General features: G+C 36.2%; 3 protein-coding genes, 3 non-coding genes and 3 pseudogenes across 8 annotated transcripts; 7 read left to right on the top strand and 2 right to left on the bottom strand.

The window, feature by feature from the left end:
• Nucleotides 1–72,287: 72,287 nt before the first annotated feature.
• On the top strand, nt 72,288–72,896 carry LOC137216598 (cell division cycle-associated protein 4-like). Its single transcript, XM_067722688.1, has one exon. The coding sequence runs from the start codon at nt 72,288–72,290 to the stop codon at nt 72,894–72,896; it is 609 nt and encodes a 202-aa protein (XP_067578789.1).
• A 111,028-nt stretch (nt 72,897–183,924) lies between these two features.
• HTR2C (5-hydroxytryptamine receptor 2C) lies at nt 183,925–442,175 on the top strand. Its single transcript, XM_067722943.1, has 6 exons — nt 183,925–184,468; nt 208,173–208,234; nt 326,148–326,262; nt 330,573–330,886; nt 400,965–401,165; nt 438,698–442,175. The coding sequence occupies exons 3-6, from the start codon at nt 326,228–326,230 to the stop codon at nt 439,519–439,521; spliced, it is 1,374 nt and encodes a 457-aa protein (XP_067579044.1). The 5' UTR covers nt 183,925–184,468; nt 208,173–208,234; nt 326,148–326,227; the 3' UTR covers nt 439,522–442,175.
• On the top strand, nt 229,091–265,480 carry LOC137216597 (ferritin light chain pseudogene; annotated as a pseudogene).
• Nucleotides 229,188–229,316, top strand: LOC137217685 (small nucleolar RNA SNORA35). The gene has a single exon (XR_010940188.1). It is a non-coding gene; the product is annotated as a small nucleolar RNA SNORA35 (small nucleolar RNA).
• On the top strand, nt 272,430–272,536 carry LOC137217745 (U6 spliceosomal RNA). The gene has a single exon (XR_010940246.1). It is a non-coding gene; the product is annotated as a U6 spliceosomal RNA (small nuclear RNA).
• On the top strand, nt 376,151–376,817 carry LOC137216964 (ferritin light chain pseudogene; annotated as a pseudogene).
• Nucleotides 378,588–381,357, bottom strand: LOC137217527 (mitogen-activated protein kinase 6 pseudogene; annotated as a pseudogene).
• Nucleotides 442,176–460,657: 18,482 nt separating the features above from the next.
• Nucleotides 460,658–460,730, top strand: TRNAE-CUC (transfer RNA glutamic acid (anticodon CUC)). The gene has a single exon. It is a non-coding gene; the product is annotated as a tRNA-Glu (tRNA).
• A 28,772-nt stretch (nt 460,731–489,502) lies between these two features.
• On the bottom strand, nt 489,503–535,704 carry IL13RA2 (interleukin 13 receptor subunit alpha 2). 3 transcript variants are annotated; one of them, XM_067722368.1, is made up of 10 exons: nt 535,622–535,704; nt 535,132–535,183; nt 504,640–504,766; nt 502,711–502,862; nt 501,114–501,267; nt 500,465–500,585; nt 496,666–496,850; nt 495,352–495,497; nt 493,787–493,931; nt 489,503–490,422 (listed from the first exon to the last, which is right to left on the bottom strand). In XM_067722368.1, the coding sequence occupies exons 3-10, from the start codon at nt 504,731–504,733 to the stop codon at nt 490,274–490,276; spliced, it is 1,146 nt and encodes a 381-aa protein (XP_067578469.1). In that variant the 5' UTR covers nt 504,734–504,766; nt 535,132–535,183; nt 535,622–535,704; the 3' UTR covers nt 489,503–490,273. The 3 variants fall into 3 exon arrangements, with proteins under 3 accessions (XP_067578469.1, XP_067578467.1, XP_067578468.1); XM_067722366.1 differs by lacking the exons at nt 489,503–490,422; nt 535,132–535,183; nt 535,622–535,704 and adding an exon at nt 505,946–506,048 and having other exon boundaries at nt 491,889–493,931; XM_067722367.1 differs by lacking the exons at nt 489,503–490,422; nt 493,787–493,931 and having other exon boundaries at nt 495,274–495,497.
• Nucleotides 535,705–576,716: the final 41,012 nt, after the last annotated feature.

Genomic DNA, 576,716 nt, shown 5'->3' with positions numbered 1-576,716 from the left:
GGAGCCCTGATGAATGGGATTAGTGCCATTGTAAGAAGATGCCAGAGATCCAGTCAGCTCTATTTTCACCATGTGAGGATACAAGAAGTCAGTCTGCAACCCAGAAGCGTGTTCTCACCAGAACCCAACCAAGCTGGCCTCCTGATCCCAGTCTCCAGAATTGTGAGAAATACATTTCTGTTGTTTATAAGCCACCTATTCTGTTGTACTTTATTATAGCATCCTGAACTGACTAAGCCATGGACTGTGACTCACCATATTAGAAGGCCAAATTACACCATCTTCAAATTGTTAAATCATTTCTTCCTTCTCATTGGCCACTCCAAGGAAGAGTTTGCTTAGTCTATCAACCTGAATTTGCAGAGAGCTTTCCCTTACAGTTATACCTCAATTCAATGATTCAGAGGTCAGATTATTAAGATAAAATTTTTTGTTTACTGTGAATTTTTCCTGATTTAATTTGGTATGCCATCTTTTAGAGAAACTTTATTACCATATTACTGATTACTATGCAAAGATTTAGTCCAAATATTTCTAATTTTTATTTATCTTTTTATCTCCAAGGCTTTTGTGCAGCTAGAAAAAAAAGGCTTAAGTAATCCTGCAGAGTTATGTATTAGTTTATCATGTGGTACTTACTAAATCCTTTTGCTAGAAATTATTAAAAATCCATTTTATTCCTCACTTCCAATTTCATCACTAACTTTACAACATTTAATTATCTCATCCAAATATTCCCTGGTTGGAACTACAATTGAAATTCTCTCTTCTGGTGATGAGGATAATAAGTGTTGTTTAGATGCCTTGAAGTTTCATAGATAGTCTGATCTGATTATAAAATGCAGAGTGCTTTTACTTCCTTTATGATCATAATGGAAACATTTTGAAAATTGGAAAAGATATAATTAAAATTTATCACTTAAGATATAATTGGATTCAACGAACACTAGGAAAGCCCACTTATTGTTAATATAACATCAAGAAATTCCTCCAACTGCTAAGGAAACATTTCATATCCTTGGAGCTAAAGTGATTTGCTGCATAATTGGAAAGGTTTGTTTGTTTTTGTTTCAACCAATATTCTTTTACCCAAATCCACATTCATCCTATTAGATGAGTCATATAACAATCTACTTACATCAACCGGAAGAACATAGAATTAATACCTTATCTGAAGGTCACTGACTTAAGAGAATATGTATCCCTTGCTTTTGGGGATCTGGAGCAAAAATCTCAACAATTAATTAAAAAGAACTCCCTATAGAAATGAAGAATTTTTTTAGAAGCCAAGAAAATGAAGAAATCTGAAATTAGTATGGGTTTCAAAAAATTAAATTTTAATCAGTTGCTTAGGAATGCTTTTAAGTTTATTCTTCATTTCTTTCTCTTTCTCCTATGTCTAAGGTAGCTGGATAACTGCCTATAAGACACTGCACTGAGACAATATAAGTTGAGGATGGAAATAGTTGGAGATAACTTGAAAACTCTAGATGGTATTTAAATCAGCAGGTCCTAATGATCAGCGACAAAGAATTCTAAAGGCAATGGTGCATGTATTTAAAAGCTCTTTGCTGCTATTTTGAGGAAGTTGCTCAGAAATGCCAGAAGACTGAAATAGAGTTCAATGCCTAATTTTACAAAAAGGATGATCTTGGAAAATTGTAGACCTGTTAGCTTAAATTCAGTACCTGGGATGATAGTGGGAAACGTCATTACGCTCTCAGTTTGAAAATGCCTGCAGGGGCACAAAATGCTGAATAATGAGCAACATGGGTTCACAAAGAACAAATAACATCAGGTACATTTTATTTCCCTCTATACCAAATTGATATTATTTATAGAAAGGGAAAAAGGGATCATTATATGGCTGCAAATACCATTTTAATGTTTCCATGTTACCAAGTCTTAATCTTTCCCCCTGGGGTTCTGTATTCAGTTGCCTTGTGACCTGACCACACCACCCAGCAGCTGGCAGCCTCCACACACAGCAGGGCTGGGAAACCAACCAGACTGGGGGCCAACCAAGTTTACCAGAATGCCCACATGGTCAGACCACAATAACAGAAGGACCCATGTAGTCCTTATAGGGGGAAACCCTAGAGCACACAGATTAAGTAATGAGAGGGGAGTGCATTGCTGGGATATATAGGATATCTCCACTTTTCCAAGGCTGGGAAGTGTAACTAACACACCAGATACATACAGACAGCGACGCAGGCAAAATGATATAACAGAGGAACATGTTCTGGATGAAGGAACAAGATAAAACCTGAGGTGGAGATAGGCAGTCTACCTGAGAAAGGGTTCAGGGTAGTGATCATAAAGATGATCAAAGAAATCAGGAAAAGAATGGATGCACAAAGCAAGAAGTTAGAAGTTTTTAACAGAGTTAGATAATATAAACAACACCCAAACAGAGATGAATACAGTAAATGAAATGAAAAATACACTAGAAGGAATCAACAGTGCATGAAATGATACAGAGAAATGAATGAACAGGCTGGAAGAGTAGTGGAAATCACTGATGCTGAACAGAAAAAAGAAAAAAGAATGAAAAGAAATGAAGACAGTTTAAGAGACCACTGGGACAATATCAAAAACAATAATATTCACATTATAGCACTCCCAGAAGGAGAAGAGAGGGAAAGTGGCAGAGAACATACTTAAAGACATAATACCTGAAAACTTCCCTAACCTGGGAAAGGAAACAGACATCCAAGTCCAGGAAGCACAGAGAGTCCCATAAAGGATTAACTTAAAGAGGAAAATGCCAAGACACACTGTAACTAAAATGGCAAAAATTAAAGATAAAGAGAGAACATTAAAAGCAGAAAGGGAAAAGCAACAAATAACATACAAGGAAACTCCCATAAGGCTATCAGCTGACTTTTCAACAAAAACTCAGCAGGCCAGAAGGGAGTGGCACAATATATTTAAAATGATGAAAGGGAAAAACCTATAGCCAAGAATACTCTACCCAGAATGGCTCTCATTCAGATTTGACGGAGAGATCAAAAGCTTCACAGACAAGCAAAAGCTAAATGAATGCAGCACCAGCAAACCAGCTTTACAAAAAAGGTTAAAGGAACTTCTCTAAGTGAAAAAGAAAAGGCCAAAGCTAGACACATAAATTATGAAAGGAAAAAGCTCATTGGTAAAGGCAAACATACTGTAAAGGTAGGAAATCATCTCACACAAGCTAGAAGGAGGGTTAAAAGACAAAAGTAGTAAAATCGTCTATATCCACAATAAGCAGTTAAGGGATATACAAAACAATTAGATGTAAAATATGATATGAAAAAAAGTAGTTGTGAGGGGAGGAGAGTACAAATACAGGGTTGTTAAAATGCATTTGACTTATATGTAGAATCTAAAAAATGCTATAAATGAACTTATTTACAAAATAGAAATAGAATCACAGATGTAGAAAACTAACCTATGGTTTCTGGGGGGAGGGGGGAGGGATAAATTGGGAGATTGGGATTGACATATACACACTATTATATATAAGGTAGAAAACTAATAAGGAAAGACCTAATGTATAGCACAGGGAACTCTACTCAATACTCTGTAATGACCTATATGGAAAAATAATCTAAAAAGCAGTGGATATATGTATATGTATAACTGATTCATTTTTCTGTACACCTGAAACGAACAGAGCATTTTTTTCTTTGTTCTTTTTTTAACAACCTTATTGGAGCATAATTGCTTTACAATACTGTGTTAGCTTCTGCTGTATAACAAAGTGAATCAGCTATATGTATACATATATCCCCATATCCCCTCCCTCTTGTGTCTCCCTCCCACCCTCTCTATCTCACCCTTCTAGGTGGTCACAAAGCACCAAGCTGATCTCCCTGTGCTATGTAGCTGCTTCCCACTAGCTATCTGTTTTACATTTGGTAGTGTATATATATATATGTCAATGCTACTCTCTCACTTCGTCCCAGCTTACCCTTCCCCATCCCCATGTCCTCAAGTCCATTCTTTACATCTGCATCTTTATTCCTGTCCTGCCCCTAGCTTCATCAGAACCATTTTTTTAATTCCATATATATGTAAGACAACATTTTAAATCAACTACACTCCAGTAAAAATTTTTAAAAAAACGGATTTGAAAGATCAGCAACTTAAAACAATCACATATATATATATATATATATGTATGTGTGTGTATATATATATATACACACACACACATATATATGTAAACCTCATGGTAACAACAAAGCAAAACCCTATACTAGATACACACACACACACACACACACACACACACACACACACACAAGGAATCCAAACATAACACTAAAGATAATCACCAAATCACAAGAAAAGAGAACAGAGGAACAAAAAGGAACAAAAAACATCTACATAAACAACTGCCAAACAATTAACAAAAGTGGCAATAAGAACATATACATCAATAATTACGTTAAATGTAAATGGATTAAATGCTCCAATCAAAAGACACTGAGAGACTAAACGGATACAAAAACAAAACCTGTATATATGCTGCAAACAAGAGACTTAAACATCAGATTTAACGACACACACAGACTGAAAGTTAGAGGATGTAAAAAGGTATTCCATGCAAATGGAAATCAAAAGAAAGCCACGGTAGCAATACTTATATCAGAAAAAAAGAGACTTTAAAATAAAGACTGTTACAAGAGACAAATAAGGACACTACATAATGATCAAAGGATCAATCCAAGAAGAAGGTATAACAATTGTAAATGTATATGCACACAGCATAGGAGCACCTAAAGACATAAATCACATATTATGAACATAAAGGGAGAAATAGACAGTAACACAATAATAGTAGGGGATTTTAACACTCCACTTACACTAATGGACAGATAATCCAGACAGAAATTCAACAAGAAGACACTGGCCTTAAAGGACACATTAGACGAGATGAACTTAATAGATATCTATATATCTATATCAATAGCTATATATGTGTGTGTGTATACACTACATTCCAGCCCAAGGCAAAATATACATTCTCTTCAACTGCACATGGAACATCATCTACTACAGGTCACATGCTAGGCCACAAAACAAGTCTCAGTAAGTTTAAGAAAATTGAAATCATATCATGCATCTTTACCAACCACAATGCTATGAGACTAGAAATCAACTACAAGAAAAAAATGCAAAAAACAAACACATGAAGGCTAAACAATATGCTACTAAACAACCAATGGGTCACTGAAGAAATTAAAAGGAAATCAAAAAATACTTGGAGACAAATGAAAACAAAAACAAGATGATGTAAAACTATGGGACACAGCAAAAGCAGTTCTAGGAGTTAAGTTTACAGTGATAAAAGTTTACCTCAGGAAATAAGAAAAATCTCAAAAAAAAAATGACCTAACTTTACACCTAAAGGAACTAGAAAAAGAAGAAGAAAACAAAACCCAACGTTAGAAGAAGGAAAGAAATCATAAATATCAGAGGAGAAATAAATGAAATAGAGCCTAAAAAACAATAGGAAACATCAATGAAAATAAAAGCTGGCTCTTTGTAAAGGTAAACCTTTAGCAAGATTATTCAAGAAAAAAAGAGAGAGGTCCCAAATCAATGAAATCAGAAATGAAAAAGGAGAAGTTACAACCAACACCACAGAAATACAAAGGACCATAAGAGACTACTATGAGCAACTGTACACAAATAAAATGGACAACCTAGAAGAAATGGAAAAATTCTTAGAAACGTACAAACTCCCAAAGCTGAACCAGGAATAAATAGAAAATAAGAACACACCAATTACCAGCAATAAAATTTAATCAGTTTAAAAAACAAAAACTCTGAACAAACAAAAGTCCTGGACCATATAGCTTTACAGGTGAATTCTACCAAGCATTTAGAGAAGAGTTAATACATACCCTCTCAAACTATTCCAAAAAATTGCAGAAGAAGGAATGCTTCTAATCTTATTCTACAAGGCCAGGATCTCCTAGATGCCTAAACCAGACAAAGATAACACAAAAAGTGAAAATTACAGGCCAATATCACTGGTGAACATACATGCAAAAATCCTCAACAAAATACTAGCAAACCAAATCCAACAACATATTAAAAGGATCATACGCCATGATCAAGTGGGATTTACTCATGGATGCAACAATTTTTCAATATCTGCAATCAATATGATACACCATATTAACAAATTGAAGAATAAAAATCATATGAGCATCTCAATAGATGCAGAAAAAGCTTTTGACAAAATTCGACATTGATTTATGTTGAAAACTCTCAGCAAAGTGGGCACAGAGGGAACATACCTCAACATAATAGAGGCCATGTATGACAAACCCACAGCTAACATCATAGTCAATGATGAAAAGCTGAAAGCATTTCCTCTAATGTCAGGAACAAGACAAGGATGTCCACTCTTGCCACTTTTATTCAACTTAGTTTTGGAAGTCCTAGCCATAGCAATCAGACAGGAAAAAGAAATAAAAGGAATCCAAATTGGAAAGGAAGTAAAACTGTTACTGTTTGCAGATGATATGATACTATACGTAGAAAATCCTAAAGACACCAGCAGAAAACTACTAGATCTCATCAATGAATTCAGTAAAGCTGTATAATACAAAATTATTATACAGAAATCTGTTGCATTTCTGTACATTAACAAGGAACTATCAGAAAGAGAAATCAAGGAAACAATCCCATTTACCACTGCATCAAAAAGAATAAAATACTTGGAGTAAACTTACCTAAGGAGGAAAAGGCCTATACTTGGAAAGACACTGATGAAAGAAATTGAAGATGACACAAATAGATAGCAAGATAGACTGTGTTCGTGGACTGGAATAATTAATACTGTTAAAATGACCACACTACCCAAGGCAATCTACGGATTCAATGTAATCTTTATCAAAATACCCATGGCATTTTTCACAGAACTATAACAAAAATTTTAATTTGCATGGAAACACAAAATACCCCAAATAACCAAAACATCCTTGAGAAAGAAATACAGAGTTGGAGGAATCACACTCCCTGACTTCAGACTGTATTACAAAGCTACAGTAATCAAAACAGTATGGTACTGGCAAAAAAACAGACACATAGATCAATGGAACAGAATAAAATGTCCAGAAATAAATCCACAAACTTATGGCCAATTAATACAAGACAAAGTAGGCAAGAATATACAACGGAGAAAAGACAGTCTCTTCAATAAGTGGTGCTGGGAAAACTGGACAGCTGCCTGTAAAAGAATGACATTAGAACATTCTCTAACACCATATACAAAAGTAAACTCAAAATGGATTGAGGATCTAAATGTAAGACGAGAAACAATAAAACTCCTAGAGGAAAACATAAGCAGAACACTCTGACATAAATCACAGCAATATTTTTTTGGATCTGTCTCCAAAGCAAAGAAAATAAAAGGTAAAATAAACAAATGGGACTTAATTAAACTTAAATGCTTTCACACAGCAAAGGAAACCACTGACAAATCAAAAAACAACCTACTGAATGTGAAAAAATATTTGCAAATAATATGACTGATAAGGGGTTAATATCCAAAATATATAAACAGCTCAACATCAAAAAACAAACAACCCAATTAAGAAATGGGCATAAGACCTGAGTAGAAATTTTTCCAAAGAGGACATTCAAATGGCCAATGGGCACATGAAAAGATGCTCAACATCATTAATCATCAGAGAAATGCAAATTAAAACCACATGAGATATCCCCTCACACCTGTCAGAATGACTATCATCAAAAAGAACACAAATAACAAATGTTGGTGAGGATGTGGAGAAAAGGGAACCCTCATACACTGTTGGTGGGAATGTAAATTGATGCAGCCACTGTGGAAAGCAGTATGGAGGTTTCTCTAAAAACTAAAAATAGAACTACCATATGACCCAGCAATTTCACTTCTGGGTATATACCTGAAAAAAGTAAAAACACTAATTCAAAAAGATACGCGTACCCCAATGTTCCCGGCAGCCTTATTTACAATTGCTGTGATAAGGAAGCAACCTAAGTATCCATCAACAGATTAATGGACAAAGAAGACGTGGTGCACATGCACACGCACGCGCGCGCGCGCGCACACACACACACACACACACACAGGAATAGTACTCACTCATGAAAAAGAACGAAATTTTGCCATTTGCAACAACACGGATGGACTTGGAGGATATTATGCTAAGTGAAATAAGTCAGAGAAATACAAATACTGTATGATAGCACTTATATGCTATCATATAAAAATAAAACTAGTGAATATAAAAAACAGACAGATACAGAGAACAAACTAGTGGTTACGAGTGGGGGAGGGAAAGGGGTAGGGACAAGATAGAGGTATGGGATTAAGAGATATAAACCACCTTGTATAAAATAAATAAGCTACAAGGATATATTGTACAATATAGGGAATATAGCCAATTTATAATAACTATAAATGGAGTATAAGCTTTTAGAATTGTGAATTGCTATGTTGTACACCTATAACTTATGTAATATTGTACATCAACTATACTTCAATAAATTCCCCAAAAAAGAGTATGGAATGTATAACTTACAGAATTTAAGAATATAAAAATGGTAAATAATTATAGAAACAAGCAATATGTAAAACCCAGTAAGTAATATTCTGTTTGTACTTGGCCTTGATTAAAATCTTACTATGGAACATGGAACAACATTTAGTTTAGGATTCTGTATTTGGAAAAGAATGTAGGTGTTATACAGTTGTTTTAGAAGAGTGCAAATAAAAAAGCTTAAAGAAATATAAAAGACTGAAAAGTTTAAAGCACCTTTTTTCTTTGGTGTGTGTGAGTGAGTGAGAGAGAAGGAGAGAAAGGGAGGAGAGAGGAGAGAGAGAGGGAGCGGGCAAGGGGGAGGGAGAGGGGAATTGTGTACTTGCTTTAGAAAATAACCTATGGCTGACTAAAGAGGGAGAATATTGACCAACTAATTCAGTAAATTAATGGAGTAATTTTTTTTCCTATCCAATGCTGCTTGCTATCATAATCGGGAAAACTGCAGGACATTATCTCCGATTACAAGATGTTTATACTTTCACTAGAAAGACAAAATTAATATAGTCATCCTAAACAAAATAAGGCTATATAAAATAAATTATGATTCAATCCCAAAATGAGTAGCTCAGACAATAAACAAGATCAGTATCTAGAGAAGAGAGAGATGAAGATGGGCCAGCCTACATATATTTTTCTCAGAGCTTGGATTTCCCTTACTTTCCCTGCTCTCTTCACCTGGCTTACGTCAGCTCTCTGCATTGTTAGAATCTCTGTAAAGCTGTTTCTGAACTATTCCTCTCCAGCCTCTACAACAATGCACTTATACAACTGAGTTCTGTACCCATTCTGTGCTTCCTCAGCTCCTGGCACTTGCCTGTGCCTCAGTTCTTCTCACTCTTTATTATAATTGCCTGTTTGCTTGTCTGTGCACCCCAGTAAAATGTGAGTTCCTTGAAAGCAGGGACCGGGCCTTATTTATTGCTGTATCTCTTACCTACTATGTGGCTTAGCATATACTAGGAATTTTATTATTATTTGAGGAAAAGAGAAAAAAGATGAATACTGTGTCAGTGCAAAGGGCATATCTTCCATCTCAACAACTTGATAGCAATACGTTGCTTATAGTTTTCTCTCAAGATGCTTCAACTGACAAGTAAGACTAATGGGTTAAGGATCCTGTCATGACAAGTTTATGAGATCATTTATGTACCTTCCAATCTCTTCAAGTTTATCTCTTACCTCTCTTTTCTTCCCACTATATGCCATAGTCACAAAGAACTACTTGTAGTTTTTTCTTTAGCAATTCTTTTAAACAAATTTTTTCTTAACAATTCACTTTCTGACTATTCCTCTGAGTTGACTTTGGGGCCCGTACTCCATGGTCCAGAGGATCCTGTGCTTATCTCTTAATCAATTCTTTTAAAAAAAGAAAAAAGAACAAAAAAGAACAAAACACACATATACAATAAGGGGAACATGTCAAAGTGACACAGAGCCTACTGAAACAAATTGGGTAAAGGTAGAACAATTTGAGAAACAAAACAAATGATGTTAGTGTATTATAACTCAATGTATAAAATAAATACCCATGAGTCCACAGTAATATATGTAAATTTTTGAATAAATATATAGTGGGAAGGATACAAATTTCCCATGTAGAAGAAAACCAAATAATTTATGTAGATATTCTGCCCTCAAGATGGTGAAGCATATTGTACCAGTCCTTAAATGTGGGGTAAGCATAGTGACTTCTTTCCAGATAGTCCCATGTGAACAGGATGAAGAAAGAGTGGATTTACAGGGGCGAGACCTGAAAAACACAGCCTCGGCCAGACGATCAAGGTTTATATCAACAGTGATAAATCATGCTGATAACCCTTGATATGATGTACAGTTGTCCCTTGGTATCCACAAGGGATTGGTTCCAGGAACACCTGAGGATATCACAATCTGAGGATGCTCAAGTCCCTTAATAAAATAGTGTAGTATTTACATATAACCTATGCACATGCTCCAGTATACTTTAAATCATCTCTAGGTTACTTATAATACCTAAAGCAATGTAAATGCTATGTAAATAGTTGTAAATACAATGTAAATGCTATGTAACTAGTTGCTATTTTGTGTCACATTCAAGCTTTTTGGAATTTTCTGGAATTTCTTTTTCCAAATATTTTCAATCCGTGGTTGGTTGAATCCACATATGCAGAACCTGTGGATACAGAGGGCCAATTATAATGAAAACGGCCCTTTATATCTTTGGTTGTCTTTCTAAAAACACATAACCTCTTTTTAATCATTAGAAAAACCTCAAATAAATCTCAATTGAGGGACACTTTAAAGAATACCCTTTGGTTGTAATCTACTATTTTTATACTGGGATCCTGTTGGTGTGGTGGTGAAATGTGAGAGAGGGGAAGCATTCTATACAATTATGATTAAATCTCAGTCTTTTGATGGGCCTGTTTCTTGACTGTGACCTTCACAGGTGATTCTCCAGTGGTACAGCTTTTTAAAATTTTACGCTTTAGGTGAAACAATAAGGTTAAAGAGGCTAGGGTGTCTGGAATTTTCTTCCCCCTCCATGTGGAAAAGGCTTTGTTAAAATCTTTTCCCTTGGACTATAGGACTTTTTATGGAGAGTACTCTGGGAGTATTTCACAAAGATTAATACTTACCTCCCCTGCCATAGCCATGAGGAGTTCTTTCTCAGATTTTCACTGTGATAGCCTGGTGGGGTATTTGGAGGTAAAACCAATGAAAGCTGAGAAATTCCATAAGACTGAGGTCCCCAGGGTTTTCTTACTCTCATACTCTTCCATACTTAACTTCCAGTAATTCATCAAAATTGCCATTTACTGTTCCTATCAGTTATGGCTTTAGAGACTTCTGCTTCAGGTAAACTGATCTCAGTTGTGATTCTTTGTATTTACCTGTCTCTTCATATTTCAGAGTGATTTGCTATTGCAAGCCCAGTTCTTTGATGAATACAAGTAATGTTGATGTTCAGTTTCCTCATCTTTTTCTTCTTGAAGGATGGGTATGACAATTTCCAAGTTGTTTACATATCAGTAACCAAACTGGTAAAACCAAAGTTCTATCATTTTCTTATAATCTGAAAAACTTCCTTTAAATTATTGTAATTGAACATCTACCTTTGTTGAATTCTCTAAACATTTGTTTTCTTCTGAAACCATCTTTACTTCACTTCAATTTTGAAAGGTATTTTTGCATGATATAGCATTTTAGTTTTACCTTAATATTTGTTCTTTTGTACTTTAATGGTGTTCCACTTTCATGTCTCTTTAATTTCTGGATTTTTTCTATTTATGTCTCTTTATGCTGGCTTCCTTTCAGAATTTTCTTTCTCACTGGTGTTCAGCAATTGGATTTTGATATGCAGTTTTCTTATTTTTTTATCCTGCTTGGGTTTTGCTGATGTTCTTGGATATGTAGGTCTACAATTTTCCTCAAATATGGAAAATTTGTGAAAATTTTTCAAAAATTGTTTTCTGTCCACATTTCTCTCCTTTTCTTACTCCAATTACATGTATGTTAAGTGGCTTAATATTGTCCAACAGGCCATTAAGATTGCTGTTCTTTTTTTCTCAGTATTTTTCTCTGTGTGCTTCCACATATTGATAGTTTCTATTGCTATATCTTCATGGTTACTGACCTTTTATTCTGTAATATGTAACCTACTCTTAAGTCACCTGGTAATTTTTTATTTTATTTGAGATGTTATATTTTTTCAGTCTAAAACTTCCAAAACTTCCTTTTATATCTTTTCTAAGTTATTTTTTCCTTTAAAACTTTGAGGTATAATAGCTGCTTTAAAGTCTTTGCCTACTAATTCTATCATCTCTGACATTGTTCAGTTTGTTTCTAATGGTTGATTTTCTCCTGGTTTTGGTTAATGAAGTCTTCTATGAGTTCCTTGAGGTAAGAGACAGTGCCTTATTCACTGCTTTACAGGCAATGTTTAGTGAAGGGTTTGGCACAAAGTAAGCTCACATAAATATTGAGAGATGGAATAAATGAATGGGCTTGGAAGGTTTCATAGAGGAGTTAAATGTAGCTTTAAAATATTGATGTCTTACTATATACCAGACCCTATCCTATGAACTTATATATTAACTCAAGAGATCATCTCAAAGACATTATATGTTACTATTATTATCTCAATTTTGAAAATAAAGAAATGGAGGCACAGAAATCTAACTAATTTGTCCAAGGTTATACATATCTGGCAAGTTACAGAAAATTGTTATTAAGTACTGTACCATATTATCTCTGTACTTAGGATCTATGCTGGTTCTGTGAAAAAGAATCAAGGCAGAAAAGTATTCTCACATAGTCCTTACTATGAGGCATGACATGAGCTGAAGAACATAACATAATGTACAAAAACAAGACAATTAAGAGAATGATGTATTTGATATTGTTTTGAAAGTTTTGATTGGGAAGTAGTGGCAGACAGACTTGGCTAGGTAAATTATAAGATTATAGATAGAACTGAATACCAAAGTGTAGAGTTAGACTAAACAAGAAGGACATGAACACAGTAGATTTTTGAGTAAGTGAGTAACATGATAAAATAACTTTTGGGAAGACTGATGTAAGGGAAAGTGCACAATCAACAAGAGTGCAGAGAACTGCCAACCTGCTGGGGTTTTTAGGAGAATATTACTTTGGTAATCTCACTAACATCCAAGATTCACCACTTGTACCTAAATGTTTAGAAAATCTCTGGGCCCCAAAGTTTATAAGATTCTTGGGTGGCTGATTCAAACAAAATAATCAGCAAATACTTTTTAGCACCTCCTCTCTATCAGGCATTGTATTAGACATTGGAGAATGGTGGCGAAGTAAAGACATGATTGTTATCTCCATGGAGTACAGTAGGTTAGACATAACCTGAATAAAGTGCTGTGTCTTACAAAAGTGAAATAAGTGATGGAGAAAATAATAGAAATTGTGGTCCCTTACTGGTCTAAAAGGCCAAGGAAAAATTCCTGGATAAGGTTACAAATAAGCAGAGAACTAAAAGATGACTAGAATGAAGGGTGAAAAGAGAAGGGCTCCAAGTAGAAAAGAAGTAACATGTCAAAAGGACTTGAGATGGGAGAGCTAGTACCATGTTCAAAGAACGGAAAGAACTTTATTACTGGAACAGAGAGGGAAAATGACTCGAGATGATATCAGAGAGAAAAGCTAAAGCTAGATCTCACAAGATCCTAAAACACATTAAAACATTTTTATTCTAAATGTTATCAGAAATTATTGAAGGATTTTAATAGTTCAGTGATCAGTTCATGTGATTTGATTTACTATTTTTTAAAACTCTTCTCAGACATACTCTTCCAATAGACTGGTGGACTGTATAAGTTTACTTGCTCATCATACCAATTAAAAATGCTGAATTAATTTTTTCCACATGTACTGGTGAGGAATTAAGGAATACACAGTAAAAAAGTAAGTCAAAAAATTAAGGGGAATTCCCTGGCAGTCCAGAGGTTAGGGCTCCATGCATGCCATTTACAGCAACATGGATGGACCTAGAGATTGTGATACTGAGCGAAGTAAGTCAGACAGAGAAAGACAAATATCATATGATATCGCTTATACGTGGAATGTAAAAAAAAAATGGTACAAATGAAATTATTTTCAAAACAGAAATAGACTCACAGACTTAAAAAACAAACTTATGGTTACCAAGAGTGAAAGGTGGGGAAGGGATAAACGGGGAGATTGGGACTGACATATACACACTACTACATATAAAATAGATAACCAACAATGGCTTACTGTATAGCACAGGAAACTCTACTCAATACTCTGTAATGGCCTATATGGGAAAATAATCTTAAAAAAGAGTGGATATATGTATATATAAAACTGATTCATTTTGCTGTACACCTAAAACTAACACAATATTGTAAATCAACTATACTCCAATATTTTTTTAATTAAGGAAAGTAGGAAACTGAAACAGATGAGCAAAGCACAGAAATGAACTTATACATGAGGAGGATCTTCCAAATATGATGAACTTTGATGAACTTGAACTTCAGTTTTCATGGCCTCATGGGAGTTGAGACATGTCACAAATCTCAGGGCCCACTCAAATTATTAAGACTGTTATAAGACCCCCACATAAAGCATTAATTCCAAAGGAATAAAGCCATTCTCAGAGGATTAGAAATAAACTATCCAAGAATATTAAAATTTAACCTCTAGATTGTACTTCTGGGAATGGCTGAATAGAATACATTAATCATCCTGAAAATAAAAAAAAAACTATAAAATCCAGAAAAAAATATTTTTAAAAAAACGACTTGAAGACATTGGCAAGTGAGCAAAGAAGAAAGATAATAGAGGGAGTTGACAGCTGGATGGAGGGAATAGCAATGAGTATAACATTTCATATTGCTTTTAGCCTGAAGAGAAGTCCCTAGTACTAGAAGATGAAAATGCAGATAGAAACCTGACAGTTTTACTGGCTTAACCAGAAAACAAAGTCTGGGACAATCACAGCAGCTGAAAAGTGAGGGAGGAAATTCCATAAAGTAGAAAACCATAGATAGGGAGCTCTAATTCTGTGTACAAGGTAAACCTAAATCTCTGGCTGACTTTTGAACAATGTATACACAGGACCGAGTTCAAGCAGCCAAGCTAAAGCTAGGAGAATTGAAATAATGTTTCTGAATTTAGGTTTTGAGTTCAGACAAATCAACTTTTTACCCCCCCAATAAAAAACAAAAATTAGTACCCTTCAGTGGAAAGAAAATAAAATCAAGAATCTCTAAAATATTTCAACCATAGAGTACAGGATATAACAAAACATTACTAGACATAGGAAGAAATAGGAAAATAAGACCCTCATTCAAAAGAAAAGGTAATCAAAGAATACTAACACCAAGAAAACCAGAAATTTTAATTATCAGAGAAAGATTTTAAAACAGCTATTAAAACTATATTCAAGTACATAAATAAAAATATGCTATTAATGTATAAAATACAAGCAATCTTAACCAAGAATAGAAACTGTTAAAAATAATCAAATGGAAAATCTAAAACCTGAAAATCCAATACCTGAAATAAAATTTCACTACAAAGGCTTAACAACAGGTCAAAGATATTTGAGGAGTCAGTAAATTTGATAGATCACTAAAAACAATCTAGTCTAGAGAAGAGAGAGAGAGAAGATTGAAAAAATAAACTTGTTAAACTCAGTGATCTTCAAGGAGAAGTATACTGTAGAAGGAGGAAATTACTTCTCTTAGAATTTATAACCATGAGCTGGCCATGTGTAGATTTTTATCCAGAATTTGCATTACTTGGCTGGTCCCAAAACAATTCATTCCTAGAATTAAAGTTCTCTACAACTGGTAGTGCTCACCAAAGCATGATCCCAACAGAAGCATCCATAAAAATGAACTGGTGGAATCCATGTTCATTCATGCCCCAAGAAATGACAATGGATACATTTCTAAGGAAAAATCACTAATATCACAAAACATGCAAAATAAAGCAACACAAAAATCTAAAAATGAGAACAAGACACTATGACTGGGGGGATATTCAAGATGGCAGAGGAATAAGATGTAGAGATCACCTTTCTCCCGACCAATACATCAAAAATACATGTACATGCAGAGCAACTCTTACAGAACACATACTGAATGCTGGCAGAAGACCTCAGACCTCCCAAAAGGCAAGAAACTCCCCACGTACCTGGCTAGGGCAAAAGAAAAAAGAAGAACCAGAGACAAAAGAATAGGGATGGGACCTGTACCTCTGGGAGGGAGCTATGAAGGAGGAAAAGTTTCCACACACTAGGAAGCCCCTTCACTGGTGGAGACAGCAGGTGGCAGGGGGAATCTTCGGAGACACAGAGGAGAGCGCAGCAACAGGGGTGCAGAGGGCAAAGCGGAGAGATTCCCACATAGAGGATAGGTGCCGAGCAGCACTCACCAGCCTGAGAAGCTTGTCTGCTCACCTGCTGGGGCAGGTAGGGGCTGGGAGCGAAGGCTCGGGCTTCGGAGATCAGATCCCAGGGACAGGACTGGGGTAGGCTGCGTGAACACAGCCTGAAGGGGGCTACTGTGCCACAGCTAGCCAGGAGTCTGGGAAAAAGTCTGGACCTGCCTAAGAGGCAAGAGATCATTGTTTCAGGGTGCACAAGGAGAGGGGAATCTTTCCCTGTCTGCCCACAGAAGGCAGATAACTGCCTAAATGAGCTCCAGAGATGGGCATGAAACACTAACGCTGCTGCTGCAGCCACCAAGAATCCTGTGTGCAAGCACAGGTCACTATCTACACACCCCACAGGAGTCTGTGCAACAGGCCGCTGCCAGGGCCCTGTGATCCAGGGACAAGTTCCCCGGGAGAACACATGGTGCGGCTCAGGCTGTTGCAATGTCACGCTGGCCTCTGCTGCCACAGGCAATCCCCGCATTCCAATTATAACTACCTTACCCCTCCCTGTCCCCAGCATGAGTGAACCAGAGCCCCCTAATCAGCCACTCCTTTAACCCGGTCCTGCCAGGGTGGGAACAGATGCCTGAGGGAGACCTACATGCAGAGGTGGGGCCAAAACAAAAGTTGAACCCCATGAGATGTGCGAAAAAAGAAGAGAAAGGGAAATTACTCCCAGCAGCCTCAGGAGCAGCAGATTAAATCCCCACAATCAACTTCATGTACCCTGCATCTGTGGAATACCTGAACAATGAATCATCCCAAAATTGAGGCGGTGGATATTGGGAGCAACTGTAGACTTTTAGGGTTTTCTGTCTGTGACTGATTTGCTTCTGATTTTTATGTTTACCATAGTATAGTTTTTAGGGCTTGTTATCATTGGTGGATTTGGTTATTGGTTTGATTTCTCTTTTCTTTTTTTATTATTACTTCTTTTTATTTTAATAATATATATTTTTTCTTTCTTTCTTTCTCCCTTTTCTTCTGAGCCATGTGGCTGACAGTGTCTTGCTGTTCCGGCCTGGTGTCAGGCCTGAACCTCTGAGGTGGAAGAGCCGAGTTCAGGACATTGGACTACCAGAGAACTCCCAGCCCCATGTAATATCAATTGGTGAGAGCTCTCCCAGTGATCTCTGTCTCAATGCTAAGACCCAGCTCTACCAAACGGCCAGCAAGCTCCAGTGCTGGATACCCCATGCCAATCAACTAGCAAGACAGGAACACAACCACACCATTAGCAGAGAGGATGCCTAAAATTATACTGAGTTCACAGACACCCCAAAACATACCAGCAGACATGGCCCTGACCACCAGAAAGATCTAGCCCCACCCACCAGAACACAGGCACCAGTCCCCTCCACAAGGAAGCCTACATAAGCCAACAAAAGAAACTCACCCACTGGGGGCAGAGACCAAAAACAACACGAAATATGAACCTGCAGCCTGAGTAAAAGAGACCCAAACACAGTAAGTTAAACAAAATGAGAAGACAGAGAACTATGTAGCAAATGAAGGAGCAAGGTAAAAAGCAACCAGAACAAACAACTAAAGAGGAAATAGGCAACCTACCTGAAAAATAATTCAGAGTAATGATAGTAATGATGATCCAAAATCTTGGAAATAGAATGCAGAAAATAAAAGAAATGTTTAACAAGGACCTAGAAGAACTAAAGAGCAAACAAAAAATGATGAACAACACAATAAATGAAACTAAAAATTTTCTAGAAGGAATCAATGGAAGATAACTGAAGCAGAAGCATGGATAAATGACCTGGAAGATAAAATAGTGGAAATAACTACTGCAGAGCAGAATAAAGAAAAAAGAATGGAAAGAATTGAGGACAGTCCCAGAGACCTCTGGGACAATATTAAATGCACCAACATTTGAATTATATGGGTCCCAGAAGAAGAAGAGAAAAAGAAAGGGTCTGACAAAATATTTGAAGAGATTATAGTTGAAAACTTCCTTAATGTGGGAAAGGAAATAGTCAATCAATTCCAAGAAGCACAGAGAGTCCCATGTGACATAAATCCAAGGAGAAACATGCCAAGACATAATAATCAAAATATCAAAAATTAAATACAAAGAAAAAATACTAAAAGCAGCAAGGGAAAAGCAACAAATAACATACAAGGGAATCCCCATAAGGTTAACAGCTGATCTTTCAGCAGAAACTCTGCAAGCCAGAAGGGAGTGGCAGGACATATTTAAAGTGATGAAAGGGAAAAACCTACAACCAAGATAACTCCCAGCAAAGGATCTCATTCAGATTTGACAAAGAAATTAAAACCTTTACAGACAAACAAAAGGTAAGACAATTCAGCACCACCAAACCAGCTTTAAAACAAATGCTAAAGGACCTTCTCTAGGCAGAAACACAAGAGAAGGAAAAGACCTACAATAACAAACTCAAAACAATTAAAAAAATGGGAATAGGAACATACATATAGAAACTACCTTAAATATAAATGGATTACATGCTCCAACCAAAAGAAATAGACTGGTGAATGGATACAAAACAAGACCCATATATATGCTGTCTACAAGAGACCCACTTCACACCGAGGGACACATACAGGCTGAAAGTGAGGGGATGGAAAAAGATATTCCATGCAAATGGAAATCAAAGGAAAGTTGGAGTAGCAATTCTCACATCAGACAAAAAAGATTTAAAAAAAAAGACTATTACAAGAGACAAAGAAGGACACTATGTAATGATCAAGGGATGAATCCAAGAAGAAGATATAACAATGGTAAATACCTATGCACCCAAAATAGGAGCACCGCAATATATAAGGCAAATGCTAACAGCCATAAAAGGGGAAATCGACAGGGAACACAATAATAGCAGGGGACTTTAACACCCCACTTTGACCAATGGACAGATCATCCAAAATGAAAATAAATAAGGAAACACAAGCTTTAAATGACACATTAAACAAAATGGACTTCATCGATATTTATAGGACATTCCATCCAAAAACAACAGAATATATTTTCTTCTCAAGTACTCATGGAACATTCTCCAGGATAGAGCCTATCTTGGGTTACAAATCAAGCTTTGGTAAATTTAGGAAATTGAAATCACATCAAGTATCTTTTCTGACCACAATGCTATAAGACTAGATATCAATTACAGGAAACAGTCTGTAAAACATACAAACACATGGAGGTTAAACAATACACTACTAAATAACCAAGAGATTACTGAAGAAATCAAAGAGGAAATCAAAAAATACCTATAAACAAATGACAATGAAGACATGATGACCAAAAACCTATGGATGCAGCAAAAGCAGTTCTAAGAGGGAAATTTATAGCAATACAATCCTACCTCAAGAAACAATAAAAATCTCAAACAACCAAACCTTACACCTAAAGCAATTAGAGAAAGAAGAACAAGAAAACCCAAAGTTAGCAGAAGGAAAGAAATCATAAAGATCAGATCAGAAATAAATAAAAATGAAATGAAGGAAACAATAGCAAAGATCAATAAAACTAAAAGCTGGTTCCTTGAGAAAGTAAACAAAATTGATAAACCATTAGCCAGGCTTATCAGGAAAAAAAGGGAGAAGACTCAAATCAACTGAATTAGAAATGAAAAAGGATAAGTGACAACCGACACTGCAGAAATACAAAGGATCAGGAGATCATACTACAAGCAGCTATATGCTAAAAAAATGGACAACCTGGAAGAAATGGACAAATTCTTACAAAAGCACAACCTTCTGAGACTGAACCAGGAAGAAATAGAAAATATAAACAGACCAAACACAAGCACTGAAATTGAAACTGTGATTAAAATTCTTCCAACAAATAAAAGCCCAGGACCAGATGGCTTCACAGGCGAATTCTATCAAAAATTCAGAGAAGAGCTAACACCTATCTTTCTCAAACTCTTCCAAAATATAACAGAGGGAGGAACACTCCCAAATTCATTCTATAAGGCCACCATCCCCCTGATACCAAAACCAGACAAAGGTGTCACAAAAAAAGAAAATTACAGGCCAATATCACTGATGAACATACATGCAAAAATCCTCAGCAAAATACTAGCAAACAGAATCCAATAGCACATTAAAAGGATCATACACCATGATCAAGTAAGGTTTATACCAGGAATGTAAGGATTCTTCAATATATGCAAATCAATCAATGTGATACACCATATTAACAAATTGAAGGATAAAAGCCATATGATAATCTCAATAGATGCAGCAAAATCTTTCAACAAAATTCAACACTCTATGATAAAAACTGTCTAGAAAGTAGGCATAGAGGGAATTTACCTCAACATAATAAAGGCCATATATGACAAATGCACAGCCAACATCATTCTCAATGATGAAAAACTGAAACCATTTCCTCTAAGATCAGGAACAACACAAGGGTTCTCACTGTCTCTAGTATTATTCAACATAGTTTTGGAAGTTTTAGCCACAGCAATCAGAGAAGAAAAAGAAATAAAAGGAATCCAAATTGGAAAAGAAGTCGAAAAGACAACCCTCAGAATAGGAGAAAATATTTTTAAACAAAGCAACTGACAAAGGATTAATCTCCAAAATATACAAGCAGCTCATGCAGCTCAATATCAAAAAGAAGCAACCCAATCCAAAAATGGGCAGAAGACCTAAATAGATATTTCTCCAAAGAAGATATACAGATTGCCAACAAACACATGAAAGAATGCTCAACATCACTAATCAGTAGAGAGATGCAAATCAAAACTACAATGAGGTATCACCTCACACCAGTCAGAATGGCCCTCATCAAAATATCTAGAAACAATCATTGCTGGAGAGGGTGTGTAGAAAAGGGAACCCTCTTGCACTGTTGGAGGGAATGTAAATTGATACAGCCACTATGGAGAATGGTATGGAGTTTCCTTAAGAAAATAACAATAGAAGTACCATATGACCCAGCAATCCCACTACTAGGCATATACCCTTAGAAATCCATAATTCAAAAAGGGACATGTACCACAATATTCATTGCAGCACTATTTACAATAGCCAGGACTTGGAAACAACCTAAGTGTCCATCAACAGATGAATGGATAAAGAAGTTGTGGCACATATATACAATGGAATATTACTCAGCCATATAAAGAAATGAAACTGAACTATTTGTAGTGAGGTGGAGGGACCTAGAGTCATACAGAGTAAAGTAAGTCAGAAAGAGATAATGAAATACCGTATGCTAACACATATATATGGAATCTGAAAGAAAATGGTCCTGTTGAGCCTAGGGTCAGGACAGGAATAAAGACGCAGTTGTAGAGAATGGACTTTAGGACATGGGGGTGTAGGAAGGGTAAGCTGGGCCAAAGTGAGACAGTAGCATTGACATATATACACTACCAAATTTGAAATAGATAGCTAGTGGAAAGCAGTTCCATAGCACAGGATGATCAGCTCGGTGCTTTGTGACCACCTAGAGGGTTGGGATAGGGAGGGATGGAGGGAGACGCAAGAGGGAGGGGTTATGGGGATATATGTATACATATAGCTGATTCACTTTGTTATACAGCAGAAACTAACTCAACATTGTGAAGCAATTATATTCCAATATAGGTGTTAAAAAAAATTAAAAAAAAAAAAGACACTATGACCAAGAGTCAGCAGAAACAATAGACAGCAAATCAAACCTGCGATGTCTTCCGATATTAGAATTCTCAGGTTCAAAATATGTTTTGTATATTTGATATTTTAAAGAATTTTTTAAAGCTTTGAAAATGTGGTTATTGAGTAAAAACTATAAAAATTAATCAAGCACGTTGGAAAATATAATCTGTATAGTTAACTATAATAATATAAAATAATAACTCATGGACAGGATATCAGATTTGACTCAGCTGAGGAGAGAATCCATAAAGTAGAAGACACATTCCAAGAGAATTTCCAGATTTGGAGCACCAAAAGACAATAGAGAATAAGAGATATGTTGGAAGCTATAATTTTTACTTCTCAAGAGTGGAAAGGAAGATAGATTACAGTGGAGTAGTAAATCCAGTGTGCTAAAGGAAAACACATGGTAACTTAGGATTCTATAAGTGGTAAAGATATATTTTGATAAAGAAAAGTAAAATAATGATATTTTCAAAAAATCAAAACAGAGAAATCTGCTATTGAGTAAACCTAACTAAAGAAAATTCTGCCAATTATACTTCAGTAAAAGGATGACAGATGAGAAAAGTAAAGTGGTAGAATACCAGAGAAATTATTGAATAAAAAGATGTTCATGATATAAATTGTACATAAAAATCCCAACATGGAGATAGAAAGTATCACTACCACTTTATTATACTCTTGGATTCTGTGGGACAAGAATTCAGACAAGGCACAGTAGGTATGGCTTCGCTTTCGTCTGAGATAGCTGGAGCCTCAACTGGAAGGACTTGAATGGCTAGGATAACTTGAACAATTGGGGACTGAAATCATCTGGAGTCTTTTTCATTCATATATCTATTGTCAGAACTGGTTCAACTCAAAGGGTTCTTTCAAGGAGAATGCATATAACTTCTCCACGTTTCATGAACTTTTCACAGCACAGCAATTGGATGCTGCGAGGAAGCGTCCCAAGAGGGAACAGCAAGAAAGGGAATATGTCAAGAGGCCAAAAAAAAAAAAAGAAAACTCAAGACGTTTTCAAAGCTAAGCTGATCTGTCACAGAATGTTACTGCCACCACATGATAGTTAAGCAAGTCACTAACACTAGCCCATAATCTAAGGGAGGGTAAATAAACTCCACTTCTTGATGGTAGAGTAGCAAGATCACAATCTTTAATAAACAATAAAAATTATGTCTTATGAGGTTAAAAAGTAAGATAGAACTATAACAAAATCATATATGTCAGGTAAAAGTATAATTGGCAGAAAAATATTCTAAAATTTCTTTTTTCAGAAGAGGACTAAATACATCAATTAAACCTAGAGCTTGATAAGTTATGTATATATGTTAAAATTTGTAGTGTGACCACTAAAGGAAAAGAAACAGAGTGATGATCTCAGCTGGGACTACCTGTCTCTGCTCCATGAGGTCTCTCATTCTTCAGCAGACTAGCTTGCACTTGTTCTCATGGCAGAGGCTAAGAAAAGTCAATTTCTTCTTTTATATCACATTACAATTATTGCAGATCACTGGGTAAAAAGAGAAATATCTTTTGTACTCATCATTACTTCAAAATCAGGGAGGTCATTGGACTTACCCCTAGATCTTGTTATTTAATGCATTAATAAAGAAATCCAACACCACAGCTGACCCTTGAACAATGCAGGGGTGGGGGTGTTAATCATTTAACTTATAGCTGGCCCTCCATATCTGCAGTTCCTCACCATCTGCAGATTCAACCAATCACAGACCATGTAGTATTGTAGTATTTGCTATTGAAAAATATCCTCGTATAAGTGCACCACTGCAGTTCAACTTCTATATTACAAATGTATTAGCATTTTTATAACTGCGTTTCAATTGGTTTCTTTTGTAGTCCTATAATTTTGTGCACTTAAAAATGTATTCTGAGAAAGGGTCCAGTAGGCTTAACCAGACTTCCAAAAAGATTCATGGCACAGTTTAAAAACTCTGCTCTTAAAAAAAAAATCTCATACATACATAGAAGAATGCACAAAGCAGGGCTATATAAGATAGAAAAAAAATGTTGAGAAACGAAATATTCACCAATGTTAAGACGAATAAATATATTATGGTATATTCACAACATGAATTAATATTTTGCTGCAGTGAAGTGAATGATTTATACACAAAAACATGGGTAAAGTTGTATAAGAATGTATAATGTATGATTCTTTGTGTAGAGAGTGGAAAAACATGTAAACCAAACAATGTATTGTTTAAGGATACAAACATGTAGTGAAGCTATAAGTAAATGAGAGAAAATGACAAACTCAAAAATCAAGATAGTAAGTAACCTCAGAGTTAGGAGGAAAATGTAAGAAATCAGAAAAGAAACTAGAGAGACACTGTTTTCTTAACTTAGGTAGTAGTTACATAGGTTATAATCATGCATGATTCTTTATAACTTACACATATTTCTTATTCTTTTATCTGTTCAGTATTTACTAAAAGCAATTTTAAAATGTATATAATTCTGCCAGCTTTGTGAAGAACAGAACAAATGAGATCCATAGTAGAAATAGGCAGTCTTCTAAAGGAAGATGTTACAATACTCAAGGTGAAAGATGTTGTGGCTTGGGCTAGAGTTTTGACAATGTGTAGGTGTAAAGAGAAGTGGTAATATTCAGGATTCCTTTTAGAAGTAGAAACAAGAGATTCAGTTGAAAGAAAGAAGAAAAGAAAGAAGTCCTAAGACTTTGCCTGAACAAATAGATGAAGGTAGAGCGATTTAAGGGACGGAGATACAGTGAAAGGAGTGTGTTTAAAAGGGAAATGGAAGCTTTCAAAAATAAGCTATAAAGAGAGGAATCATATACTGGCGGTGGGGGCTAGGGGTGAAGTGGGATAAGTCATACATCAGTAAATCTCCACTTTCAGAATCGAATCTTACAGTTTACAGCACTCTTTAAGCCCTCTGTGCAGCAAGCCTGCATCTTCTAATCCATATTCAGGCAGTGATTTTGGACGTTATGTAGCTTGAAAACTTGAACTGAATTTTCTGGGTTGTCTATAAGCTATCCGTATGGGTATTAATGAACAGTGAACTTGCACTGAAGAAAGAAAAGGAAATGAAGAATTCTGTTTCAGACCTTACATTCTGAGGAGTCTACGAGACAGCCAGTAGAAATGTCACTAGGCAGTTGCTATTTATGTATTTGCTACATAAACAGAAACATAGGAACCATAACATCATTGATTCAGAAAAGAATTCTTAATCCATTCCTCACTTTAAACCTGGAAAAAAAAATCAGATGGTTTCTTATCGCCCACGCCTCTCCAATAACTATTGGTGGGTTTGGGAGTTGCCAGCAGTAATCTGTTCTTTCAGGCAAGTCTCTGCTTTTTCCACTAAACTGCCAAAGCAAGGGTTTCTTCCACTGAGATTTTCTCACCTGAGTGAATTTATTTCCTGCCTTTATTCAGAATGCCTCTTCTCTCCTTCTCTGACTTCAGTACTGCTTCACATTCTAGTCAGGTGCAGTGATTATAATACCTTATATTAGGATTGCACTTTAGAGATCGCAGTGTGCTTTTACATAAATTATTTCATTTACACCTTCTGAGACTTCTTTGAGGTAGTTTGGAAGGGGGCAATTATCCCCAATTTTTGAGATGAGGCAATCAAGATCCCTATTGGTAATGTGAATTGCCCAAGGTCATAATAATTATTAATTGGTAGAGCATAATCTCAACTCAAAGTCTGCTGGTCCTTGAGACCTTGTGTTTATTCTATATCTTATAGCAGTTTGCATGTTGAGGAAAAGTACTAGTTCTTGTCTACTGGGTAACTGTACTCTAAGGACATTTGCTGTAACTTTTTAGATTTGCATAACGAGATTAGCAATTAGAATGTTTGCTCCAGGTAACTAACATCACCAATATTGCAATTAAAACAAAAAGAAGGACTTATGGCTGTTCGTTTTTTTCCTTAAAATCATTTCAAAATATTTTATCTTTAACTCATTTGCTACTTCTAGCGCTCTTATAAATTGGCCATGGCAGATAATTTTATCATTTAGAAAATGAAGAAATGGAGCCAGAGAAAGGTGAAGGTAGTTGCAAAACAACTACAAATAGAGCCCCATGATTCTCAAGATGACATTTCACTAATTCTTCCTTTCATTATAATTGAAATTTCCCTTAGAAAATCACTACATTATGTTAAAAATCATACTACAATGAAAGTGTATTCTAGGCATTGCCTTATGCAAAATTTTAATGCTTAGAGAGAATGCTATGGTAAACAATTTCTCAATATTGATATATTCAGAACACAAGGAGCATTTCCAAAGGTAGAAATTCCTCAAATAACCAAATGTATTTTAATGTGCTAGCTAAATAACACATTTTGATTTTGATTTCTTCAAGAAGCTTTTGTTTCTCCATGCTACAGCTGTTTCAAAGATAGTCTCACCAAGAAAGTTATAATTAAAAAAAATTCCCTGCCTAAGCTCTGTCTTCTTACCTCTGTTGTCCAAAGTTTGAAATACTATTTTAAGAGGTTATTTGGGGTGAAAATTACAGATCACTTTCATTTTTTGCCTTATATATTACTCCACTGTTTTAAGTTAAATTTTCATAATCAGCATATATCACTTTTGTAATCAGAAAAAGTAGACAGAAAAGATCATTTAAAATGTTTTAAACTGCGATGTCTTCTCTAGAATTTTTCAGAAAATATTTCATTTTGGTATAATAGCTGAATGTAAGATAATGCACTGGAAGTTACTAGATTTCCAGCAACATTTCTATAACTCTATATAAGCATTATGATTCATTGAATGTTTGCTGTGTTTTTATGCTAATCTAATCAGATTGTCTTAGAAAAATTCAGGACCAGGAATCCTAATGATGCATTTTGAAACAAATGTAGTTTTTGAAATACACAAAAATAGATATCATAAAGATCTTATGGGAAACATTTCTGCCAGCAATTTGTTATGACCTAGTTTATTCTTAAAGTTAATAATCCTGAGGAGAATATCCATGCTTACAATATACCCTGGCACATATATGCTAGAAAATGCAATTAAACATATTCCTAGTTCTATGAACTTGAATTGAGATTTCAATTCTGAAACTCTGATTCAACCTCTTTACATTAAATCCCCTGAATCAGAGTTTGATTCAAGCTATTTCAAACCTGGCAGAAATTTAGAGGCTAAAGCCTAGTCTTCAATTCCATTAAAGAGAACAGTGACTTGGGGAATCCTTTCAGTGTTTGTAGAAAAGTCTGGAACAGAGAATGAAAAATTTATTATAGAAACAAAAAGCCTTAGATAGGTAGTATTTTCTTTGGTTGGGAAAAAATTTTTAGATCCCTTATTACATGTGTGTTCTTTTTTTTTCTTATTTATTCCAAATGTCCACAAAATCTCATTGCTTTTCTATTGTTCTTATGTTAAGGACAAAATTATTCACGATACTTGCTAAAGACAGTAAAGAAGACTTTATTCAAAGGGGGACTATCGTGAGGTGTAGGGATCTTACAGTGGGGGAGAGAGATTGGTTTCAACCCCGAATACAAGGAAAAATGGGAAATTACAGTCCAGGAACAACGTGTGGTCAGTGGATGAAAAATTACTGAGAGAAAACATCATGGGTAAGGGCAGAGTGTGTCTGTCCTTAATAGGATTAAGGATTATGTCAGACACACATAGGAGTGTGTCTGACTTAATAGGATTCTTGCTGAATGCAGGCCAGGGTGATTAGATGTCACTTAGGAGAGGGTAGAAGATAACAAACCCAACTAGATATCAAGAGTGATCAAATATGGAGGAAGAGGATTCTGATTAAACTGACTTAGGATTCTTGCTAAAATTTGACAACGCACACATGAACACAGAACTCCAAAAGTTGAGGTCTAGTTGAATAAGTACTCAGAGGAGCCTGTGTAGAGTTTGTCATTGCACTTAGTTTTAAATTTGATTGGGAGCTATGGTACTCCTATGGGGAAAATAAGAAGAGACCTTTATACTTTATGGTCAATAAAAATCATTGTTGCCACTCTCTCTTAGATACCATTGGTAATCAATTATAAAGCAAAATAAAACTTTAAATTATAAGTTTTTTAAGCCCTATGACATCTAAGTTATCCAATCATACAATTGCCCAAAGCTCATATCTTTTCACTATTGATGGTATTTTGCTTCTTTTTACCTAGAAAAGGCTGCTCTCAGAGGCCCCATCTGATTGGGCAGTTAAAAGTTAAAAGGTAATTTTTGTACAAAGTGAAGTACCACAGCTTCATATGTAGTAAGAAATGTATAATTTGAGCAGCAACACCCAGGTAAAGCCTAAGTAGGGAATATTATTCTAGTAATCACCCATTAGTATTGAAAATGTAAGATGGAGATGAGCAGAAGAGCATTAAATGGAAACCAGTCTCTGACAAATCCTCCATCCAACCAAAATAAATCCAAACACAGAGCAGTGGCCTATAAAAAATTATATCTTTGTCAAGGAAAACTTAACTTAGAATCAAGAGAAGGTGTTGGGAACAATTAGCTTTTAAAACTCAAAGTTAGTAAATGAAAGCATCAAAAAGATGATACTTTAACCCAAATTGGGGTTTTTCTGAATTTCATTTTATTAATTTTTTTATACAGCAGGTTCGTTATCCATTTTATACATATTAGTGTATATATGTCAATCTCAATATCTCAATTCATCCCACCACCACTCCCCCCACCACCACCGCTTTCCCCCCTTGGTGTCCATACATTTGTTCTCTACATCTGTGTCTCAATTTCTGTCCTGCAAACTGGTTCATCTGTACCATTTTTCTAGGTTCCACATATATTGTTTTAAGACCTCTGTCACTTTGAATTTGTTTGATAGAGTTAATTCGTACATCAGAACCCACAAAATGGAGGCTGCCCCAGTGGTCGCAAACCTAAACCTAAGTCAGCCTGCATTTATGGGAAGGCCCTGTCAAGAAAATTTAACGTATTCCAATCACAATCCTCCAACTCAGTTTTAGCTAGCTCACCTTACCCTATAAAACAGGACTCACTATGCTTATCAGGAAATCCCTGACCTCCTAGCCAATCATGCCCTGTTTCCACATTGCTGCTTCTAATGCTCTGTAAAACTCGCTTTTGCCCAAAATCCCTCAAGAAGGGTGCTCTACTTCTTGTGAGACACTGTACTCTCCCAATCCATGGATTGTTTTCCTTAAATAAAAGGTATCAAAATTGTTACTAAATTGTATTATTTTTGTCATTTGACATTATTGTCACTTTCCCTCATATTGAAATGGCTCCAGATAATTTTAGGATCCAGCTCAGGAGAGGTAACACATAAAGTGACACATTTATTTTGGTTTCAGTGGGATATGTTTGTGTTTGCCAATCATTGTGGTGGAGAGTTAAGTTATTGCTAGCTGTCCCAGTGTAGGAAGGCTTCGATGAATTCTCCTGCTCATCCTGCCACCCAACCATCATGACATAAGAGTGTAGGGACAGAGATTATTTTACCCAGCTGCATAAGTATATAGATGATGGAGGCACAACAAAAGCAGTATGCAGAAAATTAACCTTTATCTTAAAACTCATATAAGAAAGAAACTATACATGTTTTCCAAATTTGACAAGAATTTAAAATATAATATAAAACATTAAATAACAACTTTTGAAGCTTAAAGAAAAATTTCTAATTATCAAAAACAAATTTTGAATAACTGTCCTAAAGGAGAGAAAAGCCAAAAGGATGAACAGAAAATATAAATAAATATATTGGACAACAGTAAAGAACATTTTTTCTTCATTTTATTTTTTACATTATATGAGTCTATGAAAAGTTGCATATGTGATTGTAGGCTCTACAAAAACATTTTTATTGTCTTAAATAATTCCCTTAATGAGCTGAAATAAAAACAAAATGTTAATAGTGAGTTTTCAAATACACACCCCAAAGAAAAAGCAAGAAAATACTCTAACAATAATATTATCCCTAAAGACAATTATCATTTTATCTTTTTTACATCTAATATGTTTTTGGTGGGAAGGGGCTACAAAGAATTATAGACAGACTTATTTAGAGTTAGGGTCTGGAATTCCAGGTAAAAAAGATATGTTAATATTTAATGTATTTATGTATCAAGAAATATCAGCTGTACTCTGATGCTCTGAGATTACATTAGAACAATTTTGTTATTCTGAACTGGCAAATTCAAGAGAGGGAATATACTTGGAAATCTTGGAATTTCCAAGTGTATCTTGGAAATCTTCTAAAGATTACTTTTAGAGAGTTAAACTTTATAGTGAATGATATTTTTTCCTAGGGCCAGGCCAGTTTTCACTTCCTAGCTTTTGTGACACTTGTATACCTTAGAACTAACTGGTACTTTTAATAATGGAACTAAAAAAAGATTTTTTTAAATGTGGTACTTTTTGTTGCTTCACGTTTTTGATGGGATGCAAACTGCAAGCTATTTAACATAGTCAAAGTGCTGTTAGAAAAAGCTACCATTAGCATTTTGAATGTCTTTAAAAATCCTATCAGTATGATGGCATATGTATGGGATGATAATGAAGTAAGAGGAATGATTTAACGAATGAATAATGTTTTTCTATTCATAGGTACCATATCCACAATGACAACTAGAGCTGAGTAAATGGCCATGGAATAGTTTTATTCAAGCATGCAAAAAATTTTGGTGTGGGGTTTGAGGAACAAATTATAACTTGAATTCCCCCAATGTTGTGCCAGTTATGAAAAGTGACACTGTAGAGTAAGACAGCCTTGCTGGGAAATTCCAATTTTTATTTGAGTGTGCAAAATTAATTTTCCTTATTGGTTATAAAAGCAATTTGAGATATCAAACTGTTTAAAAACAGAGAATTGGGAAAGAGTGAAAACTTTAACTTTAAAGGTAAATTCAAAGTGTCATACTCAAGAAGTTGAGACAAGTTGGTAGAGTATGAAGATCCTGGGCTCGCCTCCTCCTATGAACACACCAAAATTACGACTACATGTAGAGAGACTATTTCTGAGAATGACCTGAAGACTAGCAGAAAAGATTTTCCACAACTAAAAGATGAAAGGTAAAAGCCACATTGAGATAGGTAGGAGGGACAGAGATGCAGTCTGGCCAGGCCCCACATTCCTGGCACTGAAACCCATAAGGCAGAAGGGATGCCATAGCTTCAGAGGTTCCCCTGAACTGAGGGCTCCGAGCCTCACATTGGGGTTCTCAGCCCAGGTGAACTGCACCAGGGAGACAAGCCTCCATAATATCTGGCTTTGTAAACCCACAGGGCTTACATCCAAGAAAGCTGAAGGGCTGCAGGAAACCAAGACTCTGCTCTTAAAGAGCAGGTACAAAACTTCAGTCAACCATGTCCTAGTTCAGAGACAGCAGTCTGAAAAGCATCTGAGTCATATGTGGAGATTCATTGACTAATTTTAGAATGTGTGCCCGAGAGGCAGGGACCTGTTGGAACTTTCTCTGGGTACAGAAGAGCTGATGGGTGCCATTTTGTTTGTTTGTTTATTTGTGGCTCACCTTCTACCTAGCTGGCCCAGCACTGTCAGGCATTACTTCTGACTCTCCCCATCGAACCAATTAGTACCACTCAACCTGATCTGTATTCACCTGTGGACCTGACAGCAGGGGCTCCTCCAAAGTGGCACCACCTACTCCACCAGGACCAGTGGCTGCTCTTGACCAAAAGCAGAGCCCCTCCAAAGCAATCCCCCATCCCTCCAGTCCTAGCTGGCACCCTAGGTCAGCAATGGAGCCCCTTCAATGTAGCTCCATGCTGCAACAATCCTGGCAAGCACCTCTAAAGGGGCCCCCTGCCCTATCAGAACCAACAGATGCCTTAGGCAGCAACAGTGTCCCCCGAAGAGCCAGCCTTACACACCAGAGAACCGGCAAGAATTGTGAACAGTCCTTATAGCCAGCTGCTCCAGGGACAGCGCCACATAATAATGGCCCTGCAACAAGTGTAGACCAGCCACAGCAGGAGCACAAACACAGTCCACACAGGGGACACTTCTAGAGCACCTGGCTCTGGTGACTGGGGGGAACAAATTAGTGGATCCCCCATGACACATTCTACACAAAATCACTCCTACAAGACTAGGAGATGTAGCTGATCTACATGATACATAGAGTTAGGCAAAATGAGGAGGCAAAGGAATATGTTCCACGTGAAAGAACAACAAAAAAAACCTCAGGAAAAGAACTACATGAAACAGAGGTAAACAACTTTAGAGGTAAGAAGTTCAAAATAATGGTCATAAATATATTCACTGAACTTAAGAGAAGAATGGAGGAACACATTGAGAACTTCAACAAAGAGAAAATATAAAAATGAACCAATCAGAGCTGAAGAATACAGTAACAGAAAAGAAAACTATACTAGAGAGAATGAATAGATTAGATGATGCAGAAGAAAGGATCAGCAATCTGGAAGACAGGCTAGTGGATTCCCCCAATTTGAACAGTGAGAAGAAAAAAGAAGCCAAAAAAAGAGGATAGTTTAAAGGGACCTCTTGGACAACATCAAGTGTACTAACATTCACATTATAGGGGTCCTAGAAGGAAAAGAGAGAAAGAGAGGGACAGAAAACCTATTTGAAGACATAATGGCTGAAAACTTTCCTAAGCTAGTGAAAGAAACAGACATCTAAGTCAAGGAAGCATAGAGCATCCCAAACGAGATGAACCCAAACAGAAACACACTAAGATAAAATATAATTAAAATGTCAAAAGTTAAAGAGAGGATCTTAAAAGGAGCAAGACAAAAACTACTACTTATATATAGGGGAGCCCCAATAACACTATCAGCTGATTTTTCAGCAGAAACTTTACAGGTCAGAAGGGATTAGCACAACATGTTCAAAGTACAGAAAAGAAAAAAACTTACAACCAAGAATATTCTATCTGGCAAAGTTCTCATTCAGAATTGAAGGAGAGATAAAGAGTTTCTGAGACAAGCAAAAGCTAAAGGAGTTCATCACTGCTAAACTGACCTCACAGGAAACATTAAAGAGACTTCTTTAAACAGGAGATGTCTTTAAACATAACTAGAAATATAAAAATTATGAAAGAAAAAAAATCTCACTGGTAAAGGCAAAAAGATACTAAAAATAGTAGATCAACTATATAACTAGTATGAAGGTTAAAAAACAAAAATACTAAAATTATATATATCTACAATAATTAGTAAGATATACACAAAATAAAAGATATAAAAGATTATGTCAAAAACATAAAACATGGGGGATGGGGCCAGCAAATACACAGTAGTGCTTTTAAAACACACTCTACAAGGCCAGCCTCAGTGTGAGAACAAAACAAAAGACACCACACACACAAAATTACAGGCCAATATCCCTGGTGAACATAGATGCAAAAGTCCTCAACAAGATACTAGCAAATGGAATCCAACAACACATGAAAAGGATCATACACCATGATCAAGTGGGATTTATCCCAGGGATGCAAGGATTTTTCAATATCTGCAAATCAATCAACATGATACACCACATTAACAAAATGAAGGATAAAAATCATATGATCATCTCAATAGATACAGGAAAAGCTTTTGACAAAATTCAACATCCACTTACGATAAAAACTCTCAACTAAGCAGGCATAGAGAGAATATTCCTCAACATAATAAAGGCCATACATGACAAACCCACAGCTAACATCATACTCAATGGTGAAAATCTGAAAGCCTTTCCTCTAAGATCAGGAAACAAGATAAGGATGCCCACCCTTGCCACATTTTTTCAACATAGTATTGGAAGTCCTAGCCTCAGCAATTAGACAAGAAAAAGAAAAGGCATTGAAATTGGAAAGGAAGAAGTAAAAATGTCACTGTTTGCAGATGACTTGATACTATACATAGAAAACACTATAGACTCTACCAAAAAAACCTATTAGAATAAATGAATTTAGAAAATCTGCAAGATACAAAATTAATATACAGAAATCTATAAAATTTCTATACAAAAATAATGATCTATCAGAAAGAGAAATAAAGAAAACAATCCTATTTACAATGGCATCAAAAAGAATAAAATACTTAAGAATAAATTTAACCAAGAAGGTGAAAGACCTGTACTTTAAGAACTGTAATTAATGAAAGAAATTGAAGATGACAAAGATCAATGGAAAGATGTACTATGCTCATGGACTGGAAGAATTAATGTTGTTAAAATGACCATACTAGCCAAAGTAATATACAGATTCAATGCAATCCCTAACAAAGTATCAATAGCATTTTTCAGAGAACTGGAAAAAATAATTATAAAATTTGTATGGAAACACAAAAGACCCAGAATAGCCAAGGAAATCTTGAGAAAGAACAAAGTTGGATGTATCACACTCCTTGATTTTAAACTATAATACAAAGCTATACTAATCAAAGCAGTATAGTACTAGCATTAAAAACAGACACATACACCAATGGAACAGAATAGAAAGCCCAGAAATAAAAGTACACTTGTATGGTCAATTAGTTTTTGACAAAGGAGGCAAGAATACAAAACGGGGAAAAAACAGCTTCTTTAATAAATGGTAGTGGGAAAGCTGGACAGCTACATGTAAAAGAATGAAACTGGACCATTTCCTTACACCATATACAAAAATAAATGCAATCAAATAAAGACTTAAATGTAAGACCTGAAACCATAAAACTCCTAGGAAAAAAAATAGGCAGTACACTCTTTGACATCAGTCTTAGCAATACTTTTGGATCTGTCTCCTCAGTCAAGGGCAACAATAAACAAAGAGAACTACATCACTTGAACAGCAAAGGAAACCATCAACACAATGAGAAGGCAACCTATTGAATGGAAGAAAATATGTGTAAATGATATATCTGATAGGGGGTTAATATCCAAATTACATAAAGAAATCACAAAATAAATATTTTTAAAAATCCATTTAAATAATGGTCAGAGGACCTCAATATACATTTCTACAAAGAAGACATACAGATGGCACTAGACACATGAAAAGATGCTCAATATCACAAGTTATGTAAATAAACTAATGTAAATGTAAATAAAAGCCACAATGAAATATCACCTCACACCTGTCAGAATGGCTACCATCAAAAACACAATAAATAACACATGTTGGTAAGGATGTGGAGAAAAATGCAACCCTCATGTACTGTTGGTGGGAATGTAAATTGTTTCCCCCAGTATGCAAAACACTACGGAGATTCCTCAAAACAAAATTGAAAATAGAACCACTGCATCATCCAGCAATTCTACTTCTGGGTATTTACCTGGAGAAATCAAAAACACTAATTTGAAAAGACATACGCGCTTCTATGTTCACTGCAGCATTATTTAAGAAAACCAAGATATGGAAGCAAGCTAAATGTCCATTGATAGACGAATGCATAAAGATTATACACACACTCAAAAAAGAATATTACTCAGTCACAAAAAAAATAATGAAATCTTGTCATTTGAGACAACATGGATGGACCTATACAGTATTACGTTAAGTGAAATAAGTCAGACAGAGAAAGACAAATACCATATGATCTCACTTACACGTGGAATCTAAAAAACAAAACAAACAAAACAATACAGAAACAGACTTGTAGATACAGAAAGCAAATTGATGGTTGCCAGAGGGGAAGAGGGGTGAGGGGGTGGGTATAATAGGTCTTGAAGAGGATTAAGAGATACAAACTTCCAGTTACAAAATAAATGTCACGGGGATATAATATACAGCATAAAGAATATAGTCAATAACATTCTTATAATTTTCTATGGTGACAGATGGTTATTGAACCAGTAGTGGTGATCATTTCATAATGTATTTGATTGTTCGATCACTATGTTGTGCACCTGAAACTAACATAATATTGTATGTCAACTATACTTCAATTTTTTTAAAAGAAGGACTGATTTAAAACCACATCTTGCAACCTTAAAGGAAAAAAAACTCACAGAAAAACAGACTAGATTTGTGGTTACCAGAGGCAGGGGATGGGGATGGCACAGGGGAGAGTGAATGGTTGAAAGGTACAAATTTCTAGTTCTAAAATAGATAAGTACTGGGAATATAAACTTATTGCAGCAATCATTTCACAATATATGTATGTCAAGTCATCATGTCGTACATCTTAAACTTATACAGAGCTGTATGTCAATTATAATTCAATAAAATTGAAAAAAAGTAAAAATTAAAATTAAAAGGCAAAAACATGTGTCAAACTAAAACAAATAAGTGTAAATAGGAGGGAAGAGATTTCAGTATTATCTTGCTACTCAATTAGTGTAGGTTTCTTACCAGTCTAACAAACAGTAAATTCAAAATGAAGTGTACTGTAAATTCAAAATGAAGTGGTAGAATTTAATCAATTAGGAAACACAGGAAAATTCCTTGAGGGGAGCAGATTTTACCATCTCAAAATGTGCCTCTTTGGTATATCAATTATTTTAAGCTGGTTATTAAAAGAAAAACAGCAGACATGAGAGAATCTGTGAAAACTGAGCATAAGTTACCTTTTATAAGAAACATTTAGAAGGGAAATCTCCATTTGTCAGTGTCTCCCTCTGTGTACTAGGAAGAGAAGGATGACGCTGAATCTCTAGAAACTCTTATCAATGGAGAAGGCACAACTTAAATCTGCATAACAACCTTACCCTTGTTTACTGTGATTTACATGGTCACCTCCCATATCTGACTTCCCACCCCCAACATCTTTTCTCTTTAGCTGAGGATGGCACTTAAGGTGATGGGTTCAGCTATTTCAGGGAGTTACTCAGCTTTCCTTGGTCTCTCCCATGTATACAAGAGGTATACATCTTATTAAACTCCTGTTTGATTCTTCTTCTGTTAACCTGACAAATCAGTTTACTTATTAGACCAGCCAAAACAACCTAGAAGGGAGAAGGGAAATTTTTTCCACTTCTACATTCCCTTCCTGTGAGCATGGAGTAAATGGGTACAACTGTATGCTGTTGGCAAAATCTAAAGAGCTCGGGGCAAAATCTAAATATTTTGAAGCAAGGAAGTATTATCTAGGGGTACTTACCTTAAGGAGTCATATGAGTAATGTCATCTTTTTAAACAAAGGGTCTATTTCTTAAGCTACCATGGATTATTTTTAAATGAGAGAATGAAATTTTTAAAATGACTGCAACAATTTGAGTTATATGGGAAATGCTGCTCTTTTCCTGTCTCCTACATTTTACTGGTAGTTTTAATTAAAGGCTACAATCTATTATCAAGTCCCATTCTACTGACAGACACTGCAGGGTATATAAGTGGATATCATGATCAATTACTTATAGGATTTCTTGCTTTGATGGCATACTTAGTTTTGATTATACAAATTGTAAACGCTATACTTTTGCATAATATAGTTGGAAAAGACATGGTCTCATATTTATATGTTGAGATACCATTTTCCCCCTCAATTTCACAAATACTGAGTAAATGGCAGTGACTTTCCTTTTCAGTTTGGATTTCTTTCCTGTTTTATAACTAGAAGTGTCTTCTCTTGCCAGATAGGTAAAAGTTAACAGTAAGGAGTTATTTGTATTGCTGTCAGGCTTTCTTCCCTCAGTCAGGCACTTAACTTTTTAAATTATAAAAGTAGTTTAACTCAAAAAATGGTACCTCAAGAGGCATATTAAATATCAACTTGCTAGCTTCCGGTATAAAAGATATCACCCTATTACGTTGAACAAAAACATGGCAGTTACAACATTTGCTAGTTAACCTGTATTTTCTAAGACTACTTTACTATATGTCTTTTTTTTTTAACATCTTTATTGGACCATAATTGCTTTACAATGGTGTGTTAGTTTCTGCTTTATAACAAAGTGAATCAGTTATACATAAACATATGTCCCCATTTCTCTTCCCTCTTGCATCTCCCTCCCTCCCACCCTCCCTATCGCACCCCTCTAGGTGGTCACCAAGCACCGAGCTGATCTCCCTGTGTTATGCGGCTGCTTCCCACTAGCTATCTATTTTACGTGTGGTAGTGTATATATGTCCATGCCACTATCTCACTTTGTCACAGCTTACCCTTTCCCCTCCCCATATCCTCAAGTCCATTCTCTAGTAGTTCTGCATCTTTATTCCTGTCTTGCCCCTAGATTCTTCTGATCATTTTTTTTCTTTCTTCTTGTTTTTAGATTCCATATACATGTGTTAGCATACGGTATTTGTTTTTCTCTTTCAGACTTACTTCACTCTGTATGACAGTCTCTAGGTCCATCTACCTCACTAACTCAGTATCGTTTCTTTTTATGGCTGAGTAATATTCCATTGTATATATTTGCCACATCTTCTTTATCCATTCATCTGTCGATGGACACTTAGGTTGCTTCCATCTCCAGGCTATTGTAAATAGAGCTGCAATGAACATTTTGGTACATGACTCTTTTTGAATTATGCTTTTCTCAGGGTATATGCCCAGTAGTGGGATTGCTGGGTCGTATGGTTGTTCTTTTTAGTTTTTTAAGGAACCTCCACACTGTTCTCCATAGTGGCTGTATCAAATTACATTCCCACCAACAGTGCAAGAGGGTTCCCTTTTCTCCACACCCTCTCCAGCATTTATTGTTTCTAGATTTTTTGGTGATGGCCATTCTGACCGGTGTGAGATGATATCTCATTATAGTTTTGATTTGCATTTCTCTAATGATTAACGATGTTGAGCATTCTTTGATGTGTTTGTTGGCAATTTGTATACCTTCTTTGGAGAAATTTCTATTTAGGTCTTCTGCCCAATTTTGGATTGGGTTGTTTGTTTTTTTGATATTGGGCTGCAAGAGTTGCTTGTATGCTTTGGAGATTAATCCTTTGTCAGTTGCTTCATTTGCAAAAATTCTCTCCCATTCTGAGGGTTCTCTTTTCGTCTTGTTTATGGTTTCCTTTGCTGTGCAAAAGCTTTGAAGTTTCATTAGGTCCCATTTGTTTATTTTTGTTTTCATTTCCATTTCTCTAGGAGGTGGGTCAAAAAGGATCTTGCTGTGATTTATGTCATAGAGTGTTCTGCCTATGTTTTCCTCTAAGAGTTTGATGGTGTCTGGCCTTACATTTAAGTCTTTAATCCATTTTGAGTTTATTTTTGTGTATGGTGTTAGGGAGTGTTCTAATTTCATTCTTTTACATGTAGCTGTCCAGAGTACCCAGCACCACTTATTGAAGAGGCTGTCTTTTCTCCACTGTATATTCTTGCCCCCTTTATCAAAGATAAGGTGACCATATGTTCGTGGCTTTATCTCTGGGTTTTCTATCCTGTTCCATTGATCCATATTTCTGGCTTTGTGCCAGTACCATACTGTCTTGATTACTGTCTTGATTACTGTAGCTTTGTAGTATAGTCTGAAGTCAGGGAGCCTGATTCCTCCAGCTCCGGTTTTCTTTCTCTAGATTGCTTTGGCTATTCGGGGTCTTTTGTGTTTCCATACAAATTGTGAAATTTTTTGTTCTAGTTTTGTGGAAAATGCCAGTGGTAGTTTGATAGGGATTGCATTGAATGTGTAGATTGCTTTGGGTAGTACAATCATTTTCACAATGTTGATTCTTCCAATCCAAGAACATGGTATATCTCTCCATCTATTGGTATCATCTTCAATTTGTTTCATCAGTGTCATAATTTTCTGCATACAGGTCTTTTGTCTCCTTAGGTAGGTTTATTCCTAGGTATTTTATTCTTTTTGTTGCAATGGTAAATGGGAGTGTTTTCTTAATTTCACTTTCAGATTTTTCATCATTAGTGTATAGGAATGCCAGAGATTTCTGTGCATTAATTTTGTATCCTGATACTTTATCAAATTCATTGATTAGCTCTAGTAGTTTCCTAGTAGCATCTTTAGGATTATCTTATTATATGTTTTTAAGGCAATAGCATTTTTTTCTTTTGCTTTTTTAGCAATATAAACAAAGATGGTGTCCCACTAATGCTGGCATGAAAACAGTCTGAGAACATTCATAAAATATCAGCATTTTCAGACATCTCTTATGTTTTCCTTATCATTGTGAGTTTCATTTTATGATAATATAAAATATATTTACCTTTGCACTTGATTGCTTATGTTTTCATTAAAATTGAAGCATTCAACTCCTATAGAATATGTTTTGTAATATCACTCATGGGAACTTAGATTTGATTATTCTACTCTCTCTAAACATAACACCTACAAAATAGAAAATTTGGTATTATATCATTCACCTCTGAGGAAAACGTAATTCACCTTTCTTAACATCAGCATGGCAAACAGCAATTTTTCTCTGATCAGTTTCTGTGCAATACATCTATTTACTTGCAGCTCATACAGGGCAGGAAATAAGTTAAATTTCATTCCTTCTTCAGACATGAATATACAAATGTGACAGTGGCCACATTCTAGAGCAAGTAAAGCTCTTTAACAAAATAATTTTACATGGCAGCTCTTTGAAACAATGTAGTTTTTTCTCCCTTATTTTTTAACAAAGTAGAACTTTCTAAAAGTTAAAAACATAATTCATGCAAATATAAAATTAACACATCAAATAGTTATTCAAATTAGTCATTGATGTGAGAACCAGTAAGTTAGCAAACTGGTTCCAAAAGAATCTGGAGAGCTAGATATCTATAAGCAAGTGGATGGGGTTCAGAACACACAACTCCCAAAATATGGCCTCTTGACATATTGAATATTTTAAGCTGAAAGAGTTTGAGAAAACAGCAGAAGCAGGAAGTCCACTCTGACCTTCCCCTGACCCCACCTCAACCCTGCCCTTGTTTCTCCACAGAAACAAGTCCTTAAGTTCTCACGTGAGAGGTGCTCTCCCTCTACCTGGGGGAAAGGAGCATCCTTACCTCCAAAGACAAAGGGACACTAAGAAGAATTCTAACAAAAAGACCTTGCTAAGTTTCCCCCAGTTTATTACACTCACCCCATACTCCTATCATATTCCTCCACAACTGTCCACTCTTCATCAAGCCTAGTATGAAAATACTCAAATCTGTTTCTTTGGGTCATCATTTCCTTATGAAGGATCCCATGTCATGTAAAACTTATATTAAATAACTTTGTATGCTTTTCTCCTATTAATTAGTCTTCATCAGTTTAATTTTCAGAACCAGCTAATGACTCTAAGAAGAACCATGGAAAACTTTTTCCTCCCCTATAGTGTTAATAAAAGAAGCCTAGGATACAATTGTTAAGTTAAAACCAAAAGTTGTCAATATCCTTCAAAATTAATAAACTCTGGGGGTTTATTTTTGATTGAAGGTAAATTATTTACATCTCCATCAGAAAAAAATTTGTACATTAACATGTAATTTCACTAATTCTGGTTTCTTGAACCAATAGTAAGCAGTGAGTCAAAGTATATTAACTTAAATAATTCTTGGGTGAGACTGAAAAATATTGCCTCCATGATACTGAAAGAACATTCTTCTTTCCTTTTGCCTTAATTCTAAGTATTGGATAAAGTTTCTTAACAATTCTCTTCATATGCAAAGTTTGAACAAAGCTATCAGAAGACAAAGTTGTCACATTTAAAATACAGTTGTTTTTCTAAATTTTTGAAAGTCATTCTAACCATGGCTTTCTAAACAATCTATTTGATCCAATAAGTGAAGTAGATACAGCCTCCCTGAAAGAAACATAAATGAAAAGGGCAGCTGAATATGGTACCTAATAATCTGAGCAAAATGATCAAGTTAATAAAATTGTGCCCCCCCCCCCTTAAATTTCAGTATCATCTATGGTTTTTACTGTTGTATGACATTTGGGGTTGACCACAGAAAAGTAAATCTATAAAGTCAGAGTTCAGGCATTCTTTCAACATAAAATAAACTTTGGTAAGCTTTATTTAAAATTGAGTAGTATGAACTTTCACTAGAAAGTCACTAGAAAAGTTAAATCTTTCCTTACAGATTTCAGGAAAGCATGCCCATAGCCTTAAATACTTCACAGGCTTCTTGAGTCCCTTACATTCCTCTCCTATTATTCATATTTTCTATTTTTTAAAAAAAAACATTGGAATTCATGAAGGCAATAATTGTATCTTCATTTATATATTCCTAGAACCTATTGCAATGTTTTATCCATAATAGGTACTGAGAAAACATATGAATAGATGGTATATGAATGAATAAATATGATTCACAGTCATTGGTGTCTCTGTCCCATACTGAAGGCAGGCTTCCCTTCTGAGATTTTATAGCAGTGAGAGCCCTGTCCCCTTTCTTGCCGTATATAACTATATTAAATATAAGGAGACAGGAGAAGATGGCAAAGAGTAGGACGCGGAGATCACCTTCCTCCCCACAGATACACCAGAAATACATCTGCACGTGGAACAACTCCTACAGAACACCTACTGAACGTGGCAAAAGACCTCAGACCTCCCAAAAGGCAAGAAACTCCCCACATACCTGGGTAGGGCAAAAGAAAAAACAGAGACAAAAGGATAGGGTCGGTACCTGCACCAGTGGGAGGGAGCTGTGAAGGAGGAAAGGTTTCCACACACTAGAAGCCCCTTCGTGGGTGGAGACTGCAGGTGGTAGAGGGGGGAAGCTTCAGAGCCATGGAGGAGAGTGCAGCAACCGGGGTGCGGAGGGCAAAGCGGAGAGATTACCACACAGAGGAGTGGTACCGACCAGCACTCACCAGCCTGAGAGGCTTGTCTGCTCACCTGATGGGACGGGCGGGGGCTGGGAGGTGAGGCTCGGACTTCAGAGCTTAGATCCCAGGGAGAGGACAGGGGTTGGCAGCGTGAACACAGCCTGAAGGGGATAGTGTGCCATGGCTAGCCGGGAGGGAGTCCAGGAAAAGTCTGGAGCTGCCAAAGAGGCAAGAGACTTTTTCTTCCCTCTTTGTTTCCTGGTGTGCAAGGAGAGGGGATTAAGAGCTCTGCTAAAAGGAGCTCCAGAGACGGGCGCGAGCCGCGCCTATCAGCGTGGACCTGAGAGAGAGGCATTAGACGCTAAGGCCGCTGCTACCGCAACCAAGAAGCCTGTGTGCAAGCACAGGTCACTATCCTCCCCTCCCCTCCCTGGAGCCTGTGCAGCCTGCCACTGCAAGGGTGCCATGATCCACGGACAACTTCCCCAGGAGAACACATGGTGCGCCTCAGGCTGGTGCAATGTCACGCGGGCCTCTGCCATCACAGGCCCGCCCCGCACTCCATGCCCCGCCTCCCCCCGGCCTGAGTGAGCCAGAGACCCCGAATCAGCGGCTCCTTTAACCCCGTCCTGTCTGACCGAACAACAGATGCCCACCGGCAACCTACACTCAGAGGCGGGGCCAAATCCAAAGCTGAGCCACTGGGAGCTGTGAGAACAAAGAAGAGAAAGGGAAATCTCTCCCAGCAGCCTCAGAAGTAGCAGATTAAAGCTGCACAATCAACTTGATGTACCCTGCATCTGTGGAATACATGAATAGACAACGAATCATCCCAAATTGAGGAGGTGGACTTTGAGAGCAAGATATATTATTTTTTCCCCTTTCCCTCTTTTTGTAAGTGTGTATGTGTATGCTTCTGAGTGAGATTTTGACTGTATAGCTTTGCTTTCACCACTTGTCCTAGGGTTCCATCCATGTGTTTTTTGTTTGTTTGTTTTTTAATTAAAAAAATTTTTATTCTTAATAATGATTCCTTATGTTTTATTTTAATTATTTTATTTTATCTTAGTTTATTTTATTTTAGCCTCTTTCTTTCTTTCTTTCTACTTTTTCTCCCTTTTATTCTGAGCCGTGTGGATGAAAGGCTCTTGGTGCTGCAGCCAGGAGTCAGTGCTGTGCCTCTGAGGTGAGAGAACCAACTTCAGGACACTGGTCCACAAGAGACCTCCCAGCTCCATGTAATATCAAACGGCAAAAATCTCCCAGAGATCTATATCTCAACACAAGCACCCATCCTCATTCAACGACCAGCAAGCTACAGTGCTGGACACCTTATGTCAAACAACTAGCAAGACAGGAACACAAACCCACCCATTAGCAGACAGGCTACCTAAAATCATAATAAGGCCACACACACCACAAAACACACCACCAGACGTGGACCTGCCCACCAGAAAGAAAAGATCCAGCCTCATCCACCAGAACACAGGCACTAGTCCCATCCACCAGGAAGCCTACAAAACCCACTGAAATGACCTTAGCCACTGGGAACAGATACCAAAAACAACGGGAACTACGAACCTGTAGCCTGCAAAAAGGTAGACTCCAAACATAGTAAGATAAGCAAAATGAGAAGACAGAAAAACACACAGCAGATGAAGGAGCAAGATAAAAACCCACCAGACCTAAAAAATGAAGAGGAAATAGGCAATCTACCTGAAAAAGAATTCAGAATAATGATAGTAAAGATGATCCAAAATCTTGGAAACAGAATAGACAAAATGCAAGAAACACTTAACAAGGACCTAGAAGAACTAAAGAGGAAACAAGCAATGATGAACAACAAAATAAATGAAATTAAAAATACTCCAGAAGGGATCAATGGCAGAATAACTGAGGCAGAAAAACAGATAAGTGACCTGGAATATAAAATAGTGGAAATAACTACTGCAGAGCAGAATAAAGAAAAAAGAATGAAAAGAACTGAGGACACTCTCAGAGACCTCTGGGACAACATTAAACACACCAACACTCCAATTATACGGGTCCCAGAAGAAAGAGAAAAAGAAAGGGACTGAGAAAATATTTGAAGAGACTATAGTTGAAAAGTTCCCCAATACGGAAAAGGAAAGAGTTGATCAAATCCAGGAAGCACAGAGTCCCATACAGTATAAATCCAAGGAGGAACATGCCAAGACACATATTAATCAAACTGTCAAAAATTAAATACAAAGAAAACATATTAAAAGCAGCAAGGAAAAAACAACAAATAACACACAAGGGAATCCCCATAAGGCTAACAGCTGATCTTTCAGCAGAAACTCTGCAAGCCAGAAGGGAGTGGCAGGACATATTTAAAGTGATGAAGGAGAAAAACCTACAACCAAGATTACTCTACCCAGCAAGGATCTCATTCAGATTTGATGGAGAAAGTAAAAGCTTCACAGACCAGCAAAAGCTGAGAAAGTTCAGTACCACCAAACCAGCTTTACAACAAATGTTAAAGGAACTTCTCCAGGCAAGAAACACAAGAGAAAGAAAAGACCTACAATAACAAACCCAAAACAATTAAGAAAATTGGAAAAGGAACATACATATTGATAATTACCTTAATGTAAATGGATTAAATGCTCCCACCAAAAGACATAGACTGGCTGAATGGATACAAAAACAAGACCCATATATATGCTGTCTACAAGAGACTCACTTCAGACCTAGAGACACACACAGACTGAAAGTGAGGGGATGGAAAAAGATATTCCATGCAAATGGAAATCAAAAGAAATCTGGAGTAGCAATTCTCATATCAGACATTATAGACTTTAAAATAAAGACTATTACAAGAGACAAAGAAGAACACTACATAATGATCACGGGATTGATCCAAGAAGAAGATATAACAACTGTAAATATTTATGCACCCAACATAGGAGCACCTCAATACATAAGGCAAATACTAACAGCCATAAAAGGAGAAATCGACAGTAACACATTCAGAGTAGGGGACTTTAACACCCCACTTTCACCAATGGACAGATCATCCAAAATGAAAATAAATAAGGAAACACAAGATTTAAATGATACATTAAACAACAAGGACTTAATTGATATTTATAGGACATTCCATCCCAAAACATCAGAATACACACTTTTCTCAACTGCTCATGGAACATTCTCCAGGATAGATCATATCTTGGGTCACAAATCAAGCCTTGGTAAATTTAAGAAAATTGAAATTGTATGAAGTATCTTTTCCGACTACAATGCAATGAGACTAGATATCAATTACAGGAAAAGATCTGTAAAAAAATACAAACACATGGAGTCTAAACAATGCACTACTTAATAACGAAGTGATCACTGAACAAATCAAAGAGGAAATGAAAAATATCTACAAACAAATGACAATGGAGACACGACGACCCAAAAACCTATGGGATGCAGGAAAAGCAGTTTTAAGAGGGAAGTTTACAGCAATACAATCCTGCCTTAGAAAACAGGAAACATCTCGAATAAACAACCTAACCTTGCAACTAAAGCAATTAGAAAAAGAAGAATAAAAAAAACCAAAGTTAGCAGAAGGAAAGAAATCATAAAGATCAGAACAGAAATAAATGAAAAAGAAATGAAGGAAACAATAGCAAAGACCAATAAAACTAAAAGCTGGTTTCTTGAGAAGATAAACAAAATTGATAAAACATTAGCCAGACTCATCAGGAAAAAAAAGGGAGAAGACTCAAATCAATAGAATTAGAAATGAAAAAGGAGAAGTAACAACTGACACTGCAGAAATACAAAAGATCATGAGAGATTACTACAAGCAACTCTATGCCAATAAAATGGACAACCTGGAAGAAATGGACAAATTCTTAGAAATACACAACCTTTCAAACCTGATCCAGGAAGAAATAGAAAATATGAACAAACCAATCACAAACCCTGAAATTGAGACTGTGATTAAAAACCTTCCAACAAACAAAAGCCCAGGACCAGATGGCTTCACAGGTGAATTCTATCAAACATTTAGAGAAGAGCTAACACCTATCCTTCTCAAACTCTTCCAAAATAGAGCAGAGGGAGGAACACTCCCAAACTCATTCTACAAGGCCACCATCACTCTGATAGCAAAACCAGACAAAGATGTCACAAAGAAAGAAAATTACAGGCCAATATCACTGATGAACATAGATGCAAAAATCCTCAACAAAACACTAGCAAACAGAATCCAACATCACATGAAAAGGATCGTACACCATGATCAAGTGGGGTTTATTCCAGGAATGCAAGGATTCTTCAGTACACGCAAATGAATCAACGTGATACACCATATTAACAAATTAAAGGAGAAAAACCATAGGATCATCTCAATAGATGCAGACAAAGCTTTTGACAAAATTCAACACCGATTTATGATAAAAAAAACATCCAGAAAGTAGGCATAGAGGGAACTTTCCTCAACATAATAAAGGACATATATGACAAACCCACAGCCAACATCATCCTCAATGGTGAAAAACTAAAAGCCTTTCCACTAAGATCAGGAACAAGAAAAGATGCCAATGCTCACAACTATTATTCAACATAGATTTGGAATTTTTAGCCACAGCAATCAGAGAAGAAAAGGAAATAAAAGGAATCCAAATCAGAAAAGAAGTAAAGCTGTCACTCTTTGCACATGACATGATACTATACATAGAGAATCCTAAAGGTGCTACCAGAAAACTACTGGAGCTAAACAATGAATTCGGTAAAGTAGCAGGATACAAAATTAATGCACAGAAATGTCTGGCATTCCTATACACTAATAATGAAAAATCTGAAAATGATATTAAAGAAACACTCCTATTTACCAGTACAACAAAAAGAATAAAATATCTAGGAATAAATCTACCTAAGGAGACAAAATACCTGCATGCAGAAAATTATACGACACTGATGAAAGAAATTAAAGGTGATATCAATAGATGGAGAGATATACCATGTTCTTGGATTGGAAGAAACAACATTGTGAAAATGATTCTGCTACCCAGAGCAATCTACAGATTCAATGCAATCCTTAACAAACTACCGCTGGCACTTTTCACAGAACTAGAACAAAAAATTTCACAATTTGTTTGGAAACACAAAAGACCCTGAACAGCCAAAGCAATCTTGAGAATAAAAAATGTAGCTGGAGGAATCAGGCTCCCTGACTTCAGACTATACCACAAAGCTACAGTAAGCAAGACAGTATGGTACAGGCACTAAAACAGAAATATACATCAATGGAACAGGATAGAAAGCCCAGAGATAAACCAACGCACATATGGTCACCTTATCTTTGATAAAGGAGGCAAGAATATACAGTGGAGAAAAGACAACCTCTTCAGTAAGTGGTGCTGGGAAAACTGGACAGGTACATGTAAAAGTATGAGATTAGAACACTCCCTAACACCATACACAAATTTAAGCTCAAAATCGATTAGAGATGTAAATTTAAGGCAACAAACTATCAAACTCTTAGAGGAAAACATAGGCAGAACACTCTATGACATAAATCACAGCAAGATCCTTTCTGACCCACCTCCTAGAAAAATGGAAATAAAAACAAAAATAAACAAATGGAACCTAATGAAACTTCAAAGCTTTTGCACAGCAAAGGAAACCATAAACAAGACCAAAAGACAACCCTCAGAATGGGAGAAATATTTGCAAATGAAGCAACTGACAAAGGATTAATCTCCAAAACTTACAAGCAGCTCATCCAGCTCAATAACCAACAAACAACCCCATCCAAAAATGGGCAGAAGACCTAAATAGACATTTCTCCAAAGAAGATATACAGATGGCCGACAAACACATGAAAGAATGTTCAACATCATTAATCATTAGAGAAATGCAAATCACAACTACAGTGAAGTATCATCTCACACCGGTCAGAATGGCCATCATCCAAAAATTTAGAAACAATAAATGCTGGAGAGCATGTGGAGAAAAGGGAACACTCTTGCACTGCTGGTGGGAATATAAATGGATACAGAAACTATGGAGAACAGTATGGAGGTTCCTTAAAAAACTAGAACTACCATACGACCAAGCAATCCCACTACTGGGCATATACCCTGAGAAATCCATAATTGAAAGAAGTCATGCCCCCAATGTTCATTGCAGCTCTATTTACAATAACCAGGACATGGAAGCAACCTAAGTGTCCATCACTGGATGAATAGATAGAGAAGTTGTGGCACATATATACAATGGAATACTACTCAGCCATAAAAAGAAATGATATTGAGTTATTTGTAGTAAGGTGGATGGACCTAGAGTCTGTCATACAGAGTGAAGTAAGTCAGAAAAAGAATTTCAAATACCATATGCTAACACATATATATGGAATCGAAAGAAAAAAAAAACAGGCATGAAGTACCTAGGGGTAAGAGGTGAATAAAGACACAGACCTACTAGAGAATGGACTGGAGGATATGGGGAGGGGAAAGGATAAGCTCTGACAAAGTGAGAGAGTGGCATGGACATATATACACTACCAATCGTAAAATAGATAGCTAGTGGGAAGCAGCCGCATGGCACAGGGAGATCAGCTAGGTGCTTTGTGACCACCTAGAGGGGTGGGATAGGGAGGGTGGGAAGGAGGGAGATGCAAAAGGGAAGAGATATGGGAACATATGTATATGTATAACTGATTCACTTTGTCATAAAGCAGAAACTAACACACCATTGTAAAGCAATTATACTGCAATAAAGATGTTTAAAAAAAGAAAACAAAACAAACATAAAAGAAAAACTACAATGAGATATCATCTCATCCCGGTCAGAATGGCCATCATCAAAAAATCTAGAAACAATAAATGCTGGAGAGGGTGTGGAGAAAAGGGGACACTCTTTCACTGCTGTTGGGAATGTGAATTGGTACAGCCACTATGGAGAACAGTATGGATGTTCCTTAAAAAATTCCAAATAGAACTCCCATATGATCCAGCACTCCCACTACTGGGCATATACCCTGAGAAAACCATAATTCAAAAAGAGTCATGTACCAAAATGTTCATTGCAGTTCTATTTACAATAGCCCAGAGATGGAAACAACCTAAGTGCCCATCATCGGATGAATGGATAAAGAAGATGTGGCACATATATACAATGGAATATTACTCAGCCATAAAAAGAAACGAAATTGAGTTATTTGTAGTGAGGTTGATGAACCTAGAGTCTGTCATACAGAGTGAAGTAAGTCAGAAAGAGAATAACAAATACCGTATGCTAACACATATACATGGAATCTAAGAAAAAAAAAAGGTCATGAAGAACCTAGGGGTAAGACAGGAATAAAGACACAGACCTACTAGAGCATGGATTTGAGGATATGGGGAGGGGGAAGGGTAAGCTGTGACAAAGTGAGAGAGTGGCATGGACATATATACACTACCAAACGTAAAATAGATAGCTAGTGGGAAGTAGCCGCATTGCACAGAGAGATCAGCTACGTGGTTTGTGACCACCTAGAGGAGTGAGATAGGGAAGGAGGGAGACGCAAGAGGGAAGAGAAATGGGAACATATGTATATGTATAACTGATTCACTTTGTTATAAAGCAGAATCTAACACACCATTGTAAAGCAATTATACTCCAATAAGGATATTAAAATAAATAAATAAATAAATAAATAAATAAGCAAGCATGTTGGCTAATCCCCACATATTCACGATTATTTTCCTTACCTTCTCTTTTTTCCTTTCTTCTCTCCTCCCTACTTCCCTTGCTCCCTCCTCCCCTCCTTCCCTCCCTCCCTATCATTAGTTCTTTATTTGCAATGGTAGGTCTTCATTTCTAAGAAATAATCAATCTGACCCAAAATAATATTTCTCATAATACCAGGATACCTGAAGTTTTAGTTTAATAGTTTTCTGGGATTTAATGGGGAAGCAAAAAGAGGATGAAACAAAGAATGAGGATACCAGAAGTCTAAAATTCAAGTAGAATCATTTCTCTAGTTTTGCTGAGGACTGTACAGAAAATATAGGTAGGGAGCTCTGATAAGCCACCTGTACATAATTTAAAGGTTGAGTTTGTCTACATCAAACTGACTTTTACAAGAAAAATCATTTCAAGTTGTTATTGGTAGTGCATGGATTCAGAATATGTAGCCAAATAATTTGAGAAATTTCAAACTTTCTGAATTTGTAATGCATTCTTAAGAATTCTGATGGTTGGGAATTCAAATACAGCAAATTAAATAACTAAAAGAAAAATATTCATACCAGGTTTAGGCTTTTTCCTTGATTGGGCTTTCACTTGGCTGCTATAGCTGTTTGACTGATTGCTAGAGCTACTATAAAGTTATTTTAGTCCATTTCTTTTTGCTTAGTTAGTGTTTCTGTGGTGAAGCAAGGGCCTAGAACCTCCTCATCTGCCATCCTGCTGATATCTCAATCTATTTATAGTGCTTTTGTAATTACATAATTTCCCTTAAGTTTTCTTTTTTTCATGTGAATTTGAATTAGTGCCTGGGAATACTTGCTTTCAGCCTGAAGAACTTCCTTCAGTATTTTTTATAAAGCAGGTCAGCTAGCAATGAATTCTCTCAGTTTTTGTTTATCTGAGAATGCCTTTATTTCATCTTCAGTTTTGAAGTATAGCTTTGCTTGATACAGGATTCTTGGTTGACAGTTTTTTACTTTGACTACATTGAATATGTTGTCCCACTGCCTTCTGGATTCCACTGTTTCTAATGAGAAGTCAACTGTTAATGATGTTCCCTTGTTTGTGATGATTTTTTCTAAAATTTTTCAAATGTCCATTTTATTCTGATTTATAAGCATTGTCAGCTATACATTTGAAGTGACTTTTTTAAAGGACTTGACATTTTAATGAAATCTAAGTAAATTCTCTTGCTGCATTCAAGATTTTAATTACCTTTTGTATTCATCATTTTTATTATGAGGCATCTGTTTTTTAATCTGTTTGTATTTATTCTACATGAAGTTCACTGGGTTTTTTGCATGTGTGGATTAAAATTCTACTTTCAATTTGGAAAAAGTTAGCCATTGACGTGAATATTTTTCTTTCTCTTTTTCCTCTTCTGACACACCCATCACACATATCTTGTTACACTTATGGTTCCACGTTTCTCTAAAATTTTGTTCATTTTTCTTTTTCATTTTTCTCTTTTTCAGAATGAATAATCTAAATTAATCTACAATTACCTTGATTCAAATCCAGTTCAAATCTACTGTTGAGCCCATCTAGTGAATTTTCATTTTGGTTACTGTACCTTTAAGCTCCAGAATTTTTATTTGGTTCTTTTTTATAATTCCTCTCATGTTGGTATTCTCTATTTGATGAGACTTTAATACCTTCTTTTACTCTTTTAAATATGGTTTCCTTTCATTCTTTGATAGTTATTCTCGTTACTTTAATGGGTTGTTTTTGTTAAATCCAAACCTGTTCACTTTCAGACAGTTTATGTCTTCTTTTTGTCCCCTGGGTATAGGCCAGACCTTGTTTTTTTGCATATCTCATTTTTTGAGCGGTTTTTTGGTGAGGGACAGGACACTCCATAGCAACTCTGAGTACTGGTCTTCCCACTTCTAGGACTTCTTGTTGTCATTTGCTTATTTATTTGTGTATTGTCTGGCAGGATTATTTTAGGAAAGCCTATCTGTACCCCTTCCCACCCTGTGTGAAGCCTTTGATTTTGTTCACTGGAGGGTACAGTCTTGGCATGTGCACAGTCATTATGAAATGACAGGGCTTTGACTGGAGTCTTTCACTATTTCTTTTATCACATCCATCTCTTAAGCTCCAGTAATTGCTGGCTGATTGCCTTATTGTTTTGAACAATATCTAGGGCATAAATTGCTCCTGAGGTGGACCCAATTAAATTCAGTCTCCTTTAAAAGTATAGTTTTTGAAGTCTCAGATCTGTTTCAGATTTGTCCTGAACCTAGGAAGGCTCTTCTTAGCTGTGTCATTTCCTGGTTCTCTCCAGGAAACTAGCTGACTTATGGTTGAGTTTATATCTCTAATGGATCTACCTATCTCCTCTTTAGTTGTTTTTCAGCCCAACCTCGTTTTTGAGAGAATCCTTAAGCTATGAGTTCCCCTACGCTCTGTAGCATATGAAATAAGTTCCTTTTAGGAAATCTTCAGCCTTCCTCCATCCACAGGCAAAATTTCAGAGATATGGCCCTGAATCTAGGGGTGGGGATGGTGGCAGACTTCTGAGTGAAACTCTTGCTTTAGTTGATGAGAACTCAACTAGGGGTGTAGGACAACTGTAGTCGCTGATATCGTCAATGGCCCCTCCCAGTGGGGAACTTTGTTGTCTTTATGATGGAGCCAGGGTGAGAGTGATCAATCACAGACCCAATATTCTCATGGCACTGCACCCAAGGAGAGCCTAGGCCCTATGATTAGGGGTTGGATATAAAAAAGGGAGCCCCTACTTCTTGGCAACACTTAGCCTCTGCAAATTGCAGCTGGGACAGAATGAGAAAGTCTGAAGTCCTGCCCCTTCTAGGGAGATGCTACAGTTCTCCAACTTTCAGCTGGGGGAGATGGAGAAAACCCTGTGTCCTTGGGTGCAACCATCTGTCTGGCTAGTATATTTAGATGTGGGATTTGGTTGTTATTTACCTTTTGTGGGGTTTTCTGAGCTTCATGGATCTGTGGCTTGACTTCATTCATTATTTGGAGGCAGTTATTCAACATTACCTCTTTAAATATTTTTCTGCAATGTTCCTTCTCTCTTCCTTCTATGTTAAAACATTTGTGCTATTGTCCCATGGCTCGTAGATGCTCTGTTCTATTTTTTTTCATTCCTTTTCTTCTTTTCCTTTCAGTTTGGGTAATTTCCATTGAATTATCTTCAAATTTAAAGATTATTTCCTTGGCTGTGTTCAGCCTACTGATGAGCCCATTGAAGACATTCATCTCTGATGTGCTTTTTATTTGTAAAATTTCCATTTGACATTTTTTTTATAGTTTTATCTCTCTGCTAAAATTCCTCATCTGTTCATGCGATTGTTCACCTTTTCCTCTAAACACTTTAATATGTTAATCATAGTTAATTTAGTGATCCTGTTTCAAAGTTCCTATGTCTTCTCTGTATCTGCTGATATTGACTAACTTGTCTTTTATAAATAGAATTATTTTTCTTGCCTTTTTGTGTTTCAGTTTTTATAAATTTAATGCCTGACCTCATGTGTAGAACATTAGGGACTAAGGTAAATGTTATTTTTGCCTGCAAGTGGGCATGTCTCTTTGTTTAGGTTGTAAGTGTAGGAGATTAAAAGAATCTAGTCAGAAATTTGTCTGTGTTTGGGCTTTGCTGCTGCTATTGTTTTCTGCAATACACACAGGTTGCCACTGATTTGTGCTTAGGCTGGAGGCAGATTTGGCAGTTGGTGTTTTTCTCTGTTAGTTCTCAACCCTAAGGTTCCAACCATGTCTGTACACCTGGTGCAGAGTGGTTCACTCTTCTCTTTCCCCTCCCTACCAACAGACCTCTGTAGCTTGTTGTTAGGTGCTAAATTCATGGTAGAGGCCACAGCGGATGCCATCTAATGGTACTGATACAGGATCCTGGGCTTAGAATTGTTTCATGCTCTAGGAAGACAATTTTATTTCTCCTACACTTCCCCTAGCCACAGTAGAGAAGTTTGCTTGCCCCTTGCCTAGTAGCTTAAAGCTCTTAAATTAAGAAGTTAGGAGTGACATCAGTGAAAATGGCAGCATATGGACCACTGAAAATTTCTTCACAAACAAAACAAAATGGTAAAAACAACCTTTTCAGAACTCTGGAAATTAAAGCCCTGAAGCAATCCAGGGAGCATTTACTTAAGAAAAACAGCTTAATTTCAGTAAGAAGAGTGAACTAGGCAAAAATATAATTTAAATTTTTTTATTAAGGACACAAAATTCTCATTGCCAGGGCCCCATTTTCCAACTCCAAAAAATAAAGTTTTTTCACAGGACCATACAGTCTCTAATAGAGACGTTCTATAACCAATGATTCTATTTCTAAGAGAAAGTATTACAGTACTTATGGCCTTCCAGAAAGGTAATTGGTGTCTATATGTACCATTAATGTCACAATATAGGCACCCACCTTGTTCATCCATTTTAAGCTAATTTTCTAATTCACAAGCAGAAAGTCACAGCTAAAAATATTGAATTATTAAAATAGTTTCCATAAATTAAAATTCCTAATTATTTTACTTAACTCTCTATATACATTTTCATCTCAAAAGGAAGGAATTCAATCAAAACTTTGTTACAGGGGCGGAGGGGAAGATGGCGGAAGAGTAAGACACGGAGATCACCTTCCTCCCCACAGATACACCAGAAATACATCTACACCCGGAGCAACTCCTACAGAACACCTACTGAATGCTGGCAGAAGACCTCAGACCTCCCAAAAGGCAAGAAACTCCCCACGTACCTGGGTAGGGCAAAAGAAAAAACAGAAACAAAAGAATAGGGATGGGACCTGCACCAGTGGGAGGGAGCTGTGAAGGAGGAAAGGTTTCCACACACTAGGAAGCCCCTTCGCGGGCGGAGACTGCAGGTGGTGGAGGGGGGAGCTTTGGAGCCGTGGAGGAGAGCACAGCAACAGGGGTGCAGAGGGCAAAGCGGGGAGATTCCCGCACAGAGGATCGGTGCTGACCAGCCCTCACCAACCGGAGAGGCTTGTCTGCTCACCCACCAGGGCGGGCGGGGCTGCGAGCTGAGGCTCGGGCTTTGGTTGGAGTGCAGGGAGAGGACTGGGGTTGGCGGCGTGAACAAAGCCTGAAGGGGTTAGTCCGGGAAAAGGTCTGGAACTGCCGAAGAGGCAAGAGACTTTCTTCCCTCTTTGTTTCCTGGTGCGCGAGGAGAGGGGATTAAGAGCGCTGCTTAAAGGAGCTCCAGAGACGGGCGTGAGCTGTGGCTAAAAGCGCGGACCCCAGAGACGGGCGCGAGCCGCGGCTAAAAGCGCGGACCCCCGAGATGGGCGCGAGCAATGGCTAAAAGCGCGGAACCCAGAGACGGGCACGAGCCGCGGCTAACAGCGCGGACCCCAGAGACGGGCGGGAGACGCTAAGGCTGTTGCTGCCGCCACCAAGGGGCCCGTGTGCGAGCACAGGTCACTATCCACACCCCTCTTCCGGGGAGCCTGTGCAGCCTGCCACTGCCAGGTTCCCGGTATCCAGGGACAACATCCCCAGGAGAATGTAAGGCGGGCCTCAGGCTACTGCAACATCACGTGGGCCTCTGCCGCCGCAGGCTTGCCCCGCACTCCGCGCCCCTCCCTTCCTCTGGCCTGAGTGAGCCAGACCCCCGAATCAGCGGCTCCTTTAACCCCGTCCTGTCTGAGCAAAAAAGAGATGCCCTCCAGCAACCTACATGCAGAGGCGGGGCCAAATCCAAAGCTGAGCCCCTGGGAGCTGTGAGAACAAAGAAGAGAAAGGGAAATCTCTCCCAGCAGCCTCAGAAGCAGTGGATTAAAGCTCCACAATCAACTTGATGTACCCTGCATCTGTAGAATACATGAATAGACAACGAATCATCCCAAATTGTGGAGGTGGACTTTGAGAGCAAGATTTATGATTTTTTCCCTTTGCCTCTTTTTGTGAGTGTGTATGTGTATGTTTCTGTGTGAGATTTTGTCTGTATAGCTTTGCTTCCACCATTTGTCCTAGGGTTCTATCCGTCCATTTTTGTTTTGTTTTTTAAAATTTTTTTTCTTAATAATTAACTTTAATAACTTTATTTTATTTTACTTTATCTTCTTTCTTTCTCTTTCTTTCTTTCTTTCTTTCTTTCTTCCTTTCTTTCTTTTTCTTTCTTTCTTTCCCTCCCTCCCTCCTTCCTTCCTTCCCTCCTTTAGACAATGAATCATCCCAAATTGAGGAGGTGGACTTTGAGAGCAAGATTTATGATTTTTTCCCCTTTTCCTCTATTTGTGAGTGTGTATATGTATGCTTCTGTGTGAGATTTTGCCTGTATAGCTTTTCTTCCACCATTTGTCCTAAGGTTCTATCCGTCTGTTTTTTTCTTCTTAATAACTTTTTAATTTAATAACTATATTATATTTTACTTTTTTATTTTACTTTATCTTTTTCCTTTTTCCTTCCTTCCCTCCTTCCTTCCTTACTTCACTTCTTTATTTCTTTCTTTCTTTCTTTCTTTCTTCCTACTTCTACTAATTCTTTCTCTCCACTTTTTCTCCCTTTTATTCTGAGCCATGCAGATGAAAGGCTCTTGGTGCTGCAGCCTCAGTCAGTGCTGTGTCTCTGAGGTGGGAGAGCCAACTTCAGGACACTGGTCAACAAGAGACCTCCAAGCTCCACATAATATCAAATGGCGAAAATCTCCCAGAGATCTGCATCTCAACACCAGCACCCAGCTTCACTCAACGACCAGCAACCTACAGTGCTAGACACCCTATGCCAAACAACTAGCAAGACAGGAACACAGCCCCACCCATTAGCAGAGCAACTGCCTAAAATCATAATAAGGCCACAGACACCCCAAAACACACCACCAGACGTGGACCTGCCCACCAGAGAGACAAGATCCAGCCTCATCCACCAGAACACAGGCACAGTCCCATCCACCAGGAAGCCTACACAACACACTGAACCAACCTTAGCCACTGGGGACAGACATCAAAAACAACAGGAACTACGAAGCTGCAGCCTGCCAAAAGGATACCCCAAACACAGTAAGATAAGCAAAATAAGAAGACAAAAAAAAAAAAAAAAACACAGCAGAAGAAGGAGCAAGACAAAAACGCACCAGACCTAACAAATGAAGAGGAAATAGGCAGTCTACCTGAAAAATAATTCAGAATAATGAGAGTAAAGATGATCCAAAATCTTGGAAATAGAATAGACAAAATGCAAGAAACATTTAACAAGGACCTAGAAGAACTAAAGATGAAACAAACAATGATGAACAACAAAATAACTGAAATGAAAAATACTTTAGATGGGATCAATAGCAGAATAACTGAGGCAGAAGAATGGATAAGTGACCTGGAATATAAAATAGTGGAAATAACTACTGCAGAGCAGAATAAAGAAAAAAGAATGAAAAGAACTGAGGACAGTCTCAGAGACCTCTGGGACAACATTAAATGCACCAACATTCGAATTATAGGGGTTCCAGAAGAAGAAGATAAAAAGAAAGGGTCTGAGAAAATATCTGAAGAGATTATAGTTGAAAACTTCCCTAATATGGGAAAGGAAATAGTTAATCAAGTCCAGGAAGCACAGAGAGTCCCATACAGTATAAATCCAAGGAGAAACATGCCAAAACACATATTAATCAAACTGTCAAAAATTTAATACAAAGAAAGCATATTAAAAGCAGCAAGGGAAAAACAATAAATAACGCACAAGGGAATCCCCATAAGGTTAACAGCTGATCTCTCAGCAGAAACACTGCAAGCCAGAAGGTAGTGGCAGTACATACTGAAAGTGATGAAGGAGAAAAACCTGCAACCAAGACTACTCTACCCAGCAAGGATCTCATTCAGATTTGATGAAGAAATTAAAACCTTTACAGACAAGCAAAAGCTGAGAGAGTTCAGCACCACCAAACCAGCTTTACAACAAAGGCTAAAGGAATTTCTCTAGGCAAGAAACACAAGAGAAGGAAAAGACCTACAATAACGATCCCAAAACAATTTAGAAAATGGTAATAGGAACATACATATCGCTAATTACCTTAAATGTAAATGGACTAAATGCTCCCACCAAAAGACACAGATTGGCTGAATGGATACAAAGACAAGACCCATATATATGCTGTCTACAAGAGACCCACTTCAGACCTGGAGACACATACAGACTGAAAGTAAGGGGATGGAAAAAGATATTCCATGCAAATGGAAACCAAAAGAAAGCTGGAGTAGCAATTCTCATATCAAACAAAATAGACTTTAAAATAAAGACTATTAGAAGAGACAAAGAAGGACACTACATAATGATCAAGGGATCAATCCAAAAAGATATAACAATTGTAAATATTTATGCACCCAACATAGGAGCACCTCAGTACATAAGGCAAATACTAACAGCCATAAAAGGAGAAATCGACAGTAACACATTCATAGTAGGGGACTTTAACACCCCACTTTCACCAATGGACAGATCATCCAAAATGAAAATAAATAAGGAACCACAGCTTTAAATGATACATTAAACAAGATGGACTTAATTGATATTTATAGGACACTCCATCCAAAAACAACAGAATACACATTTTTCTCAGGTGCTCATGGAACATTCTCCAGGATAGATCATAACTTGGGTCACAAATCAAGCCTTGGTAAATTTAAGAAAACTGAAATTGTATCAAGTATCTTTTCTGACCACAACGCCATGAGACTAGATATCAATTACAGGAAACGATCTGTAAAAAATACAAACACATGGAGGCTAAACAATACACTACTTAATAACGAAGTGATCACTGAAGAAATCAAAGAGGAAATAAAAAAATACCTACAAAAAAAATGACAATGGAGACATTACGATCCAAAACCTATGGGAGGCAGCAAAAGCAGTTCTAAGAGGGAAGTTTATAGCAATACAAGCCCACCTTAAGAAACAGGAAACATCTCGAATAAACAACCTAACCTTGCACCTAAAGCAATTAGAGAAAGAACAAAAAAACCCCTAAGTTAGCAGAAGGAAAGAAAGCATAAAAATCAGCTCAGAAATAAATGAAAAAGGAATGAAGGAAAGGATAGCAAAGGTCAATAAAACTAAAAGCTCGTTCCTTGAGAAGATAAACAAAATAGATAAACCATTACCCAGACTCATCAAGAAAAAGAGGGAGAAGACTCAAATCAACAGAATTAGAAATGAAAAAGGAGAAGTAACAACTGACAATGCAGAAATACAAAAGATCATGAGAGATTACTACAAGCAACTCTATGCCAATAAAATGGACAACGAGGAAGAAATGGACAAATTCTTAGAAATGCACAACCTGCCCAGACTGAATCAGGAAGAAATAGAAAATATGAACAGACCAATCACAAGCACTGAAATTGAGACTGCGATTAAAAACCTTCCAACAAACAAAAGTCCAGGATCAGACGGCTTCACAGGCGACTTCTATCAAACATTTAGAGAAGAGCTAACACCTATCCTTCTCAAACTCTTCCAAAATAGAGCAGAGGGAGGAACACTCCCAAATTCCTTCTACGAGGCCACCATCACCTTGATACCAAAACCAGACAAGGATGTCACAAAGAAAGAAAACTACAGGCCAATGTCACTGATGAACATAGATGCAATAATCCTCAACAAAATACTAGCAAACAGAATCCAACAGCACATAAAAAGGATCATACACCATGATCAAGTGGGGTTTATTCCAGGAATGCAAGGATTCTTCAATATACGCAAATCTATCAACGTGATAAACCATATTAACAAATTGAAGGAGAAAAACCATATGATCATCTCAATAGATGCAGAGAAAGCTTTTGACTAAATTCAACACCCATTTATGATAAAAAACCCTGCATAAAGTAGGCATAGATGAACTTTCCTCAACATAATAAAGGCCATATATGACAAGCCCACAGCCAACATCATCCTCAATGGTGAAAAACTGAAAGCATTTCCACTAAGATCAGGAACAAGACAAGGTTGCCCACTCTCACCACTCTTATTCAATATAGTTTTCAAGTTTTAGCCACAGCAATCAGAGAAGAAAAGGAAATAAAAGGAATCCAAATTGGAAAAGAAGAAGTAAAGCTGTCACTGTTTGCAGATGACATGATACAATACATAGAGAATCCTAAAGATGCTACCAGAAAACTTAGAGCTAATCAATGAATTTGGTAAAGTAGCAGAATACAAAATTAATGCACAGAAATCTTTTGCATTCCTATACACTAATGATGAAAAATCTGAAATGGAAATCAAGAAAACACTCCCATTTACCACTGCAACCAAAAGAATAAAATATCGAGGAATAAACTTACCTAAGGAGACAAAAGACCTGTAGGCAGAAAATTATAAGACACGGATGAAAGAAATTAAAGATGATACAAATAGATGGAGAGATATAGCATGTTCTTGGATTGGAAGAATCAACATTGTGAAAATGACTCTACTACCCAAAGCAATCTACAGATTCAGTGCAATCCTTCTCAAACTACCACTGGCATTTTTCATAGAAATAGAACCAAAAATTTCACAATTTGTATGGAAACACAAGAGACCCCAAATAGCCAAAGCAATCTTGAAAACAAGAAACGGAGCTGGAGGAATCAGGCGCCCTGACTTCAGACTATACTACAAAGCTACACTAATCAAGACAGTATGGTACTGGCACCAAAACAGAAAGACACATAAATGGAACAGTATAGAAAGCCCAGAGATAAACCCACGCACATATGGTCACCTTATCTTTGATAAAGGTGGCAGGAATGTACAGTGGAGAAAGGACAGCCTCTACAATAAGCGGTGCTGGGGAAACTGGACAGGTACATGTAAAAGTATGAGATTAGATCACTCCCTAACACCATACACAAAAATAAGCTCAAAATGGATTAAAGACCTAAATGTAAGGCCAGAAACTATCAAACTCTTAGAGGAAAACACAGGCAGGCCACTCTATGACATAAATCAAAGCAAGATCCTTTTTGACCCACCTCCTAGAGAAATGGAAATAAAAATAAACAAATGGGACCTAATAAAACTTCAAAGCTTTTGCACAGCAAAGGAAACCATAAACAAGACCCAAAGACAACCCTCAGAATGGGAGAAAATATTTGCAAATGAAGCACTTGACAAAGGATTAATTTCCAAAATTTACAAGCAGCTCATGCAGCTCAATAACAAAAAAACAAACAACCCAATCCAAAAATGGGCAGAAGACCCAAATAGACATTTTTCCAAAGAAGATATACAGACTGCCAACAAACACATGAAAGAATTCTCAACATCATTAATCATTAGGGAAATGCAAATCAAAACTACAATGAGATATCATCTCACACCAGTCAGAATGGCCATCATCAAAAAATCTAGAAACAATAAATGCTGGAGAGAGTGTGGAGAAAAGGAAACACTCCTGCACTGCTGCTGGGAATGTGAATTGGTACAGCCACTATGGAGAACAGTATGGAGGTTCCTTAAAAAACTACAAATAGAACTACCATATGACCCAGCAATCCCACTACTGGGCATATACCCTGAGAAAACCAAAATTCAAAAAGAGTCATGTACCAAAATGTTCATTGCAGCTCTTTTTACAATAGCCTGGAGATGGAAACAACCTAAAGTGCCCATCATTGGATGAATGGATAAAGAAGATGTGGCACATATATACAACAGAATATTACTCAGCCCTAAAAAGAAATGAAATTGAGCTATTTGTAATGAGGTGGATAGACCTAGAGTCTGTCATACAGAGTGAAGTAAGTCAGAAAGAGAAAGACAAATGCCGTATGCTAACACATATATATGGAAGTTAAGAAAAAAAAATGTCATGAAGAACCTAGGGGTAATACAAAAATAAAGACACAGACCTACTGGAGAAGGGACTTGAGGATATGGGGAGGGGGAACGGTGAGCTGTGACAAAACGAGAGAGAGGCATGGACATATATACACTACCAAACGTAAGGTAGATAGCTAGTGGGAAGCAGCCGCATGGCACAGGGATATCGGCTCGGTGCTTTGTGACCACCTGGAGGGGTGGGATAGGGAGGGTGGGAGGGAGGGAGATGCAAGTGGGAAGAGATATGGGAACATATGTTTATGTATAACTGATTCACTTTGTGATAAAGCAGAAACTAACACACCTTTGTAAAGCAATTATACCCCAATAAAGATGTTTAAAAAAAAAAAAACTTTGTTACATACAACAAACTCATAGGCATTTAATGTTTTCTTCCTAAACTAATATTGAGACATTAATAAGGCTGTACAGACAAAAAGTCTGCAAATATACTCAATTTCTGTGGTGTAATAAATATCTTTTTTGTTTCTAAAACAGAAAGTCATTCAGGCAATTTTGGCAATGCAAAACATAGGTACCACAAAAACTAATCTCTCCTTATTGTTATTTCCTACCTTTCTCTCCTACGTTTTATTATTTCAGCATGGAATCCAAGTCACGACTGGATAGTCAAACAGAGAAAATCAGGCTGCTACTTTTCCCAAATATTTCAGCTGACTCATATTTAAGAATCAGTGTACAAACATATTTGGTATCTAACTTTAAAACTATTTTAGCAATCCCTGTAATATTAATGTGAATTTTTTTAAGTTTATTGCATAATAATCAGAAAGAAAATTAATCCAGAGTAAAGAAACGAAAACATCTAATCTCATAAAATAAGCAAATAAATGAATCACTTTGGATCATCTTAGCTCCTAAGCAAACACTGTAGTAGAAACCACTACCCAATGTATATATGAACTATATAGTAAACAATACACACACATGGAAAACTGAATACAATTTGCATCCAAATAAAAGTCATAGGGCTTCCCTGGTGGCACAGTGATTGAGAGTCCACCTGCCGATGCAGGGGACACGGGTTCGTGTCCCAGTCCGGGAGGATCCCACATGCCGCGGAGCGGCTGGGCCCGTGAGCTATGGCCGCTAAGCCTCTGCGTCCAGAGCCTGTGCTCCGCAATGGGAGAGGCCACAACAGTGAGAGGCCCGCGTATCACACACACACACAAAAAGTCATAAATATTTTGATCCTTTTTCCCAGTTAATGAATGCTTTGAAATATATATATATATATATATATATATATATATATATATATATATATATATATATATATATATATATATATATGGCAGGTAACCCCAAACCATGCATATTCTAGCATAGACCTAATTTCTATCATTGGGCCCAGAGAATTCCGATTTTAGGTAAAGAAATCTCAGCCCATCCAGCAGGAAGAAAATCACATGCAGAGGAATAAAAAGCAAAGGAGCTCATGAATAAATCAACTAGATTTATTTGAAGAAATGTACATGTAGGTAATAAATATTTTAGCCTTTGGAGAAACCTATGTAGGTTTGCCAGATAAAATACAGGCTGCCCAGTAATTTGGATTTCAGATAAAAAATGAAAAAAAATATCAGTATAAGTATATCCCATGAAATGTTTGGGATATACACTAAAAATTGTTGCTTATTCTGAAACTGAAATTTAACTGGTCCTCCTATATTTCTATTTGACAAGTCCAACAACCTTAAACCTACCCCAAGTATATAAATAGTTGAATCACTGTACTCTCATTTGTACTGCTAAAATACTTACATGTAATAAAAAGTAATGCTTATCTCCTTCCCAAATACAACAGATTTTATCCACTATCAGTGAGAACTTATTTATGGGATAAGTATGGGAGAGATATTTACTCAGCACAAGATTTCCCCAAAGGTTGTTAGTTTCTTTTTTCCATCCATCTTTTAAGAAAATGGATTATCTATGCAACAAAACCTGGACACATTGCCTTGTTGAATTCATAGTAAATTTAGAGGAAATACTCTAGTTTCTTAGAGAGTGGAGCTATTACACAAATGGTGTCCTTGTTTGACCATGTAAATTAAGTACTTTTGATACATAAGTTGTGATTTTTTTTGCTTCTTTCCTATGGCAATTAAGCTGATTTGCAAAACCAAAAAAGTCCTAACTAAAGAGTTTAATATGAGTATATTAGTCCCAGCTAAGCTGCTTCAAATCCTGTCACATATTTCTATAGATCTACACTGTAGGAGACTTATTTTAATACTTCTTTAAAATATTGCCAAACTTTCTCAATATTAATTTTTAGATACTTGTAGTTATTTCATTCTTTTTCAGTATTAGCTCAGGAGCAGATATTTCCAAAAACCTTCAAAGTTAATTTTAATTTTTTTCTTTTAAAACGTTGAAAGCTTGGCAAGTGTGTAAAGTAATGAGAACAAATTTTAGTTTATATGCTGATCACCTTAAAAGGTGCAGGGCCTTGTCAATTTTTTAAAAATCTTTGCCCTTTGAAAAACCAAAATGCTGAGTCCCTTCTTCAAATAACATACTGGACCTTTCAAAGTAGCAGGAGCAGAGGACATTATGGGTCTGGAAGGGCAGGTGCAAAGCTTCACAGTAAGGTTACCATAAAGTGAATGTGGGAACTGGGACAACCAGATGTCTAGGTGGGTTGGCTTCAGAAAAAATGTAGAGGTAAAGAAGCTGTTTGGCTCAGTAGGAGAAAGGGCAGAGTCCCCAGCATATGTAGGTTCTGAAGTTCTGGGAAGTCGGCTTGATGATGACAGGGAATATCTTGATTGGTAGATAGATCCATAGATAGGTAGATCATCTCCCTCCAAGTCTCTCATTCCTCTTCTCTGTTTCTCTTGCTACCCTCATCTTGCTTTCTATTTGATACCCTCACTTATCTTTTTCTACAGCTTGGCCATAGCTTTAAGTTAAAATAACACTAGCAGCACCTTCCTGAAGCAATTTTGCTTTACTCCCCCAGGGACCTTTTTCCTATCAGACCTTACGGAGAAGCAGAAGAGACAGAACTAGATCACATTTGACACACAATGCCTCATTGCATTTAGAACAGACGTACAATGCAAGTTTGCCAAGTTATCCTGAGGTTCACCTACCAGATTATTAACACTTAAGAAAAACCTTAATTTTGAACTCTTTATTTGGGAATTAACTTGAGGAAGCTGGGGTGATAAATGAGAATTCCCTGAATTGATTTCTTGTATGCATTTTCATACGTTTTGCTTAATATAACTTTTGAGTACAAAATAGTATGTTCCCCTATGTATAAAGTCAAACTTCCAAACCATACTTTGAGAACTAGTTCTTCTGTGATGTTGATCTACTTCTCATTTCATTTTCTAGAGCTTTAGTACATTTCCCAGATAAAACGAAATTAAAATATGTGTTAATTATGTAGTCTTAAAATATGCATTTAATGTAAACATTGGGAAGATTTAAATTTAAACATACACAGGAAAATTATTATTCTGTGGATTAGTTTTTCACCGAAAAGAATCGATGGTTTTCCACTGTAAATTTTAATGTTCTGCCTCTTGGCTAAACACTAGAAACTAACTACTGCTAGCTGAAGATTTACCTATTTCCTATTAACTATCTATTATTTTCTACCTCTTATTTTGAAAGCTTTTTATGTTCTTCCTTCCTTAAAGATGATTTTCATCTTTACCATCCTATTTGATTTACGCAAATAAGCCCAACTTTTTCTTTTCCTTTTTCCTATGGACAAAGAATACATAAAATCCAGCCTGCTACTCATGCATGTCGTGATACATGCTAGAAATTGTAAGGCACCTGAAAGGCTGTTTTGACCATAAATACTTTTGCCACTAACCTACATTTTTCCCTTTATTCATCCCTTGTAAGGTAACACGTTGATGAAATTGCTCAAAATGGACATGTTATCAGGGAGTTGTTCAATCTATTACACATTATCAGGCATTACTACGTCAGTTCCAAGAGTATCCTATTTTAGTAACCCAGTAGAGATTTAAGGGAATAAGATAAAGGGAAAGTGAATGAGGCTCATTGAAGGGAAAGGCTCCAGAAGGATAGTGCAAAAAGGGGATTTATGAAAATTCCTTTCTCTGCCAATCCAATCCTATTACTTCAGAATTAAGGTGGGTACTCTTCCTGACATTACAACCTTTAAAACATTGAATATACTACTGTCAGTGGATATCTCCTTCCTCCTGCATGTGTATTGATACCAACCTCTTTTCCTACTTTTATTCCCCATCAAGCTACCACATACCTTCATTTACTATAAGCTAACAAAACTATATACAGAAAACAGCAAATTAAATTTGAGCAAATCAAAACCATCTAAAAAAATGATCTTAAAAATGAAGATAATACATGATAAGAAAATGTTATCAGAGGAAAATATAGCAAGTGTGGTATGTATATCTATGTCCCCTGTTGACTCAACTTTAAGTATTGGATAAAAGCTTTCACTCCCAGCAAAGAATGGATAGAAAAATTTTGAGTTGATCCTAGTGGGGAAGATTCCTGCCATTGGAAGGGAAGAAGAGACGGCTTTAGAGTGGTACAGAGGAAGGATGTAGCTTGATCAACACAGAGAAGAGTCACACAAAACAAGTGATCACTCGGTTGTAGAGAACAAGAGAGTATTCTTCACAGCTTCGAGAAGGAAAAAGAACTAGAAGGGTAGGATAGAGGCAGAAACTCTAGAAATCACTATATAATTTTTTTTTGCTGAAATAGAAAGAGATATACATAAAATGGTCAATTTAGTTTAAAAAGCAACAGATGAAAAGGAATTGGCAGCATTAAAGAAAATTGTTTATTAAGGTGTTCATTTCTTAATTCTGCATGAGGGTGCTTTTCCTAAAAAGCCTTTTGCACCTTGGGTACATCCTTTAACACCCTGGTACATGGTGAGGAAAGGAATGAAAAGGTCAATATGTTTTCATAGCTAAGAAAATTACTGTTTATCAGTAACCATAGGATTTAATAACTACTGATGCTTATCAAAAGTAAGTTATGTCACATAGGCTTCAGAATCAAGTGTGCAAAGGAACACTAGAGGACAAAGGAGAAAATGTCCATTTCGTGGTTGACAGAGATAATACTGATAACAGTGAAAAAAATGGTTCCACAGAAAGGCTTAACATATTTGAAAGTAAAACCATTCTGATAGAAGAGGAGAGAGAGGACGTGAAATTTACATCATGCCATGCCCCACCTAAAACCCTTCAGTGGCTCCCCATACAGGGCTGTGCATGATTTGGCCCTGCCTACCTCTCTATATTTCATGTCTTGCTAGTCTTCCTCCGCCCTCTCAATACTCTAGCCATGGTGAACAACAGTACCTTTGCACAAGTTGCTGTCTCCTTTTGCCTCTCTCCCTCCTCCAACTCAAATGCTGAACACTTATTCTTCAGATCTCAGTTAACCACAGGCTGGATTTGATTTGCTTCCCATTATACCATCAGGATAGGTAGATAACATACATATTACTTACATATAATATGCATAGATATATTAATCAGATAACAGGGATAAATTAACAAATACCCCGTTTTCTCAAATAGAAAAATTGTTTTTGAAGAAACAACACTTTAATCAATCTAATAGAATGATACCACAGTATAGTTAGGAAGAAAATATACTTAAAATAACTATCATTCTGCTCTTCCTGGAATTTTCATCAAATGTTCTTGTCATTCCATTAAAAAAAAAGTACTGCAGCAATTGAGAGGTTGGTGGTTAGTAGGTATAGTTCCATATTCAAGCTCCTCTACAAAGTACATGGTAATGATGTGACTGATTCAAATGCTTTTGGGGTTGCCACCTTGGAATAAGCAGCAGCAGAATATATGCAGTGCAACTTTTTTCACTTTTATGTGCTGAAAATAAATGATTCAGAGTTCCCCAACACTGATTGGGGCATGCTTTATTGTTATGTACTTAATGCGAACAGACCATTTCAACCTCTTTACACAGAACTGGCCCTGGAGATTTGCAAAACTTTTAATTCATAGCAGATAGTTTAATATAAAACCATTTCTTAAACAAAACAAGTGCCAAACATTGTGCTAAAAACTTTTTGAGGAAGGTATGAGATAGATTAGATAGATACATGATAGGTAGATATTTATATATCTCTATATCTATATATGCTTTGTCCATTTTAACCACCTTTTCTCTGTAGTGTATGTCATATGGCGGTTCTCAGTATTTGTTAAATGAATGAATGAAAAGTGATTTTCATTTCATAAAAGTCAGGAACCTATGGATTTAAAAACTTGCCCAAGATCACTCAGCTAGTAAGGGGTGAACTAGATTCATATTTGACACTCAAAATGTTCTGGATTTTTTCCAGAACACTTCACTATACACTGCCTCCCTATTATGTAGTCACTAGGTAACAAATAATAGCTTGTTCATTGTCTTATTCAATATATAAAATCCATTTCATTTAAAGTATTTTATATATCTTAAAATTATCAGATTTGTTTTACATATCATTACTACTTCATTATAATTATTGCTTAGACATTTTAACCAGATAGCATATAATATATTATAATTTACTGTTCAGGAGACAAGTCAAATGAGTCAATTATAAGCTTTCATTTGTCTCTAAAAACACTTTTATTGACATCAAAATAAGTTTATGAATATATGATTGGAGTCAGAGCACTGACTCCAATCATATATTCATAAACTTATTTTGATGTCAATAAAAGTGTTTTTACAAACAGGAAGATGGCTACTTCGACTCCTCACATCCTCTGCACAAGGGAGTATAATCAAATGCACAATTAGTCCACATATATCATTCACTAAATCATATCTTTGTTTCACTTAAAGTACTTGTTAATGCTATGTAAGTAAAGGTTAAACAGCTACACTGACTACCATTGTTGAATCTGATTCTGTTGCTCAAAACAAACAACTAATGAGCAATGTTTATATATGTGCCAGGCACTGACTTTACTTGGCACTTTGCATCCCTCTGCATTTTAATCTTCATAGCAAAATGTAAGAAGCAGTTATTATTATTATCTCTAATTTTACAGATTAGGAGATTTAGACTCAGAAAGGTTAAGTGATTTGCTCAAGGTTAAACAACTAAATTGTTGAATCAAACTAGAATTTAGAAAAATCCTTTGTGGACACATGAAAATATATGTATATTTAAAAACAGCCACACTCACATCAGAAACTGAGTTCAGTTTCAGAGGCCAGATAAAGATAAAAATTATAAAGCTGGCTTCAATACCTTAATATTATTTGCTCATTTTTAGACTCAGTTATTTTTACTATTTAAATTTTGCTCAAATCAAGGGCTTTAGTTAATTACCCTTTAATTTATTTGTTCTTGGTAATTGCAGCAGTGTTTTTGTTTATTTGTTTTGTTTCATAAGGCCAGGGTGACCAGACTATCTGGGAGATAGCTGACTTTTTTTATACTTAGCTGGAAGAATACAAGTATACAAGTTCTGGATATACAAATAGCATTATTACCATACATTTTTAAAGTATAACAGAGAAAATATACTGAACAGTATTAATTGAAAATGACCTATCATTTTACAGTAGAAGTCAAGATCAGATTTTGGCACAGATTCATCAAAAGCTTTTCTATTGATGACAGGATTCTGGACTCTTAGTGAAAATCTATTCAATTTTCACTTATGCCTGAGATTCATCCTGGAAGGTAGGATATGTTTTAATTGGTTTTGTCTTAATAGGATTTTTTCCCCTATCAAGATGTTTACACTTAAAAGATACTTTTAAGAATTATACTGAACTACTAGAGCTAATCAATGAATTTGGTAAAGTAGCAGGATACAAAATTAATGCAAAAAAATCTCTGGCATTTCTATATACTAATGATGAAAAATCTGAAAGTGAAATCAAGAAAACACTCCCATTTACCATTGCAACAAAAAGAATAAAATATCTAGGAATAAACCTACCTAAGGAGACAAAAGACCTATATGCAGAAAATTATAAGACACTGATGAAAGAAATTAAAGATGATACAAATAGATGGAGAGATATACCATGTTCGTGGATTGGAAGAATCAACATTGTGAAAATGACTCTACTACCCAAAGCAATCTACAGATTCAATGCAATCCCTATCAAACTACCACTGGCATTTTTCACAGAACTAGAACCAAAAATTTCACAATTTGTATGGAAACACAAAAGACCCCGAACAGCCAAAGCAATCTTGAGAATGAAAAACGGAGCTGGAGGAATCAGGCTCCCTGACTTCAGACTATACTACAAAGCTACAGTAATCAAGACAGTATGGTACTGGCACAAAAACAGAAAGATAGATCAATGGAACAGGATAGAAAGCCCAGAGATAAAACCACGCACATATGGACACCTTATCTTTGATAAAGGTGGCAGGAATGTACAGTGGAGAAAGGACAGCATCTTCAATAAGTGGTGCTGGGAAAACTGGACAGGTACATGTAAAAGTATGAGATTAGATCACTCCCTAACACCATACACAAAAATAAGCTCAAAATGGATTAAAGATCTAAATGTAAGGCCAGACACTGTAAAACTCTTAGAGGAAAACATAGGCAGAACACTCTATTACATAAATCACAGTAAGATCCTTTCTGACCCACCTCCTAGAGAAATGGAAATAAAAACAAACAAATGGGACCTAATGAAACTTCAAAGCTTTTGCACAGCAAAGGAAACCATAAACAAGACCAAAAGACAACCCTCAGAATGGGAGAAAATATTCGCAAATGAAGCAACTGACAAAGGATTAATCTCCAAAATTTACAAGCAGCTCATGCAGCTCAATAACAAAAAAACAAACAACCCAATCCAAAAATGTACAGAAGACCTAAATAGACATTTCTCCAAAGAAGATATACAGACTGCCAACAAGCACATGAAAGAATTCTCAACATCATTAATCATTAGAGAAATGCAAATCAAAACTACAATGAGATATCATCTCACGTGGGTCAGAATGGCCATCATCAAAAAATCTAGAAACTATAAATGCTGGAGAGGGTGTGGAGAAAAGAGAACACTCTTGTACTGCTGGTGGGAATGTGAATTGGTTCAGCCATTATGGAGAACAGTATGGAGGTTCCTTAAAAAAACTACAAATAGAACTACCATATGACCCAGCAATTCCACTACTGGGCATATACCCTGAGAAAACCAAAATTCAAAAAGAGTCATGTACCAAAATGTTCATTGCAGCTCTATTTACAATAGCCTGGAGATGGAAACAACCTAAGTGCCCATCATCGGACGAATGGATAAAGAAGATGTGGCACATATATACAACGGAATATTACTCAGCCCTAAAAAGAAACGAAATTGAGGTATTTGTAATGAGGTGGATAGACCTAGAGTCTGTCATACAGAGTGAAGTAAGTCAGAAAGAAAAAGACAAATACCGTATGCTAACACATATATATGGAATTTAAGAAAAAAAATGTCATGAAGAACGCAGGGGTAACACAGGAATAAAGACAGAGACCTACTGGAGAACGGACTTGAGGATATGGGGAGGGGGAAGGGTGATCTGTGACAGGGCGAGAGAGAGTCATGGACATATATACACTAACAAACGTAAGGTAGATAGCTAGTGGGAAGCAGCCGCATGGCACAGGGATATCGGCTCGGTGCTTTGTGACCACCTGGAGGGGTGGGATAGGGAGGGTGGGAGGGAGGGAGATGCAAGTGGGAAGAGATATGGGAACATATGTTTATGTATAACTGATTCACTTTGTTATAAAGCAGAAACTAACACACCATTGTAAAGCAATTATACCCCTATAAAGATGTTTAAAAAAAAATTATACTGGAGGCCCCTCCCCAATGGCCCTGCCCCTCCCGGTGGCCCCGCCCAGCGGGCCCTCCCTCGGCAGTGGTGCCACAAGCAGAGTGGATGCTGGCTGCCAGATGTCTGAGGAGGGGGAACCCTCACAGGTCACCTTCTGAGATCATCGTGACCCCGCCCACTGACAGCCTCTGGGTGACCAGGCACTGCCCATGGGCTGCTCCCTTCCATAGATGGCACAATGTTTGCTCGAGGGCTGAAGAGGAAGTGTGCGGTGGACGAGGAGGCCGCGCCCGCCTACAGCCTGCAGCGCCAGTTGCTCCTGGACATGTCACTGGTCAAGCTCCAACTGTGCCACATGCTGGTGGAGCCCAACCTGTGCCATTCACTTCTCATCACCAACACGGACCAGCAGATTCAAGAGGAGATGACCCAGGATGGGAGATGGTGCATGCCGGTGCCCCAGACCGCAGGGCGGGCGTCACGCGACCTCCTAGTATCCACGGAGATCCTGTGCTGCTGCGCATGGGAGGGGGTTCACCCGGCCCCTGACCCCGGAGACCTGGCCTCTGAGTTCCAAGTGGTCCCAGTGGTACAGGCTCCCGGAGGCTCTCCAGGTAGCGTTTGGGGCAGGGATGGTCCTCAAGAAAACAGAGGAAGCTTTCATAAGTCGCTCAATCAGATATTTGAAACACTGGAGAGTCAAAGCCCCGGTGCGTTAGAGGAACTGTTTTCCGACGTGGACAGCTCCTACTACGACCTGGACGCTGTGCTGACTGGCATGCTGGGCGGTGCCAAGTTGATCCAGGACGGGCTGGACCATGTGGTGGATATCCTGGTGGAGACCTGAGCTGTGACTGGGGCACATAGCAGATGTGTTTGTGAGGCCGATGAAAACAGCTGGCACACTGGGGGTGTGGGTGCCCACTACCCTGCAGCTGGGGCTGGCCTCTGGTTTGTTTGCCATTAGGAGAACGACCCAGAACAGCATCTGGCCCGCTCCCCTCTCTCCCTCCCTCCTGGCTGGGAGGCTTTTCCGCAGGCCGGTCATCGCGCCCACCCTGGGCCCTTGTCTGTGTCCTGCTACAGCCCGACCAGAGGATGCCAGCCCCCTTCCTCATCCAGCCTCATCAAACTTTAGATAGGTGAATTTTCTAAAATTAAGTTTTATACGTTTTGGGCAATATTTTGTCTTAAGATATATTTTTAAAATTTTATAATTTTATCACTTTAGATTTTTTAGCTATTTTCTTAAAAATAATATATTTTGTCTATAAATATCCTCTGCTGCTACATTAGAAACTTTTATAACCTAAACAGTTGCAGTTGGTGTATTTCATTTATTTTAAGGTTTAACAAACACTGTTCTTTTTCCAACAAGCGTCACTGCCCTGAGTCTGCAGTGTCCACGCATGGTGATTTCCACTTTAGATTCAGGTGTGAGCCTTGCCCATATGCACTGCTGTGGTCAGAGCGAGGTCAGAGTTGAAGGCCTTGCAAGGTGGTGCCTTTATCAGAACTGCTGTGCAAGCCATGTCTCCGTTAGACTTCAGTGTAGATTTTGGAGGGTTTTATTTATGCCCATTTATGTATGTGTCTTCAGAGCTGAAGGTCAGGTATGGTCTACCTGGAGATCATGCACGCCCTGAAGTGTCTTGGGCGGTGCCTCCAAAGGGTCTGAGACTCAGGGCCCCTCCTGCACAGGTTCCCCAGCACAACTGATCTTCCTCCCAAAGATGCTGCCCTCTGTGTGCCCCTGCCTGGCTGGGCTGCTGGACCCGGGTCAGCTGGGCCCATGTGCCAGCGTGTTTGGGGAAGGTGTGTGTCAGTGCACCACTGGATTGGAGAATGTTAGCATAAATTTAAGCCTAGGATTAAAGAAATCTGTACACACGTCATTTATGGGCCCTCAATCTTGAGGGTCATTGACAGTGGGGTTGGCTGGGTGCTTTGTGATCCTGCCACAGGCACTGAGTCCGCCCACAACTTTTAGATCTTTTTCACTTGTTTACAACTAAGACTGTACTCTCTCCCACCCCCACCCCACGTTTCCCATTTCTCATGCTTTTTCTTCCTTCTCCAGCCCTTAGCGAAAAGGGTGGTTTTCTTCTGCGCATATGCTATTCTTAATAGCAGTGGTGTGCACCTCATTTTATTAAAAAATTATCCAACCAAAAAAACTTATACTGGAAGGAAATAAAGTGATTAACATTGAATTGAGAAATATTGCATTACTTGATTTTTCAGATACCTATAGTGTGTCCAGTCATTTGGACTTTAAGAAATCTGGAGGTGGATTTTGCTCTGATACTTAATATATCTACAACCTTGGCCAAGTTCTACTTGATAAGTCTCAGTCTCCTCATGTGGAAAAAAAAATAGATAATTTTTAAAATCTGTATTAAAAGGCAGTATTGAGAGTTAGTGATTATGTATGGAGCTTAGCATAGTGCTTCACCCACAATAGTAAGCAATCTAAATTTTAATTACTCTCATTCGTGTAGACACAAGATATCTGTAAATCCATTTTGTTCCACTGTGTGTGTGTGTGTGTGTGTACACGTATGTCTCAGTTTCATCAAACTCCTTACACAGGAGTGTCTTCTCCTTTAGATGACCATTTAATAATATAATTGTTACCAAACTGAACTCAGGTTCACTCGCCTAACACTCAGCAAAGCCTGTCTATTGACACTGAGTTGTGGTGAAGGAAAGTACAGCAGTTATTGCAGGGCACCAAGCAAGGTGAATGGGCAGCAACTACTCTAAAAACCCAAACTCCTTGATGGCTTCAAGGAAGGGTTTTTAAAGGCAATATAAGGGATGAGGGTTGCAGTGTACATGATCAGCTTGTGGACCTTCTTCTGATTGGTTGGAGGTCAAAGTGATGTTTCAAGAATCTTAATCTAGGGACTTTCAAGGTGGCGGAGGAGGAAGACGTAGAGATCACCTTCCTCCCCACCAATACATCAAAAATACATCTACATGTGGAATAACTCCTACATAACACCTACTGAATGCTGGCAGAAGACCTTAGACTTCCCAAAAGGCAAGAAAATCCCCAGGTATCTGGGTAGGGCAAAAGAAAAAACAGAGATAAAAGAATAGGGATGGGACCTGCATGTCTGGGAGGGAGCTGTTAAGGAGGAAAAGTTTCCACACACTAGAAAGTCCCTTCACTGATGGAGATTGGGGTTAGGCGGGGGAGGGGGAAGCTTCAGAGCCATGGAGGAGAGCCCAGCAACAGGGGTGCAGAGGGCAAAGCAGAAATATTACTGCACAGAGGATTGGTGCCAACCAGCACTCACCAGCCTGAGAGGCTTGTCTGTTCACCTGTTGGGGCAGGTGGGGCCTGGGAGCTGAGGCTCAGGCTTCACAGGTCAGATTTCAGGGAGAGGACTGGGGTTGGCTGCGTGAAGACAGCCTGAGGGGGCTAGTGCACCACAGCTAGCCAGTAGGGAGTCCGGGAAAAAGTTTGGACCTGCTGAAAAGGCAAGACACCACTGTTTCAGTGTGCGTGAGGAGAAGGGATTCCTTCCCCATGTGCCCAAAGAAGGCAGAGCACCGCCTAAGCGAGCTCCAGAGACAGGCGTGAGCCACAGCTATCAGCTCAGACCCCAGAGACAGACATGAAATGGTAATGCTGCTGCTGCTGCCACCAAGAATCAAGTATGCAACCACAGGTCATTACCCACAGCACACCCCCTGCTCGGGAGCCTGTGCAGCTGCCACTGCCAGGGTCCCATGATCCAGTGACAAGTTCCCCAGGAGAACACACGGCATGCCTCAGGCTGTTGAAACGTCACACTGGCCTCTGCCACTGCTCGCCCCGCATTGCAGTTATGACTACTGTACCTCTCCCTTCCCATGGCCTCAGTGAGCAAGAGCACCCTAATCAGCCACTGCTTTAACCCCTTCCTGTCTGGGCGGGGAACAGACACCTGAGGACAACCTACACGCAGAGGTGGGGCCAAAACCAAAGCTGAACCCCAGGAGCTGTGCAAACAAAGAAGAGAAAGGGCAATCTCTCCCAGCAGCCTCAGGAGCAGCAGATTAAATCCCCACTATCAACTTGATGTACCCACCATCTGTGGAATACCTGAATAGACAACGAAACATCCCAAAATTGAGGCGGTGGACTTTGAGAGCAACTGTAGACTGAGGGTTTGCTGTCTGTGACTGATTTGTTTCTGATTGTTATGTTTATATTAGTTTAGTTTTTAGCACTTGTCATCACCAGTGGATTTGTTTACTGGTTTGGTTGCTCTCTTCATTTTTTATTATTTTTTCAAATTTTAATAATTTATTTATTTATTTAATATTCTTTCTTTTATTCTCCCTTTTCTTTGGAGCCATGTGGCTGACAGGGTCCTGGTGCTCTGGCCTGGTATCAGGCCTGACCCTCCAAGGTGGGAGAGCCAAGTTCAGGACACTGGACGACCAGAGACCTCCCAGCCCCAAGTAATATCAGTCGGTAAGAGCTCTCCCAGAGATATCCATCACAGCTCTAAGATGCAGCTCCACCCAATGGCCAACAAGTTCCAGTGCTGGACACCCCATGTTAAACAGCTAGCAAGACAGGAACACAACCCCACCCATTAGCATAGAGGATGCCTAAAATCAGATCAAGTACACAGGCACCCCAAAACACACCACCAGATGCGGCCCTGCCCACCAGAGAGAGAAGATCCAGGCCCACCCGCCAGAACACAGGCACCAGTTCCCTCCACCACGAAGCCTACACAAGCCACTGAACCAAGCTCACCCACTGGGGGCAGACACCAAAAACAATGGGAGCTACCAACCTGCAGCCTGCAAAAAGGAGAAACCTAACACAGTAAGATAACAAGATGAAAAGACAGAGAAGTATGCAGTAGATGAAGGAGCAAGGTAAAAACCCACCAGACCAAATAAATGAAGAGGAAATAGGCAACCTACCTGAAAAAGAATTCAGAGTAATGATGGTAAAGATGATCCAAAAGCATGGAAACAGAATGGAGAAAATACAATAAGCGTTTAACAAGGACCTAGAAGAACTAAAGAGCAAGCAAACAATGATGAACAACACAGTGCATGAAATTAAAAATTCTCTAGAAGGAACCAATAGCAGAATAACTGAGGCAGAAGAATGGATAAGTGACCTGGAAGATAAAATAGTGGAAATATCTACTGCAGAGCAGAAAAAGAATAAAGAATGAAAAGAATGGAGGAAAATCTCAGAGACTTCTGAGACAATATTAAACACACCAAGAGTCAAATTATAGGGGTCCCAGAAGAAGAAGAGAAAAAGAAAGGGTCTGAGAAAATATTTGCAGAGATTATAGTTGAAAACTTCCCTAAAATGGGAAAGGAAATAGTCAATCAAATCCAGGAAGCACAGAGTCCCATACAGTATAAATCCAAGGAGAAACATGCCAAGACACATATTAATCAAACTATCAAAAATTAAATACAAAGAAAAAATATTAAAAGCAGTAAGGGAAAACAAACAAATAACATACAAGGGAATCCCCATAAGGTTAACAGCTGATCTTTCATCAGAAACTCTGTAAGCCAGAAGGAAGTAGCAGGACATATTTAAAGTGATGAAAGGGAAAAACCTAAAAGAAAGATTATTCTACCCAGCAAAGATCTCATTAGATTCGATGGAGAAACCTTTACAAACAAGCAAAATTTAAGAGAATTCAGCACCACCAAACCAGCATTAAAACAAATGCTAAACAAACTAACCTAGGCAGGAAACACATGGAAAAGACCTACATTAACAAACTCAAAACAGTTAAGTAAATCGTAATAGGACTATACATACTGATAATTTACTTAAATATAAATGGATCAAATGTTGCAACCAAAAGACATAGACTGGCTGAAAGGATACAAGAACAAGACCCATATATATGCTCTCTACAAGAGACACACTTCAGACCGAGGGACACTTACAGACTGAAAGTGAAGGGATGGAAAAAGATAATCCATGAAAATGGAAATCAAAAGACAACTGGAGTAGCAATTCTCATATCACAAAATAGACTTTAAAATAAAGACTATTACAAAAGACAAAAAAGAACACTACATAATGATCAAGGGATATTTCTAAGAAGAAGATATAACAATTGTAAATATTTATGCACCCAACATAGGAGCACCTCAATACATAAGGCAAATGATCACAGCCATAAAAGGGGAAATCAAAAGTAACACAATCATAGTAGGGGACTTTAGCACCCCACTTTCACCAAGGGACAGATCATCCAAAATGAAAATAAACAAGTAAATACAAGCTTTAAATGAAATATTACACAAGATGGACTTAATTGATATTTATAGGACATTCTATCCAAAAACAACAGAATACACTTTCTTCTGAAGTGCTCATGGAACATTCTCCAGGATAGATCATATCTTGGGTGACAAATCAAGCAAAGTAAATTTAAAAAAACTGAAATCATACCAAGTATGTTTTCTGACCACAACGCTATGAGACTAGATATCAATTACAGGAAAAATCTGTAAAAAAATACAAACACGTGGAGGCTAAACAATGCACTACTAAATAACCAAGAGATCACTGAAGAAATCAAAGAGGAAATCAAAAAATACCTAGAAACAAGTGACAATGAAAACACGATGACCCAAAACCTGTGGGATGCAGGAAAACCAGTTCTAAGAGGGAAGTTTATAGCAATACAATCCTACCTCAAGAAACAAGAAACATCTCAAATAAACAACCTAACCTCACACCTAAAGCGATTAGAAAAAGAAGAACAAAAAAATCCCCAAAGTTAGCAGAAGGAAAGAAATCACAAAGATCAGATCAGAAATAAATGAAAAAGGAATGAAGAAAACAATAGCAAAGATCAATAAAACTAAAAGGTGGTTCTTTAAGAAGATATACAAAATTGATAAACCATTAGCCAGACTCATCAAGAAAAAAAGCAAGAAGACTCAAATCAACTGAATTAGAAATGAAAAGGAGAAGTAACAATTGATACTGTGGAAATACAAAGGATCATGAGAGATTACTGTAAGAAATTATATGTCAATAAAATGGACAACCTGGAAGAAATAGGCAAATTCGTAGAAAAGCAAAACCTTTCGAGACTGAACCAGGAAGAAATAGAAAATATAAACAGACCAATGACAAGCACTGAAATTGAAACTGTAATTAAAAATCTTCCAGCAAACAACAGGCCAGGATCAGATGGCTTCACAGGTGAATTCTATCAAATGTTTAGAGAAGAGCTAACACCTATCCTGCTCAAACTCTTCCAAAATATAGCAGAGGGAGGAACTCGTTCTATGAGGCCACCATCACCCTGGTACCAAAACCAGACAAAGATGTCACAAAAAAAGAAAACTACAGGCCAATGTCACTGATGAACATAGATGCAAAAATCCTCAACAAAATACTAGCAAACAGAATCCAACAGCACATTAAAAGGATCATACTCCATGATCAAGTGGGGTTTATCTCAGAAATGCAAGGATTCTTTAATATACACAAATCAATCAAAGTGATACACCATATTAACAAATTGAAGGATAAAAACCATATGATAATATCAATAGATGCAGAAAAAGCTTTTGACAAAATTCAAGACCCATTTATGATAAAAACTCTCTAGAAAGTAGGCATAGAGGGAACTCACCTCACATAATCAAGGCCATATATGACCAACAGACAGCCAACATTGTTCTCAATGGTGAAAAACTGAAACCATTGCCGCTAAGATCAGGAACAAAACAAGGTTGCCCACTCTTACCACTATTATTCAACATAGTTATGGAGGTTTTAGTCATGGCACTCAAAGAAAAAGAAATAAAAGGAATCTAAATTGGAAAAGAAGAAGTAAAACTGTCACTGTTTGCAGATAACATGATACTATACGTTGAGAACCCTAAGATGCTACCAGAAAACTACTAGAGCTAATCAATGAATTTGGTAAAGTAGCAGGATATACAATTAATGCACAGAAATCTCTTGCATTCCTAAACACTAACGACGAAAAATATGAAAGAGAAATTAAGGAAACGCTCCCATTTACCATTGCAACAAAAAGAATAAAATACCTAGGAATAAACCGACCCAAGGAGACAAAAGCCCTGTATGCAGAAAACTATGATACTGATGAAAGAAATTAAAGATGATACAAACAGATGGAGAGATATACCATGTTCTTGGACTGGAAGAATCAATATTGTGAAAATGACTATACTACCCAAAGGATTCTACAGATTCAATGCAATCCCTATCAAAATACCAATGGCATTTTTCACAAAACTAGAACAATAAATTCTACAATCTGTATGGAAACACAAAAGACCCCGAATAGCAAAAACAATCTTGAGAAAGAAAAATGGAACTGGAGGAATCAGGCTCCCTGACTTCAGACTATACCACAAAGCTACAATAATCAAGACAGTATGGTACTGGCACAAAAACAGAAATATAGATCAATGGAACAGGATAGAAAGCCCAGAGATAAACCCACGCACATATGGTCACCTTATCTTTGATAAAGGAGGCAAGAATATACAGTGGAGAAAAGACAGCCTCTTCAATAAATGGTGCTGGGCAGCAAAGGAAACCATAAACAAGACCAGAAGACAACCCTCAGAATGGGAGAAAATATTTGCAAATGAAGCAACCGAAAAAGGACTAATCTCCAAAATTTACAAGCAGCTCATGCAGCTCAGTAACAAAAAAAAAACAACCCAGTCCAAAAATGGGCAGAAGACCTAAATAGACATTTCTCGAAAGAAGATATATAGACTACCAACAAACACATGAAAGAATGCTCAACATCATTAATCATTAGAGAAATGCAAATCAAAACTACAATGAGATATCATCTCACAGCAGTCAGAATGGCCATCATCAAAAAATCTAGAAACAATAAATGCTGGAGAGGGTGTGGAGAAAAGGGAACCCTCTTGCACTGCTGGTGGGAATGTGAATTGGTTCAGCCATTATGGAGAACAGTATGGAGGTTCCTTAAAAAACTACAAATAGAACTACCATATGACCCAGCAATTCCACTACTGGGCATATACCCTGAGAAAACCAAAATTCAAAAAGAGTCATGTACCAAAATGTTCATTGCAGCTCTATTTACAATAGCCCGGAGATGGAAACAACCTAAGTGCCCATCATCGGATGAATGGATAAAGAAGATGTGGCACATATATACAAAGGAATATTACTCAGCCATAAAAAGAAACGAAATTGAGCTATTTGTAATGAGGTGGATAGACCTAGAGTCTGTCATACAGAGTGAAGTAAGTCAGAAAGAAAAAGACAAATACCGTATGCTAACACATATATATGGAATTTAAGAAAAAAAAATGTCATGAAGAACCTAGGGGTAAGGCAGGAATAAAGACGCAGACCCCCTAGAGAACGGACTTGAGGTTATGGGGAGGGGGAAGGGTGAGCTGTGACAGGGTGAGAGAGAGTCATGGGCATATACACACTAACAAACGTAGTAAGGTAGATAGCTAGTGGGAAGCAGCCGCATGGCACAGGGATATTGGCTCGGTGCTTTGTGACAGCCTGGAGGGGTGGGATAGGGAGGGTGGGAGGGAGGGAGACGCAAGTGGGCAGAGATATGGGAACATATGTTTATGTATGACTGATTCACTTTGTTATAAAGCAGAAACTAACACACAATTGTAAAGCAATTATACCCCAATAAAGATGTTAAAAAAAATTATATTTCTCAGAAGAAAAAAAATAAGTAAAATAAATGGTGCTGGGAAAACTGGAAAGTTACATGTAAAAGAATGAAATTAGAACACTCCCTAACACCATACACAAAAATATACTCAAAAGGGATTAAAGACCTAAATGTAAGGCCAGACACCATCAAACGCTTAGAGGAAAACATAGGCAGAACACTCTATGACATAAATCACAGCAAGATCCTTTTTGACCCCCTCCTAGAGTAATGAGAATTAAAACAGAAATAAACCAATTGGACCAAATTAAAAGCTTTTTCACAGCACAGCAAACCATAAACAAGACGAAAAGACAACCCTCAGAACGGGTGAAAGTATTCGCAAACGAAGCAACTGACAAAGAATTAACCTCCGAAATATACAAAGAGCACATGCAGTTCAATATCACAAAATCAACCCAGTCCAAAATTGGTTAGAAGACCTAAATAGACATTTCTCCAAAGAAGATATACAGATTGCCAACAAACACATGAAAGGATGCTCAACATCACTAATCATTAGAGAAATGCAAATCAAAAGTACAGTGAGGGGCCTCCCTTGTGGCGCAGTGGTTGAGAGTCTGCCTGCCGATGCAGGGGACACGGGTTTATGGCCCGGTCTAGGAAGATCCCACATGCCACGGAGTGGCTAGGCCCATGAGCCATGGCCGCTGAGCCTGAGCATCTGGACCCTGTGCTCTGCAACGGGAGAGGCCACAACAGTGAGAGGCCCACGTACCGCAAAAAAGAAGACAGTGAGGTATCGCCTCACACCATTCAGAATGGCCACTCTCAAAATTTCTACAAAGAATAAATGCTGGAGAGGGTGTGGAGAAAAGGGAACCCTCTTGCACTGTTGGTGGGAATGTAAATTGATACAGCCACTATGGAGAACACTATGGAGGTTCTTTAGAAAACTAAAAATAGAAGTAACATATGACCCAGCAATCCCACTACTGGGCACATACCCTGAGAAAACCATAATTCAAAAAGAGTCATGTACCACAATGTTCATTGCAGCTCTATTTACAATAGCCAGGACATTGAAGCAATCTAAGTGTCCAATGACAGATGAATGGATAAAGAAGATGTGGCACATATATATAATGGAATATTACTCAGCCATAAAAAGAAACGAAATTGAGCTATTTGTATTGAGGTGGATAGACCTAGAGTCTGTCATATACAGTGCAGTAAGTCAGAAAGAGAAAAACAAATCACATATGCTAACACACATATATGGAATCTAGAAAAAAAAAGGTTCTGAAGAACCTAGGGGCAGGACAGGAATAAAGACTAAGACATAGAGAATGGACTTGAGGACACAGGGAGGGGAAAGATAAGCTGGGACGAAGTTAGAGAGTGGCATGGAGTTATATATACTACCAAATGTAAAATAGATAGCTAGTGGGAAGCAGCGCATAGCACAGGGAGACCAGCTTGGTGCTTTGTGTCCACCTAGAGGGGTGGGATAGGGAGGGTGGGAGGGAGACACAAGAGGGAGGGGATGTGGGGATATATGTATACATATAGCTGATTCACTTTGTTATACAGTAGAAACTAACAACATTGTGAAGCGATTATATTCCAATAAAGATGTTAAAGAAAAAAAACAACTTTTCATCAACTTTTTGGTTCCAGTCAGTCGGGGATCTACATGCTTGTGGTCATCATGTAGTCACCATGCTCCACCTAGGTGGGGGTCTTATTTCCTACAAAACAACTCAAATATATGCATTAGATTGTTGTGTATATCCCTTCAGTAGGAACTAGGGGTCCTGTAATTCTCTTTTGTCACTGAACTATTCTTTAAACTACCATTACTTTTCTTGCTTGACTGCTTTTCCTTTGTTTCTGCATTACTCACTTCTCTAATTAGTAACACTTGAGTGTGCTCTTTGGCACTTGAGAAAGGCCTAGAAGACTAATGCCTTTTTTAAAAGCAAGAAATGGGGAACACAGAAGGGCTTTTGTACCCAGGAAGGCCCTACAGATTCCTGCTCAGTTTCAATCCCCCCTTTTGATACTCCCCAGTTGTGAGGGGAACAGGGGTGAGACAAGAAAAGGAATAAAGTTTTGAATAGAGAGGTAAATCATAAACTCTTCAGGGAAACTCATTATTAGAAGGACTTGGTTTCATAATCACTAAATCAGTTCGTTTTTACTGTCTAGCAAGCAACCTCAAAATCCCATTTGCAAACAACAAGTACTTATTGTTGGTGTATCTGAGATTGCGCTAGGCCATTCTGCTTATCTTGTCTGGGTTTGCTCACATGTCTGTGGGTTAGCTGGCTGGTCTGCTGTCTCAGCTTGGGTATATACGGTGACTCAGCTCTGCTCCACATGTCTCTTTTCCTCTAATTTATGGGTTGGTGGGCTAAATTCAGCCTACCACCTGTTTTTATAACTAAAGTTTTATTGGATCACAGACCTGCCCATTTGTTTACATACTGTGTATGGCTGCTTTTGCACAACAAAAGCAGTGTGAAGTAGTTGCAACAGAACTATATGGCCTGCAAAACCTAAAATATTTATTATCTGTTACTTTACAGAAAAAGTTTGCCTACCCTTGCTCTAAAAGGCCAGCCCTGGCAGTTCTCCTGGTGATGACAATGATAGAAAAGCATGGGCACCAACTCATGTGCCTATTTTGAGCCTCCGTGTCACATGTGCTAATATTCAATTAGCCAAAGCAAGTCACATGCTTGAGTCCAGGGGCAAGGGGCAAAGAGTAAAGAGTGGTAAAGAGTGTGGAAGCGGGAAGGATAAAATGACTGAGGCCAATAATGCAATCTACAATTCATTTTCATAATCTTTCTTTTTGAAGAATAGTCACATGTGTGTACTTGTTTAGAACTTGCTACTTTCTCTTCCAGCAACTCTTTCAATACATAAAGAACCAATGATCTACCCCAAGGGTCAGCAAACTTTTTCCATAAGGGGCTAGATATTAAATATTTTTGGCTTTGTTGGACACGATCTCCTTCACAACTACAAATCTGTTGTTGTCACGTAAAGTGGCCATAGACAATATGTAAACAAATGAGTTTGGCTGTGTTCCAATAAAACTTTATTCACAAAACAGGCCACAGTTTGCCTGTTCCTAATCTACCACATATAGAAAATAAGAAAACTGAGACACAAAGTATTTAGATAACTTTTTCAGGATCACACAACTAAGTGATGATTAAACAAGACAAGAGCTATAGTCATACAGTGGCCAACCCAGAAGATATGTTTTGTTTGGTTCCACATAAAGTTACAAGATTTGACTTGTCTGTCAACATGTAAAAATTGGGAGAATTTATATAAAAATCTGGATGTCCGGGTTTTCTTAAAAATTGGATCCCGTGGAAATACTGGACTCAAATTCCTACAATGCAACAATTGGTAGGAGTCAAGTAACTGCCATCTCATTAGATATACTGTCAGTTCCACCATTTTTTGAGACACTGCATTTGGCCCAGCTCACTCATTTACATTATTTTACTGACCCCTGTGGGCATATAAGTTTACTACCATGGACTTAGAACACAGTCCTTTTAATTTCCCAGTCCTGGGTTTTTTCCACTTGACTACTTCATCTGGTCAAGTCACTCTGATATGGTTAAGTGTTAGGTTTTAAGATTTCTAAGAACTGCTTTCTCTTTGAAGAAGTGTTTCCCTCCTCTATGGATTTCTGGAGATGATGAGACTTTCCAACTTAATTAGTTTAGAATCGATAAAAATGTGTTTCAGAGAAGTAATTTATGATCAAATCTCTTCTTTATTACAATTGAAGGTATAATTTGCAATGCCTACTGAGTTGATTTTAAACTTTGGACTGTCTTTAATAAATATTTCTTAGCACCTGAGCTAGAAATATTGGAAAAGAAAGTGAACAAAAAAGTGGTTTAAGGGAAAATGCTCCTTGAACACACTCCTTATTAAAATTTTATGGTCATTAAATGAATTGAGAATTATTTGGTGCCACAAAAGTTGATAGATTCACATTCAGAGATTCTTCATCTTCATTTGAAAATAGGTGAAAGTAATGACATTCTTAGAAAATTCCACCTCATGTATTGAAGTTTGTATATGACACATCTTTTTGGTAATTAGCTTCCTTTGCTCAAGGGCTCAAATCAATCACCTGATTATGATTAAAGATACTTCATCTTACAAATTTACATCATATAACAAATATCAGCAACTAACACCCCCAAACACTTGTAGCTAATCACATATCATAGACTGAAGGTCATGCCTGTGGAAAAGAGGAAAAGAAAAAGAAAACTAATATTAACTTTTACTACAATGCCATTCAATGTGCTAGGTGCTTTATAGACATTTATCCTCATTCAATCTACAAAGCAATACAGTGGAATTGGTGCTTTTATTATTCCCAGTTTATAGTAGGGGAAACTGAGGCTCAGAGTACATAAGTAACCTGCCTAAAATCATCTAGTTAGGTGACAAAAGCTGGATTCTTTTAGGCAGGTCTGTCAGACTCCTGTGTAGAAAGCAACATGGGGGTAGCATGGAAGATAACAGTACTGGATCTATCTAGGAGGTAGGAAAACTGGACAGTGTAGTAATAGCTTTCTTATTTAGTGAGCCAGCTTGACTAGATCAGAGCAAGGCCCAATCAAGGCTAAATGCAAGGATCATAGATAAAATAAGCAAAGCTACTATAAGGCTTAAAGAAAGATTATCAAAAGGCATCTCTTCATGACTATACACAGAATGAGGCTAATGCTGTTGTGCTTATTCTGGCATTCAAATGAAAAATTCCAGCTTTGGAAGGTTTGTTCACAGAAGTGTTCCGAATTTGCAGAATTATAATAAAAGGCTTTCAAATATTTCATCAATCCATTTTGAGCTATTGTGGCATTCTTTTTGTCAAGGATTTTGAGTGAGTTTATTTGCCTGTGATTATTAAGGCTCTCATAGAAGCATAAAAAGTAAGCTCTCTTGAAAAAGAATTTAACTCATTAAGTTCTGTTCTGCCTAACCTGCACATTTGCATTGTTTGGTCCTCCCCTCAGAGAAAATTGATGCATACTCCCCTTGTCCTGCAAAACTACTGGCAATTTTGCCAAGAGAAAATTTCTAAGACTGCCTCTTGGTATGGAAGAAAGTGAAGTGTTACATGAAAATAAGTAGAAATAGTTTTCAAAAGAGCTATTTAAGCAGTTGAGTGCAATTTGCAACAGGATTTTGTACACACTGTTGCAAGACTAACTGAGCATGAAGTTGCATGTGCAAAGCATCAGATGTTCAAAAAAGATTTTGTGTCCAGACTGACATTCTGATCACCACCCCTTTTATCTTTGACATAAATGAACCAAACAGTAGACCAATAGCTTTAAGTACGCTTTCTGTTGTGGCAAACTCTTCAACATTTATAGGAATTGCTTTGTGAAAAAAATGGAAGGTCACATGATAGGCTAGCCATAACCAAATGATCATGGTCAAATTCTTTATTTTTGTCTTCCTGTTTCTATCTCCATTAGATAGTGGTTATTTTTAATATTTTTGTAACTTTTTTCTATTTTTTTCCTGGAACTCTCCTGGATGCTTTTCTTACATTAGCAATATTAGAATAGTCAAGATTATGCAAGGCAATAAAAGCTTAAGTAAAATAAAGATTTTTATATATGAGTTCTCACACTGCCTAGCTGAGACCATTCTAGATAGCTGATACAACCAGCTATCTTGAAATAGGAAGAAAACTCAATTCTTAGTATACCAAAATTAGGATGCTTGCACATTTTTACCTACAGGACATAATTAATAATGTAGAACTTCAGAAATGAAGTTATAAGAAGTATCCATCTATAAAACAAACCACTCTAGCTATTTTGAACAGAAAGATTTTTATTACAGGGAATTTTGTGCTTATGAAATCATTAGAAGGTATAAGTGAGCAAGATTTAGACTGGGAACCAAGAACAACTCCCAGAACAACACAGAATTGTCCCTCCGCAGGAGCTGATATCTACACCACAATCAGCAATCAGGAAAATTAAGACACCATTGTAAAAAGTGCTGCGGAAAAGTACCATATCACCCGAGTTATGACCTGGAAATCAGAGAGCTACTAACCAGAACTGCTGGATGCAGAACCACACAGGGCTCCCCAGATCTATACCAGCAAAATAGATGTTTTATATATGTGTCTCTCCTAACATTTAATGCAGTTATGAATGCAAGTGTTGGGTGAATGCCTCTGGTGGAAACCTGAAACCTTAGCTACAAAGGGATTTTGGAAATGTAACTTTTAGCTTGCTAGCGTCTGCCATTCAGAAGGATAGCCTAAGAGCTGAAACAGATATTGAATCAATGTACCACATCTGCTGTACCAAAGGGCCTGGAGGAAACCTTATCACAAGTACTAGTTTTAAAAAATAGACAGATTATTTTTAAGAAGGAAGTCAATACCTATAAATCATTTTAGTATAAAAATGATATAATTAAAGTGTATTTCTGGTATATTTATACCCACCCTAAATTGATGTATTTGAGAACTTGATATTTCAAATAATACTTATTGAGCACCTGTAACACTTAAGAAGTTGGGCAAGGGGAGTCAGACATGGTCCCTGTACTTGAGAAATCTACATTCTAACTTGGAATAGAAGAGCTGGGGACAATTGACAATACAAAATAACAAGTGTTAAATACTGATAAAGTGCTGACTGTACTAGAGAAGACTCAGGAAAGGTTTTAGGAAGGATGTGGCAGTTAAACTTGGCCTTACAGAATGAGTGAGGGCAAGCAAAAGCAAATACTTGTAATTTTACAGCAATTTTCAGTTTAAAAAATATGTTTACATATATTTTTTCATTTTACTTTCCCAGCAATTTATAACTAGAGAAATGTTTTCCATATTCCACAGTTTTTTTTAATTGAGGTTGAGACCACATAGCTAGGAAGCAGCAGAGATAGAAAATGAACTCATGTATGTTTCACTCCAATCCTGCTGATCAACCATATCACACTGGCACTCTCAGAGGGATTTAGACACATAGAAATTCCTATATAGAGAAAGAAGAATGAACAAAATAACACTGGAATAAAAGCTGTTATACTTTAGAAACTGCAAGCAATTGCATTTGGCTGGATTGCAAAGAATATAAAGAAAGTAGAGAGACTAGAGAGCAAAGATGAATTAGGACCAGACAGTAGGTAAGTCTGAATATCAGACTAAAGCAATAGACATCTAATTAAATTTTAGAAAGAAATGATTACTGCAGTGATTTATAAAAAAAAAAAATCATGCACTAATTTGTAGGGTTGAAATGCAGTGTGAAAAAGACTAGAGACTGAAATGGGGGAAATAAGGATCTCATAATTGCCTAGGTGAGAGTAATGAGGGTATAAATTAGTTTGGTAGGACTATGAATCAAGACTTCTATCTCCAGGAATATGATTAACTACATATTTTGACATACAGCCCCAACAATCTCAAAAATGCAGAAATGATGGATCAAACCTAATAAATATCTTTCCAAATCAATACATAGCTGAGCTCATAGGAAAGCAAGGGAAATTCCCATGGATTAAAACTGAAGACAGCTGTAAAACAAAATGGTACACTGAAGCTAAGCCTACTAGAGCCCTAGAAATATTTGTCAATCTCCTTAAATAAGAGGCTTGTATTTCAATAATCTGCCACGTAGGCATAGGTGACATAGCCTTGGGCCAATACAAGGTAGAGAGTTGCAAAAGAACTTTCTCACCCTCGAAAAACCTGATATAACTAAATACTCAGTGAATGGGTAGAAAACAACTGGGAGAATACATATGGCTCTGAGTAGATAAAAGCTTCCTGAGAGTAGTATCAATAGGTCTGATTATGTCTATATCTAGTCTTCTGGTTTTAAGGTATAATAGCTATGTGATCCAAGAAAATATAAACTGAGAAATTAACTTAATCCTTGGTTGGTAGTCAACTAAGGCATCTTTCAGAACCTAGTACACATTAACGGAGAAATGGACCCTCAAACCAGGCTTTCCAGGATCTCCACGGGTAAAGTTACATTAAGCATAAATTCACAATCCAAAATCATATATATTATGACCAGGCAGGACATCTCATAGATAGTAGTAGCAGTAGAGGCAGTAGTGGCATTATGATTTTTCACTCTGCCTAAACTGAGGAATGAGCTTCAGACTATCAAAGAAATATTGAAGTGCTTGTGAGCATTAAATATATTTAACTACATCACTAAGAATAAATGATGGGAATAAGGATGAATGAATATATGTAAATGATACGGGTTCTAATGATATATTACAACTATCAAAAATCATGGTGAGAAGAAGGAAAAATCAATGGTAAGTAGAATAAGCTGCTTCATTGTCTTATATATATTTTTATTGGGAATATAGGGATATAGCTTTAATTTAGATGATTGGGGAAAGGAAAATGAAAAAAAAAGATTTGTAGCTATTTTCAGTAATGCTTATAGTAACAAACTAACAGAAAGTACCTTAAAAAAAAAGCTTAGGGATAGTAAGAATATAATGGCAATTATCAGAAAAATAAAATCTTCCTAAAGATCAATGTTAGTATGAGAAAGATCTCATAGAAAAACCTTTAGCTACAGAGTTTGATAGAGAACAGAACTGACACTAAATATATTACACATAATATCGTCATGACTCACAGATTAAAAGAAAAATATTTTAGATTAACTGAAGCAGAATACAAACCTATACTTTATACAAAGACACATCTAACATACAGAGATTCAAAAGGTTAAAAATAAAAGGATACATATTTTCATACCAAACAAGCAAATAAAAAGAGAGCAAGAGTCAAGCTCTTAATATCTAACAAGGCAGAATTCATATTAAAAAGCATTAACACAAAGACAGATTTTATAATGCTCAGTCTATAATTCATAATGATGTAATCAATATTGTACAGGTAAATATTATCTCTGGTACCCTGGATTATAAAGAATATATCTTTTTTTAAGTGTATACTAAATTTATGAAAACTGAATATTTGGTTGTTGTGAAAAATCTCAATTCCAAAAATGGGAAATATTACAGACATAATTCTCTAACTCCAGTGTGATAAAATTAGAAATTAAACACATTTTTTTTACAAGATATTTCCACCTGAAAATTTTTTAAAAAGCATGCTAGTGAGCAACGCTTAGGTCAAAGTAGAAATATAAAACAAAAATTGGAGAATTTCTTATACATAACAATGGAATACAGCAAAAGCAGTTGTCAGAGGAAAATTATGCAATTAAATACCTCTATCAACAAAATTGAAAAATCAAAATAAATGAACCACTCATTTAAAAGAAATCCATAATTAAAAATAAAGAAAAACAATTAAGGAAATAATGAAATCAGATATTAATGAGATAGAAAATAGAAAACTACAGCGATCATAAATAAACAATAAAGCTGGTTCATTGCAAAAAAAATTTTAATACTGCATTATTAAATAACCTAATGGAAAGGGGAAAGGTACCACAAATGCACATAATCAGAAATGAAAAGTGGAAAATAACCATCAATTGTTTTAAATGAGACTATTTTGCACAAATAAATGCAATTCAATTTTAAAATCTAAAAACATAAATAATTCCCTAGGAATTATAGTTTACAAAATTTGACTGTAGTCAAACTAAAAATACTAAAGAGACTATTTCCCATAGAAAAAAATAGAGACAGTCATAAAGTATTCACTTGCAAAAAAAAAAGCACTAGACATATATATATATATATATATATATATATATATATATATATATATATATATATATCTTCCCAAGGGAATTCTATAAAACCTTTGAAGATCTGTTAACTCCAGTGTTTCTAAAACAATTACAAACCATGTAAAAGAAAATCTCCATATTATTTTTGTATGGCAAGTATAACATTGACATCCAAATGAAATCTACAGTCTGGTATCACTTATAAATATTTAATGCAAAAAGTGTACATAAAACATTAGCAAACAGAATCCAGCAGCACATTAAGAATAACATATTATTTGGGATTATATAACTAATTGGGTTTTATTTGAGAATGCAATGGTGATTCAACAGAAAGAATAAATGAATACAATGATCATATTAATAAAACTAAAAAGAAAAAAATCATCTTTATTAGATGCCTAAAAGGCATTCCATGAAATTCAGCAACCATTAATTTTTTAAAAAACATTAAATCAAATAGGAATCTATGGATATTTTTATATAATCATCAGCCCTGAAACCAGCATATTTCTCGATTAGTAAATTTCACAGATTTCCCTACTAAAGTATGCTCACTGTCTCTACTACTACTACTACTTACATTGCATTATATGTATTAGAACACTTGGATAAGAGAAAGCAATTGAAAATATAAATCTATAACAGATAAAACAATGTGTTTGCAGGTATGATTATATAACTGAAAAACCAAAAGAATCAATGGAAAATTATAAATAATAAAAGAATTTAGTAAAGTAGCAGTAGCAATATATAAAATTAAGATATAGAACACAATAAACTTCATATATAAACCGAGAGTAAAAGATCTATTTACTAAAAACTATAAGACATTGATGAAAGAAGTTGATGAAGACACAAATAAATGGAAAGACATCCTGTATTCATAGATCAGAAGAGTTAATTGTTAAATGTCCATACTATCCAAAGCCATCTATAGATTAACTGCAATCCCTATCAACATTCCAATAGCCTTTTTCATAGATAGCAAAAAACTTGAAATTTGTATTGAACTAAAGAAGACTCCAGAAAACCACAGCAATCTTGAGAAAGAACAAAGCTGGAGGACTCCCACTTCTGGATTTCAAACTATAGTACAAATCTACAGTAATTAAAACAGTATGCACTGGCATAAAAATAGACACAAGGACCATTAGAACAGAACTGAGGGCCCAGAAATAAACCCTTACACACATGGTCAATTAATATTTGATGTGAGCCAAGAATACTTAATGGTGAAACATAGTCTCTTCAATAAATGATGTTGGGAAAACTGGATATTAACATGCAAAAGAATGAAACTGGACCTTTATCTTACACCACTCACAAACATTAACTCAAAATGGATTAGGGACATACAATTAAGACCTGAAACCATGAAACTCCTAGAAGAAAACAAGGATAAAGCTCCTTGACATCAGTCTTGGCAATGATTTTTTTTTTATATGACATCAAAAGTATAAGCAACAAGATCAAAAAATCAGTAAGTGAAAGCTTCTGCACAGCAAAAGAAACAAACAAAATGAAAAGGTGGAAAATATTGCAAACCATATACCTGATAAGGGATTCATATCCAAAATTTATAAGGAACTCATAACTTAATAGTCAAAAATAAGTAATTCAATTAAAAAACTTAATTGGCAGCGAATTTGAATAGACATTTCTCCAAAGACAAATAATGGCCAACAAGTACATGAAAAGGTGCTTTACATCACTAATCAGGGAAGTGTAACTCAAAACCATGATGAACTATCACTTCACACCTGTTAGAATGACTGCTATGAAAAAGACAACAAATAACAAGTGTTGGCCATTTACAACAAATAACAAGGATGTGGAGAAAAGGGAACCTTTGTGCACTGTCAGTGAGAATGTAAACTGGTACAGCCACTATGATATACAGTATGGAGTTTCCCCCCAAAATTAAAAATTGAGCTACCATATGATCTAGAGTTGGGCTGTACTTCGCAGGCCTGCAAACCTTGTAATTGCCCAGCCTCAAGATTAAAGAGCGAGCCTGGAGCAGGGCTGCTACTTTTAAACGGGAAAGAGACTCTGAGGTTTATAGGATATCATCAATATAATGAAAGGGAAAGACATCGCTCATGGTAGTCAGCTGCCACAGGGCCCCACATGCTAGTGGATGGCCACCTCAGGATTACCCCAGTAACTTTTCATTTCTCGTCCTTATTTTCCAACATCTCGGTGCTCATAGGAGTCTCCTCGGGCCTCTTGGCTGCCTCACCAATTGTTGGGCTGCACCCTGCAGGCCTGCAAGCCTTGTTAATTGCCCAGACTCAAGACCGACAAAATAGCCCAGAGGCAGTGACAGAGACATTAACAGTTTATTAGACAGGGGATCTTACATGTTTGAAGCAAAAGGTCCTGGAGCAACATCCCATGATAGACGGCAGACGGCAGACGGCAGACGGCAGACGGCAGACGGCAGACATCTTTGCTACTGGGGGGCAGGGAGAAGGAGGCTACAATTTATAGGGAGAATTTACGTCAGATTGGCTCATCAGTTACCAGGGAAACCAGTAGCTGGGACCCATCCCTCACAGCCTCTCAGGTTAACAACCATCAGGAGGGCAGGTATTTGCCTTTAATAAACTAGCAGGTGGAGTCATTCTGGCCTAAGGATTAGAATAATCACTAGTTGGGGCAGGGGGCAAGCACATTCATGTGAGTAGGGTGTGGGTGAAGCAGGCACTGGTTGAGCAGGGGATGAACAGCCATTTTGAGTGGCCTGACCATACATCCAGCAATCCCACTTCTGGGTATATATCTGAAGGAAAAGAAATCTCTATGTCAAAGAGCTATCAGAACCCTCACGTTCATATCAGCACTATTTACAATAGCCAAGACATGGAAACAACGTAAATGTCCATGGACAGATTAATGGATAAAGAAGTTGTGGGGTGTGTGTGTGTGTGTGTGTGTGTGTGTGTGTGTGTTATTCAGCCATAAAAAAGAAGGAAATCCTGCCATTCAGGACAGCATGGATGGACTTTGAAGGCATTATGTTAAGTGAAATAAGTTGGACAGAGAAAGACAAATATTGTATGATTTCACTTATATATGGAATCATTAAAAAAAAAAAACTCGTAGAAAGAGATCAGATTTGTGGTTACCAGAGGGAGGGGGTGGGTGTATGGGAATTGGATGAAGGTGGTCAAAGGGTACAAACTTCCAAGTTTAAGATAAATATGTCCTGGGAAAGTAATGTACAACATGATGACTATACTTAACACCACTATATGGTATATTTGAAAGTTGCTAAGAGAGTATATCCTAAAAGTTATTTTCACAAGGAAAAAAACTGTAACTATACAAAGTGATGGATATTAACTAAACTTATTGTGGTAATCATTTCACAATATATGTATGTCAAGCCATTACGCTGTACACCTTAATTTTTTCGTATTGGGATTTTTTTTAACTTTTTATTTTATATTGGAGTATAGTTGATTAACAATGTGTTAGTTTCAGATGTACAGCAAAGTGATTCAGTTATACGTATACATGTATCAGTTCCTTTTCAAATTCTTTTTCCATTTAGGTTGTTACATAATATTGAGCAGAGTTCCCCGTGCTATACAGCAGGTCCTTGTTGGTTATACAGTAGGTCCTTGTTGGTTATCCATTTAAAATATAGCAGTGTACATCTTATATTTATACAGTGCTCTATCTCAATTATATCTCAATAAAACTGGGAGAAAAAACATAAAGAAACCTAAATGTCCTTCAATAGGAGAAGAGATAAATTGTGACTATATTCATGCAATGGAATACTATGCACAATATAAATGAATATTACTCAACTAAAGTCATCAATACAGATGAATATCAAATAAAAAGTAAATTGCATAATGATGTATATAATATAATTCCATTTAAATAAAATTTTAAAACATTTAGGTCAATATTATAATATTATTTTGAAGTACATATATATGGTAAAAATATAAAAATGAATATTAAAGATAAATACAAAATTCAGGATAAGTGGTTTCCTGGAGGAAGGAGGAACAATAACTGGGGGGAAAAGGAAATGTGACCAGAGAACATGAGTTTTGTAACGTATTAGGTATTAAAGCACTTAGTTGGAACTCAGACATTCACTACATTATTCTTTGTATATTTTTGTATGTAGGAAATATTACAGAATATACTGGTTTAAGGAAGTATAAATTGTGAAAATTGTGAGACATAACAAAAAGGGATAGGATTAAGGGTAAGCTGTCGAATTTAGCCAGGTCATTGGTGATCTTTCAGGATGAAATTTCCACAGAACGATAGGACCAGATGCCAGATTGTGAAGAGTGAAGGAATGACTTTAAGGTAAGAAAGTAAAGGCATTGAATACATTTTAGTTTTTCTAGAAGTTTCTCTAGAGTTAGCAAAAGCAAGGCAGGGATTTTTAAAACAGGATTGTATGTCTTAGGCTGAGGAGAAAAAAATTTTAACTTTTGCATACAAAAGTTCAAATCCTAGCAGTGATATTTGCTGAGACCAGATGGTGAATCAATTCCATATGGAAGCAGATTTGCCTTGCCAAGGAGCAGAGATTCTTCTCTGAAACTACTAATAGTAAAGAGGAGGGAAGGTAAATATGCAGAGATTGTGGTTGTCAAACGTTTCATATAAAAAATCTCTGGGGGATGAAGGGATCAATCTTCCAAGCAGTAAATTAATAACATTGATCATACCATTGAAAATATGACTATTGTATACATACAAATATATACAAACAGGTTATATCACGGGTTTACTCATTTCTCTAAATGATAAAGATACTCATGTAACACAAACAACCTATAATGGGAATGTAAATCTTTTCCCTCTAACACAGCATAAAAAGTATTTCTTTGTTAGATAACTTGATTTGGACAAAAATATACATTAGTGTTTAAGTAAATCGTGATACTTTTTATCACCATGCAACATCGTTGAATTAGCTACCTGCATTCTATTAAGTTTAGGGTGTCTGGAAGCCTCTGTAGTCTTTTTGAGACTCTTGCCACTAGATGGTGATTCTGAGGAGCAAGGATTTTAATAAGATCTCTGATAACCACTTTGCATCAATGGATTTTTCATGAGATTGTAGTTTATCTGTATTACAATAAATATTACTATGACTTAAGTAACTAATTATTAAGTGACAAAGTCTAGGATATGACTGAAAATAAAAATAACAAAAGGAGCAAAGAGTTAAAAAGAATAATCTGTTCAGTATTGATGTACTTTCTACCTCACTAAACATGCTTTCAGAGTTACTGTTTCTGAAAAAGTTGTGTCTACTTGAAACTTAAAATGATGACTCATTTTGAAGTCACACTGAAACTTTAATGGCTCTCAATTTGAGCAAGACCTCAAGTGTTGCAGCCTCTATCTACTGGCTGCCAGCCAATGTTAAGCCACGCAAGTTGGGTAGGGAATATGAGCCGATCAGGCACGTACCTAAACATTTCTTTTCTGAGGTTGGCTTCCTTTTTGATGTGTTTGGTCTCATTTAGTAAATAGTTGAAACTCCACTTCTAAAATTAACCTTACATTAACTTTCAGGAAAACATTATTATTTTTTGGCTTTCTGCTTTCTGAGAAAAAACTATGTTTCATTGGCTGCTAGGAAATTGTTTCAACTGTTATAGATGTGGAGCAAGCCTCTTTTAGCCTGTCTTACTGCTTCGCTTTCTTACAAGAAAGGGCATCGTCAGACAATATTTACTGGGGACACTATTCCCTCAGCCACTAAGTCACTGGTTGATATGTACTTCTGCATATAACTCATTTACAGAATAATAGCCAACATATTTTAAACAAATAGATACTAATACCCTTCCGTTTATCATCAAGAAGGTGTTTCTGTCTTCTGAAAAGTAAAAAATATGAAATAATTACTGGTTATGCAAATTTCCCCAAGCAAAAGAGAAAATAATTCTTCTGGCTTTTCCCTATTACCCTGTCAAGCTATGTCCTTTCTCACTCAGCTAAACTTGACAGATAATGAGAAGAGTTAAAAGTAACTGAAATATCAAGACTGGTGACTGAAAAGATGGTGGGACCAATTATCTGAAATAGTGCAGCAGGTTTAGAAGAGAATTTGATGTGATGTTGATGGCCGGCAGATCCTGGAAAAGGTTGTTGAAAGAGGATAAAGAACTCTCCATAGGAAAACATTGTCCCATAGAATAAGTTCTCATACAAGGTATTCAATATTAACAGAAAATACTGAATATCCAATACTCATATGAATATTCAATATTCACAGAGGACACATAAAAATTAAGTGACCTTTCTATTACTTTTTCTGTATCATAATTAATGCTTCTTACAGAGCTTTCTGCTCCCAAACCCCAGAGTAGGCAAGTAGTCCATTAAAAGTACCATTGAAATGCTTTCAAAATTTTATGACTTTTGGTGGGGAAATGTTGAGCTTTTGAATTACATCAAATTGTGACTGCATATAAAGTAAGTTACTTTACTTTTTAAAAACCTTGCCATTTATTTTCATTCTCCATAATAGTATGGTTCATTCATTTTTATTTCCTAAGATAACTAAGGATGGTATTATCTTTATACAATTTACATATACACTCAGTGAGTGTTTTCCACTTACTAAATGCAACACATAGAGTTTGGAGTATTTATTAAAATAATGTCACAAAGTTCCAGACTACTGTTCCCCAAAATAAAATGTTAACTTCTATGATTTAAAATTTCTTTCTATGGAGTTATTCCTCTTGAAGCTTTATCAGAATACTGACTGTGAAAGAGAAAGCTGTACTGATGTTGATTTCTATAATTAAGAATATAATTTCTATCTTTTAAAAGAAATGCAAATTTTCTCAAAAAAGTGCAAGTAGAGTGAGTTTTGCCCTCACTTAATTGGATTGAATTTTAAACGTAAGCCCAGTATAGATTACTAATTTTCCCAGAGTCACTATCTATAACTGTGGTAACTGACACCAGATGATACATGGCACCAATATTACATTTACACTCTACTGAGTATAACTCCAAGAGGTGAGACAAAGTCTGTGTGTCCATATGCTTTCTATTACAAATTTAGTGATGATGGTGTTGTGTATAATAATGATGGTAAAAATAACTCATTCATTAAGCACATTGTTAATGTACCAGGCACTGTGCAAACTGCTTTACATCTGGTATCTCATGTATTTGGCTGCTGCGTCTCACATCACAAAAGTAGCTCTGCCAGACTTTTGTCTGAATTTGTCAGAATTTTCGGTAGGACATATAATGTATTTTGCTTTCCCACGTTATTCGCTTCAGCACTATTAATATAAGGTGGGTCTGTCTTATAGTCTATGTATGTAGGCTTTTTCATAAAAAGAATTAACCACAAACCAGCCTTTTCACATCATCCAGAATTTATCCTTTTTAAGAAAGCTTTATAATTTAATTTACATACCATAAAATCCATTCATTTAAAATGTACAATTCAATGTTTTTTTAGTTTATTTACAGTGTTATGCAACCATCACTACAACCTAATTTAAAACATTTGCCGCACCCCAAAAAGAAACTCCATCTGTACTCACTAGCAGTCACACCACATCTCCCTCAACAAGTCCTCAGCTCTAGGTAACCATTAACCTACTTTCTCTATATACAGATTTGCCTCTTCTGGACAGTTCATATAATAATATGTTATATTCTGTGATTGATTTCTTTCACTTAGCATGGTGTTTTCAAGGTCCATACATGTTGGAGCATGTATCAGTACTTCATTATTTTTCATTGCCAAATAATATTCCATTGTATAGATTATATCACATTTTTGTTTAATATAAGTCAACACTGTGTTGTTTTTTTTTTTGCGGTACACGGGCCTCTCACTGTTGTGGCCTCTCCCGTTGCAGAGCACAGGCTCCGGATGCGCAGGCTCAGCAGCCATGGCTCACGGGCCCAGCCGCTCTGCGGCATGTGGGATCTTCCCGGACCGGGGCACGAACCCGTGTCCCCTGCATCGGCAGTCGGACTCTCAACCACTGCACCACCAGGGAAGCCCAACACTGTTCTTTTGTGTTTGGTTTTCCAAATTAGTCTGTGTGACGTTTTGAGCTTCAAATGAAAGGGAAATAATCTTTCAAAACACTTAAATAGAAAAATGCAGGTCAAATTCAGGAGAAGTGATGTTAATATTTATGGTTCTTTTCAAGGTGTGACAAAAATACAATTGGAATATTATGTTAGATTAGAAATTTAAAGCATTTAGTTAACATACCATTTTCTAATTTCCTTTTCTTTTTTATATGTAAATATATATATGATATGTATGATATCCATATATAGGATATATATATATGATTTAAAAATAGAAAACTATAATCTCACTATATAAATATATGAATCCATCAGAATGTTTCACACAGACATGACTCTTATTTTGATATTTGGAAATTAAGTTTTGATTTTCTAAATGCTATTAAACTTGGTCTTAAGGAAAGGTTTTCCTAGGTGATGGTATCACATGAGGCATCTTCTAATCTTTACTGAGTGAATAACATTTTAATTTCAAATGAAATTATATATAAATGATGTAAATATATAACAGATGCAAAACTTGCAGCATAAATTGAAACATAAGTGCTGTTATTTTCTGCTTAGACTGTAAGGTCCAAAAAGGTATAATGAGAACGTGCAGAGGTAAGTTTAAAAGAAAAATATCTTGTGTTTTTTTTTTAGTTGTTGTTGTACTAATCAACAACTGTGTTCTTTACACCAAACTGTAGATCTGACTGGAAAATGGTATATTAAAAAATTAAATAAGAATTTAAAATAATAATAATAAAGAAAAATATCAAATAGAATTATTTGAAATTATGTCAATTTTAAGCCTAATGTTACACACAAAGAAATATATGGACAATTCATTATGAAAAGAAAAGAATAAATCAACACTATAGTAGTGCTTAGGAAAAACACAACACATGAATGATCTGTTTTTCCTATGATGTTTATTTTCTTTTATTGTATGTTTACAAAAGGTTGTTGTACTCAATTTAAGAACTTCTATTAGGTCCTTAGGAAACTTATGCTTCCTATGAAAGAGGTTCAGTTTCCCCATTTGTATTAAATAGCTTATATCATTCATATCCTTTTGGCTATATATTGTTTTTTTAAGGACTGGATGCCTAACACTTCTTAGAAAATAGCATTAGATCTTACCCACATAACGAGTTTGGTTTTTACCTTGTTTTATATCTCAGTATAGCACCAAAGTATATGTCTCAATTTTTTTTCTTTGTACCAATACCCAAAATTATAACCTAGTTATTTCCAATATATTTTTTATACTCTTAAAATTCTGCAAAGTACTTATCCTCATGGTTATACAGTTTTAAGTTAAACAGACATAATATTCTAGGACAGTGCTTCTCAAACTTGGCTGCACATTGTCAACATCTGGAAAGTTTTAAAAATTCAGGTGCCTCATCCACACTCTCAGAGTTTTGTATAACCTATGTAGTGTGTGGTTTGGCATCCATATCTTTCATAGCACCTCAGGGAATTCTAATGTACAACAAAGGCTCAAAACCACTGCTCTAAGAATTTACATAAAACAGAGGCAATTATCTGCAGCAACTTTCATGACTAACAAGATATGATATAAGATATGATATAATGATATTGTCCTACTAGCTCTTATATTTGGGGTATCCACTGAAAACAGGAATTATAGTTGGGAGGGTGAATTTTATCCACATGGAATCAGTTGTTTTGCTAGAATACCCAGAATTTCATCAAATAATACAGTAGAAGTGAAGATTTTTGTTGTTATTGTTGTTGTTGTTTAATTAGCTAAAGTTAAAATACTTCCTAAAAGTAAGAAAATTCTGCCTCATCATTCAGCAGTATGAAGCTTTTTATAAGCCCGTTCTTGGTTTGGATTTATATGGCAAAATTTTAGAGGCTTATTACTTCCTATGTGCCATCTGGAGATGTGCCACCAGATGGCATGTGGGTGGCAGTGATCATATGGCTTAAATAGAAAATTTCATATAAATTTTAGGAACTAAATCAAAGAGATTATATCATGTTTTCCCGGAGACTCATATTTTCTCTATTGAACTAGAGTTATACTAAGTCAAAACTAAAAATAAATTAAACCCTAATAACTATATGTTAGAGAGTAGCATACAGTTTTAAGATTTACTTATTTATTTATTTTTAAAATGTTTTCTCAAAGTATTTAATAAGTTTCCTCACATATAAAAGGCTTATAATAAAAAACAACAGTTCCAGGCTTCCCTGGTGGCGCAGTGGTTGAGAGTCCGCCTGCCGATGGAGGGGACACAGGTTCGTGCCCCTGTCCGGGAGGATCCCACATGCTGCGGAGCGGCTGGGCGCATGAGCCATGGCCGCTGAGCCTGCGCGTTCGGAGCCTGTGCTCCTCAACGGGACAGGCCCGCGTACAGCAAAAAAAAACAAACAAAAAAACAACAGTTCCTTACTCCCTAGAAAGAACCATTTTAATTGTTCTTCTGTTGGTTACTTATGTTTCTTAATTTGTCCAAATGATGAAGATTTAGAGTATTTTTTTTAAAAAGCAAATATATATGTCGAAGTTAGTAACTTTAATGGCTGGCAACTGCTGCTTAAATGTAACACTGGCTCTATTTATAAACAAGAGAAGAAATCACCCTGATTTTATATTGACTTTTCCAGGAATAACTCTATTCCTGGACAACTGATTGCATCTCACTGAGGTCTTGAAAGCATTACAACATTTCTTCTGTTATTGACACAAGTCTTTTGACTACCATAGACTTTCTTTTTCTGCTAACTGGTGCTTGACTCTTACCTTATAAATTAGGTAACTATCTTCTGTTTATTTGGCTAATGTAGAAATTGACTTTTTGCTCCATATAACTTACCAAAATGCAGTGACGAGAGAGGTGTGGGCTCGCTGTGCATATGATGACCATTTTCTTCCCAATTAGGAAAAATTTTACCCACCAAGGGGTTGGGTTTATTCTTTTCCAACAAGATATTGCTACTAGATGTTTACTATTTAATTATTATTTAATCCACATAGAAAAAGCAGTCTATCCACCAACATATTTAGCAAGATTTAAATTTAAACTCATTTCCAAATTTCTCTTTAGCATATTTTCTTAAAAAGTTTTCAAATTATGACTCTTGTGGCATTATAGTTTGTTGTATCATGGCCAGAGTAGAACCTCCTCTCCCTCTCCCTCTCTCTCTCTCTCTCTCTCTCTCCCCATATATATATATATATATATATATATACACACATATACACACACATATATGTATATATACATATACACATGCATAATTCAGTAAAAATCAAAATATTTTGAAATTCATTATACTAGAACATAGAGTATTTAAAAACAGATTTAAATAAGGAATCATAGTTTTTCTATTGAATTATAAAATAGTTTTTTACAATAGTCAATCAAGGAAAAAATCTGCATGAGAAGAAGAAAAAGCATAATCTAGTATGGCAATTTCCCAAGCAGAGGTAGAAGCACTAAACTTTAGTCCCTGGTAAAGTATGGAAGATAGTGATGGTACCAGAGCAAATAAGATAGGAAACCTTTAACCCATGAATACCATCTACCATAAAACTAGGTTTAAAACTATTCAACAAAACCCCAAAAATGAGTGGTTAAGGACAGTATACCTATAGATACAAGACCTACCTAGTATCAATACAGTAAAAAAGTGGAGATAAGCAATAGAGCATATGACAGACACAAGAAGAGGAGAACTCCCAATCACTAATAGGTTCTCATCATCACTGGAAAGAGTGATGGGCAAATTTGTGAACAGGCATTGAAACTGGGAAGGATTTCTGTACACTGCAATTCCCATATAAAGCAAAGGGTCCTTGGTGAGATCTGAAGTTGCTGTAATAGTCTAGACCTTATGAACTCTAGAAAACAACCAGCTAAAGCTACCCTCAAGGACAAAACTTAACATTGAGAATAATTTGCTGAGCGTAGAATCCAAAGTGACAAGGACAGAGACAATAAGGATAAGGAAAAAAAGCTTCAGAGAAAGTAAGTGGAGGTGGCCTTTCCATCTGAAATTATTCTATGATTTAAAAACTTTAAAAAAGACCTAAAGATGATTATTGCTAGAAAACAAGGAAACTTAGCCAAGTGAAACAAAGACTTGAACTATTTGAAGGATTCTGAGCAGTCAACCCAAAACATTTGTGTTAGAGCATGGATTTATTTTTGGCTTGATCTCTCCTAGTTGATATCACTAGATAATTACTCCTCTGTGTCATAGGATAATGGACCCATTGGATATAGAATAAAGGCTAAGATAATCCAGCATCTATATAACAGTTTTTCTTTATAAAAAAAACTAAAATAATGGGACATCACAGATATTATAAATTATAATTCAACAAAACTTTCCTTTAAAAATAGACAGTTGGACCTATGTTTTGAGAGGGAGCACCATGAAGCAATTGGGACTCCACCTGGGGCTGAAGACACTGGCAGCAGCCATTTGAGGGAGCTCATTCTACCACGATGGTACCAGCACTTGCAAGTGCCATTTTGAAATCCTCCCTCTATCCTATTAGTTCTGAGAAACTGCCATACCCACCAATGGGCCAGCAGCAGCCCTGTGCCCAAAGCTGCACAGAGATCCAAGCACGGACACTGACTCACCCACCAGTGGGCCTGTAGCCACTGCACAAAGCAGGCCTCACAACCAACAGGGTCAAGGGACAGCCTTACCTACCAACATACCCAAAGTAGTCAGCCCCGCCACAACAGGAATCTGTATGCAGCCCATGTAGGGGGCATCCCTAGAGATATAGCTCTGGTGACCAGAGAGGAGTGTGCTGCTGGGCCCCACAGAACATCTCCTACATAAGGTCACTTCTCCAAGATCAAGAAATATAAAACATCTACATAATATATAGAAATAACAACAGAGGCTTAGGCAAAATGAGGTGGCAGAGGATTACAGTACACCCCCTACATACAAATGAGTTCCATCCCGAGAGAGACTGTTCATAAGTCCAATTTGTTCATAAGTCCAACAAAGTTAGCCTAGGTACCCAACTAACACAATCAGCTATGCAGTACTGTACTGTAGTAGGTTTATAATACTTTTCACACAAATAATATATAAAAAGCAAACAAACACAAAAATTAAAAAAAAAAATTTTAATTTTACAGTACAGTACCTTGAAAAGTATAGTAGTACAGTACAACAGCTGGCATACAGGGGCTGGCATCAAGGTAATAGGCAAGAAGAGCTACTGACTGGAAGAGGTAGAGGATGTGGGAGACTGTAGAGCTGAAGGATCATCAGCAATGGGAGATGGAGTGCAAGCTGCAATTTCACTCATGCCTGACATTGATGGAATGCATGTTTGCATCTTTGAAAGTTTGCAACTTCAAGGTTCGTATGTAGGGGACTTACTGTATTTTCCAATGAAGGAACAACATTAAAACACAGAAAAAAAATTGAAGTAGAGATAAGCAATCTACTTGATAAATGTTCAAGATAATGATCATAAAGATGCCCACCAAACTTAGAAGAAAAATGGATAAGCACAAGGAGAATTTCAACAAGACAAAATATAAAGAACCAAACAGAACTGAAGAATACAATAACTGAAGCAAAAATAAACTAGAAGCAATCAATAGTAGATTAGATAATATAGAGAAACAGATCAGTGATCTGGAAAACAGAGAAATGGAAATCACTCAAGCTGAATAGAAAAAAGAACTTTAAAAAAAATGAGGGGGCTTCCCAGGTGGCGCAGTGGTAGAGAGTCTGCCTTCCGATGCAGGGGACACGGGTTCATGCCCCAGTCTGGCAAGATCCCACATGCCGCGGAGCGGCTGGGCCCATGAACCATGGCCACTGAGCCTGCATGCCTGGAGCCTGTGCTCTGCAACGGGAGAGGCCACAACAGTGAGAGGCCCACATACCACACACACACAAAAAAAATGAGGATAGTTTAAGAAAATTCTGGGACAACATTGAGTGTACTACCATTTGCATCATATGGGGCCCAGAAAGAGAAGGGGGCAGAGAATTATCTGAAGAAATAATAGCTGAAAACTTTCCTAACCTGGAAAAAGAAACAGACAACCAGGTTGAGGAAGCACAGAGAGTCCCAAATAAGATGAACCCAAAGAGGTCCACACCAATACACATTATAATTAAAATGGCAAAAACTAAAGATAAAGAGAGAATCTTAAAAACAGTAAGAGAAAAGCAACTAGTTACATGCAAAAAAACTCCCATGACATTATAAGCTGACTTTTCAGTAGATACTTTGCAGGCCAGAAGGGAGTGGCACAACATATGCAAAGTCATGAAAGGAAAAAACCTACAACAAAGAGTATGCTACCTGGCAAGGTTATTGTTCAGATTTGAAGGAGAAATAAATAATTTTACAGACAAGCAATAGCTAAATGAGTTCTTTACCACTAAACTGGCTTTACAAGAACTGTTAAAGAGACTTCTCTAAGTAGAAAAGAACATGACTAGGAATATGAATATTACAAAAGAAAAAATCACATTGGTAAAGGAAATCATTCAGTAAACGTAGTAGATTGACCACTTATGAAGCTAGTAGAAAGGTAAAAGGTAAAAGTAGTAAAGTTTTATATATATATATATATATATATATATATATATATATATATGAGAGAGAGAGAGAGATCCACAATAAGTAGTTACGAGATACACAGAGAGATGTAAAAATATTAAAATGAGGAGGGTAGTAAACATGCAAGCCTGTTAGAATGTGTTTGAAATAAGAGATCATCAATTTAAAATAATCATATATATGTGTATATATACAGTTATATAATTATAGTCATAGTTTTATATACATACACCAAAAACCTAAAACCAAAATCCAAAAACCTATAACAGATACACAAATAAGAAAAAGGAATCCAAATATAACACTAAAGATAGCCATCAAATCACAAGAAAGAAAGTAAAGGCAGAGGATCAAAAAAGAACTATAAAACCAAACAGAAAACAGTTAACAAAATTGCAATAAGTACATACCAATCAATAATTACTTTAGAAGTAAATAGAGTAAATACCCCAATCAAATGACAAAGTGGCTGAATGGATACAAAAACAAGACCCATCTATATGCTGCCTACAAGAGACTTACTTCAAATCTAAAGATACACACAGACTGAAAGTGAGGGGATGGAAAAAGGTATTCCATGAAAATGGAAAACAAAAGAAAGCTGGGGTAGCCATACTTAGAGAAAATATACTTTAAAACAAAGTCTGTAACAAGAGACAAAGAACGACATTACACAATGATAAAGGGGTCAATCCAAGAAAATATATAACAGTTGTAAATATATATACAACCAATGTAGGAGCACCTAAACACATAAAGCATACATTAAAAGAAATAAAGGGATAAATTGACAGTAACAAATTAATAGCAGGGGACTTTAACACTCCTCATACATCAATGGACAGATTATCAAGACAGAAAATCAATTAAAAATATACTGGTCATAAGTGACACATTAAACCATATGAATTAAAGAACTATATAGAGAACATTCCATTCAAAAGCAGCATAATACACATTCTTTGCAAGAGCACATGGAACATTCTCTGGGACAGATCACATGCTAAGCCACAAAACAAGCCTCAGTAAATTTAAGAAGACTGAAATCATATTAAGCATCTTTTCCAACCACAATGTTACAAGACTAGAAATCAACTACAAGAAAACAAAACTGCAAAAAACACAAACACGTGGAGCTTAAACAGTATGCTACAAAACAACCAATGTATCATTGAGGAAATCAAAGGAGAAATCAAAAAATAGAAGGAGACAAATGAAAATGAAACACAATAATCCAAAGTCTATGGGGACACAGCAAAAGCAGTTTGAAGAGTGAAACTGATCGCAATACAAGCTTACGTCAGGAAACAAGGAAACAAACAACCTAAAAGAACTAGAAAAAGAATAAACAAAACCCAAAGTTAGAAGAAGGAAGGAAATAATAAAGATCAGCACAGAAATAAATGAAATGGAGACAAACAATAGAAAAGATCAATGAGGGGAAATTCAAGATGGCAGAGGAGTAAGACATGGAGATCACCTTCCTCCCCACAAATACATCAAAAATACATCTACATGTGGAACAACTACTACAGAACAGCTACTGAACACTGGCAGAGGAGCTCAGACTTCCTAAAAGGCAAGAAAATCCCCACGTACCTGGGTAGAGCAAAAGAAAAAAGAAAAAACAGAGACAGAAGAATACGGATGGGTCCTGCACCTCGGGGAGGGAGCTGTGAAGGAGGAAAAGTTTCCACACACTAGGAAGCCCCTTCACTGGTGGAGACAGGGGCGGGAGGGAAGCTTCGGAGTCATGGAGGAGAATGCAGCAGCAGGGGTGCAGGGGGCAAAACAGAGAGATTCCCACAAAGAGGATTGGTGCCAACCAGCACTCACCATCCTGAGACGCTTGTCTGCTCACCTGCCAGGGTGGGTGGGGGCTGGGAGCTGAGGCTCGGGCTTCGAGGTCACATCCCAGGGACAGGACAGGTGTTGGCTATGTGAACACAGCCTGAGGGGGTGAGTGCATCACAGCTAGCTGGGAAAGAATCTGGGGAAAAGTCTGGAGCTGCCAGGAGGCAAGAGATCATTGTTCTGTGGTGTGCGAGGAGAGGGTATTCAGAGCACTGCCTAAATGAGCTCCAGACATGGGCACGAGCTTCAGCTTTCAGAGCAAACTCCAGAGATGGGCATGAAATGCTAAGGCCACTGCTGCAGCCACCAAGAAGCCTGTGTGCAAGCACAGGTCACTATCCACAATTCCCCTCCCAGAAGCCTGTGCAGTCCACCACTGCCAGGGTCCGGTGATCCAGGGACAACTTCCCCGGAAGAACACACGATGCACCTCAGGCTGTTGCAATGTCGTGCTGGCCTCTGCTGCCGCAGGGTTGCCCTGCATTCTATACTCCACCCTCCCCCTGGCCTGAGAGAGACAGAGCTGCCTAATCAGCTGCTACTTTAACCCCGTCCTGTCTGGGCAGGGAACACATGCCCTCAGACAACCTACACACAGAGGCGAGGCCAAAACAAAAGCTGAACCCCAGGAGCTGTGCAAACAAAGAAGAGAAAGGGAAATATCTCCCAGCAGCCTCAGGAGCAGTGGATTAAATCGCCACAATCAACTTGATGTACCCTGAATCTGTGGACTACCTGAATAGACAAGGAATGATCCCAAAATTGAGGTGGTGGACTTTGGAAGCAACTGTAAACTTGAGGTTGGCTTTCTGCATCTAATTTGTTTCTGGTTTTATGTTTATCTTAGTTTAGTATTTAGAGATTATTGTCATAGGTAAATTTGTTTATTAATTTGGTTGCTCTCTTCATTTATATATATATATATAATTTTTTTTCCATTTTCTCTTTTTGTGAGTGGGTATGTGTATTCTTTGTGTGATTTTGACTGTATAACTTTGCTTTTAACATTTGTCCTAGGTTTCTGTTGGTCCGTTTTTTGTATAGTTTTTAGTGCTTGTTATCATTGCTAGATTTGTCTTTTGGCTTGCTTACTCTCTTCTTTTTTTTATTACATTCTAACTTTTATTTTTAATAATATTTTTAATTTAATAACTTTTCTTTCTTTCTTTCTTTCTTTCTTTCTTTCTTTCTTTCTTTCTTTCTTTCTTTACTTATTTATTTTTCTCCCTTTTCTTCTGAGCCATGTGGCTGACAGAGTCTTGGTTCTCCTGCCAGGTGCCAGGCCTGAGCCTCTGAGGTGGGAGAGCCAAGTTCAGGATATTGGTCCACCAGAAACCTCCTAGTCCCACATAATCTCAAAGGCAAAAGCTCTCCAAGAGATCTCCATCTCAATGCTAAGACCCAGCTCCACTCAACAAGCTACAATGCTGGACCAGCAAGCTACAATGCTGGACACCCTATGGCAAACAACTAGCAAGAAAGGAACACAATCCCAACCATTAGCAGAGAGGCTGCTAAAAATCACACTAAGTTCACAAACACTCCAAAATACACCACCGGATGTGGTCCTACCAACCAGAAAGAGAAGATCCAGCCTCATCCACCAGAACACAGGCACCAGTGCCCTCCACCAGGAAGACTACACAAGCCACTGTACCAACCATACCCACTGGGGGCAGACACCAAATACAACGGGAACTACGAACCTGCAGCCTGTGAAAAGGAGACCCCAAACAGACTAAGTTAAGCAAAATGAGAAGTCAGAGAAATACACAGCAGATGAAGGAGCAAGGTAAAAAACCACCAGGCCAAACAAATGAAGAGGAAATAGGCAGTCTACCTGAAAAAGAATTCAGAGTAATGACAGTAAAGATGATCCAAAATTTTGGAAATAGAATGGAGAAAATACAAGAAACGTTTTACAAGGACCTAGAAGAACTAAAGAGCAAACAAACAATGATGAACAGCACAATAAATGAAATTTAAAATTCTCTAGAAGGATTCAATAGCAGAATAACTGAGGCAGAAGAATGGATAAGTGACCTGGACGATAAAAGAGTAGGAATACCTATCACAGAGCAGCATAAAGAAAAAAGAATGAAAAGAATTGAGGACAGTCTCAGAGAACTCAGGGACAACAATAACACACCAACATTCGAATTATAGGGGTCCCAGAAGAAGAAGAGGAAAAAAAAAGGGAGTGAGAAAATATTTGAAGAGATTATAGTTGAAAACTTCGCTAAATGGGAAGGCAATCATTCAATCAAGTCCAGGAAGTGCAGAGTCCCATACAGCATAAATCCAAGGAGAAACATGCCAAAACACATACTAATCAAATGATCAAAAATTAAATACAAACAAAAAAAATTAAAAGCAGCAAGGGAAAAGCAACAAATAACATACAAAGGAATCCCCATAAAGTTAACAGCTGATCTTTCACCAGAAAATCTGCAAGCCAGAAGGGAGTAGCAGGACATATTTAAAGTGATGAAAGGAAAAAAACTATAACCAAGATTACTCTACCCAGCAAGGACCTCATTCAGATTTAATGGAGAATTTAAAACCTTTACAGACAATCAAAGCTAAGAGAATTCAGCACCACCAAACCAGCTTTACAACAAATGCTAAAGGAACTTCTCTAGGCAGGAAACACAAGACAAGGAAAAGACCTACAATAACGAACCCAAAACAATTAAGAAAATAGTAATAAGAACATACATATTGATAACTACCTTAAATATAAATGGATTAAATGCTCCAAACAAAAGACATAGACTGGCTGAATGGATACAAAAACAAGATGCATACATATGCTGTCTACAAGAGACCCACTTCAGATCAAGAGACACATACAGATTGAAAGTGAAGGGATGGAAAAAGATATTACATGCAAATGGAAATCAAAAGAAAGCTGGAGTAGCAATTCTCATATCAGACAAAATAGACTTTAAAATAAAGACTATTATAAGAGACAAAAAGGGACAAAACACAATGATCAAGGGATCGAACCAAGAGGAAGATATAATAATTGTAAATATTTATGCACTCAGCATAGGAACACCTCAGTACAAAATGCAAATGCTAAGGGCTATAAAAGGGGAAATCGACAGTAACACAATAATAGTAGGGAACTTTATCACCCCATTTTCACCAATGGACAGATCATGTGAAATGAAAATAAATAAGAAAACACAAGCTATAAATGATATATTAAACAAGATGGACCTAATTGATATTTATACAAGATTCCATCCAAAAACAACAGAATGAACTTTTCTCTCAAGTACTCATGGAACATTCTCTGGGATAGATCAAATCTTGGGTAACAAATCAAGCCTTGGTAAATTTAAGAAAACTGAAATCATATCAAGTATCCTTTCTAACCAAAAAGCTATGAGACTAGATAAGAATAATAGGAAAAAGTCTGTAAAAAATGCAAAGACACAGAGGTTAAACAATACACAACTAAATAACCAAGAGATCACTGAAGAAATCAAAGAGGAAATCAAAAAAATACCTAGAAACAAATGCCAATGAAAACACTAAAACCCGAAACATAAGGGATGCAACAAAGCAGTTCTAAGAGGGAAGTTTATAGCAATACAATCCTATCTCAAGAAAAAGGAGATATCTCAAGTAAACAACCTACCCTTACACCTACAGCAATTAGTGAAAGGAGAACGAAAAAAAAAATTAGCAGAAGGAAAGAAATCATAAAGATCAGATCAGAAATAAATGAAAAAGTAAGGAAGGTAACAATAGCAAAGGTCAAAACTAAAAGCTCCATCTTTGAGAAGATAAAATTGATAAACCATTAGCCAGACTCATCAAGAAAAAAAGGGAGAAGACTCAAATCAATAGAATTAGAAATGAAAAAGGAGAAGTAACAACTGACACTTCAGAAATACAAAAGATCATGAGAGATTACTACGAGCAACTCTATGCCAATAAAATGCACAACCTGGAAGAAATGGAAAAATTCTTAGAAATGCACAACCTGCCGAAACTGAATCAGGAAGAAATAGAAAATATGAACAAACCAATCACAAGCACTGAAATTGAAACTGTGATTAAAAATCTTCCAACAAACAAAAGCCCAGAACCAGATGGCTTCACAGGCGAATTCTATCAAACATTTAGAGAAGCGCTAACACCTATTCTTCTCAAACTCTTCCAAAATATAGCAGAGGGAGGAACACTCCAAAATTCATTCTACGAGGCCACCATCACCCTGATACCAAAACCATACAAGGATGTCACAAAGAAAGAAAATTACAGGCCAATATCACTGATGAACATAGATGCAAAAATCCTCAAGAAAATACTAGCAAACAGAATCCAACAGCACATTAAAAGGATCATACACCATGATCAAGTGGGGTTTATTCCAGGAATGCAAGGATTCTTCAATATATGCAAAGCAAACAACGTGATACAGCATATTAACAAATTGAAGGAGAAAAAAATACGATCATCTCAATCGATGCAGAGAAAGCTTTTCACAAAATTCAACACCCATTTATGATAAAAACATCCAGAAAGTAGGTATAGAGACAACTTTCCTCAACATAATAAAGGCCATATATGACAAACCCACAGCCAACCTCATCCTCAATGGTGAAAAACTGAAAGCATTTCCACTAAGATTGGGAAAAAGACAAGGTTACCCACTCTCACCACTCTTACTCAACATAGTTTTGGAAGTTTTAGCAACAGCAATCAGAGAAGAAAAGGAAATAAAAGGAATCCAAATCAGAAAAGAAGAAGTAAAGCTGTCCCTGTTTGCAGATGACATGACACTATACATAGAGAATCCTAAAGATGCTACCAGAAAACTACTAGAGCTAATCAAAGAATTTGGTAAAGTTGCAGGATATGAAATTAATGCACAGAAATCTCTGGCATTCCTATACACTAATGATGAAAAATCTGAAAGTGAAATCAAGAAAACACTCCCATTTACCATTGCAACAAAAAGAATAAAATATCAAGGAATAAATCTACCTAAGGAGACAAAATACCTGCATGCAGAAAATTATAAGAGACTGATGAAAGAAATTAAGGATGATACAAACAGATGGAGAGATATACCATGTTCTTGGATTGGAAGAATCAACATTGTGAAAATGACTCTACTACCCAAAGCAATCTACAGATTCAATGCAATCCCTATCAAACTACCACTGGCATTTTTCACAGAACTAGAACAAAAAATTTCACAATTTGTATGGAAACACAAAAGACCCTGAGTAGCCAAAGCAATCTTGAGAATGAAAAACGGAGCTGGAGGAATCAGGCTCCCTGACTTCAGACTATACTACAAAGCTACAGTAATCAAGACAGTATGGTACTGGCACAAAAACAGAAATATAGATCAATGGAACAGGATAGAAAGACCAGAGATAAACCCACACACATATGGTCACCTTATCTTTGATAAAGGAGACAGGAATGTACAGTGGAGAAAGGATAGCCTCTTCAATAAGTGGTGCTGGGAAAACTAGACAGCTACATATAAAAGTATGACGTTAGATCACTCCCTAACACCATACAAAAAAAATAATCTCAAAATGGATTAAAGACCTAAATGTAAGGCCAGACACTGTAAAACTCTTGGAGGAAAACATAGGCAGAACACTCTATGACATAAATCACAGCAAGTTCCTTTTTGACCCACCTCCTAGAGAAATGGAAATAGAAACAAAAATATACAAATGGGACCTAATGAAACTTCAAAGCTTTTGCACAGCAAAGGAAACCATAAACAAGACCAAAAGACAACCCTCCGAATGGGAGAAAATATTTTCAAGTGAAGCAACTAACAAAGAATTAATCTCCAAAATACACAAGCAGCTCATGCAGCTCAATATCAAAAAATACAAACAACCCAATCCAATAATGGGCAGAAGACCTAAATAGACATTTCTCCAAAGAAGATATACTGATTGCCAACAAACACATGAAAGGATGCTCATCCTTACTAATCATTAGAGAAATGCAAATCAAATCTACAATGAGGTATCACCTCACACCAGTCAAAATGGCCATCATCAAATCTCTACAAACAATAAATGCTGGAGATTGTGTGGAGTAAAGCGAACCCTCTTGCACTGTTGGTGGGAATGTAAATTGATAGAGCCACTATGGAGAACATTATGGAGGTTCCTTAAAAATCTAAAAATGGAACTACCTTATGACCCAGCAATCCCACTACTGGGCATATACCCTGAAAATACACAATTCAAAAAGAGCCATGTACCACAATGTTCATTGCAGCACTATTTACAACAACCATGATATGGAAGCAACCTACATGTTCATCGACAGATGAATGGTTAAAGAAGATGTGGCACATATATATGACGGAATATTACTCAGCCATAAAAAGAAACGAAATTGAGTTATTTGTAGTGAGATGGATGGACCTAGAGTCTGTCATACAGAGTGAAGTAAGTCAGAAAGAGAAAAACAAATACTGTATGCTAACACATATATAGAGAATCTAGAAAAAAAAAGGTTCTGATGAACCTAGGGGCAGGACAGGAATAAAGACGCAGACATAGAGAATGGACTTGAGGACATGGGGAGGGGGAAGGGTAAGCTGGGATGAAGTGAGAGAGTGGCGTGGACATATATACACTACCAAATGTAAAATAGATAGCTAGTGGGAAGCAGCTGCATAGCACAGGGTGATCAGCTCCATGCTTTGTGACCATCTAGAGGGGTGGGATAGGGAGAATGGAGGAAGGTGCAAGAGGGAGGGGATATAGGGATATATTTTTCCATATAGCTGATTCACTTTGTTATACAACATAAACTAATACAACATTGTAAAGCAATTATACTCCAATAAAAATGTTAAAAAATAATAATAATGAGAAATAAACAGAAAGAACACAACAGCTTGAAAACAGTTTCCATGTTGCTAGGGCTATGGAAGGACCTAGACCCAAGACATTCTGAATCACCCAGATCATATTCTTTTCAGACTCTGGAAAAATATGCCTGCCTATCACACTGAGAGCCAAATTCACCTGAATCATATTTCAAATCCTATAGAGAGAAATGCAGAATTTTATTTTAATCAAATGCGTATATTTGGATAGGAACATTTATCAATATTTGATCCATTCTTTATTGTCTTATTTGAGATAATAAGAATTTTAATATAGATATTAAAGAATAAGACAGCATGGTCTCTGCATTCAGGGTTAGTGATTCCTCCAAAATGATTGGAGATTTTGAAGATGTTGAGTCACTCTAGTCATATTTCCACAGAGAATTTAATTTCTAGCAATTCTCTTCATTGTGCAACAATGATGAATGAAGTTCTCCAAATGTTTTACATTCTGAAAAACACTAACCTAGCCAGAGTTTTAGGAAGGAGTGCCAAGGGAAGTAAAAATCTTGGAAACAGATTCTATTAAGTAAGAAAATCCCAAAAAAGGGTAAGCAAAGAATATAAGGGGTAAAAGGCCTCAATATTTCGCCCCAAAATGGACCTAGCAATAGTCAGCCATCTCTACTATGGTAAAGAAATCCATTGATGAAACCTGGAGAGTGCTAGCTAAAACAGACACTACTAATTACAAAAATTAGCTGATTCCTTATAGGAAAGACAAAGAAGAGACACTGAGTTTGTGAAAAGTAATCACAAAAGATCAGCAAAGATGATAAGGAGTAAAGTACATGTACCTGTTTCTCCCAAGGGATTATGTAGAGTTATGCACATGTCACGCTGTGAGGACTCTCAAGAAGTGAGTTTTGATAACTCAGTTAATTAACCACATCTCTAATTATTTATATTCTTTCAATGCACTTTGCCATCTCTATTTGATGCACTCCCACCATCCCCCAACTGTGTAATGTGGTGTAAAAGATTTATCAAATTTTAAAAATAAATGTTTGAAAAAATATTTAGCAACAGTTTATATTGGTTCCAGTCTGAGTAGATACATATTCATTCAATGGGTTCTCGGTGCCTGAGCACATTAGGCTATTCTGCAGTGAATTTATATATCTTTGGGCCCTTGTATCCCATACCAACCCACTTCCTACAGTCAAAATCACATAATTAGATTAAAACTCCTCCTCTATATAGGGCAACAAATTTTGTGACGTTCAATTCATTCCATGCACCATTATCAAAGCAGAAAAATTTCCAACCTGTATATCTGTTTATTGTACTTCAGAGCCTAAGTCATCCCTTCTTACCTCCAGTGTGAAATAGTTAAAAAAATAATAGCTCTTGTGGCTTTTAGACTTCTTTCAAATCACCTACATAAACATGACAAATGTTAATCCATGGATTAAGGTGCAAATCTCTTTTCAGCACATTATCCATTTATTTTTGATTAATTTCTCCAGTAATAGACATTCCAGTGTGCAACTTTTAGTAAAAGCGAATGTTAATACTATAAATTTTTCTGAGTTTTTTCTTGCATCAACTGTGACTTTGTCAAAAAACTGAATAAAAAGGAATAATATACACAAAATGTGAATTAGTTAAAGGATAGTTTTGTGTGGAAGAAAAGGAAAAAATCCTGAGAGGGGCAGTGCAGGCTGACGTTAGGGCACCCAGCATCAGTGTCAGCATCTCAGCATTCTATGCATGGATATTTACTAACTAGTTTTTTGAACCCAAGCCAGTGACATCTCCTTTCAGGATCTGAGGTTCTGCATTTGGAAAATAACAGAGCTGAATCTCCAAACTCTAAAATTTCCTAAGTTTAGAAATATTATATGTTGACAGTATCTGATCTGGTAATTCTAAGATAGAAAATATGCCATTTTTTAAAAGCCACAAGGCACTATCACTTGTTGTATCATCCATGTGCTTGAATACTTTCACCTGAAAATAGTTATTAAAAATCTACTGTTTGCTTGCCTATGTGATAGATATTATAGAGAAAATAAAAACATGCATGAGACAGAGAGCCTTCCTTTAGGGAAGCTTACTTGGTAGAATATAATAGAGGAATATATTTATATTTATAATATATTTACATTATATATTTATAATACATTTCTAATAACAGAATAAAAGAGGATAAGCATCATGAGACAATTAGAAATAAAATGCTATGGAAATAGATAAAATGAAGAAGTTCCTTTCACCTACTGTCATTAAGGGCTTTATGAAAACGGTGGTATTTGAGCTGGGTCCTGAAAGATTGTATATATGGAAAAATGGAGAAGAAAGAGGGAACTGGGTAAACAGTTAAGAGGGTTAAAAAACTGAGGATTTCATGGGATGCTGTGAAGATTTTAGTTTAGTGTGTTGAAATTGTTATAACAGTGAGAAATTGGAGGCAGGGAGAGTAGTTATTTTTTTATTGGAAGCCACAGTTTTTGCTTTGTGGATTCTGACTCAGAGATTCCCTACAGAGCATACTCAATTATTCTGAGCACTCCTATGTTAGTCTTTTCTTTATTTGTATATATTTCACTATGCTGTTTAAAACAAACTCTACTTGACATTCATACATCTATTATTATGAAAATAAATATGAATTTTTGAATAGACATTTTTTCATTTAGTCCCTCAACAACAAAGTGTATGGATAAAATAAGTATGTGAAGGCAATTTGAATACCAGAAATGCTTTATATAGAAAAAGTATAATGATCTATTTTCCATGACAAAAGTTGTCTCTCTATGTTGTCATGTGGAGTTTTATTTAGTGAAGTATATGGTTAAAAATATAATTTGCTGTTTTTTCTATTTTAAAATTTGTTAGCCCTCTTAGGTTAACAGTGGCATAGATTTTCTGAAGCAGTTTGCAACCTAGGAGACCTAGTCATTCTGTCCCCTAGTACACAAAAGTGTTTTATTCACTTAAGTGAAGCAGGCCACCCCAAATATTAGAGAAAAGCAATCATCTAACTGAAGTTTAAACAACATCCTACACATGATTAATTATGTTTTGCCTTGGTTTCCATTGGGCCTAGAATCCAGGAAGATGTCACTTCCCATTATCCCTATTCTCCAGAGTGCTTTTGGAGAACTGTCATTCTACAAATATATTAACTAGGAATTAGCCTATTCTAAAGCACATACACTTTTGTCCCACTCTCTTTAAAAGTGAATTAGGGGGCTTCCCTGGTGGCACAGTGGTTGAGAATCTGCCTGCTAATGCAGGGGACACGGGTTTGAGACCTGGTCTGGGAAGATCCCACATGCCATGGAGCAACTGGGCCCATGAGCCACAACTGCTGAGCCTGCGCATCTGGAGCCTGTGCTCCGCAACAAGAGAGGCCGCGATAGTGAGAGGCCCGCGCACCGCGATGAAGAGTGGCCCCCAATTGCCACAACTAGAAAAAGCCCTCGCACAGAAATGAAGACCCAACACAGCAAAAATAAATAAATTAATTAATAAACTCCTACCCCCAACATCTTCTTAAAAAAAAAGTGAATTAATATTGCTTACTTTATTCTGGTTGCTAGGTCAAAGAATTTTGTGGAAGAATATGATAAATGCCATTTTCTCTCTCTGTGTGTGTGTGTGTGTGTGTGTGTGTGTGTGTAAGGTACATGGCCCTCTTTGATCACCTCCTTCCTTTCATTTAACTCCAGAACCTAAAGTCTGGTTTTCAAACAGTACAACTTCAAAATTCTGAACAGGTTTATTTGGATGAAACCGTGGAACATTCAGCACAAAAAGGAACAAGAGGGGCTAAAGGGCGCTGGTATCTATACAGAACAGATATTACTTTTGTGGCCCAAACATGAGCTCTAAATCATTTGATGCTATAAACAACAGAGATTTGGAGAGCAGAGTCTTCCAGAAGAAACTGCCTTATAGTGGCTTTCATTTTTGACTTGTATGAAAATCCAGGTTTTCAATAATGAGTGATCTAAACTTAAATGTCTCTTAAGCATTTGATAGCCCACATGCTGTAGCCAGAATGGTTTGAATTTAGGCCAGGGCCTCTTTTTGAGCAAGGATACATTTGGTGTGTCTCCTTCATAGAGTTTTGTCAGAACTAAAAACTGTTAAAATACTTAGAATTTAATGTGGCAGATGTTACAGAAGCAGCTTCTGAGGAGCTCATGTATCTTCTTTAAACTCACTGTCTCTTCTAACTTAGATTGTATTCATTGTTGTATTGAGATGAATGCTTACTGCTCTATGGATTTATTGGAAGAGTTCAGAGTGCTACATTAGTGACAATTTAGAAATTATTGAATTCCAATTCAGTGTACTTCTCAGGTCCCTATGGCAGTTTTTAAAGGTTTAGCCACAGAAACAGGTACCTACTGAATGTCAGCTAAGTGAACAGCATTGATCTGAACACTGAGGTAGAGTGGTACAAGATGAACTTGAGATGCGCTATGCTCTTACATTCTGAGTAAGATAATAAGGCAAGCATATCTGAAAGGATTTCTATAATTTTGGGTACTACATGCTAAGTATCCAGATAAGTACTTACTATAAGTTCTGTTGGAGCTCTGAGGAGGCAAAAAATAATATTTGATAAAGATGGGAAAGGCTTCAAAGAGAAAAAGAAGTCTAAGATGAGCCTTGAAGCATTTGTCAAGGCCGTATAAAAGGATGAGTGATCCTTGGTGGTAGGGGAATTGTGATAGGCAGTCTCTACAGTGGCACCTAATGATCCTCATCTTCTAGTTTTCACACCGTTATGTAATACTTTCCCCTTGAGTGTGTGCTGGACTTACTGACTCATTTATAATTAATATAATATGGCAGATGTGATGGCATGTCACTTCCAAGATTAGGTTAAAATAAGACTATGTCTTTCATCTTTGACACCCACACTTGCTCTGTGGAAAGTTACCTTTCTTGTTGTGAGAAGACCTGCATCTACAAGGCAAGAACAAATATCTCCAGCCAACAATTAGTGAGTAACTAAGACCTGCCAACAGCCACATAAGTGAACTTGGGAGAATATCCTCCCCCAGTTGAGCCTTAAAATATTGCCTGGCCAACATCTTGACTACAGCCTCGTGAGAGACCTTGAGCCAGAGGCACTCAGCTAAGCCACACCCAGATTCTTGACACAAAGAAACTTAGATAATTAACATTTGTTGTTTTAAGCTCTAAATTTTGGAATAATTTGTTACACAGGAGTAGGTAACTAATATAGGACTGGGTTTGCAATGGTTTAAACTAAGGTTCAGAGGTTTAAAAAAAAGAAAAGAAAAAAAGAGAAAAATAATTTCCATGACTAGGCTTGGCACTTTCAGTATACCAGTATTTTGTTTGTTTGTTTTTACTTGTTTGCTGTTTTGGCTGGGTCAGTCCAGGTAAGAGAAAAACATAAAGTAGAACTAAATCTCTTTGTCCTAAGGATGATTTAAGAAAATGGATTGGCAATTCAAGCCATGCAAAAGTAATGAACTTAAAAAGGTAGTTTCCAATTTTGTAAGCACTTAGATAAGTAAAAATATCAAGTTTGCAAATACTGAGGCCCAGAGTAAAGGATGATTACAAGGCATAGAAAAGCTTTACTATTTTTGAGCAGCTTGTTTTTGAGCAGTTTATTTTTGTTCATTATGGAAAAACTGGATTTTCTTACCTTTATCTGAAAAAATATTGATAAACCACATTGTTTCATATTTATGATTATTTTTTGCTAGCACCGACAAATGAACAGGTAAATGAAATGCTTCACATTTTCTTCAGTGCTGTCTCTTAAAGGAATTAAACAACTAGCCCCAGGATAAGAGTAAAATTTTAAAGAAGGCTCTTTGACTAAGTTGAGTTAACTTTTTGAATGAAATCTCTTAGGCAGTCAAGAATTCAGTTCTCTCACCAGCTTGAGATTATCCTCTAGTACATGGCCAGCACCATAGCCCAAGTTCAGATTCTATCTGCTTGGCAAAATGTGACTTCATCAAAGGTGATCCCATTAAAACTTCTAGTATACCTGGCAAAGTTTCAGCCCAGTCATTTTTGGGAGAAGTCGGAGATAGGCAGGTATTTACTGAATTCTATTTTTGTCTTACCATCTGTTGATGGTGTCACATTTTCCTGACCCAAGTAAGGACATATTAATTTTTATGTTTTGAACTAGCTAATCCTCACAGACAGAACAGTGCGACAAAAATTCAATTATGTTTCAAATTGATGACATACTTTTGGAGAAAGTCATGGAGACATGCCTTATTTGTCTCAGAAGCAACACATTACTGGGAATGTAGAAGTGTTAAGAAAAGGCCCTCCTTGTTGAAAGAACGTGTCCCACTCAGTTTAAAGACACTTTTATTTATTTAAATTTCAGACTTGAACAAGATTTTTTTAGTGTATCTAGTGCTGCTGTTGTAATTCTTTAAAAAAAGAAAAAGTTTAGCTCAGGTATCTCCAAATACATGCTTCACTAAAAGGTCAGCTATTGCTAAAACTTAGAAGTAACATAACTTTAGCTCTTTCTTTCAGTCCTTAGGTACAGGAAAAAGCCCAAAGATAAAGGAAAGATTGTTAAAATACAATGTTCATTTTTGCTTCATTTTTTTTCCCTTTAGAACGAATTGATAAATCCTTAACTGCAGATACTGTATCTTTTCTGAAAGCTAGAATACACTGTGGATATGAAGAGTGGTTATTGTGTTAAAATTGCATGTATAGGGCTTCCCTGGTGGTGCAGTGGTTGAGAGTCCACCTGCTGATGCAGGGGACATGAGTTTGTGCCCCGGTCCGGGAGGATCCCACATGCCGCACAGCGGCTGAGCCCGTGAGCCATGGCCGCTGAGCCTGCGCGTCCATTGCCTGTGCTCCACAACGGGAGAGGTCACAACAGTGAGAGGCCCGCGTACCGCAAAAAAAAAAAAAAAAAAAAAAAGGATGTATACAATGTCTGATGTATATACATAGGTTTGCATTATATCACTACTCTTCTCATCCCTGAGAATGAACAAGAAGAGAGAAAAAGGTCCTTATCCTTGTATTTATATACCTGCCATCACCATGACATCTAATTCATGGTAACTTACAATGAAACATAATATCATAGAAAGTTAGTTTTGAGAGCTTGCTGTCAAATAATTTCCTTTAAAAAAGGCCAAGTGATCTTCCTAAGGGTTACGGAGAGAAAAACTGAGTGTTTTTGGCCCCCAGTCTACAACACATTTAATTACATTATTTTGCATTACAAAATATTTAGCAGTTAACTAATTTAGAATTCATGATATTTTCAGGAAACATATTCCATTCACAACTTTCAGCCTAACTTCCCTCAGGCTACTTATTAAATGGAAGTACTTGCCAGTTTTCTCATTTAAGCATGCATTATGCCACAAATATTTATTAAACTACAATCTATGAGATAGACAAAACTTCTGATACAGGAATGAGCAAGGCATACTCCCCTATCCTACGTATCTTTGATAGTAAATGAAATGGTTGTTTCATTCAATTTTCCCACCATATTTTAAAGTGGATTGAAAAAATTAATGTTCTGGGAGCTTATAAAATCCTAGTTGATGTGCTTGCCTTTCTTCTATGTTAGAGTAGCTAGTATCTTTCTTGCCAAGAAACACTATGAAGGTAGAATAGAAATATAACTGGCTATTTGAAGGTGTCAGAGAAAATAAAGTTAGAACTTGAGGGGTCACATCCCAGAGAGAAGTAAAACACATTAAGGTGATCACTGAATGCTCAGTATATTTTTTCCTCAAATTATTTTCCACTTAAGTGTGTGGTAGATAGAGGCCAAAGAAAAAGTCCTAGATTATATAGCAATCTTACTGATATTTGAGATTATGTCATCAGTGTCATATAAGATAACATAAAGGATAGAGACTGAACAAATTGTCAAGAAATTATTATTGTCAAGAAATAATAACATAAAACTTCTCAAATTCAACAAAAGACATAAACCTACAGATTCCAGGTGCTGAGCAAATTTCAAACGAAAAATCCAAAGAAAGACACACCAAAACACATCATAGTAAATTTACTGAAAACTAAAGACAAATAAACACTTTAAAAAGCAATAAGGGAGAAACAACACCTTACTATAGGGGAAATAAAACAATCTGAGAGACAATGGATTTCTCACTGAAAACAATAGAGACCAGAGGAAATGGCACAACAGCTTTTAAATGCTGAAAGAAAGGAACTGTCAAGCCAGAGTCCTATATCAAGTGAAAATATCCTTCATGAATGATGGAAAATCAAGATATTCTCAGATGAAGGAGAACTTAAGGGAATTTGTCACCAGCAGGCCTATATTAAAAGAATGTCTAAAGGAAACTCTACAAAGAAAAGAAAGTAAAAAAGGCAAAAACTTGGAAGTTAAAACAAAGATTAAAAAAACGGTAAGCAAAATATGTGTTAAAAAGAATAAACTTTCCCCACCCACTTGAGTTTTCTAAGGTATGTTTCAGTGTTGAAGCAAAAATTATAACACTATCTGATGTCATTCTAAATTTAGATACAGGAAATATTTAAGACAAATATAAACAGGGAAGGATGAATTTGTCAAATGACACCAGTAGACTATGATAAGTTGTATATATATAATGTGAATAACTACAGCAACTACTAAAACGAGCTATAAAAATATATAAACTTGAAACACTACAGATAAATCAAAATGACATTCTAAAAATTGTTCAAGTAACCAAAAGAAAGGCAGGAACAATAACAACAAAAAGGAAAAAAAATAAAGTGGAAACCTCAATTCCTAACTTATCAATAAATGTGTTAAAAATAAATGGTCAAAATATACCAATAAAAAGATAGCAATTAAATGAGTATGGTAAAAGATGACCCAAGTTTATGCTGTCCACACTAAACTCACTTCAAATATAACCACAGAGGCAGAATGAGAGTAAATGGATTAAAAAACATATATCATGAAAATATTAATCAAAAGAAAGCAAAAGGGAAAGACTTCTGTAATAGTTATCATAAAGAGCATCATGGGCCTTCTCATCAGTGTAAAGACCATAACTCATGAAAATTTTTTAAAAAAACAATCTGAAAATTATCCTAAAGGCATATAGCAAATGAATGAATAAGGAATTGTTCAGTGGTGACATCAGCAAGATGGCAGAATAGGAGATTTCAGTCCCCATACCCCCACAGAAATGTTGGTTTTAACACCCATCCATGGGCAAGAACATCTCTGTGGGAACCCAGGAGTCCAGTAGAAAGATTCCAGCATTCTGTTTGAGCAAAAACTCTGAGAATACATATAAGACTTCAAGGAACATGAAAAAAGGAAGAAAACTCACTTTACCCACGTCACTTCTCCCCCAAGGCAGCATAGCTCAGTGCCAAGAGAGATAAATTTGGCCTGCAATTTCTTATACAGGAAAAGTGAGACCAGTATAAACACGGGGCTTCACCAGCTTCATGGAACATTGCCTAAGAAGCCACTTTTGCCTTGCCCCACCCAGATCGCTGTGGGGATTGGCAAGGCTGAATAGCCTGAGAAGAGCTAGGAGCAAGTAGCAGGGACAGGGTCTCACTGCAACCACAACATGGATCTGAAAAACAAACCACAAATCCTACTAACTGGTTCACAGATTCCACCAAGAAAAGGCCCTCCCATGAACCTCATGGGACACCTCACCTGCAGCTCTCCATAATTGGCTGACATGTGCCCCCAGCACTCTGTGTGTGCCCTGAAACAGCACAAGCAAGCCTCTGCATTCATTGTGCACAAGCCTCCACAGATGGTGAGTACCAGCTCTGCAGAGGGCGAGCACAAACCCACACAGAAAGCACATTGATATCAACAGTCAGTTCAACGCTGCAAGATTGTAAGAAGGCACACAACCTTGAACACTTCAGGGCACTACCTTGGAAAAAAGAAAGAAACGGGAAGCTCTCAGCAGCTAGCCTCATTTTGTGGGATTGAGAGAAGGGACACAATCTCCCCACAAGAGAGAACAAGAAAACTGGGACAGACGCATCCACAGAAAATGCGACAAAAAGGAATCACTTTCCTAAGCATAAACATTTAAAAGAAATTCACCTGAGCCACTCTGAATTTATGCCTTCAAGATTTTAGCAGATAATCTGCAAAAGCATCTTGTTATTGCAACATGCAAAAGAGGATTATTACTTTCCAAGAGATGCTTAAAATATTTTTGGATACACTAAGTGGAATTTATATTTGGAATCTCCATCACTCTTAATTGAAAACTTCAGTTTATTAGAATGGTTTTAAAACGCTAAAACCCAAACATGGTTAGCCCTGGTAAATTCATTTCCTGAGAATATAAGATTAAAGAATGTTCTCCCTCTTTTCTACTCAAATCTCAATTCTTTTGATTTTGGCTATAATGGTTTGAAAAAATAGGCATCTAATTGACCAGGTTGTTCATTTAGTCCAATCTCTAATACCCTTAGCTCTTGACAATATATCATACTGTCCTGCCCAGTTGAAAATGATTATCTGGAAATGCTCTAAACATCTAAACAAGATGAGCCTGCATCACAGTGGTAAATAAGAAATTGGAGTTGAATTCTGATTGAGGTAATTACTTTGGGTCCATTGGGCATAACTCATCTTTGGATGATTCTCAAAATTTTTGGATTTACAAGCCTTCTGCAGCTCATGAATTTCCTAGTCCTGAACAAATTACAATAGTAACTCATGAATCTATTACAACTTGATGTGCCATCCACTCAAGAATTATTCCAGTCAGGTTCCAATGAGGCAAGTTAAAATACAAGAAGAGATTAGGCAAAAGCAAGAGAACAAACAAGGTCAGATCACAAGGCAGTACCACACCCAATTGATGGTGGTAGTACCAGGTGGTAGTGTTTGGCTTTCTTCATTTATATTTCTATAGATGATATGATATGATATGATATGATATGATATGATATAGTAGTTCCCATAGAGAAACCTGAAATCATAGTCATTCTGAAATGGTAGTCTCTGATGTAACCCTTTGTATATCCTTGGTGAATTCTTCTTTAAAGTAAACATATAAAATTTGTTAATGATCACCCTCTGAGTTAGACAATTGTGTAAACCATAGCCCACTGACATCAATTCACATGTCAAAATCATGTGGCTGATGAGTTAGGCCTTCTAATTCCCAGTTTCCTATTTTTTTCTGTTATTCTACCTACAAATATTTTGTTTTTGCATTGCTGTAAGAGACTTTCAAATATGGCCTACTCATTTGAGCACTTGCTATTAATGATAGATGTATAATGCCTGGCAATGGTAGAATAATAGAAAACTATTTTCCAGGAGTATAATTACTTCTTTCAAAAAGATGCATAGGGCTTCCCTGGTGGCACAGTGGTTAAGAATACGCCTGCCAATGCAAGGGACACGGGTTCGAGCCCTGGTCCGGGAAGATCCCACATGCCATGGAGCAAATAAGCCCGTGCGCCACAACTACTGAGCCTGTGTTCCAGAGCCCGCAAGCCACAACTCCTGAAGCCCGGGCACCTAGAGCCCATGCTCTGCAACAAGGGAAGCCACTGCAACAAGAAGCCCGCACACTGCAACAAAGCGTAGCCCACTCACCGCAACTAGAGAAAGCCCGCACACAGCAACAAAGACCCAACGCAGCCAAAAATAAATTTAAAAAAAAAGATGTGTATATCATTCAATACAAAAATTCAAGGCATATACATCGAATTGGATAAACTTGAATTATGACTGATTAGAAAGCATTAAAAAGTAATCCACAGAAATTAGTGGTGGAGAGTTTGTGCAAATCCATTGAACCCCATTTTGTCTCTGCCTTGACTGTTTTTGGAAACTGAATTATGAGTTTTGTGTTGATTCATCGGCAGACCACAAATGCTTCCCTGAGAAAGCCTGTGTACCACTCATGCTGAGTTTTGAAATGTTAACAGGTCTGTCCATTTCATTTTGAGTAAATAGAAAGCTAAGAAAGTCAACTAAAATTACCACTCACAGAAAATGCAGTCAGCAAGGCTGATGAACTGTGAGAGGGCCAAAATTATTAAAATGGAATGTATTTAACAGGGTTGGCTAAGGAAGAAAAAGGTAATGCCAATTTAAAAAAAAATAAATATATGAATTGGCAGAGAGTACTACCATGTAGCACTAGGCAAATGGTATAGAGAATCCAACATTTCCCATGGTGTTTTCAATTGCAGCCTTTTAAATTTGGACATTATTTTGCTTGGACTGATAGTTACAGGCTATCATTAGTAGTGAACATTGAAGTAGCTTTCTCCTGGACCTCCTTACTGGGGGCATATGTTCCCATAGTCACCAGTGTTGTGCATACTGTTGATAATAATCTCATTAACAGAACACTCTAACTGGGCAAGGAGAAAAGCCTAACCGATATGTATGCAGGATTGCTATATGGACCAGTAGTTCTCAGAAGATTCTTACTTAGTGTAATTGATTAGATGCAACCTTGCAATTGGACATATCAGTTGGATAATGAGGACCTGTTCATTCGTTACAAGTAAACTACAATTTAATATCAAAGAGAGCTTTCCTGTAAAATAGTGCTTTGAAATCAGATTATTGATTTTAGGAAATTATTAGTAAGGCATTTATCTAATTCTTCCACTTAATAAGCTAAATAAACTAGCCCTCAACATGTAGTAGATCACATGATTAGATTGATTTTTACGTAACTCTGTCCAAGATTGTGTGGTGGAACAACGAATTCTGTCTCTATTCATTCCTAGCCTGGCACACAAAATGGAAACATGCTATAAGGCAAATTAATTTAAAGAAAAAAAATGTGTATATGTTGTATGGTCTAAAGTATACTTCATAGAATAAGGAATCTGAGTTACCCAGGACCTCATTTTGGAATACGCAACAGAAAGGTATGGATACTGCCAAAGTCATCATTTATTATTTTTAAAAAATTACTTGCACCAAATGTATAATTTCTTAAGATTTTTTTTAAATTGCAAAGCCTTACACCTCGTTGTTTCCAGTTTATAGGTGGTTACCAACAGAATGGTTATCGTACATACAAAAAGCCAGAAGGAAAAATCAAAGGTCTGGTGACAACTGGTCTCAAGACCTGAACAGATTTTATTTTTCTTTGTTTCACATATGTGGAAAAGTTGGCTACATAAAATAGCCAGAGTTCACAAATGTGCTGTTAAAGAAAAGAATGGCACTAGTCTCTGTGTCTATTTTCTCTATCTCTAACTGTCTTTCTCTCTCTCACACCCCTCACCCCAACACATGCACACAAACACACACACATTCATCACCATGATCACACTCATGGAACAATAATTTAAAAGAACAAATTCTATGATTCTGATATTTACAGGAGATTAATATGGCACTGTGCTATTTTCTTTGGTACTGCAAAACTAAGCCAAAATTGTTGGTTTTTAAAAATCAGTTTAGAAAATTAGTTCACATTACTTAGTAAATACTGTTATATCAATACACTAAAATAGGAAAATTAATTTTGATTTATCTTTATCACCAAGATAAATCTCATTCTATAAGGACTTTGGTATCCTACTGTCACACTTTCAAAATATACTGTCCAAATGTCTTGGGATTTCTATGGGATTGCTTACTTTTGGTGGCTCAGATAACTGAATGAATGAATGAATACTTATAGTAGGTCACAGTTTTCCCTCTGATAACTCAGAATAACTATATGCTCCCAAATCTATTACCTAATGCTTTACTTTATCTAGATGTAGTACATAATCTGATTCTGCTCCCACTGTGAAGAAAACCCAAATTGATCTGTTTCTAAATTAAGTATGTCATAGTTATTTTATATGGTGCCCTATCTAAAATTTCAAAATCATCAGTACTACATGATGGCAAAGAAATATTTAAGGGATATATTAACAATTTTAAACAGATTCTGATAATAAAAATTAAAATGTGGAATTTGTTTCACAACAGTTATGTGATATAAAGAGGAATGTCTCAAAAATTTTAACTGACATGGTTGTTAGTAAGCAAAGTAACATTCACATTCTGAAATATTTTGGTTTTACTCCAGGTAAAGAAACAATAATGAGAGAGAAAATTATTAGTCATATAAAGCAATTTTGTTAGAATATGTTTACTTCCTATCAAAAAGCTAAATCATATAAACTCAGATCCCAGTACTTAATCTATAGATTCTCTTGTTGCAAATATTACCAGTTGGACTTGGAAGATCTTGATTTTTAAAATCCTATTTGCAATTATTAAACTAGAGGCTTATTCAGGTGAAAGATATGTTTTGAGGAGAGTAAATCTCCTGGGTTTTTTTCTCTCTGAACTTGTGATTAATTTTTTGAAATGCCTAGCTTGGTTCAGACAGAAAAATACTGGCTATGTGGGAAAAGGCCAAATGATCACCCCAAGAAGATGTCATAGGGACTCAAGCCAGAGCTATAGGCAGGGGAGAGGAATGCAAAACAGAAATAAAACATCAGGTTTTACTGTTTAGCTATCTTATGAATAATTATGTAGACAGCCACAAAATCAATATGGATCTAAGAATTCCTGATGATCTTAAAAATTAGCTAATAGTGGTACAATATTTTGATACATTAAAAACAAAAACTTCTAGTTTTCTAACCAGAGATTCCATTTTTCCCAAGCGTTATTTCCATCTGTTTATTTATTTATTTATTTTTCCCCAGGAGAATCAGAGTATATTTATTCTTAGTATATATACAAGGCTACAAACTTGTTTACTTTCTTCCAAGGCCACTGTGGAAAAGAAATAAACAACCATAAAGAGCAAAAGACATGCTATAAGTAAACACACCAAGGTATCAAGAAGTAATAGCTGAATGCTCTAGGGGAAACACATGAAACTATAAAAATCAGATAAATATCTTGACAGCTTTAACTATCTGGGACCATTTAAATCTAGTATCGATAGTCTTTTACTCTGTGGATTGTGAAGGCTGTATTTTACTACAATAAGAGCACTCACAGATTTTATCAAAAACATATTTAGCACTTTTTATAAGCCAAAAAACAACCTTGTTCTTTTTTAAAAAAAAATCTTTATTGGAGTATAATTGTTTTACAATTGTGTGGTAGTTTCTGCTTTATAGCAAAGTGAACCAGCTATACATATACATATATCCAATATCTCCACCCCCACCTCTTGCATCTCCCTCCCACCCTCCCTATCCCACCCCTCTAGATGGTCACAAAGCACCAAGTTCATCTCCCTGTGCTATGCAGCTGTTTCCCACTAGCTACCTATTTTATATTTGGTAGTGTATATATGTCCATGCCACTCTCTCACTTCATCCCACCTTACCCTTCCCCCTCCCCATGTCCTCAAGTCCATTCTCTATGTCTGCGTCTTTATTCCTGTCCTGCCCCTAGGTTCTTCAGAACGATTTTTTTTTAGACTCCATATATATGTGATAGCATACGGTAATTGATTTTCTCTTTCTGACTCACTTCATTCAGTATGACAGACTCTAGGTCCATCCACCTCACTATAAATAACTCAATTTTGTTTGTTTGTATGGTGAGTAATATCCCACTGTATAAATGGGTCACGTCTTCTTTATCCATTCATCTGTTGATAAACACTTAGGTTGCTTCCATGTCCTGGCAATTGTAAATAGAGCTGCAATGAACACTGTGGTACATGACAATTTTTGAATTATGGTTTTCTCAGGGTATATGCCCAGTAGTGGGATTGCTGGGTCATAAGGTAGTTACTTTTTTAGATTTTTAAGGAACCCCCGTGATGTTCTCCATAGTGGCTGTATCAATTTACATTCCCACCAACAGTGCAAGAGGGTTCCCTTTTCTCCACACCCTCTCCAGAATTTATTGTTTGTAGATTTTTTGATGATGGCCATTCTGATGGGTGTGAGGTGATACCCCATTGTAGTTTTGATTTGCATTTCTCTAATGATTAGTGATGTTGAGCATCCTTTCATGTGTTTGTTGGAAATCTGTATATCTTCTTTGGAGAAATGTCTACTTAGGTCTTCTGCCCATTTTTGAATTGGGTTTTTTGTTTTTTTGATATTGAGCTCCATGAGCTGTTCGTATATTTTGGAGATTAATCCTTTGTCAGTTGCTTTGCTTGCAAATATTTTCCCCCATTCTGAGGGTTGTCTTTTGGTCTTGTTTATGGTTTCCTTTGCTGTGCAAAGGTTTTTAAGTTTCATTGGGTCCCATTTGTTTACTTTTGTTTTTATTACAATTTGTCAAGTACGTGGGTCAAAAGGGATCTTGCTGTGATTTATGTCAGAGAGTGTTCTGCCTAGGTTTTCCTCAAAGAGTTTTATAGTATCTGGCCTTACATTTTGGGCTTTAATCCATTTTGAGTTTATTTTTGTGTATGGTGTTAGGAAGTGTTCTAATTTCATTCTTTTACAGGTAGCTCACCAGTTTTCCCAGCACCACTAATTGAAGAGGCTATCTTTTCTCCATTGTATATTCTTGCCTCCTTTATCAAAGATAAGGTGACTATATGTGTGTGGATTTATCTCTGGGGTTTCCATCCGTTCCATTGATCTATATTTCTGTTTCTGTGCAAGTACCATACTGTCTTGATTACTGTAGCTTTGTAGTATAGTCTGAAGTCAGGGAGCCTGATTCCTCCAGCTCCGTTTTTCTTTCTGAAGATTGCTTTGGCTTTTTGGGGTCTCTGTTGTTACAACAAAAGTTGCAAAATGTTTTGTTCTAGTCCTGTGAAAAATGCCATTGGTAGTTTGATAAGGATTGCATTGAATCTGTAGATTGCTTTGAGTTGGATAGTCATTTTCACAACGTTGATTATTCCAATCCAAGAACATGATATATCTCTCCATCTGTTGGTATTATCTTTGATTTCTTTTATCAGTGTCTTTACTTTTCTCCATATGGGTCTTTTGTCCCCTTAGGTAGGTTTATTCTTCAGTATTTTATTCTTTTTGTTGCAGTGGTAAATGGGAGTGTTTCCTTAAATTCTCTTTCAGATTTTTCATCATTAATGTATAGGAATGCAAGAGATTTCTGTGCACTAATTTTGTATCTTGCTACTTTACCAAATTCATTGATTAGATCTAGTAGTTTTCTGGTAGTGTCTTTACAATTCTCTATGTATAATATCATGTCATCTGTAAACAGTGACAGCTTTACTTCTTCTTTTCTGATTTTCATTCCTTTTATTTCTTTTTTCTTTGATTGCTGTGTCTAAAACGTCCAAAATTATGTTGAATAATAGTGGTGAGAGTGGACAACCTTGTCTTGCTCCTGATCTTAGAAGAAATGGTTTCAGTTTTTCACCATTAAGAACGTTGTTGTCTGTGGGTTTTTCATATATGGCCTTAATTATGTTGAGGTAAGTTCCTTCTATGCCCACTTTCTGGAGGGTTTTTATCATAAATCGGTGTTGAATTCTGTCGAAAGCTTTTTCTGCACCTTTTAAGATAGTCATATGGATTTTCTCCTTCAATTTGTTAACATGGTTTATCACATTGATTGATTTGCATACATTGAAGAATCCTTGCATTCCTGGGATAAACCCCACTTGATCATGGAATATGATCCTTTTAACGTGCTGTTGGATTCTGTTTGCTAGTATTCTGTTGATGAATTATGCATCTATGTTCATCAGTGTTATTGGCCTGTAGTTTTCTTTCTTTGTGACATCTTTGGTTTTCGTATCAGGGTGATGGTGGCCTTGTAGAATGAGTTTGGGAGTGTTCCTCCCTCTGCTATATTTTGGAAGGTTTTGAGAAGGACAGGTGTTAGCTCTTCTCCAAATGTTTGATAGAATTCGCCTGTGAAGCAATCTGGTCTTGGGCTTTTGTTTGTTGGGAGATTTTTTAATCACAGTCTCAATTTCAGTGCTTGTGAGTGGTCTGTTTATAATTTCTATTTCTTCCTGGTTCATTCTCGGAAGGTTGTGCTTTTCTAAAAATTTGCCATTTCTTCCAGGTTGTCCATTTTATTGGCATAGAGTTGCTTGTAGTAATCTCTCATGATCCTTTGTATTTCTACAGTGTCAGTTGTTACTTCTCCTTTTTCATTTCTAATTCTATTGATTTGAGTCTTCTCCCTTTTTTTCTTGATGAGTCTGGATAATGGTTTATCAATTATTTTTGCCTTCTCAAGGAACCAGCTTTTAGTTTTATTGATGTTTGCTCTTATTTCCCTCATTTCTTTTTCACTTATTTCTGATATGATCTTTATGATTTCTTTCCTTCTGCTAACTTTGGGTTTTTTTGTTCTTCTTTCTCTAATTGCTTTGGGTATAAGGTTAGGTTGTTTATTTGAGATGTTTCTTGTTTCTTGAGGTAGGATTGTATTACTATAAACTTCCCTCTGAGAACTGCTTTTGCTGCATCCCATAGGTTTTGGGTCTTTGTGTTTTCATTGTCACTTGTTTCTAGGTATTTTTTGATTTCGCCTTTGATTTCTTCAGTGATCTCTTGGTTATTTAGTATTGTATTGTTTAGCCTCCATGTGTTTGTATTTTTTACATATTTTTTCCTGTAATTGATATCTAGTCTCATAGCATTGTGGTCAGAAAAGATACTTGATATGATTTCAATTTTCTTAAATTTACCAAGGTTTGATTTGTCACCCAAGATATGATCTATCCCGGATAATGTTCCATGAGCACTTGAGAAGAAAGTGTATTCTGTGGTTTTTGGATAGAATGTCTTATAAATATCAATAAAGTCCATCTTGTTTAGTGTATCATTTAAAGCTTGTGGTTCCTTATTTATTTTCATTTTCGATGATCTGTCCATTGGTGAAAGTGGGGTGTTAAAGTCCCTTACTATTATTTGTTACTGTCAATTTCCCCTTTTATGGCTGTTAGCATTTGACTTATGTATTGAAGTGCTCCGATGTTGGGTGCACAAGTAGTTACAATTGTTATATCTTCTTCTTGGATTCATTCCTTGATCATTATGTAGTGTCCTTCTTTGTCTTTTGTAATAGTCTTTATTTTAAAGTCTATTTTGTCTGATATGAGAATTGCTGCTCTAGCTTTCTTTTGATTTCCATTTGCATGGAGTACCTTTTCCCACCACCTTACTTTCAGTCTGCATGTGTCCCTAGGTCTGAAGTGGGTCTCTTGTAGACAGCATATGTTATGGGCTTCTTTTTGTATCCATTCAGCCTGTCTATGTCTTTTGGTTGGAGCATTTAATCCATTTACATTTAAGGTAGTTATCAATACGTATGTTCCTATTACCATTTTCTTAATTGTTTTGGTTTTGTTATTGTAGGTCTTTTCCTCCTGTTGTGTTTCCTGCCTAGAGAAGTTCCTTTAGAAGTTGTTGTAAATATAAAGCTGGTTTGGTGGTGCTAAATTCTCTTAGCTTTTGTTTGTCTGTAAAGGTTTTAATTTCTCCATCGAATCTGAATGAGATCCTTGCTGGGTAGAGCAAACTTGGTTGTAGGTTTTTCCCTTTCATCACTTTAAATATGTCCTGCCACTCCCTTCTGGCTTGCAGAGTTTCTGCTGAAAGATCAGCTGCTAACCTTATGGGGATTCCCTTGTACGTTATTTGTTGTTTTTCCCTTGCTGCTTTTATTTTTTCTTTGTATTTAATTTTTGATAGTTCGAGTAATATGTGCTTGGCGTGTTTCTCCTTGGATTTATCCAGTATGGGGCTCTCTGGCCTTCCTGGACTTGAGTATTTCCTTTCCCATATTAAGGAAGTTTTCAACTATAATCTCTTCAAAAATTTTCTCAGTCCCTTTACTTTTCTCTTCTTCTTCTGAGACCCCTATAATTCGAATGTTGTGCATTTAATGCTTTCCCAGATGTCTCCAAAACTGTCCTCAGTTCTTTTCATTCTTTTTTCTTTATTCTGCTCTGTAGTTTTTTCCACTATTTTATCTTCTAGGTCATTTAATCGTTCTTCTGCCTCAGTTATTCTGCTATTGATTCCTTCTAGAGAATTTTTAATTGCATTTATTGTGTTGTTCATCAGTGTTTGTTTGCTCTTTAGTTCTTCTAGATCCTTGTAAAATGTTTCTTGTATTTTCTGCATTCTATTTCCACGATTTTGGATCATCTTTACTATCATTACTTTGAATTCTTTTTCAGGTAGACTGCCTATTTCCTCTTCATGTGTTTGGTCTGGTGGGGTTTTACCTTGCTCCTTCATCTGCTGTGTGTTTCTCTGTCTTCTCATTTTGCTTAACCTACTGGGTTTGGGGTCTCCTTTTCACAGGCTGTAGGTCTGTATTTCCTGTTGTTTTTGGTGTCTGCCCCCAATGAGTGAGGTTGGTTCAGTAGGTTGTGTAGGCTTCCTGGTGGAGGGTAATTGTGGCTGTGTTCTAGTGGATAAGGCTGGATCTTGTCTTTCTGGTTGGCAGGATCGTGTCTGGTGGTGTGTTTTGGGGTGCCTGTGGCCTTATTATTATTTTGGGCAGTCTCTCTGCTAATGGGTGGGTTTGTGTCCCTGTTTTGCTAGTTGTTTGGCATAGGGTGTCCAGCACTGTAGTTTACTGGTTTTAGAGTGGAGCTGAGTCTTAGCGTTGAGATGGAGATCTCTGGGAGAGCTTTCGCCATTTGATATTGTGTGGAGCCAGGTGGTCTCTGGTGGACCAGTGTCCTGAACTCAGCTCTCCCACCTCAGAGGCACAGGCCTGACACCTGGCCAGAGCACCAAGACCCTGTCACCCACACAGCTCAGAAGAAAACGGAAAAAAAAGACAGAAATAAATAAATAAAATAAAATAAAGTTATTAAAATATAAAAGTTTTAAAAATTATTAAATAAAAAATTTTAAAGTAATTTAAAAAAACAAAAGAAAAGAAAGAAGGAAAGAAGAGAGCAACCACAACAAAAAAACAAATCCACCAATGATAACAAATGCTAAAACTATACTAAAAAATACAAACAAAAAACGGATAGACAGAACCCTAGGACAAGTAGTAAAAGCAAAGCTATACAGACAAAATCACACAAAGTAGCATACACATACACAGTCACAAAAAGAGAAAAAGGAAAAAAAATATATATATATATAATAAAGGAGAAAAAGGAAAAATATATATATATATAAAGAAAGGAAGAGAGCAACCAAATCAATAAACAAATGTACCAATGATAATAAACTCTAAATACTAAACTAAGATAAACATAAGACCAGACACAAATTAGATGCAGAATGCAAACTTCAAGTCTACAGTTGCTCCCAAAGTCCACCTCCTCAATTTGGGATGATTCGTTGTCTCTTCAGGTATTCCACAGATGCAGGGTACAAGTTGATTGTGGAGGTTTAATCTGCTGCTTCTGAGGCTGCTGGGAGATATTTCCCTTTCTCTTCTTTGTTCACACAGCTCCTGGGGTTCAGCTTTGGATTTGGCCCCGCCTCTGCATGTAGGTCGCCTGAGGGCATCTCTTCTTCACTCAGACAGGACTGGGTTAAAGTAGCAGCTTATTGGGGGCTCTGGCTCACTCAGGCCAGGGAGAGGGAGGGGTACAGAATGCAGGGTGAGCCTGCAGTGGCAGAGGCCAGTGTGACATTGCAACAGCTTGAGGTGCCCTGTGTGTGTTCTCCTGGGGAAGTTGTCCCTGGATCACAGGACCCTGGCAGTGGCAGGCTGCACTGGCTCCCCGGAAGAGGGGTGTGGATAGTGACCTGTGCTTGCACACAGGCTTCTTGGTGGCTGCAGCAGCAGCCTTAGCTTTTCATGCCCGTCTCTGGTGCCCACGCTGATAGCCATGGCTCGCGCCTGTCTCTGGAGCTCATTTAGGTGGTGCTCTGAATCCCCTCTCATTATGCACCCCGAAATAATGGTCTCTTGCCTCTTAGGCAGTTCCAGACTTTATCCCGGACTCCCTCCAGGCTAGCTGTGGCACACTAGCCCCCTTCAGGCTGTGTTCACGCAACCAACCTCAGTCCTCTCCCTGGGGTCTGACCTCCGAAGCCCGAGCCTCAGTTCCCAGCCCCCGCCCTCCCTGGCAGGTGAGCAGACAAGCCTCTCGGGCTGGTGAGTGCTGGTCAGCAATGATCCTCTGTGTGGGAATTTCTCTGCTTTGCCCTCTGCACGCTTGTTGCTGCACTTTCCTCCGTGGCTCTGAAGCTTCACCCTTGCCATCCCCCGTCTCCACCAGTGAAGGGGCTTCCTAGTGTGTTGAAACTTTTCCTCCTCCACAGCTCCCTCCCAGAGATGCAGATCCTGTCCCTATTCTTTTGCCTCTGTTTTTTCTTTATTGTTTTGCCCTACCCAGGTACGTGGGAGTTTCTTGCCTTTTGAGAGGTCTGAGGGCTTCTGCCAGCGTTCAGTAGGTGTTCTGTAGGAGTTGATCCACATGTAGATGTATTTCTGATGTTATTTGTCGGGAGGAAGGTGATCACCACGTCTTATTCCTCCGCCATCTTGAAGGTCTCTCCTCCACCTGTTTAAAAAAGTTTCTGGGGCTTCCCTGGTGGCGCAGTGGTTGAGGATCTGCCTGCTAATGCAGGGGACGTGGGTTCGAGCCCTGGTCTGGGAGGATCCCACATGCCGCGGAGCAACTAGCCCCATGAGCCACAATTACCGAGCCTGTGCGTCTGGAGCCAGTGCTCCGCAACAAGAGAGGCAGCGATAGTGAGAGGTCGGCGCACTGCGATGAAGAGTGGCCCCTGCTTGCCACAACTAGAGAAAGCCCTCGCACAGAAACGAAGACCCAATAGAGCCATAAGTAAATAACTAATTTTTTTTAAAAAAGGCAAAATTCCTTAAAAAAAAAAAAAACAGTTTCTGGACTAGTAAGGATAACATGGTTGACACTGTTTCTGATGAAATGTCTTGTCTGTGGTCTATTTGTGTGTATGTGTGTGTGTTTTTTGTTTTGTCTCCATAATCACTCAGTGTAAGTTGGCAACCACAATGAAATGCTGCCAACCAAACTGTTTCCAGTCAGTCTTAACTTATGTTCTAGCTGACCAGAACCTTCAAAACCTTTACATAGTTTTCAAAATCATCGATCTGCAATTACTTCATGCTATTCATTAATACAAAAATTCAAAAGAAGTTCAATATGTTTTAAAATTACCAGAATTCCTTTGTATGTGATAGCAATACTGGGAGTAACTCTCAGTGTTTCCTAATGTATGTTTAGAAGCTGATAGTGTCTACTTGTGACTTACAACAGGAAGAAGTCAAATACCAGGCTCAGTGCTGGTGCCAACTGCAGTGGGGGGGGGGTTCTGTTAACATTTATGAAAGGAGTTTCATTTGTACTTCTCAACAGTTTAGGAGGGAATAGGCCTTAACAAAGGCTTTTAAAAAGGCCATATATCTTGGTTTTTGATTGATGGCTTGAAATGTGATGTTAACCCCTTTTAGGTCCTTGATCAGATATCACCCTTTTAGTTAATAGGACTGTATTGGCTGCTACAAACAAGCATGTCAATTTCCTCTGATAACATTTTGAATTTAGCAAATGATGACAGGGGTGAATTTAGGGAGATTCAAGATGTGTCACGTGGTAAAGAATAATTTGAGAATCTGCATATATAAAATGACCTTTGAATAATGGTGAATAAACAATTTCTCCTTTAGATAAAAGGTATTTATGGAATGAATTTTGTTTTGTTAGAGAAAAAAATGAAAATTGAATATCTATTAGAAAATAATTTGAATCTTCATTTCTCACTAAAAGTAAAAATCACAAGTTCTTAACTAGACAGTTTCCATTTTTCTATGCATAACCCAAACCACATAAGTGAGTGAACAGTGGTTGATTCAGGTTTGTCTTTAGATATTCTGGTCAAAAATAGTCAATTTATTTGTTTTTTTTTTCCTTTGTGCAATAATACACTTTTATTTTCCTTTCACCTTTGTAGTCATCTTTCAATAATTGTGTAAACAATAGAATGGAATGAAATTACATTAAATTGTATGCAAATGGCTCTAGAACACCTTAACAATTGTCTAAAATTCTACGATTATTATCAGTTCAGTATTGTGGAAGTGAGGCTTCAGAAAAATTGGCTTAGGTTCCTATTTACAACTTGTGAATTACATGCAAGCTATTTAATCACTCTAAACATGAAATTGCCTTATCTGCTATGAGAATCAAGGGAGGATATTATATGTAATCATTTTTTGCAAAGTGTAAAATGTAACAAAAATGTATGTCTGTGTTACCATTATTCTTTTGGGTTAAGATATTTCAATTCCCAGAGTTTTAAATCCTGGCAAAAGGGTCACATTTTACTATTACTGGTCATTAATAATTACTACTATTATTAACTTATTCATCTTGATACCAGGCTCAATACATACATTATTACATTTAATCTATGTAATCATCACCACAAGTGCATGAAGTTATACTATTATTATTGCCATTTAAACATGAGGAAATCAAGGTTTTGAAACATCTGGCCAGATAGAGACCTGCATTTGGATTTCAGCTTCATTATAGTGGTCTGATGCTAACGGTCATTTAAGCTTTCCTCAACTTTAAAATATATTTAGCAACACCAGCATTGCAGTGTTTTTGGAAGAATTGGAAAAAAAGACATCCAGTGGTTTTTAAGAACTGAGAGACAATAAAAGTAGTAGTAGCAGTAGCAGTAGTCAATTGCATAAGGGCTAGCCCTTTTGGTCCCTTCTCTCTTCCCTGTCAAAGAATCTAGAAGCAGCACTGTCCAATGGAACTTTCTGCAATGATTGAAATGTTCTATATCTGTGCAGTCCAATACAGTAACCATTAGCCACATGTGGCTATTAAACACTTGAAATGTAGCCAGTGCCACTAAGGAATTTAAAAATTTTAGTAATTTCTATTTTAATTTTAATAGCCACATGTAGGTAGTAGCAACTATATAGGACAACACAGCTCTAAAGTATATGAGATTCATTATTTCAGGAACAAATGAATAAAGGAACTCAGTTTTCTAATAAAATATCTGAAAGAGCTTGTATACATTGCAGACACAATAACTGATATATTATACTTTTTTCTTTTACTTCATCCAGGTAAATAAGACACCATCATATAATGAAAAGGGCAGTGGACCAGAAGGAAAATTCCTGGATCCTACTCCCAGATCTGGCACAAAGTAGCTGTGTGACCTTGAGCAAGTATCTCACTTTTCTAGGCTTTAGTTTTCCCTTTTTACTTTTCTAACTAAATGAAGATCCTACCAGGACCAAATTTTATAGTTTTTTGGACTAATTACATATGGATTGGTTTTCTTTTACAAAATACTAATACACATTGTCTTTTCCTCTTTTAACCAAGCAAAAAACACCACTACTTAATACTCAAAAAATAAATGTCTCAGTTTTGTTTCTACTGACATCTGGAGTAATAAGTTTAATATTCCAAGCTCCTAGTGGGCTTATCAGAGAGGCTTATCATTTTTACTGAGCATCAACTCTATTAACACAAATATTACTTAACTAGAGCTTATTCTTTTTTATCTCTACAAATAATTTCTTTCTAACACTCATTTATAAAACAAAGGCAGTAGGTCTCTATCAGATTCCTCTCTGGACATTGCTTACATTATTATTTCAAGGATATTAAAAAGTACCCTTAAAAAGGTGGCCAAGGAACAGAGGTGAATCCCATATAAAACCCTTCTTGACATCCACAGCTCATCTAATATGCAGCTTATGTCTTATCTGCATATTACCTCAATCAGGCTATTTTATTTTATCTAACACACAGTATTATTTAGTCTTCATTTTTGATGTGTCCTTGTCTAAACAGCAAGTACAGTATAGACATATCAGTATCATAAGGACATTACCTCAATATGCATTGCCTTCGAATATTTAGAATAATGACAATACGAAGCATTGCCATTATTGTAATCTACCCATAGTGTCATTGGTAATTACACAAGGTAGAATTTGGATAGACGATTAAAGTTTATAAAACAATTTGATTATTTCATAGATTTCTCTCAGCCTCTGAGGTAGGTTTTATCATTCCCTTTTTTTTTTTTTTTTTTTTTTTTTGCGGTACGCGGGCCTCTCACTGTTGTAGCTTCTCCCGTTGTGGAGCACATGCTCCGGACGCGCAGGCCCAGCGGCCATGGCTCACGGGCCTAGCCGCTCCGTGGCACGTGGGATCTTCCCGGACCGGGGCACGAACCTGTGTCCCCTGCATCGGCAGGCAGACTCTCAACCACTGTGCCACCAGGGAAGCCCTCCCATTTTTAAAATAATGAAATTACATACCAGAATGGTTAAACCTTTTGCATAAGGCCACATTGTTAGTAATTTTTGAAAGATAAATTCGAACCTAAGTCTATCTCATTTTACTCTTAATATGAACTCTTTCAGGAAAACATCAAATATCTCAAATGTCGCAAGATATTCTAGTCATGTATGACTTACCTTTAAGTTAAATGTAGGCAAGTGCATCTTCATGTCCTCAAACCAACAGACTTCTAAAAACATCTTTGTTTGATTTACCTTCATCTGAGAATCCAGTTTAATAGTTTTTACTGTATAAAGGATTTCTGTCCTTTGTATCATTTTCTCCTCTTCATCAAATGATTACAGCCCTCTTCATAAGTTTCTTGCTGAAAACTTTGATTGGACAACAGTTTCCCACCCTATCAAATGCCATCAAGCGTACATAAAACATATATTTTTTATTTGCAGATACAAGCATACTTTAGGGAAGGAGTTAATTATGTCATTTTCAAGATAAGAAGTCAGGTGAGAGGGAAAATGTGGTATTAAATACCACAACCAACCACCACCATAACAACTATAAATATGTGCATACACGTTTGTGTGTGTGTGTGTGTGTGTGTGTGTGTGTGTGTGTGTGTGTATTTATGTATATCATAATCTCTGACAAGTCTCTAGGCTTATAACAAATGCTGGAAGCTACATAATAACTTGTGGTTCAATTTAGTTTACAAAAGAAAATAATGAAGAGAAACAGACAGAGGCATTAAAGCTCATCAGTAACATGAGATGAGTCTGGATTATAATTTTGACATTGTTTTTAATGTGTCAATAAAGTCCTGTGAACGTTGGTTTCTTCTTGAACTTCAAGTTTGAGACACTTATTTATAATCTTAGAATAAAAGTAACTTTAATTTCAAATAAATAAAGATTAATATCTATTTTACATATTAATTGTATCTTGGTGTAATCTAATTTATGTGTAATTTCTTATAAACTTATTTCTTATTCTATGTAACAAATGTTACAAAATATACATACAGGGCCTTAAAGGCAAAGAATAAATGTTTTTAAGTTTAAAGGACAATTGAAAACTTTAAATAATTGAAATTTTTCCTCACTTATACTACTTGTGCTAAGAAAAATGGGAAATTAATTCCTAGGAAATTAATGTAAACTCTGACAAAATGTAAATTATAAATATTGGACATCATATCCTGTGGCTAGTCAGAAGCCCAAAGCAAGAAACAGAAAGTAAGACTAGCAGAAATAATATTCCTCTTTTATTTAGAATTCATTTTTTTAAAAGAGGTAAGGATAAAGAAAAAAATATCAGTGGTGAACCAGACGTATTAAATCTTTTAATTTGCTTCTCTCATGCAGTCTGTAACCAGAAACCTGCCTTTTGTTGTGCCTTCAAGCTACTGACTTTTTAAAGTTTTTGTAAATTTTAAAAACAAAATGAGTTCTATTATGAATTTATTCTTTATTGAAATATAATACAATGTATTTTGCCCCATGCAGCGTTTACACAATATTTCTTATAGTTACATATTTTACATATAGTTACATATAGTTACATATGGCACTGTGGTATTCCACAGAGAACTATTCCAAGGTGTCTAATATTTGTATATCATTTTATAAGAGCTTTCATTTGCACTACCTCATCAAGTCCCTTGGCAACCTTATAAGGAAGGATAGTTATTAATTATTCTCATTAGCAGTTGAAGAAACCATGGCTTAGAGAGGTTATGAAATCCAAAATTATTTGATAAGTAAAAGAGTTGGAATTTAATGTGCATCCCTTTGAAGTTCAGCCTGAATCAGAAAAAGTCTGGATTATAGATTATAGAAGATGTTTAAAGACTTTTTTTTTAAGTTTTATGGAAATGTCCTTAGCCCAGTTGCTGATTTACTAGTTTTTAAAAATATAGGAATTTCCCCCCAGTTTCACTAGCTAAATAATGAATTTAATCACATTAATAATTCAAAACATTATGTTTGCCATACCTTAGAACCATGCACGTTATTTGTTTGTTTGTTTTTGTTTTTGTTTTGCGGTACGCGGGCCTCTCACCGCCGCGGCCTCTGCCGCCGACGGAGCACAGGCTCCAGACGCGCAGGCTCAGCGGCCACGGCCCACAAGCCCAGCTGCTCCGCGGCACTTGGGATCCTCCCAGACCGGGGCACGAATCCGCGTCCCCTGCATCAGCAGGCGTACTCCCGACCACTGTGCCACCAGGGAAGCCCCATGCATGTCACTTTAATCTCTTCCACTGAGGTAACTTCTAAAACTAACTTTGACATATTATTGATTTCCTGTGGTTCGTGTAAATTTTTACCAAACTACTGAATGCAGTTGGGAAATCAAAAGAAGGCACAATAAAAATCTAAAAGTTAAAAAACAATGCAAAGCAACACAATATCTCTGAAGAAAAACATGATCACGTTGCTAATATCAAAGGAAAACTAATTATGATATAAAAGAAGGCAGTTGTAATTGACTCTATTTCCTCTTTTTCTATAATGATAAATATTGGATATATATGTGTGCAGTTTTAGATACATGGCAAGATGACAAGATTCTGTAAGGTAAGAGGAAAAATAAAGGAGAAATAAGAGTTTCACTTCTGGTATGGCAGTATGAGAAGCTCTAAAGATTCACTACCCAGTAAAATAAGCATAACCGGTAAAAATTATTTTTAAAAATCTGTCTCATAAATTGTCCTAAGGGCCTACAGCAAATGAAAGAACATTTATTCAGGAAAAGCTACTAAAACTGAGTAATAATAGTAAGAGTCTGTTGCCCTTGAGTAGTAATATACTCCCTCCCCCTGCCCCTACCTCAGCTTAATAGAAACTCAAATATGGGCTTGTGCACCCAAGGGAATGATGCTGCTTCTTTCCTCAGTTCCCATTTAAGGGATAGAATATCTCACCAAGAGGAACTGGCTACCAACATTTCTTAGCCTCTCCAAATTTAATTTGCAGAGGCTAAATTTCTAGAAAGTAAAGCCAAGAGATCAGGGGCTACCTCCCTTCACCCAGCTCCCAAGACCAAGAAATACCAGGGCACCAACTGCCATCACTACAACTTGCTAGTAGGGCAGGAGTTCCACATAGAATGAATCAATTCAGGAAGACCAGATCAGTGGCTTCGGAGATTTTGTTCAGGGGAAGGAGCAGTCCATAAGAAAAGAGAACTCCAAACCAAACCTCTCCCCAAAGGAACTGACTTTATCTGAACAGAGTTTGGGGAAGTTTGGGCTTAAGGGCACTTTCAAAAATAATAGCTCTTCTTAGTTAAGAGCAATAAGCTAAACTATATGTCAGCTAGTCCACCAGAGAGATCTACTGAAAGAGACAATAAGAGCCTTTCTGAGGTCAGAAAAAACTTTAAAAACTACCCATGCACAAGTTTAGTTGTATCAGATTGTAGAGCAATTTATACCCCAAACATTGTCAACAACAATAGAGTAATTGGCTGGGAATTAGTGGAAACTAACAACTGCATGTAATATCAAATGAAGCAGACAACTGAAAATGGAGATCAGTGAAAGAGACAGGGCTAAAACCACTGTCATCCTATGGTGACTGTGTGCATGCCCAAGGTTGTGCTCTCTGAGGAGTGACAACAAAGGTTTCACAAGCAAAGGAAATAAACTTCACTCAAATACTCTAACCAAGTAATTAAACAAAAAAACAAGCAAACAACAACAAAAATATTCCCCTGATAGGATGGAAGGGAATCGGAATCCATACTTACCACATTACCTAAAATGACTGGTTTTCAACAAAAAAATTGCAAGGTATGCAAAGAATCAAGAATGTATGACCCACAAAAAGGAAAAATGGCAATGAACATAAACTGCAAAAACCTGGACATAGGATTTAACAGAGAAGGCTTCAATGCAGACATAAGTATATTTAAAATCTAAAAGAAACTATACTTAAGGAAGTAAAGGAAGCCACTACAGCAACGTTTCATCAATTAGAGAAGATCAATAAAGGGAAATTATAAAAAGAATAGAAAAGAGTGAATATAGCTTAAGGAACTTATAGGACAACATCAAGTTTACCAACATTCACATTATAAAGTTCTCAGAAGCAGAAGAGAGAGAAAAATTTATTTGAAGAAATAATGGGTGAAAACTTCTCTAACCTGGGGGAGGAAAATTATATAAATTTTATAAAAAATTATATAAAAGAACCAATGGAAATTTTGATGGTTAAAAATATAATAACTGGGCTTCCCTGGTGGCGCAGTGGTTGAGAGTCCGCCTGCCAATGCAGGGGACACGGGTTCGTGCCCCAGTCAGGGAAGATCCCACATGCCGCGGAGCGGCTGGGCCCGTGAGCCACGGCCGCTAAGCCTGCGCGTCCGGAACCTGTGCTCCGCAACGGGAGAGCCCACAACAGTGAGAGTCCCGCATACTGAAAATATATATATAATATATAATATATATAATATATATTATATATATTATATATATAATATATATAATATATATAATATATATATAATAACTGAAATGAAAAATTCACTAGAGGGGCTCAAGAGTGGATTTCAACTGGCAGAAAAAAGAATTAGCAAACTTGAAGATCAATGAATAGAGATTATGCAATCCAAAGAGCAGGAGAAAATAGAACAAAAAAAAATGAATAGAGCATCAGAGACATGTGGGATACCATTAAACCAATATGTGTATCAGAAGGTGAGGACAGAAGAGAGCAGAAATAATTAAAGAACTAATGGCCAAAAACTTCCCAAATTTGATATTTAAAAAGAACATTATTCTACACATTTACAAATCTCAACAAACTCCAATATGTTAAACAAAAAGAGACCCATACCAAGACACAGCATTGTAAAAATTTTGAAATCCAGAAACAAAGGGAAAACCTTGAAACCAGTGATAGATGACCCACCATGTAAAAGGAACCCCAATATGACTGCCATTCTGACTTCTTGTCAGAATCAATGGAGGCAATAAGGCAGTAGGATGATATAATTAAAGTGCTAAAAGAAGGGGAAAAAACCTGCCAACCAAGAATACTGTATCCAATAAGAAGTATCTTTCATACATGAAGAATAAAATAAAGACATTATCAAATAAACAAAAACTGAGAGATTTTGTTGCTATCAGACCCATCTTATAGGAAACACTAAAGGAAGTGATTTAGGCTGAAAGCAAGTAACCCAGAGTGTAATTTGAATCCACATGCAAAAAACAAAAGGTACTGGTTAAGGTAATCATGCAGGTAATTATAAAAGACATTATAATTGCATATTCCTTATCCTTTTTTCTCTTAGCTGATATAGAAAGCAATTGCATTAAACCATATGTATATAAGTATATTTTGAGCCCTATAACATAAAAACTGTAATATATTTACAATAAAAAGATTAATATAACAAATTATAACTATATAGTTATTCTCCTTTCTTCTCTCAGCTTTCTTAAGAGATATAAAATCATGTAAAGTGATAATGACAACAAGTAATTTGGTTTGTAACATATATAGATATAATGTGTATAGCAATAATAATACAAAAAGAGTGAAGGAAGCTAGATAGTAAAGTTTCTATATGTCACTGGAACTAAGTTAGTATAAGTCTGAAGTAGATTCTTTTGTTAAGATGTATATCAAGAGCACTAGAGCAACTACTAAGAAACTAACTGGAAAATATTGTGAAAAGGTCATTAAAGGAATTTAAATGCTACATTAAAAATATTCACTAAATGCAAATAAAGTAGTAAAGGAAGAACAGAGAGAGAAATAAAAAACATGAGACATATAGAAAACCAAAGATAAAATGGCAGACATCCAACTATGTCATTAATAACATTAACAGTGAATGTTTTAAACAGTTCAATTAAAAGGCAAAGATAGTCATACTGGATTAAAAGGAAATGCAACTATATATTGTCTAAAGAAGATACACTTTTTTTCAAAGATAGTAATAGGCTGAAAATAAGGATAGAAAAAGAAATATCATTCAACTAGTAACCATAAAAAAGCTACAGTAGCTATATTAATATCAGGCAAAATAGATACTTTGAATGTTATTAGAGATAAAAAGGGATGTCTCACAATGATAAAGCACTAACACAGACAATATATAGCAATTATAAACATATATGCATCTAAAAACAGAGCTCCAAAATACATGAAGCAAAAGCTAGCAGATGCAAAAGGGAGAAATAGACAATCCAAAAATAATAGTTGAGAAGTTCAATACCCAAATTCCAATAATAGATAGAACAGCTAGGCAGAAGATCAACCAGGAAATGGAAAACTTGACAATACTATTAACCAACTATATCTAACAGGTATCCATAGAACACTCTACCCAACAGCAACATAATACATATTCTTCTTAAGCTCACATGGAACATTCTCCAGGATACATCATATGCTAGGCCATAAAACAAACTTCAGATAAATTTTGAAAAATTGAAATACTAAAAAGTGTCATCTTTGACACAATGGAATGAAACTAAAAATTCATAACAAAGAAAACTGGAAATTTAGCAACACACACTTACACAACCAAAGTTTTTCTAAACTTTGGGCTAAATGAAAATTAAAGCAAGACAAACCAGAACATATGGAATGCTGCTAAAGCAGTTCTTAGAAAGTTTATAGCTGTAAATGCCTACATTAGAAAAGAGAAAGATCACAAATAAGCAATCACTTACTAGCAACAGCAGAATAAAAACACTTAACAAGTGTACACGGAACATTCTCCAGGATAGAGCATATGTTAGGCCATAAACAAACCTCAATTAATTTAAAAAGATCAAAATAATACAAAATATGCTCTCCAACAACAATGGAGTGAAATTAAAAATCAATAGCAAAGAAGTTTGAAAATTTAACAAATATGTGGAAATTAAATAACATATTACTAAATAACCAATGGGTCCAACAGTATATAAGAAGGATTAAAAATCATGACCAAGTGGGATTTATCACAGGAATACAAGTTTGCTTTAGCATCCGAAAATCAATTAATATAATATACTATATCAATAAAATAAAGGACAAAACCACATGGTCAACTCAATAGGAGCATAAAAACCATTTGACAAAATTCAAAACCCGTTCATTGTAAAAATGTACAACAAACTAGGAAGGGAAGTGAATTTCCTTAACTTGATAAAGTACATCTATGCAAAACCCACAGCTCACATCACAGTTAATAGTGAAAGGCTGGATGCTTTCCCCCTAATATCAGGAACAACACAAGGATAGTTGCTCTTGCCATTTCTATTCAACATTGTACTGAAGGTCCAGTCTGGGCATTTAGGCAGAGGAATAAGGAGAAGGAAAAGGAGAAGGAGGAGAAGAAGAGGAAGAAGGAGGAGGGGGAGGAGAAAAAGAAAAAAGCAACCAATTATAAAGGAAGAATACTATCTCTATTTGCACATGACACCATCTTGTATATAGAAAATCCTAAAGAATCCACTAAAAATTGACTCAAAATAATAGAGTTCAGCAAAGTTGCAAGATAGTCAATATGCAAAAATCAGTTGTATTTCTTAGCAATGAACTAATAATGTAAGTAATAAAACAATCCTATTTACAATAGCACCAAAAAGAATAAAATACCTTTCATTTTATTAAGGGTTAGGAATTCTTCCTAAATTGCTCTACAGATGCAATGCAATCCTTATCAAAATTCCAATGGCCTAAATGGAGAGATTGACAAGTTGATCCTCAAATTCAATTGGGAAAGGAATAGCCTGTTCAACAAATGGTGCTAGCACAACCGGATATCCTCATGAATAAAGCTGGAGCTCCTACCTCACACTACATACAAAAGTAAACTCAAAATGAATCAAAGCCCTTAGTTTAAGAGCTACAACTATAAAATTCTTAGGAGAAAACATAGGTGTAAGTCATCATGACCTTGGATTATGCAACAGTTTCTTCAATATGATATCAAAGGACAAGCAACAGAAAAAATAATAGATAAGCTGAAAATTATCCAAAATAAAAACATTTGTGCCTCAAAGGACACCATCAAGATAATGAAAATCCAACTCACTGAATGTAACAAAAAATGCAACTCATATACCTGATGAGTGTCTAGTATCCAGAATACATAAAGAACTATTTCAACCCCAAAATAAAAACACAAGTAACCAAGTTAAAAATGGATAAATGACTTGAATACACATTTATCCAAAGAAGATAGAGAAAAGGCCAATAAGCACACAAAAAAATGCTCAACATCATTAGTCACCAGGTTATGCAAATCAAAACCACAATAAAATACCACTTCACAGACATGAGGATGTCAAAAAAATTTTTTTAATGGAAAATAACAAGTGCTGAAGTGAATATGGAAAAAATTAGAACCTTAATACACTGCTGGGAAATACAATGAGGCAGCCACATTGGGAAACAGTCTGGCCATTCTTCAAAAGGTTAAACAGGGCTTCCCTGGTGGCGCAGTGGTTAAGAGTCCGCCTGCCGATTCAGGGGACACAGGTTTGTGCCCTGGTCTGGGAAGATCCCACATGCCGCGGAGCAGCTAGGCCCGTGAGCCATGGCCGCTGAGCCTGCGCGTCCGGAGCCTGTGCTCCACAACGGGAGAGGCCACAACAGTGAGAGGCCCGCATACTACAAAAAAAAAAAAAAAAGATTAAACAGAGTTATCATATGATCCATCAATTCCACTCCTAGGTACACACCCAAGAGAAATGAAAGCATATTTCCACTCATAAACTTGTACACAAAAGTTCATAGCAAAATTATTTGTAATAGCCAAAAAGTGAAAAGCTAAATGTCCATCAAATGATCAATGTTATATCCATACAATCAAATATTATTCAGACATAAAAAGGAATGGAGTTCTGATATGTGCTACAAAATACATGAATCTTGAAAACTGTGCTAAATAAAACAAGCCAGTCACTCACACACAAAAAACTAATATATTGTATTATTCCATTTATAGGAAATGTCTAAAATAGGCAAATGTAGATTGACACTACATTAGCTGTTGCCTTAATATGGGAATGGCTTATACATGGGGTGATGGCTAAAGGGTACAGCATTTCTCTTTGGAGTGATGAAAAGATTCTAAAATTGATTGTGGTGGTGGTGGCATGACTGTGAACATACTAAAAAAAACATTGACTTATACTGTTTCAATGGGTGGAATACATTTTGTATGAATTACATCTCAGCAAAGCTGTTTTTAAGGGGAAAAATAAAAACACTATCCAAAGAATGAAATAGATTAATGAATAGAAGAAATAAAAAAGAAATGCTGAGTAGCATGTAGGATGCCTTAAAAATCATTCAAATCTTTCTGAGTTCTGATTTACAAACAACTAAAGAATTTAAATATATTTGCATGCCCTAAAAATTTAGACATAATTTCTAAGATATAGACTTACATGATTGACAGTACACTTCTTCTCTGGTATCTGTAAAATCTGTTGTTTACTTATCCATATTTTTGCTTAGATCTTTGAATTTTCTCTTTTCACTTCACCACCACTACCTTTATACCTCCATAGTCGGTACATGGCAAATTAGCAAAGATAGCTATTATAATATTTAAAAATATTAAATTTAAAAATCATTTTACATTTAGGATTTGAGAAGTACTAGAGCTGAGTTACTTATAAAACAATTACATCCTCATTAGTGTTAACAAGGGCATCCCAGGCAAAAATGGTAGCTAATGTTTAAAACGAGAGTCTCAGCACACAGTATTAATGTCAGGTCACAAAATATTTGCTGCTGCTGCTCCTAGCAATTTATGATTATTTACTAAGTTCCTATAAATTTTTTATAAACTATTCAACTCCTCACTCCTTTTATCTGAGACAATAATGGAGCACTTCAAATATATTTAACTAGTATTTAATGACAAGTTTTAATTCTGAGTACTCAATAACCGTATGCTACTTCAACTCATTCCCAAATGACCGCTACTGTTCCACTCATATATCTTATTTTACTTTGGCTAAAAATTCATATTCTCATTCTTCTATGCACATGGGAAAAATAGCAGGTGCACATTTTATAGGCACTTGTAAAAGTCATTTTAATTGGCTTGTGTATCTAGTGAGTTGATGGTGCATAGTTTTTTGTTTTTTGTTTTTAATCAGTGACTTTTTGACACAGACAAATATTTATTGAACTATAACAACACAAAATGCAAATCCATTCTCTTTTTAGGAGTAAATATGCCATGTTTGGTGTCACACTAACAACTAATTTGGCTGGCAAGAAGTCACTTCAGAATCTTAACTTATTTTGATTTTACTACCATAACATTTTGTCTAAATTCACTGTGTTCCAGAGGCATGTTTCTTTGTCAGAGACATCAAATCCTGAGGGAAAAATAATCTAGCAGTCAGTTAGGGCATGAAAAGTTGTTAAATTCCCACAAAAGCAGTCACAAGGTGTCCGTAAAATTCAAAGATGTGTCTGAGAATTTTTGACAGAGAGAGGGACAGGAAAGGACTGAAGTAAATTTGAGGATGTGGGGAAAAGTAGCCAATTTAAGTTCTAAGCCAGAAAGTGGAGAAAGGAGTAGGACAGCTAGGGAGAATTGGATTAGCCTTAGAGTACATAGGGATCTAGGCCCTTTATGGAAGAACCTGTGATAAGGGACTCAGGTTCTGCCTCTCCAGGAAACTCTTAAATCGAGGCATCTTGTCTTCCCCAGAGAATACGGAGTAAAATGCCTAAAATGCTTAGAAAACTTTGAAGCAGAAAATGACAAGCTATATAATGAAGCAGCCCAACAGCATTTAAAGTGTCAAGCAATTGCAAGAAAATGAAGAAAAATAGTGACAGCAAATCATGAAGCTTTGTGCCAAACTCATCAAAGAAACTGTATCAAGCACCAGAAGCATAAAAATCAATGAGGGGAAAAAAGATGGAGGGAAGTGATCATACATTTTAAAAGATTAAAATGAACAATAAATGGTAGAGTGCAATTTATTTTTAAAGTTTACAAATTTGATAAAGAGAAGTTGTATATTCTATGATGGCACCTAATAATAATTTCTTTCTCATATCTAAGATACAAAGAAAATACTAGCAACCCATTCTTATCAGGGCAAGCCCTTTGACCTATTTTCCAGCGGGAGTAAATTACTTGTACTTATCTCACCAGAATCTTTTGCTCAATTGCCCTAGTACCTCCTTTTAAGGAAGTTGGTCAGAGTTTCATTTCAACCTGGAGTCCAGGGTTACTATAGATCTTACATTTATACCACTTGATTGGCAATTTTTATACTGCTAATGATTGTTATAATTTTACACATATTTTGTCTACCTAACTATGTTGCTGAAGGACAGACAATGTATTTTATCTAGTATCTTTGAGACCTGGATATAAGGCCTTAATCAACATTTGGTAATGGTGATGAGGAATGATGAAAGAGAAATGTAGAAATTAAAACCATGATGATATTTCATTAGTCCCATGATCTAAATAGTGAATTGAACAGGCACAGATAAGCTTATGACTGTTCAGATGAAAATCCAACCCACTATCTCAGGAAATTCAGGCTCTCTGGGCCAACAATATGTTTTTTAAATATCTGCATACCCTACTTTCCCTTAAAGCATATTTTATGATACAGAATCATCATTATATTTCTCATTACATCATATGCATTAAAAAAGTTCATCCTAGGCATGTACAATAAAGATGAAGCATTATGGCCAAAAGAGTAAGCCTCATAAAAATATTAGTATTAAATCTGAGATAACTTTTAGGGCAGTGACTTGAATCTCAGTCTGCTCAATAATATCTTTCAAATGAGTATCTGATTCAGAGTTACATGTTGTAATTTGATGACTCAAAAAGAAACAAGTTTTCCCCAGAACACCTTTACTTTAACCTATAAATAGAAGCAGTTATTTACCAGTTAATGCAATAGATGTCAGTGGGTAATATCAGCTAATGAAATGTGCTTTTGTGCCAGTCAATCTGTGAATAATAAGAGCAGTGCAAATCATCCACCAACCAACCTGACAGAGGGGCCAACAAAGTTGAATTGTCTTGAAACTGTGCATCCCTTGCAGCTAAGTAGCAAATGTAGATTATGTCATTATTTTTCTGTCCTTCTGCCTAAATAAAATGCTGCATTTAGAAAAAGATATGAATCATAAATATGGGTGATCACCCTTAGATCATGATTTTCTCCTTTATAATTCCCATGGAAACTGGATGTCATTTACCCAGTCAACTGCTTCATCAGCACCTTGAAACTAACTTTAAACATATTCTCTCCATAGGCCATTCAGCTGAAATGTATCTATTGATGTAGTCGGACACCATTCATATTTCTCCACTCATCAAATAATATCCAGTAGTCATGCTAATATATTTAGAAGGGATCCTTCCACTAAGCTCTAGCTGTATATTGCTTGGGCAAAGTTCATGTGACTGAATCAATTTGCTTTCAAATATGATGTTAAGCAAAGAAAGTATAATGAGTGAGTTTTGACATAGTTGAAGAAAGCTGTCACCATAATGAAGTCTATGGTACATTCTATAGACAGCTTAAGTTTTTACTTTTGACTAAATTCTGATGTTCAAAGCTTTCTACTTTCTATTTGCATTCTATTGCAAAAAAATTTAAACTTAAGTTATTTATGTTTACATAAACCCTGGTGGTTCACAAAAGTAAGAAGTGATTAAGATATCAGAAATCAAAGGCTGAGGTAGTGAAAGAGTTCATTTATTCTATATCATATCCTCAATTTCCACCCCTAGATAATGGAAACACAAATAAAAATACTTCTCACTCTAATTTTGCTGGAACATAGAAACTTACATTTTCTGTTAAACTACAATAACAAACTTCTCATATGACCAAGAGAATAGAAATATGATTTCTGAATATTCACATGTTAGATATTTGACTCAAATTTTGGAATAAAACTTATCCTTTCAACTCCATGACACTGTCTGTAGCTTGGAAAAAATTGTTCTCAAATGCCTTCTGCACATATTTTCTCCTTCATATAGAGAATCTTAGTCAGTTTAATAAGAAAAGCTTCTATTATTACTTTTTCATGCTTCCCTACAACTTTGGTGGTTGAAATCAAGAAAGAGTGACCATCTCCTTTCCAGATTATTCTAGATATATCTACATAACAAACATTCGTTGAAAGAAATATCACACTAAGGCAACAGTTGTTGTCTTCTTTCTCTTTTTACTTGTCTATGCATTATTACAAAGTTCTTTGTCATTGACACAATTAAATTTAACAAATATTTATTGAGTACTTACTGGGTATCGGGTTCAACAAATGATGTAAAGAAGAATAAGATATAGTTCCTGTCCATGTGATACTTCCAATCCTATAAAGTAATAAGACAAGTAGGCTATGGACTACACAAAAATGTTAGGTAAATATGAATAGAAAGGTAGGGGCAAGTTTCCAAAGGGAATCAAAGAAGCAAGTGTGATGCTTGGGATTAGTCTCAAAAGGTAGAGAAATTTTGTTAAGAGACAATCCCTATCAAATTACCAATGGCATTCTTCACAGAATTAAAACAAAACATTTTACAATTTGTACGGAAACACAAAAGACCCCAAATAGCCAAAACAATCTTGAGAGAGAAAAATGGAGCTGGAGGAGTCAGGCTCCCTGACTTCAAACTATACTACAAGGCTACAGTAATCAAGACAGTATGGTACTAGCACAAAAAGAGAAAGATAGTATCAATGGTACAGGATAGAAAGCCCAGAGATAAACCCTGCACATATGGTCACCTAATTTATGACAAAGGAGACAAGAACATACAATGTAGAAAAGACAGTCTCCTCAATAAGTGGTGCTGGGAAAACTGGACAGCTACATGTAAAAGAATGAAATTAGAACACTCCCTAACACCATACACAAAAATAAACTCAAAATGGATTAAAGACCTAAATGTAAGACTGGACACTATAAAACTCTTAGAGAAAAACATAGGAAAAACACTTTGACATAAATCACAGCAAGTTCTTTTTTGACCCACCACCCCTAGAGTAATGAAAATAAAAATAAACAAATAGGACCTAATAAAACTTAAAAGCTTTTGCACAGCAAAGAAAACCATAAAGATGAAAAGACAACCCTCAGAATGGGAGAAAATATTTGCTAATGAAGCAACAGACAAAGGACTAATCTCCAAAATATATAAACAGCTCATGGAGCTCAGTATCAAAAAAACAAACAACCCAATTGAAAAATGGGCAGAAGACCTAAATAGACATTTCTCCAAGGAGGACATAGAGATGGCCCAGGGGCACAGGAAAGGATTCTCAATATCACTAATTATTAGAGAAATGCAAATCAAAACTACAATGAAATATCACCTCACACTGGTCAGAATGGCCATCATGAAAAAATCAATAAACAATAAATGCTGGAGAGGGTGTGGAGAAAAGGGAACCCTCTTGCACTGTTGGTGGGAATGTAAATTGATACAGCCACTGTGGAGAACAGAATGGAGGTTCGTTAAAAAACTAAAAGTAGAACTACCGTATGACCCAGCAATCCCACTACTGGGCATATACCCTGAGAAAACCATAACTCAAAAAGACACATGCACCCCAAAGTTTATTGCAGCACTATTTACAATAGCCAGGACATGGAAACAACCTAAATGTCCATTCACAGATGAATGGATAAAGAAGATGTGGTACATATATACAATGGAATATTACTCAGCCATAAAAAGGGATGAAATTGGGTCATTTATAGAGACATGGATGGACCTAGAGTCTGTCATACAGAGTGAAGTAAGCCAGAAAAGAAAAACAAATATTGTATATTAACGCATATATGTGGAATCTAGAAAAATGGTACAGATAAACCTATTTGCAGGGCAAGAATAGAGACGTAGATGTAGAGAACGGACATGTGGACACAGTGGGGGAAGGGGAAGGTGGGACGAATTGGGAGATTGGGGATGACATATATACACTACCATGCATAAAATAGATAGCTAGTGGGAACATGCTATAAAGCAGAGGAAGCTCAGCTCTGTGTTCTGTGACGACCTAGTTGTGTGGGATGGAGGTTGGTGGGAGGAGGTCCAAGAGGGAGGGGATATATGTACACATATAGTTGATTCACTTCATTGTATGGCAGAAACTAACACAACATTGTAAAGCAATTATACTCCAATATAAAAAAAAAGAAATAAAGATAGTGAAGGCAGGTGGAACTGAATGAGTCAAAACATAAAGATAGGAAATTGGAAAGTGGGTGTGAAAACTAGAAGTGGAGACTAGCAATCGAGATTTGGGAATAATATTCTGAGTGATAAGGTACGAGGAGGGAATCCTGGGAATGTCAGCCCATTGGCACAGATGCTTTCACCATAAATTCATGCCTCATTCAGAAGCAATACTGTATGGTAAATCATGATGGTGACTAGGGTATGCAGTAAGCTCATGGACAGTGATGCTGGCAGAAGTATAGCAAGCACTGAAGGAAAATCCATATCCAAAAAATCTTTCAGTGAAGACAACTCTGTCCACAACCCCTCCCCACCATGATGGAGGGTAGCTGACAGATCCTCCAAGGTACAGAGCAGGCTAAGGATTGATCACTGCTATAGATTGACTGTGGATACACAGTGATGATAGAAATATCTGGGGGAGAGAAAGTATATATAACTGAGCACATGCATAATCTCCATCCCTGCCACCAAGACCATTTTTTCATGAGTTATTTTGAATAACCTCTGGAGTTGCTGGGGATAGAAGTTGACTGACATCTACTATGGGTTATTTTGTCTGCCTGATTATTGAAAATCACTTCTGCAGTAAGTGACTTTTAGGGAAAATTCATACAAGACACAAATATCAATATCCACACATTTGAGATCATTTTGAGAGTCCCATCCAAATTCCTCTCTCCCAAACCTCTTGTTATCAACCCTTTAATCTTGTTCCTGTTAAGCCCCTGACCATCTGGTCATTCTAATAGCTATTGTTCATGAATTGTGTGGATCAATACTTTAGGTAAAGTATTTTACTTTAGGTAAAATACTTTAGGGCATTTTACATGTCCTTCAGGTAAAATGGACCTCCAGATAAAGACTGGAGCTTGGAGCTCTGCCCATGTGGAGGATTGGCCTTTCCCATTACCCTTTAAGGGATACTCCCTGAGTGGGGCTGTAACATGACAATAATCCACTTCTGTCTGTGATAGCACACTGTCTGACAGCAGAAGCTTCTATAAATCAAACATGAGGGTTTTTTTCTCCTAGGTCAAATTATCATGGTAATTTCCTCAAGAGGCCATAGAAATGGATTGAGGGAGAAGTGGCAGTCAGGAAGAGTAAGTGCTGTTGGAATCTAAGTAGCATGCTTGTGCAATTATTTGTGACTTTAGGACCAACTTGAGAGTGACTACATATTTCACTTCCATTTGATATTGGAAGACTGGTGTGCATACCTAACTTCATGGCTTGATGGATCAACTATTAGCATTTTTAATAATGGGAAGCTACTTGTGCATACTTAAATAATTACTTAGTTATGTCCCATAGTCAGGCATTCCACCTCTACCAAAGCACGGATGTTGTAATGGAAGTCCTGGGAGTGCCTTTAAAGAAGTTCCTTTTAAGTGTTTAGCAAACCAGTAAAATATAATACAGCATTACTAAAGCCCTTCCATTATTTGAATACCTTTTCCTCTAAAATTTTTATAATTTAAAATTGGAAATAGACTATTTCCTTATGTTAACAACAAATAACCAACACAAAATCCCTATATTCACAAGAACACAATGGGTTTTACTTAATGCACTAGCCTACATAATTGCTTTCATAGATAAAGCAAAGTTGATGATGAAGATTACCTTCATGGAATCTTCATGGAATCATGAAATGGAAACACCAACAATGTCTCAGCCTCTCAAGGAGTATTCTGTTCTGAGTAGCAGTCTCCTAGAATAAATTTAATTCACCACAATGGATGTCACTAGTTAATACTCAAAACTTGACAAGTACTATATATATTCTTCTGGATGGATGTGTGAGTTTTCTAAGACTTTTGATTGACATTTATCCATCATGAAATGCTGAGGAAGGCTCCCTCATGTAATAAGAGAGTAAGAAGCATATAGGACAAAACATTACATGAAAACAGCTGGAGTCTTAAGGATGATGTAATTCAGGAAGTACTATTGGTTTTTCTTATTTACAGCCATTTTCATATTTTACCTTCACATGTAGCTCTATTTTCTAAATGAAAGATTCTGGTTTTGAAAGCTAATCTTCGTCCTAGTATTTCCCAAATCTTGTTTTAATGTGTGGAAGCAGAAGAGGAGTAAGCAAAAATTTAGATTTGTGACACCACTCTAAAAAACTGGTCTCACCCAAGTTTCTCCAGTTCTTCTATCTCGTTTTGCCTTTATGTGTGAAATGATTTATTGATGTGTGAAAGTAGAAAAATCATCATCAGCAGTCATTCTGATATCCAGACTGGAAGACATGGCTATTTGGGCAGCCCCTACATTTTTTCGTAATTTTTACCAACTTCCTTGCAAAGCATACTACACTGTAAAAACCCAGTGGGTTGGCTTCCCTGGTGGCGCAGTGGTTGAGAGTCCGCATGCCGATGCAGGGGACACGTGTTCGTGCCCCGGTCCGGGAAGATCCCACATGCCACAGAGCGGCTGGGCCCGTGAGCCATGGCCGCTGAGCCTGCGTGTCCGGAGCCTGTGCTCCGCAACGGGAGAGGCCACAACAGTGAGAGGCCCGCGTACCGCAAAAAAAAAAACCCAAAAAACCCAGTGGGTGTAAATCTCTTGTGAGAGCTGGAAAGCTCCCACTGGCTCAGTGGATGTTTGTTTGCAGATAGAAAATTGGCTAAGGAAAAATATCTCCTCTGCTAAGCGACTTCGCATCAAGGAGACTAGGTGATGCAGAACAAAAAAATTGTATATTCATTGGCTGTGTCGGTACAAATGAAAGAGTCAAACTTATCTTTTGGCAATGTTAATTTACTCCACAGGCAAATAAACTGAAATAATATCAACAGGCCTCACATAAACTGGAGAGGATTGCCTTCCTAGAGTCATATATGCTAACCCTGATTCAGAACATGGCACATTGCATCAGAATTGTTTTTGTCTATGAGTGTCCTTTACTCATAAAGGTTAGATGCAGGTACACTTACAGCTACTCCTCAGTAAGTGTGCAGGGACACTAAATGATGAAACAGGGAGCATGATTTATGGATCAAGTCAAATAACTTAATTTTACTGGAATGCTAAGAAAATAGTGTGCTCTGAATTAATTTCTGATTAATAAACAATGGAATAAAACCTGTTTCATGTGGGCCTTATAGCTATAAAGCTTTCTGAAATATGCTGGTTCACATTCCCACCTAGCAGATACATGGTTGAGGGTCTGCAAAGGACTTCCTGATTTCTGTCAGTGATTCAATAATTTTGTCAATCACCCTTTTTATACTAATATTTCCTTCTAGGAACGTTACATATATTAATTCACTTCATCTTTACAAGGACTTTATAAGGTAGACCTTTCAATAAACTACATTCTATAGTTGAGGATACTGACAACAGGGAGAGGCTGAACTTGGCACTTTAAATGTAGAGCCCACATTCTTAACCACCATATCATGCTGCCTCAAAGTCTAGCATATAGTCACTTGGATGTAGAATATTACATATTTTTGTTTCTTTCTCCCTTGGTTTCCAAAACCAGTTTTCAAGTCATAATCAATCCCGTACCATCCTTTAAATTGACATTGCTTCTTACTACCCAATTCCTGGACACTGACATATGTTCACAGAACAAATACAGAGTATTCTAACTGACTGTTCTATCCATCTTCATTCTTCGCCTCTAGTTCATCACATACAATGCTACAAAATTAATCTTTCTGGAGCACAACCTGAATTTTGTGCCTATACACCTGTTTCTTGCTCTAATACAAAAATCCTTCATTCTAGTCAAACCAATATCCTCATTCTACCCTTGCATTTTTTTTTATTTTTATTTTTATTTTTTTTTTTTTGCAGTACGCGGGCCTCTCACTGTTGTGGCCTCTCCCGTTGCGGAGCACAGGCTCCGGATGCGCAGGCTCAGCGGCCATGGTTCACGGGCCCAGCTGCTCCGCGGCATGTGGGACCTTCCCGGACTGGGGCACGAACCCGTGTCCCTTGCATCGGCAGGCAGACTCTCAACCACTGCGCCACCAGGGAAGCCCTACCCTTGCATCTTTGACAGTCAACCCATTTGTATCACTACACTCAATTGGAATGCCTTCCTCTTCCTTTTCTACCTATAGGAAACCAATACTCATATTTCAGTTCACATTTAAAGGCTTCTCTGAGCTCCATAACGAGCCTCAGCCTGCAGTTAGTATCTCATTACATACCCCAAACATTTGGCAGCCATTCAGCATAAGATCACTCACCGCTTTCACTTTGTAGGTAAAAGCTCATTTTATAATTGATGGTAGAGTTCTGGGATTGTAAAAGGTTTAGGTAATGTTGAACTGAATATTAACTGACCCCAAAATACTCAGCAAAATCTTTCCCATTACCCAAATTTCTTCTTCTGAAAGAGAACAGAAAATTCAGGTTAATTTACATTTATGTTATTTTGAGTCTTGTTAAGTAGAAGGATTACTGGTTTACCCATCCAGAGCCCATTTCTCTATTGCATAAAAATTATTTAGTGCTAGGAATTATTTGTGTTTAAAAGTCTCCTTTAAAAGTTTGACCAGACATTTAAACATTTTAAAACTACCAGCAGTAAATTCACTCTGTGCTATGAAAAATACTCATTCCTAGAGAGAGTGGAATCTAGAAGTGTACAAAATTTCAGATTTGAGAATGACCATAATCATGGATATTTCAATGTGTGTGTTTGAGGGAGGGATAGGTAATTGAGAGAAGTGATGATAAATGGACTGACTAAAAATCCAAAATATAGCCAAAATTCATTTCCATCCTGTGCACATAGAAGAATTGTTTTTTTACTTGCATATGCCATAATAATTTACCACGTTTCATCCAATTATAAGCAAGGTATCCACAAACTTATAAGACTGGCTTGTGAAGATTAATAATATAGAAATCAGGGCAGTATTTACTGTCTCAAAAATAATTTACCAGAAAAGGTTTTGATCCTGGGAATAGGTGAAGTAAATCTTATAAACATTTGAGAGAGAGATCAATACAATGAAACCCCACTTTCAATGAAAAGTTGAAATGTAATTGCAAAAGCTCTCTTTTACGGGAAGCTTTAACTTACAGTAAACATATGCAGTTAATAAGCTTGAATTATTTGATATAAGAGGTTATCATAGAAACGTTGACAGAACATTGAAATGTCACGAAAGGCACCACTATTATCTAATGCGGTCTTCATACCTCGTGACAAAAGAAGTAATGATTAAAGTTACATTCTCAAAATCATCTGTCAGTCCCACAGGTTAACAATTTTCTAATGTGATAAACAGATATGTCACATGTCAATTAAAAAAAATGAAGATAAAAGTTCTCCAATAATGTGCTGGGGGAAAAAAGTAACATGTTTTGATATTTTAACATAACTAAAGTTCACATTTCATTTCAGAACTGCCAGGAAAATAATGAAAAATACTGTGTGAAAAACATGGTCTTTAAATTCAATTTCCCACTGATGTGTTAATGAACTTGAAAAAATATCAAAGTATAATATAAAAGGCACCAGGTGGGCTTCCCTGCTGGTGCAGTGGTTGAGAGTCCGCCTGCCGATGCAGGGGACACGGGTTCATGCCCCGGTCCAGGAGGATCCCACATGCCGCAGAGCAGCTGGGCCCGTGAGCCATGGCCTCTGAGCCTGCGCATCCGGAGCCTGTGCTCCACAACGGGAGAGGCCACAACAGTGAGAGGCCCACGTACCGCAAAAAAAAAAAAAAAAAAAAGGCACAAGGCAAGTTACAAGTAGGGAAAGATATTTTTAATAACATACTTCAGTAAAAGTAGACATTACTCTTTTAATATTTTCATTACTGAAATGTTTACAAAGATATTTTTCAATTAACAGCAAATCTACCTTCTCTGTCCACTATATTCTTAGAATTTAGAAAAATTTACCAAGAGTCCAAATAGAGCTAACAGTAGTCAGTATGAACAGGCTTTTCTAGGATGAATAGAAATCTCATGTAGGTATTCCTTGCTTTGTGTCATAAATGTGAAACTAAGAACATAGAATTTTTTTTATTTCTGACTTTAAAAAAATCAGGAGAAAGTATTTAGCATATTATTTTGTAAATCAAATAATCAAACATTGGGCTACTTTTCTTTCTAGTCAGGTGAGATTTTCATATAAAACTATATCCTTTAACAAGTAGGAGGTGTTTCATGGATAGAAATTTTATTGTCAAACTTTATTGTCAAAGTTGAAATAACATAGGAAGTAAAGCGATTCATAGAATATTTTCTGTGGTAGATGCAAACATAGGCATTATATTTTTAATTTAATTATTAAATCAGGTACAAGGTTCTGCTTAAGAATTAAACTGCCTCAACCTATAAGGCTACTTCTCACTCTATCCTTAATTAAGAAAGCAAAATTCTCTTCTCCTAGTAATGCTTCTTTATGTGGCAGCTATTTGCTTGCTGTTGTTGGACATTTAAATTCTTCTTTGCTTACCTTAAGCTTCTTTACTTATTTATTCCTTTACAGGTTGTTGATACAATAATGGGAAAGTTTTCACAAGGTGCTGAATCAGCAGGAAAACTTCAAAAACTGTTTTAAAATATCTTGAACACTGGTAAAGTGGGGAGGGGAGGTTCATCAAAACAGTGTATGGAGTTTTAAAGTGAGCTTATGAAGCAGATTAAAACAGTCAGAACTTGCAACAGTGGAAATTAATTAGTTTCAGATTTAAGGAAAAGTTCTGTAAGAAAGTGTGAAAGAACTTCAAATAGGAACTAAATGAGTGAAAGTGACCTACATTTCCATACATAAATCAAGTTGCATTCAAATATTTATTCTGAAATAGTCATACAAGTACCAGCTATTAATTCAAAAATTAGGCTTCAGTCACATATATAAAGTATCCAAATCATGAATTGCAAGAGTCCCACCACATGATAGTCGGATCACACTTGCAGTGGTATGTGAAATTCTTGGCACCATGTTTTAAAAACAAGTATTTCCAGAAGCAGGCAACCAATATTGTGAGAAAGCTTGAAACCCCACAATGTTTATAGTGGAGAACCTTAGGGGACAATTGATCTCCATTTTCAAACAACTTGACTTCCATATAAGAGAAGGAATCATTTACTCTATGAAGCTCTGGAGGATGAATCAGAGAGAAAAGACGTATCAGTGTAAGGAAACATCTTATGAAAGTCAAAAGGAATAGGCTGCTTCCTAAGGTAGCCAGCAACTCACCACTGACCATGATCTAGCAGAAACTAAAAGATAATCCATGAGAGATGCAATGTTTCAGTAAGATTAATTACCCTTATTTGTTGTTTTAAATAAGGAAAATTCATAAGACAACTACAGAATTGCTACAAGAAGTTCAAAATGATCTCATACGGTTTATTAACCTATCAAAATTTCAAAATGCTCTTCCACTAACAGAGTAAAAACTGCAGTTGATGAAAATGAGCATAAGTAATTTCCATAATTACTCTATGAATCTTTTTTTCCCAAATTTGCTTATAATTCTTATTTTGGTGAAATCTGACTTTTTACATTTAACTCCTTTTTTAGGCCATGGGCCATTGGGCCATGAATTAACTATATAATTTAATAATATTAATTTATATTAAAAATTTATTAATTATTAAGAATATATAACGGGGAAAGGATAGTCTCTTCAATGAATGGTGCTGGGAAACATGGATAGCCACATGCAAAAGATTGAAATTGGACTCCTATCTTACACTACACACAAAACCCAACTCAAAATGGATTATAGACTTGAATATATGATCTGAAAGCATAAAACTCTTAGAAGAAAACATAGGGTGTTGTTTCCATCTCCTGGCTATTGTAAATAGAGTTGCAATGAATATTTTGGTACATGACTCTTTTTGAATTATGGGAGGGAGGGAGACGCAAGAGGGAAGAGATGTGGGAACATATGTATATGTATAACTGATTCACTTTGTTATAAAGCAGAAACTAACACACCATTGTAAAGCAATTATACTCCAATAAAGATGTTAAATAAATAAATAAATAAATAAAAAGAAAACATAGGGCGTAAGCTCCTTCATCTCAGTCTGGCAACGATTTTTTGGATTTGACACCAAAAACAAAGGCAACAAAAGCAAAAGCAAACAAGTGAGACTAGATCAAATGAAAAAGCTTTTGCACAGCAAAAGAAATCATCAACAAAACAAAAAGGCAACCTATGGAATGGGAGAAAGTATTTGTAAACCACATATCCAAAATATCCAAGGAACCCACACAGCTCAATAGCAAAAACCAAAACAAAACAAAAAAACAAAGAACCCAATTTTAAAGTGGACAAAGGACTTGCACAGACAGTTTTCCAAAGAAGACATAGAAATAACCAACAGGTAAATGAAAAGGTGTTCAATATCACTAATCATCAGGGAAATGCAAATCAAAACCACAATATCACCTCACACCTTTTAAGGTGTCTATTAGCATCAAAAAACCCAAGAGATAACAGATGCTGGCCAGGATGTGGAGAAAGGGAAGCCTTATACACTATTGGTGGGACTATAAACTGGTACAGTTGCTATAGAAAACACTATGAAGGTCCTCAAAAAGTTAAAAATAGAACTGCCATATCATCCAGCAATCTCACTTCTGGGTATGTATCCAAAGGAAACAAAACCACCATCTCAAAGAGATATCTGCACTCCCATGTTCATCACAGCATTATTCACAATAGCCAAGATAGGGAAAAAGCCTAAGTGTTCATCAGTGGCTGAATGGATCTAAAAAAATGTGATTTTATATATATATATATATATATATGGTATACACACACAATAGAATATTATTCAGTCTTTAAAAAGAAGGAAATCCTGTCATTTGCAAAAACATGGATGAACCTGAAGGGCATTATGATAAGTGACATAAACCAGACAAAGAAAGACAAACACTGCATGGTATCACTTATATGTGGAATCTCAAAAAAAAAAAATTTCAAACTCATAGACTCAGCAAGTTGCCAGGGGCTGCAGGCTGGGAGAAATAAGGAGAGGTTGGTAACAGGATACAAACCCAGTTTTTCTCTTTTTTTTTTTTTTTTTGTTTCTTTGTTTATATCTTTACTGGAGTATAATTGCTTTACAACGTTCTATTAGTTTCTGTTGTACAAAAAGTGAATCAGCTGTAAGTATACATATATACCCATATCCCCTCCCTCTTGAGCATCCCTCCCTCCCATCCTCCCTATCCCACCCCTCTAGGTCATCACAAAGCATTGACCTGACCTCTCTGTGCTATGCAGCAGCTTCCCACTAGCCATCCATTTTACATTTGGTAGGGTATATGTATCAATGCTACTCTCTCACTTCGTCCCAGCTTTCTCTCCCCACACACTGTGTCCTCAAGTCCATGCTCTACGTCTGCGTCTTTATTCCTGCCCCACCATTAGATTCATCAGAAACATTTTCTTTTTTTTAGATTCGATATATATGTGTTAGCATACAGTATTTGTTTCTCTCTTTCTGACTTACTTCACTCTGTATGACAGACTCTAGGTCCATCCACCTCACTACAAATAACTCAATTTCGTTTCTTTTTATGGCTGAGTAATATTCCATTGTATATATGTGCCACATCTTCTTTATCCATTCATCTGTCAATGAACACTTAGGTTGCTTGCATGTCCTGGCTATTGTAAATAGTGCTGCAATGAACATTGTGGTGCATGACACTTTTTGAATTATGGTTTTCTCAGGGTATATGCCCAGTAGTGGGATTAATGGATCATATGGTAGTTCTATTTTTAGTTTTTTAAAGAACCTCCATACTGTTCTCCATAGTGGTTGTACATTTCCACCAACAGTGCAAGAGGGTTGCCTTTTCTCCACACCCTCTCCAGCATTTATTGTTTCTACATTTTTTGATGATGGCCATTCTGACTGGTGTGAGGTGATACCTCATTGCAGTTTTGATTTGCATTTCTCTAATGATTAGTGATGTTGAGCATTCTTTCATGTGTTTGTTGGCGATCGGTATATCTTCTTTGGAGAAATGTCTATTTAGGTCTTCTGTCTATTTTTGGATAGGGTTGTTTGTTTTTTTGATATTGAACTCCATGAGCTGCTTGTATATTTTGGAGATTAATCCTTTGTCATTTGCAAATATTTTCTCCCATTCTGAGGGTTGTCTTTTCATCTTGTTTATGGTTTCCTTTGCTGTGCAAAAGCTTTTAAGTTTCATTAGGTCCCTTTTTCTTTTTTTTATTTCCATTACTCTAGGAGGTGGGTCAAAATACCTAGGAATAAACCTACCTAAGGAGACAAAGGACCTGTATGCAGAAAACTATAAGACACTGATGGAAGAAATCAAAGATGATACAAACAGATGGAAAGATATACCGTATTCTTGGATTGGAAGAATCAACATTGTGAAAATGACTATACTACCCAAAGCAATCTATAGATTCGATGCAATCCCTATCAAATTACCAATGGCATTTTTCACAGAACTAGAACAAAAAATTTTACAATTTGTATGGAAAGACAAAAGACCCCGAATAGCCAAAGCAATCTTGAGAACGAAAAATGGAGCTGGAGGAATCAGGCTCCCTGACTTCAGACTATACTACAAAGCTACAGTAATCAAGACAGTATGGTACTGGCACAAAAACAGAAATATTGATCAATGCAACAGGATAGAAAACCCAGAGATAAACCCATGCACATATGGTCACCTTATCTTTGACAAAGGAGGCAAGAATATACAATGGAGAAAAGACAGCCTCTTCAATAAGTGGAGCTGGGGAAACTGGACAGCTACATGTAAAAGAATGAAATTAGAACACTTCCTAACACCATACACAAAAATAAATTCAAAATGGATTACAGCTCTAAATGTACGGCCAGACACTATAAAACTCTTAGAGGAAAATATAGGCAGAACACTCTTTGGCATAAATTACAAACTTAATTTTAAGATGAATAGGTCTGAGAATCTAACATGGTGACTATAGTTGATAATACTGTATTGTATAATTGGAATTTGCTAAGAGAGTAAAACTTAAGTTTTCTCACCACAAAAGTATGGTAACTATGTGAGATGATGGGTGTGTTAATTAGTTCAATGGTTGGATTAAATGTATATGCATATCAAATCATCATGTTGTACACTTTAAATATATTACAGTTTTATTTGTCAAATACACCTCAGTAAAGCTGCAAAATACTGATATAAAATAAAGTAAAATTAGAAATACTTGAAAATTGAGTCCTGTAGAATTTACTCAACTGTGCAATATTAAGAAACTTTAATTCTCTCTTTGTCGTCAAACATTCTAAAATGTTTTCAAGTTAAAATTTTTGACAAGTTCTTCCAGGAAAGCTCACTGCTCAGCTTGCTGGAGATAGACAACTCTTGAGTGAATCATGTCTAAAACCAGAGCCAAGCACTGCATGGGAGAAACTCACCTGATGTATGACTTTAGTTCTGGAATTCTTGATACAATTGGGCCAGTTTGTTCTTCAAGTTGACGATTTGCACAAGGGTAAATATTAACATGAAACTTAAAGAAACCATATGAATCCTAGAGTATGTGAAGTTTAACCCCTTTCAACTTCTGGACAAATTCTGCTTGATCTATAATAATATTAATAGATATGTTAAACCTCAACTATGTGCTAGATCTATTGAAGCACCAGAGATAAAATAAAGAATGACCAATATACTGGCTGTCACTAAGTCCTATGCAGTTCAGACTAGTGAGAAAGACAGGCAAGTAATAAGGGCAATATGATGCAGTACACACTACAATAGAGGCCATGTAAGCATTAAAAAAAAAAAGGAAAGTTTGTTACAATAATTAAGTGGACTGGCTAAGAAGAACATTCCAGACAGAAGGAATATGACACAAACATATCTTGAAAGAACCAATTGAAAGAACGTGAGTTGTTCTTACGGGGCAGGGCGAGTGAATTTTACACAGAAAAGTGATGGGAGATAAGGCAAGAGATACATCTAAGGGCTAGAACAAGAAGAGAGGGTGTTTTTTTTCTTAATTCATAATTAGGACTTTTAACTTTATCCTACACATATATCCACGTGGGAGCCGCTGCCAGATTTTAAGCAGCAGAAAAACATAAAGAAATTCATACTTTTGAAAGGTCATTTTTTAGAAACAACGTGGAGAATTCACTTGAAGAGGTGAGCCTGGAAGCAGGAAGAAATGCTTGGAAACTAATGCAGTAATATTCTAGGTTAAATACAACATGCTGCTGAAGAAAAGCAGTGGCACTGGAGATGAAGAGGAAGTGACTGACCTGGTATATTTCTGAGGTAGGGTTTATAAAACAAGTGAAAAATTGGGGTGAGGCTAAGAGAAAGGATGATGTCATGTATGAATCATCTTTCTCTCCTAGGCTTATTGCGTCAGTGGGAAAAATATCAACTCAAGATGAACAATTGATTTGAGAATATTATAAACAATTTTGGTTTTGAAAGGCCTCTTTAGGCTTTGAGGTGCTTGTAAGACATGCATGTATTTTGGTAAAACTGTCCAGTAGGAAGTTAAGATTATAGATCTGGAGTTGAGCATTCCTTCCTCAAAGTGGCTTCTTAATTACCCAGTGTTGGCATATTCAAATAGCTATATAGGTTAATGCATTTGCTGTCCTATAACACAACATTTCCCACTTCTGATGATGACATACTGTTATTAAGTAAGTTATTTATTATAATAAAATGTGCATAGAATTATAGAGTTTAAAGGAGTTTCAGAAATTATTATACTCTTCTTTTTTATTTGAACTGAAAACTGTACCTAATGCATTCCCAGAAACACCATTGACTTCTTAAAAATCTCTGGCATAGATAATGAAATAACTCCCTTGATAACATGGGCTAGCATCTCACCAAAATGACAGGAGGATTTTGCTAATGCTAGCCTATACTCTTCATGCTGCAAGTGTAGTTCCTTCTTTCTGGTCTTATTCTTAGTGGAAGTAGAGAACAGCTGTTTAATGCTAATGGCAAAATCAGCACATTTAAAATTGTTGAATACACACTTCAGACTTTGAATTATGAACCTGGCAATATTTATGAATTTATAGCATGAAAAATAAACTAGATTCATCACGATATTTTTCAAACTGCATGGCAGTGTGATAAAACAGTGTTCTCAACATTAAAGTTTCAAAGTACTATCCTAGAAGTGATGTTCTAGAATCCTGAAGTGTTTAAATATTTTTGAATAAACTATATGAAAGTATTTTTTATCCATACAGATTTCAAATGAAATGAGTAGGCCTAAAAAAATAAATCACTATTTGCATTCCGAGTTGCAATATCAGCCACCCACAATCTTCAGAAACTCCAATATTGTATCCAGCTACAAAAATTATTTGTACTGGAGGTTTACGTAGGTTTTAATGAAATATTAATAAATTATAATCACTTTAATGCAATTCCAAAGGGTAAACATAATAGTTGTTTGCAGTCCTAAAAGCTGTATTTGTTTGTGCTTGCTCATCCTCACACCCACTGATTTCAGGGATGGGTATTAAAGGGAGATAGAAGTAAAGAGAAAAATGATTTCTTGACTTAAATATAATTCATTGCCTATTGCTAGCCCTGATTAATTAAGTCTGAATTGAAATACTTTCCCCATCATTTGAACCTATCTAGCAGTTTTTTTCCCTAAGAAAACACAGTTGGTCATTGTTCACTAAAGTTGGCCACTTCCAACCTCTTACCTACTTCACCTCCAAAGGGGGGATGTGCAGCAGAACATAAATGTTATATATAAATGACCTATTTCAAAAGTAGTAGTTTTGTTTACTTTCAAATTTAAGTCATTTTACAGTGTTGTGAATAGGCTGAACTCTAGTGCAAGTGGTGAATAAAGGAAAAATATTTTTCTTGGAAATGCCCCATGAACCAAAAGCCCACGTGGAAGTCAAATGCATACACCACCAATATAAAAAATATGTAGGGTGAATTTATTTGCTATATGAACTTATTATCTCCTAAGTGTGTGGGGAGAAGAGAGGAGTCATAAACAAAGCCAGAAAACCCCACCAAAGAAACACATGATTACGGCAAGTATTTCTAAACCTTTGAATAACTCCACATTTCTAGGACCCACCAACCAACCTCTACCAAGTCCATTGTTTTAAAAGTGCCTAAGAACCCAGATCCTGGAGTACAATAGACCTAAGTTTATAATCCTGGTTCTACAGTATACTTCCTGGGTGATCACAGTCAAGTCACAAACTCTAATCTTTCGTTTCCTCATCCATAAAAGGAGGATACGTATACCAACCTTGTAGGGCCATGTGATGTCTAAATGTTATAATGCATGCAAAATGCCTGGCACACAATGCTAAATTATTATAATTATTATTATGGCTTCATTGCTATTTGATCAACATACCATCCCCTAATTAGTTTAATGTTGTTGCTTATTTAGTACTATATTTTCCACTATTCTTTCATTACTGCGTTTTTCTTGAGTACACTGGTAACACATCTGAGGTACTCCCACATCAACCCATCAAATACCTAGCTGCTAATACAATGTGTTAGTAGCACACCCAAATGTATCTGCCAATTTTCTTCCCTTTAAGGAATGTTTCTGGTAGTGAGCTAAGAAAAGACTTATGAATTCTCTATCACACTTAGAAGTGACCAAACTACCACAACTCACAGTACCTACTGTTATGAAAAGAGTAATGACTAACTGCATCTTTGAGCCCATTTCCAAACTGCCCTACGAATCTGTGATACTTGTTAAAGATTGACAGCTTATGTCTACTGCTTCTATTCAAGCTATCAAGCTAGTACTGATGAAACCAGCTCAGTGTCATTCCAGAGGAAACAGAAATGACAAATCATAAGTGGGACTGGAAGCAAACTATTGATTAAAGCAACAGATCATCACATACTCTATTTAACAAAGCATTAAGACTACTGAGTGCTCCAAATTCTTATTCACCAACCAATACACATTATATTTCTATGCACCAAAGGACAAGTCCTGCAATAATCGAATATTCTTAAGAACATTAAAATTTAATATCCTAGAAGTCCAGACTGTCTCTCCAGATTTGATAGACTAGTCTATAATTTAGGAAATATGATGTTGCAAATTATAGCTCAATGTTTTAAGGTGACCATCAGTATAACAAAGAAGAAAAAATTACTAAAATAAGCTGCTATCTTTATGAATGCTTCTAAAATTCATCTCACTTATAAGTTGCATTTGAAAATTAGAAACCAAAATTGGATAGTGGTAATGATTTCAAAACTTTGTGAATATATAAACAAAAGCTCACTGAATTATATACTTTAAATGGGTGAACTTTATTATTTGTGAATTGTATCTCAATAAAGTTGTTATTAAAAAGTTAAAAACTATGTTTTAGAACAACAGAAAAAAATTCATTTGAATCCCCACCCCCAGAGGGGGGGGAGAGCGGAGGAGCTCTAGTTCCAAAGAAATTAAAATTGTCAGCTATATTTAATAAATTTAAAGACAAAGATGATTTCAGCAAACTTTTCAAGCACAGTAAGATATTTTACATGTGGGCATTTTTTCTAAGTAAAATCTAAGTGAATTACAAATGATCTAGGCTTGTTAGTATCTGTAAAATTATGTAAAATAAAAAGGCCAACTCCTTCATCTTCCATCCCAGTCCTCATTTGGAAGGCAGGGGGGTGAGAACAGAGGAGAGCAGAAATAGGAGGAAATAGTGAGTCAAACTTTTATTAACTAAGAATGAATTAACATTGCCCCAGGTGATCTCTAGAGCTCCAATTACTTACCTTCTTCTTTCAATGTTTAAATCTGAAGCTAGGAGAAAAAAAGACAGAAAACACTGCAGAAATCACCCTCAAAGGACAACGTAGAAGCAAAGAGGCCATAAAGTTTAAGAAAGGGAACAGTGAATGGAATGATAAATGGAAGACTACTTCAACAGAAACCATTTCAAATTCAAATTGGAGTTTCTGCTTCGTGAAATCAATCTCAAATTAAGGCTGTGTGAACACAGTGTGTGTAACACACTTTCTGTCTTGAAAATATAGCCAAGGTATTGAAGTTTTGCTACCCTTCCTTATAGGTGTTTAAATGTGATTGGTACTGTATGTAGACACAGAAATTTTAACTTATCTTCCCTTAAATTACCAGAGTGATTCATCTGAAGTTTCTGATGTTTAACATCCAACTGGCTTACCATCCAATTTGGTCAGATTTGACTTCTGTCCTGGTTATTATAGAGTTTATCCTGGGGGTATTAGGAATATCAAGTTTTTAGAACTTTTGGTTGGGAAAACTGCTATATTTTTTTCTATAATTATTTTCTGGTGACTATTCTATAGCTGAGAATTTTTATTAAATCTTATAAGTCTAATCCATATTAAGGAAAATAAGAAAATTAATGTCCAATTCTTCTGAGAAAGGCTTTACATAAATACAAACCTTTCAATGTATCAGACTTTATAGCCTCTTTGTATGGAAATATAATGTTAATGGAAGGTTAGGTTGTCATATGGGTTGATTGCAATGCCCTAAAAATACTTTTTTTCCAATAACCTCCAATACTAAATTTGGAAAATTAATTATACATTTTATGCACTAGTGAATAGAACATAAATGAAATGTTGCTTCTGTTCCTTGTGTAGTGTTGACTTCAAAAGAGAAAGGGACATATAACTTTATAACTAGCTGTAAATAAAGAGCAAACAAATCACTTATATCAATTAATGGATTCTGCTCAGGAGAATGTTGTCAAGTCTAACAGCCCTAACTTGGAAATTAAATTATCTTCAAAAAAATAAAATCATAAAACTTCCGCTTTTTGAGTGATGAGGAGACTCTAGCAAGGTCTTCTACTATACTAAGAATTACTGCATTTATGAAATATTTCACAATCCAATTCCCAGTGTAGTAAGAAACATTATGAAGCCAGTAAAGCCAACATCTACACCAGCAGTCATTAGTATAACTGTCAGAATAAGAAAAGGAAAAGGTTTTCGATAATTTAGCATTCTTCATTTTAGCAACTTTTGAAGTTCATGGTTCTTTTTTTTTAAGTAATAGATTGCATTTCATCTATAATAAGGCTAGGTCTACTTTGATTTGCATTTTAGTCTGGTATGTGATCAAACTGTTTCTCTGTAATCATAATTTTTTGTATCACGTGGTATTTCAGCTTCCTTAGATAAGCAGTCAGAACTCAGATTTTGCAACAAAGTAAGAAGTGAAGCACTTATAGTTTTTTAAGAGTAGAGATGATTGAATTGTGGTACACTGTCTGCAATAACACAGAGGTGACTTTTTCAGAGAAAATGCCTCTTTAATAAATCCAATATCGTACTTTAAGCCTCCTTTCCATTCTAAATGCAACCAATAGACAACCAGCATAGTCAAGATCAAAACTGTAAGTCAGTTTGTGTATTAATTTTGGATTTGGTCACTAAATCTTACCTAGTACTCATTTTGTCCTCAAGTAAAAGCTTTCTTAATTAACTTTATTAATAAGCTTCATGAGAGATCATATACATACTACTGGTTCTTCTACACATTTCCAAACCATATGCATCAACATAATTCTTTTAAAACCCTCAAATTTAAAGGACTTCTAGCCATGGTTACACTGTGAAGTTATAAATATTTCAGATTACACAGCATGTAATTGAATGCTGAGTAGGGCTCAGCAGTTCTAATTTATATTATTAATTCATCCATTCTTCTGGAAGGGGAGTGAGAGGAGATGTATTTATTCCAGTTTTACTATACTAATACAGTTAATAGCCAGATCAGTGATAAGTGCTTCTTGCTTTAATATTTGAAATATTGACCTAAGTGTCATCTTTGTGGACTGCAAGATTCCAGGAAATTTTTTTTTTTTTTTGCGGTATGCGGGCCTCTCACTGTTGTGGCCTCTCCCGTTGCAGAGCACAGGCTCCGGACGCACAGGCTCAGCGGCCATGGATCACGGGCCCAGCCGCTCCGCGGCATGTGGATCCTCCCGGACCGGGACACAAACCCGTGTCCCCTGCATCGGCAGGTGGACTCTCAACCGCTGCACCACCAGGGAAGCCCGATTCCAGGAAATTTTACATCTTGCGTTTCTACTAGAGCAGACATATAAGGAGGTAGAACAAATAGAAGAAAATTCTTGCCTACTCTGGGATAAATTGTCACTCTAAATAAATTATACAAGCAAGGCACTTTTTTTTTGGCTCCTCCAGTGGGTTTTAAGGTCATGTGCTTTTGCTTGACTTGATACAATTTAGGATCATAAAACTTTAATCACCAGACATAACTGTTAATACCTTTGTAATATTTCCAAAAATTGAAAATAATGTGGCATTGATTCTTAAGGCAATTTCAAAAGAGATGTTAATTTCAAAAGCGATGTTAGGAAATATTTTGCTGAATCATTGAAATGAGTGTCTAGTCTTTGAAAGGCAGACAACATTTTTAGATGTATATATTCTGTTGGGACATTTTTTCTGTGAGGGATGGAATTGCAGATAACTCTGTTAAAAATTTTTAATGCCATATTAATTGATAAAAACAAACAAACAAGAAAACCTCTCAACAAGCCAGGACTACTGACAAAATCCAGCCATAATACTTTGTAATCAAACCAGACAGTGGAAATGCTGCTTCCCACTGTGTCACCTGGCTGGAAATAATATAATGATCAATATTTCTGTTCACCTTTAACTTCCTTGCTTATATCTTCTGAACTTCAGCTCAGTTATATCGACAAAAAGATTGAAGTCATCATAAAGCCAGAAATGCACAGAGTTGACAATGACAGATTAAGCCATCTAGTTCTCGATTAAGCAGCTTTTTTTTTTTTTTTTGGTCATTGTATATAATACTCTAAAAGATAAAGGTTTGTTTTTGTATCATATCTTAGTAGATGAAGATTTCTGGCCAAATGGAAGGACAACAAAGTTGAATTCTCTGGCAAATCTTGCCCCCCAGCATTGTTCTACCAGCAGTGTAAGGATTCGTTACTCTCCATTACAAGATCACCTAGTAAAAGATTTTTACTATCATTTTCCTGCTAATGACTAGAAGACACCCAAATAGTGTCTTGCCCCAGGTGACAAAATCAAAAGTCCAGAAAATAAATTTCAACTCAGGCAGTTCTACTCCAGGGCTCTCATTACATAATAATAGGCATATAGTCATTGCTGTATTGGATTTTGCTTCAAATTAAACTCTACTTTGAGAGAATGAGGGATTTGTGCACTTGGCCATAAATAAAAAATATATAAAATTTTGGTGATAAAAAAAATTTTATTTAAGATTTTTTTCATTTAGTCTTAAAAGGGGATATTTGCTATCCCTTGCCTTCAAAGTATAATCTTGAGTGGACTTTTATTGCTCTAAGACATTGAAATGTGTGGAGACTTAGTCCTTCAAATTTGTTGTTGAGAAGAAAAGAAAGTCCTTATTTCTTTGGTTTAATGTTACAATCTGTAACATTAAACCAAAAGACTGCTTTATGTTTACCAATGCAGCCTGATTGAGACATTTTATTAAATAAGCATAGTTAATAGGTTATTCATAGTAGGATGGGTAAGAAAATATCTTCCAGTTCGCTCTGCTTCCATTACAAGTGAAGCTTTTTCAGAGAAGGGAGGCCACTTAGATAGGGAAATAATGCAGGTCTTAATTTATGTAAGTATGTCATGATGAGAAGAGAGAGAAGCAAAGTCTGACAAAAAGAAGTTCCCATCAACAAAGCAAATGATTGGTGCTTATTAATCAACTAAGTAATTCTTGTTAGTCAGCTTCCCAATAATGATGATGAGATTAGTGGTGGTGGCAGTAGTGGTGGTAGTGGTAGTGTGTTTTTAATAGCTGGTTTGGTTCTGCCATGCTAAATCTGGTGTCTCCCAATATACATTATCTTTAGGAGATGGAAGATGTTAAGGGTTTGCCAAACCCCCTATGGCAAATTTGATACCATAAATGAGTTAGAACATAGGATACGGAGTTTATAAGCCACGTTATCCAAATGGATTAAACTCAGTTGATTATGTTGTTTACTGGGGAAGGTATGGATAGCAAGCAAAAAAAGAAATTACATAGCTGTGTGAGTTCTGTAGTGAAATTGATTATTGTCTAAAGTTTTATGTTCAAGATTTTTCTGTTAGGTAGCATCTTACAGTAAAACGTAGACTTTGTTATTCATATTCTTGTCTAATAAATATACATAAAAAGGAAATTTTTATCTTTTTCAAAAAGACTGAAAGTTTTCAGTGAAGGATTTTTAGAGAAACAAAGAGCCATATTTCAAATATTAATGATAAGTAAATTCCTTTTTATCTTTGTTATCCCATCTGTAAGGCCACTGTTAATGACATTCAAAGGGGATTTATAAACTCAAGATTTTTTCCCCCTTCTGAATTACAAATTGTAGTTTAAAGAGCTCTTTCCCACCTTTGAGATGTGTGCTTGGCTCCCACGTGTATTTGAGTTATGGTATATGTCTACTTAATGTGTAATGTGTTCATTGCAGCCTCAGGGAAATCAAGAAACAACAGCTCTCTGTACTAAGTTTAGCTTTACATCATACTGAACAAGTGGCCTCACTTGTAATGCAGCTTTATGTGATGATAAAATTATTTATTGAGTTCCATAAAATATTTTTGAACATTAATTTAAATTCTATCTTTAAAAAAATCTGGCAGCTCTGAGCTAATAACAAATAATAACTCTTGGGACAAGAATAAAAGAATAGAGTTGGGCTTCCCTGGTGGCGCAGTGGTTGAGAGTCCGCCTGCCGATGCAGGGGACACGGGTTCGTGCCCCGGTCCGGGAAGATCCCACATGCCGCGGAGTGGCTGGGCCCGTGAGCCATGGCCGCTGAGCCTGCGCATCCGGAGCCTGTGCTCCGCAACGGGAGAGGCCACAACAGTGAGAGGCCCGCGTAACGCAAAAAAAAAAAAAAAAAAAAAAAAAAAGAATAGAGTCAAATAAACAAAAGCAGGTCACTCAGTTATACAAAGACAGCATGATAAGGTACATATTTTCCAAACTCCTTAACTGTAGGTTCTACGTTTAATCTGAGCTTGGTCTATAACTTATCCTTTATTCCAATTTATCATACCTTGGTGAACTATATCACTTCTGACATAAAACAATACTATAATCAGAACTTAGTTCTAAGGCTTCTTTAGTATGATAGTTCACCTGAAATTCTTGCCAATTTTTTCAGTTACCTAAAATAATTAATAGGGAAACAAAAGAAGCTGCCCAAAACATTATTTTCAGGTGTGCTTCAATTTGTTCTCTATGCCAGTTCTTAGGGAAAATTTTCTCTGTACAAATCTTAAGAGTCTTAGGCAAAGATGTTACTGGAGAATACTAAAGTCCATGCACACATATTATACAGGATAATAAAAAACGAATTCTCCTTTTGTTTAAAGCTACCATTCAATTTGTGTTCATCAGATTCCCATAGTAACACTCAATTTAATTTACCTCTTTTAATCATACCAGATATTTTTTCATTGAAGTATAGTTGATTTACAATATTATATTAGTTTTAGATTACAGCACAGTGATTCAGTATTTCTACAGATTATATTTCATTAACAGTTATTATAAGATAATGGCTATAATTCCCTGTGCTATACAATATATCCTTGTTGCTTATCTATTTTATATAGAGTAGTTTGATCAGTTTTGTACAGTATTCTAAACTTATAAAGAATGCTAGTATTCCAGCATAATACTGTTGTTTTCATGATAATAAGCTTCCCAGAGCCTATTTTCCATGGAAGCTAGTAGTTAGCAAAAAAAGTTCTCCCAGGCAAAGCTGTTGGCAGGAGCTGTGAAGCATAAGAGCTCAGAGAGTGGCAAAAGTGTGAAGAGACTGAAATCGGACCCTGACCCAGATGACAAGAATCAAGAAGCCCGGTCCTGTCCTGCGTGACTCTTGGAAGCACATCCCTGAGCGGTCCTTCCATTCACTGCCCCTCTGCTGCCGTCTGTATCGGCATCCTCCCACGTTTGGGCGCCTACTCTGGGAGCAGCGACTCTGAGTCCAGCTCAGACAGCGAACGCACCATCAACACCACCGACAAGATCGTCTCCTCCATCTTCCGAACCAACATCTTCCTCGAGGCTCCCTAGCTCCTCTGTCCTTACCGCAGAGAGCTCAACAAAAGTGTCTTGTGGACTTGGTAAGAAGCTGCTTCTTTCCTGCAGCAAAGCTGAATCTGTGGCAGGCCTTCAGTGCATAATTTCCTCAGTGTTTGTTTTTCAGAAAAAATCAATATTCTTTTCTGTCCCAGAGAATTAGATTGAGACAGCATTTATGGATTCTGCAAGATTTAGGATTGGAAAGAGCTTTAAATGTCATTCATGTTTTCCTCTTTCCTCATCCATGACTTCTGCTTTCTAACATCCCCACAAAGTGATTAACCTGTACAGGGTTGAACACCCCAATATAGGAGAACTCACTACCTCCAGAAACAGCTCATTCCTTTTGACCAGTTCTGAATGCTATAAAATCCTCCTATAGAGCCAGATTCTGTAGGCTCCACCACTAATTTCAGTTTTATCCTCTTGTGCCTGTAGTTTCCTTCAGTTCACAAATAGTTATTGAATGCCTAGTTTGTGTCAGACACTGTGCCAGGCATTGAGGGGACAAATACAAATAAAATATAAATACTGACCTTAGGAAATGAATCAAATCCTTTTTCCATTAAAAAAAATCCCTCAAATATTTCAAGTCAGCTAGCATGTATCCGAAGAGTCTTGTCTTCCAGAGGATACAAAGGCCTTGTTCATCATATAACATGCTTCAAGTTCCCTACTGATCTGAACATTCTTGTGGATGAACTCCAATCTACTAATTTCATTCTTAAAATATGTATCTGGAAGCACCAAATAGAGCCTAGTTATAGTCTGACTCTTTCTATGAAAGTTGAAAAAGTCCAAGATAAAGTTACGTTTTCTTGCTAACATATCATATCATACTGAGGACCTGTTCATCCTGATGCCAACTAAAATCCACCAAGTGTTTTCTTCTGTGACCAAAATTTGTGCAGAGATGTTTGGTACCCAAAGTTCAGCATATCAAATTTATCCCTATTAAGTTTCATCTTGGTCAGTTCAAACCTTCATGATCTCTTTGCATGATGGGCCAATTTGGTAAAATACCTTCTATATTTATATTCAGGTCATTGAGAAATTCAGGTTTTAGCAGTCCCGTCCTTCTTGACCTTTCATCCTAACCTCTTTTGTGTCAACAATTAGTAGTTACCATTGTGCCCAGTATTAGGATAGATGAGAACAACGGAGGCGAAGAAAAGTATATGACTAAATCCTTGCCCCTGAGATACTTATAACTTGGTTGAGGAGACAGTTCTTACAAAAAGAAAAGAAGAAATTGGATAGCAATGCAATTGGTGTACCTCATTTGAAATAATATAATAAGATTGTTTTACAGACCAGGAAAACCAAGCCCATTACTTTAGAAATGACTCTCAAGCAAATGTTTTGTTGCATGGTAAAAGGCCTAATTACTACAGAAATGTTGAGTAGAGATCAAAGTTGTCTGAAAGAGTCAGAATAAGATATGGAGGTAGCAAGAAAGCTAGTTGGGGGACCTAGTAGTCTTGAGCTAGGAATAAAGGAAAGATCACTGTTGCCCTGGCCTTTCAATCTTAGTTTAATTTAAACAAAAGGTCCTAACTGCCATCTTTCTCATCCTATGCTGGAAGAGTGAAATGCATGCCATAATATAAGATGCATTCATCATAGCATGAATGTGCTCCATGACAACACATGTTTCTCTAAAGAAATGACATCTAGGTAGCTTCCAGTTCTTTCTCCTCCTTGGTGAGGCTGTTAGATTCCGTGCTGTTCCCTACTCAAACTTACATGTATATAATGTTTTTAAAATATATATTTGATTACTAGAAGCCACAACCACAGGAATGTCAGATACAATTAAATTAATTCAATAACACTTATTTCAAAAAAATTAAACATAGATTTTTAATCTTGATATACCTTTTTACTCTGAGAAGTGGTGAAAATATGTAGATGGGACCTTCCAAATCCTACCAAAGGGTTTTCAGTTTCTTTCTCCTCCCACCCGTGAGGGTATTAGAGAACCAGAGTTGATTGTTGTTTTTCACTAAAACGGGATCTTTCCAAAATGAAGGTACACTCAGAGAAAGACTGACGTGGTCAGAGACTGCCCCCTGCCTTCCTACACAACACATAGAGTTCAACTGCTTTGTTTTCATTAAAAATAATCCTATCAACTTAGAAAAGACTTCGTGTTTAATGATCCATCTGTGTCTAAGACTTTTTTCCCATTCAGTGACCCCGCTTGAGAAACAGTAAAAAAGAAATTTGCTGCGTAAAATATTATAAAAGTTTATCGAGGGTATGTCATACCACAATGATGCACATTATGGATATGATCCTGAGTTTTTCCAGCTAAGCAAAAATACTAAATGCTGAAAATATTATTTTATACAATTGTATAATTACAAAAAAACCTCTGGCTCTCAGGATCTGCTTTAAAACTGAAAAAAAAAAAAGGTGGCATAGTTATCAAAATGCCTTGCATTTATGTCTTGTGGTAAACAAGGGGGCGGGGGTGGGGGTGGGGGCGGAATCTCCTTGTGGAATTTTTGTTTCTTTTGGTCTGCAAAAATACCTGCCCTGGAGTATTTTTCTAGAGCCAGGTCACTCATTTTTAAATCGATCACAGTCTATAACTTTTTAGGTTTGTTAAAATAGGGCTCCCTGAGAATTAAACTTTTCCAGTAGGTTACTATTATTTATAAGGAAGTTCCCCAAATCTTAAAAGATGAGGAACTGTTTCCTACTTAGTAACAATCTTCTTTAATGTATCCCTGAATTTTTAAGTCAGTAGTTTTGGAAAGGTATGTATTGAGGTGGGGAAAATCCCCCTGGTGCGAAAGTTGCAAAAGCATGTCTATATTTTTAGAAAACGGGCCAGTTTTTGGAAACTGTATTGGGGGGCGCTGGGGATTTGCATCAAACTCGAGGACTTCACAGTAAATGACTCTTCGTTCCAAGGACAACTTCCATAGACCTAAGGAAGGGAAGGGAAAGCCATGAAAACTTTGGCCTGATTCCCCAGGACACTTTAGCCGGGGGTTCCAGAAAACTTCTTAGGCGATGACAGAGCGCGCCGTCACGTACTTGCTCTGAGTTTGCTTGCCTGATCTTAAAGTGCGCGCTAAATTTCTCCGTGCACTATATTTTCCAGGCTAGTGTTGCCAAAACCTCTACAGCCCGTCGCATCCGCCAGCGCTAGGCTAGGCGGCCGCCCAGGGAACCCGAAGAGGCGGTACGCGCCGCCAGGGCCGAGAGAGCGGAGTCAGCACTCCGGGCTGAACAGGGCGCCCCGAGCCCGGCTCCGTCCCCGGCTCGGGTTCAGCCTTCTCGGTTACCGGCCCCGCGGCGAGCGCCGCTCCAAGGCGAACTTGCCTGCCTGATTGTCACCTCGAATTCGGAAGCCCAGGCGCGCTTCTGCCCGCCGCCAGGCTAGCTAAACTTTTTCGCTGCTGCACCAGGAACCTTCCCATTCCCTGAGTAGCCTCCACCCTGGGTCCCTTCAGCACTTTTGCCCTTCTAGAGGAGGAAGAGAGAACAGCCTAAAGAGCCAGTTGTGTAGTACTAGTAGTAATGATAATGGTAATAATAATTGTTATTATTATCATCATCACCTTTATCCTCATCACTGTTGTTATTTCGGTCAGCGGCTCTAAGTCGGTTCACCCGGGAGCTGGTGAGAGTGAAAAGGTCCCTGGCTTCGGCAGATGCTATCTCTGGCTCTCGGCTCGGCAGAGTCTACTGTGCCTTGGCGAACATATTACAGGGATTAATATTTACGTTTTTTTATTTTAGTAAAACCAATGTCTGAGCCTCCGACAAAATAAATATAAGTCCCGCCAGACAAGCCAGGATGAAGCATTGCTTGCTCATGGGGATAGAAAAAGAGAACACGGGTAACTTTTTAAGATGAGTGCTTAATTATTTAAAAAGAAGACACTTTTTCTTTTCGATATTTATAAATTACTATTCGCTAACAAAGCATTTCTAACGACGCGAGCGTTGTACAATCCTTGGACTTGGCAGCGCTGTCGCCGCCACCTGTGAGGCATCGTACAGTAGCATTCAACAGATGCTTCAAGAAAACTGCGAAGGGTTTTGCTTTGCGAAACAGAACTTGAGTGTGACTGTATGTTCAGTAACAAATTAAATTTCAGAGCCCTGCAAAGTGGCTCAATTCAGTGGGGATGGAGGGAATCGGAGAATTCCCAAATGCCCCCTATTGGAGTAGAACAAAAAGTTCCGTTTACAAATCGGAAAACCAAGGCACAGAGAGAAGTGACCCAGAATCAGGAAGGAGCCCGATTCTTATCACTGCTCTCATATCCTTCCCCATCCCTAACTTCCGTAGCTACTGAGGCAAACAGTCCCTCAGCAGCCAGCGACTCCCTTCCCTTCTGCGCTCTGTGGAGTTCGAGCCTCCAATCTGCTGCACGGCCTCCCTGTAGCCTCTACCATATAATCGCTGCTCCACCGACCGATCCCAAGCAGCAGAACCAGAGTTTCGATATTTTTCTTAGGTCCAGCTACCTCGGACCGGCTGGGAGCCAGTTCCCACTTCTCTCACCCGTGGCCCACGGTACAGTGCCATGCAGCCTCGGCAGAGATCTGACACCTCTCACTCCCATTCCCTCTTAGGAGAAATCTTCTCTGTCCCTCTTCTCGGTAACAGCAAACAGCATCTCCACTACTAAGCTTGGTCTTGGTGCCCCCAAAGCGTTTCGGCCAAGGTGGCCCTGACCGCCCTTCTCTGTGCTGCAGCCAGGACGCCGCAGGCACCTGCCCGGCGCCCCGGAAGTCGGTGAACAAGAGCTCTCTTTGCCGGGTTGCAGCTCGGCTTCCCGTTAGTTGCCAAAAGGGAGGTTCGTGGTTGACCCCTTGCCCTGCTGCCTTGACCACGCCATGGCAGCCCTCGCAGCGGTCGGGCGACCAACTGGCTGTGGCCCCCAAACTGTGTGCGGGAGAAATAGGCGCAGCCCCGCCTTGGAAACCCGAAGGAGCTGCCTTCAGTGTGTCATTCTAAGCACTTCCCAGGGGGCCTATGGGTTCAAGACGGGAACTAAGCTGTGCCCTCTTGGGGCACAAAGGCCAAGTACTTTCCTTTCTCCCTTCTCTGCGTTTGAGGCTGGGGACAAGGGTGGGGAATTGAGACTTTTAACAGGGCCAAGGCTTTTGTGCACTAAACGTATTTGACCCTGTGAATGCCTCAGTTGCTCGGCTGGGGGAAGGGGCAGGAGTCGGGGAGGGAGTTTCAAAGCTCTTTGGAACTTCCAAGACTTGAGAAGTGTTTGTTGAACTGAAATGTTCAAGGGTGTGTGGGGTGTGTGTGTGGGTGTTCGGGGAGGGGTGTTCTTTGAACCTTTAAGGGTACATTCTTGAGGACCACCCCCCCCCCGCCGACTGACCCCGGTTCCCCTTAGTCTCCAGGCCTCATGAATCAACTTAATCATCATCATCACCACCACCACCACCACCACCACCGCGTCTCGCGCCCCCTGCCAGCAGGCTCCAGCTGCACTAAGAGACTGGTCCAAACAGGCCAGGGGCAGTGGAACGCTGAGCGCTGATTGGCCACTCTTGGCTCCACCCCTCATCCCTTGTTCAGCCCAAGAGCGGGGTGCAGCTTCACCGGCTCGGGGTAGGCGCTCTGGTGCTTGCCGAGGACGCTTCACTCCTCGGGTGCACCGATCTTTCTGATCCTGCCATTGGAGCAGCTAGATTGCCAGCCCTGGCTGCTCCATCGGCCTGCCTGCCCCTTACCTGCGATTGCATATGAACTTTTCTTACCTCTTCTTGCACACCGTTGTCGTCGAGATCGTCGTGGTGCTCGCGTGATGGCCTTCGTCCGTTTAGAATAGTGTAGCTAGTTAGGGGCCACCGAAGAAGAAAGAAGACGCGAATAGTGCAGAGATGCTGGAGGTGGTCAGTTACTATGCTAGAGTAAGATAGTGGAGCAAGAGAAGCCAAACCTATCCGGGGTCGCACGGTCGCCCAGAGGAGGTCGACTCGCCGGCGCTTGCCATCGCGCCGAGCTCCCTCCGTCCCTCCCTCCGCCGCGGCGCGAGATTGCGGCGCGCAGCGCAGCGCAGCGCACCGACTGCCGCGGGCTCCGCTGGGCGATTGCAGCCGAGTCCGTTTCTCGTCTAGCTGCCGCCGCGGCGACCGCTGCCTTGCCTTCCTCCCGGACGCTTGTGGTAAGTTGGAGCCCCGGGCGGCATTGCTAGCCAGGACCCTAACGGTTTAGGCAGGGGGGTGGGGTGGGGTGCGGGGACAGATCCCGGATGGCTGCAGTTTGCAAGACCGCACTGACCCGGGCGGGAGAGTGGAAGGGACTCTGAACGCGCGGATCGCCGAGGAACTGGGGTCTTGGGGAGGAAAGAGGAGCTTGCGTTCCACGGGAGGGGCACCTGAGTCTCGAAGGAGGTTGGGAAGGGGGGACTCGAAATGGGAAGGCGCCGGGCAGAGGCGCAGGCCTCCTGAACGCGGCGCCCGGGAAGCCGAGGGAGTAACGGAAGGCGGGCGTGGGGTCTCAAGAAGTGAGGTGAGAGGGAGAAGAGAGGGAGACAGAATGTGGGTGTCTCTGGGTAAAGGCTTGGGCTGCAGAAGGTGCAACTGAATTGCGGGTATAGACGACTACGTCTTTAAGAAATCTGATATCGGGCAAGTGGGAGGGGGCTCAAGGCTTGGGACAGTGGGAGCAGAGGGGAGGCGAAGGATCCGCTATTAAGTTCACATCGAAAACCGACCCTAATTTTCGGAGAGTCTCAGTGAACACCGGTAACTCAGGGGAGATAAAACACTGCGGATCTGTGTCTTGGTCTAACAGCTGTTGGCTGAATTTGAACAGCGCTGCTGATGATCACGTAAGTTTAAGAGGAGAGTATAAGGGCATACAGCGAGCCTTTTTTATTAGCTTACCTAAGTCACTTGGTGACAGTTTTATATTTTGAAAAGGATTGCCGAGAAGTCTCCAGCGCTCCCTCGTATTCCTGTTCCTTTACTCAATTTAACCTGACAAGCAATCTTAACAGCGTACCTTGGAATTGCTAAACATGAGAACAGGTTGCGATTCCTGATGCCACATAAAGTTCGTCACTGCAAAACGTGTCTGTGTGTCTGTTTCTTTAGTGCGCCGTGCCCTTTGCTTTTTGCTTCCTGTTGGGTAATATGCGACCTGAGGTGACGAACGTTTTGTATTGTGTCTGAGACACCTTTTAAGCGACAGCGCTCCTCCACTCAAATTCAGTGGGAGACATTTGGTACTTAGAGAATATCTGATTTGGTCAAGAATCACTGCCAGTAACACTGCTTCTTCATTAATATTTACCATCACAAGTCCCATCCAAGGAAGCCTCTGATTGCTGAGCCGCTAAGTGCACATACCCCTCACCACATACCTTTTCGGCAGGCTAACTGAGGGAACCTCGCTCTAGAGGGAAATAGCATTGAGCTAAAATGATTGGGGTTGGGGGAGATGCTGCGCAGTAAGAAACCTCTGAGTTCCCCAGTTTGCAGATATTTGTGACCTCACACACACAGTGGTGCAAAGGACATCTCTGTTCTGGAGTTAAGAAGTTTATCTACATAGCAGCCATTCTGACAATCAAAATATGAACACAGTAGAAACCGAGTGTTTCTGTAGTTGACTATGTATGTGTAGACATAATGAAAAAGGCCAATTGACATGCCCCACAGAAAAAATGATTTCTACCATGACCATTGCCATTTCTTTTGCAGTATTTAAGTCACACTGAATACCATCTTTCCAGAAAAGTATAATTTCTTTGCACCATGATACTTTGATCTTTAAGAGCCATCTACCTCACCCCCATGGGTGGGGGGAATTACATAATCTTTCTATATTTGGGGGAGGTAGGTTATAGAATATTTAACTATACTTCTCATTCCCTAAATATGTTCTTCTGGTCTTCCTGGAAGGAAATAAAATATTTATTTGTTTCGTCCGCACTATTTTTTTTCCTAATAGCTTTTATCATCTACAGCAACAAGCCCAACGCAAGTCCTGAGATTCGGAAGGTGGATAAGGCTTGTGATTGCAATGTCAAGGTAGGATCTGGGGTGCTTAAGCCAACACTGACAGTGCTTTTCTATCTGCATAATCTAGAGAAGGTTATTAACCTTTTCTGTGCTTTCTTGAGAGGTCTATATCTAGAGTTGTCATGGATGACGGTGATGACTTTTTCAGATAATAACATGACAGGCTTTGGTGCAGTATGAATTCATGGGAAGAGAGGTGAGAACTGACATTTTTGCAACCCTACTGGATGCTAGGCATGGAGCCAAGAGCATTACATATATACATTATTTCACATGGTCTTCACAGCCAGCCTCTGAAGAGGAAGCTATTCCTATATTATTGGTTCCATTGGATTTTTCCCTTTTATTTCTCAAGGTATTCTTGTAGATTAATTTAAGGCAATGGTGTAAGAAATCTTTCTTTGTGCTTTCAAAGCTACATGAGAAGTATATGTTTATTTCTTTAGCAATAAAAGTAAAATCTAAAAAAATTAACATCTCTGATATAATGTTGGGCAAATCCATTAAGGGCTTAGGCAACATGGGCATCTCACCCACAGAGGTTTACAGATGGTAGATTTCTTCTCTGGAAAATGAATTTTAAAATCATATTAGATTTGTAGGATTATCACTACCGTTCAGTACTTAATTATATAGGAATATTTCTGCACTTACTGGTAAATAAATAAACCTAAATAATAACCTGAAGTCTGCATCAAACCCCAATTATTTTACTGTTCCACTTACATCCTTCAGGTAAACATTATTACTCTCCAACTAAAGGAAACACACAAATTAAAACAAAATTTGAGGAAAAGATTACCAGTAACCAATATTAAGTATCCTCAGCTACTCTTATTAAATTGTTCAAGGCCTGAGATTGAAGAAGGTGACTGTTGCTAAGTTATAATGGCTCCAGAAGCTCCAGACTATTTGGCTGGTATCACTAAAGAATCTTTCAGCACCTTCCCTTTAGAGCAGTGGAATACCTCACAAAATGAGAATGTATCGTACTTGTATTGAGATTATTTTAGTAGAGCATCTGGTAAAGCTTCGTGATTTAACATAAGAAATAATAAATTATGTCCCACTAATGGATGGATAGCCATGAGCAAACTAAGAAAACTTGACCATAGTTGGGGTTAATAACATATTATTTAAATATAACATATATTAATGTTATATAATAATATAATAGTATATTAACCCCATGTGATGTGAAACACATGGATATTAAGCATTTAAAAAATTTTAAATTATTGCACAAAGCGATGTTTTTATTATTATTAATTTGTCACTGTTCCAAGATACCTATGTTATTTAATCTAAAACTTGTATACTATTTAATCTTAGAAACCACCAATCACCAGATTAATGAGTGTTCCATCAGTGGATCACTCTATCTCTGCCTTTCTTCAAACCATTTTACAGCTTCCTCATATACTGAGAACATTGCTGCAAAACAGCCTAGTAATCACCATTTTAGACAAATAACATTGAAACCAACCAAGAAGTTAAGCTGCACCATCATTTAGCCAGTTGCCAGCGCATTTTATACTCTTGCTCACATGCAGCAACTCTTTGGCAGTCACTTCTGAAATTTTACTGCACAAATGATATAGTGAAAGCAGGATTTCAAATAAGATACACATGAGCTGGAGTCTTAATTATGTTTTGTCTCCCTGTACCCAACATCTCTACTTCACCCTATTTATCCCTTCCTCCCTTCAGCTGTGGTTAAGACTGTGCCACCTGCTGTTTACTAAGATACTTGCTTATTACAACATTGTACATGTAGTTGGCATTTGATAAAGTTAATCTTGTTAATATGGCTAACCTTATTCGTAGATGACCACTTACATAGTCTAATTTGAAAAGCACTAGAAAAGTCTTTTGACTCCCAAACTAGTAGCCTTCATGCTATTCCACAGCACTTAAAATCCTACATTCAGAAATTTCCTTCTTTAATCTTAGTCATTGTCTCCTTTAAATACAAATATCCACTTAGAGGGGTAACCTGTTATCATTACCTATTAATAACTAAGCATAAATTTATTGACGGCTATCAGAAAGACTTTAGAACTGCACTGTCCCAAAGAACAGCCACCAGCCACATGTGGCTATTTAAATTTAAATTAATTGAAATTAAATAAAATTGTAAATTCAGTCCCTTAGTCTCACAGACCACATTTCAGCCACATGTGGCTAGTGACTACCTATTGGACAGTCAGATATAGACCATATCCATCACTGCAGAAAATTTTTTTTTGTCAGCAATGTACTAGAAAGTAGGGACCCTCACATTTTTCACAGAACACTTCCTCTACCTCCTTGCTTTAAGCAAAACCTGGATTTTTCCTACTTGGATTTCTCCTACAGAAGTTTTCCAACTTCCTGACAAATGAAGATGAATTAATCCTTAACCTCTACCTCTCCCCACTTCATTAATCTTATTACTCCTCCACATGTAAGGGCTTAAAATTATGGTTGAAACTCTCCGAGTTCCATTTTTTTTAACTTCCAAAACACTAGGACATGTCTCTTCTACTCTTATTTTAAACAATCCTTTATTGAAACATACACCATTCCAACATTTCTTTCTTGTCTCTGCTGTCTACACCTTCATGGAAATTTTTGGCACCTGGCTCTTTCCTACTGTTCATTTTTAATCTTTCCGTTCTCTGGAGACTTCAGTATCTATGAATATTGCCAGATAACAGTCTAGTCTCATAATTCCTTGACCTCACATTTTCCATTGTCCTCAGCTTCAGGCCCATGGCCACACCTTAAATGCATCAATTTCTAAAATTTTAAGTTCAGAAATACTACCCTCGGATGATGACATTCAGTCCCCACCCCACGCCCACTTTTTCTTCCCTTGTATCTGCTCTTCAACCTCATCAAGTCTTCCTGGGCCCTTCTAAAAGTTCTTAGTTATAATGCCCTCTCTTGGCTTCACTTCATTTTCTTCCTAGTCTGACCCTTATGTCAGTCATGTCTGTGTTTCTTATCATCACCCAATACTTACCCCTCATTGCCCTTTTAGTGTTTCTACCTTTTACCTCCACTATTTTGAGTTAATCTCGCCTATTTTCTACTCTGATTGTGAGCATTAATGGAAAAAACTAAGAAAACTACACATTTACAGTTATTAAAATAACCAAGCTGGGCTTCCCTGGTGGCGCAGTGGTTGAGAGTCTGCCTGCCGATGCAGAGGACACGGGTTTGTGCCCCGGTCCGGGAAGATCCTACATGCTGCGGAGCGGCTGGGCCCATGAGCCACGGCCGCTGAGCCTGCGCGTCCGGAGCCTGTGCTCCGCAACGGGAGAGGCCACAACAGTGAGAGGCCTGCGTACCGCAAAAAATAATAATAATAATACTAAATAACCAAGCTTTCCTCTGACTCATTTTTCTATTAAATGTTCCTATGAGCCTGTTCCCCATCGTATCTCCAACCATACTCCTCTATCAGAGTTTCTTTTGGCACAGGGGAAAATGTTGAGGTAGTCAGCAATGACCATTTCATCTGTCCTAAATTTTTAAACATGTTTCTTATTATTCGAGTCTAAGTGACTTTAAGAGCAAGGTATCCTCTGGTGGACAGCAAAGGGGATAGATTTCTGATAAAAGGGGTGACCAATAGAGAAAGCAGAGCATATAGAGTTAGTCCAAGGTGCCTTGGAGACAGCCTGAACTGCTGTACAAGGTGATCAGCCAAGTGTAGGAGGAATGAAGGTGAGTAGTGAGTGTGACTGTCCAAAGAAAATGAAGCAGCTTGAGATTGGGAGTGAGGAAGGAAGGATGAACATTCAGAGTTACCAGCATTATTGGCAGGATATGAAGGTAGACTCAATATAAAATTATTAAAAATTAAAATTAAACACCATTGAAACCAAAGACAATGTCAACTAACCTCTAGAAAAGAATAGCAATGAACAAACTGACCAGGGCTCTCTTTATCATATGCGTGTGTGTGTGTGTGTGTGTGTGTGTAAAGTGACTGTTGTCTTTAAAATCATTAGTAAATGTCTATGAGTAAATGTCACAGTGTTCAAATCTTTTTATACGTGTATTTTAAACTCAGATCTCTCATTTTATCTCAGTAATCAAGATTGAATACTTTCAGGTATGGCTTCATGTAATCAGGGTAGGAAGACTTGCCCAAGTTAGCAAGTAATTAGTCTTCAAAAAAGAGGTATAAAATATGATAATATTAGCTGTTAATTATTGAAAGTTACTATGTACTACACATTTCTAAGAGATTTGCATGTATTACTCATATAAGCCTCACAACTTCCCCATGAGAAGGTACTACTAATATCCGCACTTTGCAGGTGGGGAAACTGAGGCACCACAGAGGTTAAATAATCTGGTCAAACTAATTGACGAAAATCAAGCGTGAAACCAGGCAGTTTTGATCCCAGAGACTATGGTATTAAGCAGTAAACTCTACTGCCTGTGTTTAGGAATTGATTAGTTTTTCTTTCATACTATAGTCACTAGTCTTTGGTAGAACAGATTTGCATGTGAACATGAGGATATTCTTGACAGTGTCCATTAATCATTAATGTGCTGCTTGGCAAGGTAAAGAAAGGCATGTAACATTTTGTCTGGAGATTCAGCTACTGATACAAAAGTAGAGCAAATGAGAAAGTACTGTTAGTGCCAAGGGACACAAGGACAGGTAGCCTGAGTGAAGCTCAGTGGAGTTGCAGAGATCATTTAAAGAGTGAAATGAAATCAGGGACATAATGCTATTATATACAGAGGATGACTACAAAGGGTTAGGTATCACTATAGTGAGTTGGACATATAGGTGTATGTGGTTTGTCCTCTACGCAACATCACAGCAAAGGTCATTCGAATTTGGTCATTTATATAAAGTTGCCTACTTGGAATTGAAACAGGAAAATTGAACTCCTGGAGGTCAGAGACTGGAGTGATAAAAGGCTCATTAAAAATCATTTATCATATTTCAGAGATATTTGAAGGGTTTTATGATCCCATTTGCCATGTATTACCTTTTCACACTGGCATCAGGAGAAATAATTTGATAACTATGACTTAAAAAACAGGTATTATAAAAAAGTAATAGCTTTTTAGTTTAACAATTTGAGCCCAGGTAGAAAGACTGTACCAGAGTACAATATTTAAACTAAAGTTAATGCATGGTAGAAAGAGCATACTTACAAAAATTCTGTATGTTTAAAGGATTTTTTTTAAGTTTCTCCTTTTAAATTAACAACTTACATTTATTACTTCAATTTTAATGACACAAAAACTGTGATTCGTGATCCAACCATAATTTACTACTAGAAATAGTGGAGTCAGATTGGAGAAGTCCAGTACTGTGGTATGAGCTCCCCCTCCTAAATGTATTTAAATTCTACCTGGTCTTCAAGATTTAGCTCAAGCCCTTTCCTCTTGCATGAAGCTTTTGTTGACTAGCCCACTTATATGGCAAACCCCTTGCCCATAATAAGTAATCAGTTAATGTATCTTGATTGATACGTTGCCATGTATGATATCCATATCTGTATCTAGCTATGTGATCTCCTAGGAATGTATATTTCAATGGTTCAAGTAAAAGTGAAAGAAGATAAAGGAAGAACTAAAGTAGAATTTTTAGTACACCTGCACAATAGCATTTAAGAATTCAAGGCATCTAAAAGAATAACAGATTTCTCTGAAATGATTACAGGTAATCTCCCTGAACAAATTTTAGAGCAATTAATAAATTGTAAGTATTTTTAAACTAATTAGCTAAAGCTTAGCCCTATTATGTACAGCTTCATTTTTCATTTCACAGGGAAACATACCATGTTTTACATATATAAGTGTGTCATATCTGTATAACAGAGAGGCACCACATTCTATTGGCTACGTGCCCATCTGGTGAAGATGTGCTCAATGTTTAGGAACATTTTCACATTCTGGCCATAGAATCCCCTCGTTATTTAGCCTTTAATTAGTAATCTCAAAGGTCTAGATTCATTTCATGGTATGGGTTGATGACTCAGAGTGAAGCAGAACTTTTTCTTTTTAAAATAATCCCCAAATGCCTTTGCAGCAAATAAATTTGCAAACAAGAGCTTTATTGCCTCACTTTTGTAATGTGACAGGAGTTCATAGGTTTACTATTAATGAATTGCTTTGATAAAATCATTAATCTGTTAGTTTTTTTCATCATAGATTAGAAAAACAGTTAAAATTAACTTAATGCTTTGTGGCTTGTTCTAGCAATTTTTCGGTTAATCACTGATTCCCAAACAATAATAGACCCATATCTTATATTATATAATGTCAATCTGAAAGAGATTCAGAGAGAAGTTGATGATGTTATTTTTGGTGGAAGTAAAGCAAGAAGGATCTGGTACCTCTCCAACAAATTTTTTTAAAAACCAAATTTTAAGAAAGTAGAAATGAACTGGTTTCTCTAGTCCTTTCATCATGCTTCCATACCTATTTTAAAAACTCACTATGCAAATGGAAAAGAACTTATGATGTATGGTAGAAGTATAAGCCTCCAAACTACTCATTGGTACAATGACTCTTTTCCCCCCTTTGGAAGATATCTTTTTTTAAGATGGTTACTTCTTTTTTAAAAATTTTTATTGGGGTGAAATACACATAAGATAAAATTTACCATCTTAACCATTTTTCAGTGTAAAGTTCAAAAGTATGAAACACATTCACATTATTGTGCAGCCATGACCATCGTCTATTCCCATAACTCTTTTCATCTTGTAAAACAAACTCTATACCCATTAAACAATAACTTTCCATTCTCCCCTGCCGGCAGCCTCTGGAAACCACCATTATGCTTTCTCTCTGATACAATGACACTTGTTCTCCAAAGTCTTGAGTTAGCAAGTACATATTCTTTAGTTTGAAATTTCATTACCATCCTCTCATTGGGTAGTGGTCTACCTCAACTTTTCCTGTTTCTACTGCCAAACATCAGCCAATTATCTAAAGTTTGTGAGTAAATTTACAAAATTCACTATCCATGTTTATCTGCCAAATTAGTCAACTGTAAGATGAAGGTGAGTCTAAAAGCCTGTAAGAATTGTGGATTTCAGTAAGTCTTTGTTGAGGGCCTACTATATGCCCAACACTCTGTTGGATGTTAGAGAAGTGATATACATATTACCCAATATATCCCTAAAGAAGCTAATAGTCCTATTATACCGAAAAGGCAATTCCATGTAATAATAAAGTTCTTCAATTTATGGTACAGGCTTCATTGATTTCTCTCTTTCCTACCCTCCCATTTAGGATGAATGAGGAAAAAATGGGTCAGTCACTTGCTCTACTTGAGCCTCAGTTTTTACAACTATAAAATGAGAGAGTTGAAGTAGGTGGTCTTTCTGTCAGCGTCCTTCAAACTAACCTCTTTGTTACAAACAAGAATACGGAAAACACTGAGGTTAAATAACTGACATCCTTAAGGTTATAAATCTAAAGACACAAATTATATGAATATATAAAACAGGGAAAAGAATATAGAGAAAACTCCCACAGATTTTACCACTGTGATGAAAATAGTCAGAGTTTAAAATTCAAAAACATTGAAAACCTTAGAAGATAATATATTGCTATAAAGTAATTTGGTATTATTTTTTACCTTAGATTAGTACCATTTTCAGAAGAGCAGACAAATTTGCATGTCCATAGTTGATATTCTGAGTGTCTTGATTCAGAGTGAAGCAATAGGATCAAATAAAAGTACACGTATTTCTGCAACATAATATAGAATACATTTATGGCAACACATATTGTTAGACATTTTTTAAAAGACCCCCTCCTCCCAAATTATTTTACTTTCACATGATAAGTGAAATAATGCTCATTCTTTCTGCCTTGGAGTCATTCTTGGATCACCTCTCTTCATCTTATTCTCAATTAAATCCATCGTTATAGCTTCTGAATAATTTTTGGAAAATGCTGCTCACATATGTCCCTCTTTTTATTCCCATTGTGATTACAGCATTTCATGCTTAGTGCTTTAAATCTCACTTCATACAACTTCCCAATTCCATGTTTGAACTCTGCACACCCCCCACTCCCACCACAATGGCACAGAATAATGCTGCCCAACTCCAGATGCCAAAGTAGCTGTCAACTGCCAAGGTAAAACAGACTACAAGGTGGGTCATGAAATAATGATCTCCAGGGAATGGGTGACATTGGGAAATGACTGCAAACAGTCTCATGGTTCATTCAGAGAAAGATGCACTGTCTTATTATGAAGGTGAGGGGTTAGAGGGGGAGGTGAAGGTATTATGCAGACTATACGCCAAGAAGCAATGGTTAAAATTCAAATGAGTTACGATTTTGTATATGTAGTGTAAAAAGACTACTGGCCATATAAAAAAGCATCTAGTTGACCCCCACGTACATAAGACTACTAGAATTTGAATTTTGAATTTGAAAGAAAATAGAAACTATTGTTTGCACCACTAAACACACTGGACTGCACTTTGTTGTTGTTATTTGGTTTTTAGATTTCACGGTCTCCTATGTGCCAAGCATGGTGTTTAAAGTTTTATATGCATCATCTCACTTTTTAATTTGAGTCTTATCTTTCCTATTAGATTATGAATTCACATAGGACAAAGGTTATATATTATTCATCACCCACCCCAACTACCCTCTGCATACATCATTACACATTGAGGGTTCGTTCAATATATATTTGCTGAATAATTAATATATAAAAGCACACGAGCACTGTGGGAAAAGATTTTTATGGTGCAAATTTAGAATTAAATAACCTGGGTTATAGTCTTTTGTGAGCCTCTATGTTATCACCTGTTAAGAAAGTAAATCAGACTCGATGGTTACTAAGGTCACTTCAAATGGTACAATCTTATGAAAATACTAACGGTTTTCTAGTTCTGAAAATCCACCACAAATAATAATGCTCAGGTAGCTGATTTTTATAGCCCAGAAAATAATGCTCATGACTAATTACATAAGAAACCCTTAAAAAAGCTAAAGCCATTCCTCATTTCAGGTCTTGACCTTGTTATTTTCCATTCATTCATTCCAGTGTCCTACATTTGAAATGATTTATGTTATTTAAAGATTACTGAATGAGGGGAAATATCTCTTATTTTTGTCTTTTATTACTTAAAATAAATTTAAGAGACCATTGGCTATCAATAACAAATTAAACATAACCATTTTTTGGTGGTTTAAAATAAACTGTGTGCAGCTACAAACCCTCCACAAGTGAAGTTATTTAATGACTTGATAGGATGGATAATACCCTGCTGTCTTTGCAGAAACCATTAAGTTATATATTATAGTTATTCTAATAGATCACAAACTAACTTCTTTAGGCTATAGAAATGTCACTAAAGAATAATTGTCATTGATTTACCTTTCTCAATAGGATCTCTAACAAGATTTCTATATCATCTTGAATGGTGAATCATAACATGACAGATATTTTACTTTTTGAGGGAGTTAAGGAAAATTTTAAAATATTTTTTTAAATTTTAAAATGTTTAATAGGTATACAAAGTTTAAAAAGAAGTAAAGGTCAAGTGGATCAAAATGCTTCAGAAAAAGTCTTTTCAACATGAAAGCAATGCAGAAATACAAACAATTCCAGTGATTCATATTGTCAACCTTTGAACATCAATAAGTGTTTTACCCATAGTAAAGAAGAAAATTAGAGATATTTATGTTCCCTAGTTTAAAACTTTCCATTATCTTAACTCTTATAGCTATAAAAGTGTCAGGAAGAATAAATACACATCATATGCAGAAAACTCAAAATTTCTTGATAACACTACATATTTGCTAATATAGGTACATTTTTAAAGATTCAACTTAATATCTATGTTATATTCTCTTTTATCACTTTTTATATTTTCTCTGTCTTTTTAATTTTCTGTATTTGCTATTGTAGACTTTTTCAGCCTAAGCGCTACTCTTTTATTCTCCTTTCCCTCTTTTTTCTCTCTCATTATTTCTCTTATTTTCTAACACAGGCAATATATACAGCAGAAGTGTTTAATAATACAGTCACTGAACATTCTTATTATTAATATATCTACTTCTCATACCATAATGAAATTTACATTTGTAGACATGTAGAGTTTTCACATATCTTTCTCATGTATTTTCTCATTTGATTTTAAACATAACTGGGAGTTAGGGCCAGTTTTATTACATCGATTACACAAATGAGAAAACTAGGGGTAAGAAAGGTTAAATTACTAATCCAAGGTACAGAGTTAGTTGTATAGCCAGGATTCAAATAAATCCATGCTTTCTCATTCAAAATTTTAGTCTATTTCCAGTACACCCCCTTCCCCTCATGCCATGGACATTTAGTTCCAGAGGACTTTAGGTGTTCACAAATAAGTGGCGTAAATATGAGAGAGAGAGAAGTCATATTACTCTGGGATGATTAAAGAACATCTGACAAATGTTTACTTTTCTACAGAGGAGCAGACGTTCATTTGTATATGGCCAAGGTTTAAATAAATATAGGCTGATTGATGAGTAACATGACTTTGATGAAAACCTGAAAAAACAAATCACTTTCTGCAGAATAAATTGTAAGGCTAGCTGTCCAGTTGTACTTTAGGCAAGGAATGTTTCTTGAAAGTCAATCAAGTCCTCTTTGATTTCCCCTTCCAATATTTCAATACAGTGTTTCAACTTATGTCTTTTTCCTTACTTTTAGAACCACTAGCCCTACCCCTGTTCAAATTTCCTGTGATATCCAGAGCCCTAATAACAGAGAATACTTTGTATGTTCAAAATAGAATTAAATACAAGTATTGGAAAAGACTTTTTTTCAGAAGAAAATTCTGATTAGTATAAAGTGGTCCTATTAGTTCTCATTAAAAAATTGATAGAATATTGAATTGTTTTACCCCAAAGTCAGCTTTCAGTGGAGAATTTTTCATGGGAGTTCATTAATACCTTGCTGAATATCAGTGTTGTCAATGCTCCAGTTTATGATTGAGCTTCCTAATTAGACATTATCTTATTCCTTTAATATCTTAGAGTTAATTGAATACATAAGCTATTACTTTATACAGGGCTTTAAAAGAAAAAGAAATTGGTGGACAGATATTCATCTGGAGGCCTTTAATTGCATTTTATATAATCTTTTTCCCCTGTATCAAAATCTATCCTTTATGAGGAGTATTCGGTTTACTCTACTTGTATTTAGAACTCTTGAGTCTTTGAAGGTGACCCCAGATGGTAGGAAGGAGAAAAGGCAGGGTCATTTATGGCTTGTTCATGATTTCTCCTTGTGTTCTATTTTGATCTCTAATTACATCCCCCTGAAAAATACCTAATTCCTGTGCTACCATCTTTAATGAATCTAAAGTTATATCATTTGTTTTGGTACACAATAATTTCAAAAGATTTATTCACTTTTGTCCTCAGCCAGGTTTCAACCTGTGGCACTGAAGCCTACTCTAGATCTAGCTGAGTAGCCATGTAGATTTTTATCATCATCACTAAAGAAATATTTTTTGAAGCTTAATTATGCCTGACATTGTAAAAACGTGGCAGAGAATATAACATTTATTTTTAGAGGCACAGAATTGTCAAGCCAGTATTTAATGAACATTTCTTCTGTGGTATGGTTACTACCATGGAAGGACTTACATATTATTTGATAAAATATATAGACATGCAACAAAAATTGGGACATTATATAATACTAAATGAAATACTAAATTATGTGCCATATACAAATGAAGAGAGAGAAACAATTAAGGGAATTTTATTGTAAGAGATAGGAACTGAACTGGAGCCCAAGGATAACCAGGTTTTGAACTGACACAGAGGAAGGGAAACCTTCCAAGGGCGGTGGGACGTTCATGTTTCACAGTGTGAGAAAAAGTAAATTAGGGACTAGTTACTGATTTAAGTATATTTAAGATAGTGGTGAGACATGCACCATCAGATGTTCTTTGGATAGCTGAAAATATAATATTTGATCTCTGGAGACAGGTCAAGCCTGGAGGTAAAAGAATTTAGAGCAATTCATACTAGTCTAGTTTAGCTGAATTTCAAAACTTTCCAAGGGAGAGAAGGTTGTAAAGAAAGAAGAACAAAGATCCAAACTTTAAGCATTGATTATTCAAAGCTTTGGGGAATATCTAAGGATCATATTTATCACAGAATCTTCAAAATGAAACTCCCAGCTTTTTTCCCAACTTTATTCATTACTACATTCAGTGATTGTTAAGGTTCTGCTCTGTGCAAGACATTTGACAGTACTCCAGGGCCTCCCAGAAGAGGAAAGAATACTTAGTTCTTATCTCCAGTAGTATGGAGTCTAGTTAGAGCTCTAGTATATAAACTCTACATAAAGGATTTGGCAGAAAAAGGCCACTGTTAAACTTAGACAAATTTCAAGGAGTAGAGTAGATAAAAAGAGATTGTATGGGATTAAAATTCTGATCTGAAAACTTCTTTGCCCCAAAGCCTAAAGAAGGAATATGAATTTGGATAAACTTTCTCAGGTGACTTTTTCACTATAACCTAAACATATAATGACCAAATCTCTTTTTTACTGACTCAAATTTTCAGATGGATTAAAAAAAAAACTCTCCATGAGTCTGGAGTCATTCATGCCCAGTCTTTTTACTCTTAACTTACTTAATGAATCAGCAAACATGAGTTCAGCACCTCTTATGTGTCCAGAAATGGGTTAGGTTAGTTGAACAATGTAAGATTCTTACACAGAGGAGTAATGTGGATTATTTGTTATTAGCAAGCCCATAGATATCTGAATTACACGTTGGCTTATACTGCAAGTAAGTAAATAATGAGCTGTAGTTTAAAATCTCAGATAAAATCAACTGTCTGAATATCAAGTGACTGTTCGTTCTCGATACCAAAAGAGTTTTTATTAGATTATTTATGGAGTTGGATAATTTTAAGAATATTAGCAAAGTACTTTATAATTCCTAAATGCATGGATGAAATTATAAAAGCAACAGCACGTTAAGTACTAAGCATTTTAATAAAGCAATAGAACAAAAGTGTACTGAAAGAATTTGTAACAGACTTAATATTGCTTGTGTTTTAAAGATGAATAAACTAAGGCCTTAGAGAGGGTTCCTGACTTGTTCCAGGTCACACAGCTAATTACTGGCAAAGCTTACAAAGAGAACCCAAATTTCCTAAATCTGAAATCAGGTTCTTCTTTACCATGGCCCACTGCTTCTTGAAGGTTATGTGGCATATTAAATGAAAGCCTTTAAAAATTTGACTACAGCATACTGTCCTTGAGAAGCATGTCATGCTTAATAAATTCAGAATGAACAGAAAGTACATTTACATTCTTGGCTTCAGTAATTAGAAAGTTAGTACAAGTATGCGAATACTTTCAAGATTATGACTTCTATTCTTACCGACATATAGGTAAAAGATATGTGTGTGAGATATGATATACATTACATGTATATAGTCACAATGAGAGAAAGAAACATGTAAAATACAAATAAGAGTATTTTTTGAGATTTAAATTAGATGACTGAGCAGTTGACAGGCCACGTGCACTTATTTATCTTAGGCTTTATTTCTTAATTTGTTGGCGAAACTGAAGTCTGAAACAGCTCAAGGCTGGATGCTTCCATTCTATAAATTACATCTTTTAAAATGTACAAATGCAAGCATGAGTCACTAGCTACAGAATTCCAGCTTTAATCCATTATGTCATTTTTATAAGAAAACAAACCAGTGACCTTCATGTGGTTTTAAAGACAATGAATCTGTGAACAACAGAGTAGGTGAAAGATGAAATCATAATATAAACAATCATGAGTTCAATGGCATAATGTAAAAGGTAAAAAAATGAAGTACATTTTAGAGAATGAAGTCTGTTTGCTTCTGTGATTCTTCTTCCATTATTCACTTGCATGTATGCTTTGCATATGTTGGATTGATTTGAAACCGAATTGAAACATTCACATATCTTGTAAGCAAATTTTAAATAGTTAACTTTCATTTAGATGTGCACTAGAGGAAATGGTAACCAGAAGGAAAGTGGATAGCTCAAAAAATCCTCAATGTGTGTTTTGATCAGTGGTATCAATTTTCTATTCATCCAACTTTTTTTTTTTTTTTTTTTTTTTGTGGTACGCGGGCCTCTCACTGTTGTGGCCTCCCCTGTTGCGGAGCACAGGCTCCGGACGCGCAGGCTCAGGGCCATGGCTCACAGGCCCAGCCGCTCCGCGGCATATGGGATCTTCCCGGACCAGGGCACGAACCCGCATCCCCTGCATCGGCAGGCGGACTCTCAACCACCGCTCCACCAGGGAAGCCCTCATCCAACTTTTTATCAGAACTTTTAAACTATAGTATTACTGAAATTATTTATATTTACCATTCCATATAGTAAATATAGAACAGAATCTTTGAGGTAAGAAGTAGTTCAGGCAAGAAATCATGGGAACCTCCGGTAAAAACAGGAGAGGAAGGGAAAGGAATTAACAAGTATTGAGCCCCCATCATATCCTAGTCAGTGCATTTGGCAAAGTACATATATTACCTTAAGTAATTTTCACAGCCACCATAATAAATAGGAAATGCAGACATAGGGAGGTTAAGTCACATACCCAAACACATAGCTAATCTGGGGTAGAGCCTGGAGCCAAACCTAAGTCTGTCTGACCACAAAGGTTGTGTATACTTTTACCATGGCACCTTAACAGCCTTACATTTTAAAAATATCCCAAATACTCATGGAAAAAAATATGCTCTCGGGATAACAATTACTTAGTCACTGAGAATGTTCTCAAAGAACTAAATGGAAGACAAATTAAGAGACATTAGTCATATATCAACTTCTACAAATCAAGAATGTGTGTATTTTCAAAGATCTCAGTTCATTTTTAAAGGTGAGAGAATAATCATTTACTAATAGAAATAAAGATGGAAAAAGTGTGCAAAATGTTATCTAATAATAGTAATTGGCAATGAAATAGGAAAATGGAAGAAATTAATCATAATGTTTTTTAAAAAAGACAGACACAAATTATTTAATCATAGATTTTTGTGATTAAGAGCATTTAGAGTAGGTAAAGGTTAAAAAAAAATTAACTTAAAGCTTTGGAAGATGGTGTTTATTAATGAAGATTATTGTTATATTTGGAGTGATTAATATTGTTATCTATATACTCTTTAACATAGAGTAAGCAAGTGTTCTAAGGGTAGTTTGGGGAATAGTTTTAAAGAGCACTTTAAATAGGTTTTAGGATCTAAGCTTTTTCATCTTAAAAATGAGGATAATAATTTGTTCCTTGAGGGATTGACCCTAGGATATATAATGTATAATGTATATGAAGAACCTAGCACATAATAAACTTTCAGTAAACAGTAGAAGAAAAAAGACCAGACAGTTTCACCTTAAGTTCCCCCAAATCATATTTACTAGGAAAAAAGGCAGTCACAATAACATAAGAAACATTTTGACTACATATATCATGAAATTCCATTCTGCCTTTGTATCTTAATAGCATAGTACTAGTTGATTCTAGTTGAATCTAATTTCATATTAATAGTCAATTTAATTTCATATAGTCATATATTTTCATAATTAACAAACTCAAATCTAAACATGGCACCTGCATTTTAAGTGCAAATCATATTAATGTCAAATTGTAAAGCTCCACTTTATGTCTTTCTATAACTTTAAAATGTTTTCTTCTGGTATATAACTTCAGTTTGATAAAATATTTTGTATTGCATATTTTCTATAATTTTTACAATGAAGCTTCTCACTTCAAGTTGAGTAAATATTATGACTAGATGTTTTTTAATAAAAATAAAGCATACCAAATAAATCCACCTGCTATATAAAAATATTTTAAGAATCAGTTTCCAAATACTATGCAGAGCTAAACCCTATAGAGTATTCAGAATCTATCACTAATTTCTAACTCAATTCTGAACTCAATAGCTTAAAAATATTTTTTAATTAAAATCACCAGTTGTATATATGCTGGTACAGTTTAAACAAAAAGAAACCTGAGAGGAAGATACAAGCTTGCATAACAAGGTACAGAGCCCCCCAAAATAACCTTTAATGAATATCACCGTGACTAGAGAAGTTAAAATGAAGAATCAAACACAATTTTTGCCCATAATAAAGAATCTAGAGTTTCTTCTACTTGGCCATTTATTGAATGCTTAGACTTGACACTTTCCTCACCAGAGAAGTTACTGGTATGCATAGTTTGGTATTAAGATCAAAGAGTCATCTCAAAGAGAAAAGTTCATATCATTGTCATTATATAAGTATAAACACTAAATATTTGCTGATGCAAGAAAAAGGCTGGATAAAAATTGACCTTTGAATGTATCTTATTCAATTGAAAAAAAGACTGTGTAATGTTTTAGTCATCTTGACATATTTGTCATTGTTTTAGTTTTTCTTTTTAATGTCCTGACCCAGCTTCCACATTACTACAAAATGATACTTTTTGTTTATACATGCAGAGCTTCAGATATTAGAATTATTATTTTTTAATTAAAACCTGGCCTTTCATGATTTTTAGATGTATTGATATAAATGTTTACACAGTTGTTATGTGAAATTAATGTATTCCCCAATAGATTTTTAAATAATACAATCAGTCTATCTTTCAAAGTTATTTTAAGATCTGATTTTTCATTTGAAATGGATTTAACCCAAGATCTCTTTTTTAAGTTTATTGAGATATAATTCACATTCTATACAATTCACCCATTCTAAAGTATACAACTCGATGGTTTTTAGTATACTCAGAGTTGTACAACCATCACCACAATGTAGAACATTTTTATCCCCAAAAGCAACCCTATACACATTAGCGGTCACTCTCCACTCCCCTAGCCCCCCCTCCCTCTGACAGCTCTAGGCAACCAGAAATCCTTTCTGTCACTATAGATTTGCTTATTCTGAAAACTTGCAAACTTTTAACAGATGTACTTGCTGAGAATGTCAGAGAGGGGTTTTTTTGGTTTTTGTTTTTTTGCGGCACGCGGGCCTCTCACTGTTGTGGCCTCTCCCGTTGCGGAGCACAGGCTCCGGACGCGCAGGCTCAGCGGCCATGGCTCATGGGCCCAGCCGCTCCACGGCATGTGGGATCCTCCCGGACCGGGGCACGAACCCGTGTCCCCTGCATCGGCAGGCGGACTCTCAACCACTGCGCCACCAGGGAAGTCCAGAGAGGTTTTTTATATTGAGGAGTTGGCAAATAAAACAAAAGAAACTTTGTGGTTAGTGCCAGGCAATAAGGTCTTGACTTATCTGGCTAAATCCTTAATTGTTTCACATTTCCGAATGCAATAAAATTTTGCATCTGAACTTCTATTATCCTTATTTTTGTTACTCAATTTTACTTTAGCCCTGCACAATCAAAAAGGAGACATCCTCAAAGTACTACCGTTCAAAAGCAATTAATTAGGAAAACCTAAATTTCAAATTCAGTAAACTTAAATTTCTAGTCCATTTCTTTCATTTTTTCCATTCTATCCAATCAGCACTTGCCAAACATGACTATCCTTTCCAGAAATGAGGCATTTACAACAGAAAACTTTTGTGTATATGCTATTTGCAGTTGAATGCCATAAGAAGCAGTTGATTCAAGCTTGCCATCTGTTTTTTCTAAATCTCTAATATGAAACATACTTCCTTAAAATTACACCTATTCAGAAGAGTTTTATGAAACAAAACTGCCTCTCTTCTGATTGGCTTTGCTTTATTCTTTTACAATAGTGGTGTAGCGTAACACATTAGTAGGAACTTTCAATTGGTATACATTTTAGCTGCCAACATCAAATTTTTTTTTAAAGTACATAGAACCTGAATATAAAAACTAGAACCTTCTACCCAAGATATCATATTGATATCTACTATTTAGTAGACTCCTCATTAAAACAATCTCATAATGTCTAATAAAATATATAAATTTTATTTAAATTTACATTTAAAATCCTATTTACATCCCCAAATACTTCTTTTAATCTTTTTTTTTAGTAAATATGCTCTATACACACTAGAAAATAACTGTGTTTATCTGCATTGTGCTAAATATGAGGATGTGATAGAAAATGCATCATTTTGTATTTGAAAGCTTTCTCCAGTGGTTTTGTCATTTGTAATTGCTCCTTTGGTTTGCCATGCTCTGTTGGACTTCAGATTCATTGCTCCAAGTGTCACCAATAGTCTATTCCATTGCTCTCTTTGACATGACACAGTAAGTTTAAAAGGCAGGATAGTGTTAGACAAAGATTGAGATATTAAAAAATCCATGGTAACTTGAAGAGAAAGGTAAGGAAAATTAAATTAATAAATCAACAGGATAAGGCAAGGGGATATGTTTGCTTTAAATAGTCTTTACATAGGACTCGGTGAGAGAAAAAAATGTTTTGAAAAAAAGGTAGAAGAAATAGAAAAGGAGAAGAGTGTACTGTATGGTTCAATTTATGAACTTCTAGCACTGGCAAAAATCATCTATAATGATAGAAGTAAGAAAGTGGTTGCCTGGAGTTAGGGGGTGAGGGTGAGGGTGACTACAAAGGAGCAGGAGGACAGAAACATTCTATGTTCACTGGCAATTACACAGGTGTGTATACCTTCATCAAAACTGATCAAACTATATTTTAAATATGTACACTTTATTATATGTAAATTATACTTCATTAAAGGTATACATATTTAATTTACATATAATAAAGTATTATTTACATATAATAAAAAGTATAAAAGATTTTTAAAATGTCAAAGTGGGCAGTAAAGGGTAACTTTTGGTTTGAATGTGGTCGTGTTTTGATCCTGAATGAAAGATGACCCTTCTCCATGTCTTTCCAAAGTACATTCAGCTCTTTTGTAATGTTAGCATTTACTCATCAACCCTGGATTGAGCTGGCACTTTAATAGCTTTTAGGCACATTAAGATAGGCATTTCTTTGATAGACATTCTACTCTAAATGCCTGCTTTTTCCCCATTATTTAAACTGAGGGGAAAAAAAGCAACGAACTCATCCATTAAATATTCACAGAGTTCTTAGGACTTTTAAAGTACAATTTTGAATTGAAAGTACTGTTTTATAATATCCTTTTTCAGGGTAGGCTAAAAGCAAAAGAACAATACTTTTGCAGGAAAAGCAGGATAAAATCTGTCTTGCACAATCACAAAATTGCCTTTATTGTCACTTTATAAATCAATTATAAATAGCTTCAGAGGTCATGGGATTGCACATATGAGATTCAAAAATATCCTATGCGCTATTTTTGTAGGAGGGAATTGTATGGTGTTTGGATTGCTATGTAGAATGAGGTTGTTTTTTTCTATGTAGAGTCACTAGCCTGCAAAGGAGAAAAATCTATAAAAGTCATGGGGGAATTTACAAAAATAGCTACTCAGTAAGATGGATAGAAACTTGAAATGACAGAACGTTGATAATAATATATATCTTAGGCTTATGTATAAATGAGAGAAAAAGATGGGAAAGGAGAGTGTATGATAGAGGCAAAACATTAATATAAAGAATGTCATGGTTGGGGCAAATCAAGTAAGGCTAAAGAGAGACAGAAATTGAGAAAAAATTTAATTTCCCCTAGGGTATTCCAGACTTCTTCAAAATTAATTAAAATTTTTAAATGTACACTGAAATGTTAGAAGCATCAGAAAATATATTTTCAGTTGATGATTTTGAAGAAATTGTTTTAACTGTCATATTGGGTTTTCTTAATGAAGGAACAGAAATGCTCCATTATAAGATATCTCAATCCTTCCCCAAGGGGTGGGGGTGGGAACCTGCAATAAATAAATCCTTCATGAATAAATGGCATAACCACAATCACAGCTCACATTGTTCTGACTGCAATAGTCACAGTTAACCACTAGGGGGCTGTAATTCCATTGGCAGCAGTTCTCCGACTACGAACGTTTCATTCCCTGCAAGGGTACTTGTACTGGTTGGTGAAATTAAGTGGGCGCTACAGCAGGCAGAACAGGTCATTACTGTGTATTAAAAGGTTTTATGCTTTACTGCATTGCTATGTATAATTGTTATTGTATAGACTAATAACTTGGCCACCAACTTCATCAAGCATGGAGTCTCATCATTGCTCCAAGTTGGCTATTAATTTTGTACCTCAGCTTCTTGAAACATACTAGGTAGAACCAGTTTTACATCCCTTTTCATGAAGAAATTGTTTTTATATACTATAAGTCCCCTACCATTTCATTAAAATAGAGGTTTAATGTGATCATGTGTTCTCACATATATATTTCAATAAATCTTTGTATTATTTGGAGCTGTAAAAGAGATAAGAAAGTCCTGGTTCAACTTTTTTTTTATAACATTAAATGTATTTTCTGAAATTTAGATTAAAATAGCAAAGCTCTTATCCAACTTGTTTATTACTAATTTGAATTCAGAACTATTTTTTTTAATTTACTGTCATAAGGAATGAAAAATACAACAATTTGTTCTTATAGTCCATTGCATCTTGGATGATTAAAGGGGTAATTACATTAAATTATTTAAATTGTGGCCTTAAATTTTATCACATAAATATTGTATACTATGCTTCAAACATGTTAACTTATATTGATGATTATGAGCTAATAAAATATTTTAATGTCTTCAAATAATATGATAATTAACATTTCATATGTATTTCTCATCACATGAGAACTGGTCTTTAAAGCACACCATTCTACTTACTTGGCTGAAGGAAAGAACTAGCTTTGTAGGGGAGAAAAATCTTTTCCTCTACCCTGTTGGGTTCTATTCTTGAGGACTGCAAATTAAACTGACAAATGAGAGATTAAAAGCAGTAAAAGGTTTATTTCACATGTATATGGGAGCAACAAAAGAAAACAGCTGGCTTGTTTAATGGTTCAAGTTAAAGGCATATATACCTAATTTAGCAGGGAGAAGGGAAGGGTAAGGAATGGCTTCTATGGGAAAAACAAGTAAGTTTCATTTGGAAAGACAGATGGGTTTTTAGGAGAACAGACAGGCGATAAGATTGTGGTAATGTTTGTCTATACAGGTATGAGTGGTCTTTACATCTTTAGAGCCATAAAACTCCCCTGGAGAAGGGGTTTATGGTAGCCTCATTTCCCAGAAGTTGCTGTTTTTAGTCAGATAAGGGAAGCTCCGAAGTGGCTTTTTTTCTGCATCTATTGAATCTCAAAATGTCTTCAACTTAAAATAATCTGTATACCAACTCTGTGGGGGCTCTAAGTGGGTTCCCACAGCTTTATATTTTAAGAAAATCTTTGTATTTAAAAGTTTGGGTCATGTTTTATGTGCTTTGGGAAACTTCTTATGCTTAAAACATGTTAAATATTAATGTTGTTATACCAAATTAATTTGTCCTACTGCAAAAATGTAGCTAGCTAATATTTGTTTTAATTTTGTTTCCACATCCCAAAACAAATACTGTCAATAGATACTTTTAAAATAATTGATACTGAAATGGTGATTTTTCAAATGCTATTTCCCCTTCCAGCTTCCAGTATCATTTTAATACCTATGGGTAAAATAGCATTTAACTACTCCTGGTCTGTAATTATTTTATGTGAAATTATGTTTTAACTTAATATTTGACTTAGAATTTTGCTGATTCATTTATAATACTTAGCTGATATTTAATTTCTTCTTGAACTGAAGGACTGACACTGATATACATCCTATACTAATGTTTGTTTGTTTTTTAATTCATTTTGTATAAATGAGACTGTCTTTATTCTGGTGCTAATGGATATCAGCCTCATTACTTTTCAGTTATGCCTTATACGTGAATAGTGTAAATAGTTACCTTACTTATAGAGTTCTTATTGCATTTTTCTAAATGTTTCCTTTTAGGGTTATCAGCCAATATCCATGAGCATCTGTAGGCCAATGATCACCGTCCTTCAAAAATAATTGTAAGTATACCCATAAACATGCCCGAGGACTCTTATTTGCAATAATATTCAACCATTATATTTAGGTGATTCCTATTATTTAGCTAATTTAGACCTACCTCTGACCTAGTAAAACATTTGCCATTAGTGACTTACCATATCTGAAGAAGAATATTATTTAACTGGTAAACGACATTTTAATGCCACCTTAGAAAAGATCTCAGTCTATCTTATTACCAAATAATGTGATCAACAGACACCCTTGCCAAAGTGTTAACCATCACCTGACTTTATATTAAATATATTTTTAAAAGATAGCCTAAGAACAATTAAGTTACAAAATATAAATGCTCCATTTTCTCCTTAAGAAACAAACTCTTATATCCAAGATTGGGGCATAGGAAATCCAGTTATTATTTTCCTATTATAAATTTTACAAAACAAACCTCTTGAAAATATTCCTGGTGGATCGACCTGAAAATCTCAGGAAGAATAAGAGGGAAAACTGAACTTTGTTTCTCAAAAGGGGATATCAAGTTATAAATGCTGAAAAACACTGCTCTAGAGAATGGACAACTCAGCATTCTATAGGCTTCCTGAGCATGATTATTTGACTGGGTAAAATATATTACAAGTTAGGTAAGGTGGGTCAACATATGGTCTCTTATTTTAAACTCCAAACTGCAGAGGGGATTCTCAATTAAATTTGAGTGTTCTCAGAGTCATATACATATATTTAATACCACAAAATGTTTTTAGAATGATAGTTTTGGGGGAAGAACTGATATGATCGTGGAGGTTAACTCACTTTGACAGTAAAATTTTAACAGACTCATTTAGTATAAAATTAATATATACTCAATATATAAATGAAATTAAGTAACACAAAAATAGAGAGTGGAACTCTATCAAAATTGGAAAGAGATTAGGGAAGGAATAGGGTTGGGAATGTCTGTTATATGCATTATTGATAATCAAAAAATAGAAGAAGAGAATGGTGATTTTACATCAAGACAGTTGCATTAAAATGACTGTATTAAAATGTACCAGTAGTTAGAATGGCGACCATTAAACTGTCTTGCTTTGTTATTTAATGAATCATCATTTACGATGATGACAAAGGTTTTACTTCCTTTGTCAAGTATGTATTGAAAAAGTTATTGAAAGCCAGCTTTCCAAAGAGAAAAAAATGAAATTTAAAAAGTGTAAAATGTAAAAATTGAAAGAGCCCCAGCAGCTCTCCTCAGAGTGCACAGGAAGTCACTCATTATAAGTTTGTGAAGATCCTAGCTTGCCTGCAAATATTTTCACTGTGTTGGAGAAATAGGTTAAGGTACACATGCAGGTAAGTTTACATTCTCAAGCTTCAAACTGTGCTCACACAAGGCCATCTCACATAAATCAATGGCCTCATAAGCCTTGCCTTAAGACCAAGTAAAGACCAAGGTAGTAAAGACCAATGTCAGCCTTAGTAGAATGTGACGTAAGTCAATTTTATTTTTAGTATCTCCCTTTCAGCACTATTCCATCCTTACCATATTGTCTCCATTATGATTGCTCCTTGCTCTTCTCCCAGGCTTGTGCACCCCTCTTTGTACACACACCCGCTGACATCTTGCTCTTATCCAGCTTTTAATTGGAGAAGATCTGATACACAAATTCATCCTAGGGTGGCAATACCTAATAAGTCCTATCCCATCCAGAGAGGCACGTTTTAACATTGAAAATGTGGCTCCAACAACTGAATTTCTTGATGGGCTGAAAGAGAAAATGTGCCCCAAATCTCATCACGTGGGTATGTAAGGTTGTTGCCTACTTCACTTCTCTGAAAGGCTGGCCTTGTCAGGGCATGTTAGTGACATGAAAAATATATGTACAACCTGCTTAATATAAAGGTTAGAGACTGGTTATTTATGGTAAATAATTTTGTTAATGTTAAATGTGTTAATTCTCACTGTATATAGAAGAGTACCAAGAGTTATGTTATAATGTATAATGTATATGTGTACATTCCAAGTCTTTAAAATGATATTTTCCAAGTCTTTAAAATGTTGGGTACCTGGTGATTTCTGTGGCTATTTTAGCTATATAAGATTCAATTGATCTTAAAAAATAAGTCAGTTGACCTGATTTGTCTCCAGCTGTCATTCGAATTTAGTAAGACCTTCCCTAAAGCCCTACTTATGCTACCTATGCTACTGTGAAATACGTATATCACAGTCAAGGTAATAATTTAGGTAATGTATTCAAAGTCTCCTATGAAAAATGATCATTTGGACAACTGTGCTTCTCCTGAGCTGGATAAGGTTTGTAATATCAGTAAGTATCAAAAGTAAACATTATCTTTTTTCTGTAAAGCCATATTAGCATTTAAAGTTTCTTCTCAGAAAACACTAATGTAATGAAGAAATGGTGTACATACATTGATTCTACACTGTCATGGTAGGATTTATACTTGTCGCTCTCTTGACACATATATTAACAATTTAAGAATTTTATCTTCTATCTTTTAACCTTTTATTTATGTGGCCTTCTATTGCTAAGAATAAATACAAATTCACCTAGAATTTTTTTTCAGTATGAGTTCTTTGATATATAACTGAGTGTCTATTATTGCAGAGTTTTTTCTCTAGATAATTAAATTACTTTAGTTAAAACCTAAGTAGACTATAACAAAAATCAAGTATTACCTACATTGATAGACAATTCCATTATTTTCACTTTGCAGTGTATTGTACTTAGTTGCTTTATTCACAAATAGTTTAATTTCTTGGATTTGATAAAATAAGTGTATTTTATCACTCTTCAACTCTTCATTTGGTTAAAGTAAATAATACATAATTAAAACTCATGAAATATATACAGAATTGAGTGTTAAGTAACAGAATATAGTGTGTCCCGTGAAGAGTATATGTCTTTTATGTCACCTATAGGAACTAACATGGTACAATATCTCACACATAATATGTATTTAATAATATATTCAATAATTCATTCAATAATAACAAACTAATAATGGTAAAATAATGGCACTTCTAGAAGAGAGGTACTCAATCAGGCATGATTTTTAGCAAATGAATATATATACACATTCAAAGCATAGGAAAACCTCAGCCTTTGTAAGACAATTCCACATGCCTCACATTTTTTACCTTTATTAATATTCCAAAAATTTAAGTGGTCCTTTATAATAATCAATTAAACTGAAAAACATGGCATTAACTAAGTACTTAAAGAAATATTTATTGATTTTAATAATCTAATTGAGCCAATTGATAACTTGAAAAACCACGTACCATACACATTTTTCACTCTGAGTAGCCTGCACCAAAATCCACCAAGGCTGACAATAGTTTAGAGTGTACACATCCTAAGCTATTTCAACTGTTCAAAAGAAGTGAAAGTTACTTTATTTTGGAAAGGTAAGTAGCCCAGCAGTTTCAAAGGAGAGTTACATTTCCATCCATACTAGATAATAACAGTAAAATAATTTCACATGTATGTTTTCTGTTTTGGGATATATGCCTTTCAAAATATGCTTCCACTTTTAAAGTATACATTTTCAAAACATTTATATCTCCTTAAATATAAAATATGGGTATAACTTAAGTAACTGCAGTAAGCAAATTAATATATGTCATATAAGAGGATATCATGATCAAAGAGTTTATGACATAAACGTTGATTTTTTTACTTCACTCTTTTAAAATATTTATTAGTCTTAAGTTTAGTACATATTGCTCTAATTTAAATAATACCACATATTTTAAAAATAAAATACAGATACTTTAGTGGAGTGGAATTTTTATATGTTGTGTGAAATGAATATTTGTGTATTGAGTCATGTTTCTATTGCATTTTACTCTAATTGTTTTTTCTTTAACTCAAATTTTAAAATTACTTTACCTCCACCAAAATTATACATGTGATCCTGACAAGTAATACATTGCATAGGTTAGCTTGCCAACAATTGCTTTCTGAAATATTCCCTTTTTATAAATCTAGGTATGGTCATTCATTTAAATTTCTCAAAATTAAATATCTTTATTTGTATTTTTAGAGATACTAATAAGCTAGTACTAAACTAATAGAGAATAAGAAAACATGAAAATCAAATATTTATGGTATGTTCATTAAAATCTGTATATAATTAACTGCCATTCCACTGAGTATTCTCATTGACTTCATAGGGTTTTGATTACGAGAGAACAAACTTTCAATGTGTTGCAAGTTTCTTAGCATCATTGCTAATGGCACTATCACTTAGATAGCTAGATTAGGCAAGAAACGGTCAGCCATCCTTGAACATCTTCCTATCCCTTATGTCCCATAACCAAATTCATCACTAACTCCTGTCAGTTTTAGCTCCTAAATGTCTTCACTCCATTTCTACCATCATTATACCAGTTTGGCTTTCCATTATCTTTTGTCTGAGTACTGGAATAGGCTCCTAACTAATATGCACCCAATTATACATTTGCACTCCCAAATTCATTCTTCCAAATCTTATTTCTCTTAGAATAAATACCCATATATTTATCATGGTTTACAAGGGACCACCTGATCTGGCCCCTGTCAACCTCTTCAGCATCATATTTTACACTTTCCCCTCACCCTCCTCATGAATGCTTCAGCGGCATGGTCTACTTCCAGTTCCTTGAACTCACCATTCTCTCTCTTCTGCTGTGAAAACTTCCTTGCATTTCCCACCTCTCCTAACACATCGCCAGTTAACTTCTTTTAAACCTTCAAAACATAACCTAAAAGATATTTCTTCTGGGAACAGGGAAGCCCTCTTGCCTACCTACCTCCCAAGACTAAGTCAGTTTCCTCTGTTATATACCCTCATAGGTAACACTGTGTAACTTCCCACCATAGCACTTATCACAGTCCATAATTATACATTTATGTTTGTGATTAGGTGAGGATTGCTATGGCCTACACTAGATGTGAACTCCATGAGATCAGGGACTGTATTTGCTTTTGCTCAGTATTATATTCTTAGTGACTAGAAGAGTGCCCAACATATGATTCAGTAACTGTTCATTGACTGACTAACTGAATGAACAAATTTAGGTATTATCTATTAAAAGTCATTTGTGTAACTTTTTGTGATGGTTAATCTGTGGTTGTTCAATTGCAGAAGATTTTTTCTACTCCTCCCCAGTGGTAGTTATAAATATTGCAGCCTGGTGAAAAATTAGACCCCTCAGTTACTAAGGCCTTAACATAGGGTTTCAAATGTCAGCTACCTACTAAGTTTGACAGCAGTAAAAGTATTGCCATGACTTTAAATGTAACATTAGCTATACAAGCAGCTGACACTTTTATAAATGCCTAATACCACATATGAATTGTTGAATAGTCCAACAAAGATATTGAATAAGTCTCTCTTGCCCTGTTCCATGCACTAAGAGCTTCATATTCACATAACCAAATTATATCACTGCTATGCATTATTAAATAAGTAAATTCAAATTTGTGGCAAATGAATTAAGCATAAGTTGTAAAGTATTAAGGATTACTGCTAATGGAGCTTACGTTTCACACTAAAAAAGAATGGGGGTGGGGGAGGGATGGACTGGGAGTTTGGGGTTAGTAGATACAAAATATTACATATAGAATGGATAAACAACAATGTCCTACTGTATAGCACAGGGAAACATATTCAATATCCTGGGATAAACCATAATGGAAAAGAATATGAAAAATAATGTGTATATGTGTATAACTGAGTCACTTTGCTGTACAGCAGAAATTAATGCAATATTGTAAATCAACTATACTTCAATAAAAAATTAATTTAAAAAGAATATATATATTGCATTTAATTATGAATAATAATTGATTATATGAATATATGGAATATATTTAATGAATATATATATTAATATAATTGAAATGTGATGTTACTAAATGAATACATCGCTAAGTGGTCTAATTCTTAGTTCATATTTCCTCCTGGCTAATGAAGCTTTCTCATTTCTACTTTAGTCTCATACTGTACTTTATTTTTATTCCACTGAATTTCACTTGCTATCTTGCAGTGGCCCAAGTTTGTCTTAAATTACATATATCTGCCATAACTCATACAGTTTAATATCCTAGTCATGTTTCCATTTTTTCATCTGTTAAAATATCGACAAACAATTTTAAGACAGCACAATGAGTGTTAGAGCAATGTTTCACAAAACTTACTGTGGATAGAATCATCTAGGGATCCTTTAAACCTGCAGATTCTGATTCATTAGGTCTGAGAAGGAGCCAGAGAGTCTGCGTTTCTAACAAGCTCCCAGGTGATGTTGATGCTGCTGGTGCTCGGCCTATATTTGGAGTAGTAAGGTAACAGCAGGAGTCAACAAACTTTTTATGAAAAGGGTCAGATAGTAAATATTTTTGATGTTGTGGACCATATGGTCTCTTGAAACTTTTCAGCTCTGCTGTTGTAGCATGAAGTCAGCTATAGACAACATACACATAAATGAGTATGGGTGGGGCTAGGTTCGAAGAAAACTTTATGAATACTGAAATTTGAATTTCATACTGTTTTCACTTAGTATGATATATTATTCATCTTTTTTTTTCCCAACCATATACAAATGTAAATGCCATTCTTAGCTCATAGGCCATACAAAAACAACCTGTAGTCTATCGACCACACTGCTAGTCCATAAAGTACCAATGGGTGACTTTGCCTGAGGCTGGAGGTGTGTGGTAAGACAGGTTCTGTAGAAAACATTACAGCTGCCTTGAAGAAGTAATGGTTTTCTGGACAGAGAAGAAGTAGGAAGTGAAAGAGAGAGCTATAGGCAAGCAACAGCATTAGTGGTTTCTAAACTGAAAGCATAGGAGTGTGACATAAGAACAACAAGCCTGCCTAGGTGGAGAAGGCTCAAAGGAAATGGGAATTACTTATATGCATATCTAAATAATTTCCAGTTTTAATGAGTAGTGGTGTCAAGTGAGCAGAATGAGAAGTGGGGGATGCTATTAAGTTCCACATTTTAGAATTTCCAGAGAGTACTGGTACACTGGGAGGGAAAAAGAGAATAGAAATGATTAAGTAAACCAGGACAAAATGCATTTGAAAGGTCAGGACTCTCTGCAAGTGACTACAGACTGTTCTCAGTTGAAAGCTTTGGAGAAGCATTGATGTAAATGATCAGGGTTCACAAATTCATTGATGAATAGTGAAATGAGTATCACAAAGATAGGCAGAGCAAGGCAGGCAAGCCATTTTTCCACTGTTACAAAGCACACAGCAAAGTCAAAAGGGCACCTAAGAACTGACAACTGAAAATTAAAAAATGGTCTCAGGAGGTGGAGTCAAGATGGCAGTGTGGGAAGATGCAAAGTTAATGTCTCCCCACAACTAGGGTGCCTGCCGGCTGCTAGTGGGGAACTCTGATGCCCAAGGAGACAGGAGGAACCCCAAGTGAACTGGTGGCTTTTGGGATCTTGGTTCATGAGCCTGGGGTCAGGCCAAAATTCCTGCAGTGGGAGCTCCAAGTCTTAACCACTGGACTAACAGAGAACTTCAGACCCCAGGAAATATTCATTGGAGTGAGGTCTCATGGAGGTCCTCATCTCAGCACCAAGACCCAGCTCTACTCAATAGCCTACAAACTCCAGTATTTGAAGCCTCAGGCCAAACAACCAGTAAGACAGGAACACAATCCTACTCATAAAAAAAAAAAAAAGAGAGAGATGGCAAAAAATATGTCACAGATGAAGGAGCAAGGTAAAAGCCTACAAGACCAAATAAATGAAGACAAAATAGGTAATCTACCTGAAAAAGAATTCAGAGTAATGATAGTAAAGATGATCCAGAATCTTGGAAATAAATGGAAGCACAGATTGAGAAAATACAAGAAATGTTTAACAAAGATCTAGAAGAAATAAAGAACAAACAGAGACGAACAACACAATAACTAAAATGAAAAATACACTAGAAGGAATCAATAACAGAATAACTGAGGCAGAAGAACGAATAAGTGAGCTGGAAGGTAAAATGGTGGAAATAACTACCGAGGAGCAGAATTAAGAAAAAAGGATGAAAAGAATTAAAGACAATCTCAGAGACCTCTGGGACAGTACTAAATGCACCAACATTCGAATTATAGGGGTCCCAGAAGAGGAAGAGAAAAAGAAAGGGTCTGAGAAAATATTTGAAGAGATTATAGTTGAAAACTTCCCTAACATGGGAAAGGAAATAGTCACCCAAGTCCAGGAAGCACAGAGAGTCCCATACAGGATAAATCCTAGAAAAAACACATCAAGACACATATTAATCAAACTAACAAAAATTAAATTCAAAGAAAAATATTAAAAGCAGCAAGGGGAAAACAAAAAATAACATACAAAGGAATCTCATAAGGTTATCAGCTGATTTTTCAGCAGAAAATCTGCAGGCCAGAAGGGAGTGGCAGAATATACATAAAGTGATGAAAGAGAAAAACCTACAACCAAGATTACTCTACCCAGCAAGGATCTCATTCAGATTCAATGGAGAAGTCAACAGCTTTTCAGAGAAGTAAAAGCTAAGAGAATTCAGCACCACCAAACCAGCTTTACAACAAATGCTAAAGAAACTTCTCTAAGCGGGAAACACAAGAAAAGAAAAAGACCCATAAAAACAAACTCAAAACAATTAAGAAAATGGTAATAGGAACATACATATCAATAATAACCTTGAATGTAAATGGATAAAATGCCCCAACCAAAAGACACAGACTGGCTGAATGGATACAAAACCAAGACTCATATTTATGCTGTCTACAAGAGAGCTACTTCAGACCTAGGGAAACATACAGACTGAAAGTGAAGGGATGGAAAAAGATATTCCATGCAAATGGAAGTCAAAAGAAAGCTGGAGTAGCAATACTCATATCAGTTGAAATAGACTTTAAAATAAAGACTGTTACAAGAGATAAGGAGAGACAGTACATAATGATCAAAGGATCAATCCAAGAAGAAGATATAACAGTTATAAATGTTTATGCATCCAACATAGGAGCACCTCAATACATAATGCAAATGTTAACAATCATGAAAGGAGAAATCAACAGTAACACAATAATAGTAGGGGACTTTAACACACCACTTAGACCAATGGACAGATCATCAAAATAGAAAATAAATAAGGAAACACAAGCTTTAAATGACACAAGAGACCAGACAGATCTAATTGATATTTATAGAACATTCCACCCAAAAGTGGCAGAATGCACTTTCTTCTCAAGTTCACACGGAACATTATCCAGGATAGATCACATCTTGGGTAACAAATCAAGCCTTGGAAAATTTAAGAAAATTGAAATCGTATCAAGCATCACTTCTGACCAAAACACTATGAGATTGGAAATCAATTACAGGAAAAAAAACTGTAAAAAAACACAAATACATGGAGGCTAAACAGTGCACTACTAAATAACCAAGAGATCATTGCAGAAATCAAAGAAGAAATTAAAAAATACATAGAAACAAATGACCATGAAACACGATGATCCAAAACCTATGGGATGCAGCAAAAGCAGTTCTAAGAGGAAAGTTTATAGCAATAAAATCTCACCTCAAGAGACAAGAAAAATCTCAATCTCAAATAATAAATCTAACCCTACATACTCAAAACAACTAGAGAAAGAAGAACAAAGAAATTCCAAAGTCAGTAAAAGGAAAGAAATCATAAAAATTAGAGCAGAAATAAATGAAATAGAAATGAAGAAAACAATAGCAAAGATAAATAAAACTAAAAGCTGGATCTTTGAGAAGATAAACAAAATTGATAAACCATTAGCCAGACTCATCAAGGAAAAAAGGGGGAGGACACAAAACAATAAAATTAGAAATGAAAAAGGAGAAATCACAACTGACACTGCAGAAATACAAAGGATTATAAGAGACTACTAAAAACAACTATATGCCAATAAAACGGACAACCACAAAGAAATGGATAAATTCTTGGAAAGGTACAATTTTCCAAGACTGAACCAGGAAGAATTAGGAAATATAAACAGACATATCACACATAATGAAATTGAAACCATAATTTAAAATCTTCTAACAAACAAAAGTCCGGGACCAGATGGCTTCACAGGCGAATTCTATCAAACATTTAGAGAAGAGCTAACATCGATACTTCTCAAACTCTTCCAAAAAACTGCAGAGGGAGAAACACTCCCAAATTCATTCTACGAAGCCACCATCACCCTGATACCAAAACCAGAAAAAGATACCACAAAAAAAGAAAATTATAGACCAATATCCCTGATGAACATAGATGTGAAAATCCTCAACAAAATAGTAGCAAACAGAATCCAACAGCACATTAAAAGGATCATACACCATGATCAAGTGGGATTTATCCCAGGGATGCAAGGATTCTTCAATATATGCAAATCAATCAATGTGATACACCACATTAACAAATTAAGGAATAAAAACCATATGATCAATATGCACCATGCATCTCAATAGATGCAGAAAAAGCTTTTGACAAAATTCAACACCATTTTATGATAAAAACTGTCCAGAATATGGGCATAGAGGGAACCTACCTCAACATAATAAAGGTCATATATGACAAATCCACAGCAAGCATCATACTCGATGGTGAAAAACTGAAAGCATTTCCACTAAGATCAGGAACAAGACAAGGATGTCCACTCTTGCCACTCTCATTCAACATAGTGTTGGATGTCCTGGCCATGGAAATCAGAGAAGAAAAAGAAATAAAAGAATACAAATTGGATAAGAAGAAGTAAAACTCTCACTGTTTGCTGATGACATGATACTATACATAGAGAATCCTAAAGATGCCACCAGAAAACTACTAGAATTAATCAGTTAATTTGGTAAGGCTGCAGATACAAAATTAACGCACAGAAATCTCTGGCATTCCTATACACCAACAACAAAAAATCAGAAAGAGAAATTAAGGAAACACTCCCATTTACCATTGCAACAAAAAGAATAAAATACCTAGGAATAAACCTGCCTAAGGAGGTGAAAGACCTGTACTCAGAAAACTATAAAACACTGATGAAAGAAATCAAAGATGACATAAACAGGTGGAGAAATATACCATGTTCTTGGATTGGAAGAATCAATACTGTGAAAATGACTATACTACCCAAAGCAATCTACAGATTCAGTGCAATCCCCATCAAACTACCAATGGCACTCTTCACAAAATTAGAACAAAATATTTTACAATTCGATGGAAACACAAAAGACCCCAAATAGCCAAAGCAATCTTGAGAAAGAAAAACGGAGTTGGGGGAATCAGGCTCCCTGACTTCAAACTATACCACAAAGCTACAGTAATCAAGACAGTATGGTACTGGCACTTAAACAGAAATATAGATCAATGGAACAGGATAGAAGGCCCAGAGATAAACCCACACACCTATGATCAACTAATCTATGACAAAGGAGGCAAGAATATACAATGGAGAAAAGACAGTCTCTTCAATAAGTGGTGTGGGAAAACTGGACAGCTACATGTAAAAGAATGAAATTAGAACACTACCTAACACCATACATAAATATAAACTCCAAATGGATTAAAGACTTAAATGTAATACCAGACACTCTAAAACTCTTAGAGGAAAATATAGGAAAAAACACTCTTTGACATAAACCATAGCAAGATCTTTTTTGACCCACCTCCTAGAGTAACGGAAATAAAAACAAAAATAAACAATTGGGACTTAATTAAACTTAAAATATTTTGCACAGCAAAGGAAACCATAAACAAGACAAAAAGACAACCCTCAAAATGGGAGAAAATATTTGCAAATGAAACAACAGAGAAAGGATTAATCTCCAAAATATACAAACAGCTCATGTAGCTCAATATCAAAAAAACAAAAAGTCCAGTTAAAAAATGGGTGGAAGACCTAAATAGACATTTCACCAAGGAAGACATACAGATGACCAAGCGGCACATGAAAAGATGTTCAACATCACTAATTATTAGAGAAATGCAAATCAAAACTACAATGAGGTATCACCTTGTGCCAGTCAGAATGGCCATTATCAAAAAATCTAGAAACAATAAATGGTGGAAAGAGTGTGGTGAAAAGGAAACTCTCTTGCACTGTTGGTGGGAATGTAAATTGATACAGCCACTATGGAAAACAGTATGGAGGCTCCCTAAAAAACTAAAAATAGAAATACCATATGATGCAGCAATCCCACTACTGGGCATATATCCTGAGAAAACCATAATTCATAAAGATATATGTACCATAATGTTCATTGCAGCACTATTTACAATAGCCAGGACATGGAACCAATCTAAATGTCCATCGACAGATGAATGGATAAAGAAGATGTGGCACATATATACAATGGAATATTGCTCAGCCATAAAAAGAAACGAAATTGAACTGCTTGTAGTGAGGTGGATGGACCTAGAGACTGTCATAGAGTGAAGTAAGTCAGAAAGAGAAAAAGTTAATACCGTATGCTAACGCATATATATGGAATCTAAAAAAAAAATAAAATAAAATGGGGCTTCCCCGGTGGTGCAGTGGTTGAGAGTCCGCCTGCCGATGCAGGGGACACCGGTTCATGCCCCGGTCCGGGAAGATCCCACATGCCGCGAAGAGGCTGGGCCCGTGAGCCATGGCCACTGAGCCTGCGCGTCCGGAGCCTGTGCTCCGCAATGGGAGAGGCCACAACAGTGAGAGGCCCGCGTACCACAAAAAAAAAAAAAAAAGATACTGATGAACCTAGTTGCAGGGCAGGAATAAAGAGGTAGACATAGAAAATGGACTTGAGGAACTGGGGTGGGAGGGCGAAGCTGGGGCGAAGTGAGAATAGCATCGACATATATACACTACAATAGATGACTGGTGGAAAGCAACAGCATAGCACAGGGAGATCAGCTCAGTGCTTTGTGACCACCTAGAAGGGTGGGATAGGGAGGATGGGAGGGAGGCTCAGGAGGGAGGGTATATGGGGACATGTGTATGTATATGTCTGATTCACCTTGTTGTGCAACAGAAACTAACACAGTATTGTTTAGCAATTATATTCCAATAAAGATCTATTTTAAAAAAGAAAAAAATATGGTCTCTACCAATGTCTCAGCATCTGACAGACTTTGCTGATGAGCTACAGTGTAGGCATACACAATGACAGGCACAACAAGCATATAGATTTTATAGAAGATGTTTCTATTACTTCTGTGGAAGTGGAAGTGGAGTGAGATGATGAAATATTACAAAAAACACCAGAGTTAGGAATTATGAAAGATGGAATATCAAGTACAAAATTAACTCAATCCAAATACTTTTAGGAATTCTTACTCTTCCTCTAATTCTCTTTCCATTTTCCATCTCATCCCTCCCAAAAGGACTTTGTCCAGTTGTTTTGGAGTTTTGTTTCATTGGAATGCTAGACGTGAAATAAGATTTAATGAGAAATTATTATACACAAGAGACTTCAGAATTAAAAAAAAATTTCTCCCAACAAGCTAATAAATGGGGAATTTTTGCTCCCACTTATTTACCTGTATCTCCCTGAAAACAGGAAGTGCATCTACTAGTAGCTGTGGCTTAGTCATAACCCAGGGATAAAAACGGAAGGCAGAGCAAAGGGAGAGTTTTCACTTTTCCACACTAGAGGGAACGCACAAATTTTGGTCAGAAAATTTTAGGTAATTTTTAAATACTGACTGACCATGAGAGGAAAGGTAACAGAGTTTTATTAATCAGAGTTAGAAGAGCAAATGTAGACATAGGGAATTGTAAGTTTTTTTAACATTCAAAGGACCTGTGATCAAGTTCCCCATCAAATGAGGAGCGATGTTATACATAGTTATAAGTTATCACTTACTGAATACTACTCAATGTCAGGCAATATGCTGAAAATTATACAAATTATTCCATTTAATTTTCACAACATTCCAATGAAAGTGCTTATTATTACCTGTACTTAATATATGAGGCCTCGAGGGCTTAAGTGAGTTATCCAAAGTCTCCTGAGTCCTATGGACTTGCCAAAGAAAAACTGCTATTATGTCAATCCAGTAATATTAAGTGCCTAGCACATACCAGATGCTAGACAAAAGTTAGCTATTGTTGTTTTTATTGTTACTATTGTTATTAGTATTATTGCCATTTACTCACCTCCTCTAAGCCTTGTTTAGCTCAACAATAACATGGAAGTTAGTATGATATAAATTTGTCAGATGGATTACATGCAACAACCCACTTAAAGTTTCTAGCATATAAAAGCCACTTAGTAAATGTCAAAACTGTATGAACTTTTCTCTTGAAGGATACTTTATATTTTTAAATGAGGCCAAACAAGGCAGTAGATATTGATATTTCCAGTTATTTAGTGGCATACCCCTGGATAATGAACTGGACAGTTTGTCTTCAGAAAACAATGTTTGACTAGAAAATGAATTTGGTTTAAGTACCTGGCGTCAGGAGGTTAAGAGAGTTTATGGCTAAAATACTCAGCACATACTTCAAAGATTCTGAGCTTTCTTCCTGCTCCATCTACTACTTCCTATAGTTTGTATCTCTAAAGACTTGTACAGATATTTCCAAAGTATTTGTGTATTTAACAAAATAGTATTATTCATAATGTTATTAAAATAGTATAATTCATTCATTTGTGCCCCAGTTTAAACATTGTCTTTTAATAGTTCAAGCAATGCTTATCGATAATGTGGGAGTACTCAATAAATGTGTTCAATAAACGTTGTATGAAAGTGTGAATGAATGACTCGTACATTATTATTTATTATTTTTATATCTTTAGATTTCTGCACAGAAAGCTTCCTTTAAATTGCATATATACTTATCTCTGCAAATTCATTTTAACAAAACACATGATGTTCCCCTGGATATAAAAGCATAAATGAATTAGTCTTTCTTTTTTTTTTTTTGGCTGCGTTGGGTCTTTGTTGCTGCGTGCAGCCTTTCTCTAGTTGCGGCGAGCGGGGGCTACTCTTCGTTGCAGTGCGCCGGCTTCTCTTTGCAGTGGTTTCTGTTGCAGAGCATGGGCTCTAGGCACACAGGCTTCAGTAGTTGCGGTGTGCAGGCTTCGGTAGTTGTGGCACATGGGCTTAGTTGCTCCGCGGCATGTAGGATCTTCCCGGATCAGGGATCGAATCCGTGTCCCCTGCATTGGCAGGCAGATTCTTAACCACTGCATCACCAGGGAAGCCCTTGAATTAGTCTTTATTACACTTTATTTTTTTAATTATAGTTAAAATTGACTTTGGTACTTGATGTGCTAACAGTTAAGTGCAGCACACCTTCCTTACATTGTTTGCTCCTTGGTGCTTTTCTTTATTTAATATTCATTTTGATGAGTTGGCACTCCTCGTGCCTTTAAAGTGTAAGCCAAATTTTCAGTTTACAAACAGATCTTTATGTTATTGGCTAACGGAAACCTCTGATTCTAAAAGGGAAAAAATGACCAAGTATCTCTAACATCCTAAAGAAACCTAAAATTTCAGTGTCTTCTCCAAATTTGTCCAATAAAGGCTGAGCTAGAAGGTACTTCTGTTTTCTGGTAAGGACAGGAGAGTCAAATCCACCACTTCTATAGTTTGTTCCAGCTCTAGAAAAGAATTTGGTGGAGGGGATTATAACTCATGGGTTAAAGAAGATTTAGACTTTTCTGTGGGATTGAATTTTTCAGGTGTATATGAAATTTATAAAGTAAATTCTGTTTCTTGCCAGAACTTTAATTTATGAGATCAGAAAAATGTTTGTTAGTTTTGGTACCATGCAAGTCATTGGCGATTTTGATAAGAGTTTTGTGTAGCAGTGGAGACAAGCCAGATTGGAGAGGGTTTAGTTGTAAGGAAGTGAAGACAGCATGTCCAGACAACATGGTGGAATGGGGTGGTGGGAATTGACAGTAGTTGTCCTATTTGAGGGTCAGGACTTGGTGATTGGTTGTGAACAAGTAAGAGAGAAGGAAGAGCCAAGGATGATTCTCAGCTCTCTGGCTTGCGCAGTTAGTGATATGAGATACTTTTTGCTGAGATGGGGTATACAAGAGGAGGGGAAGCAGTTTTGTTTGGGGAGAGGGACAGAGATAAATTTAGTTCAGACATGTTGGATTTGAGTTGCCTCTAAGATGCCCATTGGGTGATATCTAGTAGGCAGGTGGGTAGCAAGTTTTTCTATGGCTTCCACTTCCATCTCAGCTGTCTCCCATTGTAGACAGCCACTTCCCCATCGCTGATTTACCTGTCAGTACAAACACATCACTTTCCTTCTTCTAGAAATTTGTCTCTAGTTCACTTCCCTTTCTGATGCTCTTTTTTAATTGAGATATAATTGACACATAATACTAAAAAGTACATTTTTAAAGAGAGTGATTCTATGGGGAAAAATTTTTTACTTGAGAGCTGATCATTGAAAAGATAGCTTAGGGGAAGAAAGCTGTAAAGTCAATGAGGGAAAAGAAATGAAGAATGGGTAAGATTTGCTTGTGTTGTAATAAGGTATAGGAAGTGTCTCTGAACTCAGCACTGAAGATGCAGTTGAATTTAGAGTGTGGAGAGGGCAGGAGGAAGAGCATTTCAAATGTGTGTGTCGGGGGTGGGGGTGGGGGAGGGCTGCATGAAAAGATTGGAAACGAACGAGCATTGAATGAGGCAGAGTTGATGGGGCCTGTGACCTTATTGGGTTATACTTAGTAACGAAATAAGGTGGGGTAGACCAAGTGAGAGCAACATGGAAATGATAGAGGAAGATGCTGACCACGGGGTTTTGATAATATTTATAGCAGCTCTTCCAAAGAGAAACTCCTATAAGTATTTAGAAATATGGGATTGGATCTCTCATCTTTCAGTTCTGATGCTTTGGTATTGTGCCCTCCAATGATTACACCTGTAACAAACATCCCCTACCACCAGGTGGCTATAGAGTTGTGTCATGCTCCATAGCTTTCCGGTGGTTGGGACTCTAGGGGGACAAAAGTCCTTCCAAGCCACAACTTTTAAAATCTGATCATCTACTTAACGTCCCATCTACTATCTAGACAACCTTTTAGGAAAAGTTGAATTAAGATCATCACTTCTCAATATTCCCAAGCTTAGGGAATTGATTTATGTGTTAAATTCCCAAGGGAGGCACCAAAACAAATGAAATAGAAGGAGTAAATATGATTTGTATTTAGTTTCTGTGTACCTTACACTATAACATATGACTTGTTCCCAGACAACTTTCTTTATGTTTGCTATCCAACATTGAATTCTGCCAGTTAAAAATAATTTTTTTACTCCTCTCCAACAATTGACTAATTGAGATTTCCTATGGCAGAGTTATAGCTGTGAGAAGGGATATCAACTGAATTAGAGGAAAAGAAAAGTATAGCTAGGCTCTCTAAAGCCTTCAGGAGAAGGTCAGTGGCAATTTGGATAGTACGAGTTGGCAGAATACAGATCCAGTAGTTCTGCCTTCATTATACTTTATGATATCACTCCCCGGAGAACATAAAGTTCTCAGTTTATTTTTTGGGAAAAATATGTAAATCCAAGATCATTATTTTTGACTCTTCATATTAATAAGTAGTGCCTTAAGTTTGCATTAGAACTAAAATGATTTAACCTAGTTTTTAAAAAGCAAAACACTACAACTTACATACCAAAGTATCCCATCACAAGAAAAGGATGACGTTTATTGCTCTAAATTATTCAGTTTTCACACAATTTGCTGTAAACATTTAACTAATAGAAGAGTCCAGAACTAGTAGTTGATGGTGATAACAGTGAATTTTATCTTTTTTCCTCCCACTTGAGTCCCCGGCGGTTAGAATAAAGAATGAGTGGACTAAGTTATCTGGATAATATACCCTTAAATATTAGATTAATTAACCAAAATAATTATGGAGAATTACTATGTGATGAGCACTATGCCAGGAACTGTGGGCGTTGCAGATAACTCTTAGCTAGGATCTATGACATCTCAGGTTGCTTATAATCCTATTGGTGAGATAAGATTAATTATGGAAAAACAAACAAAAAAGGAAGAATGTTACAAAAAGCCAAATCATGTGCTCTGAGCAATAAAGATTATACAGGTACAAAGGGGAGGAATCAATGAAGCCTGCATTTCAGCCTTTCAGAATCTTCAGGAAGTGAGCTTACAAACTGGGATGAATTGTACACAAATTTGCCATCATTATCTCTTCCATTTCATTAAGCAGTCTATTTGTCTTTTTTACACCTTACCCAGGCATTCACGTAAGTATCTTGTACATAAGTATCTTATATGCATAAATATTTGCTGGTTGATCGATTAAATTTTTGAGGATATTAGTAAAAGCAAGCAAAAGAGAGACATTTTGCTTTTCTGTCCAATATATAGTTACCTTGAGAAAAATCTGTATTGACCATGGATAAAGTACCTTATCATTAGATCATAGTGCCAGTCTGAAAGTAAAGCTTATAGATCTGCTTCTTAAAGAGTGCAGTGCCCAGTAGCTCACCCTCACGACACTGAAGAATGAAGGTAAAAATGTGAATGCTTGTTGGACTCTGAAAACAATTTTGGTTCACTGGTCTGCATCAATTAGTCATAACATAGAATATCAAGATTTTAATAATGCCAGTAGTTAACTTTTCAGCAGAAATGTTTCTCTAATGCTTCATATATCCAAAAATTGAAGCAAATATTTAAATAGTGTGAGTTTGGTCTCCTTTTAGGAGCAGTATTTAAGTAGTATCTATCTTATGCTTAAGAAAAGCAGGATTTCTTTTTTTTAATCTTCATATCTTTATATTAAGGAACTTTTGTTTGTTTAGACATGCTCCTCTTCCACAAAAACAAGAGGCATTGAATGATATTGTTGCAATTAATGCTAGGCACGTACATAATTTTACTGGGACATGGTTAGACAATAATGACACATCATCATAGATAGGGATAGAATGGCTACCACTGATGAAATATTGATAAAAACCTTGACTAAATTTCTTTTAGGTGAATTATCTCTACTACAGCATTGCATTTTGATGAGTATACATACTGGAAGTAATATTATAATTTAGCATTAAGGCTGTTGCAATCATACTTACATATAAAATAATTACTCTAGGAAACTGCAAGTGCTTTTCAAAATTGTGGAATAATGAACACATATTTTTCTACATGATGAACTAAATGGGATGACAACTTCATAAATGAATAGTCTTCTAAAGAAAATGTGAACTATTAGAACACATAATTAATAAACAGTTTGTCACATGTTATTTTCCACCTTTTTGCATTCATATCCATCAAATAGTCTGCACATTGAAGACAGTATCTATATTCTAACAGGTTAACCAACAGTTTGGAAATAAGTCTCCTTTGTTGGAAAAATAGAAACAAGTGTGAATTCATATTTTTCTCTTCAATTTGCCATTATTCTAGAATTTTAGGCAGGAAAATACGTTCTTTATCATTCATAGATAAGCGTCATTGTACACTTTAAATTTGGGAGTGCACTTTTTCTCTACTCTTAAATTAGGTATTGCTTACTTTTAAATTGTTTTCTTCCTCTTCATTTTTAAAAACCTTTCACCAACAAAGGCCTAGAATATCACCAGTAGTTCTCATTTTGCTGAGAAAGTTTTCGTATTTGATTCCATTCTCTTTCAGGTGTGTAAGAAAAGTCCTAAACCTCAACTTTGGTAATGAACCTTCCTTATTCAGGGAGGGCAGGCAAGAAGGAAATGGAACATTTTATACCTCCTGTATTGATAAAATCTTTAAAGTTTAAAAGAACCAAGCATTTGAGGGAATGTGAATCAAATAGATTTCTTATGCATTACTGGCAGAAGTATACACTGTACAACTACTAGGGGGAAAAAGTTGGCATTATCTCCTAAAAGTGAATATTCACAATGTGTATACAATGTACTGTTTTATTTTTTCATTGATTAATCGATTTTGTCAATGGAGCCGTGTTGATGAGATGATAATGGTGATTCACATAGCAATGGTTAGAGTTAATCCAGTCCTGTGCACTTAAGGCCAGACCGTTTTTCAAATTCCAGGATGGCTGAGCACCCAAGGGGGCATCATTTGGTAAGGCAGCATAATAGGCTAGGGCAAAACTAGAAGGGGTATAGAAAAAGGCTTTTTTTAAATAGGAACACTCTACATTTAGAGTAGTGCTTGGTTCATAGAATTTTATCAATGACTTCATGAAACAAATAATGAAAAAGAAGTAATAATGATTATTTGCCAATGGCTGCTTGAGGTGACAAATTTTTAGTCATAACCAGGAGAAAAAATGGGAGGCACATCAAATGGATAGTTTTCTGTTTTGTACATTTGGGAGAATGTGAGTTCCTTCCAGATACACAGGAAAAATGTGTCTTTGTCTTTTACATAATTTCAGAGTAGTGATCTACAAATTCTCATCAAGAAACTTTAAGCAATTTTAAATAGTCATATTCAACATTTAAGCCAACATAAACAATTAGGTATAAAGCAACTTGGCTTTTGTAAGGGAAAATTATAAGACAAGTAGAAAAATATGGAATTATTAACAAAAAAAAATCTAAAAATGTTTAACTAACTTCCTCACAAATGTAATTTGAAAAAGAAAAAGAGAATTGCCATTGGTTACATGGGAGGCGTTTAGTTGTGACAATAGCTATTATTGATTGAACATCTACTAATGTCACCTACTGGACTGGACTCTACAAGTTATTTCTTCTAACTCTCGCAACAGTCACATATGAGGAAACATAGGCCAAGAGGGCTTTAATGAGTTTCCAAGGTTCCATAGCTAGTGAGTGTCAGAGCCTGGATTCTGAACCCAGACCTGCCTGATTCTAAACTCACAATTCCTTCACCTGAAGCTGACCCATGTGTGCGGTAGCCATGCCGAGGGAATGAAGCAATGGATCCTGAGATGTTTCAGGTCTCCCATCCACACCCTCCTTCAAGCTGGTTCTTCGGCACAAAACACAGCATCCCAACCCTAGCTCCACTGTCAACAGCACTGGCAAGTGACCCACTGGGCTCCTCCTTGACCAACTGGGCATCGAGCAGTGCCAAAGCAAATCCCTCCACAAAGCTGGGAGAGTCATGCTGTGGGCTACTCCTGCATGCAGGTGGGTACATATCTCCTGAGTCCTGGGACCCTGCCTAAGAAAAGTGAGGAGGTGGAGAAACAAATCAAGCAGCTCAGTATCTGCTACTACTAGATAAAAGTGACTATGTTTGAATCAGCTTAATAGCAGGTACTCAATAAATGTTATCACCGTTATTGCTTATTATCATCATAATTGCTAGCTGTGTAGCTCTTAGCAATTCACATTAACCCTCTTAGACTCAGTGTCCTAGTCCATAAAATAAGCTTGACACTACTGGAATGATCTAAGATTGTCATGGTGATTATATTACAAGATAAATTCATTTATATTCACTGGCAAATTGCTCATTAAGTGTTAGGATAGGAGAGATAAGTTGTTTTCTCCTTTTGATGTGACAAAAATAGATTATAATTGTCTTACAGATTTTGGCTCTTGTGTATTTTATTTGCCCCACATTCTTACCAGCTTTCTGACAAACTAACCTTCCCCTGCCTCTTCATTCCCTGTAGATAGTTTAACAGTCTATTTAAATCTAGTGCTGACAGAATTTCTTTCCCAATTATTTCTTGTAATTTAGATCTACGCTCAAGACCCATTCCTAGCCCCTTCTTTCCTTCATAATACCTTTGAATACTCAAGTCCCCCTTGAACCTCTCCCTCTATCACACAGTTTGGCAATAACTAGTTTCCCATTTTTTGTACTCATTTATGTCGGTAACTTATTGGCTAAGTTGTAAACTCTTTGAAAGCAAAGACCCTATCTTCTCATACATCTTAGTACTTACTGCAGCACCTAGCCCCTTGCCTTGCATAAAGTAGAAGCTCAATAAATAATTACTGATGGAAAAATTCATGTAAGTTACCTATGAAGTCATTCATTAATTCTTATAACCAGGACTTGAAGACAAGATCTAGAAAGTTGAATACCCTAGTTTTAGTACCATACAAAACATGGCACTGTTTTATGTGGCAAATAAAACATAGACTGAAAACTCATTTAAAATCAAGAAAAGATTAGTTTGTGAGAGATGAATTCACGATAAGTTATTTAAGTGAAAATAATTATTTTGAAGTAAGACCTCACACATTTTTTGTGTTAACATTGTGGATGGTAAACTTGCCTTCCCAGGAAATGTCTTTAGGGCCTTCAGCCAGAAAGGACGTTGGGCTCATAGGTCTAACCTCAGGTCATAGCTATGTTCTGACAATTAGGCCAACATTGTAATATAGTATACACAACTTGCAGCTTATTATTATTTTCAGACAATTGAGATGAAATATATCAGTGAAAAATATATATCGCACTAAATAAATCCTTGTTGATTGAAATACAAAATGAAATAAAAACTATGACACATTTTTTCTGACAATTGATAAGGAATAGACTTTTTATACAGTATATATTTTTTAATTTCTTTCTTTCAACTATCTTTCAAACTATCATCTTTATTGCCACTATTGAACCAAAGATAAAAGAAGTTTGAACATCAAGTATGTGAGTGATATGAAATGAAAGTAGAAAATGGGCCATGTGCCTCTATGTAAATTTCCTTGTCTTGAGGTTCCAAAAATTGGCCTCTTTTTTAAAAATGAAAGTAAATATCTTCTTTCTTAGACATATGGCAAGATATTTATATGATCTAACTTTGTGAATTAATGTGTTATAATGATACAGAATTTTATTTTTCCCCTTATTATTTTAATGTAGAACAAATGCTATTTGAACACTCCCCTATTCCTCCTCAGCCATATACACACATATTACACTGATTACAGGATGTGGGAAGACAGTCTTTTAAATAGATTTTTAAAACAATTTCTTAAAATAATGTAGTCTAGGGGCTTGTCTTGGAAGTCCGTGTGGGTGGGTGAGAATCTGTCAACATAATGTCTGTTCTCAGTATTTTTCCTAAGGGCAACATGCTATTTTGTTTCCCATGTGATTATTTTTGTGTTTTATTTTCCTGTTTGTGTACTTTAATTTCATTTAGGAAATTAATGGAATGAGGAATGGCAAAGTATGATTGTTTAGATTCTCTCATAATATAGAATGATTTTTGTGATAAAGATTATGAATATGAATTCTCCTTGATAAACATCTACTTATAGTTGAGTGAAGTATTATTTAGTATAGAATGTAGTATTCAAAAGAAAAAGCAATTTATCTAGGAAATGCTTCTTCCCTTGTTGCATTTACCCTCTTGTTGGCTTGATGTATCTGTTTTGCCTATTTGTCCTTTATTACTGTCAAGACAACAAATTTCTATCCGGAGCAGATGGTGTAACTGCCATTGTTCAAGTGCTTAAAATACATTCTGCTGCAGGGAATTTTTATCATTAAACCTCTAATTTGGCAATATTAATAAATTGAATCTATGGACTGTTCTGTCTGGGATGTCTGAACCTTTGTTACATATCTGAAGAGAAAAATACATATTTATATGTATGAAAATGAAAATTGTATCAAAAAACTTGTTTATTTCTTAACAAATGAATGTAAAGATTTTTTTCATTAAGTTAGTATATAGTATGATGGGTAAATGCTATAAAATTTTAGTCATTTTTGGTATATAAATTTATTGTGGACTTTACTTGTTTCCTTTATTAATGTCTCCATGTTTTATCCCAAAAGAAATTTTAGATCATGATGTGTCTTGATATAGTTGAATAGAGTGTTTAAATTTAAATCTATTTTTAAACTTCAAATTTAGGCCTTTTTGTCCATAGCTCCTCACAGCACCCTGCCCGACCTACCCCACATGAAATCATGAGATTTCATATTTTACCATCAGGAAAATAAAGAGAATGCCATTTTCCCCACTCTTAGCCACATTTTCAATATTGGAATGATTAAAACTGGACCAGCAGAAGTTTTGCACTTAACTTTATCCTTACAACTTTAAGGCAACAAATGAATATTTTGTGGAAATATTCATAATAACTTGTAAACAAATAACATATACGTATTCAGTAAATAGAATTCCACAATATTCATGATTTTTCAGTGATTACTACTTTAGAAATAATTCCACTCAGTGTAATAAGGTAAACTATAAACAGTATCCCATAGTTGGACGATTATACAATCATTGGTGAATGAGTCTAATTGAACATATGTTGAGCAAGTCAACTGCTGTTAGGGAGATCATACATTCGTTTGTCCAGGATAGTCACAGTTTACACTTATCAAGCAAATATGAATACTTTCTTTGACTCTCAAGAGTGTACCAATTTGGATTCTAAGTTACATGTTTATTCGATCTCTTCTGTACCCATACAAACCTAAGAGTTACATGCTGACATATGTGAAAGAAGTAAAAGCAAATGTCCATTACCCAGAGGAGCATGCAAACTTATTAATGACAAAAGAAATACATGTGAAATAATTGCAAAATAATCCATAATTCTTTGTATTAAAATTCTAAATATGTGGTACAGGCAATAAGCAGTGTTGGAATTCAGAGAGATAAATGGATGTGGACTAGAGCTGTTAAGCCTAGTTTAAGCTACTGCTCTGCTAAAGGGCCTTGCAGGCATGAGGTCACATGGACAAATTTCTAGGGATGGATATGATTATAGTTCACTGCTGATCAATCAACAGTGGAAATGACTGAATACAAAGAAGGGTATGGTAGAGAGAATAATCACTAAGGACTTGGAAATTCTGGTTTCTCATCCTGGTTCTGCCACTGGTCAACTTTATGTCATTGAGTAAATTACTTCTTCCCTTTGGCTTTATTTCCTTCATCTGTAAAAAGAGGGCATGAACTGGATGCATCCATTCATCGGTTATTTATTGTGAGATTACTTTGTGCAAGGTACTCTACTAAGGGCTATGTAAAGGATCTCTAAAGTTCGTTTCCTGCTCTAACTTCTACAGAAATGTCACTTCCATCACCAATGTTTCCAGGGACATAGTTGTAATTGGTTTGGGATCATGTGCTTCTCTGTCACAAAAAAAGAACATTTCTTGCAGGTAAGTTAACCCAAACCAGCAAATATTTGTTGTGTTGACTTGAAACTTTTCCTAGCAAGTGTCCTTTATTTCCTAACTGGATTAAGACTGTATTTTCATTCCTTCTGATAATGATCCAACCCTAGAATGGTGGGAGACTCTTTCAGGAGAAGCTGGCATTGCGTATTTTCAGACTGTGAAAACTACCATTATGCTACAGGTAACCAAGGCTTCAGACAGCTCATCTGGAAAGCCTGGATACCATGCACTGGTCTCCTTTGTCACTTCTCACAACTGAGGCCTGTTACCCATTCTGATATCATAAAGCTTGCTCTTGTTCCCAGTTCTAATCACCTAAAAGGAGAGATCATGCTCTCTGGAGTAAAGTTGTAGCACCTGCACAAGGAACTGTACCACCTCAAAGAAGCTGAGATTTCTTCTGTGAATCTAGCTGGTTCAAGGCTGTAGGCCCACTTGCCTTGGCGGTTTTTCCTATCGCAGAGAGTGGAGAAAGCGGCCCAAACCATCAGAATGGATTATACATCACTTTTGATAATGCACATGGATCCTCCACTCCATTAACTGGAGAAGTTGGAGGTAGATCTAGTCTAAAAAGAATCTGAGGAACAAGAGAAAAAATTTAGTGGTCTAATATTTATTCTGTCCTTTAAAATTGTGGTGTAATATCCACAAATAATTCTGAGCCTTCTTAATATAGTAGATATGAAATACAAGATCAAATATTAACAACTTTTAAGTTGCTACTTAGTTCATTTACATTTGGTGCATCATTAAACAGAGACAGATTTTTTTTTTGGTAGAAATGCCAGGATGTATTTAAAACCAGCTGCAAGTTCACCTGTCTGCTGTCAGTGTTGTTAGTGGTGGTCATGGTCATAGTGGGAGGGGATGAGAGGGAGAGAAGTCAAGATTTTATAAAGAATAGTTGAATGAAAAACAGAAGAAATAGGAGCTATAATAGATGTTTTATCATAAATGATTGCTGCAATGAAAGCAAATTATGAAATTTAGAACTGAGGGTATTCATTTTCTCCGTATTATAACTTTGCTTAGGATGGTGTAAACATTGCTATAAGGGGTTTCCCCTTACTTTTTGCACGGTTAGGCATGAAACGGAAAATTGAAGTCCTTTTAGGAAAATATTCCAAGTGAATTCCAAGTACTAAGAAATCTCTACTAACCTTACAGGTAGTCCCATTGAAATTTTAAACTTTCAGTGCATTTTTTTCAGAAATACATACTCCTGTACATTTAAATCTGTAAATGTACTAAAGCAACTACATAAAGCATTAAATCAGAGATATGAACAGCTGAAAACTGATAGGAGCTGAAAATAGAGTTGTAAGTAAATCACTGAGAATCTGTCTTTTCAAATATACTGCTCGTGAATTTTAAATCAATCTGTTTTATTCTGCCACTCATAGTAGACTATTCTACCCCTTGATTTACAAAACACTTAAACTTCAAATACTTTTGACTAAAAGGGGGGAAGTGGAAAGAGGAAAAATAAAAGACATATGGAATCACTTGACAATGTGCTGAAATATTAATCCACAGGCATCTCTAACTAAGTGTATTTTAAAATTAAGGCCAAATTCAAAAGTAGATTATTTCTTTTGAAAATGGCCTCAATTATTTCAGGGTGTAGAAGTAAAAACAATTTAAACCTCTACTCATTTTCTGTGTGTGTGTGTGTGTGTGTGTGTGTGTGTGTGTGTGTGTGTGTGTTTAATCATTGTTCTGGCAAAATAAGAGCATGATCCAAATTTTATGCCTCATTCCCAAACTTCTGGAGATTGGTGACACCTTACAGAGCTGTTGGAAGGTGTAAGACAAGAGAAGGAAAATGAAGATGTTAACTCACACTGAGATCTGGAGGGGTAACCAGCCGTAGACAACCCAAAAAGCTGAGAACCTGAGCAAGACAAACTTGTTTTTAAAAAGACAGTGTAATTGCAATTGAAGAAAGCCAGGACTGGCTAAGGCAGAGCAAGTGTAAGAACAAAAAGAAAGGAATTTGACTTGAGACCAACAGGATGATGGGTACTTTCTTCCTCATGCCATACGAAACATTTCTAGGATAGAAAGCATCATAAGAAGATCGATCTGCACCCATGGTGTTTTAGAGCAACTGACTGGGCTCTATAACAAAGTCATAGATTATTTTGTCTTTTTAATGTAGAAGGAAATAACTGATTAAATGGAATGTTTCACTGATTTTTCCAAACAAGCCTACTTATAGAATTTCAGAAATGGGGAGTGCCTTCTCAGATGGGCTCACGTGAACCTACTCATTTCCTGACCATGTACTGAGAACTAGTTGAGAGGCAGCAGCAAAATAGCCTGACAGTTCAATACAATAAACAAATTCATAATTTAAGGACAAAGTCTATCAGTTTTAATACCTTCAAATAGGGATTTAATGGCATCTGTCACTATCCATTATTGAAATGTAGAGGCATGAGATGTTATATTCCCTGGGCCTGTAGGTTAGGAAATACATAGATCAAATATGTTGTAAATGGAATTCTTGTACAACTTTAAAAGTGATCATTTGTGATATGTTTTGGGCCATTATGTAATACTATGTCATTACATTATATAATAATGTGTCAACTGTTTCAATAATATTCTAAGAGAAGAATTAATATCCTTACTGATCTTTAATATTTTGGGTTTTGCTTTTGCTTGAGCAGCTCCATAAATGAACATTCATTTTGTACATTATTTCTATTGTGAAAAGAAAAATAAATGGCTTTTCTTGTTACAAAAAATAGCTCTATGAATATTCTGATCAAACTTTTATTAATTTCTATTGTGATAAACAATGTGACATAAACATCTAAAAGCCATTTCCTGATGATTAAATTGTACATATTGTTAAATTCCATTTACAAATTATGTGAGGAATTTGTTTTTTAAGGAAAACATGATCAGAGCATGGACATATCTGTTAGGGCAGTCCCACCCAGCCTTTTTCAGAAGGTTGTATTCTGCCATAGTATAAAGAATCCTGATTTGTTCAAGAAATATTTCCAATCTAAAATCTTGGAGGCAGGTGCTCACTTGTCCTCCTCCATGCTTCAAAAATACAGGGAGGAGGCCAGAGTGGCAACTGTCACCATGATTGATTTCGTTGGGATAGAAGATTGGCCAGCTGATTGTAATCAATGGATTGAGAATTCTCTCAGAACAGTGAAACCGTTAAAACTCCTCAAGGTAGAACAAAGCAGTAATGTTTCAAAATTTAAGTATTTTGAAATGCAAGATACTTTTCTCATATCATCTACTCTTCTAAACAACACAATGTTTAAGCCATGTATTGTTCACAGATTATAATGTTGTAATGGTAAAATGTACACCCAATGACAAAAATAGTGATAAATGACTGAGATTATTTTAATTTTATATTGAGCTTTGTATAATGCTACTTGGAAAAATTTTTGTAGAATTATTAGTAAATGTAAGAAGATTCATATATGATCAAATATTTTACAATCTTCCTGCCCTTAAGTTTGAAGTGTATTACAGGTTAAGCTCAAGCCAGGAAGTAAGGTTGTTTTATAGAACTCCATGATTCTCAAAACTGAAATTTGAAGTGAACGTGGTATATCATAATAGTGCAATTAAAATATAAATTTATCATTCATTTTTTATTCAACAAATACTTATATAACCCTTAATATGCGCAAGGTATTTTCCATGCATATTCTATTCTTTTTTTTTTTTTTTTTTTTTTTTTGTGGTACGCGGGCCTCTCACTGCTGCGGCCCCTCCCGCTGCAGAGCACAGGCTCTGGACGCGCAGGCTCAGCGGCCACGGCCCCCGGGCCCAGCCGCTCCGCGGCACGTGGGATCCTCCCGGACCGGGGCACAAACCCGCATCCCCTGCATCGGCAGGCGGACTCCCAACCACTGCGCCACCAGGGAAGCCCCTCTATTCTTAATGGTAACAATCTTAGCAACCTAGTAATGCAGGTAGTATTATCTTCAATTGATTGTTGATAATACATCCCTGAACCATGGAATGTAGCATTGGATGTCATCACTCTCTACGTTTCTGCTTAAATATATTTTACTCTCACTTTGAATGAAAAGGTGAAACATAAATATCATTAGGAGTGATTACTGAGTAGGAACAATCAAGGGACGCTTCCTACATGGCATGGACCTCTGGCTAGAGGGAAGTACATAGATGGTCCATTAGCAAGTGGAACATTAAAGACTTTGTCAATAACATCTTATCTTTTGCAAGACCACAGGTAGAATTGTATCCACATATTGATCTTATGAGACTCCAATCTCATTCTTCACAGAAGGTGAGTGTCACAGAGTGTTCCCAGGCTATGCCATGTCACAGTGAAGTTTGAGAGCAAATGTTTAACAGCTGCAGTTTTGGTAACAAATTATGCACATTTTAAAAATTATTGAAACTTATTTGAATTTATATTCAGTGCAGTCAAACAAACATCTTTTGAAGACTTAATAGATACCAGACCCTATACTAAATACAATGAAAACAAAAGCATATTCTGTGCATTCAAGTAGTTTACAGCCTGGCAGTAGAGAGCTCTCAACCCCTTTCAAAAGTAGGACTCTTCAAAGAAAGAAAAAAAAAAGTAGAACGCTTCTACCTTATGCATTTGAGTTACACCACCTATTATTATATTGTGCTTTCTGTTTCTCCTTGTTTCTTAAACTCAAAGGATTAAGTGTTCATTGGTAGTAGATTTTCTGCTTAAGTGCTACCTAACTACATTGGCATATAAAATTCACAAATAGACTCAGATAATTTTTCCTAACATAAAACTGTTTTCTGCTTTTGCTGAGTCCTTATATTTAAGAACATGAAATCAGGGACCTTATACTCTGTTGGAACCTCTTCTGATATGGAGACTTTGGTTAGTATAGTCTCATTTAAAGATGAAGAATGGGGGAGTTCCTGGTTTGCCTAGTGGTTAGGATTCTGCGTTTTCACTGCCGTGGCCCAGGTTCAATTCCTGGTCAGGGAACTGAGATCCCTCGAGGTGTGGCCAAATAATTAAACCTGGTTTCACATAAAGATTTTTAAATAAATAAATAAAGGTGAAGAACCAATTCTGAAATATTGAGAATTGGTGAATATTTGAGAGTGAAATAGAGAGTGATTTTCTGACTAGCTCTTATATTGAAGGGTTTTTTTTCCTAATTGATTAGCTTTTGAAATTAACAAAAAATTCTTGTTATTCCAAACTTGGTTAGATGCAAGTGGTTATCCATATAAGATCAACAAGGGAAAACTTAATTTTCTTTCAATAATTACTTTCAACTTTCAATAAAGTTCAAATTGCTCTCAAGAACAAAGTATAACTATTTCCCAGTAGATGATAATTTAAACAGGTCATTAAAAAAGAATATTATCCCATTCCATCAGGATGTAGACTTCATTCAGGCAGTGATAAAATAAACTGCATTAATATTTATACAATTTTGGAAATATCAAGTCTACATTTTCATAGCTTAGATCTTATTACTGTACCTTACATGAAAAAAAGATACAATTCAAGTGAAGAATTTTAACTGATTTTTTTCATTAATACTATGTGATATCTATATCAAAACTTTTTAAAAACCTGAGCAAATGTCTTACTTTGAAACTACCATGGGAATATACAAGTTAGTATTTTATATATAACGTGGTAGATGCCATTCAGAGTAATAAATAGGACATTTTTTTTGCATTTTTTTGTATGTATTTACTTATGTTTTAATGGTTGTTTCTTGGGTTTTGCTTTGTTTGTGGGATTACTATACCAAAATGATAACATTTTTTTCTAGGTTCCAAGTTTACTTAGAAAAGTGTATGATGTTGTAATTTAGGGTATTGAACCATATTAGTTTTATGCAAATTAGTATTTTCTTTTTTTAGAAACACAATTCCAACCACCTTAACTAAATATGGCAAATTCAGTGGCTCATATATCCAAACTAAAATAAGGTAAGGAGTAGTACAGGACTTGGAATTGATGGCATCCTGGAATTTGAAAAGTGTCACAACCACCTCCTTACCCCATTGTTTTACTGCTTATTTCAGCTCTTGTGCATGTGCTATCCTCATTCTCTTAGACTGTTCTATGTGTCAGGAAATGTGACTATTATCATCTTTAAAGAGCCATCCTTACAGATGATCATCCAGGAGAATTGAGAATGCTTTCCCTTAATTTCCACCTTGGAATAATTGAGAAGGACTATAATTGACTTATGTGGATCAAATCATGGTCCCTAGGATAATTAGAGTGACCAAGAGGCTAAGGTACTATTACAGACCCAGCCTGAGAGAGTAGCCTCCTCTGGTTGGGGGAGGGAGCTTCCACAGAACCATACAGATTAGCGAAAGTAGAGTTCCTCAAAAGAAGGAAGACACTGGTAACAAAAAAAGGGAGGAGAAAATACTGGAAAGACAAAAGCAACTGATGTCCACTACATAATCCAATAACAAAATTACATACATATATACAAATATATGTATATCTACACATACATGTATATACATATGTATATCTCCTTTTAGATCATAAGTAGATTTTTATAGTCATGTTTATATAGATCCTATATACTATCTATTAATATTATTTCTGATTTATTCTATTTTTATTGTGGTATAATTGCAAATTAGTTTTTAACAGATTAGTTTTTTGTAGAAAGATTTCTTGGATTGTTCATGAATTTTCAGTTTTCCACTGACACACATTTGTTTTCTTGTTAACAATAAATTTTAGCTCACCACAATGATTTGATAATTAACTCCCAACTTTTGCATACTGGTGTTACTAATGAGTAAATCAGGAAAAAGAAATTTAACAATGAATTTTGCAAAACAGAACCCATTTTCTAAGAAAATATTTAGAAACTAGGAGACATGATTTTTTTAAAAGGAGAAACAATGCTATTATTAATGAAGTGGATGTGACCTTTGTGATAACATATTACTTTTGCTTCCTTTCTGTGTGCAATTTTGTTCTATATAAATGATGTTTCTGGATAAATCAGTTGTTGCCGTTTACAGAGCAACTGAAAAACAAATCTCTTTTAGTGTTCACAAGAGCCCTAGAAGCTAGGTTACTTATTTGTGTCTTAGAAAAAGATGAAGCAATATTGATTACTTTGACTCTCTATTTTGTCTTCTTTAATGTATGTGCTGGTGTTTTTTAATGCAGACTTCTCACTGCCATAATGCTTTGTCAGCCTTCACATATTATTTATTAACATCTTTGTTTTTAAAGATGAAAATATGAACCACAGATAAATTGAATGATTTAACCTAGATAATACAGGGTAGGATCAGGGTAGGGGAGAGCCTTTGAGTTTCTGTCCTCTTTGCAGAACCAAAATGAATCAGTTTTAACAGGAAAAACCTCACAGTGTAAAGGAACTTTGCTAAGAAATTATGAAAGTGCAAGTTAATTAGAATACAGAGCTACTTGCAAGGACTGACAATTATTAACTACATGTTCTTGGGCTGGCTCAATTTCAGGCAATTTGCTGCTAAAAGAAACAAAAAAATTTCTGTTAGTTTTCACTCTTGCAGAGAAAAAAAACCCTTCAAGGCACCAACCAAGAAATAACTGCTCTATAAGGTGCAAAGAAAGCAGATTTTAGATTTAAATTTTTGAGCCAGTGTTTTTGGTGGCTTATTCTCTTTGCTATATATCACAATTCTAATTATATCAATAGTTAGTGAAACATTTTGGGAGCTCGTGTGCTTACCTAAGTGAATAGCTGAAATTGTTCAAAAATCGATGTAGCTAGTGGGAGATAAGTGTGAGTTTGCCTTGTTTTAGGCAATAGATACATTTCTGAGAAGTTATATGTAACTGAACTTTCATTAAGTCATATTTTAAGTGCATGGATACTATCTATAGCACCTCACGAGTCTCCTGAATTCACATAGGAGGATGACTAGAACTACCTGCTAAAAAACAAAATTCAACTGAGTACATTTTAAAGATCTAATTGGCTTTATTGAATGATTCATGAGTAGGGCAACACATCCCATCTAGCAGATAGAAAGGAGCTCCAAGGAGTTGTACAAAATGGAAGCCCTTTATAGGCAGAAGGGGGGAAAGAGTGGATTATTTCAGTCTTAGGTAACCTACCTATGGGGATGGAAGGAGACTATGTGGCAGATTATTTTATTGGTTCTGACTAGAAAATTCCAAACTGACCAATTAAGACTACATTCCTGGGGGTGGTTGTAACTGTGGTTAGATCAGGTATTAAGTCTTCGTTTGCTGACATTGAGCTTAGCACAAGTAACTCCATTTGGGGCCTATTGTTTCTTTTTAAACACACTGAATTGTTCCCGTTTAATTTTCTTCCCCCTCACACTTTAATCAGATTAGCATCGTATCCTTGAAAATTAGATATGTCGTTCCTATTTAATGGTTTATTAATTTGGCATATCACCTGCTTATAGGATCTGAAGGTTTTGGTATTTGAGCCTTTGTAGATAAGAGTTACACGCCCCTGCTAATAAAATAAGTACTGCTAGAGGCTCTGAAGTAATTCTTTTCTCAGAACTGAAAGTATTAAAAATTGGTGGCAACATAATTATAGAAATAAATGAAAAGTGAGAGCATACTAAATAAAGTTTTAGTCCTCAATACTGAGTTTCTTAATTGTGCTTAGTCCATAGTCGTGATGTGAGTGGCTGAGGGGCTCGGGTATGGGCCAGACATTGAGAAGAAGGTGAGTCAACAGAGAATGGTAGCTCAAATAATCCCAAAGTAGATTCTCGAATACAGCATTTTTCAGGAAGGGACTGTGAGTAATTGGAGACGAAAGACATATGAAAACAGCCCATAGAAAAGCGGAAGAGGGCTTCCCTGGTGGCACAGTGGTTGAGAGTCTGCCTGCCTATGCAGGGGACACGGGTTCGTGCCCCGGTCCGGGAAGATCCCACATGCCGCAGAGCAGCTGGGCCTGTGAGCCATGGCTGCTGAGTCTGTGCGTCCGGAGCCTGGGCATCCGGAGCCTGTGCTCCGCAACGGGAGAGGCCACAACAGTGAGAGGCCCGCGTACCGCAAAAAAAAAAAAAAAAAAAGCGGAAGAAAAGGCAGCACTTAATACCTCTATTGTTTTGGGAGACAAAAGAATTTCTGAGCTGGTGACAATAGTCCCTGTTCTATTGAATGCCAAAAAGCCACTTAACAGTTACAAAAGAGAGGAAGGAAGTATGAGGAAGCTCAGGAAGTAACAGAGGAAAAAATATATATAAATATCAGGTGGTGACAGGAATGCAAACTATGGAAGAAAATAGATACATTAGGGCTCATGTAAAGAAAGAAGTGCCTTAAGAAAACAGCATGAAGGTGATAGCTCCATAGAGGAGAAAATAATGAATATGAGAAAATACAATGGAAAGCCTGAAAAACAGTCAGCAGCTTCCCAGGGGAGCCACCAGGGGATCAAGAGAGATAGAAGAAGGAAGGAGAGAGAAAAAAAACAAAACCACGAATGAATGACAAAGAATTAGGGAAACAAGCTGCCCTAGTTGGAAGCTGACTTTGAAAGTATAAAGGGCAAAGTCAGGAGAACTTAAGAAAGTTTAAAGGGAAACTTGAAGAATTATTTAAAATCAGACAACCAAGTGTAACACAGTTGAAAGCATGTGCATGCAATGTGTAGTATAAGAATGCAAAAGGCAGGATTATAAAAATGCAGAAGGCTGTGGTGGTTTATGCAATTTCAGGTCAATAAATCAGATTTAATAATGAAAAAACCACTTTTATGAAAAGGGGTGAATATCGATTATTTCTGAATGAACTATATCAGTCACTAGATTTTTTTTTTACAAAACAAACATAGAAGAGTCATTAAAAATGTGATTGTGAGTGGGAAGCAGCCGCGTGGCACAGGAATATTGGCTCGGTGCTTTGTGACAGCCTGGAGGGGTGGGATAGGGAGGGTGGGAGGGAGGGAGACGCAAGAGGGAAGAGATATGGGAACATATGTATATGTATAACTGATTCACTTTGTTATAAAGCAGAAACTTACACACCATTGTAAAGCAATTATACCCCAATAAAGATGTTAAAAAAAAAAAAAAGATTCTGGGAAAACGTATACAAGAAAAGAATCTAAGAAAAGAATGAGTATATGTACATGTATAACTGAATCAATTTGCTGTACACCTGAAATTAACACAACATTGTAAATCAACTATACTCCCATAAAATTAAAATTAAAAAATAAATGTAAAAAAAATGTGATTGTGGATGAGAAACAGTATTTTGGCAACATGCTTTGATTCTCATTTTCCAGTGTGAACAAAGGTTTTTATTTTCCATTTTCCAGTATGAACAAAGGTTTTAAAATCAGCATGTCTATTTTCCTCAACTTCAGGTATCTGCAGGTAGTTTGCTTAACACTGCTCAGTTCAGTAATAGTTTACTAAATGCCTACTGTATGCAGGCACTATGCCAGGTGTTGGGGACCCAAAAAAGATTCAGTTATATTTGTTGTTAATTAATTGCTTCCAGTCTCACAGAGGAGAGAGATATGCAGACAAATAATGAAAATAAAATGGCATGAAGGCAGTGATGGAATAAGTATGAGATCCACAAGTACTGTAGAGAAGGGAATGGTTGGCACTGTCAGAGCAGGCTTCACAGAGGACATGATATCTAGCAGTGTTCTATGTCATGACTCTGAGATGGCCAAGCATGGAAAGGGTCAAAGGTCATTCCAGACAGAAGAAATAGCATGTGCCAAGACAGGGATGTCTTAAAACAGTGCAGTCTGTGTAAGGAAGGAAAAATAATTTTCCCTCTACCATTCTGAGTTCTTGGCTGAGACCCCCTATAATAAAAGACAGGTTAAGAAGTTTATTAACATGTGTACCTCCTGAGTACATGAGAGATACTCAGGAAACTAACTCCCTGAGATGGCCCAAGAGACCACCTTAAATGCTGTCTTCAGCTAAAGACAAAAGAGGATGTTGAGGATAGTGGTTTGGGACTTCAAAGGGGAGGAAGGCAATTCACATGGAGATGGAAAAGCAAAATGTTTGGTAAATAAATATTTACTGGGCCAGGCAGAAACAATGAGACACAGCGTGGACTCTGATCTCTAGGCCCTCTTTGCCCCCCACCACCATCACACTGAGCCCATATTCTTTGCAGCTATCTCTGGTCATAGCTCTATTCTGGGAACAGGCCCTCTATCTAAATTCTTGCAGTTAGGGGGAAGGTCAAAGTTTCTTCCTGAGTCTTTTGGGCCTTGATTGTTTTCAGCTTGAAATAATCTGCATGCCAAAGAGACATTTTGGGGTGGCAAGTTTTGTTCCCCTAAAATATCCACAGTCCTTGGCTCCAAGGGACTAGTAGTACATCAGTTCAGATGCAGGCATTATATTCTCCATTTTTCCCCAATTATTTCATGTAAGTGTTTTCCACATATGATCATGACAATTATAGTACTAAATCCATAGTGCCTAGTATACTTTTCAAGCATTTGGGAGGATATTCTATTTTCACTTATCAAATTCAGGTTTTCTTTCAATACTATCTAAATATTATGCAGAAACTATTAACAGTTGGGAGCACATTTTGTCATTTTCGTCTGCCGGCGAACAATGCAAATAGTAATTTTTATTCTTGTGGGGTTTTTTCTTGATGATTAATTTATTTTGATTATTCCCAATACAATATGATACAGCAGTCTTTCTTTTAGAATAGAGAAACACAGTGTTTATTGCACTGTAAATTGCATTTTTCTCTGAAAGAATGCTTTGTTTTTTCATAGGTGGGGCACAGGTCAGGGAAGGGAGAGGATGTCAGCAGGGCTTTTAGCTGTAGCTCTATCAGCCTGAGAAAAACAAGGTAGTCTTTTAGGCTTTCCTCTTTAGTTTTTTTAAATATCCATATAACATCATTCAATCATTTCGTCATTGAATGACAGGTGAGAAGTAGGATAAAACATGGTTTTATCCACATACAGAGTGGTTCTGTCATTTTGCATGACTTCCTATGAAATGGAAATAGCACAAGACTGATTTGTCAGTCTTTTTTGGCATATCTGGAGAATGAGGACAAAACGGATGGCATAGATCTCTAAGTTGACTAAATTTAATGTCAGTTGTTACTCTATTGCAAAGTATCACATAAACAACTAATTAATGCTTACTAAACACAGATGAAAGGAAAATCCTAAAGTCCAATTTTCATATCATTTACAAAGTAAAAGAAACCCATCTGATACTCAGTTGAATGTATTGAGAGGATTCAGAAATCACTGGGTAACTCTGAAGGTAGGTTTTTTAGTTCGTTGTAACACATCATTCCATCTTTAAAACCATTCAATGCCTTCTTATCATCATACCATGACTTCAAACACCATAATGATAGGGTCCCAGGCTTTTCTCTCTAGCTTTTTCTTAAACAACTCATTCACTATTCCCCAGCCTCAGTGGCTCACACCCACCTTAAGCCATTTGCATTTGATGCTCTTTCTGGAACACTATTCTCCCAGATCCTCAACTGACTAATCCCCCTCTTTCTTCAAGTTTCAGGTCATACATCACTGTCTCAAAAATTCTACCCTGATGACCCCATCTAAACTACTCACCCTCACCTCTCATGTTTATCCGTTTTATTTTTCACAGCACTAATACTATATAAAATTATCTTATTTGTTCACTTCCTTATTGACTCTCTCCCTGTCCCTATATTGTAAATTCCATGGTAGACAGGACCTTATCTGTCTTGTTCACAGCTATATCTCAAGCAAGCAGTTTGCATGTTTATTGAAGTAAGAATGATAAGTAATAAAAATAGACCTCAGCCAACTAATTGATTAAATCTTAGGTCTAGTTCAGGGTGGTGGAATTGCATAATGATGTAAGAGAAAAGATTGAAAAGATTTCAGAGAAGAGATACAGAGATGATGAAAGGATTAGAAAATAAGACCTATGAAGAGGAGAAAATGGTGATATGAATTGGAGTATTACTACTCCAGAGAAAGAATCCATTATAATTGCTTGTTTTTTATAGTTTACAGACTACTTTTGCATGTGTAAAGTCCCTTAACCTTTCACATAATAAATATGTAAATTTGTTATTATTATCCCTGTTTTACAGGCATAGAAACTGCGGCACAGAGAATTTAACTGACTTGTCACATAGTTATAAGGTATAATTCATGTTTTCTTAGTCTCATGTCCAATATTTTTTTCCATGACACCACTTTTGGTTTAGTCTGCAGAACAAGGAATTTAATTTGGATGTAATAAACAAAGACATTTCTTATTACAGTTTGTAAATTCTGGTAAGAGTTATCCCAGGTTGTTCCCAAATATCTTTGAAATGCACTTGGAATAGATATTCATCTGTCTGGTATGGTTTGGGAAAGGGTAAAGGATATGGCTAGAGGGTAAGAGATTACTTCAATATGGTCTCTTCAAGTGCTAAGATTTTAGTATAGTCTTTTGGCCAAATTTTCGACTTTCAGAATAAATCATTTCAAATTTATTTAACAGTTAAAATTTGACCAAATGATACTACCTTTTGAGCTTTATATCACAGCTGGACTTGGCTCTAGGATGTGCTCATTGCATGGGCTGTGTATATTTTTATTCAATACCCAGAGCGTGCAGTGTGAACATAATAGAGATTGAAAGACAGCCAGAGGGTAAAACACAAATTATTAAAAAGTAATTTTGTGCTTTATGTAGATTTATTAACTCTTCATTTTAAGCTTTGTACTAAACCTGCCTCCGAACTTTCAATTCCACAATCTAGATTCCAAACTCATAACTGGAATCTGCGTACTTCTATTTTTATAATGGATTTTTTTATTCCTCTTTTATTTAGATTAAAAATTTGTTAAAATTTCACATGGGTAGTCAAAGTTAGCTTTCAGTAACGGAAGAATTCTTTTAATAGAACTATAAAAAGCACATTTGGAAGAACATAATTATTATGATTTTTTATCATTTTATTGATATTTCTTTGCTGACACAACAGATGCTATTTACAGTTGATAATTAAAATCTCCATAGTATGATTTTACCCCATGATAATATTGGTGAACATATCATCTTGTGATCAGCTAAATGGATGTTTCTTTAACCACCTTGTTAAAAATTTTCTATAATTTCCAATATTTTTACAATGAGAATCTATTACTTCAATAATTATAAATTGATTTTATATCCTTAAGTTGAAACAGAAAAAAAATTTCCTAGAGTATTAGAATGAATTAGTTTGATTTGACAGCTGTGTGATCTTTGCATAAAATTCCAAATATAAAATATACTTGCTCCAATCATGACTATAGTCCTCATAATTAGAAAATTGTTTTGTTATTCTTATTTTGGTATCTCCTTGCTTATATTAAGAACCAAAAGCTGGACTTTTAGACATCTAATAGCAAAATATATATTTAGAAGTTCTTATTAAGAGACTTGGACTTGGTTCAAAAGATGAATAAAAAGATATTATACAAAAGAAAAATAACAAAAGTACATTTGAGTGAACCTATAAAACAGAATAGAGATAGAAAATGGGCTTATAGGGAAAGAGGAATTTTAATAAATGCTCATTTGAAATATTGGGATATTTTCTATAATATTATCAAACAAAATTATGGTGTAATAGTTTTAAAGAAAATGTCAGAATATGTTCAACACATTGTGTTTCTTCATGCCTGGCATATAGCAGGTCCTCAATAAGTATTTGTTGCAAGAATAAGAGAACCAACAAGTCTTATTTGAGCACCTGTTATGTGGAGGATAAAAACCTACGAGCCAAACAGAGCTTATGATCTAATATGGGAGAGAAGAAATATAAGGCTGATGCACAAATAACCACTACATAAGAAAGTGTGTGATAAGAATAAATGTATCTTGAAAGGTCGAGGAAAGCCAGATCATTTCCCATCTGGGAAGGTTTTAGAGAGAAAAGGTGACTTGAGCCTCAGAATTAGTAAAAATTAAGTGAGCAAAATTATTTATTGTAGAAATTTAAGCAAATATATAAAGATTACTAATCAATATTACTATAAGACACTTAATGAATCAAAAACAAATATCAGATCATCAAGAAATCTTTTTATAATCATCGATTCTTTAAAATTCCATTTGCCTTTTACCTTCTTATAATATGAAATAGTCTAGGTTCCTGGAAGCCTCTTTGTCTCTTGGCTTTGTTTTTCCTTAATATGTCACATATATCAATTCTAGTAGAGCATATGCAAAACATTTCAGTAATTACTCTGTCAATCATTTTATTCTTCATGTTAAACTTGTAGCCTAAGTTATTAGAAATTAATTTAAATCATGAAAACAACATTAGTTGTTTCTAGTATAAAAACTTGTAACTGTTTTCCTTCCTGGGAAGATCAAAGAGTTTAATTTTTTTTCTCTTTATTTCCTCTTTGGTCACCTTTGTGAGAAGTACCCAGTATTAGGAAATGTTGATTTCATCAGGGTAGGGAGCGGTGTTAGGAGTAAAGCAAGCTGATTGCCCCACCCAAGACATTTATGCCTATCATATGAATGATATGAAAATCACTTGGATTCTAAGCTAGTTTTCTCACCCCTTTCATGCATATTGCTCCTAACCCACTTTCCTATTTATCAGATAGAATTTAGCTACGCCCATTTTCTTTTTCCTCTTTTTCCTTCTCTATCTCCTGTTTCTTCTTATTATTTATTAAGTGTACAGAGATCATGCAGGTTTTGTTCACCATTCTTTACCAACTACTAACACAGCCCATGGGCTTGAATGAGCATCCATATAAATATTTGTTGAATAAATTAATAACCACTTGGTCTGGAAAAGAAAACCCAATTAAATATAGCAATCTAATCAAGAAACACAATATAGGAAGATCAATCTGACTCCTGAGTATACACAGTGCATACTAAAATAAAATGCAAATGCTTTTTATTTTATAAACTCTTAAAATATTTCTACTACTGCTTCTCTACCCAACTCTGCCTAAGAGCACAGAAGACTTAGGGCCTGTCTGCCTCACACCCCTTCAACACTTTTTAGCTGTGTAACCTGAAGTCAGTGAATTCATATTCCTGAACTTCAGGTTTTCTCAATATAAAATCTGACTAATAATATCTTGTCAATCTGAAGGCAGTGGATTGAATGAGAAAATCTATTGCTCCAACTTATTATGGATGAAAATGTGAATATAATTTTTCAAAATTTATGTGGAAAAATGCATGTGGAGTATTTTGCTCTTTGCTTATTAATTAAAACTAATTAGTTACTGTAACTAATTCCACATGGGATTCTAAAACCCCCTAAATTAAAAATAATACATAAATATATATATCTTTTAATAACAGAACTCATGACACCTACTTAGTAATGCTGATTAATATTATCATTTCTAAGTATGTAATCCGTGACATTTCTAAACACAAATTTTTAAGATCAAAAGCTTTGTCATACACGATTGTATCCCTAGATGTTTAATAATCCTATATTTTGAAGGATTAAAAGTTAAAGAACCATTGATAATGGCCCTTCAATTGAAGTAATTGTAGAATACTTTTTATTGGTGAGCTCCTTTTTTTTTTAACTTGCACTGAAATTTTATCCATATTGTTCTTTTATTCATTTAATTAAGTTGTATCTAATGTCTGGTATTGTGCTAGGAGCTGCAGATGCAACGATAAATAAGACTCAATCCCTCTCCTCAAAGAGATCAAATTTTATTGGGAGAAGTGGGCAAGTAAGCCTACAATTAAAATACTGTGTTGGAAGTGCTACAGCAGGAGTAGCCCAGGATGCTTTGAGAGCACATGAAAGCAGTGCTCCTAGAGAATGTGGTATCAGTGTTGCATGTCTCCTGCCTATTCATGTCCTTCCCACAGAGGTTGAAATGCAAATTATTTAAATATTTAATGTCTAACTGAGAGATGTAGCAAGAATTTATTGTTTGATTACTTTGAGTTTTGTACTACAAGGAACTACAAAACACGTTTCTGGGACTAGCGGTAGAGATGAAAAGAAAAGGAAAGAAAAACTAAGAAACAAAGAGGCAGTTTTCACGAACCTAGTAAGTAAATAAGGTATGATGAGGAATCAGATGGTCACGGGTACAATTCCTGGAAATTGCGAATTATGAGGTTGAATGCAATCTGATAGGTGACAATGCTAAGGATTTTTCTTAGAGGGTAATGTACTTAGATTTTTTAAGTACCAAACAAGACACACATTTTGAGTTGTGTGCATTAGGTTGTAGAACTAAACATTGCTATGAGGGCAATTTGCCATTACACTACTTCTTTAGATGTGTTAAATGGTCTGGCAAACCACGTGTCCAATCTGTTAGCCAAAATGTGTTAATGTGTTATAATGGCTACTTTAATATCTATTCTTAACTACACTCCTTCAATGTGTTCTCAACCCATATTAGTGTATTGCTAATGAATTATGTTAATATTCTTTTGCTGTATATGCTCATTTCATGGTTATTAGTTACTTTTTTCATTGTTCCTCAACTTCTTACGTAATTTCGGCACATATCATAGACTAAGTGTTCCTTTACTATATTTTTACAAATAATTTTACAACTACCTCATGTACCAAGCCAAAAAATGTTAGTAAATGAATTGGTTTACTAAAAATGCTAGAGGAGCTATATCTAGATCTGCCATTTCAGGAGACTGATGAGGCTACACATTGTAGAAATCTTTTCTGCCTCTTAAATTCCTTTCACTGGTTTGACTGGATTCTTTTGGAAAATACTGTACCTTCCCAAGTTTTTTTTGCGGAGCACAGGCTCCGGACGCGCAGGCTCAGCGGCCATGGCTCACGGGCCCAGCCGCCGCGCGGCATGTGGGATCCTCCCGGACCAGGGCATGAACCCGTGTCCCCTGCATCGGCAGGCAGACTCTCAACCACTGCGCCACCAGTGGTTTGAATTGACCTGCTCATTTGAATTGACCTGCTAATTAAGGTTACAGAAATAACTTGCTGAATCATAGCACACTTATTTTGATTATTTCCATCCTGGCTTTCTTCATATTTTCATTATTATTTCAAATATGCATTTACTTTTTGTTTGCATGGTAATTTCAGCCAACTTACCTTCATTTAGCTCACTTTGTACAAGAAAATGAATTATCTCATTGTTTCATCCATTTGATTGATTTCTGCTACTGTATATACTTTTGAACTGTCCCAGATATTTTCTGAGCTTCTCTATTATCTTTTCTGAACTTTTTATCTCAGAATCACCTATCATTGTTTTATATGCTAACTTTGTTACTCTTGGATGCTTTGTCTCCCTGCTTATTGTTTAACTGGAGAAATTAAAGATGGAGAGAAAAATAATTAGTTTAATTTAATCTCCAAATTTATTCCTGTCCTCTCTGCTTTTACACAGTGTTTTTCCTAAGGTATTGCTTCAACATGAAGAAAAAAGAATTCTCATTTAATCACCCATTGATCCATTTATTCATTTATTTTGTAACTATCATTAACACAGTTGGTTACAAAGGAATGGATATATCCATTAACTTCTTAATGCAATAAATTCCTATTTCCACTGAGTCAAGTTCTCTTTTGCTTTACCTTTAACTCCCTGTAGTCTAAAAAAGAAGAGAGACAGAGAGAGAGACAGAGAGACAGAGAGAGAATATATATATATATATATATATATATATATATACATATATCTCAAGCATTGCTTAGAAAGCGTTTGCTAAAGTTGAGTCAAGTGTCAGGTAATATCAGGTAATTTTTTTTTCTGGAATAGATTTGAAATTGAGCAAAAATTATCTAATATGAAAATATTCTGTTTGAAATAGCCATCCATTATCATAGACCTTATACAAAACCTTCTCATGGAAATGAATATTTTTTCTGAAGTCATTTTTAGATATAGTCAAATTGTATCAGGTCATATAGTTTGAAAAGTTAACACACTGACAATTTCATTTAATTTCAATTTGGTCAAAAGACATCTTGCCTTGAAAAGGGCATCTGGGAAAAAGAAACAAAAAATTAAATATACTTATATCATGTTTAACTTGGTAAGGAAAAGGCCTAAGTTATCTCAAGAAATGAATATTACATAATAATAAAATAATAAATAAATAATGTTTACAGTGAGATAGTCTTAACTCCAGAAATGAATTTTCAAGTTGTGATTATGAAACAATCTTATAAATAAATAGCTGCAGCTCAATGAAATTGAGAGGCATGTATCTTCAGCATAATTCAATTAGTTGCTATGTCTTTTGTCACACTTCCTTATTTTTAATAAATTAGTTTAAAATAGAAATATTTTCATACATTTCCCATAACTTGATTGCTCTTTCATTTCAAAATAAGGATGGAATGGAACCAGAAAAAAAAATCATCTAAAAAATATTCATTCAGGGCTTCGCTGGTGGCGCAGTGGTTGAGAGTCCGCCTGCTGATGCAGGAGACACGGGTTCGTGCCCTGGTCCGGGAAGATCCCACATGCCGCGGAGCGGCTGGGCCCGTGAGCCATGGCCGCTGAGCCTGCGCGTCCAGAGCCTGTACTCCGCAACGGGAGAGGCCACAACAGTGAGAGGCCCACATACGGAAAAAAAAAAAAAAAATTCATTCATGTGATATTTTATGTTTTTAAAGACCATTGATGTTTTAGGGTATTTACCTAAATTACCCTTCATTTTTAATTGTTTAAATCCTTATTTGCTGGCAATCAATAGCAGGTTACATGCACAAAACCTGTGATAATAAGAATATGGGCAAAACTTTTCTGCTTTATAAATAATTCATGCAAATTCAGCAATGCAGCCTGAAAATGCATTTTTATAAACTACAAGTAATATGGAAAGTATTAAGTGATATTAACAAGTAACCAATTTTAATGAATAGAAGAAATCTGTTTTAATGTGATAAGTCTACTTCCCTTAGGATACAGTTTGTCTAGAGCAGGCATGAATATGTTTTTATACATCATGATCCACCTAATCAAATTCTTCAGGGGAGGTAATTATTTTATTTCACTTTCATATTTTTAGAGTTCATAATTTCCATGAAAAAAAACTGATTATTGATAACTATAGCTTAGAACTCCTGAAGAATAAGCTAAAAGCTTGTTCTTTTCTTTTGATGCCTTCTTTAAAACTATTGACCCTTGCCAATTAATTGATGATTTGGGAAGCAGTCAATCATGCTCTGAACATCTAATGCATCTAGGCTAAAAACCAAGGTACCTCGGCTTAAAATCTCTTGGTTACTACTGGCAAAGCCCTGGATTTATTCATCTTTGAATTTCTAGTATGTAGATCAGTATACAGTAGTTTCTCATTAAATGTTACTGACTGAATTAATTAGTTCCTTTCAGCAGGCATTTATAGGGCACCTGTTATTCTGCCTTCTGTCTCCAAACTCCTACTATACTTCTTGTTTGTACTGTTTTATCAGTACTATTTTAATACATACCCTGTCTTATGATTGTTTCCCTAGATAGTTTAGGACTTTATTTTATTCATATGTAGTTTATCAACAGAATTAAATTACATGTTCCTTGTAGGTAGGAATCAGGTCACTCATTTCATTTGACTCTTTCATAAAGCCAGCACGTAAATACACAATAAATATTTTGCTGGTTAATTTGAACAGTATGAGAGAACATGAAAAAAATGCTGCCATATTCCCTTATACCACTCAACAAACTATTCCACAAAGTAACATGTATTTTAAGGGAAATGAGAGTATATATGTGTTATAAAGTAAAAATAATTTTTACTCCAGAATGTCAGCTAGGAATGCTGAAAAACAAACTTGCATAAAATAATTTGTTTAGAAGAACAAATCAGTGCTGGGGGAAGTCTTCTATTTTTTATCTTGCAGAATATACTCATTTCTTAAATTTTGAGTTAGGTTTTTATTTGAAATTGAGTTATCAATTATATTTACTGCCTAATTTCTTATTTCATGGATAATATCTTGGTCTTCTGTGCCTATTTACTTTCCAACTAATATTAAGACTAGACTGCAATATGTGTGTACTTCATTGTTTTATTTTTATGATCTAATGTTTCCTTTGTTTACCAAAGAGGTTTAAATAATATGAAAATAATGTATTCAGTATACAGAGTTTTTCTGTGCATATCTTAATTACCCAATGCCAAGACTAGAGATTCAAAGAATAGGTTTTGTACATTTAAACCTAGTAGGTTTATGAGTATGACTTCACAGCATCTATAATCTCCTAGGATACCTAGCATGAGACTCAGTAACAGCAGCAGATAAGATATACTTAATTTTTTCATTCTTCTCAAATCAATCAGTATTCAACACTTACCAAGGAATCTATCTATAAAAAACTATATCTCACATATCTATCCATATTCTGCCGTCCTTTTGGCTTCCAGTACTCTCAAATCCCTAAGCTGTTTAGGGACCACTATTGTAATGCCCAACTGTGGGTTTTTCTTAACTTTTACTTAAATCTCCCAAGCAAACACACACATCGATCAAGTCTTACTTTCCCTAGGTCTCATTCTTTTTTAACGTTCAATTTGCCAGTTAATCTACAATGCTATAGTAGTCAGCTTGTCAGCCCTTTCAGATAGAATCTTACTGCAAACTAGCCATTTCAAAATGTTTAAACATATGTAATGAATTTTTATGTATTGTACAGCCAATATGTTGCTTCATTCTATATTGATTTTTCTTTATCAGCAATTATCTTCCTCTTTGGGGCTAAAATAAATGCTGAAATAAAAGAGTGGCAGAATTTTTCAATATTATCTGGGAATACGAGATGAAGAGATTGGCTTTTTGAAATAACAAGGCATTTTAATACCTCACTTAGTACTTCTTAATTTCATATTTATCACACTCATGATACAGAATGTTGACAAGTACATAGAATTATTGAATATTTTGCTTAATTTTGTTTACATAGGTGTGGATATTATAAAGTTACATCTTTCTTTTTTTTAACATCTTTATTGGAGTATAATTGCTTTACAATGGTGTATTAGTTTCTGTTTTATAACACAGTGAATTAGTTATACATATACATATATCCCCATATCTCCTCCCTCTTGTGTCTCCATCCTACACTCCCTATCCCACCCCTCTAGGTGATCACAAAGTAGAGAGCTGATCTCCCTGTGCTATGCGGCTGCTTCCCACTAGCTAACTACTTTACATTTGGTAGTATATATAAGTCCACGCCACTCTCTCACTTTGTCCCAGCTTACCCTTCCCCCTCCCCGTGTCGTCAAGTCCATTCTCTACCGCTCCGTCTTTATTCCGGTCATGCACCTAGGTGCTTCAGAACCTTTTTTTTTTTTTTTTAGATTCCATATATATGTGTTACCATACGGCATTTGTTTTTCTCTTTCTGACTTACTTCACTCTGTATGACAGACTCTCTAAGTCCATCCACCTCACTACAAATAACTCAATTTCGTTTCTTTTTATGGCTGAGTAATATTCCATTGTATATACGTGCCACATCTTCTTTATCCATTCATCTGTCGATAGACACTTAGGTTGCTTCCATGTCCTGGCTATTGTAAATAGAGCTGCAATGAACACTGTAGTACATGACTCTTATTGAATTACGGTTTTCTCAGAGTATATGCCCAGTAGTGGGATTGCTGGGTCATATGGTAGTTCTATTTTTAGCTTTTTAAGGAACCTCCCTGCTGTCCTCGGTAGTGGCCGTATCAAATTACATTCCCACCAACAGTGCAAGAGAGTTCCCTTTTCTCCACACCCGCTCCAGCATTTATTGTTTGTAGAGTTTTTGATGATGGCCATTCTGATTGGTGTGAGGTAATACCTCATTGTAGTTTTGATTTGCATTTCTCTAATGATTAGTGATGTTGAGCATTCTTTCATGTGTTTGTTGGCAATCTGTGTATCTTCTTTGGAGAAATGTCTATTTAAGTCTTCTGCCCATTTTTGGATTGGGTTGTTTGTTTTTTTGATATTGAGCTGCATGAGCTGCTTGTAAATTGTGGAGATTAATGCTTTGTCAGTTGGTTCATTTGCAAATATTTTCTCTCATTCTGAGGGTTGTCTTTTCATCTTGTTTATGGTTTCCTTTGCTGTGCAAAAGCTTTTAAGTTTCATTAGGTCGAATTTGTTTATCCTTGTTTTTATTTCCATTTCTCTGGGAGGTGAGTCAAAAAGGATCTTGCTGTGATTTATGTCATAGAGTGTTCTGCCTAGGTTTTCTTCTAAGAGTTTTACAGTGTCTGGCCTTACATTTTGGGCTTTAATCCATTTTGAGTTTATTTTTGTGTATGGTGTTAGGGAGTGTTCTAATTTCATTCTTTTACATGTAGCTGTCCAGTTTTCCCAGCACCACTTATTAAAGAGGCTGTCTTTTCTCCATTGTATATTCTTGCCTCCTTTAACAAAAATAAGGTGACCATATGTGCGTGAGTTTGTCTCTGGGCTTTCTATCTATTCCACTGATCTATATTTCTGTTTTTGTGCCAGTATCATACTGTCTTGATTACTGTAGCTTTGTAGTATAGTCTGAAGTCAGGGAGCCTGATTCCTCCAGCTCCGCTTTTCTTTCTCAAGATTGCTTTGGCTATTCGGGGCCTTTTATGTTTCCATAAAAGCAGTGAAATTTATTTTTCTAGTTCTGTGAAAAATGCCAGTGGTAGTTTGATAGGGATTGCATTAAATCTGTAGATTGCTTTGGGTAGTAGAGTCATTTTCACAATGTTGATTCTTCCAATCCAGGAACATGGTATATCTATCCATCTGTTTGTATCGTCTTTAATTTCTTTCATCAGTGTCTTACAGTTTTCTGCATACAGGTCTTTTGTCTCCTTGGGTAGGTTTATTCCTAGGTATTTTATTCTTTTTGTTGCAATGGTAAATGGGAGTGTTTCCAGAATTTCTCTTTCAGATTTTTCATCGTTAGTGTAGAGGAATGCAAGAGATTTCTGTTCATTCATTTTGTACCCTGCTACTTTACCAAATTCATTGATTAGCTCTAGTAGTTTTCTGGTAGCATCTTTAGGATTCTCTATGTATACTATCATGTCATCTGCAAACAGTGACAGCTTTACTTTTTCTTTTCCAATTTGAATTCCTTTAATTTCTTTTTCTTCTCTGATTGCTGTGCCTAAAACGTCCAAAACTATGTTGAATAATAGTGGTGAGCGTGGACAACCTTGTCTTGTTCCTGATCTTAGTGGAAATGGTTTCAGTTTCTCACCATTGAGAACGATGTTGGCTGTGGGTTTGTCATATATGGTCTTTATTATGTTGTGGTAAGTGCCCTCTATGCCTACTTTCTGGAGGGTTGTTATCATAAATGGGTGTTGAATTTGCTGAAAGCTTTTTCTGCATCTATTGAGATGATCATATGGTTTTTCTCCTTCAATTTGTTAATATGGTGTATCACATTGATTGATTGGTGTATATTGAAGAATCCTTGCATGCCTGGGGTAAACCCCACTTGATTATGGTGTATGATCCTTTTTTTTTTCATGGACCCAGTAAGATATTACAACTAGTTCAGACAAGAACTCAACATACCACCTTCACAGTCAGATAGGGATGCCGAAATAAATTTGCAAATGTACGCAAAACTGGGCAATAGTCATAGGTTTACAATTACTTGCATTTTACTAGATACAATTTGTATTTCTATGGACAGAAATTGTTTGCATTACTATCAGTTTTCTGCAACTTCTACCTCTAAAGAATTGTGAGATAGTCTTGCCAAGGACAAAGGTGGAGGGACTTCCCTGGTGGTCCAGTGGCTAAAGACTTCTCGCTTCCACCACAGCAGGCATGGGTTCCATCCCTGGTTGGGGGAACTAAGATTTCACATGCTGTGCAGCTCGGCCCCCCAGAAAAAGAAAAAAAAAAGGACAAGGTGGAGATAACCCAGTTGAAACCATGCACCTTGGACTGGGACTCAAACATAGCCAAAACTCAGATTGGGACTTGAACCCACATGGCCAGGACTTGAACCTGGCCAAAACCTGGATTGCGACTTGAACCCATGAGGCTGGGACTTAAACCTGGCCAAAACCCACAGTCTTCCAACTGAGATCACACACCTGGTTTCAGAACTTAATGAAGCTCAGGTTCTTGATGTCACATCGCAGAAAGAATTCAGTGAGAGACAAAGTGATAGATAAGAAGTAGATTTATTTAGAGAGAAACACACTCCACAGACAAAGTGTGGGCCATCTCAGAAGGTGAGAAAGGCCAGTGTATGATCCTTTTAATGTGCTGTTGGATTCAATTTGCTAGTATTTTGTTGAGGATTTTTGCATCTATGTTCATCAGTGATATTGGCATGTAGTTTTCTTTCCTTCTGACATCTTTGTCTGGTTTTGGTATCAGGGTGATGGTGGCCTCATAGAATGAGCCTGGAGTGTTCTTCCCTCTGCTATATTTTGGAAGAGTTTGAGAAGGATACATGTTAGCTCTTCTCTAAATGTTTGATAGAATTCTCCTGTGAAGCCATCTGGTCCTGGGCTTTTGTTTGCTGGAAGATTTTTAATCAGAGTCTCAAATTCAGTGCTTGTGATTGGTCTGTTTATATTTTCTATTTCTTCCTGGTTCAGTCTTGGAAGGTTGTGCTTTTCTAAGAATTTGTCCATTTCTTCCAGGTTGTTCATTTTATTGGCATAGAGTTGCTTGTAGTAATCTCTCATGATCCTTTGTATTTCTGCAGTGTCAGTTGTTACTTCTCATTTTTCATATCTGATTCTATTGATTTGAGTTTTTCCCCTTTTTTTCTTGATAAATCTGGCTAATGGTTTATCAATTTTGTTTATCTTCTCAAAGAACCAGCTTTTAGTTTTATTGCTCTTTGCTACTCTTTCCTTCATTTCTCTTTCATTAATTTCTGGTCTGATATTTATGATTTCTTTCCTTCCGCTAATGTTGGAGGTTTTTTGTTCTTTCTCTAATTGCTTTAGGTGCAAGGTTAGGTTGTTCATTTGAGATGTTTGTTTCTTAAGGTAGGATTGTATTGCTATAAACTTCCCTCTTAGAACTGCTTTTGCTGCATTGCCTAGGTTTTGGGTCATCGTGTTTTCATTGTCATTTGTTTCTAGGATTTTTTGATTTCCTCTTTGATTTCTTCAGTGATCTCTTGGTTATTTAGTAGCATATTGTTTAGTCTCCATGTGCTTGTATTTTTTACAGTTTTCTTTCCTGTAATTGATATATAGTCTCATAGCATTGTGGTCAGAAAAGATGCTTGATACGATTTCAACTTTCTTAAATTTACCAAGGCTTGACTTGTGACCCATGATATGATCTATCTTGCAGAATGTTCCATGAGCACTTGAGATGAAAGTGTATTCTGTTGTTTTGGATGGCATGTACTATAAATATCAATTAAGTCCATCTTGTTTACTGTATCATTTAAAGCTTGTGTTTCCTTATTTATTTTCAATTTGGATGATCTGTCCATTGGTAAAAGTGGGGTGTTAAAGTCCCCTACTATGATTGTGTTACTCTCAATTTCCTCATTTATGGCTGTTAGCATTTGCCTTATGTATTGAGGTGCTCCTATGTTGGGTGCATAAATATTTACAATTATTATATCTTCTTCTTGGATTGATCCCTTGATCATTATGTAGTGTCCTTCTTTGTCTCTTGTAATAGTCTTTATTTTAAAGTCTATTTTGTCTGATGTGAGAATTGCTACTCCAGCTTTCTTTTGATTTCCATTTGCATGGAATATCTTTTTCCATCCCTTCACTTTCAGTCTGTATGTGTCCCTCGGTGTGAAGTGGGTCTCTTGTAGACAGCATATATATGAGTCTTGTTTTTGTATCCATTCAGCCAGTCTATGTCTTTTGGTTGGAGCATTTAATCCATTTATATTTAAGGTAATTATTAATATGTATGTTCCTATTATCATTTTCTTAATTGTTTTGGGTTTGTTATTGTAGGTCTTTTCCTCCTCTTGTGTTTCCTGCCTAGAGAAGGTCCTTTAGCATTTGTTGTAAAGCTGGTTTGGTGGTGCTGAATTCTCTTAGCTTTTGCTTGTCTGTAAAGGTTTAATTTCTCCATCGAATCTTAATGAGATCCTTGCTGGATTGCATAATCTTGGTTGTAGGTTTCATCCTTTCATCTCTTTAAATATGTCCTGCCACTCCCTTCTGGCTTGCAGAGTTTCTGCTGAAAGATCAACTCTTAACCTTATGGGGAATCCCTTTTATGTTATTTGTTGTTTTTCCCTTGCTGCTTTTAATATTTTTTCTTGTATTTAATTTTTGATAGTTTGATTAATATATGTCTTGGCATGTTTCTCCTTGGATTTATCCTGAATGGGACTCTGCACTTCCTGGACTTGATTAACTATTTCCTTTCCCATATTAGGGAACTTTTCAACTATAATCTCTTCAAGTATTTTCTCAGACCCTTTCTTTTTCTCTTCTTCTTCTTCAACCCCTATAATTCGAATGTTGGTGCATTTCATGTTGTCCCAGAGGTCTCTAAGACTGTCCTCAATTCGTTTCATTTTTTTTCCTTTATTCTGCTTGGCAGTAGTCATTTCCACAACTTTATATTCCAGGTCACTTATCCGTTCTTCTGCCTCATTTATTCTGCTATTGATTCCTTCTAGAGAATTTTTTATTTCATTTATTTTGCTGTTCATCATTATTTGTTTGGTCTTTAGTTCTTCTAGGTCCTTGTTAAACATTTCTTGTATTTTCTCCATTCTATTTCCAAGAATTTGGATCATCTTTACCATCATTACTCTGTTTTTCAGGTAAACTGCCTATTTCCTCTTCATTTGTTTGGTCTGGTGGGTTTTTACCTTGCTCCTTCATCTGCTGTGTGTTTCTTTGTCTTCTCATTTTGCTTAACTTATTGTGTTTGGGGTCTCCTTTTTGCAGGCTGCAGGTTCGTGTTCCCGTTGTTTTTGGTGTCTGCCCCCAATGGCTAAGGTTGTTTCAGTGGGTTGTGTAGGCTTCCTGGTGGATGGGACTAGTGCCTGTGTTCTGGTGGATGAGACTGGATCTTGTCTCTCTGGTGGGCAGGTCCACGTCTGGGGGTGTGTTTTGGGGTGTCTGTGACCTTATTATGATTTTAGGCAGCCTCTCTGCTAATGGGTGGGGTTGTGTTCCTGTCTTGCTAGCTGTTTGGCATAGGGTGTCCTGCACGGTAGCTTGCTGGTCATTGAGTGGACCAACTGTGAGTAGTAGTAACTCACCTAGTCTATTAAATAACAGACTAGGTAAAAATCTTGCCAGTAGGATATCACCTCTTATTCTTTTTGAAATTGCCAACAAAAATTGTCAACAAATCAGACACTATATTTTGTTTTGGGAATAAGTGAGGAATCACATGGATTTAGGAAGAAAAATCAACCTAAAATAAAATGTGTACAATAGTATTGCCTTTTATTGTAAAGTACTTGCATAAGTAACAGGAACATCATGATGCCTAATGTAAATGTCCGAAGTATAAGAGGGGCTACTCACATGAAAAAGTACTATGAATTTTCACACGACACATTCAGACCATAGCAGATACGTAGTTGCATTCCGTGTGAAGCTTTGAGTGAAAATATGACAAGAGGATCAAAAACAACTGAAATCTATGCTTGCAATTTTCATCCAAATCTCTCAGATGAGTCAACAAAAACCAAACACACATTTTTAAAAAAATCATTTCCATCTCCTTGTAGTTTTTGTTTTGCTTGTGCTTTTGGTGAATTGGTTTTATATGATGCTAAGATCTCTGAAACAGCAAGGCTATCTTCCAAATTTAACCACCATCGAGTGAGGGAAAAGTGTTTCTAACAAACCTGTGTTTGCTTTTAATTATTTATTTACTAGGTTGGCCTTTCTTCAGAAGATAAACAGGAAGACAATAAGTCAACTTACCTTGAATGTATTTTTATCAGTTGAGCCAGAAGGATAGGTTGAATCTTTGTCTCAGCAGGTAGGACTCTCTAGGAAGAAGAATCACATGAGATCAGGAGGGGACAAGGCAGGCAATTTACTAAGGTCCTAATTAGTAACCAACCAGGAAAATCTCTGATTAGGCACATTATGAATACTGACAGCAGTTAAGGTCCAGGCATACAGGAAGTTTATGTCAAAAGACCAAACCTATGCATCAGGTAGACATCCCAGAAATTAGGCAAATCATGAGATCGGTGGAGACTAGACAGGTATATCTCTTCCCCTCTGACATACACCTGTATGGCTGCCACTGGCTGTGAAAGTTATCTCAATTTACCCAAGTACTTCAAGCTGATTTGTAGCTTAAGGTGAAGTTTTCCACAGTGCTGAAAAATGTTCTGTTTCCTCTTGCTGATTTTCATGTAAATTTGTGGTTTCATTTTCAAACAGACTTATTGAGATATAATTTAAATATTTGCTTAGTTTTTGATATGCCTTTCTTCTTGGCACATATACCCTGTAAGAAACTAGAGGTCTCTTTCTTTTTTTAGTATCCATGACACATTATTTTCTCCTTTCCTTAAGAGAGATTTTTCTACTTAAAATGTATTCTTTATCTATCTGATGTAACAGTTGTCATTTTTCCATCCCTATCATTTACAACCTAATTATTTCTTGGACTAAAACCTTTTTATAAGGAGATATGTTTGCCTGTTTCATGCTGCTGACAAAAGATTCATAGTGATAGTAGGCAAAGCAACATGTTCAGTTATCAATTAAATATACTAAGGCAGGGGAAACATTAAATATAAGATCTAATGACCTAGAGGCTAAGCAGCAGATTGAAAACACAAGCTACAGTTGTGAGTATTGAGCTCAATTCTGTTCTGAGCTTGCTCTCTTTGCTTCAGCTCTCTCTGCAGAAATGGAGTAAGTCATGCTAACCAACCTTCAAAGATAGTTGTGAGGAATGTTGCTAAAAATAATAAAATGTAATAGTCACTAACATAATTTTCTAGAGAAATTGAAATGAAAAGCAAACTGAGTATCTAAGAAATAGTTTTTCTAAAGTTTATTCAGAGAACAACCTTTCTAACAATCATCTTATTTCTCTTTACGATTATCTAGTTTTACCATATTAGTGTTACCAAGGTGCCATATTATGTAGGATGAGTCGAAAACTTGAATTCTGAGCAAAAATTACATTTTAGGTTTTGTAATAACATGAAGCAATTCAAGATATGAGATTTGTGTTTGGTTATTTACATCAATATTGAACACACTGTGTTTCTTTTTCCTTCTAGTAGATGTGATTTTTAAGGTCATTTACATTAGAGCTTTATTTTTCCTAACACATACACATAACTATTATTATTTTTTAAGTATAATCCATTGTACAGCCAAATTTTAAAATGTTCTGAAGGAGTTTGATAGTACCTTAAGTTCAATGAATAGCAATATTGGATACTATTGGATACCAAATGCATTGGGTAAATTATTTGTCATAGAGCTTTATTTTTAAAGTACAGTTTATATTTCAGAAAATGCACAGTAACTAAATTACTTCCCTACACTTTTCCTGAATAACCTTTTACTGTATTCTGGTTTTTTGGTTGTTGTTTTTTGTTTGTTTTTTACTTAAAATGTTACTTAGTAACTGAAGCAGTAATGCAAACAATAGAGCTCCCTTACAACATCCTTGCATTATATGTTCATTTTCTGCTCGGATTTATAGTATTCTCTATAGTCTGTGGATTATCAGAATCATTGAACTCTATTTTTAGTCACACTTCATTAATTCAGAATGGACATAAATTGAGGATGATTAAGTAAAAAACAAAAGAAAAGTATGGGGTTTAGGAAATACTCTAAATTCCTTCAGAAACAATAATGTTGTTCACTAGAAACTCCAGGTTTTTTTTTCCCTTGAAAACATTGTTTTTTGCATCATGCAAGATTTCTTAGCAATGTGACTGTCACATTATATCAGAACAGACAAGTGAGATGATGGGGCACTGTTAATTTGACCTTGAGCAATGATTTCAAACATTCTATAGTATTCAATGATATCTATTATTAAAATAGGTTACAGCAAGACCTTTGCTAGTTACTTCAATCATTACTTGTTATCACTATATAATTATGAAAATAATTTAATAGTTTTACATTTTTATAATTCATGGTATCATTGAACTATTAATCATTTGTTTCTTGAGTTTTAAGTGAACTCTGGGCTCTACTAAATAGAGGAAAACAATGTCACATTGTGGGGGGCTTAATATATTCAAACCTGTAAGCAACAGTTCTATTACACTTATGTTCTTTTTGGTTTTGTGAATCTATTGTATGTTTTTGATTTGTAGTTGTAAGCAACAATTCTAAATAGTAGATTATGAGCTAATCTGAAAATAATACTATCATTTATAGAATCTGTTGCTTTTTAACAATAAAAGATCCCTAGAGAACAACAATAAAGTATTACTTACAACAGTGCATTCAGCTGTCCCCCGGATCTGTCTTTTGCTTCAATGGTGTTTGGACAGAACAGACCCAGGGACGCCCCTTGCTCCAGCCTCAACCATCCTCCAACCCTTTTTTCCAGTCGCAGCTTTTGGAAACAGCCACTCAGCCATCCTCAGCTTTTGGGACCAGCCAACACCATTTTTTGAGCTTAACTCCTTATTACTGATCAGCCACGAGCTCCCAGATTCCTCAGAATTATTCCGCTGAGGTGGAGGCCGCCGCCAACCTCCTGGTCAACCTGCATCTGGGTCCTCCTACACCTACTTCTCTCTGGGCTTCTATTTCCACCGCGAGGATGTGGCTCGGGACGGCATGGGCCACTTTTTCTGCGAATTGTCCAAGGAGAGGCATGAGGATACTGACAGTCTCTTGAAGATGCAAAACCAGTGCCACGACACTACCTTCTTTCAGGACGTGCAGAAGCCGTCCCAAGATGAGTGGGGTAAAACCCAGGACGCTATGGAAGCCGCCATTCTCATGGAGAAGAGCCTGAGCCAGGCCCTTGCGCAAGGGCCTGCAAGCCCTGAGTTCTGCCCGCAGACACGTACCCCTGTGACTTCCTGGAGAGCCGCTTCCTGCAGGAGCAGCTGAAACTCATCAAGCAGATGGCGACCACCCGACTAACCTCCACAGGCTGGCTGGTCCCAGGCTGGGCTCGGCCAGTATCTCTTTGAAAGGCTCACCCTCAAGCACAACTAGGAGCCTCCAGAGCCCAGAGGCCTTTGAGGAGCCGCCCTGGTGTCAGGGCTTCTGCCTGAAGCCAGTCTCTGCAGCCACTAGGGCTTTGTAACCACCCTGGGGCCCTCGCCCAAGCCTTGGACCAAATGGAAACAATAAAGCTTTTTGCAGCAAAAAACCCCCAATTATTTACACATGACTTTAATTCTGCTCTCTGTGAAAGGATACTTGGTTTCTGTCTTTGTTTTCCTGAGACCTTGAGAATAAGACAAGTAAATTTTGGAGAAGAGGATTTCTTTAGTTGTGTCTCATTTTTTTTTTTAGTATTAGTTACTGAACCTATTTGTAATCTGGCATAAACAATTGAATTATTGAATTAATCTAAAAGGAGCAAAGATCAGGCATCTATGTTAGGAAGCTAACTTATTTGTTTATTCCTCAATCCAACACTCAAAGCTTACTCTTTCCTTCCAGTGTCCTATAAAAGATATATTGATACTATAAAATATATACTGACTTGTATTTTGAGGAGTCTAAACTAAATGAAAATAGGAGTAATTTGGACTTTGGAAACCTTATGAGAATATTTATGTTATTTATCATATGTTGAGGCAACTGAAGGTGAAACTGGAGCTGTGGAACTAGATGGCATTGAAGTCAAATGCAGCATTAATTTCTAGGAAGCCAAGTAACCAAATTGGACCCAATTAGCTTTTCTCAGTGTTGTGACCACAGATTGCACACAGGCTCTCTTCCAAATGTGTGTCACAGACCCAAGGCAGCTATGGAAGGAGTCAGACTGTGTGTCCTGATTATGAGCCAGACACATGACCTTTACTGATAGGCAATGACATATTATGGGGTGTTTAAACATTTCTAGACATACACAAACTTTTTAAATGTTTGCATTCCAATAATTTTAGCTAAATTCATTTACATACTTTCTTCTTATGTATGGAAAAATTTACTTTCCTCTAGTAAAACATATCACCTATATCTGCCCATGTCTTGGAAGAGAGGACATACTAAAACTTCTGCTTCACTGACACTGAAGAGCAATATATGCATATATCCACAATACAAACATACATTAGATTTACTAAACATAGTAAATAATGAAAGGGTTTTAATATCAACATAATAGACTCTCAATGACAAGTCCTATGATTTTTTTCCTTCTCAGTACTTTTTCCTTTGTACAAGATATTGCCTTATGTTTCCAGAATGAGACTGATAATGGGTTTATCCTCCTAAAATAGATGCCTGACCTATGCTCCTTTTAGAGTAAAATAAATTCTCTTAGCAAGAGCCTTACACAATAGGTTTGAAGGTACTTTGTGAACACGTTTTGAGAATACCTGAAGTTAATTACTAATCATCTAATTCAAAATGACAGGTACTCTGATTTACTTTTACACCTCACCCACACATTTTTAAAAAATTTTTAAAATTTGTATTTAGCTCTCAGAAATTCTGTGTGGGAATCCATCCCCCGAAGGACCAAAGTTCTATAATTATTTAAAAGATGTGTATTTATAGCTAGATTTAAATTTAAGATAGGTGGGTGCAGAACCTGAAAAGGCATAGATAGGAGTAAAAGTAGGTTTTATAGCATGTGCCCCAATAAGTAAATTCCACTCCATACACTTCCTTCTTGCAAATACTCTAAATCCAGTGTCATTCTACTGTGTAGGTGCAAAGTGCATATCTCATAACCATTGAAACAGTAATATAATCATAAAAATGAGTACCAGGAATGATTTTTCTTTGCCTATAATATTTCATAAAGATGCTCTTATAACCCTTCTGCTTGGGAGGATCTAAAATTCAAAATGGAAGGGAGATTATACAGTCACAATAGTTCTTTGGAATCATTTAGCTATTTCAAGTAAAGTTACATATTTAAGACCAAAAATTAACTTCTACTTCAATAAAACATATACATATATATGATATAGTTCAGGCTATTTTCTAAACCAAGTAATTTTTGAAGGGTAATGGTACTGCTGATGTACAGGGCATGAAGAGATATTTTCTTTCAAATGACTTAGAGAGGTCAAAAGTAAAGATGCTTGTGTTATGCTTGCGTTATAGTATATTTTCTATATTTGTGTCAATTTTTGATATATAGAAGAGCCTTTTTGCACTCCATTTCCTTTCAACAGGTCTTTTATTTTATAAAGTGCATTTTAATAGGTAAGATGTCACCGTAAAAACTGATAAAAAGGATAGCAATCATACGGTGGTTTTAAATCTTTCAAATTAAGCTAAGAATTATATTCACACATAAATAATTTTCTGGTAATAAATTAGAGTTCTCTCAGCATGTGAAATATTACTTTAATTTGATGATCAGGTTGGTATATTAGAGCTCTTTTATTGGAGTAGAAAAACATAAAGCCTAATTCCCTGGTGATTTATGTAATAGTGCCCAAGCCATTACTAAGCCCACTTTGTCTATTAATTAGAATTTTGGTGATCAGATGAATTATGAGTCATTTAATTGAGTATAATCATCATCAGGTAAGCCAGTATGAGCCATGCCATTGAACAAATTAAGCTTACTAAGAATACCGATTTCAAACTAATATAATATTGCAAGTCAACTATACTTCAATTTTAAAAAACCGCTGGTTTCAACTCTTCCCGTTCAGTACTTGCCAAACAAGATTATATCTTTTCTCTTTAAAGTTTTCTTTGCAGAGAAAAAATAAATGGTGACCTTGGCATAACAATAATTGGTTATTTCCAGACTCTCCTAACCTACAGATGAATTAGTTGAACCTCTGAGCTACAAAATTTTCCATGCAACTTTCATTTCTTCTCTGCGTACTGGGAACCAAGTCAAACAGTTTTTTAAAGAGACTTTTAGTTAGAATTTACTTTTGAGTAGTACTTTTGAAAGGATATAGTTAACTATTTTATTGATGAATACATACATTTCTACCCTTTAAGCAATGAGTTAAAAGAATACTTTTGTGCAATAAACTAGGAGTGTTGTGCACTGATAACAGCTCACATTCATTGAACATTTACTGTAAGCTCAGAATCATTCTAAGAGTATTACATGCATTTTTCACTATCTCTTCTAACAACCTTTTATGATAAGTTTTGCTACTCTTTTAAAAGATAAGGAAATAATCACATAGAAGTTAAATAACTGGCCCAAGATATACAGCTTGTACACAGCAAAGCTGAGATACCTCCTTTAGCAATTTATGGCATAAAGTTTTCCATTTTTATGCTCAGAAATCATTCTTTTGTGTTTGGTCTTTATTAACTATGTAAATATCATACTGACCTTTGCCCCAAAGCAGTGCATACTTACCCTGAAATAAGCAGTTAAACAGTTGTACAGTTAAAAGATAATTGATATTTTTCTTCTCAGCCTAGCATGCAATAACACATCTTATGGTGTTTACTAATCTAACAATGTGGATTCACTGTGTATAATGACTCTGTATTGACCAAAACTGAAATTTATGCAGTATATTAAATTTATCATTAAATATATACATTTGTGGCAGGTCGATGATTAATACCCTTGCAAGCAAACCCACAGACTGTTATTATGAGTTGGCCATGTGTTTGCTTTTAGGCACTTTGCCTGAATAAAATGTATTCAGGACCAAAATATTCTTCTCTTACACAAAAGTAGTCTGTTTTTTATAATTAATGTATGAGTTTAACTGGAGAACAGACCTGAATAAAGAATGGACTTAAAATGTATTTCTATTTAAAGTTATTGGAAGTAGTCAGAAAGAGAAAAATAAATACCGTATGCTAACACACATATATGGAATCTAAAAAAAATATGGTTCTGATAAACCTAGGGGCAGGACAGGAATAAAGACGCAGAAGTAGAGAATGGACTTGAAGACATGGGGATGGAGAAGGGTAAGCTGGGACGAAGTGAGAGAGTAGCATTGACATATATACACTACCAAACGTGAAATAGATAGTTAGTGGGAAGCAGCTGCGTAGCACAGGGAGATCAGCTCGGTGCTTTGTGACCACCTAGAGGGGTGGGATAGGGAGGGTGGGAGGGAGGCACAAGAGGGAGGGGATATGGGGATATATGTATACATATAGCTGATTCACTTTGTTATACAGCAGAAAGTAACACAATATTGTAAAGCAATTATACTTCAATAAAGATGTAAAAAAATAAATAAAATTACTGGATGCATTCAGTGAATCATCTATTCTTGGTTATCTATATATATGCATGGTGGCATGCCATGTAAACCATGGACTAGCCTCATCATCGGACTTATGGCCTTTATTTGATATTTTTTGGTCAATGATTTTAATTAGGACATATCCAATATCTTCCACTTTGTGAAACTGTTTCTATACAGTTCTTAACACACCATGGGGGAAATCAAGCTGAAGATTTACATTTAAATATTCATGTATGCCCACTGGTATTCACTGATGGAAAAAATTCTAGAGTGCTTTCTTTACTGAAATTTATGAATGGTTCTTGACAAATAAATTTCATCAATTTCAGATAAATTTAAGTGAAAATCTGGGCTTTCCCGGTGGTGCAGTGGTTGAGAGTCCGCCTGCCGATGCAGGGGACGCGGGTTCGTGCCCCGCTCCGGGAAGATCCCACATGCCGTGGAGCAGCTAGGCCCGTGAGCCATGGCCGCTGAGCCTGCGTGTCCGGAGCCTGTGCTCCACAACGGGAGAGGCCACAACAGTGAAGGGCCCACGTACCGCAAAAAAAAAAAAAAAAAAAAAAAAATTAAGTGAAAATCTAATTAAAATGACAAAAGCAATTATATGTAAATATAATTATATGCCTTGTTTTCAGATCCCAGATGCCCAATCCCCAAATTACATAAAAATTATTGTTAATCTCAGTAACAAATATTAAAATGAGCATTTTGCTGCATTACTGGTATCTTGCACTTTTTAATCAATAGACTAAAAATTCAGAAGATTCGGGTTTGCAGCATTTAGACTGCTTTGGATTTGACTTTAACTGTTAATTCAGCTATTTTTACATTTCCATCGTGATTGATGTCGTACAACAATATTGTATTTATTTCTGCAGTTGTTAAGCTGATCTATGATGGCTTAGACATTGTCACATTCCATAATGTGTAGATCTTTTGAAATACCATAAAACTTTTAGAATATTTCTTTGATCATTAGAATTATTCAATGCTAGTCATTGACATTATTGACAGGGACCATATTTTTAAGAATTTGGCATGCACAGTATTGGGCTCAGGCATTACCATTATTCATAGTTGACGGTTCATTGGAAAGTAAAAAAATATTCAGATACTATTACCGTCTCTTTAAAAGTACAGACAGTCCTCAACTTACAGTGGTTCAACTTATTGATTTTTTTCAACTTTACTGATGGTGCAAAAGTGGTACAAATTCAGTAGAAACCATACTTCAAATTTTGAATTGTAATCTTTTCCTGGGCTAGCAGAATATAGTATGATACTCTCCCGTGATGCTGGGCAAGCTGCAGCTCCCAGTCAGGCATGTGATCACAAAGGTAAAGAACCGATACACTTACAACCAGTCTGTTTTTCACTTTCAGTACAGTAGTCAATAAATTACATGAGATATTCAACACCTTATTATAAAATAGGCTTTGTGTTAGATGATTTTGCCCATCTGTAGGCTAATGTAAGTGTTCTGAGCATGTTTAAAGTGGGCTAGGCTAAGTTATGGTTAGATGTATTAGGTTAGGTGTATTAAATGCATTTTTGACTTACGATATTGTCAACTTACTATGGGTTTGGGCACATAACACCATTGTAAGTTAAGGAAGATCTGTATAGATAGTTGTATTCACTTGTAACATACTTGAGAATGAGTCTAATATGCACTTGTTATAGAGCCTGTTCATAGAAAATGAGCAATGACAGTACCCAAACATTTACCTTTTCCTTTCTAAAGTACAGAAATGAAAATGTCAGGGTTCTGTTAGACATAGGCAAACAAAAAACAAGAAACAAAACACTCTTTGGGAGCATTTACCTTTATAAGAGAGAAGTGTTAAATCTTAGAAGTAGAGTAACTTGGACTACAGAATTAAATTTATCTGAAATACACTGTAAAATAATATTTCACATCACTTGGATAAAATCACTTAAAAATTTCAATTCCATTTTATATTTTGGATTAAGTAACTTCACGCATAAGCATTTATTTATACAAAATAATTTTTAAAGGAATATGCTAGCTATATGACCTTGGGCAATTTACTTAGCTTTCCTGTAAAATAAGTATTTCTCACCTTTAAAATGGGGATAACCCATTTTAAGCTTTGATGCAAAGATTAAATGAAATAATATAATTACATACATAGTTTTAAATAGCTACAGCTAATATCTACATTAACAATATTCACAACATATACAAACAGCCTCAAATTGAGGCGCATACACGTATTCTGTGGATTTTCAAATATGACTTTGGAAAAATGGCAGCCATATGTACACATATGTATTAAAGTTAATAGGCAGAAATTGAGATTATTAGACTGTGTTACAATTTTCTGTTCTTGACTACATCGTTTGGTCAGTGTTTCCTGCCTTAAATTTTCATTATTAAATGAAACATGAACAGCATAGCTATGAAGGCAGGTTATTTTCATTTAACTATAACAAGATTAATATGGATCAGGAGACTTATCTGATTGCACCCTTAAGATCACCAGGATTTAAAGTGCTGCTTCCCCATGCATAATTGGGCTTTAAAAATTCTATGATTCTCCATTAGTGAGCCAGATATTCTCAGGGCAAAAGCTCTTTCCCAGTTGTCAAGTAGACAAACTTGAAAGCTATATTAACTCTTTAGGTTGCCAAAGAACTATAATTGGCCTAAGGTAATAACTCACTGAATCTCACTTTACTGACCTGAATTAATTAGAAATTAACTTCAGTTTGGGGTAAACCTTATATTAAATAGTAAATTCCAAGAAAACAAAAACACTAAGAGATAAATTATTTCACTAAATTATTCAAATTTTTATTTTAAACTTTATTTGTATCTTTATATTCCTATGACTATTTTAATGGATTTGATGGAAAATATATGATTGATAAATTTGACAAATATGAGCACTCGCTTCAGCAGCACATATACTAAAGTTGGAATGATACAGAGACACTTAGCATGGCCCCTGCGCAAGAATGACACACAAATTCATGAAGCAATCCGTGTTTTCAATACCTTTGGACTGCAAAAAAAAAAAAAAATGACGTATGTGATATTAAGCTAAAGAAACCAAGATTTTGAAAGCAACATTAAGAAATCTAAGGTTGTTACAACTCACCTTTTCCTTCATATAAACTCAAAAAAGCCTTTTGGCCACTGCCTCTTCTCAGGATCTCCATCCTTAATGGAGGACATGCAAATAAATTCAGAAAAGGAGAAACACATTCATCATTTGGCATTCGATATTCTTGAATTCTACTATTCTTATTATAGACTATCTGGCATCATATGGCAATGTGAGGTTTTATTTTCAGTGAAAAATCTCAATATTAAGTAGAAAAATATGGCTATGAAATGATACATTTTCTATTTCATCTATGTGAAAATATACAGAAGTTTAAAAGTCGTTATATATGAGCGTTAAAATCACTTGGGATCTTTATATTCTTTCTCTTCTGTTTCTCAAATTTTATATGCTATATATGTATATTGTTTATAAGCAATGGAAATAATGTGATATCTTAAAACATTGGAAATTTTTTTGCCACAAAGACCAAAAGGAGTCTCAAACCTTTTACTTCTATAACTAAAATTTTCTGTCTCCAGATCTCTCAAAATACTTACATTAATAATACATTATATTATAATATATTCTTTTTTTAATAAATTTATTTTATTTACTTATTTATTTTTGGCTGTGTTGGGTCTTCGTTGTTGTGCGCGGGTTTTCTCTAGCTGCAGCGAGCGGAGGCCACTCTTAGTTGCGGTACGTGGGGAGAACAGGCTCCAGGTGCACAGGCTTCAGTACTTGTGGCACGCAGGCTCAGTAGTTGTGGTGCACGGGCCCAGCAGCTCTGTGGCATGTGGGATCCTCCTGGACCAGGGTTCGAACCTGTGTCCCCTGCATTGGGGGCTTAACCACTGCACCACCAGGGAAGCCCTATAATATATTCTAATAAGAAAACACATTAGCCTCTGGCTGCTTCGAGGCTATATTTGATAAGTTTTTGAACTCCCAGCTTGTTATGGGCAGTAGGGAGAATAGCTCTGTTCTCAGTAGTTGTGTTTTTCCCGACAGTAGCTCCTCAGGGCAGTGCACAGACACCTTTTAACACATGAACAAATGTGTTTGTGGGTTAAACAAGATCCAGGCTCTGCAGTCATGACCCAACAAAGAGCTTCATAACGTGTCTTTCCACCTATTTCATAGTCTAGTTTTTCCAAGATATACTCCTAAGAAAATCCTTACCAGAAAAAAAAAAACGAAAGAGTGGCGTACGGTTCATTCTATCCAGTGTCTGAAGCTGTGTTTCTATGGCAACATTTAGAATTTGAAACACTCCAAGAGCCACCATTTCTCCTGTTAAACAACAAACTTTTCAGGGAAACTGCTGAACTCGTAGTGACTTTTTTTTTGTTTTTACAGTGAGACGTTTTCAAGAATTTTTTTTCTCTAAGTCTGCAGTAGGCAGGAAAAAAAAGGAAAAATGTATCTTCTAACACCCCTTTTTCTTATCTGCTTTCTCACTTCAAACAAGTTTCTCATTGTGTTTCTGCCCATATTTTTCCAAATCCTAAATCAAAGAATTTGAAATAATGTATTTGTGGTAAGTACTCAAGGCTGATCAATGTTCTTAAGTCAAAATGTACAGCACAATAAGAGATACTTTATATTACATAGTGTCTTATCCTTAAAAAATTACGTCTATTATTTCATTTGAGCCCCCCAGTAGTGGGACAGTTATTATACCCACTTAACAGATGTGTGATTAAGTTATGAGGGAGTGTTTTGCCTAAAGTCAAAAGCAGTGACTTAAAAGCAGGGGTGGTTCTAGAACCCATGTTTTCTGACTTTAAACTCTGCTGTCTACCAGATAATCTTCTTGATACTCTATTCATTACTGAGGTCTAAGAAAGTGGTAGATCTTAGATCCTATTTTACAGTTTCATACTCTGTTCACAATGGACCCTGAGCGCAAAATCATACTTACCTAAACTTTAGAAAAATATGGAACTACACTTCGTCTGATTACAGCTAAACATAGGAGGCACTGTGCCAGTTGCTGCCTTTTGCTCCTACATTGTGCCTACAAAACAAGCAAACTAGTGGCTTTCTAAATATTACATTAACATTTTCTTCAACATAGATGTATTATAAATAATCTAGTGGCATAATTATGAGAAAAGCTTATATATTCAGCAGCAAATATTCTGTATTATTTAATACATCTGTGGTTAGCCAGTTTAAAAGGTTGTATATATGTGATATAGGTACAAAAATATTCCTTCTTATAAATATTAGACAAATTAACCTCAAAACAAGTTGACTTTGTTAAGTTGGAATAGTCTGGTGACACAATTTCTGGTTAAATTCTTTTTGTTTTTTTAACTTCAATGCTTATAGTTGCACATCTTTCTAAAATGCATAAGTCTTCTGTTCTGGTTTTTATTCAAATATCTAATCTGTCGTTTACATTAATGGGAGAATTCCAAGGAATACCAAAGAGGTAATCAATCTATATTTATAGGCTCAAGAGTAGAAAGGGACCCGTGGAATGGCACAGTCTAATTTTCTCTTCATGTGTTATACTTAGTTTAACACATGCTTGTTGAAAGGTTATTTTATGTTTTCTCCTTGACAGTTCCAGTTTAAGGATCTTTGGTATTTACATTATTCCTTTTATTCCCTGGAGTTTGTTGTAGTACAGTGAAAAAATGAGTCATCGAATAACATGTGATGACCTGAAATAGTTGCTTTAGCTTCCCAAGAGGCCAGACATAGAAATAGTTTAAACCCTGACATCTTGATCATTTCTTTGGACAAAAATTCAAAGGAATAAAAGTTGCGAAAAAATATGAACAATTATTGCAATGTTGAGAGATTTTTACAGTTTTTAAGGGTTGTTTTGATAACCATATCTAATAGTGAGTAGGTAAATATTAACTCTGAAAATCATTTGCCTGTAATTGTAAGTTTTGTCTGTGGGTGTCTAACACATACATGAAAATACATATATAAATGAAATTGATTAATCTACCAAAATGACTAAGCAAAAAGGCTTGCTCTCTAACATTCAGAATTCTCCTTAATCTTGTGATATAATCACCTTCGATTGCCCATAGCCATTGTTCCATGCTGAAAATAGAAATGTGTTCCACTTCTGCTTTCTGAGGGAAGAAAAGACCCACTTTTGAAAAGGAAATTAAAAGACCACTTGGGCTGCAAAATGCAAAAATATTTCCATTTTTATGCACATTGGAAAAATCATTGCTAAGAAATCATTTGAAAAGAAAGAATTCATTGTGAGCTACAGGTGTGACAACTGTTAAATTGCAATACAGATTTTTTTCTTTCATGGGGATTTATTAACTGCTGAAAGAATTACTCATGAGAGTTTTAAAATAGAAATGTAGAAAATTACTTCTCCCCAAAAAAGGGCTTAAGTAATTTGTTATTATTGCCCTATGATACTCTGTTTTTCAGTCGTTTGCTTGCTTGCTTGCTTTTTTCTTTTAGAACAGAATGAATATGCTCTATACGAAGTTTTTTTAATCCTTAGAAAACCATCAAAAGACTGCTCTGGAATTATCTACTTTTGAGCTAAAAACTAGTCAGATAACAGGTGGCCTGAGTGGGTGAGTGTGAAATTCAAGGGCTAGAAGAAGAGGGAGATTTGCTTGCTTAAAATCTTCCTCTAGTTCAGTGTTTGATCTCCTTAATTTAATTAAAATACTGAGCAATTGTATTTGATTTCCTCTCCGTAATAATAAAGGTATAGACTAGTGAAAGTGCCTGACACATTCAAGAAATATATTATGATTTGTGTTAGATGTGTGTGCATGTGTGCATTTGTTGTGTGTTTGCAGGGCCACTATTGACGGTGGAAATGAGAAATAGGCTTTGGGAATTTTGTGAAGGGCTAAAAATTTTGTTTGGACTTTATTCTGTGGTTAATATAGATTTCTTGAGCTGATGGATAACATGATCACATCTCACACAGGAATTAAGCTATAATGGCAATATTGAGAAGAATTGGAGCAAGTAAGAATCTAGAGGCAAGGGGAACTATGTGGAGACTATTGGAATAGTCTAGACAAAAGTTGATGAGGGCCAAGAGGAAAGGAGGGAACAGATCCGAAAATATTGATATTTTGATAAGCTGATGCCTTAAACTTAAGTCATCTGGGAAAACTACCAGTGTATAATATCTCAATGAAGTACTGATTGCTTTCGTCTTCTCCTTGGAGGGCAAACCTCATTTAACTACAAGAAAACGTTCAGCCCTAGAAAATAATGAAGTACTTACTGGTACTTTAACCATGACACAATGAATCAGTATATTGGACGGAGTTAAAAATTCTATTTTTCAGCCAGCAGCTTCTTAATGACAAATAAGGCCTTATATTTTAAAACACCAAAAGACTTGGAGATTTTAAAAACTAAAGAGCTCAGATGATAATCCTTTGCTAATAAGAAATCACAATGGACTGTAAATAATCTTGAGTACTTGTCAATAAAGGAGAAAAGAATGATAATTACAAGCAGGCTAAACTTTTTGCAATTATTATCTGCCTTCTTAAACAGAACATAATCAAGCTCAATTCTATGTATCTGAGATTAGGAAAAAATGAAAATATTACTATACCTATTTCTAATATTACCATTTTTTCCCTTTTATGATTTGCCAAATTATCAAAATGATCCTCTAGGCCATAGCTAAAAAAATAGGTATCCTAAAGCACTCTATTTTTTTGTTTTCCTGAGTTCTTATGACATATAAGGACATTAAGTACTGCTACGAAACAATGCCATTTTACAATTAAAAATTTATTAAATTACTTCTGAACCAGAAGGTCTGGCCATCCTCCTCTCCTTTTTCCTGTTCTTTGAATTATTTTTGGACCCCAGCATAAATCAAGGTAAATAGACCCTGTGAATAGAGTATGGGCAGAATGATTCTTCTTCTGAACATGTAGTAAATAGTAAAGGTTGATCAGACAGTATGTACTTGACAAGATATTTTAAAACTGCATATTTGGGTTCCATGCACAAACCACGCACGAGTGCACACACACACTCACACATTTATAAAGACTGATGCAAAACAGAACCAAATTTAAAGGATCAAACTAACCACCCCCTCAAATTCTGTCAACCTTCCCACCTGTATTCTTACTTCCATGTTCCTAACTCAAACTGGAAAAAAAGTGATAGGCATAACCAGAAAATGCTGTTGTTGATTTAGTAGTGAGGATGGGAACAAGAGAGAGAAAATAAAGTTCTAGTGTTGCAGTGGTGTTGAAGATTAGCAGCCAGACCATACTGGGGAATGAATAGAGCCTCAATACTATTTAAAAAGAAAGATAGCATTTACTTTGCTTTTTTCCTCTTGTTTCCAATTCTGGTGATCTTGACCTTGTGAGGTTCAAATGAGATGATGAATGTGAAAGTGCTTTGCAAACTGTAAAATACCATAGATTTTAGGAACATTACACATTTGGGTTTAGGTAACATTTCAAACGATGTAGTAATTTTCATCTCTCCTACTCAGATTTAGTTTCTCAGTTACCCACATGTCACTTTTAAAATGTTAGCCTTAAGCCATTGCATTTTTATTATGTCACTACTAAGAAGAGCTATGAATTTAGCTAGTAAAGTGTTCTTGCTGCCTAAGTAATCTGTCAATTAGAAGGAGTATTTTCACCCACTAAAAGATGTCCTCTTAGACTTCCACAAGAGTTTCCTAAAGAAAAAAAATTAAAATATAAATAAAACAGGCAGAAATATAAAATATTGGATAAACAAATCTGCTAAACCACAAATTGGAAACACATTGTTAGACTTCTTACTAAAATGATTATGTAAACAATTCTGAATTGAGCGCCTTCCATGGGCATGGGCTTGTTTATTTCTCTTTTTCTCACTCCATACTTAATGTACTATTGTTATGTGTCCTGTGTCCTTTCTTTTCCTACATATAATGCTGGCCAATCCTTGGCAATCTGAAAGAACATTACTATCACAGAATTTTCTAAATGAATGTGAATTTAGAGATTATCCAGTAAGAAAATCACACCCATCTGGAAGGTAAGCTCTGTCAAAGTAGAGGCCATATTATATTTATAGTATAGCTGTATTCCTAAACCTAATAGCTTATATATAATGCATACCTGATATTTATGGAAGAGGAAATTCAGTTCTAAAAAGATTGTAACTTGCCCGAGTTCACAAAACTAGAATCTAGATCCTCACTCCTAGCTTAATGCTTTGCCTGACAGGCCACGGAGTTTCTTTAAGGATCCGATATCATCTTCAAATGAGTAAAATTTAGGTAGGAGAATAATATTTTCTTGGTTATTAATGTATAACTCACATTAAATTAGTAACTCTTGAATCTGATTATGTTGATATATACTTGGTAAATTACAAACGATACCTACTTCACTTGGTTTATAATTGGACAATATTTGATTACAATTTCTCGACTTAAATTTGGAACCATGGAAAAGACAACAGAATTAAGTGACCAAAATAAAAAAAAAAAGGTATTGTTGTCCCCTTTAAACAAGCAGTAATTAATTACTAGATCTGAAACCACTTCTAATATCCAAGAAGTTTATTAATTATCTTGCCAAGAATGAAAGCTAAAAAAAAAATCTCCAGAAGAAAATTATGCATAAGATTAGTTGATAGGTTATATTCTGTGAAGATTAAAAGTGTTTAAGTGAATAATATATACCAAAAGACTCGTACAGAGACTCTTTGTTTAAAGCAACCTTTGGTGGTAACAAAAGTATTGTTATCTCCCTGTATCCTATATGTCCCAAAGTTTTGCAATTTCAAGCTTTACACGTTTCACAGAAAAAGCCTGCCATTGCCTTCTACTGATAAAAATATTGCCACGCAGATCATGGTGCCCATATTCTATGTTTAATTAATTTAGACCTTAGAAGAGAAAGTACTGTACTATACTGGTTAACATTGGTGACAGCCATATGGAAACCTCATTTCATCTGACTATCCGTTTTGCACTCCATCCAGAAATCTATGTCAATACTGAATTTTTTCAGTATCCTTCTTTCTTATATTATAGTTAAATATGTTGTTCCAAAAAGTTATCCTCTTTCACTTTCTATCCCCTGAGGAGATTGAGGACAGTTGGTCAACTTATTCTAAGTGAGATTACTATTTATATTTAGATATCATTATGAAACCACTCCCTTGGTCATTGCCAGCCTTAATAATTATTATAATATACATCCATTGAATGCTTTCTAGGTGCTATGTACTTGCAGGATTCCATGGTTCCCACAACTCTTTGAAGTAGATATTACCCTATTTTAAAATGGAGGAAACTGATGTTTTGAGAAAATGACTTGTCCTAAATCAACGAGTGGTCGATCAAGCCTTAACATTGGGTAACAATGCAAGAAACAAAAGGATAAAGGGGGCTCAAGTTATGATTCGCAGTTGGGTTTTCTAACCTCTACCTCCAAAGTGAGGAAAAGGAAATAAGAAGAGGCGATGGTGTTGGGGCAGGGGGATGAATTGGGAGATTGGGATTGACATATATACACTATTGATACTATGTATAAAATAGATGACTGATGAGGGCCTGCTGTATAGCTCAGGGAACTCTACTCAGTGCTCCATGGTGACCTAAATGGGAAGGAAATCCGAAAAGAAGAGGGGATATGTGTGTACATATGGCTGATTCACTTTGCTGTACAGCAGAAGCTGGCACAACATTGTAAAGCAACTCTACTCCAATAAAAATTAGTTTTAAAAAAAAGAGGCAATGGTGTCATCAGTAAGTTTCATTCAAACTTTTGAATGAAGTTATCACCTTTGATCATACTTTTCCTTGTTTGTCTTTTACCTCTCAAATTAATGAAAAGTCTCAGGTATTTTAGTGATCTAATCCCAGGAGATAATCATGATTGTCAGCTCTCTTCTTTCTATAGTGGAAACCTGTGCTGAAGGGACTATCCCTAATGTTTCTGTAAACAGTTAGAATATACTAGAGCTCTCTACTGTCAAAACATGCTCCTCAGGGGCTTCCCTGGTGGCGCAGTGGTTGAGAGTCCGCCTGCCGATGCAGGGGACACGGGTTCGTTCCCCGGTGCGGGAAGATCCCACATGCCGTGGAGCGGCTAGGCCCGTGAGCCATGGCCGCTGAGCCTGCGCGTCCGGATCCTGTGCTCCGCAACGGGAGAGGCCACAACAGTGAGAGGCCCGCGTACCGCAAAGAAAAAAAAAGCTCCTCTCTGCCAGTCTGCTTTCTATTAACCACATTCCCCTTCCTTCAAACACACATATTTATGGCTAGCAATGTCACAAAAGAAATGAGGAAAATGCAATCAATAAAGTGGGATATGGGACACATGGATTCCTTATTTTAATTTTTAGAAGGAATTTTTCTATCTTTACTATCTGAACAATTTAAATTAAGACTTATTTTCAGTCAAGTTTTGCCACCTCTAGAAATTCAATTGTTAGAGTTACCATATGATATATGATCCAGCAAATCCCACTCCTGGGCATATATCCAGAAAAAACTATAATTTGAAAAGATACATACACCCCACTGTTCATAGCAGCACTATTCACAATAGCCAAGACATAGAAGCAACCTAAGTGTCCATCAATAGAGGAATGGATAAAAAAGATGTGATATATATATATATATATACACACACACACACAATGGAATATTACTCAGCTGTAAAAGAGAATGAAATAATGCCATTTGCAGCAACGTGGATAGACTGAGAGATTATCATTTTAAGTGAAGTAAGTCAGACAGAGAAAGACAAATATCATATGATATCACATATTGGGAACGTAAAAAAAAAGACACAAATGAAATTATTTTATAAAACAGAAATAGATCCACAGACATAGAAAACAAACTTATGGTTACCAAAGGGCGGGGGGAGGGATAAATTAAAAGTTTGGGTTTAGCAGATACAAACCACTGTATATAAAATAGATAAACAATAAGGTCTTACTGTATAACACAGGGAACTATATTCCATATATTGTAATAAACTATAATAGAAAAAATCTGAAAAAGAATATATACATATACATATATATGTAGAACTGAATCACTTTGCTGTACACCAGAAACTAACACAACATTGTAAATCAACTATACTTCAACAACAAAAATCAATTGTTTACAATGTATACATGCCATTGATATATAATTACCTTGCATTCAGAGAAAGAATTTAAAGATTAGGAAACTCATTCCACAAGGTCACACTTATTTTTTCAGTAAAACAAGTAATGAATACCTAGAACCATAAAGAAGCATATGTTAAAAGCATTAATGGAAGAATGATAAAATGAATACCTTTAAAATGTTATATTGAGATTTAATTGGTGTAGAATAAAGTTTGCCATTTTTCTCTCAACAATAACCTTTTAGATATATTTTTTAAGTGAGTAGTACTATTTTAAATAGAAACTGAATCTTTTATAAAACTGGACTACTTAGTATCTATAATTAGTGGGTGGTAACACATACTGAAATTTCTAGATGACATTTTCATATGTAAATGTGCTTTTTATATCATTTAATATGCTGCTCTTTTCAGAATTTCAAAGTTCAGGGAATGAGGTTGCCTTAGAAATGAGATTTGTCATTCTCTTAAAAGAATACTTCATTAGCTTTCTGCTGCTTAAGTTTTAGACTAACACCTTCATTGAAATAAACCTTTTCTTTTTTTGCCTACCCAGGAAAAAAAAAGAAATCTACAATTCATTTAGAGATCAGATCTGTCTCCCTGTCTCCCTCCCCCCTCCTTTGTACCCATCCAATACCTTTTCCTTGTGGCTCTGAAACCCAACCCGTGTATAATAGGCTTCAGCCAGACTTGTCCTTAAGCTTTTTTGTTTTTTTTTTAAGAAGCGTAACAGTCTATTGCGTATAACTATTTGAAAAGGAGCAGTATGCCCTTAGTCACTTCATCAAATGTTTCCATTAATTTAACATTATTCGTATATAAATAGAAGCTCCTCTTTCTGCCAAATTGGAAAATACACATACTCATACTGATGACACCAGGTAAGCAGAGCTGGTTCCCTGTCTTACTGATGGAAGCATAATATGAGGCTGTAATTATGGCCATAAGATAAATAGAACAAACGTGCCAGAGATGTCACAACTTTGTGTCACTATTGGAAGTTTGATGAAACACTTCAGTATTTGAAACACAGGTTGACTTTTTACCTATTTTTAACTCATCAGCGGTTGCTACATATACAAAGATGAATGTTCTCTTGGTGATTTTCTTTGTAACACACGTTGAAATACAAATAATGAATATAATAGATTGAGGATAGAAAGAGATAACTTATTTTTTTTACATCTCTATTGGAGTATAATTGCTTTACAATGTTGTTAGTTTCTGCTGTACACCAAAGTGAATCAGCTATACATATACATATATCCCCATATCCCCTCCCTCTTGCGTCTCCCTCCCACCCTCCTTATTCCACCCCTCTAGGTCGTCACAAAGCATCGAGCTGAAGAAAGAGACAACTTATCTTTATACTGCTGTTCATCTATGCTAGTATATCATTTAGCCATACAAAACACTTTCATACACAAAATGTCCCTGAATGCCATATTTGCACTTCCAAATTTTGCATTCCTAGTAAATGTAAGCTGAAGTTTCACTGAAGTATGGGTTGCGGGGGGGAGGGGGCATTCATCATTCATAAAATTTGTACACTGGCAAAGAAGAATAAGCCTTTAGGAATCCCAGATACTCTATATTCAAAATGCTTGACTTCTGAGAACTGTATTTTTTGCACTCAAAAATTTTGTTATGAGAATTACCTTTTAAAATAACAATATTCTCTTTACAAGTTCATCCAACTGCTAAGGTACATCCCTTTCCCTGAAAAAAAATAATAACCCTTGGCAGCAGTGAATATATTTAATTAATATAAATATATTTTTATGACATAAGAAAGCAGCTTTATATTGAGAACCCTTTGAGACACCAGGTTATATTGATAACCCACTTGGTTATTATCAACTACTTACCAATTTAGTATTTTTATATTTTTGTATCAGTTTTACCTTAGAATTCCACTGAAGTATTCTAACATACTTTGTATCATGACTGTTTCTCACATTTTGTAAAATGATTTGCTTACCAAGACTGAAGAATGCAATAAGAGGACATTATTCACTGACCTTAAGTAAAGATATTGCTCTAAGAACTTGTGGCCAAGCATAAATGTAGCTGGACAAGAATCCAAAGATTACACTTATTTAGAAAGAAGCATTGATTATACTAAAATTAAATATTCTTTATCAAGAAAAATTATGCTTTGGAAAGTGTTTTCATTTTCTTCTTCCAAGCCAGGTGTTTAATAACAGAAAATACCTCTCTTATTTCACAGTCTTGAAATTTGTAAAATCTAGTTTTGTTTAGTAGTTACCCTGGTTCTCTTGCTTATTTCGTGGAAGGGGGAGATATTTTTCTAAAGAAAGACAGACAATTTCCACTTTCTTGATACTATTTAAAAACACACTAAGAATAAGTACAAAAGCTTTTTTGGCATATAAAGTATTTCAGTTTTTTTGAAAAATATCAAATTTATGAAAATGGGAATGAAAGTCAGAGGATTTTATTTCTCCTCACATACTTTAAAAATATACTTTTATAGAAAAGGACTAACACAAGATACCTTTTAAAAAATCACCATGATATAAATGAATTTGCTATTTTAAAAGTTTAATCAAAAATAGCTCCTTCTAAAATCAAAAACCTCTACTGTAAAACTTTTATCTCTAAGTCTAGGCAGGTGATAGGTTTATACAAATATTTTAGATACAATAGGTCAAAAGAGTAAAATCTTTCAACAATAATGAGGTGTAATTTGATGCACTGGAAAGAAAACTAGAAGAGCAATAATAGAATCTGTGTACCGCAGTCAAAACACTTTAGTAAACTAAAATTTGGTGGGTATTTTTTTTCTAAAGGCGATATTCATGTTTTTTTTAATTATTGTTTTATTAATTCTACCATCTATATTATAAATGCCATTAATTTGCGTCATTAATAAATAGCATGATAATGTATTAGTGAACCAGTTAACAATAGCTGTAAGATTGATGAATACTTAAACTTTTATTAATGGTTTCTAAATGCCCTGGACTAATTAAATCTTCTCATCCCACCAGAACAATGTTTAATTATCCTGACTATACAGCTTATAAGCAAGATATTAATAGAGTATTCTTGTTTCACATATTCAGTGGTACTTTGGCATTTTAGTACCTTCAAAAGCCATAAGATGAATGCAGCATAGTTCTTTATATCCTTTAATCATGGAGACCCTGTCAATAAAACTATCACTTTGCATTGGTGCCACTTCATTGAACCAATCTCACGAATTCTGAATTCATCAATGAAGTAGTAATCTATTACTGGAACTGATGTAATTTTTATTAGTACTATGTGTGATTATATGTGCTGATACAGCTTTCAGGAGTTGATTTCTTTGCCTAAAACAAAACTGAAATTAGAGGAACCCATTACCAGGGAATTGTCACTCCCTGGATGGTCTGTCAGAGCCACACATTTATCTGAGACAGGTTATAACAGTAGGTTAGCATAGATTCCTAGGACTTTATAACAAGAAGGAATGTAGCCCAATTGTTTTATTTTACAAATGAGGATTCAGTTAAGTGTTTCTACCTAGCCCCTACCTTTTCCTCATTAAAAATGTTGCTATGCAAGTTAATGAAGTGTAACAATATTTAGCCTTCAATAAAGGACAGTTGATATAAAACAAATCCTTTTAAAATAAACAATATAAATTAAGGTCATTTTGGTAATTCTCTGACAGCCTTTCCCTGTTAGTATTTACCATTTACTCTAAATATTTTATTGTCCTCGGACATGATTAAAATGCATCTTTCATTTAAAAAATTAACTTTGTTATCTAAAACTTTTGACCAGATTAGGATATGAGAATCCTCTAGCAGAAGGAAGAATTTTTAGCTACTCTACTTTACAGCATGTTTCAGAAACAATTCTCCATTGGTTCCACATTCCTCAGAGCCCTTCCTCCACGGGCAAATAAAAAGAGAAACAAGGAATGTCAGCACTTTGATGCTACTGAGCACGTACAAATTTTGGAACTATTTTTCTCCAGTCAGAAAGTACTAACTTTGGGCTTCCCTGGTGGCGCAGTTGTTGAGAGTCCGCCTGCCGATGCAGGGGACACGGGTTCGTGCCCCGGTCCGGGAAGATCCCACATGCCGCGGAGCGGTTAGGTCCGTGAGCCATGGCCGCTGGGCCTGCGTGTCCGGAGCCTGTGCTCTGCAACGGGAGGGGCCACAACAGTGAGAGGCCCGTGTATCGCAAAAAAGAAAAAAAAAAAAAGAAAGAAAGTACTAACTTTGAAAAGTACTTACTTTGAAAAGGCATTTCCAGTGGTACCACTTGATGATTTATTGCTAGAATATTCATCTTCAGTTGAGGCTGAAGTTTCAATGTGAGAATGTGTTAGGAACTTATTTCTGAGAGGGCAATAGGTCTATTGGGGGAAGAGCGAGGTTGTTATTTCTAATTTAACACCTTGTGAATTATTTTAAAATATAAGTTTGTTAAAGTGTTCACAATTTAAAATGTTTAATTTGGAAAGTAGGCAAAGGTAGAAAGGAAGGAAAAATTTACCTGTATTACTTCTATCCAGAATAATTATATTTTTATTAAAACAAAATAACATTTAAAGAAGATTATAAAAGCAGATTTATGATACATATAAAGGAACATAACTAAAATAAATATACTAAATAGCCATTGTGTGAATACATTATAGATACAAACTTACCATAAATAAAAATAACAATACCTTCATAATATAATATTTCAGATAAGAACAAAATAGATTTAAAACCTTATGAATTGCATTTTATTTTCTTTTTGAAAGAAGAGTGAGAAATTTTTTAAATTACTTTATTTTAATATTTGATATATCTTATATAGCTGAAGTTTTTCTTAGGAGAAGTAAAATTTGTATGTAAAGTCAGTGCCTGAAATATCATTTTGAAAATACAGCCATAGTGGAATTCATGGCATTGACTTAATTATGCTGAGGTTCAGAAGAGATTTTGTGAATTAAAAAGATTATTCCTATCATTTACACCAGTTATATTTTCTTCCGGTAAGCATTTAAAACTTGTTTTGGAAAGTGGTATGCAGAACAGTTACTTGGTATATATTATGAGATAAAGTGGAAAATACATATGAAAAACAATATTCTGAAAACTTACATTGTTCAGAAAGCAATTAGGTTTCTGCTGGCTGATAGACACAATTATATTTGTACTTTCACAATACATTATTTTGTGCACTTTTCATCATTTAATAACGTATCCATGTTTTATATGTTTTGTGTACTTGCACTGATTTGGGAATTTGAGTGTCTTTCAACATCACCTCAAGGTATCCTAAACCCTAGCAATTAGCAGTGCATTGCTTATAAAATGTCATGTTTGTTGTATATTTTCTATAAAAGCATTTATAATTCCTTTAGCAGAGAGTAAACAAATGCTTAAAATCTGTTTTTACTTTATTATGAATTTTATATAGCTAACAATTAAGATTAGGTTTATCTAACCTCAAGACCAATCTGGTATGATCTATGAAGTTTAGTAGCATAATTTCAGAGTAATTTATTTTAAGTTTTGAAAAGTATTATTTCTTAGTCAACAAAATACTGGTATAGATGACTCATATTTATAAATGTAAAGTGCATTGGAGATTCTTAACCTTATGGTCTTTTAATGCAAACTTTATATTATTAGATTCCTTTATAAATTACAATTCCATTCTTTGTCAATTTTTAATGTCTCAGGCCCTTCCTTTTGTACTATGCTTCTGATCTTCATTAAAGTCATCTGTTATATTGTAATAAATGTTAAACTAGTCATAAATACTAAACTCAGTTCCAATTGTTTTATGAAGCACAGATCTGTTTTAAAAATCTGGAAATGAAATTCACATTAGCATTTGGGGAAAGTGCTATATCAACACCATAGTAATTGGCCTATAGGCACACAGCTGGCTAGAAAATGAATTACGATTACCAATTAATGATATACATAATGTACTGTGACATAGTAAAAAAAGCTGTCTTATAATTTAACAGTCAAGTTTAATAGGTAGTACACTTAATTTAGCTGTTGCTACCTGGGAAGAGAAAGCTATTTTATCGTTCATTCTTTGATGAAAGCCTCACTGAAATAAGGAAATTGAGTAATAGACAGATGAGGAGAATTCTAATTTGAGCAGATTTTTATTCCTGGTCATAGAAGCGCAGATGAGAATTTTGTCTTCAGATCTAAGTACTTATTATGTGGGAAGATACAATACTGAAAGAGCAGAAGAGAAAAAGGGAAGAATCAAATTTTCAGATAACACTCCTCACCCATATCCTAAGTCCCTTTTTCTAGCCAACTCTTATTTATGTTTCAAAACTCACTTGCTATAAGGAAGTTTTAAAAATTCCTGTCTTGATGAGATGTGTTTCTTCTTAGCTCTCATAACACCTTGTAGGTACCTCCATCATAGTATGTAAGTCACTGACCTGCAATGGCCCACTTATTTTTCTGTTTCTCCTACTAGACATTTCTCTCAAACAGGATGATTTAATCTTGTATCTTCAGAAGTTAAAGTAAGCACTTATAAAAAATGGTACATAACTATTAATTTCCAATAACCAAATTTTATTGTACAAAATCTATGAAACAACCATAAAGGGCTTAAATAATAGCCTTTATTAATGTGTTGTGGGCACCATACTGTCCTCACAAACCACGTTTGCTGAACTTGCCCAGTTTCTATTAGTATCTTAAGGGGATGGTGCGTCTTCATAAGGTAATGTGGAGTCTTTGAGGCAACTACAACTTGGATAAAGATTACATCAGTCATTAGAGCTTTAATCAGCTCTTCTTCTAAAGCAATGGATTTTTTTATTCAAGTGATTGAAAATAGAAAAAAAATAATACCTTTGTTTTCTGTCCTGATAAAAATTCACAAGAAAACCAGATACTGAAGAGGGAAAGGACCACAGCCTTGTAGAATCAGAGCAAACCTAGTAGCATTTTGTTTGAACCAGGTCTACTTTGCATTAGAATGGTTCAGTCTAGACCAGAGGCAAATGGTACTTCTGACAATTATTTTTTAATAATGGTTTTAAAAGGAGAAAATCTCTACAAATGCTTCCTTTCTAAAAAGCTTGGAAAATTCAGACAACTGCACTTTTAAAAACGTCTGGCCACTGAGAAAGAGAGAGAGTTCAATTTTTAAAAAGCAAGATTTTTGGTGGCAAATGTCTCATATTCCCCAATAGTACCTTGCCATACAAATTTATCTTCTAGGGTATGAGTGTGATCCAAGAAAGGTCTACTTAATCTGGATAGAAAGTTCATTTTGAGGCTAACACAGTGTCATTCTGGTTCTATTTTCATTAATGTCACATCAATTTGGCTTCCAAAATGACTCAGTTCCTTGAAATAAGGAGATATGAGTATATTTCCTTACTTTAATTTAGTAAAATAGGCTTTTTGTTGGACAATTCTGACTCAGTTGCATTTGTCAGTACAATTTGGCTGGCCAGAGGCTTATTAATAAATGGAAAACTGGGAACACTTGTGTAACTGTGGTGTTCCCAACTACCATATCTGTGTGACTGCAAAGACATTTTCTCCAAAATGGAAGACACCTCAGGATTTGTAACACATCAGATGATTCATTATAATCAAAACAATGCAAAGACATTAGACTATAAACTGGATTTCACTGGAATTTCAATACAACACTAGTCCTGATACTAGTAACTTAATAGTTCAAGTGAAGTACAATATGGTTTGGTTTGTGATGCAGTAACTTTTTAAAGTGAAATTAAGTTTACAGTTATTACTGGGAACATTTCCTGTCACTTGTAAGATAACTCAGCTCTCATTTTTTTTTAAAACAAATCACTATTAATAAAAGTTATCAATTTGACAGCACTTCATATTTTTTTATTCAAATAATAAGAACAGCAATGCTGCAACTCTGTGTAATTTCCAACTAAAGCATCTGTTGTGTCTATCACTATTTTGAAAAGTCTGTTTCCTGGGTGAGGAATTATTTTGGTCAGCATATCTTAGCAGCACCCTAGAAAGGCAACCTTTTTTCCTCAGAGCACTAAAGATGATCATGACACTTCTTGACTCTATGAGATACAGATGTAGATCTGGTTAAGAATTTCCAATTTGCAGCTCAGCCATTTCTTCCTCTACAAATTGAAGGCAAGAATTAAATATCTAGACATGTGGACATTCCTAGTATAGTGCCTGGTATTCAGTAGTACATGACAGTTTTCCTTTCCATTTTTCTTTTCCCCAAGAAACGAAAACTAGCACTACCTGATTTTGATTGCTTGACTGTTTTCCATCTGCTGCAATATCTGTAAGATGTTTTTCTTTTTTTCTGTATCATCTTCTTCTGATCCAACAAAAGAATTCTATATAAAAAATGGAATACAAAGAAAGAACTTTAATTAAAAGACTACATTATGGGAAACAACTCACAAACAAAAATAGATGAACCATAGAGGATTCCTTTATGCCATACTGAGTAAATTAGTAACTAAAAAGGCAGTCATTGATTCTGGGATAATAGAGCAAGTACTCTTTTGTATATCATTTGATGGTTAGCTTGAGATGAGCATTATAAAAATAAAACTCAGTTAATAGAGATTAAAAACAATAAGCATGCAATATTTTACTTATTCTCTGTGATGAAAACATTAATACTTTAATACAATACTGGAAAAAAAATGTCTAAAATTATTTAGCAAGTTTACCGTGTTATGAAAAACATATAGCCTGAACCCTAGACTGAGACCCCTTTTGACACTACATTGCACCCTATTTATAGACACGAGTTGTCTCATTAAACAGGTATCCCTTGAATGGGTATCACTATTTATGTTTTATCATCACAATCATATTAACAACAATAATAATCTTAATTTCTATCATTCTCAATCCTCATAACAACCCAGCGAGATTGATGCTATTATTACCTCCATATTATAGAAGAGGAAATTGAGGCTAAAAGTGACTAAGTACCTTGTAGAACAAGGCCACACAGTGAGAAAGAAAGGAATTTTCTTTAAAGGAAATATTAGAACACTTCCTTCTTTGGTCTCCTTGGAAATTATTATATGAAAATCAATTATAATTACATGGAAATCAATGGCAAACCAGTGTGTGCGAACTAGAAATAGGCATATGCTCTTCAGTCTTATACACAGGACTGAGGTAACATAGAAATCACACCAGCAAATGCCCCACGCTGAACGTTAGAAGTGACAAAACAATAGTGCTGACATAGCCTACTTAACATTGAAACTAAGTTTATTTTGCTTTAGCACAGACTGATGAGAAATGTGAGTTAGAAAGCATTTCTGTATAAAACCAAAACTTACACATTTATCATATAACCCTTTGCTTTTTTGTTAGCTCTTTATCTTTGACAAGGCATATTTTTGAGCAATTATTTGAAATTTCTTTCTTTTTAAAGTATTTTCTCTGTCTTGCATGCCTCCTTAATTCTGTATAAATTCTTGAGAAAATCTCAACTAGTTTGAGAAATTTCAATAGTTTCTTCATTGAACAGATACTTACTAAACTCCTACTCTACGCCAGGTTCTGTCTTAAGGAATTTAATGTCAAATGTCAAATACCTACATTGATAATCTGAGACATGGTTTGGATTCACTTTGGCATCTTTGTGTGTTAAAAACAAATTAGTTCCAAATGTATTGGTACAAATAAATAGGTTGTTTCATAAAATGTGTTTGTCCCAGATGGCTACTACTTGTTAGCAAAAAATAGCATCTATATATCTTGTTGATATCATCATTGCTAGCTTGGAATTCTTGAAACATTAGGAGGAAAAGAAATGCAACAACAGAAAAATGTTCTTCACTAAAAGAGAAGTACTACGTTTTTCGTAAATTACTATCTTTTACAGAACGAACTCGTTCAGGAGAAGTGACTATCAATTTTTCAGTATTTGTGCCTTTCATGTAAGAAGAAATGAAACAGGAATTAAGAAATTGGGGTTCCTACTGCTGGCTCTACAGGCAGTAATATGTTCTAGTTAGACAAGTAGGAAGGGAAAGAGTTGGACACAAGCGGCAAAAAAGAACTTTCTTTCCCATATAATGCCAGAGATCAAAAGCTTATCAAGCACTTGAGAGCCAAGAAATCAAAGTTGTGCCTAGGGAGCTAATGCATCTGTAGTCCCAATCTGTACAAAAGTCTTAAAACTGGGAAATGCAGGTGGAGTTAAACAATCGGAGGCATCCATTGTCAGGAGCAAATCAGGTTTGGGGCCGTTTGATAATAGACGTAGAATTGGATGGGAGAAACCTGACCACAGTATTCAGCGGAAGAGTCCAAAATCCCAGAATGTCAGTTTAGAAAAGAAAACAGGATTCTGAGCCTGATAGTTTGCTTTCTGATCCCTTTTCCTGCTTAGAGTAGGGATCCCTAGTGCCGCAGGTACATAGATGAAATAGGAAGGAATTAGCTAGAGAGAAGGAACTGGAGGACTTCAGGTGTACACTAATGTGACTCTAGGGGTGTTAGGAGTTTGGGGATATGGTACAGGAATGATCCACTAATGTATGGAGGATCTTTGTACTGTCATTTTCCCAATCTCTTCATTGAATTCCCAAGCCTATCTGTTTAATTATCTCATGGGAATGAATGCAACAATGAGTTAAAAATGTTTAGGTCTCTTTTGGTGAAAAAAGTTATTTGAGTTCAGGATGTTTAGGTTAACCAGAAAGTGTTAAAGAATTAAATGATTCTCATTTTAAAACAGAAGAATGAACTCAGGTAACTGGACTGTGATTTTTTTTTTAATTTATAGTTTGGCTAGGTGTTTTGCCTCACTTTAGCATCTCCTTTATTACAGCATAAAGCCAAAGAAAATATTGACCTATATTTCCATATTACTGTACTGAAACATTTGTTCTTGGAGGAAGAATTGATTGGCAATAATTGTTTCCAATAATATAGTTTTTGCTTCCAATATTAGGTAGTCCCAGAAAAAGCATTTCACTCAGATCTAAAAGTTTGGTAAATTATAGGTTATACATTTTATTTCAAGAATATCATGTTAATATTCATCAGGCACCATTCCTGAAGACTATCATTTTTCAGCCAAAAAGAAAGTAGAACATTTTAGAAGTATTTATTTCTATGTACTTATTTCATAGCAAGACTTCAAGTAAGTCACTGTCCATTATAAAACAATTAGTGAGTTCTTATAGCCAGCTAGATAGAAAATGTCAGTTCTTATGGACTTTTCCAGAGGGGATAAGCATGCTTAACTTTTTCTTTTCAAAAATTAAGTAGTTTTTGTTATCACATATGGTTAAAAGATTTAAGAATTTAGTGTAAGATCTTTTGTCTGTATACATTTATTAACTAGAGGTGTGTGGCTTGGGCATCATAAACTGAGTTGGTATATTCTTTAAACTTTCTGCCTCCTCTTTTTCACCCAAATACTATATGGCATGTTTTGTATATGCTATAAACCTTCAGTGAAACTTTTCTTTCAAATTTAAAATAGCTTTCTAAGTGCTAAATAATATAGGTATTATAAGTGTTGCAACAAAAGATCATCAGCAGAAATGCTGCCTAGAAGATAAACTTGAAAACTTAATTAGCACACCAAACAATGTTAGTCCATTTCAATCTTAAAATACATAACTTGCTTTTCTTGAAAGCCAGTGGTTTACAGAAAACTTATTCAACAAATATTTCTTGAGACTGCCTCTATATCCAAAGAACTCTCTTACGTTTCAAAATTCTCAGTTTCTGTAATTCTACACAGAATATTGAAATTGAAATTTTCCAATGCTACTGGCTGTGAAAAACCTAATTTGATATAATCCACTTAATGTTCACTTAAGATCAGTGAATTAACCTGACTACAAGAAAAAAACACATGAAGAAAATAGTCATTTTTAAAATATGGTTGAATCATGAATCACAATTGCTAAAGCTAAACTGTGGTTTAAGATCCCTGGAGCCCATTATACCTAAGGGGACTTTATTCTCTCCACTGAAGACTAAATGGTATGCAAGGGGGAAGAGATACGGGAACATATGTATATGTATAACTGATTCACTTTGTTATAAAGCAGAAATAACACACCATTGTAAAGCAATTATACTCCAATAAAGATGTAAAAAAAAAAAAACAGACTAAATGGTAAAGAAAGTTAGATTTACCGAATATACTATCATGATAGCAAAGTATCAACCCCTTTCAGCTTTTGCATCTGTATTAAAGACAGAGTCTGTCCTAATAGCAGCTAAGGCACTGCTATCCAAGACAAGATTAACAATGGATGGGGTCCTACCTCACTCATATCACTGTCATAATTGGTCGACTTAGCATATTAAAATTCAGATTAAAATATACCTAATAGTGTTTAATTTGGAGAATGGTACCTTAATTGAAACTTTAGTTACTATCCACTGTAATTTGCTTTTAAATTGTTTAATGCAGCACTGACGTTATAATTAGAAAAATTAATCTGAAGAAACAACGTGCTCTAAAGGCTATATTTTGTTCTATGTCTTAAATAAAATGAAGAATAAAAATTGAATTAAAAATGTGATAATGGATTTTTTAAAAAATAAATGACTGCTTGGGTGAGGAGGCTTCAGTAGATGATTGTCTGCTAGATTGCTCTATGTTGTTAAACATAATCAAGAGATTAGTGCATTGGCCACCATATTTTGAAATGCTAGTGGGCTAACAGAACATTGTATTTAATCTAGTGTTCATGATGAATGTTGGGAATAAAATGGCATCATTTGAAGAATAATTAGAGGCATATATAATGAGTCATGAAAGAGAAGCACATCCATACTGAGAAATATAAATTAGCTTTAGATGACTAGTATGAGACTTCTATGTAAAATGTCCCAGGACTTCCTGCTTCTTAAAAGATGATAATGGCAAATAGATTATAAAGAGCTGATATATGTGAAATATATACCACTGAATACAGAAGCCTAAAGTCTCTTGCTAAAGAATTACTATAAATAAAAAAGGACTAAATCCCTGGCAAGGTACAGCTAGACCAGAGTTTCCCAACCTCGGCATTATTGACATTTTGGACCAAATAATTCTTTGTTGTGGGAGCTGTCCTATGCATTGCAGGTAGTTTTGCAGCATCCCCAGCCTTTCTCCACTAGATGCCAGTAGCAACATTCTTCCAATTATGACAATCAAAAATGACTTGACATTGCCAGAAGTCTCCTGAGGTGCAAAATCACTCTCAGTCAAAAACTACTGACTTAGACCCTAAATATTTCCACTGGAGTGAAGGAGACGTTTAGAAAAGGAAGAATAACCGCTACCCCAAAGATATCCACAAAATAAATGCTATGGAAGAACAGAAATTATTACCTAATCTAGAGATATGTAATTCTCCCTTATTTAAAATGACATCCATGGATTATTTAAAAGCATCTCTGATGGACTTGCTTGGGCCTCCTTCTTTTTGAAGAAAAATGCTGTTTTTGGTGTCTATGAGTAATAAAAACAGAAGCTATCAAGGCCAGCAACTTTCCATTCATTCTAGCCCCAAGTGAAGTCTTTTGTTAGTGCCATCCTGACTAATGCGGATGAAAGTGCCAGAAGAAATTGGGATGAATTCATCAAAATATTTGGTTATAATTTGACAAATGTAAACATTTTTCATGCCTTAGTTATTCACTGTTATCAATTAGCCATTTTTCCCCCACCATGAGATACTAAGGTGAATGTTTGAGGTTGGCAATAAGGGTAGATAGTGTTACCCTTTATTAAAAATAAAAACAGGGAGAAAAGAGAATCATAATGAGAACATATTATTCTTTGTTACAGTTTGAAATGCCTTATGTCTGAAGCTTAGTCATTTTTTTCTACCTATGAAAAAGTAGGCAAATAATAGTATGACCAAGCAAAATGCTAGAAAAAAAGAAAATGTTATTTTGTGTCAAAACATGGTTGTAATTAGCAATCAAAATTTACTGCATTTTTTTCTGAAAGTTTTAACAAGGAATATCTTTGGTTCTCTCTGTCTCAGATTTTGAAATTACTCCACCTACCTTTTCCTTGGCAACCTCATGTTTCTCATCTAAAGAAAAAAATCATAAGATAATTCATGAAATTATTTATTTTCCTTCACTCTTGAAAGCTTGAAGAATAATTTATTTTATTCTATAATTTTTTCTTGGCTTCCATTTATTAGCAATTTCCACATGGTGAAATCCAGGTGTTTTACATAGAATTTCTTTATTATTATAGACACCCAAAATAAATTCCATCTGCTTGGGCTTTATAAAACCATGGATTACATGTGTTCCAAGCTCAGTTTATTTCATTCCATGACTAAATATTCATTGGACAGTTTTAGGGTAGAAATGTCCAACAAAAAGTATACAGACAGATCAGAGGAAAATATTATTGCCTACTGAACACAATTTTGCGTGCTTAACTACCCCATCTATTCTGTTTTTTCATAAACCTAGTCTAGCCCAGTCATTTTTAATTTACTTCCATCCCTTTTTCATTCTTTTTAGGCCATCTCCCAAATTAGTCACTTTAGAAATCATAGTCAACTCAAGATGATTTATGAGAAATACACAGATAGGGAATCATGTAGTCAGCAAGGTGATTAATTTTTGGATGTAATAATTTGCTACTTGTTGAAATAATTCATTTTCTCAGCAAATGTAGTTTTCTTTCTCCGTCACTTTCGATCCAATTCAACATATCTCTCTTGCTATGTTTACCAAGGATCTAAATTTTTCCATCATGAAATAAAATCACAATTATTTGGATTATTCATGCTACTTTGGGAGATTTTTCTTATTATGAGTTGCTTTCTATACAGGTGGAGTATTTATTTGGCACATTGAATAAACAAAATTTATTTCAATTATCCAAATATACCTTTAGATATATGTATCTAATGTATATGCTCAGATTTTTGTATTATCTCAATATTTATGAAACTGTAATCATTTCTAAAATGTCCCTTGTACAAATGATAATGTCTTTCCTTGTATAAGTGGACTTCTGATTGATCCTGGAAGGAATGCTGTGCAGTTTTATGATGAAATCGGGAGCATATTTGATACTAATAAAATGGTCAATGTTTCAACTCAGGATCTAGATTTTGGATTTTCCTCCAGGATGTAATTAAGGAACTCTCCCCCTATTAAGATAGTGCTGACCTCTAACATGTTTCCAAAACAAAGATAGTAGAATCTCATTTGAAGGAGAAAAATGTGTGTGGTTTGCAGAATAATTCAAACACATGTATCATATAAGCTCTGATGTCAGCATTAACTAATGGGAGATTTTTTTTGTAAGCATACAAATAAATGAACATTATCAGAGCAGAACATTTCTTTCTTAATACAAAAAATTATTTTTATAATTTTATGTGTTTTTATGAGACTAATATTCAGTAATAGTCACATTTATTACTCTTCCTTGAGCAGCTTCCTGGGAAGTAACGCATTCAAAATGATAGCATCTGTGATTTATGTACATCATTACATATTTTCTGAAAATTGGTGCATTCAGTTGACTGCAGGCTTCATTTTAAGCTATTAAGAGAATTTTCTTTATGGACGACTTTTTGTAGGAACAAATGAAAAAAACATACAGTTATCATTTTAACTGTTTCGTTTGTAAGAAATAGTTTTATATCTCTGAATGTTGAGTCCTTATATTATTTGCAAAGCCTTAATGAGTCTCAAAATTCTAGTTGAGGAATAATCTTAGGTTGTTCTTGACCCCCTGGTTTAACTAACAATGTAGTCTTCTACAATTGTCACTTTACATTGAATATTTTGAGAATCATATCTTTACTATGGACTCTGCCAGGTGCTTTGTCTATTACTTCATTTATTTACTTTCTCATCCCCATTCTAACTTGCTTAGCCATGATGAATAACATATTCTGAACTCAGCGCATCTTCTAGGCAGCAATCCAGTGACTTCCTCCCCTCAGGTTATTTGCCCTGAGTATATTCAACATTCACTTTTCTAAGCTCTGTGTTTTCTGAGGACACTCAAAAAGTCTTAAATTTGTGGAGAAAATAATTCAGCTGAGCAAGTGTCAGCAAAGATAAGCGATCTTTGCTGTGAATTTTTCGTACAAGATTATGAACCCTTTGTTGATAAGGACTGTGTTTTATTTATTTGTTGGTCCCCAGATGTCTGCCATGATGTGCCTGGCACATAGCAAACAATGAATTGAGTGAGCTTGTTGGTATGAACATTTCTGTGAATAATTTGTTTCCTTTACAAAATTATATTAATTATTTTCTGCAATATTAAGAATTGGTATTTGTAATGTTAAAAATGGCTTCTTGAAATTGTTTTTCCAGCTTTTAATCTTTGGACAAAATAGGTATTATCTATGTTTCATATATTGGGCAAATCAAGGCACTTGACAGAGGACACAATGAGGAATGATAAGATCATTTGTTGTCAGTCAGTGCTTCATTGTGTTGAATGCTAACATGGTATTCTCTAAGTAGTCTTTTAAACTTCCTCTAATAACATTATGATCTTTGAAAACAAGCCTTTGAAAAGCGTTCCTGGAAAAGATGAGCAGAAAGTATCAGACATTGTTATCTGTGTGCTTTTGAGAGTATTATTTTATATATCTAATAAGCTAATGTTAGAACAAGCTTAAATAGTTTCTCTAGTCTACCTAAAGTTGGCATTACAGTTCAATGTCAGCATTCTTCACCAAACATATTTTTTGTTAAATTATGTATTTGAATAAGGATGCAGTCAAAATACTTGCACATGTGCTTCAGATTACTTAATGTCACCAGTTAATTTAAGATGATTTATCAGGGTGATTTGTACTAGTAAGATAATTCCAGATAAGAAAAATGCAGCTTCCCAAACTAATTTTTTATTCATATTTGGACTCCTCATTCTTAAATCGATATGGTAGATTAAAAATAAGTAATCAAGGACTTCCCTGGTGGCACAGTGGTTAAGAATCTGCCTGCCAATGCAGGGGACATGGGTTCGATCCCTGGTCCAGGAAGATCCCACATGCCCCGGAGCAACTAAGCCCATGTGCCACAACTACTGAGCCTGTGCTCTAGAGCCCGTGAACCACAACTACTGAGCCCACGTGCTACAACTACTGAAGCCCGTGCGCCTAGATCCCATGCTCCACAACAAGAGAAGCCACGCAATGAGAAGCACAGGTACCACAACAAAAAGTAGCCCCCAATCGCCACAACTAGAAAAAGCCCATGCACAGCAACGAAGACCCAATGCAGCCAAAAATACATAAATAAATAAATTAATATAAAAAATAAAAATAAGTTATCAATACAGTGACTTCACAGAAGACTGCTCATATATTTCATGAGAACTTTGGAAATCAGACTTTCTCTTCCAAGTCATGATTTTTCGTTAAAAATTCATATTCAGTATGGAGGAAAAATATGGGGCAGTTATAAATTTGTCTGAAAATATATTATATTCCTAGTATTCAAGAACATCTTAGTAGTAATAGTAGTAGTAGTCATATTATTCTGCATTCATTCCCATGGTCGGTTTAAAACCAACATTGCCTATCTTCTTGGATTATGCTCTCCCATCTTTGTAATAAAAGTTGGCTAAAATGGAAGGTTAAAAAATAAAACAAAACAAAGAAAATTCATCAAAACTGGAGACAGAATTTCCCAAAGAAATCTAAGGGTATTCAATGAGAGTTGATTTTTTTAAATACTGCCCCAAGTCATCAGCAATTCTTAGACCATGACCTGCTTCTTTTTTTACTCTCCTTTTATTTTTTGAGACAATAACCATAAAACCCAATATGGAAAGTGACCCTATGGGTGCAACCACAAAGTTTCAGTGAGAAAATCATTGTTAAATTACTTTCAAGAATCTCCGAATTCCTGGTACCAACAGTAGACATCAGTGTCCTCCACAACTCCAGTTACATCCAGGTCAAGCCAAAGTAAGATTTTAAAGACTCTAAGCACTGAAAAGATTATGGTGCCTTCCCAGATAACACTTAGAGCACCAGGAAGGCAAAATAAAAAATTTAAACTAATAAGGCAACATAATTTAAGCATATTTTTAATGATTGATTAAATATTGCATAAACTCAGTGCAGAGACAAAATATTCCTTTACCTGAGACCTTATGGCTGCTGGGAGGGTTTCTTTTAATTATCCCTAGCACACTAAAACAAGGAATACTTATTCTAGCTAGAACTATCTATTAATTTGATTTTTCTCAAATATATTCTGTAATATCTGTTATGTTTATGCTTTCTAGGACTGCTAGGATTATACTGTGTTCAAAGAAATGTTTTTGTTCTCCTTTGCTTTATAGATTCTCTTTCAAACCTCACTAGTAGCACAATGTCCTCTGTATTCCTAACCAATAATTTAGAAATTACTGCTGGATCCTGGGAATGAGGGGTTGCAGAGGGATAGAAAAGCTTGAAGTATTTCTTATTTTAATATTTTCAGTTAATTTCACAGCTTCCCACTAAAGCTTTAAAGTTTAAAGGCAAGGATTATTGATACCTTGCCTCTCTTTAGGCTTGTTATCTAGAAGATTGTATCTTTTGGCCTTTTAAAAATAAGAGTTTCCTGTCTGCAATATCAACCCCTAAGGGAAGTTTGTCATACAAAGCAATTATTTGAGTTATTAATGCCCTTAGAAATTTCATATGTTTTTAACAATGAAAACGATTATTTGATGGGGAAATTTTAAATAGAAACTATCTTTTAGTTGCATTAGAAACTCCTAAAGTGAACCACGAAAAAGAAAATATGCCAATAATTGTGTGATGGGAACATAGGCCTAGTTCTGGGTTTTGTTTTGTTTTTGATACTATAGACTCAGATTCCTTAGGTAAGATTTAAAATATGTTTGTTTGTGTGTGAATGGGGACAAGAGACAACAGAGAAAGAAAGCTCTTTAACTTTCCTAATGCTGAATATCTATGTTTCCTAAATAATCAGCTCACTGTCCTACTGCTCTATCTCAAAATCAATTATCTTCAACCTCATCATGTTTCTCTCCCTTTACCTCCACAAGTTCATTGTAATAAACACAAGGAAGTCATTTTAAAATATTGTATTATATAATTCCTAGCACCATGATCTTTATTCACTGACAAATTTTGAAGAGCTATGAATTTTTAATAGCAGAATTACAAAAATTAAGTTTTGTCCCAGTCAATAGTAAACACTAGTTGGGAACCACCAGTGCCAGATAAATGCACCATGATAATAATAATGATGAGCTGCAGTGAAGCTTAGTGTCATTTAATTATATCTTAAGAGTTGATTTAGCAAACTTTCCTCTTTTCATTAACATCAGAAATCATATATTCACACTAGGAAACAAACGAATGTCACTAACGAAACAATTTTGTTCAAGTAGCATGCTTTCAAGTCAATTCTTCAGAGGCATATAATGGAGCATACTTCATACAGTGTTGAACAAGATTATATAAGCATTAGTCCTTCTCCCTGACTTCAAGTAAGACCACACCCTAAGCTCACTAGAAAAAACTGAAATACGTCCGTTTTCTAAAAGCTGAGATAAAATATGATTCACTGGTACCTCTTGTTAACTACAACAGTCAGGTCACCCATCATCATTTGCAGTATAGCGACTTCTAGGGTATACCTGTATCTGCTTTACCCTTCTTCTTTTCACCCGTACTTGGAAATAAAATCTGTATCTAATCAATAGCACCTACTAAGATGACGTTTCTAATTTACTGAGAAACCAGTAAGTATTTGCAGAAGAAAAAAGAAGTCTTACATATGCTACTGAAAATCATGAAATTAAGTGTAGCATTTACCTATACCATTTGGGAGTGGAAAATAAGTTTAGAAACACTGATACAATGCCAAGAATCCATAAAGATGGACTGTAATAGCAGTTACAGGTGCAAAACTGAATGAAAGTACATCCATAACAGGTTTTTTTTTTCATTTATCTTAAGTTCAAGTTGAGAGTGGTTTTATTTTCATTGTTTTGGACTCTTAAAGATTTGTGACACAAGAGGAAAAGGATTTGATGATTACTGATAAAACTATACAGTGTTGATCATTCTTCTTGTTCATCGTTCTTCTGTTTCCTTAGAGCATGAATTCTCTGTGGGCTTAGCATTTGCCCTCTTATTATATAAACCCTAAGGAGAAGAAAATAATGTCTTGTTCATAGTAGTTGCTTATTAATGGCTTTCTATGAGGTTTCACTGTGGGGAAAGGAATTAAAAACTTAATAATCCTGCTAGTTCTCTGAGCAGTTTAGAGCACAGGAGATATTTAAAGTTTTATGGCATTCTCCTGGGAAGCCATCATCTCTTTGCCTTTCCTCACATTTAAGATTTTAATTGCCTCAGTGTTTCAATAACAATTACAGCCTATTCGGAATTTTTCTTTTCATGATCTGACAGCTCTGAGTTTTAAATTCTGGGAATCTTTCCTGAGGTAGGTTATATTTGTTATCCAAAGTCTCAGAGGAATATCACTCTGTGCAATATGCGATCAATTTCCCATTTACTTGCTTTGGAGCCATCAGTCTTTTACCTGATTCTGTATATTAAGCAAGCAAAGCTTTTCAATGTTTCCATTTCCTTTTGTGCCACTAATTTAACAATGTACTGACTTGATCACTTGATTTCTTAGTCCACATCAATCCAAATAAAGTGCCTTCTGCTTTTTTTGGCATAAATTTAATTCAATTCTTATTCATGCTTGTTCAAATCTAATAAAGCTTCTCTATTAAGATGGATTGTGACAATGTACAACTTCTAATCTTTTCCCATTTTGAGCCTGATTTTCCCATTTCTATCAAGGAGAATGCCAGAAAAAATGAGTTAAATAAATTAAAATGTAAAGGTTTTAAACCCATTTACCTAACAAGGAGAACAAGACTTTGCCTGCTACATCTTGTGATTCTTCTGTTCCTTGCCTCTATTCTCTTCTAGTCAGTTTTCTAAGACTCTACTTTTTGTCCATGCCATCGCCCTCACTCTTCTACCTTTCCTGATATATCACAATCATTCCTACTCCTCACACTTTGATTCTATTTGCTCATGTCTCTGCCCCTATAATAACTGAACATCTTCCCCATGCCTCTTATATTAACTGTATTGATTAACTGTATGTTTTCTATTGCTGTGTAACAAATTACGAAAAACCCAGTGGTTTAAAACCATACCCATTTGTTAGTTCACAGCTTTGTAGGGCAGAAGTCCAGGGACCTCCCCTGTATTCTCTGCTTAAGTTCTCAAAAGGCTGAAGTCCATGTGTCTGCTGGGTTGAGCTCTTATCTGGAAGCTCTGGAGAAGAATCTGCTTCCAGACTTATTCAGGTTGTTGGCAGAATCCAGTTCCTTAGGGCTGTATGACTGTAATCCCTATTTTCTTGCTGGCTGCCAACTGTAAGCCACTCTCTGCTCCTCGAGGAAACCCACATTCATTTTCACATGGCCCTCTCTATCTTCAAAGCCAGCAACTGCATATAGAGTCCTTTTCATGCTTCAATTCTCTTCACTTACAAACTAGAGAAAATTATCAACTTATAAAGCACTAATAGGATGAGATTAGGTCCACCTGGATAATATCTCTTGCCGTATAAAACAACAAACTCATGGAAGTAATATCTCATATTTACATGTTCAGGTCACACTAAAAAGGAGGGGATTATGCAAGGGTGAGTGTCACTGAGGTGATTCTAAAAGATTTGCCTACCATGCTAACCCATTATCATGGAAAGCCTTCTAGTACCTTTCAAAAATTTTTGATTGATATCCATAGTATTGAAATACATTGTAGTGTGAAACTCGGAACACACACATACACAGTTTCACAAAAGAGAATTCTTACTGTTTGCAATAAATGATGTTATTTTCTATTCCATAAAAAGAAAAGATTGCTTTAACCTACTAAATTTAGGGCAAAACATTTTTTAGCCAAATTGGGAAAACCAGTCACTTCTGTTTCCATTTTTGGAAACCCATTTGTAATTTTGGTGATCTGCAAAATTGATCTATGAAAATTGGGATGAGATAACATTTGAAGTGAGCTCTTTTATTTTTAATAGTAACTTATCCTATTCTCCTTTTATATTAGTATTTTTGTCATGTGCACATGGAATTACTTTTCATGTAAAGAAAGAGGATTAGGAATTCAATACGTAGATTGTTGTATTTAGGTGGGAGCATTTTATTCTGTGTAAAAACCACCATACGGCCTAACAATATAAACGACGTTTTTAGTAGTTATTGTGGTAGTCACTAGATGGCAGATGTGTATTGCCCAAAATAAAAGGTGCCCACAAGCCAGCAAGGATCTCATTCAGATTTGATGGAGAAATTAAAACCTTTACAGACAAGCAAAAGCTGAGAGAGTTCAGCACCACCAAACCAGCTTTACAACAAATGCTAAAGGAACTTTTCTAGGCAAGAAACACAAGAGAAGGAAAAGACCTACAATAACGAACCCAAAACAATTAAGAAAATGGGAATAGGAACATACATATCGATAATTACCTTAAATGTAAATGGACTAAATGCTCCTACCAAAAGACACAGATTGGCTGAATGCATACAAAAAAAGGACCCATATATTTGCTGTCTACAAGAGACCCACTTCAGACCTAGAGACACATACAGACTGAAAGTAAGGGGATGGAAAAAGATATTTCATGCAAACAGAAACCAAAAGAAAGCTGGAGTAGCAATTCTCATATCAGACAAAATAGACTTTAAAACAAAGACTATTAGAAGAGACAAAGAAGGACACTACATAATGATCAAGGGATCGATCCAAGAAGAAGATATAACGATTGTAAATATTTATGCACCCAACATAGAAGCACCACAATACATAAGGCAAATACTAACAGCCATAAAAGGGGAACTCGACAGTAACACATTCATAGTAGGGGAATTTAACACCCCACTTTAAGCAATGGACAGATCACCCAAAATGAAACTAAATAAGGAAACACAAGCTTTAAATGATACATTAAACAAGATGGACTTAATTGATATTTATAGGACATTCCATCCCAAAACAACAGAATACACATTTTTCTCTAGTGCTGATGGAACATTCTCCAGGATAGATATATCTTGGGTCACAAATCAAGCCTTGGTAAATTTAAGAAAATTGTAATTGTATCAAGTACCTTTTCCAACCACAACGCTATGAGACTAGATATCAATTACAGAAAAAGATCTGTAAAAAATACAAACACATGGAGGCTAAACAACACACTACTTAATAACGAAGTGATCACTGAAGAAATCAAAGAGGAAATAAAAAATTACCTAGAAACAAATGACAATGGAGACACGACAACCCAAAACCTATGGGATGCAGCAAAAGCAGTTCTAAGAGGGAAGTTTATAGCAATACAAGCTCACATTAAGAAACAGGAAACATCTCGAATAAACAACCTAACCTTGCACCTAAAGCAATTAGAGAAAGAAGAACAAAAAAAACCCAAAGTTAGCAGAAGGAAAGAAATCATAAAAATCAGATCAGAAATAAATGAAAAAGAAATGAAGGAAACGATAGCAAAGATCAATAAAACTAAAAGCTGGTTCTTTGAGAAGATAAACAAAATTGATAAACCATTAGCCAGACTCATCAAGAAAAAAAGGGAGAAGACTCAAATCAGTAGAATTAGAAATGAAAAAGGAGAAGTAACAACAGACACTGCAGAAATACAGAAGATCATGAGAGATTACTAAAGCACCTCTATGCCAATAAAATGGACAACATGGAAGAAATGGACAAATTCTTAGAAAGGCACAACCTGCCAAGACTGAATCAGGAAGAAATAGAAAATATGAACAGACCAATCACAAGCACTGAAATTGAAACTGTGATTAAAAATCTTCCAACAAACAAAAGCCCAGGACCAGATGGCTTCACAGGCGACTTCTATCAAACATTTAGAGAAGAGCTAACACCTATCCTTCTCAAACTCTTCCAAAATAGAGCAGAGGGAGGAACACTCCCAAATTCCTTCTATGAGGCCACCATCACCCTGATACCAAAACCAGACAAGGATGTCACAAAGAAAGAAAACTACAGGCCAATATCACTGATGAACATAGATGCAAAAATCCTCAAGAAAATACTAGCAAACAGAATCCAACAGCACATTAAATGGATCATACACCATGATCAAGTGGGGTTTATCCCAGGAATGCAAGGATTCTTCAATATATGCAAATCAATCAATGTGATAAACCATATTAACAAATTTAAGGAGAAAAACCATATGATCATCTCAATAGATGCAGAAAAAGCTTTTGACAAAATTCAACACCCATTTATGATAAAAACCCTGCAGAAAGGAGGCATAGAGGGAAATTTCCTCAACATAATAAAGGCCATATATGACAAACCCACAGCCAATATCGTCCTCAATGGTGAAAAACTGATAGCATTTCCACCAAGATCAGGAATAAGACAAGGTTGCCCACTCTCACCACTCTTATTCAACATAGTTTTGGAAGTTTTAGCCACAGCAATCAGAGAAGAAAAGGAAATAAAAGGAATCCAAAGGGGAAAAGAAGAAGTAAAGCTGTCACTATTTGCAGATGACATGATACTATACATAGAGAACCCTAAAGATGCTACCAGAAAACTACGAGAGCTAATCAATGAATTTGGAAAAGTAGCAGGATACAAAATTAATGCACAGAAATCTCTGGTATTCCTATACACTAATGATGAAAAATCAGAAAGTGAAATCAAGAAAACACCCCCATTTACCACTGCAACAAAAAGAATTAAAAAATCTAGGAATAAATCTACCTAAGGAGACAAAAGACCTGTGTGCAGAAAATTATAAGACACTGATGAAAGAAATTAAAGATGATACAAATAGATGGAGAGATATAGCATGTTCTTGGATTGGAAGAATCAACATTGTGAAAATGACTCTACTACCCAAAGCAATCTACAAATTCAATGCAATCCCTATCAAACTATGACTGGCATTTTTCACAGAACTAGAACAAAAAATTTCACAATTTGTATGGAAACACTAAAGGCCCCGAATAGCCAAAGCAATCTTGAGAACGAAAAACGGAGCTGGAGGAATCAGGCTCCCTGGCTTCAGACTATACTATAAAGCTACAGTAATCAAGACAGTATGGTACTGGCACAAAAACAGAAAGATAGATCAATGGAACAGGATAGAAAGCCCAGAGATAAACCCACACACATATGGTCACCTTATCTTTGATAAAGGAGGCAGGAATGTACAGTGGAGAAAGGACAGCCTCTTCAATAAGTGGTGCTGGGAAAACTGGACAGGTACATGTAAAAGTATGAGATTAGATCACTCTCTAACACCATACACAAAAATAAGCTCAAAATGGATTAAAGACCTAAATGTAAGGCCAGAAACTATCAAACTCTTAGAGGAAAACATAGGCAGGACACTCTATGACATAAATCACAGCAAGATCCTTTTTGACCCACATCCTAGAGATATGGAAATAAAAACAAAAATAAACAAATGGGACCTAATGAAACTTCAAAGCTTTTGCACAGCAAAGGAAACCATAAACAAGACGAAAAGACAACCCTCAGAATGGGAGAAAATATTTGCAAATGAAGCAACTGACAAAGGATTAATCTCCAAAATTTATAAGCAGCTCACGCAGCTTAATAACAAGAAAACAAACAACCGAATCCAAAAATGGGCAGAAGACCTAAATAGACTTTCTCCAAAGAAGATATACAGACTGCCAACAAACACATGAAAGAATGCTCAACATCACTAATCATTAGAGAAATGCAAATCAAAACTACAATGAGATATCATCTCACACCAGTCAGAATGGCCATCATCAAAAAATCTAGAAACAATAAATGCTGGAGAGGGTGTGGAGAAAGGGGAACCCTCCTACACTGTTGGTGGGAATGTAGATTGGTGCAGCCACTGTGGAGAACAGTATGGAGGTTCCTAAAAAGCTAAAATAGAGTTAACTTCTGATCCAGCAATCCTACTCCTGGGCATATATATGGACAAAACTATAATTCAAATAGATACATGCACCCCAATGTTCATTGCAGCTCTATTTACAATAGCCCGGAGATGGAAACAACCTAAGTGTCCATCATCGGATGAATGGATAAAGAAGATGTGGCACATATATACAATGGAATGTTACTCAGCCATAAAAAGAAACGAAATTGAGCTATTTGTAATGAGGTGGATAGACCTAGAGTCTGTCATACAGAGTGAAGTAAGTCAGAATGAGAAAGGCAAATACCGTATGCTAACACATATATATGGAATTTAAGGAAAAAAAAGGTCATGAAGAACCTAGGGGTAAAACAGGAATAAAAACACAGATCTACTAGAGAATGGACTTGAGGATATGGGGTGGGGGAATGGTAAGCTGTGACAAAGCGAGAGAGAGGCATGGACATATATACACTACCAAATGTAAAATAGATAGCTAGTGGGAAGCAGCCGCATAGCACAGGGAGATCAGCTTGGTACTTTGTGACCGCCTGGAGGGGTGGGATAGGGAGGGTGGGAGGGAGGGAGACGCAAGAGGGAAGAGATATGGGAACATATGTATATATATAACTGATTCATTTTGTTGTAAAGCAGAAACTAACACACCATTGTAAAGCAATTATACTCCAATAAAGATGTTAAAAAAATAAAAAATAAAAAAATAAAAATAAAAGGTGCCTACAGAAGGGAGTCTATTTATTAAGTATTAGAATTCTACCTCAGACATTCTATGGAATCTTGAGATTGTTCAACAATAAAGCAAGCCCTAACATGGTATAATTTAATGTCCTCTAGTTTTCTTTGAGAAATATTTATAATAGCTTTTTCTTTTATTTTAAGCTATGGCTTTTTAATATACTCATCTTACAACCCCAGCACTATAAATGGATTTGGATCTGCTAAACTTGAGACTGACATACAATTTTTTTCCAGTAACCTTGTAACCAAATGAAAAACTGGCATGGCATGAATCCTTCAGATCCCAGTTAATTGTTACTTCTTTAAAAGGCATATGTGACCAACCAATATAAATTAAACTTGCTCCTAGCACCCTATCCTTTCCTTTCTTAGCACCAATCACAACCTCCAGTGATATGGAATTGGTGTGATTTTTCTAACAAACTCTGTTATATGCAATAGACTTTCTTCTCCATACAAAAAAAGGATGTCTATTCTGCCTGTCACCATGTCACCAGCACCTAGCATAGTGACTGACACATAAAAGGCCCTCAGTTAAGGCTTATGCAATAAATTAATGATGGATATGAGTATGGATTCTTTTCTTTTTTCCTCATGAAGTGCTTTTTTGTTAGAGACCTTGCTTTTTCTCAGGGAGTACCAAGGCTAAAGTGAATCACCTTTACTGTCATTGCAAAAAGAAGGCAACTACTTTAAGGTATAGTTTCAAAAGTCTGCCTGTGCAACTTTTTAATTAAAATGTTGATTTTTTAAAAAATCCTTTCATGCATGTAATTTTCATGGAGGAAGAGAAGAAATATCAAACTGCTAGCCAATGTGTACTTTCTTGAAACTGTATTTTCTGTGATCCATCTGATTTTATATGACTGCCAGTTCCCTCATTAACATCAAAGGTTACTGCCACAGATATTAGTCTGTTGCATTTCTTATGATTCAATATGAATTTCTTGGCAAGGAAAGCATGAGTCTACAGATTTGAAAGTATATATAATATAAGCATAATAAATGTTTCTCTTCATTTCACTCTAGCAGTTTATACTGGCAGGTGATTTTGTACTCATTCATAATTCTTCTTCTTTTATAATAACATAAGTAATATAATGAAGCATTAAATTATTCCTTGAAGTGGAATATGAATTATGCTGAGTGTAAATAGGACTGACATGCTACTCTAAATCATTATGAATAGATGTGAAGGCATGTGATTGTACCTGCCTTTGTCAATAAAAAAATGCATTCTGTCATATTTTAAAGTTTGACGGACATAATACACCTTCCCTAATTCACTGGCTCTTCATTTTATTATTGTTGTTTTATTAGAATTAACAAATGCCCTGCTGAAATAGAGGCCTCAAGAATGTTTTGCTGATGAGCTTTGAATCCATATAAAGACTTCAAATAGATTGGACATGCTCATTTTTTCTACACCTGCTTGCCCTGATTTTTTTGAACTTGAAAGTAAAAATAACCCAGTTATTTGACTCTTTTATGCTCATTACAAGATTTAAGAGCAAAAAAGAATTGTGATCTGTTAAAATCGGTTTGCATAAATACACTCTCCAGTTGGCTTAATCCTCTTTAAAATAGGCTGGGGCTTCCCTGGTGGCGCAGTGGTTGAGAGTCCGCCTGCCAATGCAGGGGGCGCGGGTTCGTGCCCCGGTCCGGGAGGATCCCACATGCCACGGAGCGACTGGGCCCGTGAGCCATGGACGCTGAGCCCACGCGTCCGGAGCCTGTGCTCCTCAACGGGAGAGGCCACAACAGTGAGAGGCCCGCATACCGCAAAAATAAATAAATAAAATAAAATAGGCTGGATTATAGTACCATCTTATGCTGAAATCTATAGTTTTTGGTAATCCAGTCAAAAGAAAAGTAGTAACCAAATGATCACGTACAATTTATTTTAAAAATTATTATTTGGTAATAAATTGAAATGTAATCAATCAGTGCTTTAAAAAAATAAGATTTTAAGATTTGTCCAGGCTTTTTTCTAGAATTTATTAAAAACAACCAAACAAAACAAAAAAGATTTCAACTGCTGTTGTATATATAGAGAAGATACAAACTGTCAATGAATACCAGCCAGCCACCCTAACTTAAATCAGAAAAAAATCTCCAAGAACTTGTTATCCTTAAAACTTCAACTCAAAAAGCTCAAGACTATTTTTGAGTGCTTACTATATGTATGCTTAAAAAATGATGAAGTGGGCTTCCCTGGTAGCGCAGTGGTTGAGAGTCCGCCTGCCGATGCAGGGAACACGGGGTCGTGCCCCGGTCCGGGAAGATCCCACATGCCGCGGAGCGGCTGGACCCGTGAGCCATGGCCGCTGAGCCTGCGCGTCCGGAGCCTGTGCTCCGCAATGGTAGAGGCCACAACAGTAAGAGGCCCGCGTACCGCAAAAAAAAAAAAAAAAAAAAAAAAAGATGAAGTGATAGAAACTTCTTAAAGGAATTTTTACTCAAAATATTATTACACATTTAGAGTAAAAACATATCTATCATATTTTATAAAGATGTATTAATAGTGCATTGTTTCAATGGGACTATAAACCTAAAGATCTAAACATCACTTTAAAAACCTGCAGAAAAGGCCCATCAGTTTGAAAGCATGTGCTTTTATAGTAAACCATCATGATTGTTCAGTTACCACTTTCCCTTGAATGGATTGCCAAAAGCTAACGATTTCAGCTCAGGATGGTACTATAATCCAGAGGATTATAAAGAAGATGAAGCTGACTGAAGAGCATATTTATGCTGAATCTGCTACTGAAGAGTGATTTTTTTCACTATCAGAAATAATTTCTCCTTCTGACGGTCCACTTATTCCCATATTTCAGTTCATGGCTTATGTGAGTGACTTTCTTTCCCTACCTGTGTAAATTCTCAGAGTGTTTGTGTATCTCCTCATTTGAGTATCATGGAAACCCTGTTGATTTCAGTTCTAGTCAGGCTTGAATACAGTTAATTCAGTCTTTCTGTCAACTTTGCCCTTTTTTTGAAAGTAAGACTACTTGTACATAAATGTATTATAACCATTTCTAAGTGGCATGCCTCCCAATCTTTGAAGACAAAGAAAAAACTGTAGATGAAATAAATGTTTATTGTGAGTTGTTTCATTACGAATCTATTGTATTAGAGTTGCATATTAGGAAATCAATCAACGTTAACTAAAATAGTTTGGTACCTAATCATGTTATTCTGACCACGATTTTAAAATAATTAGATGATTCTATTGACTAATTTCAGAAAATGCACTTACTAAATCAACATACCTCTTTAATATCTGCCAATCATTTAGCTTTTTACAGAGCAATTTCACATTTACCAGCTTTTTGGCTACACACTAGATTTAAAAAGGCACAGAAGGATTAAATGAGTTGCCCAAAGTTATAAAGTTCAGATGTAAAAGTTGTACTCAACTTTCTATCTTTGGACCGCAAAACTCAATGCTCATTCAAATGCAGCATACTTCTGTCTTCCTTTAATACAGTTAAAGTCAGCTTATCCCAGTATTTTATGCACCTTATCTTAAAGGTTTAGAGACATAATGTCCTCCAAAAGTTGGTTACCTGACTCAAAAATTTTAGTATTATTCAGTTTCACGTGAAATGGACAAAAAACTTTCTATGCGTACTTAACTATGTGACCCAGAGGGAGAAGGCATTATTTGGCATCTCTTAAACTATAATAGAACACTTTATTGCTTGAAAGGAGTCTCTGCTTTCAAAACTACTAGTGCAATTAGTTTTATAAGATGAAAGGCAGTGTCATCATGTGAATCACTTGGGTTAATCCTAGTGCACCAAAGCTAAAAGCTATCTTTCTTGCTATTTAAAACCTTCCTAGTGGAGTTTTATTTTGCCTATAATTGTGTCAATTATGCTAAATTCACAAACTGTATTAAACTAATAATCTAGGACTGTTGGTTGGTGGGATTATCTCCATACTACTTGTTTGAATACATAAACTAGTGTGTTTTCCAACAGAACAAAATTGCCTTCTTTACATTTTTACTCTAGTCATGGAAGTGTTAATTGTATCTAAAAAATCACTTTGTCCCCTTGCTATTGTTATCAGTAAATTAAATGATCAAGAAAGCAACTGTGAGATTTAACAAAGTTTTGCATAAACACTAACTTATGTTTGAGAATAGCCCTGCCAGCTATTCCTGAAGAGTTAGTCCCTAGAACAGTAGGCATAACACAACCATGTGGGGCTTCCAGACATCCAGGAATTAATACAGATTTGAAAACAATTTTCTTTCCCCTTATTCCTTCTGTTCCCTTCCTCTCTCTCTTCCTCCCTCCCTCCTCCCCTTTCTCCCTTCTCTTTTTCTTCCTCTCCTTCCTTTCTTCCTTTTTTCTTTCTGCCTTTCTGCCTGACTTCCTTTTTTTGAATATTTAAAGAGTGAGGTGTTCAGGAATGCATTCCAAAGTAGCTTTCTACTGCATTTAATTGTGTAGTCTATGACATTTCCTTCACTTCTTTTATTTAAAGGGAGGATATGAGACATTGGTACTAAACATTATGCATAAACTAGTGAGACTTTAAACATCTGTGACTTTTAGAGGCCCTTTGCTCTTGGTAAGGCTCAGCATCAAAGGACTGGAAAAAGAATAGACTTGCTTCTAATCTTGGCACCAACAAAAATTAACATAAGGACATTGGATAAGTCATTTATCTCTTCTGGATCAGTTACTTCAATCGTCAAAACAGGAAGTTGGATGGTCTTTGAGTGTTTCCTTCAATACCTTTCCTGAGAGCGTACTTATTAGACATAGAAATTGACAGGTATGATGTTCAACTGGAAGAATGTTATAGTTTCTTATAGGAATCAAAGAACCACTGTAAGGGTTGGTGGTACAAAGTGAAAGAGTATAGACATTGGAATGAACAATTTTGAAATTGAATCCATCTCTACCACTTACTACCTATATGTGATATTTTAACATCTCAATTTATTTTTTAATTTGGTATTGCATTGTTATCATGGCCAAGATTAAGTGAGAAAAACTATATGAAGTATTTCTCACAGCATTTGGCATACAATAAAAAATTAGTAAATGGAAACAATTATTATGCATCCCCTTTTCATATTCTTTTTTTATAAATGTATTTATATTTTATTTACTTATTTTTGGCTGCTTTGGGTCTGTTGCTGCACGTGGGCTTTCTCTAGTTGCTGGGAGCAAGGGCTACTTTTCATTGTGGTGCACGTGCTTCTCATTGTGGTGGATTCTCTTGTTGCAGAGCATGGGCTCTAGGCACGCGGCCTTCAGTAGTTGTGGCACGTGGGCTCAGTAGTTGTGGCACATGGGCTTAGTTGCTCCACGGCATGTGGGATCCTCCCGGCCCAAGGATCTAACCCATGTCCCCTGCATTGTCAGGCAGATTCTTAACCACTGCGCCACCAGGGAAGTCCCTCATATTCTTTTCACGTTGAGAAATTTCTGCAGGGATTACTCCATCAGGAAGATCCTTTATTCTCTCTACATATCTTAGGGTGACAAATGGTGACTTAGATACTAACATTTCCCAGGGTATATCACAATGACAGATTCAGTGGCATGAACTTTATAAAGTCCTGTACTGAGATTTTCTCTACTGCCAGATGCAAAATATCAAGCCAAAAGGTACGTGGGAAGCTGATGAATAAATTTACACAAATATTGGCAAGAGCTGAGTACTTGTTTTATGAATGTAAATTCTCAGTTTTTGGCAAGTTAATTGCAATGACCATTTAGATAATTTCTGGCTTTCTCTGAGTAGCAGGTGTTCTCTGGAATCTGTAGAATTTTTCAAACCTATATATATATATATGTGATGTAATATGATCGGCTATGGAGGCACTATATTGCCAACTCTTCTATCTTTGGCTTTTATTTTTTTAAGTTGCTTTTCTATACAGATGGATTTAATTTGGACCAAAATATTTTAGTAATTTAAAATAAGATTGTAAAACTCAAGGAATCTTTCTTTCAATAACAAGTAATGTGGTGACAACTGGTTTTATTTCAGAACTCCAATACCAGCAGATGGTGGGAAAAATTGTTTCAATAGAGAACAGCAGTGAATATAAAATCACAAATATGTTATTCGGTAACCTTAAGGATTGAGGTAATTTGGCAAAAGTAGCTTGCAGAACTTTTATTCTTTTATTTGTAGAAGAGATGAGTAAAATCTTGAAAACATTTAGAAATTATACCAATTTATTTTATCATATATTCTCCATTAAGAAATAATTGATAATCAGTGGAAAAAACAAGAATGTAATCTCTACATGGGCAGGGGTCTTTGCTTTATTTACTGTTGTATTCCAAGTGTCTAGAATATTGTCGAGCATATACTAGGCATTAAATAAATGGTTGAATAACTGAACAATGCCCTGATGAGCACTTAAGCTCTCTGCTTATACTGTCTTTCTAAATGTGTTGGTTTTTTAATCCGTAAAATAATGTTTTAGAATCTTGACTTGTTATTTACTAGGAAAAACTGCTTAACCTCTTTGAATCTAGCAATTTCTTTTTCTGTAAAATGAGTTGTGGAACTTCAAATTAGGTGAAACTAATTGTCATAGTGCCTGGCACACAATAGGTGGTCATTAAATGTTTGTGGATTTTGTTTTATTAGCACTGTACCTGCATTTTGAAAAAAAATAGACCCCTAGAACTTTAACCTAGAAATTGCTATTTGTAAAATAAGAAAATAGGACTCCTGTGACAGTTTTTGAATGTAACAATAGAAGTAACAACACTGCCTATGATTTACTACTTAAGAAGAACAAATGTCCATGTTGATGCATATATTTTTGTTAAACAAATGCATAATTTAGTCAGCATCATATGCCGTTTGGAAAAATAAAGCATTATTTAAATGCCATTTCTGTGATATCATGAAATACTGAGCCCCTGAAATGAGAAAAAAGAATAAAGTACTCTCATTAACCTATTTCCCAGCATAATTTCAAAGGTCTATAAAATCACATATGAGGCAAAGGGGTCACACCGTACCTCAGTGAGGATTAGCACAAAATACATTTTCCTTTATAAATTTGCTGAGTGAACAGAGGTTTCCAATGAGAAATTAATACATTTAATCAATGCAAATTTTCAATATATTTAGTCACTGTTAAAAATTATGCCCAGTCGGGCTTCCCTGGTGGCGCAGCGGTTGAGAGTCCGCCTGCCAAGGCAGGGGACACGGGTTCGTGCCCCGGTCCGGGAAGATCCCACATGCCGCAGAGCGGCTGGGCCCGTGAGCCATGGCCGCTGAGCCTGCGTGTCCGGAGCCTGTGTCCGCAATGGGAGAGGCCACAGCAGTGAGAGGCCTGCGTACCGCAAAAAAAAAAAAAAAAATTATGCCCAGTCATGCACAATGGAACCATTTTTGAATTTACAGTTACTAGAGAAATTCATAGCAAATTTAAATATTGTAATATGCATATTGCATGTGAAGCTGTCAGAAAACCTTATTTACAGTCAGTCACCCTCCTCTAAATGATCACATTTCTGTCCTGCAAGAATTTTAAGACCTTTACCAAATTAGAGCCATGCCCTGTATTTAATGAATCACCATGATTGCGTCTCCCTCGATAGCTTAAATGAGAGAGTTCAAGTTGTTGTAAGCTGTTGTTGAAGTGGAGAGGGTGTACTGATGAAAAGACTTTAATGAATTGGTATTTGAAATGTGGTTCACTCAAGGAGGCTACTTTTCTCAAAATACACTGTCATAATATCCACTGGGAAGAAAGCTATCAAAGAAGAAAGAGGCCTAGATAAGTTTACAGTATCTAGAAAGATCAATTTTTTTCTAGAGAAAATACATTGTCTTCATCATATTAGAGATGGCTAAAATAATGTTTTGTTTTTCTTTTTAACAACTGGACTGGTGGCATATTACGGTGCTAAAAATAAAAACTGGGTTGGGCATAAAACAATGAATTCTGTCATCTTTGAGAAAACTAAATATTTTTCATGCTATATAACCTGAAAGCATATCTCATTTGTAGTTACAATTTCCTTTGAAAAACTTTCAAACATACACAGTAGTAGAGACAATAGTATAATGATCCTTCATGTACCCATCACCCAGATTTAATAATTAATAAGGTTTTTCAATGCTTGATTCATCTATCCCTTTTTCTTTCTCTCCCACTCTCTTTGTTGAATTATTTTAAATGATTTTGCTTTACTTCAGCATGCATTTCTAAAATTGTGGGTATATTCTTACATAACCATGATGTAATTACCATACCTAACAATTTTAAGAATAATCCATTGGTACCATCTACTATTTCAGTCCATATTCACATTTTCTCAATTGTCTCAGAAATACCTTTTTTATATTTTTCTTCTTAAATTTACTTTAACTTTGGATGAAACTGTAGAATAACATGGTGATATTTTACCAAAGTTGCCTATAGTTGGTCTATATTACACTATGAATCTATGTGATAGAAAACTGTCTCTACTGTACATGAGTGTGTGGAACAGTCGTGACTGCCTATATATAGAATAATCTTTCAATGAGATGTAAAAACTGGTGTTGCTGTTATGAAGCATCTGTTATTTCACAAATTGCTTATTTCTGTCAAATGTGCAGTAATCAATATTTCATAGACTTTTAAAATTAGGTAAGTTAATTCTCCTGCTTGAAAAACATGAATGAAAATATTCAACCACTCAAAGGGGCTTTGAATCATCATGAAATGATTTCAACTTATGAGATTATGGTGTTATGGAGGATGATAAAATTTGTATATTCATAGCACCTTTCTTTTCATTCCCCAGCTCCAAAATACACACACACACACACACACACACACGTACACACTTTGAAATCATGAGCAAAAGGGTTTGAGGATTTATGTTGGTTTGAACTTCTTGACAGATTGTATTTTTGTAAACTGAGTTGTACAGGATGTACTCTGGGAGGGCAATTAGAAGAATTCTTCATGCGTCTAGTTAGGAAAAAAGTGAAAACATATCACATATCATTTGTGGTCTGATACTTTCGCTTTAATGTCACTGAAAGGAGTTATAAAATAGGCAGCTCTGTTTCTCTAAATATTAACACCATCTGATATAAAGTTCACAGAATTGGTGCAAGAAACAGTATTTTCAAAGTTGTCGAATTGCAGTACCATTTTTCTTCATAAATAAATAAAAAGGAAGAAGAGTACACAAAGCAGTAAACAGGTTTTAGTTGAGCATTAGACCAGCAGAAGTGAAACTTTAGATAACCACGAAACTGGCCAGTACTTCTTATACTTCACTTTTCTGTAAAGTATCCTAGGCATAAAGACGTTTTAAAATCAGAAAATCACAAATAATTTTGTTTTAAAATTTGTGTGCATCTGGGTAGTCTCCTAATTCCTTGAGAATGAAATACATATTTAAGAATCATTTAAGGAAGCATAAAGAAGAGAGGGGACAGAATACATGCACATTAATTTGCAGGCTGCATCACAAGAAAAATCAAGGTAAAAACCACTTTCACCTTCCTTTCAAATCAAGAGGCTTTCTCAGATGAATGTCATGTCCTACATTTCATTGGCAATAAATAGAAGTAGAATCTAATTGTAACCAAACTTAGCTATTTAGAAGCATCTTACTTGTAAAATAGCATAGAATAATGTTCAACATTTATGAAGAAAACCGGAATCACAGCCTTTTGGAGTCACAAGGGATAGAGATCCTTTATCACAACCCTTTCATGTCATGGTTGAAAAAGCTGAGGCCCAAATTGGTCCAGTGACTTATCCTAAATCACACATCAACTAAGTGATAAAATCAAGACTAGAACCGAGGTCTCCTACCTCTCAGCCTCATGTCCTTTTTGCTATACCTCACATATTTAACACCTAGGTGACTGAATAGTATTAGAATGATGTATACATTATATAGCTTATCAGTTATACAATTAATTTCAATTTGGGCTCAATTTTTTGAATTTGTGATATATTTTATTTTCACATTATTAATTTGTTATTTAATAGTATTGCCCAATTTCAGGGATTTATATGCATTGTATAATAATAACTTATAAAACAATAGTAGGAGTTGCTTTTTGTAGCTGGGGCAGCAGAACCAGCACTAGATGGATCCTTCCACTCCAAAGTGGCTTTTTGTTTGTTTGTTTCTCTTCCCTTTATATAGGTGATTCTGAAGCTGTGAAATGAATAGCTATTGGAAAGAGGAGAAGTTAAGAGTTCATTCAGCTGTCCAGATGTATCCAAGTACCCCGATACTTGGCAATAAATACATCTGGGCAACTGATTGAATTTTTCGCTTTTCACGACTCGACTGGAATCCTCTACAGCCAGAAGGGCCTGCTATATAGCAAAAAGTTTGTGATCTCTTAACCTAATGATATGGGATGTGGGAGTGGCTTATTGGGGAGGAGACAACAATGTAAATATAAGTGGGAAAACATTTTAGTTTGCAGCTCAATTGAATTTTAAGTATCTTAGCAAAAGATGAAGGAGAGTTTCCCACCCTAGTTTGCAAAATTAAAATCAAACTAACAGAAAATGTTGAACTGTTCCCACCAATGACACTTGTGTGCTTAACTCACCAGTGTAAAAGGACTGGATTTTTTATTGTGATTGAGAAGGCCCAGCAAATGCTGGCTCATATTATTAGTATACTATAATATTTTTAAAATATCTAACCTCAAGCTATGGCTACATACCCAAGTCCATCTAAAGTATTTCCCCCAGTGACTCTTTATCCCATTATGCCACTCCATTTTACTCATATCAATTCTTACCATCTGAAATTATCCTACTTATTTGTTTAGATGTTTATTGTCTGTATCTCCTACTAGAATATAAGCTCCTGGAGAGCAGGGACCTGTTCTACTTTGTTTGCTACAGCACCTGGCAGAGTGCCTACCATATAATAGGCAATCAATAAATATCTGAATTCATGAAAGTGCTGTTATACAGAGTTTTCAGTCCTGCAAATCAGTCGGAATTGGTCTCCAACACAGAGATTTAGCATGTGGTTTGCTCCGCGAGCTCCCCTGTTTAAAAGCCTTCAATTTACTCTGCTATGTGGATACTTATGTTGAGATAATTCAGGAAGAGTTCTGCTGCCACCTGTGGAGAAAGCAGCTTCCAATCGCTGAGCACACTGCCCACAAAGCCAGATTCTCTCAATGTCTGTTACTACTGTCAGGAAGTAGTTTACTTCCATTTACCCTTCTACCCTTCTTGAGTTCTTGTGGCTGGACTAATAAAATTGTCACAAGACAGACTAACAGGAGAAAAAGAAACAAATTTTAATTCATGCATGTGAAGCACTCATAGAAATAGGACCTAAGAAGTGGCTAAAGCAGGCAGCTTGTATAATTTTTAGACAAGGAGACAATAAATTCGTGAGGAGTTGACAGGACAAAGAAACTTAGGCTTTGGGTGCTTAACTAGTGAGGAATCTAAACAGAGTTTGAGCTTAAGATAGTAAATTAAAGAAGTAACAAGGTTTGTTTATACAGACTTCTTGGTCCCAAATTCCCTATCTCTGGCAATAAGGATGTCCTACTTCCAAATGCAAGGAGTGCATATGATATTTATTTCCTGCTTTCAGGGAGACAGAAAGGAGGGTCAGAGTGTCCCTCTTGCATTGGCTGTTTCTTAATTTTAATTGAAAATAATCAATATGCCATTGAAGCATATTTGGGGGCAGCCTGACCTGGGACCCAACACTACTATCACGAAGTGAGTTTGATAGCTATTTTAACTCTATCAATTTGGAGGCTATTTTGTTTTTGAAGTATTATTTTAGGTAAATGGAATAGGTCTAGCTGTGAAAAACAGGATTTTATATACCGTAGATTTTAGGAGTTAACTATCTTGTAATGTCTTACTAAATTAAACAGTAATCATTCTCATGAAATATGTAAAATGCAAGCAGAAGCATTCAGTAAATACAAATAAGGAGAAACTCTTTCATGTTTCATTTTAATTTCAAGTACAAGAGGAACAGTTGAATTTGCTTAAACAACCACTTAACATTATCTTGAGGGGGTGGGGGAAGGAAATGACAGTAATGACACTAGATCTGCATTCAGATAGAATAATCACCTTATTACCAGATCTAATGAAATGCCCAAGAGAGACCCAGAGTCTCATCCAGTTAATGCTCCCGGCCCCCAACCTTCACTTACAAAAGTATCTCAGTTTGGAGAAGAGATTATAAAATCACCCAACATATATAATTGCATATTCAGAAAAGTTAGAGTTCTCAATGGCTCTTTATGAGGAAATGTCCATTTCTGTGTCTGAACGGCTGCATTCTCAGGCAAACCAAAGAAAGATGCAGTAAGCAAGTTGCTAGTATCATATTATCCTGTGATATAGATACTCAATTTAGTAAGGAACTAATCACTCCCATTGAAGACTGTTAGCTTGAGGCTTTTTGCCTAATATAAAGTAACATTTTCTGGCAAAGCAGATTGCTAAACATTCGAAGGTCATGAAATTGCCTTTCCCAAAGGTTGTTCTAAAGAACATCAATTATCAAATTTCTTAAAGTAGATTAAATATAGGCCTGTCTGAAGGCAGACGACTGGATTATGTGATCACTCACAATTTTTTCAGCCCTAGGAGTTCTGTGAATTCATAATTGTAGAAGAAATTAAGACCTTACTTGAATACAGAAGTTTTGAATTTATTTAACTTCCTAGAATAAATTTCTAAGTGAGCCTAACATGCTTGAAAATCCTGGATTGACTGATGGAACAGCAGGGTTTCTTTTATTGTAGAAGAGTTTTTAATCACACTGATTATAACTGGATAACTTAGCAATTTTTATTAAAACCATAAATAGTTATTATCTGATTTGACTGTAGTTAGCAAAGGTGAATTTTTCGTGTGACAACTGTATATTTTATTAGAAAATCTCTACAGCACATTTGAAGTTGAAAGAAAATTCCTACAACATTCATTAGTCCTAAGAACAATTTTTGAATTAAAAGATTTCCCCTCAAAATGTTGTAAATCTGTGCCACATTAATATAGTCTTCCCAGGACTAATTTAAACATTTGTGACTAATTCACTTTTTTTTTTTTTTTTTTAATTCTGCACGCGGGCCTCTCACTGCTGTGGCCTCTCCCGTTGCGGAGCACAGGCTCCGGACGCACAGTCCCAGCAGCCACGGCTCACGGGTCCAGCCGCTCCGCGGCATGTGGGATCCTCCCGGACCGGGGCACGAACCCGTGTCCCCTGCATCGGCAGGTGGACTCTCAACCACTGCGCCACCAGGGAAGCCCTGACTAATTCACTTTTGATCTAGCCATCTGCTGAAAGCTCAGAGGCTATAGTAACCAGAAGGAAGATTTATATTTTAAGATTATGAGTCCATAATTTCTGAACAGAGAAAACTGACAAAAATTAAACCTCTTCGTATATTATCATTCAATTCTTAAATGCTTTATTATAAAAAAATCAGAGAAGAATGATCTCAGTTAACTGTCTACTCAATAATTTTTAACAACATTTAGTGTCAGATGTAGGCTCTTCGGTATGAGAGAAACCAATCTGCTGCATCACCATGATGAGCTCGTGGAATTTCCAGAAATCTAATGTAAACTACATCTTTTTATGGGTTACTGTATACCCCCCAAATTTTGTTAAAACGTCAAGTAGAAACACTGGCATTTTCTTTTTAGCCTCATCAATATTATGTTTGACCTTGTCTGGGAAAGAAAGAATAAGAAACAGTTTGAGGACAGAAAATGCGATTGAAACATGAACAATCTTTCTTCAGTGTCAAAGGTGGAAAAGGTAATAGTAAAAATGAACTATAAATGGTTAGCTTAGAAGGTGCAAGGAAATGTCCACGGTTTTCAATAAAGTTGTAGACTTTTATCATCTCCAAACACAATTTGGACAGAACCACAGCTCTCCCTTTATTCTTAGGATATTTTGATGTCACACCTTAAATCATTTCAATTCTCTCCCTTTCGCTTTCCTTCAATCAGCCAATTACTTTGTACCCAGCACTTCACTAAGGAATGTGGGAGTTACCTGGAAAGTACACTTAGATGGTTCTTCCTCTCAAAAAGTTGTCTTTAGTACACATTTAGTACACATCTGCCTCTGCTGCATCGGACAAAACCCTTTGAACATTTTCCATTTCCTCACCAACCACCTCCTCTCATCTGGCTAGTCCTCTTCTCTTCCCTTCATCCAACTACATTCTAGATCCTTTCTACACTACTTTATTGAAATGGTGCTAAGCTTACCAGCAATCAATCTCCTTTTAGACAAATCACACCGTATGCACTCTGTTCCTTCTCAAAATACATTCCCTTGACATTTTCCCTTTTGCCTATTCTTTCCATTTTATTTGCTGCCCTCTCCCTTTATTTTTTTTCTCTAATGTCTACTCTCTACTGGTTTAACAGTTGACTCTTAAACCTAATCCTCAATTATGACTTTACTGGAGACCAAAATCATGGGTTTTTTTCCCCTTGTTGTTCTGTTATTACTTCGAAAAGAGAGCAATGTAGATGCTCTTTTATCAGCTAAATGTGTGTAAAACTGAGATAATGTGCAAAACTGATTTCCCTTCCTCATCTTTGTAGTTTTCACAAATGAATTTAATAAGTATTCTATGGACCACAAGGATGGTCATATATCTCCCACCACTTGGATGGCAAATTGGCATGGAAAACTAGGTATCTCTTAGAGAGAGCATGGTACTGGTCTTCCAAGTGAATCATCACATTATTGCCCAATGAAGGCAAGAGGCATAGCATGACTAAACTCATGACCATGAAAAACCCTTATAAGGTCACTAAGAAGAAGTCAAAATCAAAGCTGTGTGCTGAAGAAATCTTAGCCAGGTCCCATCATAGTCATTCTTAAATTTAGAGCTAAATGAGAATCACACCAATTAGCTATTAAACTAACAAATTCCCAAGTCTAGCCTGCAACCATGTTGGAAGAGTCAAAAATAGCTTTTGTTCTTTTTAATTCATGCCAGCCTTTCTTCCCCACAGTGTTTTTTTGCTTTTTTTAAAAAAATTTCACTTCCAAGATGATTATTAATAATGGCTTTTAAGTATTTCTATGAGTGATACTGATTCTGATAGTTTGAAATTTAGTTCTGAATATAGAGTGGAGATCCTATTTGGGGCCAATTATTTTCAGGTGCTCACACTATTTTTGATGATGTATGCTATGTGACAGGTGACATATGTTGACATATGGGCACAGATTTCATAGGCATCAATTAAATATAATGCTCAGGATATGAGTTTTGCTTAGTTGAAATTCCACATTAACTGAAGTTATTCTGCAATATCTTGTGTACTATTAAGAACTATATGAAAAAAAAGAACTATATGAAAACTAATATTTGTCCCCTTTTTTGCCTTAGCAAACGTAGTTACTGTTAGTGATGCCTGAAGATCTTACAGAACTTTAGAGAGAGCATGAAAAGATTTGTGATTTATGTTGCAGAAAGAAATGAGAGATTGGTCTGAATGTGTATTTACTGATCCTTTACTTATTTCTGTGACTTAATCTGTAATTTTCTCTGCATGCTTGAGACAATTTCAGGTTAATCAATACTTTTCTCTACACAAAATTTTATATATATATTTATATATATACACAAACACAAATACATATATACATACGTACACACATATAAATGTGTATATATATTCTTATTATGTTGCTACATGATCATAGTTTCTATAAGAATCACAAATTCTCATTAAAAATTAATCAATTACTCTGTCAGTTATCCCATGTGATTTTTAAATTTATTTTATAAAACACAAGTCCTCCCAAATTTGAATACTTGAACTCACATATATTTTTGTGTTTGTGTTCACACAATCATGAGAATTCCGTTATGAAAGATTGGTGGAATCTGAGAGGTATGCAGATCAGTGTTCAATTAGAGTTGTTTTTGTTTGTTTGTTTCTCTTCTTAATTTCTTATCCAAGGCTTTAAGAGATTTTGCATCCCCTCCCCTTTTTGTAGAATTACTCACAGAACATTTCTCATACTGTAGTTAAGGGGATGATTTGGGGATAAATTTTTGTGTAGGTAGCACTAAGAGAACTCACAAGTGAGAGTTGAGGGATAAGAAGTGAGAAAAAATTAAATTTGTAGCTTGACTGACTAGAAGAGTGCTGTTGAATAAGATGGGAAACATAGGGAGGTGCAAGTTTTTTTGGTAAAATTTTATTTCCAAATTTCTAAAAGGAACTAGAAAACATTAAAAAAGATTACTGACAAATTTTTATCATATTCCTTGAAAATACTTACAAATTAAACAAAAGCGATGACCTTTCAATATTCCATGTTCTCAAGCTATTCAACTCTCTCTTTCTCCCTTTCTCTCTCCCTTTCTCTCTCTCCCCACCCACAAACATACACAACTAAATTTTTCTCATTGACAGCCCACTACTTGCAAACTTAACATCACAATCTTGACTCTCATAATAGCTTGTGATCCCCAAAAGGAATACAGTTACATGTTTGGTATGAGAAGAGAGTAAAATCAAAATCCAAAAAAAGAAGATATAGAGAAGGCAACATGAAAAACAGAGAGGTTTACCTACTCTATTCCCAGTTAAGAATTGCTATGCAGAAAAACCAAGGGGTCTCTATGTTAATCATTAGAATTCACTCTGGGTATTTCTTCAATATCAATGTAAAAATTCACAGTGACACGTTTTACTCCGTGTAAAGATATTATTTCCACAAGGAGCACAGCAGAGATCCTCAGCAAATTTGCATCCAGTCTACTCTTGGCCAACATTTTAGCACACTGAATATAGTGAGGGCTAAGTGGTGAATAATCTCTTATGTAAATATTTGGTGGGGTTTTGCATTGCAACCAATAACTCCTTCAAAAATAGCCTACAGAAATCAAAGGTACTCACTCTGAAATTCTTTGATGTTTGTAGAGTGTTCATGTTTCCTTCCTAATTCCTCTGAAGATGCACTGTCAGTTCTTAATCAATAAATGAAACTAAATTTTGTTTTTCAATCATCGAGTGCAACTGACCTTTTGTTTGCAATTTTCAACATTATCCCATGTGCTCTGACTGCAGCATATTATCTGTTGGATACTAACTAGTTGGTTCATAGGGTTGTTGCTATATTTAATTAGGTAAACTTAATCAACTCATTTATTTTGGTATAAACCTGTGGCTACCCTCTGGATAATATTGTTGGTTCATGCAAAAGTATAAAGAAAGCTATCTATGAAAAAGCAGATTGCTTCACTGGAAAAAAAAGTTAGAAATGTTGTACAAAATATGTTCACTTTATAAAAATGCTTAAAACTTGTTTTAGTTTTTCATTGCTCTATAAGATGAAACCTTTTTACTTTATACATGCTACTTAATTATTAGATCACAAACTTTCCCCCAATAGTTTGCAAATTAAGAAGCATATATTCTTAATTTCTTTTTCAAAACACTGCTTTGTACTCCAGCAGGGGGAGATTTAGTAGAAGCCCCATATAAAGAAAGTATATACAAGAAATTTTAGAAAAATTATGATGGTTGTATATTGGTAAATAAATGAAAAATCTATTCTCCTTGCCATTTTTTATCACTTATATAATATGCTTGCTTGTTTGCTAAATTTAGTATTGATTATTTCTTATCACTTAATAAATATATTTATTTTTATTTAATCAAAGGTTATTAAAGTTATTTAAACTTTTAACTAATTCTCTTTTTCTTTTTTCTCTCCCCAGAAAGGATGGCATAATGAATCCAGTCTGTTAAATTTCCTCTTCTCAATTTTAAACTTTGGTTGCTTAAGACTGAAGCAATTATGGTGAACCTGAGGAAGGCAGTGCACTCGTTCCTGTAAGGATGTTATTACCTATTATTTTTTTAAAATAACTTTTCATAGTAGTTTGCTCAAAAATGTTAAAAAGGTTTTTATATGATTATTCAGCTATATTTGCCTCAATCTGTATAAATGACTTGCATTCCAATAGACTAATATTACTGGTGTTTTCTATTCAAAAACAATAAATGGGAAAAAAATCAATAACTTGAACTCCAATTAAACACAACCACTCATATGTTCAAACAAGTAATATCATTCAAAAATAATTCTGATACTTGTGGTTCCTTTCTGTATGGTTAAAATGTAGAAATAAGAAAGGTTCTTTCCTCTTCCTTCCTGCATGAACTAAACAGCCAAGAGAATAAATGTCTTTACAAGTCTCTGGTTCTATGAAAAATAGTTAAGGTTGCAAAAGAATGAGCGAGAGGTCAGGGAATAGGGGCTGGAGGATGTAGCTGGACAGGATGTAGCCTTGAAACAATGAACCAGTAGTTAAAGTCAATAGAATATAACATAAAAGTGATAAGGAAAGCGTTGAATTCAAGCACTAAGCAATTCAAAACATGATCTAATCCAGGTATATCTTCTTTTTAACTTAGTAAAAGGTTGGGTTGCTTTCTTCTAAACCTACTCTTTGAGGAATGGGGGCATGGAAAACAAGATCCAGGGCTCTGTAAACTCTGATCAGTACAACTGAGAAGCCTTGAATCACCTTGCTCCTGCACAATCTCCTCTGTGATTTCTATAAAAGTGCTCACGGAGGAAACAGTTTACAGAGCAGTGTAGATATAAAGTACATCAGCACTGGATCCTCTGCAATATGCACCATTATAGTCCATCTTGGATGTCATTGTATATTGTAGTGATGATAGTCTCAAGGATACGTGGTTCCAAGAAAACTAGAGCAGAGAGGAAAAGGAAAGGGTGAAGGACAGTGATAAAGAAGGGAAAAAAAGAGCCAGGTCTGGGAAAATGAAAGGACAACTTAGTATATAGGCCTTGATCCATATACCAAATGCAGGGCTACCTTAAAGAGTACCAAATTATTCTGCTATGGAATTAAAGAATTCACATAGAAGTTTTTCCATTACATTAAGAGAAACAAGGGATCATTCATCTCTTCTAATAATGCCCGTTGTCATATGCCATGCAAAAACTCAGTAGATTTAAAATGTACTCAGACTTTTAAATCAAATTATAATTTTGTTTATCGACTAAAAATGTCAGATATTTTCATTCAAAACTTAGTAGCAATTAATAAGTTATTTCAATTGTTCAGATAGAAATTGTGATTTTTGTGCACGTATTTTATGAGACTTCTGTGGGCTTAATAGCAATCAGCATAAGCTTTAGAAACAAGACCTAGATTACTCCTCTTCTGTAAAAGGACTGTATGTTTTCCACTGAACATGTAAATGTTACAAATTAGGTTTAATTAGAATACAGCCAATTCTTGATTATAATACTGTAGAAAATAGGACTGACTGCAGTAAAAATCATACTAATTTGCTCATAAGTAGTGCTCAATAGGAATTTATTAAATTGAATTGAATTGAAACCAGGAAACTGAAGTAAAAACTCTGTCAGGATTTTTCCCAACACCATTACTTTATTTAATAATTCACAAAAGATATATTTAGATTCTACAAGCTTCCTCAATAATTCAGTATTTGTTTCATGGACTCTTTAATAAAAAGTAAAAATATATTTGACCAGCAGAGGTAGGCAAGATGAATGTTTTAAGTGGTTTTCTACCCCAAAGTTCTAAGATACTCAAATCATAAAATTCATAATTGGACATAGTTTTTCGTGTACTTTTGTTATATACAATTTTATTTTGTATTCTTCTACTATTTTTACAGAAATGTGAAAGGATTTAGATGTTTTCACAATTTACTGAGAAAATTTGAAGTTGCATTGCATATCCTGTTAGGACCATATTATCTAGGCTTAAGAATAAATATATTTGTGATTCTGCAACTGAAAATTGAAGATGCAGCATATCACTGTGAGCATAAAGTCTTGTGGGACTACTTGAAATGATCATCAACTAATTTAAACCAGAATTTTTTTTTTAATTTCAGAAGAACATGTTTTTCAACAGCTAGGCCAGAAAAGACCTTGGATTTAAAATTACTATCTGAGCCAGTTCTGCATAAATAAGTACCTACTTAAAGTAAAACCAGGACTTAAATTCTTGACAAATTTTGAAGTACATTTAGGGTATAGCTACCACAAAATACTTCTGTTTAACTTTGAAGGCAGAAAGAAGGTAAGCTCCAACATTTACTGAGGGCCTATTACGACAAAAGTATTATTTTGAGACTTTACATGTATCATTTAATTTTCACAACAATAATGTGATCATCCTCATTGTAAAGATGAGGAAATTGATCTTCTGAGAGGTTAAGTGACTGGTCAAAAAAAATCATTTAGGTCAAGTAGCCAGGACATTAGCCACATGCCAAATACAACAAATACAGTGACAGAGTAATCAAAGCTGAAAGCAAATACCTTGCTTCTATTTATTTGGTCCTTTATTTCAATAATTTCTATTCACTTTAATCACAAATTAATTATGATACAGATTTTTTGAATCACATATTATTTTAGCTTATTTTTTATGTCTCAGGAAAAAAGAATACATCCAGCATTGGAAAGAATTTAATGATTACTTCTCATGATTTGAAGAAAATTACTATGTATGTCTCCCACCGACATGATGCTTAGGATATCAGGCAGCTTTGACTAATGAGGAAGTAGTTTTAAGCTAAATGTCCGAAGTACTAGTTTTCATCCCTTGTAGAATGAGAAAGTCAAAATATTTTCATGATTTCTTCATTACGTTAAAATACATAAAGTATATTAACAAGGTATTAAGAGAAATAATTTTTAAATGTGGTAGAAAATTATTATAATATTTTACTTAAGTTTAAATAAGGCCAATAATTTTTCAGGTTCAGTGTTCCAGTTCTGGTTCAGAAAGTATGGTGTGTGTGTGTGTGTGTGTGTGTGTGTATAATATTATAGATACAATTATGATAATCATAATCATCTAGTGTTACTACTGCAAGTTTCTCTGATGATTGATAATAAGTGATAGTCAATCTAACCACACATATATTTTCCCTGTAGAAATAATATTTTTAGCTCAAAGAACAAGTGAATGAGATAATGAAATCAAAACTTTTACATGGAGAACTCATAGACTCTGGATTTTGTAATGTCATGTGTTCCATCCCCCATGCAATTTTCTTGCATAGAGAATTGGTTAGCACATATTGTACCAGTAGAGGAAATTTTCTTCTCTATAAATAATATCAGGGTTTAACAACTAGTACATATAGTATAGTTGTTGCTTAGTATTCATTAAATAACTATTACTGAACATAGAATACACATAAGACAGTCATTCACAGATAATTCTTGCTTTTAAGCAGGAAATATTGAATATACTTATCTTTCTTGTTTATCTTATTAAGGAAAATAAATATTAGTTTCATGAGACAATTTAGGGACTTACATTAATGTATGAAACCTGAATAAATCTCATATCACCATCAGGGGAAATTAATTTGGAATGTACAAAACATAACCACGTCTGTCTCTTTTGCATTAGTCTGCCACTTGGCCTGAAATTCCTACCAGTAAAAATCTACATAAGTACCATCATGAGAGGTGTACATTTTAAATGACTTAAGAGATTTCTTTTCCAGCATAGGAAAGCAGCAAACCCACAAGAGTTAATTATCACCACAAATCATTTTCTAACCTAGAACAACACCAGAAAACATAGGACAGAAATGGGGAGAGTGTCAGGTAGAAGGAAAATTTACAGGACAGATATTAAGAAATTATGGGCCAGCATAAAGTCACTTAGCAAGTCAAACAATACTGTGGTTTCAGATTGAGTGTAGAGAGTAAAAGTCTAAAACACAGGCTTTGAATTCAACGGGACTTGAGTACGGACCCTGCCCCTGCTACTTACTGCCTATATTTCCTTGAGAAAGTTACTTAACTTCTCTGAACCTCAGTCTCTCCTTATACATAATAGATATAAATCAGTACTGACTTCATGAGGATGCTATATGAGATCAAATGAGATTATACACATATATTTCAGTAAACTAAGTGCCTGACTCATATTAAGCATTCAATAAAAGTATTTGGGGGAGAGAAAGAAGGATACTGAGGTTTAATTGAGAGTAGAAATGATGATGATGATAATAATGATTGTTAAAGGAAAAGCAGTTGATTTATATAAGTAATTTATTAGGTACAAGCAATATAATATATACCTGATTATTTTTTTCTTAATTTTCAGTGTGCACCTGATTGGCCTATTGGTTTGGCAATGTGATATTTCTGTGAGCCCAGTAGCAGCCATAGTAACTGACATTTTCAATACCTCCGATGGTGGACGCTTCAAATTCCCAGACGGGGTACAAAACTGGCCAGCACTTTCAATCGTCATAATAATAATCTTGACAATAGGTGGCAACATTCTCGTTATCATGGCAGTAAGCTTGGAAAAGAAACTGCACAATGCCACCAATTATTTCTTAATGTCCCTAGCCATTGCTGATATGCTAGTGGGACTACTTGTCATGCCACTGTCTCTGCTTGCAATCCTTTATGGTAAGTACAAATTTATTAGTATTTTGATCTCAGATCATGTCATAAATCTGTGGCAGGTATCGTAAAAAATCAGAAAGTTAATTATTCTACTTGTATCATTTGGAAAATAAACAGAAAAGAAAATTGTGTGACAGAAGAAATTGGATGTGTGTATATTTATTAAATAAATCAGTAGCAGACTCTTGAAAAAGCAAAACAAATGTTTTATAATATATTAAAATCATATATAGATACTCTATTGCTCAGTGTCATTTGTAAACAATGACAATTGCCTTCCAATATACAGATTGTGACAGTGAAAGAAACATGTGCCTACCCCTAGGTTCTGGGCAGTACACATACCTAGTACCAGCTTTTATACAAAGAAGATGAAAGAAGTTCATCATCTTCATTTTTTTTTAACATCTTTATTGGAGTATAATTGATTTACAATGGTGTGTTAGTTTCTGCTGTATAACAAAGTGAATCAGATATATGTATAATATATCCCCATATCCCCTCCCTCTTGTGTCTCCCTCCCACTCTCCCTATCCCACCCCTCTAGGTGGTCAAAAAGCACCGAGCTGATCTCCCTGTGCTATGCAGCTGCTTCCCACTAGCTTTCTATTTTACATGTGGTAGATATATACATGTAAAATAGATAGTTATCTATTTTACATGTATACATGTCAATACTACTCTCACTTCGCCCCAGCTTACCCTTCTCCCTCACTGTGTCCTCAAGTCCATTCACTACATCTGTGTCTTTATTCCTGTCCTGCCCCTAGGTTCATCAGAACTTTTTGTTTTTTTAGATTCCATATATATGTGTTAGGATACGGTATTTGTTTTTCTCCTTCTGACTTACTTCACTCTGTATGACAGACTCTAGGTCCCTTCAACTCACTACAAATAACTCAATTTTGTTCCTTTTTATGGCTGAGTAATATTCCATTGTATATATGTGTCACATCTTCTTTATCCATTCATCTGTTGATGGATACTTAGGTTACTTCCATGTCCTGGCTATTGTAAATAGAACTGCATGAACATTGTGGTACATGACACTTTTTTGAATTATGGTTTTCTGAGGGTATACGTCTAGTAGTGGGATTGCTGGGTCATATGCTAGTTCTATTTTTAGATTTTTAAGGAACCCCCATACTGTTCTCCATAGTGGCTGTATCAATTTACATTCCCACCAACAGTGCAAGAGTGTTCCCTTTTCTCCATACCCTCTCCAGAATTTATTGTTTCTAGATTTTTTGATGATGGCCATTCTGACTGGTATGAGGTGATACCTCATTGTAGTTTTGACTTACATTTCTCTAATGATTAGTAATGCTGAGCATCCTTGCATGTGTTTGTTGGTAATCTGTATACCTTCTTTGGAGAAATGCCTATTTAGGTCTTCTGCCCATTTTTGGATTGGGTTGTTTTTTGATATTGAGCTGCATGAGCTGACTGTATATTTTGGAGATTAATTCTTTGTCAGTTGCTTCACCTGCAAATATTTTCTCCCATTCTGACAGTTGCCTTTTCATCTTGTTTATGGTTTCCTTTGCTGTGCAAAAGCTTTTAGGTTTCCTTAGGTCCCATTAGTATATTTTTGTTTATATTTCCATTTCTCAATGGATCTTGCTGTGATTTACGTCATAGAGTGTTCTGCCTAATGTTTTCCTCTAAGAGTTTTATAGTGTCTGTCCTTACATTTAGGTCTTTAATCCATTTTGAGTTTATTTTTGTATACGGTCTTAGTAAGTGTTCTAATATCATTCTTTAACATGTAGCTGTCCAGTTTTCCCAGTGCCACTTATTGAAGACACTGTCTTTTCTCCATTGTATATTCTTGCCTCCTTTAACAAAGATAAGGTGGCCATATGTGCGTGGGTTTATCTCTGGGAGGTCTATCCTGTTCCATTGATCTATATTTCTGTTTTTGTGCCAGTACCATACTGTCTTGATTACTGTAGCTTTGTAGTATAGTCTGAAGTGTGGGAGCCTGATTCCTCCAGCTCCGTTTTTCTTTCCCAAGATTGCTTTGCCTATTAGGGGTCTTTTGTGTTTCCATACAAATTGTAAAATTTTTGTTCCAGTTCTGTGAAAAATGCCATTGGTAATTTGATAGGGATTGCACTGAATCTGTAGATTGCTTTGGGTAGTATGGTCATTTTCACAATGTTGATTCTTCCAATCCAAGAACATGGTATGTCTCTCCATTTGTTTGTATCATCTTTGATATTTTCATCAGTGTCTTATACTTTTCTGCATACAGGTCTTTTGCCACCTTAGGTAGGTTTATTCCTAGGTATTTTATTCTTTTTGTTGCAAGAGTAAATGTGAGTGTTTCCCTCATTTTCTCTTTCAGATTTTTCATCATTAGTGTATAGGAAGGCAACAGATTTCTGTGCATTAATTTTGTATCCTGCTACTTTACCAAATTCATTGATTAGCTCTAGTAGTTTTCTGGTAGCATCTTAGGATTCTCTATGTATAGTATCATATAAACTGCAAACAGTGACAGTTTTACTTCTTTTCCAACTTGGATTCCTTTTATTTCTTTTTCTTCTCCGAGTGTTGTGGCTAAAACTTCCAAAACTATGATGAATAATAGCAGTGAGAGCAGGCAACCTTGTCTTGTTCCTGATCTTAGAGGAAATGGTTTCAGTTTTTCACCTTTGAGAACAATGTTGGCTGTGGGTTTGTCATATATGGGCTTTATTATGTTAAGGTAAGTTCCCTCTATGTCTACTTTCTGGAGAGTTTTTATCATAAATGGGTGTTGAATTTTGTCAAAAACTTTTTCTGCATCTACCGAGATTATCATATGGTTTTTATCCTTCAATTTGTTAATACGGTGTATCACATTGATTGAATTGTGTATAATGAAGAATCCTTGCATTCCTGGGATAAACTCCACTTGATCATGGTGTATGATCCTTTTAATGTGCTGTTGGATTCTCTTTGCTAGTATTTTGTTGAGGATTTTTGCATCTATGTTCATCAGTGATGTTGACCTGTAGCTTTCATTTTTTATGGCATCTTTGTCTGGTTTTGGTATCAGGGTGATGGTGGCCTCATAGAATGAGTTTGGGAGTGTTCCTTCCTCCGCAACTTTTTGGAAGAGTCTGAGAAGTAGGTGTTCGCTCTTCTCTAAATGCTTGATAGAATTCTCCTGTGAAGCCATCTGGTCCTGGGCTTTTGTTTGTTGGAAGATTTTTAATCACAGTCTCAATTTCAGTGCTTGTGATTGGTCTGTTTATATTTTCTGTTTCTTCCTGGTTCAGTCTCAGAATGTTGTGTTTTTCTAAGAATTTTTCCATTTCCTCCAGGTTGTGCATTTTTTTGGCATATAATTGCTTGTAGCAATCTCTCATGATCCTTTATATTTCTGCAGTGTCAGTTGTTACTTCTCCTTTTTCAGTTCTAATTCTGTTGATTTGAGTCTTCTCCCATTTTTTCTTGATGAGTCTGGTTGTTTATCAGTTTTGTTTATCTTCTCAAAGAACAAGCTTTTGGTTTTATTGATCTTTGCTATTGTTTCCTTCATTTGTTTTACATTTATTTCTGATCTGATCTTTATGATTTCTTTCCTTCTGCTAATTTTGGAGTTTTTTGTTCTTCTTTCTCTAATTGCTTTAGGTGTAAGGTTAGGTTGTTTCTTTGAGATGTTTCTTGTTTCTTGAGGTAGGATTGTATTGCTATAAACATCCCTCTTAGAACTGCTTTTGCTGCATCTCATAGGTTTTGGGTCACCGTGTTTTCATTGTCATTTGTTTCTAGGTATTTTTTGATTTCTTCTTTGATTTCTTCAGTGATCTCTTGGTTATTTAGTAGCATACTGTTTAGACTCCACGTGTTTGTATTTTTTACAGTTTTTTTTCCTGTAATTGATATCTAGTCTCATAGCGTTGTGGTTGGAAAAGATGCTTGATATGATTTCAATTTTCTTAAATTTACCAAGGCTTGATTTGTGACCCAAGATATAATCTTTCCTGGAGAATGTTCCATAAGCACTTGAGAAGAAAGTATATTCTGTTGTTTTTGGATGGAATGTCCTATAAATATCAATTAAGTCTATCTTGTTTAATGTGTCATTTAAAGCTTGTGCTTCCTTATTTATTTTCATTTTGGATAATCTGTCCATTGATGAAAGTGGGGTGTTAAAGTCCCCTACTATTATTGTGTTACTGTTGATTTCCCATTTTATGGCTTTTAGCATTGCCTTATGAATTGAGGTACTCCTATGTTGGGTGCATAAATATTTACAATTCTATATCTTCTTGGATTGATCCCTTGATCATTATGTAGTGTCCTTCTTTGTCTCTTGTAATAGTCTTTATTTTAAAGTCTATTTTGTCTGATATAAGAATTGCTACTCCAGCCTTCTTTTGATTTCCATTTGCATGGAATATCTTTTTCCATCCCCTCACTTTCAGTCTGTATGTGTACCCAAGTCTGAAGTGAGTCCCTTGTAGACAGCTTATATACGAGTCTTGTTTTGTATCCATTCAGCCAGTCTATATCGTTTGGTTGGAGCATTTAAACCATTTACATTTAAGGTAATTATTGATATGTATGTTCCTATTACCATTTTCTTAATTGTTTTGGGTTTGTTTTTGTAGGTCTTTTCCTTCTCTTGTGTTTCCTGCCTAGAGAAATTCCTTTAGCATTTGTTGTAAAGCCAATTTGGTGGTGCTGAATTCTCTTAACTTTTGCTTGTCTTTAATGATTTTAATTTCTCCATCAAATCTGAACGAGATCCTTGGTGGGTAGAGTAATCTTGGTTGTAGGTTTTTCCCTTTTGTCACTTTAACTATGGCCTGCCACTCCTTTCTGGCTTGCAGAGTTTCTGCTGAAAGTTCAGCTGTTAACCTTATGGGAATTCTCCTGTATATTATTTGTTGCTTTTCCCTTGCTGCTTTGAAATTTTTTTCTTTGTACTTAATTTTTGATAGTTTGATTAATATGTGTCTTGGCATGTTTCTCCTTGGATTTATCCTGTCTGGGATTCTCTGTGCTTCCTGGACGTGATTGACTGTTTCCTTTCCCATGTCAGGGAAGTTTTCAACTATAATCTCTTCAAATATTTTCTCAGTCCCTTTTTTTCTCTTTTCTTCTGGAATCCCTATGATTTGAATGTTGATGCCTTTAATATTGTCCCAGAAGTCTCTGAGACTATCCTCAATTCTTTTCATTCTTTTTTCTTTATTCTGCTCTGCAGTAGTTATTTCCACTTTTTTATCTTCCAGGTCACTTATCCGTTCTTCTACCTCATTTATTCTGCTATTGATTCCTTCTAGAGAATTTTTAATTTCATTTACTGTGTTGTTCATCATTGTTTCGTCTTTAGTTCTTCTAGGTCCTTGTTAAACGTTGCTTGTATTTTCTCCATTCTATTTCCAAGACTTTGGATCATCTTTACTATCATTACTCTGAATTCTTTTTCAGGTAGACTGCCTATTTCCTCTTCATTTGTTTGGTCTATTGGGTTTTTACCTTGCTCCTTCATGCTGCATATTTCTCTGTCTTCTCATTTTGTTTAAAATACTGTGTTTGGGGTCTCTTTTTTGCAGGCTCCAGGTTCATAGTTCCCACTGTTTTTGTTGTCTGCCCCCAGTGGGTGAGGTTGTTTCAGTGGCTTGTGTAGGCTTCCTGGTGGAGGGGACTGGTGCCTGTGTTCTGGTGGGTGGGGCTGGATCTTGTCTTTCTGGTGGTCAGGGCTGCATCTGGCAGTGTGTTTTGGGGTGTCTGTGAACTTAGTATGATTTTAGGCAGCCTCTTTGCTAATGGGTGTGGTTGTGTTCCTGTCTTGCTAGTTTTTTGGCATGGCGCATAAAGCACTGGAGCTTGCTGGCCCTTGGGGTGAGCTGGGTCTTAGTGTTGAGATGGAGACCTCTGGGAGAACTCTCGCCAACTGATATTATGTGGGGCTGGGACGTCTCTGGTGGTCCAATGCCCTGAACTCGGCTGTCCCCCCTCAGAGGCTCAGGCCTGACACCAGGCCAGACCACCAAGACCCTGTCAGACACACAGCTCAGAAGAAAAGGGAGAAAAAAAGAAAAAAATAATCATAATAAATAAATAAATAATTATTAAAATAAAATAATAATTTAAAAAAAGAGAGCAACCTAACCACTAAGCAAATCCACCAATGATAACAAGCACTCAGAACTATACTACGATAAACATAAGAAATCAGAAACAAATCAGTCACAGCCAGCAAACCCCAAGTCTACAATTGCTCCCAAAGTCCACCGCCTCAATTTTGGGATGATTCATTGTCCATTCAGGTATTCCACAGATGCAGGGTACATCAAGTTGATTGTGGAGATTTAATCCACTGCTCCTGAGGTTGTACAGAGAAATTTTCCTTTCTCTTCTTTGTTCGCACAGCTCCTGGGGTTTAGCTTTGGTTTTGGCTCCACCTCTGCATGTAGGTCGCCCTCAGCATCTGTTCTGGCCCAGACAGGATGGGGTTAAAGCAGCAGCCTATTAGGGGGCTCTGGCTCACTCATGCCGGGGGGGGTGGGAGGGGTACAGTAGTTATAATTGGAATGTGGGGCAAGCCTGTGGCAGCAGAGGCTGACATGATGTTGCAACAGCCTGAGGCATACCGTGTGTTCTCCCAGGGAAGTTCTCCTTGGATCAGAGGACCCTGGCAGTGGTGGGCTGCACAGGCTCCCAGGGGGCTATGGATAGTGACCTGTGTTTGTACACAGGATTCTTGTTCACTGCAGCAGCAGCATTAACGTTTCATGCTGGTCTCCGGGGTCCAAGCTGATACCCACGGCTTGCACCTGTCTCTGGAGCTCGTTTAGGTGGTGCTCTGCCTTCTGTGGGCAGAAAGGGAAAGAATCCCCTCTCCTCGCACATCCTGAAACAATGAATGGTCTCTTGCCTCTTAGGCAGGTCCAGACTTTTTCCCGGACTCCCTCCCGGCTAGCTGTGGTGCACTAGCCCCCTTCAGGCTGTCTTCATGCAGCAAACCCCCGTCCTCTCCCTGGGATCTGACCTCCGAAACCTGAGCCTCAGCTCCCAGCCCCCACCCGCCCCAGCGGGTGAGCAGACAAGCCTCTCAGTCTGGTGTATGTTGGTCAGCACCGATCCTCTGTGCAGGAATCTCTCCACTTTGCCCTCTGCACCCCTGTTGCTGTGCTCTCCTCCATGGCTCCAAAGCTTCCCCCTGCCCACCCACTGTGTCTCCCAGTGAAGGGGCTTCCTAGTGTGTGGAAGCTTTTCCTCCTTCACAGCTCCCTCCCAGAGGTGCAGGTCCCATCCCTATTCTTTTGTCTCTGTTTTTTCTTTTTTCTTTTGCCCTACCCAGGTACACGGGGAGTTTCTTGCCTTTTGGGAAGTCTGAGGTCTTCTGCCAGCGTTCAGTAGGTGTTCTGTAGGACGTGTTCCACATGTAGATGTATTTTTGATGTATCTGTGGGGAGGAAGGTGATCTCCTCATCTTACTCCTCTGCCATCTTGAAGGTCCCCAAGGCTCATCATCTTTAAAAACATATTTTAAGTAATCTTCTTAAATATTGACAAACTAAGTGCTTGGCACATAATAAGCACTCAATAACAGCTATTCTTCTTCCTAGAGTCTATAATTCATGTTTTTAAAAGGAGACAGTGATAAAAATTAATTACTAATTATATAAGTTCAAGGTCATATTATCACAATAAAAATTCAAGCATTGAAAGTTTTGATATATGACTTTAGAGAGCTTTTAATTTTTCTTTTGGTTTTCTGCCATATCTTTGCCATATTCGTTTTAACCTAACTTTTGTTTCTAGCTAATATTTATTAAGAACAATCAAAACCACTTATACTACACTGCAAAGTTTCTTTCCTAGGGAGTTGGAGAACCCAGTTTGAATTTCATTGCCGATATGCTCATCTCACAAGGCAGTGAAATAGATTCCCTTTTCCCTGGAGTGTATAATGGAATTAGACTGGAAGGACTAATACTGAAAGTGTATCTAGTTCTCAAGTCCTAAAGGAAGATTACTGCATCTAGAAAATAATCTCTCATGGAACTTACAAATTAATTATCCTGTTCTAAATACACAGTGGTAATAAATTGTCTCAATAGGCATTTTATAGTGTTCTCAGGAAATATGCTTTCCTTATATTTACTGAGTTTGAATGATGCATTAATTTCAAAGTATAAGTATTTTACCTTCACTGTGAGCATTTTACCACACTATAGCTCCAAATTATGTAAGAAAAGGTCACTGGAATGAATGTGCTTTAGAAGGTATACTTTGTCTTGTGGTGTCTATTTCATTTTGCCAGTTTCTCCCTTAAAAATATATGAGTGGTCAAAAAATGGCATCAGCCTAAATCCAAATGTCCTAACACATCCATCACCACACCCCCAAGCAATAAAGAACAACAAAAACAAATAAAACTACACAATACCACCACCTAATTTGGAGAACATTCAAATTCCAAATTATCTGTAAGCAGAAAATAAATAAGAGATCACAATGAGCTCTCTATTAGGCTTCCGCCATGTGCTGTTGTGAAGAGGAAGGGCAGTCCAGTAAACACTAGATGAAAGAGAGAGGAGGAAAGCTAGTAGGAAGCCTAAGATTGATCTAAAATCATCATAAGAAAGAAAGTCTACCCCAAGTATGAAAATTCTGAGAAACTTCTCTGGAAGCTCATCCTTTAGAGAATTGACTTAGAAGTGTACATAGGACTCAAGAAAGCAATGTTGGAGAGGAACTCTTTGGAGGTAGAAAAGGGTTAAAAGGGAGAGGTGATTTTTGAAAAAAAATGCACAGTGAAGGTAAAAAGAAACAGGAGGGGAAATTTCATCAACTTACAAGACAAAAAAATGTCAACATGTGAGAACCCATCAACCCTCCCCCCACTGCCCTCCACTGTACCCCAAAAGTCCTCCAATAAAGAAATCATACTTTGTTACATGAAGAGAAAAGGGTGCTCCAGAGCTTGGAATCTTGGAAACTACCCACAAACCACTAGCCATGGAAACCACCCACAAACTGCTAGCCATGTTCATACAAATTCAAAGATGCAACCAACTTTCATCTATACCAAGCTACTATAAAAAGAAAGCAGAACATGAGAATAAAAAAAGCCATTTGATGAAAGTTCCCACAAATAAAGAATGATCAAAAAACAAAAAAGCTGTAGCAAAATACTTCAAGATAAACTAAATTCTCTCAAACATTTAAAGATATATCTATTAAAAAAAAAACCTTGAAGTAGAAATCTAAAAACTAAGAAAAGAAATGGATAAAAAAATTGGTCAACATAAAGCAAAAGTTGATTGAACCCAGGAGAATAAAATAGGAGAAAAAGATAAAATCATATTGGAATGAACATTAAATTAAAAGTGCCTAAAGAAGAATAGATTAATATGAAAACTTAATAAGGGGCACTAAAGAAAAACAGGGAAACAACAGAAAGAATGAAAATGAGATGAAGAAAGAAGTAAAAGAGGTCAAAAAGAAAGTGTTTGAGATGGAAGACCATCAAATAAAAGAGCCAATATGTGTATAATGAGAATCCTTGAAAAGAAAAAAATATAATGGAACAGAATTAATATTTAGAACTATAATCCTGGAAAGTTTTCCAGAAATAAAAGAGGGTCTCAATGTACATATTGATAGGGCCAACCCAGTACCAAAAATTTGACCTGGAACAGTCAACTCTGAGATATATCTGAGACATTAGGTGTTAAATAGAAAGAAAAATCTTCAGGAAAAAATAATTTACAAAAGCAAGAGAATTAGACTGGCTTCATAATTTTAAAAAATAACAAAACAAAGCAACACTGAAGCAATATTTTTATAAAAGTCAACCTCTTATATGATATTCTTTCAAAAGTAAATCTATAAAGACAGAAAACAGATCATTAGTTTCCAGGGTCTGAACATGCAATGCTGACTCCAAAGGGGCATTTACTTTGGTAGTATGGAACTGTTCTATATCTTGATGGTGGTAGTGGTTGTATATATATTTCTCAAATTTTAAAAACTATATATTCTAGTATGCAGTTTTAAAAGGGTGAATTTTACTGTATGTAAGTTATACCTGAAATTTAAAAAAGAAAAATACTCAAAGTTTCAAATCAAGATTTTGTATCCAGACAAGTTGGCCATCAAGCTGTAAAAAGTTTAATATTTTTTAAACCCAGAGAATTCTGAACCCATAAGCCCTTCTTAAGAAATTGAATAATGGATAAGATTCATCTAACAAAGGGATGATTGGGAACTTTTCCTCAAAAAGATGGATCATGAGTGTTTAATATATTTAATTTTAGAGCTAAGACAGAAATAAAGGTGGTATAAGGGCATAAGAATACTGTCATATCTTATATGATATATATTATTTGTTATATAGTCTAACAACTTAGAAGCAATGCACCTAAAAATTGGGAAGAAAAGAGAAAGGGAAAGAGAAAGAAGAAAGTAGAATAATTTCAATGATTTTTCTATAAACAAAAGATGGGTGTTAATTTATATGACTCCAAAAAATGGCAAGCCAGAAAAACTAGATTTCATAAGAAAACAGAGGTCTAAGAGTATTAAACAGGATGTAAAGAAAACATGATATAAACATGATATAAGGTTAACCACTAGAACAAAAAGACAAACCTATCTAAAACCAAAAGAAATGCAATTAATAGAAGAGTAAAAAAAAAAAAGTCAAGTAGAGGAAGAAACACAAGAAAATAAAACAATACTCTCAACATTGTACCATGATACAATAACAGAGTTGAAAACAAACATACCAGTAATAGCAATACACTTGTATGAACCTAACTTACCATTAAAAATAAAAGATTTTCAAGTTGGCTTACAACAAATTACCCAACTATACTCTCTATATTTAGTGGAACTCATAACCCAGTGAATCACAATGGTTAAAATAAAGGGATGGGCAAAGGTATAGTAAGCAAATAGAAACACTAAGAAAACAGAAATTGTGATGTTGATATCTGACAAAGTAAATTTTAAATAAAAAATTAAAAAACCAGTAAGAGTAAAAAAAAAATGATGCTTTTTTTCCCCAGAAGGATGTTAATTATGATTAAAAGCTGTAATTAACAAGTATACAGCAGTTAAGAATATCTATGCCCCCAATAACACAGCAATGCTCTTTTAAAAGCAAAAACTAAAGAACATGGAAGGATAAATTTATGGATACATTCTACTAATGGGAGACTTTAAATATCATACTCAGTACAAAAAAATCGGACATGTAGGTCTTATGGATGTATATTAAACTTTATACCCTTATCATAGAAAGTATATTTTCTTCACGAGTTCATGGAACACTCACAAAAATTAATTATCCATTAGGCCACAAAGAAAATGTTAGAAAAGTAAAACTATTATGAAAAATACTTTCTGATAAGAACACAATAACGCTTGAAAGTATTAACAACAAAAGTTTAAAGACCATCTGATCTTGACGTTATAACAAATTTTAAACAACTGTTGGTCAAAAGGACAAATGAAAACTGAAATTACAGACTACTTTAGAAATATGATAGAATACACACTACATATCAAAATCTATAGAAGATACTTAAGCAATGATCAAAGGAAAATTCATAGCCCTCATCACCTTTATAAGTAAAAATGAAGGTATACAAATGAATTAAATTCCTAGAAAGCAACCTTGAAAAAGAAGTGCAAAGTAACTCAAAAGAAAGCACAAAGAAACAAACTAAAGATAAAAGCAGAAATTAATTAGGTAGAGAATAGAAAAACAATATACCTAATTAATAAATCAAAATCCTGCTTTTTTAAAAAGCAACTTTTAAACAAAATAAAAGCACTAGCTAACTGAAACAAGGAAAAAGGAAGAAACAAAAATATTCAAAATAAGAAATAACAAGGAAAATAACCATTGAAGCAAAGTAAATTTTAAAAATTAGATTACTTTGTAGGTTTATATGCAAATCAATTGAGAACATAAAAAAAAAAACAGGTAGTTTCCCAGGGAAAATCAGGTTAGCAAAATTAACCTCTTTAGATATAGAAAGAAAGAGAACAATTTCAGTAGAAGAAATAAAGTTATCAAGGACCTACCACACAAAAAAAACATCAGATACAGATAGTTTCACTGGGGAATTCTTTAAAATGTTTGAAGACCAGATAGTTGTAATATTCCATAAATTGTTTAAGACCATTGAATAATTTTTTAAAAACCTTCCTAATTCTTATACAAAGCAAGCATAGGTTTAACACATAAACCAAATAAAGACAAAGCACAAAGAAGGAATATTATAGACTAACATCACTTATGACAAAAATTCTTTATAAACAATTGGCAAACAGAATCCAATGTCACATTAAAAAATATTATACGATGAACTGGGATTAATTCCAGTAACACTATGTTGGCCCAATATTAGGGAATCACTTAATAAAACATATTAATATATAATATCAACATTATTACTAATATTTATTAATAGTTAAAGGTAAAAATATTATCAATATTGATACAATTATAATATTAACACAGCATTATATTTATAACATTAACATTAAAATATAATTTTTAAAGTATGTGATTTAACTCTAAAGACGTTGAGTGAAAAAGCCTTTATCCTAAAACATTCTAGAAAAGCTAGAGTTAATGGAAATAAACGTGATAAATAGAATCTTTCTGATTTCTTTGAATTGGTTAACAAATAGTAGAAGATAATCTTCTCATGTACCTAACATATATCCAAAATTTGCATACCTGGAGTTCATTCTCAAAATGAAACAATTTTCTTATTTGTGTAAAGGTGGTACCACATTCCTAGATAAATGATGTACTAGGCTCTAGGACATTGGTACTTAGTGTTCACCGAAACCAGATGCCACTATCTTGTAGCTCTTTATCTGACTTCTGCCTGCAGGTGAGTTTTGTTGTACCCTAACCAATGATTTTTTTTTTTTTGCGGTACACGGGCCTCTCACTGCTGTGGCCTCTCCCGTTGTGGAGCACAGGCTCCGGACGCGCAGGCTCAGCGGCCATGGCTCACGGGCCCAGCCGCTCCGCGGCATGTGGGATCTTCCCGGACCGGGGCACGAACCTGTGTCCCCTGCATCGGCAGGTGGATTCTCAACCACTGCGCCACTAGGGAAGCCCCTAACCAATGATTTTTGAACTTTGTAAATTGAATATCTTTTATTCAATTGTGTATGTGTTCCAACTTTGCTGTGTTTCTACTACTCCCCATTTTCTTACACCTCGCTGCCTTACTCACTGATTATAAACCTACCTTGTCCCTAAAAGCATTTAAGTTTGTGACAGGACTCACAGCTTGTGGGCACAAAAGAAACAACCTTGATATCAATACCCTAAATTCACTGGCTTGTTATCCCCATGTGCTAACAAAGTTACTCCAATCCTCTAGAAAGATACACACCTTCCCTCCAAATACTTCTAGAAGTCCCCAAGAGTTATCTCACATGTGATCATGAATAAATCAATTTGCATCACTCACTGTTGCAACCGTTCTGGGCTTTCATCGAGCACGTATGTATCCACCGTCACCTGCCACCATTCACTATATCTGCTGATAATCCAACATCTCTCACTGATCATCCATCATCGCCCACTGGGCATCCATCATCATTTGCTGGGCATCTGCTGAGTACCGCCCTGTCTGTTGGGAATCCACAATCTCCCACCAGGCATTGTGGTCTCTGCTGATGCTCTGCCATTTCACCACCCGTGACTTCCATGAGAATGCTGCTTTACCTGTCTTGGGTACTGTCACCTGGTATAGCCAAACCTACAAACCCTCAAGATACCACATGGTGCTGCATTTGCTTCAGTATTAGGGTTCCCTGCAAAAATTAGGAATATGTAGCACACTTCGTTATCTAAACATGGAAAAAGCAATGCTTGTCCTTGCCCTCTTCACAAAATCCCTCTGTAAAACAACTCTTTTTTTTTTCTTTTTTACTTACTGTAGTTTCCTCAGGGCTTACATTCTATAGGACTGATCTAGAGTATATTTGCTGATGCCTTAATTTCTGTCCTCAAGCATCCACATAAAAACTTCTCCCTGAAAGGCTAAGCAGTGATCTTCTCAGTCTTGTAACCCAGCATTTATCCCTGTATCTGGTATTTTTTAATGGATAAATGAAGGTTTCTTTCCCTCTTGCAAATTAATTCATGAGGTTAGATACTTGGGATAGCCCAGCCCTACACATCTAGAACTGTGAATCTTTACTTTTTGGTTTAAATGTCTACTCCCAATATCCCCTGTCCCAATCCACATAGTCATTTCACTACAGGTTCTTTATCCTGGGGTGAAAATTTTCTTTACCAAGTAAATTTTAATTCCAAGTGTAAACGGGAAGAATGGCATTCAGTATATTTACAGAAAATTACAGTGACATATATTAAAGAACACAGTCCAGAGGTCCTGATTGTTGTTCTTACCTCTAGAGTCTGCTATCTCTAGTAATTCTTTGTACTTTCTTCTTTCCTCCTTAGAACAACTTTTGTAGATTACTTCTTTTATTCTCCAACAAATTCATAATGTAGTTTTAGTTAACATTCCAGTTCTACTTGCAAAAATCACTTCACTTACAGACAGATAGGCAGCACTAAGCTCACTAATAAGTAACACCTGAGTGCTGGCTCAGTGTTGGCCCCTATTCTAAGTGCTATACATTTACTATCCCCATTTAACAGGTAGGGAGATCAAAGCACCAAGAATTTAAGTACTACCAATGATCTATTGCCAAGTTGGGAAAAATCCCCCTATATTTTCTACATTAACAGGAAACTCTCTTCTATCTTCTCAAGTTGGGTTTGGGTTTCCTGGTAGAGTACCCATTGCTGATGTTCTGAAGATTCACTTCATTTTATCCTTTACTTCTATTTGGCTAATCCCAAACACGATTCCTGATATAGGTATTTTTTGAGTTTGGAAAATCTCATTGTTTTTCATGGAAACGTTCACTGGCTTTATATCATGTTATGATGTGCCAATTCCTAGAAAGCTAAATTCTCAGCTCTTATTTCCAAAGACTCTTTCCCCTAATCCGGTATGTGTGATCCAAGAGCCTTTTAACTTGGTTCCATGATGATGTTAAAGAAGATGATGATAACAATAATTATTATAGCTAACTTTAATTGAGCACTGTATGGGAAGGAAAACTTGTCTGGGGTCCTGCAAATTAAATTGACAAAAGCCAGTTTAACAGGAGAAAGGGTTTATTACTTATGCATACTGAGTTCTTCATAGAAAAGAAGTGAAAACCCAAAGAAGCAGTTAGACTCCAAGGGTGTATGTATCATTTTAACAAAGAGCAATAAATTGTGGAGAAGTGACAAGACAAAGGAAAAGCAGTTTGGGCTTCTAGGGGTGGTAAATTGTGGGAAGGTAAATATATGTGGAAAACTAATGGAAGATAAGGGTTACGTTTGTAAGGTTTGTTATGAAGCCTCAATCTTGTGTAGTATGGGGTGATAAGTGTGTCTCCAGTGATTGAGTCATTCTCCTCTTCCTGGTAGAGGTGGGGATGCGGACACCTTCACAAAGGGAAATTTATAACCTGACTTTAGGCAGAAACGGGGAGGGTCAGGAGCTTTTCCTATATTGGCTGTTTCTCATTTGCCTTCAGCTCAAAAGAATCCTTATGCCAAAGCAGCATATTTGGGGGATGGTATAGGTAGAACTTTACATTTTCGCCACTTTACAGATGAGGAAAACTAAAGCACACAATTTACCTGATTTTAGGGCCACGAAAGGCTAATATCCATTCTCACTTAGATCAATGACATTAAGGGCCCCATTCCCCCTGCTACTCAGACTGATATTTTTGCCACTCATCCATGGAAATGTGGAACTTGCTATATCTTCCTGAAAAACCAAATGCTGATTCTTGCTTCTGTCTTGATACAGCTTTAGACACACAGAGTACCATAACTAAGAAAATAATCTCTTGTATATCCAGGAGTAATTTTTCCAAGCCCTACAATGATAACAATAGTTCACAGTTCTTTTACACATATCAGTGCTATACACCATTTTAGCTGATAGACACTCTTTTAGAAACATAGCTTTGCTCAAAGTAATTTCTGTTCAGTACATTTTAGACTCTATTAACATCCCCTTCAGACACAGAGTTTGAAGGCCCAGGTTTCAATACCTTTGTTGCCATGTGATTAGAAAATAGAATTAAGGGGGTGTGGGGGAGGGGCATAATATATCTTCAAATAGTTGAAGGCTCTTCATGGCTCCAAAAGGTAAAACCAAAATAAATGGTAAAAGATACAGAAGGAAGCAGATTAGGGTTCATTAAAATGTTCTTTATCAATGAAAAGTTCTATCTTTCAAAGAAAGGAACCACTCCATTACCGAGGTTATATAAGGAACTTCTGCTTTGAATAGGAAGTTACACTAGATACTTTCTGTGTTTCCTCCTATGTTTTCAGATTGTATCATTAAGTTTCCTACTGATGTCACTTTGAATGAGTTACTTGGAGTCTGAAATTATCATTACGGAAGTAGAAGGAATGACAGGGAGATGAAAAGAAGAATTACTATTTCATACAACAGGGTTACATTTCACATGTGCTTTTAAGAGACCCTGGATGAAAAACCTACTCATTAATTATATATTATTTTAACAACTCAGAAGACATTTTATCTCTTGTTGCCATCTAAGTGAACATAAAAGAAAATTTGCTTAGAATGAATGGACTGTATATCCAAAACCCTCACTTTTAAACATTATGAGATGAATAAGAATAGCCTACTTAGGCTTTATCTCAAAGGGCAGTAATTCAATCTTGAAAGCTGTGTTTCATATGTTAAATAGAATCGCTTACAACGATGAATCTGAATTGTTCTCATTTATATCTATGTATTCCTAACACAGTGCTTGAACTGTGTAGTATCCGGGTTCTTGGACTAATTGTTAAAAGTTGATTTCTTTCTTTTCCTCCTTAGTCAAACTAAATTTCTATATTCTGCAAGTGCTAAAATTTGTTTCATGTTCCAAGTAAAAGATGAGAAATATAAAATCTTTGCACTCTAATTTTCTTTTTTTTTTTTTTTTGCGGTACGTGGGCCTCTCACTGCTGTGGCCTCTCCCGTTGCGGAGCACAGGCTCCGGACGCGCAGGCTCAGCGGCCATGGCTCACGGGCCCAGCCTCTCCGCGGCATGTGGGATCCTCCCGGACCGGGGCACGAACCCTTGTCCCCTGCATCGGCAGGCGGACTCTCAACCACTGTGCCACCAGGGAAGCCCTGCACTCTAATTTTTCTGCATTCAAAATATAGCAAATGCAAGCTACTCACCCATTATTCACATAACACTAAGTTCCAAAAATATACTTCATAAATTGTTTTTCCATGACTTGATGCCACTGTTTCTTTTTAATAAGAATATCACCAAGACAGTCAAGGTTAAATGAGATTTTTTTCTAGTATGGATCTTCTCACTGAGAAATATTTCATAAAATAGGTAGTGAAAGCAGAATTTTAATTACCAGCCTATGTATCTTTATTTTTATTCTTTAATTACATGGCAAGAGATATTTGAGGGTCTTTATGGAAGTATACAATTTCAAATGAGCCCAAACCATTGTAGATTATTTATCACTGTTTACTATATAATTATAAGATCAAAGCTACTGTGGATTTTTAACTCTATTCAGAATGAAGCAGGAAAGGAAGTATTCTGAATTAGTAGGTACACATGAGATAACTACATCAGGACACCTTCTGTAGAGCAAAAGTATTCCTTATTCTAGATCAAGATCACTTTGGAGCCCAAAAGAATTCACTAGCTAATAAAAAAAAAAGTTTCTCCTCAAAATTATGTAGCAAAAACCTTGAAGGGGAACTAAAAGAAAGGCATTTAATATTTATTAGGCACTTATTCATTTTTCTATTTTATTTTAACCCCATCTTATATACTCTCAGCTTAAAATTTCCATATTTGTAGGCAGAAAGGACTTTTCTGAGTTTCCTATTTTAGGAACAAGTACAGAAGAGGAAGTTAAATGTGCGCTATTGGACTAATATAGATGAAGCTAACTTTCATGTATTTCATTTCAAATGGAAAATATACTCAAAACAGAGCACAGATAAATAATGAAAAGTAAAATCCTTATGTTCTTTGAAGTATTTCTCATGATGGGAGAGAATGAAGTCTCTAATTTTCAATTCCTCAAAAACCTAGGATTATAATCTCTGTATATACATGAATTTCTCCAGTGGGTGGCATATAAACCATTGTAATCAACCAGGGTGTTCTCTAGGAGGGAAATTGGAGTAAAAAATAAAGATAATTATTTCAAAGATTTGAATTATATTTTGCTTAGTTACCAATAAAAAGGAAACGGTTTAATAGAAAAATTATACAAAAGCCGAACATGAATATAAGTTAATCATATACGTATTTGAATTTTGATAGTTTTATATCCTTAGCTCCAATATTGCCTAAGAAATATTGTGTTTTAACTATATCTTTTTGATCAAATGACTCCAATAATGCCATATTAATATTGTGACTATGAGCAAATCAGTGGATATCTCTAAGAATTAGATTCTCCTTTATGAATGATTAGTTTTTATTGTGTACCTATCATGCTAAGTATTTTAACCTACATTACGTCACTTAGCATATACTTTACAGGTACTTATAACTATTAAAGACCAAAAGTGAAATTATTTAGTGAACTGTAAGCCTCTACACAATTTTAAGATATTATTATTTTTAGTATTACATTAAACCAAGCCTCTATCTAAATTTAAATATAATGTGCATATGAAAATATAAACTATGTATTTCCACATCTACCAAAACAAATGTTCTGGAAGTATTTTCTTGGTTTAACTATAATATAATATAAAATATAAATTTTCTGTTTAATTATAATGAAGTAAGTAAGCTTCTTGTAGTTTAATTAGAGTAGGAAAATTAAAGGATCAGTTAGCCAAAACTTACTTCATTAAAAAATACAAGGCAGGGCTTCCCTGGTGGCACAGTGGTTGGGGGTCTGCCTGCCGATGCAGGGGACATGGGTTCGTGCCCCGGTCCAGGAGGATCCCGCGTGCCATGGGGTGGCTGGGCCCGTGAGCCATGGCTGCTGAGCCTGTGCGTCTGGAGCCTGTGCTCTGCAACAGGAGAGGCCACAGCGGTGAGAGGTCCGTGTATCGCAAAAAAAAAAAAAAATACAAGGCAAATTTTGAAGACCAATATTTCATAAATAATTTTTTTAGCATGCAATACTATGACAAATTACTCAATTAACTTTTACCATGGCTTACTCACCTAAAAGTTTAATTTTAGGTTAGTCACAATATTATTTTACACGATTAGTGAACTCTAATTAAATTAGTTATATAAATGACTGAACAAAAGAGGGGAAATATAGTGAGAGAATCTGACTGTATTTAATTCTGATGTAAAATATTGTAACACTGTAATTAAGAACTACCCTATTTTTACTGTGAAACAAACAAAAAATGAGTAAAAATATTACACTTGTAGCCTACCTGATGTTCTCTTAGAATTTGTTTTTCAGACGTGTTAGGATTACTTGAAAAAAAAGAGACAATTTAAACAGTACACAAAGGTGATAGTAGAAAAAATAAAAGAATACAGAAAGTAAAAGTGGTAGGTAGACTCACGTTGCTTTCTTACCTATTGCTTTTTTTTAATTCATGCCTAATAAGGCAGAGCTATGGCCTAAGGAAATCATTATATGCTAACAAAACAATAACACAAGTAAGACCAATAATAGTGATAGCTATGTCTATATTGGGGCCCAGCTATATGCCAAGCACTTTATTCAAATCTTATGATTTAACCTAAAAATATTACATAATGTAGGTGTTACAATTCATCTTTTACAGATGAGGAAATCTAGGTTCAGGTTGAACAACTGATTCAACCTCAAAGTTTATGCTCTTTTCAGTCTGCTTTGCTGTGTCACACAAATAATAGTAGTTTCTCAGATTTAATATTTCTACTTATATTATTCACTAAAACATCAAAACAGTCTTTTGTTACACGTATCATTATCTATACTTAAAGCTGGGGAGAAAAAAAAATGAGTTTGTAGTGATTTCAAAACAGTGTGCTAATAAGTAAAAATTATACAAGTGGTTTAATCATTTTTTCCCTTAAAGAAGAAGCCAACCCCCTCACATATACCACATAAGGAATGACACATATGGAAAAACGTCCAGGTCATTATTTTTCTGCTCAATTTCTTACCACTATGACAATATTTTTCTGGATTTTGAAAGACCAACTACTGCTAGTCACAAAAGATTCTTAATTATCTTTTACCCTTGTCAACTAAATGGAAATGATAGAGATATTTTTTATTGTATCATTTAACTTACTTTGTTGAATTTTTCTACTATGTTTTTTGAATTTTCTTAGAGGTTGCTCCAGGTCTTATAATATGCATCTCTTTATTTTCATTCCTCTTAAAAAATTGAGATATAATTCATATGCCATAAAATTCACCTTTTGAAAGTATACAATTCAGTGGTTTTTAGTATATTCACAAAATTGGGCATTCATCATTATCTAATTCCAGAATATTTTCATCACCTCAAAAAGATGCCCCATACAAATTAGCAGTCACTCCCTATAATATGCATTTTAGCTCAAAGCAATCTTGTTAAGATTAATATTGAATTTCAATAGTATATAGAAACTTTGTGCCAATATACTTCCATTCCTTCCCCCTTCTTTGTGCTATTATTGTCATACATATTGCATCTTATACATTATAACACATCAAAATAGTTTTGTAGTTATTGTTTTATGTAGTTGTCTTTTACATAATTTTTCATGTCTTTCACATTTAGGAGAAAAGTGTTTTAATTCATATGAATTCAAGTTACCATCTAGCCTTTCAATTCACCTGGAGGATTCACTTTAATAGGTATTGTAAGTCAAATATGCTGATGACAAATTCAATTTCTGTTTATCTAGAAATGTCTTTATTTTTCCTTCATATTTGAAGGATAGTTTTACTGGATATAGAATTCTTGGTTGACAGTCTTTTTCTGTCAACACTTTGAATATGTCATCCCAATGCCTTCTGGACTTGTTGGTTTCCAATGAGAAGTCAGCTGTTTATCTTTTTTGGGTCATTTTACATATGTTGAGTCATTTACTTCTTGCTGTATTTAGAATTTGCTCCTTGTCTTTGTCTTTTGACTTTGACTATGAAGTGTCTAGATGTCTTTCTCTAAGTTTATCCTAACTGGTGTTCCTTGAGCTTCTTAGATGTGTAAATTAATGTTTTCCATCAAATTTTCAGCCATTATTGCTTCAAAATTTTTTTCTGCCTTTCTCTCCATCTTCTCCTTCCACATACCTATTCCCATTATGCATACATTTGATGGTGTCCCACAGGCTCTGTTCATTTTTCTTATTCTTTTTTCTTTCTGTTCTTCAGACTGGATAATCTCTTTTGACTTGTCTTCAAGTCCACTGATCTTTTCTTCTGCCTGCTAAAATTCACTGTTAAATCCATCTAATGAATTTATAATTTCAGTTATTATACCTTTCAACTCCAGAATTTCTATTTGTTTTTGGTTTTGTTTTAAATATTAGACTAATTTGTATCCCTCTATTGATTTTCTCTATTTGGTGAGACATTATCATCATAGTTTCCTTTAATTCTTTAAGTATAGTCTCCTTTACTTCTTTAAATATATTTTTATAGTTGATTTAAACACTTTGTCCAATAAGTCCAACAACTGAACCCCCTCCTGGATACTAGAAAATGACTGCTTTTATTCCTGCCTATGGGCCATACCTTCCTATTTCTTTGCTATCTTGTATTTTCTTGTTGAAAACTGGACATTTTAAATAATATATTGTAACAACTTTGGAATTAGACCCCTTGCCTTCTGGTGTTTTCTGTTTTTTTTTCTCATTCCTGCTTGCTTTAGTGACTTTCCTAGATTAATCTTATAGATTCTATATTCCTTGCAATGTATGGTTGCTATTTTTTCTGGTGGGTTTTTTTTTTTTAATTCTTGTTGTTATTTTTAAGCCTGGCTTCTTAGGAGTCACCCCTGAATCTGCATAGTGTCTGATCAATGATTGGTCAGAATATTTCATTAAATGTTTTAAGCCAGTTATACTTCCACCCTTTTCCATGGGGATTTTTTGTGTGTGAAGTCATACCTTCAAATTTCTGGGGGGTTACAAGTCAGTGAAGACTTTTACTTTTACTTCTTACTTGAGAAGAGAATCAAGGAAAGCAAGAGATGAACTAGCAGGGGTCCTCTCCAGGCTTTCTTGGGCATATGCACAGCCATGCATGTATGCAGCCTCTTTAGGTCTCCTAGAATATGTTGGAGCTTTTTAAAGTCCTTTATATTTGTCATATTCCTATTACAAAGGCATTCCTTCTAAACTTTTAGCCAGGTTCTTATTTGTTCCAACTGAATTCACAGCCTTACACAACTACAGTGTTGTTGAATCCAACTTATTGCTATTGTTTCAATAATACCCACGGTATAGGACTTTTTCTGAGGGACTGAATTCAGAGTCATATCAAATAGCCACATGCCCTGGGAATAGAGTGTTTCAAGGAAACTACTGTAAATATTATAAAAATATGTACAGTGCTATGGGGATGGAAATTTACAAGGAACTCCAAAACAAGTCAGGCCCCATTCCACTGGCAGCTGCTCTTCATGGCTACTATGCTCCACTGTTGAGCTGGGAGGAGAATAGGAGCAACCTCAAGGGAAACACAGATGCCACTGTTCTTACCAAATGTAAGTAGGTTGGTTTTGAATGAATGTCTTTTAGGTCAGTTCTGTGCCTTTGTTTAAGAATACAATATCTCACAAGTCAGCTTACAAGTGGAAGTGCCCTACAGCTTTGTGAGTAGGATTTGATTAGCACTTTTGTGTGCAGCATATATGTCTTGGTGGAGTGGGAAATGATCATACATACTTTGTTTTCCCATTCATATATATATCTTTGTTGCCATTTCCATGTTTAAAAAAAAAGTTTGTATCTGTCATTATGAAAACAGAGCCACCTAGATGAAGCTTCCTATATAAGAGACAGTGACGGACCGTCTGGGACATAGATGGAGGGTTGGCTGTATAATAAGGAATCTTTGCTCTCCCACGTCAGGCATGGAAAACTTTAACTTCCAGGCTGGTCATCCAGTTCCCATCCTGATTCTCTTTACTATCTCTTCAAACTCCACATAAACAAAAAAAAGAAAAATGGAGAATAAAAAATATATAGGGCTAAATAATCAAAGAGAATATTAAAAGTTTTGTGTATAAATCCTATATCCTTAATCACAGACTGACTAACCTCCCCAGCATTCCATTTCCAAAGACATTTGATAGAAGATAAAATTGCCTCCTGTTGCAACATTAATTTCCAGTTGTCTACATAGGCCTTTGAGGTAGGGAAGAGTGCACAGGCCCAACACTGGTTCAGTGCTTTGGGTAACTTATGAGGACAGTTGAAGCATAAGCAGCAGAGGTATGTTATCTTGGGTGGAAAACTATAGTTGCTATCTTAAATATTTAACCCATTCATACACATTATTTTTATTTATTCTCAAACAACTTACAAAGTAGATAAAACAGGTAATGTTCTTGAGTTTTCAGAAGGGAAAAAAATCCAACTAAATCCCAAAGTGGATACACACTTATAGATAGTATGTGACAAAGCAAATCTTCTTCCTCCCTTCCTCATTAGAACCATACTCATTAGAACCATAGAATGTTTTCTCCTGTGCCCTGCAGGTTGGAAGGAGAGTTAAGCACCTATTACAGTAATGCGTAATATCTCCAATGCAGCTTCTTATTTTAGGCAAAAATCCTTTAAACTCAAGCAGGATCACTGCTTCACATGGACAGTGGGGCCCTGAGCTCTTTCAGACTCACAATGCACTACTCTGGAAAGCCACTGGAGGGGCGGGGGTGTCATACTCAAAGATTAGCAGCTATCTCAAATGATAACTCTACATTTCAATAAAAATCTCTCTAGTTCAGAGCTTAGTTTCCCTTTGTGGGACCTCAACTTATTTGTAGGGGAAGTGGAGGCATTAGGTACAAGATGAGACTTTATAAGGTTATTTAGCAATGAGTTCTGTTTTCTGAAATATGGCAGTCTAAGTTTGTTTGAACAACACTACCCAGCAAATATAAGTAAGGAATTATCAAGGCAAAATTTTAGTCAAGAGTGGAACCCAGACATAGGCTCAGGATGTTTACTCTGCAGAAATCTGCTTAAAAAGGAAGCTTGAGAGTATGCAGACAAGAACTCAAGCAGAAGATCATTCCCATTTTAAGCTGGCACCCTAAATGACTATACCTTAATATAAGGGTGATCCAGAGGTAAACCAGAACCACACCCTCACCCCTACGGTCTGCCAGGAAAAGTGACTTGGAATTGAGGGGCAGAGGGAACCTGTCCCTGATAATTTTTAACCATAAGCCAGAACTCACATTTTCAGTGGTCCAAAAAATTCAAGCTATAAATTTAGCTGATAATATTCTTGGAATATAGTGCCCCTGTGCATCAATAAGGAAATAGCAAACAATGCAATTGACAAAAAGACAAAATTGAGGAGGTACTTCACAAAAGAAGTCCAAATGGCCAATAAACATATGTAAAGATGCTCAGACTTATCAGTAATCAGGGAAATTAAAACTACAATTAAGTACTGGTAAATACTCACCAGATCGGCAAAAATTAAAGTGTGACTATACTTGTGCTGGCAAGCATATGGAACAACATGAAGTCATACACTTGTGATGGGAATGTAAATTGACACAGCTATAATTAAAAACAATATAGCATTATATAGCAATACTAGAAAAGTGTGTACCCTATGATCCAGAAGGTCCATTGCTGGGTATATAGTATAGAGAGAGGCTTACTCCTGAGCATCAAGATATGTGTAAAAGAATTATTTGTAGCAGCATTGCTTGTAATTACCCCAAACTAAAAGGAACTAAATTGTATAAGCAATAATAAAATGGATACTTAAGTTGCTGCCTTTGGTAATATAACCAAATACTATACAGATGAGGAAGCTTAGGCACAGAGAGGTGCAGCTATTTACCCCAAATCACACAAATTTTAAGTGACAGAGTTGGGGTTTGCCTCCACGCAATCTAACCCTAAAGTCTTCAGCTATTACACTATGCTGCCTCTGTTAAATTTGTTTTGCAGGAAATGAATACTATTAGGTTGAACTATATGAAACTGGCATTTTTGCAAGTCAAGAGTTGAGTATTAGCAAATTCATATGGTTCAGCCTAATAGCTCTCCTAAATTCTAAGCCCAGTTGGCCTGAAATCACCTTGCTCGATGTATCAGCCTACTTCTCCTTAGCTCTGTCACTCAAAATGACTTTCTAAGATGTCGTTTATCCGTGAAAAAAGTTTCCTTTGTTCTTTTCCTCTAAAAGCCTTCATTGCTAAAGGGCTGTGGTTGATTTTTTCTTCCAGTTATCATTTTGTTAAGTGACTGTGGGGCAAAACAATCTGATTAACCATGGGGGATGGAAATGATGAAAGCAATAACAACTGTCAATATCTGCCGAGAAAAACAGTCTTTGGCATACATTTGTACTAGTCATCCACTTCTGGGCAACAGAGTCTTTCCTAACTTAAAAACTCATAAGAATCTTTTTCTGGGTCACCCTATACACAGAATGAGAGTAAACCATCTGTCCCTGCACCTCGTCCCCTAGAGGAGTCTATACAACACAAGCCCACCAAGTTTGAAATATCCTTCCAAAATTTCATGGAAGCAAATAAGAAAACATAATGCATCAATTTATACACACAGAGAAATTTCTCTCAGAATTATAGTTCAAGGTTTTAAGAAGACAGCAGAAGATAAAGGAAGATGACAAGCAAGTCATGAAAAATTTGGTCACAGGAAAGTCTTTATGATTTCACAGACCAGAAATATCTATTCGTTGGTTATGGAAAAAATGAATTAAAATTCACAAATGCTTGAGACAACTTGTCTTAAGTATAAGAGATTGAATTAAATTAAATAATCTGGAAAAAGAAAGCTATTAAAATGACAATGTAACTTTGGCCTAAAAGGTAGACCTTTTTCTAATGATTCAAAGCTGGGGCTTTCTTTTCATGCAGAAATAAACACACCAAAGCTAAATTTTAAAATCCCCAAATATTCCCTACAATAATGAGGAAATTCATTTTTATATATATTTTGTGTTTAGGAGGATGAGAACACTCTGTTGAATTTCATAAAAATGAAATTCATTTTTATATATATTTTGTGTTTAGGAGGATGAGAACACTCTATATTTTGTGTTTAGGAGGATGAGAACACTCTGTTAATTAGTCCTGCATTATTCATCCAATAGTATTAATAAAACTAGGAAAAACTAAGGAATTCCCTGTCTCTGCCCTTCCACCCCTTTGCCCCTACCTCCAGACTAGCTGTAAGTCTTTATTAACTAGATAAATTTCAGATTCTAATGAGGTTTTATGCTTCATCAATATAACCTTCCCTATTCAGATGAAATCAGGTTCAGAAATTAGGACAGTGTCAGGGACATTTTGGGAAATTTGTTGTTATATCTCAAATCCAAGTTTTTGTCTTCCTACTTTAACTTATGTCTGGGGAGGAAATGACTTTATTAATGTCAGTCTCCTCAAAGTACACTTGCTCTGGTCTATTCTTAGAAGAAGCATTAGAAAAACTGCAGTTCTCAAGAAAGCTGAGACCTCCCCCCCACTTAGTGATACCAGCTCAAGAAGAAAATAATTTGCTTCAAACTTTTGGCCCAGGGAGAGTTTTGAAGGAAAGATTTTGAAACAGTTTAATTACCCTTTTGTGTTAATCAGAATGGAAAACTGTTTGAGATTCTAATTGTGTCGCAGAATGCCAAGTATTTTGGTGTAGTCATTATTTTGTTACTGTACAAGAGAATTATGATTCATGCTTTATCTTACTTTACACTTACAAGGAACCAAATACCCCAGCATTTCTCATTAATTTCAGGCATACACGCTATACAATGTTGAGTCAAATCCTCCCAGTGCTGCAGCTTCTCATTGGAAATTAAAGCCTTTAAAAATGTCACTTAAGGCTTCCGTGGTGGCGCAGTGGTTGAGAGTCCGCCTGCCGATGCAGGGGACACGGGTTCGAGCCCCGGTCCGGGAAGATCCCACATGCCGCGGAGAGGCTGGGCCCGTGAGCCATGACCGCTGAGCCTGCGCGTCCGGAGCCCGTGCTCTGCAATGGGAGAGGCCACAACAGTGAGAGGCCCGCGTACCGCAAAAAAAAAAAAAAGTCATTTAATTCTTTCTCAGTTGATTCCTGAAAGTAAGCTAACCTTTTACAGGCCTTTCTCAGAAAGAAAATAATTACCAGTAATTATAATTACTAGTGATCTTAATTAGAAGTTATCCTAAATATTAAGGTAAAAAGAAAATTGCCAAGGACCTCTAATAACTCGAAAAGTGAGCTTTGAGCTTAGCAAAAGCATGGAGGCCACAAATGGGAAATACTGCTAACACACGCACAACCAAGGACAATATTGATAAGAAGGGGAAAAAGTAAGAAAGTCTTCTCTTATGTTTAGACAAGAGTTTGGAGGATGAGAAAATGGCTCAGATATACTCCAAATTCCTTATCCATAAAATGGGGATGATAATAGTAAGTACTTTACATGATTTGAGGACTAAGTAAGGTAATAAATAAAACTCCTAGAATAGGGCCTGGTGCATAGTAAGCAACATATATTACTTACTATTGCTGTAAATAATATGTTTAGTATTCTAAGGATTTTGCTTCCTACCAAGTCTTTATATTATCTATAGGCCCTTAGAGTATCTTTTGAACAATGCTGAGTTATGTTTGTGCATCTAAGTACTTATATTTTGGCTACATTTTGCATAAAATAAATTGCTTTGTTTATTCTAAATAGACAATAACAGATTGGTTGGTCTGTGAAGGACATTACTGCATTTTTTTTGTTCTTTAGTCATGTTTAAAAAAATATCTAAAAATATCTATATAGTACATGTAGTTAGATGTCTGTCCCATTCTTCAAGATATCTAGGAACAAAGATCCTACTATTCTTTTTCAGGATAATCAAAGCCCTCATGATATTCAAAAAAAATTTCCACAATAGGTGTAAATGTGAATATTTACTTCTATGTCTTTCCAAGCCCTTATTTTTTCCACTGGTTCTACTGTCTTAATAATCTATTTGAGATGCAATTGCTTTCCTATCAAATGGATATGTTTAGTAGCATGAATCTCCATAAGTACTGAATTAACTGTTTGAGGCAAATAAAGTCCAAAAGTACCATTATGTTGAAATGTTTTACAAAAACAAAATGATTTCTGAATCCCAGCCAATGAACCACTTAGGTTAGACAATATCAGTTCTTTATAGAAAAAATAATTTTCTATTTTATGGGAATTCATTGTGATAAGATATATAAAAATAGATAGATAGATATTCTACTGTACTTATAAAATTTCATTTTAGAAGCTAAGTTGAAAAATAAGCACTCAAACCAATATACATTTTTATTAGAGATATAGAGTAGAAAATGATAACCCTTTCCTTTCTCCAACTTAGAATATAGCACTGCTCACCTTCCCATAAATATATTGTTCTCTATCAAGAGCTCACTGTTCTCGGGACTTCCCCAGCAGTGCAGTAGTTAAGAATCCGCCTGCCAATGCAGGGGACGTGGGTTCAAGCCCTGGTCTGGGAAGATCCCACATGCCACAGAGCAACTAAGCCCGTGCACCACAACTACTGAGCCTGTGCTCTAGAGCCCGCAAGCCACAACTACTGAGCCCATGCACCACAACTACTGAAGCCCGCGCACCTAGAGCCCGTGCTTTGCAACAAGAGAAGCCACCGCAATGAGAAGCCCACACACCGCAACAAAGAGTAGCCCCCACTCGCCGCAACTAGAGAAAGCCTGCGCACAGCAACAAACACCCAACTCAACGAAAAAAAAAGATCTCTCTCACTGTTCTCTATCAAGATCTTTCTTTCAGAAAGACAGTTTCTGCTACTAAGCCCTGTGGTCCGTCCAGACATATGAGAGCAGCAGCACAATAATTTTCTAAGGGTCATTCTGCCTTTTTATCTTCTTGACCAAAGTCCCATACAATAATATATTGACCTCAGCCAATGCAGAGGGAGAGAGAGTATTTGCACAATCTTTAAAAAAAAACTTATTATTTAACAGTGAGTCTCTTAGGAAGATAGTGATTTTTTGTTTTTTGTTTTTTTCTGTTTTGTTTTGGTTTTTTTTGCGGTACGCGGGCCTCTCACTGCTGTGGCCTCTCCCGTCGCGGAGCACAGGCTCCGGACGTGCAGGTGCAGCGGCCATGGCTCACGGGCCCAGCCGCTCTGCGGCATGTGGGATCATCCCGGACCGGGGCATGAACCCGTGTCCCCTGCATCGGCAGGTGGACTCTCAACCACCGCGCCACCAGGGAAGCCCCGGAAGATAGTGATGTTTAACTGACCTAATCTTTACACTTCCAAATATTGAAGCTAGGTATCACTGGCTTCTCATTGTCCCTTGGACTTAGGACAATTAACGTTTGATAGGAAAAGTTACTTTATAAATCAATAGTCTTCAAATAATCTTCAAAGAATAATCTTTTCATTACACACATTACCTGTACTACCCATGTTCACCTTTCTGTAAGGGGACATTATGGATTTTCATAGTTATCTTTCTCTTCTGTTGATCAGCCTCAAGCATGGTGTAATAAAGAGAGTACAGGATTGAAAGTCAGGAGATTTAGGTTCCAGGGCTGGCTGTACTACAGAGCTCAGCTCTGTCTGACTCCAAAGCGTGAGCTCTTTACGCCATTTCATAAGCACAGTGACACAAAGAGGTAGATGGCTGAAGCACTATCATTATTCTCATGTATCAAGATATGGTGGAGAATTGAGTGCCACGTCTGCAACCAAGTGTGTTTTTTTTTTTTCATTCTATTGACAACCAGAGAAGGTGATATGCTTATGACAGTAATTGTTAACACTGGAACCACAAATCATGTGTCACCCTTGACCCTGTTTTCTTTCCACTATACCATTCTTTCTGCCAAATTGTGGCCCTCTTAACTCCAATCCACCTGTAGTTGGCCTAAGGTAAATTCTGGTGAAGGCCATTTAATGTAAGGTTTTCTAATTATTAAGAGTTCAGTTTCACTGATTAGGCAACACTGTGTTTTGAGTTTTTAACCTAAGCTATAGTATATATAAGTTAACCATCCATGGGCATAAAAGTGCCTACAGATTTTACTTCTTACCCTTAAATTAATTAAAGAAGCAATTAGTTGTTGTGCTACCAGGATTAAGTAGTGTTAGTGGCTATAAAAGATCCCATTGTTCCATAAGTGTTCTCACTTGGGAAGTTGGCAATAAGGCTTAATCAAACTAAAGAAAATTTTGCCAAGGCGGACACTGTGTAGCTGAAATACCCCTAGTCAGACTGGATGAGGTCTGTTCTCATAAATGGAGCATCTGGCTGTAGCCCAGAACAGCATATATGAAAAGGGATTTATTTCTGGGATATGGGGACTGAATCATCATCAGGTAGAGAAAGGGAACAAGCAATGTCCCATTGAGACACAGTAGTAAGATTAACCTTGTACTTGTCACCTATACGAGATGTTATGGTATGCATGTGCTAAGATAGGGGTCTTTGGAAATCACATATATGAAATAGCCAAATTTCAGTAAGAATATTTGCTTCCTTCATGTGATTTCACACAGCTCTGAGTGTTAATCTTGCTGTAAATTAATTATATTAGTATTAACATTGTCCTGTTAATATGATTTCAATAAGCCTGAAAGAATGGCTTGGCCATCTCTATATTCCCCAGATAATTAGGAAGACAACCTACTAGTTTATACCCAGAGTCTGAGGACTAAAAGAGACCTTAAAATTCAAACATCTCAGCTTCCCTCCTTTTACTGACTTGGAAACTAAGGTTCAGTGTGGTTAACTGATTACTCTAGACACAAAGGTAAGTAGTTTCAGAGGCAGTAGTAGAGTCTATTGAACCAGACTGCAGTCCTTTAAAACCAAGAGAGCCCTAGGCACTTAGAGCTTCCCAGGCATACCTGGCCTTGGTTACACCAGGAACTGATTAATCTGACCCAGTCACAGTGCTTGGGGTTTTAATGTCAGGAAATGACCTAATTCTTTACTTTTCCTAGTATTTGTGTATTTCAACATGGCCCTTCAATGACTAAAAACTTCACTGCATATTATAATTTTATTAAATGGGAATGTGAACAGAAGGATGCATAACTTAAGGAATTTGACTGATGTGTCAGAACAGTAGTATGTTGCCGACACACAAAGAACTTTCAAGTAATGCTTATATTCTTCAGATTACAATTAAAACCCATCATATTTTCTATACAAAGTTAAATATGTTGCGGCATTAGTTATCACATAAAAACACTGCTTAACCGTAATATGCTGTTGTTGGTCATAGTAAAGACAGTGTATTATCATAGCACTAAAAACAACTTTCTCACTGTACATATTTACCTTTTATTTCTAAATCCTTGACTCTGAAAACATTAAGAAACATCTCCTGTGAGTTCCATGGTTAATTATTGAACAAACTATTTTGAGAGTTATTTACATAAAATTAAATAGCCCATAGTAGTGTGTAAATATATATATTATATACAGTATATATGTGTTTCTCCCCACAAAAGGAGAACATTGCTCAAGTCTTCAGCACTATATAGCATTGAATTAATTATATTTAAAATTATCTCTCCATTCTAAATTTCAATATTGTCTATATAGTCTAAATTTTACTTAAACTTTGACCATACCAGTTTATGACTATTTCCTTGCTATTAAAAACACAACAGAGAGACAGAGAGAGAGAGCCCCCCCAATTATTTTCATTCTCCTCCCCTTCAAATGTTTATGTACCTAGGCTCAAGTGACAAAGAGATACAAGACATGATCTCTACCCTTGATGTTTATAGAAAGAGATAAAAAACAATGCAAAGCAGTTTAGACCAAGTGACACATACACAATGTGTCATGTGAGGTGAGAAAAGGGAGGGATGACTAAGGATTAACAGTCAGAGAGGGACTCATTGAGACAATATCAAACTCAAATGATATTTTCTTGAACCTCAAAGTTACTATTAGTGAATTTCAAGGGCTAGAAAACTTTAGTTTCAATGTGTTAATTTCTCCAAGACGATATTCTTGGATAAAGAAGATATGGTATATATATATACAATGGAATGTTACTCAGCTATAAAGAAGAATGAAATAATGCCATTTGCAGCAACATGGATGAATCTAGAGATTATCATATCAAGTGAAGTAAGTCAGACAGGGAAAGACAAATATCATATGGTATCACTTATATGTGGAATCTAAAAAATGATACAAATGAACTTATTTACAAAATAGAAACTTACTTACAAAACAGATATAGAAAACAAACTTATGGTTACCAAAGGGGAATCGGGGAGGAGAGGGGGAGAGGGATAAAGTAGGAGTTTGGGATTATCAGATACAAAATACTATATATAAAATAAACAACAAGGTCCTACTGTATAGCACAGAGAACTATACTCAATATCTTGCAATAACCTATAATGCAAAAGAATCTGAAAAAGAATATATATATTATTCAGTTATTTTTTTATATATATATATATATATATATATATATCAGTCACTTTGCTGTACACCAGAAACTAACACAACATTGTAAATCAACTATACTTCAATAAAAAAAAAGATGATATTTTTCAGGTAAACAGTCTCCGCACAGCTCTCTAGTAAGGAATGCCACTCAGAATAATAAAGTGACAATAAGGCAAATTGAAATATTATGCATTCTTTGGCATTTATTAGCATGATTTATATCACCACTCGTGAGTTACAAATGGTTGGCAGGAGCCATAAGGTCAAGAGTCACTCAAAATCCCTCCTCCCTTAAGAATAAAAAGATTTATTTTAATTACAAAGATTCTTTCTTCTTTTTTTGAGGGATATTTGGAAATTTTAGTACATATTCTTTCCCACAATGGGCAGAAAAATGAACTCTTCAATATCTAAAAATAGACTACAAAAAATTCATTAAATGAAAAGATATAACAAGTATTATAGACTTGAATTTATCAGTCATTAAACAAGTTAATACCAAGTATGACACTTACTTTGTATTTTATATATATATATATATATACACACACACACACACACACACCTGGACATATTTATATATGCACTACGTGAAAGTTTTTTGTGTGTAGGCAACATACTACTGTTCTGACACATCAGTCAAATCCCTTAAGTTATGCATCCTTCTGTTCACATTCCCATTTAATAAAATTATAATATGCAATGAAGTTTTTAGTCATTGAAGAGCCATGTTGAAATACACAAGTACTAGGAAAAGTATATATTTATATATTTATAAATATATCCATATGTTTATATACATTCCACTATGATAATATTTCATAGATGCTAAATTAGAAGTATATACAAACTTCCGATAGGAATATATCAGCTCAGAAGTTTCATTCACTAATTCATTCATTAATTCATTCATTTATTCAATGACTAGTATTCACTTAGGATCTACTGTGTATGAAGCACTATTCCATATGCTGGCCAAGAGAGTTCTTAAAATATGGGATTTTGACAGGCAGAGAAGGAGTAGGGCTTGACATTGTAAGTAGTGGGAATGACATAAAAATGAGTGGTAAATAAGAATACATGATGTGATCAGGGAAGTTAACCCTGTGTGGTAAGAATACTGGGTGTGTCAACATTAGAGTAAGCTAGAAAAGCACCCATTCCATAGGAACAAGTTTTTGTGGCAGTTTATTTAGCCCTCCTATGACTGAGGCAACTCTCACTTCATTATAAGATATGGCTCAATAAGCCTTTCCGTGTGTGTGTCAGCTCATGCTAGTCACAGAGGGACTCAAGGCAGCCTTTCAAGCAGTGGGGAACATAATGCAACAGTAAAGAACACAGGGAGCCCCTATTAGGTAGTTGAGAATGTTCAGCTGTCTTTATTAGGCAGTGGAGAAGAGAAGAGCAGACCTACACATTAACACAGATACCAAGCCCTAATTTATGATTTTTTTCCCTCAAGTGTCATTTCCAGTGTTAATTTTTTCCTCTGGCTTTCCTATGTTGCCCAGACATACAACATTAACCAATAAGCATTTGAAGACATCTGCCTAGATCACAGTAGAGATTCCACTCAGAATCATACAGGCTCTCCCCAAAGTTCATCATCAATGCATCCAAGAAAAAGCAATTTACATGGAATCTAGGATAGAAAGGAATGCAAGATCATTTGTTGCTATGGATAGATGTGATGCCTAGATGCAGTAAAATGAGCTCCAATCAAGATTAGCTTTTCTGCCCTGTTCTTTACCATCATGGTGACATATTTGCCTCCATGCTAGCAAGGCATACTTTACTTAGATTCGCCTAATTTTATGAGTTAGTTTCTACCAAGTTAAACATCCACTCTCTGATAGAATCTGAGCATTTATGGACAACTATAACCCCTTTGACAAGTTCTAACTGTGCAAAGAACTTTATCATCAGGAAAACCTGGTTGTATACATATATATATATATATATATATATATATATATATATATTTATTCAAATGAATGATTTTAATTTTAAAAGACTACTGCAGTTTCCCTAAATTTGGATGCATTTTCTAAGTCACAAAGCATCTTTGATGAAAGTAGTAGTGCAATGAGGTATAGAGACAATAAAGAATTTCCCCTATTCCAAAAAGGTCCATTTATGAAACTTTTACCATATTCCTGAGAGCCTAATAACTTATTTTAAATTGAGGCATTGTAATTTTGGAATCAGCAATCAGGGATTCTGCAGTAGAATTATGGGAGCTATCTAGTGAATATTTAGCACCAGCTATGAGGTATTCATATACAATTTTATGGAGCTGCATAAAGTTCCAAATACAAGATAATGAGCTTTCTCATCTATCCCTTTTACTTGAGCAAATAGGAGTCTCTATGGAAGCCAACTTCAAAGTCTGGTCTAATGATACTATTAAACACAGAGATGGGAAATCATAGAGTGAGGTCAGGAGCTTTTGCACGGAGTTTCTGTGCTATTTCCTGACACTTCCATTAGGAATATGAGCTAATTAAATACAAAAGGGGGGCAGTCATCTTAGAATGTGCCATAGAGTTTCACAATTTACCTTCTTCTCAGAAATATGCTCCATTATTTCCAAAGAGCCAAATTAATTTCTAGAAACTCCTCTGTCTCCCTAACCAGATGACAATTATTATGTAGCCCATGATGACAATCAGAGATTTTGTTGATAAGGGTCTCTACTTACTTCATCGAGTTTTGCTCAGGATAATGCCTTTTAGCTTTACATTTTCTGGTCTTATTTTACTGACACAGTGTACTTAGGTTCTTTTTATCTACATAGCTGAAAAAAGGTTACCATCTTTCTCTTTTCATTCTTCCTGTAAGAAAAAGATAAATCAAGCCACTTGAGTATTGTCTATTCATCTGTCTTTTCAAACATTAAAAGGAGCACCTACACGTGCTGAGCTCTATGTTGAATAAACATATTCCTTTGCCTGTTAGGAGTCGTAATGAAGGAAACTGACACAGCAGCTGATAATTTTAATACACGGTGGTATAAATGTCAAGTTAGATCTATGTCAGTTTCTTGAGAAGACAAAAAGAAACTAGCTAATGGCTTCATGGAGGTGGTGACACCTAAGCTAGTGAAATTGTGTCTCACACTCAGGTTTGTCTAGTTTCAAAGTCTGTGTTCATTTCACGATAGTGTAAGAGCAGAGGTTGTACAATGCTGAACTAGCAATTAAATGTTGCTGAATCTAAGAATAGCATGCTTTTATTTTATATAAGGTTGTTGAGATAAGAAGAATAAAAATCATTAAGAAATAATTGCTGCCAAAATGATGTAATGTTAAAATTGTATATAATAACTTTCTGATTTTGTAAAACTTTGCAATATCCAAAAGACATTAAAGGGATCAAAAGGAATAAAATAAAAATTTAGAAGCCTTCAGCTTTAGTATATGGATTCTGGAGTAAGCTTTTGTAATCTACATTTTAGAAGGAGAAAATCAGCCTGCAACTGGTATTTCTAGGGACTTGTTGCAGTACCATAATTTCAGGTAAAAAGTAATTCAAAAAGCTATCAAAGTCTTTGGTCCGGTGTCTACTTCCCCTACAGTCTTTCCCTGGACAACACATCTACTTTCATATTCTCAGCTACCATCTGCCGATGACACCCAAATCTAAAATCCAGGCCGCAAGCTTTTTCACCACTTTGAGCTTTTTATCTTCAGATCTTATGAATATTTTTATGCCAAGAGGAAAGCTTATCTGTTTGTGAAAAAGCCATGCCAAAGCAAAAGGAAGCTGATCAGAATCCAGGGAATAAAACATAAAGGTTGAAAGTTAGGAATGTAGCCAGATAGTACATTTAATCTGAGGGAAACAGGCAGGACAAGAACTGGGATTCACCAATGGGTTAAAGGAGACTTTTCCCTGTTTATCCTGCTGAGTCCCATGGGGTGCTGCAATTGCTCCATTTTACTTTCCAGCCATTTCTTCTTGCCTTTTTCCCCTTTTTTTCCCCCTGCCTATCTGATTTTCATACTTTAAAAGATTCATCTATTCCTCAAGGTGTAGACATAACAGCTTCATTTCCTGATTAACCTTTGTTGCCTCCTTAACCAGGGCTCAGGGCCTTCTCTTGTCATATGGTTTCACCATCCATCCACTATTTTCATCCCTGTAACTGTCTCAACACCTTTTCTTTTGCCATTTCATGTCTTCAATTTCAATTTTGAACCAAGACTTTCATCACACACACAAAAAAAGAAAAATTCTTATACTTCACCCCAAAGTGATTATATGATAGTGATGGTTCAGCTAAAATGTATAGTTTCTGTTTTTAAAAACCAATTTATAAAAATATTTTATATATTATATTGAATATTAATCAATAACAGATAAAATGTGACATAGTTAGACTAACAAACTGCTTATATCATAGATAGAATGGCTAAGTGTGTTCTTGGAATTCTTAGAACTTCAGAGTAAGCCTTTTATCAGGTGTAGTTTGAGGGACACTGAGAAAGTTGCTTTGTCCTCCCACACCAGCCAAAATTGTTCCCTGTCACTTTGCCTTCCCTACAATGCCAATCATAGAAATCTAATTTATATTCAAATTGCTTAATTAAAATATAGGTACTATAAATGGGAAAAAGAGGTTTGAAAGTAATGAAAGTGTCCAAGGACCAATTTCATCTTTTCATAATTTTCCCCAGACCCCCCCACTACATATTTTTTAGAGGATTAATATGCTAATGTTTATAGAATCCTTTAAAGTCTTTGGATAATGACATATATTTAAGTAGTACAATGACAATAGAAATATAGCAAAATATCCAAAGAACATACAGATGTCACATATAAATATGGAATACTCATACTGGGGAAAACCTTACATATTTCCTCTTTACCTTTACATGACATTTCTCGTCACTTTAATCATGACAATATCTGCCTTATGGAAAAAAAAGTCATGATAATATTCCCATTGCAGGCATTCATTATGAAGGCTTAATTCACTGAGAAATATATTAGCATATTAAATCTACAGTTTGTCTCTCAAGGCTAAATGTTTTATGTCACTATATTTCTAAATGCATAGTCTGAATAGAAGATAGGAGAGGAGCTATTGCAGGAAGCTTCTTCATGGGAACATTTTTGCTTTCTGGAAAGCTACTACTTGCTCCCAGCATGAGCCTTCATTAGTCATTTACATGGAATCTATTTATTAACAACCACCGGTTCATGCTCCAAACATTCAAGGTTCCTCATGGCAAAACAACCATTTCTTCCTAGGGTCACTTTTTTTCCTACTGTCTCTATGCAGCCACAATTTTGGAGATATTTTTAGTCCCACTACCTTCTCTTATGTCCCTTAGTATTCTGTGAATGGTTATTTACTCACCTAAACTGCTTTTCTGTAGAAATCATTATCTAGAGTGGTAGCCACCCCGAAACTCTATGACTCCTTCCTTGGTTACCCCAATTTTGTTCTCCATCCCTTATATGGGTTATACACTTAACAAACCTACATTATGAAAACCGGGCCATATTCTATGAAGACATTGTCTAGTAGCTAAGATGGATCCAGAATGTTTAAAGAGAATGATGAAAATGCCATCTTAAACTCAAATAAACTGTTAGTGAATTGAAGTAGCTGATACTAATTTCCAAACTTCCCAAGTAATGCTGGCTTATAAATTGAATTATTATGCTAAAGAGTGGATATTTTGTTAAATAAAAGTAAAGAGCAACAAACAGTATAATAAGTATTTGAATATTTTTACCAGACAAAATGTCCTTTGATATTTAAGTTTATGATTAACTTTTTTAAACATACTGCAGACTTAGGTAGTCAAAAAGGTCTTTATAGTTTCATCTAATTAAATTCTTTGCACTCATAAAAAGTCATGCCACCCCGTAGATGAAAATCTACCCAAAATCCATCATACACATCCAAAATATATTTCACGATCTCCTTTATTAATGCATGCAAACATTAAAACTACAACCTCAATGATTAAATAATGTCAGAAACAGACTCAAGAAATAAGGATTTCGAGAGGGCTCGCGCCAGGGGGTGCTTCCCAGAGCTTCTGCTGCTAGTGTCCTTGTCCTCGCGGTGGGACACAGTCACCGCCCCCCCCCCCCCCCCCGCCTCTGCAGAACCTCCAACACTAGCAGGAAGCTTACAAGTTCACTACCAGCTAAGCAAGGAAGAAACCCATGTATTCACCATTTATACAGAGAACTTTGCCAAGAGAAGACTGCACCACCTGAAGATTAACTGAGAGGGCAGAGGGCTTACCATTCAGATGGATCAGCAACTCTGACTCAGTTATAACTTCTCCTCAGAGGTTGAGTTCAGGGCTATCAGGTCCCTCACCTTGGGCAAAGTCACAGAGAATCTTGGATTGGATTCTGAAGTTGCTAAAGCAAACACCCTGGGTTTTGTTAGCTGTCTGGCTTCAGTCCAATACAACCACATAGCACCACTGAAGGCAGCCCTGTGCCATGCCACCACCGCACCTGTAACCATCCAAGGGATCTTGACAGAATCCAGCTGTGGCTCAATGATGGATTCGGATGTGAATGCAGTGACCATGGTGCATTCTTCATCAGATCTTTTTGAGAAGACAGATGAACCACCAATGCAGTGCAAAGTGACTCGGCTCTCATCGGAGGAGTAATAGCAGTGGTGATATTCATCATCTTCTCCATCATCGGCACCATGAGCTGCTTCCTTTACCAGCATAAGCAGTCACATCATACCAACCAGATGAAGGACAAGGAATATCCGGAAAATTTGGACAGTTCCTTTAGAAGTGACACTGATTTTCAAAACACAGTGAGCGAGTGTAAGCGGGAATATTTCATCTGAACACCTGCAGGGCCACCTCATACTCTTTCTTTGTTGTTCATTTTTGGTTTCTCCTTCTCCTCTTTCTCCTATTTTTTCATTTTGCTCATTCTCTTTCTCTGTTTTCCTTTTATTTTTGGAACATACCTGCATTCACCACAGCATCTATCCCCTCGAACCAGCCCAGAATACCAGGCAGCTATGGCCACTGCCTTCCTCTGTGACAAACTTATCATGGTGAAAGTGATCGTTCAAGAGACTGATTACTTTATACAAGGAAGAGATACATGTGTGCACATGTCCATATTCAGTTCCGTACTTCCACTTTCTAAGATGCAGCCTTCAGTTCTGCAAACATTCAGTCTTGCAGGCTTTACCTTGAACCTGAGCTCTGTGACTTCAGCATGAAATGGTCATCCTCAACACCCTCCCCCATTTCATGTCCACCCCGACCAGGGAACTCAGGGTACCAAAAGAAGATGCTAGGGCCTGGTTTGTGTCAGTGGCACTTTAAAAGGAACAAGAGAGGTTTGTTGTGTATTAATTTCCCCCCCACAGGAAGCCCATTACCCTAACTCATCATCATCGTTCACTCTAACTCATCCCCTGAGTATTTTCAAATATAGGATTCCTGATAGTCGTGAGCTATTGCTTTGTTCCTTTCTTACCACTCTCTCCCAGGGCTGACACGTTAGAGCAGCACACAATAGCATAAACCTAGGGGAAGCATGGAAAATAGTCACTTGAAACTAGGAGGTAAAAAGAAAGCTGCTAGGAAGTCGAAGTTCTATAACTTAAAAAATGCCTCTTCCAGTTTTGTGGGAAATGCTAGCTAGGTTATTCCTGGGATTATTATACATATATATATATATATCATTTTATAAATATATATATATTATAATATATATTATTATACAGTATATACAGTATATATACAGTTCCACACAGAAAATTATATAATAAATAGTATTGTTTTGTAAACAGTCCTTTCCCTAACTAAAATAAAGTTTTACTTATCCTTGCCAGGTTTTCCAGAGAATACAGTCAGCCCTTTGTATCTGCAGGTTCTTCATCTACAGATTCAACCAACCACAGGTCAAAAATTAAAAAAAAAAAAATTCCAGAAAATTCCAAAAAGCAAAACTTGAATTTGCCACACAGCTGCAACTAGTTACATAGCAATTACATTGTACTTATAACTATTTACATAGCAATTACATTGTACTAGGTATTATAAGTAAACTAGATATGATTTATGCATTCGGGAGGATTATATGCAAACACTACACCATTTTATGTAAAGGACTTGAGCATCTACCCAGAGTCCTGGAACCAATCTGAACCCCACCCCCAATACCGAGGGATGACTGTGTTAACTAGCAGAGTGTTTTTCTATAAGTCTTTCATTTTTATCTGCTTCTACTTAATTGCACTGCCCTATTTTGGGCTATTTGACCATAAATTTCCATTCTGTCTCCTTTCAAAATCAATATGTAATGTTTAGGAGGGCTAAAGAGATATTCGGATGATGACTTGAAAAAGATATTCTACATCAGACAATCAGGCTCACCTTTCCCCTTGATACTTTTCCTCAACCCTAAGCTAAAACTAAAAGAATAGCTTTTACCTTAAAGTACCTTAAAGTATCAGAATATGTAAAAATGCTGGAAACTGGTCTTAGCATTTCACACAAGTCCTATAAAATCAAACAAAAAGAAATCTAAAACCCCAGCAGAAATTAATAAAGAGTATTGGATGCATGGTAGAACTTTTAAATGTTTATAAAAACCAGAATGATGTGACTAGAATGAGAAACAATACTAAAGTTTGTCAACCCAAAGGACCACAAACTATAAAGAGTCCAAAAGGTAGTTTATTTGGGGTCTTAGAATTGCTATTCTGGGAACACAGATTCCAGAGGAACACAGAATAGTGTCCCATCAGAGGAAATGGATAGGGGTTTTTACGGGAAAAAGCGGGAAGCTCATGCAGGCTTAGAAAAGTTGTTTCCCAAGAATTTGGATTGGAGGATAAATTTGTTCTATAAATACAATTGGGTTATTGAGCATATCTCATCTGTTACTACGGAAAGGTATGTTTTCTCTAGTTCAGAAAAAGTACAGTTCTCAGCATTTTTTTTTTTCCTTTTGGCAACTCAGCAACTATTCAGCAGTTTTATTTAGACTGTTCAGCAAAAGTTCAGCACAAGCAGTGAACATGGAGGTCCTCAGGGCACGTCTCAGTCATTACTGACCTTGCTCCTTTCACATGTTCAACCTAAGTTCTATCTCCTCGGTTAGGATGGAAAAGTGGTAAAAGGAGATCTTGAATCACTCTCAGTCTTGCTTTCCAACTTCCTGATATGACAAGGGAAGCTGGAAGACTAGAAAATCTGCATTAATCTAAAAAACTGGCAGTAGAGAAAGTATAGAATACTATATAGTTGGCGTATATACGCCAAATGTGGGAATAAACATTTTTTAAAGCACGTTACTGTAAATTCACAGAGCCACATAATTTTTATAGCTACTCTTATAATTTGACAAAAATTAAGAGCGGGTCTACTGTAATCAACTTCCTACATCTCAATATAAAGTTCTTCCTTCCAGCCCTTTAACTCCTTCATTCACAAATATTGTGTTCTATGACATCATTGCAGATCTCCTTGACTTTTGTCCAACTCTCTTGCTTCCTCCAAACTTTACTTTCTTCCCTTTCCAGCTTTCTCTGAGAAGACTTATCTTATAAACCTGGGGAGAGTTAAGTTTATCATACTCAGTATTTCCAGAATATCATGTGCACTACCTCTGTCATGGCACTTAACTCATTGTAGGGAAATTTTTGTTTGCATGTTTGTCTCTCCATTATACAGTGAATCCCTAGTTATTAACATAGAAAAATTTTCAATGAAACACAATACAAATTGAATTAACAGGGTGAAGTCATGGCTTTTAATATGTATATTCAAATCCAAATTATCAACTGCATCACTTTCAGTGTTAATATCACCAAACTTCAGGGGTTTTGGGCTTTGATCTGTAACTAATTTATGAGGTTACTGTGATGCATAAATGACATAATCTGTAAAGTTTCCTGGAAAAAAAATATACCTAACTAATGCTAGTTTCTTTTTATCTAATGAATTTAAGGATTTTTAAACATATTATGAAATATATAAATATGGCATTGTGATAGGTTAAACACAATAAACTATAATTAATCCTGGTAGAGCCTGAAAATCATTTAATAAACTTCAATGCATATTTCTAATAAACATTTTTCAAAGACGGAAATAGAAAAGTCATTTCTTAATATATTCTAAGTCAACAGCCAGTATAATAACAATGTGTGGATGTAGGATTAAACATATAAAAACATTTTTTAAAAAGTTAAAAGTACAGCAATAGGTCATACTATTTATGATAGATGAGACATCAAAATCAATGATAAAAGAAAACATGTTAGATAAATTTAGACTCTTGGCCTCATTTCACACACGAAAATAAATTCTAGGAAGATTAAAAAGTTGACTATTTAAAACCTATCCAAGTAAACACAAGAAGAAATTGAAAAGGATATTTAGCCAACTATTGGATATTTACCTAACATCTAAGATGAAGAAACCATAGGTGATTACACAAATGAGAAGACTGAGAGATTTGGCTACATAAAAATATAACATTTCTGACTACAGAAACATTTTTTTAAAATGTAAAGTAGAACATAACTAATTATCAGAGAAATGCAAATCAAAACTACAAGCAGGTATCACCTCACACTGGTCAGAATGGCTATCATCAAAAAGACTACAAACAACAAATGCTGGAGAGGGTGTGGAGAAAAGGGAACCCTCTTGCACTGTTGCTGGGAATGTAAATTGGTACAACCACTAGGGAGAACAGTATGGAGGTTCCTTTAAAAACTAAAAATATAACTACCATATGACCCAGCAATCCCAATCCTGGGCAGATATCCGGAGAAACCATAAATCGAAAAGATACATGCACCCCAATGTTCACTGCAGCACTATTTACAATAGCCAAGGCATGGTAGCAAACTAAATGTCCTTTGCCAGAGGAATGGATAAAGATGTGGTGTATATATATATATATATATATATATATATATATATATATACAATTGAATATTCCTCAGCCATAAAAAAAGAACAGAATAATGCCATTTGCAGCAACATAGATAGACCTAGAGATTATCATATTAAGTGAAGTCAGAAAATGACAAATATATATCAATCATATGTGGAATCTAATTTTAAAAATGATACAAATGAACTTATTTACAAAAGAGAAACAGACTTACAGATATCAAAAACAAACTTAGGCTTACCAAAAGGGAAACATCGTGGGGGGGGGGATAAATCAGGAGCTTGGGATTAACATACACACACCACTATATAAGATAGATAAGGAACAAGGAGCTACTGTATAGCACAAGGAACTATACTCAATATTCTGTGATAACCTATATGAGAAAAGAATATGAAAAAGAATGGATATATGTATAACTGAATCACTTTGCTGTACATTTGAAACTAACACATTGTAAATCAACTATACTCCAATAAAATTTTTTAAAAAACGTAAAGTAGACTGGGATAAAATAATTGCAGCAAGAAACAAACATAAGCAAAATTACAAGATAAAGCAATGACTGACATAAAATATTTGTCTCAAATATTTAACAATTGTGTTAAAATACTATATTATAAAATATACCTATAGGTTTATTTAGAAGAACAGTGTATAATGCATCCCCTAGATACTGGGAAATGAATATGAACATGATGTTTCCATATTCTCATTCATACTTCTGTTCAAAATCACCATTTCCATTCTGTATATTAGTAATACGATCTCAGTGTGCAAAATTTTCTACAATTTCTAAACTGTGTGAGATTATAAAATTTTAAGATGTGTTTACAACACAAAAATTATATGTGGATATAAGTCTTTAGTCCTTCCAAAATTCTCTCTTCCTTAAAAGCAACAAGAAATTTTACAAAAATTGTCAGAATCAACTAATTCAGGACTCTGGAAGTTACTTAAAAGCTCAAAGCAATCCAGGGAGTGTTTATTCAAAAAAATGACTGAATTTTGCTAAGAGCAGCAGTCTCTGTAGCATTTTAACTTGCCCTATTTCATTACCCGTCTCAGGCTCCGGGGTAGCCTTGAAAACCAAGAGCCTGCAATCTCAGTGCAAACTAGCAGCCCAATACCTACCAGAGGGAACAGAGTTAGCACACTCCTTCAGAGCCTCATTTCCAGAGAATTGTCATTATTTGACATGTCTGGTGGTCCCCTGGAAGAATTAACACCAATTCTTCAAAAACTTTTTCAAAAAATTTTTTTAAAAAGAGGAATTCTTCCCTACTCTTTGTATGAGACTGATAATATCCTGATACCAAAACCAGACAAAAATAGCATAAGGGAAAAAATATATAAATCAATATCCTGTATGAATATAGATGCAAACATCCTTAACGAAATACTAGCAAATATATGAAAAAGGTTGGACACCAATATAATGGGTATTATCCCAGAAATGCAAAGTTGGGGCAAGCCGCTCAGGCGGTCCTGCGGATCTGTCTTTTGCTTCAACAGTGTTGGGGCAAAACAGACCGAGGGACGCCCCTTGCTCCAGCCTCCAACCACCCTCCAACCTTTTTTCCAGTCGCAACTTTCGGAATCAGCCACTCAGCCACCCTCAGCTTTCGGGACCAGCCAACGCCATTTTTTGAGCTTAACTCCGTATTACCGATCAACCATGAGCTCCCAGATTCCTCAGAATTATTCCACTGAGGTAGAGGCTGCCATCAACCGCCCAGTTGACATGCATCTGGGTCCTCCTACACCTACCTCTCTCTGGGCTTCTATTTCCACCGCGAGGATGTGGCTCTGGAGAACGTGGGCCACTTTTTCTGTGAATTGGCCAAAGAGAAGCACGAGGGCGCCCAACGTCTCTTGAAGATGCAAAACCAGTGCAGCAGCCGCACCCTCCTCCAGCAGCACAGAAGCCGTCCCAAGATGAGTGGGGTAAAACCCAGGATGCTATGGAAACCGCCATTCTCATGGAGAAGAACCTGAGCCAGGCCCTTGCGGACCCGCAGGCCCTGCGTTCTGCCCGCGCAGACACGCACCCCTGTGACTTCCTGGAGAGCCGCTTCCTGCAGGAGCAGCTGAAACTCATCAAGCAGATGGCGACCACCCGACTAACCTCCACAGGCTGGCTGGTCCCAGGCTGGGCTCAGCCAGTATCTCTTTGAAAGGATCACCCTCAAGCACAACTAGGAGCCTCCACAGCCCAGAAGCCTTTGAGGAGCCCCCCTGGTGTCAGGGCTTCTGCCTGAAGCCCGTCTCTGCAGCCACTAGGGCTTTGTAACCGCCCTGGGGCCCTCTCCCAAGCCTTGGACCAAATGGAAACAATAAAGCTTTTGGCAGCAAAAAAAAAAAAAGCAAAGTTGGTTCAACCTGTGAAAATCAATCAATATAATGCCCCTTATTAACAGAATAAAGGGAAAAACACTACCTGATTACCTTAATAGACTCAAAAAAGCATTTGACAAAATCCAACCCCTTTTGTGATAAAAACAGATATGTGGAATCTAGAATGATGGTACAGATGAACCGGTTTGCAAGGCAGAAATAGAGACACAGATGTAGAGAACAAATGTATGGACACCAAGGGGGGAAAGCTGGATGGGCAGGGAGCGTTGATGGGATGAATTGGGAGATCGGGATTGACATATATACACCAACACGTATAAAATACATAACTAATAAGAACCTGCTGTATAAAAAAATAAAATAAAATTCAAAAAAGTATTTAGCTCTGAAACAAAAAAATGATATTTTAACAATAAAGTTGTATTACTAAAAAAAAAAATACTGAATCATCTCCATCAACCCTCAACCACACCTCAGTTCCCCCTTCCTAGCCCTTGAGGTCAGGTGTTAGCTAACTACATCCATGTGCCAAATCCTGGTGACTACTGATATTGATAAATAAAGTTTTCTCGGAATACAGTCACACCCATTCTTTCAAGGATCGCCTATGGCTGCTTTCAATCTACAAAAGTAGAGTTGAGTAGCTGCGAAGACTAAAATATATATTACTTAGCCCTTTACAGAAAATGTTTGCCATTCTCTGGTTTAAGATGCCGTTTGAAAATCCCAAGTTTTTCCTTGTTTGTTTTTTGGTTTTGTTTTGTTTTTCCATTGGCTTTCTTCTTTCTTAATTGCTGCATGTGAAAAAAAATAAAATGCCCTTCTACTCCATGTGTGCTTTTCTTTTGTCCAGTTAATTTATTTAATTAGTTTTTCATCTTATAATATTTCTCACTATACTATAAAATCATGAGAACAAGTATAATGTTTGCCTTCTGTATCATTATCTCCATCTACTACTATATATTAAGAACTTAATATTTATTAAATACATAAATCAATGCCACATCAGTAAAACACCTTAAACTTATTTTGGAACAAGGAAGAGAATAAATCCATAAATTAATAAAATATACCAATTCTCCTAAAATTCATTTCAATATATTTCTATCATATTAACAATTCATACTAATAATTTGAGTAATGTATTACTCTGAAAAGAACATGCCTATTATACAATGTAGTAGTTACTTCAATACTTGGCTCCTGAAACATATTGTCACTGGTTTTGTGGGGTTTTTTGTTTTGTTTATTTTTATATTTAACCTAATTTTATTCATGCTTGCCTTGGGATGGGGAATAGGTCATTCAGTAAAAACATACAATAGAAACAAAATATGTCTTATCATGTACAACTTTTAAACTACAATAATTATGTACCTTAATTACTTCCATGCACACATGTCGAACATTACAGTTTTCTTTTTAAATAAACACAATTAAGACTTCTAGGAGCATTTTATAATAAAGTAATTCCTAATTTTTCTTTGTAGATAGATCAAGTACCTCCAAAATGCAAATTCCTATACACAGTGAGCGCTTTACTTAAAATGAATACTTAAGTAAATTAAGTACATGGACAGCCTTAGGATAAGCTGACATATATTCAGCTAAGTAGACAACAAACCATAGTGCCAAATGGAAAAAGTGTATTTGCAAATAAATTTCAAAAACTAAGTTAACTTTTTAGAATTAAATACAGAAAATATATTGATTTGCTAAAATAAATAAGATGTGATGTAGTAACACTTCACTATAAAGAATGCATACCAGAACATTTATAAACGGTGAGTGAATCTTATTAAGAATACTGCAATAAACGCTGGCTAAATAGAAGTGCATATTGTGAAGCACTATGGGTAGTATATGTTTTGCCACATACTTCTGTTACCTTGAGGTAGATAACACACGTGTACCAAATTCGTCATTCATTTTCAGTTGCTGCTGGTATCATGTGTTTTAAAGAAATGTGTACAGTAGGAAAAACTTGGAAATACTCAAGAATGAAAAATATTTTAAGAAAAAAATATATATTTTCATGCAATTATGTAGTCTCACTGTGTAAATTTCAAGGCAAGATTTTTGTTTCCTGTAAAACAGATCATTGTTCTATGAGAGAATGTTTTTTACTTGTCTTAGTGCATTTCTTTTGTCTCCTCCCGCATTGCATTATTTTGCTCTATTCTTTATTTTTGTGTGCAAATGACGTGCCAGTTAAAATGAAAACCATCTCACATGTAGAAAAAAAGTCTGGATTTTAAAAACCAAGAAAAAAATGCTTTCTAAATGACACCATCTGATTCAAGTAAAAAACTGACTTAAACACTAGTAATAACAAAGACAAAACACATTTCATGAAGAATACAAAAAGAAATGCCTGCTGAGTGTTTTAGTTCAGATGTTTCAGAACGCTGCTGTATGTTTTATGAGAAATCTGAGGGGAAGATTTCATAGCAGGAGGTGTTAATGTGGCCTGCATTGACTTAAGTGGTGATCCAGCTGGACTGTGAAACTGTGGGATGCCTATGGATTCAAGCTGCTTGTTAAAGAGGAACTCCCCACTGTTGTTCAGAAATCCTTCCTCACTTCCTCTCTCCTCAAGCTTCCCATCCTCTACCGGCTCAGTTTCTAGCATTTCAATATCTTCTTCCTTGCTAAAGAACTTGTCCAGGTAACTGGGGTAAGTGTTTTCCTTTTCAATTTGCTCATCCTTCCTTACCTCACAACAAAACTGACTTATGAGAAAACAGTCCTCCCCATCACCCACAAACTGGCTATCCCAAGAAGACTGGTACAAGCCTTCTAACTGAGCCAAATTGGCCATTCTTTTTTCCTGTTTTTCTCGGCTTACTGACTTTGATATCAAACTTTTCAATTCTAGTTGGGACACTGAGCTATTCAAGTCATTCAATTTGTCATCAACAGCAGTAGGCTCATGTTGTGAATTAAGTTGAATAGTTCCTGCAATAAAGGAATCAAAATCAAATCCCTGATTCTTTTCCCTTTCTTTTTCAGCAAGTTGCTGTGATGCTATTGGACTTTAACCAATCCATTCCTTTCACATTTTGACTTGCCTTTCTTATCAGATTTTTCTTTGCTTTGTTCTTTCCAATAAGTGTGGGTTCATAGTAATGATTAACTTCACTCTCTCTCCAAACCAAGTTATCTAAGTATGATGATGACCTCGTTTTGTAGTTACCAGTATGGCTACACTCCAGATCACAATATTTGTTTTCATGATGATCTGGGTATTGCCAACAAGGCTCAGTAGAGTAATTGGTCTCAAAAGCAGGATCCTCCAAATACTTTTCACTATCTCCATCCAAATATTTTCGAGATCAACTTGTACTTCTTCTTCATCAGTGACATCAGACAGAGCTCTTGGGTCAAGCTGAACTTCATCAGTATCAAAGTTGTTATGTATAGGCCAATCATGCTCTGAAAATTGACAATCATGGTACCTTTCCCAGTTATAAATGTGACTATGAGTTTCATCCATAAGCAAAATATCATCAACTTCATCTTTAATATGAAAAGGATGACCTGAAATTGGCTCATCCATTGGAAAAGAATAAATGCTCATGTAAGGATGAGAAAGCACTTCTTCTGCTGTCAACCAATCCATGGGGCTAAATGTCAAAATTTGTTCCAGGAAATCCAGTGCTTCTCGACTGATTCCGGGGAGCAGCTGAGTTAAGGGTTTGTGTGGCTCAGTCATGTCATTTCTAATGTAAACTGGAATTATGCTGAGAAGCTCCTGTCAATCTTCCTCATGTACAATAGGAATAGACTCTAAAATCAGCTGCATCTGTTCAAGTTCATGGGCACCTGCAAAGAGGGTTTTACCAGGCAGCATTTCAGCAAAGATGCAGCCTGCAGCCCACATGTCAATGGCTTTAGTATAAGTATTAGGACAAAGTAAAAGAGGTGGGGATCTGTACCATTTAGGAACCAATCCTTCAGAAAGATGAGCTTAATGGGAATAATGGGGATCCATGATCCATGCAAGACCAAAGTCACCTATCTTCAGCACCAAGTCTTCAGTATTAATGAAAAGATTAGCTGGTTTCAGATCTCTGTGCAGTACGTTTGCTGAGTGAATATATTTGAGCCCACGTAGCAGCTGATACATGAAAAGCCTGGCATGCTCTTCCAGTAACGGGCCCTGCTCCAGCACATTAGCCAAGTCTGCCTCCATGTACTCCTGAACAATGTAAACACTGTTCAATTTGGTAAGAGAGCCCACATCATCTGTTAACAGGCTACCACTAGGACCAAGAATTTCAAACACCTTCACAATGTTATCATGGTCAAGTCTAAGAATTTTGATTTCACGTAGAGCATGTTTGACACTCTGGGGATCAGTAAGGACAATTTTCTTGATGGCTACTCTTTTGTCACAGTCATTGTCTACAGCAGAAAAAACCAAGCCATTGCCTCCACAACCCAATGGTTTTAAGTCCATATAACTAGAGCCCAGATTTCATGAGACTTTTAAATTTCTCTGCCATTTTGAAACCCTTACTATTGCCTCTTCCTTTCAAATTGTTGAACTTGTGTAAATAAGGAAGAAAATTGGCATCAAAAGGAAAGATCTTTCAAAAAGGTAGAAAAAATAATAATTTTGCTTCCACAGCAAGGTGGTTTCATTGCATATGCCAACCAGGCCTGTTGAGTTCCCCTTAGATTTAAAGCTCAAAAAGCTCTACTCATACTGAGAATTAAAAAGATTGCAGTACTCATAGGTGAAGAAAGGGGCAGCAACTCTGCAGACATTTAAAGAAAACACTCAAGAAACTCAAACGGAATGAAGTGACATTCAGATTTACTGTGCTGAAGGATTTAACATTTAACAAAAATGTGAATAAATATGCATACAACAGGCTTCTATGAACATTCTCCTCACAGTGCAGATACATTCAGTGTTGGACTGGTCCTGAGCAGCATCATTCTAAGGTGCTGGCAAGCACTATTTCCGTTTTGCTTCTTTTCTTCCTTTGTTGCTGTATATTTCAACAGGAAGCTCTGGGGGCGGTTGGTTAACAAAATGTCTTTCGTTAGTGACCAGGTGGCTCCAGCTCACCACAATCACAATCAAACCTACCGTCCATCTTACTCTGATACAACGGGACTTCTACGATTCATCGAGGGAGTGCGGGGCCCACGGACAGCCCCCAGTGTCGGCTCAGGTCTCCGGCTGTGCTGGCGGTGGCGTCTCCGAGGCACGGTTTTGTTATTTTAAAGAAAATTTGTGAAAGTTTCAGGGAAATTTTTTAAATGGCAATATTTTAATTGTAAACCACAACTTTATAAGTCATATATATGTAAAATATAGTTTGTTTTTAGCTATGGAATTCGATGTCAATATTGCTTTCCTTTCCCCTTTAAGAAGCTTTAGAAGGAGTTTCCGTTTTCTATTAATTAAAATTTCACAGTAACTTTTTTTTTTTTTTCCGGTACACGGGCCTCTCAGTGTTGTGGCCTCTCCCGTTGCGGAGCACAGGCTCCGGACGCGCAGGCTCAGCGGCCATGGCTCACGGGCCCAGCCACTCCACGGCATGTGGGATCTTCCCGGACCGGGGCACGAACCCGTGTCCCCTGCATCAGCAGGCGGACTCTCAACCACTGCGCCACCAGGGAAGCCCCACAGTAACTTTTAATCTATTCTCATTCTGCAGAGTAAACTGTTTGAACAGGGAATAAATAAAAACCAAAAAGCTTTACTAAAACTTAGGATGTGGGGATGTTTGAAATTGGGCATATGAAAGGCAGTGAATAAGTATTGGTTTCAACCTATGATGTAACAGAAGGGAGGTCATGGGGGCATTCAAGGTTAATACCTGGAGTTCACTTGGAGATGTATTGAATATTTTTAAGCCTTGGGTATTTACTGCAAGTAATCAAAAGGATCACTAACTAGAGAAAGCAGATATGGGTATGGGTTACAAATTCACAAACAGCAGTTACTAGGGTGCTCTAATTAAGGCTGTAGATGGTGTCTCTTTGACGTAGCTACTTTGAGTGTTCTAAAATCATGATTGCTACTCCATGCTTTAAGAAATCTGCCTGATACCTGGCAGCATGTTGTTGACACTAGTATCAGTAGCTATTAATTTAGACTTGACTAGATTTTTAGTAAATATTAGTATATAAATTTAAGATAAAAGTAAATTGAGGGGCTTCCCTGGTGGCACATTGGTTGAGAATCCACCTGCCAGTGCAAGGGACACGGGTTCGAGGCCTGCTCTGGGAGGATCCCACATGCCGCGGAGCAACTGGGCCCATGAGCCACAACTACTGAGCCTGCGCGTCTGGAGACTGTGCTCCGCAACAAGAGAGGCCGTGATAGTGAGAGGCCTGTGCACGGCGATGAAGAGTGGCCCCCACATGCCACAACTAGAGAAAGCCCTCGCACAGAAACGAAGACCCAACACAGCAAAAATAAATATATAAATTAATAAACTCCTACCCCCAACATCTTTTTTAAAAAAAAAAAAGTAAATTGATTTTACAGGTTTTGTCCTATATCTTTAGTTTAAATATATTGTAGAAAATGTATCCTCCCAAATAGTAAATTAACTAGTAGCCACCAAAAATTTAGAAACATTGATCCAAAAATTTCAAATGATAAATTGTTCAGTCAGGGATAAGTTATTCATTCCTTGAATACTAATCTTTAATAAAATGTGCATTTTAGTATTTATGAATATGTTATTAGAGATTTAAAGGATTATTATAAAAAAGCATTATTCAAAAGAACATTTTAGGTTTACTTTGGTCTTTAGTGAACATTAGAATGATGGGGTGGTCATCATATTTATCATTCAAGTACCTAGGAGAATTACCAAAATTTAATCCTGCTAGTATCATCAAGACTTGATAAATTATGAATACCAGATACTTTTTTAAAAATATATTTTCTCCTGTTGAGTTAGCAATCACCTTACATAAATGACACAGTCAAATAGGCTTTTTCTTTTCAATATAAAGTACCAGATTATGGGTGTGCTTAATGTATTAAAATGAAACCAAAACCAAAAAATCTAGAGGCATAAATTTAAAGCCACAATAATATCTTATTCTCTTACCTCTATCTTTTCTTTTTCCCACACTACTGTGCTAGGGTAGAGCCACATAGTACAAATAGCAGAATTTTTCATTAATGTATACTTGGTTAGGTAGAAAGCACCAGGAAAACACTCATCATTTCTTCTTTGTCTTTCTCCCTTTCCCACCCAAGATCCATAAAATTGCTGAGTCTTCCATTCTCTGGAGAAAATATAAACAGAGACATGGAAATCATTGCCATATTCCCATAGGGAAAGACTTGAAGCCAACTTGAAAGGAACTAGCTCAATTGGAAATCATAAGGAAAGCTCCAGGGTGGATGGGTTGTGGGACTATTTCAGGGAAACAAATCCAGGGTGTTATTCAAAAAGGTATTATACATCATATTGAGCCTTTCAGGTGTCTGGTCCTGGTGGAACTTCAGGTTCATGAATTTTTACAGGTAGGAAAGTTCTCAGAGCTGAGAGGCTTGAGATAGGAAAGTACATAATGCAAAATTTATTCAGCTGAAAGAACGAGGCCGACAGAATCTGTCTTTAGCTAAGTTTCTTATTTATTTCAGTATGTGGTAGTCAGACTGCATAGCCACAGAGCAGCGAGTCTCAGGATGATGCTTCTAGACCTATGTTTTTGGCAAATAACTTGTGATACATATAAGATGGTTAATTTCAACTGGGATAACCTGGGATAACTGGGATAAATGTATGCAGCCCATCTAGGTTCTTCTAGAAATAGAATTGCCTCTACTGTAATATAAGAAGTCTGTGTTTATATTATTTAGAGTGGCTTATATAATTTAGAGGTTTATGTATTTATTTAGTAAGGGTCGACAAAATTGGAAGTGGAACTGGAGAGTGTTTGTAATCCATGATATATCTTGGCATCTATGTCAAGAGAATTTTCTCTTTTTATTTAAGTTGATGGAAAAGTATATTGTTAGAGATACGGGGTTTAAGTTTGAGTAAGAGGTGGGTTATTAGTTACCAGGCTTCTAGATCATGTAGGCCATTAGTAATCACAGCCAGTTCATCGGGAACAGAAGACCAGCTTGGAAGAGGTCTCCCTGAAATGGTTCACACAAAGACACATCAAGCGACAAGCCCTTTGATAGAAACTGGAAGGAACTTCATGATGCAGCAGTTAACAGTCACATGGGTGGGGAGGTTGAACATCCTGCATAGTGCTGCCAGGAAATCCCTATTTTATACTAAGAGGGGGCTGGCTGGTTGCATATGTAGGATGTCCCATCTCCCCGCCCACATCGTCGAGACATACCAGACCGCCCACATCATCAGGACATATACCAGAAACACCACTCTGCCTCACTGAAGAACCATAAAATCTACGTGTCAAGGAAGTACAGATGCTAAGCTACATCACTAGAAAGGCATTCTGACAACTCTTCATTAGAGGATAGAGTACTGTTTTCTATGACCTTGGCTCATGAGACACAGTGGGTGTATGAGTGGATCTGTAAGCTCAGGGCCAGTAGGAAATTATTGAACAATAGTAGCCAGATGAAGAACCTGCAGAGTTCCCAGCAACTCCACTAGCCATACAAGTAATGCCTCCAGAATTGCACCTCCTCCTTTCAGCACTACACCAAGGTAGGTGAGTTTAGTAGTTGGACATATTTACTTAGGGTGCTCAGAGACAGAGTAGATAGAGGGAGAGAGAATTTAATTCCTACTGCAGAGAGAAGCAAAGGTTATAGCCTAAAAAGCATCCCAGAATTTCAGGTCTGAGTGTCAAGGTAATACTTTTTTAAATGTCTCAACTTCAGAAGCAGGAGATTTGGGTGCAGTGGCCCAGAGAAGATCCAGTAATTCTAAATCAAGTTCAAGTGGGTGCAAACACAGTCTAGTATCAGGGAAGACTCAAGTTGCAAGGGAGTGGGTGTGATTCCAAGGGAGAAAGTTAGTGGCATTCTCCGAAAACATTTAGAAGAAATAATTGATGTAAGATGCAGTATCCAATGATACCCAGGAGACTCCATCAAAGGCAAGGTGATAGGAAACATCAAGAACAGGGCTGAGCCCTTCAAAAACATGGGATAAGGAATAAAATAGTAAAGCAAAATCCAGCTTTACTGAATTTTATGGGCTAGACTCTTCTACTTCTGGATTCTCTAGAGAAGATAATCTCAGAATAAAAATAAGTCCATATATTTATTGGACTAATTTATTTAACTAAAATATATTTAAATGGAATAAATATAGCTTTATTAAAAATACACTGTCATACTTACCTTCTCAGTTTTCTCCATAGACTGAAAATTTCACTATGGACCTGTATATGAAAATTACTGATCTATAGGAGACGCTGCTGATAATCAATTCTGTCGATAGCATCAACCTGAGTGACAGCTTAGGATGCCATTGAGTTTTCCAGACTTTAATTAAGGTCCACATTAACCTGGCCATCTCAAAAGACTTTGGAGTTCTAAAAAGGCTTTATTCACTATGCATTCAAATCTGGGTTAAGTTTCCAGTAAACTGCCCTGGCTTTGGCAGTCTTCAAAGAGTGCAAGTGGGCCAATGTTAGGCTAAGGAAAAGGCTGACTCAGGTTTGGGGATTCAGAGCTCTTGTATCCTTTTAATTTAATTTAATTTAATTTTGTTTTATTTTATTTTATTCTCAGCAGCACACTCTCCACTGAAATTCTGGCCTCGGTTCATGGTTCAGGAAATTTGTGATTTCATGTCTAAGGACCCCAAAATCCCACAAAATTTATGCGCAAACCATTGTTTATAATTCCCTTATACCTGTCTATGGAGTCTACAGAGATATTTCTTCTTTCATCACTGATAATGATAATTTGTGTCTTCTAGTTTTATTTTTCTCCCTCAGTCTGTTTGGATGTTTATCAATTTTATAAATCTTTTCAAATAACCAATATTTCATTTCATTGAATTTTGTCTGTTATTGTCTTTCCTCAATTTCATTGATTTCTGCTTTTGTATTCATTACCTCCTTTCTTCTGATACTTTGGATTTAATTTTTACCCTTCTTTGTCCATTTAATATGGAAGCTTAGATCATGGATCTGAGATATTTTTTCTTTTCTAAAATAAACCATTAATGTTAGTAATTTCCCTCTGAGTACTGCTTTAACACTGTCACACAAATTTTGATGTTTTAATTTTCATTTAGTTCAAATTATTTTCTAAGTTAATTTATCTTCCTTTTAGAAACATGGATTGTGTAGACCTGTGTTAATTGCCAGATGCTTTGACTTTTTCAAGATATCTTTTTGTTACTGATTTTTAGGTTAATTCTGTTATGGTCAGAGAATATACATTATATGATATCAATTATTTTAATTCCTTAAGATTTAATTTATGGCTCAGGATGTGTTGTTTCCCAATCAATTTCCATGAGCTCTTGAAAAGAATGTGTATACTCCTATTGTTGGTTAGAGTGTTTTGTAAATGCCAATTTGTTGTAGTTTGTTGTTAGTGCTGTTCAGTTCTTTCATATCGTTGGTAATTTTCTGTCTACTTGTTATGTTAATTACTGAGGAAAAGATGTTGAAATCTCAAAGTATAATTGTGATTGTACTTCTTTTCCCCTAGGGAATGCACACTTTATTGATAGAGCTATAAAGAAATGTTAAGTTACTGGTTACTGTAAATGTCAGGACTGTGGTTAATTTGGGGGGGAGAAGGGTTTACAATTGGGTCAGAGCACATGGAAGGGCTTCTAAGGTGGCTGGAAAAGTGCTATTTCCTTTTTTTGGTAAAAGATACATATCATAAAATTCATCATTTTAACCATTTTTAAGTATACAGTTCAGTAACATTAAGTATATTCACACTGCTGTGAAGCCGTTACCACTATCCATTTCCAGAATTTATCATTCCAAACTGAAACTCTGTACCCATTAAACAATAACTCCTATTGCTCCCTTCCCCCAGCCCCTGGTAACTACCATTCTGCTTTCTGTCTCTGTGAATTTGACTATTTTACAAACCTTATATAAGTGGAGTCATCATTCTGTGTCTGGCTTATTTCACTAAGAATAATGTCTTCAAGGTTCCTCCATGTTGTAGCATGTATCTTAATTTCATTATTTTAAAGATGAAGCAATGGTCCATTGTACATATATGTGTGTGTGTGTGTGTGTGTGTGTGTGTGTGTATATATATACATATATATATAGTGATTGTACTTTTGTTTTCTTTTTTTTTTTTTTGCTTCATGAAATTTGAATCTCTGTTATTAGGTGCATAAATGTTCACTATGGTTATATTCCCTTGAGGAATTGACACTTTTATCACTATAAAATGGTTTCTGTTATCCCTAGTAATATTCTTTGATCTGAAATTTATTTTGTCTAATATTAATATAGCAACTCCAGCATTCTTTGATTAGTGTTTGCATAGTTTACCTTTTTCCATTCTCTTACTATATAGCTATCCATATTGTATTTAAACTTGTAGGTTTCTTATAGACAGCATATAGTATTATTGTTCTTCTTTTTAATCCAACATGGCTATCTCTTTAAATTGATACAAATTACACCTTATACCATTTACATTTAATGCAATTATTAATTTGTTTGTAATTATGTCTGCTATTTTATTATTTTCTATTTATCCCTTCACTTTTTCATTCCTTTTTTTCTATTTCTGAATTATTTGGTGGGTTCTACATTTCATTTTAGTATTCCATTTTTATTGATCTGTTGAAGTTTTACTATATTTCTCTGTACAATTTTTTAGTGATTGCCTCTTAGATTGAAATATACATACCTAATCTGTCAAAATTTCCTTATAATTAGTACTTTATTCACTTCAAGTGAATATAAAAAACTTACAACCATATCGTCCCCTTGGCGCCTCCCCTTTTTGTTTTAATTGCAATATGGAGTACATCTATATACATTGAGAACCTTCAGATGATTTTATAATTTTTCTTTTTGACAGTCACATATATTTTAAAGATTTAAGAAAAGAAAAATAATTATTATATTTTCCCAGATTGTTTACCATTTCTGTTGTTCCTCACTTATTCTTTTTTTTAAAATCAGGAACCTTCATTTTTTATTAATTTTTATTGGAGTATAGTTGCTTTACAATGTTGTGTTAATTTCTACTGTACAGCAAAGTGAATCAGTTATACGTATAAACATATCCCCTCTTTTTTAGATTTCCTTCCCATTAAGGTCACCCCAGACCACTGAGTAGAGTTCCCTGTGCTATACAGTAGGTTCTCATCAGTAATCTATTTTATTCATAGTAGTGTATATATGTCAGTCCCAATCTCCCAATTCATCCCATCCCCCCTTCCCCCCTTGGTATCCATAAGTTTCTTCTCTACATCTGTGTTTCCATTTCTGCCTTGCAAACCAGTTCATCTGTACCATTTTTCTATATTCCACATACATGCATTAATACACAATATTTGTTTTTGCCTTTCTGACTTACTTCACTCTGTATGACAGTCTCTAGGTCCATACACGTCTCTACAAATGACCCAATTTCATTCCTTTTTATGGCTAAGTAATATTCCATTGTATATATGTACCACATCATCTTTATCCATCCGTCGATGGGCATTTAGGTTACTTCCATGACCTAGCTACTGTAAATAGTGCTGCAGTGAACATTGGGGTGCAGGTGTCTTTTTGATATATGGTTTTCTCTGGGTATATGCCCAGTAGTGGGATTGTGGGGTCATATGGTAATTCTATTTTAGTTTTTTAAGGAACCTCCATACTGTTCTCCATAGTGGCTGTATCAATTTACATTCCCACCAACAGTGTAAGAGGGTTCCCTTTTCTCCACACTCTCATCAGCAGCTGAGGGTTGTCTTTTCATCTTGTTTATAGTTTCCTTTGCTGGGCAAAAGCTTTTAAGTTTCATGAGGTCCCATTTGTTTCTTTTTGTTTTTATTTCCATTACTCTAGGAGGTGGGTCAAAAAAGATCTTGCTGTGATTTACGTCAAAGAGTGTTCTTCCTATGTTTTCCTCTAAGAGTTTTATAGTCTCCGGTCTTACATTTAGGTCTCTAATCCATTTTGAGTTTATTTTTGTGTATGGTGTTAGGGAGTGTGCTAATTTCATTCTTTACATGTAGCTGTCCAATTTTCCCAGCACCAGTTACTGAAGAGACTGTCTTTTCTCCATTGCATATCCTTGCCTCCTTTGTCATACATTAGTTGACCATAGATGTGTGGGTTTATCTCTGGGCTTTCTATCCTGTTCCATTGATCTATATTTCTGTTTTTCTGCCAGTACCATATTGTCTTAATTACTGTAGACTTGTAGTATACTGTAAAGTCAGGAAGTCTGATTCTGCCAGCTCTGTTTTTTTGCCTCAAGATTGCTCTGGCTATTCGGGGTCTTTTGTGTTTCCATACAAATTTTAAGATTTTTTGTTCTAGTTCTGTAAAAAATGCCATTGGTCTTTTGATAGGGATTGCATTGAATCTGTAGATCGCTTTGGGTAGTACAGTCATTTTCACAATATTGATTCTTCCAATCCAAGAACATAGTATATCTCTCCATCTCTTTGTGTCATATTTGATTTCTTTCATCAGTGTCTTATAGTTTTCTGAGTACAGGTCTTTTACCTCCTTAGGTAGGTTTATTCCTAGGTATCTTATTCTTTTTGTTGCACTGGTAAATGGGATTGTTTCCTTAATTTCTCTTTCTTATCTTTCGTTGCTAGTGTATAGTGATGCAAGAGATTTCTGTGCATTAATTTTGTATCCTGCAACGTTACCAAATTCATTGATTAGCTCTAGTAGTTTTCTGGTGGCATCTTTCGGATTATCTATGTATAGTATGATACCACCTGTAAACAGTGACAGTTTAACTTCTTCTTTTCCAATTTGTATTCCTTTTATTTCTTTTTCTTCTCTGATTGCCGTGGCTAGGACTTCCAGAACTATGTTGAATAATAGTGGCCAGAGTAGACATCCTTGTCTTGCTCCTGATCTTAGAGGAAATGCTTTCAGTTTTTCACCATTGAGAATGATGTTTGTTGTGGGTTTGTCATATATAGCCTTTATTATGTTGATGAAGCTTCCCTCTATGCCCACTTTCTGGAGAGTTTTTATCATTAATGGGTGTTGAATTTTGTCAAAAGCTTTTTCTGCATCTATTGAGATGATCATATTGTTTTTATTCTTCAATTTGTTAATATGGTGTATCACATTGATTGATTTGTGTATATTGAAGAATCCTTGCATCCCTGGGATAAATCCCACTTGATCATGGTGTATGATCCTTTTAATGTGTTTTATTTATATATATATATTTTTTAATATTTTTTTTTTGCGGTATGCGGGCCTCTCACTGTTGTGGTCTCTCCTGTTGTGGAGCACAGGCGCCGGACTCGCAGGCTCAGTGGCCATGGCTCACGGGCCCAGCCACTCCACGGCACATGGGATCCTCCTGGACCGGGGCATGAACCCGTGTCCCCTGCATCGGCAGGCGGACTCTCAACCACTGCGCCACCAGTGAAGCCCTTAATGTGTTTTTGAATTCTGTTTGCTAGTATTATGTTGAGGATTTTTGCATCTATATTCATCAGTGATATTGGTGTGTAATTTTCTTTTTTTGTAGTATCTTTGTCTGGTTTTGGTGTCAAGGTGATGGTGGCCTTGCAGAATGAGTTTGGGAATGTTTCTTCATCTGCAATTTTTTGGAAGAGTTTGAGAACAATGGGTGTAAGCTTTTCTCTAAACGTTTGATAGAATTCACTTGTGAAGCCATCTAGTCCTGGACTTTTGTTTGTTGGGAGATTTTAATCACAGTTTCAGTTTCATTACTTGTAATTGGTCTGTTCATATTTTCTATTTCTTCCTGTTTCAGTCTTGGAGGTTATACCTTTCTAAGAATTTGTCCATTTCTTCCAGGTTGTCCATTTTTTTGGCATAGAGTTGCTTGTAGTAGACTCTTATGATGCTTTGTATTTCTGTGGTGTTCATTGTAACTTCTCCTTTTTCATTTCCAATTTTACTGGTTTGAGTCCTCTCCTTCTTTTTCTTGATGAGTCTGGCTAAAGGTTTATCAATTTTGTTTATCTTCTCAAAAAACCAGCTTTGAGTTTTATTGATCTTTGCTATTGTTTTCTTTGTTTCTATTTCATTTATTTCTACTCTGATCTTTATGATTTCTTTCCTTCTACTAATTTTGGGTTTTGTTTGTTCTCCTTTCTCTAGTTCCCTTTGGTGTAAGGTTAGATTGTTTATTTGAGATTTTTCTTGTTTCTTGAGGTAGGATTTTATTGCCATAAACTTCCCTTTTAGAACTGTTTTTGCTGCATCCCATAGGTTTTGGATTGTCATGTTTTCATTGTCATTTGTCTCTAGGTATTTTCTGATTTCATCTTTGATTTTTTCAGTGATCTCTTGCGTATTTAGTAATGTATTATTTAGCTTCCATGTGTGTTTTTTTTACTTTTTTCCCTGTAATTTATTTCTAATCTCGTAGCGTTGTGATCAGAAAAGATGCTTGATATGATTTCAATTTTCTTAAATTTACTGAGGCTTGACTTGTGACCCAAGATGTGATTTATCCTGGAGAATGTTCTGTGTGCACTTGAGAAGAAAGTGTAATCTGCTGTTTTTGGATGGAATGTCCTATAAATATCAATTAAATCTATCTGGTCTATTGTGTCATAAAGCTTGTGTTTCCTTATTAATTTTCTGTCTGGATTATCTGTCCATTGGTGTAATTGAGGTGTTAAAGTTGCCCACTATTGTTGTGTTACTGTCGATTTCTTCTTTTATAGCTGTTAGCATTTGCTTTATGTACTGTGGTGCTCCTATGCTGGGTGCATATATATTTATAATTGCTATATCTTCTTCTTGGATTGATCCCTTGATCATTATGTAGTGTCCTTCCTTGTCTCTTGTAACATTCCTTATTTTAAAATCTGTTTTGTTTGATATGAGTATTGCTACTCCAGCTTTCTTTTGATTTCCATTTTCATGGAATATCTTTTCCATCCCCTCACTTTCAGTCTGTGTGTGTCCGTAGGTCTGAAGTGGGCCTCTTGTAGACAGCATATATAAGGGCCTTGTTTTTGTATCCATTCAGCAAACCTGTGTCTTTTGATTGGAGCATTTAATCCATTCACATTTAAGGTAATTATTAATATGTATATTCCTATTACCATTTTCTTAATTATTTTGTGTTTGTTTTTGTAAGTCCTTTTCTTCTCTTGTGTTTCCCACTTAGAGAAGTTCCTTTAGCATTTGTTGGACAGCTGGTTTGGTGGTGCTGAGTTCTCTTAGCTTTTGCTTGTCTGTAAAGCTTTTGATTTCTCTGTTGAATCTGAGTGAGATCCTTGCTGGGTAGAGTAATCTTGGTTGTAGTTTCTTCCCTTTCATAATTTTACATATATCGTGCCACTCCCTTCTGGCTTGCAGCACTTCTGCTGAGAAATCAGCATTAACCTTATGGGAGTTCCCTTATACGTTATTTGTCGTTTTTCCCTTGTTGTTTTTAATAATTTTTCTTTGTCTTTATTTTTGTCAATTTGATTACTTTGTGTCTTGGCATATTTCTCTTTGGGTTTATCCTGCCTGGGACTCTCTGTGCTTCCTCGACTTGGGTGGTTATTTCCTTTCCCATGTTAGGGAAATTTTCAACTGTAAACTCTTCAAATATTTTCTCAGGTCCTTTCTCTCTCTCTTCTCCTTCTGGGACCCCTATGATGTGAATGTTGGTAGGTTTATTGTCCCAGAGTTCTCTTAAGCTATCTTCATTTCTTTTCTTTTTTCTTTATTCTGTTCTGTGGAAGTGAATACCAGCATTCTGTTTTCCAGGTCACTTAACCATTCTTCTGCCTCATTTATTCTGCTATTGATTCCTTCTAGTGTATTTTTCATTTCAGTTATTGTATTGTTCACCTCTGTTTGTTTGTTCTTTAATTCTTCTAGTTGTTTGTTCTTTAATTCTTCTAGGTGTTTGTTCTTTAATTCTTCTAGGTCTTTGTTAAACATTTCTTGCATTTCTCGATCTTTGCCTCCATTCTTTTTTCCAAGGTCCTGGATCATCTTCACTATCATTATTCTGAATTCTTTTTTTGGAAGGTTGCCTATCTCCATTTGATTTAGTTGTTTTTCTGGGGTTTTATCTTGTTCTTTCATCTGGTACATAGTCTTCGGCCTTTTCATTTTGTCTATCTTTCTGTGAATGTGGTTTTCAATCCACAGGCTGCAGGACTGTAGTTCTTCTTGCTTCTGCTGTCTGCTTTCAGGGGTGCACGTATCTTTTTGATTTATCGTTTTCTCCAGGTATATGCCCCAGATTGGGATTGCTGGAACATATGGTAGTTCCATTTTTAGTTTTTTGAGGAACCTCCATATTGTTCTCCATAGTGGTTGTACCAATTTACATTACCACCAGCAGTGTGGGAGGGTTCCCTTTTCTCCACATCCTCTCCAGCATTTATTATGTGTAGACATTTTGATGATGGCCATTCTGACCTGTGTGTAGTTTTGATTTGCATTTCTCTAATAATTAGTGATGTTGAGCATCTTTTCATGAGTTTCTTGGCCATCTGTATGTCTCCCTGGAGAAATGTCTATTTAGGTCTTCTGCCCATTTTTTGATTGGGTTGTTTGTTTTATTGATATTGAGCTGTATGTGCTGTTTGTATATTTTTTTTACAAGTTTTCTTTCTTTCTGAAGAACTTCCTTAAAAATTTTTAAAGTAAGTCTCCTAGCAACCAATCTCTTAGTTTCTCCTCCTATGAAAATCTCTTTCTTTCACATTCATTCTCTGAAGGTATTTTCACTGGATATAAAATTCTGAATTGTGATTATACTGCCTTCTGGCCTCTGATGAAAGAGTTATTTTTCTCAGCTGCTTAAAAAGTTTTTTCTTTATCTTTTGTTTTCACCAGATTATTATGTGTCTAGGCATGATCTTATTTGAGTTTAACCATTTGGGTTCTGCAGAACTTCTTAAATCTGTAAATTTATTTTTCATCAAATATGGAATATTTTAGTTATTTCTTCAAATAGTTTGTTTCTGTATCAGTCTCTCCTCTCCTCAGATTCCAATGGCACAAATGTTAGATGCATACATATGTCCCATAGGTCCCTACTATGTTCATTTATTTTTAATTTTTTCTCATTCTTGTTCAGTTTGGATAATTTCTATTGATCTGCATTTGGTTTTAATGACTCTTCATCTACCATATCCATTCTTCTATTGAGCCCACCTGGTGAGTTTTTTCCTTCAGATATCTTCTGCAGCTCTAAACTCCTCATTTGGCTCTTTTCATAAGTTCTATGTCTTATTCGAGAAGTCCTCTTTCTGTTAATTTCAACAACATCCACCGTTTCTTCACTGAATATGGTTATGGGAGCTGCTTCAAAGGCTTTGTAAAGACTGTACTGTCCAATTTTAAAATTTAATGTAATTGAAATGTAGTTAATGCATTACTGATTACAATAATTGCTGTTGGTTTTTGTAAGTTATCAAATTTAAGGGGATTCCCTTTATCTCTATATAATTAAAGTTTTAGTTAGGAATGGCTCCTGTATTTTATCAAGTTATTCTTAAAATCTATTAAAAGATCATAAAAGTTCTTTACAGATGATAATATAAGGGATTATATTGGTAGATTTTTATAATATTAAATTACCATTGCATTCCTGGAATAAGTTTTGTTTTAATGTAATATATTTTTCATTTTACTCTTTGCTGGATTCTATTTGTGAGTATTTTGTTTGTAATTTTGAATCTATATCAATGAATGCTATTTGTCTCTAGTATTATTCTTTCAGTATTTTGTAAGTTTTGATATTGACACTGTATTATTTTATGAAATGAATTAGAGAATTTTTAAAGCTTTTTTGTGGTTATTCATCCTTTCATATATGTTAACTTAAAGACATCAATTATAACTTCTTTATTTCCATTCTAGCTTTGGGATGGCTTTACAGTCCAACATTTCCACATTCCTCAATTATATTATCAGAATATTGGAAAATTATTTTTTCTGTGATGGGATTATAATTTTCAGGGTGAGGTTATTCCTTTATACACTTAACAAATATTTTTTGAGTGCCTACTTTGTGCAAGGCAAAACTTGTCTCCATTATTTCATAGAAATAAAGCCCTTGTATTTTTTCATTTGCACAAATGAACTGAAATTTTACAGTGTCTATTATTCAGTCTTTGCCATTATTGTCAATATTGGTGGGGATGCCTGTGATTTTTGGAGTTACTAAGGCTGACGTAATCTGTGAATGAATAAATGAATGACTGAATGTAGGAAAATGTCTTATGAAACACTGCACAATTTTTACCTCTGAAAACAAGATTTAATCTCATTCAACTAATTGACCTCCCCCATGGAAATTATGCTATATGGCCTTTTTGCTATGCAACTTCCACAAAACTTTTCACATATTTCTTGTCTGGAATGTGCCTGATCACATAAATTTATCTAAAGAAAATACACTTTAATTCCATTGAGACAACTAGAAAAATCCATTTGTCTTCTTAACAAGACAAATATGAAAACTAAATTCTAAATATTTTGAATTAACAGGTCTGTAGTGAAATCCAGGAAGGAATATATTTAATAAGAATCTTAGGGGATAATTGTGATCAGCCATAATTGTACATATTGTATGTTTCAAAGTAGACTTCTTGAAAACCCTGTACAAGGAATATTGTCCTCTATTATAAAAGCAATTGAATTTATTATTCAATAAGAAATAGTGTATGGTGATAGGAGGTACCTTAGTGTTCAGGAAAAAGTGTCAGATTTGGAGCAAAATTCTTTACTCACACTGTAGACTTGAACAAGTCTGAAACTTTGAGACACATTTTCCTCACACTGTGGGATAACAGAACTGACACTACAGAATTTTTTGTGTTGTATGGAATATAACTAAAAATGAAGTACCTAACTAACACTGTGCTTGGTATATGACAGGTACTGTACAATAGCTATTGCCATTTTTGCCATTATTAAATATGCAACTGCTGAGAAATGACCAGATAGTGTATTGACTTTGCAGAGTGGACATGTATCCTCATGAGGCTATATATTGGCATATGGTGAAGTTGGGTTTAGAGTGAGGTTATGATCTGTTGAGAGGGATGTATTCTTTTATACATTTAACAAATATTTATTTAGTGCCTACTTTGTGCCATGCATTGACCTAAGCATTATGAATAAAACAGTAGAAAAATAAAACAGATAACAATATTGACCCAATGCATCTTATATTCCAGTGGTTATGGCAACAAAGTTTTCCACATAATGGCAGTGAGGTAATACTTGTATATTTGAAACACAATTTGAAAAATAATTTTTGAATGTCAAACAGTTCGAGAATACCCAAACCCTCAACACAATCAACTTCTAGATGGATACAATCTGAGGAGATTACAAGATAATGATGAACAGAAATGGACATTCATAAACATTTTTGTTTAGAAGAATTTTAAATAATGTCTTTGATTTCTTTGTTGTGCTCCTTGAATTCCAATGGTTGTTAGTTACACCTCTGCAGATAAAAACTATTAACTCTATTAACTCTAAACATAATACAAAAACAACTATCTAAAGGTACTGGAGAAAAACCTAAAACAGAAAGATTCTGGAGGGTCTCAAGACTTGGAAGAAGAGAACAGCACTGGTTGAGTTTCCAAATTTCATGACTTACAGTCGAAGAGGAAGATGCAGTCTATGTCAGGTCAAGTGCCTAAACCTCCAAAAAATCTGCAGTTATTGTAGCCCAAAGAAACTGAGGACAGAGTTTGAGGAAATCTCAAAGCTGAAAGTTGAGGGAGCATATAGGAAAGGGTAGAGATAGAGGGAACCATAGATTCTTCTCTGGGGAACCATAAACTTGGCTTAAATCTCTAGCTAACCTCTGAACCATACATGTCTGGGGCAAAATCAAATTTCCTGAGTTGCCAAATTATAAAATTCAAAATATTCAAGTTTCATCAAAGGTAAGAGGAATGCAAATAAACTAGAAAGTATGGCCCATTCACAGGAAAAAAAAAATTAATAGAAAATGATCCTGAGGAAGCCTAGGCATTAGACTTACTAGACAAAGACTTTAAATCAACTCTCTCAAAAATGCTCAGATAGCCAAAGGAAACCATGGACAAAGAACTAAAGGAAACCAGAATTTGTCTCAACAAATCAAGAATAGCAATAAAGGGATATAAATTATAAAAAGAAATCAAATAGAAATTTGGGGGATGAAATGTACAAAAATTCAATTAAAAATTTACTAGACCAATTCAACTGCAGAATTGAGCAGAAAGAAGAAGAATTAAGGAACTTGGAGATAGGTCAATTTAGATTATCCAGTTTGAGGAGAAGAAAGAAAAAAATGAAGAAAAATGAACAGCACCTGAGAGAAACAAGATACTATAAAGTTTACTAAGCTCAATGAATGCTAAGCATATATTACTCCAAGAGATCCACACCAAGACATTATGGTCAAAATTACAAAGGATCTTTAAAAAATTAATAATGAATTTTCTTTAGAAACCATGGAGGTCAGAAGGCAGTGGGATGACATATTTAAAGTGCTCAACAGGGGCTTTCCTGGTGGCACAGTGGTTAAGAATCTGCCTGCCAATGCAGGGGACATGGGTTCGAGCACTGGCCCGGGAATATCCCACATGCCACAGAGCAACTAAGCCCGTGCACCCCAACTACTGAGCCTGTGCTCTAGAGCCCAAGAGCCACAACTACTGAGCCTGCGTGCCTAGAGCCCATGCTCTGCAACAAGAGAAGCCACCACAATGAGAAGCCCGCACACCACAACTAGAGAAAGCCCGCATGCAGCAAAGAAGACCCAGCGCAGCCAAAAATAAATAAATTGGAAAAAATAAATAAATAAACAAAAATAAATAAATAAAGTGTTCAACAGCAACAACAACAATTCTGTCAACCAAGAATTCTGCATATGGCAAAACTCTAAACTATCCTTCAAAAAATGGAGAAATTGAGATCTAAGGCACAGTAAAGTCAACAAAGTTGATAAACCTTTAGCTAGAAATACTAAGAAAAAAAGAGAGAGAAGACACAAATTTCTAAAATTATAAATGAAAGCGGGGAAGGGCATTATTACTGACCTTACAGAAATTAAAAGGATTATAAAAGAATAAATGAATAATTGTACTCCAACAAATCACATAACCTAAATAAAATGGACAAATGACAAATTCCTAAAAGCATGCAAGCTACTAAAAGTGACTCAAGGGACTTCCCTGGTGGCACAGTGGTTAAGAATCCACCTGCCAATACAGGGGACTCGGGTTCGAGCCCTGATCTGGGAAGATCCCACATGCTGCGGAGCAGCTAAATCCATGCGCCACAATTACTGAGCCTGTGCTCTAGAGTCCACGAGCCACAATTACTGAGTCTGCGTGCCACAACTACTGAAGTTCGTGTGCCTAGAGCCCATGCTCCACAACAAAGAGTAGCCCCCACTCGCTGCAACTAGAGAAAGCCTGTGCGCAGCAATGAAGACCCAACACAGCCAAAATAAATAAATTAAATAAATTAATTTTTTTTTAAGTGACTCAAGAAGAAATAAAGACTCTGATTAGACTTTATAACAAGTAAAGACATTGCATCAGTAATCAAAAAACCTTCCAACAAGACAAGTCCTGGACCAGATGGCTTCACTGGTCAAATTTTATCCATTATTTAAAGAAGAACTAATACCAATACTTTTCAAACTCCTACAAAATAAAAGATTAGGGAACATTTGTAACTCATTCTATGAGACCAGCATTATCCAGATACCAAAGCCAGATAATGACATCACAGGAAAAGACAATTATAGACCAATATCACTTATGAATATAGATGCAAAAATCCTCAACAAAATGCTAGCAAACTAAATTCGGCATCATATTATACACCGTGACCAAGTATGACTTATCCCAAGAATGAAAGGTGATTCAGCACATAAAAAATCAATTAATGCAATGCATCACATTAATAGAATGAAGGTAAGAAAACCACGTGATCATCTCAAATTATGTAGAAAAAGCATTTAACAAAATCTCTCTTTCATCATTAAAAACACAGAACATACTAGGAATAAAAGGAAACTTCCTCAACATGATAAAAGGCATGTATGAAAAACCCACAGCTAACATATCCTATTCAATAATGAAATAATGAAAGATTATTCTTTAAGATAAGGAGAAAGACAAGATATCTGCTTTCACTACTTATATTCAACATTGTACTGGAAATTCTATCTAGAGAAATCAAGTGAAAGAAAAATAAAGGCAGAGGAAAATTGGAAAAGAAAAAATAAAATTACCTCTCTTTGCAGATGATGTGATCTTACATATGGAATACCCTAAAGAACCCACACACAAAAATATAGATCTAATAAATGAATTCAGCAGAGTTGAAGGTTTCAAGATTAATACATGAAAATTAGGTATAGTTCTAAACAAGAGCAATGAGCAATCCATAAAGGAAATTAAGAAAAGTTCATTTATGAGAGCATGCAAAAAAATTTCAACTGATAAGAGCATCAGCCATAGAAAAGAATGAAGTACTGATAGAAGCTACAAAATGGATGAACCTCAAAAAGAAAGAAACCAGACACAAAAGGTCGCCTATTGTATGATTCCACTTACATAAAATAACCAGATTAGCTAAATTCAAGAGACAAAAGGCAGATAAGAAATTGTCAGGGGCTGGGGGCGGTGGCGAAAATGGAGAGTGACTGCCTAATGGGTAGTGGTTTCCTTTTGCAATGATGAAATGTTTTGGAACCAGAAAAAGGTGATGGTTGCATAATGTTGTGAATGGACTAAATGCCTCTAGATTGTACACTTTAAAGTGATTAATTTTATAATATGTAAATTTTATCCCAATAAAAAATAATGTATGTAACACTGAATGCATTATCATCATCATCGTCATATCATTACTATGGAAAACAATGTTTACCAAATTTTACTTTCTTTTATAAACTTAGATAATGAGAAGAAAAAATACGTAGACTAAATTTAAAACTACAGTTGGTATAATTTACATAACATGTTCTTGTCTTCTCTCTGTTCTCTTTCAGATTATGTCTGGCCATTACCTAGATATTTGTGCCCCGTCTGGATTTCTTTAGATGTTTTATTTTCTACAGCGTCCATCATGCACCTCTGCGCTATTTCGCTGGATCGGTATGTAGCAATACGTAATCCTATTGAGCATAGCCGTTTCAATTCACGGACTAAGGCCATCATGAAGATTGCTATTGTTTGGGCAATTTCTTTAGGTAATTAACTTTCTTGGCCAGTAGAATTGCAGCGGCTATGCTCAATACTTTCGGATTATGTACTGTGAACAACGTACAGACGTCGACTGGTAACATTTGCGTTTAATCGGGATTCTTCTATTTAATAATTATTCTTAACCTATTTATCTGATATTTAGGTTAACAATAATGTAAGAAATGTAAAGTATATAAATATGCAAATGTAAAGTTTCCATTTATCCTGCTAAATTATTTTATGTGTCAAAAATGCCAATGAATTCTGCAACACAGACACATAACCTTTGAGAAAATTAAAACGATTTGAAGATGACAAAGATACATGGTAAAATCTAAATTTTTAAAATGCAGCTTTTAAATCTTAGAAGAGATCAATCTATCCCAGAATATTAATCTTAATATTTTTATTCTAATTCTATATCTTCAGTGGAAAACTTTATAGTGCAAGATGAATCTTCACAAAGTAAACATGTCAAAATTTATGCTGTTAATCAACCTAAAATATACTATTTCCCCTTCACTTTTAAATATCTCCTTGAATTCTGGTTATACAGAAACAAAAACATCTATTGGTTTCTTTAAAGATTTCGGGGAGGTTAAAGGGAGAGAAATGATCATCTTACTGCTTTTATTTAAAATATTCATGCTCAACAATACTAATATTCAAGTCACAAAATTTAACCAATTGGAATATAAGGGATTTTACAATCCATATTTTCCTTTTTTTCCTCCTCCAGTTGGAACGTACATTTAGTGTCTCATTAAATAATTCCTCTTCAAAGTTATGTTTCTGTAAAAGATTCTGATAAATTTTACAATATCAAGATATCTTTACTGATATCATCTAAAGATCTTGACTCTGGGTTCATTGATAAAATAAATTTAAGTTTTAAGATTGTTCTATTATAGGTGAATGCGCACACACACACACACACCCCTTCAGATAAAAAACAATGAAATTTCTCCAAGAAAAAAAGTGAATCTATATACACAATTTGACCTACATATTCAAGGACTTATACATTTTACCCTCTCCATCATCAAGACCTTCTCTAGAAAGATGCCAGTTCTTACAGCGCTTACAAAGGAAATACACAGCTAAATTAAATCAGAATATTAAAAGCATCACCTTCTAACAATTGCAGACTGGGTAATTTGGACTGACTCTTGTGCTAAATACAACAAAAATATGGGGAAAATACTATAAGCATTGAGAAGCTAATAAGAAAATCTACAAACAATAAATGCTGGAGAGGGTGTGCAGAAAAGGGAACCCTCTTGCACTGTTGGTGGGAATGTAAATTGATAGAGCCACTATGGAGAACAGTATGGAGGTTCCTTAAAGAAATAAAAATAAAACTACCATACGACCCAGCAATCCCACTACTGGGCATACACCCTAAGAAAACCATAATTCAAAAAGAGTCATGTACAACAATGTTCATTGCAGCTCTATTTACAATAGCCAGGACATGGAAACAACCTAAGTGTCCATCGACAGATGAATGGATAAAGAAGATGTGGCACATATATATAATGGAATACTACTCAGCCATGAAAAGAAATGAAAATGAATTATTTGTAGTGAGGTGGATGGACCTAGAGTCTGTCATATAGAGTGAAGTAAGTCAGCAAGAGAAAAACAAATACCGTATGCTAACACATATATATAGAATCTAAAAAAAAAATGGTTCTGAAGAACTTAGGGGCAGGGCAGGAATAAAGACGCAGACGTAGAGAATGGACTTGAGGACACGGGGAGGGGGAAGGGTAAGTTGGGACAAAGTGAGAGAGTGGCATGGACATATATACACTACCAAATGTAAAATAGATAGCTAGTGGGAAACAGCCACATAGCACAGGGAGATCAGCTCTGTGCTTTGTGACCACCTAGAGGGGTGGGATAGGGAGGGTGGGAGGAAGACACAAGAGGGAGAAGATATGGGGATATATGCATATGTATAGTTGATTCACTTTGTTATAAAGCAGAAACTAACACACCATTGTAAAGTGATTATACTCCAATAAAGATGTTAAAAAAAAATATAGTGAGACATCCATAAAAAGACAGAAATCCAGGAAAAATGATTATGACTTTTGGGTCACGTCTGCTAATGAGGCATTTGCAAACCTGAAGATGTGATGACAGGTTGAGAAGCTCATTCAAGTCTCACGAGCCTGGCAAGGGTCAACGAACTTGGGCTTAGTTTGGGATCCCAAAGGACTGTACACTAGAAGTAAGGATGAACAAGGGTTAAACCACCCTTGGCATGGAGTTCAGGCCTGGTTCAAGCCACTCATCTAAGCAAAATAATCTTGAGCCTGGAAATTGGATTAAGGTGATTTCATAGTCTTCACCTTTCCAATTTTCTTGGTATAAACAAAAAAATCCTTATCATCCTAGGCTTCAAATGACTTCTTTCAATAATTTTCAATTCCTGTAACTGAAATACAATGATAAACAGACACATGAAGAAACAAGACAAATGAACTAGATATAACACAATAAAAGATAATACAAATGAACCCACAGGCACTCAAGATAGTTGAATTACCTGACATAGACTTTAAACAACTATTTGTAGTGTGAACATGGAAATTACAAGCTGAACTTACATATTTCAGCAAGAAACTGCAAGCTGTAAAGGGTGACATTTAAGATATAAGAAACAACGAGAAAACCTGGAGCTCAAACATATGAAAACCTTAGAACTCAAAGACAGATTAGACATGGCTAAAGAGAGCATTACCGGAGGTCAGTCAGAAGAAACTGTGATGAATGAAGCAAGGAAAATCAGAAGGATATAAAAGAGAAAATAAGAAGATAATGGACATACAGTACAAAGTGAGAAGAATTCCATAAGGTGAGAAAAGAATGGCAGAAAAGCAATATTTGAAGAAATAATGGCTTTTCAAATTGATGAAAAACACCAATTCTCTCATTTAAAGAGCTCAACAAGTCTCAAGCAGAATGAATAAAAAACAATCAACATTTAGACCCATCATTGTGACATTGCAGAAGAAGAGAAAACATATATCAACCTTAAAAAAAAAAGATCAAGTTAGTTCAGTAGAGCAACGATAAGATGGATGAATGCCTTCTCAACAGCAACAGTGAAAACTAGAAGATATTAAAATGATAGTGTCAGTGTGCTGATGAAAAGTGAATGCTGGGACTTCCTGGGCAGTCCAGTGGTTAAGACTCACACTTGCACTGCAGAGGGCGCATGTTCGATCCCTGGTCTGGGAACTAGGATCCCACATGGCACAGGGAGTGGTGAAAAAAAAATTTTTTTTAAGTGAATGCTAAATTAGAATCATATATTCAGCAAAATTATACCTCAAGAATCAAAGTGAAATAAAGACATTATCAAGCAAAAACTAAGAGAACGTGACAAAAGCAGTCTCCTGCTTAACAAAATACTAAAGGGCGTTCTTCAAACAAAGGAAAATGGCCACAAAAGGAAGGTTGGAGATGCAGGAAGCAATTAAGTGCAATGAAAATGGTAAATGTGTAGTTAAATATAAATAAACATTGACTGTATAAAACAATAATGATAATGTCTTATGGCATTCAGTATATTAATGGAACTAAAATGCACAAAACAATAGCATATAAGAACAGAGGGTTGAAAGTAAACTTTTATCATTGTCCAGGAGAAAAATAAAAATGATATTTAGTATTAAGCTTTGATGAATAAAGTATAATTGTCTATTCAACGGTAATCACTAATAGAAAGGAAACGTTTAACTTCCAAATTTTTAGAAGAATATTAGAGAATAATATAACAAATCCAAAAGGAGGCAATAAGAGATAAAAAATAGTAACACAGATCAGGTGGGAAAATAGAAACACATACTAAGATGGCAAAATTAAAACCAAATATATCCATAATTATATTAATTGTAAATGGGACTAAATATTCTAAGACTGTCAGATAAGATTTGAAAAAATAATCCAACTATGTGTTTATAAGACACATATATATCATAAGGAAAGTAAGGGATTAAAAAGGTACTCCACACAAACACTAACCAACAGAAAGATTGTATAGCTATAGTAGTAATCTATCAGAATAGATTTTTCAGCAAAATCAATTATTTTAAAGAAAGAAGGTTACTTCATGATTATGAAGGAGTTAATTCATTTGGAAGACACAGAATAATGAATGTATGTATATAATATTATGGCCTCAACATTACTAAATTAAACATGGACAGAATTGTAAGGACAAATAGGCAAGTCTACAATAATGGTGTAAAATTTTAACACACCCTTTTCAGTGATTGTATGAGGACAATGAAAAAAGCTGAACTCATGGACAAGTGAAAATACATATTCCTATCATTTGCATAAGAAATATTTATCATAATTGACCATATATTCGGCCATAAATTAATTCTCAATAAATTTCAAGTGTTGGAATCATAAAGTAATTCAAATTCAAATGAAATAGAAATGTTTACCAAAAGGTAGCTAGAAAAATCTACATATATTTGGAAATTAAGAAATTATTTTCCAATAAACTATGACCCAATGGATTTAGAATCCACTGATGACTCTTCTCTGAACCATTTATTATTATGTGATTGTAAACTAATGATTTTTTCTCACTTTATTATTCTTTCTTCCTTTATTAGTTGGCATTGTACTGTAAGGAAGGTTTTCCCTCCCACTTTGTTATTCATTTATTCATATTAGTAAATACTCTTGAATTCTTTTGTAATCAATATAACTTAATTCATTACTGTCCTTAATTATTTTGACGCTCAAATTGTCCCAGATTTGTCCAATAGCTCCTTTTGTTATGTCCCATCAGCACATTAAGCACTTTCTTACTTTCTGTCGTTGATTTTGCCAGATTTACCCTTTATTTTCCATGTCCCAGTGCTGAAATCAGTTATTTCATACAAGGAACCCTTGGGTTTTTTTAGTGGTCAGAGGTTTTACAAACAGATATGGTATCTAGGTACACTCATTGCTATATCTATGCCTTTAATTCCAATCCAGTAACACAGGATTCTTCTGCTACCTCCCCAATTCCTTGTTATTCCTCACCTTTCTCACAATGAGTAACCTGATCCTCAAAACCATCAAGATATTTATTTAATATTTATATTTTCTAAATCCTACAATATGAAAATTCATTTCAGAATTGCTATCCTCATACCACTAAATAAATAAAATGCTATGTTTAAAATTGTATTGCAATTGGTTTTTTTTGGTTTTTGGGTTTTGTTTTTTTTTTTTTTTTGCCTTTAGAATGTTTCCCACTGAGGTTATATGTCAAAGCATTCTGTTCAAAATATTACAATTAATATGTATATTTTCTTCTGTGTGGTTCTGTTACCAATTCTTTAAAGTTAGGGATTTTTTTGGTTTCTGTATGCATTCAGTATTGATTTACCCTACCTTGCTGCCTTTATTTTTTAATATGTAAGACCTTAATATTATGTTCCAAAGTATGCAAATAGTATACTCAGAGAAGTGTCACTCTTTCTTCTCTCCCTTGGTTAACCCATTCAATAATTTCTAGACTACACTTCGAAGTTTATTTTTTCAAAAAACTATATATATTCTTGTTTCTCCTTTCTTAGATAAAAGATAAAATACTACATACATGTTAACACTTTGCTGTTCTTTACTTTGTAATATGTCCTGGGAATCCCTCTCTATCCATTCATAGTAAGATGGTAGATGTAAACCCAAATATCATGTAAATGACCTAAACACTCTGTTTAAAAGCCAAATTCCTTTTTTAAATGCTCATTAGTACTGCATTTTATAAATATATTGTAATTTATTTAACCAGTCTCCTGTGTAGTATGAGCGTTTGTTTCTAATATTTTGTAATTACCAATAATTCCACCAGAAATAATCATTCTCTCACTCTGTGTGTGTGTTTCATATTTTTGAAAGTTTAATTTCACCAAAAATTCCTCTTTCAGTCTTTCATAATGAAGTAAGATATTAGCTGTAGGGCTTCCCTGGTGGCACAGTGGTTGAGAGTCTGCCTGCTGATGCAAGGGACATGGGTTCATGCCCCGGTCCAGGAAGATCCCACATGCTGCGGAAGATGTTAGCTGTAGGTGTTTTACAGATGTCCTCTATGAGGTTGAGAAAGTTCCCTTCTATTTTTTGTATGGTCACTATTTTATCATAAAAACACATTGCATTTTGTCCTTTATTCTATTAATATCACGTTACATTGATAGATTTTCACATGCTGATACAACCTTGCATTCTTTGGATAAATTCCCCTGGGTCTTGATGTATACTTATTTTTATATGTTGCTGGATTTGGTTGGCTAGTATGTTGTTGAGGATTTTTGTACTTATATTAAGAAAAAGTACTGGTCTGTGGTTTTTCTTTTTATATGACATCTTTGTCTTTTTTTTGGTATCAGGAGTAATACCAGCCCCATAAAATGAGATGGGAAATATTCTTTCTTTTTCTATTTTTTGGAAGAGTTTTTGAATGATTGGTGTTAATTCTTTAGATATTTGATAGAATTCACCAGTGAAGCCATTTGGGCCTGAGCAGTACTTAGTGGAGTTTTTTTTAATGTCAAATGGAATCTCTTTACTGTAACAGGTCTATTCATATTTTCTTTTTCTTTGTGAATTAGTCTCCATAGCTTGTGTATTTTTTTTTAATTCATGTATTTCCATACAAATTGTAAAGTTTTTGTTCTAATTCTGTGAAAAATGCCTTGGTAATTTGATAGGTATTGCATTGAATCTGTAGATTGCTTTGGGTAGTATAGTCATTTTGACAATTTTGATTCTTCCAATCCAAGAACATGGTATATCTCTGCATCGACCCCAAATAGCCAAAGCAATCTTGAGAAAGAAAAATGGAACTGGAGGAATCAGGCTCCCTGACTTCAGACTATACTACAAAGCTACAGTAATCAAAACAGCATGGTATTGGCAGAAAAACAGACATACAGATCAATGGAACAGAATAGAGAGTCCAGAAATAAACCCACACACCTATGGTCAACTAATCTATGACAAAGGAGGTAAGAATATACAATGTAGAAAAGACAGTCTCTTCAGTAAGTGGTGCTGGGAAAACTGGAGAGCTACATGTAAAAGAATGAAATTAGAACATTCCCTAACACCATACACAAAAATAAACTCAAAATGGATTAAAAGCCTAACTGTAAGGCCAGATACTATAAAACTCTTAGCATAGGCAGAACACTCTCTGACATAAATTGCAGCAATATCTTTTTTGATCCATTTCCTAAAGAAAATAAAATCAAAAGTAAATAAATGGGACCTAATTAAACTTAAAAGCTTTTGCACAGAAAAGGAAACCATAAACAAAACAAAAAGACAACCCATAGAATGGGAGAGGATATTGGCAAATGAAGCGACTGACAAGGGATTAATCTCCAAAATATACAAATAGCTCATGCAGCTCAATATCAAAAAAACAAACAACCCAGTCCAAAAATGGGTGGAAGACCTAAATAGACATTTCTCCAATAAAGACATACAGGTAGCCAAAAAGTACATGAAAAGATGCTCAACATCACTAATTATTAGAGAAATGCAAATCAAAACTACAATGAGGTATCATGTTACACCAGTCAGACTGGCCATCATAAAAAAATCTAAAAACAATAAATGCTGGAGAGGGTGTTGAGAAAAGGGAACCTTCCTACACTGTTGGTGGGAATGTAAATTGGTACAACCATTATGGAGAACAGTATAGAGGTTCCCTAAAATACAAAAAATAGAGCTACCATATGATCCAGCAATCCCACTCTTGGGCATATATCTGGAGAAAACAATAATTCAAAAGGATACATCCACCCCAATGTTCATCACAGCACTATTTACAATAGCCAAGACATGGAAGCAACCTAAATGTCCATTGGCAGAGGAGTGGATAAAGAAGATGTGGTACATATATACAATGGAAAATTACTCAGCCATAAAAAAGAATGAAATAATTCCATTTGCAGCAACATGGCTGGACCTAGGGATTATCTTACTGAGTGAAGTAAGTCAGACAGAGAAAGACAAATATCATATGATATCACTTATATGTGGATTCTAAAAAAAAATGGTACAAATTTTGAATGAAAGAATGAGAATAAGGCAAGTTCAAATTCCACAAAACACTGTTCTTATGGAAGTAGAGCTTTCTTCTTGAATAAATACTCCCCGAATTACTGAAAGACTTTGGCATATTTCTGGAGTTCTGATAGGTTGATTTTGACAATATTTTCCAGTGTTCTCATTGTTTTTATAGATAAGAGCATTTTTATGTCTTTATCACCATTTCCACTAATGTCACCTTCAGTTGTATCATCATTCTTTACTTTAACCTCCTTTTGTCTTTATAATTAAGCTAGGTTTCTTATAGATAAAATATAGTTGTCTTGTTTATTTATCTAATCTTGCAATCTCCACTGCTCATATTTATATCTTTTATATATAATGTGATTATTGGTATAGTTGGGTTTAAAACTAATCTTTTGCTGTTTATTATTTGTCCCTTTTTTATTGTTGTTATTTTCTGTCTTTTTTTTTTCTTATTCTTTTTTCAATACTCAATCACCTCAGGGTCTCTTTCATTAACTCTTTCATCTTCAGTTACTGCTTCAATGTTCTTTGCATATCTAGTACTTTTAATTGTATGCCCAGCATTGCGGGTATTATATTATAAAAGCCCTTGATTTTGTCATCTTTCTCTCGTAAGTGTTAAATTTTATTCTAACTGAAAGTTAAATTATCAGCATATCACCTGGATACTGTATTAGATTCCTAGCGCATAGCCTTACTTCAGTCCCAACTAAAGGCCCTGAGTATTTTCCAAAGACGGTCCACTATGCGTATATGATCTCTAAAATCTCAACTTTGCTTTCCAGCCTTCCAGTGTCTGTTATATGCTAGGACCCCAAGAGGCTTACCTAGGTCATTTGCATCTCAGGAGTTGGCCAAAATCATGAGAAGAAATTTTATGCAAGTTTCAGAGAATCCCCTGTGTGTCTGTCCATTCTCTCCTGGCATAACACCCAAATTTAAGTCTCCATTCAGCTCTGAAATGTTATTTATGTCTCAACTTCCCAGCAAAAGTGCTACACTTTGACTGGGCTCTATTTCCTTAAAACAAAGTTTCAGAATTGCTCATCAGGAGGAAGCTTGTGTAAATGGGAGCTCAAACATGGGCTTCCTGTCTCTTAAAGATTGTAGCTTTGCACTTTAGCTTATCCAGTAAATAGAAACAATTGTATAATGTATTTGGTGCAGCCTTGTTTTTTGTTGCCAAGATATAATTTACATACAATAAAATGTACAGATCTTTATGCATAGTGATTGATGAGTAAGAAAAAATGATAATTTCTATGTAACCATCAGAAATAAAACAAGATTTAAAGTAATTCTACCGCTCAATAATTGTCCCCATTCACTTTCCAGGCAATACACCTGTAATGGGACAACCATTGTTCTTTATTACTAATATTTAGTTTTAACTTTCCCAGATATTCAAATAAATGAAAATAAACATTGCATTCTTTTATGTGTCTATCATCTTTTTTCAATATAGTGATTTTGAGATACATCCATTTTGTTGCGCTTATCATTAACTTGCTCTTTTTTATTGCTAAGTAACTATCATTGCATGAATATACTACCAGTTGTTTATTCAATTATCTCCAGATGGATATTTACATTATTTTCAGTTTGGGACTATTAGGAATAAAATTGGTATGAGAATTATTTTTCAAAGTCTATTTTAGTTTCTCTGTTTTTATTTCTCTTGGGTAAATACTTAGGAATGGAATTGCTGGGTCAAAACAAAGTTGTAGGTTTATCTTTATTTAGAAGAAACAAACAAACAAACTACCAAACCAGTTTTCAAAGTGGCAGTACTACTCTGTATTCCCACCAGCAACATATGTGAGTTCTAGTTGATCCATGATTTCATTGCCACTTGGTAATGCCAGTTTTTATTATTTTTTTAGCTAATTGTAGACTTACAGAAAAGCTGCAGAATAGCACAGAGAGTCCCCTTACATCCCTCATCCTACTTCACTGAATATTAACATTTTGTATACCCATAGTACAATGATCAAAAACAGGAAATCATCATGTCGTACAGTATTATTAACTAAAGTACAGATTTTGTTCAAATTTCACAACATTTTCTGCTAGTGTCCATTATTTGTTTTTATACCTTATTCAGGATTTCACATTGTATTTAGTTGCATTGAGCAGCTTCAGCTGCATCCAACAAATTCTGATAAATTCTCTTTTCATTTTTATTCGGTTCCAAATATTTTCTAATTTTCCTTGTTATGGCTTCTTAGATACACCCATCATATAAAAGTGGACATTTAATTTCCAAATATATGGGGGGGGTTAAGTATCTTTTGATATTAATTTCTCATTTTGATATTAATTTCTAATTTAAATGCTTTCTTCTCTGCAATCACCCTCTGTGTTTTTTTCAGTCTTTTAACTTTATTGACGCTTTCAATAGCTAAGTCAAAGATCTCTCTTGGTAAATGTCACATTGCACTTGAAAATATGTGGGTTACTTCCAAATACCTTTTGATAGTGATTTCTAACAAAATTCCACAGTAATAAGAGAACAGACCCTGTATGATATCAATACCTTTAGACTGTGAAATTTTTGCACCTTGTTTTATGTCCCTGGATATGTTCCAGTGTGTCCTGGTTTATAGTCTATAGGCACTTGAATAGAATTTGTATCTTGCTGTTGTGTGAAAGTTGTATAAATCTTAATTATGTTGAATTGGTTCATAGTGCTTTTCAGGTCTACTATATCCTTCTACTTTTCTATTCATCCTATTAATTTTTGAGAGTTTGATATTGAAACTCCAACTAAAAGTCTTAATTTATCTACTTCTCCTTTCAATTCTGTTGATTTTGCTTCATGTATTTTGGAACTGTGTTATTAGGTGAATATATTTTTTTAAATTATTATATCATCCTGCTATATTAACCCATTTTTAGTTATGCAATCTCCCTCTTTGCCTCTAATACTAATCATATTATTAAGTATATGTTATCTGAAATTAATATGTACTATAGTGTTTTATGCATATCATTTCATGTAGTATATATTTCAATTCTTTACTTTCAACTTATATGTATGTTCATAATCAAAATATATCTCATGTTAGCAGCAAAAAATTTAATCTCTCTTTTCTTTTTAAAACTTTTTATTCAATCTGATTACCTTTAACTTTTGATTAGAGGGTTTAGTCAATTTACATTTAATGTGATTATTGATATTGCTTTTGGCATTTGTTTTCTATTCATCTTTTATCTTTATTGTTGCTCCATTCCACCTTTCTGTTTACTTTTTTCTTATCATGATATAGTTAATATGCCTAAAATTTACCATTTTAAGTGTACAACTCAATAGTTTTTAGTGTATTCACAAGGTTGTACAACCATCACCATTATTTAATTATAGAGCATCTTCATGACACCAACAAAAAAGTATTTAAAAGAGTCATTTCCCAATCCCTCTCACCCCAGACCTTAGAAATCACTAATTTACTTTTTATTTCTATGGATTGGCCTACTCTGGACATTTTCTATAAATAGAGTCATACAATATGTGACCTTCTCTATCTGCCTTCTTTCAAACATCATAATGTTTTTCAATTCTTCCTTGTTGTAGCATACATTAGTACTTCGTTTACCTTTTTCCTTTCTTTGTTAGATTTTAGCAGTTGATTGAGAAATAATTCAGATGTAATTCACCTAGTTAAAGTATACAATTCAATGTTTTTTAATATTTCATAGATGTGTGCAACCATCACCTCTATTAGTTTTAAAACACTTCTGTCACCACAAAAAAAAAAAAACTTATAAGTATCACCACCCCTACCTACCCATCCCCCATGACTAGGCAAGAACTAATCAATTACCTGTCTCTATAGGTGTGCCTACTCTGGCAATAGATGGGATATCATGTAGTTATGATCATATAATATGTGGTCTTATGTGACTGGCTTTTTCACTCAGTAATCTTTTAAGTGTGAATAAGATTCTGTTGTATGTATATACCACCACTTATTTTTTCACTCTTCTGCTGATGGGCATTTGGGTTATTTCCAGTCTTTTTTAATCATGAATAATGCTGCTGTGAACATTCACGGAGCAATTTTTCTTTGAACACCTGTTTTTAAATCTCTTGCGTATATAACTAAGGAATTCCTTGATCACATTGTAACTGCCAAATTATTTCCAAAGCTGATGTACCATTTTAAATTCCCATCACCCTTATAGGAGGACTCCAATTTCTTCACATTGTTACCTACATTTTTTGCTGTTTATATATATGATTATACCTGTCCTAGTATGTATAAAGTGGTATCTCATTGTGATTTTGATTTGCACTTCCTTAATAGCTAATGATGACGAACATATTTTCATGTACATATTGGTCATTTGTATATCTTCTTTGGAAAGATACATATTCATATCATTTGCCCAATTTTAATTGAGTTTTCTATCTGTTACTATTGAATTGCAAGCATTTTCATATATTCTGGATGAAAGACACACAGAAGACATATGACTTCTAAGTATTTTCTACCACTGTGTGAGTTGTCCTTTCACTTTCTTGATGGCATCATTTGCAGTACAAAAGTTTTTAATTTTGATGAAGTTCAATTTATCTATTTTTCTCTTGTTGCTTGTGCTCTTAGTGTCACATTTAGTAAAACATTCTTAACACTAGAATTATAAGGGTGTATCCCTATGTTTTCTTCTAAAAGTTGTATAATTTTTACCTGTTACATTTAGGTCTTTGATTCATTTTGAGTTAATTTTTGTAAACGGTGAAAGGTAAGGATCCAACTTCCTCCTTCTGTATGTTGACATCCAGTTATCCCAGCACCATTTAAAAAGACTATTCTTTCCCCCTCGAATGGTTGTCTTAGTTTTTACAGGCTATTGTAACAAAATACCATAAACTAAGTGGCTTATAAACGAAAAAATATTTATTTCTCACAGTTCTGGAGGCTGGGACATCCAAGATCATGGCACTGCCAGATTGGGTGTCTGGTGAAGTCCCACTTCCTAGATGGCCATCTTTTCACTATGACCTCACATCTCAGAAAGGCAAGGGAGCTTTATCTAGCCTCTTTTATAGGGCACTAATATCATTCATGAGCACTCTGCTTTCGTGACTTAATCATTTCCCAAAAGCCCCACCTCCTAATAGCACCTTGGGGGTTAGGATGTCAACATATGAAGTTTGAGAGGGACACAATCATTCAGACCATAGCAATGGTCCTGGCACCTTTGTTGAAAATTAGCTGATTATGGATACATAGGTCTACTTGAGCACCCTCAATTCTATTCTGTATGTCTATTTTTACGTCTGTACCACATGGTCTTGATTATCATTATTTTGTAGTAAGTTTTAAAATCAGAAAGTGTGAGTTCTCATACTATGTTCTATTTCAAAATTATTTTGGTTATTCTGGGTCCTTTGCAATTCCATGTGAATTTTAGAATTGGCTTGTCAATTTCTACATACAAAGAAGTCAGCTGGGATGCTGAAAGGAATTGCGTTGACTCTTTTGATCACTTTGGAGAGTACTGCCATCTCAACAATTTTAAATCTTCTAATCCATAGACATATGCTTTTTTCCATTCATTTAAATTCTTTACTTTCATTCAACAGTTTTGTACTCTTCAATTTAAAAGTTTTAGATTTCCTTTGTTAAATTTATTCCTAAGTACTTTATTCTTTTCAGTGCTATTATAAATTGCATTGGGTTTTTTCTTTGAATTTTATTTTATTTTTTTATACAACAGGTTCTTATTAGTTATCTATTTTATACATATTAGTGTATATACGTCAAGCCCAGTCTCCCAGTTCATCCCACCAACTGCTCCCTGCCCGCTTTCTCCCCTTGGTTGCATTGTTTACTTAATTTCATTTATTGGATTGTTCATTGCTAGTGTATAGAAATATAATTGAATACCAAAATAATAGCACACTGAATGTGGCAACATTTTAAAAAATTACATACCATGATCAAGCAGAATTTATCCCAGATATGAAAGATTGATTTAACCTCAATAGAATAAAAACAAAAAACACATGATCATCTCAATATATGCATAAATAGCATTTGAAAAAGAAATGTCCATTTTTTAAAATTGAAATATTATCGATGTATAAAATTGTTTAAGATGCACAGCATGTTGGTTTGATACATTTATATATTGCAGTATGATTGCCACTATAGTGTTAGCTAACACCTCTATCACATCATATAACAGTCATTACTTTTTTCGTTTTAAGAACAATTAAGATCTAGTCTCTTAGCTACTTTGAAGTTTATAATAGAGTATTGTTGACTATAATCACAATGCTGTATGTTAGCTCTCCAGGACATATGTAGCTACTAGCTCCAAGTCTGTACCTTTAAAAAACATATCCCCAATTCCCTCACCCACCAGCCTCTGGTAACCACCATTCTGCTCTCTGTTTTTACAGGTTTGGCTTTTTTAGATCCCACATATAAGTGACATGATATAATATTTGTCTTTCTCTGTCTTACTTACCTCACTTAGCTTAAAGCCTTCAAGGTCCATCCATGTTGTTGCAAATGGCAGGATTTCCTTCTTTCTCATGGCTTAATAATACTCCATTATATCATATATATCATCCATTGATGGACACACAAGTTGTTCTCATTTTTTGGCTATTGTGAATAATACAAAAATAAACACTGTAGTGAATATATCTCTTTAAAATCCTGTTTTCATTTCCTTTGGATATATATACCCAGAAGGGGAATTGCTGGATCACATGACAGTTCTATTTTTAATTATTTGAACAACTTCCATATTGTTTTCCATAGTGGCTGCAACAATTTAAATTTCCTCCAACAATGTGCAAGAGTTCTCTTTTCACCACATCCTCTCCAACACTTATTATCTATTGTCTTCTTGATGATAGCCATTCTAACAAGTGTGAGGTGATATCTTATTTTGTGGTTTTTTTTAATATATATTTATTTATTAGGTTGCACCTGGTCTTAGTTGTGGCAGGTGGACTCCTTAGTTGTGTCTCCAGGGCTCCTTAGTTGTGGCTCACCAGCTCCCTGGTTGTGGCATGAGAACTCTTAGTTGCAGCATGCATGTGGGATCTAGTTCCCTGACCAGGGATTGAACCTGGGAACCCTGCATTGGGGGCACGGAGTGTTATCCACTGCACCACCAGGGAAGTCCCTCTTATTGTGGTTTTGATTTACATTTTCCTGATGATTAGTAATGCTGAACATCTTTTTATGTACCTAATGGCTATTTATATGCCTTTTTTTGAAAAAAAAAAGTCTACTTGGTTCCTGAGCCCATTTTTTATTGCGTTATTTGTTTTTATAAAATTCAGTTGTATGAGTTCTTTATATGTTTTGAATATTAACCCCTTATCTGATATATTGTTTGCAAATATTCTCTCCCATTTCACAGGTTGCCTTTTCATTTTATGATTTATTTTTTGCTGTGCAGAATCTTTTTTTAGTTTGATGTAATCCTAGTTGTTGATTTTAGCTTTTGTTGTTTGTGTTTTTGGTATCATATCAAAAAAATTATTGCCCAGTCCAATGTCAAGGAGCTTCTTCCTCCTTTTCTTCTAGGAGTTTTATGGTATCAAGTCTTATGTTTAAGTCTTTAATTCACTTCTAGTTAACTTTTTGATTGATGTAAGATAGGGGTGCAATTTTATTTTTCTGCATGTGGTTATGCAATTTTTCCAACACTATTTGTTGAAGAGACTATCTTTTCCCCATTGAGTGTTCTTGGCTCCACATCAAATATTAGTTGACCATATATGTAGGAGTTAATTTGGGGGCTTTCTATCCTGTTCCATTGGTCTATGTGTCTATTTTTATGCCAGTACCATACCATTTAAATTACTTTGCAGTATATCTTGAAGTGTGATGTCTCCAGTTCTGTTCTTCTTTCTCATGATTCTTTGGCTATTTAGGGCCTTTTGTGGATCCATACAAATTTTAGGATTGCTTTTTCTATTTATGTGAGAACTGCCAATGGAATTGTATAGGGATTACATTGAATCTATAAATGGGTTTGGTAGTATGGACATTTTAGCAATATTAATTCTTCCAATCCATGAACATGGGGTAACTTTCCATTTGTTTGTGTCCTTTTAAATTTCTTTCATCAAGGTCTTATAGTTTATATTGAACACATCTTTCACTTACTTGATTAAATTTATTCCTAAGTATTTTATTGTTTTTGAAGCTATTGTGAATGGGATAGTTTTCTTTATTTCTTTTTCAGATGTTTTGTTGTTTGTGTATAGAAATGCAATTGATTTCTTTTTTTTCCCCTCTTTTTTGGATTTCCTTCCCATTTAGGTCACCACAGAGCACTGAGTAGAGTTCCCTGTGCTATACAGGAGGTTCTCATTAGTTATCTAGTTTATACATAGTAGTGTATATATGTCAATCCTAATCCCCCAGTTCATCCCACCCTCCCCTTCTAAATCCAATATCTGTGACCAATAAATATAGTTTACTTATATTGACTTCTCTTTTCACTGATTGTGGTTCCCACCTTTCTGTTCCTTTGGATAGCTAATAACTTTTGATTTAAAACTGGACATTTTTATACTTTGTGATATTCTGGAGTTTGTTTTCTCTTGTGAAGATTATTGTTTTTGCCTTATAGTAGGCAGTTACCCTTCTGTACTCAAACTATAAAACTTGTGTCCTTCACATTATGCAGCATCTAATGCCTCTGCTCAGTTTTCTTGGCTTCCAGCTTCTACTTTTTTAGTGTATTCCTCCTATATTTCTTCTGTGCCTGCGTAGTTTAAAGATCAGTCAATAATTGAGGTAGAGTTTATATACAGATTTACAGGTGTTATTGAGGAATTCTGCATCTATGTATATAAATGATATTGTTCTATAAAAGTCCTATCAGATAAAGTCATCAGGTTTTCATATCAGGGTTATGCTGGCCTCATAACATTAGTGAGGGGTATTTCTTACTTTTCCATTTGTGTAAATTTGATGTTTCTCTCTTAAATGTTTGAAAGAATTAATCAATGAAGCCATTTGGATTTGGAGAAGTTTTTAAATATTAGTTCAATTACTTTAATAGATGAAGAGAATTTTCAATTTTCTATTTCTTTCCATTTTGACTCACTTTAGTTCATAGCCAGTGAATAAGGCAAATATAAATAATAGAGATAACAAAGATTGGGAGAATGGTGGTGCAGTGGTTAAAAATCTGCCTGCCAATGCAGGGGACATAGGTCTGAGCCTGGTCTGGGAAGATCCCACATGCTGCGGAGTAACAAAGACCGTGCACCACAACTAGTGAGCCTGTGCTCTAGGGCCCGTGAGCCACAACTACCGAGCCCATGTGTCACAACTGCTGAAGCCTGCACTCCTAGAGCCTGTGCTCCACAACAAGAGAAGCCACTGCAGTGAGAAGCCCACACACCGCAACGAAGAGTAGCCCCCACTCACCACAACTAGAGAAAGCCCACGTGCAGCAACAAAGACCCAACGCAGCCAAAAATAAATAAAATTAAATAAAATGTTCCCAGGTGACGCCAATGCCACCGGCCACAGACCATACATTAAAGAGCAAGGGGTAACATAGTCATTTAGGTTAATAAATAAATAAATTTATTAAAAAAAGAAAAAGATTGGGGGAAAAGTTAAAACTTTTTAACTTGAAGATAACAATTGTCTATGTGGAAACTCTTAAGGAATCTATTATACTAAAAAGAAAACTAATATAAATAAATAAATTTAGCAAGATATGACTGTATGTGTCTTCATATTTAAAGTTCATCTATTTTAGACAGTGATAGTCTTGCTTTTTTATCCTACTATAAAAAGTGCTGTCTTCTAACTGGAGTATTTGGTCCAATTACATTTTATATAATTATTGATATGACTGGATTTAAGTCTGACATCTTGTTCTTTGCTTTCTATTTGTTTCATTTGATTTTTGTTCCTCTGTTCTTCTTTTCTTGCTTTCTCTTCTGTTTATCAAATATTATTAACTTACATTTCAGTTCCTATATTGTTTTTTTAACCACACATCTTTTAAATTATATTTAGTTGATCTAGGTTAATCTAGGAATTACCACATGCTTTCTTAGCTCATAACCATCCTTAAATTCAATAATATATCACTTTCCCACTTCAGACTTCAGAAATGTAAGAAATTTAAAATAGTATAATTTCATTTACCAAGCCTTTTCTTTTTGTTCTTGTTTTCATGTATGCTACTTCTACATATATTACTGACATAACCTTAAATTTAAATTATTTTTGCTTCAAAACCTCATTTATACATTCTAAGAAATTAGGATAAAACAAAAGTTAGTCTTTCACATTTACTTATGTATTTACCATTTCACATGCTCCTCTTTCCTTTTGTAGATCTGAACTTCCACCTGGTATCATTTCCATCAACCTCTAAAGACCTTCCTTTAGCATTTCTTTTAATGAAGATCTATTAGCAACAAATTCTTCCAGCTTTAGTTTAGCTGAAAAACGCCTTAATTTTACCCTTATTTTTGAAGGATCTGTTCACTGAACATAAAATTCTGGTTTGACGGCTATGAGTTTGTATCATTTATATTTATTCTCTTAAAAGAAAGTTTTATTATCTTCCATTCTCTATGGAATCTGATGTGAAAGTCCTTGGATATTTCTATATTAATCTTCTCCATGAAATGTGTCATTTTTCTCTGGCTACCTTTTAGATTTCTTATTTATACTGGTTATAAGTACTTTGATTATAATATTCTTATGTTTTGTTTCCTTTGGGTTTATCCTACTAGAGATTTGTTGAGCTTCATAGAGCTATAGGTTAATGCTTTTCACCAAATTTGAGAAGTTTTTACCACTATTTCTTCAAATGTTTGCCTGCCCCATTATTTATCCTCTTCTTAGACTCCAGTTTACGTGTGTGTCAGAGTGATTTATATTGTCCCACAGGTCACTGAAACTCTATTTTTAAATTTTTTTTTCTTTTTGTTCTTCTGATTAATTTGTATAAATATCTTCAAGTTCATGGTTCCTTTCTTCTGCCATCTCCACTTGTCTGTTAAACTTATGCAGTTTATTTTTCATTCAAATATTTAACCTTGTAATTCCAAAACTTCCATCCTGTTCATTTTACAACTTACAGTTCTCTGCTGAGAGTTAGCATCCCTTAACTCATTAGGACCACATTTGCCTTTAAGTCCTTGAACATCTTAATAATAGTTGCTATAAATTCCTTATCTGATCATTCCAATATTAAGTGGTACAGGGAATCTTTTTTCATTGACTGCTTTTTTGTGTAATTAATATCTTAATTTCTTATTTCTTAGCCTATCTATATTTTTGTAATTTTATGCAGGGCACTGTAAATGATACATTGAAAAGAGTCTGGAATGTGTTATTTCTTTTAAAGAGTGTTCAATTTGGGGGTGGCATGCTATTTTCTTTTCTTTATTATGGGTCACATTTTTCTGTTTCTTTGTATATTTAGTAATTTTATACACATACTCTTATGGAGGTCTTGTTTTTGCTTTGTTATGGTGGGTTCCAGGTTTGCTTTTATTCCTAGGTCAAATCCTTTATTCTCAAGAAATTGGCTTTTTTCCTAAGGCATGCTCCTTCTGAGTATAGATGAAAAGGCCAGGGTGTTTACTAAGCTTTCCTGACTTGGTGTGATGCAAACTCCCAACTCTGTTTCCTTTTCGGTAGAAAACTGTTGAGATCTCTATTAAATATTTTCAACCTCTCAAATGTTGCTTGCTCCATGAGTTCCTTGGAGAGTCACAAATAAAGGACTCAGGTGTCAAACAAGAATGTGAGGGAAGTCTGTACAGAAATTTTAAACCCCCTCCTGCCTATAGCTTGTCCTCTTTCTGATTGCACAGTCCCCTGTAGTTTCTACCTGCTTTTTGTTCACTCTCAAGTATCTTCGCATGTTGGGTGTTTTAAATTTTGTTCAAGCTTTTGATTGTTGTCAGCAGGAGACCTAGTCTTCTATAAACTATTCCACCATTATTAGAAAATGATAGTATTTACTTACAAGTTCTTATAGATTTTTGTGGCAGGAAGTTAAATCTGACTCTGATACCAGCTATTGAATCATGACTATAGCTGGGAGTTTGTACGTTTTTTTTTTTAATTTTTTTTTTTTTTTCCGGTACGCAGGCCTCTCACTGTTGTGGCCTCTCCCGTTGCGGAGCACAGGCTCCGGACGCCCAGGCTCAGTGGCCATGGCTCACAGGCCCAGCCGCTCCGCGGCATGTGGGATCTTCCCGGACCGGGGCACGAACCCGTGTCCCCTGCATCAGCAGGCGGACTCTCAACCGCTGCGCCACCAGGGAAGCCCTGTACATTTTGATGGTGAAAAAAATTTGCATTTTTTCTTCTAGTTTTATTGAGATATAATTGACATACAGCACTGTATAAATTTAAGGTATACAGCATAATTGTTTGACTTACATGCACCATGAAAAGATTACCAAAATAAGTTTAGTGGATATCCATCATCTCATATAGATAAAAAATTTAAAAAATAAAAGTTTTTTTCCTTGAGATGAGAACCCCTTCCCTCTTAATAACTTTCATATATAACATACAGCAGAGTTAATTATATTTATCATGCTGTACATTGTGCCCCTAGTACTTATTTGTCTTATAAGTGGAAGTTTGTACCTTTTGACTGTCTTCATCCAATTCCCCCTCCTCCCACCTCCCGCCTCTGGTAACCACAAATATGATCTCTTTTTCTATGAGTTTGTTTATTTATACATTATACATTTCAAATTGGTCACCATGAGAAGTCTAGTTACAGTATGTCACCATACAAAGATATTACTTAATTGTTGACTATATACACCACACTGTACATTTTATACTCATGACTCATTTATTTTGTAACTGGAAGTTTGTACCTCTTAATCTCCCTCACCAATCCTCTCCTTCCCTACTCCCCTCCCCTCTGGATACAACCTGTTTGGTCTCTGTATCTATGACTCTGTTTCTGTTTTGCTATGTTTGTTCATTTTGTTTTTTAGATTCCACATGTAAGTGAAATCATACAGTATTTTGTCTTTCTCTGACATTTCACTTAGCAAAATACCCTCTATGTCCATCCATGTTGTCATAAATGACAAGATTTCATTCTTTTTTATGGCTGAGTAATGTTCTTTTGTGTGTGTGTGTGTGTGTGTGTGTGTGTGTGTGTACCACATCTTCTTTATCCTTTCATTTACTGATGGGCAGTTGGGTTGCTTCCATATCTTGGCTATTATAAATAACACTGCCATGAACCGGGAGGGCATATATCTTTTCAAATTAGTGTTTTTGTTTTCTTTGAATAAATACCCAGGGGTAGAATTGCTGGATTATACAGTTCTATTTTTAAATTTCTTGAGAAATCTCCATACTGTTTTCCATAGTGGCTGCACCAATTTACATTCCCACCAACAGTACACAATTGTTCCCTTTTCTTCACATCCTCACCAACAATTATTTGTTGTCATTTTGGTAACAGCCATTCTGACAGGTGTGAGGTGATAGCTCATTGTGGTTTTGGCTTGCATTTCCCTAGTGATTAGTGATATTGAGGATCTTTTCATGTGCCTGTTGGCCATCTGTATATCTTCTTCGGAAAAATGTCTACTCAGGTCCTCTGCCAATTATTTTAATGGGATATTTACTTTTTATGTGAGTTGTGTGAGTTCTTTGTATATTTTGCAGATAACCCCTTATTAGTTACATCATTTATCTTCTCCCATTCAGTAGGAAGCCTTTTCACTTTGTTGATAATTTCCTTTGTTCTGCAAAAGCTTTTTAGTTTGATGTAGTTCCATTTGTTTATTTTTGCCTTGTTGGCCTTGCCTGAGGAGACTTATTCAAAAAAAATATTGCTAAGACCAATGTTAAGGAGCACACTGCATACATTTCCTTCTAGGAGTTTTATGGTTTCAGGTCTTACATTTAAGTCTTCAATCCATTTTGAGTTTATTTTCATACAAGGTATGAAAGTAGTCCAGTTTGATTCTTCTACATGTAGCTGTCCAGTTTTACTGACACCATTTATTGAAGAGGCTGTCTTTTCTCCATTGTATATTCTTGCCTCCTCTATCATAGATAAATTGACCATATAACTGTGAATTCATTCCTAGGTTCTCTATTCTCTTCCGTTGACCTAAGTGTATGTTTTTTGAGCCAGTATCATACTGTTTTGATTACTGTAGATTTGTAGTGTAGTTAGAAATCAGGGAGCATGATACCACCAGCTTTGTTCTTTTTTCTCAAGATAGTTTTGGCTCTTCAGGGTCTTTTGTGTTTCCAGACAAATTGGGAAATTTTTTGTTCTAGTTCTGTGGGAAATGCCTTTTGGTATTTTTATAGGGATTGCATTGAATATGTAGATTGCCTTGGGTAGTATGGTCATTTTAACAATATTAATTCCTCCAGTTCATGAACACAGTATATCTTTCCATCTGTTTGTTTCATCTTCAATTTCTTTCATCAGTGTCTTATAGTTTTCCAATACAGGTCTTTTATCTCCTTAGTTAGACTTAATGTTAGGTATTTTATTCTTTTTGGTGCTATTATAAATGTAATTGTTTCCTTAATTTCTCTTTCTGATAGTTTGCTGTTAGTGTATAGAAATGCAACAGATTTCTGCATATTAATTTTGTATCCCACAACTTTACCAAATTCGTTGATGAGTTCTAGTAGTTTTTGTAGAAATCTTTATGCATCTATATATAATATCATGTCATCTGCAAACAGTGACAGTTTTACCTTTTCCATTCCGATTTGGATTCCTTTTATTTTTCTTGTCTGATTGCTGTGGCTAGGAATTCCAATACTATGCTGAATAAAAGCGGTGAGAGTGGGGCATCATTCTGTTTCTGATCTTAGAGGAAATGCTTTCAGCTTTTAACCACTGAGTATGTTGTTAGCTGTGGGCTTGTCATATATGGCCTTTTATGTTGACTTATGTTCCCTCTATACTCACTTTCTGGAGAGTTTTTTATCATAAATCAGTGTTGAATTTTGTCAAAAGCTTTTTCTGTATCTATTGAGAGGATCATATGATTTTTATTCTTCAATTTGTTAATATGGTGTATGACATGATTGATGTTTGAATATTGAACCATCCTTGCATCCCTGGGATAAACCCTATTTCAGCACAGTCTATTATTCTTTTAATGTATTGTTGAATTCAGCTTGCTAATATTTTGTTAAGGATGTTTTTGTATCTATGTTCATCAGTACTATTGGTCTGTAATTTTCTTTTTTGTGATATCTTTTCTGGTTTGGGCAGCAGGACGATGCTGGCCTTTTGGAATGAACTTGAAAACATTCCTTCCTCTTCAAGTTTCTGGAATAGTCTGAGAAGGACAGACATTAACTCTTTTCTAAATATTTGATGGAATTCCCCTTTGTCACCATCTGTTCCTGGAATTTTTTTTTATTACTGATTCAATTTTATTACTCAGAATTGGTCTGTTCATATTTTCTATTTCTTCCTGATTCAGTCTTGGGAGGTACATTTCTAGGAATTTGTCCATTTCTTCTAAGTTGTCCATTTTATTGGTATAGACTTGTTCATAGTAATATTTTATGATCCTTTGTACTTCTGTGATGTTGACTTAACTCCCCATTTTTCATTTCTGAATTTATAGTTTTGAACCCTCTCTCATTTTTTTCTTTATGAGTCTGGCTAAAGGTTCATCAATTTTGTTTATCTTTTTAAAGAACAAGCTCTTAGTTTTATTGATCTTTTCTATTTTTTTAGTCTCTATTTTATTTATTTCTACTCTGATATTTATGATTTCTTTCCTTCTACTAACTTGGGGTTTTGTTCTATTTCTAGTTCATTTAGTGTAAGGTTTGGTTGTATATTTGAGATTTTCTGGTTTCCTGAGGCAGGCTTGTATCACTATAAACTTCCCTTCTAGAACTGTTTTTGCTGCATCACATAGATTTTGGATCATTGTGCTTTCATTTTCATTTGTCTCCATGTATTTTTTGATCTCCTCTTTGATTTATTCAGAGACCTATTGGTTATTTAGCAGCATATTGTTTAGCCTCCATGTGTTTATGATTTTTGAAGTTTTTATCTTGCAGTTGATTTCTGATCTCATAGTGTTGCAATGTGATGTTTAATATGATTTCAATCTTCTTCAATTTACTAAGATTTGTTTTGTAGCTTAGCATGGGATCTACTCTGGAGAATGTTCCATGTGCACTTGAAAAGCATGTGTATTCTGCTGCTTTGGATGGAATGTTCTATATAAATCTATTAGGTCCATCCAGTATAATGTATCATTTAAGGCCAGTGTTTCCTTATTGATTTTTGGTCTGGATGATCTGTCCATTGATGTAAGTGGAGTGTTAAAATCCCCTACTATTATTGTGTTCCTGTCAATTCCTCCCTTTATCTGTTAATATTCACTTTACACATTTAGGTGCTCCTATGTCGGGTGCATACATATTTACAATTGTTATATCTTCTTTTGGATTGATCCCTTGATCCTTATGTAATGTCCTTCTTTGTCTCTTGTAACAGTTTTTATTTTAAAGTTTATTTTTTTGTGGTATAAGTATTTCTGTGCTGGCTTTCTTTTCATTTCTATTTGCATGGAATAACTTCTTCCATTCCCTCAGTTTCATTCTCTTGTCTTTAGATCTCAAGTAAGTCTCTTGTAGGCAGCATAGTGATAGGGCTTGTTTTTGTATCTGTTCAGCCACTCTATGTCTTTTGATTGGAACATTAATTCATTTACATTTAAGTAATTATTGATAGGTATGTACTTATTGCCATTTTGTTCATTGTTTTGGGGCTGTTTTGTAGTTCTATTTTTTCATTTATACTTCTTTTGTTCTCTTCCCTTGTGATTTGATAACTATCTTTAGTGTTATGTTTGGACTTCTTTCTCTTTTTGTGTGTATTTCTATTATAGATTTTGTTTGTGGTTACAATGAACTTTATATATATCTATATAAATATATGATTATTTTAAGTTGCTATCTCTTAAGTTCAAATGCATTTTAACAAACCTGAATTTTTATGTCCTTCCCCACTTTTAATGTTTTGGACATCATAGTTTACAACCTTTTTGTTTTGTGTATCCCTTAACTACTTACTGTGGATATAGATGATTTTACTACTTTTGTCTTTTAAGCTTCTTACTAATTTCATAAGTGATTGATCTACTACCTTCACTATATATTTGTCTTTAGCAATGAGATTTTCTTTTGTAATTTTCATTTTTCTGGTTGTGGAGTTGTGGTCTTTCTTTTCCAATTAGAGTAGTACCTTTAATATTTCTTCTGAAACTGATTTCATGGTTCTGAATTCTTTTAGCTTTTGCTCGTCTGCAAAATTCTTGATCTCTCCTTTAATTCTGAGTGACAGCCCCGTTAGGTAGAGTATTCTTGGTAGTAGGTTTTTTCCTTTCATCACTTTTAATATATCATGCCACTCTTTCTGACCTGCAGAGTTTCTGCTGAAAAGTCAACTGATAGCCTCATGGGAGTTCCCTCGTACATAACTTGCTGCTTTTCCTTTGGTGCTTTTAATATTCTCTTTTTATCTTTAATTTTTGCCATTTTAATTACAATGTGTCTTGGCCTGTTCCTCTTTGAGTTTATCCTGTTTGAGACTCTCTGTGATTCCTGGACCTGGATGGCTGTTTTCTTTCCCAGGTTAGAAAAGTTTTCAGCTATTATGACTTCAAATAAGTTCCCTGCACATTTTTCTCTCTCTCCTCTTTCTGGGATCCCTACAATGCAAGTGTTAATAGGCTTGATGTTGTCCCAGAGGTCTCTTAAACTGTCCTGATATTTAAAAAAAAAAAAATTTTCTGTTCTGCCTGAGTGATTTCCACTGCTCTGCTTTCCAGTTCCCTGATCTCTTCCTTTGTATCATCTAATCTACTGTTGATTCCTTCTGGTTTATTTTTTATTTGTTATTGTATTCTTCAGCTTTGCTTGGTTCTTATTTATATTTTCTAACTCTTTGTTTAAAAACTTCTAACGTCTAACTGTGTTTATCCATCCTTCTCCTGAGTTATTTGAGCACCTTCATGATCATTACCTTGAACTCTTTATCAGATAGACTGTTTATCTCCATTTAGTTCTTCTGGGGCTTTATCTTGTTCCTCCTTTAAGCACATATTTCTCTGCTGCCTCATTTTGTCTAATTTGCTGTTTTTATTTCTCTGTTTCTGGTAGATGGGTTACATTTCCTGACCTTGGAGAAGTGGCCTTATGTAGGAGACTTCCTATGCCTTTCAGCAGTGCACTCCCCTCTGGTCACCAGAGCTACATGCTCTAGTGGTGTCATCTATGTGAGCTGCATGGGCCCTTCTTTTGTGGTGGGCTGACTACTATAGGCATGCTTGTAGGTAAGGCTGGCCCCCAGTCTGGTTGGCTGCTGGGCCCTGCCTATTGTGAAGATTGCTGGTTGCTGGTGGGCAGGGCTGTGTCCCATCATGTCTGGTGGCACAGTCCAGGGGTTCCTGAGGCTAATGCTGGCCTGCTGGTGGGCAGGGTAGGGTCCTGTGATCTCTGGTGCTAGAATTGGCACTTGCCAGCACCATTGTCCTCATGGTAGAATGAGCTCCCCAAAATGGCTACTGCTAGCATGTATGTCCCCAGGGTGGATCCAAGTTTTCTCCTGCCTCTCCAGGAGGCTAAGATAGCAAGTGGTTATGACCCAGGCTCCTTTCATATTACTGCCTCTGCCCTGGGTCTCAGAGCTTGTGAGGCTTTGTGTGTGCCAAGAGTAGAGTCTCTTTTTCCTACAGCCCTCCCCAAAAGTAAGCCCCACTGGCCTTCAAAGCCAAACATTCTGGGGACTTGTCTTCCTGGTGCAAGCCCCCTGGGCGAGGAGCCCAACGTGGGGCTTGGACCACTCACTCCTTAGGAAGAACCCTTGCAATTGTAATATCCTCTCATTTGTGGGTTACCTACCCAGGGGGATGGGTCTTGACTATATTGTGTCTCTACCCCTCCAACCTGTCTCATTTTGGTTCCTTCTTTACATTTTTAGTTGTAAAAGATCTTTACTATCAGTCTTCAGGTTGTCCTCATTGATGGTTGTTTGTAAATAGTTGTAATTTTGATGTTCCTATGAGAGGAGGTGAACTCAGGGTCTTTCTACTTTACCATCTTGGCCACTCCCTCCCTGCATCTTTATTTTAACTAACTTATAACTGAAATTTGGGATTTACTTCAATTACAAATGTAAGCAATAAACCAAAATAGTAATTTGCAATATCTGTAACAGTATCACCAATAGTCATTACAAATACTTGAAAATCATATTCGGTTGTGGCAGATATCTTGCCATATGATAGATGCTCATCACTATTTCAAATTTCAGGAGCTGTTAGGCCCATTACTAGATTTTGTTATTTAATGTGCTAATTAAAACCTGCATATATTACTGTTTCTAAATTTTATCTTTAATATTTTGATAGCAGAATGTCAAAATAATTTATTTCCTTTGCAATCTCCTGTATGTTATTTTATATATTAAAAACATTATTCTAAAAAAAAAAAAATTATTCTAAGAAGAGATCCTTAGGTACAAAAAGGTTTGGAACCCTTTCCCTAGATTTTTGTATGACTTCTTTTCACCAAAGTTCTCCCTAAAAGATCATGACCTTGAAGTTTCCCTTTATAAGAAAGATCCTGTTCCCAACCGCACCTGTCTCCTGAGTTTTAAACAACTATATTCACAGAGAATTCCATATTGATACTCACAAACATCTCTAACTTTACACAATCCAACGTGAGTCCATTACTTTCACTGCCAAAATCCTGCTCCTTCATCTATGTTCTTGTGCTTAATGGCATCCCCATCTACCTAATGACACAAAACAAAATTTTCATTTACTTATTAACTCTTGCCTCTCCCTCACATGCCACATCCTATCAATCACCATATCCTATCAATGGAACTTCTAAATGGCTCAAAAAATCTGTCTATTCTCCCAATCCCCTCTACTCTTCCCTTAATTCTTTCCCTTGTATAATAATCTTTTTTTTTTTAACCTGTTACAAGAGAATTGAGGCCACCCTCTACCCAAGTCTTGACTTTCTTCCTGGAACCCATGAGTCTATTTTTTCTCAAGTTCTCAGGGTCTGGCTCCATTACTCAATGTCTTTTTCTCCACATCTTCAAACTCCCTCTCCTGAATATTTTTCCAATAGCATGTAAGGGTGTTCAACTGTCTGATTTTATCTTTAAGAAAGCTAACTATCCACACTCACCTATCTGCATTTACTCTCCTTATTTCTCACTGCTTTGTGGAATCAACAGATATACATTTAAATCACTTTGTGCATCCAGTTAACAACTCTGTTCTTTTGCCGTTTAACACTTTCTTCTCATCTCTCTTCTACCTTTTTGTATAAGGCCCAATAATTTCTGCCACCCATTCATACTACTATGTCTTCTAATAGAAAGGAACAACCAGTCTTTAGACCTAGTGTAATTTTTCCAACTGTTTCCAACTTTGCCTCCTCAGGGACCTTTATCTAACATCTTAGCCTTTCTTTTCTGTATCTTTAAGCTCTTCCATTCTATTGGCCTTCACCTTTAATGTGTAAGCATATTATTGTACCTTAAATATAATCTTAGTTTCCGCAATCTTCATTAGCTTGTGAGCAATGTAGGGGAGGAAAAATAATTTTCCCTCTACCCTTCTGAGTTTTGGGCTTAGACTCCTATAATAAAACACAGTTTAAAAAGAGAAAACAAATATGTTTATTAACATGTATATATTATGTATACATGGGAGATACCCAGAAAAACTAAGTAACTACCCCAAATGGTGTAAGCCATCACCTTAAATACCATCTTCAGCTAAAGACAAATAAAGATGTGGGGTGGGGGAAACCAGTTATAAGAGGCGACCAGGAAAAGCTAGGTAAACAAGGGTTAGGTTTGTTATGCAGAATTAAGTGGGCTTCTTCTCCATTGATAAGATTCTCTTATGATTTAGTCATCCTTCTCTTCCAGGTACAGAGAGGAAAATGTTTACGAATGGAGATTTCCTTTGTAAATGCAAATTTCTCTTAGGCTGTTTTCAGAGCTTCTCTTGTGTCTGTCATTTCTCAAAATAACTCAAAATAATCCTTACGCCAAAGACGCATATTTTGGTGTGGCATATTCTGCTACCCATCAGTAGTAATGTTGCCATATTTCGATGTTATCTCAAATTTCACTTCCTCATGCACTCAGCCATATTATAGTTGGACCTCCCTAGGACCTCCCTCACTGTTTAAAAAATAAAATTCAACTGAGTAAATTGTAAGATCTAATTGGCTTTATTCAATGATTCATGAATTGGGTAGCATCCCTTCTAGTGAATAAATAAGGACTTCAAAGGAAGTCCTTCAAATGGAAGGTTTTTACAGGCAGAAGGAGAGTGGGGCAAGGAAGTTATTAGCAAAAGAAAATAATTATTTCAGGTTAGGTCATCTTCTTTTGAGGGAAAAGGTAATGGAAGGGGTCATTATGCAGATTACCTCATTAGTGCTGACCAGGAAATTTCAGATTGCTTAAAAGTCACATTATTGGGAGAAGTTGAGACTATTAAGCCTTAGTTTGCTGTCATGGAGGCAGATGACTCCATTTGATGCTTGCTATTTCTTTTTAACACCCAGCTGTCCAGAAACTCTTACACAGGTTTATCTTACAAACCCTGGGCATTCCTTTTGTCACCTCATGAACTGTCTTCTCATGCTTTCCTGCTTACGAAGAATCTTCTTCTTTTAGTTCCACTTCCCTCAAAGTCATTTAAGGTCTTTTCCTTACTCGATATCCTTCATTCATGCATGCCTAGGTTCCTACTCTTCTCAAAGCTAAAAACTCCTTAAGTTCAAAGTTGACTCTCAACCTGATTCTGACTTCCTTAAAATTCCCACTGCATCATCACAATACTGATTTATCTGCCAAAGTATGCAAAATATTTCTCCAACTCTCAGTCACACTTTGTCACCTGAGAACTAAGGCAGCACTGCTTGTGTTTGTTTTGTCTTCTATGCTCTTCTCTGAAAATAGTTCCTTCATCTTCTGCTGTCAATTCCCATTGTCAAGGGACTCACTTATTACTCTGTGAGGCAAGGGACCATTCCCATCAGCCTGACATTGTGTCATCCTCCTAGGTGTCCTTGAAAAAATTCCTCTCCATGAAAAACTCATGAAAATAGATACCTAGGAGATAGCCCTGCAGTTCAGTAAAAAATTCCCTTAATCTATGTTTTCATTTTGATGTTGGTCAATCTGCTCCAGGAAATGTATTTTATAATCTCTCTTTCCTCTATCTAATTACCATTTATTATTCATCTCTTGGCAATCTGTTTCCTGTCTTCACTACTCCACTATAATTGTTCTCTCTATAATCACCAGTGACCTCATTTTCAAAGACAGAGGAAATGTTTCAAATTCTAGACCCTTCTGTGACATTTGATGCTGTTGAGGATGCCTTGTTCAGAACACTCCCTCTTTTTGCCTGTTATGACATAATTTTTCGTTCACAGTGAACTATTACCATGCTGCTGATAGCCACTTTGCAAATTTTGCTACTGGTAATTTTGATCTTACCAGAAGATGTCAAAAGAAGTTTATCAGACCAGGCTCACACATACGCTGACAATGTAACGCTATGTAATGACTACTGTCTGGCCAACACTGATTGTAAGATACTATCAATTGTAAGATGCATCACACATTAGAAGATGTTAAAATCTAAAAGAAATGTACATCTAAGAATGATTGGCATATGGTATTATTATCTGATTGAAGAGAATTGATCTGTGTTGCTTGAATTCAAGGCTTCAAGAAATAATGCGAACATCTTTATACATTCTCTGAACTTACTTGCCTTATCTGAAGTAAAATAACTGCACCAAGTTATTTTATGGCTTTTATGAGGCTAGAATAAAATAATGCATATAAAGTATATACTGCAGATACAGTACCAAAGTTAGTAAGCACTCAATAAATGATAGTAGTCATGGTAGTCATAGTAACACATATTTTCAATAAAAACTTGAACTATAACTATTACTGAATTCAGTGTTCCTAAAATGCTAAGACTCCACATGTTTATTGAAAGTATTTTTTTCTCTCTGAGTTTAAGTAACCTTAATGAATAATAATCACTTTCACAGGATTTTCTGAGAACTAAATGAGATAATGCATGCAAAATATTTGACTGTTTATTGGTTGAAGTAGTACCTGATATTTTCAGCCGAATGTGAATTATAACTTATCTTTGTTCTTTCTAAAATTCTAAAGATGATGTAGATTAATTGAAGTTAATTTCAGAAAGACTTAGTAATTCTAGTTAATAATTCCTTCTTTTTATGTTTTTTGTCTGGATTAAATAATATATGAAAGTATGTAATAATTATAAAACACATGACTCAGCGTGTGACAAATAAAAAGCACTCAGTAAAAAGTAGTTATTATTATTGCAATTGTTATTTATACCTGGCATTTTCTTTCTTTTTTTTTTTTTTAACGTTTTTATTGGAGTATAATTGCTTTACAATGGTGTGTTAGTTTCTGCTTTATAACAAAGTGAATCAGTTATACATATACATATGTTCCCATATCTCTTTCCTCTTGCATCTCCCTCCCTCCCACCCTCCCTATCCCACCCTTCTAGCTGGTCACAAAACACTGAGCTGATCTCCCTATGCTATGCAACTGCTTCCCACTAGTTACCTATTTTATTTTTGGTAGTGTATATATATCCATATATACACTACCACTCTCTCACTTTGTCCCAGCTTATCCTTCCCCCTCCTGGTGTCCTCAAGTCCATTCTCTAGTAGGTCTGCGTCTTTATTCCCATCTTGCCCCTAGGTTCTTCATGACCTTTTTTTTTTTTTTTAAGATTCCATATATATGTGTTAATATACGGTATTTGTTTTTTTCTTTCTGCCTTAGTTCACTCTGTATGACAGACTCTAGGTCCATCCACCTCACTACAAATAACTCAATTTCATTTCTTTTTATAGCTGAGTAATATTCCATTTATATATGTGCCACATCTTCTTTATCCATTCATCTGTCGATGGACACTTAGGTTGCTTCCATGTCCTGGCTATTGTAAATAGAGCTGCAATGAACGTTGTGGTACATGACTCCTTTTGAATTATGGTTTTCTCAGGGTATATGCCCAGTAGTGGGGTTGCTGGGTCGTATGGTAGTTTTATTTTTACTTTTTTAAGGAACCTCCATACTGTTCTCCATAGTGGCTGTATCAGTTTACATTCCCACCAACGGTGTCGGAGGGTTCCCTTTTCTCCACATCCTCTCCAGCATTTATTGTTTGTAGATTTTTTTAAATTAATTAATTTATTTTGGGCTGTGTTAGGTCTTCGTTTCTGTGCGAGGGCTTTCTCTAGTTGTGGCAAGTGGGGGCCACTCTTCATTGCGATGCACAGGCCTCTCACTATCGCAGCCTCTCTTGTTGCGGAGCACAGGCTCCAGACGCGCAGGCTCAGTAGTTGTGGCACACAGGCCTAGTTGCTCCGCGGCATGTGGGATCTTCATAGACCAGGGTGTGAACCCGTGTCCCCTGCATTAGCAGGCAGATTCTCAACCACTGCGCCACCAGGGAAGCCCCTGTTTGTAGATTTTTTGATGATGGCCATTCTGACCGGTGTGAGATGATATCGCATTGTAGTTTTGATTTGCATTTCTCTAATGATTAATGATGTTGAGCATTCCTTCATGTGTTTGTTGGCAATCTGTATATCTTCTTTGGAGTTCATTTTCACTTTTTCTCCTTGGACATATCAAAGGTTTAAAAATATCAAAGACTGCTTCATTATACTTGCTAAATTAATTTAACTTTTCTGAAGTTAACTTCACCAAATAACATGCGCCTTTCATAATTTTTACGACAATGAGTGAGATGATGCATGTAAAATATTTAGTTGCTATTACTGATGTTGTTTATGTTTACCCTGACATAACATCACCTGAATTTCTACTAGCTGACAAATTTAAAATACTGAGAAAGACTTCATAAATTTGCTAAATTTAACTCTCCAGGGCTTAAGTAACTTCATCCATTAATATAGAACAGCAGCTCTCAAACTCTTTGGTGTCAGGACCTATTTATACTTTTCGAAATAATTGAAGACCTCAAAGAGCTTTTGTTTGTGTGGATTATATCTATTGATATTTATTATAATATAACTTAAAACTGAGAAATATTTAACATATTTATGAATCATTTCATTTTAAATAACAGTAATGAATCCATTTAATGTCAATGTAAATACTTTTTATAAAAATAAACTATATTTCCCAAAAATAATTGAGAGAAGGCCGACATTGTTTTACAGTTTTAAAATCTCTTTAATATTTAGTTTTAGGGAAATATAGTTGGATTCTCATTTATGTATCTGCATTCAACCTGTTTTATGTTATTAGGTTGAAGTTTATAAAGAAAATGCAGTTTTAAAGATAAATAGCTGGAAAAGGGAAACATAGCAAACTCTCTAAAAGAGTATCAGAGGCCCCCCAGGGTCCTTGAACCACACTTTGAAAACTGCTGACATATACTTTTAATTGTTTTTTAAGTATTGATTAAGATAATCTGTACAATAGGTACTGCTATTAATGCTGCTTTAGCTGCTATTATTTACATTTCATTTCCAGATACTGACAAAAGAACTTAAGTTTCTTGTTTTGTTGACTGCATTCACAGTTTCTGAAAAACCAAAAACAAATAAAACTAGTGATGATATAGATTTGGTAAAACGGTTAAGCTCCTTCACCAAATAATATCTGTATTTTAGGAGTTTTAACCAAATTGAGATAATACATTTTATATCTTTAATGTCAGTAATATGCATGGCTCAATGCCTGGCATACAAGATAGACTCAATAAAAGGCAGCCTTAGAATCACTCTTTGTTCAATGTACATAAAATTATACAAATAGATGCCAGGGATAAAATTGGCGTCACATACCCAATAACTCCTTTAGCTCATCTGGGATCACTCTGCTACCCTCTCTTGTTGTCTCTCAACAGGCTTACTTTTAGGCCCAAGAATCCTTTAGGAAAGTGAATAAATCTTTTAACAGAAACAAGCTAATACCAGTTCAGAGCTGGGCTCTGAGTAATGCTGACTTCCACTGACCTTCTGATCAGAGTGTGAGGCCTTCCCTAGAAACTTCAGATATCTAGAAATACCTAAAATATTGTGCAGCATTTCCTTGGGAATTGAATCTCCACTCCAGCACTTGTTTCCTGAGTGTAGATATGTCTACCCTTGTCAGGATTCCTCCAGAATGAATGCAAACTCCCCAGATCAAGTTTCTAGCCTCAGGCTCTGGTTCTCACATTGCTAGAGGGCAGGGGAGGGGGGCAGTTTGGAAGGGGAGCCATTCCACTATACCCCTCCTCTGGTCTTGCTATAGGATCCTGAGAAAGTATAACATAGTTTTCTACCAACATTTTGTCAGAAAACCGCCTTCTTCTCTATATTTATATGAAAATGTTGAGCGTTTCCACTCAGGAGGCCAAGACTTTTGCTCTAGAAATAATCACTTCCAAAGTTAGCAGTGGTAGTAAATCTTAGAGACTTTTATGATCTGAGGTCTAATAGCCATTTCTTTCTCTGTTCCAGAAAGGACTTCTATGTCTTCTTTTAATTTCTTCAATTTTTAAAATATTGAACTTTTGTTAGAGACACTTCCAAAGATTGTAAAGTTAGATAGAATTATATAGTAAAGACCCATGTACTCATTACCCAGCTCCAAGATTTATCAGTTTATGGACTGCCTTCTTTCATCCATACTTCCATCCACTTCTCCCTCCCATATTATTTTGAAATAAACCTCAGAATCGTAATACTTTATCCTTAAATACTTCAGTCTCTATATCTAAAAATATAAGATTTTTTCTACAGAACCACAATATCAACATCACGTTTAAAAATTAATGAACAAAAATTATTTAATATCATCAAAAGGCCATTGTTCAAAATTTCCACCTGTGTCATGAATATTTTTTAAAATTTATTTGCATCAAGATCCCAAGAAGGTCCACATATTATAATGCTTGATAGGTCTTTTAAGTCTCTCTTAATCTTAGGTTCTCTCTCTAATTTTTTCTCTTGTAAATGATTTGTGTTTAAGTAACCCGTCCCTCTTTTCTTAATCTCATATTAGCTTCCTTAACTCCAGAAAACTTCCTGCAGCCTAATCCTCACTAAAACATTTCATGAAGGATAAAGCCAATACTGACTTTTTTCAGGCAAGCTGGATCTACACTCTTTCTAGATATTCCCTCATATTTATAACTTTTGGAATAAAGATCCTAACAGTACAAACCGACCACATTCTTACCTGTCATTTTATAACTCTTAAGAAATGTAATCTGCGTGGTTCATCAAACTGGGTGAATATTACCTTCTGATACTTGCCACTCTTCCCATCCAGAGTTCAAAGTTCACCGGATCCTGCACTGTATTACCTGAGGACACTTTCTGTTTGCAGTGTCTCCTAGTTTTCACAGCCGTTTTTACTTTCTTGAATGGCATGCCCAGGTTCAGGGTTGCAGGCATATACCAATACCCCAAGAAGTCTTGTCACATCTATCACTGGTTCTCATACCATCACTTGGCCTCTTTCTCTAGAAAAAACAACAAACAAAAAAAAACGGTCATTTAAGAAATTCAGGGTCTGAGTTAGAAGGCTTAAAGATCACTTTCCAAAGACTCTTTCTTCCTCATGTCTTCCTAGAAATTAATTACCAATCAATATCCTCAGCGAGCTCTTAGCAAAGAAACATTTACCATTTATTTCCTTCTTGATCATCCAGCCAAACACTGTATACCTGACAAAGTGTGTTAAGACTCCTGTAGGGGAGTTCCCTGGTGGCCTAGCGGTTGGGATTCTGGGTTCAATCCCTGGTCAGGAAACTGAGATCCCATCACCCACGCTGTGCGGCAAAAAAAAAAAAAAAAGAATCTATAGGGACTTTCAGTTTCAGATTTGTCACTGTTCCCTAAAGCCAACAATGATCTTTGAGAGTGCGCTTCTATCCCCTCTCACAGTTCATAGTGCAGATATCCACCAGCTCAGGATTCCTCATAATAATCTCTGATGGAATCCTAAAAATGCAGTCTGAATTTTCCCAGGCTTCAAGTTCCTGTGGACACAAGAGAGAATAAATTAACATTAAAATTTGAATTTCACTTGCAAGTTATCCCTACTTATTAATGTAGGACCTCTTCGAGATCTACCATAATGATTTCTAAAAATTTCTAGGTTTCTTACTTATGCTCAGGCATAAGAGCACCTTCTGCTCCCACCTCCTTGTTGATATCTTCTGCCTGTGAGCTTCTTTATTAATGGAAGTGCTTACCAAATTACTACCTCTCAGTATTCTTAAAAAACAAAAGAGTTCAAAACTCCACACAGAAATGGGAGGACTGTATCTTTCCCAACTCAGCATTTCTATCTGTCTCTTGACCCTGCTTAAGCACAGAGTCTCAGGAAAATGCTTACTAAAAAGACAATCCTTTCAGTTTCTGCATAGATTATGTCCACACTGTGGTCAGATCTAATTCCTGTTTGGGGGACATACTATCCTCTCCATCTCCAGTAACTCCAGAGCTCCTAGGCCCTGTCTCCAAAGGACACACACACAGAAGTTCCTCTTCTTGACCACTTTCCTCAGGAAAAGATGTCCTTGGCTAAAAGCTCAGCCAACCCTGATATGCTATAATTACTCTTGTAGGTGGCATACACATCATTTTTATTGCATTTGGAAGCTGCTTAAAAATGAACAGTTGATAACAAACGTAGTAAGGTAGATAGCTAGTGGGAAGCAGCCGCATGGCACAGGGATATTCGCTCGTGCTTTGTGACAGCCTGGAGGGGTGGGATAGGGAGGGTGGGAGGGAGGGAGACGCAAGAGGGAAGAGATATGGGAACATATGTATATGTATAACTGATTCACTTTGTTATAAAGCAGAAACTAACACACCATTGTAAAGCAATTATACCCCAATAAAGATGTTAAAAAAAAAAATGAACAGTTGAATTTATTGACGTCATTGAGTATAGATGTGAAGTTATTCACTCATTCAACAAATATTTATTGAGTGCTTTCTATGAGCCAGGACAGTTCTAGGAATTGGAGATAAAACAAAAAAGACACGAACCACTCTTATGCACAACCATACCTATAATTATCTCAATAATGATAATTCCACATCTTCTACAGGAAATTTGGCGAGAAGGCATTCCTAACTTGAAAAAAGCTGTCATTTTCTGATATCATACTGCTACTCTTTCATGTGACTACCCATTTATGCTGTGAATAGCCTTCAACAGATAGATCTAAATTTTCTTCAGTGAAATGCAATTAAATGCATCCCACTGTACAAATCTGTGCGACCCTTCAATATGTTGTAACAATGTCCTACCTTCTTTTCTGTTCCTGTAGGTGTATCAGTTCCTATCCCAGTGATTGGACTGAGGGATGAAGACAAGGTGTTCATCAACAACACCACCTGCGTGCTGAATGACCCAAATTTCGTTCTTATTGGGTCCTTCGTAGCTTTCTTCATACCGCTGACGATCATGGTGATTACATACTGTCTAACGATCCACGTCCTTCGCCGACAAGCTCTGATGTTACTGCACGGCCACACGGAGGAACCGCCCGGAATTAGCCTGGATTTCCTGAAGTGCTGCAAGAGGAATACTGATGAAGAGAACTCTGCAAACCCTAACCAAGATTTGAACCCACGCCGAAGGAAGAAGAAGGAAAGACGGCCAAGGGGCACCATGCAAGCTATCAACAATGAACGAAAAGCCTCGAAAGTCCTTGGCATTGTTTTCTTTGTGTTTCTGATCATGTGGTGCCCGTTTTTTATTACTAATATCCTGTCGGTTCTTTGTGGGAAGGCTTGTAATCAAAAGCTAATGGAAAAACTTCTGAATGTGTTTGTTTGGATTGGCTATGTTTGTTCAGGAATTAATCCTCTGGTGTACACTCTTTTCAACAAAGTTTACCGAAGGGCTTTCTCCAACTATTTGCGCTGCAATTATAAGGCAGATAAAAAGCCTCCGATCAGACAAATACCGAGAGTTGCTGCCACTGCTTTGTCTGGGAGGGAGCTTAATGTTAACATTTACCGGCACACCAATGAACCAGTGATTAAGAAAGCTGATGACCAGGAGGCCGGTATAGAGATGCAAATGGAGAATTTGGAGCTACCAGTTAATCCCTCCAATGTGGTTAGTGAAAGGATTAGTAGTGTGTAAGAAAGAGCGGTGCAGTCTTTTCCTACAGTAAAGCTACAAATGTAGGAAACTGTTCTATAATTCTTCTGTCGGTCATAACCTAATGTAAATATTGCTGTCTGAAAAAGTTGTTTTTATATATAGCTTTGCAATCCTGTACTTTACAATCATGCTTACAGTAGTGAGATTTAGGGTTCTGTATTTACTGTTTATAATAGATTGAGAATAATTTACTTTGGTTGTTTGATGCAAACATGTTGATTTTTTCCCCCTTCCTTCCTTCCTTCCTCCTTCCCTCCCTCTCTTTCTTGCTTTCCTTCTTTCCCTCTTCTCTCTCTCTCTTTTTCTTTTTCACATACGGAAGTGTTGATCTTCATCTCAGGTGACATTTGCAGGAGACCAGAATGATGCACAGGACAGTGGTTACACTTCAACCACGCCAAAATTGAACAAATTCAGTGAAATCTATTTTCTGGGTTAACAGTAAATATACACTTTAAATTCTTGCTCAGCTCATCTACACACATAAACACAGTAAGATAGGTTCTGCCTTCTGATAATCTATCATAACTATTAGTGAGTCAAAGGCAGAACTTAGCCTTGTTGTCACACATAGGGGAAATTTTGACATTGTCAGAATGTTCTGTTGATATTTTACTGCAATGTCTGTCACCAGACATAGTGGTATTTTAACATAGCAGCTGGTTAACCAGGACTACAGAAGTGGAAGGATGATACAAGATATATACACCAATAACAGCTTTTCACTTCTTACAGACAATGTTCAAATTCTGATTATAATGACAAGCAAACTGGAATTAGTGTTTTCATTCTGGTCCTTAGTAAATACCTAATTCCATGATTAAACTGGGAAACAAAATCCCAGAGTTATTTCCCAATCCAGGATTCATCATCAATTGGGTTTTGATCTCAGGATCCTGGAAGTTTGTGTGCTACACACAAAATGAAATTAGCATTTTGAGCCTTATTAAAATAGTATATTAATTACGGTACCTCTATCTATAGGACCTAATTTAGCAGTCCATTTTTGAGTAAAACTTGCATTGGAAGCATAGATGATCAAAAGCTTGGAAGTTTTGCTTGATTAAGGACTACAGAACTGGGCCCTTAGAATGTGAAAAAAAAGTAATTAAAAAGAAGCTTTTACTGAACTTTGGGAAAAACAGAAATACAGAGTTTCCATTTGGATTTTAAACAAAATGTATCTCATTTACAGATCCTTCCAAACTCTCTAGTGCAGGCAAGGCTGCAGCTAATTTGTAAAAGTGGCAAGCTCTTCATTGTACTGCAATTATGTACCAGAAGTTTAAATCTTTGTTAAAATATAGTGTTGCGTTACAGTAAGTGTTGGCCATTGTTTCATTCTTGGGCCTGCTGCTCTCTAAGAGTTCAGTACCATTTTACTAGTTTGTTAACCGTGAAAGGTTTTCAAACATTGCTAAAGTCAGACCATTAAGTCTATGCTGTGTGCAGAGTGTACAAGGGTTTCCAGTAACTGTATTTCCATGTGTGTCCATGTCACACAACTGTGGATCAATTTCTGAAGAGTTCATGATGCTATTTCTTATGCCTGACAGTTACTTACACACCTTAGAGTATCTTGAAATTGGTGAAGGCAGAATCTGAATTTCTAAAATCCCTGGTGTGTGTCCTCAACACACAGCATAGATAAATCCAACAGTCTGCCACAAGGGTGGTGGGAGAGCCAACGGACGTATTTGAGGACACTCATACGGTCCCTACGTGATTTGCAACACTGCCAAATGCCGGTCAATTGCTTGAGCATGCCCAATTATGACATGAAAGTAAAGTCTACCTGCCTGTTGGCTCTGTTGAACTGCAGGTTAAAACAGTTATATGAAATTGAGTGAGATCTAATTCTTACTGAAATGAAAATGTCTGAAGAAACACACCACGCACTGAGCATGAGTTCTGCACATACAGATGGTGTCCTGCATGTATGCCGTGTATGATGCATAAATCCATCGATTTGTATTAATGTAAGGCAGAGTAGGTGATATAAGAAGGACTGAAGCAAATCCTTCAGCAGTCTTTAAAAAGACCACGCAATCAGATCTGAAGTATGGTGAGTATTAGAGAAAATTGGAAACATCTGATTTCTTTCCTGAACCAACGGAGCAAGCTCATAGCACATGTTTTACAAAGAAATAAAATATAAACCACAGATTTTCAAAAGCACTAGCAATAAGTTGAACGATAATAGCTTACAGCACATTTGTTAATAATTCTTATGCCATCAAGTAGTAGTACTTAATAGTACCCAACACAGTAATTATTCTCAAATTGTGTGCTATTCATAAGTTCTGTGCAGTTCGGTATGAAACAAGTACACTCATTTGGATATAAACCTTACAGTTCAATGTTAAACCTACACCTTTTATAAATGTTTTAAAGTCCATGTGATAAGTGTAAACGTGGTGAATTTACTGTCAAACAGATCATTTTGATGTTCTATTATGTATGTATATCTGTTTAAGACATGTGCAACAGACTGCCTTATATTATTTCCTGTAAGTCTTCTTTCAACAAGTGGTACTTTTTGTGAGTGGTTTCAAAGTGTTGTCTTATTCCTGGTTCCTGTATGTTATCCATTCCAGGTTTTTGTGATACTTCCTATTAATTTATTAAATTTATTAAATGTTGCCTAATATGTCACCTTTTTTCCCCCTGCATCTTTTGAGGGAAAAATACACCACTTCATTTCTTGGAAAATTAAACTGTAACCTGTTAAATAAGTTCATAAAGACAAATACAACCAGAAAATATTACTCTTCTCTATGTACTCAAAGACTGTGACACTTGAGGAAAGACAAGAGGTGTAAACAACAAACACAATATTAATAACAACATCACTGATGCCTGGTAAGCAGAATAACTGCAGTCTCAAATTATCCTACTTTCCTTAACCTGAGCAGGGGCCTGGGGTGGCTCATATGCTCTCTTTGCTATAGGTATCATTGCTATCTTATTCCCATCAAACTCTAAGCTCCCCTAGAGAGGACCATGTTTACCTTATTGATGGTTTTATCCCCAGTTGATAGCGGCCACTCTATGTTCAACAGACACATATTGAGCGTCAGTATTTGTGGGCATTGTATTATCTGTTCCTGTTGCCAGAAGGAGTCTTACAACTCCCCACTATTTAGTCATGTGGTGTGACTTGATCACCTTAACTGACCCCTATCCCAAATGGCTTTGGATACCTGTGCAATCATCAGGGTGACCATACTAAGCTGCTCTGTTCCTCCATACCTGAAGCCATGGGTGACAAAATACACTGGCCTTTTCTTTCAACATTTGTACCTTCCTGACGCTGAGTGAGCCCACTGGCATGAGTTCAGTTCCCTGAGAAGAAAGCAGGAATACCTCATTCCTTTGCAACCATGACTAGGTTGAGTCCTAGGAATGGGTCAAAGGATAAAGGTTGAACTGCCACTTTGAAACAACAGCGTCACTGCTGCCCATGGCTAGAAATATCTTGTACCACTGAAGCTAGGGACTACTCTTCCCCAACAGCAAGGCAACGGAGAGAGGTTGAAATTTCTGATGGCACAGACCTGGAGTTGTTACTACCAATGAAAGGGAAGGAGGGGCAGAGGAAGACTGGAGTGCCACATCCCATTGTACAGGAAGGTCTTCATGGTCTGAGGAAAGAAAGATGCTCCTTGCCATCAGGCAGCCGTACATTTCTGCTTACAGCAGAAACACACAGTTTCCACACAGTTAATCAGCTCCCCCTTAAGTCAATGCAATCTCCATGGTTGAGGCCCATTTCTCCTTGTATATTCCCCTAGACATATATTAACATATCACACAGAAAGCTGAATATATTAGAAAGAGGTATTTTTATAGGCAATGCCAACAGGAGTAGGTGACAGCATAGTGGCTCTCAAATATTATGTGACCCATAGCACACACTTTTTTTTTTTTTTTTTTTTGCGGTACGCGGGCCTCTCACTGCTGTGGCCTCTCCCGTTGCGGAGCACAGGCTCCGGACGCGCAGTCTCAGCGGCCATGGCTCACGGGCCCAGCCTCTCCGCGGCATGTGGGATCCTCCCGGACCGGGGCACGAACCCATGTCCCCTGCATCGGCAGGCGGACTGTCAACCACTGCGCCACCAGGGAAGCCCATATAGCACACACTTTTAAACATAAATAGCTCTAAGATGGGTCCTCTGGGATATAAATTCTGAGATGGAAATAAGTGTGCAGGATGTTTATTAGGAAGTGATCTTGGGACCCATCTGCACGGGGAAAGGCAAAAAAGGATGACTGGGCAGAGGGAAAAGTTGGGCTGTGATGTAGTTACAATAAGGACTTACTCCCCCTGCATCTTTGGTAGGGAAAATATACCACTTCACCTCATTTTCTTTGAAAGTTAAATTGAATTCTATAAAATAAGTTCAAAAAGACATACTTAACCAAAAAGTATCACCTTTCCTGACTAATTCTGCATGTATTCAAAGACTATAACACCAGGGGAAAGACAATTGAGAGGTGTGAACAACAAAAACAATATCACACTTAGATGACTCTCATGGGAAGCTTCAGAGTTGTCCCAAGTTGAAGCACCGCTATAGCACCACTGTCCCCAAGAGAGATATATGACTTTATGCCAGGTCACTCTCTTCAACAGAGGCAACTCCCCAAGAGGGCTTATACCTGAAAGTTGTCAAGTCCACAATCTCCCATCACCTGGGGAATAAACCCTTCAGCCCTGAAGGTAGGATCTGGTCAGTGTATCATAGCATCTGTAACAAATAGTACATTTATTGAGTAGAAAAGATTCACCACCTAATTCAAAAAGATTCACCACCTAGTTCAGCACCTATACAAATAACATGAAAGAACCTGGCTGCCTGTTACTTAAGCCAAAATCAAGGCAAATGGAGGTGAAAATAAATATATGTTTTTATATGAGATTTCTTTTCATGCTAAAGGTGTTCTCAATCAACAGATTTCTGAACCCATCTGGATAGCTCAGGCTAAGATGCAGTAAAAAACAATCCCGAAGTCTCAATGGCTTAACAAAACAAACACTCATTTTGCTCTCACACTCCATGTCTAACGTGGGTTGCCAGGAAACCTCTTCTCATCATAGTTACTCTGGGAAAAAATGGTGATAAAGGCTTCATCCTTCACACTTGCTTCCATGTAGCAGAGGGACAGAAATTTAGTGAACCTATTTCTTAAACCAAAACTAACCCTACCGTTTACTTTCCATTTAATCCTAACTCTATCCATACCCTCATGTCTTACCTATAACATTATTTCTGTTCTTAACTTTATCCTTAAAGCTATCTCATTATTTCTGTTCTTAACTTTATCCTTAAAGCTATCTCTATGTGTATCCTGTCCTGCTCTTAACTTTATAATTAATTCTAACCCTGACTCTTGTTTCTAAATTAACTCTAACCATGATCCTGCCTTCCGCGAACTCTAACCTTACTCAAAACTCTAACCTCACACTTACTATTAACTCCAATGCTTCCTTTGTCTTTACCCCTCCCTTAGGGCTAACTATAAACTTTCTTCTAACCTTACATCTAAGCTCCAGGTCTAGCTCTAATTATTTCTATTTTATTCTAAAAAAAATTTCTTTTTGTTAAGAGTCTGAGAAGCTGGACTGGAAGACACAGAAGGAAACTTTATGCTTGATCCTTTTGTACTTCTCTGTCTTAAAACCTCACAAGGGGCCAAACACAGACGTGCTTTGTTTTATGTAAACAGGTGGTTCATACATTTAAAAATCTCCACTTTGCTATAATGGAAACCAAGGTCAGTGAGGTAAAGGGTCTTCCCCTAAATCACACTGCTGGAAAGAGCAGAGACTGAACTATCTGGTTTCTAAGGCTGTGCTGTTCCCAATATACCATATGACTCCTCTTTACTGTCCCATAGGCAAAACTGGCTTCCCCAGGGCAGGAAGCACAACCCATATTAAAGTGCATCTTTCCAAGTGTTACCACTTCAAAATGGGGCAAAGAAGTAGATGAGTGCAAGTTAGGAATAGCCTTTTTAAAATTCATTCACTCCTGCCGTTAAAATTAATAAGGATGGCCATGTATAGTCCACTGTGAATCCCTATTATGAGAGAGTTTTACCCTGAATAGGTTGGAAAAGGGGACAAGGATTGAACAAACAACGACTAACATGAGATTCATAGTGACAAAGACAACTCTCTCAGAAGTGACTTGTTTATGCTTAAGATGAAAGGGGTGCTTGAAACACAATAAAATAATTTTGATGATGAAGATAATGTTGCCGATGACATTCTAACATCAAAGAAAATACAATTACTATTTCAACAGGGGATTCATTCTAAGACTAGTGTCTTAGCCCATTCAGGCTGCTATAACAAAATACCACACACTTGGTGGTCTGTAAACAATAGAAATTTATTTCTCACAGTTCTGGACACTGGGAAGTCCAAGATCATGGTGTCAGCATGGTTCTATTCTGGTGAAGGCCCTCTCCTAGGTTGCAGACTGCCTGTGTCCTGCCATGTCTTCACATGGTGGAAGGGGTGAGGGAGCTTTCTGAAGCCTCTTTTATAAGGGCATTAATCCTATTCATGAGGGCTCCAGCCTCATGCCTAAGCATCTTCCAAAGACCCACCTCCAAATACCATCATGTTGAGCATTAGAACTTCAATATATGAATGGGGAGGGGGGACACAAATATTCAGGCCATAGCAAGTAGTTTAATTTTACTAGGCAAAAAGGCTAAAATTTTATTTCAATGTTTAATTCAGAAATTACCCATATGCTTTTTATGGAAAAACCTAGCTTAGCTCTTCCCAGCTGAAGTAATCTTTCTGTGTAAGACGGTCTAACAGAGACAGTCAACAAAAAGGCTCAAAGGGAAAAAAAACAGGAGAGACATTCAATTCCAAAACCTACTAGGGTATGTTTTTAACAGAACTGGCAATAACTTACATGAAAGCTGCTCCTGGATGGTAATATAATTTAATATCCCCACTGCATGATTCTAAGGAGAATTTTGCAGGCCTTTGAGCATCAAGGGTATGGGTTCTCAGTAAATCACTGAAGTGTGGAGCTGCTCTAGTTTCAAGTGTCTCCAGACCCCATCATTAAGTACTTTTCCTCTACTGTTCACTCCTTTCCTCTTTCATATCTGTATAATTTTTTTCAGTTTTACAAATATTTTATTTTTTAACAATAAATACAATTAATATTACAAGAAGCAATACATGATAAGATTTTATTTGCATTATTTTTTAACACAGTTCTATTGAGGTACAATCTACAAGTCTGGGACTGGTAGTAGGAGTAGAGATTTACTGCAAATAGGCATGAAGGAAGTTTTGTGGGTGATGAAAATGTCCTAAAACTAGATTGTGGGGATGGTAGCACAATTCTATCAATCTACTAAAAATTATTGAATTATACACTAAGTGTCTGTATTCTTTTGAATGGATGCTCTGTGAAAAATGCATTCAAGCAGGTAATGAATTCAAAGATACCACCACAGTTAGTTTGGCAACCTCTGGACAAACCATAGCCTACGTTGCCACTGGAGCTTCATGACAGCCTGGATCTCTTACCTAGGTGGAAACTAAGGACTTTGGTGATTCTATTGGTTTCTTCAGAACACTTTGACCTTTTACACTGCCATTGCTGTGCTATATAGCTTACTGGGCCTTGAGAATAATCTAAACCACCCAGATGCCTCCTGATCCTGATGCCCCAATTCAGATGGTACCTCAGGAATATGTCATCTTTAAAAATTAGAGTGTGGGAGTTCCCTAGTGGTCCAGTGGTTAAGACTCTGCGCTTCCAATGCAGGGGGTGTGGGTTCCATCCCTGGTTTGGGAACTAAGATCCCACATGCCCCGTGATGTGGCCAAATTAAAAAAACAATTAGAGTGGGAGCCAAGTGCCCTGAAAGTACCTTCACTAAAAGCAACTGAGAAGCACATACATTAACCTATACACCTTCTCAGTCACTCCTCCTGGTCTTCTGAAACGATACCATGATAACAGACCAGAGGCTGTTTCAAAGAGATAGTGTCTTAAGGGAAAGATACTGGTCCTTCATTTTATTGTAGGAACCACCCTTCGGTTCAATTTTGGAAACTCTTGGTTCATTTCTCTGTTACGATTCAATCAATAGATCTTCTGCCCTCCAAATGTACACTATTTTCCCTTAGGTGATTAAAGAAGAATAGAAAACAGCATATTACATATTACTTACTACTTCAAGTCACTGTAAAGCCAGTAAGTAAACACATAATCCTTTACTTTGTTAGTGGTCAGCAGTTCAGAGAAAGCTAATAACGCAATGAAACTAGTAGCAACAAAACCGGAGAGGAGTTTAACAGAGAGAACCAGCAAAAGAAAGGGCCAAAAAGGGCCTTGTTAACAGTATACTCACTGCTGGAGGTCTAGAAAGCTGTGCACACATGCTAGGCTGCACCCACTCAGGAGGGACTAGAGTGGACATTTTAGACATGGGACAGATCTGAAAGCCTTCCCCAAGCCACACACAGATTTATCTGCAAAGGATGGAAGTTTTACTGCCTCATGGGAATCAAGAACCAATTATGCCAAATCACTAGCAGAACACTAAGCAGTGCTAACTTTAAGGATGACGTCTAGGAAGCCAGACTTTAAAAATAAACACAAGGAGGGGCTTCCCCTGGTGGCACAGTGGTTAAGAATCCGCCTGCCAATGCAGGAGACACGGGTTCAAGCCCTCGTCCAGGAAAATCCCACATGCCACGGAGCAACTGAGCCCATGCACCACAACTACTGAGCTTGGGTTCTAGAGCCCATGAGCCACAACTACTGAGCCCGCGCACCACAACTACTGAAGCCTGCACACCTAGAGCCCGTGCTCCATAACAAGAGAAGCCACTGCAATGAGAAGCCCACACACCGCAACGAAGAGTAGCCCCAGCTCGCCACATCTAGAGAAAGCCCGCACACAGCGACGAGCGACAAAGGCCCAACGCAGCCAAAAATAAATAAATAATACATTTTTATATATATAAATAAAATAAACTCAAGGAGAAAAAATAGAGTTGCACCATCAGAGGCCTGCATACTGTGTGGGAAATAGATTTTGCAGAATTAGTTTATACAAGTCATTGAGAAACAAACAAAAATAAAAAGCCTAGCCCTAGTGGGTAATCAGAATCCAGACTTGCTACAGTATATGATCTAAAATATCTAGTTATCCATTTAAAAAATTAGACAAGCAAAGAGACAAAATAGTGTGAACCATGTTCAGGAAAAACAGAAGGCAATAGAATTTGATTCTGATGGGGTCCAGGAGTTAAACTCAGCAGAAAAAGACTTCAAAGCTGCTATTAAACCATAAATAAGAAAGAATGACAACATCTCACTAAAGAGAGAATATCAATCAAGAGGTAGAAATTATCAATAAGAACCAAATAGAAATCCTATAGCTCTAAAAAGTACAATAATTGAAATGAACCTTTGCTAAGGGCAGTTTGGCAGGTCCTCAAAAGATTAAACAAAGAATTACCATATGATCCAACAATTCTACCCACAGGTACATACTCAAGAGAATTGAAAAAATATGTCTACATAAAAACTTGTACATAGCAACATTATTCATAATAGCCAAAAGGTGGAAACAACCCAGATGTCCATCAACTGATGAATGAATAAATTGTGGTAGATTCAGGAAATGGAATATTATTTGGCAATTTAAAAAATGTAGTTCTGATAGCTGCTACAAATGAATAAAGCTTGCAAACATTATGTGGAGTGAAAGAAGTCAGTATTTTCACTTCACATATTTCATAAATATGATTATGTTTATATGAAATGTCCAGAATATTGACAATTCACCTACAGAATGTGTATTAATGATTGTCTAGGGCTAAGGATAGGAACATGGATTAACTGTAAATGGGCAGCAGAGATCTTATTGGGTCAAATGAAACATTCTAAAATTAAGTTGTACACTTAAAACAGGTGAATGAAGAAATTCCCTGGAGGTCCAGTGGTTAGGACTCAGCTCTTTTACTGCCAGAGCCCCAGTTTGATCCCTGCTCGGGGAGCTAATATCCTGCAAGCCACACAGCACGGCCAAAAAAGAAAAACAAAAGAAAAAAAAAAAAACAGGTGAATGATGAATTTTATGGTATATAATGAAAATTCAAAAGAACTATTTATATATATATTTATGTTACATATATACATACATACATATACATATATACACGTGTGTGTGTGTTGTTGTGAGCCTATAAAAGTTGTGATTCAGCCATGTCAAAGAAATCAGAGACAAAGAAATAATATAGTTACTTACATTATTATAATCTTTCTCAATGTTGATTAACAGTATTTCATAAAATGAGTTTGGAAGCTTTCCTCCTGATCCACACCTCTAAAATAGTTTGAATTTGAGTAAAAAAGTTTGATCTTTTCTTGAAGCTTAGAAAGACTCCACCTGTAAAACCTGGGTCCTGGGGCTACAAAATCTTGCCCTGGGGATTTTCTTTGGGGTTAGAGGGAAATCTCATTGACAACTTTCTCAATTTCTTCCATACTAATTGATCTCTTCTTATTCTCTATCTCTTCTCCAAGGAATTTTGATTTCAAATCACTAATTTTATCTTACTTTCAAATATATTTTTGGAGATATGATAAAGTACTATCTAATTCTTTTAGGTTTTTATCAGTGATTATGTCCACATTCTTAGTTCTAATTAAGTGCATTTATGCTTTCTAAATAACTTTCTTGATTATTTTAGGCAACTTGTTACTTCCATACTTGACGAATTGTATTTCTTTGATATATTACATTTCACCAGCTCTTTTTCAGTATTTACATGAATTGGTTTAATTTCCAACACGAATGTAAAAATATTTATTCCCTTCTCATATGTAACATGAGATATGGATAATGGTTTTAGACCCTCATTTGTATTTTCCTTGTACCTAGTTTTTGTTAATAATCTCAGCAACTGATATTCACATTATTGATTTATTTTGTACATTACTTAGATTCTATATTGAAGAGTTTTTGCCATTAATATTGATTTTATAACCTTTATACATCATCCATTAATTTCAAAGCTTACTGGTTTCAGTGATGGCTCTGATAACTTGTCCCTATTTCTTAAACTCTTGATTTATTTCCATTTTCAGTTTTCTAAAACTATTTAAACAATATTTTTCCAGGAAGAGTAATTATTAGTATATTTTCTGAGTTTTTGCAAATCTGAGACTATCTCTTTATTACCCTTGCACATAAATGATAGCTTAGTTGGGCATAGAATTCGTAGGTAAAAATATTCTCCCCTCAAACCTACATATCTGCTACCCAAATTTCCTGACAGGTTATTTTTTTAATGCTTGTAGAATTTTACTTCATTCTTAAAATTCAATACTGTATACATGTAGATCTCTTTTCCTTAATTTTTTATAGTACTTGGTAGGTTTTTTGAGTTTGAAAAGACTTTATATAGCTATAGGGAAATTTTTTCTATAATTTCTTATTGTTTGTTCTGAGCCATGTACTCTGTTTTATGCTTCTAGGATCCTATGATATACATTTTAGATGTTTTTTATCATTTTTTTCATGTCTCATCCTTTTATTCATGATAGTCATTTACACATCCCTTTTTTCCAAGTGCTAGCATAATTTCTTAAACTGAATTTTTTTTTCTTTTGGCTTTGTTGGGTCTTCATTGCTGCGTGTGGGCTTTCTCTAGTTGTGGTGAGCGGGGTCTACTTTTCGTTGCAATGCATGGGCTTCTCATCGCGGTGGGTTCTCTTGTTGTGGAGCACGGGCTCTAGGCATGTGGGCTTCAGTAGTTGCAGGATGCAGGCCCTAGAGCACGCAGGCCTCAGTAGTTGCAGCTCGCGGGCTCTAGAGCCCAGGCTCAGTAGTTGTGGCACACGGGCTTAGTTGCTCTATGGCATGTGGGATCTTCCCAGACCAGGAATCAAACCCATGTCTCCTGCATTGGCAGGCGGATTCTTAACCACTGTGCCACCAAGGAAGTCCCTTAAACTGAACTTTGATTTACTGATTTCATGTTCTGAAATACCCAACATTTTATTAACTGAGCATATATTTTAATTTTTTAATCTGAATATTATTATTTCTGATCTCAAATTCTTTCCTTTTTATGGATGCAATATCCTCTTGAGCACTTTAACTGTGGTACTATCTTGGTTAGAATTGTTATTGTTTTTAGGGAATTCCCTGGCAGTCCAATGGTTAGGACTCTGCACTTCTACTGCAGGGGGCATGGGTTCAATCCCTGGTCAGGGAACTAAGATCCTGCATGCTGTGTGGCCAAAAAAAATAAAAAATTGTTATTGTTTTTGTTAGTGCACTAGTTACAAAGTTGCATATGTTTTGAATCACCTGCTTCAAACTTATTTTCCAATAAACCTTGTTATTTTTAGTGAAAGATTGCATGATATGAGATTTATTTTTCTAGAATGCATGTAACATATTATAACAAAATGTATATTCTGTAATTGATTTTAACTGGGTTAGCCCTAAATTACCTGGGACATCACCCCGGGCCACGGAGTTGCGTGACTCTGGCAGTGTAAGTGTATAGCACCTCGCAAAATCTGCCCAGCCATATATGATGGCCATGGCACTACACTTCTTTAATTGTCATGCTTGTTCTCATTAGGAATCCACTGTAACTAAGGATCTCATTTTAGTTATTACGCATTCCCTTAGTTGAGTATCTTGTCAAAATCTGGACTGCCTCCTTCTCTATGTTCCCCTCCATCTAATTCATTGACTATTTATAAAATGAATAAGATAAAAATCTCAAGACACCAAGAAACAGAGAAATATCAAACTTTTTATACAACTCCCTTATCTTTTAGCCTAATATAATATTAATGGTCAGATATTATTTTCAATGCTTTTCAGATCTCTGTTAGTGAGTTTTCTTCTTTCCTTCCTTTCCTTCCTTCCCTTCCTTCCTTCTTTCCTTCCTTCCTCCCTTCCTTCCTTCCTTCCTTCCTCCCTCCCTCCCTCCCTCCCTCCCTCCCTCCCTCCCTCCCTCCCTCCCTTTCTTTCTTTCTTTCTTTCTTTCTTTCTTTCTTTCTTTCTTTCTTTCTTTCTTCAGAAGTCACAGTAGTGTTTTATGTGCTCCAAATTGAAGGAATGGACAAAGAGAAAGCCAAGCCCAAAGTCAAGCTTCATAGTCATATTCTGTAACTGCTTAGAAAGGGAAAAGTGTCTGGATCTCAGCTTTTATTTATAAACTTTCCTGAGTAGTATTAATTCACAATAATGAAATTCAACTTTTACATTTTACATTTCATCTCCATTCAAGGCACTGAAAGACAGATTTCTTTTTCCTATTCTATAATAGAATCATTAAAATGTTGTATGCATATATGCTTTCTGGACAATGAGATACATAAGAATTTTGTAGATTAATATGTATGTCCATTTCCAGCCCTTGTTTACAACCTGTGTAAATCATCTCTTGGGATGGAATGGACAGAGACTTCTAGTATTATGCTCTAGGAACACTAGTGACAGTGCATCAATCCCTTCTCTTTCCAAGAGGAATGACTTACGTGGCCAATTTCCCAAAACTCGTTAGCCTGCAAGCAGGATTATCTAAGGGTCTTCTGAAAGATTAAGTCTTAAAGTGAAGGACATGGCCAACTCCTCATTGTGCTGATGCTAGTAGGTTTGCTATCTACTCTTCCAACCCATTAGCTCCTATTTTTCTTTTCCCTGGAATAACCTCCTTTGGAGATTTTTTTCTTTGCATACTCTGGATATCAAAGTAATGGCAATACTCCTATATTTTGATCATGTCTTTTATTATCTTTTAGAAATTTGAGCTTGTTGCTGGCAACCTTCCCTACTTCTAGTACTGATCCAGGGTTTACTGAAATTATTATATTCCTTTAATTACAAGAACTAGGGCAGAAGGAGTGATAAATATGTGGGATATAATTGCCATCTTGAATAAGAAGTCCAAAGTAGTTTTTATTAAAACTGTAAAGTCAGCAAGAAATAAACTACAGAAATAAAAATCATTAAATTATTAAAATTATAAATTATTAAATACCAGAGTTTGCAAATGAATTATATCCCAAATATATTCATGCCAATCAATACCACTGGGAAAAAACTCACCACAAAACATTATATATTTTGTCATATTTTGTATTATAATAAATAAACAATTAGAGCAGTTACAGGAAATATAATTATATCTTCTTAGATAAGCACAATAAATATAACCCATTTGGAGTAATGTTATAAAAACGAAATAAACAAAAGAGATAAGCACAAGACTGTACAGTCATAAATTTTGAACCCAAATGATAACTTTGTATTCATTTTTTTATGTTTCTCAAATTTTTATCAATCTTATTATGCAAAGTTGCCAATTCAAAATAGTGTTACTAAAATATACTTGACATGAGAAACAGCATAGGCTTCTATTCCCTTTATTGACTGAACTGCTGGAATTCCTGATAGAGTTTGTCTGAATTATCTTCAGACTACTTTAAGGCTTTCATTGGTAAGTAGGAGTTGATTACAATAAACTCTGTAATTGTCCCAACATCTTCCATATGAGGCCATAGGAAAATTGATAGAGACAAGTAACAATTCAAATTTAATATTATAAGCACTTTTTTTTAACATAATCAAATCCACCTTGTAACAGTCCTAAAGCAGTGTATGGGATTTGTATGCTGACAATTAAGTTCTCACAAATATTGCAGTTTCACGTTCTATGAAGTAATACAGCTTCATCATACTTGACAAGAGTTTACATAATTTACCTGACTTCATATACAACAGTGAGACTGCATTTAAAGTGCTTTTGGCACAGCTTGCCTGATCACCCTTGGTTCCACTAAGATAGACAGACCTGCTGTTGAGAAGCCTAAGTGCCCTGAGGGGCCTCTGGGGCTTCTAGGGGTCTCTTCAGGTGTGAGCTGCCTTACAACCTCTCTATCTCTGCCTACCAATTTCCTCTTATGAACTATTCCTGGTATTTGAGGCAAAGTGGTTATTTTCTACTTACCATGACACATCTGAATGCAATCAACTTTAAAAAAAAAACTTCACATTTGGCTTACAATCAATAATCATTCATTTATTTATTATTTTATTCAACTAATATTTGTCGAACAGCTACTACTTACCAGGCATTTCTTTAGGTACTGGGGATGAAGTGTGAACAAAACAGCCCCCAAAAATCTCTGTACTCATACAGTTTACATTCCATTCAGGGGAGACATATTTTTAGCTAAGTTATAAGTAGGTTATATGATGTAAAGTGTGAGCAGTATGAAAAAACCTAGAGTCTATCATACAGAGTGAAGTAAGTCAGAAAGAGAAAAACAAATACTGTATGCTAACACATATATATGGAATCTAAAAAGAAAAATGGTTCTGAAGAACCTAGGGGCAGGACAGGAATAAAGACACAGACATAGAGAATGGACTTGAGGACGTGGGGAGGGGGAAGGGTAAGCTGGGATGAAGTGAGAGAGTGGCATGGACATATATACACTACCAAACATAAAATAGATAGCTAGTGGGAAGCAGCTGCATAGCACAGGGAGATCAGCTCAGTGCTTTGTGACCACCTAGAGGGGTGGGATAGGGAGGGTGGGAGGGAGATGCAAGAGGGAGGGGATATGGGGGTATATGTATACATATAGCTGATTCACTTTGTTATACAGCAGAAACTAACACAACATTGTAAAGCAATTATACTCCAATGTAGATGTTAAATTTTAAAAAAAACAGGCTATCTTATCATTCAAAACATTCTACTGCAAAATATACTACAAAATTATTGACATATGAAGAGGTTATCAAATATATGCAGCCCAAAATACACACTAAAAAAGTTTATGGTGTTCAGGATATGCTACCCCAAAATATGTTACCTTGACATATTACATTTGTGCTAAAGAAGTCTTCTCTAGAAAGCTGCCTGCTCCTCCATAAAACTATTCTCCTGTTATGATTTCTAAGAATTCTAAACATACATAAATGAACTACAGACATACCTCAGAAATGCTGCAGGTTCAGTTCCGGATCACTGTAAGAAAGCAAATATCATAATAAAGCAAGTCACACAAATGTTTTGGTTTCCTAGTGCGCATAAAAGTTATGTTTACACTATACTGTAGTCAGTTAAGTGTGCAACAGCATTGTGTCTAAAAAAATGTAAAGGACTCCCTGGCAGTCCATTTGTTAAGACTCTGCGCTTCCACTGCAGGGGGTGCCGGTTCGGTTCGATCTCTGGTCGGGGAACAAAGATCCCACATGCCACGTGGCATGGCCAAAATAAATAAATAAAATTTTTTAAATGTACATATTTAATTTAAAATACTTTATTGCTAAAAATGCTAGTCATCAACCCATATGTTCAACCTTCTGAATATGTCTAACATGTCTCTTAATCTGTCATCTGTTTTTATCCATTTTATTTTCCTCTTTTTACTTCAGTTTATGTATTTTCTATTAACCTAGCTCCTATTTAACCATTTCTGGAATTGATGTCCAATCTGCTGTTAAACTCATCCATTGAGTTATTAATTTCAGGTATTGTATTTATCAGTTTCAGAATGCCTATTTAATTATTTTTATAGATTCCAATTCTAAGATGAAATAATCCAGTCATTTATTTGTTTGTTCATTTTCTCTATTAAACTCAACATTCTAGTCATAGTTATTTATTTATTTATTTTTGCTGTACGAGGGCCTCTCACTGTTGTGGCCTCTCCCGTTGCGGAGCACAGGCTCCGGACGCGCAGGCTCAGCATCCACGGCTCACAGGCCCAGCCGCTCCACGGCATGTGGGATCTTCCTGGACCGGGGCACGAACCCGCATCCCCTGCATCGGCAGGCGGACTCTCAACCACTGCACCACCAGGGAAGCCCTAGTCATAGTTATTTTCAAGTATTTTCTATTAACTTCAGTATCTTGATCACCTGTGAGGGTGCTTGACATCTTTTTCTTTCTTGACATCTGTCACATCATCTTGCGTCTTTATATGTGTCATAATTTTTATTGTTTACCCAACATTATTAATTAAAGAACCACAGAAACTCCAAATGAGGCCACCTTCTACCACAGGTGGCCTACCTTTTGTCTATTAAGCTAATAGTATATGATGTGGGGGGAAAGGGATGGTCATGACAATCTAATCAGGGATTGAGTTAATTTTTACTGGATTTAAATTTTCATAAGGTTGTTTACCTCTACATCGTCAGTGATTTTATGGCATTGTCCCTCCATTGTTTTCAGCTGAAACCTTGGTAGAGCTTTGTCTCCTTGGCCTGGAAGATTGTTAAAGATTCAATTCTGCCCTTTAGAAATTTTCAGCTTCAAAATTTGGTAAACGTCTTGAGCAGGAAATAGCAATGTTTTTTGGAGGCCTTTCAAATTTCCAGTTTTGTCATTGTAGCCTCACATGAATGCCAAAATCTCTGCAGATCTTTGCCCCCAACAGTGGCCTTCTAAACGAGGTCCAACCTACATTTGTAAACTCTAGATGAATCCAGCATTAATAAATGCCCCCAGGTTAAAAGGGACCATACAGCCTCAGTGTTAACTCATCACTCCTTTTAGAGCTTTCATTTCTTTTCTGTTTTGATTTTGCAGGCCCTTCCTCCTCGCTAGTCTCTTTTTCCTAAATACTCTGAGCCCACGGGACATTTTACTTTGCCCTTCTGAAGCTTTTAGCTTGGCTATTTACCTTCCTACATAGGATCATAATAAAGCCTCTGTATTTGAGGCCTAATTTCCAGTTTTGTCACACCAGAACCATGTAATAAATAAAAGCTCTGCTGGTTTCTCTTTCTCCAGACGTGGCCCTTCCTTTATGCCCAGAAACAGCAAATGCCCACAGTGGAAAAATAGTGACCAATAATCTGCTCAGTTCTTCAATCTCCGAATTTTAGTCAATTTAGTGATTGTTGCTTCCATAGTTTTCTGATGCCTTTAAAATATGATTTTGTAAAATATCCAATTTTTTTTAGTCATGGTCAGTGGAAGCTTTAACCTGCCATATTTATTATGTAATACCTAGAAGTAAAAGGACCTTTGTTGCTTTTCAAAGAGTGATTATGAGAATAAAACTTGCTCTGGGTAAAAATTCTTATTGTACATATATTCAGTAAAGGAAAAGGCTCCCTCTAACTAGTTCCATACTCCATAATCCTGTATTTTAGAGGTAAACATTATCACAGTTGTCTTGTTTGTCCTTTCAAAAATCTTCCAGACATATACATACATATGTATATCAGTACTGTGTGTCTCTTATTTATAAAAGGCATTATTCTGCATTTGAGAGTTTCTCACTCAACTTTATATTCCAAAAGGTTTTTAACTCAACTATGAAATGTTTTGCACTCAAAATCAGGAGATGCAAAACTACTTCATTCAGTTGCAGAAAAATGCTAAAATGTATTTAAATAGACTCTTTCTGATGTAAATTTAGAGTTTCTTCAGTGTCTTGATAATACAGTTCTGCAGTAGGCGGTCTTTTATATATGCTGTGAATATATGAGGTAGTAGAGATGGAGGACTCATTAGACAAAAATGAAATCTCTGAATCACAGTGTATGCATTTTATGTGTTGACAGGTATTATTTGTCCTCTATAGAGATTTTACCAATTTTTCTTTTTCCTCCAGTTTCTTCTTGAAGGGGACTAGGATTTGTCATCCCAAAATATGCCACTTTGGCATGAGGATTATTTTGAGATGAAGAAAAGACAGATTAAAACCCAGCAGATTCAGGAAAAGCTCTTCACCTCCCCCTCAACTGCCTAAATTTACATTGGAAAGGGGCCTGTACCAGGAAGAGAGCTATTACCAGTGTTAAAAAACAAAATTCAAACAAGTTAATTTGAAGATCTAATTGGCTTTACTAAGTGATTCATAAATCAGGCAGCATCTCACCTAGGAAAGTAGAAAGGCCCTCTGAGGAGCTGTACAAAATGGAAGGTTTTTATACGCAGAAAGGAGGTGGTGTAGGGAAGTTAAAAGAGTGGATTATTTCAGGCAAAGTTACCTTCCATTAGGGGAAGGCAGGGCGTCTCAAGCAGATTAGCTCACTAGTGATGGCCAGGAAATTCCAGACTGATTAGTTTAAAATTCCACTCCTGAAAGGGGCTGAAACTACAATTAAGTCTTGGTTTGCTCTTCTCGGAGCAAATGACTCCACCTTGGGCCTGTTGTTTCTTTTTTTAACATCAGAGATACCTTTTTACCTATGAAACTTATCTGCATAACAGGGCAAACTTTGTTTTCTAAACATCTCCTCTGAGGTGGCTTTTCTCCTCTTTGCATCCCCAGACCCCTACTCCTTTCCTTAACTCAGGATGTTATATAAGCTTCAGTTACCTGGTTGCCATTTGTGTGTTCATATCTTTATGCGGCTTCTGTATGTATGTAATTTTGTTTGTTTTTCTCCTGTTAATCTGTCATATCAATTTCATTATTAGATATTTTCAGAAGCCGACTTTATGAGCCCAATTCTTTTATCTCCTCATATCCAGAAAAACACTAAAATCCTTCATGGTGATGTCTGCTCCTCTTGACTAGCAGTAACTTTCACGAGACTAGCAGAAACCTTCTGCAAAAAATATGTGCTCGATTGCATGTACTCCCCCTTCACCAAAATCACATATATACTGACCTTCCCCCCTGCCTCTCAGGAGCAGTTTCTTAGAGCTATCTGAAATGCTGTCTCCTGGGCTATCATCCTCATTTTGCCCCAAATAAAACTTAACTCTCAACTCTCATGTTGTGCATTTTTTTTAAGCCAACACAGTAAAATCAGGAAGGTCACGCTGACCTTCCTCACCTCTCCCCGCAACTCCAACCCAGCCCTTCTAGCTCTTCTCTCCAGAAACAGGTCATAAAACCCTCATGTGAGAGATGCTCTCCCTATACTTGGAGGAAAGGAGCATCCTTATCTCTGAAGACAGGGGACACCTAGAAGAATCCTAACAAACAGGCCTTGCTAAGTTTTCCCCAGTTTACTACAGTTTCCTCATAGTCCTTAACTTACCATATTGCTGCACAGCTGCACACTCTATCAAACCTAGCATAAAAATACTTAGGTCTAACTGTTTCCTGGGGTCTTCATTTCCCTATGAATGCTCTTGTATCCCATAAACAAATTTGTATGTTTTTCTCCTGTTAATCTTTGTCAGTTTTATTTTCAGACCCAGCTAGGAACCATAAGAGGGTCAAGGACAATTTTTCCTCCCCTACACATGCCAACATTGTGACAGTGACAGTGTGAAGTCAATCTTTTCACCATTACTAATGTGATAAAGGAATATTTACTTCCTTTCTGTTTTATTTGAATTATTCTTATTTGGAGATAAGACTTTTTTTGTCACTTGAACATTTCATTTTTTTGTATCAAGATATTAGTCTATAATTATTTGTAAGAGAGTCACTCCATTTCTATTGTGTGCTCCAAATACTTTTCTCAATTTTACATTTAAATTGTAATTTGTTTATGGAATTTTTAATCCACAGAAATTTTTAACTTTTCTGATTGTTGGGACCCAGGGCTGGCTGCCCCAAAATATGCTTTAATGGCATATTGATTTTTTTGAATTAAAGTTACTTGAAAAGCAGCTGGTTCAGAAAGAACACTTTGACCCTCCTTTGTCTCCCTGAATGAAGGAAATAAATCTCCCATGTGTGAAGGGTACCCTTCTTACACTAGGAAGCTAACAAGAGACACCGTTATCACTAGAGATAGGGAATTCAGGCTGAGAAGCCTGTATAAACAAACCATGTTTCTTCTTTAATAATATACTACCCCAAGCCCAAACTTTGCTTAAATTCCTCACTAATTAGGCACACAAACCTAAGCTTCTTTGTGCTGTCTAATCCTCACAGACTTAACATTTCTTTATGTAAAAAGATATCAAAGCTGCCTACTTTTGGTAACTCTCTGAACATGATTTTCATGATCTTTCTGTATATACAAAATTAAATTGGTTTTTCACCTATTACTCTATCTCACATCATTTTAATTCTTAGACCAACCATAAGAACTTAGGAGGGTAGAGGAAAATTTTTTTCCTCCCCAACATGACAAAAGATATTTTTCCCAGAATTCCCCGGTAGTCCAGTGGTCAGGACTCGGTGCTCTCACTGCCAGGGGCCCAGGTTCAATTCCTGGTCGGGGAAACTAAGATCCCGCAAGCTTAGCAGCACAGCCAAAAACAAAAAAAAAAAGAAAGACAGAACTGCTGTGGGTTGTTGGGTGCTGCAGAAGCTCAAAGTAATGAAAAGCAAGGCCTTCTCAATTGACTATTTAAAAAAAGATATTCTTCCATTACTCAATAGCTTTTAAGATTTCAGTGTTTCAGCAAAAGCTATCTACACTCTAAAATTCTTTGAATATATACACTGCCCAGAACTTCTAGTCAGATTTTAAGGTTACAGTTTTTAAAACATGAAACTTAGATTTAACTAATATTTCTTGCAAAATGGCACAGTAATTTAAAACAAAAAACCACCTTTATGCAGCATATAAATATCTTGGATTAAAGATAATAAGTGTTTTTTAAATATGCAGTTTTTAAAGCTCCCCAAGTGGTTATGTTACCAGTCCAAGCTCACTCTGCTCGCCACGTGACAGGCCAATGAATCGGAGATGATGTGTTGAGGCAAGGAATATGACTTTATGGAAAGCCAGCAGACCAAGAAGACGGCAGACTAGGGTCCCCAAAAAACATCTTATCTTATCGGGGTCTGGATGCCAGTTTCTTTTATAGAATCAGAGAGGGAGAGGCGGTGAGGAAGTAAGGTAAAAGGGCCATCAGTCTTGCAAAACAACCCCTGGAATGGCTAGCCTCCGTGAGGGGATGTGTTAATTTCTTCTTTTCTGCAGCCATTCACAGGAAGGTGAGGTCAGATTGTCTCCCTGTGAGCTGAACAGAGGCACTTTAGTTTAACATTCAGGCAGAAGGGCAGGGTTCCCTGAGGTCGGCCATTATGTATGATTCTAATAACAAAAGCAACGAAAATCAAACATTAAAGTCAAAGAAAGAGATTGAACATGGAGTCCGATTTAGCTCTTCCCTGTTACAGTCATAATGGCAGCTAGGTTCTCAAACTTAGCAGTTCTCAAACCTAGCTGCCATTATAACAACTTGGGGAGCTTATAAAATACCAATGCCAGGATATCAGCCCCAGAGATTTGGATTTAATTATTTTGTGTTGGAGGTTCATCGGTACTTTTAAAAGCTCACCACATGATGCAAAACATGCTATCTGGGTTAAAAACAGCTGTTTCAAATTCATAATAGTACTCAAAACAAACGATAGGATATCCCCAAGGGCGAAAAACAAAGAAGCAGCAGGAAACCAGAGAGTTAAGTTACAGTGGAATCTATGGCTGCCCTGGAATCATTCTCTCATTACTGTAATGATGAGACCTGAATGTTAAATGACCAGCGGCCCAAGGATAGGAGATGATGCCTTTGTGTAACACAAGTTAGGGAGACAAGAAAAATTTGAATGTAAAAATAAAAAGATTCACCAAGCATTTACTAACCAAAACACACAGACAGACAGACACACACACCCCCCCATACAAACACACACACACACACATACACATACTGTTTAAAACAATTATTCAATGACATTTGTATAAAGACAGTAAGACTTTATTTAAGGTGGGACTATTGTGATAAGTAGAAGACCAGTGAAATGGAGTCTTGCTGTAGGGGAGAGAAATTGGGCACAACTCTGAATACAGCATAGGAAAATGGGAATTTAAAGCCAAGGAGCAGGATGGGGGTCACTGAATGGAACATTACTAAGAGGAAATGTGGGACTCGAGGGACATTGTTCCAGCTAATGATTAAGAACTCTCCAGACAATAGGGGCTTCTTAGACAATGGGTGAATTTCCAGGATGTCCGGCCCCCTTCCGAGAAGGAGGGAGATAACAAAATGTAAAAAAGGTGTCTGTCAAAGACCAATCAGGCAGCTGGGGAGAAGGAGGGAGATAACAAAATGTAAAAAAGTTGTCTGTCAAAGACCAATCAGGCAGCTGGGGACAAGTTCCCTCTCTGGTCCGAGCCTAAGCCGGGACCAATCAGCAGGAGAACACAACCAAATCTATAATTTACATACGGGGAAGTGGGAACCTATAAAACTGACATATTCGCGCCCAAAAGGGTTCCTTCTTCGACCTCCTACGTGAGGACCAAGGAACCCCGGTGCACCGGCCTTCAATAAACCTCTTGCGTTTTGCATCGGCTTCCGACTCTTGTTTCCTGGGCGAGTCGAAACTCCTAGGAGACCGCGCAGGTCTAACAGAAACATCAGAGGTAAGGGAGGATTCTGGCTAAGCCAACCTAATAGGATTCTTGCTTAAGACAGGCCAGGGTAATCAGACATCACCTGGGGGACAGGAGCGGATGAGTAACCCAACAGATATCAAGGACCAGATATGGACTACAGGGGATTCTACCTAAGCAGATTAAGTAGGATTCTTGCTAAAATTGGGCAATACAGAGAGGAATACAGAAGTACAAAAGTCAAGGCCTAGTTGAAAAAAGTTCAGAGGAGCTTGAGTAGAGTTTGCTCAAGGACAGAATTTTGGTCAACACACACACACGCACATGCACACACACAAATCCACCTTGGGTAGTTATATTAGTATATATCAACATATACCTTAAAATATGATGCATTATAAGAGATACAGAGGGCTACTACATAATGATAAAATGTTCAGGTGACTCAGAAAATATAATATAAGGATCCTAAGTAGTATAAATCAAAAGATGTTGACTCAAAATATAAGCAAAATTGACAGAGCTATGGAGAAAATTTAATAAATTTACACTCTTGGTGGGAGACTTCAAAATGATTTTCTAGGGCTTCCCTGGTGGCGCAGTGGTTGAGAGTCTGCCTGCCGATGCAGGTGACAATGGGTTCGTGCCCCGGTCCAGGAAGATCCCACATGCCGCAGAGTGGCTGGGCCTGTGAGCCATGGCTGCTGAGCCTGTGTATCCGGAGCCTGTGCTCTGCAACGGGAGAGGCAACAGCAGTGAGAGGCCCGCGTACCACCAAAAAAAAGATTTTCTAGGGCTTCCCTGGTTGCGCAGTGGTTGGGAGTCTGCCTGCCGATGCAGGGGACACGGGTTCGTGCCCTGGTCCGGGAAGATCCCACATGCCGCAGAGCGGCTAGGCCCGTGAGCCATGGCTGCTGAGCCTGCGCATCCAGAGCCTGTGCTCCACAATGGGAGAGGCCACAACAGTGAGAGGCCCACGTACCGAGAAAAAAAAAAAAAAAAAGATTTTCTAAATTGCTGATCAGTCAAGTAAAAAATATTTAGTAAGAATAGAGTAGATTTAAACAACACAGTTAACAATCTTGATTCAGTGGTCATATATAGAACTTGCAGGTGATCAAAATATGCCACCCCCAAATATGCCACTCTTAAATAAGGATAATTTTGAGCTGAAGACATTTGAGAATCAATGAATTTAAGAAGAGGCTTTCTCTGAAATTACCTTCTCTGCTTAAAAACAGATCCTCCAAAAAAAAAAAGAAAGAAGCAATTGTCATAAATCTTCTCCTTCAGAGATTAATCAACCAGGGAAGACTGACTCTTATCACAAAAGAGGAGAGAAGTCAGTACCATGCTCAAACAGACACTGTCAAAAATTATCTCCCATCCATTCTCCTAAGGGCTCATTTATCTTTCCTAAAAATCGTTTGCTCTCCCATAAGTGGCCTTTCATCCCCTCCCCTGCTTTTCCCCTATAAACTCTCAAATCTCACTGCTGATTTGGGCATTAATTTCTTTCTGTGATACCCCCATGCACATAAAATAAAAAATTAATATATTTGTGAGGAGATTGGTTCAAGATCGCAGAGTAGAAGGACATGCCCTCACTCCCTCTTGCAAGAGCACCAGAACCATAATTAACTGTCGAACAATCATCAAAAGGAAGACACTGGAACTCACCAAAAAAGATACCCCACATCCAGAGACAAAGGAGAAGCCACAGTGAGATGGTAGGAGGGGTGCAATCACAATAAAATCAAATCCCATAACAGCTAGGTGTGTGACTCACAAACTGGAGAATAATTTTACCACAGAAGCCCACCCACTGAAGAGAAGGTTCTGAGCTCCCCATCGGGCTTCCCAACCTGGGGGTCCAGCAATGGGAGGAGGAATTCCCAGAAAATCAGACGTTGAAGGCTAGTAGGATTTGATTGCAGGACTTTGACAGAACTTGGGGAAACAGAGACTGCACGCATGGAGGCCACACACAAAAGTAGTGTGTGCATCAGGACGCAGGGGGAAGGAGCAGTGACACCGAAGGAGACTGAACCACATTTACCAGCTAGTGTTGAAGGGTCTCCTGCAGAGACAGGGGGTGGCTGTGGCTCACAGCAGGGACAATGACACTGGCAGAAGAAACTCAGGGAAGTACTCCTTGGCATGAGCCCTCCCAAAGTCCACCATTTGCCCCACCAAAGAGCCTGTAGCCTCCAGTGCTGGGTCGCCTCAGGACAAAAAACCAATGGAGGGAACTCAGCCCCACCCATCAGCAGACAAGCCGATTAAAATTTTACTCAGTTCTGCCCACCAGAGCAACACCCAGCTTTACCACCACCAGTCTCTCTCATCAGGAAGCTTGCACAAACCTCATAGATAGCCTCATCCACCAGAGGGTAGACAGTAGAAGCAAGAAGAACTACAATCCTGAAGCCTGTGAAATGAAAACCACATTCACAGAAAGATAGACAAAATGAGAAGGCAGAGGACTATGTACCAGATGAAGGAACAAGATAAAACCCCAGGAAAACAACTAAATGAAGTGGACATAGGCAACCTTCCAGAAAAAGAATTCAGAATAATGATAGTGAAGATGATCCAGGGCCTTGGAAAAAGAATGGAGACAAAGATCAAGAAGATGCAAGAAATGTTTAACAAAGACCTACAGGAATTAAAGAACAAACAGAGATGAACAATACAATAACTGAAATGAAAACTACACTAGAAGGAATCAATAGCAGAATAACTGAGGCAAAAGAACGGATAAGTGACGTGGAAGACAGAATGGTGGAATTCACTGCTGCGGAACAGAATTAAGAAAAAAGAATGAAAAGAAATGAAGACAACCTAAGAGACCTCTGGGACAACATGCAACAACATTCACATTATAGGGGTCCCAGAAGGAGAAGAGAGAGAGAAAGGACACAAGAAAATATTTGAAGAGATTATAGTTGAAAACTTCCCTAACATGGGAAACGAAATAGCCACCCAAGTCCAGGAAGTGCAGAGAGTCCCATACAGGATAAACCCAAGGAGAAACACTCCCAGACACATAGTAATCAAATTGCCAAAAATTAAAGACAAAGAAAAAATATTAAAAGCAACGAGGGAAAAATGACAAATAACATACCAGGGAACTCCTATAAGGTTAACAGCTGATTTCTCAGCAGAAACTCTACAAGCCAGAAGGGAGTGGCATGATATACTTAAAGTGATGAAAGGGAAGAACCTACAACCAAGATTACTCTACCCACAAGGATCTCATTCAGATTCCATGGAGAAGTCAAAAGCTTTACAGACAAGCAAAAGCTAAGAGAATTCAGCACTACCAAACCAGCCCTACAACAAATGCTAATGGAACTTATCTAAGTGGGAAACATGAGAGAAGAAAAGGACCTACAAAAACAAACCTGAAACAATTAAGAATATGGTCACAGGAACATACATATCGATAATTACTCTAAACGTGAATGGATTAAATGCTCCAACCAAAAGACACAGGCTTGCTGAATGGATACAAAAACAAGACCCATACGTATGCTGTCTACAAGAGACCCACTTCAGACCTAGGGACACATTCAGACTGAAAGTGAGGGGATGGAAAATTATGTTCCATGCAAATGGAAATCAAAAGAAAGCTGGAGTAGCAATACTCATATCAGATAAAATAGACTTTAAAATAAAGAATGTTACAAGAGACAAGGAAGGACACTACAGACTGATCAGGGGATCAATTCAAGAAGAAGATATAACAATTATAAATATATATGCACCCAACATAGGAGCACCCCAATACATAAGGCAACTGCTAACAGCTATAAAAGAGGAAATCGACAGTAACTCAATAATAGTGGTGGACTTTAATGCCTCACTTACACCAATGGACAGATCATCCAAAATGAAAATAAATAAGGAAACAGAAGCTTTAAATGACACAATAGACCAGATAGATTTAATGATATTTATAGGATATTCCATCCAAAAACAGCAGATTACACTTTCTTCTCAAGTGCGCACGGAACAATCTACAGGATAGATCACAACTTGGGTCACAAATCAAGCCTCAGTAAATTTAAGAAAATCGAAATCATATCAAGTATCTCTTTTCTGACCACAATGCTATGAGATTAGAAATGAATTACAGGGGAAAAAAGGTAAAAAACACAAACACATGGAGGCTAAACAATACGTTACTAAATAACCAAGAGATCACTGAGTAAATCAAAAAATACCTAGAGATAAATGACAATGAAAACACGATGATCCAAAACCTATGGGATGCCGCAAAAGCAGTTCTAAGAGGGAAGTTTATAGCTATAGAAGCCTACCTCAAGAAGCAAGAAAAATCTTAAATAAACAATCTAAACTTACACCTAAAGGAACTAGAGAAAGAAGAACAAACAAAACCCAAAGTTAGCAGAAGGAAAGAAATCATAAAGATCAGAGCAGAAATCAAAGAAATAGAAACAAAGAAAACAATAGCAAAGATCAATAAAACTAAAAGCTGGTTCTTGGAGAAGATAAACAAAAGTGATAAACCATCAGCCAGACTCATCAAGAAAAAGAGGGAGAGGTCTCAAATCAATAAAATTAGAAATGAAAAAAGACAGACACCAAAGAAATACAAAGCATCCTAAGAGACTACTACAAGCAACTCTATGCCAATAAAATGGACAACCTAGAAGAAATGGAGAAATTCTTAGAAAGGTATAACCTTCCAAGACTGAACCAGGAAGAAATAGAAAACATGAACAATCACAGGTAATGAAATTGAAACTGTGATTATAAATCTTCCAACAAACAAAAGTCCAGGACCAGATGGCTTCACAGGTGAATTCTATCAAACATTTAGAGAAGCACTAACACCCGTCCTTCTCAAACTCTTCCAAAAAATTGCAGAGGAAGGAACACTCCCGAACTCATTCTATGAGGCCACCATCACCCTGATACCAAAACCAGACAAAGATACCACAAAAAAGGAAAATTACAGATCAATATCACTCATGAATATAGATGCAAAAATCCTCAACAAAATACTAGCAAACAGAACCCAACAACACATTAAAAGGATCATACACCATGACTAAGTGGGATTTATCCCAGGGATGCAAGGATTCTTCAATATACGCAAATCAATCAATGTGATACACCATATTAAAAAACTGAAGGATAAAAATCATATGATCATCTCAAAAGATGCAGAAAAAGCTTTTGACAAGATTCAACACCGATTTATGATAAAAACTCTCCAGAAAGTGGGCATAGAGGGAACCTACCTCAACATAGTAAAGGCCATATATGACAAACCCACAGCAAACATCATTCTCAATGGTGAAAAACTGAAAGCATTTCCTCTAAGATCAGGAACAAGACAAGGATGTCCGCTCTCACCACTATGATTCAATGTAGTTTTGGAAGTCCTAGCCATGGCCATCCAAGAAGAAAAAGAAATAAAAGGAATACCGATTGGAAAAGAAGAAGTAAAACTGTCACTGTTTGCAGATGACATGATACTTATACACAGAAAATCCTAAAGATGCCACCAGAAAACTACTAGAGCTAATCAATGAGTTTGGTAGAGCTGCAGGATACAAAACTAATGCACAGAAATCTCTTGCATTCTTACACACTAATGGTGAAAAACCTGAAAGGGAAATTAAGGAAACACTCCCATTTACCATTGCAACAAAAAGAATAAATTACCTAGGAATAAACCTACCTAGGGAGACAAAAGACCTGTATGCAGAAAACTAAAGACACTGATGAAAGAAATTAAAGATGATACCAACAGATGGAGAGATATACCATGTTCTTGGATTGGAAGAATCAACATTGTGAAAATGACTATACTACCCAAAGCAATCTACAGATTCAATGCAATCCCTATCAAATTACCAATGGAATTTTTTACGGAACTCGAACAAAAAATCTTAAAATCTGTATGGAGACACAAAAGACCCCGAATAGCCAAAGCAGTCTTGAGGGAAAAAAATGGAGTTGGAGGAATCAGACTCCCTGACTTCAGACTATACTATAAAGCTACAGTAATCAAGACAATATGGTACTGGCACAAAAGCAGAAACATAGATCAATGAAACAAGATAGAAAGCCCAGAGATAAAACCACACACCTAGGGTCAACTAATCGATGACAAAGGAGGCAAGAATATACAATGGAGAAAAGACAGTCTCTTCAATAAGTGGTGCTGGGAAAACTGGACAGTTATATGTAAAAGAATGAAATTAACACCATTTAAAAATAACAAAATAACACTCTCTAACACCATACACAAAAATAAACTCAAAATGGATTAGAGACCTAAATGTAAGACCAGACACTATAAACCTCTTAGAGGAAAACATAGGAAGAACACTCTTTGACATAAATCACAGCAAGATCTTTTTTGATCCACCTCCTAGAGTAATGGAAATAAAAACAAAAATAAACAAATGGAACCTAATGAAACTTCAAAGCTTTTGCACAGCAAAGGAAACCATAAACAAGACGAGAAGACAACCCTCAGAATGGGAGAAAATAGTTGCAAGCAAATCAACTGACAAAGGATTCATCTCCAAAATATATAAATAGCTCATGCAGCTCAATATTAAAAAAACAAACAACCCAATCCAAAAATGGGCAGCAGACCTAAATAGAGATTTCTCCTTAGAAGGCATACAGATGGCCAAGAGGCCCATGAAAAGATGCTCAACATCACTAATTATTAGAGAAATGCAAATGAAAACTACAATGAGGTATCACCTCACACCAGTTAGAATGGGCATCATCAGAAAATCTACAAACAAATGCTGGAGAGGGTGTGGAGAAAAGGGAACCCTCTTGCACTGTTGGTGGGAATGTAATTTGATACAGCCACTATGGAGAACAGTATGGAGGTTCCTTAAAAAACTAAAAATAGAATCACCATATGATCCAGCAATCCCACTACTGGGCATATACCTTGAGAAAACCATAATTCAAAAAGACACATGCATCCCAATGTTCATTGCAGCCCTATTTACAATAGCCAGGTCATGGAAGCAACCTAACCGCCCATCGACAGACGAATGGATGAAGAAGATGTGGTACATCTATACAATGGAATATTACTCAGCCATAAAAAGGAACAAAATTGGGTGGTTTGTTGAGAAGTGGATGGATCTAGAGACTGTCATACAGAGTGAAGTAAGTCAGAATGAGAAAAACAAATATCATATATTAATGCATATATGTCAAACCTAGAAAAATGGTACAACTGAACTGGTTTGCAGGGCAGAAACTGAGACACAGATGTAGAGAACAAATGTATGGACACCAAGCGGGGAAAGCGGCGGGGTGGTGGGGGTGGTGGTGGGATGAATTGGATGATTGGGATTGACATGTATACACTGATGTGTGTAAAGCTGATGACTAATAAGAACCTACTGTATAAAAAAATTAAATTAAATTAAAAAATTGAAAAGAAGCAAAAATGGAGAGAACTGAAAAATAAGCTATTACAAAATTATACTTGAATACTGCAATATTTTTCTCTGTGATTGATATAATAAAGTAGATCAATATCAGCATGGTTATACTGGAAGATGTTTGAAAACTGGGGTACAATACTTATATTTGTTAACCTACTAGGTAATATTCCACTTCATATATCATCTTGCTATCTTGGCCAACTAGCTTACTGAAAGAACTTGTCAGGCCTGGTCTACATAACGTGAAGTCCATATTTGTACAAATGTGGTACAGGTAAAAATTTTGTTATCCACAGTCCATTGATCAAAGATAATAAGGTAAAGCATGTCTTTCTTGGTAAACAAAATCTTCTCAAGTCTCTGTCATTTTTTTATGTTTGCCCTCCAGTACATTATGTTTCACCATCTCTTTGTGAAAAGATCAGCCAAAACAGAAAGTTTTACCATGTCTCATGAAAATAGCACCTTCAACTTCAGTCTCAACATTTTTCATGTTAACAGTTCAATCTCCAGTTATCACGACATCTTCTGTCATTATTTCTTCAATCCTCCCACAAATCCCTATTCCAATCCAAAACTCTTCTGCTCACTCTATTTAAAAACAAAATCTCCCGTGTAAATATGTGCAACAAAGAGATAAGGGGGTAGAAAATCCTCCCTCTCAATAAAGCCTGGCTTTTAAGATGAAAATTGCTTCTTCAACTTACTCCTAAAATTTCCCACAGTAGAGGCTCAATCTAATCTATTTTGAAGCTTAGAAACATATTAACTAATTATGTCTTTCAATTTCTGCTGTAATTATCCTAAACCTCACCAGACATGTGTGACTCTTCTAGAATAAAAGGGAAATCAGTACAAGAAAAATAAATCATGTTAATACATAATCAAAAAATTCTCTTCTTGGGAATTCCCTGGCAGTCCAGTGGTAAAGACTCTGTGCTCTCACTGCCCCAGGACCCAGGTTCAATCCCTGGTTGGGGAACTAAAATCCCACAAGCCACAGAGTGTGACCAAAAAAAAATTATCTTCTTACTATAACAGTGTATGATTTCCTAAGGTGATGACTTTGAAGCAAATATCATTAAAGTTTTTGTGTACACTTTGCATGATTTCTTACAAAATTTTCTTACAACTTTTTTATGTCATAGTGCATTATTATTGAAATAAATCATGTTAGTATGCTGTTCAAATGAAAATCTTATATTCTTGACAAGTTCTATTGTCTTTCTGCCATTAGAATTAGAGAAGCACCCCCACCACCCATCCTAAATCTATCCTCCGCGCTGTGATCAGAGTGATATTTCTATAACACTAATCACATAATTCCAGAGCTGAAACTCTTTGAATTACTTCCCTATCCGTCATCCACATTCATGGCTTCAACTATCACTTATATGCTGATGACCCCCAAATCTTCAACCCAAATCTTTCCACTGTACTCCAAACCTATATCCAACTATCTATGAGAAGTCCACCAACATCTTCATATACCTGTCCAAAATTAACCACTGATTTTTTTTCCAATGTCATTACTTCAGTGGCTCTATACATATGTTCTTTGCCAACCATACTAAACAATTTTAAGTTCCCAAAATGTGTATTCATGCTTTTGCAGATGCTGTCAACTTTGGAAGGAAGTTCCAACCCTATAACTATTCACTCTCATCCCTATGTCCTTTCCTTACTGCCCCCCCATATCAACCTGTGGGTTCATTAATAACAAACTAATACTATGAGATACACTGAGTGCCTTGTGTCCAGTACCTTAAATGGATCATCTCACTTAATTTTCCAAACAATCCCATGAGATGGGTACTATAATTATCATCACTGTACAGATGAGGAAAGCAAGGCTGAGAGACATTAGGTATTTGTGCTCAGGTCAGATGGCTGGTAAAACCAGGGATGGGAATACAACGACAGCCAGACTCCAGAGTTGGAGCACTTAACCCCACTACTATGCTGTCATCCCTTTACGTATTATACAGCACATATTATATTCCCTATAATTGTAATTTTACTTTTTTGCCTTCCCAACTAGACTCTGAACAGTTTGAGAGAAGGGATGATGTCTATCTTATTCACCACTTTATCCTCTGTACCATGAACAATTCCTAACACAGAGTGAGCACTCAGTAAATGTGTGTTAAGTGTGTGACTGTAGAGTTGAATCAAAGAATGGCTTCTTTAATGTGTTTTCTGGGCAATCCCACTCTATCTAGTACTTAAATGATTTGAATCTATAAACACCCCCCCCCACACACACACATACACACACGTATAAAAAAAACTGTAAGCTAGCAAACTGAATCCAACAACACATAAAAAAGATCATAAACCACGACAAGTTGGATTCACCCCAGGGTCACAAGGATGGATCAACATATGCAAATCAATCGATGTGATAAACCACATCAACAAAAGAAAACACAAAAAGCACTTGATCATCTCAATAGACTCAGGAAAAGAATTTGATAAAATTCAACATTCATTCATGATAGAAACCCTTACAAAAGTGGGTATAGAGGGAACATATCTCAACATAATAAAAGCTATTTATGACAAACCCACACTCAATATAATACTCAATGGTGAAAAGTTGAAAGCCTTCCTGCTAAAATCTGGAATAAGACAAGAATATCCACTCTCACCACTTCTCTTCAACATAGTATTGGAAGTCCTAGTCACAGCAATCAGAAAAGAAAAAGAGATAAAAGTTATTCAAATTGGTAGGGAAGAGGTAAAATTGTCATTATATACAGATGACATGATACTATATATAGAAAACCCTAAAGACTCCACACAAAAACTACTAGAACTGATAAATTAATTCAGCAAGGTAGCAGAATACCAGATTAACATACAGAAATCAGTTGTGTTTCTTTATACTAACAATGAAATATCAGAAAGGGAATGCAAGCAAAAAATCCCTTTTAGGGCTTCCCTGGTGGCACAGTGGTTGAGAGTCCGCCTGCCGATGCAGGGGACACGGGTTCGTGCCCTGGTCTGGGAAGATCCCACATGCTGCGGAGCGGCTAGGCCCGTGAGCCATGGCCGCTTAGCTTGCGCATCCAGAGCCTGTGCTCCACAACGGGAGAGGCCACAACAGTGGGAGGCCCGCATACTGCAAAAAACAAAACAAAACAAAAAACCCTTTTAAATTGCATTAAAAAATAGGAATAAACCTCACCAAGGAGGTGAAAGACCTATATGCTGAGAACTACAAAACATTAATAAAGGAAACTGAAGATGATTCCAAAAAATGGAAAGATATCCCATGCTCTCGGATTGGAAGAATCAATATTGTTAAAATAGCCATACTACCCAAAGCAATCTACAGATTTAATGAGATCCCTATCAAATTACCCATGACATTTTTCACAGAACTAGAACAAATAATCCAAAAATTTATATGGAACGATAAAAGACCCAGAATGGTAAAAGCAATCCAGAGGTAAAAGAACAAAGCAGGAGGCATAACCCCCCCAGACTCCAGACAATACTACAAAGCTACAGTAATCAAAACAGCATGGTATTGGCACAAAAACAGACATACAGATCAATGGAACAGAATAGAGAGCCCAGAAATAAACCCACATGCTTATGGACAATTAATCTTCAACAAAGGAGGCAAGAGTATACAATGGGGAAAAGACAGTCTTTTCAACAAGTGGTGTTGGGGAAGTTGGACAGCTACATGTAAAAGAATAAAATTAGAACACTCCCTAACACCGTACACAAAAAATAAACTCAAAATGGATTAAAGACTTAAATGTAAGGCCAGATACTATAAAACTCTTAGAGGAAAACATAGGCAGAACACACTCTGACATAAATGGCAGCAATATCTTTTCTTTTTTTAACATGTTTATTGGAGTATAATTGCTTTCCAATGTTGTGCTAGTTTCTGCTGTATAACAAAGTGAATCAGCTATACGTATATATATATCCCCATATCCCCTCCCTCTTGTGTCTCCCTCCCATCCTCCCTATCCCACCCCTCTAGATGGTCACAAAGCACTGAGCTGACCTCCCTGTGCTATGCAGCTGCTTCCCACTAGCTATCTATTTTACATTTCGTAGTGTATATATGTCAGTGCTACTCTCTCACTTTGTCTCAGCTTACCCTTCCCCCTCCCCGTATCCTCAAGTCCATTCTCTACATCTGCATCTTTATTCCTGTCCTGCCCCTAGGTTCATCAGAATTTTTTTTTTTTAGATTCCACATACATACGTTAGCATACGGTATTTGTTTTTCTCTTTCTGACTTACTTCACTCTGTATGACAGACTCTAGGTCCATCCACCTCACTACAAATAACTCAATTTCATTTCTTTTTATGGCTGAGTAATATTCCACTGTATATATGTGCCACATCTTCTTTATCCATTCATGTGTCAATGGACAATTAGGTTGCTTCCATGTCCTGGCTATTGTAAATAGTGCTGCAATGAACATTGTGGTACATGACTCTTTTTGAATTATGGTTTTCTCAAGGTATATGCCCAGTAGTGGGATTTCTGGGTCATATGGTAGTTCTATTTTTAGTTTTTTAAGAAACCTCCATACTGTTCTCCATAGTGGCTGTAGCGATATCTTTTTTGATCCACCTCCTAGAGTAATGAAAATAAAAACAAAAATAAACCAAAATAAACAAATGGGACCTAACTAAACGTAAACACTTTTGCACAGCAAAGGAAACCATGACAAGACGAAAAGACAGCACTCAGAATGGGAGAGAATATTTGCAAATGATGTGACTGACAAGGACTTAATTTCCAAAATGTACAAACAACTCAGACAATTCAATAACAAAAAAGAAACAACCCAATCAAAAAATGGGCAGAAGACCTAAATAAACAATTCTCCAAAGAAGACCTACAGATGAGCAATAGGCACATGAAAAGATTCTCATTATGGCTAATTATTAGAGAAATGAAAATCAAAACTACAATGAGGTACCTCCTCACACTGGTCAGAATAGCCATCATTAAAAAGTCTACAGATAATAAATGCTAGAGAGGGTACGGAGAAAAGGGAACCCTGCTACACTGTTGATGAGAATGTAAATTGGTGCAACCACTATGGAAAACAGTATGGAGGTTTCTTAAAAAAAATAAAAACAGAGCTACCATATGATCCTGCAATCGCACTCCTGGGCATATATCCAGAGAAAATAATTCAAAAAGATATATGCACCCTTATGCTCATAGCAGCACTATTTAGAATAGCCAATACATGGAAACAACCTAAATGTCTATTGACAGATGAATGGATAAAGAAGATGTGGTATATAGATGTACAATGGAATATTACTCAGCCATTAAAAGAATGAAATAATGTCATTTGCAGCAACATGGATGGACCTAGAGATTATCATACTAAGCAAAGCAAGTCAGAAAGAGAAAGACAAATACTATATGATATCACTTATATGTGGAATCTAAAATATAACACAAATTAACATATCTACAAAAAAGAAACAGACTCACAGACATAGAGAACAGACTTATGGTTACCAAGGAGGAGGGGAGATGGAGGAGGAATGAAGTGGGAGTTTGGAGTTAGCAGATGCAAACTATTATATATAGAATGGATAAACAACAAGGTCCTACTGTATAGCACAGGGAACGATATTCAATATCCTGTGATAAACCATAATGGAAAAGAATATAAAAAAGAATATACGTATGTAAAACTGGGTCGCTTTGCTGTACAGGAGTAATTAACACAACATTGTAAATCAACTATACTTCAATAAAATTAAAAAAAACTGTAATCTAACAGCTTGGTTACATTTTGTTTGCTTTCTAGAGGTCTTCAGTTTATTATGTTATCGAATTACAAGGAGGTGTCATTTATTATGTGTTCTATAATATTGTGGTGATTATAAAGCATTATCAGCCAGGGAATAAAATTATCATAAATATATAAAATTGGTGCAACAATATAAATCTCAAATGAGAATAAATATTAAGTGAAATACAAACACAAAATAGACTCAGATTATCATACAACTTCATTTAAAGATTCTAGGTTGAAAATCATACATTGCTGACACCCAGTGGTTACCAGATATAAAGCAAGCTTGGTTTATTTAATGATTTTCATTTCCAGCTGCTACACTGAATGATTTTATTCTTTATTTTATATTTGTATTTTATTTTATTTTTATATTCACAATATTTTTTTAATTTTTGGAAAGTACAGAAATTTCAAAGACTATTGTTTATTAGCATATTATCAAGAAACAACAACTCTAATGCTTTTAATTAAATTTTAATTATAACTGAGGTCCTAACAATAGTGTTTTAGAAGGAGTATCCAAACACATAGCCTAGGTCTTTTCTCTAGCACATGAAAAGTCATAAATCTATGAGGGAGGCAAATAAAAAAGTAGAAGAAATAGTTTTCAGGTGGGTACCAGCTAATAGTATTTTGCATTTCTCTAGTGCTTTAATCTTTGCAAAGCATTTTAAATGCCTTATATGGTAGATACCTCAGTGTATCATAAGAATTTATCTCCTTTTTTGATAGAATTAATGTGGAAGCATTAAATAACAGAATCAATAATCCCTTCTAATAGTCTCATGTCTTAATTATTTAACTGATAAGCATAGTAAGGCTTTTCGGTGATTGTGAAGTACATAAATAATCCTAAAATGACAACTAGAGATCACTGCCACCATCTTTACGAATCTTGCCTTTTATCCAATGTGTGAGCAAAGTCTGTTGCTGTGTTTAATATCAAGATGGCAGCTGCTCTGGAAAACTGTCAACTGAAAAGCAAAACCACTTTCAAAGATAGCTGGAAGAAATAGGTTATTTGCACTAGTAGATAGCCAAAGGAAGTGAGAACTTATGCTTTGATGCTTTATCTTTAAGTGTATCTCATAGTGATCACAGGCCTTAGTATAGGGGTTCTTACATTATTTTATCTCAAAGACCAGTAAATTTTCAAAAAACATTGTGAAGGTCTGACGTAGGTCCGTTATTAAATTTTTTTTTTCAAGTATGGTAATTTAAAAGAGGGTACTTTAGGAGGCTGTTGGTTCCGTCCTGCCCACGCCTCACAGCACTGCAGGGCCCAGCGTCCCAATTTGGCTGGTTTGTGGTTCAAAGATTTTGTTTTGTTTTGTTTCTCCTCGCCATGTTTGGGAAGAAACATCATCAGCCTGAATTGGAATGGCGGAAAGGGGACTCGAACTGAGAGTCCTGAAATCCGGATTCCTGCTTACTAATTTAGTTAGTATCTGGAGGCTTCCGGGAAGATGGCGGAAGAGTAAGACGCGGAGATCACCTTCCTCCCTACAGATACACCAGAAATACATCTACACGTGGAACAACTACAGAACACCTACTGGACGCTGGCAGAAGACCTCAGACCTCCCAAAAGGCAAGAAACCCCCCACGTACCTGGGTAGGGCAACAGAAAAAAGAATAAACAGAGACAAAAGGATAGGGACGGGACCTGCACCAGTGGGAGGGAGCCGTGAAGAAGGAAAGTTTTCCACACACTAGGAAGCCCCTTCGCGGGCGGAGACTGCGGGTGGCGGAGGGGAAAGCTTCGGAGCTGCGGAGGAGAGTGCAGCCACAGGGGTGCGGAGGGCAAAGCGGGGAGATTCCCGCACAGAGGATCAGGGCCGACAGGCACTCACCAGCCTGAGAGGCTTGTCTGCTCACCCGCCGGGGCGGGCGGGGCTGGGAGTTGAGCCTCAGGCTTCGGTCGGAGCACAGGGAGAGAACTGGGGTTGGCGGCGTGAACACAGCCTGCAGGGGGTTAGTGCACCACGGCTAGCCAGGAGGGAGTCTGGGGAAAAGTCTGGACCTGCCGAAGAGGCAAGAGATTTTTTTCTTACCTCTTTGTTTCCTGGTGCTCGAAGAGAGGGGATTAAGAGCGCTGCTTAAAGGAGCTCCAGAGATGGGCGCGAGCCGCGGCTAAAAGCGCAGACCCCAGAGACGGGCATGAGACGCTGCTGCTGCCGCCACCAAGAAGCCTGTGTGCGAGCACAGGTCACTATCCACACCCCCTTCCAGGGAGCGTGTGCAACCCGCCACTGCCAGGGTCCCAGGATCCAGCGACAACTCCCCCGGGAGAACGCACGGCACGCCTCAGGCTGGTGCAACGTCACGTCTGCGTCTGCCGCCGCAGGCCCGCCCCCGCACTCCTTGCCCCTCCCTCCCCCCACCCCCACACCTGAGTGAGCCAGAGCCCGCGAATCAGCGGCTCCTTTAACCCCGTCCTGTCTGAGCGAAGAATAGACGCCCTCCCGCGACCTACACGCAGAGGCGGGGCCAAATCCAAAGCTGAGCCCCTGGGAGCTGTGAGAACAAAGAAGACAAAGGGAAATCTCTCCCAGCAGCCTCAGAAGCAGCAGATTAAAGCTCCACAATCAACTTGATGTACCCTGCATCTGTGGAATACATGAATAGGCAACGAGTCATCCCAGATTGAGGAGGTGGACTTTGAGAGCAAGATTTATGATTTTTTCCCCTTTTCCTCTTTTTGTGAGTGTGTATGCTTCTGTGTGAGATTTTGTCTGTATAGCTTTGCTTCCACCATTTGTCCTAGGGTTCTATCTGTCCTTTTTTTTTTGGTGTTTTAAAAATTTTTTTCTCTTAATAATTATTTCTTTATTTTAATAACTTTATTATATTTTATCTTATTTTATTTTACTTTATCTCCTTTCATTTTTTCCTTCCTTCCCTCCTTTCTTCCTTCCTCCCTCCCTCCTTTCTTTCTTCCTCTCTTTCTACTTCTACTTTCTTTCTACTTTTTCTCCCTTTTATTCTGAGCCGTGTGGATGAAAGGCTCTTGGTGCTCCAGCCAGGAGTCAGTGCTGTGCCTCTGAGGAGGGAGAGCCAACTTCAGGGCACTGGTCCACAAGAGACCTCCCAGCTCCACATAATATCAAATGGTGAAAATCTCCCACAGATCTCCATCTCAACACCAGCACCCAGCTTCACTCAATGACCAGCAAGCTACAGTGCTGGACATCCTATGCCAAACAACTAGCAAGACAGGAACACGACCCCACCCATTAGCAGAGAGGCTGCCTAAAATCATAATAAGTCCACAGACACTCCAAAACACACCACCAGACGTGGACCTGCCCACCAGAAAGACAAGATCCAGCCTCATCCACCAGAACACAGGCACTAGTCCCCTCTACCAGGAAGCCTACACAACCCACTGAACCAACCTTAGCTACTGGGGACAGACACCAAAAACAATGGGAACTACGAACCTGCAGCCTGCAAGAAGGAGACCCCAAACACAGTAAGGTAAGCAAAATGAGAAGACAGAAAAACACACAGTAGATGTAGATGAAGGAGCAAGATAAAAACCCACCAGACCTAACAAATGAAGAGGAAATAAGCAGTCTACCTGAAAAAGAATTCAGAATAATGATAGTAAAGATGATCCAAACTCTTGGAAATAGAATAGACAAAATGCAAGAAACATTTAACAAGGACCTAGAAGAACTAAAGATGAAACAAACAACGATGAACAACACAATAAATGAAATTAAAAATCCTCTAGATGGGATCAATAGCAGAATAAGTGAGGCAGAAGAACGGATAAGTGACCTGGAAGATAAAATAGTGGAAATAACTACTGCAGAGCAGAATAAAGAAAAAAGAATGAAAAGAACTGAGGACAGTCTCAGAAACCTCTGGGACAACATCAAATGCCCCAACATTCGAATTATACAGGTTCCAGAAGAAGAAGAGAAAAAGAAAGGGACTGAGAAAATATTTGAAGAGATTATAGTTGAAAACTTCCCTAATATGGGAAAGGAAATAGTTAATCAAGTCCAGGAAGCACAGAGAGTCCCATACAGGATAAATAAATAAAAAGTGGGAGAAGTTCATGCAGAACTTAAACTTTTGTGTAGAAGCATTAAACATTAGTGGACAAAGCAGTACTCAGGAAAAGAAAATATGGACAGTGTTGTTCAATTAGAAATAAATATTTTCAATATAAATGAAAAAAATTACTAGCGGACAAATTTAGCAAAGTAAGAACTGATGGTATAAACAGCAGCAGAAGTTTTGTTGAACAGTGGATCTATTTAAACATAAGATTAAACACCTGTGGAAATTATGGTACTAAAACACAATGTAAATGCTACAGTGGAAATATGGAAATAACTTTTTAAAGTATACTTGTGAATTAAAACGAGATACCACTACACACTTATTGGAATGGTCAAATCCAAAAATCTGACTACCAATTACTGGCAAAGATGAGGAGCAACAAGAACTCTTATTCATTGTTAGTGGGAATGCAAAATGGTACAGTCACTCTGGAAGCAATTTCTTACATAGCTAAACATTGTCTTACCAAAATGTCTAGCAATTATGCTCCTAGATATTTAACCAACTGATTTGAAAGCTAATGCCCACACAAGAACATGCACACAAACTTTATACCAGCTTTATTCATAATCTTCTCTCTCTCTCTCTCTCACACACACACACACACACAAACACACACACATACACACACAAACTGGAAGCAACCAAGATGTCCTTTAATAGCTGAATGGATAAACAAACTATGGTACATCAATATAACAGATTATTATTCAGGAATAAAAAGAAATGAGCTATCAAATCATGAGAAGAGATGGATGAAACTTGAATGCATGTTGCTAAGTAAAATAAGCTAGTCTGAAAAAGGCTATACACTGTATGTTATCAATTATATGACATCCTGGAAAAGGTAAAACTATAAATAAAAATATCAGTGGTTGCCAGGGGTTCAGGTGTAGCATAGAGGATTTTCAGGGCAGTGAAACTATTCTGTATGATGTTATGGTAAATACATGACATTACACATTTGTGAAAACCCATAGAACTTTACAGCACAAAAAGCGAATCTTAATGTATGCATATGAAAAAAATATATTTTGACATCGAGAATGGAATGCAGAATTTGACTAAACAATCTAACTATATTACAAATGTATGAAACAACCTCACTAACGGGGTGGAGGAAAACGGTGCTGACAAGTAACTTGGGAAATGATAAGAGTTTGTAAGACTAAAAGCGAAAGAAAAAAGCACTGTACTCTAGTTGATAATGTTCTTTCTCATGGGGGTACAGGTTAACAATCCTGATATTGTTATACATGTATACTTGAACTTAACAACTAATTAAATAGATGGCAGATGCTGGGAGACAGGTTTCTCACTGTTAGAGTGGGAGGTTATAGATAGCAAAGTGATTCACGTGGTAATGTATTACTGTTGGATATATCAGTATAACTTTTAAACAGAAATATTTATATATAGAAATATTTATAGATATCTGTACATGTAACTAATATGATTTGAGTATATTATATGATTATGAGATATGAGTATTCACACATATATTTCTTTGTTCTGTTAGCTGAAACGGTCTAAAAGAAATGATACTCCTAAAATCTGAAAGAAACAACAACATAGAAATAAGCACAGATCTTGGTTCCTAATACTATTTTCCAATAAAAGTAACCAGGCTTCTTGGAGAAATTACTGATTCTAGGGCTCAGAGAGGAAATATAGAAGATGAGCCTGGAGGATCTTATTGTGTCAAAAAGTAAAGAAGTGCTAAAAAATAAAAAAGACCCACAGTGATGGGGTTATGTCAAAGAAGACAGGAAAGACCTCCCAATGGCCAAAGCTGTAACAATATGAGCAACACAATAAATAAAGTAATATTGGATTAGACCCCAAAGTATAAAATAAATATCTATGAGTTCACACTGATAGAAATAAACAATTGAATAAACAAACGTGAGAGAGTAGACCAATTTCCCATGCAGAAGAATTCCAGATAATTTATGTAGGTAATTCTGCTCTCAGGGAGGTGGAGTATAACTCCCTATTCCTTAAGAGTGAGCTACACAGAGTGACTTCCTTCCCCCAAAATACAACAATATGGAGAGGGAGAAAAAGAGTAACTTTACAGTGGAATAACCTGACAAACTCTACTTCAGCCAAGTGGTCAAGGTCAACATTAACAGGGACAAGTCATGTTGATAGTATGTAACCTTGGTATCATTCGATGAAAAGGACACTCCTCCTCTGTGGTCTTCCTCCCCCAAAATCCATAGTCCCAGGCTAATAGGAAAAACATCAGACAAATCCAAGTTGAGGGACATTTTATAAAATACCTGACTAGTACTCCTCAAAACTATCAAGGTCATAAAAAATAAGGAAAGCCTGAGAAATTGTCACAGCCAAGAGGAGCCTAAGGAGACATGGCTACTAAATGTAATGTGGGATCTGGGATGGGTTCCTGGAACAGGAAAAGGACATTAGGTAAAAACTAAGGATATCTTAGTAGGAAAAATCTGAGAAATAAAGTGGGGACTCTAGTTAATAACAATATGTGTGATATATGGGAACTCTCTGTACTATCTTTGCTTTTTTTTGTAAATCTAAAATTGTTCTAAGATTTTTTTAAGTTCATTTTTAAAAACTAGAGTGATGGAGGTAACATTAGCATTACTTACTGATGACATAATTGTATATCTGGAGACCCCAAGAGAAAATTATTATATACAGTTGGCCTTTCCTATCCATGGGTTTCACATCCGAGGATTCAACTAAGTGTGGATTAAAAAAAAAAAAAAAAACCTCCAGAAAGTTCCGAAAAGCAAAACTTGAATTCATGATGTGCTGGCAACTATTTACATAGAATTTACATTGTATTTACAACTATTTACATATCATTTACATTGTATTAGGTATTATAAATAATCTAGAGATGATTTAAAGTATATGGGAGGATGTGTGTAGGTTATATGCAAAAACTAAAATACTATGATACCTTATATAAGGGACCTGAGCATCTGTGGATTTTGGTATCTGCTGTGGTGGGGGCAGGATGTCCTGGAACTAATCTCCCACAGATAATGAGGGACAACTGTACTTTAAAGGAATTGAGCAAGATGGCTGGGTAAAAATAACAATATATAAAACAAAGTGTTCCTATATAGTAACAACCAATTACATTTATAATGGAAGACACCATTTACAAAAGCTACAAACAGATAATTACTTAGGAATATATTAAACAAGAAACGTGCAATAGCTATTTGAAGACAACTCTGAAATGCTACTGAAAAACACAATATAATACCTGACAAAATGGAAAGATACCTATTTTTTTGGATTGGAAAAATTTTGTACAGATATCAATTCTCCCACAAATTATTTTATAATTATGATGAGATCTCAACAAAAATACCAATATGATTGGTGTGGGGAATAAAACAAGCTAATTCTAAAATATATGTGGAAAAATAAACATTTAAGAAGAGGCAGGAAATTTCTGGAAAAGAAGACTTACGAGCATGGAGGCCTATCCTTACTAGATATTAAAGCATATTATTAGACTACATAGTTAAATAGAGAAGTACTGGTACATGACTAGTACTGGTACATGATTAGACTTACAGCTCACTAGGCAAGAAGAGAGCCCAGAAATAAACTTAACTACACACACACACACACACACACACACACACACAGCTCGTCTGAATGTTTGTGTCCCCACAAAATTCATGTTGAAAACCTAATGTCCAGTGTGATAATATTAGGAGGTGGGGCCTTTGGGAGATGCTTAGGTCATGAGGGTGGAGCCCTCAAGAATGGGGATTAATGCTCTTACAAAAGAGAATCCACAGAGCTCCCTAGCCCCATTTCACCATGTGAGAATACAAAAGAAGTCGGCAATTCAGAAAAGGGCCCTCACTTGGCCATGCTGGTACCCTAATTTTATACCTCTAGCCTCCAGAACTGTGAGAAATAAATTTCTGTTATTCATAAGTAACCCAGTGTGTGGTATTCTGTTATAGCATCCCAAGCGGACTAAGATACACACACACACACACATACGCATACAAATTAAGTATATGATAAAGGTAGAAGGTGTCATTTTGCATCGGGAGAAGAGAGTTTGTTCAACAAATTGTGATGCAATTATTTAGTAACCTTCTGGAAAAAATATAAGCTTGAAAAATTATTTTTCTATACCCCATAATTCACATATAAGTTCCCTACCCAAAATGCCCTTTATCTATCTTTGATTGGCAATGCCCACTTGTCCTTCCAAATTCAATTCAAGACCCCCCTTCCTTCCCCTTCTTCCTCTTGCTGAGCAACTCATCATAAAGCAATTAGGTGAGATAGATCAAGACAGGCATCCATGACAGGGAGGAGTGGAATCATAGTGACCCAGAGCGATATGTTAGAGGTGAAGTGCGGGCGAAGAGAATACCCATGCAGTCAGAGTAGCCCAGTATGGAGAGTCAGAACTCAAAAAGGGTGAGATGATAAGATCCACAAAAGCAGGGAAGGGAGGTGTGTAGTATGAGATGTCAGAACGTGAGCAGGGTAAACAGGATGACCATGCTAGGACTTGTTATGGGCAGTCAGTGGCCAAGTGTGATTAAGAAGCATTCACAGAGCTGAGCAGCTTGACACAAGAAGTCAGTATAGTCAGGAGGATATTAAATAGGAGGCTTGCCTGGCATGCAGAGTAAAAGCCTAAGTCCAGAGAAGAGGAAATCCACAAGGGGGAGGCAGGCTAGTGTAGAAAGTTAGCGGCCAAGCAAGGTGAGGAGGGCATCCATGCATGGAGGTGGGGCATCCCTGTGTGGGCAGTTAGAGGCTGAGTGGAACAAGGAGAGTATCTGCACATGGGGGAGTCCCAGCACAAAATATCAAAGCCCAAGCAGGGTAAGGGGGGCATGTCTGTGAAAGGGTAGTCTGGAGTGGGGTGTCAGAGTCTGAGCAGGTTGAGAAAGGTATTCACATGGGTTGGGGACAATCCAGCATTTTGTGATAGCACAGCCTGAGGTATATAAGGAGGATACACACATGCATGCATACACGCTCACATGTACATTTCCCAAACTCTTGTCCAATGAGAGGAACTGGGAAATAATGAGTACGTATAGCCCTCATATAGCCTTCTTTTATGTCATTATTAATATGATTGAATTTATGACTGTCATTTTACTTTTTGTTTTTTTCTGACTCATGTTTTTTCTTTCTTTTTCTGCTTTATTGCCTTCATTTGTAAATGTTTTCAGTGTAGCATTTGAATTACTTTAAAGATTGTTCTCTACATTTATATTTATTTTCTTAGTGGTTAAGTGGACTTTCAGTATACAGCTTATTAGATCTACTCCAGATTTATACTAACTTAAAGACAGTGACATACAGAAATGTTATAGAGCTCTATCTCCTTTCTGCCTTTTTGTGTTATGTTTCCTCACCAGCAAAATCTGCATTTCTTTACAGCACCCTTAGACTTGAACTTCCTCAGTCTCTATTCCAAATAAAGTCAGGGAGACCTACACAGCTCTCTGTTCTTATGGCCTGACTCTCACCCTTTGCAGAACCTCTGTGCTACTGCTCCAGAGATGTGGGCAGGAACTTTTACTCTTGCAGTGCCACCCGTTACAAGCAAGACTCTAGGCTGGGAGGCAGGAGGGGATGGGGCATCGCTGGTCTTCTTGGTTTGTCTCTCACAGAATGGAACCTCTGCCCTACAGGGAAACTGGTGTGAAGATTATTGAAGCCTAGTATTCTCAGCTTACTATGCCTGGGGTAGAGTTTCTGTCCTATGCATGTGAGCTGTGTGGAGGAAGGGAGCCTCAGATCTCTCTTGCCTGGAAAAGAGCTTCTGCAACAGAGCTGGGAAGGATAAAGAACGCTGGTGGCCAACCCCTTCTGGGGAGAAATCATTGTCTTAAACTGAAATCTGGAAAAAGAGCAAGTCCCGTGTTATTAGCTACACCTACCTGGAATAGAATTCCCATTGCACTGAGCTGGGAAAGGTGGGAGGTAGGGAATAGTTCATGGTTCAAACGCCATAGCTGATCTTACCAAGATTTACCAGATTTTCTTGAATAAATGTTTCTCCATTTGCTGTAGGCTTTTAGAGCAATTTCTAGATACTTTAAATATCTGTTTTTTTTAAATAATTTTTACCAGTTATGGTTGTTTTGCTGATAGGCTCCATCGAGCTCCTCATGCCACCAATCTAGGAGTGCTTTTTCAAATAACTTATTTTTAGAGTGAATGAAACCTAGGGCTGTTCAGAGCATGGAAATAATAATGAATTCCCATTCTAGCTTTAACACTTTAAGTGTATTATTTAGCCTAAGTTTTTCCTTATTTATAACATGGGCACTTTATATACCTCTCAGATTGTGATGAGAATTGAAAGACTATTGAAATAGTGTTATATAAAGCACCTAGCATAGAAGTTGACTCATAGTAGACACTCAATAAATGTCACTTCTCTCCCCTTCAAGCAAATGACTGTCTCAGGCTGGATGGCTATTTTAGTGACTATCACAGTGTCTGGAATACGGTATTGTGCAATAAATGTTGAACTGGATTGAAGGATGGACAAATGAATGGATGATGGGTGGGTGGTGAGTGATTTCTAAGGTTCTAATTATTGATTTACCGATATAAAAAACCAGGGGTGATGTCCAAAATGTTTTAATGGTACATCCTGAGAAAACTAAATCAGAACTGATGCTGGCTCTCAGGAGTGGCTACATAATTAACAGAACACAGTAAAGAGTAAAATATGGGGCCCCTTCTTCAAAAATGATTAAAAATTTCAAGATGGTGACAGCAGATCATTAAACCATGGCTGAGGCCCTTCCAAGCATCCAAGAATAGGGCCCTGTGTAACTGCACAGAACACATACCCATGCAGCCATCCTCGCTCACTTTTGCCCAAGAGTAGGATCCTAAGGAACTCCTGATATAAAAGGTATTATTCCTTAGTTGCTGGGATAGCCCAGGGGAGGGGGGTTCAAAGTAAGGGGCTAGGGCAGTCCTAGGTGGCAGAAGACAGATGGCCAAGAGGGGGACCATGGCTTAAGGCACTCTGTATATACCAAGCATTTGGGAAATATTCAGTACCTTAAAACTCTATCACAATGCAAAACAGAAATGAGAGAGAGAGTGATTTCAAAAAATTCAATTTCAAAAAATTCAATTTCAAAAAATTCAATTTCAGAAAATTTGGGGTCACATTACTTAAAGGTTAATAAACCTATACAGCTAGCAGGCCAGGAGTTCCAGGGGTCCTTTTGCAAGGTCCAGCTCTGTCCAGATTTGGTGCCACATGGTTGTTATAGCCAGTTTATTGGGGCAATTCTGGTAGGGACTGCTAAGTTTATGGCAGGGATTCCAGAAATCTTTGATTAGAAGAGCTTGCTATGCACGTTCTGAACAGGGGAATTGAAATACTAGGTCCCAAAGACCCACTCAGCCTCCAAGGATGGGATTGCCTGTGATTTCCCTGCCTAGCCATGACCTCTCCCTTCCACACTCCTTCTTCCTCTCCACAATCCCTTAACACACTAAGAACAACTTTAGCAAGCCCTGAATTGAGAGTAATTTGCCAAACATGTTATGTCTTAATTCATATTACCTTGGGGGTTTTAATGTTTAACAAGGATAGGTCTACTTAAGGAAATGGTGGTGCATCCTATCACTGATTACAAGTGATAGTAGAGGATGGTATTCTGGTTTACATCTCAGTTTTAGCTCTTTTTTCCCCTTTTAGAGATAGATGATCAGTGCCAATGATCGTCAAAGCTATAGTTACTCTGCCCATGGGCTTACCTCTCCATTATATTATTTTAGTCTTTTTCATTCTAGAATACTGCAATATATTAGTGTTTTTCAAATTGAATGTGCAAATGAATCACCTGGGGATGTTGTTAAAATGCAGATTGCTAATTGAGTGTGTCTGGGTTGGGGTCCGAATTCTGCATTTCTTCTAATAAGCTCCCAGGTAATGCCCACTCTATTGGTCTGTGGACCACAGAGTAGAACCATTATGAATAATATTAGATATTGATCCAAATTAAAACTTGATTGTAATCTGTAGGTCATTATTCTCTAAATTTTAAAGTAACTGTCTATAACTAGGTTGCCACGTCTTCTCCTAGAAGTCAACTGTCAATTAGTCTGAAGTTTGCATATACTTTGAAAGGCTTCTTACTGATTTCAGAGGCTTGTGCCTTTTGGTCTCTGAACTAAAAAAAAAAAAAAAAAAATCACAGCATCAGAAAGTAGGAAATACTGCCTGCCAACTAGTATAGGAAACTCTCAGGCTTGTATTGTGTAGTTTGTGACATCTGAATATTTCGAATATGATCTCTAGTCATTTCATTATTTTCAGCCTTTTAAGCATTGCATTCTTCCTACCTTTTGATGAAACGTGAAGCACACATTTAGACTATGAATGTATTTAAAACTTCTTGCTTCTTATTAATCCTCTTCACAGGTTATTTTTAAAGCCAAACAACCTTATTCATGGTGAATAATTTCATCCCAAGTGCAATGTTAAAAAAAACTAGAATCTCATCTTCAAAGATTTGACAATATCTCTATGGCTCAGTGAAAGTCACAAAATCACATTGTTTTATGAATACATCACAGATTAGATTCTGACCCCTCCCTTGACTTTTCTACATGCAGCACTCTCATCTTGGATTGAGGAATGTTAAAGAGAAAAACCACAGGCCCAAAAAGGCATAACTTGTGCTAAAGCCCATGATACCAAACCTAGATTTAACAACTAACCTAACTGAAGTTTTGACCTTCCCCAGAAATGTAATCTTAATCAACCAGCCTGGAATTTTCTGGTCAGCACCAATGAGGTCATCTGCCACATGGGCCCTCTACATCCCCTAAGAGGAAGAAGAGGCAATCTGCATGATAAAACCCTTTCCTTTCCCTTCCCCCTCAGAAAAGATGTCTTGGTCTAAAAATAATCTTTTCTTTTTTCTTTTGCTAATAGGACCTTGTCCCATCCTTCTTCCTATAAAAACCTTTTATTTTGTACAACCCCTCAGAGCACCCTTCTACTTGCTAGATGGGATACTGCCTGATTCACAATCATCTAATAAAGCCAATTAGATTGTCAATTTAATTGGTTGAACTTTGTTTTTTAACAAGAAAAAAAATCTGTTAATAGGATTCAGATAATTTGCTACTAGTTGAGGATTTTAATAATCTAATGCTTATTTAAATACAACAATGCTTTCAAGATAAGATTTATTCAACATTTGGGGAAAAAATTCAGTTTGATAAGACTCTTGTTTAACATTTGGCCATAACCCTGGAATTTACTGAGTCAGCACTGTATCACCTGATTAGAAGAAGCTTCTTTTTTGGTATGAAAAATCTGAAATTAAGAAAGAGCTCCATTATTAACAGTCATTAATAACACAAACTATTTCACTTAGATTAATAACTCAGAGAAATAGACAAAAAAGCATTCAGCAGAGAAATAAAGCAAAACATTTCACACACATTCACAGTTCTCTTTATCTTTAAAAGACCTGGCATTAAGATATTTTTTTTCTCCAAGTCACACTTCCTCCTTAAAGCTCACCAACCCATAGTGGTCCCTCCATCTTCTGAAATTCTATAGCATTATCTGTATAACTCAAAAAGCAATCAGATAAAATCAGCTCATAATGAAGGTTATATTTTTTTGTATAGATTCTAGCTCCTCCAACTAGAGTGTGAGCTCTTGGAGGGTACGCACCAAGTTTTTTTAATCTTTGTGATCTTTTGCCTGTGGCACACTAGTAGTATATCTCAGTCTATGTCCATTTTAAGTCACTCTTTCCTTTCCCCAATCCTGTTTTTCTCCTGTAATTCTCATATTTTTCCTTTATCTAGAGGTAAATAGTGTTTCATGTTCTACAACATTATTCTTATATTCCATTCAAAAGTAAATCCACCCCAAAACGTAGCTTTTTAGGGTTGATTTTTTAAATTACTGTACTTTCCCTGAAGACATTATCATAGTCTATACAACATCAATGAACACTCACAGTGTACAGGCAAAATTATAAAATGTAGGCCCATCAGTTCTAAATGCAAAATATTTTTTATCTACTATCTCAGACTAAACATTGTAATGTCACACAACTTACCGTTTTCAGCAAACTTTTTTGCTTATACAAAATAAGGCAAGTTATTAACAAAACAAGTAATGAGACAAAAGCCAATGGTATCATGAAAAATATTAAGGTTTCCTTCCATGTGTTACCTAGGATTAAAATCACCAAAAAGGGGGGAAGGGTTAGATGTGTACAATTATTTTAAAAACTGAATTATTTTATAAGTAAACTAGTAAATGGTGAAGAACTGAGTCAAACTTGGCAACTTCTGCCATATTTGCCAGTACCTAGATACCATAGTGATGCTTGAGAACAGCATTCCTTTCATTTGTGCACTTTTTTGCTGTACTACTTTACTGAACTGTGACAGCTCTTTATTTTGCTTAGAAAAATAACTACCTAAAGCCCCATTCTTATTTTCTTATATGATTTTGTTTAAAATTTGACCTTGCGAATTTTTCATAATAACAAAACGATAAAACATTAGCCAAGTGATTAGATAAACATGTCTTGTGTATGTATCTCTTAACTCTCAATAACTCAAATGTTTACATTATATCATACAATGATGTAGTGAGTGAAAGCAGGTCTTCAATAAAAGTCTCAGTGCAAATAATGGAGCTAGTCTTTAAAGGTCATGTTTTTAAAGTTGCCTCACATTCTGGATCCTAAAGAGATGAGGTTTTTCTCTTCTTTTTTTTCTTTTCTTTTTTTAGGGATGAAGTTTTAATGGTTCGTCTGCATAGCAAGAAATGAGCAATCACTAGATAAACTTAAAAAGTACACAAAGCTTGTCCTTCTAAAACTAGTATCTCCCACATGTCTTGAAATACTATGGAACACTTTGAATCCTAGGCCTATATCTATACTCAAACCTACCTCCAACCCCACATTTTTCTTTGTCCTATTCCCTTGGGATCTTATTTTCTACTAGAAAATTACCAAATTCATAGGCTCAGTTCAGTTAAGAATTGCAACGATATAATCCAGAGAAATGACTAATAACGTAAGTTTTTTGGCATGCAAAATTAACAGTGGGAAAACAGGCTTCTTTTGTGAAGTTTCAGTAGAGTTAATCTTATAGTCATTTCCAAAAAAAATTATTGTGCTATTTTTCTATAACTTAAAACATCCAATAAGAAATGTCCAAAAGAACTAAAGACCACATGCATCTCAGGAAAGTCGTTGTTCCTAATCTGAAATTTATTAAGATTCTACCAAGAGATACCCATCAAGGCAAAAGAAATCTGTCATAAATAACATGGTTAAGTGTATATTTAAAAAAATTAAAAAAACAAAAAACAAAAAAATAACATTGTAAATCAACTATTCTTCAATTTAAAAAAAAAGATTGCATATAAAATACATAAAAGGATGTATATTTTGAGGATATGCCTAAAAACTCACCATATCTACTTTAAACCATGCACTGAATAATAACAAGATATAATTCAGGGCATGACTTTCTCAATGTCAGTTCCACAGAGTCTCCAGATTTTTTATATTAGTGACAAAAATGAAAAACAGTACAAGTAAGTATTCTTTCTGATTCCATATATCTTTAGTTAATTGAGTTCTTCCTCTCTCTTCCTATTTTTTCTCCATGGCCCTGATTATATGATATATTTGGCTTCTTTATTTATTGTCTATCTCTACTCAACTTGGGAATAAAATATAAATTCCATGAGGACAAGGATTTTTTTTTTACTGCTATATCTCCAGTGCCTGAAAGAGTCTGACACATAGTAAGTGCTTAATAAATATTTCGTGTATGAAAGAGAACAATGATACCACTATATTAATAGGGAGATTACAGTCAAACACAAATTCTATTATAATGGAACAACATAAAAGGAGATGATTGATAGAAATGCCATTATGTTTGCATCTATATCTGTATATGTATTTATATACCTTTATGTGAAAGAACAATGCTGAGTTAATCTCCTTCAATTTCAAACAACTATTAATATTTTCTATTGATAAAGCCAGTATACTGTGAAGTACAATAATATTTTGCCTCATTCTCAAGATTTTTTAGTTTATATTGCTATTTTTTGTCTTCTATGAAAGTTTATTTTCTTTTTTTAATTTTTAATTTTATATTGGAGTCTAGTTGATTAACAATGTTGTATTAGTTTCAGGTGTACAGCAAAGTGATTCAGTTATACATATACATGTATCTATTCTTTTTCAAATTCTTTTCCCATTTAGGTTATTACAGAGTACTGAGCAGAGTTCCCTGTGCTATACAGTAGGTCCTCGTTGGTTATCTATTTTAAATATAGCAGTGTGTACACGTCAATCCCAAATATATTTAATTTAAACATGTCTTTTATCATAAGTCACTTTAAATCAGTGTTGGAAGTGAACGGAATGTTCATTTTACTAATGATGACATATTAATTAGAAAAATATTCATTAGGCACAGTACCAGACACTCAAAAACAAGTGTATGCTACCTATCCTTGCTTTAAGATTTGTTCTCTTGAACATTGAAAGCATAGGAAAATATTGATTAAAATAGGCTTCCCCGCAAAGAACTAGCATATTCTCTTTACTGACAGTCAGAAAAACAAGATGTTGATGACTGAACTATAACAAGACTCTTAAACTAGTTAAAACTGAACATTAGATTTTCCATAAATCTATGTTCGATTGTGGTGATTGCTAATTTATCTTCTCTGTTTATAGACTATATGCAAGAGTATTTTGACTTCCATAATTACAAAATACACTGAGAGAAAATTATTTTGCTAGCCAATAGTTAGCAAAATAGTTTAGTTACTGTTCTTTTTTTAAATATATTTTCTTCAATAACCATGTCAACATATTTTATGATTGTTCCTTCTTTCTAAAATTGTATAAATGGATTCCTTTAACTCTCAATAGGGAAAAGGCACAGACTATAAAAAATTTGAATAATGAGCACATAGTTTTTCAAACCATATAAAGAAGGCACACAATAATGTCAAGATTCTGATAAAGTACATATATACTTGTAAGTAAAACTTCAGAGTAAATGTACAACTACAATTGGTACTAATACACGCAGATATGGTTAACATCTAGTTAGTATATAAGAAGCTCGAGAATAGTGCCACCATACTTTGGAGCTAAGACTACCACTGGAAAGTAATCCACTAGTAAAATCAAGGCAAAACAGGTAAGATTAGTTTGTCAAATGAAAGTAGGAAGAATCAAACAGAATCTATTAACTCTTGGAATGTGGAAAAGATACAGCTCAATTAATGTTATAGACATCTATAAAAATATGGAATATAGCCAATATTTTATAATAACTATAAATGGAGTATATATAACCTTTAAAAATTGTGAATCACTATATTGTACACCTATAACTCATACTTCAATAAAAAAATAATGAAGATTTGACCCTATGACCTTCATAACCAGTGTCACTGAACTGTAGTGACCTATGACATCCAGTAAGGCATCTTCTTCCTCAAACAGTGCTAGAAATACTCTAGTTACTGTTATTTTATCTTATACCTTTCCAGCATTGTTCATCACTCCACTCACTCCATATTCCATCATCTGAGCAATAAATATTTACTTTGCTCCTTACTAAAAAGCATAATTCGTGGCTTTCATTTGATATTCTTGTGATGTTTATTTCATTTTCAACTGTGGTAGTCTGAAAGCCAAGGTAAAAATGAGATATCATTATTTGATCTAACTGCAGCTAGCCACACCCCATTTGATTTGTCATTTTCTAAGTGGGTTTTGTTACATGAAAGAAATGCATCAAATGACTAGAAAGGTATATACCAAAATCCTAACAGTGGTTATCTCTCTGTATGGTGTTTTATTTTTCATTTTTCTTCTTTATTTATATTTAAATTTTTTTCTATAGTGATAATGGATTACTAGTAGTAAAGGGCATGTGTGACAGGGCAAAATTCCTAGGTAGTTTTGGTGCTTATGACACCCATTTTGGATTAGTGTCAAATTTCCCAGATTCCATAAATTGGAAAATGCTATATATACTGAGTTAGCAAAAAGAGTCATCATGTGAATGTTGTTTCTATGGAAACTGTAGAGTTCGTATACACAAAGCTTCTTTTTTCCCTTATTCTTATTTTGGTTAATCATCATAAGACCAGTGTAATAGTGCTCGGGGCTTGGCATGAAACTACCCCTTCCAATATGAGAATACACAAGGCTGGATGATCTCAAAACAACCAAAAGAAAAAAAATCACTGAAGTGATTACTTAAATTTTGCATCTCAAAGAGCTGAAGAGTGTTTCTCATCCAAAATACCAGCTTTTCTTTTGTTGTAACTTTTCTTGGGAGACAGCACAATGTAATGTAGGTTAAAGTGGACTGGGAATAAGATCTGGATTCTAGTTCTAGCTGTGTAATTTGATTGTAAGTCAACTCACTTCCTTGGGACTTGTAAATATATTCAACTCCCAGTTTTCTCATCTGTAAGTGAAATGAATTGATTAGAAATAATGGCTCACCTACTTGTCTCCACCACTCCCTAAGTTGGAAACCAATGAATAAAATTAACATATAACGCAGTGGGGCTAAAGGCATCATCACATTGCTGGCGCTGGGGGGTAATCAGTCTTGGAACCATGGCTTACTTCCCCAGTTAGCCTCTCTTCCCTGCTACAAGCAATTCTCTGGTAGCCCTGCCAGGCTCTATTCTGATTTTGACCTGATAGTTGCTCCTCAAGAAGTGGTTTTTATGTTTGTTTGTGCTTCTTGCTTTGTGTTCTTTTTACATGAGGCCTCTTCGCAATCCGTCTTATGCATGTGCTTGACAACTTTAATTTTTTGACATAATATTGGAAACAAGTGACTAGATTATCTCTAAGGACCTATGTAGCTTTAAAATTGGTATAACTGATTGATAATACTTTCAGACTGCAAGCATCTTTCTTTTGTCCACTAGATTATTTGATTATTTGGTTTTCTGGAAGTTAAACTAAGGTACATGTCATGTTCTATTCTTCATGTGGATAGCAACTGATTTTGGTTCTTATGTTTGCCATTTTATTTAAAAGGCTATGTTCATGATTTTCTCAAATAAACGCAATATCCATACCACCCAGGCAGTATCATCTTCTATGAATTCAATTTCATAAATGAAACACTTTGCTGGAATAGGTCCTTTGGGAATGCTCCACTTCAGGTTAATTTCCTCTGAATTCTTCACAGTAAGACTAAGGTCGTCTGGTGGCAAAGGTTTAACTGAAAAGCAGAAGGAAATAATTTCAACATGGAGGTTATTAAAGTTTAGCAGTGGCCCTTATCAAAAGCTAGGGACACTTACTAACAGAAGCCTCCAGGATAAATTAGGTGGCTCAAGACTATTCACTATAATGAGAATTAAAATCAAAGCTGCTTGCCAACCAAGATTAGTTTATTAAGAAACCTGGTTATTTGGGGAACTCATTTTTTGATAAGTCACATATTGACAAACATTTAAGTCCAAGAGAAAAGTTAGATGATCCAAATCATTACAGTCATTTTTCCATTTTATAACACTAGAAACAACTACCACAACATATTACTACTACTATTTTTATTAATAGCTAATTCTTATTTAGAGCTTATGATGTGTCAGGCAGTGAACCAGGAATGTTACATCATAAACTTATTCATGTCTCACAATAAATCTATGAGGTGGTCCTCTATTATCCTCATTTTACTGATAAGGGAATTGAAACACGTTAAAAGTAACTCGCCCAAAGTCATACAGCTAGAAAGTGGTAAATTCAAGATTCAGACCCAGCTATGGCTGACCCTAGAACCTGTCATTCTCATAACTGTTAGGACTGAGAACACAAACTCAGAAAATATCCACCCATTTGCCTATTGAGGCCTGGAATAAGTGATTCCATAATTACTCCATCACCAACACTGGACAAAAATACTTTATAGCAGGGGCTTCCCTGGTGGCGCAGTGGTTGAGAGTCCGCCTGCCGATGCAGGGGACACGGGTTCGTGCCCCGGTCTGGGAAGATCCCACATGCCGCGGAGCAGCTGGGCCCGTGAGCCATGGCCGCTGAGCCTGCGCGTCAGGAGCCTGTGCTCCATAACGGGAGAGGCCACAACAGTGAGAGGTCCACGTACCACAAAAAAAAAAAAAAAAAAAAATACTTTATAGCAGAGAGACTCAAGCTGGGAAACAAATTGTGAGTTCTAAATGAAAATGATACTTTATACTCATTCAATTCCTTATCTTCCATACTTTCATATTTAATCAGTGCTTCCTCATACTCTGTTGGCCCCCAGTTTTCTGGCTTTGCATTTCTGTAGGTATCTCCTTTATCTCTATCTCTATCTCTTCTCTTCCACATGGTCAATTGTAAATGGCCTAAACTGGAAACATTCTGAAGTTGTTTGTTTACCTCACCTATATTTTGAAGGTGAAAAATGAAATAGCTGGGTCTGATAACTTGGGATTCTGATGATCCATTAACACAGATGTAGAAATCTTTACAGTCTGATGACTCCAAGTAGGGAAATATGCATCCAATATTTTTTCCGTTAGCCTTGATGTAATCAGCACACTGTAACACATGGTCCAAGCCCTCATACCTGTGAAAAGAAGTGTTGTAAGAACTGTGTTTACCAATATCTTCTAGTAGCATGGTATTCAATTTTCAATTATTGTAAGATACTAGGTAAATAAAAAAATCATTTAATAACATACAATACTCATTGAGCACCAACTATGTGCCAGATCCTATGATAAGTGCTAGGGCTACAATAGTAAGGAAAGTAGAGATAGGCCATGATTTTACAGAGCTTACAATCTGGTGGGAGTCTTTATAAAATCTCAGATATAAGGCAAGAATTCTTACTCATATACTTGGGTTATGTTGACTCATGAACAGGATTTGAGAATCGAAGAATAAGATTCCTATTAAGAAAATATGGGGTTTATATTGATAATCCTAAATGATACTGCTTTTTTTCTATTGTACTGGAGAACTTATTAGAAGAAAACAGGTTTTTTAATAAGAAAACAGATTTAAAAGCAGACTTACAAGATGGCCAAAAAGCACATGCAAAGATGCTCAACATCGCTAATTATTAGAGAAATGCAAATCAAAACTACAATGAGGTATCACCCCACACTACTCAGAATGGCCATCATCAAAATGTCTACAAACAATAAATGCTGGAGAGGGTGTGGAGTAAAGGGAACCCTCCCACACTGTTGGTAGGAATGTAAATTGGTACAACCACTATGGAAAACAGTATGGAGGTTCTTTAAAAAACTAAAAATAGAACTACCATATGATCCAGCAATCCCACTCCAGGCATATAGCTGGAGAAAACTAATTCAAAAAGATACATGCACTCCAATGTTCACAGCAGCACTATTTACAGTAGCCAAGACATGGAAGCAACCTAAATGTCCATCAACAGAGGAATGGATAAAGAAGATGTGGTACATATATACAATGGAATATTACTCAGTCATAAAAAAAAAGAATGAAATAATGCCATTTGCAGCAACATGGATGGACCTGGAGATTATCATACTAAGTGAAGTAAGTCAGACAGAGAAAGACAAATATCATATGATATCACTTATATGTGGAATCTAAAAAAATGATACAAATGAACTTATTTACAAAACAGAAACAGACTCACAGACTTCAAAAACAAACTTATGGTTACCAAAGGGGGAAGGGATAAATTAGGAGTTTGGGATTAACATATGCACACTACTATATATAAAATAGAAAATCAACAATTACCTACTATATAGCACAGGGAACTCTACTCAATATTCTGTAATAACTTATATGGAAAAACAGTCTGAAAAGGAACGGATATATGTATATGTATAACTGAATCACTTTGCTGTACACTTGAAACTAACACAACATTGTAAATCAACTATACTCCAATATAAAACAAAAATTAAATATAAAAGATATATAAAATTTTTAAAATTTAAGAGAAAATTTTTTGACAAAAAATAAAAGCAGACTTACAAAATATCATTATGTTTAATAAAATGAATTAAAATCCTCTGAGGATATAATACACATCAAGAGATAAACCTCAGAAAAGCCAACAGGGGCTCAAAAAGAAAAAGAGGAGTTGTTTGGCAAGTAAATATCTAACTTCCCATTCTCCTAGACAAGAAATGTTGCCATATCATTGAAAGTTAACCTCTTTTCAGTAATAAAGCTAATGGGAATTAGGGGAGAATTTCCCTACTGATTTCCAAAGGAACAAATGCCTGGTTTATTTTCCTAAAGAATAACTTGTAATACAAATTGACATTATCTTAAAAGCAGCCAAAATCCCATTTGCAATGAGGCTAATCTAGCAGCTGATAAGGTGCTGGTACAAATATCAGGACTCTACTGAATTCACTTTATGCCAAGTATTTATTTTAGGCCAAGTCTGCAAAATTGTACTCTCTGGTTTAGTTCACCTGGTTAGAGTTTGGGATATTTGCCTTCTAGGCTGGACTTTACATAATTTACTTTATGCCAGTGGAAAGCCTCACGGTACCCTTATTTTCCAGTCTCTAAAATGTCAATATTTATTCCTCTCTACTTTACTAAGGTGAGGATAAAGTTATGTTAAACATGAGCTACAATGAACAAGAGGGCAGGGACTTTGCCTTATTCATACTTCCTTTTATCTAGAACAATGCCTGGCATTTAATAATTGCTTAATATTTATTGAATTTATTTAATTAACAAATAAATTAGAACTTAGAAATTGACCCATCCAATTCCAGATGAGGAAACTGAGACCCCAAAACAAGAAATTGTTTGCCCGAGACCACTAAGTTAAGTGATGCCATAATATGGATTAGAACCCAGTACTCAGGAGATTGTTAATAGCTTATACCTTATTGCTTATACATTGTAATTTTCTAAAGAAAAACACCATGATAATTTGTGCCTGAGACTCAACAAAGAGTAATGCTTTGTCCTCTCTTGTTTTTTCTGTTATTTAAAAATGCATAAGTTCTGATACTTGTCTATCAACTTACCGATGTTATTATCATCATTTGGTTCATTCATTTAATGACTATTTAGCGATAATCTACTATGGGCATAGCACAGCAGAGACGGTCAAGAGAAGTATCAGAAATAGTTTGTGCCCACCAATCTCTTAAAAATTTAAGAGAAAAAGGAGACAAAAATTTAAAGGTCATCTAGACAATAAGTAGTTAAGAACTATAATAAGTAACAGTTCAGAGAAAAACTGAACGGAAGCTAATGTGAGCAGTAAAGGGTTAATGAAATTGAATACCAAATGGGTCTTGAAGGATGGATAAGGGTTAGTGAAAGAGAGAGTCAGATGGTATTCTAGGTACCAATGCACACAAAGGCATAAAAGATCAATCATAACATGGATAGAAAAATATGTAGAGATGGGTCTAAATGGAGCAGAACATTCACATTGGTGGTAGTAGAAGGTAATGTTGGAAAGGCAGTGATGCAGTGAGGCAGAGACTTGAATGGCCTAGACTTTATCCTGGAGGCAATGAGTAGCCACGGCAAGTTTTTGAGCAAAAGAATGGCATATGAAAATAGAAGAATAGGAAGATAAATCTGGCTACAGTGTGTAGAATGAATAGGAAGGGGAGAGACTAGAAGCAGAGAGACCATCATTTGGGAGGCTATGGCAATCATCCAGGTGTGGAACGAGGTAAGCCTGAAGAAGAGTTCTTACAGTAGAAATGGGAAGTAAAGAACAGATGTGAGACCTTGCAAGGCAGTGTCATTGTTGATTATGGTGATTAATGTTACCATGAAAAAATTAAGGAATGAAGGAGATAGAAGATTCAAGATGGTTGTAAGTTTAAAAGCCTTAGTGACAGTTAACAAACGTAGGGAAGTCAGAAAAAGGATCAAAAGGCAAGAATATGAAATATGCCAAAACTTTTTAGGTTATAACTCCATCTATCTAAAAGATACAAAATATTTAATCCAGTACAGAAACAATGACTGCATTCCTTATTATCGCCCATAGAGTGCCTTCTAGTAGCTACAGCCTAAACCTACTTACTCCCATTGATAATCCCAAATAATTGTAAATAAACTTCATCATAAATACAACTCTGAAAAGATATAATGAATTTAATTTAATGAAAATACAGTTACTCATACTGTGAATTAATTTTGATAGATATCTTCCTAATATGGAATTCTTATTATAAAAATACTTACCAATAAAACAAGTTGTAATTGGTATCAGAATGGACACACATGCCAGGTTTCCAAGAGCAAAGTAAATGTTGCCGGTTGTAATATACACAATCCATATCCTGAATTTTAGTTTCCAGATTTCCTAAGAAATGAAAAAACTGTGAATGCTTGAAAGACATGACGATGAATCATATGGGAAATAACTATGCAATTTTATTTCATTTCCTTTGACCTCTCCACTTGATTTAGCAATCAACATAATCAGGAATATTCCAAAAGGAAGTTGTTGCAAATCACTTCACTGTAAGTGGGACATGAAAAATCAAAAACTTTTGAGGGCTTATTTACTGGTACTAGTGTAAGCATATGCAAAAGTACTAAATTAATAATTCTAGGATGCTCTGAGCAGTTGCATAAATAGTCACATGCATATTTACTAATATGAGCCCCAAACTGGGAACTATATTAACCTAATAAGATGTAGGTTTTGCCACATGTGTTTGCTGATATAAAGAATTCAAAAAGGCCAGTCACCCACTCCTAAGAAGGATTCTCTTTTGTGCCACATTCTCAATTGTACATGTCATCTGATGTATAAAGGTTAAGGGACTTACTTCCCATATAGATTGTTCTGAAAGTATTAAATATGAAAAGAGAGCTTTGTTTTAACCTTGTGGTGATATCCAATAAGTAGCTTCTGACCATGAACTTTGAACTTCTGATCCATTTGTGCATTGCCCTAGCAGAAGTGTGTGTATCTTTGCTTCAACACCTTTGTTAAGATCAAATCCATCTTTGTAATGTAGATTCTTAGTAATGATGGTCTGTTTGATAAAAAGATGAGACAAAGTTAAGCTTAAAACAATAATGGTATCATGAGCCACATTAATAAGGCTAAAAAGTCATTAACACCCTGGAGAGTTCCCAATATCTAAGAAATTCCTGATGATTATCTGATAAAATGTCCCAGATATATTTCTGGCAGAGTTCACTTCTGCATATTATATCATTTGATGAGATCATTTGAATCTTAGCATCTCATTAAAAAAAATTCTGGAAAAAAAAAAAGGCTCTATGGGAGGAACTTTTGAGCTATAACCGTCAAGTTGAAATTGAGAGAGAATTTTCATGTACCATATGCCTATTACATGACAATTTATCACATTTCAAATATCATATGAACTCTTCAGGAATCATATAAAATCTTGGAGGTAACTGAAGAAAGCCAGACAAAGTGCGACCTCCTGAAGGACTAAAATCATGTATCATTTATCCTTCTATTACCGATACCTAGCTAGTGGAGTGTTTGGAGAAAAAAGTTGCACAATGAATGTTTGATTTGAATTGTCCCTTGAAACTACCTAGCTGAATTAGGAAGGTAACAGAATGCCTTGTACAACCAAAATCTTTGAATAAACATGCTTGTTGACTATGTAAATAGTTAATTCAGTAAACCTTCACTGAGCACTTAATACAATATATGCACAGAACCATGCTGTGTTCTGTAGGGAGAGTACAAAGATAAATAAGGCTTGATTCCTACAGAGCAAAAGCTCACATAGCCCAGCAGCATATATAAGACCCATATACAGGTATATAAGTAACTTTGAAATATGGTAAAATGTGTAAGTACTCTTCAAGTCCGTATTCTATGGGACCAAGTTTTCTTTTTTTCCTGTATTTCCAATGGTAGACTTAATACTGGGTGGGGTGAAAACAGATGTTGCAGGATGCACAGGAGATAGCAGCAGGCATGCAGCTTATTATTTTTTTTTCTTAAGAACTTTTATTCCATGATACAATACTTTAATGAGTCATAAATCAATCAAAAGCTGATTTAATGCAATGGACATTGTAATTACTATTTCAGAAATAACTGAAATGTCCACTCTTTTCCAATACAAATAAAAGAATTGCCATTTTATGCCTAGATAACTCAGGAGGAAAATGTGGTGAAACTGTGAAGAATATTCTTTTTTTTTTTTTATTGGAGTATAGTTGCTTTACACTGCTGTGTCAGTTTCTGCTGTACAGCAAAGTGATTCAGCTGTATACGTATACCGCCTCTTTTCTGGATTCCCTTCCCATTTAGGTCACCACAGAGCAGCGAGTTAGAGTTCCCTGTGCTATACAGTAGGTTCTCATTAGCATGCAGCTTATATCTTAATAATAGCTATTGAGATACAGGAATAAAAGTAGACACTGACATCAGGAATCACAAGAAAACTAATAATCATTCCAATATCTTAAGTGCATGCTTTACTTACCTTCCAGCTTGCACTACCAATGTTTCGATACTTTAATTCATATTCTACTGTGCATTCCTTAAAGTTATCCAGAGACAGTGGAGGTTGCCATTGCAAATAGAGATAGCCTAAATATCCAGGATCCACTATTTCAAAATCCTGAGGAGGATTAACTGAAAAAAATCAATAAGATATTTTAATTTTTATCCTGTATCTTATGACAAAGATTGCTAAATCTAGATTACTTCCATATGTCCATCAACTGATGAATGGATAAACTGTGATATATCCATACAATGGAATATTATCCAGCCATAAGAAAGAATGAAATACTGATACATGCTACAACATGAATGAACCTTGAAAACATTAAGCTAAGTGAAAGAAGCCAGCCACAAAAGACCACATATTGTATGATTCCATTTATGTGAAATATCAGAATAGACAAATCCATAGGGACAGAAAATCGATTAGTGGTTGCCGGGGGCTGGAGGGAGGGGAGAATGAGATGTGACTACTGAATGGATTTGGGGTTTCTTTTGGTGGTAATGTAACTATTCTGGAATTTGATAGTTGTGGCTGTTACACAACTTTGTGAATATACTAAAAACCACTGCCCAGTATACTTTAAAAGGGTAAGTTTTATATCCTTTAAATTGTATCTCAATAAAGCTGTTTTTAAAAATCTAGGTTACTGCTACATAGTTGTCCCTTCTTTAAGGAATTGCATATGTAAAATGTGACTTAGCCAAGCTAGGTAATAAGTTTTCATGGAAATAAGAAATTCAACATGGAGTTATCTCTGTGGTCATATAGACAAGAATTTAGTCTAGGATGGGAACACTTTATTACCTAAATCTCTCTCATAGCAAGAATCAGTCAGTATTAATCCTGTGTTTACCATATGTAAATAACATCATGGCCCACACGAAAAAAGGGATAGAAAATATAAAATATGACTACTATGGCTAAGTGCCTTAAGAATTAGGAGAACAGGCAGATCTTGTTGGTCCATTCAGGATAATTGAATCCTCTAGTCAACTGAAGTTCAGAGGTATTTGTAGAACATGGCAAACCAGAGCCACTCTTTGGAAGGGCTCAAGAAAAAGTGGCAGGCAGCTGAGTAGAGTGACAGGAAACAGCCTGTTTTATTTTGAGGGGGTGGGGGCAGTGGGAGGCAATGGCTCCCTCATCTGGAGATTTTAAAAGCAATAAAAACAAACAAATTATTCTATAAACTTACTAAACCTACTAGCAAATCTAGTACTATAGTACTGTCCTCATGTTGCCTTTCTGCTAACAATTTCCTCTCATTTCTGCCCTGTTGTTCATTTTAATACTTCACTTCATATTACTTGTTGAGGTGAGGAAAAGAATCAACAGAAAGAAACGGTGGCACAAATAATGATTTGAAATGGGACCTGCATGAACCAATAAAGAAGGTTTCTATTGAGGATGAAATGACAATACTATTGTTTCAACTTTTATGATTAGAAATCTTTGTTAAATGCATTGTTCTAATTACCTTCTGCAATGAAAAGTTCATTAGACATGATTTAATAATTCTGTAATTATTTTAAAATTTTATTTTAAATCTCTGTATTTTTAAAATTTATCTAATTGTCTTAAAAGTTAAGGATAGTAATAAAGGAAAGTTTTCAGTTAGTTGGGTACCAGGCAATGAGGCTTCGGATAATTAACTTCTTTGTTAGAAAAGACTACACAGAAAGGTATGGAAAGTGTCTTTTAGTTTGGCTTTTATCCCACAAAATGTTTATTATCATCAGTTACCTTATACATGAGGCTGACTAGTAAGAACATATCTTTTGTGTATGGACTCCCTGAAATATTTCCAATAACAAGTCATCTACTTGTTATGCACTTTTCATAGGGTAGGTTGAAAAGGCAGTTAATATCCCTAATTTTAAAACTACTCCATTCTTGGTTTACCTTTTATCTCAGCATTTGAAGACAAAGTAGAGCCGAATGCTGTGCAAAGAAGAAGGGTATACAGGCATCTGATATCCAAATGAATGAAAGCCATTTCTCCAAGATTTAATATCTTCAAATTTCTACTCTAAGAAGGAAAAATATAGCAGTTTAACTTTATCAAACCTCAAAAAGGACTAAATGTGACTAAAAATACATTTGGGAACTCTCTGTGTGCTTTCTAGCAAGACTTGTGAAAACTGTGCCCCTTTGAACCATTTAAACAGAAAAAAAATCAAGTTTGGAACCAAAATAATTGGAAAGGAGGATTTTAGTCTCATTCTTCTTATGAGAGCAAAAAAAAAAAAAGCAAAACAAACAAACATATCCCTTCAACCCCCACCCCCGCCACACACACACACACACACACACACACACACACACACACACACACACTTTTCTACACATCATATGCTATGACCAGGATTTGAAAGTTATCTGAATAATGACAAAGCTCAGAATCTACATCAAAACCTCAGATAACTCAGAACTTTGCTTCATTTCTTCTTAAATATTAAAATCATCATCATCTTCTACTCTCCTATCCGTTCTACTCTTCCCTGTTATTTCCTATATCAGTAAATGGCACCATCATCTTCCCAGTTGCCCAAAGCAGAAACCTGAGAGTTTGCCTCAACTCCTCCCTCTCCCATCCAATCTCCCCTTCCTAAATTGAGGATCTCATCATCAGGGGTCTCCTTATCCAGTTTTTCCTGTCTCCAAACCATTTTCACACCACATACAGTAAGGACAAATCTGAATTTACCACCTCTTTCTTAAAAGAGCACTTCACTGTCACAGAATACAATTTATTCATCTTTTTATTATTGAAGAATAATAGTTTATGATTGAAACTAAACTAATAGTTTATGATTGAAACTAAAAGGATTCATGTCTCCACATATCCATTCAATCAAAAAATACTCTCCTTTCAATGAAACATCACTACTTGCAGTTCTACACTTCTCTTTGAGTCTATATTCCTAAAACCAACAATTTCACAGGAAGTTAAGGATTAAAGGTCACTTACCCCAACAGTCAGGGATTACCTTTCTTTTCCCCTACATAAAATAATTAAGCAGGACAGACCCTCTCCCTGCTCCACCCTCTTCATCTTACCTGTTCCATTTGTAGTGTTCTCATGTTGGTAGGCTTCGATTATTACATAATGGAACCTTGGGGTCAAACTGTTAGAGCCAGCAAGTATATTGGAGGCAATGCTAGTCCAATCCTCCTTCATATATTGGGAAGTAAAACTCAGACTTACCCAGGATTACACAGCAAGTTAGTAACAGAGCTGGAAGTAGAACAGAGATGAGATTCCCAGACTAGTGCACTTCCACCTTACTATGCTGGATCCCACACGTTTGACTCAGGATTATGAAAGTTTTTCCTCTGAGACTCCAGCATTTAAGTCTTCCTTCAATTAGCTAGCCAGGCTGAATCAACACGATGCTGTTTCTTTTTCTATGTCTCATAAACTCATAAGGGGATGCCATTTCTCTTACTGAGGTCCAGTGAATCTCTCTCCTCAATTCCTCCCTCCCCACCACCAGCCCACTGCTGCCTTCTAAGGCATCTGTAAATAGTAAGTAGGTTTCGTCAACAGAAAGCCATATTTCTGCCATAGAGCTGCTTTTACAGATTGAGGTGAACAGACGGGTTACTTTTGGATCCAAGGCAATAGGTCTGACAAAGAGAAATCCTTTCATATTACCTATAAAGACTAAGACAATCAGGCTTCCCTTAAAATGCTCTCAGAGAGATCTTTTTTTTTTTAATAACTATTTTATTTTAATTTTGGCTGCATCGGGTCTTAGTTGCAGCACGCGGGCTCCTTGTTGCAGCACGTGGCTTCTCTCTAGTTGTGGGCTGCGAACTCAGTAGTTGCAGCACGTGGGCTTAGTGGGCATGTGGGATCTTAGTTCCCCGACCAGGGATGGAACCCACGTCCCCTGCATTGGAAGGAGGATTCTTAACCACTGGACCACCAGGGAAGTCCCTCTCAGAGAGATCTTAAAGTTCTTTCCTTAAATATTTCATAGCCCTGTGTCATGTACAGCATAAATGCTAAGAGTTAAAAATACCTTGCTTCTATTCTATTTATAGGCTACTGAAATTTGATTCAGGCTATCAAATAGCACTTCCTGGATTAGCCAAATACATTAAGCAAAGGTAGGAAATGGGATAGCTGGCTTCCTGAATCACTTACCTAGAAATCCACAAAAGGAATTCCTGAATCAACCTTAGTGTCCCACCTAGACTTTCTTACCCAAATGAACATGAAGACAATTCTTTCTTTGGCTTGTGGGTTACAGGACTGTCACTAGTGCAATGAGGTATTTTGTATACTATATGGTTACCAGAGGACAGAGTTTTTCACAAGAGGGGAAGGGATCTGAAGACAAAGGGAAGATGGGGGATGGAAATGCAGAGATACAAAATTTGAAACATTTTCTGATATACTCCCCACCCTCAGTCCACAGTTAACAACCACTCATCTGGTCATTTTATTTTAAAAAATGAGGAAATACCCAGAGAGGAAAGTGAGTTATCCTAGCTCACACAACTTATTGGGGGCAGAGCTAGGACTGAAAACCAGCTCTCTTAAGTGCTTTCCACTGACTAGCAAATGAACTTTCTTGTTATAAGGAGTCTGTCCTGAACCTATGTTACCAGAAGGCTCCCTGCGAACCTTCCTCAACCTATTGTCACCACCCATACCATCAACCCCACCACATAGTTTTATCATCATCACATTTTTAGCAGAGTAATAATTCAATAATCTTTCATTGTGCACTTTTTTTTTTTACCAAATACTATCCCAGCTGAATCTTGTCTAAGACACAAGGTACAAGTGATGAATCATAACATCTGTAATAATGAAAATAATACCTCCTACTATTTATTTACCCTTCCCAGCATCCCAGGCACTAGCCTGTGCTAAACCCTTTACGTGCATAATCTCATATAATACTTGGTCAGCCTTGGATGTATGTACTATTTTTATTCCCATTTTAAAGACCAGAAACTGAGACAAGGAGAAATTAAACAACTCCCTGCAAGTTACCACAGGCTATAAATGGTGAAGCTTGGATCTGAACCCAGACAGCCTAGTATCAGAACCCTTGATAACCACTACACAAGTGTAACCCTTGTGGAGGACAGCTTCCTGTTTCTACCCACTCAGTTTCCCACAACACTGTTACTTAGACAGTTTCCCACTAAGAATCTCCTTTGGAATGGCAGGCCTAAAGTTATTTCCTGGTTTCAGCCTCACTTCCCCACCTCTTCAAAGCCATGCTACATAATCCCTTCATTCTAAGAGTTGGCTGAGATAATCCTTGCATTATTGCAGAAACTACAGGTACTTACCAATAATACAGTTTCTCAAGAAATGGATTATCACAGGCAATTATCACAGCCCCTCTTTTCTTCCCCTCTCCAACTGAGAGACAGTTACTGAAACTCTAACACTTCCCTTCCTGTCTGATAATCAAGCACACTGAAAAAAAATAGATTGGTATTCCTGAAACAGCCAGTGGGCCAGGATACAGATTCTGTAAGTCACAAGATAGGGGAGGTTACGGGTAGGGCTAAAAGCCATCCAAAGCAAACTTAGACTCACAGCGCAGTGTTGCAAAAGTTGACAGGACTAAGTAATCTTTGAATAAGCCAATAGATATATAGATGAGGAGCTTGTATACAGGCACAATAGTATAAATATCAACCTGGATTTCAGCCCTGCCTCAACCACTAATGTGTTTGGAAGGAAACTATAACTCAGTTTTCTTCTATAAAATGGAGGTAATGACACCAGCCTGGCAGTTTTAAGATTAAATGAGATAATGTATGTAAAAGTGAAAGAGAATAGTAAATTGCTCTATATACTTGCAAGGGGTTTGTTTCTGAGCACCTTGTTACTATGAAAAAACTTGAAAACAACTTGCTCCAAACTACACACCTGCTCCTACTAATTCAGCAAATTTGACTTGTGCACAGTTGATAAGTAGGTACTTATTATTAACCTCTAACTTCTACCACCCTTGTTGATCCAGTAGCTGCCTTTACTGGTCTTTGTCTTAGTAATAATAATCTATTGCATTTGTTTAGCTTTTTATAGTTTACCAAGAATTTATTGAATTATTTTAACAAATCTGCAGACATGAAATGTTGGTATCACATATTTACAATCAGTAAAATTGGGGCTTAGAGGGTGATGTGACTTGAACAAGACTCCACTGCTGGTACAATCCACACTGAAAGGAAAGGTAACAGAAATAAGGAACAGAAATATGTTGTAAAGCTAATAATGCAGTCCCTTACATAATACGGTTTTGTAGAAAATTTCCTTCTCTGCCTGACAAAGAAAAAAAAAGATCCTTCCAAAGTATCTGAAATAGCCACAGGTTCTTGTTTTGTTTGTAAAGGCAGTGACCAAGTTACAAAGACAAATAATTATCTATTATAAAATGATGAATGGGGTTTTGCAATGTCACTAAAGTGGCTTCTAAGAAAACCTCCTAAAGGAAGTATGGCCATGTCATTTCTGTTGCCGTTGTTTAGAAAAAAAAAAAGTTATGAAATTTGATACTTTCTGTATTATTTAAAATATCTAAAAATATCATCCAAAGCAATTAGAATAGGGATAAGAGAAAAAGAAAATGGGAAAATAGAAGAGAAGTAATGCTTGAGGAGAGAGAAATGGAAAAGTAGGGTTGATACTGGAAAAGCTTTATCAAAAGTCCAGGCTCTTGTTCAACTTGTCCAAAAGAGTTTGGGCAAGGAATACAAGACACCAAGGAAAAATAAACACACACACACACACACACACACTGAGGCTGAGGAGCAAGGAGAACAAAGAAGCAGTTTATTTAGGGCAGAAGCTAAGAGTGCCAGCGTCCTCACAAGTGAAGAGTGCCCACAGGCTTGTTGATCCCCCTTTTCATCTTATTTTTAGTCCTTTGAATGGGTGGGGGTTTTTTTGATTAGGAGCAGAATACTCGAGGGGAAGGTTTAGGTGTGGCCTGGATTGCACCAGGTTGCATCAGCTTCCGGCACACTTGCCTCCTGAAGCCACTGTACATGCGTTCTAAGAGCTGTTTGCCCTTATATTTTCCCTTACTAGTTGAGCACCACACCTGGAAGGTTGTACAGGCTCATCAGCAACCTGTGCATTTTTATTTGCGCATGCTCCACTGTTTTCATGTTCAGAGTTTCTTGCTCAGATGCTACAAAGTTTCTGTTTTAGATGCCATTCTGACCTGCGTCATGGCCTCATTAAATGCAAAACAAGGAGGTGGCTTTGCCTTGTGCCTAATGCATATACATAAGGAGGATGTCCTTGGGCCCCACCCTGTCTTCCCTGCCTTAGGGTGATTGCCAAGGCTTAAATGTTGTCTGGGGGTGAAATGACAAATTTATATGATCTTACAATGAGAAGGCATTGACTAGGAGATCTGGGCTCTAGCACCAACTTTGGCAGGGGATTTAGAAAATGATAATAATAGGGACTATAGTTTATCTTACCAGGTGTCAAGCTCTGTGCCAGATGTTTGATATGGATTAGCTCATTTAAGTCGTTGATAGTTACAATTATTATTATCGCAATACTGTATTATAAATGAGTTGTTTGAGGCTCAGAAAGGTTAAGTAAATTACGCAAGGTCATACAACTTAAGCAAAAAATATGTGTATATCTAATTCTAAAGACTATGCTCCTATTAACATATCTCACTTTAGTGAAACTCAATTTCCTCTCCTATGAGTTATCCCTGGGATATCTTTCTGTTTTATCAGTTAATCTGGTGTGTATCCATCCATGGTTTCAGGATGTGACTCAAAAGCACTGGCTTCCTGAATAACTTGTCTCATTTCAAGGAGACCATCCAACATGTACAAATGTCTATTCATAGTTCCTGGAGTACAGCCATGACTCAGCATCAAAATCAGCACCTCTGGAACGGGACAGATCCTGAGGCCTGACAACATTTTAAGATCAATACATAGCTCAATAATAGTACAATCAGTCTATGAACTGTTGGTGAGTCAAATCTAATTTAGATAATAACTAGCACATAATATTTCACGCAGTGGAGTAGTTTATAAAGAATGCTGAAGATGACTTTGTGTACTTTCAAACATAAAAGGACTTTGAATCAGACAGATTCATCATGCTTGCCCCAGTCAACTGTCATTTCCCACAAAAATACACAAAGAAGTTAGGCACATGCTGAATGATAAAAATCACTGCAGACGAATGAAGTACAGGTAGGATCTCTTTTTAACAAATACCACTTTAACATCCAGTTATATATAACATGATTATATTTGTGTCCCTGCCAACATTACATACTAATATTGTTTCTTGATATTTATGAAATATGTTCAATAAATCCTGTAAAACATAAGTAGTCATTTTATTCCCAAATCCTTTTTGTAGATGGTTTCCTGTATGACATCCTGAGTTCATCCAGCTGACAAGTTTCCTGAAGCACTGTCAAAGCTACAGAATTCCGTTTTGAGCTACCACAGCAACTGACAGGTTTATAGTGTTCCTTCATGAAGCAGTTTACACATTTCAGAATCTGTCCCTAAACTGGGCAGATCAGAGCTTTTTAGCTTATAATTCCATCCAAATAAACCAACAACAGGCTTTTACAACCGTTTTAAAAAAATCTACCAGGTCATCGCTTTCTTAAAATAGGTCAGATTCTTCTTATTAAATACACCTTAAGTTCTATTCAAATGAAGTCACAGCTGAAGAGCAATGCAGTTTCTTGAAAGGCACCACTGCTCTGGAACTAGCAAAACAATCTCTTTTGTTTGTTCAACACACTTCTCCTCACTCCCAGATGCTCCCAAATAATTATTAGCAAGCAAACACTGTGTACCCAAAACATTCACTTCAAGTAATGACTTTAGAATAACAGCTTTAGAAGTCAGTAATAGAGTGTGACCCACCCTCTCCATACTAAGTAAAAACAGAATAGAAAATGTACAATAGCAGATTTTATATTGTTTCAATGTTATTCTACCAGTATGCTCTTGCATGTACATAAGATATAAACTGTAAATACATGAAAATATGGTATTGTGTAACATATACTGCCATCAGTTATGGAAAAGAATGTTAACAAAAACACATAAATATTTCTATCATGTATTCATTATTCAACGATTATTTCTGGAAGCCTACTACATGCCAGGCACTGTTCCAGCCACTGGAGGTACAGCAGTGGACAAAACAAAGAACCTGCTTTCTTGGAACTAACTTTCTGGAGTGGGAGACAGACAATAAACAGACAGACAGACAGACGGACAATATCAGATAATTATAAGTTTCACAAAAAGAAATAAAGCAGGATAATATGAAAGAGAGTAATGAGAGTTCATTTTAGATAGGGTGGTCAGGGAATGCCTCTCTGAAAAAGTAACATTAAGGACCTCAATGAAGTGAGGGAATGAATCAGATGAAGATACAGGGAAAGAAACTTGCAGGTAGAAGGAATAGCACATTCAAAAGCCCTGGGGAGGGAATCAGCTTAATAGTTCTAGGAATAGCAACAACGGTAAGATAAGAAACAGAAAAGGTTAGATGATCTCACAAAGATAGGCCGACTGTGGGCAATGGTACTGGATTTCCTATTTATTTTTAGTAAAATGAGAAGCAATTGGATAGTTGTGAGTAGAATAACATGATGTAACTTACATTTGAAAAGGCTACTCTGTATGGAAGGGAAGGATAGAAGCAATAATCCAGGCTAGAGTTGATGGTAAGTTGGACCAACTTGACAGCAGTGGAGATGCTGATAGGATTTTACTGATGGATTGAGTGTGGAGTACCAGAGGATGATGCCTGTATTTTTGTCATGGGCAACTGAATAATTGTTTATGGGGCTTGGGGATGATGGACAAGAGTTCAGTTTTATATGTTTCAGTTTGAGCTGCCTAACTAACATCCAAGAGGAGAAGATGAGTAGGCAGTTGGATAGTTGACTCTGGAGATTAGGGGAAAGACCAGAGCTATGGATATATTTTTGAGAGTCATCAGTATATAGGTAGTATTTAAAGCCATAGGATTAATTAAAGTCACCTAGGGTATAGTGTAGATAAGATAAAGAAAAGAGGACCAAGGACTGAGATCTGGGACCCTCCAATATATAGAGGCCAAAGAAATGAGGAGGTATCAACAAAGGACACTAAGGAGAGGCCAAGGAGGTGAGAAGAAAACCCAGAGTTTGTGGTGTCCCAGAAACCAAGTATGGAAAATGTTTCAAGGATAAAGTGATAGACTATGTCAAAAGCTACCAATAGGCCAAGTAAGATAAGGCCTGAGAATGGTCTAACAAATTTGGCAAACTGAAGATAGTTGGTGACATTGATAAGGAAATAAGTGGAATGTCTGGAGCAAAACTCAGATTAAAGTGGGTTCAGGAAAGAATGGGAGGGAGACAATGAGTATGGATAACTCTCTTGAGTAGTTTGCAATGAAGGGACATAAGGTTCTCTTGCTAGGAGGAAGTCACTCATTTCTTCCCTCTTGAAAACAGGAATGGAGAACATCTCACATAAAGGTTTGATCCTGTTGTTACTTAGATTTTTGTCGTACCTGTTTAGTAACAGTGAGTGTTCTTATTTGAGGGATGCAGGCCAGAGTATTTTAGGATTGTACTTATCAAAGGGTACCATACCAAGGTAGAACATTTTTCTGAGACAATTAGAAACTATCAAAGTTTAGTTTCACCAGTGATTACTTTAACAAATACTTTCCATCTGCTCAAATTGTTTTACAAAGGTATCTCCATCTTGTCACATTTCCAATGAAATATTATTTTTAAAAGCCTGCAATTTCTCCAGACTGTAGAACATCTTTACTTTCCATCTATGTGCAATCTGAGATTTCACTGTTTTTCTTCTAAATTTGTCTCCTGCAACAAAAGTAATCAGAAACAACTTTAACTATATTTTTATAGGGCACTTTAAAAACTTGGCTATTGGTCTAGAAACATGATTGAAAATCAGAATCAAGATATATCAGAGATTCTTGTTCTAGGGAACATAAAGCCTTTATTGTATTTTGAAAACTCTGAAACTGAGGGATCAAATAATATAACTGTCCATACTCCCAAAGGGCTCCAATAAGTGCATATCTCTAGGCAAAAGGATTTGTATTCTGGCTTAGATTGGCAGCCTATTTGAGATTCAGAGCATGGATGATCCTATTTCATCATTCAGGCTCTTGCTGTTTGCTTCTTCTCCCACACGCCCCTCATCTTCTTTCCTTATATTTTTCTTTTTCCATTTTCTCCCTCTTTTCCTCTTTCTTACTGATGTTTTCTCTTTTCCATTAAGTGGAAATAAATATATTTTTGGATTCCTGGCTGTCCTTATTTTAAATATACTGAAGCATTCTCTCTTCTCAATACATTTTCTTTTCTTCTTTTTTTTTTTAATAAATCTATTTATTTATTTATTTATTTTATTTATTTTTGCCTGCGTTGGGCCTTCGTTGTTGCACGCAGGCTTTCTCTAGTTGCGGCAAGCGGGGGCTACTCTTTGTTGCAGTGCGCGGGCTTCTCATTATGGTGGCTTCTCTTGTTGCGGAGCACAGGCTCTAGGTGCGTGGGCTTCAGTAGTTGTGGCTCGCGGGCTCTACAGCGCAGCCTCAGTAGTTGTGGCGCATGGGCTTAGTTGCTCCGCAGCATGTGGGATTTTCCCGGACAGGGCTTGAACCCATGTCCCTTGCATTGGCAGGGGGATTCTTAACCACTGTACCACCAGTGGAAGTCCCTCAATACATTTTCATTAGTTGTTTGACTTCAGAATATTTTCCATGCATTACTTGAAGATTAGACCAGTTTTGTAACTTTGTGAGTTTACTTTTTTAAAGTACTTACGATAAAAAGGTTATTTTTTACTTGTATGTCAGCAGAGCTTTATTGTTTTTCACTGGACTGATTGCCCTTCATAAAAATGAATTTCCTGCTTTAAGAGAACTGGTTCTTTATAATCATCTGCTTAAAAGCTCTGAATCCACTAATAATTTTAAGTGGTAGTTCTGCCTACTCACCTACTTTCTCACTTTTTTTGATAGCTGCTTTTCAGGTTGGGTTAGACAATGTTTCTTAAATGACTTTAGGGGCTTCTCATCAAGCCCCTATTTTCTATTTTTATGGCCTGTGCCTTTGATTGCTGTATTGGTGCTGATACGATCATAGGCATCTATCCAGATCTTCATTTCACAGACATTTCCTGAGCATCCATTTCGCACTCAAGGCTGCAGATATGAAAGCAAGCAAGACACAGAGTTCCCTGCCATCAAGTTTATGGAAGGAGAGCCAAAGAAACCAGAAACCAAAAAACAACAACAAAACCTCACAGTAACTCACTACACACTTGTCAGAATGGCCAAAATCCAGGACACTGACAACAACAACAAATGATGGCAAGGATGCTGAGCAACAGGCACTCTCATTCTTTGCTGGTAGGAATGCAAAATGGTACAGCCACTTTGGAAGATAGTTTGGTGATTTCTTACAAAACTAAACATACTCTTACCATATGATCCAGCAATCATGCTCCTTGGTTATTTACCCAAAGGAGTTTAAAATTTATGTGCACACAAAAACCTGCACACAAATATTTATCGCAGCTTTATTCATAATTGCAAAAACTTGGAAGCAACCAAGATGTCCCTCAGTAGGTGAATGGACAAATAAACTGTGGTACATCCAGACAATGGTATATTACTCTACTAAAAAGAAATCAAGCCATGAAAAGGCTTGGAGGAACCTTAAGTTCTTATTACTAAGTAAAAGAAGCCAATTTGAAAAGGCAATATAAGTGATGATTCCAACTACATGACATTCTGGAAAAGGCAAAACTATGGAGACAGCAAAAAGATCAGTGGTTTCCAGGGGTTGAAGTGAGGAGGAGGGATGACTAGGCAGAACCCAGAGGATTTTTAGGGCAGTGAAAATACTCTGTATGATATTATAATCATGGATACATGTCATTATACATTTGCCCAAACCCATAGACTATACAACACTAAGAATGAACCCTAATGTAAACTATGGACTTTGGGTGATTATGATGTGTCAGTGTAGGCTCATCACTTGTAACAAACGTACCACTCTGGTGCGGGATGCTGATAATGGGAGAGGCTATACATGTGTGGGGGCAGGAGGTATATGGAAAATCTCTGTACTTTCCTCTTAGTTTTGCTGTGAACCTAAAAATGCTCTAAAAAAATAAAGTCTTTAAAAATCAAATTATATAAACTTACAGTTAAATAATTTATACTATAAGCAAAATTAATAAACAAAATGGTTACTATAGTGTGTGAGCTTTCCTTGGGCTACTGGCAGAAATGTGAATTGATAGAATCTTTTTTGGAGGCAGTGTGGCTGAGATTACTACTTGTCCCCTAATATTCATTCTCCTCTCCTTCAGTGTAATGAAACCCCCATGTTTTAGCTGGGCACACGGGCATACAAAATGAAGGCTACCATGACAACATTAAGTTCTTGCCTAAGAGGTATAAACAGAAGTGTTATCTCCAATCTCTGTCATGCCTTTAAAGAGAATAGACCATTTCTCCCCTTTCCCTTTCCCCCTTTCTCCACTCTGCTTCTTAGAATGTGGTCCTGGTAGTGAGCCATCTTTGATTAAGCAGATGAGGAAAACACCCTACGCATGGCAGAACAAGTTTGGAATAGCCCAGGGCCTTTGACCTCATGAAGTAAAGCTTCATGCAGCCCTGGATTAGCTACCTCCAGATAGTTATGTGAGAGCAAAATAAACCACTTTCTTATTTAAGAAGAGCCTGCAACCTAATTAGAGGCATATTTAGCACTGTGTATAAAAGTCCTTTTCTTTGGCTGCGCCACGTGGCTTGCAGGATCTTAGTTCCCCGACCAGGGATTAACCCAGGCCCACGGCAATGGAAGTGCTGCGTCCTAACCACTGGACCCCCAGGGAATTCCCTAAAAATCCTTTAAAAGTTCATAATCTTTTAAGCCCAAATTTCCAGGTAATCAAAGTATGCGCTTATACAGTCCAAACCCTCATTTTCTACATAGGCTTTGAGTCAGCTACATTTAAGCTGTGTAGCACTTCCTTGGCTAAAATCTCCAACCAGATACCTGGGGGGAAAAAAATCATACTGAACCACCCCACTTGCAAATATTATAACCACAAATGCTGAAGTAGAAACTTTTCACAGTGACAAAACACAATGTGATAAAACTCCAACATCCCCTTTGAGGCCTTCAAAGTCCTTACTGTGCTAAATAAGTGCTAGAGAACTCTCTCTGGACATCTGGAGATTCTGCTAATATGAGTTGCTCTCAGGTACCACAGCACTTTTCCCACCACCATGAGCTGCTGCCACAGTTTTCTGAATGATGTTCTGATGGTGCACTCACATAATTTTAATCCTATGCTGCTTCACCTTCACCAGATGTTAACAGTTCATCCACATGCTTTGGTTATTATCAAAATGCCCTGGAGTTCAAGTTTCCTCTCAATGAATCAGTACTAATTCCACCAATAATGTATACTGTTCTTCCTGCAAAAGTGCTAGATAAAGGAGATGGCTGATTCCATAGTTAGAGAGTAATCACTGCTGGATGAGCAAAGTCAAACATACCTAGAGAAAAGAGAACTACTTGTAGTAGAATCACACCTATAGAAGCATGGCTTTGTCTTCCTTTGACTGAGCATCAGTGGGAGAGTTAGAATGACTCATACCTCCTACCCTCTAACCCTGTTTCATTCCACTTCCTATCCTCCAACCCTACTTCATTCCTTAGAAGTGGGCAGGATGCTCTTCAGAAATTCCTAGGTCCTCCTGATTCTCTTGATACTTACTATCAAAAGACAATGAGATACATGCATAAATTTATACAGACACAAAACATACTTGGCTTCCACTGTCTATCACCATGGCTTATATACAGATGAGAAAACAAGCCAGAGAAGTTAAATGATTTTCCCATAATCTCCTTTCATTCTAGCTTACGTTTTAAGTACTGCCACTGTGATCATTTTTCAGCTTTGCAAAGACTTGACTGTTTTTTCCAAATCCATCTGGCAGACTTTGCTTTCTTCCCTTTTTTATTCAATCTAGATTAGTTTCCATACCCCCAAACTAAAGCTGTCCCTCTGCCTGTTTATCATAACTTCCTAACAAAATCCCAAGCTTGAATGAATCCAACTTTCAGGTTTTCTCTGTGCCTATACCGGAGAAGGTGGGTGCTGAAGGAATAAGTCCCACAATAGATTAGTTCCATGATAAAGTTATAATATTCAATTTCACATGAACCCACAGTACTACTCAGAAACATTACATGTCTCTGTTCAGCTTTATTCCATTCTTGACAATAATTACAAACTTCTTCCAGTATCTCCAATCTTCTCATCTCCTCTCCTCAATCTCAGCACATTACTTTGTCTCTTTAAAAACAAAATTGAATAAGGACCTACTGTATAGCACAGGGAACTCTTCTCAATACTCTGTAATGACCTATATGGGAAAAGAATCTAAAAAAGAGTGGATATATGTATAACTTATTCACTTTACTGTACAGCAGAAACTAACACAACATTGTAAATCAACTATACTAAAAATTAAAAAATAAATAAAAACAAAATTGAAGCTATCAGATGGAAATTCCCTCATCTTCTTGATTCCACATTTTCCCCACACCCTCTCTTCCTTCCTTACTGTTATAATAAAGGAGTATATTTCCTATTAAGGTAAAACTCCTCATGTGTGTTTTGGATTCCAACCCTGATCACATTATCAGGAATCCTACCATTTAATTTTTTCTTCTCATATATTTTCAACATACATGAGATGTATGTATACATACATACGTAAATATCAGGTGGATATATCCATTAGCATTTAAATATGCTCATTTCTCCCCAAACTTAAAAAAAAACTATCTTGTCCATATATTTGTCTCCAGCTACTGCCCCAATACTCCCATCTTCTTCACAGCCAAATTTCTAGGAAGAGTTGTCTATACTTGCTATTTTCACACCTCCCACTCACTCTTCACCACTCCATTCCCTTCTAGCTTCTTCTTTCATCCCACCACCAATCCATGACTCTCCTGAAACATGTCCCACTAAAATAACTAATGGCCTCCATGTTACTGAATTCAATCAATATTTTTTATCCCAATCTTAAAGTGGCATTCACCTGTTTACCACCATCCTTCTTAAAACACTGTTCCCTTGGTTTTTCTCACACCAGCTTCCCAGTTTTCCTTCTACCGCTCTGGCCACACTTTTCATTTCATTTTTAGGTTCACCCTTTACTTATCCTAATATTAAATGAAGTTCTTTGAAGCCCTCATCTCTTTTGACTCTATGTTCTCCCTACGTAATTTTATCCACTCCCACAGCTTCCATTACTATCTATATGCCAATGACTTTCAAACATATATCTCTCACTCAAGCTACTGTTCTGAGCTCCAGACCTGTATATCTAATTGTTCTCTCAAATTTTTCACTTAGAAGTCTCAAACACACCTCAAATGCAAAATATCAAACACCAAAATCATGATCTTCCATCTGAAAATGGGTATTTAGAGAAGGAGATCTGTGATGTGTGTGGGTATGAAATGATGGTTGAAGATAAATGAGAGAAAGGAATCTAGGATGATTCCTATGTTTCTGGTTTAGGACACTGCTTGGGAATTTATGCTACCATTTGGTACTGGAAATAGAGGAAAGGAAAATGATGATAAATTACATTAATGTTTTGAATATTTATAATCCCTGTGTATTCATGTTCTTTGAAACAGAGAAAACTGAATTACAACATCCATCTGTGTTTTGAAATCATGTATTGAAGGATCATCTGGCTATTTTAAGAAAATCTACATAAATGGAATTTATCACTGTTCTAGGGAAGATATACTTTCTTCTCCATGCCTTTCTTTGATAAGTACAGGTTTGTTATTTACACAGCTTAAAAATAGTATTAGTGACTGATGTTGTACAAATGAATGAAAGCATATGGCAGGACATCAAGTCTCCTGACTTCCATTCCAGTGCTCTTCCCACTCTACCACAACTACCCATACCAGATATTTAATATATTATAATTATTATAATAAGGGCCTATGCATATACATTATTATCTCTGTTTTATTCAAGAAGAAAGTGAAGCTCTGAGAGATTAGTTATCACATGCAAGTTAAAAAGCTAGGACTTGGTGGCATCAGAATTCAGTTCCAGGTCTTCCTGGCTCCTAAATCTGAGCTCTTTCTCCAATTTCACACTGTCTGCTAAATACATGAACTCTCCTAGGAGTATGTGCATTTGAAAATCCTCGCAACCTCCCCACTGGCAAAGAAAAACAAAACAAGCAAAGTAATCATTTTAGTGGTAAAATCTCAGGAAAAGTGAATGTGACAAGCCAATGAAGATGATACTTGTGGGCAGGCCTGTCAACTGCTTCCCAAATCATATCATGTAGGCACCTGCCTACCTACTCTGTGACTCCACGTTATCCATCTCCCCAGTATAAGTCTTGATCCCATAGAGAGAATGGAAGACATAATTCCAAATCTTCTTAGTATTGCCCCATGAGACTCTTGGAGCAGCATGGAATAATGGAAAGAGCCCAGACACTGCAGCCACACAGATCTAAAGAAGACACTTCAGCTCTCTGCACTTAAATTTTCTTATCTATAAAATGAAGGCAGTAATACTTGGGGCTTAGGAAATAATTAAATGGGATAGTGCAGTGGTCCCTAACCTTTTTGGCACCAGGGACCGGTTTCCTGGAAGACAATTTTTCCATGGACTGGGTGGGGGGGTGGCGGGAGTGGGGGATGGTTTGGGGATGATTCAAGGGCATTACATTTATTGTGCACTTTATTTCTATTATTATTACATTGTAATATATAATGAAAAAATTATACAACTCACCATAATGCTGATAGGAGGCGGAGCTCAGGCCGTAACGCAAGCTATGGGGAGCAGCTGTAAATACAGATGAAGCTTTGCTCACTCACCCACTGCTCACCTCCTGCTGTGCGGCCCGGTTCCTAACAGGCCGCAGACCGGTACTGGTCCATGGCCCAGAGGTTGGGGAGCCCTGCGATAGTTCACATAAAATGTCTGCAGCATAGTGGCCATAATAACCCAATTGTTATTAGCTGCCTTCAGCTTCTCCCATATCCAGGAGTCACCTCCTATTAATTCTTTGAAGACACTCTGAAAAATACATCAAAAGGAACCAGCAACCTACCCCACCCCCACTCCTCCAAGTTGCAGAAAAATACAGGTGATATTTCTCCGATTTTCAAAAAAATATCCTGAAAGCAGCTTTTTACTTACAGGTAATATCTTAGCATTAAAAAAAAATAAGAAGAATCCAATAGTTGTTCTGTCTCTCCTTTGTTTAATCCTATTGTTTAAATAATCATTTTTAACATTTCTACTGCCTTTCACAACATTAGGCAGAGTCAGGACATCTGGCTTACTTTACAGATGAAGAAATAAAGATGGAGAGGGGGTAGGATGTCCATCCTAAGGTCACAGGACCATATGGAAAAGATCTAGAACTAAAACCCAGATCTCTTAGTCCTTAGTTTATTACTTAATAATAATAAATCTATGCAGTTAAGTCTTGAACGCTCTAAAAATTCTATACATTAATAAAATTTTAACCAAAAACAGCTGATAAATGCCCTATATTCATGTTCTGGTATAATATATCTTTTTACATATTGAAGAAAGAAAGGTAACCTGGAAGCATCCAAAATGAGTGCAATGTATAAAAGTGATGGTCAGATTTAAATCTTAACTATGGATTCTTTCAAAGGAAAACAAGCATCAAATGTATAAAATGTTAGTTCATTTCAGAGCAAAAGCAGTGAAAATTGTCATTTTTATTTTAATAATCTACTATATATGTAACCATAATATTCAAGTAAATGAAATCACCATATATACAGGTATGTATGTTCCATAAATTAAATCAAAATATCATATAAAGGTAAATTAAATCATTCATTTTAGAGGAGCTCTATGGTTATTTCTGAGCTTAAGAGAGAAAAGTTATGGCAAAGTGTAAGATTCTCACTTATAGAAAAAAAATCACATAGAAAACAATCTCAGAAAACCTCTTAACTCTAAAATGCAACTATTCTTACCATTTCTAAAGGACCAGGTTTGCTTATAAGAGGTATGATTTGTATAGAAAATAAAGGCTAATAAGAAAACAACAATAAAAATTAAAATCACTAGTGTTATTTATACTGATTAACCAGCACCTATTAATTAGCTTCATGCAAAAAATTACATTATTTCCCCAAATTAATATTATGTCAAGTCAAACAATTTTTGCCACAAAAGAGATTTATGAACCCATTTTAAAAGAGGTGAAAAAAGTGAAACAAATAATTATTCAAAACAATTTACCTCTAATCCCCTCTCTCCCTCCCCCAAATTTAAGTTCCAGACTTACTATAAGTAAATAATGTGTCCAGTTATAATCAAATTCTTCTGCAATATCACTGAAATCTGCTCATTGAACAGCTTCTTAACTTAGTGGATTTTATATGACCTTAGAACTGAAGTCTTTATGTAGGAGGAGCTCTGCTTTATCCACCAAATGTACTGTCATGAGAAAATGTGCATTCAAAGCAGTTCAGCATTCAAGGTTACGTTTGTCAAAAGACTCAGAGGAAATCATGAAGTTCATCTGAGTGATTTTCTTTCCCTTTTAATTACTTCCTGATACAGCATTTCAGTATGCTAATGTTATTTTACTATGTGACTCACCACATTGGGAATTAAAAGATAATCCAAAGGTAAGTATGTGTATGCTAGGACTATGCCAGGACTATAAACTCACTGTGTTGAGTTTCAAATATCTTTAAATAGGAAGAGAGTCATAAATGGACAAGGAATCCAGAAACCTGGGTTCAACTCTAGGCTCTCCTTCCCACAATCAACTAGGTGACCTTGGGCGATTTCCTCAACTTCTTTGGGCCTCAGTTTCAAAAAATTTATTGAATGTAACCTCAGAAGTCATCTAGTCTAACTTTGAATTCCAAGCAAAAATTGCCTCTGTATTTTCCCTAAGAAATGGTCAGTTTCTCATATGTAAAATTAGCATTAGAACTAGATGATGGCTAAGGTTTCCCTGATTTCTAAAATCCTCAGTGTTATAATTAAAATTCATTAAGTGTCATGTATATTTTCTCCCATTGAAAGTTTATCAAATAGTTCTTTACATAACCAAACAAGATTTTATTTCAGCCCAGATAAAATTAAATTAAGAAACTCAGATCAACACCAAATCATCCCTCATCTTTCAAGTCTCCACAGAGTTTTTAATCCACCCTTGATTTTATCTCCATGACCAGGAACAGTGCAAAACTATAAGAAGGCAGGATACTTCTGATGCTTTTCTAAAGTAGATGAAGTGACATCATTGATTTATTCTGAAAGAGGGATGAATTGAGACTGGATCTCAGTCTATATACCATCTAATATTCCAATGGATAAAAAGTATCGTCCTTGCTTTGGAACACAGGTTCAGAGTTGATAGCTTCTCTCAAATACCAAAGATATATTTTACACTAAATATATGAATAAACAAAGAAAAAGCAAAGAGTCTGAATGAAGAGGGGATCATGGATTACAGTCTTCACTCCATTACTAACTTTATGTTTTACCTAAGATATTTTTTTCTTTCTGTGTTCTTTCGCATAGTTAATGCTTCCCCCTAAATTGAAGTTGGAAAGTGGAAAGAAACTGAGAATTGTTTAGGGAGTTTGGTATCTGCTTTTCAGATGTCAGCTAGTTTGCCTCTTTCACAGTCATTTTTGTCAGAAATTACTTATCAGGCCTACGTGAAGAATTTTATAATCAGAATTTGCTGACATGATGGTAAGAAAAAGGAGACCTAGATTCAAAATCTTCTCTCCTTTCCCTGTGACTACAATTCCAATTAACTCATTTACTTTCTTCTATTTAAAAAAAGAAAAAACAAAAAACAACTCTCCAGGAAGTTTTCTTCAAGTTTCCTATTTCCCCCAAATTTTCTGGCCCTTGCAAATATTTTATTATACTATACTTTATAGTAGTATAATGGAGAGGTACAATTCAAAGAAATAAAAGTATAATAATACCTTGGAATAATACAGCACATTTATTTGTAGACATGTGAACCATAAATTAAATACAGTCATCCCGCGGTACCCACAGGAGATTAGTTCCAGGATCCCCACACGGATACCAAAATCCATGGATGCTCAAGTCCCTTATATAAAATGGTGTAGTATAGTTGGTCCTCCTTATCTGTGGATGCAGAACACACAGATATGGGGGGCTGACTGTAAAGTTAATAAAATGCTGTTGGAAACAATAATGCACCATGCCTCAGATGTTAAAGTTGATTAGATTTGAACTTCTACATTGATTTGATAGCTTAATCAGTGAAAGCATAGGCTTAGCTTTGCTCCCTGGTGTGAAGAGAAAGAAACTAAAAAGACAACTCATTTTAATATACTAAAAGTCCTATTTGATGGCTTTCTAGTGACATCATTAGAAGTTGCCAGTGAAACCTGTATGCTTATACCTTAGCACTCATTACTCTGACACAGATACAAGGCATGTTGCAACTCCTAAGAGAGAATTTGGGAGTAAGCCTGATTGGTGTAGAGAAAGGAGGTGGGATAAGACTAGTTGGAATGGTGCCCCCATAGCTGGAAGCTGGTCTACACCAAAAAAAGTGTATAAACCCACGTTTGATGCAGGCCAGGGTCATGTCCCTTCATTTCACCCAAGGGACATGAAATGAAGAGGTACATCAAAGCCTCAGAGTGGGGAAGTTCCTAAGGACAATTGGGGTCAAGTCATTCTTCTGAGAGAATAAGGCAAGATGATACAAATGATTCTGTAAGCAGTCAACTGTCAGTCCCTGGAAAGGGGCCAGCAGAAATTAGGCAAAAGATTTAGGTCTGGATCCCAATTTCAACAGAGACACGGAAAAAGAATTGAGCTTCCAGATTGGAACCAAAGTCCAATTAAACAGCCAGTAGCAGATGGTGGGGTAAGAGATAAATGCTAAAGCCTGATGCTTACAAAGTTTCCCAGGGGCCCAAATCAATTCCAGAGGCATAGCATACACTAGGTTATTTCCAGACTTCTACCTGCTAAAAGAAAATGGTTCTCATTGGGCCAGGGGTATATCAGAACTGAGATTTCTTAGGCTGACACCATGAAGTGAAGCTAGATGGGCCTAGGGTAGACAAGTACTATCTCTGAGCTCTTTAGCAGGAACATATATAAGTTTCAGTAGGTTAAATAACTTCCAGAAGTCAAAAATTCAAGAGAAATAAAACCTAGGTAGACCTGACACATAGTCCAGTGCTCTTCCTACAGAGCTACTGCTGGGATTCTTCCTGATACCTCAGCCGCTAAAATAGCTTACTGGCAGGGATCACGATATCTCTTTCATTGTGTAAAGCTCAGTAACTCCCACTCTGTGGACCATCAAAACAAGAAATGGGTATTCCTGAATTGCTGTTCAAGTGAGGCAATCAACAAAGGCATTATTTAATGCCCCAAAGTGTTATTTCCTTTGTAATGCTAAAAAGACATCAAATTAGCATGAACAAGAAAATTAAAGATTTGAAAAATAAAGATTTAAAAAGTAAATAAAATAACCATTCTAGTTTATATATGCGCACACACACACACACACACACAGACACCCCATTCTTAAAAAAAATTCTCTGAATCTGAGAACAGTTTTTAAACTTTCAGGCAAATGTTAAACTTCTTAGGTTCTGTGGGGATTTTTTTAAAATAATAACACCCCGGAAAACTGACTTGAAAAGTTATTTGGTATAGTTGACATGTATACAGAAAAGCAGTGTCCTATAAAGAACATGGTCTGTAAGACAAAGGGCATCTAGACTGCCTGTGTTCCCCCAAATCTAGTTTTTAATACTCTGAAACCAGCTTATTTATGAACTCTGAGTTCCCCTACAGACTACCACAGATTCAACAGCAGGATACCAGAGCTGAGATTCTCAGGAAATCCAAATGAGCTGGGAAACACAGTCAGCAACATCATGACCTAGTCCCCAGATTAACACCAAACACATTTAAACACAGACACACAGACTGCCAAAAGTCAGCAGTGCCAGTCTCTGCTTTCTATCCTCTCACATTCATTTAACGGTTCACAGAGCAATGATGTGTCAAGCACCTTGCTAGATGCTGGGGGTACAAATGTGAGCTAGATAGTATCTCATGTAGCTCACATTCTAGTTAGAGGGATAGAAACTAGAAACTATTGATAATTATAGTACTGTGTGATAAGAACAGTATACTATGATAGAATCATTGGCAGCTAAGGGAGCTCAGAGGAAAGAACAACTCATTCTATCTGCATTGTGGTAAAAAAGGTGAGCATCTTTAGGAAGAGATGGCTTGGGTGCGGGGAACTGCTGCTCCTGATATATTTGGTCCTTTGTCCCCAGTTCCTGGCACAAAGCTCCTAAAACCCTTGGAATTTCCTGAGTTAATGGAGTGTCTTTTGTTATTCGTAATGGGCTCCTTTCAGCAAACTTGAGTTTATGCTAATGAGGTGATGATTGGTGAGCCTCCACTTAGCTCAGGATGAGGGCTGGTTGCCAGAGAAACCAACCTTGAGATTAGAGGTTGGAACTATCATCCCCACCCCCTGAGCTCCTGGAAGGTGAGAGGGGCTGAAAGTTGAGTTTCAATCACTAAAGATTTAATCAATTATGCCTTACTAATGAGACTTCCATAAAAACCCCTAAACAACTGGGTGTGGAGAGCTTCCAGGTTGGTGAGCACATTAAGGCATTAGGAAGTTGACATGCCTGGAGAGAGAATAAAAACTCCATGAGCTGTGGTACCCTCATCCCCACCAATACCTTGCCCTATACATTTCTCCCATTTGGCTGCTCTTATAATAAACCATTAATAGCAAGTAAAGTGTTTCCCCAAGTTCCTTGAGTCATTCTAGTGAACTATCAAACCTGAAATGAGTCGTTAGGACTTCCTAAATTTATAGCTAGTTGGTCAGAAGTGCTGGGACTTTCGACTGGCATCTGAAGTGGGGACAGACTTGATGGACTGACCTCTTAACCTGTGGGGTCTTTGCTAACTACAGATAGTGTCAGAATTGAATTGAATGGTAGGATACCCAGTTGGTATTAGAAAATCTGAGACTGAATAATTGGTTGATGACAGAAGACACCACAGACGAGTCAACCGTCTTTTTAACCATTTCTTTATGACTCATACAACCCCCCTATTAGGAAAGGCCTAGGTCTTTCAGGAAGCTTATCAAGATAAAGTTGTCTGATAAACTGTGGCAGAGACCCTAATTGCTTCCCAGTATCCATTCTCCTATTCTTCCTGTTAGTAACAGAACCTTTAGCTGTGTACATGGCCTCCCAGCCAGAGACTATATTTTCCAGACTCCTTTGCAGTTAGGTATGAAGATATGATAGAAATTTAGACAATGATATGCAAGCAGCAGCAATGTGTGCAACCTTTGGATCATGTTTTGACAAAAAAAAAAACTCTTGTCCTCTTCTGTCTCTCTCCTCACTCAACCAGTAGGCTATAGCACAGACATGATAATGGGAGCCAAACTTTGACCACATAGACAAAGTCACCATACTAGGAGATAGCAAAGCAACAGGCAGAAGGACCCTGGGCCTTGGATGACCTCCTGCAGCAGTGCTGCCTGCCCACCTTTGGTCTGTTGCTTGAGCCATAATATATATATATATTTTTTTGGTACGCGGGCCTCTCACTGCTGTGGCCTCTCCCGTTGCGGAGCACAGGCTCCGGACGCGCAGGCTCAGCGGCCATGGCCCACGGGCCCAGCCGCTCCGCGGCATGTGGGATCCTCCCGGACCGGGGCACGAACCCGTGTCCCCTGCCTCAGCAGGTGGACTCTCAACCACTGCGCCACCAGGGAAGCCCCATAATATTTTGAGGTGTCTTGATTACAGCAATTTTCTCTGCACTCTAAATAACATAGAAATAAATCCTCATAAAAGTGCAATTGAGGGCTTCCCTGGTGGTGCAGTGGTTGAGAGTCCGCCTGCCGATACAGGGGACGCAGGTTCGTGCCCCGGTCCGGGAAGATCCCACATGCTGCGGAGCGGCTGGGCCCGTGAGCCGTGGCCGCTGAGCCTGCGCATCCGGAGCCTGTGCTCCGCGATGGGAAAGGCCACAGCAGTGAGAGGCCCGCGTACCGCAAAAAAAAAAAAAAAAAAAAAAAAAAAGTGCAATTGAGCTCATAGCAGCACTATTTACAATAGCCAAGACATGGAAGCAAGCCAAGTGCCCATCAACAAATGCTTAGCTTAAGAAGGTGTGGTATATATAGAATATTACTCAGCCATAAAAAAGAATGAAATATTGCCATTTGCAGAAACATGGATGGACCTAGAGAATATTATGCTTAGTGAAATAAGTCAGACAGAGAAAAGACAAATATTATATGAAATCACTATACGTGGAATCTAGAAAATAATACAAATGAATCCGTGTACAAAACAGAAACAGGCTCACAGACGTAGAAAATAAATTTATGGTTACCAAAGGGGAGAGGGAGGGAGGGAGGGACAAATTCGGGGTATGGGATTAACAGATACAAACTACTATACATAAAATAGATAAGCAACAAGGATTTACTGTATAGCACAGGGAATTATAGCCATTATCTTGTAATAACCTATAATGAGATATAATTTGCAAAAAAAAAATTAAAAAAGAATCACTATGTGGTACACCTGAAACTAACACAATACTGTAAATCAACTATACTTCAATATTTTTAAAGATGCAATTGATATTACTTAACGTGTTACTCTTCCCAAAGGCATTTGCACACGGAATCCAAAAATCAAAGAATGTATAAACTCCAAAGAAAAATATGCTAATGGTAATTCAGATGTAGTGATAGGCCAGAGGTTTCTGGCTTTGGTTATATTTTGTTTTTAGCTCCCTTTAAATCTCAGCATGCCAACAATTGCCTACTCTGTCACTCTTTTAAGTTCAGCCCTGACTCTAAGCTTTCACATGTCAGTTTTTCCCCTTAGTATGTGATTTCCTTAAGAGCAGGAAGTGTGCCTTACTTGCCTCTATAAATCCAGTTCCTAGAGTATAGCAGATGTTCAATAAATATGGATTGAATGCTTCTAGTGAAGGTAACCAAAACAGCCATATTTTCTCCCTTTTGAAAAAAATTTCTCCACACATAGCTTTATTCTAATAATGCAAACAACTAAGTGACAAAAATAATAATGACAGAATAGGCTGATGATGTTGGTTTAAACTGCTTGTCAGGCAGTGTGTTTAATGATTACCCATGTTCTTTAGTCCTCACAATAACTCCATTATGTAGATACTACTATTGACATTCCCATTCTATAGAAAAGATAACTAAGGCTCAGAGAAGTTTAAAAGCTTTCCCAAGGTCTCACATTAAGGAAATGGTTGAAATAGGGATTTAAACCCAGGATTGCTCAGCTGCAATGTAGTCTGCCATATTATCTTCCAGAAATGACCTGGCAATGTGTAGGGTGGTGAGGGGAAAAATTAGCCTGGGTTTAAGAATGAGGTACAGATAATTAAGCTAATCTAAAGTTCATGTTGTGAGTTGCCAAATCAGTATAAATTATATGATGCTTGTAAGAAACTTTTGTTAGTTTTCTGATCAAGGAATACTTTCACCTTGAAAATCTGTACATGGGGATATTTTTAATCTGGTCGTGAACCTTGGCACAGTTCCCTAAAAACTGAAGAAAATTGCCCTGGAATGATCATAAGAGGAACTGCTATTTTATATAAATGTTTCAGACGACACTGGAAGAAAACAGCATAGACATGAAATAGACTTCACAAGATCAGTTTGAACATATTATCTGCTATCAAGCATTTTATTCATCAATTATATTTCTAAGTTTGCTATTGTTTAAGAATATTCAAAGATATATAAAAGTAGAAATAGTATAATGAAACTGCATGTACCCATTATCTAGATTCAACAAAATTTTTATTAATCATATCATGAAAACTGATATTCCTACTTTCAAAGGTAAGAAAGCATCATGTTCACAGATACTGCTTAAATGCTGAAACAAATCTAAAAATCCTAGTCTAACACCCTCTTTTTACAGCCAAGTAAACCAAAGCCCTGAATGCAGCGATGACCTAATCAAGGCCATTTAGTTAGTAACAGCCTATGTAAGAATCAGTTTCCACTATATCACACTGCTATTTAGTATTAAATACTCCTTAGTTTATTTGAATCCTTTGAAAATAATTGATGAAACGTGGTAAAAGCCTTTTTTTCCATAAATTCATTAAAACAGACTAGGCTATTCTCCAGATGAGTCTGTTCTGCCGAATTTTTCTGAGAATACAAGTTACAACTCTCCCACTTATCCCCTTTAACATCTAAATGTATTATAAAATAAAGTTTTCAATCAAAAGAGTTCAGAGAAACAATCATATAGAATTTTACCATAACATCATGATCTTTCCCTATTTGTCTTGATAATGCTGAGACAGGAACAAACATATAATGAACTTGTTAATTAACTAACAGGAAACCAGAGTATACACATGTGTGTCCTTGTATTGAGCCTTAATAAAATTAGGAAGTTAAGTCCCAGCTGGAGGCCAGACAGCCAGCAGAAAATTCCTAACAGCCAGGGCCCAGCATAATTTTAGGAAAAATAAAGATCAACAATACACATTAATTTTCTCAAGTTGTCATTCTAATAGTGGCATACGGGTTTTAAAATGCTTAAACAGTTCCTAAACTGGGTTTCAAAACCATCTCATCTATTAATCTTTGCATTTAATTTAGAAGAAAACCACAGATTTTATGGATCATATTTATTGCATATTAACATTTGACTTCAAAGTGGCTGTATCACCTGAAAAGAGAACAGCTGGATACTTTACACTAATATTTGTGAACTATATTTTAGATTGGCAGCATATCTTTAAAGAAATGTTTTATTTTTTTCCTAAGACTATGACCTACTTTCTCCCTAGGTTACCGTCATTCATTCAGTCATTCAGTCAGTCATTTATTTGACAAACATTGAGTTCTGTGCTAGGTAAGCGGGATACAGCAATGAATGAACAAATTCCTGCCCTCACTGAACTTACATTCCAGTGGTGGAGATAGATCATAAACGAACAAGCAAACAAAAAAATATGTTAGGTAATGATAAATGCCATAAAAAAAAGAGGCAGGGTAAGAGGCTAAATAGTAATGGGTGGAGTGAGGAAACAAGGCTATTTTAGAAAGGATGATCAGGAAGGCCTCTCTGAGGAAGGATCTGAATAAAAGGATGGAGGGAGTCATGAAGATTACTGAGTAGAGAGTGTTTCAGGCAAATGGAATAGCAAGTGCAATGGCCCTGATGAGGGACTGTGTAGGTTGTGACAAGGAAGGCTGTGTTGCCGGAGCAAAGTAAGCAAGGAAGAAAGTAAGAAGAGGAAAGGTCAGAGAGGTAGACAGAGGGGGCAGTTTGTGTGGTGCCTTCCAGGCCATTTTAGACTTTGGCTTTTGTTCTGAGTGAGATGGGGAGCCATTGGAAGGTTTTGATTGGGGAGTATATGAAATTAGTTATAGCTTAGAGATAACTCCAGCTGCTGAGTAGACAATAAACTGGAAAAGGAAACAGTTTTCTATCCAAGAAAGTTTTGTAATTTTCTAGCCAAGAGATGATGGCAGCCTGCATTATGATGGTGGGGAGTGCCGTATTCTGAATATATTTTGAAGGTAGGGCTGATGTGATTTTCTAAAGGATTAGACGTAGGGTATGTGAGAGAGAGGGTAATCTAAAATGACAACAAGGATTCTAATCTAAGCAACTAGGTAAATGGTGATGCCGTTTATTGAAAGGAGGCACAGTGGGGGAGGAGCAGGCTTGGTGTGGGAATAAAGAATTCAATTTTGGACATGATAAGTGTGAGATGCTCATTAAACTTACAAGTGAAGATACAGAGTAGACAGTTGGATACACAAATCTGGAGCGTAGCAGAGAGCTCAGTACTAGAGATAAAATTTGAGAGTTCATGATATATACATGGTCCTTAAAGCTCTGAGACTGAGAATGAGATTGTCCGGTGACCATTTGGATTGTGTAGCAGGTTGAGGCATGGGTCATTCTAAAACTAGAAAATTAGGAACTCTAGAGAATTACCACACCGTTAAAAAAAAGATGAACATTTGCTGATTGGAACAATTATCAAACATCACTAGATAAACTAAATGGTGTTCATTGGTTTTAATCTTTCTGTCCTTTATTCTCAACTACAAAAGTATATTATCTCACATGGTAACATGTCAGAACTAATTCAGTCATCTTTCTTTTAACTTCTATTTTAAATAGTCAAAGTTTCAGCAATATTAACTCTACAGTGCTAATCACTAAGTTTCTAAAAGCCACACAGTCTTTTATTCACTTTATAAGACTCGTTCTTACAAAGCTCTTTTCTAGAACTTTTCCTTGCCTGGCTGGTGGCATTACTGCATTAAAATATGAAACTTCTTTACTTTTAAACCCCTCATTTCCTTTCTTTTCTATTCAAGTTTGAAGACCAATTAAAAATTTTTGTGCTCATGTGACAACTAAGGGACAATAAATGAAAATTTCCCTGAAGAGAAAGTTGTTCAAAGACTCATAATTTCAGGACCCAAAAGACACCTTTAAAAAAAATCCTCCAAACTCATCAAATTGTACACATTAAATATGTACAGTTCTTTGCATATCAATTATACCTCACTAAGCTGTTAAAAATAATTTTAAAAAAAATCTTCCTTCATTCTGTGTCACCAAATTGTTGCACTGATTTTCTGTTACTACTAGTTTCAATTGATCTTTCTGGTAGATTCCCCATTAATCCTTGTGTGCTGTGTTTAAATGTTGAGAGCAAAGTTACATACCATTTTCCTTGGTTCTGAGCTGCTCTCTAGCATATATATGTGACACACATTTAGAAGAAGACACAGAATAGCTAAGAGAAATGCAGATATACATACTAAATTAATCATTAAAGTTTCAGATCTTAGTATAGTGTCTAAGAACATTAAATCTGGAGTCATATTGCCTGGGTTTGAATCTCAGCACCATTATTTACTAGTTGTGTGACCCTAGAGAATGTACTAAACATCTTCATGCCTCACTTTCCTCATCTTTAAAAGGGCTTACTTCACAGGATTGCAGTGAGAATTAAATGAATATGTGTAAAGCATCTACTATGTGCCTGGTGCACAGTAAGCCTATGTGTGAATTAGGTGATAGAAGATTTTAATCAGAAGATTGGGCAGGGGTTGAATAAAATAGAGCACCATCTGTCCATTTACTTGTCAAGATTTACCCCCTTGCCACCTACTGGGGTTACAAGTCCCAATTTGGCATAACGCCTCTGTGATAAACTCTCAAAGCAGGAATTATTTCCTCTAAAGCACGCATTGATATTCACATAAAGTACTCAAGAGGTCTGTATGGGAAAGAAGCAGGTAAGTGTTAATCTTTCACATTTGCACAGTATGACTGATTCTTATCTTGAGTATTTTGCAAAGTACAAAGACTAGGACTGCTACATTTTAGTGATCTGTAAGGAATGAAGGTATGAATACATGGATGCATGTATGAACGAAACAAAAAATCCTAGAAGAGGGAGGATAAACATAATGAGAAAATATCAAAAGGGAAGGAGATGGGAAAGCAAGAATTGCTAAGCCATCAAAGACCTCATTCCCATACTTGGCAACTATGCCTAAGCCTCCTGCATTTTTTTTCAAGTAAGAGGAACAATTTTCTGTAAATGCTTAACAGAAATCCTTAAAGTTCCATTATTGGTACAAAAGAGGACCCTCCTTTGGAGAAAATGCTGCAGAGTGTCTCAGGATATAATATCCACAGATAATTATAAGTTCTCAAACATTAAATAGCAATGACCAGATTCCTTCCCTAGTTTATCAGTTCCATATGCCAGAGTGGGCTGCAGAATCTCAGAGACCCAGAAGATAGAATAAAGGATTGTAAGGAAGCCAGTGTAGAAAAGCAGTTATCACTTCCACTTCTTCCTAAAGCTTGGAAAACCTAAATTAGGGGAAAGGCATAAAAATATATTTTCTTCCCTCAAGAAGCTCACAGTCTAGTCTAGGCAGGTAGACAGGTGCAAAGACAAATATGATGCAGTCTACTAAACACTATGATAGAGAGAAGCATTTTTTCCATGTGGGTCTATGGAAATCCAGACTATGGGTTTCAGCGAGGGGATGATGTCTAAGTGGAGTTTTAAATGATAAACAGGTCTCACTATCTTCTCTTTGGAGTATTGAAAGTATTTCCTATCTTCCCTCTGGCCCACCCTCTCTGGCCACACAAGAAAAATATGAAGGAGGACTTGAGTTGTCCAGGGAGGGAGAATTTGAGATGGGTCCAGCAAACATAGTTTTTATTTAGGACAAGGTAGCCTGACTGTGTGTAAATTTGGACTATCTTCTTTTTCCTTCATTTAATGTATCAGTGACATTAGCCTTCCACATTACCATGAGTCTTTTAGAATGCCACACTGTTTGACAATTGTCATTTGCTATGTCATCCAAATACTTAATGACACAGACAGACTCTAATTCCAAGCTACATAGATGCTACTTACTATGGATTCCTTAGAAAAAAATTAAACAGCTGTGAACATTCTTTTTCATAAGGTTTGGTAGGATTTGTTGTGGCCAATATATGCCACATTTAATTTCTTAACTATCATCTATGATATTTAATATGAGTCAAATTCCCATGATATCAACTGATATCAACCTTTTTTTAAAATTTCCAAGCATGGTAAATTAGTATCTCTCCCTTCTCCTCCTCACCCCTTATTCTAGAAGAGTCCCAAAAGAAAAAGGTCATCTCTAAAGTCATAAGAAATATCTTCTGTATGAATCTCCCTCTGCCATGGTACCCTACCTGTGTCCCTCGATCTTAAAGAACATGCTCTTCTGAGTCATCTCTCTCTCATATGCCTGTCACACTTCTATGGACCAACAGATTCTTATCCCTCACAGACATACACATACCCATGGCACCTCACCAGACAAATAACCATCAAAATAGAGACAGATTTAGTGATGTGTATTAAGAGCACTAGACTGTGAATTAGGGGACCTGAGTTTTGGCCATAATTCTACCACTGCTACATTGGATGCAAATTTCATTTTCTCAGGACCTCAATTTCTTCAACAGTAAAATAAGCTTGATGACCTACAAAGTCATATCCAGCTCTAATTAGTCTCCAAAAATACTTTAAAATAAAATTTGCTTTATTAAAAATACATTTATTTTACACAAGTTTATTATAAATTTTAAGAAAATTAAGACTTACCTTTCCAAATGTGTGAGACCCAGCCACTTCTTGTGAACTGTCTCTACAAGGCCTGTGTAAGAAGAGTAATATGGGTTAAAAGCAAATGAACTTATATGAAAAAACATATTAAATGTGGTAACCTCGATGATATCTGTGGAAAGGAAATTATTCAAATAAATACTGTTTGCTTTTACAAAATGTTTAAGGTAACAGAACTTGTGTGGACTGGCACAGTTCACATTATTTTCCCTCCTTCCAAGAAGAATGGGTAATATTTATACTAATCATCACCAGTGAAATAATTATTACTGATACCGTAAAGAAACATACTGAGATATTACTCACACTATCATTATGTTTTGAAATGAGAGGAAACTACTAAAGATTATAACTTGTTTACAGAAGATTTTTTTTATAAATATCACTTAACCAATACTTTAAATGCAAATCATGCCAGCACACTCCAACATTATATAAAGACAACATGATTCCAAAAGAGCTAGTGTACCAAATGTAGTACTACAGAAGAATCCTTAGGGTCGCTAGGTCTTGCTGCTACATTCAAACCATCATAGACAAGTGAGACTTTCTCCTATTTATAAACCTCTTTAGAGAGAAGATTCCACTACTTTCCTCAGAATCCATTTCCAGTGTTTCACAATCAAGATTCCTCCTTAAGGGTCTAACAAAAATCTCCCTTGCCCTTTCTTAAGTTTATTTAATCATCTAAGAATAAAGAGACTATTGATTACCCTCTGCATCTGAGTCATTGATATTTTAAGACAATTATTAAATTATCCCTCAGGCTTTTCTTCTTTGGGTTGATGAATACTGTTCTTTCAACATTCCCCTGAGAGCACACATCTCTTACGTCCCGTGACCTATTTTCTGTTTTTCTAGGTAAATGCTTTGCTTCAGAATTCTGGTAAGGCCTGCCTAGATTTGAGCTTCTCATTTTATGTTTTACACTCTAAAACCCTTTAGAATGTATTTAGAATTTACATGGGGTCTATAGTATCTGCTCATTACCTAAGATTTTATCTGCCAGAATAATATTAAGCAATCACCCAGATTATCCAAAATATAGCTGTATAACCACAGTGCAAAAAAATATAAATTAAAAAAATGTAAAAGTCCTAATTCAAGCTCACAAAATAAGAGCAGTGCGGTTTTAGCTTTGTGGTATCCTGTCCAGAAGCCAAGAAATTATTTGTGGTATTTCTCAGGAAACAAATGTTTAAACTCTTGGGAGAAAGCCAGAAATCTGGAGTGGGTGATGCAGTTCTTGGCTCCCTAATTCTTATGTCACCAGAGAAATATTTTGGCTGAGCACTCGATACTTGTCCTCATTTCCAGACCACTTCATTTTGTGAAGTTAGATTCTCTGGAGAACTACATAGTGCAGGCCAAGGTGCATTTTTATGTTCTAATAGCCATATGCTATATATCTGAAATTTGAGCTTTTGGAATGTATGAAGGTATTGCCAATGTAAAAGCTGTCTTCCCAAATATTACACAATAGCACAAGAACTAATGCCTCTCTAAGGCTTCTGTTTTCTATTGATGAATCAGACTCTCAACAAGAGAAAGTAATGGTGCCCTTTGGATTTAACCCTGACGTGGTATACAAATCGGACCAACTCTACACATAGGCAGAATAAGTATCACCTTTCTAGTGAGATTTGAGGGGCCCTAAAAGATCAGTCTGGTTCAGTACCTGACTTGCTCTCTTTGGTTCTCAAACATCTCCTTAGCAATAAGACCAACACTAGGTCCACTCTATTTAGAACTGCAACCTGTTCCAATCACACACACGCACACGCACACACATGCACAGAACATCTACTATTTCTATATTTCAAAGCATGCATTTCCTTCTAATATACAATATCATCTAGTTAGTGAATTAATTAATTTGTCATTTATTGCCTGTCTCTCTCCTCTAGACTGTAGGCTATATGCAGCAGGTATTTTTGTCTGTTTTGTTCACTGATGATGCCCAAGTACCTAAAACTAGTACCTGACACACATTAAGTGCTCAATAAATATGCTCTAAATGAATGAAGGAGTTGACTAATCCCTGAGGGATAGCTAGTATACAGACTGGCATTATGACATGCTCTACTTTGATATACTATTGAACACATCAATGATCAGTTAAATCATTAAGTTGAAAACAGAAATAGCAAGTATTATTCAACCAATTGCAAAATATTATTGAATGTTACTTTCGTTTATTTATTTCAAAACATTTATTCAGTGCTTACAAGTTGCACTTCATCATTTATATAGATATATATATTCATATACACAACCACATATGTATTTTCTATAAACACTTAGACAAGGGCACACATGGAAGAAGCAAAAGGAGTAAAGGAGAATAGAAGAAAGAAAGTGAAAATAAAATGGAGACAACCATGGGCTGATTTGAGAACTGAGAGGATAGTAAGTGGTTTTGGAGTAGTTGAAGAGAGTATTAAAATGGTCAGGGAAAAATCTAGAGGTGATATTAGAACATAATCAGGAAATATCTCACCTGGATCTCTCATGAAACTTAACTTAGATCAGGTAGGATAGGTCAGCCTCACTCCATATAAACCTCATTCATTTTTTCCTGCTCTTGGGATCCCTACCTATTAAAAATCAATTTCCCTTCTCCCAAGGTGCTACATACCCCTGGTTTCATTAAACTACTGTAGTTCATTTCCTCACACTCAAAAAAAAGAAAAAAAAAACCCAAACTTATTTGTTTACCTTAGTTAACAAAATAGGAATGATGTATTAGACTTGCCTTTTCATGTGACTATAAGCATGCACATTCTCTGGAAATGAGTCTGAAACCAAATGGGGAAGCTGCCCCAATGGGCGGCCTGAGTGAGCCAGAGCCCGCGAATCAGTGGCTCCTTTAACCCCGTCCTGTCCGAGCGAAGAACAGACGCCCTCTGGGGGTCTACACACAGAGGCGGGGCCAAATCCAAAGTTGAGCCCCTGGGAGCTGTGAGAACAAAGAAGAGAAAGGGAAATCTCTCCCAGCAGCCTCAGAAGCAGCGGATTAAACCTCCACAACCAACTTGATGTACCCTGCATCTGTGGAATACATGAACAGACAACGAATCATCCCCAATTAAGGAGGTGGACTTTGAGAGCAAGATTTATGATATTTTTCCCTTTTCCTCTTTTTGTGAGTGTGTATGTGTATGCTTCTGTGTGAGATTTTGTCTGTATAGCTTGGCTTCCACCATTTGTACTAGGGATCTATCCGTCCGTTTTTTTTAATTTTTTTTCTTTTTTTTTCCTCTTAATAATTTTTTTATTTTAATAACTTTATTATATTTTATCTTACTTTATTTTATTTTACTTTATCTCCTTTCTTTTTTCCTTCCTTCCCTCCTTCGTTCCTTCCTTCCTCCCTCGCTCTCTCCCTCCTTTCTTTCTTTCTCTCTTTCTGCTTCTACTAATTCTTTCTTTCTACTTTTTCTCCCTTTTATTCTGAGCCGTGTGGATGAAAGGCTCTTGGTGCTCCAGCCAGGAGTCAGTGCTGTGCCTCTGAGGAGGGAGAGCCAACTTCAGGACACTGGCCCACAAGAGACCTCCCAGCTCCACATAATATCGAATGGCGAAAATCTCCCAGAGATCTCCATCTCAACACCAGCATCCAGCTTCACTCAATGACCAGCAAGCTACAGTGCTGGATGCCCTATGCCAAACAACTAGCAAGACAGGAACACAACCCCACCCATTACCAGAGAGGCTGCCTAAAATCATAATGAGTCCAAAGACACTCCAAAACACACCACCAGACGTGGACCTGCCCACCAGAAAGACAAGATCCAGCCTCATCCACCAAAACACAGGCACTAGTCCCCTCTACCAGGAAGCCTACACAACCCACTGAACCAACCTTAGCCACTGGGGACAGACACCTAGAATAAAGGGAACTACGAACCTGCAGCCTGCAAAGAGGAGACCCCAAACACAGTAAGATAAGCAAAATGAGAAGACAGAAAAACACACAGCAGATGAAGGAGCAAGATAAAAACCCACCAGACCTAACAAATGAAGAGGAAATAAGCAGTCTACCTGAAAAAGAATTCAGAATAATGATAGTAAAGATGACCCAAACTCTTGGAAATAGAATAGACAAAATGCAAGAAACATTTAACAAGGACCTAGAAGAACTAAAGATGAAACAAACAACGATGAACAACACAATAAATGAAATTAAAAATACTATAGATGGGATCAATAGCAGAATAACTGAGGCAGAAGAACGGATAAGTGACCTGCAAGATAAAATAGTGGAAATAACCACTGAAGAGCAGAATAAAGAAAAAAGAATGAAAAGAACTGACGAAAGTCACAGAGACCTCTGGGACAACATTAAATGCACCAACATTTGAATTATAGGGGTTCCAGAAGAAGAAGAGAAAAAGAAAGGGACTGAGAAAATATTTGAAGAGATTATAGTTGAAAACTTCCCTAATATGGGAAAGGAAATACTTAATCAAGCCCAGGAAGCACATAGAGTCCCATACAGGATAAATCCAAGGAGAAATACACCAAGACACATATTAATCAAACTGTCAAAAATGAAATACAGAGAAAGCATATTAAAAGCAGCAAGGGAAAAACAACAAATAACACACAAGGGAATCCCCATAAGGTTAACAGATGATCTTTCAGCAGAAACTCTGCAAGCCAGAAGGGACTAGCAGGACATATTTAAAGTGATGAAGGAGAAAAACCTGCAACCAAGATTACTCTACCCAGCAAGGATCTCATTCAGATTTGTTTGAGAAATTAAAACCTTTACAGACAAGCAAAAGCTGAGAGAGTTCAGCACGACCAAACCAGCTTTACAACAACTGCTAAAGGAACTTCTCTAGGCAAGAAACACAAGAGAAGGAAAAGACCTACAATAACGAACCCAAAACAATTAAGAAAATGGTAATAGGAACATACATATTGATAATTACCTTAAATGTAAATGGACTAAATGCTCCCACCGAAAGACACAGATTGGCTGAATGGATACAAAAACAAGACCCATATATTTGCTCTCTAAAAAAGACCCACTTCAGACCTAGAGACACATACAGACTGAAAGTAAAGGGATGGAAAAAGATATTTCATGCAAATGGAAACCAAAAGAAAGCTGGAGTAGCAATTCTCATATCAGACAAAATAGACTTTAAGATAAAGACTATTAGAGGAGACAAAGAAGGACACTACATAATGATCAAGGGACCGATCCAAGAAGAAGATATAACAATTGTAAATATTTATTCACCCAACATAGGAGCACCTCAACACATAAGGCAAATACTAACATCCATAAAAGGGGAAGTCAACAGTAACACATTAATAGTAGGGGACTTTAACACCCCACTTTGACCAATGGACAGATCATCCAAAATGAAAATAAATAAGGAGATAAAAGCTTTACATGATACATTAAACAAGATGGACTTAATTGATATTTATAGGACATTCCATCCAAAAACAACAGAATACACATTTTTCTCAAGTGCTCATGGAACATTCTCCAGGACAGATCATATCTTGTGTCACAAATCAAGCCTTGGTAAATTTAAGAAAATTGAAATTGTTATCACGTATCTTTTCCGACAACAACGCTATGAGACTAGATATCAATTACAGGAAAAGATCTGTAAAAAATACAAACACATGAAGGCTAAGCAATATACTACTTAATAACGAAGTGATCACTGAAGAAATCAAAGAGGAAATTAAAAAATACCTAGAAACAAATGACAATGGAGACCAGACGACCCAAAACCTATGGGATGCAGCAAAACCAGTTCTAAGAGGGAAGTTTATAGCAATAAAATCCTACCTTATGAAACAGGAAACATCTCGAATAAACAACCTAACCTTGCACCTAAAGCAATTAGAGAAAGAAGAACAAAAAAACCCCAAAGTTAGCATAAGGAAAGAAATCATAAAAATCAGATCTGAAATAAATTAAAAAGAAATGAAGGAAACGATAGCAAAGATCAATAAAACTAAAAGCTGGTTCTTTGAGAAGATAAGCAAAATTGATAAACCATTAGCCAGACTCATCAAGAAAACAAGGGAGAAGACTCAAATCAATAGAATTAGAAATGAAAAAGGAGAAGTAACAACTGACATTGCAGAAATACAAAGCATCATGAGCGATTACTACAAGCAACTCTATGCCAATAAAATGGACAACATGGAAGAAATGGACAAATTCTTAGCAATGCACAACCTGCCAAGACTGAATAGGAAAGAAATAGAAAATATGAACAGACCAATCACAAGCACTGAAATTGAAACTGTGATTAAAAATCTTCCAACAAACAAAAGCCCAGGTCCAGATGGCTTCACAGACGAATTCTATCAAACATTTAGAGAAGAGCTAACACCTATCCTTCTCAAACTCTTCCAAAATATAGCAGAGGGAGGAACACTCCCAAACTCATTCTACTAGGCCACCATCACCCTGAGACCAAAACCAGGCAAGGATGTCACAAAGAAAGAAAACTACAGGCCAATATCACTGATGAACATAGATGCAAAAATCCTCAACAAAATACTAGCAAACAGGATCCAACAGCACATTAAACTGATCATACACCATGATCAAGTGGGGTTTATTCCAGGAATGCAAGGATTCTTCAGTATACACAAATCAGTCAACATGATACACCATATTAACAAACTGAAGAAGAAAAAAGATATGGGCATCTCAATAGATGCAGAGAAAGCTTTTGACAAAATTCAACACCCATTTATGATAAAAACCCTGCAGAAAGTAGGCATAGAGGGAACTTTCCTCAACATAATAAAGGCCATATATGACAAACCCACAGCTAACATTGTCCTCAATGGTGAAAAACTGAAAGCATTTCCACTAAGATCAGGAACAAGACAAGGTTGCCCACTCTCACCACTCTTATTCAACATAGTTTTGGGAGTTTTAGCCACAGCAATCAGAGAAGAAAAGGAAATAAAAGGAATCCAAATCGGAAAAGAAGAAGTAAAGCTGTCACTGTTTGCAGATGACATGATACTATACATAGAGAATCCTAAAGATGCTACCAGAAAACTCCTAGAGCTAATCAATGAATTTGGTAAAGTAGCAGGACACAAAATTAATGCACAGAAATCTCTGGTATTTCTATACACTAATGATGAAAAATCTAAAAGTGAAATCAAGAAAACACTCCCATTTACCATTGCAACAAAAAGAATAAAATATCTAGGAATAAACCTACCTAAGGAGAAAAAAGACCTGTATGCAGAAAATTATAAGACACTGATGAAAGAAATTAAAGATGATACAAATAGATGGAGAGATATACCATGTTCTTGGATTGGAAGAATCAACATTGTGAAAATGACTCTACTACCCAAAGCAATCTACAGATTCAATGCAATCCCTATCAAACTACCACTGGCATTTTTCACAGAACTAGAACAAAAAATTTCACAATTTGTATGGAAACACAAAAGACCCCGAATAGCCGAAGAAATCTTGAGAACGAAAAACGGAGCTGGAGGAATCAGGCTCCCTGACTTCAGACTATACTACAAAGCTACAGTAATCCAAGACAGTATGGTACTAGCACAAAAACAGAAAGATAGATCAATGGAACAGGATAGAAAGCCCAGAGATAAACCCATGCACGTATGGTCACCTTATCTTTGATAAAGGAGGCAGGAATGTAAAGTGGAGAAAGGACAGCCTCTTCAATAAGTGGTGCTGGGAAAACTGGACAGGTACATGTAAAAGTATGTGATTAGATCACTCCCTAACACCATACACAAAAATAAGCTCAAAATGGATTAAAGACCTAAATGTAAGGTCAGAAACTATCAAACTCTTAGAGGAAAACCTAGGCAGAACACTCTATGACATAAATCACAGCAAGATCCTATTTGACCCACCTCCTAGAGAAATGGAAATAAAAGCAAAAATAAACAAATGGGACCTAATGAAACTTCAAAGCTTTTGCACAGCAAAGGAAACCATACACAAAACCAAAAGACAACCCTCAGAATGGGAGAAAATATTTGCAAATGAAGCAACTGACAAAGGATTAATCTCCAAAATTTACAAGCAGCTCATGCAGCTCAATAACAAAAAAACAAACAACCCAATCCAAAAATGGGCAGAAGACCTAAATAGACATTTCTCCAAAGAAGATATACAGACTGCCAACAAACACATGAAAGAATGCTCAACATCATTAATCATTCGAGAAATGCAAATCAAAACTACAATGAGATGTCATCTCACACCAGTCAGAATGGCCATCATCAAAAAATCTAGAAACAATAAATGCTGGAGAGGGTGTGGAGAAAAGGGAACCCTCTTGCACTGCTGGTGGGAATGTGAATTGGTACAGCCACTGTGGAGAACAGTATGGAAGTTCCTTAAAAAACTCCAAATAGAACTGCCATATGACCCAGCAATCCCACTACTGGGCATATACCCTGAGAAAACCATAATTCAAAAAGAGTTATGTACCAAAATGTTCATTGCAGCTCTATTTACAATAGCCAGGAGATGGAAACAACCTAAGTGCCCATCTTGGGATGAATGGATAAAGATGTGGCACATATATACAATGGAATATTACTCAGCCATAAAAAGAAACGAAATTGAGCTATATCTAATGAGGTGGATAGACCTAGAGTCTGTCATACAGAGTGAAGTAAGTCAGAAAGAGAAAGACAAATACCGTATGCTAACACATATATATGGAATTTAAGAAAAAAAAATGTCATGAAGAACCTAGGGGTGAGACAGGAATAAAGACACAGATCTACTAGAGAATGGACTTGAGGATATGGGAAGGGGGAAGGGTAACGTGTGACAAAGCGAGAGAGAGGCATGGACATATATACACTACCGAACGTAAGGTAGATAGCTAGTGGGAAGCAGTCGCATAGCACAGGGAGATCAGCTACATTCTTTGTGACCGCCTGGAGGGTGGGATAGGGAGGGTGGGAGGGAGGGAGGTGCAAGAGGGAAGAGATATGGGAACATATGTATATGTATAACTGATTCACTTTGTTATTAAAGCAGAAACTAACACACCATTGTAAAGCAATTATACTCCAATAAAGATGTAAGAAAAAAAACAAAAAACCCTGTAACATTTATAGTATGTTCATTGAAATAATTTGTTTGAACAACTGGAGGAAACTGTCAGCATTCCAAAGGCAAAACACATTAAAAGGCATTTATTTTAATTTTCAGCACATAGTTAATATTTTTCTCCTCTGTCATCTTCTTTTTTTAGTTTTTCATGATACTAAGCTTCCAAAGTAGTTTATATCTGAAAAATAGTATAGACACATCAGAGCTGTACATGACTTTAAATTTTATATTTATTTTTACATGTGAGTTTCATAGGAAACCATTGAGATAGGAAGAACAGGAAGTATTCACCCCATTTTCTAGATGAGGAAAATAGTGCATTTTCCAAGATCACATAACAAAAAATTGTCTATCTGTTAGCAGAGATCAGGCTGTCTTTTAATGTTGTCTGTATTCCTATATTCTTCTATTTCCATTTAGAAGATATTAATTGAGCACCTAGCACCTAGCACTAAAAAACCAAGAGCTACATACTCTAGATACAAACATAAGACACAGTCCCTCTCCCCTCAAGGAAATTAGTATTTAGTATAGAAAACAGACATGTAAATAAATATTGCTAATACAGTAAGAGGTCTCCAAACTTTGTAGATAATAAAATTCACTGTTTTATTTTGAACACATCCTCTCAGTAGATGTATGTTCATTTATAAATTATACACCTACAGTGTCATAATTAGCTAATATCTTAAGGCAAAAAGCATTTTCAAGGTGAAGTTCACTTTTACTATACAGGATATAAATTCATATATCAAAGTCTTGTTAACTTTGAACACTGTAGGCCAACATTTTAGCAGGTCTTATTAGATCATCATGTTTTTTGGATTTCTTTTGTTTTGTATTTAAACTAATAATGTAGTTTGCAAAGAATGCTGTCAATTTCTTATTCAGTCATTCTTACATTATTAGTAATATCATCAATATTCTTTGCAGGAATCTTTTAGAGTCATTTTGTGAGGGCTAGTTTAAAATTTGATGATGTGATTGAGAAATCTAACTGGGAACATGTAAACTGCAATATCTTACACGATGCTGAAATTTAATAAATGAGTGTTTTGGTCCATTCCTCTACACTTTTGCTCTGGGATACCTCAGAGATATTATATGACATCACATGTGACCCTCTGTTATCAAACAGACTAAGTGATGACAACATTATTTATATATATATATGCAATTATATATAATATTTTATTATATATAATAAAAGATTCATTATTTTTTATTAAAATAAATATAAATTGACATTATTATATGTATACTCAACAACAATGTCCACCTAAAACAACCCCTAGAGTATATTTCTCTAGCTTGACATACCACTGCACCAGTCCATGCGATGGTGAGAAAATGAATTTATAAATTTTGAAGTATTTTCCAACAAGGACTAAAAATGTTTTCTGTTGCTTTCTGATCCCTAACCAGAAAATTGTCTAGCCATGGTGTCTCAAATTCAATCCTCATGCCTTCTAGCTGAGCTTTTACTATATTTACTCTATAATTTTAAAGAACACTTAGGAAGAAAGAGTGTAAGAGATGGCCGTAAACTGGTTACCAGACTAATTAAATGGTTCTATTAATAGGCTAAGATTATCTCATGTGTTATTACTTTATTTAGAGACTAAGTTCCAAGTGACTGTATTTTGCTTTGAATCATATTATATTCTCAAGATTATAAATCTAAACAACAAACATGGTGTATTAAGCCAAACGTATTTAAGGCAGCATGATGTAATGGAAAGAGTTTTGAAGTCAGAGAGGCTTGAATTTAAATTCCAGCTCAGCCATTTAGGAGTTATGTGGCCTTGGGAAAGTAGCTTAATTCTCTGAACCTGTTTCCTCAGGTGTCGAATGGAAGTAGTATCATCTCCCTCATCAGGATTTTTTGTGAGTAAAACATGTCATTCAGTTAAGTGCTCAATAACTGAATATCAATTATCACTTAAAATAAATGAAATTATGTGCAAATGGTGCAAAATTTTCAGCTTAGTGTTGCATGGTAATTATACCTTCTGGGAAAGTTTTCATGAATGGGCTAGTGTAGTGGCTCATTCATTCAACTAATATTTATTGAGTACCAACTCTATGCTCAGCACTGTGCCACACTTTGTGGGGAATACAGTGCTTCCTACTACAACATAGTAGGGTAGGTTAGACTCCTGTTAACAAATAAACATAAATATGCAATTGCACAAATGCAACAAAGGCTTAATTCTTGTTCACTTAACAATCCAGAGTGGGTATTCAGGTCACCAGGTAATCTTTCTACTTTCAACATATGGTTTCCAATGTTGCTTTGGTTGCCATCATTCTTTTCCATGGAAAGGCAAATAAAACTTGGAAGTGCACATATGGAGGTTCTATGGGCACGTCCTGGAATTGACATATGTAACCTCTGCTCCCATTCCATTGGAGAGAACTTAGTCAGATGGCCTAACCTAACTGCAAGGGAAGCTGGGAAATGTAGACTAGCTGGGTGCACAGGAAGTAGGACAGAACAGACTTTGGTAGACAATTATCAGTCTGTAGTTGATTTTTGAACAGACATAAGAAAGACAACAATGTCTGTATGTATAGGAAATCAGAGTTTATAGAAAGGATGGGGAAACACACCACTGCTGTTGGAGAAAAGGTTCACAACCAAATCACTGTGTTTACATACCTTCCAATTTATTATACAAGCATACCTTGTAGATATTGCAGGTTTGGTTCCAGACCACCACAGTAAAGCAAATATTGCTTTAAAGCAAGTCACACAAATCTTTAAAATTTCCCAGTGCATATAGAAGTTACATTTACACTGTAGTTTATCAAGTGTGCAATAGCATTATGTCTAAAAAAACAATATACATACCTTAATTTTAAAAATACTTTATTTGCTAAAATGCTAGCCATCAACTCAGCCTTCAGCAAGTCACAATCTTTTTGCTGGTGGAGGGTCTTGCCTTGACGTTGACGGCTGCTGACTGATCAGGGTGGCGACTGCTGAAGGCTGGGGTGGCTGTGGCAGCTTCTTAAAATAAGACAACAATGAAGTTTGCCGCGTTGACTAACTCTTCCTTTCACGAACAATTTCTCTGTAGCATGCAATGCTGTTTGATAGCATCTTACCACAGTAGAACTGCTTTCAAAATTGGAGTCAATCCTCTCAAACTCTGACACTGCTTTATCAACTAAGTTCATGTAATATTCTAAATCCTTTGCTGTCATTTCAACAATCTTCACAGCATCTTCACCAGGAGTAGACTCCATCTCAAGAAACAACTTTCTTGCTCATCCATAAGAAGGAACTCCTCATCTATTAAAGTTTTATCATGAAATTGCTGCAATTCACTCACCTGGCACGTCTAATGCTAAGTCTCTTGCTATTTTCACCATATCTGCAGTTACTTCCCCCACTGAAGTCTTGAACCTCTAAAAGTCATCCATGAGGGTTGGAATCAACTTTACCCAAACTCCTGTTTATGTTGATATTTTGACCTCTTCCCATGACATGAATGTTCCTTTTTTTTTTTTTTTTTTTTGCAGTATGTGGGCCTCTCACTGTTGTGGTCTCTCCCGTTGCGAAGCACAGGCCCAGCAGCCATGGCTCACGGGCCCAGCCGCTCCGCGGCATGTGGGATCCTCCCGGACTGGGGCACGAACCCACGTCCCCTGCATCAGCAGGCAGACTCTCAACCACTGCGCCACCAGGGAAGCCCAGGAATGTTCTTAATGGCATCTAGAATGGTGAATCTTGTCCAGAAGGCTTTCAGTTCACTTTGCCCATATCCAACAGAGGGATCATTATGGTAACTATAGCTTTACAAAATGTATTTCTTAAATCAGAAGACTTGAAAGTGAAAATGACTCCTTGTTCCACGGGTTGCAGAATGGTTGTTATGTTAACAGGCATGAAAACAACATTAATCTTACTGTACATCTCCATCAGAGCTTCCGGGTGACCAGGTGTATTTTCAATGAGCTGGAATATTTTGAAAGCAATTTTTTTTCTGAGCAGTAGGTCTCAACAGTGGGCTTAAAATATTCAGTAAACCATGTTGTAAACATGATGTGCTGTCATGCAGGCTTTGCCATTCCATTTATAGAGCACAGGCAGACTAGATTTAGCATAATTCTTAAGGGCCCTAGGATTTTCAGAATGGTAAATGAACACTAGCTTCAATTTAAAGTCACCAGCTGCACTGGCTCCTAACAAGACAGTCAGCCTGTCCTTTGAAGGCAAGCATTGACTTCTCTCTGGCTATGAAAGTCCAAGATGGCATCATCTTCCAATAGAAGGCTGCTTCCTCTACATTGAAAATCTATTGTTTAGTTGAGCCACCTTCATTAATTATTTTAGCTAGATGGTCAGGATAACTTGCTTCAGCTTCTACATCAGTATTTGCTGCTTCACCTTGCACTTTAATGTTATAGAGATGGCTTCTTTCCTTAAGCGTCATGAACCAATCTCTGCTAACTTCAAACTTTTCTTCTGGAGCTTCCTCATCTCCCTCAGCCTTCATAGAATTGAAGAGAGTTAGACCCTTACTCTGGATTAGGTTTTGGCTTAACAGAATGTTGTGACTGGTTTGATCATCTATCCAGCCACTAAAACTTTCTCCATATCAGCAATAAAGCTGTTTTGCTTTCTTATCACTCATGTGCTCACTGGAGTAGCACTTTCAATTTCCTTCAAGACCTTTTCATTTGCATTCACAACTTGACTGGTGCAGGAGGCCTAGCATTTGGCCTATCTTGGCTTTCAACACACACCTTCCTCACTAAGCTTAATCATTTCTAGCTTTTGATTTAAAGTAAGAGAAATGTGGTGGTCCAGTGGCTAGGACTCTGCACTTTCATTGCCGAGGGCCCAAGTTCGACCCCTGGTCAGGGAACTAAGATCCCACAAACCACGCAGCCAGCAATCAATCAATCAATCAATCAAGTGAGAGAAATGTGACTTCCTTTCACTTGAACACTTAAAGGCCACTGTAGGGTTTTCAATTAGCCTAATTTCAATATTGTTATAGAGAGGAATAGGGAGGCCTGAGGAGAGGCAGAGTAATGGGGGGAATGGCTGGTCAGTGGAGCAGTCAGAACATACACAATGATTATCAAATAAGTTCACCATCTTATATGGGTGAGGTTCATGGCGTCCCCAAACAACTGCAATAGTAACATTAAAGATTACTGATCACAAACCACCATAACAAATGTAATAATAATAAAAAAGTTTGAAATATTGTAAGGATTACCAAAATGTGACACAGAGACACAAAGCGAGCAAATGCTGCTTGAAAAATGGTGCTGATAGACTTGCTTGAAGCAGAGTTGCCACCAAGAAAGAAATGTATGAAAAACACAGTATCAGCAAAATACAGTAAAACGAGTATGTCTGTAGTCCCATCTGTACCTTTACTCATTCAAACTGTCTCTTCCTCTTTTCCACAGGGATCGTAGAAGAACATCATACTAAAACAGATAATTTTCTCATGGCCTGGCAAGGTTTACAATTTTTCTTTCCTTCCCTATTCCATCTTTATGATCAAAGTGGCCTCCAGAAGAATTAAGCCTCTACATATTCTCTTTTCCCTCCCACATTGCCCAAGGCCATCTTGGCTATGTCCTATGTTCCCTAGAGCAACAGGGAGTAGTTTCTATCCCTGCAAATACATACTGTTCCCATGGAAAAGGAGAGAAAAGCTAATGCAAAGGGAATACAGAAAGCGAGAGAGAGAGAAAAGGAGAGAGAGAGACACTTGCTAAATAATTTCAGAGTAACTAAAAAAAGCTTATTTTCAAGTCTGTATCACAGATCTGATAGTCATAGTTCACTGGAAAATAATCCAAAAATAATAACAGATATAAGAAGAGTTTCCTGAAATAGATAAAATCCTCTTTCCCTGAATGCAGTTGTCAAGCAGATGTCCCTTGTGAAAGAGGTTCTTATGTTGATTGGAAGAGCCTTCATTCCGCAGACTGTAATTATAGCTTTCAGTAAAGCTTGCAAACCTGTCCCTCCTGTATGTGTGTGTGTGTGTGTGTGTTTCTGTGTGTGTGTGTACATTTAAGTATTGTCCACTCTCCTCATACACACAACCACCACACTTCACTTTGACTCTTCTGGTGAAAGTAGCAATATCTTCTGGGAATTGAACATGTACAAAACCTAGTGAGACTGGGGTTGCTGGAAGAATGAAGTTCAGGAGGGAAGCAGACATGAAAGTGAGAAGTATGAAAGTTAGGAGCACAAAGTACACCCATATACAATGGTGAAGCAAATTCCATTAAGTCATTAGGAACTCATTATTGGGCCTAGAGAGAATTCTACTCTGTAATAGACTTTTAGTAAAATGCAAATACTTGTGTGAAGGATACTTTTAGATGGGTCCATTATTATCTTAGAGGAAACAGCTGACAAGCTAGCAAAGGGCAAGGCGGTATAGGAAGGAAAATCAAGCTAGGCGGGAAGGGGATGAAAGAGCAAAAGTAGGATGGTGGAAGTGGGGAGAGAGGCTGAACAAGGAGAACAGAAGGTACCAAAGATATGTGCTTGTCTGCTTCATAAATTTGATTAGGTCCATCTCCAGATCTTCTGGTTCCCCCTTTATTTTTCTTTTTCTGCAGATTCCTCATTCTATACTTCATTTCCTAATCACTGTTCTTTAATTCCTAATCCAGAAAAGGTCGATCTAGCAGATTGGAAGATAAAAAATCAGTGTGAAACTTCTGGGCACAAATAGAGGAGGTATACAAGAAGAAAGCCAAGTTATAAACAGGAAAGTATGAAGTACAGGCAAACATGTATTATGGCTTTTTTCCCCATTAGAGTGCTTCAATCTCAGTTTGTTTTCTCACCCCAAGTAACATTCACAATCAAAATTATATTAGACAATCTTTAGACTAGAAAAAACTGGGAGACAGTCCAGAGAAAGAACATTAAATTAAAATACATCTGGGAAGACTGAGTTATAAACCCTGCACATTACCCAACATAACCTAAATTAAACAAAAAGGAAATTGGCAGTGGAACTTCCAAAAGAAGGAACTTGCTTTGAATTAGAGGGGGGAAAACACCCACGCCTTGAAACTCCTGAGCATCCTAGAAATCTTGAGGTTTTATTTAAAGTTTCATAAATTTATCATTTCCATTTTTAAATGTTTTCAAAATTATCAACCTTTTACAGCTTAAAGATTTCTTATCCTACCTTCCTAGGAATATATGATAAACATTTTTATATACATGTCATGACCTGAAAAATTCCAATAAAAATAGAGATCTTGTTACTAATGTCTTTTCTACCCTTGTTAAAATACTGCACATACTATATTATTCTTGGAAGGCACAGATCATGACCATAATTAAGGAAATGTTCTTCAGAACCCAGTCTTCTTGGACATTGTTTATTAGTGTGCAGTCAGCTGTGTATGCAGCTCCATGTCATAATGTTGGCTTATTTTCTCTCTTTGTTCATTATTTTTTTCTCCTCTAGGGGATTTATTCTTAGCATCTATTGAAATTAGAGAGTTTAGTGGAATTAAATAATAAATAAAAACAGCTTTGTCAGAAAAACAAAGAAATTTGAGGGAAAAAAACACTTGATTTATCTTGGTTGGGACTAATATAACAAACCCTTGGCTTCTAAGGAAAAAGGAACATTTTATCTAATTAACCCTTGCAAATCTTTCAAAGTTAAGGGTCAATCTGTGGGTTGATTTTCTCATTCGACTGAGAAATTAAATGGCTCAAGTCACTTCATAAAGCATATCAATGAGTAGGTACACAAATCCTTTGAGAACAGGTCTTCCCTAGAGTTTTAATCCAAGTTTGTTCAGATATAATGACTGCCAATGTATAGCCCAGGAAACAATTGATTCCTTCCTAGTTATCTTTAGGTCAAAGGACATATTTTGCTTTCTGCACGCCTACTTGGAACTTGTATACATCACTCCAGTTTACTCCCTGTGATCCAAATAGGAATATGGAATAAAATAGAGGAAAAAAGCTTTATAAAAAAGAAGAAAAAATCAACTGAAATTACAACAGAAAATTGTACACTTTAGGTAACTCAAATTCAATATATCTAGAACTTAACTGCCCTATTCCAAATCTGCTTCTCCTACTACCTTCCTTATATTGGTAATGGCATCACCATTAATATGATTCAAGACAGAAAGCCTAGAATATTCTTGACTTCCCCTCCAATGCCAACATGTAGCCACTCATCAACTTCAATTGATTTTGCCCCTAAAATATCTCTCATATCAATTCCTTCCTCTCCTACCCACTGCCACTGACCTAGTCTGTGCCCTCATCATTTCTCACAAAAACCTGTCTGTCAGACTTCTTGCCAATCTTCCCTCTTATTCTGCCACACTGCCATCCACACGTCTCTCTAAAAGCCCAATATGAATATTCCTTTTCTTAGAAACCTTCCTTAGCATCATTACTTACAGAATCATGGCTAAATTCCTTAACATGGAGTTCAGGGTTTTTCATAACCTATCCTAGTCTACCTTTCCAACCTTATCTCCCAGTCACTTGTTTCTATGCATCATATATGCTAGCACTCAGAATTTTTTTCTCTTATATGGTTAGTTGAACCATATAATTTCAGGCCTCTATTTTTGTTTTTGTTTTTTCCCCTCATGATTTTTCTCTCAGCCTGGGATGTCCTCACCACTTTCAACCACTAATAAACCCTAACTCGTCTTGAAAGATCCAACTCTCAAATATCACCTTTGCTCCACAGCTTTCCTTTATTTCCTCCACAACCACCATCCCCACTCTAGGCACACAGAAAAGACTGCTCCCTCGTGTATGTTTCTATAAGCAATTTTCTTACAGTTCTTACCAATTTATATCATATGTGGATTATTTGTGTATACCAGTCATGGCTTATTGCCTGTTTCTCACAACCCTGCTAGGTATATGTCACCATGGTCTATACCAAATGACCCTGTTCACCCTCAAGCTATGGCTGATTAGACCAAAGAGGAAATAGTGCTTTACAATGGACAGATCTGGTGGTCACCACATTAACCTAGTGGTCAAGCTTGACCTCAACAATAACGGAATGGCTTGACATGATATGTAACCTAATGTGATGCTGTGGGAATTATACACACTCTCATGTTATCTTCTTGCTAGATATGTTTCACCTGAAACTCATCATAAGGAAAACTTCAAATAAATCCAGAATGTGTGACATTCTGCAGAACATCTAGCCTGGACTCTTCAAAAGACTTAATGAAATGAAAAAGAGGTAATGGGAGCCTCACATCTACTCTGAATCTTTAGAGCTATGAGCCAGACCCCTTAGAATTCAAGCCAGATAATAACTCCCTCCCTTGAATCCATCAAAGACTCAAATCCTCTCAGAAGTGCAATGGACCTACACCTGCTTGTCACCATCCACTAAGGGAAAGCCAGGATTACTTATAACTATCAACCAGCTTAATCCACACATCTGTCATCTTTGTATGAATATAAGTTCATTCAGCTGTCCATTCTCCTTCTAACAATTATTTTCCCCTGACTGAATCTACCACTGGTCTCTTTAATCTCTTACCTCTCCTTTTAAACCTCCAAAATATTTTAACAAACTGTGATACAATTTAAGCTCCTTCACTGACTGCAATTTCCTTCTCTAACCTTAATTTAAACAGGTTTATCTCTGGATAATACTTCTCTTGCTATACAGCCAGGTAGAGGCTGCTATTTCTCCCACAGTCAGTTTAGCTCTGGGTAAGTGATGGGACCAGTGTTCTCTTCATTTCATATTACTTTTAGAGCCTCACACATCTAGTTGCCTGTGAAAACCCTGGTTTATGCCATCTAGCTCTAACCACACCTTCTTTGGTTGTGGAACTACCAATTCCTGCTAATATTCCTCCATTCAATGAAGATTTGACTTATGGTTAGTTCAGAACACTTTTCCGCTTCAAGTCCTGACATTTTAGGGTATTTCAAATCTATGTTAATGACATATCCATCATTCTGAACTTTCAGTACCTTAATCTCTACCTCCCATGACTTCTACCCCATTTCAGCCATATACTTCCATGGCAACACTCTGGACCTTGTAGTCACCCAGAACTAATTACTTCTGAAATAAATTTGGTCACCATACCATTTGAGAATATTTTCAGGATTCTCACCCTACCAATATCTTTGCTTTTCTTCCCTATCAAATTTAGATTTCATGTTCTATCTATCACTTCAACCTTCTGTTGTCAGTATCCTCAACTCCCATGTTTTGTGGCCTTACACTTGCCTGGTGCACCATTCTATATAAAAGTGATTTTAATCAGATATGTTAATTGTGCTGTCAAAATTTTCTCTATTCTTTAGTCATTTTTGAGGGGTCTTCTTAATGAATCAAACACTAAGAAAGATATATTAAAACACGATGGTAGATTTGTTAATTTTTAAATTTTCTATCTAGAGATTTTGCTTTATATATATTAAGGCTAAGATACTGGGTACACACAAATTTGGACTTACTATACCTTCATGATAAGTTGAGACTTTTTTTTTTTTTTTGCCGTATGCGGGCCTCTCACTGTTGTGGCCTTTCCCGTTGCGGAGCGCAGGCTCAGCGGCCATGGCTCACGGGCCTAGCCGCTCCGCGGCACGTGGGATCCTTCCGGACTGGGGCACGAACCCGTGTCCCCTGCATTGGCAGGCGAACTCTCAACCACTGCGCCACCAGGGAAGCCCCAAGTTGAGAATTTTATAATGTGTTAACTGTTGCTAGGACTGTGTCATACTTATTGTCTATTTTGCCTCAGTATAATACATAAGCTCTTTATTGTTAAAAGTTGCCTGCTAACTTTACCATGATTTTATGACCTCAGTGTTCAACATCAGTGTATCTTTTTTTGGGGGGGGGGGTGGCATGCCGTGCAGCCTGTGGGATCTCAGTTCCCTGATGAACCCGGGCCCTCAGCAGTGAAAGCTCAGAGTCCTAACCACTGGACCACTGGGGAATTCCCTCTCAGTGTATCTTACAGACAGCATATAATTGTCTATCTTTTTTCTTTTATATATTGATTCAATCTGACAATCTGTGCCTTTAACTGGAAATATAGCTTCGTTTACATTTATTGTCTAAAATTATTTTCTACTTTTTGTCTTGCTTTTCTCCATATTTTGTCTTTTAAAATAACAGCATTATTGAGATATAATCACACATGATAAAATCCACCCTTTTAAAGTGTACAGTTTAATAGATTTTAATATAGATACAGAGTTGTGCAGCCATCAATACCATGAATTTTAGAATATATTCATCACCACAAAAAGAAACCCCCACATGCAGTAGTATGTACACCCAACCCCCTTTTTCACCCTGTCAGTCCTATGAAACCACTAACCTATGTTCCATAGGTTTGTCTATCCTGGACATCTCATGTAATTGGAATCATATAACGTATGGTCTTTAGTGACTGCCTTCCTGGCATTTTTTCAAGGTTTATCCATGCTGTGGCCTGAATCAGTTCATCGTTCCTTTTCACTGCCTAATAACATTACATTGTATGAATATACAACTTTTTGCTTATTCATTCATCATTTAATAGGCATCTGGGTTGTTTCTGCTTTTTGGTTATTATAAATAATGCTACTATAAACATCCATGTACAAGGTTTTGTTGTGGACATGTTTTCATTTCTCTTGGGCGTATACTTAGAAATAGAATTGCTGGGTAATATAGTAATTCTATGTTTAGCCATTTGAGAAACTGTCAGACTATTTTCCAAAGTATCTGCAATATTTTATGTTCCCGTCAGCAATATACGATGGTTCCAATTTCTCCACACCTGCACCAACACGTGTTATTATCTGTCCTTTTGATTATAGCTATCCTAGTGGGCGTGAGGTGGTACCTTATTATGGTTTTGTATTTATAAATGTAAATGTAAATGCTATGTTTTCTATATATCTTATGTCTTTTTGGTTCCTCTATTCCTCAATTACTGTCTTCTTTTCTCTTAAATAGATATTTTGTAGTATACCATTTCATTCCCTTGTTTCTTTTAATCTCTTTTCAGTTATTTTCTTAGTGATGGTCATGAGAGTTACAATTAATATCTAACATTAAACCAATATAGTTCAGATTAGTACCAACTTAATTTCAGTAGTATTCAAACACTTTGCTCCAATATTTCTCTGCCCCTCCCCCATCTTTTTTTCTATCATTGTCATACAAATTACATCTTTATACATTATAAACACGAGCGCAGTTTTCTAATTACTGTTTTACACAGAAGTCTTTTATGTCAGATAGAAGAGTTACAAACAAAATTGCATTTACACTGACTTCTATATTTATCTATGTACTTACCTTTAGGGTGCTCTTTATCTCATGTGGATTCAAGCTCCTATCTAGTGTCCTTTCACTTCAGGTTTTAGTATTTCTTGTAGGGCAGGTCAGCTAGTGACAAATTCTATGTTTTTAATCTCAGAGTATCTTAATTTTTCCTTCACTTTGGAAGAATAATTTTGCTAGTTATAGAATTTTTAATTGAATCTTTCTTTTAGCACTTTGTCATCTCATTGCCTTCTGGCTTCCACTCTTTCTGATGAGAAATCAGCTGTGAATCTTATTAAGCATCCCTTGTACATAATCAGTCACTTTTTTCTTGCTGTGTTCTTTTTTCTTTTTTATGGTCAGACCAATTGGTCTGACTTTATATAAACTATTTAATAAAATGAACAATTAAAAAATGAAGCATATGATTCATTCCTTTATAGTTGTTCTTTAGTAAAACAGGCATGTGATATGCTCCCTGGACCTAGAACCATACAGATACTCCTTGGGACCACAAAAGAAGAAATCCTAAAATGCGACTGTGGTCCTTGCTCATAGAATTGCCTGTGTCACTAATAGAAGGCTGGAGAACCAGGATTCCTTTCAGGTCTCCAGGGCAACAGTCCAGGTGACCAGTCAACTCCTAGGCCTAGGCTCATTGTTGGAGGTGTAAATGTTGCTATGACTACTGAAACCTTGGTGACTGAACTAAGCAAAAAGTAGAGCCTGCTCAGTCTACTAAGGCTACAACAAGCAAGTTTGTAGACATGTCTGTGGGTTAAAGATGGTAAAAGTAGAAGAGGTATGCAGAGTTGGAAAGGGGCTGGGTTGGATGTGTTTCCCTGGATGAGATTTCCAGATCAATTTACCAGAAATGGACAGTTTCCTGAGAGAGGCCCTTGAAGTAATAGAAGGGTAGTAGCAGGAGTGGGAGATTACGTCTGGCACATAGTAGGTATTCAAATTTTGTTGCATACTAACCCCTGAATGTTTCCTTTGATCCATTCTGAAAGGAGTAGGACTTTCTCCCCACCTCGCCTAGGAAATTGGCTACTCCCTGTGTCTAAAGAGAAAGGTCTATGTGTCTCCCACTGTGTTAGGTACTGAGTGAGGTACTGGAGATCAACGCAGATTAACAGAACTCCCTTTTCTTGCAGAGTTTTCAAAGGGTCCTGGGACTTAAGAAGATGGTGGACAGGTTATCTCTGTTTCTATCCCTTCCCTTAGCCTTCAGCTTGACCTTTTTACCCTCCTGTTCTCCTGAAGTCACCTCTGAGATCTGCTCCATCTTGTTAGGGGCTCCTCAAGAATGCAAACAGGCATGGAGGGAGCAAGAAGCAGCCCTTGTTCTCACAAGCAGAGATCAGCCTCCTAGTGCCCCTCTTGCTATTTTCAAGTTTCCCTCATTGTCTTTTGACAGTTTGACCATGATTTGTCTTGGAGTAGATCTCTTTGAGTTTATCCTACTTAGAGTTTGTTAAGCTTCTTGGGTGTGTAGACCAATGTTTTGTCAAATTTGGGAAGTTTTATGTGTAAGTAAGTGTGTTTGATGGTGTCCCACAGGTTTCTATTCATTTTTTTCATCTTTTTTTTTCCCTGTTCCTCACACTGGATAATCCCAATTGTCCAATCTTCAAGAATTCTGATTATTTTTTCTGCTAGCTCAAATCTGTTTTTGAGCCTGACCCTAATGAAATGCACTTTCCAACTGTGAAATTTCTATTTGGTTCTGCCTTATAAATTCTATCTCTTTATTGATATTCTCTATTTGGTGAACATCATTCTCATACTTCAACTCTTGAGACATGGTTTCCTTTAATTCTTTGAACATATTTATAATTGCTTATTTATATTCATTGAGTAGTATATCAAAATTCAGGGCTTCCTCAGGGATAATTTCTATTGACTACAATTTTTATGTATATGCACCATACTTTCCTGTTTGTGTGTCTTCTAATTTTTTGTTATTGAAAATTGGATGTTTTAAATAATATAATGTGGCAACTCTGGAAATCAGATCTTCCTTCCCCAGTGTTTCTTGCTGTTGATTATTGTTTAGTGACTTCCCTAACTAACTCTAACTAATTCTTTAGAGTCTATATTCTTTGCCTTTTGTGGCCATTGAAGTCTCTGTTCAGATAGCTGAATGGTTAGCTAATGATTGAACAGAGATTACCTCCATCACCTCAAACTAGTAAGCTTCCCACCCTTTGCTGAGGTGCTGTTTGTTGAAAAATGCCTTCAATACTGGCAGTTTACAACCCCGCCTTAGCCTTTATTTCCTGTTTTTTACAGAGCTTCAAGGTCAGTCAGATAAGAGATTAGGGTCTTCTCAGTTCTTTCTTGGGTATTTGCTCAGATGTGCACATGTTCATGGCCACCTAGATCCTCAGGGATATGTCAGAACTTTTCAAAGATCCCTATGGACATTTCATTCCCCAGATTTTTAAGGTTTTTGGCCTGCTGTCTGTTTGCCCCAACTATTAATGGTCCCCTCAGGAGACTGTGATATTAAACAATTGCCTCTAATTTTTTTTTTTAATGAAAAATGTCCTAAGGATAAGGTTTTCCTCATCGAGCAAGCCAACAGTTGGGTCAAACAAAAGCCAGTCCTGATAATGAGGATTTCCCAGGGAACTGCCAAAAAGGTCAAATGCTGACATTTCTCTGGGTATGAGGCTCTTTGGGGAGCTCGAAATCCAATATTCCCCCTTCTGTGTCTGCTAGGCTACAGTTATTCACAGCTACACATGGTTCTGAGACTGTTGGTTTTTAAGGCTACCCCAGAACTCAGGAAAGGAGGATGGGAATAGGGAAAGTCAAAACTTCATAATGTTGTTTTACTGAGATTCAGCTGTTTTTTAAAAAATAAATGCTCCTTGGATTTTTACAAGCCTTTGGTAAACTTTCAGAGCTGTGAAAAAGCTAATTTTGACACTTTCTGCTGTATTCTTATTTCCTCTGTGAAGGAATGGATTTTCAGAGGTCCTCACTCCACCAATGTGGAAGTGCTTCTCTCATCATCCTTCCATTTTGATTGACTTTCTTTCTCATACAACTTCCTCCTCTTATTTTAGAATATTTTTCTTTAATCTTTTAGCTTTTACTCTAGGCATTTTCTCATGCATGCTTAAAGTCTAAAGTTAAAAAAAAAACTTACCTTTTCCTGAAAAGACAAGCATCACAGAACATTAGCTCAAATCACACCTCCCTCTCAAGGTATGTTAAGTATGGTCTGGTATTTTAGTTTTATCCTATATAGTCTTTAAATTAGCCATTGTTATTATCATTTAATAGAGTCAATGTTAGTTTTGATTTACCCATATATTCACCTTTACTCTTATTTATCATTTGTTCTTGAATCTCAGATGATCTTGGGTCATTTTCCTTCTGCCCAAAGTGCTTCCTTTAAAGTTTTCATTAATGTGATTCTATGGGTGGTAAACAATATTAGTTGTTACACGTCTATAAATATTATTTTGTTCTAGTTTTTAAAAAACGGTCTCACTGACTATACAAATCTAGGTTGATAATGATTTTCTATCAGATACTCAGGATATTATTCTACTGTCTTCTAGCTTTCATTGTTATTTTAGAGAAATAAGCAATCAGCATAGTCACTGATGCTTTGTAGCTCTTTTCACTCTAGGTGTTTCATCTTTTGCTTTCCCTCTGGTATTCTGTATTTTATCACAAGATTTGTATGAGTGGATCTCTATTTACTTTGCTTGAGATTTGCTGGGCTCTTTAATCTAAGAATTGTTGTCTTTTATCCATTTCGGAAAATTTCAGGTTTCATCTACTCAAATGTTCCCTCTCACCCATTTTCTTTCACCACTCCTTTTGGAAACCCCATTACATAGAGCTTAGATCTTTCCCCTTTTATCTTCCATGTCTAAATTTCTCTTTTTCTCACTATGATGAATTCCAGGTAATTTCTTCTTCATTCTCTCTTCAGCTACTTCCAATATGCTCAAAATCTGTTCACTGGGTTTTTTAATTCAGTGATAACTTTATTTCTAGATCATTTTGATACTTTTTGAAAAATCTGCTTGGCCCATTTTATAGTCTTTGGTACTTTACTCATACTGTCAATTTCCATTTTTAATTTCTTCAAACATTTTCAAAAATCTTATTTTATATTCCATGTCCAATAATTCCAATATCTAAAGTATTTTCATGTCTTAGTCTGTTTTCTATTATCTCTGCTGAACCCTTGTTTTCTTGCAGGTTGTTTTTGAAATCTGATTGTGAGCTCATATTCTATAGATCCCTATCTGTGGGAATTTGAGATTGAAGATACACTCCTCTAGAAAAGATACTCTTTTGCTTTGTTCAGTTACCTGGAAACACCAACAATCAGAGTATAATTTAACTAAATTCTATGCTTGAGGTTTTGGGAACATACACAAAAAAATGTGCAATAAGTCACAAGCCCATGCTGGAGATGGTTAATTTGAGGTTATTAATACTTATGAGAGTTTTTTTTTTTTTTCTTTTCCACTCAATGTCAAAGTCAAGCCAGGAAAGTTTCCTCTTCCTTTTTTGTACATCAGACAACCCTTTGAAGCCTCATGCCACATTCTCCTTTTGTTGGCTTTTGGAATGCCAACTTTGAAAAATGTCAAATTTTATCTCCTATCCTTAAGTCCCATGCAACTGTCAAAACAGAAATTTTGTCAGAAACCATCAGGCTGATCTGCACTTACGGATGCCTTATTATCAGCTCAGCAAAGTCTTCAGCAATATATATTTTATTTTATTTTTTGTAGTATGATCCCTTTATAACTTTATTTTGGAGGATGGCTACTTTACCACTTTTTGTTATATATATATATTTAATCCAGCACTTTTAAGGAGGTGGATGGTTCTAATGTTATTTCTCTTATAATAACATAGGAAACAGATACCTTGAAGTACTGTTCTAAACATCTAAATATCATTAAAAATTTTGAATTGCACTGATACCAATATTCCAGACAAAATTCTGATTGTTCTATTTTTGCTTAACAATTTTTTTCATACATAATTGAAATGAATTAAGCTAAGCAAAAGGAGCCTTTCATGGCATATCTAAAATACATGGAAAGTATTTACAAGCACCCTAAAACACTTTAGAAAACACCTACTTACCATTATCTAGATGATTTTAAATCAATCATATCTGTATATCAAGCATTCCTCCACATTTTCATCATAACCAGGAGCCTAGAAACATGCAGGTAAATAGATGGAAAGAAGTGAATGAGAATTACAAAGTATTTTGGTCTAATTTGTCAGTCTGTCTGACTATGTTGAAGACTTGGCAGAAACCAAGCTCGTCCAAAATAGTGCTCATTATTAATATCACTGTTACCAAAAATTGTACCTTCAGTGTTTTCAGGATGCTGGGCAATGTACAGAGAGACTAGCAGGCAGCTTCTTGTGGCAGTTTATAGAGCAAATTTAATGTCTTTTTATTGGTCTTACCAGGTAGGCAAGTCAGGGAAAACCTTATTCTTTTTTTTTTTTTTTTCAGTACGCGGGCCTCTCACTGCTGTGGCCTCTCCCATTGCGGAGCACAGGCTCCGGACGCGCAGGCTCAGCGGCCATGGCTCATGGGCCCAGCTGCTCCGCAGCATGTGGGATCTTCCCGGACTGGGGCACGATCCCGTGTCCCCTGCATCGGCAGGCGGACTCTCAACTACTGCGCCACCAGGGAAGCCCCCTTATTCTTAATGTATCTTATTCCTGAAAAAGTTATTTATAAAACTGCTCATGATTATTTTATTTGTGACTAAGAAATGTGCCTAGATCCTCGCTACTCAAAGTCTGTTCCATGGACCATCAGCAACAACCTCACATAAAAGCTTGTTATAAATGCAAAATCTCAGGCTTTTCCACAAACCAACTAAATCAGAATCTTCATTTTAACAAGATTCCCAGGTAATTTTTATGCACATTAAAGTTTGAGAAGCAGTGGCCTAGATGATTCTGGTAGGTTCATAGCTGGTTGACAAACAATACTCATAGTGTTGATTGCTATCAATAGTGAATAAGGTCTCAAGCAGAACACCACACTGATAAAATGCTGAACACCACAATGTATAAACACTTAGATGAAGACATAAATGGTGTGCTTATAAAATTTGGAGGTGATAATTGTTAACGTGTAGATGGCAGAATCAAGACTCAAAAATATTTTGGAAAGGTCTGACAACTAACAAATAAAATATAAAATATATTGAGAAGAAATGTAAAGGTTCAAAAACTAAATTGGACAAATACAGAAGAGGGGACTCTGGTTTAATACTAGTTCATATATAAAATACATAAGCAAGACTTCCAAAGATCATGTCAACGACGGAAAACGAGCACAATTACTACCTTTCTTCCCAAAATTAATTTTAGAGAAGCTATACAGGTAAACATAGAGCCCCGAAAACTAATTTTGAAAATCCTTGAAAATGCCCTGTGAATATGTGAAAGGGACCGAAGTCTGGTACAAAAGTTAGTTGGAGGCAGCAGTGAGGGGAACAGTAAGGAAAAGAAGAGACTTCTGTTTTTAGTATTACAGATCTTTGCTATCATTTCCTTCTTTTTCATTTATTTATGAGCTTTTTTATTAACATGTTTATTGTAGTATAATTGCTATACAATGGTGTGTCAGTTTCTGCTTTATAACAAAGTGAATCAGCTATATATATACACATATCCCCATATCTCCTCCCTCTTGTGTCTCCCTCCCATCCTCCCTATCTCACCTCTCTAGGTGGGCACAAAGCACCGAGGTGATCTCCCTGTGCTATGCGGCTGCTTCCCATTAGCTATCGATTTTACATTTGGTAGTGTATACATGTCCATGCCACTCTCTCACATCATCCCAGCTTACACTTCCCCCTCCCTGTGTCCTCAACTCCATTCTCTACGTCTGCGTCTTTATTCCTGTCCTGCCCCTATGTTCTTCAGAAACTTTTTTTTTTTTTAAGATTCCATATATATGTGTTAGCATATGGCATTTGTTTTTTTCTTTCTTACTTCACTCTATATGACAGACTCTAGGTCCATCCACCTCACTACAAATAACTCAATTGTTTCTTTTTATGGCTCAGTAATATTCTCTCTCTCTCTCTCTCTCTCTCTCTCTATATATATATATGCCACATCTTCTTTATCCATTCATCTGTTGATGGACACTTAGGTTGCTTCCATATCCTGGCTATTCTAAATAGAGCTGCAATAAACATTGTGGTACATGACTCTTTTTGAATTATGGTTTTCTCAGGGTATATGGCCAGCAGTGGGATTGCTGGTTCCTATGCTAGTTCTATTTTTAGGTTGTAAGGAACCTCCATACTGTTCTCCATAGTGGCGGTATCGATTTATATTCCCACCAACAGTGCAAGAGGGTTCCCTTTTCTCCACACCCTCTCCAGCATTTATTGTTTGTAGATTTTTTTGATGATGGCCATTCTGACTGGTGTGAGGTGATACCTCATTGTAGCTTTGATTTGCATTTCTCTAATGATTAGTGACGTTGAGCATCCTTTCATGTGTTTGTAGCCAATCTATCTTCTTTGGAGAAATGTCCATTTAGGTCTTCTGCCCATTTTTGGATTGCGTTGTTGGTTTTTCTGATATTGAGCTGCTTGTAAATTTTGGAGATTAATCCTTTGTCAGTTGCTTCATTTGCAAATATTTTCTCCCATTCTGAGGGTTGTCTTTTGGTCTGGTTTATGGTTTCTTTTGCTGTGCAAAAGCTTTTAAGTTTCATTAGGTCCCATTTGTTTATTTTTGTTTTTATTTCCATTTCTCCAGGAGGTGGGCCAAAAAGGATCTTGCTGTGATTTATGTCATAGAGTGTTCTGCCTAGGTTTTCCTCTAAGAGTTTTATAGTGTTTGGCCTTACATTTAGGACTTTAATCCATTTTGAGTTTATTTTTCTGTATGGTGTTAGGGAGTGTTCCAGTTTCATTCTTTTACATGTAGCTGTCCAGTTTTCCCAGCACCACTTATTGAAGAGGCTGCCTTTTCTCCATTGTATATTCTTGCCTCCTTTATCAAAAATAAGGTGACCATATGTGTGTGGGTATATCTCAGGGCTTTCTATCCTGTTCCATTTATCTATATTTCTTTTTTTGTGCCAGTACCATACTGTCTTGACTACTGTAGCTTTGTATTATAGTCTGAAGTCAGGGAGCCTGATTCCTTCAGCTCTGCTTTTCTTCCTCAAGATTGCTTTGGCTATGAGGGTTTCTTTGTGTTTCCATATAAATTGTGAAATTTTTCATTCTAGTTTTGTGAAAAGTGCCATTGGTAGTTTGATAGGGATTGCACTGAACCCGTAGATTGCTTTGGGTAGTACAGGCATTTTCACAATGTTGATTCTTCCAACCCAAGAACATGGTATATCTCTGCATCTGTGTCATCTTTATTTCTTTCATCACTGTCTTACAGTTTTCTGAGTACAGGTCTTTTACCTCCATATGTAGGTTTATTTCTATGTATTTTATTCTTTTTGTTGCAATGGTGAATGGGATTGTTTCCTTAATTTCTCTTTCTAATCTTTCATTGTTAGTGTATAGGAATGCAAGCGATTTCTGTGCATTCATTTTGTATCCTGCCACTTTACCAAATTCATTGATTAGCTCTAGTAGTTTTCTGGTAGCATCTTTAGGATTCTCCATGTACAGTATCCTGTCATCTGCAAACAGTAACAGTTTTACTTCTTCTTCTATGATTTGGATTCCTTTTATTTCTTTTTCATCTCTGATTGCTGTGGCTATAACTTCCAAAACTATGTTGAATAATAGTGCTGAGAGTGGGCAACCTTGTTTTATTCCTGATCTTAGTAGAAATGGTTTCATTTTTTCACCATTGAGAATGTTGGCTGTGGGTTTGTCATATATGGCCTTTATTATGTTGAGGTAAGTTCTCTCTATACCTACTTTCTGGTGGGTTTTTACCATCAATGTCTGTTGAATTTTGTCAAAATCTCTTTCTGAATCTGTTGAGATTATCGTATGCTTTTATCCCTCAATTTGTTAATATGGTGTATCACACTGATTGATTTACTTATATTGAAGAATCCTTGCATTCCTGGGATAAACCCCACTTGATCATGGTGCATGATCCTTTGGATGTGCTGCGTCTATGTTCATCAGTGATATTGGCCTGTGGTTTTCTTTTCTTGTGACATCTTTGTCTGGTTTTGGCATCAGGGGGATGGAGGCCTCATAGAATGAGTTTGGGAGTGTTCCTCCCTCTGCTATATTTTGGAAGAGTTTGAGAAGGATAGGTGTTAGCTCTTCTCTAAATGTTTGATAGATTTTGCCTGTGTAGCCACCTGGTCCTAGGCTTTTGTTTGTTGGAAGATTTTTAATCACAGTTTCAATTTCAGTGCCTGTGATTGGTCTATTTATATTTTCTATTTCTTCCTGGTTCAATCTCGGAAGGTTGTGCTATTCTACGAATTTGCCCATTTCTTCCAGGTCATCCATTTTATTGGCATATAGTTGCATGTAGTAATCTCTCATGATCCTTTGTATTTCTGCAGTGTCAGTTGTTACTTCTCCTTTTTCATTTCTAATACTATTAATTTGAGTCTTCTCCCTTTTTTTTCTTGCAGGCTGGCTGATGGTTTATCAATTTTGTTTATCATCTAAAAGAACCAGCTTTTAGTTTTATTGATCTTTGCTATTGTTTCCTTCATCTCTTTTGCATTTATTTCTGATCTGATCTTTATGATTTCTTTCCTTCTGCTAACTTTGGGGTTTTTTTGTTCTTTCTCTAATTGATTTAGGTGTAGGGTTAGGTTGTTTAATTTGTGATGTTTCTTGTTTCTTGAGGTAGGATTGTATTGCTATAAACTTCCCTCTTAGCACTGCTTTTGCTGCATCCCATAGGTTTTGGACTGTCATGTTTTCATTGTCATTTGTTTCTAGGTATTTTTTGAGTTCCTCTTTGATTTCCTCAGTGATCTCTTGGTTATTTAGTAGTGTATTGTTTAGCCTCCATGTGTTTGTATTTTTTACAGTTTTTTTTCCTGTAATTGACATTTAGTCTCATAGCATTGTGGTCAGAAAAGATACCTGATATGATTTCAATTTTCTGAAAGTTACCAAGGCTTGATTTGTGACTCAAGATATGATCTATCCTAGAGAATGTTCCATCAGCACTTGAGAAGAAAGTGTATTCTGTTGTTTTTGGATGGAATGTCCTATAAATATCAATTAAGTCCATCTTATTTAATGTATCATTTAAAGCTTGAGTTTCCTTATTTATTTTCATTTTGGATGATCTGTCCATTGGTGAAAGAGGGCTGTTAAAGTCCCCTACTATGATTGTGTTACTGTTGATTTCCCCTTTTATGTCTGTTAGCATTTGCCTTATGTATTGAGGTGCTCCCATGTTGGATGCATAAATATTTACAATTGTTATATCTTCTTCTTGGATCGATCCTTTGATCATTATGTAGTGTCCTTCTTTGTCTCTTGTAATAGTCTTTAAGTCTATTTTGTCTGATATGAGAATTGCTACTCCAGCTTTCTTCTGATTTCCATTTGCATGGAATATCTTTTTCCATCCCCTCACTTTCAGTCTGTATGTGTCCCTAGGTCTGAAGTGGGTCTCTTGTAGACAGCATATATATGGGTCTCGTTTTTGTATCTATTCAGCCAGTCTTTGTCTTTTGGCGGGAGCATTTAATACATTTACATTTAAGGTAATTATCAATATGTATGTTCCTATTACCATTTTCTTAATTAATTTGGGTTTGTTATTGTAGGTCTTTTCCTTATGTTTCCTGCCTAGAAAAGTGTCTTTAGCATTTGTCGTAAAGCTGGTTTGGTGGTGCTGAATTCTCTTAGCTTTTGCTTGTCCGTAAAGGTTTTAATTTCTCTGTGAAATCTGAATGAAATCTTGCTGGGTAATCTTGGTTGTAGGCTTTTCCCTTTCATCACTTTAACCATGTCCTGCCAATCCCTTCTGGCTTGCAGAGTTTCTGCTGAAAGATCAGGTGTTAACCTTATGGGGATTCCCCTGTATGTTATTTGTTGCTTTCTCCTTGCTGCTTTGAAATTTTTTTCTTTGATAGTTTGATTAGTATGTGTCTTGGTGTGTTTCTCCTTGGATTTATCATGAATGGGATTCTCTACGCTTCCTGGACTTGATTAACTATTTCCTTTCCCATATTAGGGAAGTTTTCAACTATAATCTCTTCAAAGATTTTCTCAGTCCCTTTCTTTTTCTCTTCTTCTTCTGGAACCCCTATAATTCGAATGTTGGTGCCTTTAATGTTGTCCCAGATGTCTCTGAGACTGTCCTCAATTCTTTTCATTCTTTTTTCTTTATTCTGCTCTGCAGTAGTTATTTCCACTCTTTTACCTTCCAGGTCACTTATCCATTCTTCTGCCTCAGTTATTCTGCTATTGATTCCTTCTAGAGAATTTTTAATCTCGTCTACTGTGTTGTTCATCATTTCTTTTTGCTCTTTAGTTCTTCTAGGTCCTTGTTAAACGTTTCTTGTATTTTCTCCATTCTATTTCCAAGATTTGAGATCATCTTTACTATCATTACTCTGAATTCTTTTTCAGGAAGACTGCCTATTTCCTCTTCACTTGTTTGGTCTGGTTGGTTTTTACCTTGCTCCCTCATCTGCTGTGTGTTTCTCTATCTTCTCATTTTGCTTCACTTACTGTGTTTGGGTTCTCCTTTTCACAGGCTGCAGGTTCGTAGTTCCCATTGTTTTTGTTGTCTGCCCCCAGTGGGTAAGGTTGGTTCAGTCGGTTGTGTAAGCTTCTTGGTGGAGGCAACTGGTGCCTGTGTTCTGGTGGATGAGGCTGGATCTTGTCTTTCTGGTGGGCAGGACCACGTCTGGTGGCGTGTTTTGGGGTGTCTGTGTCCTTATTATGATTTTAGGCAGCCTCTCTGCTAATGGGTGGGGTTGTGTTCCTGTCTTGCTAGTTGTTTGTCATGGGTTGTCCAGCTCTGGAGCTTTTGGGTCATTGAGTGGAGCTGGGTCTTAGCGTTGAGACAGAGACCTCTGGGAAAGCTCTCACCGATTGATATTACATGGGGCTAGGAGGTCTCTGGTGGTCCAATGTCCTGAACTCGGCTCTCCCACTCAAAGGCCCAGGCCTGACACACGGCCAGAGCACCAAGACCCTGTCAGGCACACAGCTCAGAAGAAACGGGAGGAAAAAAAGAAAGAAAGAAAAAATAGTACAATAAAATAGTTATTAAAATAAAAAAGTAATAAAAAAACAAGCAACCAAACCATTAAACAAATCCACCAATGATAACAAGCACTAAAATCTAAACTAAGATCATCATATAAATCAGACACTAGTCAGTCACATACAGCAAACCCCAAGTCTACAGTTGCTGACAACGTCCACCACCTCAATTTTGGGATGATTCATTGTCTATTCAGATGCAGGGTACATCAAGTTGATTGTGGAGTTTTAATCCACTGCTTCTGAGGCTGCATGGAGAAATTTCCCTTTCTCTTCTTTGTTTGCACAGCTCCTGGGGTTCACTTTGGTTTTGGCCCCGCCTCTGCATGTAGGTCACCCTCTGGCATCTTTTCTTCACCCAGACAGGAGGGGGTTAAAGGAGCAGCTGATTAGGGGACTCTGGATCACTCAGGCTGGTGAGGAGGAAGGGGTATGGAATGTGGGGCAAGCCTGCAGTTGCAAAGGCTGGCATGACACTGCAACAGCCTGAGGCATTCCATGTGTTCTCCCAGGGAAGTTGTCCCTGGATCACGGGACCCTGGCAGTGGTGGGTTGCACAGGCTCCCGGGAGGGGAGGTGTGGATAGTAACCTGTGCTTGCACACAGGATTCTTGGTGGCTGCAGCAGCAGCATTAGCATTTTATGCCTGTCTCTGATGTCCACGCTGATAGCTACGGCTCACGCCCTTCTCTGCAGCCCGTTTAGGTGGTACTCTGAATCCCCTCTCCTCGCGCACCCCCAAAACAATGGTCTCTTGACTCCTAGGCAGTTCCAGACTTTTTCCCGGATTCCCTCCCGGTTAGCTGTGGTGCACTAGCCCCCTTCAGGCTGTGATCATGCAGCCAACCCCAGTCCTCTCCCTGGGATCTGACCTCTGACGTCCGATTGTCAGCTCCCAGCCCCCACCCAGACCAACAGGTGAGCAGACAAGGCTCTCAGGCTGGTGAGTGCCAGTTGGCACCAATCCTCTGTGTGGGAATCTCTCCACTTTGCCCTCTGCACCCCTGTTCCTGTGTTCTCCTCCATGGCTCTGAAGCTTCCCCCTGCCCACCCCGTCTCTGCCAGTGAAGGGGCTTCCTAGTGTGTGGAAACTTTTCCTCTTTCACAGCTCCCTCCCAGACGTGCAGGTCCCATCCCTATTCTTTTGTCTCTGTTTTTTCTTTTTTCTTTTGCCCTACCCAGGTACATGGGGAGTTTCTTGCCTTTTGGGAGGTCTGAGGTCTTCTGCCAGCGTTCAGTAGGTGTTCTGTAGGAGTTGTTCCAAATGTAGATGTGTTTTTGATGTATGTGTGGGGAGGAAGGTGATCTCCACATCTTATTCCTCCACCATCTTGAAGGTCCTCCTGTAATTAATCTTCAAACCACCTAGCCATTGGTAGAAAATTTTTCTACCACATTCTGCAAATGATAGAAAATTATTCTAAGCAAGTGCTCCACAGAACATTTGCACATTTAATTTATAGGAAAGGTTAATTGCATTGCTCTGTTAGCATGGCCTGCTTGAGCGCTGAATCCAGGGGGCATAAATGATTTTTAAGTACCTATTTTTACTTTTAAAAAACTAATATTGTTTCAACAAATAGACCTATAGAACAAAATAGAGAGCCCAGAGATAGATACACATATATATGAGAATTTGAAATATGATAAAAGTGGTACCACAAATCAAAGGAAAAATTATGGATTATTTAGAAGGTGGTGTTGAGAAAACATACGCTCAATATGAAGGAAAAAAAATGACTATTGCCATTGTGTTGCAATCTTAAAGTCTCTGCCTCTCAAGTATGTCCCTGTAGTCAAAACAGATCTACTCTGACCAATAATCTTTCCTTTTCTACAGAAATTGTCTTTATAAAAACATAATAATAATAATAATATGTCCCCAATCACAACACATTTAAAAAGCATGTTAAATATAAGGCATTTTAAACATAACTACAGTACAAGGCCAAGTAATATTTCTGCTTTGGCACCACTACGTGCAATAAGCAAATCAGCCCCCTTACAATCTCACAACTTTTATTACAGCACCTGCAAGCTCTATGTACTAACATCCATTAATATTTTTGAATAGAGTATCTATTGTCAATTGCTTGTAGAGTATATTATTTTAACGAAGAGAAGTGAACAAAATTCTTCTTTGATGCCTTACCAAGCTTCCAAATTAAAAAAAAAACAAACATGTAGATGCATGCTCGATCATATATATCTAATCACAACTTAATCTTGTCATATGATGGATAATCTGTCGGATAGGTCAAGATAGGAGCTCACTCACATTTTTAATCAAATGACAAAAATTATTAGTAATTATTCCTTTTCTATTTATCATTACTGTGATTACATTTCCCTTGATCTCATTCAGTGAGAGACACCAGTGCCTAATGGAGACTGGGAGCTATTTCTCCTAGGTTTATAAGCCCTATGTTTTAGATTCCAGAATTATCTCTATGAGAAAACTAATCATTCTACCAGTTACAGTTCATTTTATTAACTACTTTAAGTTTAAAGTTGAAATCCTTTAAAACTTTGTGCTAAAGTTCAAAAACCCTAGGAAGATCTGTCATAAGAATTATTTGAATCATTGGAAATTCCAATCTTTGGAAAACATTTTACTCTAAATTCTCAGACATAATTTAGGCAGGATGGGATCAAAGTACCGTTTATCCCATTTCTTAAAGCCTTCTCTCTCCAAGATTACAATTCATCAATTTTCTAAATATCTCAAAATTGTCCTCTCCTCCTCCCTCCTTTCTCTCCCCATCTCTCAAAAATGCTCTTTAAAAAACACAAATGGCCTCCTTTTAACTATTACTTAACTCCCTATTTTCACACAATTGAGGACTTAACTACATAAGAATTTTACATAATTTAATGAAAAACTTTTGACCTGTGAATATATAGATTGGAACCATCTATGAACTATGCTATATGATCTAGATACAGTTCCCAGGATTTAATATTTCTTCACAGCCTTTATTCTAAAACTATCTTGAAATTGGAATAGGTAAGAATGACCCCATCTCTAAGTAATTTTATGTAGTCTTAGATTATTTTGATATATAATTCATTGACTGAACAAATACTAGGGAAATAATTTTTAACATCATGTATGAGAATGTGTAAAAAAGGAGCTTAAACTAATGGTGGGGGGCAGTTGACAAAGGGAGCCTTAAGAAATCCTGCACCTAAATGATGACTTGGGATTTGTCAAGTTCAGTGAGTAGGGAGGAGAGGTTCACGGAGTCATTTCATTTAGTTATCTGGGGATATTAATTGATTTATTCATAACTCAAGTTTATACTGAGTCCCTACTACGTGCCAGGCACTGTGTTACCAGCTAAAGATACATAATGAACAAGACATATCAAATAGATCCCTGCCTTAATGAATCTTACAGTCTTATAGGGAAGTATTATTAACACATAAAATAAAATGTCACATTGAGAAGTACTATGAAAGAAATTAGCGTGTTATGTTATAAAATAATAAGGGAGAACTTTCTGAGGAGGAGACTTTCAAGCTGAATAAGAAGCAGCAGCCATGGGGAAATTGCATTTCAGGCAGCATACAAAGGCCTTGATACACTGGTGAGATCAATAAACAGAAAGGAGACCCATGTGGCTGGAGCATGGGGAGTTGTAAGAAGAGAGGTAGTGGAGTTGATGTTGGAGAGGTAACCCAGGGTTTATTATAAGTGAGATGTTTTAAGTACGGGGATGACATGATAATTTATGGCTTTAATGGGTCACTTGAGTTTGCAATATGGAGTATGAACTGGAGAAGCAAGTGTGGAAGCCAATTAGGAGTCTATTGCAGCAGTCCAGACAAGGGATGATGGTGGCTTGGGCTACAGTCCTGGCAGTGTAGATAGAAAGCATGAGACAAAGTTGATATGTATTCTGAAAAGTAAAAGTGACAAGTCTTATTAATGACTTGAACACGAAAAATAAAGTTAAAAAAATTGACAATGACTCCCTCTTTCTTGTCATAAGCAACTGAATCAATGATATTAACATTTATACTTCTATGGGTATGAATGTGTTTGAGGCCAGGGTGCAGAATAAATAGTTCTTTATTGGTCATTCTAGGATTGAGACATCTGAGATACAGTTAAGTAGGCAATTGAATATATACATATGAAACTCTGTGGAAAGGGTTGAGCTAAAGATAAAAGTTATACATCTGTAGAACAGTGGTTCTCAACCCTGGCTACAAATGGGAATAACGTGGGAAGCTTTTAAAAATACTAAAGCCCAGGTTCCATCTCCAGAATTTCTGATTTAATTGGTCTGGAATGGGCATTAACATTTTTCAAAAGCTCCCTAGGTGATTCTTTATGCAGTTAGGGCTGAGAAGCATTGACATATAGATAGGAATGGATTAGCTCTCCAAAGGAGAAAGTGTAGACAGAAGGGAGGCACAGGAATGAGACCTAAGGAGCAAAGGTTTTCAAAATTGAGATTCATGAGCCATCTACATCATAACCTTTTGGGATACTGGTTAAAGCTATAGATTCTGGGCCTTCCCTGGTGGCGCAGTGGTTGAGAGTCCACCTGCCGATGCAGGGGACACGGGTTCATGCCCCGGTCCGGGAAGATCCCACATGCCGCGGAGCGGCTGGGCCCGTGAGCCATGGCCGCTGAGCCTGTGCATCTGGCGCCTGTGCCCTGCAACGGGAGAGGCCACAACAGTGAGAGGCCCGCGTACCGCAAAAAAAAAAAAAAAAAAAAAAAAACCTATAGATTCTTAGGCTTAATTCAGAGGTGTTAAAAAAGAACTTGGGAGAATGAAGTCCAAGAATCTGCATTTTAACAAGCTTTCAAAGCTATTTTAAAGTACACTAAAGTTTGAGAACCATTCGTTTGGAAGTAGGGCTGGAGTAGCCAGGAGGATAGAAGGCAAACTGGAAGAATATAATGTTACAAAGAGGTGAGAGAGGACAATGTTTCAAGGAGGGAGGGGCCAACTATGATGAAAGCAGGTGAAAGATCAAAAGAGATGGGAACAAAGAACTGACGTTATCTTGCAATATGGAAATCATGGTAATTTTGATAAGAGCAATCAACGTCAGTGAAGAGATCAGGTAAGAAGCTAGAATAGGGTGGATTGAAGAATGAGTGAAAGGTGAGGAAGTGGAGACAGCATAGAGTACTCTTCTAAGAGATCTGGGTTTTTAGCCAAGCAGAAAAAAGGTCAGTTGCTGGGAGTACTGTGGGAGTTTTATGGTTGTTTTCAAATGAAACTAGCATATGCTTTTATGTCGATGGTAACAATCAAGGTAGAGAGGCAGAAATCAAAAATGCACGAAGAATTATCAACCAAAAAAGTGAAGTACAAAAGAGGGTTTTTTATCCCAGAGAATATGTGGCCTTTGATAAGTAGAAAGACACATCTTCCACTGTAACAGTATTGAATAATCTAATAGGTGTAAGGGCAGCTAAGATTACAAGTGGAAAGATTATAGAGTCCCCAGTTGATGGTTTCTATTTTCTCAATGAAGTATTAAAACAGATTAATCAACTGAGAGACTGTGGGAATAAATTTGAAGAAAGAATATAAATTACTTCTGGTTGGCTCACTGAGATAGCATTCCAGCTCAAAACTCAAGTGATCTGTAGGAACTGTATTAAACTCAATTTGTTGCTATGGAAGATAATTAGTAACTCCTGGCTTAAAGCCATCTCTTCTGCTTTATGACGGGTATCTGGAATTTCAACTGAGCAATTGTTAGACTTTCAAATAGATGATACTCATTCATAAAGGAATTTTGGTACCTACCTACAGGTAATCCTGTGGCCAACCAATATAAGGTTTCCATCTGAATTAGGATATAATAATTTTCACAACAAAATCTTTATCTACATGTTTAATATCCAAATGGAGGAAACCTACTTCGCATGAGGTGCTGTGGTAGGCAATCTACACAATTCTCATTTCATCTACTCAACTCTATGCAGTAGCCACACAGACAAGTGAAGTTAGCACATACAAAGTTCCACAGCTACTAAAGGAATTGGGAATTAAACGGTCTGTCCTGCAAAGCCTGTGCTCAATACATAACAGAGATTACTACACTTAAGGTTCAGTGAATGCAGTGTTGACTGATCTCCAAAGCCTAAGGAAACAACATTCTTGATATATTCATGTATTTTCTTATCTGGCAGGAGGCTCAGAGCTAAGTTTTGAATAAAACTGTAGTAACTGACTTGAGTCTGGATTTTCTATCTATAATTGTTCTACCATCCTATTCATTACTTGGCTCTTATTCTCTATTAACTGGATACATGACAGTTTTTATTGATTACTTTTATTGCAAACCGTCATATTATTTTTAAGAGTAGGCTGAGGTATAAATCAAATAGTAAGTGATAAACTCTGTCTTTATATTTCTAAGAGTCACAGAAGGCTTAGAAAACAGAACTCTTAAGGCACTCTATATAGAATACTGCGATTGTGAGCCCCTTCAAGGTATAGGTATCTGTCTTATTCATCAGTGCATACCTGGCACCCAGGACACAATGCTTGGCAAGTAATAGATACTGAGTATTTCCTGAGTGATTTAAAACTCAAGTGTTGAGACATGCCACGGTGCCTGTTATTATTTCAAATTTCTCATTAAATTTCTCCAATACAAGAAAAATAATTAAAATTCAAACATGTATATGGACTAATATTTTGTGTAGGCCTACACAGAAAATAGATATATACATATATCACAGAAAAAATATAGTCTAAACTACAAAAATAAGCAAGTGAAGGATTCATAACAATTAATTCCTTAGGAGGACTAAAGAACTTTATTTCCTGCAGGTGATGTGGTAAAATAAAGTTTCTTTGATGTTGGATAGAATTAGAATCCTAGATTTTCCACCTATGAAATGGGTAAACTTGGGTAAATCACTTAACCTCTGGTCTAATTTTCCTCATCTGTAAAACTAGGATAATTACAGTACCCATCTCATAGGGTTATTCTGAGAATTACATTACATAATGCTTGAAAACATTCAGTACAATGCTATGCACATAGTTAAGAACTCACTAAATATTAGATCTTACTATTTAGAGTCCTACCTTATCCCTTTATCAACAAAATCTTATTTTATCAAGTCTGGCTAGAAAACACGTGGGTCTAGGCCTAAGGGCAAAACAGGATCATTTGTGGTAGTCTCTTCTTTCATTCCTGTAGATTAACCAGGGTGAAAGTACAGAAGCACTTTTAAAGAGACACCTTGGTTTAAGAAAAGATCTAGCAGAAAGAAAACCATTTCCATTTGCATTTATCACTTGCAACTTTGCCATAGAAAGAAAGAGAAAACAATTTGGAAATAACTGACAAGTCAAATAAATAAAAGATCAGTTAAAGAATTAGATCCCTACTGATATAAATATTACCAATAAGATTTTCAAATAATATCAAAAGCACCTAGAAATGAGTATAGAAAACAGTGAAAAATTTCCTAGTACTTTATAATTTGTTTAAAAAATACTTTTAACATTTCCATAGGCCAAAATTATTAGAACTTGAGTTATATTTATGTTATATCTACAATAGAACCATAAACATAAAAACATTACATTTAAACTAACATGAATTATTCTAAAACTTAACACAGAGAAAGATTTCAAAGCTAATTGCTTTAGAAATAAATTATTCCAGAAAAATATAAAATTTTAGGAAATACACCATTTTCTACATAGACTATTTTACAAATCTGTGGAATGGATATATTAACTTCCTCCATGCAAATGTGATGTACAATCATTCAAAATAAACAGAATTGCTTTTCAAAGAAACATGATTGTTGGGACCAACTAGCAGAAATGAATATTCAATGACAAATGTAGTACTGAGAGGTAAATTTTAAAAATTAGCTTGCAAAATATGAGCAGGAAAAACGATAAATTTTAATAGGTGGTAACCTCACTGACATC

Source organism: Pseudorca crassidens, chromosome X (assembly GCF_039906515.1).
Source record: "Pseudorca crassidens isolate mPseCra1 chromosome X, mPseCra1.hap1, whole genome shotgun sequence".
Taxonomy (NCBI): Eukaryota; Metazoa; Chordata; class Mammalia; order Artiodactyla; family Delphinidae; genus Pseudorca; species Pseudorca crassidens.
The sequence above is the reverse complement of the archived record's forward strand: the minus strand, read 5'-3'. Positions and strand labels throughout refer to the sequence as shown.

Bases quoted from the DNA above. Each gene is read 5' to 3' on its own strand.
- LOC137216598 (XM_067722688.1), top strand. From the start codon at position 72,288: ATGTTTGCTCGAGGGCTGAAGAGGAAGTGTGCGGTGGACGAGGAGGCC.
- HTR2C (XM_067722943.1), top strand. From the start codon at position 326,228: ATGGTGAACCTGAGGAAGGCAGTGCACTCGTTCCT. The intron at 326,263-330,572 runs GTAAGGATGTTA...CTTAATTTTCAG, and splicing joins AAGGCAGTGCACTCGTTCCT to TGTGCACCTGATTGGCCTAT. The intron at 401,166-438,697 runs GTAATTAACTTT...CTGTTCCTGTAG, and splicing joins TGTTTGGGCAATTTCTTTAG to GTGTATCAGTTCCTATCCCA.
- IL13RA2 (XM_067722368.1), bottom strand. From the start codon at position 504,733: ATGGCTTTCATTCATTTGGATATCAGATGCCTGTATACCCTTCTTCTT. The intron at 496,851-500,464 runs GTAAGTATTTTT...TTCTTTTCACAG, and splicing joins AATTACAACTTGTTTTATTG to GTATGAGGGCTTGGACCATG. The intron at 493,932-495,351 runs GTATGGATATTG...CTTGGCTTTCAG, and splicing joins AAGATGATACTGCCTGGGTG to ACTACCACAGTTGAAAATGA.